A 576,716-nucleotide genomic window follows, 5' to 3' on the forward strand; every position below is an offset into this window, starting at 1 on the left:
GAGATCAGGGTTACCTGCTGAGGAATGGTCTGTGGGCTTCGGGCTTCTCCTGAGCACAGATGGGGCTGGATGTCTCATAGAAATGGAAAAATTGGAGAATTTCAGTCACAAATTAATGCTTATTTCTTAGTATTTCTATTCCTGTATTTTTTATTTTTATTTTTTTAGAATGCCATCCAGACTACAGTCAGGTACCTAATTATCATATTTATTTGAAATGATCAGGTAGTGATTTTGACTTTTTTTTCATTTACTCACTTACCAATTTCCTTTCATTTAAAAATTGTGGGTCTTCAACATGGGCTAAATTTTCAATTCAACAGAAGACAGTACGTGAACCTGCCTTCTAAGAAATAAACCACTAAAACCTCTCTATATGTGGCCTTGTCTGAAACATTATTTTGGGGGATTGCTAGAGCTTGCAGAAACACCTGGGAACAACAGTCATCATCGTCCATGCATCATTCAACATGAATTGGAAATAGTATTTCTCGCTGGCTCTGCTGAAAACAGAGACTCAAAAGTGTGTTCAATTTTTGTTATATTTATAGAAAGTGGTAAGATGCACTGCAAGGGGAAATTCATGTTGGTTGATAAGGACTGATGAGATTGTGCTCCTATTTCCTATTTATGAAAACATGGGCACCTACACAGTGATAGTGCTTGGTTGGTAATTTAAAATCTGATGCTCTTTTAACTTCATTTGCCTTTCTTAAGGCCTTTAGATTTGGAGATTACCTTGAAGTTAGCTGAGCTTTGTCCTGATACCCTGATAGAAAGACAGCAATCAAGGTGTCTGGAGAGACTGTAGGGTTTGGATCATGCAGTTGTGTGCAAATGTGCAGGTTTTTTGGCAGTGTTTGAGAATGCTGTATGCTTTTGTAACAAATATGGAACTTTGGTCCAGGAAGTTAGCTGAGGTAGGTATGAAAGCCCTTGGGAGGGAGGGAAAAGATGGATAGGAGAGCTCCCCCCTGTTCTGTTGAGGCGCAACAGCAATAGCTGAGTTCAAATTACAGCACTGCAGTATTCCTACATTTCTCATTTGCAGAGGAAAAACATTATGCATGTACATGCAGTACTAAAATTACTATGCCTAGATTACCATTTTGGGGCTTTTTTAATCCACTGTTCACTGATATTTTAAGGAATAGACAAAGCCGGATTAGACCAGTCCCAGTCAGCACTGACAGGAATTGCATGGCTCCAGGATTTGCAAGGGTGGCTGGTGACAAAAAACAGGGCAGGACCTTCTCAGTGATCTCTCCAAAAGTATTAAGAAGATGAATATGCAGGAAAATACATACAGGAAGTGAGTTGCTGGCTTAAGGGGCTGCATGATATATTTTGTGTAGCTTCAAACCATCTCCCAGAGGACTTGCAGCAGATGCAATTTATTTGTTGGTGCTAATGGAAAATCAGTTTTCTGAGTTTCTTGACTTTATCTGTGGTCTGAAGATAAACTTAACTTGCAACTGAAGAAAAAGTGGTCAAGGGAGTCATACTAGTACAGATGCTTAAATATGAAATTAATTAATTAGATACTCTGTGATGAGCAAATATAAATATATAAAGAAAAAAATTGTTAATTGTGCATACGCTGTGAGAAGACGTAGTAATAACTGAGAAACTGGAAGCCATCATTAGCGGGAAGATACTTGACAGTGTTTTTACAGAAATATGCTTGAAGGATTCACATGATTGAAGCTCTGAAATGACTGGGTAACATGCCAATAAGAAAGTGACATTTGATTTTCAAGTTAAGAGAACAGGTTTTACAATTCTTGTGAACTGATATTTTAGCCAACGAGGAATAAACAGAGGGTGTCTGATGTGGACCACCAAATGAGAATATAATGCCTTTTTGCCTAACAGATAAAGGATGTGTGCTGCTTCAGAGGATTTCATCCTAGGGAATGCACTTTACCAATTTGACGGTAGCAAAACCTTCTGGGGATTTCTAAGGGGAAAAAAAGGCAGCTGGGCCACTGGCTGTGTCTGACACAATATTTAATAAGCAGTTTGGTGCAATTCTCCTTCAGGCCTTCTTTTATTCAAAATGAGCTGTTACCTGGGCATCTGTTATGCATAAACACAACATAGTACCTAAGAAAGAAGAAATTTCTCAGTGCTGAGAACTGGAAAGAAGCAGGCTTTACAAAATATAACTGTAGCAGAGAATCATGTTGAAAACATATGTGGACTACATGAAACTTTCAATCAGTTTGCAAATTACTTAGGTGCCAGAAATAAAGGTTTTTGTGAAATCAAAAGTTGGCCTCAGTGTGTCTATTACACTACAATTTTTAATGACATTATTTTCTTGCAATACATCCCCTGTTTTTTGTGGGGGTTAGTGAGGGGTGCTTGAGTTTTTTTATGTTTTTATTTGTTTGGTTTTGTTGGGGTTTTTTTTTGTTGTTTTTTACAAAAGGTGGAGAAACTGTCATTTTCATGCCTCACTGACACACAGGAAGAATTTTGAGAGGCTTATTTTAACTAATCCTTATTGTTCAATATATGGCCTTACTTGCATCCCCAGAACAAATCCCTAGACTGAAAAATAAAAATTATTTTCTTAGTGTGAGTTGTTTCCTTTTTTTGGTTTTTTTTTTGGTTTTTTTTTTTTTTTTTTTTTTTTTTTGTTGGTTGGTTGGTTGTTTTTATAGAACTTGAATGTTACAGTTTCTTAGTGTTTCCCAAATACTTATTAATCTGTCTTCACAGTACTACTGTGAAGGAAGAGCACCCTGTTTTACTGTCAGGGAGTGCAGCAAGAAACAGATTAAGGTCAGAAGCACCACATTGTTAAATACTGTAATTTGAAGTGCAGCTTTGCTTGGTTTAAATGATATCCAGCCACACTCCAGACCTCTGCAGACCTCTCCTAGATGCATTTCTTTGCCGTGCCTCCCCTGCACTGGCCTTCCCTAAGCACTGCAGGGACACCAGTGTCAGCGGGTCTCTGCCTCCCACATAAGGGCAAGCCTTGAACTTCACTCTGAGTGGAACTGTCCAGTGACTCTTTCTGGCCTGTGCTGGGAAAAGCAAGGAGATGCATTTCAATCTTCAGCTGACAAAGGGACATTTGCTGCTGCAGCAGTAGCAAAGAAGGATGTCAGGTAGTTGCTAATAATGTCCAAGATACTAATTCTGTTGCCACACACAACCTGGCCTCAAGCTTCCTTTCAGAAAGACTGAGTTCTCAAAACCGTAGAAATTGCTTCCAAAAAAAACCCCAGATCTTGAAAAGATGATGACAGTCCAGAGACAATGTGAGTGTGTGTGCTAATAAACTGCCAATGTTGTAAAAGGATCACCGAGTTCATCCAAGCAGATGTAGTTCTGGTAGCCAAGTACTGGTGAAAATCACAGAATGATACAGTATAAAAGCAGTGAAGAAAGATTTTTCTGTGGAACTAATTTTGACAGACAAACTTGCATAGCAAGCTGAGAATGGCAAAACATCATTTAGCATATGATATTCTGGTTAAAAATAGCATTACACAAAATCAATATGGCACCTATTCCTGCTGGCATCCTAGGAATGTTCTTGGTGTTATGATAATCAATTTTCTGGAAGAAAATGAGTTGCTGGAAAGTTTGCAGGTGACAAACTGCTGGACAAGTCACTTGCACAAATAAAGGTCATGGTTTGATTTATTCTAGTGCAAGACCGAGCACACAGAAGTAAGGAGGTAGGTGATGCTTTTAGGCAGGAGTGGAGAGGGGCAAGAGCTGGATGCTCCTCTGGCTCTGGTCCAGGGAGTTTTCCAGATGTCTTCTGCCCCACCTGGGTCACAAAGACTGGAGTCTTGTGAAGGCTGACCTAGAACAGAGGCTAGACAGAGTTAAAGAATAAAGAAGGTATTTATTAAAAGGCTTCACTGGATACACCTTGGGCAGTACAAGAGTCTAGCCAGGGCTACACCCAAGATGAACCCAAAATGGTCACAAAATGGACGACTGGTCATGAAGTCTCTCACTTTTATAAGTTCTGGTCCATTATCTTATTGGAGTTAATTGTCCTATTACAGCTTTATATTATGAAGACCCATCCTTCTTGTTTTTCTGCCTGAAATTTGGACCATTTGTCCTTGGTCCCCACCTAGAGAAGGAATTGTTTTATCTCCTACTCCGTGAAGAGAGCTTACTATCTCCTAATAGGAAGCTCAGAACTACACATTAAAGCAGTACAGAATTTGAAAAATATAAAAGCTAAAACCTGAGGCATCAAAAACATGGTGTAGATGATTTCATAAAGAGACATCCCCACAAGGACAACACTCTGTCTGGTCTGCCTGTAGGAATTAGGTTTCTTAACCTGCCAACCTGCCCAGCCTATTGAACTGGCTGGTACTGAGGGAGGCTGCAGCTTACGGCCCAGTGCAGGCAGGTCACAGAAGGGCCCGTTCAACATCATGTGGAAAAAGGAGAGGTGCGTTGGAAGTGCCTCCAGGAATGATTCTTGAGGTGAGGGAAAGCTGGCCTTATTATTTTACACAAGCAAAACGTGATTAATCTTAGCCCCTGTGTGTGGGAGAAGATCACTGATACTGTGTCCCCTTAAGCTAATAAAGGTATGATGAGACCTGGTGGTGGGAAGTTGGAATAAGACAAATTGATACGGAATATGAAATGCACCTTTCAGCAAACTAATTAATAATTGAAATGATTTATCAAGAGATGTGATGGACTCTTCATTACTGATGTCTTAAAGTCAACACTGCTGGACGTCATTCTGAGTGAAAGGCTGTAACGCAACAAATGTTATGAAATTACTGATTGAGGGCTTTTAGCCCAAGGTCAGATCTTACAGTCTTAGAATGTATTAATCCATGAAAATTCTTACCAGTTTATTGCAGACATGCTGCCATTGCTGTGTAATATAAATTAGATGTATTAGGTTCATCTTCAAAGGTTTGCTTGGAGTGACCTCAGGAAATTTATGAGTACGTATAAAAAGTGGGGTGCCTAAGGCAGGGTTAAGAAAAGTTTTTCATTTTGCTTGTACCACCTCCTGTATGGGATCTACCTGAGATGAAACTGATCAGCGAACTGCTGCTCTGGGACTCTGCAGACTGGATCTGGGTGGGCAGTGTGAACGTGTTCCCTGGGGTGAGGGATAGCCTTGGAGCAACGCAAAAAGCCTTGGGCTGTCCATGCGATATGCCCTACAGCCACTGAGATGTGGAGGCAATTATTTAGGAGAACAGGCTATTCACAGGGTTGCGACAGCCCTCGGGGAAGCTCAGAGTCCTGCCGCAGCCTTAATATTCTCCTTTCTTCTATTCTAATTTTTTTTTGTTTTTTGTTGTAACCCGAGCGCTGTCAGGCTCCCCAAAACCCGCCAATTCTGCGGGAAAAAAAGAAACCGGTTAAAAAAAAAGAAAAAGAAAACCCCCAAACCAAAAAACCCCAAGCCCCACGACTGGAGCTGTGGGAGAGGCGCCGCCGCTGCTGCGTGCCGCAGAGCTGCCGTGGCCCGGGCCGGCTGCGCGTGTGCGTGTGCGTGTGCGGGGCGCCGGGCCCGAGTGGGAGCGTGTCTGCGTGCCGCGCGCGAGGGCGGGAGCGTGCGCGGAGCCCGCCCGCGCCGGGCAGCGCTGCCGCGGGCGCCGCGCGTGTGCCAGCGGGTCGCGCGTGGGCACAGCCCGCGGGCCGCGGCTGCCGCCGGCCTCCCCCGCCCGCCCGCCCGCCCATGGGCAGCGGCCGCCGCTCGCACCTCCCCGCGCCCGCCCTGGCAGCTCCACCTGGAGAAGGTGCCCGACCCGCAGGCGGCCAGCGCTGATGCCGTGAAGAGGGAGCTCGGTCCGGCCCCCGCCGCCGCCGCCGCCGCACACTTTGCTGTGCCCCCGGCCGCGCATCCCGCCCGGCGGCTCTGCCCGAGCCCGAGGAAGGGCGCAGGCGGCACTCCGCGCCCGCGGCGGGGGCTGCCCCGGCTCCCGCGGAATGCGGCACTAGCACCCCCGCCCCGGCTCCGCTCCGCTCCCCTCCTCCGCCTCCCCGGCTCCAGGGGGGGGCTTTTTCCTCATCGGCGTTTTCTGCCGGAGCATCCCTTTTTTTTTCCCTTTTCACCCTTTTGGAGGAGGAGGAGGAGGGGGAAGGAAGGAAGTGTTCAATGAGGGCTGCTCGGCTCCCCCCCCGCGCCTGAGAGGTGCTGTCCCTCCCTGAGCGGAGAGGGGGGAGAGCTGCCGGGGAGGCAGAGGCAGGTCCCGCTCCCTTGCTGTGCCGCGGGGAGAGCGGAGGAGGGTGGTGGGGAGAGTGTCTGTGTGTGCGTGGTGGTGGTGGTTATTTATTTATTTATTGCTCCTGGTGGTTGCAGCTGGCAGACCTGGGAAGGAGTAGGCGCCATTGCCAGAAGGATTATTGCCAGGGGAGGGGAGGGGGGGGAAGAGAGAGGAGACCCCGAGGCTCCCGAGGAAGAGGAGAGAGGCAGATCTTTCCCTCCCGCCTTGGCTTCTGCCGCCGGGGGATGCGCCCAGACTGAGAGGGGCTCGGCTCTCTTCCGCCGCTCAGCCCGTTCCTCCACCCTCAGTCCTCCTCCTCCTCCTCCCCATCCAGCAGCATGCATCCCTCTTCGCGGAGACCGGCCGCTGCCACCTCCAGCCCTGCCATGCTTCTGCTGCTCCTGTGCCTGGGCTGGGCGCCGCCGGGCTGGGGCTGGTCGCGGGGCAGCTCCCGGGGGGCGGCCGGGCTGCGCCCCAACGCCACCACGCCGATCTCCATCATGGGCTTGATGCCGGTCAACCAGTCCGAGGAGGAGAGCAGGATCACCCAGGGAGTGCTACCCGCCGTGTATCTGGCCATGGATCAGATCCGCAACGAGTCCCTGCTCAGCCCCTATTACCTGGACCTGCTGGTCTACGACACGGAGGTAGGGACCGCCGCGGGCCCCCGCCGCCGGGCGCAGGGGGAGGCGCCGCCGCCCAGTCCCGGGGCGCTGCGGGTGCAGGGGCGCAAGGGCAGCGCGGACGCCCGGGCCGGGCTGCGGCTGCCGGCGGGGCCGTGCGCGCCGCCTCCGAGCCGCCTCGCCCGCCCGGCCCCGCAGGCTGCCGGCAGATGTGCGGGCACCGGCGGCGGACGGGGGAGACGCGGGGCCGGCGGGCCGTATCCTGCCCGCCCGGTGTTACCAGGAGCGGCTGCCCCCGCAGCTGGGGCTCGCCCCGCCGCGCCAGGAGCGCCCCTGTCCGGGAGCCGCCTGCAGCGCGGGGGTGGGCCCGGACAGTGCCCGGGCGGTGGGGGGTTCTGGTGGCGGTGGCCGGGATCCGCTGCCCTTGGCACGCACGTACACCGGTGGGAGGAAAGCTGCCTCGCCCAGCGGAGCCGCGGCCGCATCCCGGTGCCAGCCGCCACCCGCTCAGCAACAGATGCACTCCGGGCGCTCCGCTCCCCCGCGCCGCCAACGGGCTCTCGCTGCCAGCCCGGCTTATCCCATGCGGCGGCGGGACGCGAAGGGCAGCGATCGCAGCCGTAGCTTGAGGAGGAGGAGGGGGGGAGGCTCTGGCAGGGGCTCGCTGAGATGCCCCCCGTGCCTGCCCCCGGCGGGAGCGGCTGGGCGCTCGCCCGGGGCTGCGCGGCGGCGGGGCGCGGAGGCGCTCGCTTCTCGGGAAGAACTAAATTTGCAGTGCCCGTCCCCGCGGAGCGCTGCCAGCGCGGCGGGATGCCTGCCCCCGTTCCGGAGCGCTGCCAGCGGCCAGGTCAGGGCTGGGAGAGCGGGGAGCCCGGCTGAGCGAGGAGACACACTCCCTTTACCTGGGAGAGGGAGCAGGGACCGAGGCGAGGGCTTTGTCGAGCTGGTTGCCACTACCAGCCGCCCACAACTGCCTTTGGTTTTTGTCACAACTTCAGTACCTGTGTGTTTGCGGAGGATACGCGCGGCTCCGGTACCGGGGCTCCCCTGAAGATGGCAGTCGCTTCTTGCGCAATGCTGGCGCCGGGGTTGGCTTCCAAGACAACCCCCGGTAAAGCAAGTGACTGCTGAAAATCTTGCCGGCTGTAATTTAAGGAAGCCCCCGTCTGCTCCCTTTGGGTTCTCAGGGTCCAGAGGGAACAAGCTGAGAGCAGCAATGACAGGCTGTACTGCTTCGTGACAGTATTTGCGTCCCTGAAATGACTACCGAAGGCCTCTCCTTCCAGAGTGGCTGCTTTTTATTGACATACATTTGTCATAGTGTGTTTTTTTAAAGATATCTCTGAGCAGAAATGCATGGAGGGCAATATTGCTGAAGATGTCACTTAGGAAGGAGCAGGTGCCATCCTGTTGTGTTGTGTGAACAAGACTAGATACTGACAGGGAGTACAGGCGAGATCAACCTAGAGTAGCTGCTTGTTTCCTTAAAAAATGAATCTCAGGGAACTCTGCAATTGTAATGAAAAGAATTATGGGGATTTTCTGAATGGCATTACCTGTCTCATAAAGTGAGATGCATGTCAGAAAAAAATCACAGGTCTCCTAATCCTGTTTTCATTATGTTATTCTATATTAGTTTTTCCCTTGGATAGAATTATTACAAAATATGCATAGGAATTAGAGGAGCCTAGGCAGGATGTCCCTTCTTCATACAGTAATTTTTTAATCAATCAGGTGCTGCGCTTTATTGCAGTCAAAATATTGTCGCGTTCTTCATAGAGATTTTGGGTTCTAGACTAGGGGGTTATCATAAACATATTCAGGAAAAACATTACCGTGTTTATTCTGGAATGAGTATCAGTTTCTTAAAAATTGCGTTTTTACTGCTTGGTACTCCAGGGGCATAAGAAATCAGGGTCATGTTGCCAGCTTGCTGTGTTGCTTTGAATGCTTTTAAGCAATTAATAAATGGATGGTTACGGGATGCTAAGTCAGGTGAACGTATGTGTTTGGAGTACAGCTGGGTCATTACTGCGTGCTTAATAGTGACAAGTAAATAAGTTAGTGTCCACAAGGAGTGCTAGATTGACTGCACCCAAACGGAATGGACGAGTGCCTGGAATAGCCATTAAATACCTAATGGCAGCACAAACTTTTCCCCTCGGTTCAGGCATTACCTTTTTTACTTCAGTGCACTTAGAGTAAGCAGGAAGGTAGCTGGCTCATCATGCCCGCTTGATTCTCAGCCTATTTTCTGAGGCTGCCAATAAATAGATATGCCTGAAGGGCCTGGATCCTTATCATTGCATAATCAGAGGCCAGGGAGTAGCTCTCCCTCTCAGGGCTTCACAGGTGGTGCTTGTGACATTGTTGGCTCTTGAAAGAGAGAATGTAGAGCCTTGAACACAGGGGATTTTTTAATAGCTTGAGAAATAATTGCAGTATATTTATAATTCTTAGAAAATGTATGGCAGTGATTTAGTAACTCACGTATTCTCCCTTGTGTCTCTCCAAAATCCCTCATTGTTACAGTCTGATCCTTGTATTGCAATTTTCCGTAATGCTTTAACTAAGTGCTTGTGAAAAACAATAATGAAAATAAACAGACTAGATTGTTTTTTTATTTTTTATTATGCATTCAGGTTCATTCTGTCAGGATTGAACTGAATATTCTATCTGGCTTGATAGTTCTGGTTTGGATAAGGAAGCATCATAATGCCTTTACTTTCTGACCAGCCATCTGAAGAACTGCAGTGTGTCTTCTAAGGTCAATTGTTGTTTGTCAGCACTTGAACTCGTTAACCTTTGAGGACATGAGCAGCAGCTCTAGTGTTTTTCAAAGAATTTAAATTGAATTAACCACTTAAGTACAATGTTTAGTTTATGACTCAGCCGAGATTGTGTGAATTACATCTTTGTTATGAAATATGACCACAGGTTACATCACATACAAAAATGCAGAGGCTTCTGTTCTGGGTATTTTTTGATCTTTAAGTGTGCTCAGAGTGTGATCCTGATCCAGTCTATTTTGGTACTTCACGGGCATGTCTTTATCTATTTGGGCATTCCTATGCAGGCTCAGCCCATAAAATGAAGCTCAAGTGTAGGCATTTGCAGAACTCTGGTCTAAGTGACTTTACTTTGTGCTGTTCATTTAGATGAGAGTGGGAGTCTCTCTCTAGATGAGACTCTTGGGCAAAATTTCATAATTGTGTTATTTTAGAAACTCAAAAATTTATAAAGTGATCTCTAAAGAGTCTCATCCAAACCCCATTGAAATTAATGGCAGTAAATGCACCAATTCCAGCAGCCCTTGGACCAAGTCCTAGAAGTTAAGGGTGCTTGATAGCTTATGGCTTCAGATAACAACCATGATACAATATTTCTTTTCATTTTTTCCATCCCTGTGATTGTAGCTTTAGTTGGTTTAAAAAGAAAAGAAATAGTTTGCAAAATAATGACAGAAAAACCTCTACAAACACTAGATACAGCTGAAGATGGGCATAAATCAAGAACGATTATTTCAACGTAAGCACCCTGACACACATCTGTTGGAGGAAAAAAGCAGAATAACCCTAAAAAAATGGAATTAATCGTTCTAGTGGACCCTATTATAAATGTCAAAAGTATTTAATTTGCATCAGGCAAAAACTGACCATACGGTAACTGGAGGAAGAGGCATTGTGGAAGAAGGCAAGGGAAGTCAATGGAAGTTGGATATCTGTCCTTCTACATCTGGACATCTTCCCTCAGACATGCATTGGATTTTCTTATTTCTTGTAGGAGCAGTGCTGCAAGTGCAGACAGTATGGGGTTTTTTCTTAAATCTAAACATGCATAGTCAAGAAAGCACTTGTTTCTGAAAATCAAAGTGAGTTTTGACAAGCTAAAAAAATCTTCCTGAAGTAAGTGGGTATATTATCACAAAGAGGAAAGAATATTTGTACTGGGGAGATGAGATTATTTAATTTTCTCTAACTACAACAAACACCGTGTGGTAAGCATCATATAATCTCATTTTTGTGAAATAATACATTCTAATACCTTTAAATAGCGGGTTGGTATAGAGGGAGGAGCTCTGGAAAATGCACAGGATTCCACAAAATCTGAAGGAACATGTGAGCTTATTGATATTTGAGACATATTTGCCTTTTTCTATTCTGTAACTAAGTAGAAAGTGCCTTTCCTAATTTATCTGACAAGAAATTACAGTCTAGGTGTAGTATGTGTAGACTTTATCTTTGTTTCCTTCTTCTTTTTTACTAAAAAAGTGCATGTTTTCAGTGAAACTCTCAAGGCTTAAGAAGGACTATGCACCCATCTGAGTCATTCTTACCAGCTGTTCTAAGTTTTAAAGGACCCTGAGCCCCCAAATAAAGATGCCCCCTCCAGAAAGTCCTATCATGAGCGGTGTCAACAGAACCCACTCATGTCTTGTTCCTGCAAGTGGAAGTAAGAAAACTGTTCACTTTTGCTGAGTATGGGGAGCACATTCCAGAAACAGGAGAGCAGGTTTGTGTCAGTGGTACGGGATAAGGGCAGGATAAGGTGTCTGTGCACTGGAGCTCCACAAGGTGGTTCTCAGAGAGGGACAAACAGCTACTGGTTGCTGTCTGAAAAACTCCTCCATTACCATCACAGGGCTGAGCAGGAGCACCTCTACCCCCTAAAGGGGTGCCTGTGATTTGTTGGTTAGGCCCTCTGTCTTGCGAGGCATTGATCCAAGTCTCTCCCTGGATTTGCAAGAGGAAGCACGATGTACCAAAGTCAAGTGGGGTCTCTGGGGTGAGCCCTGTGATGCTTGTGAGTGCTCTGAGCACTAAACTGTCTGGAGCCTTATTTTGATTTCTGGAGTGCTCACAGTGGGACAGGTGAGGCTGTGTAGTGGTCATCTGAGGGTAACAGCTGAATACATGGGAGAAGTCAGGGTCTGAAAGAGGGTACAGTTAACAGCAGACAGAGCTGGCAGACATTTGTTCTTGTGTCATCAGGTGAGCATGTGTCTGGCATATGTTGAGGCAGTTGGGTAATTTCTTACCTTTAAATATTACTGAGCACTTGTGCTGTCTGATACTTGCAGAGAGCGAGGCATTAAAATGCACTACACTGCGTGTATGGTGCCAGTCACTGTCTGCTCTGCTGGTGACTCTCTGCTTGGAAGGGACATCTTTAAATAGTCACTGTCCCCTCTGACTTCCGAGTAACATGACTCCAACATAACCTCCTTTTGCTTCAGAGTTTTGTAAACTTGGAGGGAAGAAGCTGAAAGTTAAGTGTTTATGTTAATTCCATGCTGGCTTCTGCGCTGATGTTAAGGTGTGGGTGGGGAGAGGAGAGAAATCATGTATTCACTGCACCCACTCCTCTGGGTGCGGATCCCAGACCTGCAGAATGTACATCCTCTAAATATCTCTGCAAAGAGATTAAAGCCAGTTTCTGGCATATGTCTTGCAATCTCTTGTATAACTTATCCTATGCATACTGCAAAACGCACTCTTATGGAATCTTTAGATTCAAATGCCAAACGTGCTCCATCAGCACGGAAAAACTATTTTTTGGACTAAATCTAGGAAATAGTATTTATTTGCATTTGAAGGAAGAGTAGAAAGGCCCTGTCCTCTTACATCAGCCAGAGTTGATTACTCAAGTTTGTGGAAAGGATGGGATGTAACATCCTGGTGATAACTGTGAAGAAAATATTTGTTAGAGGAAAACAGAGAGGAAGGAGCTAGATGAGAGAGATTTAATGATAGCATTCACAAAGAAAGTTGTTGATATACTGTTTATATTATTTTAATTAAATACATGTAACTATTTAGAATGACATCATAGCATTGCATGTCAAGGCTGCAAAACACCACCTTGCATTAATAATGTGAATATGATGATACATGTGCATATCAAGCTTTGTTCTCTGCTTTCAATTTCATTGCTTTATGGACCTTTTCACGGTGTAAGGCAGAAGAATAATGCCTTTGAGCAAATTGTAGAATCTGGGAACCAAACAAAACTGAAGTGGATACCATTGCTATGATAGAAAGGAGATGCTTTTCCTTAGAAGGGTTGAACCATTGCATGGGGAGGTCTGGCTCAAGGAATCAAGTGGTGAAAGTTAACAGAGGAAAAGCCCCCATTATTCCTTTTGACTTGGATAATTTTTGGAGCAGCTGGCGTTAGCAGAGATGTGTGCTGAGATCAGTGAGCACAGCTATGACTCAGTCTTGTGGAGATGTCTGTTAATACACAGCAGCCCCATATATCCCAGGAAGCCTATTTCAGACTGTGGGATTCCAAACTGAGATGTGCAGTGCACATACATCACATTTTTTCAAATTTGTTTTTGTACTAGGAATCTTGGAACTAAATCAGTGACAGAGCCTCTACCTTTTCAGCAGCCAGATGCACTCTGATTTGTGGGTCTAGCTGAGCTAGAAATGAGATTTGCAGTACCTTTGTGGTTCTTGGGCTGCAGCAGTAATGGCCCAGTGGCCTGACTCCTGAAGCGAGCTCCTTCAGTGAGAACAGGTGGAATATGTTTTCAGTCACCCTGTGTCTCCCCTTGCCATGCCACTGACACTTAGGAGATGCTTTCTTTGCTAAGCAGGGATTTCTCTACTTGCAAAGGCTTTTGCTGTGGGTAAAATCTGCTGGATTTGGGGACTGCTTGATACTGCCTGCTGAGTGGAAATGGGGCATACTGACTGGCAGACACTTTTTTAAATTTTATTTTTTCCCCTTGTGTTGGAATAGCCATGTAATCTCATTGCTAAGTCAGTGATTGATGATCACTTTCTGCCATTAATTTTTCATTATCATCTGCCTTTATTTCTGACGGTTTTATCTATAGTATTTTTCAAACGAGTTTTCTCAAATGTGAAGAGGAAAGCTAACAAGTTAAAGACAAATATCCACCTTCTGCCTGAAACCTATACCCACAAAGAATGAAAAATATGGGCGCTAATTCAGCAGGGATGTCCAAATTGTTGTTACTGAGGCTTCTGAGAGATGAAGGCCCAGATAATGGACTAATTGCTTTAAAGTGAACATCAGGACTTTGAGTGATAGGATTAGAAAACTTAGGTTTCCCTCTATGGCCATGGTACTTTCCTTAAATAATTAATGAGTTCTAAGATCAGAGGACCATTAGGATTATCCATATTTTACAATACAGACCACGTATTTCAGCCTGCAGTGCTGCAAACTAGAATATGTACTTCAGAAAACCTTTCTATCTTGTCTTAAGGATCCCCTGAAATCGTTGTCCCTGGACAACTTTTTTCTGTGATTTGCTTGTTATTTCCAGCTTAATCTTTGCTGACCCTGCAGCCACTGAAGCCATGAGAGGAGCAGCTCCAATTTTTTTTCACATACACCTCCCTTCCTGCAATACCTCATCTCTGCAGACTCAGGACATCACCAGCAGAAGAGGGAGATCAAGGCTTTTTGACTTTTAGGCTGTCTAGGGGATCCTTCCCTTTTCTGAAGGACTCTGGTGGATTGGATCTTGATGGAATCAGAAAACTTCTTCCCTTTGTGAGACATAAAGTCACAGACTTTATGTGGAAACCTTGTATGCTTGCTTCTTTGCAAGCTGGGTCTGCCAGGTTCATGTGCTCTGTCACTGAGTAGATGGCTCTGCAGAACATTTTTTGAATCCTTGGCTGAACTGATTTTCTTCTTCTTTACCCCCACCTTTTTTGTAAGACCCTTTTTGCCACAATCCCCATCAGAGGAACTTACTGTGTCTGTCTGATTAAGTTATTTCCATAATGTCTTTTATTTTATTTATTTGAATAATCACCACCATGTATCTCTAAAAGAATCTATTTGTTGAATCTTTTATGTCCTTAAAGTAGTTATGTATTCTAATTTACCATTTACCTCGGGTAGGCCTCAGCTTCTGCTGCAGCTTCGTTGAACTGCAGAATTATGTGAAGATTCATACACACAATAGGTGTCTAAGTAACCATTTTACATCCAAAACCTCCAGGGAGAAGGAGTAAGAGGCCCCTTTTGGGATGCTAATTAACTTCCTTTCCACTGTTTACTGCTCCTGTTTTCACAGGGATTTAAGTGTTTTTCTAGCAAAGAATAAATCTCATTCTTTAATATCTTTAACTCTATATGAAGGGAAAATTTTTGACAGACTAACACTTAGTGTGGTATAAAATACAACATAAAAATACAACATGTAAAATTTTTCAAGCATTGTCATTCAGATGTGCACTTGTGTTTATCTTGCCAGCACCGTCTAGGTATATTTTGGTATACACATATGGTATAAAAATATTAAGCTCTGTGTTTTTGTGGGGTCTTCCATATAACTTTAAAGTTCTGTAGAAGCACCATGAGTTTTGCTTTCTATTTCCTCCTGTGAATTTGGCAAGACTGAAGTATTAATAATTTACAGGAGTTGATCAAGAGAGAAAGCCAACTTCCTCTTTTATTCCCCATCTACTTTTGCTAAAAATTATACGCAGGACAAAATTCCATGTTGTTGGTGAGAATGTAATCTGGAGGGATGTGCTAGTGGCAACAAGATTTTGTGCGATGTAGCAAAATAAATTAAGTTCCAATAGCTGCCTGTGTATAAAGTGATACAAAAAGTTTTGCATTTTAAACTTAGCCAAGCTCCCCCCCTCTGCTCCTCATTTTTTTGCTGAGAGGCATGCTAATAGTATCAGCTCCACATCACTTTTTCACTTTTTCCTTTGTTTTCTTTTTTTTTTTTTTTTAAAAGGTTTCTAGTTAGGTCCCTGAACTAAAGATTTGCTTTCCAAAAAGCACGGAGTGATTTGCATTTTCTGTCAACAACAGTGGGAATTGCTGAATGCTCAGCACTTTAGAAAGCCAGCCCACCTATGAAAATGCAGTGCTTCTATGAGGAGGAGACCTAGAATTGCCACTTTTAATTAAGAACAAAGGCACTCATCGTTACTTGCTTTACAGTTTCAAATTGCCTGGTGGAATAAAATGCTGATTTCATTCAGCCTTTGGGATAGAAATCCTTTCAGGATCAATGGCAGTATTAAATATCTTTTTAAATTAGATTATCACATCTCAAGGATCTTGTAGTTGAGAAATAAGCAAGGTACAGTATTTTTAAAAAACAATCAATCAAAAAATAGTCATTTTTACAATTAACACATATTTGAAAATGGTGTTTGACCTTGGCAAAAAATAATAGCTTGTATAAAATAAGCAAAAGGAGTGACATGGTGGGAGTACTATGTCCCTAGGGCCTTGTTGCTCAAGGCAGGTCTGTATGGCTGGCGTGATTATGTCACTGGTTGGTATCAGGAGGTGTTATCTCAATGTCAGCAGAAGCCCTTACTGTAGTTGCAGCAGCAAAGATATTTTTTTTCTAACAAAGGTTATTTAGTTAAAAGGGGATAGTTTACTGAAGGACAGAAAGTGTGTTTTCCTTAGCTGCTCAAAAGTTTGGTATTATTAGAAATGATTTTTCCATCCACAATAGAGCAGGTTACAGACTAAGCCACCTCTGAACATTAAACTAGACAGAAAGAATTGCTGATTTGGGGTTTTTTCCCTCAGCGTTTTATGCATTCTTGTTTCTTTCTTCTCAATCTTTTGCAGTTTGTCATCTTTATTCTCAAAGTGCTGCCACTAGAATTTCATCTATTACTTCAGGAATAATCTCACCATTGCTGCAAATACTAGTAATTTTATCTCTTTTCTTCAAGCCTTCTGTTCAGAATGGAGGAAATTAATTTGATCTTTGTGTTGCACTGCTGGGAAAAAGGAAAAGGAGGCAGAGAGATTTTCAGCCTACACACAAGGAGTCAGACACTAGGTTTTGAGGCAAAACAAAATTTTCATTTCAAATGAAAATTTTAATTTCAAGATGATCTTGAAGGTCTCTTCCAACTTAGTCATTCTGTGAATTCTGTGATGTAGATAGCCTGCACATTTGGATGGTGCTGTGGGAGGTAAATAATTGTCTCTGGATAGCAGTTACTTAAAAAGCTGGGACATGTTACAGCACATAGTGGTATCTTGATAGTGAAGCTGCTCTTGGCAGTAGGTAGAGGCTTGGTCTCAATGTCAGAACAGGAGTTTCCTTCCACAAGAAATGTGTTGGTTTCCAGTACATTACCAAGGTTTCTTAGGATGTGTGATGCTCTGTAGACTAATTACTCTGAGCGATTAAGCAACAAGAGCAGAGACACGTGGGACAAGAAGGGGTGAATGATAACCTGCTTTGAAAAAAACCAACATGTGAGGCTGGGATTAGAACATCCTATAAATGTTAATGGCTGTTACTCAAGGGGGAGGAAGCCGTGTGTGGGAGGCATGAGGTGACATATAGCTTAAATATATAGCCAGTCTTTAACACAGTTAATACAGTCTATAATCAAGCTTTTACATGAACTAATAACTGTTTAAGTGATTTACAGTTCAGAAATACTTATCAGGGGATTGAGAATTGAATTTTAAATGCTGTAAAATTTGAGGATAATGTGGCAAGGAGGACAACACTGAAAAGATTCCTCCTTTTGCCTTTGGAAAGTATTGGCTGTGGAGGACGCATTTATGACAGGTGTTTGGGGTTTTTTCTATTTTTAAGTTCTCAGGGATTGTGCTTCTACGAGGGAGCACAATTTCCTCCTACAGTTTCCCCCTCTGAATACTACTCAGTTTGTGTGGAACTCACAAAGGAGATGCCAACAGTGAGTCATCTGGTCACCAGCTCTGTCCTAAGGTTTTTAACTAAATCTAGCAAAAGCTCCTTTAATGTACTGAACAACAGTGATTGACCTTGGGTAAAACCCCCCAAAACAGTGTGGAAGGCAGTGTTTAAAGTCAAATGGCCTTCTTTTCCTGACACCGAAATCAAGTTTCAAAGTCAGTGCTCTTTCAAATGCTTCACATTTGAGAAGTGGATGTAAGATGCAATGAGTTGATTTATCATCTTAAAATTTCCCCATTGTTATATTTTAGTAGTAACTTTTGAGGGTGTTGGGCAAACTCACTTGAAAGACTCTATCTTCAAATGTGAAACAGAGGCTTAGTTATCTGCTTTTGTGGGTAATAAGCCTCAGGAGATGCTATTCTGAAAATGAAGATTATACCTGTATGATCAGTCATGAGCATGGCAAATATAGCTATTTTATTCATAAAAATGAAAATGCAGGGGCTTGTTTTGATGCAAGCTTTACAGGATTAGTTAGCAATAAAAATACTATATATGAAACAATGGTCTGGTTAGATAGTTAAATGTTTCTGTCAGGAAGCAGATTTTCAGGACACAAGTGACAGGAGGCTGCTGTAATTCATAATCTTGTTTGCTCCTTTGCCAGGCATGGGTTAAATGCAGCAATGCTGAGGGCACCGAGCAGTAGCACCAGAAGAGAAAAAGACTGGTCTAGGTTGAAGCTGCTCATGGATCTATAGAATAAGGTGATGCTCCTTTAAATGTGTGTCCATCCGTATGGTGCTGAAAATTATATCATAGCCTCTGATTCGCCATTGCCCCCTTATCAATTTAAAGGCACTGGCTGAGCAACAGGGGTTCAGTGAGGTGTGCTGGCAGATTTGTGCCTTTTGAAATGCTAAAGAGGGTATTGGATAGTCAAACCACGTTTTTTTGCTACCTGCCTATGAGCCAAAGCCATGACTCAGTGGAGGCCCATGTCCTCACTTAGCTGACGAGAAGATTTGGGGATAGGAGGAGCAGTTCAGAGCCCCTTATCTGCTGAGGTTTGGCAGCATGAATGCCTGCTTTCTTCTCCTCTTCGTTAGTGTAGTCAATGCTGAAATAATTTGTAAGGAAGGCTGGTCCAAGGACTGTTCACCAACAAAATCCCATTTAAGCCTCTAAGGAAGGTATTAAATGGGATTTAAGCAACATCTTGGCCTATACTGGCTGTCTGCTCAGGGAAGAGGTTCATCTTAAGTTAAAAAAAAATGTTTTAAATTATGTTTTCAGTGATCACATTATAGAATCATAAGGCTGAGGAATGGAAAATACCTATTAAGTCATTGTGTTAAATTGTTGCTATGCAGACTGTGCTATGAGAGTGTGCTTCCTACTTCGTGTTGTGCCCAGACAATGTGTTAAATTTCTTGGTCTTGGAAATATCCATAAGAAATGTTGATCTTTCTGCATTTGATCTGGCCATGGCCTTGTACAGGAAGAAAGCCAATATCTCCTTCCCCACATGAAGGGCTCCTTGCAGCCTTGCTGCTTTCTCACTATGGGCAATGGTGATGAAAAAAATCAAAGGCTTTTTGGAAGGTTTTTTTCTCCACCCTAAACAAGGGCATTTCTATTTCACCATGTTTTTGTGTATAAGAATGCATTGGGCTCTTTTCTTGTCCATCCAGTTGCCCAAGTGTGTTGGCAGAAGGGTCATTGTGGACAATTAGTGATTAATTGAGAGTATGTCCTCCTTGGAGCTGTTTGCTGGGTCCAAGGTGGACATTTTTTCCTTATTTATACCTACACATTTTAATCATATTTATGTGTTTATTTCCATGCCCGCATGTCATGTGACATATATATTGTAATTATAAATTAGAATGTTTATAACTAGAATTTTTGTGGAGATTTTCTGTAAAAACTTCTTAGTCGCATGTCAGTTTCAGAATAATTTGTTGACCTGTAACGCCGTGTTTTTAAAATTAAAATTAGACAGACTACCCTTACTTTCTGCAGCAAACTAATGCTTCCTTTTTTAAAAAATGTCAGCCATTCACAAAATAAATTGCCAAGCTCTGAACATATAATTTCAAATTTGATTTATACCAAATTAACCTTCTGCTTATGAGCCCTTCCATTTGTTTTCCTTTCAGAATATTGAGTCATGAAAACCTTTGAGGTTTTGGGTTTCCATCCCAGCTTGGCACAGGGAATTCTTTTGAAACCTTGAATTTCCACAAGGTGGTGAAGTAATTTGCTTTTCAGCTGCATATATAATGAGACTTGCTCAAAATCAGAGCTTTTTTTCTACTCGGAGAAGCAAACATCTCCCGGATTTCCTTCCTCTCCGTGCCACTAGGCTTGGCTTTTGTGTTTCCTTCCCTTGCCTATGACTGCCTATGAATTCTGCAGTGCCATTCCATACTGCCTATGAATTCCAGTAGGTGTGGGGGGTTCCTGTGGATGGGGAGAGCTGGCTGCTGGAATGGAGGAGAGGGATCAGCCAGGTGGCTGCTGTTCCATGAGAACAGCTGCCAAAGGGGCAGGGAGGATGCTGCTTGTCTGAGGGGTGAGGTGGGCTGCGAGCCCTGGGGGGCAGAGGTGCAGGTTCTTCTCTGCTGTGGTGATGCTGTGTATAATCCCTTCTCACCCTGGCAGGTTTTGACTAGCAGCAGGGCAGATTTTCTCCAGCGTTACTGTTTTCTCTGCATTTCTGCGTGTACGGCATCCGTTCCATTTCGTGGCCTGGCATATTACTTGGGAAACTGCAAATAGTGTGCTGAAATTACTTAGCTAGCTACAACAGTATGTGAAATGCCTGTCAAATGCTATGTGCCTGTAGATGGGAGGAGCAGGCCTGCATGCTGAATTTTCTCACAACTACCACTGATTTTAAGGAAGGCATGGGGTTTCTGACAAAAAGCAGAATCAGGAAAAGGATGTAAGCTTTGAGCTGCTGCAGCTTTAGTACTAGAAGTATATAAAATATTATGGATATGCAAGATCTCATATTCTCTGTTTGACATGTATGAAGCCAATAGAAAATGTGTTTGTGCAAGATAAAACAAACTGAAGCAATCTTCTAACCCAATGGCATACAGTTTGCTGTATGCAACTCAAATATTACTTCAGTGTACAACCACTTTGATCAACTCCTAGAATATCTATTTTCAAAGGAATCATATGAGTTCTTGTATTGATTTGTCACCTATGGTTGAATATTTCTCCTGCAGAATGTTTAAAATGACACATGTTTAAAATTAGACTTGGCAGAGTAATTTGCCTAGAGATTATTCTTGTGAAGTATTGATTCACAGCACTGCTGTGAGCTGGATTACTGTCCAAATTGGAAAAGCCAGTCGTAGAGAGGTCTTTATCCTTTAATAACAATTAGCTGCTTTCTTAGAGGGACACAGCAGACTGAAGCGAAGGAAAGCTGCAAAATGTCAGGCAACCAGGGCATCTAAGGCCTGGTTCTCTTCAGGAATGAGAAAGAAAAAGAAGAAAAGCACCAAAAAAGATGGTTTTCTGGAGCTGGAAACTAGACGCTCTGATGCTGTTTGTGTTACTAATAATTAGGTGCTCTGAGGAGCTGAATCGGACTCGCCTCTCTCTTCTTGGGCTTTTACCCAGCAGCTGCCTGATTGACCAGAAAAACCTAACAGCAGATGTGCTGCCCGCGGTCCATTTAGCCTTGAAACATTTATACAAGCATAGATGGATGCTGAAGAACTATGAGCTCCAGGTATCATTCCATGACACGCAGGTAAATGGACGTAGGTGTAGAGTTGTGCAGTGCTTGACCCTCCTCTGTGAGCACACTTCAGGATGCTTGTGACTGGAAAATCCTGGAAAATCCTGCTGAAATGGAGCAAATGTGGCTGCCCAGCAATGTTGGGGCTCTTGGGTGGATGCCTGACTGTGATGCGGATCTTGTAGCACAATCGTGTCCTGGTGGTGCTAGGAGCAGGAATAAAGAGTGTGTGAATTAGGGGGGTTGGTGAACACCTACAGCTCTTGAGGAGTGTTTGTGGCACCCAGGAAGTGATTCCCAAATCCATGGCTTGCCGAGTCACTCTATTCTTCTGCACTTTCCTTGCTCTTCCAGCTTTCCACAGCGACAGCTTTATCGATCACTGCCTTTCTCTTCTGCTTCTGCGTGAGCAGGAGAGCAGCCTGGGCTGTGCACTCAGAGCAGGGTGGGGATGAGCTTTGCTTGCCGATGTAAGGAAAAATTAAAGGCTGATATGAGAGATGAGGGCTCTGAGAAGTTGGCATATTGACATGATATCTGTTTTAGCAATAATTTCAAATTTGAGAGAAGCTTCTGCTAGATTTGAGATCTCTCTTCATCTTCTGTACAGAAATTAATGCAGTTGGTTTCTAAAACCTGTCTTTTAGTCTGGTCAGATGAATTATGACAAAATTAGGAGGAGGAGCTCACATATCAGTGTGATCTGGAACCATAAACATATTCTTAAGGAGATTGTTACTGATATGAGTTTCTGCTTCCCACATCAGAGGCATGTGGTGGGGCAGATTCCCTCAGACTCATTCACATTTACAGGCTGCTTAATATTTTGAAGTTGCAAAGTAGTCTGTCTCAATATGTTTGCTTATCTATAAATCTTAGAACATGGAATGTACTGTTATGATGAAGTTATTAAAATTTGACATTATTACACCAATAACGGTTGTGCTGCATTATATAGTGGGGAGAAGGTATTATACGTCTTCTTTTGAAACTCTAGAAAATTAGCCAAGGGAGAAATTAGAGTGTAATTTTAATAGTGTATATGGTTCAAAAGCACTTTTGTATAATTTTTGAAGTGCTTAACATATAATAAACATGATCCCATATGCTATAAGATTACTTGAAGATTGCCTCTCTGTTTAATAATGAAACACAAATGCATCAACTGCATGTTTTCATTTAGAAATCACCTTTCTTGTAAATTACTTTTGATACCATTCACTGCTTTATTTATTTGTCTATATGTTCCTATTGGAAATATAATTATAGTTATGCAGTCCTGAAAAAAGTGTATTTCTTAGTTTCTCATGTAAAAAGAGTAACATTTCAATAACATTTCAGCTTAAACAGGTGGAAAAGTGTGGATATGAATTTAAGTGGCCAGCAGTTAAAACCTACTTTTATTTGCTCAGATTCAGTGTTTGTGTTGGGCTATGGGCAGTTTTGTGGAGGTGGATGTTTATTTGCTAAGAATTGTGTTTACCTAGTTTCCAGTTCTAGGAGCAGCTCTAAAATATTTTTCCCCACATAAATATTCAGTGGATTTTAATTGCAGAACCTCAGCTCTGTTGCACTGACCTCTCAATTTGAATTAAAATATTGATGTAATCTATAATTATATTTTTAAAATAGTCCTTGGCAAAAGACATAGATCACTGTCTTTGTCTTCCTGCTTCTGCCTGAGCAGGAAGACATGTCATGGTGACTTGGAAGAGATTAATAGAATGTGGATCCTTAAAATTTCTGGTTTTTCTTCCTGGTTCTGAGAGTAGAGTACACACTCTTGAGTTTTAAGTACTGATTACAGACGCGCTGCAGAGATCCTTGTCTTTAATTGTTTGTCAGGGACAGTATGAATGCAAGAGAGCTGATTCTGTTTTTTTAATGCTGTTAGCCTAGACTTGCCTGTGTGACCTTATACAACCTTTGGATTAGCTTCCTTTCAATTAGAAAATACGGATACTTGACTCTTTGGATGCAAGATCTGCCATGAGAGGGACAGAATTTACTTTTGGGCATCGTTCACTAGGAGTAGAGAAAAGTTACATCTAAAAGTACTTGAGTTGCTTTTGCTGAAATAAAAAAAAAAATGGAAAGAGATCATGACTCCCAGTATATGCACAGGGCTTGAAAACAGTGTTGTAGCTTCATTCATGAGCCAGGGGAGGAGAGTTGTGCTCTGCCATGAGCCCCTGAAGTTTTGGACATTCTCTGCTGCCCAGGAGGGACCACTAACCTGCCCAAAGGTGGGATGTTTTGTGCAGGGTATTCAGTCTTTGGCTTTGCTACTGTTTTGTTTCAACTAATTAAGCTGTCACTACTCCAGAATGTGAATGCTAATCAAGAGGCAAGGGGAGCATTCTTGCAAGAGATGTCTGAATTCTTTGTATTAAATGAAGCTGTTTCAATCTGGAGCCTTTGGGAAACTTCCTTCAGCAGAGTACTTTATAACCTGGTGGCTTTGGCACTGAGCTGAGAATGGAATGCTCTTTGACTGATGTCTCTCAGGTCTCCCGTGATTAAATGTGCATTTCCTAATTACTGTGTTGTCAATTCCTTTTAAGTGGGACTCCCTTGAAAACTCATGATGTAGCACTTTCACATTAAAAAAAATAAGCTTAAATATTCACTAAGAATGAAAAGCAAGCAAATGAAAACGATCTTGTAGTTTGGTAAATGGCTGCTTATCCATCAAATGGTACATCTATGTCTGCAGTGTTTGTTTATTTATACCAGAAGGACAATGTTAACAGGATTGATACATCTCTCTATGCCAGCCACCCCAAGCAGTGGCAGCCTGGGGAGGTTTCCTGCCTCTAACTGAAGGAGGGCTGAACCTGGGCTGTGTGGAGAGCTCAAATCCTTGAAATGTTGGACAAAGGATGTGGGAGGGCAGCAAAGCTGCCTGCTGCAGATTTGTGAATCCAGCCATGGAGCAGCTTTTTAGTGCAGTAGGGGAAATAATGCCCTTGAGATTTTCACCCATGGGGGTGGGCAGCCAGGTATAATTGAGCTGTCTGAGTATCACTTTATTCCTGTCTTTCACCGTATGGCTGACATCTGGAGTCTCTCCTTCTATGCTGTCCTCAGGGTGATCAGGCTGGTGGATTCTTACAGGCTTAAGCAAGACTAAAAATAGGTTTACTGCTGTGTAAAGAACAATATGTTGGTTCTTCGAAGTTATTTTTCTGTTACCTAGTTTTCTGAGTTAGTGGCCAGTTAAAGGGATGAGAAGCCAGGACTTTATTAGCAGAAAGGTTTATGTGCTGTAATTAGGGCATGGTCTGAGCAAACAAATAGACTTTACCACTGGGATTTTCTGAGTGGCGCTGATTTGCACTCAGATTGCTAGTTGACACTTGGCTGAGTCTATCCTAACATGTATCATTTCTGACAGCAATGCTACAACATATCCCAGTCTGACTTAAAAGATGGTTGTCTTTTCTTTGTTAGTAAACTGATTCCTTTGTAATGGAATGACACAATAACATGATAGCTGTGTGTCAGCTGATTCAAAGATTTGTGTTCTTATTAAATAAATGCAAACCAGCCCCCTTCCTCCCACCCAAACCCCCTAAAACTCAGCAGTGGAACAGTCACTGAAAATGACATTGATAGGCAAATTATTTCTAAAGTGAAAATTTCAAGGCATGCTGGTTTACTTGTCTTAACTAAATAAGAAAAAAAATATCTGCTTCAGGCTTAAGATGCAATAAACTGAGGCACTACACTGGTTTTGGGTTGCACATGTATGTTAATCCCCTAAAAGCACAGACATTTTGCAATGACATTAGGATACATCACCAGTGTTGTTCCATAAATAAGACAAAACATTTCCTGGTTTTTGTGTGTGCAGCTCATTGCATATGATGTGTAACTCCACCTTGCACATTCCTGCATTCTGGGATGCTTCATGGAACAGTTTGCCAAGACAGGCATAGGAAACAAAAGCATCCTGTTCTGTAGACTTGAGAGTTTGAAAGCTTCTGTAAATTGGTGGCCTAGGAAGTTATTAAAAGACCATGTACTTGCTAAATCAGTTCTTGGTATCTAATTTCCACATGAACAAGATATTCTGTTTTGCCTCTCAGAAAATGCAGTTTCTAGGTACAGTATTTTAGGCATGAAAATTGTGAACAATATAATACTCGTCAAAATGATAATTTTAGCATTCCTAAATTGTCATATCACTATCCTTGTTATTGGAAAAGTCTAACTGAAAACGGGAAGAAAAGTGTTATGTTGTGTATGTTTTTCAACCCAAAAAACTCTTAATTATGATTCCTGGCAATATCTCTTTGTTTTCCAAATATTACACTTAAGAAAAAAATTATGATAATCTTGGCTAAATTCCTTATAAAGAGTTGCTTTGAACTATCATGAAAGGTATCCAGTTTCAGTATTATTCTGATGTTTCATTTTCTAGTGCAGCAGGGGTTCAGAGTTGTACAAAGGGTGCACAGTTGCCTTATGTTAACCATTTTTAAATGTTATTTGAGCTACTTCTCACAGAGTGGAAAGACATGTAGCTTTTCTTAACTTTTGGCCCCAAAAGACTCAGCCTTTATTCACTGATGTAATTCTGCCTTCCTACTCTATCTTCTTAGTGTCACCTTTCATTTATTTCAGGCCTTTGAAACTGCTGTGTTTAATGCACCTTCCCCATATGAGTGCTGTACATGCAGACATCTGGTGTGAGAAAAAATTACTTGGGCTCGGCATTTCTGTTTTCCTGTTACTGCTTCTGAGCCATAAGGAATTTGAGCAGAGGAGCTGGTTGATGAATCCAATGAGGGCTGACAGCTCAGGAGAGCTATTTGGTGCTGTGAAGCTGGGGATGTTCCCAGGCATGTCCAGAGCAAAAGGGCTCTGGGCTTCATCTGACCTGGGTTTGGAAATGTGGGCTGGGGGTATCTCCCTTGAGATAGTGTGCCAGGGCTCTTGTGCCATCAAGGAGTAGGCACTTTTATGTGGAAAATTCTTCTAACCTATTTTAGGTGACTATTTTTAAGATAAAAAGAACTGTATACTAGAGAAAACCTGATTTTTTGGTGAAGGATAAAGGGAGCCTCAGCTGGCTGGTGTAGATGCAGATGTCTACTATGTGGAGGTCTCTATTACATCAGCTAGAGACCTCCCTAGGTGTTTTACATTAAAATTCTCCCTAGGGGGAATTTTAATGTAAAACCCTGTAGTAACAGTGCACTTCCATCACCTCTGGCTCTCCGGGGGTTCCAGCAGGCGGTCCAGAGAGCTCGCTTCCCACCACCCCCGCTTCGTCTTCACTGGTTACAAAATACTCTTCTTTGCTCTCTCACAATTAGCCAGAAAAGCTGGAAAACAGGTCAGCAGCGTCCTGTGGTGTGTGGGCGAGCAGGATGGTGGCAGCACAGTGGCCAGGAGTGCCCAGCAGGAATCTCTTCCGTGCCAACCCTGTGGGCACACAGGCTGTCCCTCACTGGAGCTGGGGATGGGCTTCTGCTGCCTCTGGCTGTGCGGCTGGGCCTGGGGAGGGACTCACCTGTAAAGGCTTTTTCATGGGTGAAATGTTAACCATGCTGGGGAAGCATGTCCTGCTCTCTGGTCTTGCTTTCAGCTCCTGTACAAGGAGAAAATTGTGAGGAGAACTGTTCATGCAGAGCACAGTTTCTTTCTAAATAAATAACATTGGGAAACCACATTATCATCCCCACTCCTCAAAAACCAAGGAAGGATAGTTTAGATATTCTTGGCATATTTTTTTAAATTGTATGCTCTTGTATTTTCTTTTCAAAATTAGTTCAATTTAGATGGCAGTGTTTTTCTCTATATTCCACAATAAATTCAGAATTAAAAAAAAAGTAATTATTGTTTTTATGAAGATGAGATATTCCCATAAATGAAAAATTAATTATTTTCATAATTCTCTTTCATGGTGAAATCCAACGTTTGGGATTTTCTGTTCCTAATAGCATGAAAACCGCTTGCAAAACTTTACAAATCACTTGATCCTGTTCTGCACCTCCCTGCTCATGTCTCCTCATAGATCTTCTCCTTCTGTGAATTCTACACATAGATGTTTTCTGATCTGTATTGTGAAAGTTTCATAAAATGCCTCTTTTTCAATTTGAAAATAAAAAGGGAGATCCATCCAAACAATCAGATTCTGGAAAAGTTAGTGCATTTAAGTATGCTTTGTTTGGGTCAGCTCCAAGGTTTTATGCCTGGTGTATCATGTCTGAATGGATCCAAGTCTCTGGTGAATGGTGTTGCTTTTGGAGCAATTTGCTTGATCTTGATTTGTCACTTGCGCAGTCTCTAAAGAAATACCACCAGTGACATCTCCACTCTGCTGTCATTCCCAGACACATCTTGCAATTTCCTTAGCTCTCTCTGTAAAGCAGTGATAAAGCAGTGCAGGGGCCTTGTGAAGGCAAATAATTAAAAGACCCCAGAAGGGCTGTTGTTAAGTTCTGGGTCATTTGTTGCTTAGCTTAAAGTGTGGTAGCCTCACAATCTGCTCCGAGAATGGTGACCTGCTGGACAGCTAGCACAGGAGAAGTAAACCAGGGTTTGTTTCAAAGTAGGAGGTGGTAAGACCACTTGATTGATTTGAGTACTTCCACTGAAGGATTAGAGATTTTGGCTTTGCATTACAATTAAACTTCCTTAATTTAATTTTTTTTTACATAGGCAATACTAAAAATGTCTTTTATCTATTCAGTGCTCTGATACCAGCTAATGCCATACCACTAGCAACATTTTCTTGTTTGATGGAGATACACAGTAAATATTTTAAACATAGAGAAGTAATCTGGAATTTTTTTTAAAAAAGGAATTTAGCACTTTTTCTGGGGATGCTAATATCCAATTCTGTTATTCCCCAGGCCTTCTATGTCCAACATGGTCAAAGAACTCAGTCCTGCTGCCCATCTTACCCTCATTTCCCACTGCTGGGCTCTTTTTGCTCTCAGTTAGCATATGCTCTGTCTTGGCTGACATCACTGCTGCTCCGGAGCTCCTCTCTCCTGCCATGACCACTGACTCCGGGTGCTCTGTGATTTCTCATCTGCCCACAGTGAGGAGAGAGGCAGGCATCCAAGAGAGAGGAGTCATCAGCAGGGGGCCGATGAAATGTTGTGAAGGGGAAGTAGGCGTTTCACAGGGTTTTGAAACAAGAAGGATCAGGAAAAATGTCACCGCGATGTTTTATGAGCAACTTCCAAGCACAGGAACCCTTTAGGAGTGCATGGCTTAGTACCAGCTAAGCCACCAGAAGTTGAGAGACACAAATGTGATCAGAGTGCTGTATTTAAAGAAGTGGGGCTTGAAGCTGTAGTGAGGAATGTTAACTCCAGAGGAATTTAGCAACAGGAAGAAGATAGAAATGAATTTTTATTCACATTTTTGTTAGGAATTTGTGTCTTGTTACTGAGTGGGTCCAGTATTGCTCCCAATACCAAGTGTATTTAATAGATTTCAGGCTGGAATGGAAGATTTTCTGAAAACTATGTTAAATGCATCATTGAAGGAAAACCATGAGGTTTTTCTGATTATTTTTTCAGTTTTGTGATTAAATTATCTTCCAATAAATGTTTGTTTATTTTTATTATGAAAGCAGGGACATTGAATTGCATTTACCATTTTGTTCCAAATGATGTCCTTATTCTGAAAAAGAAAACTAATAGAAACAAGAATTTCTTGATACATAAGAAAACTCACATTAAGACCTGTCAGACAGATGGAATGGATTTATAATATTTATGTGATATGTATTAAATTATTTAAACCTTATTGATCAAAGCAATAATATAGGTACTTTTATAACAATGGGAAAATACTCTTGATCCAATTCTCACGTATGCAAAGGACATTTTTACTAAAACTGACAAGGTAAAGGTGCCTTGGAAACATCTGATTTTTACGTCTGCTTGCACAAAAACCACAGCCACAGCCAAAGTAATTGACTTCAGTGTAATTGACTTCTCTCCCCAAAACCCGATATCCAGTGTTAATAAAAACATATAACTTATGGGGTGTGTAGAAATGCAGTGGGAAGATATAAAAGTCAATAGGGTTGTTTCTCTTAACTTTGGTGTGCTGGTAGCTGCAATCAAAGTGATGCTGTAATACAGACATGCTTTAGAGCTGGGTGACATGCCAGGTTTTATCCCTGGGACTAAGATCTGGTTATTAAGAGGTCATGCAAAGAACTTTCTGTATGGTAAATCATGGGAGGAACTGGTAGAAATACCAGAAAGCCTCTCCTTTGTAGCACAACCTACAAAGAGCAGAGAAAACTAGATGAATGAAATGCAAATAAAATGCTTGCCTTGAAATGGATCCTTGCATGTAGATATTTTTACATCAGCAATGGTTTTAAACTTGGCAGTGATCATCATGGTGGTAGAAGTCTTAGGAGATGCTTCTAACAATAACTTATTGCCTAGTTTTTGTTGTTACTCCTGGCTGTCCTAACGGGGTCAAAATCTAGCAGTAGATTAATTTACAAAATATGGTAATCTTGACTTCATTAGCCTTCCATGGACCAGTTACTCTATCCATCAAGAGATTCCTGCAGCAGGTTCACAAGTCTCCCTTAAAATTGTAGTTTATCTTTTTGAAAGATGTGCAGTTTTTATTCAGAGTCATCCAAGGGTGAAGAGAATTTACTGCATTTTTTTGCAAAGCTGTACCAATAGGCAATTTCACGTGTTGTTTCTGGTTAAACCTTGCTGATTTTGTATTTCAATTGTAATATATAATGGTCTCTGTTAGATTTAAGATCACAGTGTGATCTCTGTGTATTGATTGTGGATCATATTCATCTCACCACTTTCTATTGGCTGTGATAAACAGAGGAAGTGCTTTTATTTTCTTGCTGCAAGGCAGAATTTTCAGGACTTACAGAGCTCATCAAATTAGCTTTCTGGAGAGAGAAGAGAGGAGTGTCACCATTCTCCATTCCCCCTACTTGACTCCTACTTTAACCTCACATTGTAGAAGCATGGTTCCTGTAGCAATTGACTCTGCTGTTCCTACTCACTTGTGAAGTTCCAAAGAACAAGTGAGATACATATCTGGTAGACCCCTAGGAAGACCCCTATTTATGTAAAAATCACGTACAAAGGTAGAAGTGTCTCTAGAAATTTTGCTGTGTCCTTGAGTTGTCAGCACACAGTTACTCTTCTCTCTTCACATAATGCTGAGATACAGGCTGTATCATAAAAAAATATAAAGAATAAAATAAAATAAAAAACCGATGAAATATAAAGAGTTTGGACTACAATTGTCTCAGTTGAGTATTCTTGATAGACAAAACCACAGTATGACCTTTTCTGATTAAAATAAGTTTGAAACCCATCCCCTTGAGGACAAAAACTCAGCATGAGAAAAGGAGGATATTTAAAGATTTTACTGTGTTTCACATATCATTGCAGGATTGTTTAATATTTATTTACAGAACACTCTTTATATAAATATGCATTTTTCTCAGTAGAAACAAGATGACAGGTGTCTTGTTCTTTGACTTTGTTTACCTCGAAAGCTTGCATGTGTAAATATGTGTAGCTATGTAACACTGAAAGAGAAGGTGTGGGACTGTGGCTAGCTATGAAGACAAAATCCAAATGACTATTTGCTTGCTTTGTGTTTCAGCTGTCCTGTATGAGAGCTCTTTTTTTTGTAGACATTTGTTTCAATCTCTGCAAGAAAACTGCTAATAAAATTAGATATTGTGATATTTCTAAAGGAATCATAGACTCATAGAGTCACAGAATCATAGAATTGTTTGGGTTGGAAGGGACCTTAAGATCATCTAGTTCTAACCTCCCTGCCATGGGCAGGAACACCTTTCACTAGATTCAGAGCCCCATCCAACCTGGTCTCAAACAATCCCAGGGGTGGAGCATCCACAACCTCTCTAGCCAACTTGTTCTGGTGGCTCACCACCCTTACAGTAAAGAATTTCTTCTTGCTATCTAATCTAAATCTACCCTCCTTTGGCTTAAGACTATTCTCCTAGTCCCCATTACTTTTTATTTGCACTTAACTTGTGGAGTTTTCTGCCTTGATCGTTACTGAGAGTGCTTTCGTTCTTAGTTTAATATAAGTGCTGCTAGTTTGGCCTTACAGAATTCCCTGCTTAAAACCTGATCCATAACCAGGATGCACACGTATAGATAGAGCCCATCAAAGTTGAACTGAACTGAGAAGTGAAGATGGATGCAAAGTTGATGCCTGATTCATCACACCTATTTTTAGATATGTTTGTCTGAGTCGGTCAGCCTTTACAGTCAAGACATTTAGATGCATGCTTTAGGATGCAATGAATCCTGTACTAGAGCAGTCTGCTTCTTTCCACTGTCTACAATAACCCATAATATTTAGCATAACTCTAGGTTTTGTCAAATGAATCACACTATGCATCAGGCCATATAGAAAGGAACTTTTTGTTTGTGCTGTTCAGGTGCATGGTGATCCCCACCTTGTTGATCAGCTGCATGGCAAAATTGTGCATTTATAGTTTTTTTCATTCCTTCATATTCATGAACCAATAACCTAGGAAATACCTTCAAGTCTGTGTCCTAATGGAATGCTGGATACTACCTAGGTTTTTACATGACAGACCATCCATTTAGCATCTGAGAAGTAAACCCACTAATGGCAACCTATGTTTGTGCCTCAGGGACTGCTATCTCCCAGCAGCTGTGTTGTTACCTAATACATGTTCTCTTTACGTCTACTGTAGAATTCACATTTATCTAATTTTCTGCTTCCAGTGCTTCTTCTAGAACTGTGTTCAGATTGGTTTTGTTAGTGATATTTTAATTTTGCAGGATGCTTTCGCTACTAAATGCTTCTACATCTTTGAAAATTTATCTCTTTTGTTATTTTCCAAACACATTTCTAAACCAAGTTCCTTGCCTTCATTAGTATTCTCAGTAGCACCCAGCTTAATAGCATCAGGAAATTTTCAGCAAATTAACTAGTTGTTTAGGTCTTCAATATAAAAATTAAAATGTTAAACAGAACTGTTCCAACACTGATCCTCTGGCAGTCTAATCATAGTCACTTTTCCCAAACTTAGCAATTTGTCATTTATCATCACTGTGGTACTTCAGCCATAGTTCAGACTGTTTTATCACACATGTGTAATCATATGTAATTAATTTGGTAAGATAATATGAAATGATATGCTGAATTTCAAATATTCTAAGTGAGTTCAAGCTTAGTTTTCAATTAAAATTGCCACTCAGTGGGCAGATGTATCACAAAAGCAAATACATTAAAATCAAAGTGCAATGCATATTATACACAGATGAATATTATACACAATGAATATTATACACAGATATTAGATGAAATGGTGATACATCTACATTACATATGAGGTGTAGTCCATCATAAAAATGAGTACAGGTCTAACAGGAGGGATTTAGAGATGGGTGTTGAACCTAGTCCAAGGCCTGCAGGTGCCTTTGCACAGTTGGGATCTGATTTGAAAGAGGGGGTCAATCCCAGTATCGCATTTCATGACACTTACTCAGCTTAATTGCCCTAAAGAAAAAAACCCCAGGCTTTCTTTTACTTTTGCATTTTACTTGAATTAAATATTTCTTGGTCCAGATATCAGAAGTAGAAACTCATAACAGTGGTTTCTGGCTTCACAGGGATATCCACATAGATTCTTGGTGTTGCTTGTTGTACTTGAGCATCAGTCCACTTCATGCCTTGCTCAATGCATAATGCACAGGTTGGTCACACCCAGGCAGTTCTTTCATGTACCAGTTCCTCTAATTTGTTTGAACTGATATATAAAATGTTTTTTCCATTATTATTTCATGTAAAGGTTGCCCCAGATCATCCTTCACTCCTTTTGAATCTGGCTCTTTTGATGCATAAGGAAATGTGGGAAGACACTGGGTCCTTGAAATGAAGCTGATGTCTTGGATGCTTTCCATAGCACACAAGAAAAAAAAAAAAAAACCCAAAAAAAAAGCCAAGTAGAAGAGAGCTCTGAAGTGAGTACTGGGGGCGGTGAGGAATAGAGTGTGATGAATGGTCAGGAAGCCACTCTAATGCTTTCATTTAAAAATAGACATGCAGTCTCTTGTGTGCTTACAGAGTAAAACTTGAAAAGGTAATAGGAGTGCATTCTGAAATCCAAAGGTAAATAAGCAGTAAGAATTTATTGTGATCATAGGTTCAGTTTCATGGTATTTTTGAGCCTGACTCATGACCTTTCAACATCTGTAATGGATGGTATTAGCACAACAGGGAAGAGATTCATAATGTATAGCACTCAAGTAAGGACCAAAGTGCCTGTCAACCCTTTTGCAGTGAAATTTAATTTCCTGCCTTTTTGTCCTGTTCAGAGTAGAGATTTTCTTTTTATTGTTCCGTTTGACTTTGAAGAAATATACCTTGTTAAAAACTTCACACTTTTGAATGTGGTTTATCTACCTGAATTTATTTTAGCTTTCTTTATAATGGTAAGACACTGAGCATGTATTTTTTAAGAAGCTTTTAAATTTACCTAAAATAACTACAAATCACGTTGGTCTGATTGTGCAAAACCAGAAATATTAGTTGAAATTGTGTGTAGGACAGGAGCAAATAATTCTTAAAGAATGAAGTTGATCAGAGTCCTCAGAATTTCTGGAAACAGAAATATAGTGCAACAATATATTTTAACTGAATTTTATGGGCCAGTAAAAATACAGAGCTAGATCTTTAAATAGAAAAAATATATAAATACTCCTTTTCAATTCTTAAGCATGTCACTTAGAGCCTAGCTCTCTGACTAAATATATCCCTCCAAAATACTGAAAAAACTGGGCAGTGTCCTTCAGAGATCCATCAGCAGTAGAGCTGATTTTGTGTAATTCCTCTATTATATTATTGACCTGGAGGATGAGATGGAGTGCTCCTTTCCCAAGTTTGTAAATGACACTGGACTGGAGCAGTGGTTGATGACTGAAGGAAGAGGGAACTCAACAAGGTTGGGTTGAAAGGGCTTTTGGGGTATGAGATATTGCCATAATGATGTGAGTCCAGCAGAAGACGTCCAAGATGGTTCAGTGGTTTGGAGCACATTACGTAGAAAATGTGTTTCAAAATTTAGTTTTGAGATACTGTATGTGAGGGAAAGCAAAGCAGATGGTATTTGGTGACTCACTAGTATGAAGGTAAAGTGCAACTACCATACTGAGCTATCATCTCTTCATCTCATGGGCGGCTTGTCCCACTCTCCTGTCTGTTGGAGGGACAGCACAGAAGGGCACAGGCAGCTCAGGATGTTTCTGGAGGGCACTGGTGATAACTTCCAAAAAACATAAGGGATCAAGGAGCTCACAAGCTGATGAAGTAGGGCTTGAGGGGGTGGACTGAAACCTGTCTGAACTGGCAGGCTTAAAGTGTGGTGATCAGCAGCATGAAGACTAGTGGGAGATCAGACCCTGGTGGTGTACCCCAGGCAGCAATACAGGGTCCAGCACTGCTTAACATTTTAATTAATGATTGGGATGATGGGGCAGGCTGTACACTCAGCAAGTTCGCAGAATGGGACAAATCTGGGAGGAATGGCTGGCAAACCTTAGGTGTGTATGCCTTGATGCAGGGAGGGACTTGGATGGGCTGGAGAAACAAACCTTATGAAGTTCAACAGGGGAAAGGGCAAAGTCCTTCTCACAGGGAGCAGTAACACGTGGCACCAGTACACACTAGGGCTGACCAGCTGGAAAGCAGCTTTTCAGAGAAGGCCTTAAAGGTCCTGGTGGACAGCAAGCTTACCAAGAGCCATCAATGTGCCCCTGCAGCAAAGGAGGCCAACAGCCTCCTGGTCTGGCTGCATTCGGGAGAATGTTGCCAACAAGTCCAGGCAGGTGATCCTTCTTGTCTGCTCAGCATTTGTGAGGCCACATCTGGGGTGCCATTTCTGGGCACCCTGATACAGCAGGGATATGGACTTAGTGGAGCAACTCTACAAGGATTTCTCATATGTGGAGAGGCTGAGAGAGCTGTGATTATTTAGCCTGAAGAAGAGAAGAGTCAAGGGAAAGCTTATCAATATTTATAAATGGCAGGGTGTAAAGAGGAAACATTTAGACTCTTCTCATTCATAGCCAGGCAATGGGTATAAAGCAAAACACAGAAAATTCTATCTGAATATAGGAATTTATTTTTTATTTTACTGTGAGAGTGGTTGCACACTGGAACACTGTCTAGAGATGTACAGTCTCCATCCTTGGACATTCTCAAAACACAACTGGACACAGTCCTGGACAATTTAATTTTTCTGACCCTGCTTTGAGCAAGGAGGTCAAACAAGATGATTCCCCATATACCTCTTTCAGACTCGTGCGTTCTGTGCTCTGTGATTGTCTAGCAAGATGACTTAACTTGAGCCTGAGATGGATGCACTGAATGAATTTCAGGAATACCTGAAATACTGACAGACTGATAATTTCCAGCTTTGTCTGTGGTGAAAGCCTTTGTGTAAGAATTACGTATGAGGTTACTAGGTTTACTATCTGATAGAAATCCTCAAAGATAATTAAAATTGCTAAAGATTGAATATTTTACTTAATCGTGTTAAGGAGTCGAAATTACGCACGTTACTCAACTCCCTTTTCAACTTAAAATTTGCAAAGTCTTAGTAGTGTGAAATAGTAGAGCTTAAAAAAACCCAACACCTAAACAGATGGCAAGACAAGGGAGAAAAGTGCATAGTGAAATGAAGACAAGGAGGGACATTACACTCTTTTAATCCATATATAACTTGAATTTTGTAAGAACAGTAGAAATTAAAATGGTTTGATGTTAATCAGTTAAGAGCAAACATTCCTTTTCTACCAATATTTTACAAAAACATAAGGAAATAAATAAATTGTTCATGACTCTTGCACTTGGTGTAACAAGTCATTTGGCAGATAAATCACAGAATCACATAATTGTTAGGGTTGGAAGGGACCTCTGGGGATCAACTAGTCCAGCTCCCCTACCAAGGCAGGGTCACCAGGAGCAGGTCACACAGGAATGGGTCCAGATAGGTTTTGAATCTCTGGAAATGGAGACTCCATGACCTCCCTGGGCAGCCTGTTCCAATCCTCTGCCACCTTTCCTTACTTTGAGGTGGAACCTTCTTGTGGTTTAATTTATGGCAGTTGCTCCTCATTCTGTTACTGAAAACAGTCTGGACCATCACCTTTGAGATATTTACATGCATTATGAGATGCCCTATTCAGTTTTTTCTCCTCTAGACTAAACAGGCCCAGCTCCTGTAGTCTGTTCTCACAACAGAGATGCTCAGACCCCTCATCAACTTTGTGGCCTCTGCTGGACCCTCTTCAGTAGCTCCTTGTCTTTGTTGTATTGAGGAGTCCAGAACTGGTCATAGGATCCCAGTGGTCTCACTAGGGCCAAGCAGAGGCGCAGGATCACCTCCCTTTACCTGCTGGCCACACTCTTCCCAATGCACCCCAGGATACCATTGGCCCTCCTAGGCACAGGGTCACTGCCAGCTCATGGTCAATCACACCAAGACACGTGGTCAATCACATGGTCATCCACCAAGACTGCCAGATCCTTCTTCAAAGAGCTGCTCTCCAGCAGTTCAGGCCCCAGGCTGTGCTAGTACTTGGGATTAGTCCTCCCCAGGTGCAGGACCCTACACTTGCTCTTGTTGAACCTTGTTGACTTTCTTTCTGCCCAATTCTTAAGCTCATCAAGATCCTGCTGAATGGCAGCACAGTCCTCAGGTGTATCAGCTGCTCAGCACACTTGCTGATGGTCCCTTGTATTCTTTCCCTTTTTCCAGATTATTGATAAACAAGTTGAATAAAACTGGACCCAGTAATGAACTTGGGGAACACCACTGACTACAGGCCTCCAGCTGGATTCTAATCCTCTGATAACAACCCTCTGAGCTCTGCCATTCAGTCAGTTCTTGATCCACTCAACTGTTCATTTATCAAACCCACATCTCCTGAGCTTGCATATGCGGGTTTTATGGGACAGTCTCAAAAGCCTTGCTGAAGTCTAGGTAGGCAACATCCACTGCTCTACTGTCATCAACCCATCCTGCTGTGTCATGATGTAGGGTATCAGATTTGTCAGGGATGACTGCCCCTTGGTGAATCCATGCTGACTGCTCCTGATTACCTTTTCTTCTACATGCTCAGTGGTGACCTCCAGAATTACCTATTCCATCACCTTTCCAGGGACGGAGGTCAGGTTGACTTGCTGATAGTTTTATGGGTTTTCCTTCTTGCCATGTTTAAAGATGGGAGTAACACTGGCCTTCCTCTTGTCATGAGGCACCTCTCCCATTCTCCATGATTTTTCAAAGGTGGTCAAGAACAGCAAGTAATGACATCCATCAGCTTCCTCAGCACTTGTGGGACATCTCATCAGGTTTTATGGATTTATGCATGTGAAGTCTGCCTAGCTGATCTCTAACACAACACTCTATGACCCGGGGAAAGTCTTCCTTTCTCTGGCCTTCTCTTATCCCAGAGTTCTGGGATTCCTGAGAGCCGTCTTCAGCAGTGGAGACTGAGGCAAAGAAGGCATTCACTGTTTCCTTCATCTCTGTGTCTTCCATTACCAGAACAACCATCTGAATCAGCAGCAGCCCCACATTTCCCCTAATCTTCCTTTTTCTGCTGATTTATTTGTGAAGCCCTTCTTGATGTCCTTGATGTCCTCTGCCAGAATTAATTCCAAGCGGGCCTTGGTCTTTCTTGTCACATCCCTGCCTACTCTAATGATTTTCCTATAGTCCTCCCATATGGCCTGTTCCTTTCTCCCCATCCCATAAATTCCTTTTTTGTATTGAGAACTGTTAATAACAGATGGATGAAAAGATCTCCCCAACAAAGAAAATGACATGAGAAGAGGTCTCTATTTCAGTATGGTGTTAATTCCTCAGCCTGCCAGAGAAGTAATTTTTTTTGCTATTTTTACAAGTCACTGAACATCTTAACATAACTGGAACCAGTCAGCAGTTGGGTTCATCTGTTATATTAAACCTGACTCAAATGTCAATCTATATGTAAGATTAGCAACAGTGGTAGAATCACAGTTATGAGTCTCCAAATGTTTTTAGGGCAGAATTTGTAAGTTACATCAGAAAGAAAAGGTGAAAAAAGTCTGTATTATTTGAAAATCAGGGCAAGAAAAAAGAAAATAATTTTCTTTTTTTATTATGAAAGAGTCTCCAGTCTGGAAGTCATGGTTGGTTTAAATCTGAAAGAATGACATTTCAATATAAGGGAGATAATTATTACATAATTAATGTTTCTGGCAGTAATAGCAGTAGTAGGAGTAGTACTAGTAGTGCTACTTCTAGTAGTACTATCAGCAATAATATATTCTCAAACAACATGCAGTCCTGAGGAGAAGCAGGTGTCAAATTCCCCATGATCCTGAATCCTTAAGATGGATACTGTTCACTTCTCCTGTACAGGGGAGCCCACAATGCAGGTATGTGCCACTTTGCAAGTGATGGCCTGGGTAAATGGTCTTGGTGGCTTTCTCACAGGCCACAGATGTTGCATCTGGCACTGGTGATGCCATCATCTGGTAGCATCTGCGATGGGTTCCTTGAAATAGTACAGGATGAGAAGTTGGCAATGGCTTTGCACAACAGGCCTGGTTGGAACCTGTATGGGCAGTGTTTGGAGAGTGAGACCGGGATGTATCAATGAGACAGAAAAGAAACACAAAGTCATGTCAAGGAAATTCTGTCAGTATGACCAGAGCCTGAAAGCTGATAAATGTGTCCTGTCCAGTGAATGATTGGTCTGAAACAGTCGGTGGGAGCAATGGCTGCTTAATTTGTTTGTTGAAGACTCCACATGGAATGTGTCTGGTAGCTCACTCTTGATTATGTCCTGCAGCTTCAAGTTGCTTTTGCAGAAGGACTTCCGTGACTATTGAAGTGAATTGAGTAGTTTAAAGGAATACATTTTAAATCCTTCAGGAAGTCATTAACAGGCAAACTTGGGGTCATAATCTGTGAACATTTCTGCCGGAACTTAAAACTAAAAATATAACATGTTCTTCCTATGTGACATCTGCACAGCAGTTCAAAACACTATCTGTAAGTTTGGGTAGATATTTTTTCATTGGTGTTAGCTGTAGGATGGAACCAAAATTGAATGTGATCACAATGGGTTGGAGAAACAATCTGGAAGAAACATGTACAATTTAATGCAGACAAATGCAGAGTTCCAGCTTGAGCAATAGAAAAAATTAATAAATACTTTCCTTACTTGGCTATAGGTCTTTGATGTGTGTGACTTAATTTGACAGTTTTCCTCACTTGTACATAAAGAGTTAAATGTCTTTGTTCATTACTGACACGGGAACATATATTTAAACAAAAAGATAATTAGGGAGGATTTAGGACCATCATTTCTTTCTTCACCAGCTGTCATGTGTTGGCTATAACATACCCCTAAATCTTCATTCATATATATTTTTATTTATTTTCTATAGGTAAGATCTCTTACCTTAAATTCATCAAAATATTACAGGAAGTTGTCATTGGATAAGAAAGAGTTATAGCACATTCATTTAAATCAAAGCATGCTTGAAAAATGGGTATATGAAGTACTTAATATGTTTTTCTTTGCTTTCTTTTCTGCTGCTTTTTCTCAGTTCTTCAATGTTGTACAGTTTGTTCACAGAAGATGTGTGTTGTTTCCTGTCTTACTGTGCATGAATTCTCATATTGACATCTGGCAAATTCTGCCAGATGTCACTGAAATAGTTTCTTAGTTTTGGTGCTGGAGCTGCTATCTCAGTTTAGATACACAGGAGTTTTGTGATTGCTGTGCTGCTCTGTCCTGCTGCTTCCATATTCTCCATGCACAGGGTGATCTGTGGGGGAGCTGCCAAAGGAAGAGAAATGTCAGAAGTAGAAATGTACTTGCTGCATCACACAGACCAAACAACCCCATCTCCCCTCCCCTTTCTTCTTGTGAAACAGCTAGGAAAAAGATCTAAACCTCTAGAACAGACCTTGCAATATGTAGAACTTAAAAGTATTAAATACTGTGGGATTTTTTTTGTTGTTGTTGTCAGGAGTACTGAAATGTAGAAAGCTCTCAAATTAAATAATTTCTAGATCATTTAAAAACCCATCCATATTAAGGAGCTACACTTTTACCTGCTTAGAGGGTGATCCTCCTTTCTGTACTTTCTCATGTTCCTGTCCCCTCTGACAGTGAGCCCTGCCTTCTCACTCTGCTCATGACTTGACATACTTACTTTTCACTGTTATCTGCTTACTTTTTCTGTCTGGTTCTGCTTTCCTTCTCTACACCTTTTCTTTCACATACAGTACCATTTCATCCTGGCCTTGTAATGATCAAAATGCTAATCAATAAGGTATTACATTCCCTGCATAAAAATAATATCCGGAAATTAGCTTGCTGCTTAAACAGCCCCACTTCCCTGCCACAGCCTGCTGAATCAGTCACTTCAAACATTACTGGAAACATTGATTGCTGCACTATTCCTAAATGAAATACAAATTTACATACTTTATCTTCCCATGACAATGGTAGTCTGAAATTATACCTTTGAGCATACTTTATTTTATTGTAGTTTATTTTGGGTAAATGGCTTTCAGGCATAAATCCCATTGTTCCTTCAGCCAGTCTTGCTGTAAGGTAGAGTTATAAGTATTAGAAGATGTGGCATCACTAAAATGAGAAGTGGAAAGAAACTGTTTTGGTGCAGGAGTGATCAGGTAGTGGTCTCCTAGCTGAGGATATTCTGACAATGCATTTTCATGCTTACCACTCAGAAATCTGGTTATTCAGATCCTTACACTTAATTATCTGATTGAAAGTGCTTGCAGAAGTAGCCTGTTCCCTGCGTAACAGACTGTGAAATGTTACTTCTTTGCTGCTAAAAGGGGATCCAGAGTTAACATTTGGCATAAAATGCCAAAGGAAGTGGCTGATCTTTCAATCAAAGGACACAGATAATTTTTGGCAGCAGGGGGCTGATTCTGGATGATCATATGTTATACTAGGAACTGACTTAGAAATTGCTAGTCAGCCAAATAAGCAAATAAATAAAGCAGATGTTGTTATGAAATCAACTTCAGGCACTTGATTTCAATTCTCTAAAGTATGAGATGGATTAAAAAAATAAACCAATGCCATTGTGAAAGGCTTATATGTGCCCTGGTGAAGAGAAGAAAATTGAGAAGGAATGTTTGTGCGTAATACCAGCAGAAACTAGAATTACCTCACAAATTTAATCCTGGGAGCCACTGCACACATTTTACACAGCAAGTAGCACCACTGTTTCTGTGGCAAGCTTTCACATCAAGAAAGATTTTTCTCAAGAAATTAAAGTGGCATCCTTATTGTTTAGAAGACTGTGTGACCTTTGACTGCGATAGTAATAAAGCAGGTAGTCTAGCCTCTGCAGATGTGATAAGAAAAAAGAAAAAGAGAATGGATGCTTTGATGAATGCATCATGGTGTCAAGAAGGACATAAAATATATACAACCTTAGACTTTGCAACCTCCATTTCAGTCTTTTTGGCAGATTTGGAAGGCTTAAATATTTCCAAGCTCCCTGATTTATGTATATTTAATGGCACACTACTACCAGAAGGTTATCAAACCTAATGTTGTACTCATTTTTTTCTTGCCTTTGGAGTGACAAACTGGGGATGGAGGAATGGGAAAGCAAATGAATTAGCCTTAGTGCAATCTGAAAGAATGTTGCCTTGTATCCACTTGAATCCTGCAAGGCAAAAACATTTTGTCACCAGACAGAATCTGATCTCCGTGGCCTATTGAGCAGATAGATCCATCAAACAATTTTTCTTTATTTGTTTATTTGGGAAAGATACTAAATATTTCTGGTTTAAATCTGTGCTTTAAATCTGTATGCTGATTCTGGTATGCCTAGAATAGGTGTTGTCCATGCAATACATTAGCACAAAGCAGGCAACATAGCTTGTCAATCACACTGATATGCATGTTAATCACTACTTTCCTAGATTCCTTGTCATCCACAAGAAATGCCTTGATGGCATTGGGACCAGCGGCATCAACACCAGTACAACATCCAACTCAACATGCTGTCAAAAACCCTTCTCATCTTCCTGCAGCTCTTGCTCCAAACACTCCTTTCCCTTATCCCCCGCAACAAGATCCTGATGTGAGATCACAGGACAAGACCAGGCATCTGCGCATCAGGTCAAGAGGAGATGTAGGAGAGGCATCAGGTATGAACAACCCTCCTGCAATGAATCCCCCTTTTTACAAATGACATTTTCATGTGTCACGTTCATCACAGATGGATTGGCTGCCGTGACTGAACAGACTCAAAGTGTTTCTGAACCGTGCCTGAGAGGTGCTTGGATCCACCAAGAGAGCAACTCCAGGCTACAGATCTTGTGCTTCATTCCTCTGAGTGGAGGCCAAATGCAGCACTGGTGTGGTGAGAGGGGATGCTCCTGTCCCGCTGGCACAGAGATGAACAGAGACTTCATTGCTTCCAGAGACTGATCTGCCATGGTGGGGCACAAGGCACTTGTGTTGCCTTCTGCTACACAATTTCTGCTTCACAAGTTGCTCTACCTCACAATTGCTTGAATCGCCCTCACAACCATCCACTCCCCGGGACTCTTTCACTTCTGTTGACATCTAGATTTCCTCACTTCTTTCTTTCTCCAAAATAAAGCTTTGAGTCCATCTGTAGGCTTGTGAACATCAATTTCACCCTTTTTGGATAAAAGTATCCAAGAGGCATTGCTTGAATATTTTTTTCTTATTTAATCAGATAGAGTAATGCAACAGCATTAACTCAGTGAAACATAATTTAATAATAACTTACATTCTGTAGTGGGTTTGATCCATTTGTCTGAAAACACTTTAAGACATTAATGCATTAAATTTAACACTGTCCCACTTGTGAAGTAGGTAGGTATTATAGTCTTAATTTTACAGATGAGAAAACACAGGCAGAAAGAATTGAAATGCCTTGCTGAAGGTCAAATGAGAGATTCCTGCTAGAACTAAGAAACTGGGAAGAGGAAGGAACAGTGTGTTTCCATTAGCACTGCAGCAATATATCCAGCTCCTAGATTTTTATGGAAGAAAATGTGGGCATCTAAACACATGAACAAATATATTGGTTTCTCTTTGTATGTGTAACAACATTAGTATGAATGCCTGCATAATCAATAACAGACTTTTAAATTGAGACAATGCATCAGTGGGAGTAGTGGACCAAAGATAACATTTTGACCAGCAAATTTGTTCATTTTTTCATTATTATAAATTGAGCATCTCTAGCACTATTATTTTTTCTTGTTTCTTTAATACAGTTGTTGGTTTTAAGAAATAAATGCACTAAATAAGTGAGTTTGTAACCCTTGCCATAGCTGACATAGGTTAATAAGATTCTGGACTGATGTCTCTGGAAATGGATACGAAGTCTGTTCTTGGTCATTCCTGCCATGGTTTTAAAAGAAAAAAGAAGGTACAAAGTTAAGACAAAAACTTGATTACAGAAGGCTGTCATGACTTTGGGGTTTTGCCATGAGAAAGAAGAATGTCTGGAGCATTGTGAGGGACTGTTTTGCAAGGACAAGTCCTCTGAGACATGCCTGAGTTGGTCTGGAAATTTTAGCCAGAATAGATGTGTGAAATAATTTTTTTCTCCTTAATTTTCTGGTGTAGCATGCCAGTCAAGGTAGAGCCATGCCATGTGTCTAACAATTTTCTTTGTGGCTCTGGAAAATCACTTTCTTCTCCTCAGCTGCTCAGTCTTGTTACATGAATGCACATATTCTGGAAGTACTTGCATATTTCTGATTTTCCTTCCCTCCTTTTCCTGTAATCAATTGCTTCCAGCCACTTCCAGAAGTGTTTATTGGCTTGTTGTCAATTTGCCCAGCTTAATCTATGTAAATACATACAAATGCTTTTATTTCTACTCTCTTTCCCTCCCTACTTAACTCCTCTGATGTTCTCTGCATCTGCTCTGATTTGTGTTGCATGCAGCTCTGTTCCCAAGTTTTGAACGGATACATGCACTTACCCTGTACATCTTTGCTGTTACCTGATACCTGCAAATTCCATGCTTTTCCAGCAGTGCCTGTTGCATTCACCCATGTGGAGAGGTTTTTGATCTTTCTTGGGAGCATGAACAAAGCCCTTTGTCAGGTGAAAAAGTCCCACTAGATTGATTTTCCCTTATGGTCTCTGAAGAGGAGGTTCAGAACAACAAATAATAATGCAAAAAATATGGTCCCACGGCATGTTCAGCAGTCACAGTTCTTGCTTCCCAGCTGTAAGCACTAACTCCAGCTCCTCAAACAAAAAGACAGAGGTTCTGTTTCTGCCTGGAAAAGTCAAAGCTGTCTAGCAGAGGTGTGGGAGCTGGAGAGAACTGACGATCCCAGGTGAGAACCTAGGACAAATTTCTATCATTCACTCTTTTGCATATTTTTTCATACCTGTTCCCATTTGCTACTCTATCATATGATGCTCCACGAGCGTGATTTGTTATCTGTTCTTAAGTCATGCAAAAACACCACCAGCAGAGTGTACTTCCCTGAACTTAGTTTCTTACTTCTCAGCTGCTAAACCCTGGGGCAACAGGAGGGCTTCCTTCTCTTTCCATTTATCTCATGATTGCTCTGTCCCAGACCAACCTTATTCAAGAGGTTGTTTTGTGTTGCTGCTCCTGAACAGCATTTCACAGTCTTGGACACTTGGCTTGTGTCCTCATGCTGTCATTGATGAATGGACAGCAAGAAACAGTGGTTAAAACAAAGCTAAAGGAGAATCTCTCTCAAGTGGGAATGAGGAAAGAAGTCATCTGTGCCTTGTCTCTTCCCTCATTGAAAGAGTCAAGAGACAGCTGTTAGCTTCCTGCTGAAGGTTTATGTTTTATGTAGACTGATGCATGACATCACTGTAATTTGCTGTGCTAGTGGGTGATGGAGGTATTGGGTTCTTCTTTGGTGTGAAACAGCAAAGTATTTTTTATAATCTGATCTTCTTAGATTGGCTTATCTGTATCAATATTTATATTGATAGAGGAAAAAAGGGATGCTTTTTTTCCTCAAGGGCTAGCCTTATGTCACCTTTGTCAGTCCTACAGAAGCACAGAATCAACTAGATTGGAAAAGAGCTTTGAGATTGAGTCCAACCTGTGATCTAACCCCACCTTGTACATCTTTGTACCACGGAAAGTCATGGAAAGCATTTTCTAAATTAAAGATATAGAGGTTTGCCAAATAGCTGCTTAGAAATTTTAGGTGTTTCTTTGGCCATAATGGGCAGAGAGTAGATATGACAGCCAGAGAGGTCTTTGCAGAGGCATTTGCTACAGTGCTCTCATTAACTTTTCTTTGTAAAAAAACCTTACAACTTTTTTTATCATGCAGCTAATGTTCTCTTCTCTTTTTGCTAATATATTGATACAGCACAATATATAATAACAGTACGGTATGTACTTCATATATGGTGTTCAATATCGTAGTGTTTATTATAAAATTAAATAATAGTAATATAAAATTATAGTGTCAGAGGTGGCGTCAGACCTCTAAGAAGCTTGTTTACAGTGGGATTTCTTTTTGTACAGAAGGATTGCTTAAAGGTGATTACAATTCTTCTTTTGGCCAGAACTGGGCTTACATAATTATGTATGCAGTTGGACTGCTGCATTTTGACACAGGTATGGTCTCCAAAATACTGTAATTTTAAAGACAGGTATTAGAAAGCTAAAATAGGAAGTTTTTTACCATCTAAGGTAAACTTCTAATTTCTCAGTCACTCAGGGGTGCACTGATGATGGAAAAAGGATGGGAAGGACATGAATAACACCCTGATTTTCAGGAAGGACCTATTCTTGAGGCCAAAACCTCAGGAAAACAGAAGTCATGTCTTACAGTACCGGCAGCATCCAAAAGTGTCTGCATCATTGCTCCCTCCTATGAGTTAAAATCTTTGCAGGAACACTTTATACCTATTCCTGCCCTTGGGGTCATTAGTCTTCTCCTTAGCAGTTTCCTTGCATGGCTTCCTTCAGGACTGCTTTAAGGGTTGAACCTGAGTTTTTGGCATCATAAATACAAGCTCACTGGATTGCTAGAAGAACAGTTACATCAGCAGGTTGCAGTGCTGAGTTCTTACAACAATTAATCTGTCAGCAGTAGAAAACTTGTCCATTTTCTTTTCTATTTTAGGTATGTCCAGGAAGTCTTTTTTGAGCATGTAGGTTTCTATTTTGATCTGAGAGTATTCACTGAGTGGTTTTAAAATTGAGGTCTTTTCAGACAAGCTCTGTGCCAAATGAAAATCTTTTCCCCAGTTGTTCTCTGCTGCTTTGGGAGCAAATTCAGTGCAAGTCAGGTATAATGTGGGCAGCAGTTGTCTTTTCCAGTAGCTTTCTGCTCCTGGCTGGATTGCAGAAATGTGAGCCCAGACACACAGATGATATGGAACTAGAACTGGTCATTGTAGCATAATGAGACCTCACAGATTCATTTTGCCATATGCTCTGTTCTCAAAGTGTAAGTTACTGAACAATAATAACAATCTTTGTGCTAGTTTTTTGCTTGTTTGGTTTTTGTTTGGGTTTTTTTGTTTTTTTAGATCAAACTGTAAATGATAATTTTAATGTATGTTACCAGATTATGGCAGAATTTGTATTTGAATAGTCTGTTAAAGTCTATGTGCACATTTGAATTCAAGATCCAGGATTTAAACCATGAAATTTAGTGCATTTGCTCAGGAAATAAGACGTATAAAATGATTTGCAATGTTTGACAGTTAAGAAGATACTGTCAGAAAATTACACAATGATATTTTCAAAGGCAATAGGAAACACAATCCAAAACATTTTCTTCTTGTAAAAAGACTGATCATCCTGGGTAGGAAACCATGTAAAAAGAATCTTTGTATGAAGGAATTTATCCACATAACCATATTTTACTTTTCTCCTGACAAGTTATTTGAAGATGACTTTTAATGGCTGCTGAAAATCTATTGAAGATCTGTAAGATAATCAGCATTAACAAACTTGTCTACTATGTACTTTTGTACATTGTCAAATACAATCTTAATTTGCCAAGGGCATTGTATATTTATTAAAAGTGACATTTTCCCATTTTCCTCCAAGCAGATGTCTCATATGTGCACAGAAAACTAAGTTAGAGAACAAAGACTGTGTGTATTGCCTTAATGTTGCGCAATTGCAATATTTCTGAATTTTATGGAAGAGAAGACCTGAAAAAGACTCTTCCAATTGCTACTTGTGTGGCAAGATTTTTTACTTAAAGTAACATGAACTGCCTGCATAATTCTTGCATAATTTGCAGACTTAGTACTTCATCTCTTTGTGTATGTGTAAGCATATACATATAGGTAAACTCACACATATATATACATACAAACTTCCCATGTGCTTGACAATAATTTTTTCTCCAAAAGCCACATTTGCTAATTATAGACTGGGTTAAGTGTATGTTGTAGCCTATTTCTGTTTTTATTATCAAGACCAGATGCAATGTAAATTAGGCTTGATCATTTTATCTTGGACCTTTACTTTATAAATTTAATTTAATACAGATATGCTTTTTTGATCTACACTATATAAAGTCTTAGGCATGCACAAGAGGAATTAGTGAGATTAGAGTCTGTGAGCACTCTGCAGAGGCATAATTTGCATCACAATGCCTTATAAAGTAAATAGTAGTGAGAATTTTGGGCATTAATTTAAGATGATGCATCATTCCAGCAAGCAAAACTTTTTTGGACTTTGACCCAGAAAAGTATTGCCAGCAGATTATGAATGGAAGCATTTCCTTCTGGAAAATCCATTCATCCGCCTGGGAAGAGTTTGCCAAAAGTGTGTATAGTCAGATTAGCCTCTTACATGAATGATTAAGTGTAAACAAGGGACTTAATGCTAGTCTGTAGGTCATGCATCAGAGCTAAGCGGTTCAAATACAAGACCTTAATTTCTTTGCCTCTTTCCTTACTAATCTTATGTTGGGCTCACATCAGGTGTGTGTGTGTCCAAAGAATACTAGGAATGCTCATCAATTTCTTATTTGGACATCTTCAAGTTAATAGCGTCAAAATTGATCAGAAATTTTAATTTCTTGGTAAAACTGTGAGTAGTGCATAAGCACTTTGAAGAATGAAGAACTCATTCTTTTGGTTTTCATACATTCATTTGAAATGCTTTATTTGCTTCAAAAGGATTATTCTTAATAGCTTTAAAAATGAAAGCCTAAAACTAGCCAGAATTGTTGGCTTAGGACCTACAACAGGGAATTAGTGGCTTCCCACTCACCACTAATGAGTGGATTTTTTTTTAAGCTCTGTTTATTTATGAGCACCGTTGAATACAAATTCTTGTTAAACAAGTCATTTTAGGAAGCCTGCTCTGCTTGACATCAAAATATGTTGAACAACCATATTAACAAAATTCTATTTGCCCAAGTGGCCACATAACTTCATCTAAAATGAAAAAAATGCAGCATGCTTAAAGAAGAAAAAAGTTTAGATTATTAGTAACTGTAGAGTTCAGAAATGTTACCTCCTTTTCTTAGCATGGGGTACTTTTTGGGCAAGCAAAATCTACAAGTATGTACTTACAAGGACATACAATCATGCACTTAAATTATGTATACAATATACTACATAAACATTCCAGATAATTCATATCTAAGGTATGTTCAAGCTTAGTAAAGTGATTTGCTCATATTGAAGACGACATGCCTTAAGAATATTAGAGGGGAGAATAAGATACAGTTTTTGGGGTAGCATAAGTGCTCCTCTGCAAACCCTTCCTCTATTGCATCGTGACCGTGTTCACAGGGGTCCGAGGATGAGGGAAGAGACGAGGATCTGACTCCATGTTTCAGGAGGCTTGATTTATTATTTTATTATATATATTATATTAAAACCATACTAAAAAAATAGAAGAAAGGATTTCATCAGAAGGCTAGCTAAGAATAGCAAAAGAAAGAATGATAACAAAAGCTTGTGGCTCGGACTCTCTGTCTGAGCCAGCTGACTGTGATTGGCCATTAATTAGAAACAACCACATGAGACCAATCACAGCTCCACCTGTTGCATTCCACAGCAGCAGATAACCATTGTTTACATTTTGTTCCTGAGGCCTCTCAGCTTCTCAGGAGGAAAAATCCTAAGGAAAGGATTTTTCAGAAAATATCATGGCTACATTGCACCAGTATTATTCCTTTTTCATGAATAAAAGAAATTTGAGCAGATTAAAACCAACAGAGTGTGTATTTTGGTATATGAGGATAGAAGTAATTTTTTGTTGATGCTTCTTGACTTCTAGTAACATTTTTACTGTAGGGTTTTCTTCCAGATCCCCTGTTTTGATTCTGTTTAGATTATGTGTAAGAGAAGACTATTTAGCCAAGCTTAAAGAATTTTTTTGTTGATCTTCTTCCTGACCTCAGGTTTTGTTTTAAAAATTTCATTTGGTCATTGTTATAAAATGAGTTTTACTTTTTCGTGTAATGTTTTCATCCTCTCAACTTCATGCTTTTTTGCCTTTTCATGTTTTCGTGCTTTCACGTTTTGGATCACGACGTTCTCTTCCACCATTTTTGCTCCTGCACTGTAACTCTGGGGTGTGCTGTTTCTGGCATGCTGTGTGCCAAGAGGAGCATTCCTGCAGCTCCCTGGGCACGGATGCTCCAGGCTAAAGCTGGAGTTAAGCAGCTGCAGGTGACCTTGGAGCAGCTGCACATGACATCAGTGAAGCCCAGACACTTGACCCTTTTGCAGAAGTGCTTGGGTGCTGGGCTGGGATTCCTAAGTAAGGGTTTGCTTGTGTCTTCTTTCTTCACATATCTAATAACTCCCAAAACCAAATCAGTTTTCACAAGGAAGCAGAACCACTCAGCTTTGGCCATCTGCTGCAGCTCAGCAGGGGAGCGATTCTGGTCGTGGAAGAGGATACCAGAAAGGTCAACTACTTTTAGTTCCTCAAATTGCTCCATTGACAGATTGACCTGTAATTGTCTTCTTCCACTGTGACAAATTAAAACTCACTTGCAGTGGGTAATGATTTGCTCCATTATATAAGATGGAGGTGGGATAATTTACTGCATTCCTATTCTGTGCTGGAATTGCCCATCAGATTAATTTGGGGAAAAAAAAAATTGCACTGTGATAAAATGTAGCTTTAAGTGGATTGTACTCCGGCTCCTGCATCATCCAAGTGGATGTCTCATTTTGCATTTCTGAAGCCATATATACAATATAAAAGTGGTCTCATTTTTGCTAAAATATGACTATATATGCACCCACAGAAGAGCTGATCCTTGTTTGTCTCTGACAGAGGTGTCTCTTTGGGACATAAAGTTCCAGATCATTATAAAAGATATTTTAAAAAATTACATATATAATTTAGTAGTAACATATTATATATAAACTTTCTAAAACTTTTAGTTAGTGCATGCCACCAAAAGTATTGAAAGGTTGCTGCCTGACAAGGAACATCAAGCATCCTTGTGAAATAACGTTGATTAAAATTATAGGGTTTGAAAAATAAATTATAGAAACACATGGAAAAGGAGATATTTACATGCACTTCTGTGAGTATCTGCAAATATAGCCTTGATGTTTTTTTCCTTATTTGTTCATTGGCAGGGTCCAGCTAAACTGCTCTGCATCAGACTCCATCATTATGTCTGTCAGCTTCACTGACACATGGTTTTAGAACTTTCTGTTATTTCAGCAGTGGAGCAGAGCAAGCACATTACCAGTCAGATAATAATTAAGAAACCCAAGACAAAACCCCCAAAATTTAATTGATATATTTTCTGTATCAACGGTAATGAAGCTCAGTGGGGCAGGAAGACTCTACTACATCATCATTACCTACAGCTTGTGACTACATAACCAGTTGTAAGTTACCTGGTACACACAGCATCAGCTCCATCTCCTAGCATCACTTTTTGATAAATTTTACTGTGCTTCTTAGACAACAGTCATCTCCCTCAAAATTTGTTTCCTGAATCTCAAGTGCAATGGTACCGGAAAGAAAAAAAAAAGTACAGAAATTATAAAAAAGTGTCTATCAAGTATGGAAATGATAGCTTCAGATTCTTTGAAATGGTGATGTTTCTGGATCTCCCTAGATAAGCAGATTTCCTTCTCTCCCTAAAAAAAGTATTTTTATGTGTACTATTAACAGTCTTTTAGATGCACTGCAACGTGAAAACCTCTGGATTGCCTGGATCATGAAGTAATTCTTACAGAGGCTCTGTGAACTGGAAAAAAGCAGGAATTTCAGGATGAGTGAGGGAGATGACAGGTATTAGCCAGGGATAGCTCTGAAATATACTTTCTTTCACCTTTAGTACTGATGGCATGAAGGAATTTTTTGTGTACTTATGCTTTGTTTTGTTTAAAGGGGTAGCACATTCATAATAAATGGGAAAATGATGGACCTTTTCCTTGCTTATCCAGGGGCAGTGCACATCTTATTTTTTCTAGCCTTTTTTATAAACAACAAAGGTATACTGTTTGGATTTATGCCAGGGTTGTTCTGTTGTTTCAGTTTGTTTTAAAATCTGAGCAGCATATGGATGGCAAAGCCATAATGCACCTGGAATGAAATACAATTCCTGTCTCCTTCACATGCATGCACCTACCCTGAAAAAGAAGAATGAACATTAAAACAGTCGAAGGTAGATGACAAAAATGAGAACTGACTTTGTGTGAGTAGACCCGCTTATGTAAATCTCTGAATCAATTCTTCCGGGAAAGTATACTGTTGAAAGCTATAAATATTTTTTTAATTCTTTCTGAATGAATATCAGTGTGAGGAAGTGTCTTATCTCCAGTTTCAGTCAAGAAAGGCATTTATTCTATTTTAATTTTGCACAGAGTTATTAAAGTTAAATAGTGCTCACCTTTTGAAGTATATATGTAGGGTTGGTCAAAGGTAAGGACCATTTATATTTCAGGTGTAACTGTTAGCCAAGCTCTATCAGTGCCTCTTACGGATCCAAATATTCTCTTGAGTGCCTTCCTACCTTTGTGCCATCAGATGGCAAAGTCATCTAGGCCAACTTCATGCTCCAAGCAGTGCTTCTGCCCATGCCAGAGAGGCTCTGTGCTTCTGCCCATGCTACAGAGGGTCTGTGCTTTTGCCTGTGATGCAGAGGATTTGTTCCATCTCAGTTGGCCAAACCTCAGACACCTCCAGGGTGCAGACTGAATCTTCCCTGGGCCACCTGACTCAGTACTGCTCTAGTGAAAAAGTTACTCCTGATGGCCTGATGTATTTCCCAGGCTGCATTTTGCAGCTGTTTTACCTCCCACTGTTATGTTACCCGCCAGGACCATCCTCTCTGTAGCCTGTTTTCCAGTACTGCTGTGTTGTAACTCAGCCAAGCTCAACAGGCCCAGCTCCCTCAGCCTCTCTGTGCTGGGTTGCATGCTCCAGGCTGGTGACCAACCTGGCAAATGGACTCTTGCTGGAGAGTCAGAGCTAGATGGAGTATTCTAGATATAGTGGCAAAAAGGATTGAATAATATCTTCCCTCTTACTGTCTGATCACATCTGCTTATATTACAGGCTAATTGCATAGTGTTTGAGAAATGTTTGAGAAATATGGTAAGATAATTTTTCCAAAATAACGCTGTTCTTACAAGTTGTACAAAAAATAGGGTATGCTTCCAAGATGTCTTGCCAGCATAAACAGTACTACATGGATCTGAGAAATCAATGCATGAGTCTCCTTTATCCAAATCATAAGAATTGACTTTAAGATGCAAGGCCTGTTTTTCTCAAATTTAAGATGAAGTTCACTCTTGTTTAAGCTGGAGAAGCAAAGCAACATGGAAAATGACTCTGGGCTAGTTTCATCTTTGCTTTCTGCAGAAAGACAAATATACACATCCTTTTCATTGCTTTTTGAAGGGAAAACAGCACAGGAGAGATATGTGAGGGTGGAATGCCTCCTATCTCTCAAAAAATACTTGTTTGTAGTCTTCACAAAGATATTGAAGATGGTATGAGGGACTTGCTTCACTTCTACTTTGGACATGCATTTTTAGTTGTCTAAATAAACTGGACTATTATTTAAAAATGTGTTTTTAATTACTCATAATTACACAAAAAATGGAGAATTAAGCTCACCTTAATTCCATACAGTGCATGTTATAATTCTTAAGAATATTAAGAAAACAGGTGCACCCAATTCCGAACTTTGTAAGTCATTTGCAAGCTTCTATATATCATTTGTATTGAAGCATAATCTCTTCTATAACTGCTTTTAACCTCTTATTTTCTTTGTAGTTCTTTGTCTAGTTTGACATTTGCAACAGCTCACATTTTAATAAAAATAAAATAAAAATAAAAAAAATATGGAAATATATTTTCTGCTTTGATTGTCCTTTTCTTTCAATGCAAAGGATATTGGTTTCCTTTAGAAATGTATCTGTTGTGCACAGCCATATCAGAATTGGAGCTTGATGAAACACAGCTTGACATAAAGAGGCAGGCTCAAATATGCTTGTAATTAGAACACAGTTTAGAATTTGCTGTCCAAAATGCTTTTTTGTTGTTTGTTTGTTTGGTGTTTTTTTCTCTTTTTTTTTTGTTTTTGTTGTTGTTGGCCACACCAAGAGGCCTCCTGAAAAAGTACCTTTTCATGTGATGTACCTTCAGTAACCGAAGAGATTCCATAAATCCTGTTCTCTTGGTACAAGATGTATGATAGCAGTGGCAGGCAGCCAATCTGGTAGAAAAGCAAAGGCAATTAGCGTAAGGAAACAAGCTAAACAGATTGACAGGTGCATAAGGATTTATAAGTGTCCTGTTGGGATGGATTCAAAGGATGTGCTTGAAAGAGGTATTTTTGTGCATAGATTTTTTTTTTTTTGGTAACATAATGTATGGACATACAAGGAGTTTAGTAGGGAAAATGACAACTGGGGATAAAAAGCCTCTGCTGCTGACAGGGGGAACACAAGACTTGATGCATTAACTGTCTATTGAATTATTTAGGGAGTGATAAACAGGAGCTAGACATAGTAGTTTAAAAATATAATAACATACTTGATGAGAGGAGAGTGGAAGCAGAAACTCTACTTTACTCTTTTTTACTCTTCTGGATTTGAAGCAAAAGATGGAAAAAAAATCCAGTTTTACATGGGAAAAATTTCCCGCCATACACATAAATCACATAATTTTCTGGAAGGTTTTTTTTTTTTTTTTTTTTTGTTTTTTTTTTTTGTTTGGTTTTTTTTTTTTTTTTGTTTTGGTTTTTTTTTGTGTTTTTTTTTTTTTGTTTTTTTTTTTTTTTTTTTTTTTTTTTTTTTTGTTTTTGAGGATTTTTTTACATTACTGAATTTTTATTATTTATTTGTCAATCTCAAGTCCTGCAAGAATTGTGACCAAAAAACCTTACATACAGAAAGAAATAGCTGAATTGGCAAGTATGATCAAGAGTTTGTTTTAAAAGAAGACTGAATTTAGAGTAATTCTGTGTAGAACAAACTGCAGGGCAAGGAAGGACTAGCAATAGAAAAGAGATGGAGATTTAAGGGTTTAAGAGGTTCTTCTCTAATTTAGGAGTTGGAGAAGAAGAGGGTGAAGGGGTAGATGAAGATTGAATTTTTGGGTTGGGTGGATGAGGTGGAAGGTTCAGTAAAGAAAAATAACTGTCTCATTTGCATGGACAGACTAAAAAGTAGTTTGCAAGACAGGGATGGGATAAATTGATTGAGGGGTATGGCTGATGGCATCGTTTGTTTAGAGTGATGTGAGGGTTATTTTAGGGGTTTTTGTTTATTTTTTCATATCCTTTAATTAGAAGGACTTGTTTGGGTGGGACCTAGGAGGAAGTGGGAGGCTGCTCCTGCTGGGATAGGTGGGCAGAGATCTGCCCAGAGGGAAGGTGGTAGCAGGAGGCAGGGATCCTGTGGAACCCCAGAATCATTGGTGTTGAACACCAGACCAATCTGCTAGTGACACAAATGACAAAAAAGTCCCCTACAGGCAGAGGAGGCTGGGCACTGTTTGCTGCAACTCAGAAAGCCACTCAGTTGGCCAAAACTGGGCTGTGCAGCAAGGATCAGCCTACGTTTGTTGCTGTGAGAATAATAAATTTGAGGCAGACTCAGAAGTTGTCTCTCTCAATTATCTTGATGATTTCCAATGATTGAGGGCATCGGTGTCAAGCTGTTATTTCTTTCCAGAATGTAGCTCTAAAATCAATATGTTGTACTAACACTTCCAACGCCAGTTGTGAAAATAAAATAATTTAAATATGCAGTCAGAAAATTGCATCCATCATTGCTTTCTCTGCCATATAAAATTACTCAAATTTTGAATGCTTGATATAGATTATACCTGAGATGTAGCACTCCCTGTAGCTTTCAGGATCATCTTTCCCTTCCCCTGCCCAGGAGACAGACAATGCAGCTCAGCTGGATGAATTTGAATATATCAGCCAAAAAATTAATATTGGAAGAGTATCTTCACATTCAAACTTTGCATGCTTGCAATTCAATACCACCTGCTGATATTTAAAAACATTTTATTTTTGTGTTTTAGTTTTGTATTTTTTTTTGGGGCGGGGGGGGGAAGGGGGAAATATTGCTTTTTCAATTTATTCCATGAATTCTCCATTCAAGCCTTCTGTTTTTTGATTGACTGTTTTCAGAGGCCATGAGAAATGCTGAAAAGTGCTGCTAACTCTAGATGCTGGAGAAAAACAAGTGACAGAGTAGCACAGCTTTTCATTTAAGAAGCAGCTCACCCCTCTTGGAAAGGACCCACATGACAGTAACATGCTCCAGGCTGTGTGCTGGCCAACCAGGGTGTTTGCCTTGGGCTCAAGCACTGGCACTGCACTTGCACAGATGGGGTAGCCTGGTAAAGCACACAGAGCCATTTGCCCAGCTCTCCTTCCACCAGAACCCACAGCACATGAGGATTGAGAAGATAATGCACCCTGAGCCCCACCCCACCTTAAGATGACATGGTTTCAGTGTTTCTTCATACGTGGAAATATGTTTTACTACACAGATTTCTTCAACCTAACTTTGGCTTTCTAAAATTTTTCTGCTGATGAGATTGAAAGCTCAGTAAGATCTTGCTTGGTTTTAAAACTCATGGAAAATTGTCACCTTTCAGCTGGAAATGAGCCAAAGGCAAGCTGCCTTTGTCATGCCAAGTTATCATGGCCACTGCCTAATAAAGGTTATAGACCTGAGCAGGATGGCTCTGTTCTTAGCAAGCTGCTGGTGGGAGGGACAGATGAACCAAGTTTACCAAGGCAGGCGTGGGAGTTTTTATGTTGTGATTTTGGTCTGAGATTTTTTTGTTGATTTTTTCTTTTTCCCCAAAGGAAAGCAAGGGTTTATTTGTAAATGTTTATCTCTAGGATAATGTGATGTTTACATTCTTGGAATGCAAAACAGTGCTATGCTGCCTGTTGTTTGCCTCCTTATCATTTCAGCATCTTTTGGAAAATATATGAATATACATGCCATGCAAATGAGGGTTTATAAGTCAATAAATAGTTGTATTTGCATTAGCGTGGATGCAAATTTTGAGGTCAAGTTACAGTCATTAAAATAGTTTTATAAGCACTTCTTTTTACCTTGACAAAAATAACTCATCTTTGAAGCAATTACTGTCATGCAAGCCACTCAACTATTTTGGACAACTTTTTTTTGCTTTGCCAGGCTGTTTGCTCTATCCAACATGGCTAATCTGTGCAAATGCAATAGGAAAACAATTTGCTTGCTGGTAATCCTATTGTTCAGCAGGCCAGACCTTGCATGACATCTCTGTAATTCTGCTTGTGCGGGGTCTGGATTAAGCAGTGACTCCCTTACAAAATGTATGTTACATGGCAGATTAATTCAGCTTGCATGAGCTTCTTGCTCCTTGGGGTGGAGCTGTGAAACAAAGAAGAAAAAATAATTTCACAAATAAAGATCTGGACATCAGAGTTATGAGATAAATATCTGCCAGAATCTGGAGAGAGTAGGGTAATAGTCCAATGTCAGTACTAGAGGCGTACCCGGGCCTATGACTTTAATAATGATGCATGTCTGCTGTATATAGAAACATACATGACCTCATGCTGTAATTTAGGTGTCCTTTATAAAAAAACTGGACACATTAGGCAAAGGCTTGAAGTGATTTGCTTGAAAATATAATTTGGAGATTGTCCCTGTGAAATACTGCAACAGTGGTGTCTTTGGAAGAAAAGATCAAACCAAACTGATAGCCTGGGGGGAAGCAGAAACTTTAAAATAAGACTATATGATCATCAGAGGGAATAAGCAGTGTAATAACTATTACAGAAACATAGGTGAATTCATAGCTACTGACTCACTGATTTTTCACTGCATATTAAATTATTCTTAATTTAAATTTTTAAAAAATCTAACAGTCACACAGGCAAGAGCCTCAGCTTCAGATATTTCCCTTTGGAACATTTTCAAGCACGAATTTACAAAGAAAACAACTTTTTGACCATCAGGGTGCCTTTTGGCTGATATAAGTAGCTTTGAAGGACATTTTGCTTTCTTCCTCGAGCAGCAATAGTGCCAATGACAGTTCTGTTGTATGAGGCCTCAGGAGGGTTAGACACAAACACAGATGACACTATAATGTTTGGCTGAGGAAGTTCTTGCTTGTAACCTGATAGCATAATGAACAACAGAAGGTGTCAAGTGTTATTACAGTTAATGGGCCTCAGTTTTCTTGTCATGAGCTTGAACACATCTAATCCTCCTCGCAGCACAGCTTCCACCACGATAAGGCAGAAAGAATTGTCAGGACTGCCAAAAACCTGGGCTTTGGGTTTTATTATTTTTTCCTCCCTACCCACATCCCCCCATCTCCAGATGGAGAGGGATAGGTAAGTGGGAGCATATCTGAATAACAAAGCGTGTAGAAAGAATTACCAGACTAGAGAAAAACATCAGCAGAAGGCAAAGGCAGCCTTCCAGTACAGCTCATGTCACACCATGTATGGACTATCCTGTTTATAGCAAATGAAGATTTGAAGCCAGCAGCAGCTGAAAATGTGACTGGAAGCATCGTGCCACTGGTAGCTAACCAAATATTGCCGTGCAGATAGCCAGATTCCTGCGACTTAAATATTCCTGATAACCTTGGATGCAGCTGGCATCTAAAACCAGAGGTAAGGCGTGAAATGCACAAGAAGGCACCCATGCAAGGCTGGTTTCTGGCAGCAAAGAACAGGTGACAGATTCAAATGCACAGGTGACTGATTCGGCATGTACCTAACAACATGGATTGAGACAAGATGAACAAGATAAGGCAATAAAATCATTGAAAACAATTTAACAAGACAGATGTATTCAGAAAACTATTACAAAAGTAAGAAAAATCATATAAAGAGCTGAATAAAGCAACGGAAAATATTTCATTTATAAGTGAAAAAAAATCAGTATTTCAGTAAAAATAATGAAAAAAATAATAAATATGTCCTTTATGAAAGCAATTAATGTAGAGGACAGAAGCCTCCTAGCATTAAATAATGCTTTGCTGTTCATTAGTCTGAGTGGTTTATGCAACCAGTATTTACAATTTTTGTTATATCTAACCACGAATAAAAAGGGAATTAATAAAGAGACTGGAAATAGAAGGGAGAAAGATAACACAACATCATGGAGTTTTATAAGCTTCAAATAGTTACTCAAGTGGAAAATAATGCCTCTGAAAATTTTGCTTTCAGCATGCTGCCAGTAGTCAGCTCAATTTTACTACTGTGTCTCCTTATTGTGTGTGGCCAGAGGTACTGGCCAGTACTTAATGACAGAGATGAGAGATTTATAGCAGAGACATAAATACAGTGAGAGCAGAAAGGTAATATATAATGGAAGTGCAAGTCATGTTCCTTTACAACCATAACTCTGAAAGAATAAATACTAAACTGTTTTCCTTAGGGAACAATTTGAGTTATTCTTGTGGCCTGGTTGTGAGGATAGCTACTTGCTCTAAGGCTTGAGGCTTGGCAAAAATGATGCATGAAAATGAAAATCAAAGCCCGGACGTTTCTTGAAGGCAATCATGAAATGAAGACCATCACCTGGAAAAAAATCATGGTTAAATTGTAAAAAGGTCTAAACCCCTCTACAGGCATTAAATCCAGCTAATATTCTACTGGATTTTTCTCCTTGTAGAGAGAAAGAATCATCACAGGAGTTCCCTCAGTGTCAGGGAAGACATCTGTCGAGCTTTCCCTCTTGTCAAGCTCTTTATTAACTGAACTCAACCTGAGTTTGCAAATAGTTTACTATTTTCTTTAAAAATAAAATAATAAAAAAAAGATCCTTCACAAAACAAACAGCTATCTTTCCTAGCCTGAGGCACAGCTGAACAGCTGTGAAGAAGCACTGTGGCAATTGCTGTGCCAGTCACGGCAGAGGAACAGAGCCTTTCACAGGTGGCTCTCATTTTCTGGGTTGCTGACTTGCGACCTCACTGTTTGATTTGCAGAAGCACTGAGTACTTGCAGCTGCAGCTGGAGTTAATAGTAGCTGGGCTTTGAACATGGAAGAGCATCGTGAAACAAGTCTTCTGAAAAGCAGTTTTCAGCACTTTCAGACTGAGTATCCGAAATTAGTAAGTGTATGGTGGTTTTTGGTTTTTCTTTTTAATTTTTGTTCTCTAGGCCTTTTTAAAATAAGTTTTTCTTGCTGTATATTTGCTGTGGAAACAAATTTATTAAAATGCGTTATGCGTATAGATGCTGTAATAATGAACTTATGGAGGAATCACAAAAGAAATTAATTGCTTTCACTCTGAACTCATGTTGAGTTAACAGAAATAGAATTCATGGAAGTAGAATATGGTTGGGCTGTGGGCTAAATCAAGTAGGATAGAACAAAGAGTAGTTATCATCTTCTCTGTGTCTTGCTCTCAGAATTGTGTGAAATGGTTTAAATATATACTGAGATCTGTAAGGTCAGGCACAGTGACTCCATGTTGTGTAACTTGCTTCACTTCCATTATTACTGACTTATTGTGGTGTAAATCAGAAGGAGTGAATCTTGAAGGAAAGAAGCCCTTCATCACAGTGCAAAGAGAGGTCTTGTACTGTCATGAGCCCTAACATTGTCTGTAAGAGCACACAGACATTCTCCTGCATGAGAACTCATTCTGAGCAATGAGTTCTCATACAAGGGGCCTATGGTAGCCCTGGGTGAGCAGCACAGTCAAAGACTGAGCTCTAAAAGTCAGTGGTGGCTTATAAATAACAGTACTGTGAGTATATAAAACATGGCATAATGGTGTTCCCTAGCTGCTGTAGTTCCCGATGTTCTTGCTTTATTATTGGGACAATGTAGGGACAGAGATGCATCAAAGAATCACTGATGTGATAGTCGAATAAGGTCACCTCCAGGGACAGAAGGAGAAACAGGAACTGCTGGGTTTCTCTGTTACTTAAAATGTTAGAGAGGAAACAGGGACCTAGGAAAAGATAAGGAATCCTTGAAGGATGAGGAATCCCTAAAGTTTTGCACTTTTATTTTCCTGCATAGGTGAGGCTGATGTAAGATTTGCTGCAGCTGATTGTGATTAGTATCCATGTATTTAATTGCAGTCTGCCTGCTTGTGATTGATTGTGTATCGGATGTTATGGCAGCGGTGCATTGCAATTACTTAAGAAACTGGAAGGTGAGTGAGTTTTGAGGTGTTTGCTTGTACTGATTTAAGATTTCCCCTGGCTGTCGGAAATTACCATCGTCGTCATTATAGTAAGATTGAGACACGTACCTGCAGTTCCACTTTTCCATTCCTTAACCCATGAGGATTGCATTGCTGATGAGAGTGGGTTTCTGTGGGAAGCCAGACTGTTAATGGGAAGACCTGAAGTGCACCTTCTTGTCTTGCTCCCTTGGGCATTTGCTAAAGGCCAGCTTGGGGCAGAGCAGCCGTGTTCGGTTCTTGTGCTGGTATCCTAGTGTCAGATTCCAATGTGAAATTTTAAGGCTCTTGTGTGCTCTCCCCTACCTGTCCTCCTCTGTTACCGTGCTGAGGAGGACTTGGGGCTGCTGGTGGATGAAAAGCAGGACGTGAGCTGGCAGCGTGTGCTTGCAGCCTGGGAAGCCAGCAGTGTCCTGGGCTGCATCCAAAGCTGTGTGACCAGCAGGGCCAGGGAGGGGACGCTGCCCCTCTGCTCTGCTCTGGTGAGAGCCCACCTGGAACACTGCATCCAGCTCTGGGGTCCCAGCACAGGACCGACATCAACCTGTTGGAGTGAGTCCAGAGAAGGGCCACCAAGCTGATTAGAGGGATAGAGAACCTCTTCTGTAAGGAAAGGCTGAGAAATTGCTTAGCCTAGAAAAGACAAGGCTTCAAGGTGACCTAGTTGTGGCCTTCCAGAGCTTAAGGTGGGCTTATAAGAGAGCTGGAGAGGGACTTTTTATAAGAGCATGTAGCAGCAGGACAAGGGGGAATGTCTTCAAACCGGGAGAGAGTAGGTTTAGATGAGATATTAGGAAAAAAAAATCTTTACTGTGAATGTGGTGAGGCACTGGAACACTTAGACCTGAGCAGCTGCAGATGCCCCATCCCTGGAAGTATCCAAGGCCCGGTTGGATGGGGCTCTAAACGGGTAAAAGGTGTCCCTACCCACAGCAGGGAGGTTAGAATTATATGATCTTTATGGTCCCTTTCAATCCAAACATTCTGTAATTCTCTAATACTGTGGTGTCAGGCTGCAGATGGATGCAGTGACCTTTTAGCTCCATACGCCTTACCAATATAGAAGTCACTGTAGGTTTAGTGCTCCTATGAACCCAGTGCATGATAAAATACAATGTGTAGAGAATATTTACTAAAGCAGAACAATTTTTACTGACAAAACAGTGCCAAGATTGAACATCAGCAGGATTTTGCAGTTTAAGAAGTCAAATTCATTGTTGTCTTTTACACAATACATAAAGCAGAAAGAGTATGAAAGCATGCATGGATATCTTGATACCAGTGAAGAAAACTATTTTCAACATTGGCTCTGTGTGTCTCCAAAAAGATACTCAGCTTTTTTAATTAGCAGTAAACTGAGTATGCTTCAGCAATTTTCTGCAGAGCCCATCATAAACCCTGGAAAACTGTTCTGGATTCCTCCTACCACTCAGTTTTCAAACACAGGATTTTTGCTTCCCTGAATTTCAGCTTTGAAATGATTCCAAGTATCACCCCATGCAGCAGGATGACAATACCTGGAAACTAGGACAGCAGTCACAAGAAAGATTGCATGCTTTTAGTCGAGTACAAATGAAGGAGACTTTCTAACTCCTAGTAATAATAATAATACTATCTCAGATGGGAGAATAAATTCCGCCAGCTTTTTTACTTTGCTAAGCTGTGTGCTCTGAAATGAGTCATCATCAATTCATTTGGGTTGACCCAGTTCGACATAAAGTAGAGCTTCATCTGCCCTGATCTGATCAGAAGCTACACAGCTTGTTGGTAGCTATAACAGTTGTGGAAACTACATATAGTGATTAACAAAAATATTTTATTACTCCTACATCCTTGTTCATGAATGTGTACAATACTGTCAGCATATGGCATTTTTTAATATGTTGGCCTTTCAAATATAAAGAATCCTTGTCATACTCTTCCTGTAAAATTTCTGAAATTCCTGGCTGCTCTTATTCCTGTTGTCTCGTCTTTCTGTTCATGGTTGTGCCTGAGGGACTTTTTGTCCTTGCCAAATCCATCAAGGTTTGAAGGTCAGTCACTGGCAAGCTGAGCTTCATGGTTTTCACACGTTTCAGCCCTGTTCTGTACTCAGAGCAATTACTGCTGTCCTGTAGCATTGCAGCAGTGTTTCTCTGTATCTGCCTGAAGTGCTGTTAGCAGGCAGCTGGGATGCAATGAGGAAAAGAGCTTTTTAATACCCTGGTGTCTCTTTACAGATCTGAAATGTTTTCCTTCACCTTTCTGATACTGTTGGGTGCATAAGCTGGTTTGCTGTGGGCTATAAACTGGATGGTTTCACACTGCTGCTGCCTGCTCCTTTGGTTGGCAAATCATAGTTCTGCTTTCATTGTCTCTTATTCTAATTTGCCCGGGTAATATTTTCCTGAAAGCTGCACACACTTTGCCATTAAACTGGTTCCAGCGTGGGAAAAAATGTGAGACATTGAAGTTACGCTCGTGATGTAAACTCTGCAAATCCTTGACAGGTAAATTGGAGAGAGCTGAAAGGACTTTGAGAGGATGTGTGTTCCATATATCCATCCAAATATAAATGGATCGATTTTGACTGTCCCTTCTTAGAAGCCTTTGTCTAACCTATTCTTAAAAACCTCCTGTGATGGCGATTCAAACCTTTCCTAGTCACATATTCCAACTTGCAGTGTTGGGCACAGGAAACATTTTCTACCTTAAATTTGCGATGCAAGCCCATGCTTTACTGCTAGAAGATGTGGAGGAGAAAATGATACCTTAAGCTGCTTTAATTTGCCACTTAGATGCTTGATGACTCTGAATGATTACCGATTCTCACTTTCCAGGGCAAATTGTCCAGACTCATTTAACCCTTCCTTACAAGGGTGTACTTTCTGGTCTTCTACTTGGTACCATTATTTACCCCATGGTTAACTGTGAGCCTGGATACTTCTTTAGTTTTGGCAGTCACAACTGGGCATACTGGTAAAGACCTGGCTAGTGCCACACAGGGCAAAAGTACTTCTCTGGTTGTCTTATGGACAATACTCTTTCTTTTATATTATTTGTATGGAGTTGGTTTGTTTTTTTTTTAAATAATCATAAAATGCATCAAGAACTGAGATCAGCACCTGCCTCCTGCCCCTTTGTTCATTTGTTTGCTTTTTTCATGGCATAATAATTTATCCTATGTCTATAGATCTGAAAATGTAAACTTTGCTTTTGTTCTTACTGAATTAAAATAGAGGTCCATGATTTCAGTAGGAGCCCCATGAAGGTTAGCCAAACTAAGCAAGATGGTGAGGAAGACTACTTTTTTATTTTTCTTTTTTTTTCCTTTTCCTAAATAAAGCAAATGAAAAATATGCTAGTTTTCAATCAGTTGGATATTGTTTGTGTTAGGTTTATGTGCTGTTTTTAACCTATTCAAGATGAAGTATCAGAAAATCAACTGAAAATTTATTTGACTGGAACCTGTACTTCAGGTAAAGGCTTAGGAAAAGCTCTGCTGTCAGAGGATTTCTCAGTGAAACAAATGTCATTCATAGACCTGTGGGAGTGGATGTGTATTTTTGATGTGTTTATGGTAATAGGCAGGGAATATCCTTCTCAGTACTTCTTGAAATCCAGTCATGCCCTTCATGTGAGAAGATGTATCTGTTCATCTGCTGCTTAAAACAGTGCATGCACGGTGGATATATTATTTCAGACCAGAAATCATCTCTGTTAAACACTCACAAACTAAACCTTTTGTGGCATTTTTAAATTTTGAAACTCACTAGCAAAGCCCTGCCTCTGAGTTGCTGCATATTGTCAGTTACTCAGTGACATTTGGGATATGGTGTTCAAGGATTCATCTCCAAATGCTGAGTTTAAGCTGTCAGCACTGAGATCTTAGCAATAAGTATTTGCAGTTCAGACTAGCAATTTATGGAATACTTAAAAAAACAGCTTGATAACCTGTCTTTCAAAATAGTGGATCTTCATTTTTCTTGATAGATTTTTTTCTTCTATAGAATGCAACTCCATATGTGTCAGTGACACTGTTAAAATTACATTGGGATTTTTTTTTTTTTTTGCTGTTTTAAGTTGTTTCATCTAGAAGATGAACAATGAGCAACTATTTGTGGCCATTTACTAAGTGACATCTTTAATTCCATTGAGCCCCTAAATAAGCAAAGAAAGATAGAAGATACAAAAGACCTTGAAGCTTTTTGTGTCTATAATTTTCATTAGCGATTTTACTCATGTTGATTCCAAAGTGCTTCATGAGGTTTTTAAATCACATTTAAAATCCTGGTCTGAAGCTCTTTTTAAGAGCTCAGTTTAGCTCTCAAATCATGCTGTGGTGAAGTGTTGTACTTGGGAGAACAAACTAACACTGATTCTAAAACAATGCCAGCTAATAAACAGTGGGAAAGTGTTCGCCTAGCTAATGTTGCCCAGAGTGAACTAGATGTGGAAAGCTGCAAACTCAAGAGAAAAAAAAAATATTATTTAGGGTCATGTTGCAGATGGTAATTTTTGCAAGGCTAAATTAAGCCTGTGCAGTAAACTATGGGTAGAATGGAGCTGTGCTTTTCTCCAAAAGATCTGTAAGAATACATAATCCACTCTGGCTTCCAGTGGTGGCTTTCCATTTTTTAATGTCCCTGTTCCAGAAATAAGCTGCTGCCCCTCCCCTCCTTTAGCCTTGGCATGACTTGCTGCCTGGTGTGCTCACAAGCAGAATTTGTCCTCCCTCTCCCCGCTCCTTTGTACAAGGTGAGATCTAGCCTGTGGGTCAAGCCTTGCTCCTTGACTGCATGGATTCAGGGCAGCCGTGATCCAGCCTGTATAGTCCAGGCAAAAGAGTTCAGCACCACTGTGTAAAGTCTGGCAGCTGACATGCTACCTTACAAAGAGAAGAGATGCCTCTTCCACCTGCAAAAGCAGAGTAGCTTTTGAAACTAAATAAACTGAAAGCCATTGCCCACCTGTTTGTCCTAAGAAGCAGAAATCCTGCCTTAGACCTGTCACGATGGGTAGTCAGTCAGTGTTATTTGTAAATAGAAATGTGATATAAATGGAAATTTAGACAGGAAACATGAAGTTCTGATCGAAAGTGTTTTTTTCTGCCATCCTAATTCCTTGAATAAACTTTAAATTTAACATGTTTTTAATAACTGGATTAAGCAGAGTAAAGAAAAATTTTGCTTAATGGAAATAAGTAGAAGTAATGAAGTAAAATATTTAAAAATAGCTCTGACAAAAGCTTTAAATTGTATTGCAGAGGTGGGTGGAAAAAAAAAGACAAAACAAACTACCACAGACTTGTGTCATGTTTACTTATGTATATATAAAATAGGCCTCCTTTTAGTCTGGGTGACAGTTTGGAATTTATCTACTTTAAAACTTCTGTTGATAGAAATCAGCTGAATATAAATTTTGTTAAAACTCATTATTCTGTCATAAACTTGAATTTAAGAGTTCTGGGGAGTGGATGATATTGATGGGCTTTATTTTGCTTTCCATTTGTTCAAATAGCAATGTTGATTGCCTAATTATCTTTGATTTCCTGTGAGAGATAAAAAGCAAATGTCTCTCCAGCACATGTGGCTTTCACATAATATTAAGATGTCATAGTCTTCTAGTAGTTTCTGGTACTGTAGGCCTAGTAAATTTTTGTTGATTAATAAAAGCTGCAGAAGTGAATAGACAAAAGCTTTATGGCATCTAGAGATGCAGCCTGGATGATAAACTGACAGGATCCAACCAGCTACTTAGACTGGTTAGAAATGTGTGGGAGAAGAGAGCTGTACATTTACTTTTTACTTTTGTATATGAAAGAGCAGGTTGCCTTTGAGACATAGAAAGAAAAATGCAGTATGTAGGGTAATTGTTAAATAGCTGCTTTCTCCTCAGTCTTGTCTTTATGTGGATTGTAGACAAGTAATGAGACTTGGGTAGTTCCTGTCTTCTGTAGCAGGTCTACAATTATCCCAATGCTGCTGGCACCCTGAAGTTCCCTATTATCATCACATCTGGTCTCATCAAGAGCCAGTGATAAGCCACACATGGTTCTTCTGCTAAAATATCTGGGTTTAAAAAAAAATAAATTTACAGTGATACAAACTGTAAGGTTCAGTAACATATACATTCCTTGCTGCTGCATAAAGCCAAATAGCCACCAAAAAGGAAGTCAAAAACTTAGGCTTTCATTGCAGCAAGGATTGTTTAGTAACTAGTGCAGCACGGCATTTAGTGTAGTAAGGAAGCTCTTGCATGGGTATTGGAAGGGAAAATCTCTAAGAGACCAGCCAGACTGTCTTCCACATCAGGCAGGAGTGTTGAAGCGAAGGATGAGTCCTATATAATAGTTTAAAGGAGAGCTGGCCCATAGGAGCTTGCAGATGGCACAAGGGAAGGCTTTATGTTCTCTAACCTTGATTGCTGTTAGGAGGGACCGGTAAACCAACAGAAAGTAGTTTTACAAAAGAATATGAAACTCCTTTCTTTTTATTAAGTTGCTTTTAGTGTCTCTATTTTTCCTTTTCTTTTTCTGCAGGAATCCCCATCTTCCTGGTGTTTAAGCACTGAGCAATTGGCTAACTTGATTCTAACTGTAGCATTATATTTTTTCTACATATAAATTAATATGTAATACAGCAAATATAAAAAGCAACTTCTAAACAATTTGCATTTCTATCAGATGTGAGAGATCTAATTATAGAAACACATAGAGGCTGCTCTGTACTGACGTGCTGGAAAAATCTGAACAATTCCGTTCCTCTATCTTCTGATTCCTTTAATCTCAATGTTTTCAAGAATCAGTTCTGAGCATGCTCTCACTCCATTTTTACATAAATGGAGCATGCTTATCATTATTTAGAGATTTGGGTCCCTTAAAATAAGTTGTTAAGCAACTTTAAAGCCTACATTCTCAAAATTTCAGGAGAGAACTAGACATGTGAATCACTTTGACATTTTTGAAAATATTGCTTCAATCCTCTCTTTCATCTTGTAATTTTAAAGGATTAAAGGCTTGACTGTCCTTTTAAGTCACAAGCCAGCATTATCACTGGATGTAATGACACTGTATTTCAAGACACATAGAGCTGTCTATCTTTAGAAGACTTCTGAAAGCTTGCTTGTAAACTAGGTAGATGTCAAGATCATCCTGGGAATGGGGATGGCTGTGGAGATATAGGTAACTCCAGGAGTGGTGGTTTGCAGGGGTACACCTCTGCACCTCTAGGTTACAGCTAGTTGAACAGCTGTACAAGTTTCTTGGGTGTAGTGGCAGACAAACAGAGAAACTCCCACTCCTTGGGAAGAATACAATGGGGGAGATAAGCTTGCTTGGTCTGAGGTACCACTAGAAGTACATTCTGATAAGAGATAAAACCTGTTGGCTGGCTAAAAGCACTCAATTTGGCAATCAGAATAAGGTGGCAACAAACATCTGTATATATCAGGTGAGAAAGAGCACTCAAAAATAGCTTGCTATGTTTTGGTGGTTTTTTTTTGTTTTTTTTTTTTTTTTCTTCCCCAGAGCTACTTAGAATATGCCCTGAAGTACAAAGCAGTACCAGTACTACTCACACTAGGGCTAAAGTAGTATTGATTTTTATATCTCTCTCACTAGTTCCTAATGTTCTATGTGATAGAATACTTTAGTTATATCTTATCCTTGCCCTTTGCTTTCTCAGAATTAGTTGTGGTATAGATGGATATCTTTTCGGATGCAAGAGCATCTTTAACAGACCTCTGCCTCATTTTTTAACTAAAGAAAGGTATTTATCCAATCATGTATTTGCAATAGTTCTTCTCAAGCACCTTGCTGCAAGACCCTCCAGTGCAGTGCATCTTGCTTTCTGTATGCATTGTCTTACTTGGATTTAAGTGTCCAGGTCACTTGTAGTGTCCTTGGTTTTTTCAGTTGCCTGGTTAAGCTCTTATTTTTTAAAGATAGTTCCTCAGACTGCCCTTCTTCTTCCTGGCCTGTTGTCACCTCCTCTCCCTGGCTTCTGTGCTTGTCCCATCCTGCTCAGCTGCTGGTGCTCTGCACCTTGCCAAACTTCCAAAATGCAGCATCAAGTCCTCCCATACACTGCTTTTTCACAGCTGGCCTTCCAGATATAGCTTTAACTTGCAGCAAAACAAATTTGCAGAGAAAGCATTTAGCTGCCTTGATTAAGTCTATATCCCAAAGAATTTTTGTAAAGCAAATAATTTCTCCTCTCTACACTGATAGGTTTTATTGAAGAGCAAGAGATTATTATACTTCAAATGACAGGTAGAATTTCTGATCACAAACTAAATCTCATCATAAATGCTTGAATTTCAAATCTACATATTGCTTCTGCTGCACTGAGGGAGCCATAAGTGTGTTTTCTGTTACAGCTCTATACAGTACATAAAGGAACCTGTATAAACACCATATGATATTATGAAACATGCAGCCATTAGATTTCATTAAACTCTGGCTGGTAGATTGATCTCTAAAAATAAATCCTTTCTGGCCTCTGGACATTTACAAATTGTGACAAAATGCCTCCTGATTTCATCTTTGATAAGATAAATGGAAGGAGATATTTAAACTTATTAGGCATGACTGTCTACTCTGGCCTGCATAGATTTCCTTCACTTAGTGAGTTTATAGGTTGGATTAGTGAGGATGGTCATAATTATTGCATCTTGTCCACAAAAAGAATGATTGATGTCCCTGCATTCAACTGTTTCACTGGAGAAAGAGTAAACAATCAGAAACATTGGATAGGTAACATTGTAGGAGAGCTGACTTCTTCTTAAGAACAGTCTTTGTTTTAGGAGTCTTTCTGGAGGAAAGACTCTTAAAATCTAGTGGAGAATCTGGTTTTAATTTTTCTGGTCCCTTTCTGCTTAAGAAAGACACATTCTTTCAGGAGCTTTTTGAGATTAAAGCCACAGATTGAACAAAACCAGCTCATGTCTTGCTGTTGTTTTCTTTTTACTCAATTTTTTTGAATGCTGCATGCTTATGATGCAGATGGGCAAACACAAAACATCCAGTGTCTTGTTTCTGTCAGTGAGGGATTCTTTATGTGGTTCAAATTGCTGAATCTTACTAAACCATTAATTTTTATTTTGCTTACTTATTATTTATTTATTTAAACAATAGGGTGGGGAAGTAGCAAATCTTGGCAGAAAGATTGCAAACCATATTTTTTTCAATCTTGATGATCTTTTCTCTATAGCTTATACTAACTTACCTTGAAGTTAGATTGTTAGTTTGGCTGTCAGTTTATTTCAGGCTGTCTCACTAATTAAAGGAATAAATTTTAAACTTAAAAGAAACTAGTTGTGTTTTGAAGTTGGGATCTGAAAACAATAACAATTAGTAGCAATTTACTTGTATTCTTAATTCAGAGTGCTGAGCTACCACCTCTAATTGTATTCTTGCTTTGTGTACATTATCAGTGAGATATTGGGTATAATGACAGTAGTAGAAAAGGATTTGGATTTCATGAGACAGGCTGAACAAATGTCTGTAATTCTCAAGTGTAGGAACTTTTTATAGTTTTTTTCTTAGATGAACATTAAGACCTTTACTTCAAGAGTGTACTCAGTTCTGGTTTATGCATCCAGCAAATAAGCTGGAAAGGATTCAAAGGAAAAATGATGACTGATGTGACATTTGGAAAAATAATCTTAGCATAAGAGAAAAAAAGTCTGTTTTATTAGAGTTGCTTCAGAAATGTCCTGATCACAGCCTGGGGCAGGATTTTGTTGGAGACAGTTGTGCAGGGTAGAATTGGCTGTAAACAAGCAGGGAAGAAACTGACTTGTCAAAACACCAGCTGCCTCCTCAGTGACTGTCTTTAACTTATAGGCAGGCCTCTAATTTGGTAGGAAGCTCCCAACTTTAACAAAATCCAATAATAAAATTATTTTGTTGTGTTGTTTTGATAGGAGTCAGAGGATTTATAGGCTACAGAGAGCTTAAGCACATAGCAGCATGTAACATTAAACAGCACATTTCTACCCACTGAAAGATTAAAACAGAATTACAAGTGACTATTGAAATTGAGAAGCATTCTCTAAGATGTCTGTCAATTTGAAGTGCCATTGTGAAGAAATTGGCCTTTTACAATATTTTTTTTTAGTAAATTTACCCTTTGGAAAGGGTATATTCACATAGCAATGTCAAAAATTTGGCTTAATTATTAGAAATACAGAAAAAACCTAAAGTTTCTTAAAAAGCCAAAAACTGGCAAGAACAGCAATCCAAAACTCAACCTCCAGCAAATTAATTACGTGTAACAGAACATCCAGTTTTTGTCAGGAAAGCCCTGCAGAAACCTAATTTGATGCTTAATTAATAGATATTTCTGGTTGTATTCAGTCATCTTGGCCTACTGCAGAGGAAAATGTGTTTTTATTTGTTAGCCACAGAGACACAGCCCAGTATCAAGACTGCTTACTGAACTTTCATATATCATGAACATAATTATTTATAAATTTCTGATCAAGTATTCCTGAATAAACAGAGAGATGATACCAGCAGTGTCAAATACTCACAGTCAAGGACTTTCACGTATTCAAAAAGCTGTGTATGAGAAGTAAGGCCCTGTCACATCAGGAATTATTCAGAGACTTGTGACACCTGGATAAAAAGCTACAAAGGTGCTCTTCATCCCCCTTTTTGTCTGTTTAGGCTAACTGTGTACTTTTTTTCCTCTTGGAATGTGGTCAAAAAACTTTCAGAAACATCTTAGAAGTGGGCTGCTATGAGGTGGGGGTGGAAGGAGGGCAGGTGGCTGCTGCAGCAAACACATGCTGTTATTACCTGTAGGAGGTTTGCCCTGTCCCCCACCTGCGAGCCCTGGGATGTCATGGGGATGCTGCTTTGGGAATGGTCCATGATTCTTGGCTGCAGGATAGCACCACAGCTGTCACAGTTTGGCTTGGGAGCCTGAGCTGATGGTGTGAGAAACAGAAATGAAAAAGAAAAAAAAATAAAAAATGCAGATGGCTTTTATCTACAGCAATGAAAACATCTTAAGTTTGTCCACTGTTTCCATGGTGACCATGCCATCATATAGTCTCCCTGGGTAACAGGCAGGAGGCGGAGAATGCTCAGAGTCTTGAAATATATAAACCAGCATACTCTTATGAGAAATTGTTTTGCCCAAAAAGCAAATAGATGAGGGTGTTTTTTGTAGAACTGCATCTGTGCTTGCACTTGTGCAATCTCAGAATGACAGTGGCTCTGTTGATGGGGCTGTCAGCTATTCAAAAAGCTGTGTGTGAGAAGTAAGCCCCTGTCGCATCAGGGGGAATTATTCAGAGGCTTGTGACACCTGGATAAAAAGCTAATCTGCACATTACATCCCTTCAGGTTTTCATGGTGTAGTCCATGCATATCCTGAAACTGGGTGGCTGTGAACCACCTGCACTAGAGGGCTGCTCTGCACTTTTTGTTGGTGGTGTATTCTCAAAAGATACCCAAATCTTACATGTTCATAAATTATTCTGTAATATTGTTTGCTTCAGTTTTGCGTTTCAAATGAAGGAAAGAGAGGGGAAAACAAACTAAAAAAAGGTGGGGGGAAGAGGAAAAAAAAACCAATTAAAAATGGTATTTTCTACTGACAGGACTAGACCAGCGGGGGGGCACTGCCTCGGTGTTGGCTGCTGCACTCTGAGCTGTGGAGGAGATCGTTCTGCTGGAAGGGCAGGCTGCATACTCTACACCTGTCAGGGAAACGGGTGCAGCTAGGAAATCTCCAGGGGAGTCTGGTGAGAGAGAGATGGAGGAGCAGTCATGCATGGTGAACAAGGAGCTTTGCTCACAGGAGCGGGCCAGAACAGGCTGGACTTGGAGTTTTTCACCTTGGGACCCCAAATTGGCTTCAGTCACTTTACCATGCCACCCTGTTGTCTCAATTCCTTTGCAATCCCATCTCTTTGTCCCTTTCTTCCTGCAGTTAGAGGTGGGAGGGGTGAGGGGTATGACTAAACCTTATGCCATCAGATTTTTTAGTTTGTTCTTGCTCTACTTGACTTCGGTTGCCCTCTGTCCTGACTTGCCCCTGCAGGTGGCAGCTCAGGTGGCCCAGTTCCTGGGCACAAGGCATTCCTATTCAGCTGGGAACATAGAAGGACACTCTGGGGATGTATGAAAGGCTGGTTTTAATATACATGAAATGATATTATACATACATAAATACACTGTGCATATTTATCATCTGCATCTGCAAGACTCATCTGTACTGTATCTAATAGATTCTTTTCAGAACTGGTAAATTTTTGCCTTTTAAAGGCAAACTCAAAGGAAATGCTTCACTTGTGCTTCCTATAAAGCTAAGGCAAACAAAGGTGATGTGGGAATCTGTAGCTCCAGCAACTCAAGTGCCATGGACACAGTGGCCAGTGTTGACTTTGGCTGGAACACTTTCACCTTCTGTTACTCCAAAAATCCTGTTATGGGTAAGGAGGATGCATGTAAGTAATCAAATAAGCATGCGATTTATATTTGTAAGGCCAAGCATTTATTTGTAATATAATGGAAATATTATGAGACTAATTATTATTAGTTGTAGGAAAACAAGTCTAATAATGCCATTAAAATTGTCACTGACAAAATCTTTTGGGTTTTGCCCCATTCCCGGTGTTATGCTATCCCACCCATTCTTCCTTTGTGTTCTGAGGTTGAACAACCATGATGGTCCAGCAGGATCTACTGTTAGTAAACCCATTTGACTCTTCCCAGTCACTTCTCTTTTGTGTGCCCAGAAATGTGTTCCAAGAGGATTTACTGCATCATTTTCCCAGATCTGGGGTCTGTACATCACTTTTTCACTTTTTTCGGGATCTTGAACCTGTTCCAGGGTTGCGACAGCCAAAGCTCCAACTGATTATTTCATGCCCACACGGTTCTTCCTGTGTTAGTGAACTGCAGGTCCAGCTGTGCATCACATCTGGTTGCCTCATCCTCTACCAATGTCAACAAGTTACCTCTAACACCCTCCAAAAATCTCTGTCAACTTGTGTCCTGCTGTGCTTGTGTCCTCCTTGCTTGTGTCCTGCTGTGTTGCCCTTGCTGAAGATGTCAGGGCATTTATAGACCCCTGTGACAACAAGGGTCTGATCCAGAGACTTCCTCACTTTAAAGAAATCTTCATCATCTCCCTCACTTTGGTGTGATGTGGTACATGCATTCCGTATCCTGTAGACGCCCACAGCATCCGGCAGCTTGGGCGGCATTCCCAGGCCCCTGTGCACACTCCTCCTCTGGCAGCAGGATTTGGGATGTAGTTTTCTCCTCTGCACTCCAGAGCAGGCTGCTTCTCCCAAGACTGAGTGTTCCTGCCTGCTGCTCATTTTACTTGTGAGGAACTCCAGTGCTGTCCTTGTGGGAAGTGACACCGAGGCATTGTCTGCTTGTGTGTAGTGAATCTTCCCCCATTGTCTGCTTGTTTGTAGTGAAGCTGGTGTCTTCTGCAGCAGCTGATACCAGTCCTCTGGGTGCTCCCTATGGATCCCAAAGTTTGGTCCTAAATGCAGTCCTTCTCCTTGAGCAGAGGGCCTGTAATTGTCTGTGTTGCAAGTAACTGGTCTAGCAGTACTGAAATTCATCTTTTTCAGCCCATTTCTATGCTAAAGAAAGCTATGTAGAGCTGTTATTGTTAACATTTCACCTGTTTTTCATCTTTCTTTCCTGTCAGTTGCAAACTTTATCAGCAGAGATTTCTTTGAATTTGCTTTCAGAAATGGATCTGCCTTCTTGATGACCTTAATCAAAGCAGAGAGGTTTGAGATTTGGCAGACTGTTTGTGTAGAAGCATGACTTGATTGATGGTGTGTTCACTACTCAAACCTGGAGTCAGACTGTTTGTGTGGCTCCTAGGTACTTTCTGGGCACAGAAGTTGCTAGCTGGGAGGTTCCAAGGAGATGATAATATGTACATGCACCCTCTTACCTCCCTAGCCCAACCCACAGAAGATGTGAAAATACAGAACTAAGGTACCGCGTAAAATCAGGTGATCAACAGAAAACAACGTATGCTGTGACACAGCTAAGGACTTTGGGCAAAAAAGGGAGAGTAGAAGACGTGTGAGTAATTTTCATACATGAATAGGAACATAGATGGTTCATTGGTTGGTTCCCAGGTATTTCTTTGTGGCACCTAAATTACAGCCTGTTCTGTTTTAGAGAGTTCTGGAAAGGAGAAAAGCTGCTTGCTGTGAGACCACAGCAGCTGAGTGCCTTAATGCTTCAAGTCTTGCAGTGATGATGGCTGTCTCCATGTTTTTGATCTCTCTTGGTGCAGGTCCTGTTGCAGTCCCTTTTGACTTCTCTTCCTTGCTTTAAGTCATCAAATATTCCACAAGAGTCATGTTTGCAGGAAAAAGAATAATTGAGATGTAAGAGAGGTGTCCTTCAAGCCTTCATATGATCACCACTACAGAGTTTATGAGAAAAGAATATAGGTGTTATGCTCTGGATTAAATATTCTGCCTCATATCTGCAATCAGTAAATCTTAGAGCTAGGGCTGTGTTTGTCTCGCCTATTTTGTTGTGATGTTCAGCAGTTTGATAATCTGTCACTGAATGGTCCTGTTTCCTTGTTGCTCAATCTCAGTTGATCTGTATTCTCAAAGAGACATGGATTTTGAAGGACTTTGAGCACTTTGGGAATTAAAATTGTAAGGGTGGGAGGAAGGAAGGGAAGAAAAACTTTGTGACCTCTTGACAAACACAGTAAATTGGCATGCCTCCTCTAAATCACTGTGTCTCAGGGTGATAGCATTTCAGGTGAAGTTTTCATCATTTACTTCTGCAAATAGACATTGACAAGAGAGTTAAGATTTCAGTTTTGTTTTCCAGAAAGTCATGAATTAAGAGTGAAGATGTTGTGTAAAAACTGTGAGCTTACTCAGTGTTGTGGTTTGACTGGCACAGAATGTCCAGGCTATTTTGGGGGTAGTGTAAAAGGGTTGTTTGTTCACTGCCTGTAAAGTTACAAGAGGAAGGGTTAGTCCTGCAACTAGAAGGAGTTCCACACCAGATCACAAAAATCAGCAGGGATTTTATTCACATGGTATATCAGCTTTGTAGGTTCTTACCTTGTGCTGGTTCACAGTAAGGAAGATCCTTGGAAAGTTTAATGAGACCTACCACCACAGTTATTTTCCTCTCTTTATTTCTGTTTTAAGAGATTCCACAGAATCAATTAGGAGGGAAGTTGATTTCACTTTCCACACTATAACAGTCTGTCTGCTTAGAAGTGCAAAGCTATAATTTTGCTATTTTACTGTTTTACAAAAAGATAGGGCTGTTCAGGATTGTGGTGCTAGTAGCCTAGTGGTAGGACAAATAACAGGAAAAGCTAGCAAATGTTCGAAGATATCTTACATTTTACTGGATTTTTTTTTTAATGAAAGAGATATCTGTGGTATTCAGTAAATGGTAATAAAATTGGGCAGAAAAGGAGTAGCCACAGTGAACTTGTCATTAAATATGTACAATCTAATTAGAAATTCGTGAAAAAAATTCTTCATTAAGCCTGGTGTCCTGGAGATTCGAGCCTTCTGTCCCTCTGCCTGGCCTCTGCCTGCACTGTGAAAAATATAATTTCAAGCTTTCTTCACGTCCATCGGGATTTTATCTCTGTTTGGCTTTCAGAGCACTGCCAGCTACCTGGTGTTCCCTCATGCCTTGGGAAGAGGCAGCTGCAGCTGGTGTGGGGTTTGTGTGTGGCCAGACAGTGCTGCCCACTTGGCAGGTGACTGAGCTTGAGGGGATGTCTCACCGTACACCTTGGAGTGCTCCAGTTTGTCTGTTCCTGATTCCTGGTCACCAGAATTCCTCCAACATTAAAACAATCCTTTAGGAGTTCAGGAGGGGGAAGGGTGATGATTGCAATGATGGCTAGGCAGAAAACAAACTGTACATTCTGAAAGTCCTTCAAGAAGTGAAAAGCTAAGATCAAGATGTGATATTTCTTGAAGGTTTAGGATTCTATGCCTGGACATTAAATTTTCCTCTTCATTTTTTTTTTTTTTTTTTTTTTTTTGCTATAGGTAAGAAAACCCTCCCTGGGTGTAATGCTGTAATGCATTCAGTCTAGGGGAAAATCAGTGCTTACACTTCTGGTAGGGATTGACAGGTTTGATCCTCAGGGAAGGATTTGGACTTACTAGTTTTGGGAACAGAATAATCCTTCCTGGGTTTCAGTCACAGTCAGCACAAACCCAGAATTTGTAAACAATAACAGAAGCAATGAACAGTACGGAGGAGGGAGAGATATTACTGGAAGGAAAATCCATCACAAGGAAATAGTGGTAAAATTTAAATTCATCTTAAAGTGAAAGGAAGAGTTACAACCAACGGTTTAGGGTAATTCTTGAAAAGAATAAACCAGTTGAAAACTGTTGATAGGGCAAAATTTAGGAAAAAATATAGTAGGAATTTGTATGGTAGGGTACCCAGAGTGTTAACAGAAGTGGTATAAATGCATTTCTAAAAATATGCATTTATAAAGAATATCAGTAGAGCTGCATGAGTTTTTACTAGGACTGACATTCTTTCATATTTATAAACCTTGCCTACTTGCACGGTCTCTAAAGTAATTTGAAATTCCATATTTGCATATTTATTTCTTAACCTTAATCTAGTAATAAAATGTATAACCATCTCAATTTTATTACGTATCTTGTGCTTGATTTTAAATTAAAGGAAGGGAACCAATTTATTAAGCTGTAAGCTATGACAACTACAGGGATTTTTTAAAATTAATTTTATAGTAAGTGAAATTTATTTCTCTGTCTTTTAATTGTAGTTATATTTTTATATGATGAAATATTTTCAGGTTGGGGCTTTTAATTTTTATTTTTCTATGTGTACAAAGAATCAGTATCACATGTATACCAGGTAACCTTGCATTTAAAACACAACATGAGTTTGCTTGTGCAAGAATTGCCACATCCTTCATTAATATATACTTCTATGAAGCTGCTTTGTGGTACAGAACATGTGTATATCATTTCCCAGGATGAAGCATTAGGGAAAGACCCCTCTCCATTTACAAATCCCTCTGAGATTATTAATAAATAACTCTCTTTGCCGGGGGAATGTGCACTATACAATGACATGTCTATTCAGCTAGTCAACTCTGTGATTATAACTGGTCTTAAAAATGAGATTTTTCTAGAAATAATAGATTATTACCAGAGACCAAATAAGAGGAATATTTTCTCCACCACTGAGATTTCAGTGTCCATATAAACACATATTGTGAAAAGATTGATATGTCAGCTATAGTAAGTGTAAAATGAAATACATTATAATATTGTACCTATCTAATTCATCTATATGATCTCCATATGGAAAGCATTCAATACAAATGCTCAATTAATAATAGTGACATTTTTGCACAGAAGGGAAGGCTGAGTAATTTGGGTAGTTTTCTTGTTTGTAGTATATTGTACTTATACTCTTTAGGGGAAAAAGAGAATTGTGCTTAAACCTTGATATTCTTGAATCATGCAAATAATTTAAAGATGAAAATTGCTTTTAAAAATAATGAACACAGGCTAATAAGTGATGCTTTAAAATTAAATTAATCAGTTTTAACTTTAGAATTTATGTAGCATTTTAGTGCTGTAAGTCTATAAAAAAAATTACATTCTGGCATTGTCTTCACAGTCTCTAATTTTTCCATTTCGTGCCCTCTTCTTGTGTCAGGCATATTAGTCACCCTGAATGTCTTTGAACTCTGGTTTCAGCTTGACATGATTGAGAAATATTATTAACATATGTGAAAGTGTGACATTCTTCACTTGCTGGGTCAGTTCTGATCTGCTTGATGTATCTATACAACCTGAAAGATACTTCAGAATGATTGCTTAAAAAAGAAAGTAATTTCCCATCTCCAGGGCTGCAATGAAAATCATTAGCTGCAATGTAAAAATTGTCTGTTAAAAGTTAGAATAGTCCAGATATTCCAGATGCTCAAAACTGAATGTGAAAATAAAAATATTCAGGAGTTTATGTTCCTTATGTCATTTAATTACATGCGGACGTAGTAGGTAAAGAAACAGGACTACTCTCTGCACCTTCTATTTTGTGGGATAAATAAGTCAAGCTAATATTTAGCCTTCCCCTAAGACAGGCTTCTAAAATAACAGTAGTAATGAGAATGGAAAGTCCTTCTCTGCATCTGTTGCACAATTAATTAATTAATCATTCTCAAATGTGATGATTCAAGATGCACATGATAGTCCTTTTTGGGTTATTTGCTGTGTCTGGAAACATTTTGGTAGGTAATTTTTAAAATTACATTTGATGTTTTCCCATTTAAATATTTACCCTTCCATTTCCTAACGATGAACTCCAAACTTGATGTGTACTTCTGTTTTACTCATTTGTCATGGAATGGTTTGGGTTGAAAGGGACCTTAAAATTTATCTTGTTCTAGTCTCCCTGCTGTAGATTCTGAAGACTTTGTAAATTGCTGCTCGCCTACACATGCAACAGATAGAGAGGTATGTTATGTAGTCCATTTGCCAGCTCTGGGCTAGAAAAGCATTGTGTCAGTGCCTGCTGCGCTCAGAGGTGTGTTTGCCTCCTGTGAAGCCCAGTCTGAGCAGGCTTGTGTAGCTCAGGTGCAAACCAGGGGTGCTCTGGGGCAGAAAGCATGAGCTACTGAGCCAGAGTTCGTGTCCCTGCACAAAGGCAGGGCTGCAGGAGGCAGGCTGCTGCTACGCCAGCTAATTGGTAATAACCAGCCTGCCCCTGTGCACTGCAGCTCTTCGCCTTCAAAGGAAGGGAATCCTGACCATCAGTCCCAAAGGAGTCCTTGCCCGGGTGGTCTGCCCCCAGTGGCCAATTTCTTCTGTCAGAGCAATGGGAGAATCGAATTTTCTCAAGAGATAACAGATCTTGTCCCTTAGGATCTTTCTTGTGCAATGTTAGCTTTCTTGCATTAATTTTGGAGGTAGAGCGGAGGAGGAGAAGAATATACCAGATTTTCTATAATTTTTCAAGAAGCCCAGTAGAGTCTTCTGCCTAATTTTGCTTCAGCAATAGGAAGAATTAGTTGCAAGACACAAAATCCTAAATTCAGATTTAAACTTTGCAGTTTAACTTAATGTATTAAGAGAGACTAATTCATATCTGTCAGTGCAATTGTAAGCAGAAGACTGTCTAGTCCTAAGTCTTAATATTTACATGTGTCCAATATCTAATGTGTTAAGTGCTCTCAGTGTCTACCTCAAACAGGACCTCTGCTTTAAGGATATTTGCCCATTCTAGGATGTCTTCAAGAAACCAGAATTCCCATTATTCATAATAGAAATGTGATAGATGCAAAAGACAACTAGAACTAGAGGCAGATGTAGACAAAGTGTCTTATGTGTGGAACTAGAGACTGATTACAACTGCTGAGCATAGGGACTGGGAAAGAAGTGTGAATTAAAAATGTGACCCTTGTATTTCCAAGAATTGTTTTTGTTTTCTGATGTTTTGGAAATTTTCAGGGATTGTGAAGCATTTTTTTACTTTTCTTTTATCTATAACATATAGAGGTTATAATATATAACCTAGTGATGATCAGGGTCTTCATATATATCAATTTGGAGATGTAGAAGCAACAAACATCTCTAATACTTCTGAAAATGTGGATTTAATACTTCAAAAATGCCTAGCTGCAATTTCTCATTTCCGCTATATGGAAGCCCTTAGGTTCATGCCTTGGTTCAGTTATTTTTAAGATTGCAACAACAACTTCTATGTTGCAAATGTGTGGTGTCACATATTAACTGACAGGGGCTGACCTGGGCCTTTTTGCATCCATCGTGTTTCCAGTTTTATAATGACATAGTCAGGAATGCTGCTTCAGATCTACTTACTGAAGGAACAAAATGAGTCTTAATAGTGTGCCAGGATGAGGAAGAAGGTTGTAATTTAGAGACCAAAAAAGCAAACTAAGAAGTGTTAATTATCTCATCCCTTTGTACATTTGTCAATTTCAAACTGGGCACTGTAGTTTTAATATACAAAAGAACCCTGTCCCTGTTCCATTTTGTTACCTAATGCCAATTCATTGGTATGGCTTGGTCTTTTGTCACAGAGTAACCTCAGAACCCCTTTCTGTGAGCACACCGAAAATCATTTCTTCAGTTTTGTAAATCAGGATGTTTTAATCCCAATGAGTAATGAGGTTGTTTAATCTTATTGAGAAGACATGTTAAAAAAATTACATCTTCAACTATAATGAAGCAGTTTAATTGTGTTATCTTGCATAACATAGTACAAGGTAAATTTTTTTTTCTTAACAAAAATCTCATTAAACATTCTTTTCTGGCAAGTGACAAGAATGGGAGATGTCTTTGCTTCTCTCTTTCTGAGGCAGCTTTGATTCAGCTGCAATGGATTTATGTCTTTTAAGTTGTTTTGATACCTAGGTTCTCTAGCTATTCTTATTTTCCAATATAAATACTAATCTTGAGTTATGAGGTAGATCTATGCTGTTAGATGAATAAAGGCATCAAAAGTGTGTGTTTAAGTTTTGTAGAGTGTAAGCTTCACGTAAATGTCAAATGTAAGCTTCTGTCCCAACACTTTCAAAACAAACTTCAAGTGTTGTTTTGTCCTACCATAAAAAAAAAAAAAAAAAAAAAAAAAAAAAAAAAAAAAAAAAAAAAGCTGTTATGAAGAGAGACATTTTGGGCATTTTCAAGTGAAATAACTGACATTGGTATGCATTGCTGATAAGCTCATGATCAATTTTGTTGGGGGAATGACAACAGGAATGAATGTACCATAGTGTACACTCATTGGAACTGGGGATTGCAGTAGGACAGCAACCACACTTAGAAGTAGCAGGGATGCCTCAGACACAAAATTGTTTTTCAGCTAAATGGTGCTGTCTTTAACTGTAGATCAAGGATACAAGTAGAGATTTTGCTCCATTTGGTAAATGTTTGACATGCAGTTTCCTTGCCACCTCCATTTGGTAAATGTTTGACGTGGGTTCCCTGCCTGACCTCTTACTGGTAGTACTAGGTCTATGCCAGATGCTAACCTCTAGTTTAGCATTATGTAAAGTGCTTACAATGGGCTTATATACCTTGATATAATTTGGACATGATCCAGTTAATTGCAGCAGTGAAATACAGTTTCTGTGTAACACAGTGCTCTGAGGGTGTTGAAGACTGAAGTGTGTCAAACCTATTCACCTTCTGTTCTGTGTTGGTTGCTGTCCTGCTCTGGGGTGTCGGTGGATCCAAGCTACGAACTGAAGGAGAGGAGACACGGTTATGACAAATTTCTAGACAGAGATCAGGTGACAAAAGAGACTTCTTCATTTCCTACCCCATTTTCCTAACCTTTTCAATGGCCTGCCTGTACCTGGTTCTCAGAGAAACTGAGTTTCACATTGATATTTATAAATAGAAATAACTTGAGTAAATGGAAATAATGGCAATGTGGTTAAGATTTTCATAAATGCATCAAATTCAGCAACAAACTATCCTTATTCTTTTATTAGAAAAAGGGTTGCCGCTTGTGTGTAGGCCAGACTTCCACTCAGGGATATATTCATGCAGTTGCCCTTCAAGGTGAGCAAACACTCAGAGGTCAGTGCATCTATTCAGTGCTTAAACAAGATCAGAGCAATGCTATTGAGAGAAACAGTGGAGTTCATCAATTTTACTCACTTAAATCTATTTGATATCATAACTTCTCTTCAGCAGTCTCCTAGAGCTAACCTACTTTAGTTTCCTGGCGTGTGCCTGGCAGCTCCAGAGCCGAGTGCCTGAGCCATATGTCCCAGGGCCACGTGGTGATGCTGAGGCATCGGCCGGGTGCGAGAGGGAGTGGTTGGTAACTCGGGAAAGGGGAGAGTAGGCATTTGGAGGAACGTTGCCTTCTATTTAGCTTGGATCCAAAATATAAATGCTTTTGAGACAGCCCTTTTGACAGGTAATTCTGGGGCTGAGGCTGGGAGTTGTTCACTGAAGATATTCGGTGTTTTTCAGTACGACTTGGGGAACTGATCCAGGAAGGAATATGTTTGAGGGATCTGTTGTCAGCGAGGAAAGCACATTTCTAAATCTGTGTTGTTTCTGCCTTGAATATTAAGGATTAAGGGATAGATGTCTAGGTCTGCTCAAAGGATTAATGTATAATTAATGTATCACATATGCAAAATGTTAATCAGTACAAATTTAGGTTTAATTTTGTAAAATACTGACCACCAACTTCAGCATGTTGTAATACTGCATCCTTGTTTTGTACAGCATCTATCATAAGGTAACTTGCTAAATGTCTTACAGGATTAAATGGCAAATGGTGTGGGGTTGGTATGGGTTTTTTTTCTATTTTTTCTAGATAGTTTTTTTTTTTTTGTAGTAATAAACTTTGGAGAAATTTACTGCATGGTTAGGTTACAAAGAGCCAATACAATGGTAGACCAATGCTTGTGAAAACTTGCCACACAAATAAGGCTAAAAGGGCCTGGATTTATTGTGAAAGGGTATGGAGGGGTGGTACTTTTCTTCCTTTTTTTGTTAGCCATTGTGGTATGCATTCCTGTGCCGTAGGGCAGTTGTGTCTGCCATTGCAGAGTTCTCTTGACTTCTGGAGAGTCAAAGTCTTGATCTGTACAGTTGCAATGTGTGCACAATACTGCCATGGAAGCAATCTGTCACATTTTTGAAACATGCCACCTTAAACGTTTTTTAATGGCTAGCACTCTATCCTGTCCATTCTGCAGTTTTAATGTAAAAATATTGCATAGTACCATTATTTTAATATATTATAATGTAATTGGGGGTATGTATATAGCTTAAATTCTAAAGGTCAGTTAATGATCAAGAGAAGAGTTATTGCCTGAAGTACTCAAGAAGTAGAAATTTTTCTAAAGAGATCAAGAGAAGTAAGTGATGTTGAGGTTTTTTTACTTAATGAGGAGTTGTCATCTAGCTGCAAAATAGGCTGAGAATTATTGACTTCAAGGAAGATAGCAAAGTACCAGTTCTAGTCACCATTTTGTGGCCTTTCACTGCATGATTAAAGGTGTTTAGGATAGCTAAAGGGTAGACCAAACCATTAGTGTCAGCTTACTTCACTGGGAAAGAAAAGCACTGAGAGTGGTTGAAGATTGGTCCCTACAGACCTAATTCCAGTGAATTCCTGTTATACTGACACTGCTCATGTGCTTTGTGGCAGTACCTGGGCTCTGGAAGATAGGGCCCCCAAGGGGTTTATATGAAGCAGGGCTGTGGTGTTGGTTTGTAGGTTTTTTCTCTCTGCAGGAAACTAAGGACCAAGGAAAGATGTAAGAAAAATGCAGAGAACACCTCAATCGAAATGCCTGCTCCAAAGCACAGATGAAATAATCTAATCTTCCACTAATGTATAAATAAGCCTGTTCTGTGATTGCCCCATGGGTACTGTGCAGTAGCAGATGAGGAACAAAGTGATTGCCTGATTCTCTATGGGAGTGAGATTGACTTGCATTGTGACAGAAGTGAGAGATGGAGTGCTCTTGAAGGAATTGTTTGTTAAGATGCCACCCATATTTAGTATTAGGCTCAAGCAGTGTAACAACAAATGTAATTTGTTGTTGTGAAAGAACTGGGAGATGTGCTTTTGCTGCAGTTTAAGCAATTTTGGAATTGTGGATTTCAATCTACTCAGAGATTGAGGTGGGTTTTTTGTGTTTTGCGGTGATTGTTTTGTTCTTGGTTGCTTGTTGGGTCTTTTTGGTGTTACTGAGATTTGTAAATGTGACCTGATATACAAGAAAATAATAATGGTGAAATCTCTGGAGATGTTTTAAATGTTGTATAGAGGGAAGAGTAATTATAATGCACAAGAATTTCTAAATGTCAAGATACGTGAGTAAATATAACCTCATAATCTGTAGAGTTTGCAGTTATTTATTAAAATTGTATTAAAAGTGTATTATTAAAAGTGTATTAAAATATCCAGAAAATATTGCATAAGATAGCCATTCAAACAGTGTAATTGTTAGGAAAACAAACAACTTGAAATGTTGCCAATTTTACACTGTAAAGAGGAAGAGATCTGCCTATTACCAAATATTAATATTTTCATTAAATAGTGCTGTACTACACAGGAATGGTAGAGATCAAATGCATGCAATACTACGTAACTTTATTATAAATGCTGTAATGTCCCATTTTGAGGTGTTTCCCCCAGAAAAGTATGTGTATAGGCAATGCTGAATTCGAAGGGACTCATCAAGATCATGGGGTCCAGTTCCTGGCCCTGCACAGGACTCATCAAGAGTCACACCCTGTGCCTGAGAGAAGTGCCCAAATGCTTCCTGGGCTCTCTCAAGCTGGGTGCTGTGACCACTTCCCTGGGGAGCCTGTTCTGGTGCCCAGCCTCCCCCTGAGTGAATTATTCAGCACTGCAGTTTCTAATTCAGCCTGCTATAAGTGTACCACAGTGAGAATACCAATTACTGGTCTAATATTTTATCTCTTTATTATGGCTTCTTGATGCTAGAGAAAAAGCTATAGATCTGTCTAAATTTCAGACTCTGTAGCATTTTCTCAAGGTGATGACTGTTTTTTGTTCTTTTTCTTTCCTTTTTTTTTTTTCCTTCCTCCTTTACCCCCTCTTTTTGTTGCAGCATGTGACATATTTTCTATTGAACTATTATTGAACTATCTACTGGCTGAACATTGTGTTTAAAAATACAGTTTTCCCTCTAAGATTATTTGCCATTGCTTAATTAGGTGCAGCAAGGATTCCAGGAGATATGTTTCTTTTCATGATTAAAATAGCTCATCTGTAAACCGTGGCATCAAGGTGCTGGGCGATTTAAGCACCCATTTCTTGCTCCTATAATTTTATATATAATGAACCCGACACATTTCAGGATTTCAGCGCTGTCCAATGTTAACATTTGCACATACCTTGGAGTTAAATCCTGGATTCAGGGAGGAGGCAAAATTCATGGTAGATTGGCTTAATTCCTTTTATTTGTGACAGATGTGTGGATCAGAATAGAAACTGGACTGTTAGGCTGAGTAGTGGGAGGTGTCTTTGTGGATTGAATGCAAGCAATGTGGTCAGAGAGCCTTGTTAAATGCTTTTGTCCTATGGTGCACTTCAAAATTCCATTGATTTTTTGCGTGTTTTGAAATCCTTTTATTTATATCTCCTATGTTCTGAGGAGGTGGAGAGATAACACAGCAACTACTTAGTTTGGATCAATGATTTGTAGGTATAGCGTGTGAAAAGAGAATTTTCATAAGGCCAGGAAATGGGGATTTGTGTGGAATTTTTCTAATTACTGTAATAAGGTGAAATTTCTTAAATGGCTTGGCATAGTTTTCTAACTTGCAACTTCTTTTCATTCCTGGCTGAAGAAAGCAAATATTATAAACTCTATAAGGATATTTCAATGCATTCCATCAGAACAAAAAGGAAAAACATGGCCTGGTGTCTAAGACCTGCTCTTCTACCAAATGGAAACATCCATTTATAGAAAGTGGAGCTATTAGGGCTCTTTCCAAGTTGAAAAATACAGCAGGGAAAAATGCAGTATCAGAAAGCTCCAGGCGTTGTTGTTGTTTTCCCAACCATGTGGGGCAGAGAAATTTCAAAAACGGAATATTGCAGCAGGGCCCAGCCATTGGCAGCCCCTGGTGTCAGGGAGCAGGGCTTTGCCTGTTCACCAGCCCTGTTAGGGATGCTCAGGTCACTGTGGGTGCAGAGGTACAGGTTTAATTATTTTGCCTGATTTGATGACTAAATGACATTAAACATTATCTCCCAGGTACAGAGATACTTCTTAACTGTATCTGCAGCATTTAAAGCCTTTCCTTGCTTGAAAGACTCTAGCAGCTTTGTATGACATCTGTATAATTTTCAGAGAAATCTGTGGTTTCATTGAAATAAAAATCATAGCTATTGTGAGATAATTTTAACTCTGGCACATGAAGGTGGATGGCCAATGATTACAAAGGGTTTGCATATGCCTTTTTTCAGGCTTCAAGTTATCATGTTACTCTCACTGCCCCCAACATTCACCTTGTTTCATTTCTTGTGTGTTGTAACGAAACAGATTTCTTTTCCCAATTCATTAATTCAGGATGAAACTTCAACTGAACTCCAAAGTGTTAGGAAATTTAGGCAGATGAATAAATGTATGAAAGCTCCAAAGACAGAATTGCTTGTCTGCCAAGACACTTCCCGTGATTAAAAGATGCTGTCATTTAATTGAAATAAATTATTGCTTAAAAATCACCAACCAAAGACTCAGTAAAATGACTTCTAGGATTAGCAGCCTTAAAGATGACAATACACCTCTGAATAAAATCCATATTTATTTTATATGTCAAATTAAATGAGACTATTAAAGAGTTTTTGCACTTTGGCCATATTTCATTTTGTTTGCATGGCCTACTTTTGAACTTACTTAAATTAATATGGTTAGAAGCAAGTCTTCTGAAGATAATGAAATAACTGTAGCAAATAACCACTGCAAGGAAGAGGAGGCTCTGGCATGTATATATAATATTAAAAGAATTCTTCCTGGAACTGCTTTCATAATGAACTATTCAAGAATGTAATTTACAAACTAAGACATAGGATGAGATTTTTGAAAATGCTGCCAGAAAAAGAAATCCCTGTTCCTGTTTGTAGTTTTAATGGCTGCCAACCACTGCATGTTTGATGTGCATGCAGTCATGGGTCTGGTTAAAACTACAGGCTAAATCGTCTTTTAGTCAAGCTAGATGTAAGTGGAATTCAATGTCCTTCTTCACAGTGATACCTAGATGTAATGGGAAGACACATGGGTACCTAGAAAAGTCAGATGATGATGGTGATTATTTTATTACAAATTTAAGCTGAAGGTTGCGCATGCATGTGAGCACACAAGCCAAGAAACTAGGACAGGAAGAATGGAAAATTAGCAACCAAGCAAGAGAAGAGGTGTGAGTAAGGCCTCAGAAGATGCAAAGATGTGCCCTCTGTCATAAAGCACCCTGGGGAGAGGCAGATCTGCAGCTATGATCAAGAGTGAGCTCACAGCACAGCCAGCCCAGGCAGGGCCTTGCTGCTGCAGAAAGGGAAATTTCTGGTGCCTTCCCTGCGTACATCCCCTACCCTGCCTGCTTGCTCCTGATTTCACGGCAGGATGGCTTAACTCACTGACCAGAAGGAAAGGAATCACCTGAGTACTTTTCTGCTCTTTGATTGTTTCAGTCTACTCACTGTGGGATCAAATGACTGTCAAAAGCAGCCTTGGTGAGAGGGTGGCAGGAGCAGAAGGTCAGCACCACTTGCTCTCATCAGCAGTGAGGTGCTAGCTCAGCTTTGGTCATGGGGATAAGCCGTACTCTGAGCTGTGTTAAGGGCAGGGGTGGGGACAGTGCATGGGGATTGTTATAACAACCCAGTTTTAGGCTTTTTCTGCTTGCTCTACCTTTATATTTTTCAGCAAGTGCCAGGACTCTAAAGAAACACTCAATAAAACATCAAAGTCTCTGCCTACATGTATAATAACTTTCACCCTAAAAAGTATGGGCATTTAGATTAACTCTAGTTTTCCCCCTTGAGCACAGGCTCATCATGATTTTATGGAAGGCCTTGTGCTTGGGAGGAGAATCATAGAATGGTTTGGAATGGACCTTAAAGGTCATATAGCTCCAGTCTCCCTGCTTTGGGCAGGGACACCTCTCACTTTCCCAGGTTTCTCAGGGCCCCATCCAGCCTGGTCTTGAACACTTGAAGGGCTGGGGTATCCACAGTTTTTCTGGGCAGCCTGTTCCAGTGCCTCACCACTCTCTGAGTAATGTATTTCTTCCCTTACATTTAATCTAAATCTCTACTCTTTCAGTTTAATGCCTCTTTTTTCTATCACTATCTGCTGTGTAAAAGTCTCTCCCCCTCTTCCTTATAAGCCCTATTTAAAGTACTCGAAGATTACTAGAGGTTTCCCTGGGGCCTTTTCTTCTCCAGGTTGACCAACCCCTACTGTCTCAGATTGTCTTCAAAGGAGAGGTGTCTTATTTGTGCAGAGGAGCAGCAGGTGGGGTGCTATGAGAGCAGAGTAGAGGGTCGCCTCCCTCAATTGCTTGCCACACTCCTTTTGGTGGACCACAGGATGCAACTGACCCTCTGATCTGTGAGTGCACACTGCTGGCTTTCAGCCCAGAGAATTGCTGGGCACAAGACCAGCAGAAGTAGCAGAAGTTATCAGACCTGGGAGAGCAGGAACATAGATGCCAGTTCCCAGGTGTTCATGATTTAAGGAAAGGCAGATAAGGGGGCAGTATCCTCTGTTTCCTGTGGTGCTTTCTGGTTGGGCAGGCTGTACCAGCTCCAGCTGACTCCTTGTGCACATCCAGTGTGTGCAGAGGTGGCAGAGTGGTAGCTCTGACATGAGATTTGGTCTTCTGAGTTCTTCTCTTGTGTTCCTTAGGCTGCTCAGTGTGTCCTCACAGCATTCTTCTTAAAGACAGCTAAATGGAGCAGTGAGTGACAATATTTCAACCTTCTCAATGTCTGTTCATCACTTAGATATCAAACATCAGTAATGTGTGATTTCTCCTTGCCTTCACTCTTTTGTTTTACCAGAGAAGATTTTAGCATAGGTTTTGAATAGTATCAGTAGTTTTATCGGTCTGGATGCACCTAATCTCCCCAATGTTTGTTGACTGTTCATAAATGATGTTATGCAGTAGGTTGGAATGGGTTTTATTGCTACCTTAAACAATTCAGAGTGCAAACTCCCGACAGCACAACATCATCTTTAGAAAGGAGAGGCTTTAAATGCCCAGCACAAATCATTACCACCTGAACTAAGAGTAACTGGTAGAGAACTGAACTGTTTTCCTGTGTGTGTGAACAGAATTTAACTCTGACATTGATTAATCACTACAATTGACTAAACATACTGAGAATTGTTCTACTCTGGTCCCAGAAAAATGCTTGCTCTCGAGTTTGCTGATCACAATGTTGGGTCAAGCAATGAATTAGGATCTTATACATAACTTTGTGGACTTTGAATGCACTGTATCCACCTCACAAACAAGGACTGAATTTTACCAGTTCAGAGCCTATATGGAGATAAAATGACTGGCCTAATTGCAAGCTATAGATCAATATGAGGATCAGGAATGCAACAATATCTCCTGGTCTCCTGCAGAAAATACTTTGGGCAAATGAATGCACACACTGCAGTTTAGCAAGCTGGGTTTTCATGCTGGTCTTACCACACTCTTCTGCTGCACAGCTGCTGACTGGCCATGCTCCTTGAGATCTTTAAAAATTTTAATGAAAGTATGACTAAATGTTTAACTTTTATTGCCTGCACTAGGTGGGTGATAGGAAGTTGGTTATTCCTGACACACAAGAAAGTGCTAGTTATTGATTCTCTTCCTCTTCTCCTTCCCTCCCTCCTCTCCCTCCCTGGTCTTATAATGTTTGCTGAACACTGTGGGGTATGGGGAAGAGTTGAACAGAAGCTGTTAACAGCTGCTGCATGCTGCTGTTCTCTATCATGCTAGTAGTCTGGTGACAAACCTAAGGATATTGCTAATTTATCAGCCAAATCCACAAGTTACAGGTCTGTAACACTCAAGAGTATGTGAATGTCATGAAAATTTGGATCCAGCATCACAATGATGTTTAGTGAAAAACAAAAAAGGAGGAAAGATCGTACTGATAGTATTATAAAAAACATAGAGGTAGCATGTCCTCTTTTTCATCTCTTTATACTAAAAAAATTCAAATATCTTTAAAAACACATTTTTCATACAGATACTGCAGTGTGTTGGACCACTTCCTTTCTGTTTGAATGCCAACATTTCAGAATGCTAGATCTGAAAAAGCCTTGTGTAAACTGCACTGAATAACAGAGCATACGGTAATGAGGCAACATACATGATGTTCTCCCAAGTGAAAATGATACAGAACACTCAGTAAAAGAAATTTGGATGTCTGTTAGAAATCTAAATTAGCAGTGTGACAAGGCTGTCTTACAAAAATATTTCACAAGTTCTCAAAATTCCATCACAGATGTGGTTTCTCAGAGGATATTGCCTGCATGTACATCTGCTGCAGTAACATGACTGGTTTCTACTTATTTAGATGTCTCAGGTTGTACTCTTCAAAGAGGGATGGCAGTAGTCTCTGGGAAAGCAGGACAGAAGTATTGATAAGGTGCCAAGGGTTTTGGGTTAGACACAGGCCTGAGCTTAGGATCAAGTGTTACAGGAGGCTATAGGGTGCACAGGAAAGCATATAGGAGCTGCATGGGCAGAGACTTATGTCTGTTGCTCTTTATCAGAAAATATTATGATTATGCTTTTTTTCAGTTGGGCTCTGTAAGCCTAGCCCTGGGGAAAGAATATGCAGAAGGCAGGAACGGAGAAAGATTTTCAACAGAGTGTGAAGGAGAAGGATTGGAGTGAAAGTAATTGGGATGTCTCAGGGCAGAAGTGGTGCTAGGGTTAAGGAGTACTCAGGGAAGAGATGGGAACGTTACATGATTGTACATTCTTGCACACACAACTGGCATCTGCTATTTCCCTTCCTATTTTAAACAGATGGTAGGAAATCAGAAGAATTTTTTATTTGATTACCTAAGGGGAGTCATTCAAATGAGATTTGTCCTTAAAGGGCTCACAGTCACAATTTAGATGAAGAGTGTTTTAGCACAGATTCACTCAGTGACATTTTTGTCTGCCAGGATTGGTTCAGGGTCTCTTACCTTATCTAATTTTATCGTCTCTCTGTTCCTAACCATTTTGTTACCTCCAACCTAAGTCTTCCCAACACTGTTTTCAGAGATTTATAGAATACAGTTCTCATCTGAAAGACAATGTTGTAAGGATAAAATGGGAATTGCATTTAAGTGCTTTCCTCTTGTCTCCTGACTAGCAGTAACTCCAGAGTGAAACACTGTGCACCCCACAGCTGGGGAGTGATGGGCATCCAGGGTTTGCTTCCACAGGATGCAGCATGTGCTGGCAACTTCTGGGGCTGGCCCCAGTGCAAGGAGCAGTCCTGAGAAAAGCAATGAATGGATATTAGAAATATTTATTCTAAATGAGATCCCACTTTTCTGCTCTGTTTACCAAGATTAGCAGATGCCTTCTTTCCAGGAATATAGCCTAGACAATCTGGTGTTTTCTAGGAGAAGTTGTAATTACAATAAGTTATAAATACCTTACATCATTATACTGTTTCAATAATTCAATTATTACAAGGAATATTATAATCAGAGCTTTCACTGAGCTTTCTTGACTCTGACTTGCCAGGAATTATTCTGGGACCTTGGCAAAAGGTGACACATCCTGTGTTTCTGGTTTAATAAACATTGTCATAGTATTTTTCCTCAGCTGATAGAGGTTGCTGGGTGAACCTAAGTATGTAAAAATGAAAGATGGTATCGCTTGCTTGACTAAATGGTGTTTTAAGAAAAGGTTTCAGACAAGTTAAAATTCGTCTAGTTAGAAAAATTGTGCCAAAACAGTGTGAAATTAGTACAGGGAAAACAATTGTCTAACTAGCCACAACAATCTGCAAATAATGCTCATTATAGTGACTGAGAACAAGCCATAATGGAATTGTAATTTAAAAAACAAAAAATAAAGTTTCAAATAAATTCTTTCATGAGACCCAGGGAGAATATTGTTGTTATATGAAGATTAAGGATACCATTCTTTCTCAATCATTTTATATATATGTATATATATATTCCAGTTTCTGTGTTAAGTAAATGCTAGCCAAAATAATTTTCTTCTTTCTCATTGCAAAATTATTCTTATTGTTGATGGAAAGTGTGATACAAACTGTAGGCTCAAAAGTTTTATCTGCACAGCTTCATTCCAAAAATGGGGTGAAGACCCTATCTTTTCAGTGCTCATAGGTACTGCTTGAAAAAAAGACCTTATTAAATTAATGCTGGAATTGCTGCTGGGTTGGCTGGAATAACTGCTGCATTGGAGACTGCTATGAATAGACATGATGTTGTGAGGCTGGCTTGCTTTGCTTTCAGCTCTTGTGGCAACTTATTATTGAAATATCATGATTAATTTTGCTTGAAAAGGACCTCTTGGGATCATTGGGTCCAACATCCTGCTCAAAGTGGCCAATCTTGAAGCTCTCTCAGGTTGCTCAGGGCCCTGAACTGTCAGGTGTTGAAAATTTCCAAGGATGGAGGTTTTCCCAAGCTTTCTAGTTAACTTGCTCCAATCCTTGATCACTCAACTTGCCCTTGTACCTCTTCAATCAGAATTGGTCTTGCTGCAGCTTGAGACTGTGGGCTCTTGTTCTTCCATGGCATGTCTGTGAGGAGAGTCTGCCTCCGTCTGTATTCCCCATCGGGGTCTACAAGGCTGCCCTCGTAGCCTGCCCTTCCCGAGGCTGAAGGAGCCCAGCTTCTCCAGCTGTTCCTCACGCATCCCATGCTCCATCACCCTCTTGATGTTTCTCCTTGGTTTCTCTCCTGTTCATCAGAATTTCCTGTGTATCCAAAGGCTCAAAAATGAGCAGGCCGCTTGAAATGCAGCTTTGACAACGATGACTAAAAGGGAGTAGTCTGTCCCATGACACCCCTGGCTGTGCTTCTGCTGGTGCAGAGCAGTCGGCACCCGCTGCTGGCACCCATACAACTTGTTTTACACCAGACTGCCCCTTTCCTGTCTCGGGGTGCTGCTTGGCCTGTCAGCCCCCAGCCTGAGCTGCTGCACGGGGCTCTTTGCTCCTATGTGTGAGACTTTGGATTTGCCTTGATGAAATTCCCGAGGGTGCTGTTAACACAAACCTTTGGCTTGTCGGTGAAGGGCAGCAGAGCCCTCCTGAGTACAAACATGAGCTTGACTTGGCTGAGCTCAGGTAAATGAGTCATGAGCAAAGGGCTTCAGTTTGCTGTTCCAGCAGCTTCCCTGAAGTAGAAAGCTGTGTCCTTTGGGGAGCTGGGTAAGGGAAGTCTTGGCCTCTGTCCTGTTCCACTTGGCCCCACAGTTTCTGGTGTTGCCATGATGTTCCTTCTAGCTCATTCAGCTTCTGCATTTTTTCTGTTTTGTGCAAGAATTTCTTGAATCATTCATGTAACCAATTGCAGTTTTCTAAGCTAATATTACCCATTTTGCTGGCTTCCTATAGTTAATCAATGACTCTAAAGGAGAGGTTTATGTTTGCATATCACCAAACTCATTTATTCAGAAATCAGTGGCATCACGGAGTTAAGTGCCTTTAGATTCAAGTCTAAAAAGGAAGGTAGGTTTGACAAACACTTGCTGGCAGGAGTTGGACTCAACATAACAAGAAGGTTAGCTGACTTTGACCTTTGTGTTTACAGCATTAGCTGATATTTAGAGCCTGTTGTTTGTGTCTCTTCTCAGCTTGAGGTAGTCCAGTCTTGCCACTCAGAAGAGATTATTCTTTTTTTAACTGCCAGGCTGAAGATAGACAGGACAAAGCGCACTTCTGTTCTCTTGCTAAAGGTGTCCTGAAGCTATTTGAGTTAAATTAGAAACGTTCCTCTGTCTAGATCATCAAGTGGAAATAAAAGGTAAATTCTTCTCAGGTCCTTGACGCCTTGATGTTTTGGTGGCTTGTAGTAAAAGGAAAGAATCATCCCATGAAAAATAAATACTTTGCTTTAAACAGAAGAAATACCTTTTTGAAGATTTAACTATAAATATTTTCTAAAAGTGAGAAGTCACAGTGTGAGCAATGTTAATAAGAAGGCTTATAGAAACTGTGAGGTTTTAAATGGGGTCTGTTTACAAATGGAAGGAAATTAAATTATTTTTAACAGATTAAATCTGTGCCAAAATCACTTCTGATTTATTATTTCTAAATAGAAAGCAGTACTATTTGCATTATGTCACTTTTAATGCAGATAGCTGATAAAAATGTGACTTTTTTTGTCTTAAAGGTTGCTGTTATGCTGCACTAAAACTTCATATCAGCTTAATGTATATAGATCTTACATAACTTACTCATATTGTTTTACATATTTTTGATTAAATGGCATTTAGACTCACATCACCCTATTTGCTGGACACTAAGAACTTGTATTAAGAACTTACCCAGTATTTTCTGGACTTGAGAAGGTACAGGAACTAATGCTGCTAAATGTTTTTGAAAAGGCCAAGCTAGACTGTCTAATGACATTTCAAGGTGCATGTACAAATTTATCACCAATGATAAATCATGGATTAGAAAGTGAATCCTTTCTACTCAGTGAGGAATACAGGGCTTACCAGTAGAAGTTGCTCCTAATACACCTGGTAGAATTAATGCAGAAATAAGTTGAAAACACATCAAAACAACACTATAAAGAGTTTCTTCAACTGTCAGGAACGAGTCAAAAAGAGGAACTATTACTTTGGTAAGTTTTTGATAATCTCTTTTCCAAATGTTGTGGCATAGAGCAGAGGTATGCAGCACTCAGAAGTTGATTATCAGTAGGTTGTGTACCCAATATTAAGTGCTATAAAGCCTTTTGTTTGTTGATTTGAACATTAAAATGCAAGCTTGGGAAACAATTTCTCTGAGTAACACTGCAAATAACTCTTGTTGTCTAATTTTCCTAAATTTGTTTTCTATTGTAATCTCAATTAATTAATTATGTTCATATTTTTTCTAATGTTTATGGTTGTACACACACTGTTCATAGTTTATGAATAAAAGAAATTCACAGAAATGGTTGCAACACAATGGAGAAAGCAGTGGACAAATTTTCTGTTTCCTTCCTGTAATGTTATCATCATTAATTTAAAGCATGAGGAGTTCTGAAATCTGGAGGTGTACTTGTTTTGTCATATCTGCATATCTGTGGAAATATTCTGAGCTTAAAGCAGTCAATAAGCCTTTGTGGTTAGGGGAGACATGACACTTTTCTCCCCCTTCCAACTCTGTCATGTTTGCATGCTAACACATCAATGCCACCCAAATCCATGTTAATATTTGTGATTCATACATATCCCTGTCTCTCTCTCCTCTTCTTTGCTGTGGGTGGGAGTCTCCTATCTTCCAACTCCTACAGTAGTTTAAACTACATTTTGAACACATTAGAAGAGGGTTGTTACAGTCTCCCATTGGTTTGCATATAGCAGTGTAAATAGGAGGCAGTGGAAGAAATTATCCCTCTTTTTTTCCACTTGTTCTACAGTTTCTAGGGAATACAGTCTCCACTGCACCTGAGGAATAGGTTCTTCAATGTTTTTTTGAACTGGCACCTGAGATGTTATTTTGTTACCATGTACTTCTCAGCTCAGCAAGCTGACTTGTGCTTCCAGCTCCATTTGCTGGAGCAGATTTGTCTTGGCTTTATTAGTCTGTTTGAGGTGAAGGGTTTTTGTTTTGGTTTTGTTTGTTTGCTTGTTTCTTTGCTTGTGGATTTCTTTTTTTAATATAAGTACGTGGAACTCTACTGCCAAACTATCCTATTCTTGAAGCTAACATATGGACTGTTTGAAAAGAGCATTTCCTTTTAACTGCTGTGTTGTCCTTCACCTTCAAAGCATACCAGTCAAATCAGGGCAGCAGGAAGATCTGTGGCAGCCAGCAAGGCTGTTGTCCTCCTCTGTCCTTGTCCCTGTATACACATGCTGGCACAAACGTGAAAGTACACATCCTGCTTTGACAAAATGGAAGAGATGGTGTGAACTCATCCATTTCCATGTGAGGTCAGCAGTCATATTCAAACAACTGTAAATATTAGTAGTAATTTGTCAACTTGCTTTACCTGAATTGGGAACCGTTTGCATAAACTCTTCTAATTGGGCTGTGGAAAGGGGGCAGCCAGGTGATGTGTTTCTGATCACAACCTAAGTAAAGAATGCTTTTCCTGGCTCTAATGTGGCATCTGGTCTGTGGCACTGGAGTGTTTCTGCTTGCATTTCATCAAAGCTTTGAAATCCTAGTCTTGCTAGTATACATCCTCACTACTGGTTTTGAGCTAGATCTTGTGCCTCCCTCCTGCTCCAACATCTTCCACAGCTGCCAATTTTTATGCAGTTTCCTGTAACCAACAGAAAACCTTTTTAGGTCTCTTTTTCTGCACCACTACTTTGTACTAGAAGACTTTAATGACAGAAACCCCTTTGCTCCCCTTGAGACACTCTGAGTGTCATATTGAGTAAGACATTTGAAATCCCGTGAGGTATTCATAGCGCTGGTTCATTTTGAGAGTGGTTTCCTTGGACAAGGTCATTGTCAATTTAATATTTCACCGGGTCAGGACTTTGCCATTTTCCTTCATTTTATCTCCTAAAAAATTGTAAAATTTTAACTCATTCACACTACTTCCTCTACCTATATGATGCCACAGTAAAAAAATAAAATTGATCCAGAGCTGTACAAAGTACTTTTCTTTGCTTGACAGTGTAGTGTCAGCCATGCTTGACAGAATGATTAGAATCATTCTATTAGCATTTTATACCATTTCAGCCTGTTAAGATTCTGGGTGACAGTCAGTACATGTTTGGCAAAAGAATGTCAAGAATCTGCACTGTTCCCTGTACAAGCTTAAAGCAATTTATCTCCGTTGGAGTACATGGTATAAAAGAAAGCAGGCTGTCTTGAGAAACTTGATATTTGCATGATTTTTTAATTTATTTTTTATCTCTGGACAGCTTAGGACTGAATGAGTCTGGCAAAATCATGGAGATTTTAAGGCAGGGTTATCTCCATAGACAGATGGAAAAACTTATATGTTTCTCTATCCAGTTACTGAACTAGTAAGTGATTTTTCTACTATGATGATTCAGGCAGTTCAGTCATTTACAGTTTATTAGAGTTTAGTCAAGCCATTTTTAGTGGCATTTAGGCAAGTTAAAAAAGTCAATTTACACAGGGATGAATTCTACTCATGCATATAAGCTTTGCTTGTGGGGTAGCAGAGCATTACTTGCCAAAGTAATAGCAGCAGTCAGGGAAGTTTCAAATATAACCACAGTGGGAAGACAACTGGGCAAATGACAGAGGATTTGGTAGTTTGGAACTTCATGGTGTGTCAGTGAGATTTCTGTAGAGGTGGTTACAGCCAGCAGGAATTCCTGGTTCAGGAATTCCTGGTTCAGTGAGACATGTCTGCGGGAGTTCGTGTTGGGGTTTCTTATGAAGGAGGATAGTGTCCTCAGAGACAAAACAGTTCTTGGGCTCCTACATTCATCTTGGGTAGCAAGCAGGGAAGGAGGTGAGGAACAAATTTTGTTGTGAGTGGGCCGCAATCATGAAACACATTTAAGAAACTAAAGGAAGATAATTAGGGTGACCTAATTACGCTAAGATGGGCACGCTAGCAGACCTTAGCCTCTAGGATGGATTTTGCTTGCAGATTTCAGACTTGCATTGAATATATTTGCTTTTAAACATCTGGGTGGTTGATCTGGGGTCAACTGCAGGTTTGAGCTGTGCTCTCTGTGGGCATTTCACCTGCACCCAGCTCAGCTCTATTTCATTTTTATGTCACATGGCCTTTTTTGGGGGGAGCCTAAGGAGTGAACCTCCAAGGGTCAATACTTCAAGGTGAGTAATACTTACAGAAAATCTTAACTAAGCTTAATTAAGGGCTGTAAGAAATAGAGCATTGGTCAGTCTGCTTGTAGAAATCCTGTACTACTCTGCTGAATGTGAGTGGTGAGGATTTATTTGTCAGTCTGCTACCTTTTCTTGATCTTGCAAAGGAACAGCTGTTTGTTAATCATGTTGCAATTTGCAGTGTGGAGGCAGTATGTTGCTTTTATAGCTTTAAAGCTATTGAAATTTAGTGTTCATGCATGAATGTGACAGGACCACATATCAGACAGATCTACCACTTCAAGATTTTGAAGTGGTCCCTAATCTCTACCAGTTATATAAAACTCAGATCAAGGAGGGCCTTTAGATAGGAAAACAATAAATAAAGTTTGGCTTGAAGTATTACCTATGACAACCTTGCCTACAGGGCTAATGAAATTGGAAACCATTTTGAACAGGTTTCCATTCCAGTGTCTCTCCATACTTCCAGGGCTGGTCTTTCTCTTTTCTTTGCCTCTTAGGCTTAACTTTGAGTCAACTCCCCATTGCAGATAAATCCATGGCACCTCAGGTTCTCGTTAGCAAGGTTGCTAATTAGCACTGGGATTTTGGGGGTTTTTCATACTCCCAAAACTGTGACTGTGAAGCATTGTGCCTACTGACAGACTGAATGTCATGCCATCTGTGCAGCTGCTGAAATAAAACTTTATTCTCTCCATGATTTTTCTTTTGCCCGGTGTTAAGGGGGAAAAACAATATGATGCTAACTGTGCTGATATGTACTCTATCCATTTCCAGCCTAAGACTTCTATAAAATGGTAAATTATTGTAGTCTCATGCTATGTTAATTCAAGCCAAATTAAAGCATACCATGAATTTAATTTGGCTTTTATGGGCTAACTTAATGGGGGTTTATCCAAAGGATCACACATTATTCCTCATTAGATAAATTAACTTAGCAGAATTTCATTCACTATGGACAAAGTTCAACTGTTTTACATCACAGAAAGATTTTTATTAAAAATCATGGACTTGTGATGGAGGTTATTATACCAGATTTTCTTGACCTTTGAGTCAAAAAAAAATTTTTTTGCTATTCTTAATTCATTATGCCCTTTCTAACCTCTTACTTTGTCAGCTGTATTTTAATTCTGATTTTTGTCTGTGTTTCGAAAGTTCTGGTTGGGGAATTTAAAAAAAAAAACCACACACCAAAAAGAACCTCTCTCAAACAGTATTGCTTCAGAAAAGTCATGCTGGGAGCTACACATACCACTAAGCACTCTTGATGTTGAATATAATCCTCTAAAGTAGAGGAGTTTCATCATATTTTCCAAAAATGCCAGGTGCTTTCGGACCTTTTATTAAAATTCAAATATATTCTCAAGGATGCTACAGACATCCTTGTGATAACTTAAGAGATTGTCTCACATTTTCCAGGTAAATGACTTTCAGAAGTTATAAGAACATTTCTGAAGGGCCTTGGAGTCATCTGTGCTTCTTTTCATCCCTGGTGAATGTTTATTTGGAAATTTCTCTGTTTGTGAGCACTGAGACATGGGCCCTGTTGCCATATGACAGAGGCACACAAGGGAGATTTTATTTCAACATAACCCTTAACCAGAAGGATGAGAAGAGTTTTGGTTTTTCTCTCTTTTTTTTTTTTTTCTTTTTTTCCATATCTCTTCACCCCCAGAATAATTTTTTAATTTCATGTCAGAAAAGTATCAAGAAAGATTTCTTTTTTTTTTTTTTTTTTTGCCCCTACCCTTTTTTGTAAAAATAAAGCCTTTTCCATGAGTAAGTAGGTCATGATAAAGAAAGAATTCATACAGCAGACTTCCCCTAAAACTGCTTCTTGCTGCTTGCTAAGGGTCAAGTGATTTTTCAAAATATCTTTGCATTCCTGTCTTGGTTCCAGTTGCAGCTTATTACTGAAGAGAGGGATGCCAGGCGGTCTACCATGTATATCACTGGTACTTTAAATGTTTTGCTCTAGTGCACCTCTATTTTCTTCCACCTACAAGAACTTCTTGATTTTTATTTATGAATTTGGATTTTTTCTCCTTCTTTGTTCTCTTACTACAGTCTTCCATTTTATTTACTGTCAAGAGCACTGCTGCATACCTTTTCAGTACGTAACAATTTTCAGTGTACTGAAAAGACACACTTAGGGTTTAGAGATGGTACCCTTCCCTGCATGAGATGATTTTCCTATTCCCAGAATTACCTGGGGGAAAAAAACCCAATGCTATTAAAACTGAATACATAGTCAGTTTCAAACATAAGGAAAGGAGAAAACTGGTGAAACTATACCTTTAAAGGCAGTTTCAGAAAATTTATTTTCAAAACATAGAATGAAGTACGATGTATTAGTTTTGATTGTTCTTGCTAAGTCTTGTCTTTTGCATACTCTATATGTGAAAAACAAAGTCCAGTGTCATATTTAAATGACACATCTTTTCACTTTTCTGAATTCTTCCCTATATTCTAGAAAGTGCTGGGGAGGGAATGAAAGGAAATCTAACAGAAATATTTCAGCAGAATGTGACTATGAAAACGTAGACTATTTCTGGCGGTGTAATGATAAATAATAAATGGTAATAATGAAAGGAAGAAAAAAAACAGAGACAAGTTCAGAATTGAAGAATTGACATTAGTGACTCTGTGTTGAACCTGCCAGTATTGTCTCCTTTAGCTCTCAGTCTGTACTTGAGCAGCAGTTGGCAAATACCTTGTAATTCTACTACAGCACATGTCTGAGAGACAACAAAATAATCAGCAGATTGCAACAATAAATTTAAGTGATAATGATCTTGGGGTTCAAGTGTCTGAAGCAATTAACACCTTCTGAGGTTACTTAAATGCAAAAAACAGAACTGATTTCCTAGGGGCATTTTACAAAGTATTTTGATTAAAATAAAGTCTGAAGATATTTTCTTCAATTATTGAATAATTAAAATTATTCTTTGTTTTGTTAGCAACTATTGTAATGTGGAACTTCTTGGTAAAAATTGGAATAGCTGGAGAAAACAAAGCCAGCTTATTCTCAAAACCAGAATATATTATTTGTTTTCTAAATATGTTTGGATATATTATTTTACTGTTCCTTTGGAATTTTTATGCTTTTCCATAATGCAACATATTTCCATAAAACATAATGGCAATGGAGAGCATAGGTTAGGTTGGGAGGAAGAATTAAGCAAAGTATTAGTCTCCCTGTTAATACTGAATTTTCAAAAATATCTGATAGGTGTTTGAGCACCAGAATGTCAGGAAAAAACCAATACAGTACCAAGACTTAGTTTTGTGGGGGTTTTTTTTATGCCATAAAACTCTGAATGTGAACATCCACAAGCAGCTTTAAGGATACTTGGAGAAAAATCTAATTCAAGAGGATATTGTTTTTGGGAACATCCATCCATTTCAAGTAATGCTGATAATTAAAAAACATCTGTAAAACCATCTTGGGTAATATTTTATTAGATAAATGCAGAAGTGAGTAAGTTAAATAAAATAGACTGTATGTTGTGTGTGAGCCAATACAATAGGGATGTTATAATATCCCCTCTGGTCCAGGAACACTTGAACTAACACCAATTGGACTCAAGATGGCAAGTCCAACCGCAGAACAATCCAACAAAACTCAGGACCTTGTTCTGTGGGATCTGACTAATTGCTCATCTTGCACAATAGGGTCTCTCTAAGGCCCAAAACTTAGCTTTCTGTTAGCAATTCACAAGAAGGTAACTATGTTTTGAATTCCTGCTCAACTTCTTACATCCTAGCCAGTGTTACCTGAATTCCATTGCTGTATGGCCCTCGAACAGCTCCTGCACAGGACTGGTGGTACAGCCAGGAGAAAAAAAAAATGAGGGAAAAGAAAAAGGCTATGGATCTCTGCTTCACTATGGACCCTCATGGGCTGCAGGGGGCCACCAGCCTGTCTCACCATGGGCTGCAGCACCTGGAGCATCTCCTGTCCCTCCTTCCTCACTGACCTTAGTGCCTGCAGGGCTGTTGCTTTCATATCTTTTTTCTTGTTCCTCTTTCACAGCTGCTGTACAGTGGGGCTTTTTTGCCTCCTATTAAATGTGTTACTATAGAGTTTCATCAGCTGAATGGGCTCCGCTTTGGGCAGTGGGCAGTTTTGGAGCTGGCCAGAACTGGCTGTCAGTTCTGGGGAAAAATGTGGGGGCAGCTCCTGGTGTCTTCTCGCAGAAGTCACCCCTGCTGCTCCTCTGCTACCAAAACCTTGCCGCATCAACCAATAGTTGCATTATTAAAAGGGAGAGATTTTCATATCATAAACACACTAAATGCTTCTTCAGAAGTTCTTCTGAACTTCTGTGTGTGTTACAGTTCCTCATCAGGGAAAAGCTTTACCTTTGTTTGACAGAAGACTTCGCCTTTCCAGCTGAATGCAAGTTTTCTCTGAAAAGAGCAAGTCAAATTAATGTCTGATACTACTGCATGTTTAATCGGGATGGAAACATAGACAGAGTCAGTTTTGATTACACAGGTTTTATCTATTTGCTACATCCCAATTTCATTTAATATTGGAGTTCTTAAATTGGAATCATTCAGTGTAAATGTTATATACTCCAAGAAATAGTAACAAAACTGAAAATATAAGTCCTATAATAAAAAAAGGGTATTGTTGGGAAAATTAAATATAATTCTCTTATAAGGAGAGACAGGAAGTCTTTGTTTATCTTGCTTGGTGAACTCCGTTCCAAACAGTGAACTGGGTAAAAAGAAAATGTCTTGAGCAAGAGACTGAGCCTTCACAAGGTGTTTAGACAGGCTCTTAGGACATAAGTGGACAGAGGAGCAAGTGGTCTCCCTTGCTTTGGGATCAGTCATTGGAGTGGCTGGTGGGACCCAAGGCAGAATATAAGCTGCTAAATGAGATGCCAAGCACCAGTACCTTAGAGGTAGCACTTGGTGAGCTGTGCAGCAGGCAGAATCAGATAAAGAAGTTGCTAGATAAAGTCTAGAAGTATGTCAAGAGGTGTCAAGGTAAAAGAGTTCATTTACTGGGAAATATTTCACTGAATAGATTAAGTCCTCCTCTGCTGTTGCCAGTCCTTCTAAAGCAAAACCAAATATGATTGCTAAATATGATTTCATTATTTTAGTTAAATTAGAATATGATAGAGAAATCACATACAGAAAAGCCTACCTTTTGGGATGAGTTAACTTCAGTTTTAAGACAGAGAAGTTTAGTGTACTTGCTGGAAGGGGTTGCTTTTATTTTTCAAATGCAGAACATGGGAATGGCTATAGCAGTTCAGACCAGACTTGATGCAAGTACTTGGCTTTGTCAGTTCACCAGCAGGAAAGGATGAGATCTTTGTCTTGCTTCCCTAGAATAGTATCCTGGCCACCAGCAGTCTGTGATTCAAGTGTTTAGTGAGAATATTGCCATCTCTCCATTAAGAAGTTTTGAATTGATTTTTTGATCTACGAACTAGTCCAATTTAATTTCATGTATTTGTGAATACATGAAATGTATTTTATGAACTTTTAGCATTCATAACATCCTCTGGCAAGACATTTCACACCTACTTTGCACAGTGTGAAGTGTTCTAGAACAATTGAAAAGTAGTGCTTTTTCTTTCAATGGATAATTATGTTGTCACCAGATGCTGTGGTTGTCAAAGTGGAGGTTCCAAGAGCAGTCATACAAACTCATGGAGAGAAAATCCAGCTACAGCAATTAAATGCAAAAATATAATTGCTGGCTTTTAAAGTACCAAAATCACAGATACATGAAAACAGAGACAAACCTCAGGGGAAGCATGCCCTGCCCATATAAAGCAGGCAGAGTTTGCCAAATTGATTGACATTTTTTGTAGCTCTGAGCAGTTGTCTATATGTTCTTCACTGAATTGTCTGTATTTATTGAGGACTTTAAAGAAGTCAGTGAAAATTAAATTAAAATCATTGTTGGTGTTCCTCATCTCTTAGCTCCATTTGAGCTGATGTTGTAACACAGTTGTTGTTTCTAGGCAAGACTTTGTAGAGGATAGGAATAAGGCTTCATACCTTTGTTCTTTTTGTTCAAAGTCTCTTAAAATATTTATGAGCATTTAGGGCAGATTGCTGCTGAAAGCTCTGATATCACTTGATAAAGTTGGATATTTTATTATGCAGATGACAGCTGTTTGTTAGTCCCTCTTTTCATAAAGGCTCTCTACCATCAATTGTCAACAGCTCAATAGACACCAAAATAGTTCCTCATGTTTACTTTTACTCAGAAAAAGTGTAGTTGTGCCAGAATACAGCTTGCTGAGAAACAGTTCAGCATAGCTATCCAACAGCTAGAAATCTAAACATAATCACACGTGTGACCAGAGTATCTGTCCCTGCAATGCTCACTGCTGTGCAACTCCAACAAGATCAGTTAAAGTGCAAGTATCTGCTGTTGTGCTAGCCCTGTAATTACTCAAACCTGTTGATGTTATGGAGTTGGCAAAACTTTTTATTGTATGAGAGCCACATGAATTTCTGTTCTGTGCGCCAAGGACTTGCAGTGCGTTATGCTTATGGCCATGAGGATTTCAGTGCACACCCCAGTGTCTCTTTCAGTGTCTGCCAGACAGCCCTCCTGGCAGCCAACAACCCTCACAGGTCACTCCTGCTGCTTCTCCTGACTTCAGTGATGTGGGGCCTTCACATGGGACATCCTTTCTCCCAGCTGCAGAGGGCCTTTGGGTAGGTGGGAGGTCTCTCCTGTGTATTCAGCAGCTGTGCTGTTCTCTTCAGAAATGTTTCTTGCCTGTGTGCACCCCTAACGCCTCAGGCAGTTCTTCCTCCCTGTGTATTCACATCCTTTTCTCAGTGGAGGATTATAGTTTTTATTTGTCATTTATCTGCTCCTTTGAAGAGGATTCAGGAAGGTTCACACTTCAATCCACAAATTCCTTTGGCTCTTCTCCTTTGCAGCAGTTCATCTGGCTATTTTTCCTAATTAAAATAGGCAGTTCTATGTACACTTTGTCAGATGCCAGCTGTGATATTTTAAGCTGTCTTTGTCATAGCAAGAGGCAGGACACTTCACAAACTTTTGCTTAGTGATTTCGTTGTAATTTCCCTTGTGAATTTTCCAGGTAGTCTGTATCAAGTCAGTGTGCTAAGAGATACACTTAATGTAATTATTTCATTAATATGTATGTTTGCTATTTATATTTTGCTTATTCCTGGCTTTTGGCTGAGAGTAAGCACAGCAATTAATGTGTTTGGGGTAGGCAGTTCTCAGCCCCTTCTCCTGAAGAAAATTGTGATAAGTGGCAAATCACATGTACTTGAAATTCTAGTTTTGGTAAATGTATTGCAACCATGGTCAGTGTTTCAATGTGCAGCCAAGTTCAGGGGCACAGCATAGCTGCCCTGTTTTATACATGGCTTGAAAGGGAGCTGGCTGAGTTCAGGTCAGTGAAGTAGACGTTGTTGACAATTCAGGCAAAATATCAAAACTTAGTGGTAAAAGCAGTGTTGGCTCCTTCAGATTATGTTTTTCATGATGCAAGTTTGTGACTTTTTATGAGGGATTCTCTCCCCTTCATTGTTATCAGTCATGCTACAATTAGTAAGACAGTCAGCTTCTTGTCATCATCATGTGGCCAGGACTTTCTAGCTTTTGCTTTTTAATGTGGATTTTGGTTCTTATACAGTCTTGAGTTGTCTTGTAGATTGCTGCCAAGGGTTTTCCCTGGACCCAGCTGGAGTCACTTGGAGACAACAATTCAGCAAGTTGTTGAGTGGCAATATGATGGGAATCTAGGTGATGTCTTTCAACAGCACTGCCCTCTTGTATGGTTACATATGTAGGGTTTGGGAATCAAAGACCATGAGCAGCAGTGGTGGCCACCTGGGATTTCTGAAAAAATCCAGTTGTTCTCAGGGCTCCAGGAGCACACTAAGAATATGCTCCTCAGACTAGAGGCAGGAAGAAACCTTTTCTCCTCCTTGTCTGTCTGGCTTGGTAGGGCTATTATTTTTATCTGAATGTTTATTCTTTAATGCTTGTGACAGACTGTTCTGTTGCTTGCAGGGAAGAATGTTATACACAGTGTATGTTGTGAAATGTGACATTAAACAAATGTGAGAGTCTGCTTTCTCCCATCTTTATCATTTTTCCTTTAATTTCTGTCCAGTGTGGCCAGCCACAGTATTAAGTTCTTGTTCTTTATCTCTGAGACATACTTTAGACTTTTGAGACAGTTTTGCTCAAGGAATAGGCAGAGTCTACTCTAATTATTCATGGTGGCCTAGAAGAGGGAGAACTGAGACTAGTCAGGAGGAAAGTACAAAGGTGAAAACGGTAGCCCTTTAACTGAATCACATTGAAGAGAAGCCCAGGTGTTATTGTAGGTACTTTTGATTGACCAGTAATATATTTCAGCAGCGTGAACCTTTCACTTTGGGAGAGATGAGCAAACATTATGGCATACCTTCCCAAGAGAATTGTTTTGTGATTGAAAAGGGGTTGTTGTCATGCTAGTATATTCATAACCATGAAAAATCAAATTAGAAAGATCTTATACCAATTCTGGACCTCCCAGCAAGCTGACCTGCTGCAGCCCACAATTTCTTAAGTTTACTGCAGTGATAAACATTTTGTAGGCAAATAGAAGTTAAAAATGCATCAGATGTTTTGTGATGTAAGGGTGGATTTTATTTCAGATAACATACCATAAGTGCTTATCATTTATTTATTCATAACTTTGACATGGCCCTTCACAGGCTGCAACTTTCGACAGTTATTTTACTATTAACATAATTTGTGTTTCATACATGGCTTATATTCTTCTCAAACTGCTACTTAGTGATACATTTTACATGTGACCTAATAAAAAAAATAAAAATAATTATAGTAACTGGTTTAAAGTTGGTATGAAAACCAGTTCAGCAATCTCTTCTGCTGCAGCTTCATGTCATAAGGTGGAAGAGGGAAAATACTTGGCTAAATGTCAATTAAGTGCAGATACCTAAAGCTCTGTGTCCTTGGCTGCTTTTAGATTTAAGAAGTAGCTGAGCCTTCTGGTTGCACTTGGAATAAACTGGTCTTTGAGTAGGCAGTGAAGGAGTAAGAATGGAGGATGCTGCTTCTTCCAATGATCACAGTCTTAATTCCCTCACAATGTGAGCTTGTCACCAGCACATTAAACTGACAGGGGAGCCTCTGCTGTACTGAGAAGTTTTGGGGTTTTTTTCTGCATTAAGAAAGAAAGCATTGGGCTATATTATGCAATTTAAGGGAGTCTATTCATTAAATATCTGTATCATTTTGAATAAGTGGGAGCAATAATTCTATTCTTGCAGATAGAATGCAAATATAATAATTTTTCTTTTAGCATATTAATTCAGTAAGGAGATTAATATAAGCTTCCAAACTTCTTAGTCAAAATCTTTATTCTCTCTGCAGAATGCAATACAATTACTACTTGGTTGCTGATAGTAAATGAACTGTTTTATTGAATAGTCATAATGAAATATTGGAGGCTGGTGTGTGATAGTTCTTATAAAGAGTACATTCAAGGAAGACTTTGCAGAGGAGGCAAAAGAGGGCAGAAAACTTGTGTTTCAAAAAGAGATAGGAGTGGCCGTTAGTGGACCAGTGGCAGCTGCTATTGTATTCTGTTGGTACTTCTGACTTCCAGTATGGTTTAGAATCAAGTTCAACCTTTAGGCCCATAATTTATTAATACTCTATTGCAAGCTTAGGAATTAGGGTTATTATGAATTATTAATACTACTTTATTCAAGGATTGATATATCTTTTACAATACTGACTAGCATGAGTCTTTTTTTCCTAATGTTCAGTCTTGGTCTGAGTTTGCAATAAAATCCTCTACACCTGAAATAATGATCAAGCTAATTATCAGGGAAGCCAAGAACAGGTCAGGTTAGAAGGACCTCAGAGTGTCATCTAGCCCAGCCTGCCACTCAAAGCTCTGTGAGCTATGAGAGCAGAACAATTAATCCTTAGCACTTCAAAAGAATATTTTATCTTTTGAAGACTTGGTGCTACACTCCTAAATGACAGGCTCTCTGCTACATGTTTTTGCACAGAATACTGAGGTTGGACTTTATGTTGAAGCTCCTTAGGAGTCTTCTTTAAAGACAGAACTTTCTTTACAGAGACCATCAGTAGTCTCAAACTTTCCTCCAACTATGAAAGCCCTGCCGACAATCCGGTGTTAAATTACAAATTTTGCTTTGGGAAATGGTAGCTCTAAATGGAGAGAATGTTTTGGAGAACCATTTGCTACTGGAATTTTTTGTTATTTGTCAAATGGTGGTAGCAAAATTCTAGTTTTGTAGAATGAGGTTTTGTTCTGGTTTTGTTCTGGTTTTGTGATGAGGCATTTTTCCTGTTCTTTTACTATGGCTCATTAGGAGTCTAGAAGAGAGTGCTCGAATTTTTCCTGTTTAGGTCTTATGTTTATGTCTGTGGGACCCCTGATTTTTTTTCTTGCCCAACTAACTACTCAGCAGTTTACTTCTTAGTTAATTTATTTGTGACATTGAATATTGTCTCTCTGTTTTTTTGTTTTTTTTTCCAGTGTGACAATGCAAAAGGACTCAAAGCCTTCTATGATGCAATAAAATTTGGACCTAATCATCTGATGGTTTTTGGTGGTGTATGTGCAACAGTTACTTCTATCATTGCTGAATCTCTGAAGGGATGGAATTTGGTTCAGGTAAGGCATGGAATGGAATGTATTCTAATGCTGTCTTGTGTGCATTTAAAAAAAAAATTAGAAACTTAGCTTTGACGCTTTTAAAGCTTAGAATTTTGTGGAATTTTTATGTTTCCGTTTTGAAGGCTGGTTAATGTGTAAAGATTAGTTGCTTTTATATAGTGCTAGATTTTAAGCCTTGGCATTTCATCGTAATCAAAAATGCTTGTGAGTTCGGGGCAGCAGTCGTGTGTCTCAGTAGGTTAATTAAATAAGAATAATGTGTCTCAAAAAGCAGCCTAGGTGAAATCAAGTTCAGGCATGGTAGGGGGGCAAACCTAGGACTTTTGAAAAGTTAGAAGAAACTCATCAGGCTTAAATTATGGTTCTTCAGGGGTATTTACTCAGTCTGTACTCAGTCAGAACACAGTAATTCCTATGCACTTTAAAAGTGCTGGAAGTGCATAAATTCTAAATAGTGACTAGGTTCACGTCTCAGTATTTGACTCACGAAGCACATTTATTCCCAGTTGCTCTTCTTTCTGACTTTCTCAAAGGTCAAGTTTGTGGAAAGGTTTCCTCTGCTGAGGAATCAGAATTTATTAATACTGATCTCTGAAATGCAGATGATAACAGCATGATTTTCTTCATTTATTTAATCATCTGACTAGTGATAATTTTCAGATGGATGGCTGATCACATAGCCATTGAGTTGTGCTTTTCTGATGTGGAAATACCTTGGCTTTCTAATCAATGTTCATATTGCCAAAAAATACTCCTGTATATATATTTTTTCTTAAAAACTCTGAATTATTCTACAGCAAAATAAAAAAAATACAAAACAATTACCTGAGGTTAGTTACAAACAGGTGCCTTTTTTCCACCTGGAATACTCACTGAGAGTAGTGCAGCAAGAACAAATGAGGCATAATTAAGTTTGTGAAGAAGATGATGATCAGAGTACAAATGGGAAAATCTTAGGAGGATAATTAAAGGAGCTTGTTAACTGTGTTTGCAATGCTTGTCAGATCAGATATTTTTTCCTTCTGCTTTGGGATTTTTTTCTGATATAAAAAGCAATTCCTCTGTGAAACCAAATAATAGTGTGTCTCTGGGGAGAATGGAGAAAATAACAGAAGCCTTGAAACTAGCCTTTAACACTCTCTCTTAAAATTGGCCTAGTTCATGACCTATAATGAAGTATGTGCCTGGAACTCTGTTGGTTTTTTTTTTTTTTTTTCAATTTGTCACATGGAATTTCTGTATGATGTAGGATGTTTTAAACAGCTGGGTTTCATTGTGCTAAAGACCTTTTCATTTGCAGTCAAGTTCTGCCTAATACGATCTGGAAATCAATTTGTTCATGAAGTTTCTCAGTCTGAGGAAGGGTAATTAGAAAGCTTTTAAATTCCTGAATTTGTCAAGATATATGTCCAATTATAGAATGGTATGAAGTGTTACTACCAGAGAGCATTTATTTCTCTGTGTTCTACCACTATAGCTGTGACTATGTCTTAAACATTATTTATGATACCAGTTCATCAAGGTGTTCTTGACTGCTTGGGCTTAGTATCCTGTGGGCACTAGATAAATCCTCACATGGCAAAATGGCTCTTTATGTCAGGTTTTTATATCTTGACTGGCTGAATGATGAAAAAAAACCACAACAGCATGGCTGGGAATTGTGGCAAGGCTTAGTAAATGGTGTAGCAGCAGTGGCAATAATCTAAATATTGTTTGAGAAAGTGTTATGTCCTGTAGTGACAGCAATATGTGTATCTGCAAATCAGTAGATGTAGCATGTATAAGATAGTGGGGAAACAGAGTACAAATCCTTCCACTCCTCAGGATCCACCGTCATAAGTGTCTCTGATTAAAAGCAGAACTTGAATAGAAGGAGAAGATAGAAATCTGTGGTTCTCAGAAGTGGAGCAATAATATTCAGCCTGATAAAATACAAGGCTGTCCTCCCTCAAAACTTGGGACTTCACCTCAAGGAATCACAGCAAACTCACATAAATTGTTTTATGAAATCATGATGATGATGAAGTCATTTCATGTTGCAGTCAGGAAGAGGGAAAACAGCATAGAGACAAAAACTAACCTGACATTGTATTATTGAATAGAGGATTTTCATTTGGATGTCTGACTCCAAAGCTCTGTCTCTGTCCTTGTGCCTGCAGTCATGAAAACAAAGCTCTTAACCCTAGCAGGGACATTTGATTTGATTTACACAGGTGTCATGAGGTTCAGCAAAGTGATGACTCTCTTACATGCAAGATAAAAGCAGGATGATACTGGTAGTCTTGGGAAAAATAGGAATGAAAGAAGAATAATACAATATAAGTAAAAGAAAAATTACTTTCCTGACCAAATACAATATGAGGCTTGCTGACTGCAAAACCATTCTGACAGCCTTTTAGCCCTGATTTCCAAGTTACTTGGTGACTGCTTTTCCTCTGTTTGGATGAATTTTTCTTTTCTGCCTTTTCTTCATCCTCTACAGCAAGAAGTTGCCAAAACCAAACAGTGAAACAAAAGGCCAAGAGTATGAATGTACTGGAAATTTTCATATTGCATTTTCTACTCAGGCAATTACAGTAGTGGTGAGGGAGGGGAGGGAAACAGATTCTTGCAACGTGTCTTCAGTCTCTACTCTCCTTACTGTATGCTTTTGGTAATGATCATGTCTTTTTTACTTAACTGGTTAAATCAGGTCACTGACAGCCTGCAACAATGTGAAATAGGGAAGATTATAGAGGTTGAGAAAAGTCTCAGTCTGAAGGTGACATATCTTATTTCCATGTCATATCAAAAAACAGGTACTTTTCCTTCTCCATCTTTACAAATTCCGATTTAGTTTTGATCAGCAGCAGAAAGGGAATTTGTGTTCTCAATTAGCTGCTTTCAACTGCTGGCTGATTTAATTATCTCTTACTGTAACAAAATTAATTATTTTTTAATGCAGCATTTCATTTCTGTGAAAGGAGCAATTTGTTTTAGTCTACAAAGTCTTATGGCATCCTGAAGGACTTTCACTGAGATGTGCTAGGTGACACAACTTGGAAAATGCTTTTCGAACAGATATTCTTAGCAGAACAAATGCAGGCACCCACTCCTTGGCCTCTCAAATTAAAAGCCTCGCCGTGGGTAATCTCTGTGTGCCAGCAGTCCTTTGTTGAGTGACAGTCTGAATATGAGTTGGAGGCTGTCTGTCCAGCTTTGATCTCCAGGCTCTGGAGTGGAATCAGTTTGAACTTTTGGTGGTTTAGTTTAAAAGTGCCAATAATATCCTGTGCCTCTGACAGTGGGCCTCAAAGGCACAATAGTGGAAAGTTGCTGTTCTGTAAGGGGAAGACATCAATGTCAAATTCTTCCATATTAATCTTACCCTCATTCTCTTTCAATATATATTCAAGGCAATTAAAGAGTGAAGAAGAACCATGATGAGTATCTCTTAATATCTTGCACAAGACAAATTATGTATTTTTATTCTGTACATTGAAGCATTCCTGCTAGTATCCAGTTAGTGTGAAATGGAGGAGATCATTAGTTATTCAGTCTTTCTCTTCTATTTCAGTATATCCATCAACTGTTATCTCCATGTGAATTTCTTACAGTGGCAAAAGTATTTTATATAGATTGCTGCTCCTCTTGTTTTTCATTGTTATCTCTCACTTTTCCTAATTGCTTTGTTAACACAAACATTTAATCAGCATGATGATGATGACCACACTGGTCATCTCTCTTAATCTGTGGAATTCCTTCCCAATTTTTGGAGATTCATCTTTTTCTGCCATTGTGCTATTGATGTTCTCTTACAGCCTGCTTCATTTACAATTTCATTTAACTCTGGAAATAAGCTTCTGCCAGAAAAAAAAAATATAAATTTTCGTGCTTCCTCAGAATATCTTCTGTTCCTACATATTTTATGTAATCTAGTCATAACTGCTGGCTTGTAGGCAAGTAACTCCTTCAGGCAATACAGTGATTAGATTGTAATGACATTCAAATCTGAGGAACCTTATTTCGGATTCAGCATCTCATGTTAGAAAGTTTTCTAACAAAATTATAGGTACCCTAATCATGATATATTACTGCTTACTCTTGGGCATATTAATATAGGATGAGTTCCTGTGTTAGAAAGGGGAGTTGGAAAGGGAAAATTCCTGGTTCTCATGCAAGTAGATATTAAAGAGCCTACCCTGAGATTTGTTTTATTGTCCCAGAGATCCACAGGTATTCAAATCCCACCTCTGAGTTACTGAAAAGGCTGCTGGTGTTCAAGAAAATTGGTGATGTTTCTAGCTTTTGCTTCCCTTCTGAAACAAGGCTGATGTGATTGCACTGTCAGTTCCTTCTAGGAATTTCTGACCAATGGCCAATCACAACCCAGTTTTAACAAGGGATTTCCCAAAGATTGTTGGCTTCTACACATTGCTGTGAAAATGAGCTTCTGTGGACAGGGATCCATATGAATGAAGAGGAGGCTGCAAAATGAGCACAGAGAACTTAGGGCCAGCTGCTGTTTAGGGAAAGGGGATTGATGGGATCGAGAAGATTGTTGAAAAAACAGCAGAAAAAAAATTTGAGGAAACACAAAGGAAGGGTGAAACTCAGAAGGGTATGAAGTAGGAGCTGAGGTTTGTATTTGTGTGTTTGTAGAAGCCTGGATACATGTATCTGTAAGAAACCAGGCTTTATAAGGTGTCTGTTACTCATAAAAATTATTGTTAACACAGAATTTCACAGCTATGTTCAAATTAAAATGATGTGGTTAACCATGAAAGTATGGCAGGTCGTCACAGAGATTTCTATACTGGCCACTGAATCAAATTTCTTCTTGTCAATATCTGAATTTTCTAAATCCTTATGTTTTTTACCTGGAGCTCCAGCATGGACACATAAAATATTTGATAAAAGAGTGTGGTGTTTTATTTTCTTTTTAGCCTTTTTCATCATGTTTTCTCCAGTACAGTGAGTTTGTGCTACTTTTGCCTTCACTGCACAATTTTCATGTATTATTAGTCTGAGTAATGAAAAAGGCATTTAAACTAGTCTTTGGCTAAGAAGATTAGCTACTTCTATCTATGTGATGCAGGCAGTCCCTCTTGAAGAGGCCTTTTTCCCACTGGAATACGACCTGATGCACCAAGAAACTAAAATCTTTGTCTTTTTGGCCCGTAGTTCGCTATTGTAATCTTCTTTTTTTCTTCTTCTTCTTTTTCCTATTTTTTTTTTTCTCCTGGGATTGGAGGGATTTTATAGATTTTCTGTATTTGTGTTGTGCTTTTAATAGACAAAGTGCATGAGGGAAAGACACCTCTTGAGGCCTTATTATATAAGGTGCAAACCCGAGGACATTCTGGTCCTGCTTTCAGGAGTTAGCCGAGCACATGAGGAAGTTTTGCTCACTTCTCTGTAGGAATGCCCAGGAGCAGGAGAAAAGCAGAGTAGGTCTGACCTTCAGGCAGAATTTCCTGTGAAGTTTCTCCTCATTTGAGAGAAGCTGTGGTGAATGTGGAGGGAGACAGACCTTTTAGTTCTGCAAATCCTCCCGCTGGTGCAAGCTGCCAGCAGGAGCCCTGCCATTGTCGATGAACCCTCCTGAAGATTTGCAGCTGCTGCTGGAGAAGAGGGTGCATGGGGAGCTGAAACAGATGATCAGTGCCATAGCTGCTAATTAGGCTGTGTGTCTCAGTGTGGGGATGGATGCATGCGTGCACAAGGTAGGGCAGACCTGGAAGCAGTTGTATGTTCACCTTTCAGCTGAGAGAAAGGGATGTGGCAGTACAGCAGGCAAGACTGGCCTAGGGCAAAATAATTACTTTAGTGACTTCAGTTACTTTAGGTCCTTTCACAGGGATGCTGAGTTCCAGTGTGTTATTGCAGTTGTAGCCTGGGGGAGAGATTTGCATCACTTTGCTGTTAAGAGATCCACAAAATTTAAACGTGATCCACAAAATTTAAATTGCGAAGTTCAGAAAATTTCCAGGCTGAGGTATGGCAAGAAGTGCATGTCCTAAATTTCAAATGCACTGCAAGATATAGTAGGACCTTCTTTTCTCCTGTTCTTTTCTCCTGTTCTTCTCCTCTTCTCCTCTTTCTTCTTTTCTCTTCTTTTCACCTTCTGCCTAAATATATGACATTGATTCTATGGCTGAACCTGTCTTTGCATCAATTTGAAACTGGCTTCTGTCCAGTGTTCACTTTTATTTAAATATGATGAACTGCTCTTTTTCATCTTGTTTGTCCTGCAGAAAACATCAAAACTACAATTTATAGTCTAGTTTTTGCCTTTGATCTAGTGTCTAAGGTTCAGTTCATTACATAAAGTGTGAATAAAAGTATTTTAATACAGCTCTAGAGTTAGGTCAAAGCAGTTCAAGACTGAACCTGTATATTTATTCTAACGTGATTTGCATGTTCTAGCATGCAAATTCAAAAATGGGGTTAAAAAAAACCCTCCATTTTTTTTCTTATTTTTCTTCTTCTTAGCTGTTTGGACATATTCATTCAATCACTTTTGTTTAGTGTTGGATCAATAATATTAAATGAATGAATGATGGCCTCAGAAACTGAAACACACTGAAAAGGCCTGGGTGTCACTTTGCCTTGCAATGTAATTTATGCTTGGAAAACATTTAACATTCTGAACAAATCAGATACTCTTTGTCTGAATCTGAATGGTCTCTTGAACAAAAATAAAATACATTAAAAATATCCCAAACACACAGTGTAATGCATAAGCATTGATGTTTTTTTTTTTTTTTTCAAATACAAAGCCTTGTCTTATAATGTTAACACACATTATTGTGAGGTGTTTAAAATGTCCAGGTTAATTTATAATTAGAATAAATAATGGCTGTGAACTTTGGTATTTGGGGATTTTTTCCCCTCCATGTAATTTTTTTATTGTTGCACTGCTTGTATTGCTGGATTTTTTTTCAGTTGTTCTTTTTTCTTTCCCATTGTGTTAATTTCTATTAAACAGGCCTGAAGTCTTTTCTCATGTGGCTTTTGCAGCCCCAGGCTAGGATAGCCTTGCCAGGTAGAATCTTACTTACCAAAATGTTAAAGCATTGCACCTTGCAGCTATTGCAGAGCTTCCTTCCCTGCTACAAAGGGATCCCCGAGTGCTCCCTCAGGCTGCTGTTTGCTGCTGCCTTTTCTGGAGGAGTTATAGGCGGGGAGGTAGAGAGGCAACTTTGGTTCCCAGCTCTTCCTTCTCTCAACTTCCCTGTCCCTGACATGATAGGCAGACTTAAGATTTGCTTCTTTGTAAAATCACTTGTAATTCAGCATCTTCTGTATGCTGAATAAGGATGACTTATATGTGATATGCACCTATTTCTTTTTCAGATTTGAGATTATTTTTATGACACATTTTCTAGTACTTTGTCAGATGTCTGAGGTTTTTTTTTTTTTATGGTTCAACCCACTGGACAAAAGTGTTGCTAAATTTTGGTCTAGCATTGTGTTTTCACTTGACTTCTTCTGTGAAATCTCATACCATTTGTATGAGACACTAATGCCCCATTAATGACAATATTTGATTTATTCACAGTTAAGCCAGCCCAAAGAATCACGTTTTAATTCATTAATCCCATTGGTTTCATTACTCTGTAACCCAAAAACTTGTCTAGAATCTCCCTTTGCTCAGTGGGAGCATTTTTAGAGTTTCTCAGGAATTACAGCACTGAATTTTGAGCTGGCTCTTGCATTTTCCCCTCTGCCTGACTCTACGAATCTTGTTTTTCTCTCATTGCAAGCCCTCTCAGGGAGATCAGAGGCTAATTAGCTGTCCATCTGTATATGGTTTTTCTGCTTTAAAGGTTATATTGATTTAAAGCTATCTTATTTTACTGAAAATCACTTCTCTCTTTTTTGGGTCGTTTTTGGCAATCATTATTAATTTATTCCAAAATGGTCAGACAATAATATTGTATTTTTCTGACTATTGCAATATTTAAAATATTCTAGGACATCAGTTTCAAGCTTCTTTTGCCACCGAATCACCAAATGTGGTTCTTCTGGTTATTTTCACTACACCTAAGATTTCTGCAAAGCTGGAATTGGTTATTTTGGTGTGCTGCTTGTCCGAGTGACTTCTGTGATTTGTCTCTTAAACAAGCAGCACTGAGTGTGCTCTACAAAACCAGCTTGCTGGCCTGTTTCTCAGGAGCCTGCCTGGAAAGCCCTGCCTGGGGCTATTTTCTCTCCAGTCCCTTTGGCCAGCCTGGCTTGAGTGGCCTCATGTGGAGTGGCACCCTCTGCCATAGCTGCTGTTCTCCTTGGAAACACACAAACCTGTCCACAGTCAGAAGGAAAATACGACAACAACAACAACTAATAATAACTAACAACTAACAAATACAACTTGACAGCTAAGTCAAGGCAAAATTGATATGATAAATTTTGTTCTTTCATACTGTGGCTCCCACAGCCTTAAATTCACTACTTCCTTTCATTGTCTCTCATTTGAATGTTTTTCTTCATGTCAGTGTTCTATTACAGAACAAGGAAAGCATTTTCATGCTGTAAATTAACCTGTTTTTTCCCTGAATGTTGTTTGGCAGCTGTTACTTAGTTACTTATTTTGAGGAATAGCTTAATTCATACAAATTTGGCATCAACAGCACCTGGGCATAAATTGAAGAACAAACTAATACACCAAGAAATTGGAAAAAGAATAATCATTGCCATGAAATTTTGAAATTTAAATAAAATATTTATTGTCCTTCAAAAACAGAAAAAGTTTAATTGTAGTCCATTAAAGAAGTAATTCAATGGTGATGTGTTTATAGAAAAGCAAATGCTAAGGTACAAATTCTCACATAATAGAAGCTGTTCTAAAGGCATGATTCTAAAATTCTCTGTAGGGTTCTTGGTATGTGATTCATCTAGGATTGAAACCTATATGGATGACATCTGTTTCAATTTTGGTATTCCCAGTACTTGGTGCACCTGGAGCAGTTCCTGGGGTCTTACAGGTCTTGCTACATGCTTTCTCCAGGCATCAGTTAAGTTTTGAAACAACTGGAAAAGATCAGGCAAATTGAGCAAGTGATAGTTATGTTTTAATTAAACATGAAGTGATTTGGAAGCATGTTTACTTTCTTTAGCCTTAGTTGTCACACATAGAAAAACTGGAACCTCAGTGTCAGAGACAATAGAAATTATCAACATAGTTTAAGAACCTCTAGACTCTTGGAAAAAGAGTTTTGCATACAAAATTGTGACTGAGACAATTTGTAGTTGGAATAAGAAGCTTTGTTTGGCCTTGGGATTACACTGAAAAGAGGAATGTATTCCACAGCTCTTAAGAATTGACTTTTGATGTAATTTCCCTGTCCTGTCATCACATTTAAAACTTACAGCTGTAGATAACTTAAGTAACTGAGTCTAAACTTAGTTTTGCACTAGAAAATAGTTCCACAGTTGCAGGTTTCCAGTCTTTCAGAACCTCTTCTTGGCTCTCTGAATTTTAATTCCAAACTGCAGTTGCAAATCCAGGTTTACTTTGATTTCTTGTTTTACCTTGATTTCATTCATTTTTAGGAGATGTGTAGCTAGAAATTTCTGAACTCTGTGTTAAGCCATAACACTTTATTCTCCTAATTCTCAAAGTAAAGGAAGACATTTCTGCAGTGAAGTGCAGTCTCTGTGTTCCCTTACCTTACAAAGTTCCATGTTATCCAGAAGAGAGCCCATCACAATCTGATTAATAAACTACAGCAGGATTGGCAATATAACCACTACGAGCTTTGTTTGTGTTATGATGCAACACTAAGCTAGGAAAATTCTATAATTATTTATAATTAAGCTACTGTGAGGGCACAGTGTGTATCAGGATGTGGATTCATTATGTTGGTTTGCTTTCTGAAAGTAAGAAGATTAGTGGCACAGTTTCTGGAAGGTTTGTTTAAGTCCTTCAGTATTCAGATAAGGGAATAAGGATGCATGTGACTGGGGAGTGGCAGGTCTCCAGCAGTCTAAAATATTGCTTGAAGTACTTGGGAGCTACAATTTTGTATTCATTTTAAGCACTGTCTTCCTGACATAAATCAAGAGTTAATTTGTTCTTTTAAAAGAAAGGCAAGAAAGTTCTTCTGCATAGCCCTTTTGAAAAGCTTGTAGAAGAGTGATGGCATTCTGGATCTGAAATAGTTTACAAGTGCCAATCAAAAGCTGGATGCTTTTCTGCATTTTTCCAGTGGAGGGTCAGGGGTCTGGAGGATCTCTCCTGTGATGACGGGCTGAGAGATCTGGGGCTGTTCAGCCTGGAGAAAGGATGGCTCCAGGGCCTTATAAAAGCCTTCCAGTACCTAAAGGGAGGTTACAAGAAAGCTTGAGAGGGATATTTTACAGGGGCATGGAGAGATAAGACAAGGGATAACAGCTTTAGACTGAAAGCAGATAGGTTTAGATTGATTATCGGGAATAAATTCTTTACTGTGAAGGTGGTGAGACAGTGGAGCAGGTTGCTCAGAGAACTCTTGGATGCCCCATAACTTGAAGTGTTCAAGGCCAGGTTGGAGTGGTCTCCGAACAACCTGGTCCTGTAGAAGGTATCCCTGTCCATGACAGTGGGTTTGGAGCTAGGTGATCCTTAGGGTCCGTTCCAGACTAAACTGTTCTGTGATTCCAAACAAACTCGCAAACTGGATCCACTAATCTGTTTGAGAGTATCTGTAGCTGCAAGTAAAAAATCACTCCTGGGAAAGTGTCATACAGTATCCTTGCTAATAATGGGGCTTTTTGCTATAAAGACACACTTCTGCTAAAATGATCATTTTCTTTGTGTCTCTCAATTAATTTAAACAATAACTCCAAAAATTTGTTTGGCAAGCAAATTTTAGCTGCTTCTTTTTTCAAAGCTCAGAATGCTACTGAGAAAAGCAGAGTGACTGAGCAAGCAGTAGAGAGGATCAGTATTATGTTTAGCTCTTACTGACTATGAAAATGAAATAAGAGGTAGTATACCTACCTGTATATGTATGCATACACATACATATCTATTTAGAATTATCCAAAACTGTCCTCAGTCTCTTTTATGGCTCAGTCTATTGCTTGTGGGCACTGGCATGTTTCAGGTAAATGCATTCTCTTACATTGCATCAGGATGCATTCTCATTCAGAATTATTGGTGACGTGTTTAAGTGGATGCTTCATAAGCAGCCTGCTTTGAAATTTTCTTCCTGTGATTTTCTGTTCTCCAGTCCTTTACCTGTTTTGTTTTGTTCTGCTTGCTTGTGAGAAGTTAAAAAATATCTGATTTGCAAATCTAAAATTGAAGGAAGGGCCAGAACAAGGAGTTTACTTTTATAGGAAAATCCTGTATGTTATTTCTGGATCTTGATGTAGGAATCCAGAATTTTCCAGATTAGGGACCGTAATCAGTCCAACCTGGAAAAAATTTGTCTATAGAGACAGAAGTTTAAGAATTAGTTTTTATCTAGCAAATTTCATTCCATCTCTTCAAATTTTTGTGTCTTGACTATTAAAATTTAATAAAGTTGCAGCTGTGAAATCTGCTAATGAATAAGGAAGTTAACATGAAGGTTGATTATGAGTTCTTTGAGTTGCCATTGTGACAACTCTTGTGACTGATGTGATTTTGTCCTTGCTTTTGGAAGTCTGTATGACAGCATGATAAAATCCTGTCTTGATGCGAGTTTTAGCTTGGGAGGAAGCGAGCAAATGCAGATGAGGGTTTCTTATCTTTTTCATTTGTTAGAGCAAAGGGCAGAGTTATGGAACTATGGGGCCCTGAGTTTCACTGCCTGACTGCTCACCTTTATTGATTGAGACCTCAAGTTTTTGCGACCATAATAATCATAGAGTCCTCTTATACAAGGACTGTACTCAAGGTGGCAGGAGGCATATCTTCATTTATAACAAATCTTCCTCACAACAGGTGTGCTTGCACTGGCCTACCTTGTCTCCTGTTCACTATCCAATTGTTAGATCACAATAAGAGATCTAGAATTCTGCCACTTAATGTTGCTTTAAGAAAAGGTATGCAGGTAAGCTGCTGGTTTGTTTTTGTTTTATTTTTAAATTAAAGAATTGAAACAGAAGACAACAAAACCGAGTAAAATTTTTTAAAAATAATTTGCTTTGCTCTTTCTGTTAGCCTCATTCTTACCTTTTCTATTTTCCATTGCCACAAGCAGTGCTAGGAGGGCTTAAAGGCAGCACTTTGCCAATTAGTCATGGCTTGAACACTGCTCTTTTGAGTAGCAGGCATTCATTTTTATGTCCAGAAGTCCACGTTTATTAATGCAGATGAACCAACAGAGGGGAGTCTTGTAGTTAGTTCTATGGTCTAACTGGTGATGTGAGCAGGGAAAATGAAACCTTAAATGTTGTTGCCCAGTACTCTACTGTTTTACAGGCAGATTATTATACTGTTATAATCACCTTGGAAAGACAGCTTGTGCCTCTGGTCACAAATGAATTCACACAGAATATGACATTCTTAGCATAGTTGTAAAGGGAAGAGGTTGCTGGGCAGTAAATCTTAGAATTAATGTTTACTAAGAGTAAGTGATTGGAAGTGCTACTTTGGAAGTCTTAGCTGCCTGTCCAGAGACTACATAAATCCTACCTGAATGTTCTCCCCAAAAGCTCCATTTATAAGAGGTATGCTTTCAGAAAGCAAGGATAATATTATTGCCTCAGCTCCCTGGATGAATAATGAAATGTGCATCACTTGAATTCTATAGAGCTTCAGACTTGTCCATGTATGAAATGGGTTTTGGTAACCCCTCTATACGAGGACACCTTGAGGCCCAGTATCTCATAAATTTACCATCAGATTTGCCCTTGATCCTGCACTGCTTCAGAGAATAAAAGTCTCTCATTCTGCATCTCTGCTTAGTAGTCAGCCACCACCATGCCATGCTGGGTTCTGTCAGGAGGGGTCCCATCCCAGGTGATATTGCTTATGAGTTTCCCAGGAGTCTTGACTGCAATTCCTACAGTTATTATGAAAAAAAACCCCAAGAAACAAAAACCCAGGAGAGGGATCAAAACAAATGCCACTCTGAATTGTCATCAAGATTATTGTGGCCAATGTTTAATTTCTGGTTTCTTATCTCCTTTGCTTTTGGCCTTTGAGGAAGGCAGTTTTATCTTGCCACAAAACATCAAAAGGGCAGTGAGGTGTCTCAGATGGTCATGGCTCAGTGCTTACACTAGTGAAATAAATTTCTAGGAATTGGAAGTGGTACTGTCTCAGCTTCTTCTTTGGCGATGAAAAGACAAGCTCTCTGGGAGTACCTGGGTCACTGAAAAGAACGGATGGATTTCCACTTATCTTTGGGTGCTCTAAACAATATTTGTATGGAATAATATGCCTTTCAATACCCACCTTTCAAATTTACCTGAAAATGGAAGAGTATAAAAGAATGAAGTGTACACATTTTCAGGGCATGATTTGGTCCCAAGAGCATGGAGTTATGAAACCTGCAGCTTAAGCCCTGCAGAGGGTGGGATTTCAGATGCTCAACTTGGAATGGCTCATTGCTCTAGCTCTAAGCACCCCCATGCCTAGCATGCCTGATGTGTTTGAATCACATCCTGAGGCACTTAACTCTCCCTGTGTGCTGTACTGTGAGCTTAAGAGCCTAACTTTGTATTCTATTACACTGAAAAAGCACTGATGTTCCCAAAGTATGTGTTTGCCAGGTATTTCTGAAGCCATGTCTGTCTTTCATCATACTGCAACTGCTCACTGTGTTGAATCACCGTATATAAAACTGCAGTTCTAATTTTAACATCACAATTGACTTCTGTGGAAGTGGCTGTAATGAGCAAAATGAAAAGTTATTAACCAAATCCTTTTTCCTGCTCTGCAGTCTAATTGTCATCTGGAGAAATCTCCTCAGAGTTGTAATAACAACTTTATGGGCTTAGTAGAGAGGAAGCTGTATGCCTCTACTGAGATTTTAAGCCAGTACTATACATTGAAGGCCAATACACCAATTACAAAAAAACAAAAACCAACTTTCATGGAGATTTTGCCTGATTTTAGGAATGCCTAAATGTATAAGGCAGTTCCCCTTTTTTTTCTCAGATGGCTCCAGGTGCTGGATATGTACAAATTTGCTTCTGTGCATTTTATTTAGGCTTGCTCTAGTCAATGCAGGTTATTGTCACTTAGTTGCAGAAATAGAAATAGGCCTTAATAAAATTCTCTGGTTTTCTTTTAAGATGTTTCCAGCAGATAAGATAACAAAGACTGGTGTTTTACTGTGAAAATAAAACAACCAGAATAGTTTCCAAGAAATTTGGAGATTTGCATTTCTCTCCTAAGACAGTCAAAATCACCTCAGAGTGCCATAACCAGTAGGCTATGGAGCCACTGTCCCTCACATGCTCTGTTTTTCTGGTCACAGAAACTTTTCAAGGATCTGCTGTGCTGTGGGGCACCAATGACATGAGGTAGGAGAAGGTGTAGTTGGCACCCTGAACTTAGGGTGGTGATAAAACCACTATCAGTGCATCAACCTGAGGATGACTTGGACAAGATTCTCAGACATGTGATGTGACTCTTGGGGATGGTGCTGTGCAGGACCAAGAGTTGGACTCGATGATCCTTGTGGGTCCCTTCCAACTCAACTTATTCTGTGGTTCTGTGATCTACATTTCCTTCCTTCTGTAAAAGACACTGACTTAAATGTATGAGCGCTCCTACATTCTGGCAGCCAATGTGTCTAGATAAAAATAATGAACTATAGCCTGCTGCTTTGGCAGGACAAGTATCAGTGCTCTTCTTCAGCCTGTGATCTGCATGGATGGGTGCAGGGATCTGCTACCTTGAATAATGTGGCTGGTCTTTGCAGAGCAAGGATTTGGTACTCCCCATTACCCCAAGCATTCCAAATGTGCTAAATATGCCCTGTTTATGTATTACTTGTTTTCTGCACCACCACAGTTTCCAGTTTATGTTATAAGAAAGATAAATATGCACAGAGTTCAAGGTGCTCTTCTGGGACCCAGCTCCCACAGTTGAGTTCTGCAGTATTTATCTCATATGTACTGGGAAAATTAATTTCACCTATAACTGAGTTTGTATTCACTGTGCTACCTGAGGTTACCTTATACAACACAAACATGCAGTGAGGACAGGAACAAAAAATAGCTGGCTTATTGATTGTAGCTTAAGGGTCATTTTCAAACATTCTAGATATGTATAGAGGAACAATCCATCTCTGTTCCTGCTTAAAGAGTGTATGACTGATCTTGTCAGCTTTAATTTTTATGAAATATAGAATGTGACATTTGGTATGTCTGAGCTTATGTCCATGTAGAATACTGTCTGTTCTTTGGAGTCAGTTCAGGATATGGCACTCAAATTGTCTGTCTTACAGGAAAACATTACTGGAATGGGTTTTTCAGGTGATATGAGAAATCTTCAGTTTTTCTTTTAACTCTTGGATAACTTTTGAAATGTCCTTAGAGAGGAAGAATATGATACAATTTAGATATTGATTGCACTAAATTTTCGAATTTTATAGCAAGTTTTTCCAGAACAGATCCCAAGAATCACTGTAGTGGTTCTCCACCACTTTAACACACAGATGACATCTTTCTTATTTTACCAAAATCTGAGCCTAAGAGAATTAGAAATCACAACATAATACATGAAAGTACTATAGAGATACAATTTTTTTTTCTAAAGAGATATTCTCTTTTGATTCTGTATCCAATCTAGAAATGCATGCTTTATATTTCTTTCAAAACACAGACGTTAATAAAAATTAATTTCATTTTAATATTTTCTAATCTTTCTTCAAGCAAATTGAAAGACTAAATATTTTCATTTTGAAGAGACTTGTCTGTGTGTGGTGATTCCTCAATCTTACTTTAATTATGCCTAAATAATTATGAACCTACAGATTTTTTTCCTATGGCAGTATTTCTATTTTTATTTTGATCGTAAAATGTATAAAATTCTGCGCTATAAAAGTATGATAGAACGTGCAGGTCAGAGCTGAGAATGCTGAAGTTCTCATTAGAATAGGCATGATTTGATTACATTGCTCAAAATTAAAATCTCACATCGGTCAGTATTTATAATTCTATCATTTTATTAGTCCATATAACTTTTCCTTGGATGACGATTTAAGTTCTTACTAATTTTCTGCATAAACCAGTTTTGAAATTTTTTGCTAGCAGGGCGACGTACCTTAGTACTGTTGGAGGTTACAAACGTTATACACTGATGTCTTAACTCTGTTTGATCCTAAGTTTAATTTTTCTTTAGAAATATACTTGAGTTACCCAGGCCCATAAAAATGGAACCTCTACTTGCAGTGCAAAAATGAGATCCCATTTAGGTACATTCTCTGTTTTTTGCATAAACTTGTTTCCTTGTTGGAATGCTTTAACATTAGAGCACAGGATCTTCTGAGTAGTGAGGCAGAAAAGTTTTGTTTAATGTGAGGGTGGTCAAACACTTAAGCAGGTTACCCAGGGATGGTGTGGAGTCCCCATCCTTGGAGATACTTGATACCCTTGGTCTCACTGCTTTGGGCAGACTGTAACCAGCAGGCTGAGTCTGAGGGAGCTGGTCCTTCCCCTCTCCTGGACACATCTAGAATGGTATCCAGATCTGGGCTCCTTGGTGCAAGAGAGACATGGGCATGTTGGTATCAATCTGTGAGAGGCCCATAAAGAAGGTTGATGCATTGGGGTGTCTGCCATATGGAGGGAGGCTGAGGAAGCTCAGACTCCTTAGCCTGGAGAGGAGAAGGTGTGGGAGAATCATGCCAATGCATATAAGTACCTGATGGAGGAAGTGAAGAAGGCAGAGCTGGACTTTTCTCAGTGGTGTCCAGTGACAGGACAGGAGGAAATGGGCACAAACTGAAATGCAGGAAATTCCATGTCATTGTAGAGGTGACCAAACCTAAAGAAATTGTAGAACGTGCATTCCTGGAGGCAGTCATGCAGGTGACTGGACAGGGCCTTGAGTGACATGCACAAGTACACCTTGGTTTGAGCAGCGGGGTCAGACCAGACTAAGACCCATGTTGCCTTCCTACCTCAGCTACTCTGTGATTTTGTGAATGTAACTCACAGTCTTTATTTTGGTTTTTTTTTTTTTTTACTGTAGACTAAAAAACCTGAAGTAATGCAGTGAAATTCCACTGGCAGATTGAAATCTCTATAGATTCCCTTATCAACTAAAAAGGATGAGATTACTTTAATCTTGTTTAATTCAGTATGCACTTATTGTTACTGGTTTGTTTTTGGAATTTTTTGGGGTTTTTTTCCCCACCAAATCCTCCCTCAGGCTTTTAAAGCAATAACAATGAAACAGAGTGCTATACCCACTGAATATTGAATTAAATATGACTTGATGCATAAATATGCATTTCTAAAGCACCAAATTCTTAAAAGTACAAACAACTTTCATTGACCCTTCTTTGAGCAGGAAGTTGGACTATTTATTTTTCTGTAATTCTAAAATTGCTGAACCATGGTGGTTCTTATTAGGTTTAAAAGACTAAAGATGGGTTATCTCTCACAAGTTATGATTCTGAAAGTGCTAGCATTCTTGGCAATTGCCAGAGTATTGAAACTTGATTTTAACTTCGTGTATTTCTAGATAATAGAATAGTTCTTTGCAAGGTTCTCTGTCTTGCCATAATCATGTCCAGTGGTTAGTAAAGTGTTAAAGCTACTGCTTTAAAGGCAAAGTTCCTGGGCCTATTTGTAATTTACCAAGCAGCTGCAACAATCAAAAAATATGACACTCAGTAAAATTTAAAAGACCTTTCAAGAAATCTTGTCAAGCCCAAAAGCCAAAGAAGAGAACAGGCAGAAATGTACAGGAATAGTGTACTGGAACAACATCTGCTTTCTGTCCTGAGCAGAGACTGAATAAATTGTATGGCTTCCTCCCCACCAAAACAAGAACGGGAAGTCAAGGGGAGTTACATCAAAAATGGTCAGAAGATCACTGCACTGAAAATAGAAGAGGTATATAGGGAAGAGAGTAAGTGTATCTATCTTAATACAAAATTTTATTTTGCACGGCGGCCAAAACATTCTTTACTTGGTTTCACTTGAGTTTCAGACAAAATGAGCTATAATTCCTGATCTGTAATCATAAATTTTATAAGTTAGTTAATCCTGCTGGAAAGATTGACATGATTGGAGTGCTAAATTCTACAGTCATAGCCTTTTTAAGAAAGATTAAGTGGGCAACACTCAAGAGGGAGCACTCAAATAGCATTTCTTGTTGCAATGTCAATGACCTCTTGAAAGAAAATGAGTATTTGAGGGATTACTGTCAGATTAGAGAAGTATGAACCATGTAATCAGTATGGAGTTACTACCTGATGTTTGCAGAAAACTATCAGATCACGGTAGAAAACAAATGCAGAACTCAGGATATAGCTACTATATACATATAGGGGCAAATAAAGATACATGATAGAGGACTTCAGTGTGGATTAAATATGGTAGAAATAGCAACTTCCCAACAACAACAACAAAGAAAAGGAACTTGAACGTAGAGGCTTATGTTTAAATTAACACAGTTTATAATCTGAGTTAGCAATATTGCTCCATATCCAGACACCTACAGATTGTCATGATTGTAAAGCCCAAACAAATGGAAAGCTAATGGGCACACTAGATGAAATTTAATGAAAAGAAAGCTAAAAAGGAGCAAGAGATAACAATTGATGGAAACCAGAGGGTAGGAACATTTGGAACTAAATAACAAGATCTTGAGCAGTCTGATGTTATTAGACCCATTCTGGGCAAAGGTTTGTTCTAGGCAACCTCTGGAAGCCTCTCCCCCACCAAAAATACTCTGATAATCCAGGAAGACAAAGGAGAAGAGCAATAAGACATGTTTAGGTAAATCAGAAACTAAAGAAATCTGCCAATTATATCGGTTAAATGTTATAAGGAAATAGTATTTTCCATAACAATGTGTCAACAGAAGAAGTGTTTCTTTAATATTCTCGTACCTTCTGTTTTGGTAAAATAGGTGACAACAAAAATGCTATAAGTTTTTCTGCAGTAACTTGTGAGAATGATGGTTAGGTATTAAGAACAAGTTGCTTTAAATTGATGTCAATTTAAATTTTCTGACAAACTGATCAAAGAACCTTGTGAGTGTTTGTCATGAATGTTATCATTTTGGACCACTAAATAACTTCAAAGGAAATAGAAAGGAGCTCACAGTGCACTATCTGTTAAAATACTGTAAAGGATAGTTTGAATTGATACAGGCTAAAGTCAGTCCCACAAAATGAAACATATTATGTAGATTTTTGACTTATATTGAGCAGACAGAGGAAGGAGAAAAATTACTCATGTGGATTTATGAAGAATTACCTCCTGCCAAACTCCTCTTGCTTGGAATTTACAGTTTCTGTTGAGTTAAAAAACCCATATATTTATAAATTGAGTTAGTTTCTAAAGAATAGGATATTTGCCTTGCAGAGGTGAGGGAATTATAAGTAACAAAACCAAATCACTAGCAGAGAGTGATCTCGATTAGCAAGAGAACAGCATGTCTGCATAGATTTTAAATTCTTCTCTTCTGCAGCATTTCTCTTCCAGAAAGCAGTGTTCCTTAAAAAAAAAAAAAAAAAAGAAAACAAACAAAACAATCTTGGTAGATAATTGGATTAATAACAAGATTCCTGGATGGATAGGCAGACAAATAGGGCACTTTTAGGAGGAATTCTGTCTAGCCCTGGTAGCCATATCCAGAATTTTCACAGAACAGCTATGCATATAGCTAAAATGCAGTAAAAAAGACTCCTAATAATGAGATATTCCAAGAATTTTGTTAAAACTCTCACACATATGATAGTGATATTTTTTTCATCTGAACTATATAAAAACTTTTGGCCACTTCCATATCAGGAATAATTTTAAGTGGAAGCTTTGAAATCAGTGGAAATAAGGCTAGAAATAAGATATACATTTTTAACAGCAGATATATTTAATATAACAATTTACAGAAGCCTTCATTCAATTCTACCTTGCTAGGAGGTCAAACGGAAATATTTTTCTAAAACTAAAATGTAAGCTAAAGGAAATGTAATCCAAGGCTGTACTTCAGCAAGTCACGCATATGAGGCCGCTCCAGATCCTCAAAATTATTCACTCCAGTGTCATCTACAAGTTATCTGAACACAGATATTCTTACAGGAACACAGAAGTGTTATCATTTATAGTTTGAAAACATGGAAAATTACATTTTACAAAGAAATCAGAAAGCCTTGGATAATGGAGAAAGCTACTTATTGGCTTAAATTGACGAAAAAGTATTAGAAGGAAATTATTCTTCTGGAAATTGCATGAAGTTTACATTGTGGTGGCTATTAACAGTTTATTGTACACAAGATAAAGTAATTGCAAAAGAAAAAAAAGAACAATCACGATTAATAAATTCTTTGCTCAGATATTTTAATAATTTGATAGAAATTTTTTTGTCAGAAAGCACAGTGAAGAAATCTAATTACCGTCCTCATTTTTGGGTGTAGTCTTAAAGGCAGGCAAATGTCTCCCAGTAAGGAAAAAAAAAATCACTTTTTCAACAAAAGAATGTTTGTTATTTGCAACTGGAAAATGTGTTCATGTAAAGATGTTTTCTGAGTAAAGATGGGAAGGAAATATTATTTTCAATCATGATACTTTGCAGGCAGATGAAGGAAACATATAAATGTACTTTTTACTTTGTTCTTAAATTAAAGCTAAAATAATGTTATTAAATATTTGAATACCATTTCCTTAAATCACATAAAAAGATAGGCTCTGTTTCCATCATTAAAAAATATTTAGCTTTTGTATTGTGAAGGAAAGCTTGTCTCTATGCCCTAAGGCATCAGCCATGTAACAGATTCTTCTGCAGATGTGAAGATGTAGAGGTACCCTTTAAGGAAAATTGCCCTTGTGCTTTTTGTCTGCATCTGGGCCCACCTGGCCAGGAATCTAAGACAATACCTACAGGAGCATTTTACTTTAGATCTGGGGTGTGGCTTGGAAGTGCATCCTACTATTGTCCCCACTTTCTATGCTTTGGCTCCTGCCAAACTGGGTGTTGGAATGATGAAAGGATGATGCCTTCTGCCATCATCTGTGCCTGGAACAATACTGTTCCTGAATAGCTGTTGGGTTTCTCTATGTTTTGCTCCTGAAGCCAAAAGAGTTCTCTTGCAACCAGGATTCTGAATATTCACACAACTAAGACAGAGACCCTATGAGTGGAGTTATCCCACTGATAGAGCTTATCCCATTGTGGATCCAAAGCTTTCCACATTCTTACTCTGGGCCTTAAAAATGTTTACTGAAAATTCTGTTTTCTAGAAGCTGAAACTAATTTATTTGCACAGTCCAAAATCTTCAGAACAAAAGGGGCAACTACAGCGTATAGTTTGACATGCAATTAAAACTCTGGACAAAATTTTCAACTACTTTTCATCTATCTTTGTACAGCCTAGTAATTTATGGCTAAGCTAGACTGAATCTTTATAAAAGACATCCATTTTTGATTTAAAATGTTCTGCAGAGAATCCAGCATACCCTTAAGTGAGGTGTTCCATTGATTAATTGCACTCACTTTGAAAATATTTCCAGTCAGACTTTGCTTAGCTTCAGTCTCCAGTCATTTATCTTTATGCCTTTGTCTGTCAAGAAGCTGCTTGCCATGGAAAAATCTTTTAATACATAGGTACTTAAAAACTGACACTTTGTTGCCCTTGGGAAAACAGTTCTATAAAAGTGACACACATTTTCAAAATAATTTAAAATAAAAGAACCCAAAATTTCAAGCATTTCTTTGTTTTCAATTATTTCCAATTTCAAGGGAATAAGAATTTTTTTCTATCTAGTATAGTTATACTGAACTTTCAAGAGATGGAGAGAACTTTTTTACCAAACCATGGCCATGAGTTGAAATGAAGTAAAACTGATATAGCTTTCATTTTTGTTACTTCATACATCATCATTTTCGGAGAGATATAACACGCTTATTTTAATTTTTTAAATTAGTTTAGTTTAAGAAAGCTGTTCCTATTATAGCTACTAAAAAAAACGTGGGTTTTCCCCAAATGAGAAAGATGAGAAAAACCTAATGGAAGTGCAGAGATGGTCGAGCCAAGTTTTCCAGTCTAAGGTGTACGATGGTAGGACAAGAGGAAATGGATGTAAATTGCAACATGGTTAGATATAAAGAAATGTATTTAATTTTTAACCATGATCAAGCAGGTTTACAGAGGTTTTTTGAATCTTTGTCCAAGATGATGCTCAAAATTTAGCTATACACAACTCCAGGCTACCTCATCTAGAAGGCCCTGCTGAAAGCAGGAGTTGACTCTTGGATCCTCAGAGGTCCCTAATGTCTTGAAGTCTGCAGTAACACCACACGTGGGGCTACGTGAGTGTTTCAGCCTTTCCATCTTTGATGGAGGTTTACAAGAGCTTCCTCCTTGACCTGGTGGAGAACTTGTGTGAAGTGTGTTGAAAAGTAATGTCTTTGAGGTTTGGAGAACAACCCCCTAAACATATGGCTGGACCAACTAAGCTTCATTTCCTCAGGCAAAAAGGAAAGACAAAACAGACAGCAGGTCCTTGTTTAGCCACATCAGCTATGCACGTGCAGCATGGGAAACAGTACTTTATTAAACTGGTGATCTAAATTGGCAGCTTTGTTGACATGCAACCGTAAACTACCAGTGTTCCATATTGCCCATTACTAAATATCAATTTTATCTTGTGACAATCAGTCATATTTGGGTAGACTGTGATGCCTAAAAAGTAATTAAAACTTTTTCAGGTAATAAGTAAATTGAGGCATGGAATTTGCATTTATTGATAATTACAAAGAAAAAATCCAAAAATCATGAAACAGAACTCATTTTTATTGACTTGAAGTTTATCTCCCAGTTTTCTATGCAAAATATTGCCTGTAGCAGACAAGTCAGTGTACAACCAATGCAAATTAATAGCTAAGGGAAAAGTGAATCTCTCATTCTAGCACAGTGTATTGTGACACAAAATTTAAAGTGTTATTCTATTACCTAATTAATTCCATTTAATCAAACCGTGAACATACCTATCTTTGTAATTTTTCTATCAATAAGCCATGAAGTCTGGAATTTTTTAAGTCAGGGAAGCCAGGCTGTCAGCATTCAAATTCAGAGTTGTCTTGAAGATTGTACACTTTGAAATGCACCTGATAAAAATAAACTTGTTATGTAATGTGCTGATTCAGTGAACAGAATTACTACATGCTTAACTTTTTATGCACTACTGGATCTAGTAGCATTCAGTAGGTACACGTAAGTTAATTCAAAATTATTGAATAGCAAGAGTCATTGTCGTCATTAGGAATATAAATGCATTTCAGTGCTACTGATCATTAACAATATGTCTGGTGAGTTGGCTCCTTGGTTTGATTGCTTGTTTCAGCAAGATCAAAAACTTCAGTAGTTATGGACTTCCAGTAAACGTATTTTCAAGAATTTTCAACTCCCTCATGACAGTGTGAGGTCACACAATCACAGTATTCGATCAAATATGTTTATTGAAATCCCCAACAGGGTTCAACTCTATTAATTCCATGACCTCTTTTTCTTTGTGCTTTCTGTCCATGGGCAATTATGATTCTGTTTCAGTTAGTTATTGTTAAACCCCTGTTTTTTCTTCCTCCGTTTCTCCCATAATCTTCTCATGATCACTATGGGTAAAACTAAGCCAGTATTTATATCTCTTTTCCTTTTACATTTTTATCAATGTAATTAGCATCCTTCTTTTGCATAATATTTGCTTATTTGTATATGGAAAAAAACCCAGTGATGATTCTTTTCTGAAAGAGAGTTTAATATTGCCTTGTAGTAGTCCAAAATGAAAAAGATATCAAAAAGTCACAATGCCTAGAAATTTCTAATGTGTTTGCTATATGCTGAAGGATTTTTTTTCTATTTTTTGGAGGAGAGAGTATGTTTGCTTTGTTATTGTTGTGGGGGTTTGTTTTTGTTTTTTTCTTTCATTCGATTTGTCTGAATCTGTTTGGGGCATCATAAAAAGAGAAGCAGGAGAGTCTTTTTATGTTGGTTGTACACAATTCTGTGTACATGGAGAGGAAGGGAGTTTTGGTTTTACACAGAGTGATCCTCCAGGTTTTTGACTAGAAATTGCTTTCATTTGAATGATGATGTCTGCTCATGAATAAATTGGTCAGAGTATGGTAATGCAAATGTGTGATTTGAAGGTCTTTCGAGCAATTTATGAACTGAAGTTCTAAATATACATGGTCTAAAATGCAGCTGATCTGTATTCTGCTACACAATGGCATCAAATTCTCTGAGAGGAGATGTATTTTCCAGTAGCACCCAGTAAATTCCATAGCAATATCAATTTCTTTTCTTGCAAAGAATTATACTTATTTTTTCTCACTTAAGTCCCTTGCAAAGATACAAAATATGACTCATAGCTGAAAATGCTCAAAAAATTTTATATTGGATTAATATTATCAACAAATGTTTTCATGTGTTCTTCAAGTCGTATGGCCACATCACCTACAGTCCTTGTCTGAACCTGTTTTTCCCCATGTGCCAGAGGAGAGGCTAAGCTTGAAGGCTGTTAGATCAGCTTTTCTTCCTCATCTGGACAAGTCTTTACTGCTGCCCTGTTCATTAAGTAGCCCCAAGTCTGTGGTGCAGCAAGCAGTGTAAGGATCTCTGGAACAAATAGCTTAATTTGTCTGGCTGACACTGCTGGCCAACATTTCCAGCTCTTTCTGTTCCCTCTGCAAGCCTAACACGAGTGTTTGCTTTCCAGCTTGTTGAGCCACACATTGTAGTCTAAAGTGCTCAATGAGGAAATCTTCCAAGAGTCAGCTGCAAACAGGAAAAAAAAAATAAAATTAAGCTTACATGACATTTTTCATGTATGTATGCTGAAAATTGGAAGGTTTTCAGGTGCTCTGGACCTACCTTTTATTAAGACCCTTGTAATAGCAAGGGACTAGATTCTGATGTGAGGTCCCACCCAAGCCTACATGCTGGCCAAATAGTGAAATCAGAAATTACCAAGTCAACATGATACCAATGGGAAAAGGTAAGAAAAGGCACCATTCAGAGCTGTCATTTTGGCAAATATATGCAGAGCACACATACCAACTTTTGCTACAAATTTAGTCTCTTCATTGCTATTTAGCTTCCTTGTTGCCTGTGGGTTTTAGTGTGTGATTACAAGAGGGAGAGGAGTTAGGTAGCTGCTGAGCTATAGTCCAACATTATGGAACTTAATTTTTTGATGTAAGAGGAAATTCTATTGCATCATTCTGTGATAGAAGACAACTGTGAAAGGAAATCCTTGTGAATAAAACATGAATACCACTTTTCATACTGAAGGCTAAAAGTATATTTTCTAGCAATATATAAAAGTATATTCTCATGCTTTTGGTGTTCTTTGCAATGTTCCTTTTTGCACTTTTCAAAAATTTCAAGTTTTTCTATAGCTTTTGATGTCAATGCCCTTCCCATTCTCTGTTGCGGTAGGTTTCTTCAAGTCTAATTTGGCTTGAATATCACCCACATATATGTTTGGAATTCTGGAGTCTAAAATACTTTAACGGAAAAGAAATAGGCTTTTACCGATGCAATACAATGGTGTAGAAAGCTTATTTTGGAATAAAAGTGACTTTGAAGTCATTTGGGCAGTCTTGGTGGATGAACTGAACACATGATTGCCTGGTTTTAATGAAGCAAATGGAAGAAACAAAATAAATACGATGGGTTTACTTTTGAGTCCAGGACAAGTAGAACTACTGGATTATCTGTAGTACCTTGCAGCATGAATCTGTAGTACCTTGTAGCATAATAGTCTGAGGACTGAAATATATGTATTAGAAGACCTTTAAATTAAAATTTATGAAAATGGTTCTGTATCTGTCTGGAAACATTTTGGCAATTTTTTTCCATGTGCTTTCTTCAATCTAGTTTCTCAGAGATCGAATAAAGATTTAGAGAACTTGATTTGTATGCAAGGCTTTGATTTACAATGTTACTGACCTTCTCTGACTTGGCAGACAACACTTAATGCGATCCCTTGTCAGCCACAAAAATTCAAATGTATGTAGGGGGAGATATTTTCTTTCTATGCAAGGGCCAGCTGCAGTTTCCTGAGAGCTGTGTGAGGTTTGCTGTGACTGGAAGTTTTCTGAACGGCATGATCCAAGTGAATCCCAGGAGGTTGGGGGTTGGTGTGGGGACTGTTGAACAACCTTCTCTTGTCCATCTCACATGGGGAGCTGGGTGTGGGGACCTTTGGTGCTCCCCCAGGCCTCACTCCCTGCGTGTCCTCTGTGTTAACTCTTTGCCACCATGCTGCTGATGCATTACGGGGAAAGCTCAATGCTATAAAGAGATGTTTCTGTCTTCCCTATGCCTTTTCTCCCCCAGTTGTATTGGGAAAAGCAGTAGAGTTGTGATCCCTGCTGACAGTGTTAGGGGCTTTTTAAACCCAAGTTACAGTGATTCTTCTCTATCACTTTCCAATGGCTAGAGATGAAGAAAAAAACTAGACCTTTTAGCTGTCTTGCAGACAAGGGCTTCACAAACAGTGAATTATGTACTCTGTAAGACGGAGATTTAAAAGTGCCTCACTTCCTCTGTCAGCTTCAGCATCTGCCATTAAAAAAGCTGCTTGGTAACTATTACACAAAGGTTGGGCAGGTATTGCTGCTCTTTTTGCTGTGAAAACAGAACACAAAAAGGGTTTTGTTAGCAAGAAAAAGGCTAAAAAAATGAAAAGCAACTTGCTAGGAAAACACCAGGAAATATAATGGATTTACTCTCAAAGAGTTTGAAGTGCTTCTCAGTAAGTTTATTCATGACATATACCATTACTGCAAGTAAAATCAAGAAGGAAAGCTGACAGCTTGGGTAGCCAAGATATTCATCACTTTTTTTTTTCATTTGCTTTATGAGTAGTATATTTAGAATAACCAGTACAATGGTTTTGAGGCTTACAGAAAATCTGCAGAAAACTATGTAATTTCTTTCAATAAGTTTTAAAATATTTTTCATTTAAAGGAATTTAGATGACGTTTTTCATAGTGAAAAATCTGCTGCACATGTAAATAATTAATGCATTCATAAAAACACTCAAAAATCTCCTACCAACTTTTTTTGTCTCTGTAGAGTAAATATATTTTATACAATGAAATTCTGATCAATAGGCTTTGCCAGCTTCTCATTAATTTAAAGCAAGCAACTTTATCCTTTTTGTGTTGGTTTTGTTTTCTCATGTTAGTTTCAATTGCTTAGATTTATAATTTTTTCTTGAAAACAAGGCAGCATGTGTTTAAATAAGGTATTTTCCTTTTTGCTTTTTTGATGTTTTTGCAGAGCAGGCTAAAGAAATCCTGTGGGTTATCAACATGTGTCTGGTGTTCTGAACAGAGAAATACTTTCTGTTTTGACATTTGAATCTCCTCTGAGAAAGTGACTGGAAATACTGCCTATTAATTAATTTTCCTTTTTTTCCCCCCTTCTTCCTGTTTTCAGTATTAGTTTATGGGAATCTTAATTAATTTCATTAATTTTACCAGAAATGTACTTACCGTTTGTAACTAGAGATTTAGCTGAGGTGATGCTTGAAAGCAAAGAGCCAAGTTATAGTAAAATCCCAGTAAAAGAGAAAATCTTTATTGATGTGTATGTTTGAGAGTTTTTGAGTATTTAGTTATTTTTCTTCTTGTTCAAGAAAGCAAAACATGGTACACCTACTTTGGTTTGTAGGTTAAAACTATTTAAAAAGTCCTCAGAAAAATGAGATCTTTCTGTAGTCCCACAAAGTTTAATACACTCTTGCCTTTTTAATGCTGTTAAAATTATTTGATTTTAAGTAATTAGTAAAGAATCAATGAAAATAATAACATATATTTTATAAACAGCTAATTCTGACTGCCTTTGTCTAACTCAAAGAATTTAAAAAGATTTTAATCATACCTTTTTCCAAAAAAGTGTCATGCAAATACTAAATTAGGTAAAAAAACTCTGTAGGCTTAAAATCTCATACAATTTTCATATATGAAATTATTGAGCATGTTTTTTCTCTTTTTCTAACACTAATAAGTTTTTTACTTTGAGAAAGTGCATTTGTCTTTTTCCCTCAGCCATGCTTTCAGGTGACAGGTTATGTATGTCACCTTGATTCAAACACCTTATTTGTTTTCAGTGCTGTATCTTAATACTTAAAGTATAAAGTTTCCATTTCTCATATCAAAGGTACCAAAAGATACTTCCTTGACAATCAACACTTTCTTTACAAACAAGATGAGCCCTGCTTTTTCTGCATTCCCTTTAATAACTTTGAAGAACTTTGAAGTCAAGAAAATTTTTAGCTGAATGTCAAATGAGGACATTTTCCTAGTTCCTCTGCAGAACTTAGTTAAGGTTTACTTGCTGGAATTCCTTTGATTTATATTTACTCCTTTTATTTATTTAAAATAAAATAATTTCTTTTTCAGTGTCTGTCATTCAGTCCTTTGGCACATTAGGAACAAAATGTGCCTGTAATGCCACAGCTTTCCTCATGGTAACACAATGCATCTGAAAGAGGCCAGCTGCTCATCATGTGAAATACTTTGCTCAGTTTCTCCACCTTTGCTTACTGAACAGTTGTCTTTTTCAGTAGGCAATGTTGATTAATTTCTGACTGGTGCTGTGAGTTAAAAATAAATCTTATAGCAAACATTATAGAGTCTTCCTATTGTTGTACTGGTAACATGTCCCAGTAAGCAGGATTTTGGCACAGGTTCAGCAAACCCACACCTGTCCTTTTGTATTTTTCATTACAAGTAATAAAGTTTCCTACTTTCTCTCCTGCATGTTGTCTCATCAAGTATAAATGTCTTCTTTCTCACAGTTATCTCAAGTTGCTCCTGAAAGCCAAGAGCTTATTATGCCTTTTCTGCACTTGTAGGTTCCAGACAAGAAAGTTTGGGGTGTTTTTTCAGAAGAGCATGTGTTACTTGACTAGATGCCCAGAGCACTGTAAATTTTTGTAATTTTTTTGCACGTAACAAAAATCAAAATGGCCTTCTGCATTAGAAGTTGGTATTGAACACATCCTCAAAGGAAGGCCACTTCTACCTTTGTACACAGTCTGGGAACTGTCCAGTTCTGACCAATAACAGATTTCCCAGTAAAGCCAATAGAAAATTATTAAGAAGCTAAAATAAACAATAATATCTAAATGTAGTACCAGTATCCACAATAAATGTCTCAGTGAGACTGAATGTCACCAAGAACTGGATAGTCAATTTTTGAGCTGCTCTTTATTGTCTTTTTCCTGGCATTCTTAGCATTTTCTTTCCAGTTCATCCTCTGCTTCTCATTTACTTTTCCCTTCTGTGTTTTATTGCTTTTGAGAACTCCCAGCTGATCCTCCTGTGCTTCAGTTCCACTTCCTCTCTCAACTGCTTTCCAAAATAGGATCATTGAACAGTTAATGCTGGCACTTAGAATGAGTGAACAACCCAATTAGATTAACTGAGGGTAGGGAAATTCATGTTTCAGACTTTTATTTTCTGCCAACTCAGGAAGACAAAAGAACATAAAACAGCTCCCAGGTTCTGCCAGGCATAGCAGAGCAGTGTATAATTGGGACCATAATGTCCGTGCTGGTGATGATGTCGCTGTTTTCTGCCTTCAGGGGATAAGGATGTTTGCCTTTTGCTGAGGAAGAATTAAATGGAAGAAATGAGAGGTTTTGGCAGATTCTACCTGTCAGATTTTGGGGGTGAACAAGTAAAGATAACTATTAAAGCCTTCATCAGAGCAAAAGAATTAACCAGACCTTACGTTGTTGACTAATTCATCCATACCTATGACGAGCTTCCTATGGATCAAGAATTTCTATTTTTGCTCCTGTGTAACACGGGACATTGGGGAGAGAGCAGAGTCCTGGTGCTTGCTCTTAAAAGGTAATAAAACATCAATAAAATCACTTTCCTATTATTTAGCCAGTGTGGTGGATATGAAGGAAGGTGACTTTCCCCCAGGCAATAAGCTTTTATTTTTTTTCACCTCTGGCCTTCCTAATTAAGCTGCCTCAATTTCTGTAGGGTTTTGCAGCTGTAGTACCACAAAACTATTTTTTAAAGCTTTAAGACACAGTTGTTGTTAAAGTGTTGGTAAAATATTATTATCTATTTACTTTTATATACATTCATGTAAATAAAACACACACATACTCCTCTTCCTCAGAAAAAATGCTGTCAGTACTAGGATTTAAAAATGTATGTGTTTCAGAGATGATGGCATAACTTTTTTAGTTTCCCTCCTTCCCCTGACTACTGATGCTAATTTTCAGTGCTGGCCAGCACGCAGGCATAGACCAGCCTTACCGAAGTTCTACACTGCATGTAATTTGCTCTTTCCATTGCTTCTTACTGGCAGATTAGATAAGTTTCCCTAGTGAACTTCTGAGATGAGTTCTTACATTTGATGGATTGGTCCTATGTCTTTTTTTTTTTGCCTTTTGCCACTTTGCTTTAGTCCCTTCCTCACTGAAGGAGATGGCACAAGTTATTTTTGCCTACAGCATTCTGTCAAAAATGCAAAGTCAGTTTATTGCCTGGAGATTTTTTAGTTGTCCTTTATTGGTGCAGCAAAGGAGGATAGACAAGCTCAGCACAGGCTGCTATTTCAGCGAGTTGCCAAACACTCTTTGACACCTAACATTGTTTCTTGTTTGCTCAGACCAGTTTGTGAGTAATCTCCTGTAGGTTTAGCTCTGGGTTTTAGTCCAGAAGCTAGTTACAGCTTGAATTAAACTGTTCTCTCTCACTGTAATCTGCATACATTTCAGGATCAGTGGTCCTGAAGTGTTTCCCATTGGAATTTTTCATAATTTATACATATATAGTTTTTTCTACAACAGGATGGTATGTGAGTCACAAATTTCCTTCCCACACTTTCTTAATTTAGTTTTAAAGAGTACCATTGAAACGTGTCTGCAATAGGAATTTTTTACTGGCATAGTGTTTTGTTCTTATGATTATTTCTGCAAGTTTGCATCGATTTATAAAACCTAAACAGATCTTAACAAACCATCACACTAGAATTTCTATAAAGTGATTTCTAATGGTTAATTTGGTTTGCCTTCAATAATTTTCAAATTATATTTGTTAAGCATAAAGACAAGCGTTTTTATTTATTTCTGTGTAAGAATATAGTTTCACTTTACTTTAGTGGCTGTTTAACAAAACATGTCACTGTTCAATCACCATGAAAGAAGCCTTCCAACCTGATGCTGATACTGCATTAACAGATATTCTGGCTTCTTTGAAACATTTCACTAAAGATTTATACCTCAGACAATATATAATTCCTCAAAATAATTACTCTTACCAATCTTTCCACACATCAATTTAGTATGGAAAGAGTTTATTAACAAAGGGATGCTTTTAATCTCTGATCTGTCTAATTTCTTTATGTAGTGAGTCAGGAAGAGAGAGCAAGAGCCTGCCCTCTAGGGAACACGATCAGCCCTCGAGCCAGGCATTGCCTTCAGGATGAGTCTTTCCCCATCGACTGCAGAAGAAGGCTAGAGAAACTAAAATAGCTTCTGTGACTAGTCTGGATTTCGAACTCATTAGAGGGGCTTAATTATATCAACATGTTGGAGATTCTTCTGTGATATAAATTCACCTTCCATCTGTACAACCTTTTCATCCCTTCTTTTTTTTTTTTTTAAGCTTCTAGTCAAAATATCTGCTCCACAAGTGTCTCAGTTAATATGGGAATATCACTGAAATCTGTTTCCAAATTTCTTTATGAGAAGTCTGTAGAGATCATTTGCAGGGAGGCAGTAAAATGCTACATAGCCTCTCACTGCATGTTGCTCATTTTAAGAGGAACTTGCAAGGAGCTTGGCACTCTTTGTAGTTTGCACACCCAGTTGGTAGCATTTAATATAAAACAACCCCTGAAAATGCCACAGAAGATGAAACCTTTTTGGCACACATGTGGAACACCTCCCCTATAGATCCGTGCTCGGTTTTTCATTAAAGATCAGCCATTGCTTGCACATAATACTTGAATTTTCTACAATAAGCTAGGTATGGTGTATTCATAATAGAACATAACTAGAGTTTACATACTTGCTTTCATTTGTTCTGTAGAAATATGTATGATATGTGCTGGTGTTTATCTTATGAGTTTTTGCTTTAAATAATGGAATTTTTTTCTCATGATTCACTTATTTTTTTTTTAATACAAGGTACAGAGTTTTATTCTTTGTACCATGATGATTAGTTAAGAGCTTTCCCTTACCAAGGCAAGTGTGCTGCTATATATATTTAGAATTTCTGGTTTGTTTATTTCTCATATCAGAACCTACTATTTACAATTTTTTTTAATTGAAAAACCGAAGAAAATATGTATTTCAACATCAGAGTCCTTTTTGTCATCTTTGTCTTTTCTCTTTGGTATTCAGTACTACTTTGCAGCTGAAAAATGCTGGGATTTCTGGTTGAAAAGTGACTTTGAAGAACTGCAATTTGTTTTTTCTGCCTTCAATCAGGAGGGATTTTTGCCTATGCTTGTTTGTGGGTTTTTTTTTTTTGTTGTTGTTTGTTGGGGGTTTTTTGTTGTTGTTTTTGTTTTTTGTAATTCTCTGGCATACTGCAATTTTACTTATGAATGTTTTGGATCTTCTCATACAGCTTTATTTTTATGTACCTTTTAAGCCCACACTTTTCCTCCCATGTCAAGTTTATTATTTAACCTCACTATATTCAGATTCAATTTTGCCATAAATAAATTTCATTCCCAGTTAATCTGCATTGCTGTGATTTAGCTGCATTACTTAGTTACTTACTATAACTGAGGTGCCTTATGGTACAGCTGATTTCGCATAAATAAAAGTGGATTGTTTCCTGACTATGAACTTCCAAATATTGAATGAGTCACTCAGAAGTTTAAAACAAGCCAGCACTTTTTGGAGAGTAGTTCAGGGAAACTTTTGTTGTTGGAACAAGCAGTTGTGCTGACGTTAAATGAAAATGGAAGAACATTGTAGGAGTTTTAGCAACCTAAAGATATTATAAATAAGAAAGTTCACTGTCATTTTGAAACTATTTTTGTTTTCATTCTTTTATTATATAAAAACTAAATATAAAAAGTGGAAGTTTAACAGCACTTTTCAGCTAGCCTGAAATAAGAATTTATATGTAGTTGCACATTTTGTTACTTTGGAGTTATCCAGAATTAGCTCGAGGTTTTACACTCTACAAATTCTGCTGCTGTATGTGTAGTTGTTTTCTGTCAACTCACCGATATTAAATGGAGACCTGTCACATTTCTTGTGAGGGGGTAAGAGGATGTCATCTCATTTATCTTAGAAAAGAACTGGAAGGTAAGAAAATAGTGTCTTTGGGCTGAAAGATGGAAATGGAAGTACTCCATTTTGAAGTGCTCTATTTCTGTCACTGTGTAATTAGCATGCAACACAAATGATTGTGGTTAAAAAATGGACTTTGTCTTGGTGTTAATCACAGTGCAGTCGGACTGACAAGTAACATCCCTTTGGCCAGCTGCTGGAAAGTTATTCACTGACCTTAATGACTGCAGGGAGCAAAAGGAATTCTATTTTAAAACCTCGACTGAAGCTTATGAAGTGAAATAATTTCATCTTCAAACTGATGGTTCAGTAAAGGATATCAAGTTATAGATATTCGCTTTAGAGATTTCTTTCATTTTAGGAGATAACTGGCATCTGTCATGATGAGACAGAACTATTGGTCCCTGTGATACGAACCATGAACTTAGAGAAAGGTCTCGTTAGATTTAAGTAATTCATAACACTCACTGAATCTGAAGATTATTGCCCAGTGTTGCATTGCCAGAGTTGAGACAAGGTTTCATATTACATTTAGATGTATCCAAAAGTGTCTGTATGTTTCTCTAGTTTATTGTTACTCTACAGCACATTTTTAGCTTTTTGTATGGGTTTCTTTACAAACCCTCTTCAAGCCTTTCCATTTTAATCTCCTAAGTCTTGATGTAGATGAAGGTATTAGGAAAAATTACTTTAATTCCAGAATTTCATAGTGATGGTATAATGCAATCTTTTTCTCCTTTGCCTCTAAATAAAAAGTAGAAATGGTTTTTGGTTTTGGTGGGTTTTTAAAAATTATTTTATTGTAATACTTTTAAAAAAATCAATTTTCTTATTACTTAATGGGTCAGGTATGCCATGTCACTTTTTTTTCTTACTATTTTGTTGAAATTCCCCTTGCTTCCTCCCTCAAGAAATTTCAGATGTTTGCCTTTCCCCTTCTCTGGGCATAGAATTAGTTTTGTCCTAGTATCACTGATACTGCACTTTGAACTGCTTTTGTTTGTATGGCTTTGCTGCACTTTTTCTATTCACAGATTTTTCTGCAACAGATTTTCTTTGGGTTTTGTATATTTTTATTCCTAAATTTGTTTGTTACATCCAGATAGGTTTGATTATTTTGAAGGCACACCTCAGTGGAGTATAATTAGGCCCTGTGTGATAATTTTCATCAGTACATACTGTTTCATGCATATTACTTGCATCAGCAGCTTAATTTTGATATTTTATAGCTGCCAAGTAATTAATTTCAAAATGTTTTTTAGAATATAATATGTAATTCTAATTCCTATTTTCAAATGGAAAGCAAACAGAAAAAAATTTGCCAGAAAAGAAGCCCGAAAAGAACTACTTCATGTTATCTGGGACACATTAAAATATCTTGAACCAGATGTCAGAAATTATGAAATTTCTGAAAAAGTTATGAAATGTGCTATATAACTGTAACCTTCTGTATAGTCCAGGCTGTTCTATTGAAACACAACGGGGAGACATGCTCAGATTTCTACAGAAGAGGAGTTTAATATGATTTGTGTGTTTATTTTTGTCTATGATTCTATAGTGAATAAGAATGCAGAGGTAGAGGATGTTTAAACTATGCATTTTTTTCAGATGAGGATTACTCTTTTCACATTAGACAGATCCTTCTGTGTCTTACAGGATAAGATACATCAAACAGAAGAAAATATATTATGAGACACAAGAACAACATACCAGACTTTTCAGTTGTCTATAGATAATGAATAAAAAACATTGATAGCAATTCCATTTTCTATTTCAATTGTTCTTAAGGATTCATTTATAAGGAGCTTTCTGTCCCATTTGGCTGGCAAATGCTGATGTCTGAATCTTGATGCAATCGGCATCTTTTCCTCATGCTAAATCATTCATGAATATTGCACTACTTTTAGACTCTTTATTCTGTCAATGACTTTGTGGTAAAAATAGAAATAGAGCTTTTTGATTTCAGTGATGCATTCATAGTTGATGCAGATCATTAGCTTTTTTAAATGCATAACTCATGGATCCTAATTTTACAGTCTTCAGGCTTTTAATCTGTTGGTAGTGTTTGCACTCTGATTTTAAAGGAATAAATTAATTATCTTTTTTGGAATTATATGAAATAAATAACTCTACAACAGTAGATACATATATATAAAACAGGAGTAGTTAAATAACATCTCCAAGAAAAAAAGAGAAAATATTACAAACCACAAACATAAACAATTAAAAGAATCAGGGTTATTCAACTTTTATGAGAAGAAAAGGAAATATGTGATACAGTTGAACACTGTACGGGACAAAGGAAAACAAGGACTGTCTCCCAACTCCTTATGCAAGCTTTAATTATGAAAAAAAATGTGTTTGTGTTTATAGCTACTAATAAGAATTTTCTGATTCAAGATGTTTGCTGTGTAAGAGCTACAGAGCTTTAAGATGGGGAAAATGTCAATCAGAAGAAAATTTCTTGCTGCAAGTAAGCCTGTGGAGGTGCACAAATGTTTCTGCAGAACGAGCAAAGGCAGAAAAAGACAGATTCATTTTTACTTTAAAATAATCATAATTTTAAGAAGAATAAAAGAAAAGAAAAAATAAAAGAATTTGTAATAGCAACAGTGAATCTCTGACCCTTTGTAACTTGAATCACACTGAAAAGTTGAAGAGAAAACCCCATTTAATCTATACCACTCATTTCTGATATTCAAGAAACCCTTTTCAGTGGTGAAAAGCTCCATGATAAGTATAACACATCCTCTGCCTTGGTTTGTTTAGAGAGGTTTGCACTTTTCTGCATTGCAGGAGCTTTAGAAATAAAGCAATCTGCACTACTTGGGCTTTGCAATGAATCTGCATGAGAATTGCACTACTCACAAATATTTACTCTAGGATGTCTTAGCAGGGATAGCCTTAAAAATTATTGACAAAAATAAGCAGATAAAGACAGGGATAAGTAGATAAAGACAGATATCTACCAAGTCTCATCAGAGTGTGGTAGTTTGAGGTCAGTTAGCTTTTAGATAGCAAAAGCATTTTGTCCTTTTCCAGTGTTAAGCCACTTACCATGATTGTTTGTGTGGAAAACGTAACATGTTTGGTTTCTTTTTTAATGTCTGTTTACTGCTAAATGAGTTGGAAATGCAAGTCAAGAAATGAAAATGCTTACGTAGCAAGAAAAACAGAATTTAGATTATGTTGCAGGTTTTTGCTGTTGATGAACAGGCAGCTGCTCCTTAGTGATTTCTCTTTTTATAGAATTGAAAGAGAAGAGATGAGCAAACTCTAATGGAAAAACCTTAATTTGAATGGTATGAGAATGTCTTTCACAGCAGAGGAAGCAAATTGTTGTATGAACTGTGCTTATTTTACTCAACATTTCTTTGATGACAACTTGCCCTTCATTTGAAATTCTGCAGAACGTTAACACAACACTTGGTTCCCCTGAAAAGGCTGTAATAAGTGGTGGTAGTCACTTCTGGGTTCAAAGGAGCTGATCTACTTAGAGCAATGGAAGGGCATCACTTGGCTTTGGATTAGGCCTTTGTACACGAACTGGGAGTGGGAGGCCCAAGTTACAGGGTGCTTCTGGTATAAAATTAAATAAGCACAAGGGTATGGCTAAAAGATAGGAGCACTGTTGTCTTCTGGAAACCTCTCTCCAGTTTTCTTTGCTCTGTGTTGAGGGGCTGTAGCTCACAGGTACAGTGGTGTCCTGTACTGTAAGATGCTGTACTGGTAAAAAGAACAAAGTGGAACATCAAATCTGCTGAGATTTTACTTTACCTGCTTGATGCTGGACTATATATATATTTTTTCCTTTGTGGAAATGTAAAGCATTGGTCATATAAACAATGGTCTTTTTTGTTTGCCTTTTTCAATTGCACCCTTGAAGGACCAGTGGACTCTGTGAGGGGACAGTGAGAACTGCTTAAAAGGCAGATCCCAGATGGTTTGTAATCAATGCCTGTCTAGTGGTGCCCCCCAAGGTTCAATGCTGGACCCCATGTTGTTTAACTTGTTTCTCAGTGACTCAGATGAAGGGGCAGAGGCCTCCTCAGAAAGTTCCCTGATGACACCAAAGAGGGAGGAGTGATTGATATCTGTGCAGCCCTTCAGAGGGACCTCAACAGGGTGGAGAGATGGGCAGAGAACAGTCTGAAATTCAACAGAGGCAAATGCAGGGTCCTGCACCTGGGGAGGAATTACTCTAGGCACCAGGACAGGCTGGGGGCTGTCCTTCTGTAAAGCAGCTCTATGGAGAAGGACCTGGAGGTCCTGGTGAACAACAAGCTGTCCATGAGGCACCAGTGCCCTGGTGGCCAAGAGGGCCAGTGGTATCATGTGGTGCATTAGGAACACCAGCAGATTGAGGGACGTGATCCTGCTCCTCTGCTCAGCCCTGGTGAGGCCACGTCTGGAGTGTTGTGTCCAGTTCTGAGCTCCTTAGTAGAAGAGAGAGATGGAGCTCCTGGAGCAGGTCCAGCAGAGAGATACAAAGACGATTGAGGGACTGGAGCATCTTTCTTATAAGGAAAGACTGAGAGAGCTGGATCTGTTGAGGCTTGAGAAGAGACAACTGAGAGGGGAATTTTTTTTTCTCAGTGGTGTTGAGCAACAGGGCAAAGAGCAACATGCAGAAACTGATGCACATGAAGTTCCACCTGAATATGAGGAAAAACTGCTTTGTGGGTGACTGAGCACTGGAACAGGTTGGACAGAGAGGTTGTGGAATCTCCCTAAATGGAGAAACTCAAGAGCTATCTGGTTTCAATTCTGTGCAGTGTACTGTAGGACGATCCTACTTGAACGGGAAGGTTGGATCAAATGATCCACTGTAGTCCCTTCCAACAGTACCCATTCTGTGATCAGGTCTCTAAATATGTACTTCATCTTGGGAACTTAGGGAACTATTGTCCTCTTGTTTTTTTCCTGCCCTCCACTTTCTTTATAACCACCTTCTCCACTATCACTTTTGTTTTCATAGATCCTTTGCAAAATCATTTGCATCTCTCATTGGTGTCTTCATTGTCACATTGTGGGAATCATGCTGTGATTTTGATCATTTTTCACATACTTTTGCTGTACCTACTTTGTTTCTACTATTTCATTTTTGGAGCATGCAAAAGAGAATTGGAGACAGTATTCCATCTGAGGTGACATAATGAAGATAAATAAATTGTCATAAGGATGTCTTCTGTTTTATGCTAAGATCTTTCTAGAAATTCTTAATACTCCATTGAAATGTTTGACTACCCTTAAACACTAATGTGACATCTGCAGAAGTTTACCTGTCATAGCCATTTAATGATTAATGTTTTAGAGTGAAAAATTTTACACATCTAATTAGAGCTGCAGGGTTTGTTTGGTTTTCCTACATGGAGATAGCTTCCCATGCACAAATATTATTGATGTACTGGTAAGCTGAACTTAAACAGCCCACATTAACATAAAATATTTATGGCACCATTTGTTGTCTTACATGGACAGAGAAGTCTGCAGGGATTATTTATCAATTTCATAAATGCTTGAGAGATCTGGAAAAACAGATATGAAAGCATTTGAAATTTAGTTTATGATATTACATTAAATACTGCATTTTAAATTTGTTAGCAAATAAGGTGGCAGAAAAACTCCAAAGCTGTTGTAGATCTCTGCTGCTCATAGGCAGTTACTAGCACAGAAGTTCTCACCTGTTGCAAGCTGACAGCTCAAAGATACGTGTAACTTTGAATACAAGTGCTAATAACAACTGAGACAGTAAAATGTAATTATTGCATGTTATTATACTATCACCTGTGCAGCTGTGAGGCAGAGACTGAATATTCTGCCACCTTCAATTAGAAGAAGATAAAAGTAGCACTGGAGAACTGAGTCAGTTAAATGAGAATTTAAATCACTGCGACTGCAATAGCACTTGGAAAATCATTCAAAATCCCAGCCAACAGGACATGTTTTCAAGACTAGCAAAGTGCGATTTTTTTTTTTTTTTCTGAATTTAGGTCACCAAAGCTAGTAATTTGGATGATATCTTAAGGGAGTGTTTGGCCTGTCAGGCAGGTGTAGGACTTCTTAATGCCTTTTGAGCAGTGATAGTCACAGGAACTGTATTGTCCTGGCAAATTAAGTAGAAGAAAACTATCTTACTCACTATGTTATCAACATTTGTCTCTTGCATGCACCTTGGCATATGCCATACTTCTCACTTTCTTATTAACAACTCCAAGCAGCATTCTAGTATCAATTTCAATATATTTTTTCATTGCAAATGTTTCCTGTGAGGCTGCAGCACCTTTTGTTTTAAGATATAAGTCATGGAGCAGTTAAATTGTTTTGACTTCTGTTCTAGAAAAAAAATAAGTGATGGTTGATCTCACTTTATTGGTTGGTAAGACTTTGTTTTATATCAGTGTTAAGACTTCCACCTTTACCTTGTAAACATAAAGGATGCACTAGTGGTGTGGTTGTTGTTTCTGGGATCAAGCAACCTCCAGAGTCACAGGAGCTTCTGAGGGTTAAGAACTCAGAAGTGAGAACTTAAAAGCTGCTTAGAACTCCAGAATTTTAGCCACATGTGTTAGATGATATTTTCTGTATTATCTGTCTTTGAAAAAATTAATTTCTTCGAAAATAAAGGTTCAGTAAGAGTAAATTAAGGTAAAACATTGCCCAGAAGATTTTTATAGGCAAAAAAAAAATCATGCATTTCAGTAGAATCATGATAGTTAATCATCATTTAGACTTGCCTACTGTGTAACACAAGTTGTTTAATCCAGTAATGCTTTGAAAACATCTATAGCTTCTGTTTTAAGAATGCATCTACTGATTTAAAAATTGAGACCAGTTCATTAATTAGCCTTCCCTTTGGTATGGGCTGGTAAGTTCCTGACTTGTTGCTGTAGTTATCATGTCACTCCAATCACTTTCGTGGGATTCACAGAGTAGCTGAGGCTGAAAGGCACCTCTGTAGATTGTCCAGTTCAATCCATCTGCTCAGGCAGGGTCACACAGAGCTGGTCATCCAGGACCATGTCCTGACAGCTTTTGGACATCCATCCCCATAGTAAAGAAAGAGAAGTGTTTCTTGGTGTTCACATGGCCCCTGCTGTGTTTCCATTTGTGTAGACTGGCCCTTGTGCTGACACTGAGCACCACTGGGAACAGTGAGCTGCTGCTTCTTCTTTCTTCATTCCTTTTCATCAGGTATTTCTACACAGTCATAAGTTCCTCCCCTAGCCTTCTCTTTTCCAGGTTGAACAGTCCCAGTTCTGTCAGCCTTTCATCGTAGGAGAGATGTTCCCCTCGTTTTTGTTTTCCTTTGTTGCACTTATTCTCTAAAGTCCACCTTTCCTGCAGCCCAGTTTCTTCAGAAATTTTCATTTATTTTCACTCTCTTGTTTGACATTTAAGTGGCATATTCTATTGAGTCCTCTTTCAGATTACATTTTCCTTATTGTAAACACAATTTTATAGTCTGTACTAGAATTCCTTTCATCCCACCTGATGCCTAAAGTTGAAGTTTCCTTTCTACAATTCTGCAAACAAACATCAAGTAAAATGGAAAATATTGCTCTTAAAATTGGAGTCCTATGTCAACCAAGCCACAACCATCCAGGCTTGAAACTCAAGGTGCCTTTTATTTGCTGGAAACAAAGAAATTGGACAACTCCACCAATTAATGTCAACTGAAAGAAAACAACTGTCCTGTATAAGACAAAGCAACAGTGCTTGATTTTATCACAAAATACCAGCCTATTAACTGAAGAACTTTTTCAGAGCCCCTCACAGTCTTTTAAACTGTGAGCTAGAAAACAGCACCCATAACCCCACCAGCAGCCACCTCCCTCCAAACCCCCAACCTGATTCCCCCTTGTTACATAGTTGGGTATTGCTGCCTAGGTCCAGTGCATATTCCTGCAGCTTTAAGTTTTTATTTGTATTTAATGCTGGAAACAATTAATTGATTCAAAATACAAATACGAGCAATCACTCGAAGTTTTTTTTAAAAAGAATATTTATTTGAAACATAAATATAAATTTTAAATGCTTCAGACAGGAATAAAGCTTTCCTTTCTGAAAGGAAAATAATATTTAGGAAATTTGGGGTTTTTCTCAGATTAAATATTGAATAAAATCTGACACATTAACAAGAAATGTTGTTAATTGGGAGGTGGTTTTTGAACATGGAGTAGTTATAAGAACTTAAAATGAATCATTATTTATCTCATGCCATGTCCTCAGTTTAGAAATTGAATAAAACTTTAATTTTGACCTTGAGCACAGAAAACTCCATGTGAAGCAGATGGAATGTTGAAGTACAATTGTCAGTGGGTTTCCTCTTATCAGTGTAGAAAAATTTGAGAGATGATCTCTTTAACACTACTTTGTTACTGTCACTTCCAGAAACTTCCTTCTTTCAGTTAATAGAGTTAGGATGACACTTATTAATATGTCTGGTGTTTGCTTTTATTTACAACCTTGCTGACGGTGTCCTAGAGAGTGATTTGTTCTGATCAGCTGTCAAGAGTACCATACTATTAGTAGTGACTTAAAATGAAATAGAAACAGGTTTCAGATGCTGTTTTAGCTTAAGGGGTAGGTGCATAGTAGTCTTTTCTGTTTATTCAGGTAATGGCTACACTTAGAACTGCTGCCTGACTTGCCAGCCCAACCAACTCAGCCTGGTCCTTCCAGAGCAATGGAAACCACTCAGGTTTGGACTTGGAAGTCTCCCTGAATGGAAAGTGTATTTGCAGCAAAATTATCTTCTCAGAAAAGTGCATAACTTTTCTGTGCATTCCTGCAGCCTACATGAAATGTCTAAAATTGCTGGCAGGTGAAAAGGTGTTAAACTACTTGAGACTTTGTATCTAAAAGCTCCGTGGATCTGTAATCCATGACTGAAAGCAAGGGATAAAAATGTTGTATCAATGATAATAGATGCTGAATTGCTTAAAAGTATCCTTAATAATTAAACAATTTCATTTTACATCAACAACACTTTTGATGACTGTATTTTGCAGAAATACTTTAGCTCAGAGAAAGAAAGACAAAGGTAATTGCAGTATGACTCCAACCCAGAGGAATAGAACAGAGTAATGCTTTCATCATTAGCTACCCTTTAGCAGAGATGGCTAAAGAAAACAAAGAATATGGATTTGCCTAAATGAAGTATTAAAGAGAGAAGTAAAATCGGCTAATAAAAAATGGCATAATAGTAAATTCACCAGTAGACTGGAGGGATATTTTATGACTACTTGTTTTGTCCCCTGAGATATTACAGACAATTCATCCAGAAGACTGTAACTCCATGTTGCATAAAGTTCCCTGTGGATATTCCCCTGGAGACCTGCCCTTCCAAAGCTGTTTTCTCTCCACACCAGCTGTGTCCTGGCAGCTCATCTTTCTGTCAGTAAGATTTTCCCAACCATGGATTCTACTGAGCCACAGTATCTGCTCTTTCTGTTTTGTTTTATTGGGTTAGTTGCATTTTATTTTAATGTCTTGTAAGCTTGACTGTTGTGTTCCTCCTTCATGGAAGGACAAAAAGAGGTTAGAAAACTTTGTGATATCCTTCTGCACCTTGATTCCTTCACCTTCTTTTCAAGATTCTCTTTAGCCTTGCCATCTTGGAGGTCTGAAAGTCCTAGGAATATACTGACAAAGTTCATTCTAGAGCAGGGAGTAGCAGAGCTGCTCATTTGCTGAATGTCATCATGCAGCTTCTCCCACAAATTATTTCCTATTGAGAAGCAGCTCAAAAATGAGCTCAGTGTTGCACCAGGAGTGTTTCAATATGCTGGGGACCTGAGCAGGAACTGAGCCAACAGTTCTTGGTTCTGTACTCTTGTGCATGCTGCCCATACCTAGGGTAATGGGTTATGTCTGTTAGGGTACAGCTCATGGTTTTGTGCATCTGAGAGGGGATATTCCACACAAACATGCACATGAATCAGATTTAAATCTGCCTTACCAATGGTAGTGTAAATATAAGTCCTTGCTCAGTTTTTTTTTTTTTCCAATCCAATCACATTATATTCTGCTATCTCTTTCCACACTTAATTTTCACTTTAGCATCACAGCAATTCCATTATATCTTACTTAAAATTGAAATATACTTCTGTTTCAAAGTCATGGGTGTAATACTGCAATGCAAAAGCTATGAAAAGGCTGTATATTTTTTTACAGTCTATGTACTTGCATTTCTTAAGTGTTCTAACAGCAAGGAGGGTGTTTAATGGAGACTTAAATTTTTCAGTAGAAGGTTTAAAATAGTCTGCTTAGGCAGAAAAAAGATTTGGCAACCTTTGACATATATCAGTTGTGGGAGATTTTTGAGCATCTACAGTGGAACAGGGAATGAGAAACTTTGGCCATTTATAAGTGTTTGTGTCTTTATATCTGATAACGCTACCATGCTGCATACATATCTATATGTGTGTGTGTGTACATGCATATATATATCATCAAACAAATGCTAGGCAAATATAAAACCTTTCAGTTGCATAAAGGTAACTAATGCAATGTTTTGCCTTGCTTCTTCTTTTGATAGAAGGTATCTCTAAATGGGCCAGAATTGTTCTCCTTCCTCACCTCATCTCCCCAAACCTTCCAATAATGAATATATCTAACTCCTCATGACAGTTGTTTCTTATAAATAACATTTTCATCGCAGTGAAGTAAAAGCAAGTAGGAATTTTGGGTTTTGCTGGTCTTGCTTTGAAATGCAAGTACTCTGCTTATCACAAGCCATTTGATACAAAGAAAGTATGAATTGTGCTTTAGCAAAAGTATGTTCTTCAGACTTCACCATTTTCTGAGGTGGCTTCCAGAAAATTTCCTCAGTGGTCTTTGGACAGCCATTGCTCTCAGTAAAAACCAGATATTTCTTTGTCTTTGTAATGTGAAAATGCTGAGTTTTGTCACATCCTAGGAAATTACCAGAACTGTTCTTTTTGCAGCATATATATATTTTTCCTGCCTAAAAATCCCAAAAATAACTTGGAAGCAGGAAGACAGAAATCTGTTTGCATGTCTATTCCTAGTATTCTTGTCTAAACTTATCAGGTGATTTTCTTGAGTATGCACTTCTCAGTGATGTGCAGTACTTCAGGAAAAGAGAATGTGAATTAAGAAATTTCCTTTCATGCTGAATAAAGAATTTTTAACAGTTGAAAATCTTTATGCTGCTTCATAAAACAATTCAAAGGAAACTAAAAAGATTTTGGTTTCTGAAGCTGGAGATTTTGTCTTGTCCTCTACTCAATGATATTATGACCAAGACTGTGATGTATTCTTTAAGTCAGTTTAAAAATCCTGTATATTTTTCCTGTGATCTTCTGTAGGAGTAAATTAGTGTAAAGTACAATAAAGTACTTGCTTTATCAGTGTACCTATTAAGAGATAATTAATCTGTTGCCTTATAAGTGCATACAAAGAAAGATGTTAAGTTAGGCCCTTTAAAGTATAAAGAGAAATACAAGAACACATTGTCTGGAAAGTAAATTTAACAAAATAAAAATTAGATACAAATGCTTGAAAAAACAAAACCTATTCAGCTCAGGATACATTCAGCTGTCTTTTCTGCAAGGGTATGATTGTTTTCAAAGAACAGAGAAATACTGTATAACTGGTTAGAAATCTTGAATTATTTATTCATAAAGATCTAGATATTATCTGCTGAGAATGAAGTACAAATGCCCCCAAGATAGAAAGGCTGCAAGTTGCACCATGAGTATTTAAGTTTGTAGGACGTATTTGCAATGGTATAGTAGTAAAATATTTTTGAGCACATAGCCATTTTTGACAGCATCAAAAATGAGTAGAGATACTATATTTCAGCATCTACACAGAAGAAAATTCAGATCAGTGAAAATATTTAATCTTTATTTTAGTTTCTATCTCTACAGGCTTGGTTGCATTGAAATAAAGATTCTGAATTAAGCACTAAGATGAGCTTAGGAATAGTGCTTTAAAGTCCTTAACAGGCTAGATTGATTCAGGCCCTTCAAAAACAACATGTGAATAGCAACAGGGCATAGCAATGCCCTCATTGTTTCTCTGTTGACTTATCAAAATCTGTTACAGTAAGCAAAACCTAATCATGGCTGGCCTTGGAAAACAAGGAGGGGGTATTGTAAAGAAACAGCTTGAGTGGGAGAAGGAATAGGGGAAAATAAGATCCTTCCAGCAAGCTCTTTACCACAAGTGAAACAGGTTGTCATTAAATGACAAGTATAATGTTTATGATTAAAAAGGAGTTAAAATCATTGTTGCTTAATCAATCAGCTTTCAAAAAGTTTATAGGAAATGAGAAAATGCACACACTGAATTAGGATAATCTTGAGATAAAAATATTTAGAAAAGGAATAAATAAACCTCCAAAGGTTGAAAGTAGGTGGTTTAGATTAGATATCAGGAAGAAATTCTGTACTGTGAGGGTGGTGAGGCGTTGGGATAGATTGCCTGGGGCAGTTGTGGATGCCCCATCCCTGGAAGAGTTTAAGGCCATGAGGGCACTGAGTAAACTGATCTAATGGAAGGTGTCCCTGGTGTCCTGGTTTTACCCAAGGACAGGGTTAATATTTTCCAGTAGCTGAGAGGGGGCATGGCCAATACATGAGGGGTATTGGATACTACCTCATGTCATTGCCAGGGGTAGACACAAGGGACACTCTGCTCTTTGGCTTCCAGGGAGAAAGAAGTGTGTTCCTTTCAGAGGGAGAAAACCTTGTGGGCGAAATAGTCCAGTGTTGTTTTATTTTACGTTTGTCTTTTATTATGTTTTGCAGCTTTTGTTATTAAATTGTTTTCTTATCTCATTGTTGTTTCCAGTAAATTGTTCTTAGCTCTCTACCTTTTGTGCTTTCAGTTGGATGGGCAGGGAAGTAAGCAGCTGGTGGTCTTTATAGTGGGAGCACTAAATTGGAGAAAACCTTTCCTGAACCATTACATGTATGCATGGCAGAGGGGTTGGGACTAGATGATCTTTTAGGTGCCTTCTAATCTAAACCATTCTGTGATTATATGCCTCTGAAATTACTGCTGTACACCCAGTTAATAAGATAGTAATTAAATGTTGAACAGAATATTACTTCAGAGTCTGAAGTGTTGTAGTAACAGCTCACCTTTTTCACACACCTTTCCAACTTCTGATGAGGGTTGTGTAGCTTTTGCTGCTCCTTCTTTTGAGTTCTTACTAAAAGCACTTCCTCCAAGAGGACATGACGCAGATTTGTCCAGTGGTGTTCTGGAAGCAGCACTGTATGCCCTGTACCCCTATCACTGTGGGAGAGGGTCTGCCCTCTGCTTGTTCAACCTGGGGGAAGAGCTCTTGTCCAGATACAGAATTCAACAACTTGGATGTCTGGGGAACGTTCTGGATGACTCCAATGAATTAATTGTTTCTTTATCAAAGGTCACAGTGTATACAGGTACAGGGGTGCACTTGTCAGGGAAATCACGTCGTAATGGTTTTCTAATCTCTTTTGTTCTCATCACAGAAGCAGAAGGCAGCAGAAGCAGCTGCTCTGTTAGTGCTACTTATCATTAATCTTCAGTCAAGGTCTTTCAGTCTTTCTGAAATTGTCTTGAAATCTGCTGCAGTGAAAAGCCAAGACTTCCGGAGACAGATACTCTGCCTCAGTCTGCATATTGCTTATTTAAATTTTCAGTCTTCTGTAAAGATATTTGTCTGTCATGATTGATTGTGTGTAAATGTAATTTCAATAGAAATCCATTAGAACTTTAATACCATAGAGATAAGTGAATATTGCATTATTTTACTGTAAAATCAAGTTTACAAGATCACATTTTGTCCATTTAGTTTTTGAAGTCACCGGTAACGCCCTTGTTTAAATTGTGAAGGATACATAATATGAGTAGAAATTTACAGGAAGAATAGCAACAATAATTTTTTTCTTCAATCTTACCAGGGACAGGTATCACAGGAGGCGCAGACTCCATCAGCACACTGAGTGTGCATGGCGTAGTAGTCATGATGTAGCACAAAGTGCTGGCATATGGTGACCTTCAGTGCTCAGTCTTGCACTTTAATTATCAGGGATTGGTGTTTACCGATTGCTGTGTTGGACTCTGTGTGTGTGTTATGTCTATATATCTATACATAGCTTCTGCAGACATTTATTTTGCTTCAGCAGTAGCTAATGACAACACACAGAAGGATCTGTCTTAGACAAGCATCAAAAGCAATATGCGTCCCATATGCATGAAGCTTGCAGGCTAAAGCAAAACCTTTAGTGTTACTTTGGCAGTCATTTTTGGCAGAAAAAATTCCCAAATCCTAAGATGCCTGAAATTTAAATATAACAGTTGAGTTAGAGAGTTTTATGGCAAGGAATAGGAGGTCTTGTGAAATGTAGCATGTTGTGAAGCAACATATATTTTGCTATTGCTTGTTGAAAATAACAAGCACATTACAGGCATTAATGAAATTGAATCACAAAATACTTCCCCCTAAGGGGGCTAAATGCATTTTGGGGTTTATGGACACTGTACTTCCTCAGCCTTAATTGACAGGCAACATTACTTTTATCTGCTAGTTTTAGTGAAAATTTACTTAAAAAACAAACATGGGCAAATAGGTGGATAGGGAAAGTAAAAAGTCCTATCCTTCCCTTTTCAGGAACACCAAAAAAGTCCTGACTGTACATCAATGGATTATTTGTGTATGTGTTTATTAATTTTGCACACATTTATATAAGTATCATCTTTGGGTTTGCTATTTTTAATTAAAAATCTATTTGCCTTTCCTATTGGCCTGACGTGACACAGCATCCCATGCAGTCCTGATGGCAGCTCAGTAGGCTACCACAGACTCCCCAGCAGAGCAAATGCCAACTCACTCCCGCAGGCAGATGGGAAAGTAAAACATGCATGTTATTTCCAAACCACTTAAAAAAAATAACTTCCCTCACAGCATCAGATGAAAACATATTAAAGAAAATCTGTCTTTTTCCACATTTGGATAAATATGTTCTGTAAGACCAATTATGTCGAGTAATGTATTTGAACAAATATGCAGCAATTAGGACATTTTGTTGAGTGTATCTGCGGTGACTACCAATCACATCAAAGCCATATTGGTAGCAATCTTCTTTATTATTTCTCTTGCTTAAAAAGAAATTCAGATTCAAAAACATGAAAGCTGAAGAAAATATTTGGCACAATCTTTTCTTTTTCTAACCTATTTTGTATATTCAATTAAAGCCTAACCAGTTACTGCTCACAAGATACTTTAAACTGATGACAGCGTGTCTGACCTTAATATCATCCTTGTGTCATGTTTCAGTTGGGATTGGAAACTAACTTTTTAAAATCATAAAACCAAAACAAATGCAAAAAATAAGTTAAAAAAAAAAATCAAACCAACCAACTAAACAAAACCCCAAACAAACCACAAATCCAAATCTGCTGTTCTGCTTCTGTCCCAAGAGAATGTGCCTTTACTTTGCTAACATGCAGAAGTGCTTCTATAAAATCAGGTAGCTGTCATCTGCCATACCACGATTTTGCCACTTGCAGATTAAAACAATTTTTCAGACTTTTCTGTTCCTATTCATCATAAACAACTTTTTTTTTAGTTTATATTTGCTGTGTTTTTGTAAAAATTCAGTTCCTTTAGAAGCAGTTTGGCTTACCACGTGATACGGAAATAAAATATAGATAACACATAATTAGTTGAATGATGCCAAAGCACTGCCAAAGATAGATTGTAAACTGTATTCAGTGTGGGCATCCACTGCTGAGGAAACAGAATATATATATGTTTATAGAAAGTAATTGAACTTATAAACTTCCATCTTGCTTCCTATGCTGTCAAAATTATTATCATTAGAAATAGAAGTGATGAAAATATAAATCTTTGTTTATCTGGCATTTAAATTTTAAGAGATGATTTTAAGAGATGGATTCCTCTGGACTTCTGATGATATACTGAAGTGGAAAAGTAGGCAATTGAGGGGGGTTTGTTGGTGCTCTTTCTACTTTGCATCATGCATAGAGTGCAATCAGTTGAAATTATTTTATTCGACTTCCTATGCATACGTAGTATGGTTGTTTCTATTCATTTGACACTTTCTCCATTTCTTTTCTTCCTAAAGATAGTAAAATGTTTGCTTCTCAGCTCTAAGGAAGGGCTTATAGTAGTCTGTATGGGACATTAATTATAGATATATAACAATATTTTCAGACTGGGTTAGTGATCAACCTGAACTTAGAGGCATAGGCCTCAAAGAGGTAGTTAAAGGATTCACTTCATCATAAAGCTCCAAGATTTTTATGGTGTCTGGGCACTTCAGTTTCTGATTAATTTTTCAATATGCTGGGATTATATACCAGTGGAATATTCACTCTTTAATAAAATTTAATTTTATTTCTGTAACCTTATAATCATAATAGAGGAAAAAAAAAATCAGTAATCATTATCTTGTCACCATAGCAATCCTAGCTGGAAAAGACTTTAAGTTAAAGAAATTCTATCTGCATTATTATTGGAAAAGTTCTACTAATCTGATTTTAAAGCTTTCTGAAATGGTGATTGTGCAACCTGCCTTCTCCAGTGCTTGACTACCAGGGTTTTTTCATCATGTCTAACCAGAATCTTTCTTGTTGCAAGCTAAACTAGTTATTGCCTTCTTTTTGAAAAAGAGTTAAGATTATTCTTGTAGCCTTTATGAAAGGAGGCTTTTATATTAAACACTCCTATTAGATCCCCTATTTCCAGCAAGATTAAAGCCCAATTTTTTGTTAAAGTTTTTTTTTCTGGACCTCTGGTCCTTTCTCGTACTCATCTCTGGACACACAGTCTTTGGTCCACAGCTTCATTAAAGTGTTATTCCCTAAGCTGAACCAATGTGTTTTTCAGCCAAAATATTAATTTCCTGTTTTATGTTTGCGCAAGTGATTATTTTTGCCTGACAATTTGATAGCTTGCCCATTTTTCAATTGAATTCCTGATTTAGTTGCAAGCTACTGCTTCATTTTGTTGAGATTTTGCTTATTAGTTCTAATTTTGAGGTTTAATTTGCTTACCAGCCATCTTTACCTAGTGCTCTCTGTTGATTTAATGTGTATGATCTGTGTTCAAAGGCTATGGAATAGTTTAAGCGATAATCCTATACTCAGACAAAGACAAAATTCCAGAATTCCACTCCCTGTCCCTCTGAATTAGCTTTGCTTATTGAGACGAGGCCACTGAGAAGTCTGGTTTGCCAATTTCTCTGCCATGAAAGGCAATTCTGGAATGTGAAGCACTTAAAAATGGAAACAAAAATGCCAACAAGCATCAAGAAACATGCTAGCTTTTGAAGAAATATGCAAGAATATCCTCGAGGGGTCCAGAAACATAATAAGTTCGTGACCACTTTCAGCTCTCTTATTCTGTGTTCAGCTAATTAGTACAGCTTGAACAACCAAGAAATGTTTGAATTTTGACCCTGTCATTACCCTTGTAAAGGAAACAACATCATAAATCCCAGAGAATTAGCTCAGCTCTCTGACCAACAGCAAAAGTACAAGGGGAAATGTGGTAATAGGATAGGCGCTCAATCCTGCATGATCTGAGTCCACAACTGAGCATGACACTCAAAGGTTTCGTATTCAGAGGTGAGAGATGAGTATAATTTTTGGTCCAGAAAGGTTGACCTTCAAAGAAAGGTCTTAAGACCTGAAGCTGTTCAAGGAAGAATCAGAAGGAGGAAGGCAGAGAGGCTTCAAGCATGAAGGAACTGACTGTCAGGAGGAAGAGCAGAAGCAGGATCTTTCCTCCACTGCAGTGAGGAGGGAATAACTTGCCAACTTTGATTTGTCAGACTGTCTAAGGAGATAGAGCAGTTTGTCTGCCAGGAGAGCTGACATCCCTTCCAGCCCAGTGTAAGATTCTCTGACTTGCTTCTCTTACACTGTTCTCCAGTACCTGAATTCATTCCTTCTTATTCCTTCACATTTAAAGGCTCGTTCTGAGCTTCTTTTCCTTTTGTAGATGCATATACATAACGATTTTATTCTTTTCCATCATGGAAAAATACTTTTTTAAACCTCTGGCCTCATTTAACAGGAAGTCTGCAATCACTGTTTTATATTCTCCAGGAATTAATTTTTCTGATTATCTCCCAAACAATTTCGGCTTTGTGTGCTGTATGAAGTTCCATTCACATCAAGGAAATGCAAACAAATCCCTCTCAGCAAAACAACAGGTTCTTTACTCCATCTTCACTCTTGCACAGAATTTGTTAAACCAGCTAGTATTTTTCTTATACTCTCCTGGTTCTTGAGTTATCATTTAATTTCTTCCTCCTGTGTCTCATTTATTGTCTCATTCCTTCAGTAGGTGGAAAATTTCAACTTTCTTCTAGACATATTTTTCAGGTGGCGTTGTCTGTAGCTTTTGTACTGACAGTACACATATCTATATGGATCTGTTCTAAGTCTATTAAGTTAGACTCTCTAGGGGTTTTTCTAGTAGTACCTAAGAAATAAGGTGACAAGAAGAAGCTTAAACTTAATTCTAGTGATATTAGAAATGTCAGGTAATTTTTTTCCAAGCAAGTGTTGTTCTCTGTTTTCCTCCCCAGCTTCTCTCAGCCAAAGGAGAGGATGGTAGTCATGACTGAAATCCTCCTGTGGAAGATGTATTAGTGTATGTTCTGCTGAGTATAATGTTGCGATTTTCCTCAATCTTCTTAATCACCCTATGAATTCATGGTTCTAGTTTCAAGATCACAGCTGGCTGCTGCAGAAGGCTCATTGCAAAACAAGTGGCGAGCTAGCAGCCAAACCTCTCTCCTTGACATAACCAGTTAACTGATAGACTCTCCAAGGCAGCAGAAACACAATGATGATATGAAACAACATGTTATAACGATTTTGTGGGATAATTCAAACATGGCATAGCATGTGCTTCTCATGTTGGATATAGGAAGGCTTTGAGCACCTAAAACAAAAGCTTTAGAAGCTGAATTTTCAAAGGCTCTCTATATGCAGTTGGTTGGTGTGTCCCTACTTATTTCTGGCACCAGTGCTTCTGCTTGTACACAGGCCTGGACCTCTGTGACCTGAGAGTTGTCACATGTGGCTCCTGCTTAAACCTGACTTTTGGCATAAATGTCCTGACAGCTGTGACTAGAAGTTGTGAAGCTGTGAAAGTGTCCACCACTGATGTCCATCAGTGTGTCATCTAATTGTGGCTTCCAAAATTTCTTCCAAGATACAAAAGGAGGAGCAGAGTGGGAAAAGAAAGGGAGGTATGAAGCTCGTGATGACCTTTTTTGCTGCAGTGCACCCTTCCTTGATGTAGTGTGGCATTCACATTCTCTGAAAAAATTCCTTCACCCAGAGTTTTTCTCCTGGGAAGCTGAAAGGTAGCGAGAGAAGCCTCAGAGAAAATGAAAACAGTTCTGACCTCATTTGCTTCTCCTGTGTTGTGCTCGTGTGGAATGTGTTTGGAGATTGTTTACCCAAAGGTGTTTGCTTCATTGGACTCCAGTGTGATTTGACTCACTGGCCAATTGGGGCCAAGCTGTGTCAGGACTCTGGAAAGAGTCACAAGTTTTCAATATTATCTTTTTAGCATTCAGTAAGTATCTTTTCTGTATTTTTTAGTATAGTATAGTATTCTTTAAAATAATATGGTATAATAAAGTAATAAATTAGCCTTCTGAGAACATGGAGTAATTTTCTCCACTCGTCAGTGGACCTGCATTTACAATAATGTAGTTGTGGTCTTCTCATTACAGTGATAGCCCAGATGGCATGAGGGGAAGAGGAGAATGCTTGGTATTAAAGAGGGGTGTACATCCTGGGAATTCTGAGTTCTAGGCTGTCCTTACAGGGGATAGCTATAATCTGGGCAGGAGGGCAAAGTTGCATACCTGCTTTTCCTGCTTGTCATTTCCCTCTGGCTACTGACAGTAAAACAAATCGGCTCCCTGAGGTGCCTGACTCTTCTCACATGCTGCCTGCTGAAAGCCAAAGGCCATTTATGTGTTCTGTGCCACGTACTGGCACAACAGGATTAGCAACTGCTAGTCTGAAGGCATCCATTTCTGTTTTTCCTGGGTCTCCCAAAAGCATTTCTGAAAACACTGCAAAGGAGGAAAAACAGAATTGTTCCTGACTGAGGATCTTCCATTTTGCTGTGATTTCTTGCAACCTCAACATATTCTGCAGGACTTAGAATTGCTTTGAAATGACAATAATTTGTGGTTGGATCTGAAAGAACCACTGATGCAGGCTTTGGGGAAGGTGTGAAGAAAGCAGACTCTCTCAGCTGCCAACCCTGCAGGATTCAACCTATTGGTTCGGTGAGCTCACAAACAGGATACTGTTTGTGGAGGGATGTTCTTTTATTTCAGTAAGATACCTCTCTGAAATCTAGGTAAATTATTTAAAAGATAGGCATTAACTTGCAATTAAATTTTATTATTTAGCTAAGAGGAAAGAAACTCAATACACTTTAAATTTTTTAAAATTATTGAAACATAGACATTAGGTTTGTAATTTGGTGACTGGTGAAAAGCCAAAATTCACATTCACACTAGCTTGTTAATTAGGGACTTATTATTAGTAAGTGATTAACAAACTTAGTTGAGTCATCACCCACAAGCTGGTTGGTGGGTACATGCCATCATATCCTCATTTGTACCCAAACTCCCTCATTTTCAACCCCTCATTGTTAGCTACTACTGGCCCTGGAGGCATGGACTGAGCTGTCAATCCTCAGGATTTAGTTGTGACATTTGTGATATTGGGAGTTTTACTTAACACCATGATTCCTGCATTGTTGTTGTTATACAATGAATCTCCATCCTCCCTGCAGAAATAAATTCTTGGGATTTTTTTTCCTCTTAAATAAGTAGGTCAAGTTAAACTATGAGCTTTATAGAACAAGTGAAAAAATATATGTCTCTCTGTTTGCTTTTTAGTGGTATTTTAATTGAAGAAGTGGGGTTTTTTGATGCTTGATATTGGTAGTACTATAAAAATCACTGATGATTTATTATTGATAAACATGATTTGTTTTCCTCTCATCTGCAGTGGTAGACAATTTACAATAGGTCACCTGCTAAAATGGCTTCTTTTAGGTAATACTTCTTTTAAAGATAAATACTCAGCTTTTTTAATGCCACTCAAGATTCATCCCTTGTAAATCATGGGAAGGATTTTGCTATAGCCACAGAGAGACTGTAGCCTGTCTTTAGAGATAGTTTCTCTTTGTTTAAATGTCCCTCTGAATTGCAGTTGGACACACTTCACTGGTATTGCATCAGTGCCATGCCCATCCATCCATTTTGGGGGGGATTGGCTCTGTGGCAAAGTTCATCAGTCACTTCTGCCATCATAGCTTGGCATGATTTGTACTAGACTAATTGGGTCACAATTTCAGCTAATAATGATTGATACAAGCTTTTTGTCAGTGTGAGAGGAGGATGTGTGACCTTTTAATCTATTCCTCTGCTTTTTGAAAAACTTGTTTTCCAGTTATTAACATCATATAAACATTAAACGTCACGAAGAAAAGTAAAAAGAGATGGAAATGTGTGTTCATTGACATATCTTCTTTTAGTCATCTGTTACTGCGAATATAATGTTTTAATATAAAACTGCCAAGTGCTACTCTTCAAATTTTTTTGAGGGAAACTGGTAGGCCCTCTGCAGATTCAGTTGCAACTTGCCCACTTTTGAACTCCCTATTTTAATCTTTATCTCCCTCAGCATCATTATTAATTTTCTTGTCCCTCTGTATTCAGCACTGCGGAAGCTGCACCTCAAATCCTGTTCAATTTGGGCCCCTCACAACAACAAAGACATTGGGATGCTGAAACGTGTCCAGAGAAGGGCAGAGGAGGTGGTGAAGGATCTGGAGAACAAGTCTCATGAGGAGTGGCTGAGGGAGCTGGGACTGTTTAACCTGCAGGAAAAGACAGTGAGGTGGCATCTTATCAGTCTCTACAACTACCTGAGAGGAGGTGGTGGCCAGGTGGGAGCCTGTCCCTTCTCCAGGTAACAAGCAACAGCACACAAGGAAATGGTGTCAGGTTGTGACAGAGAAGCTTTAATTGGATATTGGAAAAATTTCTTCACTGAAAGGGTGGTCAGGCACTGGAACAGACTGTCCAGGGAAGTAGTGGAATCACCATCTCTGGAACTGGTCAAGAGATGTGTGGGTACGGCCCTTGGGGACATGGTTTAGTGGTGAACATGGTGATCATGCTAGGTTAACAGGTGGAATTGATGATCTTAGAGGTCTTTTCCAACCTTAATGTTTCTATGAGTTCAGAACTACCATTATACCAGTGGTTTGCCAGATCCTGATATACCTTACAGTGATTTTTCTCCTGATGGGACTAAAGAAAAAAGATAAATTTTCTCTTCTGAGGCTATGTGGCTCTTGAAGGATTACCTTTAAAAAATTCTGTCACTGTAATAGGACATAAAAGAGTGTATAGTTTTTATTTAGAATGGCCACTGTCAGTACATTCAGTTGTTTCTCCAGCTAATAGGCCCTCAGGAAAGTACTGGTAGTCTTTAAGGTATGTGAACACACAGGACTGTAGCTCTCTGGTTCTAAAACTGCAATGTAATATAAAATTCTCAAAAGCATATTTTACACATTAAATATTATCTGTGGGGTGCTTCTACTAGCCTTTAAGCCTTATTACCTATTTATCCATTGTGTTATTATAATCCATAGGGCTGGGGTGGCTTTCATCATCTTAAAATGTAGCACAAGCCAGTTCTTTCGCTGCACTATTCGCATTTCCATTCTGGTGTGTCTGAATCATTGTACTACGCGAGTGCCTTTTTCATACTTAAAAATAGACTCAATAACCATCTTCCTTCTCTGCCTTTCGTTTTACAACTGCAGTAGCAGCTACATTTCCTGTCTCAATAGCACTTATGAAGCAATTAGGCAAATTTAGGACAGATTTTGCTACTGAATGCTAGACAGATTTCTCTTTATCCTCACTAGAACTTGTGCATGGACAGATTATACCCTAATGGCCTAGTTCTATATCTGCCCCCGCAAGAAGCACTCTTCTCATTTTACACATGGGCCATTTGATTTGGTGCCACAAAATGAAATTGATGGATCCTCTAATTGGTCACTTGTAATTAATTAGTATAAAAAATCATTTATTTTTTTCTGTGTTGTATCTTCTGTAGTCTTCAATGACTACTGCTTGTGGTTACACAGCCGAAGGAAATTATTAGCAGGCAAATTGTGGACCTGTGGGAGCAGGTCCAGAAGAGGGCCATAAAGATGATCAGGAGGCTGGAACAGCTCTCCTGTGAACACAGGCTGAAAGAGTATAGCCTGGAGAATCTGAGATCCAGTGAGATGTCTTTGCAGTCTTCCAGACATGAAGCACAAGGGGGAGGAGAGTGACTTTTTACATGGGCACACAGAGATAACAGTTTTAGACTAAAAGGGAAAAGATTTGGATTAGATGTTAGGAAGAAAATATTTGCTCTGAAGATGGTAAAGCACTAGAGTGGGTCGCCCACAGGAGCTCTGTCTCTGGGAGTGTTCAAGGCCAGACTGGGTGGGGCTTTGAGCAACATGGTCTAGTGGGTGGCATCTCTGGCTGTGGGAGTGTGGGTTGGAACCAGATTTTTATAGTTCCTTCCAAACAAGGTTATTCTACAAAATTAGAAAGATGTATAAAAAGTAAAATGAAAATATTTGGGAAAAAAAACCCCAAATGCTCCACAAGTAACATTTTTTTTTAGTATTTCTGTAAAATCCCAGTGTTTCAGTTAAGTTGAGGGATAAAATAGGCCTTTTTTTTTAAGTCAGGTAAAGTCAAGAAATCTTACCTACAACCATGATTAAGTGCATATTAACGAAGTTAAACTTATAAAATATAAGTATAATATATATTATAGACATTTGTATAACTTATATAAATAAAAATTAAAAAGGGCACATCAATTGTAACGGTCCATTGTTGTATTTATGGCCATCACTAAATAGCAAAGATAATTATTCTGATTTACATCAGAATACCCCCAAAATAAACTATTACTTAGACCATCCCTATAAATTTAGTCCTCCATAATAGCAATATCAATATTCCACCTCCCCTCTGTTCACACATATTGTATTACTGAAAAGGGCTTTCTTGCTGAATTACAGAGGCAAGAAGTACTTTGGAAAGGAGCAGTTGTGCAGGAAGGATTCATTGCACAGAATTGTGTGTTTCAGAACTGGTAACAAAAATTTCTGCCATAGACATAGGGCTTGAGTCACCTGTGACTGTAAAACACCAGGATGATGTGTATGCAAACACAATTAAGTTTAGTCATGGCAAGGGGTTCTTGATTGGATCAAGTACCATGGTACAAGATATGGGTAATACCTCATTAAATAATTAGAACATTCTGCAAAAATCTGGCCAAAATGTTCACACCATTCAAACAGGAACAGCCCAAAGGAGATGAATGAGGAATTCCTGAGGGGAAAATGTTATAACTTGTTTAGTGAAAGGATGATGAGAAAGTACATGAGTATTTTCCAGCTAGCTTTGATGCTCATTATTTTTCTGTTCAAAGACCAAATGCATGTACAGTATTCATGGAGCATTTCGATTTTAAGGTTTTAAAAAGTTTCTACACATGCAAAGAGCGAAGCTCTGAGATGACCTACATCGAGGGAGGTTGTGAGGGCAGAGAGATGGGGAATACTTGTTGGCTGTGTGCAGGCTCTGTAACTGTGTTTATATAGGGAAAACAAGTGTGCATGTGCACAAATATATGTATAATGTGTGTATTCCCTGTATATGGAATACCTGTCCAGCCTTGCTACTGGCTGGACCTGGGGCACAGAGCTGGGGCAGCCTGTCCTCGGCTGGGCCACCAGATTCAACAGCTCTAATAAAGGTCATTAGGAATTTCACAGGATAAATCCCCTGTTTCTGTGTAGGTCAAGGGCATTGGCAGCGTTTTTTATCTTCCTATGCCCTCATTTTGTGGTACATCATTGCTGATTCAAAAGGGGTTTTACCACAAGTTTTCAGCTTAATGAAGTGTGTAGGGAACAGTCTGTGGATTTGGTTCATTGGAGCACGTGTTCTCTAGATTCTTCTTACTGTGTGGTATCCTGCAATTGCTGGAATGGGGCTTGATGAACAAGGTCTAATTTTGTATGCCAGTGGGCAGATTATACTGACTACACACCACAACCTGGAAGTGTTTTCCTTCTAAGTAGTTGGATTGCTTGAACTTTTTGTGTTGATCTTGTGCATAAGCTCTGGAAAGCAGCAGAAAAGAAATGGTTGACCCTTTCTTCTCTTGGTATTCATAACAAAAAATGTTCCTAGACTTGGCTCTTGTATTGCCATACATCAGCAGTAGAGGACAAAGTTCTCTCCTGCTGGAGTACAGAGAACACTCCCATTCATACGAAGCAGCATGACCTTCATCCTGCAGAACTCCATTCTTGATTCACATTCAACTCTGTGAACTACTATATGCTCAGATATTTTAATTTCCCCATGCAAGACTAACAAAATGGGGTTTTACTGTTTTTTTTTTTTTTTGTTATTATTTAATTTGGTGGGTTTCGTGTTCTGAAATGTATAACGGTTTTTTAATTTCATCTTAGTAAATTTCATCCTCTTTTCTGCAGAGTAATTTTCGCATTTACCATTGTTCTGAATTATTCAACTGCATTTGTGTATCTTAGATCCCCTCTTATCTGTTATCTGCAAGTGTAATAGTTTACATATTGTTTCATCATTCAGTCCATAAGATAGCACAGCTGGAAAAGACTGTATGTAAGCAGCATAAACCATATGATGTCATATGAAATTTTCATAGCAAATTTTCTTTTGCACTTTCCTACTGTTTTTTTAACAACTGGGTAGTGGTTCAGTCTGCTTAGGATGTTTGTTAGCCTGCTTACCAAATATCGTAAAATGGTGTCAAAAACCTTGTTAAAAACAAGATATGCCACCCTCCTTGCTTTTTCTTCAGATACAAAGATTGTTTTCTATCAAAAAGGATGATCTGACTGGTTTAGCATGATTTGCCCTTTATGTTTATGATGAAGTCAGCAGTGAAGCATGAAGAAAAATAAATTGAAAACAGTCAGTTATGCACTAAAATTGTGTCCTTCAACATCTGTCTAAATTTTTGGAAATCAAAATTGACTTTAGCCATGCTTTTTATAAGATATCTCAAAGCACTAGTGTTAATGTCATATATCTAGAGGTGTATAATATATAAAATCCAAACCAAACTAAACAAAAGCTTGTAGAAGAAAATTCTTAACCATTTTCCAAATGAAATGAGGAAATTACATGTAATACATTTTTTTTATATTAAGAAGGGTTAAAGTAAATAATTTCACTTAATTTCTTTAGAGGGAAATTTGCCTTCTGCCAATGCAAAACATAAAAAATTTTCAAAATTTCCCCCATGGAATTAGCAGATACAATGAAATTTGAAGTTAAGGAAAGATTTGGCAGGCTCTTCTCTTGATCAGTAGTAGAATAATGTTTAAATATGCTTCTATATTATAGAATTAATATACTTCTATATAACAGGATTCAGGGATTGAATTGCACTGTATTTTTCATATTACATTACTTTTGAAAATTATGTCACTGTAGTATTTCCTTGGACATCTCTTTATTGAGTCATCATGAAGCAAATCTACAACATGTTTATAAGGCTTAGAGCATTTTGCTTTTTATTTTTAATTTAGATTTAAAAATAAACAACCCAAAACAGATATCTTCATAACTAACGACAATTATGTCAGAACTAAAATGTTCTACTCAGTCTCTCTGCTGCATTAAATGTATTTTCCAGCATTCAGGAGCAGAGCTGCTGTGTCCTCAGCGTCCTGCATTCACTGCGGTGTAGCTTTCAATATTTTCACATTGCTTAAAATCTGTGTGACTTTATTCACGTGGTGCTGAGCTTGAGCTAACATACCCTGCTGGGGGACTTAGCTGCAGCACAGAGCTCTGGCAGAATATCTCCTGGCATTGTAAGAACGACTTGTTAAACTCTGTACATGTTGTTGACATAGCAGTGGCGTTTTGAAGTTCCGGCAAATGCTTCCACAGCTGTAGGTAGTATGAGGCACTTGGTTATTATTAGGAAATTTGCCAACATCTTGGGAATGTTTGTATGCACAGTGACTGCAGCCAAAAGTACTCTTTGTTGTTAGGCACAACAAAGAAATGGTCCTAAAAGTTCTTAAGTCTGCCATTGCTATAACCCTAGCTGACTGTGGAAGCTGATAGCATTGGCAAAAGCTCCTTACAAATTACAAGCAACACCCATATGCCAACGTTTGTTGCTAAGTGAAATAAATTCTTACTAGCACCACCAAGTTTCTGGAACTGTTTGTTACAGCTGTGAACCCCCAAGTTGGTGATTAATGTCAGCTGCAAGCATTGCCAGATGCCTGACAGGGCTTGTAAGAGCCAGGAATGCTGAACAGCAGGGCTCCTGAGGGCTGGGAGCATTGCTGGCTTCCCAGCAATAAATGTAACAGCCACACATCCTGAAATGCAGGAGTCACAGCATCTTCTCTTTTGTCCATTTCTGCTTGGCTCTGGTGACATCTAATTGCCAAGATGAAACCTGAGGAGTTTTAAAATGTTCAAATAGTTATTTTTGCTGATAAGCTTCCCTGTGAGAATTTATTTATTTATTTTTAATATAGTTTAGAGGTGTCCTTGCATTTTCAAGAAGGAAGGGGGCTGGATTCTGAACATGGCCATGTTCTTTATTTCTTGCCAGAGAGTGGGGATGGACTTTTACAGAACCAGTTATAAAATTCCTATCCTGGGAGCAATTCCATGCTATTTCCTATCTCATAATTGAAAGCTGCCTAAAGACTAGAGATTTAGCTTCAACTAAAAATTGCCAGAGTTGTCTCACTGTGCCAGCAAGTTGCACCCTTTGTTTGTTCTCTCTTTGGGAAGCTGCCGTGAGAATAGGAAGAACTGGTAATGAATCATAAGCCTTTAAAGACCTGAATTTGTATGCATATAAAAGGTCAGTGGATAGGCCAGTTGTCCTACAGTATTTTACATGTCATGCTGCTACACAGGTGTCCTAAGGTGCTTGTATCATAGAATCATAGAATTGTGAAGGTTGGAAAAGACCTCTTCATCAAGTCAGCTGCTATCCCAGCACCTCCAGGTTCACCGCTAAACTATCTCCAGTAATTAAAACACCTCTAACATTGCCAGTGGGTTACATAAAATTAATAATTAATCTAAGATTGTAACAGTTTAAAACCCAGTATTTACCCATGAACATCTACCTTTTTGTTAGTAGAAGGAATATTTCCACTGTCTGCCAAAATTGTGTTACTAATCTTTGGGCTGCTAAGCAGCTGTACTCAGATCTTGCAATCCTGACCTTCTTATCAAATACGCAGAATAAGATAACAAGTACTCTGTATTGCTTAGGCAGTTAAAATGGTACTGGTCATGAGCTCCTGTGAACTTTTACTAAGACAGTAATTTATTCACTTTGTTTTCTAAGTAAAAACTAGGCAGCATAAAATGAAACATGAAAGCAACAAATTCAAAATCAAATGGAAGACCTGATTCCTCAACCTGAGCTTAATCTGTTCATCTCTGCTGTGGATTATTATGTGGGCCAAATATTGCTGCCTTCAAAAAGTAGTTGAACTCAATAAATTCATGGAAGGGAAAAATAAAAGGTGTGACGAATATTAAATCCAAAGGCAACAGAAATATCCAAATAAATTACTGAGATGCGAATTTCTGGAGGTTGGGAATTTCCTTTGCAAATATCTCTAGCAGTGACTGAGAGCAGATATTTAAGAGCACAGAGACCTAGGAGAGAGCAGACCCAGAGGTGAAGGAAGCAACAGTGTGCATTTTTGCTTTGACCTGGTATGGCCATTTCTCCGATATGCCGAGCTTTTTCAAACTGGAGCGTGTATCTCGGGCAAAGTGGATCCCTGCGTAGGTGTTTGCCTTCCTTTGAGAATAACTTGATTGAATTAATTTGAATGAACAAATTTGAATGTTGTGTGGATTCTTCCCATTCATCTCCTCAGACTGTCAGCTCTCAAGCCTTCATGAAGCGATAACAAATTTATGGCTGATTATCTTAAGTGAAATCTAAAGCTACTCTCTTATCTGCAGCCCTTAGATGAATGGCAGCTTCTGAGTGCAGAAGAAATGAGAGAGCTGCAGTTGTAGGATTTGTGAATTTGCATTTGTGAAATCATGTGTTTGAATTATGTGGCTCAAGTAACACTGTTTTTTAATGACAGACATTGAAATAATGAGACAGTAAGATGGCTATCTGAACCTGGAATACTGCACAGTAACTGCATATACAGAAACAATGCAAAGGATGAGGTTGCACATGGTTAGTTTGGATTAAGTGATGATATCTTTTGTATAACTGTGTGAATAGTATGGGGGGCATCATTCTGATGGAATAATATTCCTTCTACTATCCGTTGGTTGTCAGAGAAGAAAATAGCGGCATATACCTTACATTTTCTGTCTTAGAGGTTTAACTTGCAACTGCACCTTAGTCATTCTTGAAAGGCATCTTTATGACTGTTTTATTTCACTGGTGGTGGCATTTTTCAGTTTTAATTTTTTAATCAAGAGTGTTTCGAGAATATGACAAGTAAGTATTTAAAATATATTATTTTGTATTTAGACCACAGAGGTTGATGGTGGGCCCGATAACTGTAGCAGCTTTAGTAATCACTTGGATGATGGAGTAGGGTAGACCCTCATCAGATTTGCAGGTATGAAAAAACCAGGATGAATTGTTGATAGACCATATGTACCATTGGGTTTTGCTGCCATTCCATGGCATGTCAGAAGGCTGGAGATCTTGTCCAGGAAGACTGTCCTAAAGCCAAGCAAAGGCAAGAGCCAAGTCCTGCCCTTGGGGAGGAAGAAACCCCAGGTACTCACCTGTACAGGCTAGGTGGTGTTTGGCTGAAAAACCACATTCCAGTAAAGGTCCTGGGGATCCTGGTGAACACCTAGTGGAGCCAGCAAAGTACCTTTGGAATGTAGGCCGCCAGGAGAGGCCAGATTGCGCCAGGGAAAGCATTACCACCAGATCAGGGGAGGTGAGTGAGTCTTCTTGACTGCTCAGCCCTGACTGGAGCACATCTGCAGTGGTCTGTCCACACTAGGCTTCCCTAAACAAAGGAAACATGGACATATTGGAGCAAGTCTAGAAAAGCCTCTGCAAAGATGAAGGTACTTGGGCATCTATCATATGAGGAGACCTTGAGAGAGTTGTGATTATTTAGCCTGAAGAAGACAAGACTCAGAATCTTCCCAAGAATGCCTAGAAGTTGTGGCTCACACACTCTCGACCGGCTCTCATGACAAATCCCAGTTGTGCCCTGCAGCAGCAGCTTGAGCCTGCGTTAGCACCAGGTTTGGGTGTCAGCCATGAGGGCAGAGATGCCTGCCTTCACTCTCAAAACACAGGGACATATGTCCTGCAGCTGTCTGCTCCTTCTCTGATCAGCGGTGAGGTGGGGACTGGGGAAAGAGGGATTGCTGCAGAGGGAGGCAAGGAACAGATCAACCAGGGCAGGCACCACTTTCTCCAGCCCTTTGAGTTGTTGGGCTGTTTGCTCTACTGAGAACCCAGCCTTTGTATCCCATCTTCTCCAGGGAAGAGCTTCTGGTTGAGCTTCTGGTTCTTGCCTCTTCTGAGCAGAAGAGGAGGAGGTAAGTTGAGGTCATGCCACAGAAGAGGAATGGCTATTTTGTGCCTTTGTATTGCAAATCTCAAGTTGGAGGCAAATATTGTGTACTGCAGGAGAAAAGGGAGAGGTCAACCTTCATAGCGCTGGTGCACCATTTTATGCAAAGAATAGTGAGAAAGCCTTCTACCTATCTGCCTCTCTTGCATATTTAGCTGGTTGTCAGTGGAGATAATGGTTTCTGAATCACCAAACCAAAAATCACCAGATTTGAGTGCAGTGTCTGTCCAGTGTCCTTTTCCTCACAATTTCACCCCACTGCTTCTGCAAAGCCTTGCAGCTTAACGAAGAAAGGGTTAGGTAAAAGTTGTTGCCTCTTCTCCTTGATTTAGTAATTTAAAATATATTTCTTGTGGTATTTCAGCTGTGTTGCACTTATCTTTGGTCAAGCAGGACTTGCAGAGAATGAACAGCAGAGAGTGAGTGCTTTACCTCATGACTCAAGTGAGAGCTCAAGTGCCATGCAGTAGTGAGGATATAGCAGGGTCTTGGTCCAACTGCAGCCTTGGTTGTGTGGATGGATGTACAAAATCCCCAAAGGAGCAGTTGAAATTATGTGAGCGTTGTTTTGTATGGCTGTTGCTTGAGGTTTAAGGTAAATGACATTGTTGGTCATAGAGGGAGGTTATATTGGTGTGGCATGTGATGGCATTACATGCTTAATGGCACTTCAAAAAATCACTGGCTCAAATGGCAGCTCTTACTTGACAAAGTAAACAGCTTCCCCATCAGTTGCTTTGGATACTTTATTTACAAATGGAAGTATTATGCTATGATGAAATATGTGCTAAGAACAAGGTTAAGACTGTTTTGAAACACCTGACTTGAATCTCAAGTGCATTTAAGGTTGAGAAAAATTGCAGTGAAAATTCAGTTATCTAAAGACTTAGCAATATGGTAAGACATTTACAGTGAAGATATGGAACCACTTGAAAATTCTGTGGTATCTGTATTTTCTTTTACTACGATTTCTGAAGAATTAAGGCACTGTCAGATTTGCTAACCATTTAGTTTAACCTTTTAAAGAGATCAAATACCTTAAAATCCTCAGGGGTTAGGAGGCCAAAGTGTCTTCTAGGTGGCTCACTGCTTTCTCACATGCTTTAATATCTATATAGGTCTGATAATTTTTGTGGGATTCATTTGACCAAGTGCAGTGTAGGTGGCTGCATCTGATACAGTGACTGTAGTCTCCCACTGGTGCCTACAGTAGTTAGTAGCAGATGCTTCTAGAGAGTGATTCATCTCATCTTAAGGTTTACCCTAGGCAAGTCCATATATGTTATGACATACCAATATAAATCACATCAAATTTGAAGTTTTACACTTTTTAAAATATACTGGGACATAAAATTTCTCACATAAACTTAAGTCTTGGAAAACATATGCTATCCTCTACTCTCAGTCTGTGATGTCCACGTGACACATGTTTTTTAGTGGTTGAAGATCTCTGAAATGCATTCATTGAACACCTGGACATGTAACCCATGTGTGGCTACATGCTTGTGTTTGCATATATCAGCCCAAGTAGACACAAAGCCAACCTTTAGCATGTTATAAAAATTAGGCCAAAATTTCTTTTCTTCACTTTATTTATCCATTCTGTTTGTGCATGTTATGACTGTTGATCTTTTCCTTTGTTTAATTATTTTTCGTTGTTTTTTTTTTTTTTTTTTTCCCCACTACAATGTGTGTTTCTGTGCAGTAAACAGCATCTCTCCTGTATTCTCTTGTCCATCTCTCTCATGGTGTCTCATGCAGTCCTTGTTGTTGGTAATTTCCTCACAGGGTTTCCTCCCTGCTTTTTATCTGCAGAGTTTTGTTTTGGAATGGGTCAAGAGGTTGTATTCAAGCTGACTGCCTTCTCATCACTCCTTATCTGAGCTCTGGGACATACTTTTCTGTTCAGAGTAACATGAATTTCTCTATAAGGGGAAAATCAGGAGTCCAGGAAGCTGGAAATTAGGTAAACTATTGGGATGTAGAAACAAAAGCTGTCAAAACCACTGATGAATAGTCGTGGATGAATCTGCTGCTAAACTGGATGAATCTGCTACTAAGCAAATTAAGAAAAGAAAAAAAAGAAAAGAATGCCTTATTCATTTCTAATGGTTTCTAATGGTGAACTATCTGCGAAAGCACCATATGCATATTAGGAAAAGTATCTTCATTTTTACTATAGCTCTGTCAGAGGTAGTCTGTCACTTGTGGTTTACCTTCTCTTTTCTTATTGGATAAGTGTAAAGATATAACAGGAGTTGTCTCAAAGGTGTAGTTCTCTTTAGTAGTTATATTTAAAGGGGTGAAAACTAAATTTGATGTTAATTTAAGAAACTTAGCTGTTCAACTTCAGAGAATTTCTGAATAGCCTGCTTGTAAGAAAGACTGAATATAACAAATCTTATTTTGTTTTTCACCCAGATGCACAGTGCATTGGTTGTTAGTGCATCTCTTGATAGATATATATATTTGCTAAAGCTGACATTCTTTTAACTGCAGGAGGTACTTAAAAATCATAGTGAAACTATATTAGCATGAAATGAAGTATGATTCCTCAGGAAAAGCAATACAGATCACCAATTTAATTTCTGAATCGCCAGGTGAATATGAAGTGGAATTGCTCTGGTTACCTGTCACAGATGCTTTTCATTTTCCCTGCTGTCTGTACCATCATGAGTTTGTCCCATTCAGAGTCAGTAAAAATAGCAGACAAGTTCACATTTTTCAGGAATATGTCCAAGACCAGTGTTTGAAAAAGACCAGAAATAACTCAATACTACCCAAAATAACAAAAGCCCAAGACAGTCTGCTGAGACTAAGCTGACAAAGCCATAAGATATGTGGTAAAAAACCCAACAAAATAAAGAAACCTACCCACACAAATATTAACAACTTGGTCAGAAATGTTGTTTAAAAGTAAATGGCAATTCAGAAAACACTGTGTCACAAATAAGAGAGCTGAGAAGAGGCAAGTGACTTCAAAAATCACAACTTATTCACTGCACATAGAAGTGAGTAATAAATAATGAAATACATGATATTGAATTAGGAGAGATGATACTTAAAGCAGCTTCCAAAACTAATAAGCAGTACTGAAGTCTAATGCACGCCTGACTTTTCATATACGAGTTCCTCCTCACAAATCAATAAAGCTACTGAAATATTTAAAATTAAACTATATTCTCAAGCACTTTTCTGGCTCAGTGACAAAGATGGAGCACAAAGATATTCCTTGCATGTGAAAAATTAAGGGTCCATTTGCTTTAGTACTGCATATGGATATGGAGTGATTTAGTTCTGTTTCTATCTCTCCTGGAGGGATGTAAGCTATGGAAAATATTATAAGAAGAGCCGGTTGATAAGGACTGTTTTCAGGAATTGATGGGATCGTAGTGAACAGTTTTATGGAGTAGGTGACAAAAAAGATAATGAGGTCTAGAGAAAACATTCAGCTTTCAGCCTGCAGGAACTAGGGCAATGGCAGCAACTTAGGAAAATGGCTGAGAGATCTAATTGAAGTGTGCATAATCTTAAATGGTGTAGATAATCTTAATGCTTTGTACCCAGCATGCGTTCAAAGACCAGGGGCAAGTACTGTACTTAAAATCAAATGCGAGCATAAAGAAACACTTATTAAATTAATAGTAACTGCTGAAGTGACCTGCAAGGCATAGGTATTGAGAAAAACACTTTGAGGGTTCCTTGAGCAACAATTAGGTTATTTCCTGCAGCCATCAGCACTGGAAGGAAACATTCATGGCTTCTTCCACTTCCTCAGTAACATTCGAGAGGGGTTTTTGTTTTGTAACTGTACTTGAACCAAGACTGTTTGACATTTTTTATTTCATAAAACTAGATTAAAATGCCTCATTAGGGTTTTTTTATAACCTCTTACAGATTAAAAAACACAGAATGCAGCTTTAAGTTGACAGTTTTGTAATTTAGGTTGTCTGAATATATCTTCATGAGCATTTCCTAGCTGCATATGTTGCTGAAAGGTTTTGTACATGTAGATTCCCATCCAGAGCATCTTGTTAAAATCTGTGCTGACCGCAGATTAAGAAAACATGCATAAAATATGCATGATCTTGGTTATTTCTTAGAGGAAGATCAACGTCACATTTGACATTTTAATGCCAAATATATTATAATCATAATTGTGATTGACATTTCTGCTGAAGGTTTTTAGTGGCAATGTAACCCAAGTTACCCTTGCTGCTGGGCAAGCAGAATTTATTTTGCTGGCAACGTCTGCTGGCAAAAATTTCCCTGATTTTTTACCCATTTTTTTCTCAACGTCTCCCCTCCAGCAAGCCCTTGATTTCTGTACCATAGCCCTTCTTATCCACTATTAAGGATGCAGTTCCAGGTGACTGATGTCAGACTACTCTCTAAGCACTTCTGGGGATGTAACTGCAGCATGCAGTGCTGAGATATCAGAAAAGTTAGAGATTAAAGAAAAGGCAAATTAGCCCAGGCTGAGTACAGAATTAGTGAGGAGATATTGCTCCCAGGACCTGATCAGTCATCTCTGAGCTATGCTGTTCCATGTAGAATAAACAGTGTCTTTGTGTATTACTACATTGCATAGTGAGCCTGTTCACCTGTTTCAGCCTGAAAAATCTGAGCTTTCTTGCTTAGGTTTGAAACCAGAGAATGAAGAAATAAATCATTAATTCGTAGCTTAGAACTGTGAACAAAACTATTTTTGTAAAGATTTCTATAAATCTTGAGCTAACATGATGTTGTATTCCAGTAAAAGAAATAAAAGATGGAAAGAACTTAATTGGGATTGTAATGGAGTGTCCACTCCACAGAAGAACTGGGAAATCTTCCTCCTAAAGCTCACCAACAACCCTGCTCCCTATTTCCAGTAGAGTGAAGGGTTCATATTCTCCCAAAACCAATATTGCATGTTTAAGGTACCTTTATACTGGTGAGATTTTTTTCCCTCTTTTCATCATTTATAGGCAGAAGAAAAAATAATGAACCAGAAATTTAAAGACCAAGTGTAGACAGAACAGCTGTAGTTTTAGCATGTGTTAGCTGGATGAAATCTGATAAACAAACAATACTAATAGAATGATAATAGTTTTGGGCAGCCAGCCAGGAACACACTGTGGTAAATAGGTCTGGAAAGATTTTTTTTTTAAATGAAATTTGGCAATATAGCCTGTTTTATCAAAGGTGAAGTGTTTTGTGCAGTTGTTGGTTTCCACTAGATTTTGAGGATAATCTTTATAGACAAGAAAAAAGGAAATTGGGTACCAAGAGTATGAGCATAGGAAACTTTACTTGGTTTGGGATAAACAATAATGCTGTGACTGAGGGAGAACAGGGATTTGAAGCTGAATTCTGGTATAATCTAGGCCAGTGGCCAAACACTAAGCAACTGAGTGTGGCAGACAAAAATACACAGCCCTATTTTGCAATGTAGTTCCATTTTTGAAAATGTTCAAAAGATTTTGTCTCTTGTTCTGTTTGGAAATTGAAACAAAATTTGCAGCAGCTCCAGTAGATCTGACATTTAATTTCAACGCTTTGTTCAACCTGTAGCAATAAGCAGAACACGTGTTAGGTGCAAGTTATTTGTGTTTAATCGAGATCTGAAAGTAATTTCTGGAGCGTAGAAAAATGAATTTATGATTTTTTAGGCTCTAACAGATCTTTTCAAATGAATGGTCAGAAAAAATATGCAATTAAAAGAGGATGGCAATTGTTTATTTTCCATTAACAGCGAAAGAATCAAGTTAAGCCTAATTATAAATCTTTAATTTTTATTTTTGACCCCATTTTTAAATGGGGTCATCTGTTGGAGATGATTCTGCCTCATGTTCCCCTGACTACCTTCTGAAACTCTGAACCCTAAAGTTTCTATTAACTTTACTGATTGCATTGTTGATCACTGAATTAAAGGACATTTTCCATAACTTTATCATATACTTCATTATCCTGTATGTAAGGTTAATGTCATAGGTTTGTGAGGCAGAATTAATTAGAACTTAAAATGGATCCCCATTACTTGGAGTGAATTTGATATGTAACTATATTTTGCTCTCGACACTAATAACTATTTCCTGTTCACCAAAAATGTTGTTCTAAGAATTCTTTTAACTTATATTTTTTTTTCTGTAGAGTTCATAAATGAAGGCTCTTGCTGGTGTAGTTAATATTCTATGTTGAGAGACAGATGAAGCAGTAGTGCTAATGTCTAGGTTGTTTCCTTCCCTTTTATAGTTTTGTTTTTTTTTTTTTTTTTTAGCGGATCTGCTACAATTTTCAGCTACTGCTTATCCTTTCCATGACATGAAGACAAAAAAGCACCTGTCAGCTGAGAATGGATTCATAGAATCATAGAATGGCTTGAGTTGGAAGGGGCATTAAAGATCATCTAGTTTCAAACCCACCTACCATGGCTAGGGACATCTTCTAGTAAATCATGTTCCAGTGCCTTACCACCCTCACAGTAAAAAAAAAAAGTCTTCCTAACACCTAATCCCTTTCAATTTAAAGCCATTTCCCCTTGTCCGATCATTTCATGTCGTTAAAAAAGTCCCTCTCCTCTTATAGTCTCTTTTAGACACTGGAAAATGCTACAAGGTCATTCCAGAGTCTTTCTTTCTCCAGGCTAAAGCAACCCCAATTCTCCTAGCCTTGTCTTCTTGAGAGAAGTGCTCCAGCCCCCTAATCATGTTTGTGGTCCTCCTCTGGACTCACACAGCAGGCCACATTCTTCTTACACTGGGGGCCCCAGAGCTTCAATCACTGTTCCTAAATCACCATCCTAACCTAGAGACATTTTGGGATTAAAAATGTTTAACATCAAATGACCAAACTTTATACTCTGGTCTGACTTCTTGGATTCAGACATCTACAACAAATTATGTTGTGAGCTTTTTGGGGTGCCCAAGAAGGAAACAGGATTGAATGCTCCTTTTCCGTCAACCTGTAGGCACACATCTTCCAGCTGAAGTGCTTCTCATATGGATTTTATCGAAATCATATTCTGTCCTTAAAAATATTGATTAGTTTAACAGCCAGGACTGCTTCCTAAAATGTCTCCAGAGCAAAATGCAGCTGAATATCAGTCTTGTTGTGATTAGATTAATTCACTGGAATGCCATCAGCATTGAGACAGGTGCCTTCCAACCTTGAGACCAGCTGGAAGTGCTTTTTCTGTAAACTCCCAGGTGCCAACAGGCAGTCAGTGAAAGCAATTTCAGGCACAGAATTAATGAAGGTAACAGCTGATGATATTGGGCAGCAGTGTTTGACAAAACATCTGATTTCAAAAGGAACAGTATCTTTAATCACATGGGTAATATGTTATGGATTATGAAAGGGATGCTCATCCATGAGATCGATTCTTGTCCAATGAGTTTAATACAATGTGTATCTTCATATTCCCATCTGGATGAGGCATCCTGCCCATGTACCACCTAGTGAGACATCACAGATATTCTCCCAGACTTTTGTTTTGCTCTTGCAGCTGTCATAAAGAAAGGCCTTACTCATTTTTTAATTTTGAGTTCTATTTGTTGTAACAATGAAGTTTGTCGAGTCCCATAAAATCTTCAGAATGATGGAATCTCCAGAGCTTTCATTCAAGTAATTATGTAAGAGTATTATATGACAGGTAAAAATGTAACTATCTACCACTGCTGAAAAAGAATAATTTATTTTTACTATTTTCTTCTTTAGTCAACTTATGCCTTCTTTATGTCAACTTATCACCTGTGCTGTTTGGGGATGAGGATTAGGGCATAGCTGGGGGGGAGATTGCCACTGTGATTTCTAGGTCCAGCTCAAACCTACCTCCTTGCTGCCTGTATCTAGCCACTCCTCACCAGCAGCTGTACTGGTAAATTGTCAAGAAACAGTATCTTTGTTTTTTGAACTTTATTGCTGCGTTTTGCTTTCCCCTGCTTTGAATATCTATGCAGGCAACTGTCAATGTAATTGCTGCACTTACCTTTTTCTATTGACATATTTCCCAAATATATAGGTGCTTGTAACCATTTTTGCAATGTTACTTCCACATGTTTTTCCTCCAAGTCATCCATCAAAGCTGATTAGGCGATACATTTTGTGCATTGAGGTGGGAAAAGGCATTCTAATCTATCCCTTTTCTTATTATACAAGCTATCAAGTATTTAAGGTTCACTTTAATATTCTTCTAGAATAATTTTTTTTGTTCTTATTTCAAGTACTGTTATGGGATTAAAATTTATTCATAACTTCGCTAGAGGCAAGATCAAGTTCAGTGGCAGTTTGACTGCACATCTGGATAAGTTGGCTTGTATAGTAAGGTTACCATGAATTAGCATTTAACCTAAATACTTATATTTTATAATTACCATTCTGTTAAAAATGCAGTTTGTTATGCTTCAATCTGTTCTCTGTCTCTCGGTTAAGAGTGTATTGTTCCATTTGTTATGTGACATCATCTAATGCTCAAGAGCGGCAGCAGGCAAATCTTTTAACTCTTCATTAGTTTCCATTCTGGTTCTTCTAGCTCCTGGGACCATCAAGTCATCACATGCTTGAACTTGAGTATCATTATTGTTGGCCCAGGCTTGTCAAAGCATTAGAGCTGGCAAGGCACACAAAGGAGTGGTGTGTGGTGTCACAAGTACACATTGCTGCAAATCATCATCTTCCTGAGTTTTGTTCTTGTTGTTTTTGTACTACAAGGTTCTGAATATTTTCTGTGGAGCTTTCTGGTGTTCTGCCCTTTACTTGGAAATAATTATTTGCATTTTCTTTTTTTTTTTTTTTTTTTTTTGCAGAAAATGCTGCTTTCTATCTAAGTATACATGACATGCAATCTCTAGTTATCATGATAAATGTTAGCATCAGTCACTTGAATCAGCAGTTTATATCCTGTTTAGCAATGCTGATTAATCAGCATAATTTAACTTTCTAGAAAATGAGCGAGAAATAAAGGTGATAGCTGCCATATATGAGCCCTCTCCATCGGGACTGGCTTTGCAACAACAGGGCACATTATAATTTCTATCAATCATTAGTAAAGTACTTGTACAAGCTTAGTGCAAAAACCTAGGAAAACTAAGCTAATCTCTGGTGCTCAGTAAGCTGATTTCCCCATTTGCAAGCATGAATCAGTTCTCTTAGCAGATGACATTTTATTCAAGGGATGTTACCCTGTTACCTGAAAGCACTTTAATTTCCTTTCCTTTTTCCACCCCTTATATAATACTCCATGAACACAGGGTGTAGAAATTAAACTCCAAATACCCACTTTCTTTCCCTTCCACCCTCTCCAGTAGGAGAGGGACAAAGGCAGAGACCATGAGTTGAGATAACAATTTACTGAAAGCAAACAGCAATGGACTGAGAAATGCCCAGTAACAGCAACAATATCAATAACAAAAGTATACAACAGGAGGAGGTGCTTTACACACAAAAAGGTGTTCACCACCTTGACATAGTTCTGCGTGGCTGCTGGGACAAAGACAAGACGGCGGCCGCTTCCACACACAGCACCACATGGTTTCCCTAGACAAAGACAGGGTGGCAGGTGCTCCCCCCAGCACTCTCCTTGTCCCTGGCTGGGAACAGGAAAACAATGGACAGCCCCCAAAAGCAAGATTGTACACATTGAGCCACACTGCCGCTTTGGAGGCTGGACTCGATTCCGCACAGCTACGGCTGGCACTGGTGTTGCCACCTTTGACTGCTCTGTCCAGGCCCACTTGGCTCCTTTCAGCTTGGGTCAGACTCAGCTAAGATCTACACATTTGGGTCTACAATAATTTTGCAAAGGATTACTGTTACTGGATTATTTTAGCTGATACAGTCCATTTAAATATGACTTATTAATAGACCTGCTGCCTTTCATGCGGGGAACTGTTTACCCAGGGATAATTCTGCTCTTTTATTTTTCCTAGACTTCTGTACCATACTACAGTGACAAAAATTAAACAAATACTTCCTAGAGATAGTAAAACAACTGAACAGAAGAGGACTACTTGCCATTCCTGGTGCCTTCCTTTCTCTCTGCAGTACATGAGACAGCAGTGTGGCTTCATTCAGCCTTCCAGCTTTTGGACTCATATATGGGATATATACATGGGATATATAGTGTTGTTTCCTTTTCTAATTTCATTTTAGCTTTCTAATAATATTAATCCTTTTTTACATAATTCTTAGTCTTCCCCATTGATTTCATTAGTGCTGCATCCCATTTTTTTAAATGAACAGAAGAGCTTATTATCTATCATACCTGCTTCTGTACTGACTTTAAGTTGAATGCATCATTCCTTCCTTACACAGAAGCATTTGACAGCACTTCAGACTGATGTTTCTCATGTAATCTACCATACCCTCTTTAAACTTAATATAGGGGTTTGAAGCTGTCTTTTGCTCCCCTTCTGCAGAACTGTTCCTTTCCACATTTTGTTTTAGCGTCCTTTTTCTTTCACATCACTATCCAGTATTAATGACAAAGTTTCTATGAAAATGTGTGGATTTTCAACTATATTAATATTTTCAAAAAATATTACCTTTCTTGGAAAAATGTAATTCATCAACACATATGCCTGACCCCAAAAACTTCCATAATAAAATCTTTCTGTATATTTTTCAGTTTTTCAGCAGTCCACCAAAGTCTATCCAATACCCTGGTCTATCTAGTTCTCATGTTGTATTATAGTTAATATTTTATAGATCTTACTTGAATGGTAAATATTACCTTATTTTCTATTTCAAAGTTTTATACTGCTTCATTTCAGAAATTCCCATCTGAGTCATGCCTTATGTTTCCCTACATACTCTCATTTTAAGTTCAGATCCAGTTGCTCACAAATTGGAAGCAGATATTCTAAATATATTCTAAAGAAAGATTTCTCAGAGATAATCTAGGAAGTAGATGTAGGGTTTTCTGACAGCATTCAAACAGATAGATAGTTATATAATATATATAAGCTTTTTTAAAATCCAGGTCTACATACATATATGCACAGAACCTATTTATGTGTGCACACACACAAACACCGCACACAGAGTTATGATGTATCACCCAGTAGCTGTCCACTGTGTCTTCTGCTTTATAACATCTTTAAAAAATGGTTTTTTCTTTTCATTCATCCTTTCTTGAAGTTTGGCTTTTGGCCATCACCTTTTAGCAGTTCTGTAAAGGAATTTTCTGTGAATGAATGACATCATACATCCCACAGGTATTTATTGCTGACTTATAATCCTGCACATAAATGATTATCTCTCACTCCTCCTGAACATGGAGAGGCAAATGTAAACACCTGTAAAAAAATTATAGAGCAGTGCATGAATATGTATGCTTTGAAAATGCAATAATGTGAAAAATAGAACTTTTGTAGTTTGCAAGGAATTGTATGAACAATATGATTGCCTTTGCTAACTAACTAAGATATCAAAATAAATTCTTATAACAAAAAGCAGGGTGGCTTTCAATCCTGTAGAATGAAGTTAAGAAACTATTAAAAGTCTTTCAATATGCAAGTTTCAAATCAGCTGTGAATAAACAACTTTGGCCCTAAAATACAGAGGGAAAATGCTCAGTTAAAAAGGAGTGTACAATCTTAATGCATATGTGGGTGGAGTGTGTTGTGATCTTACTTGCTTTCTCACATTAAATAAAGGGGGTTTTATGAGTCTTTTCTTTATATTTCCATATAGCTGTGCTATCTCGCATACTTTTTAAAAAATATCAGTTCATTTCTTAACATTATCTTTTATAACCACTTCTTAGAACATAACGAGGTTTTATTCCATTTTTCATCCTTGACCCTCTCAAAGCAGAATATTGAGTGCTGGTGATTTTGGGGTTAAGTTCATTACATGTCCCAAACTCTTACAGAGATAATTTTAGGAAAAGTTAAATATTTTTAACGACTTAACTTTTTCAGGCTATTTCTCCATCTCTTACAAGGGTCTTATTAATTGTCAAAGTGGTGCTGAATGAGACTAACCATGATATATGTGATGTTTGAAAGGACTTTGAATACATCCTACATAAGAAGAATTGTTTGAACATTAAATTTTCCCATTTTTTATTTTAATGAAACCTTTATTTAAAAAGAAAATGAAGAGGAATATTTTTTTTTTGTAGTTTGGATGTCATTAGTTTTGCACTTATATCTGGATTTGTCTCATCTCACTTCACATGGCTGAGAAATCTCTTAGGAGACTTCATCTTTCTGTAAGCAATGAAGAGAGGTAATGTTTTGCTTCTTTTCTTCCAAGGAAAATTGAGCAATTCGGATACTAGTTTAGGCCCTTTAAGTCACTAAAAAATCACAAAGGATGGTTTTGAATTGTCTTGCTTATATCATGGATCTTCACCCTAAAGCAAGCTCATACATATAGAGATGCTTCTCATTACTATGGATCTTTGTACTACTGATCAGAAAAAAAAATCCATTCAATTTAATAATCTGAGCTAGGTGAACCTTGCTGATGTTTCTTGCCACTACTGTTCCTTCAGTGTTGCTCTTCACTTCTTTTTCTTAAGATCAATCCAATTATGTTTGATCCAAACCCATAATAACTTGAAGAGCAGGTTCTTTGCAGTGAGCAGGCTGGTGGGCTGCAGAGAGGTATTCCTCTTCATGTTGGATTTCTAATGTCAAATTTTCTCTCTTTTTCAGTCATCAGTACTGGTCCTTATTTCCACTTTCATTGAGCAGTGAGTACATGATGTTCAAGCCAACCAGGCCAAATAGAAAAGGTGACTAGGTCTACCTGGCAGATATTCATTCTTCTTTCCTTATGGGAATGGTTTTGGAAAATCAAGATGACAATATATCATAGCACCTCATATTGCACTTTTTTCATGAAATCTAGTGAAAGTCCAGTTGCTATACTAAATTGTTTCACCTCAGAATTATGTGACAATTACATTATTCATTATCTCCTGACCAGTGAAGAGAAAGGGTCTTCTATTTTGAATTGTATACTGTAAACTATCCAGATTATGCACACTTTAAATTGTTTAGATTTGTTTTAATTAGGAAAACAAACTACATTCAGGCCATTATAAAAATGCAATATTTTCTTTGTGAGTCTAAGATCAAACAGAGAATGTCCTGTTTCTGATAGTCTAAATCTAGATTTTTATAAGAAAGAAATAGAGAATATAAGAATATAAGAAAGAAAATTTTTTTCTTCTTTTTGAAGAAAAGACTTGAACTGGTTTTTTGGATTAAACTTGTCTACTCTGAATTTCAGAAAAGGTTGTCTAACTGAAATGTGTTGAATGCTTGATTTGGAAAGTGAAAACTTAAAGCTATGGTTGATATATAGTCTTGAATTCACCTACATTTTCTGACTATCTATTGATTTTGAAAGTCTTTAAATAATTGTATCAGGAAGCTTATTTTGTGTCAGTCAAACCAATTTAAACAGTACTTTAAGAAACCTCAACCAAAAATCCTGGCTGAAAAAATGCTTGAGAAGTACATTCCTAGAAGCCTAAAAAGAACCGGAGGGAATGACCAGAAGTATCCTTGGAATAGGAGAGTTTTCAAAAAGTGAATGTGCAGGCATTCTCTTCAAAATGCGGTCTGAAAAACATTCACAAAAACACGCTGCCTTTAACTTGGGCAGAAGAATTCAATGAAGTTTTCTGTTTGGTTTTGTATGTTTTAAAAGGTTTCCTCTTTTCTTTTGTAATATGCATTCTCTCACCATGAACAAATTTCAGTGTTTTAGCTATTGAATCCTCTTTCATAGCACAAACCACAGGGGGCCTGCTTCAGTGAAGGAAGCAGAGACCCGAGTAAACTTCTGAGTTTCAGCCTTGGCTAAAATAATGATTTTCTGTTTTTCTGTTACCTCTAGCTGTTTTGGTACATGAAGACAGGAAGTACTACTGGAGATTTATCCATTAATTTAAGATATATAAGAATTTGAGAAAATAATATTCTCTTGGAGAGATTCTCAACTTTTATGAAGAGAAATTGATGGGGAATTCATCACAGAGATTTATTCCCTTAGGCCTTATTGCTCTGTGTAATATACAAGATGCATTATTGTAAACAGAGTATTTTACATCACTGACTTTTAAGATTTCCTAGTTTAATTTTTCAGCAGGTGGTTTATAGAGCTAAAATATTTCAAAAATCTCTTTAAAAGTAAATGGTAGTTGTAGGACATTCAAGATCTATGAAGATGAAATTTCTCCACATGACAGCAATGCACAGACTGTGTCTTGTTGCACTGAGAAAAGCAAAGATTTTTTACTGACTGCTAGATGACTTATGGTAACTTTCATGTTTTTTGTCCTTTGATTCTTTTCTAGCTTTCATTTGCAGCAACAACTCCAGAGTTGGCTGATAAGAAAAAATATCCTTACTTCTTCCGGACAGTGCCATCTGATAATGCAGTGAATCCAGCAATTTTGAAGTTACTCAAACATTATCACTGGAAAAGAGTAGGAACTTTAACCCAGGATGTACAAAGGTTCTCTGAGGTAAGATTTGGATAATTTATAGAACACACAGAGAGATACTAATATCAGATTTCTAAGGCGTTAGTTCCTTTATTAATAGCAATTCAGGAAAAAGAAAAAAGTCCCACTGTTTCAGTCCTGTTTGGATTTCTCTTAGTAGGTCACGTTTGCTGTACTGAATAAGCTTAATTCCCTTCTGGGGTTTATTTGAGTGTCTGTAATGAAAGCTACCCATTCTTTGGCATGTTTGTCTGTTTTTCACACACAAGATCATTGCACTCCAGTGCAATAAAGGTTCCTTTATACTCTTTGTTTTGCAAAAACATATGCTTTTGAGGGAGGCTTGTATTCTGACTCTGGTTCCCTTAAAAAGGAAAATAAATCAAATTTCACCATGTTCCTTTTGTGCTCTGATTTATTACAAGCATCAATCTGAGCACTGAGGAACAAAATCTGGTAAGTCTGTGGCTGAAAATATTGGAGGAGATTACTGAGACAAAAATGTCTGAAGCCCCCAGAACTAATAAGATCACATACCATGCACCCCACAGATTTTTCAAGTTTCACCCTGAGCAACAGTTTGGTCATAGAAATTGCAATAAAGTATGGACTAAATGCCATTAATCAAGGTTTCAACAACTGAATGAAAGAAAATATATGTAATGAATCAGAGCAAGACAAGGAAAAGATTTGCCCCATTAATTAATAGAGAGGTAAAACTAACAGAGACACATGCCTGATTGGTTGTTGGAAGTTTTTTCTTCCTCAGCATTGATTTTATAAAAGGCTGACTGTGCTCTGAAGACTAGCGTAATTAAAACTGGGGAAGAGGGATAAAAACAGGTTAGAGTCATCTTGGATGAGTCAGATATTTTCAAATTGTCTGGCACAATTAATTCACTATGGAATACTTAAGAAATCTTAGACTCTTCCCTTATGAGCTTTGAGAATTAAAGGATAAAAAGTAAATGAATTATAGGGGGAGGGAAGAAACATTTGTGTCTGTCTTTCCAGAAAACACACAAAGGCCCTGGGAATTGTAGGCCAGTCAGGTTAAATTTGATTCCTAGAAAGACACTTGAGCAAATAATCTGTTTGGAATCACACAGGAGATAAAAAGATGCTAAACAATGGTGAAAATGGATTTGTCAAGAATAAATCATGTAAAGCAATCTGATTTCCCTCTGCTACAAGGTAACAAGTCTCAAGGAGGTGTGATAGGTGATGTGCAATATTTCATGACTTATAAAATGTTAAAAATGCTCCTAAAGAAAAGTAGGGGAAATTTCATTTTGGTGAAGATACTGTAAGAGCAGTCCTGTCTCTAACCAATATTTCTGCAGCAGATGTTAATTGACATGAGGTCAGTAGAATATTTGTTTTCAAAACAAATGCTGAAGCAAAAAGTCACCAAAAAGTATGGTATGCTTTACCCTTCTCTGTCTTGGAAATAATTTCAGAGAGTAGTTATCAGTGGTATACTGTCAAACAAGAAGGATGAGATTCTGTCAAATGGTATTCTCTAGAAAAAGATAAGGTTTTCTCCAGATAGTATGATAGAGAAAATGTTTATTAAATTGCATTTGATACCTACTTGGGAAAAGCTGCAAGTACTTTGTTGAGGACAGGATTGATTTGCAGGATGATATTGATACAGGCTTGACTCCAGGCAGCAGCAAAGCACCACACAGCAGCTTGGTCATTCCCCTGTGAGCAGGTTTGGGCACAGACTCTGAAGGGCAAAAGCCAGAAAACTCAGGGGCTGAGATAAAGAGAGACTCGTAGGGAAAGCAAAAGCCATGTGCACAAGCAAAGCCAAACAAGGAATTAGTTCATTGTTTTGAACAATGCTCAGCCATATCCAGGAGAGCAGGGCTCCATCACATATAACAGTTGCTTAGGAAGATAAACACATCACTCCAAATGTTCTCCCCTTCCTCCTTCTTCCCCCACTTTATATATTGAGTATGACATCATATGGTCTGGAATATCCCTCCTGTCCGTTTGGATCACCTGTCCCACCTGTGTCTCCTCCCAGCCCTCCACACAACCCCAGTCCCTTGCCAGCGATGCAGTAAGGAAAGCAGAAAGGCCTTCACTCTGTGCAAGCCCTAGTCAGGAATAACAAAAACATCTCTATATTATCAACCCTGTGCTCAGCACAAATCCAAATTCTCAGAATCTCTGCTGGTCAGAGTGACTCTGAGATACGTACAAGCTTCTTTTTCCCAGCTGGGCAGCCGAAGAAGGAGTCAGGATTGTTTTTTCTCATTCTCAAGGTTTTTTATTATTTCTTATCTATAACATTCTTTTTCTGACCCATCACAGGTCTGTCTGGCAGGTCAGGTTGAGGCACACTGCCCGTTCTTGGAGCGGTGTTATTTTTTTATATTAAAAACTATGTGTACATTATTTACCATAACTTCCCAATACCTATCACCTATGTTAGACAGTGAGTTTCTACTCTAAACTAATCTAAAAGTGCCAACATCACCCAGAAGATGGAGGCTAGGAAGAAGAAGAAAAAACGACAAGGTGTGCCCAAATTTCTCCATCTTAGGACCCTGAGCCCCCACTCTAAATACCTCAAAAATCTGTTTTTCACCCTGTGATAAATTCACTATCATTCTACTTAAATTTTCTTGACTTGTAATTCTTCATATAAAGGTTTGCAATTGTTTCCATGGGTCAAGATCAAAGGCACAGGGGTCTTGGGCTCTGTGCCAAGGTCTCTAAACCCCCGGGCAGGGTCTGGAGTCCTCCAGGGCAGCCAGATGAATTTCCTGGGTTCCGACACCACAACACAGACCCATACTGGACACTGTGAAGAAAACTAACTCTACCCCAGCCAAAACTAGCAAATTGATAAAGGTTTTAATAAAAAAAATATTTAAGTGAAAAAGTGCAAAATGGCTATGTAGGCTGCAGATCTCCAGAGAAAGATATGTCAAACACTACAACAAACCGCAAATTGAATAACAGGCAGGACGTTTAGACTCCTTGATTTAGTGTAAAAAGTAGAAAGGAAGCAAAGAGCTCTTGTTGCACCATCCAAATGTAATGCAATATTAACACTTAAGACACACAAAGTAAATTATAACTCAGTGATCATTAGGTGGAAGTTGGTACATCAGGTCTAATATCATTTTCAAGAGGGAAGTAGATCAGAGAAATCTGTAAAAAACATTGAGTCACTTGGAAACGTTTAATGATAAAGATTAGAAGTGAAAAAAAGTCAAATAGAGTAGATTATTGAACTTTCTGTTGTATAGGGTTTTTTAGGATAAAACGAAACAAACACAACACAGGGATTCTTGGTCTTCCTCTGGGACAGCCAGAGGGACTTTGTGTCTGTCAGGGTCACTTAAGAAGTTCTAAAACTGCATCTTTCAAGGGTTTGCAAGAGTGCTGCACTTGAGTTCAAAGTCTCTCCATTTCTCTTGAAAGGTAAGCAACAACTTTCTGTGTCTGCAAACCCAATTTTCTGTGATTCATTATAGCTTTCAAGTAGTGCAAGATTCAGTTAAAGCTTCCTTGAATTGCAGTGATTTTTATACAGCATGTCTTCTGGACATGATTAGAGCTCTATTCTTCCTTTTTCAGCTCCATGTAGAGTTTTTCCCCTTCCCCATACAGACAGTGAAAGCACAGGAAAAACTGCAGGAACTAATTAAATTTCTGTCTGGGAGCAGTGAGGAATGGGAGTCATGAGCAGTAGAGCAGAAGAGCATGCGACGGCTGGGCAGAGCCCAGTCCTGCTGCAAGACAGGAGTGCAGAGCCAGGGATTGAGGCCAGGACTGGCCAAGTGTGCAGATCATCAGGCAAGTAAGTCCATGGCAGTGAAGCAGGTCCAAGGCCAAGCCGGCAAATCAATCCACAAGTCAGGGCTGGGTCTGGTGTCTGCTGGATAGGTCTATGGCAGAGACTGAAGGCACAGGGCTAAAGGCTGGATGGAGCTCCCAGAGCAAGGACCATCAAGGCCTGTTAGTGACCCTCAGCTGCTGGTCAACTGAAACTATAATTTTCCCTCTAAAGGAACATCAGGCAAAAATATTCTTCTTGACGTTTTTCGAAAGTGACAAAATAGTCAAATAGGATCTAAACTGTCTCTGTTGTAAAACGCCAATCAGCTTGGGATGTGAATGGTCTTATCTATAATGAAAATGCATTACATGACATTAGATCAGAAGTAACTGAATATCTTCTCTTACTCTTATACAAAATAAAATAAGCAGAAACTAATGAATGGGATCTTTGGAGAAGACTGTGAAGTAGCTCAGATGGTTTTACTCTTTACAGTGAGACAGAGCAGTTCTCTCATTTTTCCATATCCCATCTCCCAAACTGCATCAGTTTGACAGATCTCTTTTTTTAATCTACAGCAGTTTGGATATCTATCTAAATTTCCTCCAGTGGTCCTTCCACCTAAACACATGGGGAATTAGATGCTTGTTCTTGCATAGCGACTTCCTACCCATGTAGTTTAGTCAACAGGAATCCTGACTGCAAATCTTTACCTGCCATCTACGTTTAGGGATTTTTGGGCTGATGACTTTTTTTCCTTAGCTAGATCACTGTCTCTTGTCCCTCTGCAATTTGTATTTTGATCTTATCACCTGAATAATTAAAGCTCACCTAACTTGTCTGCAGGTTAGCTGCCCCTTAAAGTCACCAAGCTGTCTTTTTGGTTTACTTTGCCTTGTAATAATGAGGCAGTTGTCCAAATTACTCAGTTTATCTGTCTCACTCCAGTATATCTGGAGGCCAAGATCACAGAGGATCTATTTCAGTTGTTTCCTTTGGGAATCCTTTCCATCAGGGCTTTGGGTTATCACCCATTCCCTTTTACTTGGTGAAAAAACTTCTCTTCCTTATTAAAAAATCTCATATCTTCCTTGTTCTCCAGGTCACAAAGAGAGATTAAGGGTAGGTAGAGAGAATGGAGAACTTTATGCCGCTTTGCTTTCAGTTCTTGGAACACACGGGTGATACCTATACATCTGATACTGCTATTGCAGCTTGAGACTCCCTTTCTTGGCATTATTTGGATTCAAGGATTATGACTTTTCAAGTGACCTGTGGCTGATTTTATGGCTGCCAATATGCGAGCTCACTGTTAGCATCCTTTGTGAGTTCTTCAGGTCTCCATAAATATCCTTTCCATTGGGTTAATATTTCAGTTGTATAAGTTGACTTGGTATAAGAATAATGTACACACTTCATCAGTTCTGTTACTTAACTAGGACAAATTCATACCTACTGTGCTTCTGTGTCCTAGATTTTATGGATTGCTGCCCTGTTTTCATCCTCTGGGAGAAGACTGTTTCAAAAGTTAATTCTGGGGCAAAGATTTATAAATGAGGTTACAAAATATTTCAGGATTTTCAGCACAAAGTGTGTGCTGTGATATATAACTGTAGGGTAATTTAGGTTGGAAGAGATCTTGGGAGGTCTCTTGTCCAACCTGCTGCTCAAAGCTAGTCTAGCTTTAGTGTTTCATAACCCTGAAGAGTTATAGCTGTTTTTCCTGGTTCTGGGCAGGAAGGGTTAGTTTTTGTAGTATCCAGGAGGGGACATCTCCAGGACCCAGAAGTTATTCTCTACCACCTCGCCTCATTGCTGGGATTTGGGGGAAGGGAGTCTCTTCCAGGGAGAAGGGGTCCCTTCCAGCTCTGCATAGTGTGGTGGAGAGAGCAATCAGGAATTTTTGTTTCCATATGAATTGTTCACGTCTTTCTTGTGCCCTCTGTCATTAATATTGCTGCTGTTACATTTCCTTTTCTTATCTCATTGCTATTTCCAGTAAATCGTTCTTATCTCATCCCATGATCTTCACCTTTTGTGCATCTTACTCTCCATCCCACCACAGGGGAGGGGGAAGAGGGTGTGAGCAAGAGGCTCCTGGTTTCACTGGGAGCACTAAATTGGAGAATGACATTCCTGAACCACAAGACTGTTGCACACACACAGTTTTTGGAAAAGGCCTGACTATGTCCTGTTTCTGATTCACGGATGAGCTTTCAGCTGGCTGAAACTTATGCAGTGGTTGGTGCCTCAAATTTTACAATCCCAAGCTGCCTGCTTGGGATTGTATTTTGAATTAGGCAAACCAAGCAATATTCCTGTGGTTTGTTGTCTTTCATGCTTCAGTGGGAAGAGTCATGGAAATAAAGCCATACTTAACTATCACCAAGTCAAAAGTTTTGGATGTCACCAGTACTGAAGAAGATGTAAAGGCTACAGAATATGACTGGGAAACAGAAAAATGTATACTCACGTACTGGTTTTCAGATAATGCTTTATTTGCTTATTAGTAATTCTAGTAATACCTTGCTTCAGTATTTTTCTGTTATTTCCTGGATATTTTTCATTTTATTTATGCACCTTTTTATTTATAGTATGTTTCAAACTGGAAGCTGGCACTTGATTGCAATAGTACACTAAGAGGGCTTCCTTATTTTGTGATATCGACTGACTTAAATTACTTCTTTTTGCAATCATCTCATGTTCAAATTCATTGAAACTGCATATTAACTTAGCATTTGATAGAATATTCATGATATTTCTAGATTTAAAAATATATATATACATTTTCCTCCCACTTAATGCCTTGTCCGGGATTCTTTTTAAAATAAGTTAAATTCTGTTCATCTCAAGTGAATCTTTGTTTTTCCCTACTTCTTAATAGACATCTCTTTATGTGATTTCTCTGCTTCTTCATGGAAATATTGAGAACTTGTAATGTAATTTTATAAATGTAGGTGGCATTTCAAAAAGGCAGAAGAAAGGAGAAGTGTGCAGTATGAAAATGATATCAATTAACGATATCAAGATAAAGTATTCTCTCCTGTGACTCTGTCACAGTCTTCATTGAGTTCAATAACTTCAAAATATGTCAGTGACAAAAACTTAAGAAAAACAAACCTTGTAAGTGGACAAAAAGGCATTTTTTTCTGGGGGACATGATGAACACTAAGGATTTCTTTAGATTATGTTGCATTTTGTACACTGACAATTCAACTTCTATGAAAATCAGCAGGCCATCAGGGTCCATCTTACCTAAATTTAAAGAATTTAGGAACTCTAAATTCCAAATCTCATCCCAGAAAATACTGGATAAAATAAAATTGTTCCCAAGAAAAGCAGCTAACAAAAAGTCTTCTCAACATAGTATATGTCTGTTGCTGTGGAGAACGCAGTGTAGAGGTATTATTAATCTAGAGTTTTATTTATTGCAGCCTTGCTTTGTCACTGTTCAGTCAGCAGACTTGCATCTGAGTTAGTGGTCAGTTCTGATAAGAATTCATTGATAAGCAGAGGCAATGAGAAAGTTTTTGTATTCTAAGAGGATTTGGGGAAAATAAATGAGCTAGCTGACCTTTAACCTTTCAAATTTCACTAAGAAAACAAGCTTGAGACACCTGTTTTACATGACCGTATGTATACATCATGTAGCTCTCAAGATGTGATTATGCTTTCTGACTTAGGTTTGGCTTCTGAGGATCAAAAACAGGAGCAGAGCTTTCTACTCTCCATCACAATTGCCAAGAGGTTTCAGGGCAGCAAGAAAATCATTACTTTTTTTTCCATGAATGAGCTTGGAAGCCTCAAATATACCAAAAAACATAAATGTTTAATCTGTGAGCTCTGAATAGTACACAGCAATTTCATCCTAGAAGGAGTGTTCTGCCTTCAAATTTGATCAGGAAAAAGGAAAGGCAGAAGATTAGATAGACACACAAGGCAGTAAAAGGAAAGTATGTGAAAAAACATGAAGAGAAGATAGTGACAGCAGGAAAACTGAGACGTTATAAATGTAATTCTTTAACTATAAAACTCTTAAAAATGTCTTAATGCTTGCTTTATTTTCAAAGTGTCATGTACCTGAGATCTTCTTTCATATTACCTCATTCCAAATTCCTGGCAGATTTCTGTAGCAAAATCTGAGGAACAATTTATTTCAAGTTTTCTTGACCTTGCAAAGAATGAATTTCTCTATTCTTCTGTCTTGTAACTATGCTTTCTGATAATTCAAGTTGATACATTAAGATCTTCACAGAAAGGCAGTCTCTGAAATTTTACTAATTAAAGGAAAACTGAAGTACTAGATCTAGTATGATTCTTCTGGGTCCTGGTAAATATTTAGAAGCCGTGAGATTATGGCAAGGTCATAAGACTATGATATGGGAAATGGGGATAAATCAGAGAGGTAGAACCTTAGCCCAGGTTTGTCCCTTTTCATAGGAAATTGTCTGTGTACAGTCAGCTGCAAAATAGGGGGTCATTTTAGGTGAGAATTGTAAATAGTAGATAGAAGTGACTATATACAGGCAGCCTTTTAGTACCTTTGCAGATGAAGACTACACAGCCTCCCTGGGAAACTTGTGTGAGTGGTTGGTGATCCTCTCTGTTGCAAAGCATTTCCTGATGTCCAGATGGTACTTCCTAGGTTTCAATTTATGCCCTTTGATCTTGTCACTGGGCATCACTGAAAGAAGCTTTTCTTCATCCTCTTCACCTTCACGGTCCTTCTCTGGTCTCCCTCCAGTGTGTCCATGTCTCTTGTATTGAGAAGCCAAGAACTGAACCTGCCACTCCATGTATGAGTTCGGCAGTGCTAAGCAGAGGAGAAGGATTACTTCTTCTGACACACTGTGACAACACTCCTTCATGCAGCCCAGAATGTTATTAGCTTTATTTGCCACAAGGGCCTGTCTGCTGGCTCATCTTCAACCTGGGGCCTACTAGGACCATCTCCACCAAGAGCTTTCCATTGGGCAGATCCAGCATATATTGCTGCAGGCTGTTGTTCCTCCCCAGCCCTGGACTTTGCACTTCCCCTTGTTGAACATGAGGTTCCTGCCAGCCCATGCTAGTGTAACCCTACTGTGTATCAGTCACTCACCCCAGTTCTGTGTCATCAGCTGACAACCTTGCTGAGGGCACCCTCTGCCCCATTGTCCCAGTCATTAATGAAGATGTTGAACAGGACTGGAGCTAGTACTGACCCCTGAGATACACTGCTACACTGTTACCTTCTGGGCTCTGTCTTGACCTCATGCCATGGGGTGCAGCCTTTTGGGCCAGTTTTCAGTGTACCTCACTGTCCGTTTGTCCAGCTCATACTCTGTTAACTCTATGAGAATCTTACGGGACAATGTCAGAAGTCTTGCTGAAGTCTAGGTAGACAATATTCTATCACCTTCTCAAGGACTGATGTGGGGTGGACTGGCCTGTGGTTCCCTGACATTTCCTTTCCTCCAGTCTTCAGGCACTTCTCCCAGTCACCTCAGTCACAATGATTGTTTGGTTATTGGTACAATACACTATCACCTACATTGGTGTGCTCAGTAACTGTTTGCCCACAAGATCTCATTGGCCTCATTATCTTTCCCTAGGAAAATCTCCAAATATTCCAGCTGTTCTGCCTCATAAAGGGCAACCTGACCTCCTCATTTTCCTCCCCTTCTTCCAAAGGAGCCTGTATCCCATTGCATCAGTCAAGTTACACGATCCATCCCACCTTATCTGTGAGCCCCATAAAATGTTAGCCCCACAGGAGCTCAGTGATATCTAAGTCACCATGTTTATTCTCCAAACTGAGTGATTTAGTGTATGGGCACTGCAGAGGGCAACCCCACATGCTGATTTCCCAAAACAATTGAAGATTTCTCCATAATAGTGCCTTGTAGGCACATCCTTGCTTACATTTTGGAGGTGACCCTGCTTAGGCTGCTTAAGCTTTGTTTTGTTGATTTTGGGATCCCTTTTGGTCATGTCACTCCAGGCCCTTTACTTATAAACCCTCTCTGCTCTTCACTGTCTCTTAGCACTTCTGATAACTCTCTCCCCTGTCATTCTTAGTTTAAAATGCCTCTTTAACAGGTCAGCCATTCTGCTGGCAAAGATAACTTTGTCTCACTCGGTGAAAGGGATCCCATCTCTCCCAAGCAAATGCTGACCCACAAACAGGGTTCTATAGCTGTAGAAATCAAAACCCTCTCACCACAACTAGTTCCACAACTAGTTGTGGATATGTATTGCCAGCTGCCTGCTCCCCACAACATTTCCCTTCCAGCAGGAGTAAGGAAAACACCATGTGAGCCCTTATGCCCCTGGCCATTGCCTGTAGAACTTGAAGTCACTTTTGATACTCTCCAGGCAGCATTATTGGTGCCTACACGGAAGAGCAACACAGAGTAATAGTAAGTGTCAGAAAAACTTTGGCACTCTCTAAATATTATCCTGGATCCAGGTACCCAGAAAACAGTAAACCTCCCTGATCATATGTCAGGTCCTCAGATAAGTTCTTCTGCTCTCCACAGCAAGGAGCGACCCATTACTATTTCTTGTTTCTTCTTCCTGGTAGTCTTGCATGATTTAAGGTTAGGTTTAGGGAACCCAGATACTTTGCTTGAAAGCACATTTCAGTTATCTTCAGGATTCACTACACTGCTGGGAGGGTAGTGAATCTGTCACTTTTGTAGACCTTTATGTGAGTCAGGAGTTTTTCTTTTGGTACTACAAATCACTGGCTTGGCATGGGCAGCCTGAATCTCTACTGCATCTTGGGGTCCAGAGATACTGAAACTGTAATTTGTCTGAGAAGTCTGTGTGTCTGTCTGTCTCTCATCTTTCCTGCTGTTGTGCAACCTATGTGTCAATACCACATTTGTGTTTATGCTGATTTGAACACAGTCATCTGCCTCTTTCTCTCTTCCACCTCCTAGTTCTTCCTTTTTGTGCTCTTCTACACAAGTCTCTCTGCTTGGCTATCCCTAGGAGCTGTATTCTAGGCTTGGCTCTTGAAGAGGCTTCTCCTGAGCACCAGCTGGAAGGATTCTTGACCCTCTGTAATTGGTGGCTGCAAGAGGGCTCTAAGCACCTTGGGTCAAGGGCACCTGGGCACGTTCATTAGAATTTGCTAGAGCATTTTGGGGCCATGCTGGTATGGCTCTCCTTAGCTCATCCTTGCCTGGCAGTAGCAGGCACCTTCAAGTTTCTCAGACGATTCCTGAGTTCTCTCATTGTCCTGGGCCTTGTGCCCTGAGGTTCACAAGGCAAAGACCATGGACTGCTGCACAGACTGCCGTGTCTGTTTGGGGCTCATGAAAAGCAAAGTCTACATGGAGATCATAAAAAGAGAGGCTAAGGCCAGGAAAAATAAATCACAACATAGTTTTATTGAAGGAATTTTATGTCAGAGATGGTAAGCTAATTGATTTCTTAGAACTATTAGAGTGGATTTTAATGCTTGGCTGAATTTTATTTTGGTTAATACAGTGCCCTGCAGGACCTGGGCAGAACAGGGAAGATCGGATGAGTGCAGGGAGTTCTAAGTCAGTTCAGAAGCACAGCCAGAGAGAAGGCTCCAGCAAACAGCAGTACTTTTAGAATAAAGAAGTTGATAGTGACTTTCTCTTTTTAAAGGAATAGCCCTGGGATGGATTTTTTCCATTGTATTAATTCATTACTTTAGGGAGAGCAACTTCCAAACTTGTGAAAGTTGTAGATGACACAGGGAATAAAGAAATTCCCATTACAAAAAAGAAACAGATCATCACAAGGGTTGTTCTGTATGATCTTATTAAAAGGAATCAGAAAAGGAAGTGTGGTAGGCTTTACATGTGGTAAGGTTTCCAGATACTACTGGATTTTAATTAAACAGATTCCAGCTGATGCAGGTAAGACATTGAGGATGGTTTCAAATACTCTCTTTTAAACTCTCTTCCTTTGGATCATTATAGCTGTAGCCTTTAATATTTTATTGCAGATTTAAATTTTAGTTCTGTAAAATGTTTTACAGCCTGCAGCATATGAAGAGACTTCCCATGTGTGGATATTTTAAATCCATGTATCAACTCTGTGGTTGTACCAGGCGGTCCCTTTCAGTGATAAATTCTTGTGGATTTTAAACACATCCCATTCTTAACAAGAACCTCCTTTCTTTGTTCTTTCTTAGGTCCAATCAATCAGAACTGTAACTTCCTTCTGCAAATGAAAATTTTTGATTTCCCTAATCAGTGTTACAACACCTTATGGAGAACTGACTTAAGAAATATAGATTTTTTTTTCCTGATTGTTAGAAAATACAGAATTAATCAAACTGTGATTATTGAAAATTTTATTCTAATAATTGCACTGTTATGATGCTTAAGATACACTTGAAAGTGTTTTAATTTTTGCCAAATACCTCCTTTTTTTAGTCTAGCTCAGACAGCTACTTGTGCATTGTATTAGTATTATCTGGCTGAATGAATGCATGAGGACTTCCAGCACACAGATTTCTAAACTTTGACTGCAATCAATACTGTAAGAACGAACTTGAGATCAACCCTTTCTGTAAATGTCAAAAGTTAAATGACATACATGTTAAATAGGAGTTATATTCACTAAAACTATTGCAGTGGCTGTCTTGGCTTCTTCTCCAGAGCTCTTTGTAATTGCTGTGAAGGAGCTTTCAAGAGGTTCATAACCTAGGTCTGTAAAAAGTACATAGGCTTCAAAACCTGTGGAGTTTAGTTGTTCTTCCTCCTGACACATTTGATGGGCTAGTGGATAAATAATTTTTGAGTGCATTTCCACAATCAGAGGCAGAGATGACAGCACACAGACCAATGAACTAGCAAAGGTAACCAAGAGTCAGCACTGAGATTTCTGTGTATTATAAATGCTGCCATTTTTCTAGGAAGTTAAAGCCTTCCTCTGGGGCTACAGGGATGAACTTCCGCACGTGCAGAATTTGCATCCCCAGATAAATTTCTGGACTCCAGAGTGCTATTGTCTGTACTTCAAAGGCTGAATGGAGGTCAGTGCTTTCTCTCAGAAAACTAGTTCTACAGATGATATTTTTGCTTTAGTTTCTCATTCAAGAACATGCCAAGGAAGTGGAAATTCTCTTTTCCGTTCCCTTCTCTTTGAATCCTCTGAAATGAATTCAAACTCACATCAGCCCACTGCCTGGATGGGGATCTAATCATCGGAGTGGCAGACATCTGCTAACTTTTTTGGCAGTAACTCCAAGTACTTTTGCTACTGTAATAAATGGGAGTATAACCCATTCCAGAAGGATAGAGCGTAGGTGGAAAATGAGGAATATGTCCAGGTACTCTTAAACAGATACATAACAAGAAATGCTTGTGTTTGCTCTGCACTGCTCTGAGGGAGGAAGGTGGGTGGTGAATTCCTGTACTTCATTCTGCAAATTACACATCTACTAAAGGGAGGAGGAGTACAGAACAGAATTAGACAGTGTTGTACAGAACGTGTCGCTTACAAAACTTCTTTTGAAGTTCAGCCTGTATATGGACATTGAGCTGGCACTGTTTGGATGATAAGAAATGAGCAGATGTTGGTCTTCCTTCTGCAGAGACTGTTCTAGTCATTCCTCAGATATGCAGAGTTAGTAATGCAGCATGAGCAGGAGTGCCTTTGCTGTGCCTTTGTTTGCCATGCAGAGACATAATGGAGATTTGTTCTCACATGTTTTACACCCCAGTCTATATAGGGGTTGCTAAGAGAAATGAAAACTTCACCATGACAGACAATATATGGCATTAGCAGGTCTTAACAGGCACACCAAAGCCTCTTTAATACTGCTCTGTGATCAAGTGCAGCTTTCCAGACAGGACAAACAGGTGTGAAGGACTGGGGTAATCTGTTAAGCCATCCCAATTGCATACCCAGGATGCAGTTACTTTTCCTAATAAGTAAATAAACAGTAGCATTTAGAAAAATGCATCAGCCAAAGTGTGCATGTGGGAAACAAGATGCTTTGACTTTGCAGTTATCAGGAGCAGTGCTTTGCATGGTGATTGCTGAAACCATGGCTTCCTACAGAAGCAGAAATCCATCCATAAAGCAAATGTCCTTCCCATTCAATGTAGAGCCATACACCCCCATAGTTCCTCTTGCCTTCAAGCATGGACACAACAAAGTGCTTGTTTGCAGTCACCACGAAGGAAGCAGGAATGTTTTTCATAGACCTTACTTGGCTCACTTTCCTCCCTTGCTTTGTGCTGAACTCTTTTGAATCTTGTCATGTCTCTAGCTCGAAAATTTCCCTTCTGTGATCCTTCTGCCTCCTGAGGTTGCATGTAGCAGAGGTGTGCTGCACTATACCCTTCATCTGTCTGATTTTGCAGATGAGATACTAATTTTATACTGAGTGCTGAGAATCCAGCTGCATCATCTTTATCAATGAAAAGTGTAGCCTTTCATTTTCTTCATTTTCGTCGCTGCCCAGCTCCATCAAGAATTGTCCACTTGTCTTTTCAAGACGTCTTCTCTAAGACTGTAAAACTTCAATTTATGTCAGCACTAAAATCACTATCTTGAAGGTATAAGAGGGTGGAATCTGTTTCAAAATGCAAAAAATTATATAAATTTTGATTTTCACTATATGGTTTTCATCCAGTCCTGATAATCATGTAGGAATTCATAGGAGTTCAGAGACTCTTGGGCCAGAATGGATCCAAATTGCCATCCTCATGGAGTCTATTGCTTGTAAAGTTCCCAGCTCTGATATCTTTGTACTGAAAAGTTATATTCCTCACAGTACCAAAGATTGCAGGGCTACTGGCATCACACTGAAATTATATTCCCTGGAGAAGAGGAGGAGGGAAATATGAGACTTGCCTTTTCATTATGGTACACTGCACTGTACCCTTTAGCTCTTATTTTGTTTTCCAGTAATTTTCTTAATTTTAGCTTTAGCTTTATTTATTTAATTCCAGGTTGTATGATATTCTGATGCACTAGCAAACCAATTTGCCTACAGCCTAATAAAAAACCTCCTATTTTGCCTCTGTCAAGTCTAATAACTGCAAAAATATTTGCTCTTGCACTGGTGGAACAGACAAGTGCTCTATGTTACCCTTGTCAGTCTTCTGCAATTGGTCCTGAGGTTTTCCCCCAGACCATCTTTGCTTTGTCCAGCATGGTGAAATGAAAACCATGGTTTTCTGTGGTGGATATCATCACCAATGGTTTCATAGATGCTTTTGTTTATATGAATATTGGGCACTTCAGGATGAATGCAAAGGCAAAAAGCAAGAAGTTCTCAACAAACTGGAAGCTAGCTGTTTTGAGCTTTTCCCTTCTGTTAAAGTTACTTATAATTTGTGCAGCTCTACAAATACAAAACGAATGAAATACCCCTACCTTGACTGCCTTGTTTAGCTTAAATTTTGTGTCCTAAAAACGCTTTACATAACTTGTTTCATTCTGTCCATATAAAATGCTTCCTTAAATTTACCTCTGATTGAGACTTTCTTCCTCTGGCAAGATTCCTTTCTTTTGTTGACCAACACCCTTGGGCAAATTTTTGACTCAAAAAAAGGTAAAGATTAATTCTGAATGGTCTTGATAAAACAGACAAGTAGATTCAGGATTGGTCCTCTTAAATATTTACTGTACTAACAGGGTGTAATCCATATAAAGTTTCAATTTTTCAGATGACTGAGGACATGCCTGCATAACTGATGCCTCAGGGCCAGAATGCTCCCTTTGCTCAAAGGAATTGCTCTGTGTTTGGGATTCATTTTGTGTAGTGTTAACCACAGGAGAGGGAGGTGATGATCTGTAGCTGAGATGATGGGTGGGGGGGGTCAAGAGCACAGGGTGCAAGGTGAAGGGACACCTGCCTCAAATGTCTAGAGTCCCTTACGGGAAAATGCAGAAGAGCACTGCTGTGTTGTGGCAGCTATCGATCAGAGTTTGGTGAAAGTAATCAGGCAGCATGAAATATGGAACATACGTTTGAATACAGGCTTCACATATTTGCATCAGAAAAAAATGGTTAATTGAAACTAAATTGATTTTCATTTCTCTTATGGAAACGTCACTTCTGCTGAATGAATATTAAGCAGTCTGTGTAATTCTTGATGAAGTAAGTGATTTGCATTTACTAAAAAGCAACCTTAAGCAAGGCTTCCAGATCCTTTGAATCTGTGATAGAAATTCTATGCCAATTTAAAATAAAACTGTAGCCAAGAACTGAACGCGCATTAGTTTTCAATTATTAGAAAGAAAGACCTCTTTCCTGTAAAACTTTAAATAAGAATGAAAGACGGGGAGGGAAAGATACCGCACGTCTTTTCGGATGTACACAGTACGTGTGTTTGAATTTCAGTCAGCGATGCAACGAAAGAAAAGCAGTCTCAGCTGTTGCTAGGCTTAGCTGCAAACTTTTATCTGTGAAAGAAGAAAGCTAAATAGAATTACTTGATAAGCAAATGCTGAACTCTATGGGACCTGAGATTGTAGATCTTAAGAATATGTCTGCACCAAAAAAATAAAAGTTCTTACCTGTCTCCAAGACAGAAAGAACTTCCAAAAAGAATTTTATTTATTAAGGCTAAGATTCTGTCAGTGTCCATCACATGGTTTCGATGCAGTGCTTTCTGACTAAAGCTTTGTGCCCTCTATTTTGCAAGAATTCCAACTGATGAATTTCTTTTTTGGCATGAAAGTATTTTTATTTTTCCTTAAAAAGTCTGTTACATTCCAGATCTTTATACAGAGTTATGTGGTATTAGTGTAACAATTTTCCCCTGAGGTTCTGTTGCTGACTATGACATCAGATGGTGGGCAACATCCTTTTAGCCTGTTTGGATCAGCTGTCCTGACTGGGTCCCCTCCCAGCTTCTTACCTATTCCAAGTTTACTGATTCTGGGGGACAGGAGGCAGAGAGAAATCCTTAACTCTGTGCAAGCATGATTTAGCAATAGCCAAAACCCCGGTGGGTTATCAGAGCTGTTTTAGCCACCCGAGCAGAGCACAGCCACGCACAGGCTGCTGTGAACAAAGCTGTGTTGATAACTTCTTTCCAGCCAGAACCAGTACATCCTGTTATTCCTTTTTGCTCAGGTTGCTGCCAGAGAATGAAAGTCATCAGTGTTTTTAATCAGTAGATCTTAAACAGTTAAAAATAACTACTTTCTGCTGTCCTCAAAGAATTTGCCATTTTTATTATGTACAGGGATTTATTAGAATTTTAAAAATGCGGACATTTAGTACAAATAAAGTACAGATAAATGAGGGATGGGAGTTAGACTGGATCCAGTGAAAAGTTCAAAATAGGAAAGTTTGGTTTTATCTCGTCAAAATGTAGATTTTTCTTGGTTTGCTAAGGGAAAATGCTACGGAATCTAATTAATAGGTGCATAATTCTGTTGTTTCATATGCATTCATGCTCAAGAACACCAGAAGGCTGGGAAATTCACTACCATCTTTGTCACTGTCTTAGTGGTTAGTGATACACATTAAAAAATGTGTCTTATTTAATCTTTAACTTCCAGTCACCATATTTTATGTATTTTTGTCTGCTAGAGTGGAGATTGAAGTTAGAAAATCTCCTTAAGTAGGTAATTTATCATGTACAGACTATCATCAAGATCCAGTTCTGTCTTAATCCTTCTTAGAGCTCATTTAGTCTCTTGCTGTACAGTCTATTTCCAAACTGCAAATCAATCTTACGGTTTTCCTCTGAAGTTTGAGCTCTATCTTGGCATAGCCTTTAGTGGAAAAACTGGATGAAATTGGTTATCTTCAGGTTTGGGAGAAGAATGCAGGTACTGTAGTGGTACTGTAGGCACTTGAAGCATATGGCACTTTTTTTTTGCTAGGCACTTTTTTTTTGCTAGACATATATCTTGAAGTGCACATCTTTTTGCAAGTGGCCAGGAATTGCCTTCAATCCATGCTGCAGTCTGGATATAGGCTGGCCAACTCTGAAATGTACCCAGCTAAAGAGTGAATAGGGCTAAGGTCTCCAGAAGGGGTGTCTGCAGACCAATTGTTGTGTAAGATGGTCTGTTGGGGTGCAGAATGATAATTGTCACATTTCCATTTATATCCATTTTTTTCTTAAAAAATAAGGAAGAAATTAAGCTTTACTAATATTTAGTATACCAACTGACACTTGTGGATTTAGCCAATCCATGTGTCAGATAGTCCATAGGGTTCCTGAAGTGTCCTGAGGGGAGAGGGGCTACTTCCCAACACTGGGAAGTTGAGGGTGGCATCCTCACTCATTCACTCACTTTCAGCTTATTCCACGTATTACTGTTTACCTGTGTCCAGTTAAGTGGATTTATGGATTATATTATGTAGTTTTCCCTAAACTACCAAATGGACAAGGAGCTTAAAAAGATTCCTGCAGAGCAACTGCAGATTGAAGATAATGCTGATAATGCCAGTAGAAGTGAACACAAAGAAAATGACAGAGCTGACATTTCTCCTCCTGCTAGTATGAGCTCTTCATCACTCACATTATGGATAACAACTATGATGAGCCAAGCAGATCCAAAAAAAAAAGTGAAGTAAAATAAAACAAAACAAAAAACCCCAAACAAGTTACCAAGACCATTATAGCTCCTGTTGCTTATTAGCAACAGTAAACCTGTAAAGTAAGTAAACCTTGCTATAAAAGTATATTGTGCCTTGAGACATTTGCTATTGACAGTAAATGAAGCCATTGAGATTAGGAAGAAATTTAAAATTTAAGAATCCAGTGATGTGTAAAGTCATGTGATAGTCTGTCCAGTACTTTGCATAGCTAAACATAGTGATAAATGTTTGAAAGAAAATTCTGAATTTTCTGACTTGTTAGGAAAATACAAAAACACCCATATTTTTGGGGCAACATTTTTTCTTTTGTTACTCCAGTGAAAATGGCTGAAATAATGGATGGAGAACAAGAGGGTGACAAAGTCCATTTGTCAGAAAATACTGTTTTAAAATGGACAGAAGAGCTGAAGAATTGCCAAAGAGTTGAAGAAACAGATATTAAAAAAAATCACACAGTGTAGGATGTTGGGAGCATCTAAAAATACAGATATTTCTAAACTATCTCAGATATCTTGTTGGGTTCTATTTCAAAAATGTAACAGATAAAGAAGTACTTCTATGTGAGCCATTGAAGGAAATATGTACTGCAGAAGGTACATTCTCAGCAGTATTAGTAAGAGTCATGCTTTATGGAAAAACCGTGTAAGTGTAACCACTAATGGAGCAGCTGGTACAAAAAAAAGTGTATTCCAGAGGGTTGCAGAGCTAGGATCATGTGCAAAATACCTTTGCTGTGTCAGTCATTGGCAAGCTCTTGCAGCAAAGAAGTCCTAAGCTGAAGCCCTGTACTGCTACTAATGTGGTTAATCTTATGTTAAAAAGACCTTATAAAGCTGAAACTTAATCTATTAGAATCTATTAAATAGCAGTTTGGAGACATTATTGAACACTAAGGGATGCATCATGTTATTCCTCCATTTCTCCTCTCCTTTAGGACCATACTTAAGAGTATCACGTTATCTGGTAACCATAGGGAATCAGGGCAGGGAGAGAAAGAGGGAGGATTCCTGTCCTTCCTTCTCTAATATATGTTTTTAGACCCAAATAGCAGTAGCAGCTGATACTCCCCTTACTTTGATGTGTTCATGTAATGTGGAGGAAAATATAGTTTCATGTCAATAGATTGTTATTTAAATATTTATTCACACAAATCAGTAATGAACGGTCAGTTTCCTAAATACTCTAATAACACCCACATTCCTAGATAATATTCACCAATTTTTTCTGGCATCGAAATAAATAAATAGATGGAAATTTAAAGAATTATTCAGATTGCAGGATCCACAAATGTATAGTCAAACATGTCTGCAGAACTTTAGCAGAAATGTTATGTAAAGAAAGACGACATGATTTAAACAAAATTAATGTGTCTCCTAACTCCCGGTGTAGTACAGCTTCTTCTTGCCAGAACAGAGTTTGCTTGTATGGACTGTGGGACTATTCCCTGGGCTTCTAAGTGTCTTCTTTAAAGGAGGTAGATTAATTTTGCAGGCAATTAATGTTACAGTTTGGGTTTGGGTTTTTAATGTTAAATGGGCATTATCCTTCAAACCAATTCAAAACACATAAGAAATGGCATCAAATGTATTTAAAACTCATAAATAGATAGAAGTTATTTTGAGGGTGATTATTCAATTCTATTGGTTCAAATGTGTAACCCACAATCATAGTAGATGTATACTCCCCTTCCTAAGAGGGATATTACAAAGCATTGTGCGTGCTTATGAAGGTACCAAACATTTTTTCATACCAGCTTGTTACTAGGTCTTGTGGGGATATAGAAGTCTGATTCCAGCTGTTGTTTGAATTCCATAAGGTTGAAAAGAAAAGGTTAGCAACAGTAAAAGGAGTTAGGACATATGTCCAAGGAGAGGACCACCAGTCCATACAAACAGATGTAATTTTTACCACTTGAAGCTGCCAACAAGTGGCCCAACCACCAAGTGGCCCAAAGACACTGATTGAAACTGATTCCTTAATTTTCAGCACAAAGAACTTTAAGTAATTCTCAACCTGGAATTCTTACCTAGAAGATTGTGTCTTCTGGTTTTCACACTGAAATAAGGACTTCCTCTCAGACAGAGATAGACTGCTTACATGTTTGTATGATTTTCCAGTCATGGATATAATTGGCTTTGCCTTCTTAAACCACGCAGCTTGTATTAATGTGATTCTGGAGGATTCTACAGGAAAAGAAAATGTGAAGCCAATGAAATTAAAAGGTAGCACCACCTTTTAAACTACATTGCTGTAAGAACGAATGCAAACTCCAAAGGGCTACTTAAGGCAATCTGCCAAGATGCAGCACAAGACCTATTCAAAATCCCATTGGGAATAATATAAAATAATGTGCAGGACTTATTTAGAAAGAACTTGATATGAGACGTACAAGAAAATATTTTCATTTAAGAAGTTTCAGGAAAAGAGACTACAAGGAAAAATCTCAGAACATAGAAGTCTATCAAAGAAGAGAAAGAGCAATTAATAAAGGCATTGAAGGGTTCAAAAAGATATGTACAAGAGCCAGAGGAAAATCTTTTTTCTAGAAAGACTTTTCACAGGTAACTGCAGTCCAGCTTCAGCCAACAATTGAAATCTCAGTGGAGGAAGTATGTGAATCAAACTGAGACGCTCAAGTACAGTAAATTATCACCACCATATGGTGTCCTTCTGAGGATTCTGGAGTAAATAAAGTGTGAAATAACAGTCATATGCCATTGCAGGAAATGTTGCTGCAAGGTTTTCTTCAATATGAAAAAAGATGCTAATGTAGTTACTGAATTTTCTTTACTCTTGGAGAACCAGTGTATAATCCTCAAATTCCAAAATAAAGTTTAATCATCTAGTAGTTCTAGAAAATTAGATGAACATGCTCCAATAGCAACAGTACTTTTTATTGCTTTCCCTGAATTTAACTTTGTTTAAAAAGTGAATTTAATTCACTTAGCACATGTGAATTGATTACATTAACTGGAATGAGTTAACTGAGCTGTTAACTACCTTGCTTATCAAGATTTGAACTTTCCAAAGAGGAATGTGATTATGGATTCTATTAATTTTCAACTTGTTTGGTTTTTTTAACAGGGGTGGTTGCTCTCCTAAGCCTTTAGCAGAGGACAATCATGTCTCTCGTGATGAATTTGGGAAAATTACTGATGTAGTAGATGATAGTGCCATTATCACTTTTTAGGGGAAAGAGGTGGGAAGCAGAGAGATTAGGAGAAATAGTCGTTTAGTCTGTAACTTTCTTCTCCCCAGGTGATATGAGCTACTGTAACTCCCCTTTTGCCAGAGAGTGTCATTTAAACACCATTATTTTTTCTGTTGTGAACTTTTAGCAACATTCTGTCACATTCCCTGAAGGAGCTTTGAACTTCAGCTTGCTGCTGCATATAAGAGGCAGGGTCAACTTTGTGTGGTTCCTAGAAATCACAGTTGGCTATTGTGTCAAGTACATGTCACCTTTTCAAAATACACTTAAGTAATTGAAATTGTATGCCTTGTCTTTTATTAGTTTTGAATGTTCAACCTTTACTTTTACGTTTATCCTTTGTTCCTGAGCTCATGGGTAATCTAAATGCAACTAAATTTTAGATACCATTAATTTTGAATGTGAGCCACTTCATATGCATTTCTGACGTTTTCCAGGATCACTCCTCTTTTTTTTTTTCTGTTTAGTTTTTTGTTTGGAAACAGAACAGTAAAATCAAGACATTTCTTCAGGAAATGTTTACTGATGGGTAGACTCAAGCAGGGTTTTCTACAACAATTAAGACCAAAGCCATCATACAGCTCTTTCAGGACTGCTGCTTCCTCTTACAGGTGTAGTGTGTAACCACTTTGTAAGAGGTTTACTGCACTAAATAATAAGTTTTCCAAACAGAAAAATATTAATTCTCTTTGGCCATTTGAACCTTCTTGCAGCATCCAATGACAATTACATTGAACTTATCAAGTATTCTTATCAAACTGTTTAGCTCACTCTACAAAGTCATGTAAGATATGTAGATCTGAATGTAGAGACAGCTAAGTTAACAGATTTGGAAATCAGTTGGGATTTACAGATAGAATTTACAGAAGTCCTGTCTGTAAATGAAAGCATGATTGGTATTTGGGGATGATCTTTTCCCAAAAGTTATGTAGCCTTTCAGCTAGCCTGTGAGATAGTATGTCTATTTCTTTGAAATATGAAGTATTTCAAGGAGATCCAAAGGGAAGGATGTTGCTCCCATTTTGAAAACTGCCACAATTAAGATTGTAAATTTCACCCTTCTTGAGGCTTGTGGGCTTGAAAGCAGAGAGAAAAGAGATTTTCCTGTAGTGCTGACACTATCTTAGTCATTCAAGGTTTCATAACACCACAGTTCCTCCAGTACAGGTGGGTGAGTGCAGACTCTTGATGCCAACTATTATAGCCAGATTCACAATCCTTCTTTGAATCTGCATTGCTGATGATTTTCTGCATACCACAGAGAGACAATGCAAAAAGAATTTTAAAGTTTTGCTTCACAAATACTTGTGAAACTAGTTTGGTATTCTGAATTATAAATAAATATAAATTATAAATAAAGCTTATATGGTGTCTTCACAGCGAGGCGATGCTGAAGCATTTTGACAAAAGGTGGCCATTTGTGTTTGTAAACCCATTGTTTCCTCAGATAATAATACCAGCGATCAAGGAATGATATTTGTGACCATCTGAGGCAGCAAAAAATTAATAAGTGAGCAATTGTTTCCGCTTCAAAGACTCTAAAAAGTTATTTTTGAAAAAAAACCCAGTAGTATGAAATTTCAATACATAAAATTAAAAAATGCATTAGTACTTTAGTGTCATGTATCTTCAGCTTATCTTCTTCTGACTTTGATTTCCAAATGGACTAAAGTTACAGTCCTTAGTACAATGTGCTACAAAATTTCAGTGTTAAGAAAACAGAGAAGAATGGCTCAATTTAATATACATGTGCAAAAAGTGCACTTAATATACAAAGTGAAAAAAGTTCTTTGAATGTAAATGATACACAGTGGAGAGAAAGAGGAACATCTATTTTTAAAATCTCCTTATTGCTTCTCTCTGCCCAGTAATATCACTCCAGTTAGTATCCAATTTAATTCTCTAATGTAGCAGAACCCTTCTGAGTCAGAAGAGATGGAAGGTAACTTCTCATATATTTTTCCAGAAAGAAGAAACATGGGGCTAAAACATGGGGCTGAAACATGGTTCATATGGTAAAATTTTCTTGTTTATTATAATAGCATTATCATTGTAATGTGGTGACCTTGGATCCCTGAAATGGAGTCTCTTTTCTGCTTTTCATCTTAAAGGAAGAAATAGAGACTTATGATGTTTAAGCTGCAGAGTTTTTTACAAAGTTGATCTAAACAAAGGTGTTTGGAACGGTGGAAAATAGGTTAATGAAAAGCTTTATTAAACTGTTCTCAAATGTTAAGCAAACCCATCCCTGTACTTCTAAAAAGCCTCACGCCCTAGTACCCTAGTGTGTTGCCAGGAGGGCAAGTACTCCCATTGTTCAGACATAGAACAGAAGTAAATCTGAGCTTGATGTTGCTGACCTTTCCACATTTAGGAAGTCGGAGGAATATGGATTGCTTTTTTAGAGGGCTTTTGAAATAATGTGCTAATTCCTTGTGATCTCTATCCTCACAGGTTCCATAACCTTCCTTTCATCAAAATGTCATCCAATTTTTATATTAGGTAAATGTTTCTTCCTTTTTTAGTTTTCCACCGAGGCTTGTATTCATAGTTTTCAGTTGATAACAAGACTTACTCCTGGATACAGAGGGTTTTATAAATGTTGGCATAGTCCCCTCAGTCAGATGCAATTAAACCATTAGTGAGGAGCTGTAGCTTTGGAAGAGTGACTGAGTGCATGGCAAAACTTCCAGCTTGGTCCAGGTTCCCTGAAAGAAAAAAAATCCCAATACATAAGGACTTTAAAGTTTTTCGCAAACGTCCTCTGCCATCCAAGAGGTGGAATAAGACCCTGTGTGTTCTCCCTCAGCCATTGGATGGACAGATTGAGGAGTGATGCAGGAAGGCAGCTCACTCCTCTGACCTTGCCCTGAGAACCTTTTATTAAGGTAAGGGATCTTTGGGGCTTCTAAGTTTCAGTGGATGGGAGTGCTACTGGAACACCATTTTCAGACAGGGTTAGATTTTAGACCTGGAATTCAGCTAGAGTTCATCTGTCTGTATCTGAGAGTCATCTAGCTCCATTTATAGTTAATGGAGAAAGGAGAGAGGTTCTCCCAGGGTGCAATTCATCTCACCTGTTTTAGACATCTATTTATTGATGAGATGACTCATTCCTTGGAAATGCTCATTTATCTTAACTTTAGCAATATACATGTAGCGCCCTTCCTAGTTAGTGTTGGAATAAAAAATATTTTATCTGTCACGGATTAAGAGACTTCAAATGTATAAATGGTAGGTTGCTTTCATTCTGACTAATCAAGGAGGATTTTACATAAGGTGCTTCTTTATGTAATTATAAATCAAAGCTCTTTTAGCGCTGATAGCATTTTCTTAAGCAATATTTAATTATCATTCATGTTTGTTTGAATTATCCCCCTCAATGAATGCTGTTCAGAATTCTTTTAGTAAACAGGCTCTTCCTGAGTGTAGTAAATGTGTTTGAAATGTGTATGTATGTAAGAATTATTAACTACTATTCATTGTCCACCTCTGATAATATAGGCAGATCTTGAGTCCCTAATTTTTGGTTCAGTAGTCAAACAGTCTCTGCTACATGTGGACTATTACACAAGTGGGTTTGAGGGTGGTGGTACAGTGTGTCCTTCAAAAGATATTAATTATCTTCTACTAAACTTTAATTTATTCTTTAGTTATGTGGTGCCATGAGACTTTCCATCTTGTTCTATTCTTATTTCTTAGGCTAGACTGAATTCACCAATGTAAAGTAGCCTTAATATGTATTCTATGGGGTTTAAATTTATTTTAATTAAAAAAAATTTCTTTAAATATTTTTTTCTCTAAATTCATATATAAACTCTGTGAAATTTAATTTCCCAGAAAAACATGCAGGTGTACTCTATATTCTTCATTTGATGTTCTGAATGCACTTCACACATAATAATATAGAGTGCCTTTACTTGTCAGCCTCCACATTCCCTCCAAGAATAAATATTGAGTATTTTAACACTCTCAGTTACCTGAATGCTTGCACCAACTTCAGTAGTCCTATTGCATTCCCCTGCTGTAATAAATAAGCATTTCTAAAGTCTCACTTAATTACTTGCACTTCTGGCATTGGTTTATGAATTATTAAGTAATCTATTCTCAATATGGCCCCTATTTACTTTCATAATATCTGACATGAAAATTGCTGTTGTATAATATTGCAGCCTCCAGACCCTTTAATTTTTTCCTGCTTTCTCTACAAGTCACATCTGATAAACTTGTAGAAAGATGGTCATCCTATTTCCCTGGAAGCCATCAGAAATCATATTATCCTCAGTTTTGTAGATATCTCACAGTAAAGGAACCAGAAGTGTATTTTTGGTGCATTTTCTTTTTCAATTTTGTTCATTGGTGCTCCTTAACTCCTCATGTGAACAGATGTTATTTCTTAAAGACTACATCATTACTTTCAGTCCTTGCCTACTCTCTTAGAGATCCTTTCTAGCTTGGCAATGCCTTATGTATATTTTTCCTGTAAGGAATATACCATTCCTTTCCCCTCTCTGCTGTACTACTGAGTTGTGTCTTAACTTGTCATAGTGTCCAGTCTTAGTGAGGAGAGTTTGTTTTTTCAGACTGCTCAAAGTCCTGCTGAACATTATGTGCATGTTCTTAACATGCTTGTAGATTAAGTGGAACTTAACCTTTTCCTACTTTGTCATGGTGCAGATCCTTGAACTTTTCCTAACTAAATTTTTATTTCACTGTAATATGCAGGTTTCTTCAAATACCTCACAGTAAGTGATCCACATCTTGATAAGATGAATTGATTTTTTTTTATCCCTTGGAGAGAAATCATCCTCTAACTTGGACTGTCTGTAGATCACCCTAAAGCCCCCTAATTAACTTCCCCCCTACCACAAGAACCCTACATGCCCATCAATTCTTCTTAGACACAACTGGTAGGTTTAACATCAGAGTTCCTGATTATGTTTAACTTCTGTGATCAAACAACACAAGAAGGGTAAAGTAAGGAAATTTCTTTCTTCCTTTAGAGAATTTGGGAGGAAATTAGAGCATTTTGTAGGTGACTTACAGAGGTTTGTTTTTAAATAGGTATGATCTGTTTCACATAAAACCTATATATGTGTGACTATCACACATATGAGTATCATATGTGTGATAGTCACACATATGTAGGTTTTATGTGAAACCACATTTACCATACTGCCATTCCAGGCAGAGAGGAGGATAGTTACCATTTTTAACTGGAATGTGTAATTATAGTACAAATACAACAAAAATATCATTAGCAGTGTTATTCTTACTCCAGTGTGAAACACATGGTTGCTTCTTGTAGGCAAGACTAATATTGACTGCATTAGTTTTCAGGTTAGACCCAGCTACTAACATCCTACTTCAATGAAAAGAGTAATATTTTTGTGAAAACCTGTACCGTGGCAGCTTGCCCAAATAAAAATCCAATATTCTGGGGTTCCTTCTTCCCTTCCTGTCACAATGAAAACCATAAACATGGTACTTTTATAAAATACCTGATTTCTTTTGAACAGAAAAGGAAATCCAATACAGTTCTGATTTTGTTTCTCCTTTACACAATAAAATATATTTAGTTTCTTAATTTTCCTCTAAATGAAACTCTTTCCTATTAGCCAAAACAATATTTTACTGTTTCCTTTTGGTGTATTTTTGCTTCATCTTTTATTTTTGCGTTGTCTCTCTGCTTCAAATAAGGTTCTACCACCTGTTTCATTTTTGTAGTCCCAGATGATGTGTATATCAATGAAAGAGTATCTCTGCAGTTTCTATTTCTTGGATGTAAGTTTTCACGTAATGCTACTAAGCCTCCAAATGTGAGTAATGTGTTCCATTGGAATGGAAATAGGGATAATTATGTTTGCTTGTAACACATTGTATAGTGAGACCTCTATCTATACTAATCCCAAAAATTGTAATCTGTCCTATGCAATTACTCATAATTTACATTTTGTCCATGTAATGAGGAAACTTTTTCTTATAATTCAAGCATTTGTTTTGTACATATATAAAAATATGTCTGTACTGAAACTCCTACGGAATAACATTTGTAGTGAACTGTATATTCTGGACAACAGGAAATCTTAGTAAAATATCTGACTGTGTAATCCATCTGGTCTGACCAGTTCTCATTTGTTAGGCATCTCTTATGATCAACATCTGGTGGGATTAGACTGCCCTGAACGACAAGGATTTAGCTTGCTGTACTTACATGCAGCTTTAGTGAACCAAAAGGTCATTGAAAATATCTGTTAAAAGCAAAGTAGTATGATTAATCTAAAAATCATTAAATTAATTTTGTTACTGGTAGAGTTAGGATTAACTGAGTGAACTGTGCCTTTAAATGTATAATTTGAAACAGTTTGAAATGTTGGTCAGTGGAGACCCCTAAATGCACACTAGCATAACTAGATTGACAGTTCATGAGAAATATCACCTTTCTTTACTGTTTTCCTCAGAAAAAACAGATAAAATTGGCTTGCAAAAAAATGAAATACTGTGGTCAAATGGATGCTAACTATTTACTACAGGTCACAAGGTGCTTGCACTCATAATGTCTCTGAAGTGAGCAATCTCATCTCACCTGAAATAAAATCACTTTATGTACAACATTCGTATCCTTGTGAGGGACAAGGTCATTTATGTATTGTACGCAGAGAATCATCACACAGAGTTCATGTAGGAAGTAAAAAACAACCAAACTTCAGTGTTGGGGCTCTGAGAGCACCAAAAACTCTTTCTGCCCCTGAGTAGCCCCGGAGGGCTGTGCTCCCCCGACCCTTTCCCATCCCTGGCCCCATTTCAGCTGAACTCAGTGCCATCAGTCCATGCCCCCGTGATGCTGTGGGGTGCTGGTTTCTCATTCTCTCCATCACAGCTATGCCTGGCAGGGACCCTGTAAGCTTGTTCCCAGTCTTGTCATTTTGCTATGGACCTGCCCAGCAGCCATGGCTTCTGTCTGACCCTGGTTATCTTTACCAAACCTGCTCCAGACTTGAGGATCAGCTTCTCATCTTTGCACTGGACCTGCCTTATTCCCATGGACTTGCATGGAGGTGTCACCTCCTGGCTGAACGTGGCTGTTCCCTCCAAGACTGTCCTGCTCGCCTTGCTGGGTTGCTGGCTGGTGAGGTCCCTGGTCCAGGAACTGTGCAATTGTGCCCCACATCCTTAGACTGCCAGACCATGATGCTCCCCAACGTTTTCTTCCTTTTCTTAAAGCTACATCCATTCTTTCTGGTACAGACCACAAGTATGTTGAAATTTCATTTCTTCTAGACTCACCATGTTTTACATCCCAGTTATTTTTTCTATCTACTCTCTCAGTTTGATGAAGATTAAAGAATTTAAAATGTCTGCCTTTGCAGTGCAAGTTCATTATTCCTCAAAATCCCTGTATTTCTTCTTTCACAGGTGCAGGGTGAGGGACTTTGTTGTTCACCTCTCAAACATCACTAAATTTGATACAAGAGCTATGAGGTAGGCAAGTATTGCTGCCATCCACTTCACAAGAAATTATACAGCCTGACTTGGTAGCAAACTTTAAAACCTTTATTTCAATCATGGGAGCTGAATCAAAGGGCAGCTCTGGCAGGATGAGAGAGAAAAAAACCATCTCTTGCATCCCATCTTCACTTGTGCCTAAAGCAAAAGGGACATCCTTTTCTTCCTGCAAAAGCATCCCTTACAAACCCTTCATTTTTTGGAACTTGCCCCTGGATAAACATATTTTTACCCCAGTAATTTTTGCAGTTGATCACACAGATTAAATATGTAGTATGGTGAAGTACTGCTTTCATCTAGCTTTGTAGGCACAACAGTGCAAAAGTGTCTTTCACTGGTTTGTGAAAATTTTCAGGTTTATCAGTGACCAGGACTGGTAGTTCCTGTTTTGGGAAAATGAAATATTGCTGTCTTTAAAGTATTTAAAGTTGATATAAACAGACATAGAGGTACAGCCTTCATTAAATTGTTAACAAGAGTCTAAAACCCCGTGGAATTAGATGGCTTCTGTGTTTTAGTTGGTGCAAAATTTCCTTAGCAACTGTGGAGCCCCATAAAAAATTAATGCAGTTTTGTTACCACTTTCTTACAGCAGTTTCTGAAAGTGGAAATTATCCTATTTGCACAACAAAAACCAGAAGTACAGTAGTTTACAGTTCTCCTTACTTGGGGTTGGTGGAATGAAACAATTGCTGCTGAGTGCTGAAACTGCTTGAACTGAAACTGCTGGTGATACGCTTTCCAGGATTGCAAGCATCTGCTAAAACAAAACATGCAGCATTTTGTATCCTCAGTTTCACAAATTTCATCCAAAATAGGAATGTTTGCATCAGGATTGGCAGCTCTAGAAATGGAGGTGACTGACTTTGGACCTAAATCCAAATCAGAAGATTCTGTAGTTAAATTTATCTCAAAGAAGTCAAGCACCTCTGTAGAAAGAAAACCACAAGTTTCCATTCCGTTATGTATTTAAAGTATTTATAAGGGAAGAAAAGAACACTGGGTTTGTGGGAAAAAAAGTATGGAAATAGGAAGTAAAAACTGAAAAATATGGTAAAAATACTCCCAGACCAGGGACACAAGATGACGTGTCAGACATAGGTCAGAGCATTGAAAGGGAAACATCATTTTTAGAAAAAACTTGTAAATTCTTACAAAGCTGCTAACTTGTAAATTCTGCAAAGCTGCTGTCTTGATTGGATAATGGGAAAGAATTTCTTTTGGCAAAATCCCCACAACAGATGCATCTGGAAAACAGCAAATATCTGCTTGAAGCAGTAAAGGGAAAAGATCTTTACCTTCTTTGGCACAAAATCTAGTAAGGTGTGTTTTTGGGAGATTAATCAGTACATACATGAAAAGCCTAGGAGCTCTGAAAGCCACAGATACTTTGTTTCTGCAGATGAGCCAGGGGAGCTGTCAAAGAAATTTCTCAATGGCTGAATTTAAATAAGCACTGCTCAGAAATAACCACAAACATAGACAATTTAATTCCTCAAGTGCAAAGTTCTAAAAGGATGGAATCCCAACAAGTCCGTATACAGCCTGAAGTATAATTTTTATAATCATCAGCCTTATGCCTACCACTGAAGCCTATCCATAAGTACTAATAATATTTAATATGTTGTTTTTGTCATTGTTCATATGTTAATAGTGGTCTAATTTAACTAGACAGTATTTGGTAAATCAGCTGTTTTCCGATCAGTTTAGCTAAATCATCTTAATCTAGTCTTTCTTTGATTAAAAGACTGACTAGAAAATATCAGAAAAGCAAGTGTGAAACTAAAAAATTGTTCCCATACAGGAGAAAGTCAGACAGTATTGCATAGAAGCATATGACAAGTTGTATTCCTTTGGAAATTACATTGATGCTAAGTAAGGAAAATGCTACTTTTTGTCAGTAGCAAATGATAGTTCTAGTGTTTTCTTACAGTAGGTAGAAGGATTTTGGACATTAGCTAAACTATGATCAAGAGAAGTCTGTTTTCTTTTGTTATCACTGATGTTTTGTTGTTTTTTTTTTTTAAACCAATTTTTTCTTTGTATCAAAAAAAAACCTGAGTTGTAAGGGGCAGTTAATGGCATCACTGAAAAATAACAATAATTCCGTTTTACTAGTATAGAAGCAGAAAAAGAAGTCACTACTCATCACTTTCTGTGAACACATTTTCACAGAATGAGTTTAAAAACTGATAACATCACAGAAGGATAAAGGATGTAACAAATCTTGGAAGGCTGACCATTCTGCCTTGCTTGATAAAACAATTTTTAATAAAAAGTTACTTATATGTCCATTTGCTCTAATCATTGAAAAAGGTTATAAAGTAAAAAATGTGTCTTAGTAATTTTAAATCATGACTAAAGGGGATAAGATGACATAAAGGCCATGAAAGAAGTAATTAAGGCAGCTGGTGTAATGATGATTGTCAGGAAATGACCCATACGAGGGTCATCAGAAAGTATCTGCATATGATACACAGGCTTCTCTATTCTCCTGTAATATCACGTAGTTTCCATCCTCTTTCTTCTGTGCTTGCATGTGGGATACCTGTTTTACACGGATTTGCTTCTCCTATTTCTGCTATTACAAACAAATTAAATAGACAATCACTGCAATTGATGTGATCATAATTCTAATAACTTAAAATTGGTGTGCCACTCTCTTCATTTCAGTCCGTAATCATGTTACAGACTAAAATTATTTTTGCTTATCTATTAGGAATAGTAATGTGAAACTGGCTTTGTAGTCGTGGGCTGGAGGAAAACCAGCAGCAATTAAGACAGAAAACCTTGAAGTAGTTATATGGCAAAAAAACATAATTGGAAAGCTAGATTACTTTGAATGTTGTGTGGCTTCTTTGTGATATTAGACAGCTCAAAGAGGACAGTCTTGCCACTATTAAACAGGTGAAAAAATCTGCTAATACCTAGTGGCATGTGCCACCTTCAAGCCAACTATACCTCTTGCTGCTCCATGGTGTGATGAGTGGTCTAAGAGAGGGGTAGGCCACAGAGAAGTTCATTAGGCCTTATCAGCCCCTAAGTGATGTAAGCTAAGCTCTGCTGATTCATGCTAGGACCAGCTGAAATAAGGACTTGAGAATGTATAGGAGTTCCCTTGATGGGCCTTTTCCCTTTATACTCTCTCATGCATCACTTTGGCTACAACACAGTTTTTGGTCCTAACAGCCCTGGAAACACAAAAGAATTGTCCACCCAATGACACAAAGTGGGAGCTCAGTTTGTGGGACTGTGTGTGAACTTTTTTTGCCACTCATAGTAAAGTCCTTTATGTGGTGCAGCCATTGACAGCAGATTGTGGTCATAGGGGAATATCTCCTTGATCGCATTTTAGGTGAAATGGAAAAACTGTGTGGGTGCATATATCATTGTCAAGATCATTGCTTGTCATTACAGGTATAAATGCAGTCCATCTGCTTCCTTCTCACTGGCTCTCGGTTCACTAGTTTGCCTTTTTCTCAACTTGTGACAGGTGAGGAATAATCTGACTGGCGTCCTTGATGGCAAAGACATCGAGATTTCAGATACTGAGAGTTTTTCCGATGATCCCTGCACAAGTGTAAAGAAGCTTAAGGTATGTGTTGCTGTTAATGGGTTGTGGTAATGGGCTTTTTTCTATGAAGGAATGAAATTTGTGTAAGGAAATGAAATTTGTGTTAGAATCATGTATTACTGCATTCTGTTGCATAATATTATCAAAAAATAGCATTGTGAGGGCCTAAGTCCTTCTTAAGTTAATGAAGGTCTATGTGTATAGTAAATATTTTTAATAGTTCCTGATAGTGATACTAAACAAAGGAAGTTGTTGCTGACTTAATATTTGCAGTTAAAGCCCTAGTCATAGTTGATGTATACATATGATGCATACATGTGAAAACTTTTGAGGTTTGGAACCAGAACCCTTTTAAGGTAAATTATCATGTAGAAAGAATATTGAGCCTCTTTCCATTAGCTTCATTACACATTTTAAATTGAATTCTTTGCTTACATCATCTGCATGATTTCAAATGAATCATAAGGAAAAAAGAAGAAAAAAAAATTGGTAGCAGAATCATTTCCCATCCTTCTCTTATTATACTGATTTATTAGACTTCTGGCATCTCATAAAATTAAAACTATATTTTAGCCTTACCATGCAGTACAACCAGCAATAAACTAGACACAGGAGAGATGAATATTAAACTGCACAGGAACATGAAAAAAATGATTGAACAGCAGGAGAAAGCACTTTTAAATGGCGAAGATCAAATTGTTTCTGGCATCAAGTGCATATGACACACAACCAAAACCACAATCCGGCAAATGCTTAAATAGTGTAAAACAGGTTACAAAAAAACCTTAATAAACTAAATCTATTTTAGAAATGACATTAAAGCAATATTGAACTGTGTAAGGCTAGACCACTACTAAAGCTGGAAAGGTTCTGGAGCATGATAAGCTAAGTGGACTTTATTATTTTCACAATCTAGAGAGGTAAGCCTGAGCATTTAAAGTATTAATAAGTAAAGTTTGTGTTTGTGGAAAGCCATTTGTGTCTGTCCAGTCTAAGAGAATTTGCTTTTTCTGTCTGGAAACCTGTCTGGGTTGAAGAGACTCCAGTAGGTGTTACAGTAAAGTCTGTATTTTTGACTAGGAATGGTGTAATAACAAGGAAAAAAAATGCATATTAAGCATGCATCTTTAGGCTGGAATTCAGAAGAAGCAATGGAATCCTAGCTTTCCTCTGCATCAACAACATGCTGTGTTGTTTTGCAGGGAATTCCAGATGACTGAACTTACAGTATATTTGTTATCTCTTGATTTCTTCTTCAAAACAAGTTAATAAAATAATAAATAAGCAATTATCCAGATATTGCTTGCTCTTGACAGAAAGATAAGGTTAGTTGTCCTTAGGTGCATCTTTGAAACAAAATTTAGCTAAACAATTCTAATCATGTTAATTCCTTTCTTCAACATGCAAACCTCATATCTAAAGTAAACTGGTATCTGCTTACCTGAAATACATTTTATTTTTGCAAACACATTTAAATTAATGAAATTTATGATTATGGAATGGAAAATAGTAAAATCTGGCAGGATTTGAAGAAATATACCTTTATATTTTATATTTATCTTGGTAACAGCTTAGTTTCTACTGCATTGACTGCACAGTTAAAAGGTAAATTTAAGCTTAAGGATATCTTTAAAACTAATTTTTGTGTTCAGAGAAAGGGATGGATTTGTACATCCATGTAAATGCTTGAAAATTCTAAAAATGCACAGACAAGTTACAAGAGCAATAATATTTCTACTTCCAACTTTTTTGTGTCTTGCATGTAGGACAGAAGAATTAGCATCATGGTATGGTGGGAATTGGTGTCCTCTGGTTCACCTTCACCATCAGTGATTCCGTAGCTAAGGTCAGAGGCTTATCTCTAGCTCTTCAAGTGGACATCCAAGCATTTAGAAGGCAGAAAGAGTGGCCACCTCTTTTGTCAAAGTTACTCAGGATTTGTAGATTTATTGATAACCTCTTGACTGTCAGATATGTGGTAAAGGATAAGACAGAGTGTCTGAGCTATTCAATTTAGGTATCTCATAAAGAGCCTGCCAAGGCATTGACTTTTCCTGGCAGATGAGATATTGTAGCAATCCTTCTCTGAAAAGCTGTATAATACAACATTGTGGTGTTATTCATTAGAAATGAGGCAGATTAAAATCTGATCAAAGAAGGGAAGCTCTGAAGGCTGAAAAAAAAAAGCTGCCTATTTCAGCATAATGTGCATCACTCAAAAACTCTGAAAAGGCTAAAGGGTGTCTCGTGTCTGAGGCTGTTAGAAATGGCACTGAAGGAGACAAGTTGTTCTTCATCCCTCAGCAGAGCATCTTAGGTGTGTTGATCCTCACTCTCTTCAGGGTTTATAATACTTAGCTCCTGGTGCTACCAAGGCATTTTTAAATTATTAGCCAAATAATATCCTCATCAGGAAGGAAGGAAAGAAGGACATTATTTTTGAGGCTGTGCTATAGTCTTAATTTATAAAATATATTAAAACATGTTTTTATGCAAGGTTTGCCACAACTGTGGGTAAATGAAATGTAACTGTTCTTCATTTTCTTGTTTGAACTTCAGTCCATATGGGAACATATGTATTTCTTACTGAGGGGCAAAGCTTAAATGTTGATATTGCTACTGTAATCTCTAGGAAGAGTAAATATGACAGCTCACCATCTGGCAAACAGTCTAAACATTGGTCTTTTTATGTAAGTGCAGTTTGGGGAGTTGCCTTCCCCCTGGGATGTTTTTAATCATCTTGTAGATCACCTGCCTAGTTCCATGAATTAAAACCTCTTCTGTCAAATATGCTTTAGCTCCATGCAAGCAATTTACAGCTCTCTGAATAAGAGACTTGGCACTTGCTGGGATCCAGTGGATGATTTCTTTGATCCCTATGAGGAAGTTCCACTGTGTTAACTTGCATCATTCTGCAAGGGCTTGAGTAAAGGAATAGTATATCCTTGCAAGGAAATCATGCTGGCTTGTAGTCAGTTAACAGTATGAATGAAGGGGTAAAGAAGTCATGCCCAGCAGGCATCTGATGTATGTCTTAGCATGAGTCTGTAATGTGGACTTTGACCCATGAGCACTGACATGAACCCAGCTCTGACACACTTTGGTGCAGACTTCATTGTCCGTGCAGATAAAACCTCTGCAAGGGATGTGAGCTATGTGCAGTTGCATGAATTTGAAGCTTCAGTGTCTCCTGTGTGAGATGGAGTCAGCAGACCCAAGCCTGGCATCCCATGGATCCAGGCTGATTTGCAATATTGAATGCCATTCTTTGAGAAAAAATTTGGGGAAAATGTGGAAGGGAATGCAAAAAGTGGAGTTCAGGAGGAAGAGGCAGGCTGAGGAGTGTGTGCACAGAGGAAGATGCTATGCATGAAAGAGGAAGAGCTGTTGTACAGACTTTCCTAAATTAGCTCCTAAATTATATGTGTTCTGACACAAAATTAATGATTGCATACCAAATTATGTGATAACCAGGTGGAAGCAATGTCTTAAGGTGTGAAACCACACAGCCCAGGCACTATGACTTCAGTCTGAGTGTTGTCACACAGCCAGTGGGCAGCATTGCTGCATGTGCACTCTGAGATTATTATTTTTGAAGCCACACGGTTTACATATTTTGTTTGTTTGTTTGCTCTTTTAATTGGTTCTCATCATGTTATAAAATGGAAAGGAATTTCTTCAATTTTAAGTTTAATTATTAGGTGCTGTGCCATTTATTTTTAATCAAACTCTGCTTCTCTTTTTTTCAAATATTAAGTCTGCATTTTTATGTTCAGAGCAGTCAAGTGACTCAGAGCTGAGGTTCCAAGAATAACTAAATTATTTTTAAAATGTGAAAAAAAGAAATAGTAGATGAGGTGAGGTTTTTTTTTTGCATAATTCCTAAATCTATTTATTGACCTTACAAAAACTGTAATACTGTTGCTGTAATTTGTATAATTTGTTTGTTTAGTTTCATGTAACCTTGTTAGATTTGTTTATAAAGAATCTAATCCACTTGAAAAAGATTTACATTACTTTATCAGTCTGCAGCTAAATATAAAAATGAAGAGGAGCAGGCTTACTGAAAATGCACAGGTTCAGAATGAGCAAAGCACATCACATTATTTCTGATTTAAACCGTGCTAAGAGTGATACTGTTTTCATGCATTTAATTACAGAGGCATTCTAATATCTTACTGCACTGTCCATCATAATTTTTTCTGCTGAACAAGAAATAAACAGTGAAATTATCTGAGCTAAAAATCTTTGACAAATTGATTTAATTAAAACTGAAATGTTTTTGCCACTGAAAATCATGCTGAAACATATGTTTCTTTTTTCCTTGGAGAGGGAAAGAGTTATTAGTAATTCTAAACAGGTCTTATATGAAAGAAATGAAAAATTTTATTTGCTCGAGCTTTTACAGAGAACTCTGCCATTGTGTGAAAGAAAAAGTAATGTGAAGCCATAAAAGTGTGTTTTATGGATATTAGAAGTAATTTTTCATGTTAGGGAGAGGTTAGTCCTGTTCCTGGAGTAACATTTTCCTGCATGTGTTCCTATATTTAGGAAGACTCTTTAATATGTTTCTAAGTATGAAAGTAAAATTGTCTTTGGACTTCAGTCACAGGTTCTTAAACTGTGATGATTTTTTTTAATGTGTGGAGGTGGGAGGGAGTAGAGAGGGAGTTGACAATGGGTTATAGTTACTGTAGAGAAGGTATTGTATGTGTAAAGCTTTTAAAAATTACTAAAGCAGGTGAAATATCAAGGCATTTGATCTCACAAATCTCATTTCTTAATTTTACAGTTTTATTTCACGCAGACAGTGATAAGTTCATGTCTTCAACTGGTTCTAATACGCAAAATTGTAGAAGAAATATTGCAAAGAAGCAAAAGAATATTTGATATTTTAGTGTTATTGAATACTAATATTTGACTGTAATATCAGTTTTATCTCATTACTACTATAGACTAATAAAATTTTCTACACCTCAGCTTTTTGGTTTTCTTATGTGGTTCTTCAAGTTCTTGGACTTAAAGAAGATGAAATAGTTTTGTATTAATTCTGTCTGCAGCTTTAATCTGTGCTAACTCCCTGCATGATCTGAATGGCCAATTAAAGTGGTATCTGGAAGCTGTGACTGTGTTTAACTGCCCCATGTTTTATTCCATCTGCAGGGCAATGACGTTCGGATAATCCTTGGCCAGTTTAATGAGGAAATGGCTGTGAAAGTTTTCTGCTGTGTAAGTAAATACATTTAATTGCATATCAGAATAAAGAATGTGCTGCGTTTGTTGAAAAAGTAACTTGAGCATAAACATTTCTTCATGGAGTTCAGCTCTGTGAAGGTTTATATCCTAAAGAAAGGTTACACATCTGCAGTTCCATTTCTCTTTCAATAAAGTACTTCGTCTTCAGTGAAATTTAGGCATAGACTGCATGGTTAGCTTCTTCTTATTACTTTCCTGTAGTGGAATTAAGTGCTAAATCAAACTTGAGCATTTCTCTTCACATCAGATCCAGGGAAATACTTGCATATGCTGCAGCAGATAGAGAGAGAACTGCAGGATTTCAGTCTTGTCCAAGAGCTGTGTTCTGGAGATAATGTCTGTGTGTATGGGCTTCCCATGTTTTGCTTTTAAAGAATAAGAAATTCAAGCCAGTTCCTATACATCCTAACTCAGCAACACTAATAATTTCTGCTGCTGAAAATGTTGCTAATTGTACAGTTGTCCTTCCCATCTGACTGCTGTAAATTTTGCTTGTATTACATGAAAGCAAATATTAGTTGATAAAAAATAAAGGTTTTTTAACCATAACAGTAAGACTAGCAAACATAATATTCCCTATCCTCACCATTTGTTTATGTGAATGTGCTGCAAACTTATCCACTGTTGTGGCAATTAAAAGTAGCAGGACGAAAATGTGGATCTATACTTGCACCAACCTGAAAAAAATCCAAAAGAGAAAGATTTTAGTGGCCTAAGTATTGAGTTCTCAGTCTAAATAGTTAGATTAATCACAAAACACAGTAAATATAATGGAAAAGCAATAAAGACAGTGTCTAAATTTCCAAGGGGTTTTTTTTAGCGTTCACTTAGTGAGACAGTTACCTATCCTTGGAAGGAAAGCGAAGGCAGAAGTTCAAAATCTGACTGCTACATGTGTCTCAGATGCATTTTGGCTCTTACTCAGCAGCTGTCCCAGTTGGTGGCAAAATTTGGAAAGGAGATTGTAGAATATATTTGGAAGGAACAAAATCTGTTTTCATCCAAAAGGAAATGGAATGCATTATTTTATTTTTCATTCTTCTCATCTCTTATAGGTCTTTATTTAGAGATCTTTTTGTACTGCCATTTAAATTGGATTGACAGAGATAATCTCCTATTTTTTCATTCTTGGAAGAAAGAATGGTACTTCTGCAGCCCAGATCCTCCTCAGATCTCTTTGGGTTGGGCTGCATTTCCCCAGCAGAGGGATCCTGGTCAGAATTATCTTCCAATCCAACATTAGCAAGAGATTGGCCTCATTTCTAGTTGCCCTTAACTTCTAGTTGCATTTCTCTAGAATTCTCTTCCAAATCCATGTTCATGTGAGGCCACTGAAGAAATTCTTAGAATTCCTTAGAGGGGCAGGCTGTCCTTTAGTCTGCATCACTGTCAAATGAAGGGTTCCAGGGAGAGGATGTCTCTGTCACAAAGCGCTGGCCACAGTTTGGTGTGAACGTGGGAAATGCGTGTAACTCTCGGCGGTTCAAAGCATGATGGCTGCTTCTAAAGTACATTAGTGTCAAAAATAATAAGTTGGATTTTTTCTGGACCCTGGAGAGATCTGAAATATCATGTATTTAGGCTTGTTTAAATGTATTTATGTGAGAGTTTCAGCAGGAGACTGAATGCAGGAGAGGGCAGTTCAAAGTAGGTCATTTATATATTAATGCGCTACAATATGTCATAAAGCTTGTTATTATTCATAAAATATATTGTTGACTCATGCACTCCTACAGATATATGTCTAAGAGCACAGTAATTTATATTTTACAAGTTCTTTAACTCTTCTTTTTCAGGTGTATCTTCAGACAGATTTCACTTGTGATTCCTTGTTATATTCTGCAGGTTGCTGATGTCAGTCAGAAAAAGGCTTTGAGTTTGTTAAAGGAAGATGCTTTTTCCCTAATGCAATATTTATTTTTTTTCCTGATTGTGGTTTTATCCTAAATATAATTTGGTAATGACTATGCAGGTGGTAAAACCTTTAAAGTTTGCCTCTCTTTTCTACCTGGATTCAGCAGTCTTATTCTGTGAGGTTTCTTCAGGACATCCATAGGAGTTTATAGAAGATCATAGAACCATTTAGGTTGTAAAAGACCTTTAAGATGGTCAAGTCCAGCCATTATTCCAGCACTGCCAGGTCCACGACTAAGTAATGTCCCTAAGTGCCTCATCTGCACATCCTTTGAATGCCTCCTGTGATGGTGACTCAACCTCTTCCCTGGTCCCTGATAATCCTTTCGGTGAAGAAGTCTTTCTTAATATCAAATCTAAATCACCTCTATTGCAACTTCACATCATTTCCTCTTTTCCTATTCCTTGTTGTTTGGAAGAAGAGACCAACACCCACACCCACACCAAGAAATTGGACTAAAAGATAGTAAAATTCAGTAGCAAACTTTAAAAACAGGACAGGACTGGTTCGAGCCAAAGTGAGTCTTTGGCAGGTCATTTCTGCAAGGATTTAAATAAGTTTAGCTGTTCATTTATCACCAGTGTCAAAAACAGTGAGCAATTTTAGTTCTATGGGAAATCTTAGCTTTATAATTCATTTTCACCTCTGTGGGATGAATGTGATGTTTTCTTGGAATAGAAATTAGAGCCTTTTGGTCAAAACTTAGTACTTCAACAATCAACAAATTGCCAGTATTTGTTTGCTACACATAAGAAATCTCTATTGTATGAATCTCTTTGTTGTAAATAAGCATTTATTTATGGATTGAAACAAGAATGAAATGCTTTAAAAGAAAAAAATAAAAATTCAGTTTCACAGGGGCAAAAAATGTCCATGACAGTTTCCTGGCTGCTTGACAGCAGCTCAGGGCTTTGCATTCTACATAGGGCATGGGAGAAAGATTAAGGAAAATGTATGACTTCTTTATGCTGTTCTGGTGGTACAAAGCATGTGCAAACCTTCTTCAGCTTGCTCGTTTGCCAAAAAATCTTCCCTTTAGAAACTGAAAATTGTAAGTATTGGTCGATGAGCACTCAAACAAGAAAGATCCATGTGTTTCAAGTACTTGCATCTTTTAAGCATCAAAATCATCTCCATTTAGCAGAATCAACAGGGAGAAAATGGTGGCAAAAAAAAGCATTATTTTGCAATAAGTCTTCTGGGACACAAACACTGAAATGTCTGAATACTGTCAGCTGTGCTGTCACTAGAAAAATCACTGCATGATCATGGTGCTGAGCCTCAGAGGATCTGATTTTCTTCCTACTTCTGCCTTTCCCAGACTACCCTTCAAGCCCTGTCATTCCACCATGTCTCAAAGGAAGAGCTGACAGCTCTAAAAGTGTTTGTTTTGCCTTTTGTTAAACCAGATTGTTGCAGAAATGTGAAAGTGTAACCAGTCTTTCAGGCAACCATGTTGGGAATGATCCCTTGTTTCTAGGATGAAATTTCTGGCTATTTTGAAACTTTGAATTTTCAGCTCATTTTCCAGGGCATTCACAGATTATGCAGGAAACAGTACAAGTGCTTATGCGAACAGAAAATTTCCAGCAGCTCTAATTTCAGAATAGCTCACAGCCAATACTTTCTGGCAACACACAATTTGATACTTTAATCTCTATAGAGCAGGGGAAGCTACATAAGACTGTCCTTCCCTAAAAGCACTATTCTGTGTCAGTTTGCATCCTCATGATTCGAAAACTGTCAGATAAAAAACACTGAGTGACTGAAAGGTCTTGAATGACCTAACTGTATAATGCAAACTCTTTCAGAAGGGAGTACTGCAGGATGGAATTGCTGTTTCCCCCACAGGTAGCCCTGGAATTCAGGGTCGCTGTAGCTGTGCAGGTGGGTAGGAGGACAGAAGCAGATATGATTTTGGAAGGGCAAATCAACAAGCAAGAGAAAAGACAAACTCTTTATGTGGATTGTGGAATAAGTAATATATGAGATGCGAGACACCAGGTTTCAGACAGGACTTTCAGGCAGCTTTGTATACAAAGGCATGAAATTTGATTTTGTCTGAACAAAAGCTTCTGCAACCAGGGGCCAAATAAATCTGCTTTGTGCACAATTCTGTTATGAACTGAGCTGGCACCATTATAATAGACTTCACAGATTTGAAGCCCATTTTTAATTTGGGTATTAACATATTTAGGAGGTTTTCCTATTTCATATATTCTGTTATTGATCTTTATTTCTCTGATAGGCTTTTTGTATGATCTTTGGGATACTTTTCAAAACAGTTATTTCAGAATGACTAATATGTCCTGTTTGCATTCTTATAATTTCCTCCTTCCGTAATATTTTTTGTGAAAAAGAAGCAGTTTTCCTGTTAAGAGCTCTAAGCTTGCACTATGTATTTTCTAAAAATTAGAATTTTTATCTTAGGCTTTCTGTCTCAAGTATTGCTTGTGTTAGGAGCCAAAGAAGCATGAAACCTGCAGTTTTGAAATGGAGTATGACTGAAATGTCAGAAGAAAAATATCTAGTTGCAAGACAGTGAGAGAAACATCTGAGATAAAATTTGCTAATTTTATCCTAAAACACTCTTCCCAATCAAAGAGAATATTTGAGAATACATCAGCTTTTAGGTACAACAGCATATGTGCCTGACTAAGAAAGTATTTCTGTGTCCTGTATCTGCTAAGTAAGTATGTATCTGCTAAGTATTGAAAGGAGCTAACTATAATCTCAGTTCCTTGGACTGCAGTTGGTTGTATTCGGTATTACAAAAATACAGAATTTCACATGAAGAAAGTTCTTGCTGAGAAAAAAAATCATTAAGATTTTGCTCCATCAATTCACTATTCACTCATGCTCCTCAGAAGGAACTGCTAATTTAATGTTACTGTGGTCTGATTTTAGCTGTCACCTAATTCATATTTGCCACATGTGATTCGATGCTGCCTATGATCCAAGTTTTCTTGGTAATCTAGTCCTTAGATTGATTTAAGGGTGATAATTACTTAATTTAAATTAGTGGTAGCATGGTAGTTCTGTCACTCATGTAATAGTTCTGTTATAAAGAACTTTCTGGGGAAAGCTGTGCCTTCTGTTTGTGTTGTTCTTTAACTCCCTCAGTTCTAGACACAGTTTCATTTTTCTGTTTTTTAGGAAATGATCCCCTGAAAGAAAAACAGGGTTTAGTAAATTCTCATTTCCTGAATTCTAAAGTCAGGAGTCTTCAAAAAAAGTCTTCATTATTAGCAAATAATTATTTGAAATTGTTTAAAATAGTTGTGTACTCCAATTACGCCGTCACGTCATTAATAATGAAAAAAAAGTTAACCAAAAGCAATTGGTTTTATGTTCAATAACTCTATTTAAAAGTCCATTATATTTTCTGCTTTTCTTTTTTTTGCAGGCTTATGATGAAGAGATGTATGGCAGCAAATATCAGTGGATTATTCCAGGGTGGTATGAAAATCTTTGGTGGGAAGCCTGGATTAATTCTTCGCAGTGTCTCAGCAAAAATCTTCTTGCAGCCATGGAAGGTTATATTGGAGTGGATTTTGAGCCTCTCAGCTCAAAAACGAATAAGACTATATCAGGAAGGGTTAGTATTTTTCTTCTATCTATTTTACTGTACCATCAATTGTCTCACTGCTGGGCTGGCACAGTAAAGCACCAAGGAAGGAGGTGAAGCTAAAGGGCTCTTCCGCCAAGTGACCTGGAAGTCATCACAGTTAGTTTCACTTCTTTCCACTAGTTAGCAGTTTTAAAATATTTCAAAATCAAATCTAATTCTTTACAGGGTAAGAAAGCAATGAAGTCGCTTGCTTCAAATCTGCCCTCTTTCCCCTGTCTGAATATTATAGTTTAATGTACATTAAGGTTTAAATTACAGTCTTTAGTATCATGTGCGGTGTCACTTCAAGTTAAATAGCTAAGCACAGAAACAGGAAACACTTATATTTAAACCTATTCTGCAAATGGCCAATTTGAATGGTGATTTATGTCTCTCAGAACTAGGGGGCAGGAGGTGAGGCTTGTTTTAAATATAAAAATATATGGTGTTTCCATAAAGCACATAAAATTTTATCACAGAACAAATCCATACTAACTCTGACCAGTGAATAAACATGCTTGATTTTGCTGCTTTTCTTCTTTTTTTTTCATCTGCCTTTCATGCCTTGCTGAGTGAGCATGAAAGGCAACTTTACTAAAGGGTAGCTCATCATATGATGGCACACCATCCAGAGCATAGTGAACTTGTAAAATTGCCACTCAAAATTTCATACTGAGCAAACAGTTGCTCAAGTAAAGGTTATTTGATTTGTGTTATCCTGTAAAGTGTAATCAGACCACTAATTTGCAGGGATAGAGACTTATTCCCTGTTCCAGTATTATGGCTCACCAGTGTACAGTTTTGGTTGAACTGGAGCCTTTTGTACAAAAGTAAAATAAAGGAAGTTGTCATTTATACAGTGAGGCAGTACAACTGCTTTCACTATCTCTGTCTCTTAGTTTTGCTTCCTAATCTCACCAGCAGTTTTTAAACCAGGCAATACATGTTTCTTGATTTTTATTTTCTTTCATAATTCTTATTTTGGAGGCCTTTTCTGTATTAGTCAGGCACTTCTCTAAATTGAAGGGTGAAGTTTGAGGTCTTGATTTAGATTCAACTCTGTAAAAAGTTAAGTATTGAGGTAAAACTGAATTTTCTCTCCTCTGCAGACTCCACAGCAGTATGAAAAGGAATACAACGCTAGACGTGGTGATGGGCAATCCAGCAAATTTCATGGTTATGCCTATGATGGAATATGGGTGATTGCCAGGACTCTACAGAGGGCAATGAATTACCTGAATGCCACCAACAAGCACCAAAAAATTGAAGATTTTAACTACTCAAATCAAAAACTCGGCAACATTTTTCTGAACGCTATGAATGAAACCAGGTTCTTTGGAGTAACGGTAAGTCCTCATCAGATAATTGTGGGATGCAGGAGGCTTGTGATTTTGTGTCAGTAATTGAAACAAGTATTAAATATTAAGTACTCTTGAAAAAGAAACAGAGTTGTTTATTTCTTCTATTTCAGAGCTTCCAGTTCTACTTTATATTAAAAATTAATGCATTGACAGTCTTGCTCATTACCTGTCTTCAGATGCCAAGGGATGACACTGTACAATTCCTCAGTTATCAGATTTTTAAGCATGAATGTCATCTGAATTAACAAATCAGAGTGATCTCAAGGGAACCACAAGTTTTGCAAGCTGCAGTGACCTTTTAAGCAAATTTTTTTAGCAGTTAAGGAGTAGCTGGAATGTGATCTGAGAATACACATTTCTCTCCATCATTTCGGTTTGGAAATAGGCTATAGTACACTGTGTCTAACTCCAGTGCTGTACATCCTAGATATTCTTGCAACATGCTTCAGTTGTGATTTAAATTTATTTATCATTTGTATTTTTTCACAGTTAAGTACAAAACATGCTCACATTGACTTAAGAACTGCTCATTTACAATAGTATCTTCACTCTGATTTCAATTGCACAATTGCAAACCCCTAGTTTTTTGGGTTTTTGGGGTTTTTTTAGAATTTATTTACTTTCTTCTGCTTTTTAGCAGAGTAAAACAGGTGATAGGAATGTGACCTTAAGGCTTCTTTATTGCTTAATTGTATCTGAGGCAACATCAGTTGGAAGTTAGTGGTGCATATGTGTTCAGGAGAGAGATGAGCCGACTCCATTTCAGGACAAATGGTCTTTGGAGTAACTTTGCAATAGCTGCAACAAGAAACCTACTGGAACATGCTTTGTTGTGCTTGGTCTGCAATATGGCTAGATAAGGAAAACAGTGTTTGAAGAAAAGTGTGTTTCAGTGGTACACAGAGGGGCATCTCCTTGCATCAAAAGCATGGAGAAGGTTGGAGGGAGCTGGTAAAATCCTGTCCCCATATTAGAACAAACTGCCTTGGATATCAGTTAACATCTAAACTCACTGAAGTACCAGAATTAAGGTTGTCATACGTGTCAGAAACTGGTTCAAGGAGGAAATGCCTGCACTAATGCATCAGTAAGGTATAAAGGCTCAACCTTTTGGTGTCCTTGTTAATTGCCGAAAAAGCTTTCTGTGATGTGGTACACACAGTTGAAACTAATTCAAAATTTGTAAGTAAGAGCCAACCATATGGCAAGAAAATACGTGTATCTAGTTCCTTGCACAATATGAATTTTGCTTTCTTTTACACTGAATTAGACTGAAAGTTTCAGCAAAATAATTTGTTATTCCATTGTATCCAGAGTAGGACTGGATCTTTGATGAAGCTTTCCGACAGTAGCAGCTATGAACCAGACTCTGCAGGGACTCAGTTATATTTGCCCTACATTATTCCATGTATGATATCTATCAATAGGCTTGACATTGAATATTGCTGTGTAGTTCCTTTTTGGTTTGTTTTTGGTTTGATTTTTTCTTATCCTTTTTGCCTTCTGTTTAGTTTTGCAGACAGTTATGGTGAAATTGATAGTTTTCATTAGCATTGCTTAATTACTCTTCATTGCTTCCTCTCCAACAACAACAACAAAAAAACCCAACAAAATCAAACCCAAAAAATCTAAAATTGAAAGAAAGCTCTTTTTTACTATTTTCAGAGACACCAGCAAAATCTCACAAGCATCCCTTTAGGGAGGGAATGAATCAAAGCTTCAACAGCCAAGCTATGTTTACTTACTTTATTGTCTCATGTATAATGGTTTTCAGAAAAATTACTGCACGATTATTCACTGTATTTAGTACCTGTCTGAGGTGCTTGGTAAAATATTTCCCTTTATCATTGTTCAACCAAATCATAATGACAATGCAAAGCCCAAATCTGGTAATTGCAAGGATCATGCTTCCTGTACCTGTAATCCACAAAAACATTTTAGTGAGAGAGATATGGAGAGAAGAAAGTCTACAGCAACTATGCTTTATTAGGGCATAATTATAACACACAATTCTCAGGCTTTTCCAGACAGCATGAAGAAAAAAGAGTTTTAGAAGAATATTCATTGTTTTGCATTGTAGTGTTAAGAAAGTTGAAGCTGAAGGAGCAGATTGATTTTTACCAGAAATACTTTAAAGCTTTTTATTCTTCAGCCTAATAAATTGCTGTCATTTGTAACCCAATTTAAAACTTTCACTGGAATATGATTTTTAAGTCTTGGAGTGCTAAATCTAATTTCATTTTTTCCCAGAATATTTCTTTTAATAAAAATTGTTTTACAGTCTATTTTTAAAAACTTTTTCTAAACAGGAAAAGGACACTCCTTTATTCAAGATTATCTGTGCCAAATATAAAGTGAATTTTGGGAAAAAAAAAAAAGAAGAAACAAAAGGGAGGCTAAATCTTATCCATATTCAAAGACTCATCCAATAATAAACTATGTTGTTATTTGTTAGATTAGAAAAGATAAACAAGAAGCTGTAGACAAGAATCTAAAACTGGAAAATCTACTAAGTAGCTTTCTCTATGCTTTCTGTGAATATGATATCAGAAACACTGTCATGTCATAAATAATAAATCCCTTTACCCAGTTTTCATTTTCTTTGAAATTATTTATAGAAGACAACACTATTGAGTGGGGAGGGGGTTGTGGAATTTTTTAAACAATTTGGAAAAGACTTAGGATGAAGTGTTCTGGTTCCTAATTATATGAAATATAATTCTTTCAACTTTCTGGGGTTTTTTAATTTTTTAAATTTTAAAAATTTTCAAGGAGACAGCATTTAGAAAATAAATAAGACTATTGCCCAGAGACTTGACATGACAAATCCTATTTTTATGCATCAGAAACTCAGTACAAAATGTTATTTATTCTAATTCTGCTGTCAGAAATCTAGTGGAAGGGAAATTATGGATATTCCTTAAATATTCCTGAGGGTTCTGCTCTCTTTCTGGATTTTTTTTCTTAGCAAATTGATTTCTTCTGTTATTTTGCCTTCATACTTATCAGACTTGTAATCATGTTGATTACCATATAAATTTCTTGTGTATTCTGAATACAGAGCAGGAAAACATAAATTTGGTGTTTCATCAGAAAAGAGTAATACAGCTATCTGCTACACTTTTTAAAAGATAAACTGGATACTGTTTTACAGGTGGAAAAGGATTTTGTGATGAGAAATGCAAAACAAAAGACCTGCAGGGATCTTCCTACAGTTTTGTTAATCTGAATGTCCTAATTCTGGAGGACATTCAGATTCACTGGTGTTGGCCATTTTCCAATTGAATGAGGCACTTCATGGTTGGAATGGCCCCTCTGCAATGAACAGCTTTCAGGAGTGCTTCTGATTTGGGGCTGGCTTGGCTTTCGTGGTGTGCATTTTTCTAATTTCCTTAGTTATCAGAGCTCTTGATTGGTAATAAATGAAAAAGTTGCTAAAACTAAAAAATAAATAAAGGATTCTGAACTTTTTGTTCCCACTTTTCTTAATCCAGATAGAGACATTTTTGGAAACTGAGTGCAACACTACCCTTGTGATTTATAAAGTGCCAGGTCCTGTGTCCTTGCTAAATATTATCCTCTTCTCAAATACTACACATTCTTTCTGATAACTTGAGTGTCAGAAAATGGAAGAAAAGAGGTGTTTACACAGGTTGTTTTTTGAGACAGTTTTGATGTCTGAGGAGATCCCTGATGTAGTTGGTAGAGGCACTGGAAGTAATTTAGATTTGCAGGATCAGCTGAAGTCTCTGCTGAATTGTTACTGCTTCGAATCAGTACAGAGTGATAAAGTGATGGGAAAAAATATATGTCTGGGAAATGTATATATATATGCATTTCAATTCTATAGCTTTTTTCAGCATTCCGCCTATAACATGTTCATCATGTATGTGTGAAAGCTGAGGGGAATTTTCCACAGAGTCAGGATTATTCTCCTAAAGCAAGAGGGTTTGTCTAAAGGATAATTAAAAAAAAAAAGGAAGAAAAGTCAAACTTTATTTTGTAAAACGCTACCATAATATAGCTTGGAGGCTTTATAATTAAAGAATTAGTGCTGTCTTCTCAGGATACCAAATCATATTTATTGTATACCAAATCAAAATCTGTCTAGAGAATAGATGGATTTTGTTTTAGTTTGTTTTCCCCTTTTTTCTTCTCTTTGTAGAGACTATGGACGACTACACAGTAACTTACAGTTGCAGCAATATTTATATTTGTTAGCAAAAAAATGCTGGTTATACTTGGAAAGATGTCATAGAATGGTTTATGTTGGAAGGGACCTTAAAGGCCAACCCCTCTCAGAGCCCCATCTGACCTGGCCTTGAACACTTTGAGGGATGGGGCATCCATGATTCCTTTGGGCAACCTGTTCCAGTTTCTCAGCACCTTCACAGTAAAGAATTTCTTCCTAATATCTAATTTAAATCTGTCCTCTTTCTGTTGGAATCCATTTACCGTTATCCCATCACTACATCCCCTTGTAAATAGTCACTCTGCAGTTTTCTTGTTGATTCCCTTTAGGCACTGCAAGGCTTCCCTACTAAATATCACATTTGTTCTCAGGATATTAGAAGTTTCTTCTGGTTCCATGGGGGAGCCAAATATTGGGAAAAATGCAGTGCATGTCAGAGTTTTTTTTTAATTCCTTTTTTATTCAAAACATTACACTATTTTTAAAAAATGTTTTTCTGTAATTTTTTTATTTGCTAAACCTTTGTCACTGATGTGTAGTCATGAATGTTACCATTCTCGCTGATTTGTGCCTGAACTGTTTCAGCAGGGTGTTCTGCTTCTTACATTTATTGCTATTATCTGTTACTGTAAATCAAGTTTCAAAATTGTTAATTTATTTCTCATCCTTATGACCTTCTATTATTTCTGTGTAATGGAAAAAGAATTGCAGTGGAGGAGTGAGAAAATTAAATTCAGTGTTGTCTTTTCCTTTTATGTCAGCCAGAGACTAGCACAGTAGGATAAAATTCCATCACAGTAGTTGCTGCACAATTGAAACCACAGCCATGAAATAGCTTTCAAGTCTGTCCCCGGCATCCTGCATTTGAATGAATCTAGTCACATTTCATAACTGGAAAAATGCTTATTTATATGAAGTTTGCTTTGTATTTTGATGCTGATTATTTCTGAAGATTTATCTTAGCAGCTTGCCTCCAATTTCCAGGCTTCAGAAGCCAGTGTGCTGTACAGGAATACAGGATGTGTTAGCAATGGAATAGGAACAGGAGAAAGTATTTATTTCATGTCATCCTGGAAAAATAACATACCCAAGATGCTTAAATTAAAAAAATGTGTCAGTCTTTGGCAGAGAATCGGATAAAATTAGCATGGACCTCAGCAGGATTAATTTATCCTTAATATGGGAGTATAACAAATATTTCTGTTCATAGCATTGATCAGTGGGGCTAATTTTGCTTGAATGATTCTGAATTATTCCTCAAGAGCTATTTATATCTGCAGTTGAATTCTCTTTGTTGGCATGGCTGAGGTAGGGTGTATAGTAAAAGTATTGTGGGGAGGGCAGAAATTTCAATCAAACAATTTCTTGTTAATATAGAATAGAGGTTTCAATGAACATTTAATTCTATAAAAGGGGCGGGGGGTAGAGGGTTAGTGTGCAGTGGAATACTTAACACTATAAAGACATCTGTTACTGAGAAATGCTTTTGAATGTTCAATTAAATTCGACTTAATTTTGAGCATTTGAAAATTTCTTGTTGGACATTAACCATAATTGGCTGATTTGAGGGAATACAAAAAGCTAGCAAAACACATAGTCAGGAAAATCTATAAATGTATGCACACAAATGCACACACTCACAACCGCACCAACTCTTGGCAAATCTCAGGTTTTTCCTACACCTGACCCTGTGAGTGTGACCTGTTCTGAATTTAATGCCTTTCCATTTTTCAGAACTTGATTCCTGTTAGGGCATTTCTTGTGTAGCACAAAAAAGAAAAGCACTTGGGATCTGGATGTGTGCAAGATCCCCTACAGAGCTTTCTGGACCTTGAATCTCCATTTGTCTCAGAAGAGATAAATATGGTGAATCTCTTACTTCATTACTCCCTCCTGACTTCCAGTAAATTATCCAACTCCCATGAGCAAGTGAGAGCAGTACAGTGGGTTGGTGAACTGATTTGCAGTCTTTGTGGCCAGTTCATTTAGGAGACTCCTCAAAAGAGAGAGCTGCTAAACTAAGCCGTCAGCAAGTTTGCATAAGGTCATAAACAATGTTTGCTCATTAGGAAAATTCATTGCAAATGTTTTCATCTGCCAACAGTGTAAAACTGCATACAAAAGGAAATACTAACTTTTAGAAATGAGATCTGAAATTAACTGTGACATTTCAAAGATTAGCCCTCAAGCTAATCAGCAGTTGACGATTTAATAGTTGTAGTAGGTGTCAAATAAAAAAGGCTTTTGTCTGAAGTTGTAGAACACTTACTGCAGCATCTGTCATTTTAATAGCTGGATATTTGATGAAAATAAATGAACAACATACATTTATAGAAAAGCTAGTGAAACATTTTCTGGCTGATATCTCTTAGCTTCCTCTGCTTTGTATTTAATTTTGTCTGTATCTAGACAGTATTTAACATAATGCTTAGTATGCCCTAGAAGTTGCTTTGTTGCTGCTTTTTGTATAAAGCGTGGAAGTCCCTACAAATAATAAAGAAAAAAAGCTCAAGGGAAGGCTGTTGCACTGTCTGAGTGGTGGTACAGGTTTGTACTTCACAGGATAGCTCTCTTCAAGCTTCTAAAGAAAGCAAGTGCATTTTGTAGTACCACAACCTTGGGGTTTTTTCTGAAGTGTGATTTGTTTTTTAGCTACATGTTTCTAATCAACCTTTTGCTTATATGTTGAGGTTGCCTTTTTTTTTTCTCTTTTGTTTTGTTTTTCTTCTGTATTCCTTGAATTTGAAGGATGAAAAGACTAAAGAAAAAAGTTAAATCTATGAAAGCTCTGACCTGCTCTAGATCAGCAGTTAATCTGGGAGAGGGCATTGATAGTTTTAATGCAACTTTTCAAGACAGTTTATTCCTTTGCCGCTTGGGTTTGTCTGAAATCCTTACAGAGGGCTCTTTGAAAATATCAAGATACTGTAAGAGTGGGCAGTATGTATGAGTTGGACAGGCAACATGGAACTATAGGTTCTGATGTCTGTTGAATAAGCAGGACATTGTTTTTCTTGATGATTAGATAGCCTTTTGTCTTCTACTTAGTCAGAAGTACTGCTAGATAGATTCCTTTGCCACCTCTTCACCATCTATCAGAAAAAAGAAGGAAAGATGTTATGTGCCTTCCATCACTGCATTAAAGCCCTGTATCCTGCTGCAACAAGTTGGGATTTTTTAATATGAGAGAAAGTCTTGTGTGCCTACTGAAAAAGCGTGATAGGATAAAATTCTACAGACACTTATGGAGAAATGTCCTTGCAACAAGTGTACCATTGAAATGTCATCTCCTAAAATTATAGAAAATCTGGAGTAGCTCCATCCACCTGTACTGTGACTTCAAACCATGTCAGTATCTTGTGATCAGTGGCAGATGACACATCAAATCAGTGTGGATCTCTGGTGTTGATCCTGTATCAGCAAGAAAATATCAGCACCTCTCTTCATCATGTACAAGTCCATAAAAACAATTCAGGGTTTGCAATATATGCTGTGAGAACTGCTTTGACAGAGTCTCCCCTGCAATAATTATCCAAAATGAAAATGTGGTGAGAGGCATGTGGTGTTGACAGTGTTGCAAATTTCTAAATTTCTGTTTGGAGTTTCTCCATTTCTGTCACTGACTGGCAGGTACAACACCCCTAGGAAGGACTGACACATTGCTGTAAAGGGAGATGCAGAAGGAAAGTGGAGTGTGATGAAGAAGGGAAAGTCTGAAGTGCTTTAGCTGCGCTGGGACCTGTTGCAGTTCTCGGTAGCAGTTGTAGCACACAGTGTGTCAGTCAGTACAGCAGCCTAGCAAACAGCTGTCTTGAGAGCTGTGATTACGTAGCACAGGTTAAAATTATTTCCAGCCCCTTTCAAGTAATGTCTGTAAAGGAGGACTGCTCCTTCCCCAAGAGAAAAATAACTTGAGTGCAGAGGGAACAGATGAAGTATCAGCAGGGTCTGAGTTCTGGGCGGAGAGGCCCTGGAGAGGAATTATATCCACAGCTATGTCCCCAACCCGCACACATGCTTTTTTAAGAACAATGATTCTGGAAAGGAAGACTGCAGGAGAATGTGTACTTAGGAGAACATAATGGGAAGGAAAAAGATTTCCTGGAAGGCTCTTTTCTCATCTGCATCACTGAACAGTTCTGAGTTTCCAGTCTCTAGTGTCTCTTGTTCTAGTTCTGATTTGTTTATTAGTGCTCAGAGTTTAATGAACATCTTACCTGACTATGCGTTTCCTGAAATTGATTTTACTGTCTTTGTTGAAGAGCAGATCAGCAACAGATTATGTCAGTTCCACAGAATTATGTCCAGATAAGCCAGGTGTGCATGGACCACGTGTTTAGTAGCTGGGCCATATAAGTATGTACTAGATGCAGCTTGATGGTCTTGAAGAGCCAGCTAGGCTCTTTTATGGTTACCTGGCAGATGGTGTGTGACTCGTACAGGTGCAGGCTGGTACAGGCACAGCTCAACCACTATACTGCCAGGTGTGTATTTGCAGATGATCCAGTGAAGCTTAAAAAAAAAAAAAAAAGGGTTATGGGCATTCCAGGGCAACATTGTTTTTCAGTGTTCCTGCATTTGGTGTCCTTAAGAAGTAAAAAAAGTGTATGGCAAATTAAGGGATATTAACATTTCTGTCTGATATGTCTCCATTTGAAATTACAAGCAAAGATGTCTTATATGGATATTTCCAAGCCCTCAGGTGCCCAGTGGTTTGGGGATGAAAACCACCAAACAGAGCCTTGAAGTGCAGCATATTCTCTCAGTGGGCACAGTGGTCAGAGCAGCAAGATTAGGTATCCTGCATCAGCCTCAGTCTGTAAACTCTTTCCTCAGGGCTACATCTGATTTATATCCCTTCCCTCCTAGAAGAGAGCTCTAGAGAAGTACCTGGTTTAGCTTAATATTTGGGATGTGAATGTTCTTCTGTCATGATTCTAGAGTTAAAGAACACTATTATTTTAGAGTTAACATATTTTAAAAACAGTATAAAACTGAATTCCTGAGTGCTTGAGGGAATTGCAGTTCTTCTTTTATTTTCCACAGGAACAGATGTTAGCCCTGCTGCCTTGGGATTGTTCCAGCTCTGGTAATTCTGTTCTGTGTACCTAAAACTCTCACTGAGGTTTCAGATGGATGAGGAAGTTATTATTTACTAGGTTTTCACCAGGACTCCTCTGGGACAATAAATGCCATAAAGATGCAAAATTTTAGTATTACTGTTCTCCCTTCTCTAAGTAGACTTTCATGTTATTATTACTTCACTGTAAAGGCAAAATATAATAAGATTTTGTTGTTTGAGCCTCTTCTTGTTTCAATCAGGGACAAATCCCTTTTAGCTTCATTGTGAGCAGGAGGCAGTTCTTACCTAACAAAGTGCTCTAATAAACAATTTGAAAATATAACTCAAATCCCTAACATAAAATCCTTTTTGCTCACAGAAAATGTAGGAGAAACTTCTTTTGAGATGCTGTCTGGAATTAGTGGAGGTATTTTAAGAGTGCTGATCAGGTGTATTGCTGCAAGTTAGTAATGAATGATTAGGCTCAAGAGCTTGTTCAAGTGCATTTGGAGAATGTGTTGAGTGTACTATATGGAATTACACAGCTCAGATGTCAAATAAATGTGAGTGATTAAAATAATGGGGTGGAGTTTAGCAATTTAAAAATAATGTCTAGCGATGACTATAAGAGCCTGTGACTTTAAGTACAGATCGTGTAAACATTGAATGTTTTGGCGATCAGTTGTGCTCATCGTGTATATTCTTTCAGATCAACAGTGTAATTCTTCATTGGGTATCAGATGGCCGGGAAAATGAAACATGGAAAAAAGATAAATGAAAAACCTTGAAGCATACAAATAATATTCTGAAGGCTGAAGCAATAGGAAGAATATTCATAAGCCAGTTTGTTGAAATCTCAAGAATGTGTTTTCTACCATCTTTTGAAGAGTTTTCATCATACTACTCCAAAATCTTCTCAACATCTGCTTTTCTTGAGCATTTAGAGACTGAGTAAAGCTCATAAATGATAAATACAATTCTAAATGTGCTTAGATATGAAAGCAGGTTCATTTAGTAAATACATTCTGAAGTATAAAATTAGTTCTAACCTGCTTCTATTTATCCTCTACAGCACTGTTTTGGATACTCTAAGAAAAGAAATAAAATGGATACATTTTCTATGACAGTTTTTGTACCCCATTTACAAAGATCTATTGATTTAGGTTAATTGTACTTCTCTCCATTGTTCAATAGTTGCTTGGCAAACTTTAATTTATGTTCTGCTTTCATCTAGGCTACCCCATCACAATTTTAAAAAGCTTTTTTTAAAATGAGCCTTTTTTGTCTTCAGTGATAGTGACCCACTTGATGTTACAAGAATTAGATTTAGCATGATGGGAATTTTTGTATGCACCTAAAAGCAAAATTTTCCATTGGGGAATATTTTGCAATGTGACATTTTTACTTTATGGCCGGTAAAAAAACTCTTAACTTTTAAAACTGTATTTATTTTAATTCTCTGTTCACACTGCAGAACCTCTGAGTTTTTAGCTTCACAAATTAACATATTCTCCACTGTTGTTAATCTTTACAGCAGCTCTAGGCAAAAATATTTCTTAACTTGAATATAGAATTCTGCTGAGTGTGAATCCACCTGCAGCTGTGTTAAGAGTGCTGTTATTAGCTGACTTAGCCTGGAAATGCTCTGAGGTTGTCAGGTCTGATGTTCAGTGGATTATATTTTCATACATCACTGCTCGTCTTTTCTGGCAGTCATGATTTCTGTGAACTAGTTCTCTTCCTTGGAGAGGTGCTCCAGTTGGAAATAGGATTCTTGGAGCCTGCAAGCATTTTAGTGAAACACAGGAAAGTTAAAGTATTACAATGGCATTTATTGCAGCTAAATGCACAGTACATTTTCAAGGAGTTTTCTAGTATTTTTGGAGTCAGCTTTTAGAACTTCTGTATTTGCTACTTTCTGCTCTTCTCCCCTCCATCTTCTCATAGGTTTTCTCATCTGCTGCTGAGGATGAGTTTGGCATATTCTAGCCTCTGCTAGAGCCACATAAAGATAGTTATTTTTTAGGATTTCATAAAATAAAAGAGATCTTCAGTAGAGTAAATGGCATGGTAGGATTTCCTCCTTGGACTTCTTAACATAAACGTTTGGAAGGTGATGAAGCAGAAAGTGCAGCAGGGCCCTTGATGGAGCCTCTTCAGTACAGGACAACATTCTCCACTTGGGCTGCATCCCAGCTTCAGTCCTGCCATGACAAAGCAGGATGAGACCAAAGGCAGCACTTGGAAAACTAAAGTAGGCTGCCTTTTAGTTTGTTGGGATTTTTTTATCCCCAACCAGCCACCTCATTTGAACAATTTGTAGGTAATTCTATTTTACACGTTTTAGAAAAATAGTCCTAGGATTCTGATTTCTACATTATCACCCACTTTATATCTGGTCCTTAGTGACAGCTGAGGTTGTTGGCATGTGGACCCAAAGCACTGGACAGGAATCAGATTCATCTCTCATTTTTTATGAATATTATTAATCAAGTCTGTGACCTGTTGTGCTTCACTTGTGGAACCTTTCAGTGTGACAGTAATTTTTCCAGTTTTTTAATTCATATTGACCTCAGATGCACCAAAACTTATAACCATGCCTCCTACTAACCTGTCAGAAATCAGATTATCCTTTTAGAACATGGTCTATAAAGAAGTTCACACATCACTCTGCTGTTGTTACTTTTAACAGCATCTATATTTTTAAATATCAGCCTCCAACATCTAGTCAAAGCTTCATTGGACCTTATTGTCTCTCCTAAAAAATCTTTCTGCCTTTCATCCAAGAACTTCTTGAACTGCTTTGATGTTAACTCTCGTGTATGTCGCTAAGAGAAGGAGAGCTGTACCCAGCTCTCTCACTTACGTGTCATCAAACCTTTTTTGGCTGAGTGACCCTTCATCCTGAGCATAACCTGCAGAGTCTCTGTGCAGTGCCACTTATTTAATATCAGTAGGTGTTATAATTGATAATTAGATTAAAACAACCCAACTCTAACCAAAACAATATAATTTGAATACAAAGAGTGAATTCACTGTCAAACAGTATCATAGATTGTATAAATAAAGCTGTCCAGGGCTGATGTTTCATCATCGCTGCAGAGGATACTCTATGAGCTATTTGGTGACATGGAAATATGACTGTAATACTGAAAAACTGAAGAACTTTCAAGAGCAACTCAACACAAATCACGAGATTATAGAGAATTATTTGAGGGAAGAGTGGTTCAACAATAGCATATTTAAAAATCAGCATGGTTTTCCATCTGTGATGGATTGTCATAGGAGGTTTTGTCTGCATAAATTAGCTATATAAGAGCCAAGATTTGAACTGGAACTCTTTGAAAAATCAAGGTACTATTTTATAGTTTGTAAATTCTACACTTTTTCTACCTCATAAATTGTGCCTCTAAAACTTCTGGTGAAATTCCTCTGCCTGTGCAATTTCAGTTCTGCCTCATTCATCCTGGCTGCTGAATTAGACAGCCGTTCACTCGTTTTTGACCGTGTAGTTAGGATGACGTTGTGCATAAGCAGCCATCGTTATGAGTGCTGCAGAGTAGCCAGAGCTAAAAGCCACACCTAGGACTGCAAAGAATACTGTCCCACAGTGAGAGACAGCAGCAGAGCCTGGCAATTTTCCCTCCCTCCCCGGGCACCCACAGTGAAGGACAGGGTCCTGCTCAATGCAGTGAAGGAAGTAGCTTGTTGATTTTTTTTGTGGAGTCTCAAGCACTGAAGATCTTCCCTCAGATGGCTTCCTTGTCCTGCATGCTGCTGTTTGATTTGCTTTCTGATACACTGAGGTGTAGCTGTATTTGCCTGGTGACAACCAGGCGTGGTGGGGCTACAGCTTATGTTGAGCTGCTTTGGTTAAAATGTTCTTCAGGAGTTACAGAGGGGAGAGGAAGTTCCAGTGGTCAGAAGTGCGTGCCTCAGCTGAACGTGAATTCTGTGAGACAGAGGTAAACTTCTGTAGCCTGGAGGTTCTTGTTCTGCTGAACTCAGATGTTTGCTTCAGACCAGAGAAGCATGTGAGCTTGTCCAAGAGAGACTTCACTGACATTCTCTGTTAGATATTCTTTACACTAAGTTTTATAAGATCATAGTTAAATCTCATAAATTTTATTATTGGTGCTTTCATTATGAATGACATTGAAGACTGGCATTTGAAACAAAATATCAAGCTTGGCATTTAATTTCCTTTTTTTTTAAATTACAATCTTTTCTCAGTGTCAGGCTACACAATTTTGTCTCCATTACGACAGTTTCATTGATATAGGAGCAAGGCAAACATATAAGAAAAGCAATTATGACACTACAAAATTTGATCGGGGATTAAAAGTATAAATTGCCTGAGGTAAGAATGCGTACATCAGTTAAATTCCATCTAGAAATAAATCAGTCAAGCTACACATACAGCTGAGGGATAATTGTTTGCTGGTCCCTTTGGATGAGTGCACAACAAACCGACACAGCATTAAACACTGGGTCACACACTGATTGCTGTGAGTAGACCTCAGCAGCGTCACAAATGCTTTGCAAGGACCTTTCCATTGTAAATTCTGGAATTGTTAATTGATTCATGATTTTTTGTGTGTGATTTTAAAGCTATTAATTTTAATGAGATTTATTCTATAGCCTACTCTTTAAATGCAAAGACTGTGGCACTCTGGAAATTTGGATCTCTTTGCATCTAGATGGTATTTTCTGCTAGCTTCCATTTTGAAGATTCAAGTTATATTATAGAGGCCAAAGAGCCACAATTAGTATTCTAGAAAAGATTCAATGCTCAGCTTTCAGCCTAATATTCCAGACCTATGCGTGTTAGTGTCAATTTCTCCCTCTTGCAAAAAGTAAGGGGAAAGCTTATGGGAAGAAAGACATCTTTTAGTGGTTATTTCCTAAACAGTGTACAGAAAAGCAAGCTTTCTCTCTGCTTTCAGTCTATTTTCCATAGCACAGCTGTTAAGTCCCAAAGGACACAGCAGGGGCCGTTTCCCCAATTTGAGTCAACCCTTAGCCTGTGAGAGAGGGGAGGAATCCTGCTCCAGAGCACTTCTAAAAAGCTTCTCAGCTGCTCCTGGGCTAAGGAAGAAGCTGTGACAGAGGGAACAGAAATCCCTGTAGATGTGGTTCAGAAAACATTTGGATAAGTAGTTGTTATGAATCATGAATATTAAGCGTACTTTCCCTTAAAACCTAAGTAGTGGCATCTGACTCATTGGGCTCATGAATTTCTGTAGCTATTCCTGCAAACAGCATGTACATGGATGGAAGGAAGGAAGGAAAATGTAACTACCTTGCCAATTATTCCTTTTCATGTTTGTGTTCTATGTTTGGGCATTTGGGGTTTTTAAGATCTGGGCACTTTAGTTTCCTGGATTTTTATGTTGCACCAGTGAGTAAATGTCAGCTGTTAAAATGTTCAGGCAACTAAAGATGCAGCTAAGCACCGAGAATATGGATTTTATTGTGTTTCTGATTGAACTACATCTATGAAGTATTAAGAAAAGTGGATGACAAAATTTATGTATATCCTGATAATTATGTTATGCATCTTATACATTTATAATGTGTTTTAGATAAGGATTTTGATCAATTGGTAAGCCTAGTGATGAGTGATAAAAAAATGATATTAAAAAGAACTCCATAATAATTAGAAAATAAACCTGGAATATCTTAAGTGTTGCCCACTTACAAATATCAAACTGCATATGTCTCTGCTGTAAGTTGAAGGAAAATGTAAAGTTAAGCCAAATGTTTAAAAATTGCGAATATACTTTCTCTACTTATGCTTTAAAATATCAGGTGCAGAATAGCTGTTTTTCAAATTTTCTTTCTGAAAATTATTTTTCCTGAGGCTTTCAAACTGCTCATACTGGTCTGTCTGTTAAGCTCTGATTAAGCAAGGTGATTAAAAACACACTGAATATTAGGAATGAATATTCCAAATGGGCTGGTGAAGGGCTGTATTGAATCAAGTCTTTAAAGAGTGCGTTCCTTGTTTTGCAGAGAAACATTTCCCTTATAGAGTTAATGTTTAGTAATGCAAATGTTAGCTGTGAGAGAGACTAAACTTTGTTATACAAAATGTGAATATTATACAAGTTTTAATGTGCATCTCAGTGAAATTAAAGGCATGTCAGGCTTAGGTTTTTCAACAAAGGCATGCCATCGCCTGGGGGCTTGTCATGGCTGAAAATCTAGTCTGTGACATGCTTTTCACTTCTCTGAGTGACAGGCGAGGCAGTGCTACCTACAAAATATAACGTGCTAAGGCTTCTGCAGACTGCATGTATTTTATGATCTTAAGTTATATCAGACTCATAGAATATCCTGAATTCAAATGGAGATAGTAAAAATGAAGTTAGTGTTTTGATTTTAGGTTGGCTTTGTTCTTTGAGGTCTGCAAACCTTGGACTCCTCTCAGTCAGTCACAAAATGCAGCTGTGTGTGATGCAGTCCCAGTGCACCACAGCAGCCTTATTTTCTCCTGTGTCTTTCATACCAACTGCATTTCCACAAAGCTTGGCAGCTCCTGGCAGTCCATAGGTGAGAGAAGCCAAGAAAGAACTTGCTCCAAATGCCCTGTGTGTTCCTAGTATAATCTCATTCAGCAGCCAATCTCATATAAGAAAGGGAACAAGTGAGAAAAATTCTGAAACACATCAATTCCTTTGTGTTTGAATAAGATTTTTAAGAAAGGAAAAGAGGGATGGCAATCTTTCTCTGTCAAAGTATTATTATTATTTTTGAAATTTTAAAAAAATTATTATTTCATCATGATAATGATATTTAGGCACTATTACATTCATAAGATTTATTTGTTGTTTCAATGTTATTTCACTTATAACAATGAGAAAACTTACTTTGAAAAACCACAATCTTTTAGGAAAATGCAACTTTAGGTTCATGTCCCTTTACCTTTTGTTCAGTGGCAGCCAAAATAAATACATTCAGAAATCAGACATCACTGCCTGACTTAGACACTGTTTGTACTTATCAAATGTGGATGCTTGGCTCTGCAGATGCTGTGGTGCACAGCCTTGAAGCCATCCCCCTCCCAGGATATTCACCTTGCTACTTCTCTACAATTTCTCCTCTACTCCAAGATGGCACTATCTTTTGTTCTCATGTCTGTAGCTGTAAAAAACATCCTGCTGGTCATGACCAAAACCTGAAATCTTTATTAAAAATATATTTCTCCCTCATAGCCTTTGTGCTGTGATTTAATCTGCAACTCCTGCTACAGTTCTTCTTTACCTTTGCAGGTCCTAAATGAAAAAGCTTTTTTGTCTGTTGATTGCCTCCTTCAAACATTTGTGACAATATCTCCTTTTACTTGTTATTCAGCCGTTCCGTATAGTTGGCAAGGTCTTAATCCTCTCCAGGAAATTAATCCCTATGTACTTAATTTGATTTAAATTCCTCCACCAATGCATATGTTAAGAAGTTATGTGGCAGTGAGCAGGCCATTGATTTAAATACTGTGATCTGAGAGAGGAAATAGTATTTGACATGTATGATGTTGGCAAAAGATACATTTGTGTTGTGGCTTTCTGAATTTTCCTTCATTAATTCACATCTTTCTGTAGTGGCAGTGTTTATGTGTGATAGAAGCTTTCTCAATGTAAGTTTTTCCAGAGCTTACTCCAGACAAATGGGGCAGTTTTTCTTTTCTTTCTCACTATTTTCCGTCTTTGCCTTTAGTTTGAAGATTAGTTTGTTCAGATCTACCTTACCATGTGGTAAACACTGGCTATTTTCCTGTCCTAATTTCCACATTCCTGAAACCTGCATGTTGTTTCCACCTTAATCTTGTAATTAACTGCAGGAGGGTGGTACTGATGCAGGTGAGTACGGCTGGCCCCTTTCCCAGCCTTCCTTGGTGCAGTCTCTTTGCAGGTAACAAGGATGCCTTTACAGAGTATTTCCAGTTTGTTGGTCTATAATATTTAAAAAGGCAAGACTTTCAAGTGATTCTCATATTTGCTGTATAGTGCTTCTAAAATACACAGTAATTAGCATGCATTTGTACTCACTGATGGCAGGCTTTTAACACTAAAAATATGAAATATTTCTTTAAAAGTTGGATGTTTCAAAATTCTCCAAAACTAGAATTTTTTTTCACATTTAAAAGTTCTGCATATGCCTGCATAAGGAAACTGGATATTTGCTTTGGGTTTTTTTTTTTCTAAGTGTGGATGAAGTGGAAACCACTTGTAAAATCTCTCCAAACCACAGAAGAGGTTATCAGGGGTTATAAGGCAACAGGAGAAGGGTGGAAGCTTGTTCCTACCAGTTATGTAGAAAAGCTGAAAAAACATTGAATGCTGCATCTAGGAAGTTGTTGACAAACACTGTTTTCATGATCTGTTTGAAAAAACCTGACCTGATTTCACTGTAGAGAAAGGTTAAGTGAAGTTTAAAGATGACATCATTTGCAAGCCACCAATTTTTGAAGGCCACATATCCCCATCCTGCTAAAAAAGGTGAAAACAAGAAAAATGAAAACCAGATGGTGCTCTTCACTTTAGCAGAAGCGGTCATAACTCTCTTCAGATTAGCCGTCCACGATATGGTAGAAGAAAAGATGATTCATCCTAAAAAATGGTGTCATGCTCTTATTTCAGGGCTGCTTTTCAGCTGTCCCCCATTTTGTCTTGCTGTTTCCTTTTTGATTCTGTAATACCAGCTAACCCACCATGCTGGGCAGCAAACTGAGCTCTAATGGGAACTGGGAGTTGAGAGCCCTGCCACTCATAGGGCTCTTTCTTGGTGTAGAGCTGGAGTAACCCAGGAGCAGTGGGCTTGGGCTGGTTTGCGTGACCCAGGGTACTGCAGCACTTGAGTCAAGCCTGCTCCAGAGCAGGCACCAGTTCCCACTTTATCTGAAGACAGACCCTGTGATGGCCTCTAACAGTAGCTGCTGTGTGGTGAGAGGGCTCTGTGTGAAGGTCAGGCACAGCAATCAGAGCTCTGTTGTGGAGCGTGTTTGAAGTGTAGCCAGCACATTTGAATTTGAATGCATTTTCTTACTGAGTGCATATTCTTATAACTGCTATCTGCATGGTCTTCCTTTTCAATGAGTGGTGTTTCATGCAGTGTGTCCGAGTGAAAAATTCCTGTTTGCTGCACACTGAAATGAACAGTCAGGTTTGGCAAAACGTGAGAGCTTTTTCTGGATCTGATGCTTGCTGAAGTTTTGCAGTGTTTGTGGGTTAAATGGGAAAAGGAGAGCTAACACAAGACTGTAGCTCTGTTGAATGTACTTTGCTCTGAGGAAATCTGTTGTTAATTTCAAATGTTGAGCAACAGTATTTTTGTTCAGTTGATTTTCTGTTTACATCATCAGGTAAAAGAGACAAGAAGGAAACAAAATGCAAATTGGGAAGGGCTTCCTACAACAGCATCCTTAGTTCATTACAGGGAAGGCTAAAATTATGGAACCCTAACATATCTCCCTGATAAGCATCATGCTGAGATATACCAAATTTGTTTGACTGCATACAGAGCCCAAACAATCATGATTTTACCTAATTCACATAGAAACAAAAAGAACAATTTTAATGTAACTAATACCTGTTGGGAAGAAGAGAATTAGGAGAAAGTTTGCAGCATTTGATGTAAAGAAAATTTAAAAATAAAACTCCAATAAGAGGGTTTGCATTTGAAGAATACTTGTTTTTCCTACCATTGCTTCTGTAGATAAATTTGAAACTAAAGATGGTTCATCTCAAGCTACAATTGGAGTTATTCTTTAAGGAAACCATTTCTGATAAAATGAAAATTTTAGAGAAAAATCCTGTAATACTGAAAGAGCATAATAGTTCCTAGAACATATTTGAAGTGCTGGGCTACCAGACTATCACAACACGGAATTTGCAATTATTTCATTAAATATAAACAATCAACATGGAAAATACTTTGTCTGCCATTTCCCTATTCTGCACCTGTAAGTAATATTCAGTATATCTGTGATATGTGGCAAATTGGTTTTCATACATTTTATCTTACAATTTTTAAAATAGGGAATATTTTATACCCACCGGACCATCCTTTTCACTCATGAGGAGACAAAGAATTATCATGGTGCTCTTCAGCATGTAATAATAAGTTGTATACAGTATATTGTATACATGTATGCAGTAAATTGTATAAATTAAGCACATTGAATAAAGACAGAAGCTGCCTTATGCTTAAATTGCAGTGGGAATATTAGCCCCATGTGAAATGCATGATGTTTGGACAAAAAGGTTACAATGGCCTCTGATATCCACATGCAAAGTAGAGAGTCTTATCCTTCTCACTTCAGTTAGTAGGAAAGTTTATTTTGCTTAGCTGTCATCAAGAATATTTAGTCCATCATTTTCAATGGGGAAATTCCATTAATAAAAACTTGGTGGAGTGAGAAGTGACTCAACTTCTAGGAATAAATCTTAAAGACGTTCAGAGGCTCAGAAAATCTCTAAATTATGGTCTTTATTAATAAAGTAGTACATGTTCTGGATAAAAATAATCATCATTTGGATACATTTTGACAAGGAAAAAAAAGATGAATGCTTTCTTGAGACAGAAATTTGTATTAATTATACTTCACTGATGTCAGTAGAAGACTTCAGATATTTTCTATGATGCTGTTGATCAAATACTGGTTAGAACAACTGGAGACATGAATTTTCTCTCCAGACACCACCTTTAAATAGGATATTGATAGTCCTCCGTGGGTTAGATATAAAAAGGTTTGCAACTAGGAGCAACTTTATCTCTGGATCCACTACTCCCTGTGTGCACTACATGGGGAGCAAAATGAAGTTCAGTCTTTGAGATGTACGAGTACGAACACCATGTCTCTTTTCAAGAGTATGAACATAGCCTGGCAGAAAAGAGTACAGACACTGTGTCTTTGTCTGTCAGACAGACTGTGTCCACCCCAGGAGATAAGTCAGAGAGTGCTGGAAATTTTTCCTGGCTTCCAGCCACAAAAATTACTGTCAGGGGTTAGTAAGCAAAATCCCTTTTCTGAGCACATTGAGTCAAAAAAGTCACATCAGCAGCAGTAAGCATCTCACCTCTTCTGCTCCTGTATATCCCCCCTGCCACATTGCAGAGGGAAGATTTCTGATGAGAAAAAGGAGAAGAGTGAGATAGATGAAGCCCTCCCTGTCTCTAGGGGTTACCAATGCACCTTATCTGGCAGATGGGAATAGAAGAGAGAGAAATAAGATTGACAAACAGTGCTGTATAAATTCCTTTATCTAATGGAGACAGTAACACAGTCCAGCAGTACCACCTGATACCCAGATCTGCCTTGAAACTTCCCAGTCATTTCCTATGAGTACCTCTACAGAGGGTAAAGTTTTTTCCAATACCATGAGATACAGCAATATGGCCCTTCCAAGGAACTTGACTTGGCTTATAGGCTTCAAAAAAATAGTCTGGAAGAAGTGGTATGTTCCTTATATAAGTATTCTGAGTTTTTGAAAACAACATAATTTGTATGCTAATAAGGTTTCCATTATTGCAATGATTGCTTTCTTGTCCATTAATTACGTATGCTTTGATCAGTCGGCATTAGTGCTGTGCATAAAATAGCTTTACAAATATTTAATAAATGGGTTCACAATATTAGTGTTTTTAAAGATCGTTATTGCTACAAATTAAGAGATTCCTTATCCAGCTTAGAATATGAAGATAAATATGGTCTAATTTGAGAAGCAATTGTTAGCTGTTTTGCATTTATTAATTCCTTTTATGAGTGATAGAAAGAGAGTAGAATCTCCTTTTAAGTGCTATATCCTCATTCTAGCTGGGATTCAACATTGTCATATCACTGCAATATAGTGAAAAACATCATAAATATTCATTGAATGCCAGTGGCAGAGAAGGAAATACTTTCTTATTCTAATACCACTTTCATTTAAGATAGATGAAATAAAAGGCTTCTCATTAGTTATTTTGGGACATTTAATACTCTATAGACATGCCATACACTTGGCCAATTAGCATAGATGATTGATGACAAGAATTCAAAAATAGAAGTAGCTGATTTCTAAGGGCAGCTGTGAGTACAGGGTTTGCTGCTATTCTACAGAGCAATGCACTTTGTCAGAGTATTAAAAAGAAATTTAGTCCCATTCCATTCAGTGTGAGTGTGTTGACCAAGATAAGGAAAAGGTTATGATACTGGAGATAGCCAGAGAAAATAATGGAATCTGTCATTTGTCTTCCTTCGGGCTGTTTAGATATTATTGCTGTCTCTCCAAGAAGCCAAGCATCTGATGCTGGAATGCTTTAATTACAGAGGTGTCAGCATGAGCTTCAACTCACAGTGCTTATTTGGAACTTGTAGAGCTGGATCTTTTGTAGGAAAGTGAAGAGTACTGCATCTTTAAGCAATGGTTTCTTTGCTTTCCAGTGAGATCTCTTCCAAGTTTAAGGCTTCCTAGATCTTGAAGGTTTGATCTCTTCAACTGATAAGAAGGATTTTGAGTATGAGGCAACCTTCTCTTTCCCTGGGAATAGAAAAACAGGCAAACCAATGTCTGGGCCTCTGTGTTTGCCTTGAAAAATCTAAGCTTAAAATCAGTTCAGCAGCCCTGCAGAACAGTTTCAGGCCTCCCTTCAGCACAAGCTGAGGTGCTGCCAACAGCATTCTCAGTGGATTTACCCTGGCATCAGCTTGCTCAGTTGCTCTTGCGCTGCTGGAGCTCAAACAGCAGTTCAGCCCAGCTGAGTATGATTCAGGGGTGTGGGGCTGGGAAGGGAGAGAGGGAAATGAAAGCTCACCCTGTATGCAAATGAGTCCTGTCCTTTCAGAATGTAAATTTGGGGAATTAGTGTAGGTTTGTGTAGGTTTGTTATTGTCTAAAGTGTGCAGTTATGAGTTAGTAAAGATTATCTCCTCTTTTGAGTGATATTCTGCCACCCTCAGACTTTTGATAGGCGCACACACATTTTCTTAACCAAAATTTAAATATCAGTATTTTCAATATTTAGAAAATTGTTTTTACAGTTTCAAAAGAAAAAAAATTATTTTCCTCTCAAGTAGAATATTTTTAAAGTCTGAAAACTGAGATTAGCCCTTTTTCCATGGGAAAAATATATGCAGGTTTTTTCTTATTTTCCAGCCTTCTTTGTATGCCTTGAAAATTTATTCTTTTTTTCTTTTCATTGCAACTAAGTAATGGACATACAAGTTTCAAATTCTCTTATGTATTAAGTAAATGAATTGTGTTATTCTGCCGAATTATCAGAGGAGAGCATTAATCTGTCTACTTTAGGAATACCAGAGGCATTTAAGGAGAGCATAGATGGGCATAGGTGTTGGAGGCTCAGAGAACAGCAGCCCAGAATGGTTTCTCTCCAGTCTCACTCTCAGGACACTGAAATTCAATCCCTGCCTCCATTCTGGAACAGGAAGTTCCAGTACACTTTGTGCGTGAGGGAGACAATTCAGACTGGCCAGGTAAAAATCTTCCTCCTATATAAAACCAACTTTTGTGGTGGAAAGATAACTCAGCTGTTTTTCCTTCCTCTCCCTGTTGCAGCTCTGAGAATACCTAGTCTGCTGAGAGGAGAACTACTTGTTCTCTGCACAAATATAGTTTAAATAAAGCACAGGGGAATCTCCTTCAAATAATACTGCGAGCCAAAAAGTAAGCATATGGCCAATAATTGGAACCTGAAAGCAAGAGGGAAGCTTAAAATGATAAGAAGATTCAGGTTCAGAAGCAGTCTTTGATGGAAATATTGGAAGTAAAAAAGGCTCCCCATACAGAGTTTTATAACTCAGGAACTTAGATAGGAATATAGCCCCATGAAATGCATTGATGGGTAATAATTCCCTAATTCCCTTCCAGTTCCAAATTCACTCTCTGTGATTCTGCCTGCACTTCTCTTGAAGCAAGAACTGAGAGCAGTACCTTTAAAATAAGTGCAAATCTTTTTTCATTTTCTTTACTTTTAGGGGGTATTTTAGGGGGTATTCTCTTTTGTATTTGTTTGGTTTGGTTTTGGTGAGGGTAGAGGATTTTTTGGTTTTGTACTTGGTTTAGGGGGTTGTTTGGTTGGTTGGTTTTTAGTTTGGTTTTGTTTTGGTGGGAGTTTTTTTAGTTTTTTGTTTTGTTTTTCTGGTTTTTTGTTTGTGGGGTTTTTTTGTGGGTTTTGTTTTTGTTTGTTTGTCTGTTTCTGTTGGATGGTTTGTGGGGTTTTTTTTGTCCAGGAATGGCTTAGTGGTGTCTGAGCTGAGAAAGGAAATTCTCTAGACTAAGCTTGCTAGTCTGGGAATCTGCTTGTACTTTTAGACTGACACCAATCTTGTTTTCCTATGCAGATTTATCAGTTTGCTTACCTGAATGCATCTGAATCAGTCTGCATGGCATGGTATAGATAACATCCGGGCTGTGGAAATGCTGTGGGAGCACGGGTAGGAAGAAGATGCCTAGTCTGTAGATATTTCATAGCACTATCTGGACTTTAAACACTACTTTGAGTTAGAAGAAAGCCAAAAACAGGACTCATTTTTCATTAACTTCCTTTTATACTAATTTCCACAAATTAGCTGGTGTGACTTAAGGGGTAACAAGAGGATATCATCTGTTGTCTTATTTTCATCTCCACCATCATATCCATAGGGAATCCTGAAGAGTTTTCCAGTCATATATTTAAAGTGCATATTGAAAAATACACTTTATCTAGGAAGTGACCAGGTATGTCTCAGAGTTTCAATATGGCATTGATTTTAATTTTAGGTAGAGAATGTATTTAAAACAACAAAGTATTTCATAAAAGTTTTTAAAAGCGTCCATCACAGTGGGAAGATATTTAAGCATCAGTAAGCCTTAACTTTAGTGTTCTGAAAGTGCAGGAAGAGTGATCCCAAAGGAATTCTGTGACTCTAAGCATCGCTTTATGGAGTCTGAAGAGAGCTGAACCTTTGGGATCTGTGCCCTGTGCCAGCTGGAAAGCTGCTATGTTGTCTAGGATCTGATGGTACATGGCACAGATCACTCAGAAACCAAACCAAGCCTCTTCAGCATCTTCAGACCTGAGTGTTTTACAAAGAACCTCCCATCTTTCTTCACCAAAACTGCTACATGCAGAGATATAGAGAATCCGCAAAGAACAGAGAATCTTTTAAGTGTCAAAACTATGCCAATCATATCTTACTGACTCTCTGTAGGTTGTTGGCACAGGTTAGAATAGCCTGAAGGATTAAAAAGGACAATGAAAAGGGCTGAATTTGATTTTATTAAGAATATGCTGGTTAGATCTCCTTCATGCCACTGCCAAGCCTGTTCAAATCTCTGTGCTCAGCAATGCTAATGCTCTTCTCTGCAGATTTCAGTCAGAATTTGATGCTGATGAAAGCATCACCTGGAGCAATGCAGTGCTGAAGAAAGGGAAGAGGATGAAACTTCTACTTCATTATCATCAAACATAGCTCTCTTCAGGAGTCCTTTCTGATAGCAATATAGACATAATCTGAAATTTTAAAGAAAAGTAAATCTGAGAGTCCTAGGATTGGAAAAAACTTAGGCTAGGCTTTCTGGCTTTACAGAAATAGACATCTTAAATGTCATAACGATACTGGCAATTGCCAAGTAAAGCCAAAACTACAACTGGGCTAAATTAAAAGGTTGTTAGAAGCTTGTTGTAAATTGTTGTTTCATTCTGTAATGAAAAATGGGCCCATTTCAGCGATGGTTTTTGGGAAATGTATTAAAAAGTCAGTGTCCTGGACAGCCAGTTCCCACGGGCTTTGAACCGTCTTGATTTGCCAAAGAGAAGTTTAAAATACTCTAATCACCAGAAACATTTTATGAATATCGAATTAAACAGTTCTTATGTAAGAATATGAGTTCCTATGTAAGAACTTGTACTGTGTAAAAAGAGAGAAAATCTGTGTTAGTGTTCTAGACCTGGATAGCTGCTCACTACAAAAAAAACATTTTTTAGCTTACTCAGTCTTCCCTGGTCAGCATCAGTTTACATTCTGCCTGCAGGGGAATTTTCGGATGTAAAGAAGCTGTGTAACACTGGGAATGAGTCTGCTATCACAGTCTTTTCTCTACCCAGTAGGGAGAATCATCCACAACTGACAGGTGTACATACTTAGAAAGAGATTTGTTAAGCTGTCTGGTATATGGAAAATTTTTAATTCCCCTTTCCTGTTAAGGCAATTTTGAATTAAAGTTGCTCATTTAGAAAGATAATAGTCTGAAGATACTGTGCTCAGCACTTGCACATGGGTAATGCCAGTGTGGTCTGTTTTGGACATGAAGCCCTTGTTAGTAACAGAGGCTGCCTGCTTTTTAGAAAAAACAGATTAAACAAAGTAATCTCCTGTGTCCAGCCAATGTGACAGACCCTGGGCAGGAGGTGCACAGAGATGAGGCAAAGGGTCCTGCAGTCATTTGGGTCATCATCAGAACAAATGAAATACAGCCTGTGCGGTTCTGCTCTCTTCTGAGATTAATGTAGTTTAAAGAAAATGGAAGAAATTACTTCAGAACATCATATGAAATTGCACTGTTGAAGAGATGGAACTGCTGCTTAATGCAGTGTCCTTAAAAGGCTTTTTGCCATCTTTTATGAATCATTCTTGCAAAAGCAGAGGGAAAAAACCCCATGGTGGTGGAAGATAATATGCTATTACCCTGTTTCTACAGACACAGAAAGCTAGAAACTGAAATCATCAGGGACTCAACCTCATAAGAACAATCCTGAACACCACCTCAGCAGTTCATATTTACTCTTTTATACACAGTGGGAAGGGCTTGAGTTCCTAGTCCCAGTGCTTCAGACTGTTTCCTTTTCTCTTGCCACCTTGAAAGACAGGTTGTTTACATCAATGATTTTATACACTTCTGGAAGAGATTGAGTGAAGAGAAAAGGAATTACATTTCTCATGCTTCAGAGGCCAGCCATAGATCAGGAAATTGGCTAAATACCAACAGTCAGCGCTGTTATATATCATATATATCACCAGACTTGAAAGCATTTTTTGCACACTGTTCCAGGGCCTGTCATTTTGTTTCTGAAGTACTCAGAAAAAAAACCTTGCAAAATAGCTTCTCAAATATATATGTTTCATTTCTATTTCTTTCCTGCCATGCTTTTAAACCTAAGGCCACTAATGATGTCCAACATAGAGTTTGCCTGATCACTGACAGAAATGACTCACAAAAAACCCTGTCACTGGGTAAAAATCATATGGCCATAAAGAACAAAAGAGCATCTAACTGCTTTGCCTTTTCCTGGCCATAAGCCCAGCTGAATATGTAAAAGCACATTAATGAGTAACAAAGCATAAAGGTTTTGTCTTTCTTCACCTGCAATGGCCAGCAGGTGTGATACTGTTTGATGCATGATTTCCTGGCTAGCATCCTTTTCTCCCCGCTTTTAGCTGCTTATGAATTGCTGTTACCTTGTCAGGGACATTATTCCCTCAGTCTTGCTTCTGTGTGTAAACGGAGTGCTCAGATGTTCGTAAATGATGCCTTTGCTTGCTGTGCTGAAAGAAATGCTGTGATTGTGCTGTCTCATTTCAGCATAGCTGTGTAAAATTGTTTAGATGCATCTCAATGCTAATCTAATGGAGCAGCTTAGTCTGGGCTTATGTCATTGTGCTGCCAACAGCACCCTTTTATTCATTGACAACTGATGATACAGGATTCTGATGAGATGGAGGAAAGAAATTCTGTCTGTTCCTCTTCTGGTTCCTTCACTTACCTGAAAAAAAAAGACCAAAAAAAAGAGTTGAAGTTCTGCCTAATATATGGTAAAGATCAGCTAGCAAAATATTAGAAATAGAGGCACCCTTCTGCACAGCAAGAGCATCTGTGTTTCAGTTATGCCTTTGTCAGGAAATAAATAAAATTGTAGCAGGGGCTTAGAGAGGAGAGGGAGACAAAATAAAAAAAAAATCTCCTCTCCTTGGAAGAAGACCCTGAATGGGCTGAAACTCATCATTTAGAAGGGAGTGTAGTGGCAGCATGATAAAACCATTTTGGTAAGGCTTCCAGTACTTTGTATTTCCACACAATCCTAGATTGAGGATTTATGTGAATGATAGAGACATAAAGATGCTATGCTTAATTTGAAACTGTAGCTGTTGATCTTCAGTTCCCATTTCTGCCAGCCCAGCTGTGGAACAGGACTCATTGCTGTCATAATACTAGGAGATGCACTGTGGCTTTTTTTTTTTTAAACTTGGTTTTGGGAAATTATTTTAATTCAAGATCGTCTAAAGAAATTTTTTTATGTATCAGGATTTTTTTTAAAATTTTGAGAAACTCTATTACTTATTTTGTAGGCATTTAAGGTAGACAAATACCAAAGAAGAACACAGTAGGCATTGCCACAGACTACTTGAATTAGCTAATGCTAACAAAGATCTTGGCAAATATGAGACACAAAGCCCACCTTTTATATTAAAATTGCCGTATATTTTTGTCCAGAACAGGTTTTGCCATGGGGAAGGAAAAAAAGGAACTTAGATGTCTCTCTTCTGGGTTTTTTATTTCCAAATTGCCTCTGATGTGAATCTGTACATCTGCTTATCACATACTTCATTCGTATGAGTGCAGTTTCTGTAACCTACTTAAAAATCATTAATATTTCCTGATCTCTGACCTATCTCTGAGATATAATTTTCCATTTACCTGTCTCACTTCCAAGAGCTCACAGCAGCTACATAAGAATATATGAAGTGTCACATGAGATTTGTCGAGTGGGTCATGTCCCGGTCGTCTGTTTCTAAGTGAAAAAATATATAAGTAATCCTCACTCAATGCAAACTTCAGGTCACTACCTGCTGTGCAAAGGAATAGTGTAGAGAACATCACTGATTTTTCTGTGTTAGACCAAAGTCCTAATATATGAATGCCTCCTAGTTCCAGTATTTAGGGATTTGATAAATGGCAATTCTTCATTCTTCTTTTCCATCACTGTCATGATTACCAGATTTTTTTTCTAAGCAATTCTCTTCCAACAATTTATCTTCCTTCTTCCACACTGTTTTTCTCCAAAACCAGTGGTTTCGTGTGTGGGAAACTACTTTCTTTGTGGGTATGTTTTTTAAACATATGCATAGCATTGCAATGGTGCAGATTGATACTCAATGTATGGAATTAAGCCTGTTCCTTTTTTTTTTTTTCTGCTATTTCATGCCTGCTCTGCCATGGCTAGAACAAAAGTTCCTGTTTAGATAAGAATGGTGGTACTGCTTCATTTAGAAAATGTTAGCCAAGACCAGGTTTTTAGCTATGCTTCACCCTGCTCTTTGAACTGCTCTGCTGCTCTCCAGACAACAGGGTTCAGTTACCCAAAGCTTTTGGAAAATTTCAAAAGGCAGAAAACAGAAAGGAAGAGACATCCCAATGGACTGTAAACTGTTTCCGATTTTAGCCCTAATCTTGAAAATTTTGAAGGAAACACCTTTTCTGAAAATAGACTCAAGGCCTGAAAAGCAGCAGTTACTGAGTCTGCTTTGATGAAATGTTCTAGAAACATTTTATTCACAACAATCTAAAGACATAAAATCATGGACTGAGAAGCATTGTTGATTTGATGGAGCATTTTAATTTTAGTCACCCTCTGCCTTCTGCTCTCCTCTCATTTATCCAAAGATGATGGTTATCTCTTTATCCTGCAGGGAATTACACCTTCACTGCTGTCTCCCTGGTACCCTCTCCTGCACTCTGCTTACCTCTCCTGTGCTTAGCTCTTTGTCTGCAGCTGAATGAGTGATGTAACTAGGTTGAAACCAGAAGAGTAGAGCACGAGCTGCCCTCAGCTGGAAGCTTGCTGTTTTGTTTCAGAAGTGAGGTTATACTTGCAGAGCTAAAAGCCTATTAGGTAGAATAAATGATACTCCCTTTCTCTATAAACACCGCTGTCTTGGACATGAAGTTTGGAGGGTGGAAGAGGCTAAGAATTCCAGTGTGTAGCTCTTCATTGCCCACAGGTTGCAGAACCAAGAGCCAGAGAATCCCAGCTTGCTGCTTTGTGTGTGTCAGGGAAGGTGTGTCAGTAGCTAAGGAGTCTTGAATGAGTAAATTGAGTGCAGCACATGAGTAACAGGCTGTGTGGATTGCATGAAAACAGAAATACTTATAAAAGGATCTGGGCTAACAGAGAGTGTCTTGCTCCCTTCCTCCTACCTCCTTCTGCTAGTACCTGCATCGTTTCTGGGCTCCTTTGCGCTGGCTCTGGTTCAGTAATTCAGAAACAACATATCGCCCACTTATAAAAGCAATAAAAAAAACAAAAAAAAAACCCACCCAACCAACCAAACAAACAAAACCCCAAAAAACAAAACAAAACCCAAAAAAACAAAACCACTGAATGTATTTTGCTGGTTTAGCAGGCCACTACAGCTCACACAGGGGCCTGATGAATGCTGAGCTACCACCAGGTAGGTGTAGAGCTAGGAGCCATGTGAGAGGCCAGTAAGCTGCCCTCTGAGTGCTGTCAAACTCTTAGGTTTCCTATCCTGGGATGCTTCACCATCCTTGGCTGGTACTTTTATTGGACATAGATCAAAAAGGAAACTACAAGTTCAGAAGTACACCTTGATTTCAGCAGATGTCACAGAACTTCAAGAGACAGATCTAATTTTATATATTATACAAATATATAAAAATATATGAAATTATGTAAAATATTATTTCAGTTGTCATAGTTATCTTGCTGCTTTTCAGGTCTTTCTGCATGCATTTATTTAGATTGCTTACTTGTTATCAAATATCTCACTCAAGTACCCCAAAAGTGAATGAGCTAACTTTTTTTTGGGAAAATACTGATGGTCAATTTTGGAGTGGTGTAGTCTCAGATGTTTCATGAAAAGCCACTGGCTTTAAATACTGTTATATGAGGAGATGACTTGTCTATAGGGCAGAGTAGCCCAGATTTCTGGACTGAGTGAAGTGGAGCTAAAGCAGTGTCCTGAAATGTATTGGCCCATCAGAAAGCACTCAGGGCACAGAAGTCCTGTGGTATTTGTCTGTCTTGCATCTAACTGTGGTATTTCTGTCAACGCTGTCATGGTCTTTCCTCTGATGGAGGAGAAATTGTGTAGTTAATTTAGCTTGAATGTATATTTATGACATTTCAAACCAGCAATAAGATAACAAGTATAGGCTGGATAAATGATAAACAGTTGAATAAATGTTGTTAGATGCCATGTGGTGGAAGACTGCTGAAGGAGGAAGTAAACATGGTCTAAAGCAGGCATTTCCTCTAGGGATAGTACTAAAAACTATTAAGTAAATACTATGCACTTATTTCTCTGTTTACTGAATTTGAGATAGTTTGCAGAAGAAAGTACACAGTAAATTAAATGATGGTCAAAATGCAGACCTGGCCCTGACTGAGAGAGCAGTTAAGAAACTTATGAACTCTGATTTGATTGAAGAAGACAAAGACAACTAAAGATATGAATGAAAAAATATGCTGGCTGTGGATTTCAGTGTATGAAGAATAAAAGAATTCTAACTTTGGCATGGGCCTCTGTCCAGAGCTGAATAATAATACTGTCAAAGATAATGCAAAGAAAATTGTAATAAATACTAGTGCTCAGTAGCTCAAAAAGAGCTGATGACATGTTCATAACATAGCAAAGAGCCCTGCTTTTTAACCACCAGAAAAAAATAGAGGAGCATTATATGCAGTTCCTTCCAAGTGGAGACAAATGACTGCTGGAAAGACAGGGGAAGTCCCATGTGTCAGAAATAAATCCAATAATAAAGCCAATGATGTGTTGGCTAATAATTTGTAAGTGTGAATGGATGATGTGGATTTCTTATTCTGACCACAAATAAGGGACTAATGACTTAAGATAAAAGGGAAAGACTATATCCAAGGAGGGGAAAAATGTCTTTTTATTAAGGGGGTGAAACAGTTTCTCTGTATAACAAAGTACACAAATCAATATTAGGGTTTGTGAAATGGAGCACAAAAAGATGATGGTACTCACAAGAAATAGGGAGATGATGTCCTTGTATGTGGCAAGGGTGAGATTGATGCTCTTGAAATGTTTGATCCAATCTGGTTTTCATCATTTGTAGAGGACATTCAAGTGTTTTAAGGGAAGGAAAAAAAAAGGAAAAAAAAAAGAAAAAAAAAAGAAAAAAAAGACAATTACAAGGGAAGCAGGTCAGAGATGTATCAAAAAGCAAACAAAAAAAACCTTAAAAAAACCAACAACACTTGTTGTTCAAGTTACCTAACTTGTACTGTGAGACTAGTATGGTTTATACTTATGGGTGGTAGTACATTTAAGAAAACTAAATAAAGTACACCTGTACAAGGTTGTATGATGAGTTATGCAGCTGCAGTGAATCCCAAATACAGGGATGTATTTGGGCCAAAAAAACTGAAATTCTGTGTGCTGTGGTGGTTGTACACAGCAGCACCAATATCCAGGGCAGGCAGACTGTGCCAGACTGAGCTCATTCCGCTCCTTTTCCACCCTCTGCTCACGTCTCTGTCTGTTGGACTCCAAGCCACAAACTTTCTATTTCCTTCCCATCAACTTTTCAAGGGTCATTGCTAGGGTGAAGATGCCTGTCCACAGCTCATTGTTCTGCAGATCAGCTGGGCAGATTCTATTTACTCTGGCATTCATTTTTACAACTAGTAAAGAAAAAAAAATGTAGAGGGTAGATTGAAGAAAATTAAATAGGCACCAAGACACCAGTGTGGTTTCTGTTGGTCTCCATTGGGATGACTGTGTGTAATGGAAGAGGAAAATTTTGCTAATTTATTATTTAATTTATAGTAAAATGTGGGGTTTTTTTTAAGTGCAAGTTGTTCACTTGTGCAGTTAATTTAAATCCTGGTTCAGGACTGAGGTCTTTTTTGTCCATCTCTTGAAATAAAATTTTTACTTGATCAAGAAATATTTTTTGAATATTCTGATCGTGTTCTAAAGAAGCTAGTATCAACATTGCTTCAATTATTTTCTTTAATTCTATACAGTCCCTGATCCTTTTGCTAATCATATCTAAATATGCCTGTTTAATGTCACAAAAACACAATGGGAGGTAAAAGAAGATTTTGTGTGTTGCTATGTTCACGTGGATTTCATAAGATTTAGGTTTTGTGGTCGTCACACTATAAACTGCAGTTTGTACTGGCATATGTGCTGAAGTGTGTAGTGAGGTAAAAAGAAAGGACAAAATAGTGCTAAGACTGGCTTTTGGAACGTCACATCTTAATGTGTGTATTAGTAATATCTATTATTCAAACATCTGCCACTTTAAATAAAAAAAAATACTTTTAGTAATTTATGAATCTCAAGTGTAAAGATGACAACTCTCCAGCTAAATCTTATGGTGTGTTATCTCAGTAACAAAGAAACGGCTTGATGTGAGCTCTAGAACATCATCAGATTATAGTTCATTTCTCATGCCATAAATCAGCACGTAATTCCTAAAGACAGGTTTCTGAAACACTGGTTGGCTTATTTCTTACTATAGTTTATAAAATTAGATTCAACATTTTATTTTCTATTTATATCACTGTTGCTTCAAACGTAATTATCTTTTTTTAAATAAAATAGCCATAAGATTGGGGGTTTTGCTTCTTAAAGTTTAGTACAATATGGCTTGCACTTGTTTAAGGTTTCTTCTATTTATCAAAAGGAAATGGTATTCTGTGGCTTGCAGAAAATGGTGGGGAGTTGAGTGTGCTGTACTACAAAATTGTTGCACTGTTCCTGCAGGGAGCTGACTTCAGTACTTCAGGGGCCTTCAGTGCATCCCTTCAGTGACCAGAAAAGGTCATCCAAAAAAGTAATAGTCTGGTACAGAGAAATGTACTCTGGCCTCACAGGTTTACCATTTGGTTTCTTTTACTCTGATGTCTGCCAAAACAAAGATTTATGGAGATGGTGTTAATAAGCCAAACCAGGGATGAAGTAGAACAGCAATCTCTCTTGACAACATTCAGCTCTCCACTACAGGTTCAAAATATCAAAAATACTTGCCATAAATGAATGAAACCCTCTTCTTTTATAGTCACTTGACTACATAGCTGAACTAAGGAGGAAATTTACCAACATCTTTTCTTAATTTAATCCAGAAAGATGGGATACAAGATGGGAGTAATTTCCTAGGGATACGTAAGAAGGTTTTAGCATTACATGACCATTATATTGAGAAGTATAGCACCACAAATGTTAGTACCAACTTAAAGAAATTACAATTGAAATGAATACTAGGACACACATTGGTATAGTACAAAACTAAGTCATAGGAGCTACTGGTATCCATAATCTAGTAGGATAAGTATATAAGACAAGATAAAAAGCTTCTAGAGCCATTTGGAGAACTGTATGGTAGGTGAATGAAGGGGAAAACTATTTTCCTGTGTGATCTTTGAAGGTTTTTGCATCTCCTTCATAAAGCAAACAGTGAAAATCAATTGTTTGCCTATATCTTATTATCTGAAATTCAGGAAGCTATTGGCTTTATTGTGCTTCCATGTCCTTGAAACGAAAAGTGGGTGGTAATACTGGGTAACTTTCAAAGGCCACTTGAAATCTGTAGAAGAGAAGGCTTTAAGGACGTGTTCTTGAGTTATTTTGAATCTGTTTGAATCTTCCCTCTTCAGATTTTAAACATTGCTTTGGTAATTTTAATAGTCAATGGAAAATTAAAATGTTAATGTTAAGCTGTATTATGAGATATTTATAAAACTTTTAAGGTGTTTATTTATTTCATTTAGGGTGATGTTGTTTTCAAAAATGGAGAGAGGATGGGAACCATCAAATTTACGCAATTCCAAGGTAAGTTGCAAGCAATTTTCATTATATTATGTATGCTGTTTCAAACTTTTATGTCAATTGCATTTGTTACAGGATGTTTTAAATATGTACAATTAGTTTGAAAAAGAACTGCTTGGAAGCTGCAGAAAGGAACCTAATAAGTGTTTATTACCTGTTTAAAATGTGGTGTTCTGAACCTTGAATGCTGTGAGGTATTTCCAGGAATTTTTCTCAATTACAATCCCCATATTTATAGAAAGTACTGATCTATAGCAAACTGTACCTATTTTAAAAAATCCTACTGGTCAGATAAGCATCCACTTCTTAATACAGTTTTTTCTTTAAAGCCAGCGTGAAGTGGAATTTAAAGAGGATTTTTGTTGTTAGGCTCTTTCAAGTTAGTTTTTGCGCTCTCTGAAGGCTCACTTTTGACATTCTGCAACTGCTTGCTAAAAGTTGCTTCAGGAGTCAGTCCCTCAGCGTGCAGAGGACACAAACTGCTGACCCCATCCCTTGGAGGCAACATGCTCCACAGCACAACTCACCAAGCCTGCTGCATCCTCTCAGCCTGAGCCGCTCCTGCAGGGAATGGTCTCAGCAGCAGGGACCGCAAATGGAGCCGCAGGGATTTGTCAGGGACCATTTGCAGCCAGGATGAGGCACTTGCTGGGAGAGGTTTCTGCAGAAATGGTGATTCGTGTTGTACTTGTTTCTGCAGTTTATAGAATGCAATTCATAATTCATGTGGGTTTTTTTTTTTTCCCAGGCTAAGGCTGAGATAAAACAGGAGATGATTGCATTTGGATGGTCTCGTGAGGGTAGTCGTAAGCTGGCAAATTCTTTTCATACAATGGATGAGGGAGAAGCTTGCTCTCCCTTTGTTTTCAGGAGAGCTCTTTAAACATAATCCTGCTGACCAAGTTACAAAGGCTCGTTCTTTAAACAGAAATTGTCTGATGTATGGACATTATTATTAATGAACAGCAATGCACTCAAGGGGTTCTGTTGTTACTCCTTCTGAATTACTGAAGCAATCTTCAGAATTGCTCTTGCCTTCACAGCAGTAAGTGATGCTATTAACTCATGCTCCCGGAAGCATTTCAACCCACCAAAACTTTGCAGACACAATAATGTAATTTAGGAATTCTTGCTCAATACTAATGATGAATATTGACCGATTCCTCTTCTTCCTCCCTCCTGCCCCCATTTTTTTCCATAATAGTGGTGTTTACAGCCACATGAAAGAATCAAGAGAAAATTTTTACAAGAGATGTTTATTCCTCAGAAGTCTGGAGGAGCTCTAATGCATTTTGCCTAAGGTAGCTACATGCACCCTCTAGAACACCTGAGCAAGGAGGAAGTTTGGCATGTTCCCTCTGCACATTACGGATGTGATTTCAGATCATGGGGAGGTGCAATATATATCATCTGAACTAATCCAGAAGAGCAGTAGAAGTCCAGAATAGCTGATTTTATATTGATTTTTATCTCCAACCATTCAAACTGAGGTTCTTTACAGTATTTTCAGTTTCATATCAGATACTATTTAACACCAATGGTTTTATCGTCAGCTGAAATATTGTTAGATCAGTAAAAACAGAGGAGAGAGCCACCCCTTTAAAATCCCTTGCAATTTCAAAATTACAATTTCAGAAGTGATTCAGGCACATAGTCAGTATTTTGATCATCAGATAAAGGTTTCCAATTAACCTACAGAAAAAAACCCCTCAGGACTCCTGTGGAGAAATGCCACAGAGGGGCTGGATTTCTACCATGCAAGCAATAGTTGGTCAGCACATCTTAAGGCTCATCTCAAGTTTTGTTTAGTTTCTCACCCAGTTTGGAATTAAAGAGAATGTGCAAAAATGTTTGAGAAATTGAAATAAGGAACAGTATAACAATACAGATGAAAGCTTTCCTTTTTTTAACTACAAATGATAGTCTAAATATTATCAAGGATTTTTCTGTTCTTCTTTTATTGGTATTAGTTTTGTTCAAAGCTTTTATATTCAATACTTGTGGTATAATTGTAGACATTATTAATTTGTTCAAAAGAATCCTTTATTGGTTAGGAAACTTTCTATAACATTCTCATTAACATTTAATAATTCTTGGACTATTGGGAAAGTTCTTAGTAATCTAAAGAAGTTAATTAAGTCCAGTGCTTAAAATGGTAAATGGGGTTTTCCTTTGTAGTTATAGCTATTAGGAGTGATCAAGCATGAGACAGATATACAAGTCATTGGTTAAAGGGTTTTTTTTAAAGAAAACAATAGAAATCATGATGATTTCAAGGAAAAAAGACCACATCAAAGATGTCTTTTAAATGCTTTTGTAAGATTAGTTGTAATTATGAATATAGCTTATATGAAAAGTATCAGTAGGTTATTATTCAAACATAATAATTAGGAATATCCAGTGTTAGTGTTCCATACTTCAAGAATCAATTTTTCATCTACGCAGCTTTATAATTTCTTTAACAATTTAAATTAAAGTTGTCAGTTGGTCACAGTTGAAATAATTCAATGCAGAAAAATAAAGCAGATAAATAGGTAATCATGTATCAGAATTTGGCCAAAACCTCTGTTCCTCATTTGCTTGGGTAGAAAAATCAGCAGGGCAGTCTCAGGAGCGAAATTTTCTGTTCTTTGCTGGAAACTTTTGTTTTAATGAGACTATCTGGAAACATTTTGGCTATGGAAAAAGCAGACAAGCACATCTGCCAGAGGCAAGGGAAAACCAGTCTGTGAGGGTTCAAGGGTAACTGCAGTAGAGCTGACACAGTGTGATGAAATTCTGAATAGCTGGTTTAATTTTGGATCTAGATACAATTTTTCCCAAACTCATGCTAGTCATGCCTCTTTTTCAGCTTCTGTGCCGTCTGTTACTTTTGCAAGTGGTCAAACAGATGGTGCCAGAGATAGCTGTGACCAAACTGCTTGCTGCTGTATAGATCATGAATACCTCCCAGGAATTATTTAGTATGCAACAGAGAATACAAAGCACATGCAATAGCATTTTCTCCTCCTACCTTTCTGGTAAATAAAGAGCAGAGTGTTAGTTTAGCTGAGATATCCAATTGGTGTTTGAAGTTGACATCCTTCTGAATGAATGGCAATTTTTCCATGGGTGCAATTTAAGAACTCTTTTCATAGTCAGATGCATTGTTGAAGTAGATGGTCAAAACCTTTTGTCTAGTGAGAGCTGAAAAAGAGTCCTGACAACTTTTGTGGATGTATCAGGGAGCAAGGAGGGCAGTAACAAAGGCGAGATTGTAGATTGCTCTGATATGGGAGTCTTCAAGAAGAGAACTGTCCTTCAAAATGTTTCACTTTGGCAGATCCTTTCTGATTAATCTGACTGGAGCCTAGAAGGCACCTTGCTTTCAGTCAGACTCCTATTTCTGCCAGGCATTAAACAAAACCTAAGAGACATCTGTGTTTGAATAATTTAAAAAGGAAAGTGAAACAATTTTAAATAAATACAAATGAAATGTGCAGAAATTGTGCTTTGTGTAGATAAGAACGAAAGTCTGTGGTACTGCATATTGGAAAAAACTTTAAGGAAGTGAGTGATCACCTGCTGTGTCTTTCTGGAAAGAATTCGTAGTTCAAGTGTTTCAACTCATTTAGCCAGGTAATGTGGTGTGCCATTTGTTAGTGTTGAAAGCTGATCTGTGCACCAAGCAAGAGGGAGAGCGGGACTTGTCAAGTGTAAAACCTTTGGTCTTCTCAGAAAAAGCCTTAATGAACTTCTGCAGTAAGAGCCCCAGATATTCTTCTCTAAGTTTAATCAAAAGTGGACAAACAAATGTCTGCTCTACAGTGAATAGGAGGGTGAGCAAATACCCAGGATTGCTTTCCTGCATCCTCAGTTCATCTATAACTTCTTCTCTAGGGCTATCAATCCAGCCCTGGAAAAGTTTCCTTCTATTATTCTAAATACATTCCAGTATACTCTTAACTACTGTTGGTTCTTGCTTCCACAAAGCCTCATATAAATAATGAGACTAATTGCCTTAGAATATTTTTTTTAATATTTAGCATCTGTCCAATATAATAACCCAAAGAACCAGTCTGTGGATTTTTTTTCTGTGATAATGTTGAAGGAATGCAGTCCAATGAATAGAAAATATTCAGCAAGAACTCTGAAAATTCAAACATATATATATATCTATGGAAATTGTGGTGCCAAATATCCAGAATCAGACGATTCATATTTCACTGCTTCTGCAAAAACTTAAAAAGTCAGCATAAAATTTCCTTATAAATATTAAGATATTTAAGATTAAGGAATACCTTCAAATATCTAGATATTAATTTAGAAAAAATGTATATAAAGAAATTCAGAATTCTGTTATTTGAGCAATTTTTTTAGTAATGATCAGTAATTACTAGTGTCATGTAATGAGTAATAAAGACATAAATTAAACTGTGGACTGTTTATCGTGGGCAGAGGATTCTGAGCTGGACCCTTCTGGTAAAGATCACCATATCATAAAAATCTATAATTTTTCAAGCAAAAAGGAGAATTACTGAAAACAACAGAAAGTTTACTTCTGACACGTCCTAATGGGAAGTCTTGACTGTAATCACATGAATGTGTGATTTGTAGACTTCTTGCTGTACCATATCCAGTCCATTTCTATCTCCATATGAGTAGTGTAATTTTATTGCACCTTTCCATACCTTAGTAACCAGTGTTTTTTTTTAGCTCAGTGATGAATTCACAGAATCATAAAATGGTTTGGGTTAAAAGGGACCCTAAAGATCATCTAGCTACAACCCCCATACCATGCACCTTCCACTAGCCCGTGATCTATATGAATATAAAAGTATTTACAAAACTGGTTTGAAGTCCCATTTCAATATGGAGAATTATACCCAAAAGAACTCTGAAAGGGTGTGCCTTAAATGTGGAGTCACTGAATATTGACATTACTGATAAGAAGATTTACTAGAATAGATAATTATCACAACGTACAATGATCTCTGGGAGACTCACCAAGTACAAGGGGGACTAGACAAGGATTCAAACAAATATTAATAATTGGAAGAAGTAACCAAGAGAAAAAGAATGCTGATTTTTTTAGTTTAAATGTCTGGTCCTACATTGGGAGCAAACTTTTGGACAAATACAAAATGGAGAGCAATTCACCAGTCCATAGTTATACATAAAAAGGACTAAAGATTACAGTAGATGAATGAACATGAATAAGCAAAAACATGAAAAGGTAAAAAAGAAAATTTCTGTGCTGGGATGTAAAAATAATAGCATCCTTTTAATCTCCCTGGTGCCAAAAGGCTATAGCTAACTGCTCTGTCCAGTGCTGATTTAAGAAAAATGTGCAGAGAAAACAGAAGATTAGGATCATACCTTAATACAAAAACCAAAATATCTAAGCTTAGAGAACATGGTCAAAATGCATGACAGTGCTGATAAAACAGTTTCTTGTCCTTGTGCTCATCATCTGACTGAAAATTAAGAGATTTGAATAGGAGTGAAAATTCGAGCCAATGTTAGGAAAAACTTCTTAATGAAAAGGATATTTAAACTCTGCAAAATGTATAAAATTGCTATCTTTGGAAGTTTTGAAAAGCAAGCTAAACAGACACATGACATGCTGTAGACATATTCATTGTGCCTTGAGACAGACAGATGACTTTTATTACATCTTGAGTTCCCTACAACTCCAGCTGTATTTCTTCTGGAGCTGTTGCTCCTCTGCAGTGTCCATAATGTGATTCTGGCACTTTATTTACAACTACTTGTCCATGTTATGCTACTAACACCACTTGTACGTCTCTGTGTTGTTTCTACTAAGATACATAGGGTAAGCATGAAACCCTAGAATTGTGATTAGGTTATTTTTAGGGAGGAAAAATGAAATTTAATTGCTCTTCCAGCATCAGTTCTGTGTTTTGTTGTTTTCTTTTTTCCTTTAAATCCAATTCATTTGAACATAAATCTTTTGATCCCTCAGCCAAAACTGCTAATAGGTGTCAGGGCCACTTACCCTTTGTCTTCTGGTCTATCAGTCTGGATATTTTTCCTATGTTGTACAAGGATTTAGCAGGAGAAAAAATGAAAATCATTACCCCGATGTATGTATAAATACAAAGAGGTAAAAACTAAAGTTCTTCTCAGACAGAAAGTGAATTGAAGCTGGGATTTCCCAAGCAGATGATAAATCTGTGTTATGAGTGGGTATCTGTATCTGAACAGGTGTGTGGTTTGCACTCTGAGATCCAAAAGGCAATGTTTCCATGCCTGTTTGAGCTGGAGGGTGTCTTTGGACCATAAGGTTTAATCATTGCATGTGGATTTATTGTCTATCAATTTGTCATGTCTTTCATGAATCCATTTATACTTTCGGCCTTCAACACATCTACTGGCAATGAGTTTCACAAAATGATGATGCATGTAATGATTAAAGGCCTTCCATCTGTTTGTTCTAAATCAAGATGTTTAAATCTGTCTTAGAATTTCACTGGGCATACCCTGCTTCTTGTGATGTGATAAGCAGTGAATAACTGTGTCTTACTTTTTACACATTGTTCATGATTTACAGATCTCTCTTATCAATTAGTCTCTTTAGAAGTGCAAGTCTTTGTCATCCATTTGGTTTCTTCATCATGTAAAAACTGCTCTATAATTCTAATAAGCCTCTACGTTTCTTGATATTCTTTTTTTTATATTCTTGATATTCTCTCTTGTGAGAGCTTAATGAGAGCCACACACAGCTCTGAAATGCCCACCTTCATAACTCATATTTCTGAATGACCTTTGCATTATTTTAACTTCTTTCACAATATTCTGTCTTGCCACATTCATCCTCTTTTTGCCTCTTTGGCCACTGGTGAGCACAGCACAAATGTTTTCAAAGAGTCAGCCACAGTTAAGTCCAGGGCCTCATCCTGGATGCTCTTAATTACTTAGAACCAACAGCTGCATTTGTATACTTGATATTCATTTTCTCTTGTACATTATGCTGTACCTCACTAGCACTGAACATCACCTGTAATTTTATTATCACTATTTCACTCACCTTTGTAGAAGTTCTCTGTTAGATATTGATGAAGCTATACACGAAATTATATTTAATATGTTTATAGCTGTCAGATTTTTACTGTCACATTTTTTGAGACATTTCCTGTTCAGTTTTTGTTATATTCCATACGTACCAGAAACAATGTTTCCCCTGTGCCAGTGCTTCTCTTGTAATCTGTTGGTTATTAGGAGTTGGAGTTTGTATTTATTTGATTTGTTTTATAAACCTAGAAAAGTGCATTAAAATTCAGGTTCCCGGGTTGTGTACTTGTCAAACTGAAGAAAGGACAGATAAGGGGTATGGAAATTGTTTGAGGTCTTAGGGAATTATTTACAAAGACTGATTAATGCAATTAAGCATGGGGAGTTACTTGAGTCACCTCATTTTGAGCAAACTCCATTGTGTGGATATAAACTGCGAGGCCAGGGAGGACACGCTGGAAGGGGACACTGATGTGCAGCTGCTGGTCGTCATGGCAGCTCCTTTTGTTTTGTTTTGTTCTGTTTTGTTTTCTTTTGTTCTATTTTGTTCTGTTTTGTTTTGTTTTACCTGAGCTGGCTTTAAACAGGCCAACTGCGGAGCTGCAAGCTGTGTGTCAACAATAACATGGAGCAGACTGGAAGTTGGAAATCTGCCCAGGGGCAAGATCAGTGGTTTGGTAGGTAACCTTTCCATTGGGAGCACAGCTATGGGAGGCCACAGCTTTGCAGCTATCAGCATTCAAGCCAACTAATTTCAGGCTAGCTGGGTACTTCTGTGCCACCCAAAGTTGCAGTGGGCATGACGGATTGCTGGGAAGAGCCGCATTCATTGTTTCCCCCAGGTGCATGTGAGGAGCAGGAGAAACCTGTTTATCACTGGGGTTCTGTGCCCGTGCTGTACAGAGAGGTTCATCCCTTGAGAGGTGGTTTGAACTGTGCAAATAATTATTACCAGGACAAGCATGTGCACTGCAGAAGAAGCTGTGATTTCCATAGGATTCCACTTCAGTTCATTCAGTGCACTCTGAGGAAAAATGTTTCACAGGATCTGATAAGCCTCTGTCATTACCTTGTGCAAAAAATGTCTTAGGACATGTCTTAATTACTGAGAAAAAAATGCAACTTTCAAATGCAGCAGCAAAGAAAAAATGTTGAAAAAAAATGGAAAATAATTTTACAGTTAATAATTTTTAACATAGACTGAAGTATCCAGCTCCAAAAAGTTAACAGAAATTAGTAACCCACTAAAGAAATTATGTCTAAGAAGAACCTGAAAGAATTATTCGATTTTTCTTTCAGAGCTCTCTGACTTTCACTGTAATTTAAACTTTTTTTAGAGTTAACTTGTTCAGATGTTCCATTTCAGGTGATGGACAGGGCTGTCCCTCCCTGTCACCACCCAGTCCTCCCTGTCTTTTGAAGAGAGACAGAGGTTTTCTTGAGGGCTATGGGGCCACCATGAGCTGCAGCTCTCTGCAGAGCTGTGTGCTGGCACATCTCTCTACTTGACGTCTCTGAGATATGCTTTTTCTTGGAAGAATTTGTAATACATAAAAAGATAAAAAAGGTAAGGGGATAAAAAGAACCAGAAGACTTGCAAGAAACCCATGAAATTCTGGTATATATTACAGGAAAATATTTAATTTGGTGTAATTAATAGAGAATTCAGTCTACTGCAATGACATCATCCCTAACATGTAGTTCAAATATTTCCTCAAGGTATGCAGAACTGTGAAATAGAATAACTTTAATTCTGAATGAATAGCAAAGAAGAAAATGAAGTTTATCTAGGTCACTGAAAGGACATAGATTTTTTATTTGACATTACCATTTGAACAGACAAAGCAGAGAATTATTGAGTAGCACACCAAGCTAGCATGCTAAGGTTTGTGTAGTCGTAGGCTATAGATAGGAAGATAATCATGTAAAGTCTAAAATATCTCTGAATCAATGGAATAATATAACAAAGTACATTTGACAAAAATTTCCTTCACAGAACTACTTCAGGGATGGTGACAATATCATCATGGTGTTATGAGAAAACAAGTCTGATCTATTACAGATAAGGGAGATGAAAATGGAATTTTTTTTTTTTTTTTTTAAAGAGTGAAGATTGATTTATTCACTGTGTAGGTAACTAAAGGCAGTTGTGATTTGCACAGAAGCAGTTTAAGTCAAGGTATTAGCTCCTTATTAAGGGTACAGAAAGGCTAAATTAATTTTTAAATTTACTGGTCCCTTTTTTCATCCTAATAATAGTTTTGTTTTTTTCTGCCATTAAAAATACTTATTTAATTTCAAATAATGGAAGATCATGTTGTCATTGTATTGGCACCTATTTCTCTAAGCTGATATTTTAGTTTTTGAAAAAATAATCTATTTTGACATAGCATCACTGGACCCTGGCTGAGAAATTAAAGGATTCTGTAAACATGTAAAAGAAAATGATCACTTGTAATTAATAGATTTAGGAGAAATCTTTAGAATTTTGTCTTAATGTCTGAATTTTGGTTGTATTTTACAATGGCACAGGTGTTATTTTATGGTTTGAATCATGCTATTTAATATAACTATATTGAATCTGTTACACATCTGTGATAAACATCTCTGTTTATTTTCAGTGTATTTTGATGATTTGCTCCAATGCGAATTTCTCACCTTCCTGGTGGAAAGAAATGAAGTGGGGAGGCCAGTTCAGCAAATAATAGCTTTTTATTTCTCTATTCCAAGAGTCACTAAAGACCCTTTGTAATCTCATATTTTGAAGAAGCTCATTTTTCAGAGTTTCAGAGTTTTCTTTTATAGAGTCTGTTATCAAAAAGCCCCACAACAACCACACCCCATACTTTTTGGACTTAGGCAAAATGTTTTTTAAAAGCTTACTATGGACCCTAATGTCCCCTTGCCCCTGCAATGAAAGGACTGGGTTATACTTTTCTTACTCTTGAGTTACTATTTCAAAAATTGAAACCAAAGGGAGAACATGAGTGTGGATTGCTGAGAAAAATGTCTGTTTAAAATTCCATCCATCTTGGTATTTGTTATTTTCAACTGGAGCACATGTATAATTTTTTCCTTAAGTGATTATAGAGGACAAGGGATGAATTCCTCATAAGCAAATTATTTCATTAAATTGATCTAGTACATCTACCTGCAACAAAGTGATTCCACCACAGATGATTTAGCAGTGATTTAGTTCAAACTACTGCCAGGATGAAAAATGTTTTGAATTAATACTCTTCGTGTAAGGAACAGGGTCAGGCAGAGATATAGGGAACTGTCATTTGTGCTTAAATCTAAGTGCTATTTTATGTGATCCCCAGCTACTGACACGAAGCTGTTTGATAGCTTGCTGTGTTCTCCCTTTTTTCCTCCCCTTTTTGTTTAACCTTTATGCCATAGACACATTTTTCCTCCTTGAGGAAAGATGCTTTCTGCATATCCAATTCAGAGCTCTCCAGGCCACGCTTGACCTTGACAGACTGTACAGTCTTTACTGGTTAATCCCTTGCGTATAATTATCAATTTACTTTTATTTTACCAGATTTGGGACTTGACTTGACTCACTAGGTGGTCTCAGAAGCCCCACATGACATGGGAAGCACGGGAACAGTCTCCCTGTCAGTGGCTTGGCCACTGCAAATAATCTGGGATCTACCAATAAAGACTAGCTTGAAGGATGAGGAAAAGAGCAATACCTCACTGAAAATGTATCCCCTAAACTCATAGAATCTTTTACACTGGAAAAGACCTCCAAGATCATGAAGCCCAACCTCTGACTGATCACCACCTTTTCAAATAGAGCCTGGCACTAAGTGCTAGGTCCAGTCATTTCTTGAACACTTCCAGGGATGGCGACTCCTCCATCTCCCTGGGCAGTCCACTCCAGTCTGTTCCAGTTCTTCTGCTTTTGCAGGCTGGATAGCTCTTCCCTGGGAAACTTATATTCCCATCTATAAAATAGTCATGATGGATCCTTGCTTCTATTAAAAGTGTGATATGGGATCCAAATTAGTAATACACATACCCTGCTTGGGCCATTTTTAAAGCTGAGTTATTTATAGGCCTGGTAGGGCAAATTGCCCTGCATACTGCTCTGACCTGTGTCAAAATGGAAAGTTGAGTACATCGGGACATACACAGAGACCTGAATCCTCAGGTAACCAATTTTACTGTTTTAGAATGCTGTTTGTACCTCACAGGCTATAGGATGGAACAACAGAGAGCTCGGTGGATTGCAGGAATGTCGCATGTTCACAAAAGCTGACAACTCCCCTTTGAAAATGAAAAGTGTTTCTCACATTTAGGAGAAAAATAAGGAGAGGCTCCCTGCACAGAGCAAGGGGAGTTAAGCTTTCCTCTCATTCTGGCCCTGCAAAAGGTCATTGCAGAAAGTGTTGTAACACAAAGTGATTTTAACCTGCCTCTGCTAATGTGACATTTGGAGCATGGCTGTGGCAGTCTGATGTGACAGCAGGCAAATGTTGCGTTGTGCTGTGCTAGTAAATGGCAGACAGCCTGATAAAATGAGGGACTTACTCACGTATTTAGTCTGTGCTTCCCCTCTCCAGAGGAAAAGACTTTGAAAAGTCTCTGAAGTGTGAATCCCAAAGGTCAGTAGATGCACAAAGGCCTTGTTGAATTCAGAGAAGAGAACAGATTTTTAACAAAACAATTTGTGAATTTTCACACCCAGAAAATGTTAAGTAGGATTTAAGGCTGCAGTTGTGTACAGAAGCTATAAATCATCAAAAGCTTTTTAACTGCTCATATCTGGGTTTGATAAATTCAGCTGACAACCTAAGTGATAACCTGTAGCCAAATGCTAGATTATTTCCTGCGTGTTACAGGTTCATTTTTCAGCACTTTAGAGCTACTTTAATCCCTGAAAGACTCAAGTAGCTTTAGTCTATCTGATTTATTGTGCTAGATAAAATCAGTGGTGCACATAACTCCAATTGTGAACTGACTCTGGAGAGAGTGGGGTTTACAGAAACATTACTTCTGGAAAAGACCGTGGGCTCGCAAGCCATAAATATGTAGATAGGTGTCCTTTGAATATAGAATGCCCTACTGATGCCATGGACTATTGTGTAAGCTAAATATTTCAGCCCTTGCCTGGTCTTGAGCTGGACGTTTGCTTCTGTTTCCCTTGTTAATACATGCTTCAATTATCTTTTTAAAATGAAAATTCAATTTACTTTTTTAGCTCTCTATAATCTATCTACTTGAATGGAAGAGGCAGACTAAATGAAAGGAATACAAAAGATAAAATATTTGGGGAAAAGACAACTGAGTTATGCTTTTTAATTTTTAAGTCACTCAATAATTTTGAAAATGCCACCTAAAGTGGATTTTTCCGAAGATTAGCTCAGTTGGTCAGAGCATGGTGCTGTTGATCCCAAGGATGTGAGTTTGATCCCCACATGGGTCATTCACTTAAGAGTTGGACTCAATGATCCATGTGGGTCCCTTCCAACTCAGGATATCCCGTCATTCTGTAAAGCTAGCTGGCAGCCAAGACAACCTAGACATGCCCCATCCCAGATAGAGCAAAGCTGAACCCTAACTTTTTAAAGATGTAGTAGCCAGAAAAATGAATCTCCCTTGGCTTCATAACTGGAGATTTGAGCATATAGGCATTTTCCCCAGCTTCCCCCCCACCTTAGACCTTTGTTATGATTGACAATGGAGAACTGGCTAAAATAATGAAAATTTTTTTTCTCTTTTACTGAATAATAAATAGAGAATAACAGTCTAGGTAGGAGCATTGCAAAGTTCCTCAGCTCTGCCTTGTGAAATTTAACGTAGAGATTTACTTAGCATGAGATCCTAAAAGGAATAAAAGTTTATCTTAAATGATCTGTCAGGTTCAATTTATTCACATTAATTGGCCTGGAGCTCTTCCATTTAGCAAAACCTTGGCTGCTCTTGCATGGGCAGAGTGCTTGGAAGGAAAGGCTCTTTTTGCTGTCTAAAGATGCGCCCATGCAAAGCTGTCCAACTAGCATCCCTGGCAGGGCTTTCTGTCCCACAGGGCCATGGACAGATGCACTGGGAGAGTGGCTTTGGGCCTTCACAGTCTGCCTGCATACCTCCTGGTGCTGGGCAGCAGATCCTACAGAAATGGGTACTGCCTCTTTTGTGACAGATTTGGGGAATTCAAGAAATGACTGGACCTGTCACTTGTGCCATGGTCAAGTTTGACAAGGCAGAGATCAGTCAAAGGTTGGACTCCGTGATCTTGGAGATGTTTTCCGACCTAAATGATTCTGTGATTTTTTGTCATTCTGAGCAGCCTTCTTGCCTCAAACAGCACAGCCATGGCCAGGAACAGTTAATGAGGGTAAAGTGCTCTCCAGTTTTTGGGCTGATGACAGCTGTGGACTCTGGACAGGCCTGTTATGCCTGTTGGAACCCCAGATGTAGCAGTGCTTCTCCTAAACTTCAGATAACTGCAAACTTCAGATGCAAAGGATGGAGACAAGAGATGATCTCTAAGCCTTTGCAGCATCTGTTGCTTTGAGCTTTCACCAGCTCACTAATACATAGACTAAAAAAAACAGGTGTAAAAGTGGCTCATCATAATCTTCATTACAATATAATTAATTGTCTCATGACTGTCTGTAATTTACATTCATTCAAGAGGCACTCATTCCAGGTGACATTAACATTCTCATCATTTTGAATAAATTTAGGATGAAATATTTATGCTTTGTTTAAGACTACATATATTCCTCTTAGCTTTCCTTTCATCCTGACATTGTAATTAAAAACAAGCAAAAAGTGGGGAGACAGGAGTAAGGGAGTGAAATGTTACATTTGCATGTCATAATCCAAGTACTCAAAAGTCAGAAATTACAGGATCAAAGGTAAAAACTCACAAATAGTTTTTCCCTCCATTCTGAAGAATAAAATTACTAATGTTGAAAATCTCTATCAATGAAAAAGTTCCAAGCAGCCAAGGTAAACTCCGTTCAAGGGCCAGATAAGAACACTGGAATAGTCTGTCCTGGCAGACCTGATTTTAACTGGGTGAGAGATTAGGTCATGGAGTCCTTTAGTCCGTGGCTTTTAGTCACTTTACATTAAGAAAATGAAATTCTGTCCCTGTTTTACATTGCTCAGGATGGGGATGGAAACACAGAGTTGAAATATTTCATAATGTTACTCTAGTTCAGTAAAATTTTGTGCCACTTAGCATTCAAAATAGTTTGTTGACTAAAACAGAAATGGGAAAAGCTGCCTAAGATGCACAGAAAGGAAATACAGTCTTCAGGGTTCTCTGAATTTTCCCTTTGTCAATCTTTTTTTTTTTTATTCATCTTTGTTGATATCTTTGTAGAGCAGAGAACTGTTAAAAAACTAGACCGTGAAAACTAGGTTTAATTCTTGCCGTGGTAAAAATGCCAGCAATTTTGCAATTGGTTAAATTTTGTATAAAAAATAGTGATATGCATATACTAGTATCTCAGTTTTGGCATAAGCATCATATAATGTTCTCTGTCACCACCATGTGTGTGTTCCACTCCTTTAGAAGGCCAGTAGCAATCAGTCCCTGCCACAATGGTAAACTCCTTTGTGCTTTGACTAGAATATCCTCCTGTGTATTCCCTTTTCTCAGATGGTATGAGTTTTCTGGGAATTGACCTCATCTGAGATTTGTTAATTGCTGTTCAAGAAATTGCCACAAATTTCCCAAACTGAAAGATTTGGGTGCCTTGTAAATGTCTGGAGCAGGAGGAGAGCTTCTTAGCTTATAAACATGATAGGTTTCCATCCTATACTACAATGTAACAGCCATTCTCAATGATGGGAACTTTGCCTGTGATCCGTAATTATGAGGGTAGAGAAGGACTAAGGGGACTATTCAGATTATGTATTGGCCAAATATTCAGGTTACTCCATGTAATGGTCAAGTAGTAGAAGAAGCTGCCAGGACAGTTATGCCATACATATTTCATCTTTCAAAACAAACTAGCTAGATGATGGTGGATAATTAATCCCAATGGAATACCCAAGGACAAACAAAATTGAATAGCTGTTTTTGTTTTTGATCTGGAATGGTTCCATAAATTGTGCTGTTACATAGAAATCAATAGCTGATCTGTTAGGTGGATAAAACCCAAACAACAGATAAAATATAAATGAAGCTGCGTCACACTAAATTGGGTCAAATCCCATTGGAAATGGGTCAGGCCTTTAGGAATCATTCCCTACTGTTGATTATAATGAGTGCACAAGGTTTTAAAACCAGCTTACAGCTTTTAATCAGCACTAGCTTATGGTATGATGAATTACTGCCATGTATGTGCTGTAATTAAACAGTGCTTTATGAAGATAGTGTAGTTGTAACACTGAACTCTGAGACTGATACAGTAAAGTTCTGAATCCATCCTGAAATGTTAAATTGATGGGCATTCAGGGCCTTCAGCCTCTCACACAGTCAAACCTGTAATACGACAGACAACACAAGAGACCTCGTTTTGCACATGGATTAAATACTCATCTATGACTGTAGCACCTTTTAAATTTTTAAAGTATTGATCCACAGGCTACCTTGATCTCATAGTATATAATCTGAACCAATGTTAAATACCCAAAATATAGAAATTATTTTCTTGAGGCATAGGAAATGCAAAACTTTATTTCTTCAAGAACTGAAGTTATACCAGGTGTGTGATAGCCTGCTGCAATGCCTTCTTCTAGGACTACAAATGAAATAGATGTACATAGAATTTATTTCTTGCTAAAGTCTAAACAGTTAATTGTGTGTCATTTTGAATGGGGTTTTTTGTGCACTGGTTTTTTTGGGGGTTTTTTTTTGGTTTTGAAAAATTTACAAATTGACTCTACTTGCCAAGAACATATATTTGTTTTCTTTGATAACTGAATATTATGGATTTAATTGAAAGCTATTTTAGTTATTTTACAAATTAAATGGTAAGAATGTAGATCCTCAAGCTGTTCCTCAGATGTTTGCTTGATCTTTATTTCCCTGTATGCCCATATTTACACCAGCATTTATCTTCACCAGACTTACACTAAAATGTGGCACATCTAAGCTGCGTCTAAGCCCTAATACCTCAGGACAAATTGTTTTCTGACAAAATGCAACATTGCTCAGGATGCTCCCATACACAGCAGACAGACCACCCACATAAAAAGTGCATAATTCAGATGTAGTTCCAACCTCCACTTGCTGTAGAAAAAGAATTTACATCAAAACCTCCTTAATTCTGAAGGTACTGAACTGCTCCTGAGATATATTTGAGGTGAATTTCCAAGTCTTACATACTTATTCTTTTTTGCTATGTATAGATATATAAATATTAATTTACCACAAAGAAAGAGCAAAATGACAGTCCAGAAGCTGGGGCATTTATCTAAACTGAGGGATAACTGATTTTGGATCCCTCATCCAGATTCTTCTGAGAGATAAACACTTATTTGATGTAACAGGAATGTTCCTGTTACTATCTAGGATGCTGAGTGGGGCTAGGGGAAATTCCTCTTTCTTGTCACAAAAAAGTATTGGGTCAGATCTAGAATATATCTGCACTGTTAATTATGCCCATATTTGTTTTTGACATTGGTGTCTAGGTCATTGAATCTCCTGGCTAACACAAATGGAAAGAAATGGAAATTATTTAACTTACATTTGAACAGTCATAGACCTTTGAATTACTTTATTAACAGGAAAAGGTACACAATTAGCTTAAACTAGTTAAATGGTAGGAAATGTCAAGAAAAGTCTTAAGCCCAAATATATCAGTGCAACAGGAGTCATGTCTGGCTGATCTCAGTTTTTGTTGTCTGTGCGCTGCACTCTATTTGTAGAGGTGTAATGACAGCAGGATTATTTTTTGTGAGCAGGTATTGTTTTCTTTAGTGGCCTCTATGAAAACCTTTCTTTCAAACATTTGTCCTTCAACTCTCTTCAAAGCTATGCTGCTGCATGTGATAAATCATTGTGTAAGAAGGGAATAATTTATTAGTTCAGTGTTTGTTTTCCTTCACCTTTTATTTGTAAGGAGGTCATCTCAGGAGATGAAACCTGTGTCATGTGTGATATCCATGAAAAATTCAAACAACTTACCCAGATATTTGCATCTGGGTAAGTTGTCATGAACCACCTTAAAGAAAGATGAAGAAAGTTCCAGAATGAAACTAAATCTTATCCTTTGGCATATGTCTATAGGAAATCAAACAAATCATACTCTATAAGAAGTGCCTGTCTTCTCAGCTTCTTGACAGAAACCCCAGACAAGGTAGCTGTGATATACACCATACCCACTGAAATTTGGACAGTGGAATCCCACCAAATAATCTTCTATCTAATGAATACTCTAGTGGCTCTAAAAAGGAGGAATTTAAGTTAAATGGAAATAAGTTAAATGAAGCCCTACCCAGTTGCTTTTTCTGTAGGTTTAAAGGCATCAATCACTTCCCATATAATAGTGTTTAAATAACCAAGTTCAGACACTTATTTTTTACTAGCTTTAGCTCTCAAAAAAATAATTTGGTACTGCTGAAGAATAAATCAAACAAAATTAGATCTGAAAATATGAGAATCCTTGCTAAGAAAGCTGAAAAAGCCCAAATTGTGTTTTTTAGTAATGCAAATTGAGATTAAATTAATTTTAGATTCCTCCCTAGCACAACAATTTGGACAGCACAGCAAATCTGAAGACCAGTTCCTAGAATTGGTAGGTATATCACCATGAATGACTTATTGTAGTATGACAAGGGGAAAAAGGAGACTTTACCATCCTAATTTATACTGCCTTGGTGCATAAAGTTTTCTTGTAGAAACTCTCTTCTAGAAACTGCAGATCATGGTGAATGGCCAACAGTACCCCATCCAGAAAGCAGGAAGCTCTCAGTGAGGTTTTCAACACCAGGCTCCATTGTACCTCTTATCCTCTGTATGGTGAAATGTGAATGGAAATATTAATCCAAATTTTTCTCCTGTTAGGTTGACTTTAAGGCCAGTTAGGAATAACAATTTGCTTCCAAAAATTGAGCAAATTAGTTTTTAAAATAGATAATGGTCTGATAATTTGTGTATTTATGATGGCTGAACCAAGGTAGCTGAGTTGGTGACCCAACATCCTGTGAAAAGCTGTGACTTTCTTGTGTGTGGTGCCTTTTGTCTTCAGCAGTCCTGTGGAATGTGTCACCTCAGGCTAATGGGTAGTTTTGGAGTGAATTTTACAAGCACAGAAATTGCTAGTGCTGTACCTGGGTTTTAGACACTTTGTGGGCTCCCTGAGGCACCTCACTAATTGCTGTGGCTGACTGTGTCCACTTTGCCTGTTCCCTGCAGAAAGCCAGTTTGGTACCTGGTCACCTCAACGGAGATTGCTGTGTCTCTCCCTCTTAATGCATTTGTTACCAATAGAGAATATTTTAACAACCACATCTCTAGAGAAATCAACCAACCAACCAACCAACCAACCAACCAACCAACCAGAAAGAACCAAAACCCAAATGCTGTTTGATGATATCATTTTAAATTTTTCTTTTTAAGAAATATTTAGTAACACTTACTGAATTTTGCTATATGTAGTAATCCTGTTTAACCTCTGGGAAAGTAAATATTTCAGAATTTATATTTTGCATTTGTTAGTTTTGCTTGGCAATCAAATGAAATTGCAAGATAAATTTATTTGTAGTAAGAAAAAATTGTTTATGCAGTATTTAAACCTATAAGTTGATTTCATTCTTTCTTTGTTTCCACCAAAAATTAAATCCACCAAAAATCATAATTTAATTTGGAGATAGTTTTTTTTTTAAACTGGCTTTAAAAACTTTCTTTTATTTATGATTTCTATAAATCTATAGTAATATAATTTTAGAAAAATATTCTCTTATCTGGCATGCTCTTACACAAATTTATTGTGATAATTCTGTTCAACTTTATTTTCAAGAGGCCTGTTTTCTTTCTGATGTAGAACTAAATTAGTCATACACAGTTCCTCTAAGAAAATGTCTCCTGTAAGAAGCAGAGAAATTCAGATGGTTTTTCACCACTTCAAATTATGTGTATAGTGCTTTCTTGATTGTTAAATTACACTCTAGGCTAGGTCAAGGTATAGAATAATTTTTATTTTCAAGTGGATGGGAATTAGATGATTTAGAAGCATATTACTGGGTATCAGAGAGCAGGTAATTTTATGTTTAAGCTCAACAAAAGGTTTGTATGGGGTGTAAAGGAGGTTTTTATTAAGAAAGGAAGAGCAGGAAATTGGACCTCTTTAGAACAGATTTACCCAATTTCTCTTACTGAAGTCAGTGAGTAGGTTTTCACAAAACCAGTATCAGCTATTGAAGGAAGCACACAATGCACAAGCTAGATCATGATACATTTAGCATTTGTTTTCATTTGAATGCAATTATCTTTCATCCACAGAGGTTTTTCAGCATGTCCTGTAAAAATCTCCTAAGATATGGAAAGACCCACTGCAGGAAATAAAAACAATCTGAGAACATCATGTCCCAAGCTAAAAAAAAGAATAAAATTATACATTATCAAAAATGCAGTATGAGTGTATATATTCTGTTTGTTCATTACTTCATTTTCATATGCAAAATCAGGAAGTTCAGAAGTACAGTTTTATAAACAAAAGTCCCAATCTGAGCAGTTATTGATGTTGTGTTGATGAATTGCCGCTTTTGAACTGGACCCGGCTGAATGATACCTGTAGCTTTCTCTTTGCAACTCTTCTGAAAAGCTTCAGAATGGTAGAGAATGGTTGTTTTGGTAAATGGTAAAGGGTAAAATAGTTGTTTTGTTTTAAGAAATTTAGATATTACATGAGGGACTTAACAAGTAGGTGAAAGGGTCTGTATGTAATATTTCTTTTGGAGATATGTAGGCATTAAGGATAAACACAGCTGTCTCTCAGGGCACTCATCTCTCCAGCATTGCCTGCTGCAACCTTTGGCAATAAAGCATGACAAGGTTGTGTCTGTGCCCTCCCATCCTTTCTCTGTGCCTCCCACCACCTTTGCTGCTGTTCACCAGGCTCAGCATGGTTGCCTGACCTGGCCACTGAGCTGTGTGTCCTACAGCTGTACCTGTGTCAGCCTGCTCTCTGATCTCTCTCTTGTCAGATATCCCAGTCTTGCAAAGTGGTTTTGGTATGTTGAAGGGGTGAGGTGGTCATGTGTCAAAGCTGTGAAAGGATTCAATATTTTCAGGGTAGGAACATGAGCAGAAAAGGACTGTCATTCAATGGCTAGTCCAAAAGAGTCCATGAAGTTTTCATAGTCGCTCCACTGTGCCTCCCACATACACACACAAGAAATACCAGAAAACCCATGATGTGCTGCCTTTGAATGAAACAGCAGCTTCAAAATCTGCAAGAATGGGGGCATTGTGCACAGGAATGCAACAACTCAAGTGATGCAGCAGGTTGTCATGGTCTCAATACCATTGAGACTTCTGGCCTCAATACCAGAAGTGAGAATTGCTTTCCCTATGAATTGTAATAATCCGATCCTTTACAGCTCAGGGTTGAAAAGCACCTGCAGAAACAGTCCATGAATAGGATACATGGGTTATAGAATCTTTTTCATTTAACCAAGAGACTTCCACTTCCAGTAATATATCCACAGGAGTGTGCCAGAAATAATTCAGCAGAGCAAAGGCAAAGCAAGTTGGTGCTGCACATGGAAAACAGAGGTGCTGCCAAGAGCAGTGCTCTCCCCATCAATGGTGTGATTGAAAAGGAGCCAGCGACTCCTCTTGCAGCTAGGCCAGTGCAGAGGGAGATGCAACACAAGCCCTGTTCTGTTCAGCAGCTGTGTTTTCTCCCATGTTCACTTGTGGTACTGCTGCAGTGAGAAATAACATGATCTGGTTAAGTGAAAAGTGATTTAAGCAGGGTGGGCTTAAACCCAAGGCAAACCTTGACTAAAGCTCTGCAATATGAGCCATAAATCCTGAGCCTCTGATGTCTCATCTTCTTCCTGGTACTGGTTCTACTAAAACCGTGGCCAGGACATCTCTACATCTCTGTTCCTTCTAGAAAGCCAGATGGTAACATCATTGAGGAGGATTGTAGCTGGAATTTGAAGGTGCCAGATTTCCAAATACACAAATGCAGATCCAGAGACTGGTCTCACACAAGAAGTGTGATTTCTCATCTCAGATGTGTTTCATATGTTTGTGGCTACTGCTTGCTCATGAGTTTTGACCTTTATTGTCTTACATCCCATGGCTCTTGTTTAAATCAAAGTTAATTAAAACTAGAAACAAGAGATTTGTAACAGATTTTTCTGTACCTACCCAAAACACAGGGAAGCAAGAGAACATTTTCACATCTTTTACTGAAAAGAATTAACAGCACTTGACTTGCATTGAGAGCTCCCAAGAATCTGTACATCCTATTGCAGAAGAAGGAATTGTTTATAAGACAGTGAATAGACAAAACTTGTGCCGAAGTACTTTTTTAGTACAGTTTCGTACTGAGATTCTCAAAATTTGGGTAGTTAAAGATTTATTGTCAAGTATGTAACTGTATAGATTACCAAGAGATTATCATTCTGTCCCAGTCTTTTTGTTTCTTTTTTTTTTTCTTCTGGATATATTTTATGACTTAAATTTCCATCAAATGCTGTAAATATCAAGGGACTGATAGCAGTTACTCAGATGCATATGCACTGAGATTGTACTCACTCACTCACTTCAGGTAAAATTTAAAATCCCTTCTCATACTTTATTCGCTGTGGTTTTGACTTTCAGACTTGTCAGAAATGAAGTTAATGGGACAACTGACTTTTGTAAATTACACTACAACTCTGCTATCAGTTTCAGGGAAAAGCTTTTTAAAATGTTTTTAAACTGCTTTTAGCCTTACCTTCTCCCAGAATTCTGCTTCCTCTCATACTCCAAACTAGCTTCAGCTTTCTTCACCTAACATTGTTTTTAAAACAATGTTTTAACATTGTCTTAGGCAAAAGACAAAAAATTATATTAGAACAGTTAGACACCAATCTCTCTCATTTAAAGCACTACAATTTTTTTACTTTTGATTCCACTTGCAATGAAAAACCCATTACATCCATTTTATACAACAGCTTTCCAAAGTTTTGTGCATCCTATGGGGGTTATTTAATATAATATTTTATGCCCAAAAAATTTTAAAATTTCTACAATTCTTTAGTCTCATACTGCAATATTCATACATGAGAAAAAAATGCATACTTCTGCTTTTCTGTTTTTAATCAGCTCTGCAAGGATTTTTGCCTTATATTGTATTTCACTCCTACAGGCATAAATCCTGTTCTAACAACACTGTGTTGCTGTATGCTATCAATTTGCTGAGCAGAATAGATTCTCTGAAACTAGGAGTCTTTTGTCAAATTTTCTCTTAGTACCTGAAGTATAAGTTTTAATTCTGGAAACTTTTAGAGAAGTGTATTTCATGTTATGCACAAAGACAATGCTGTGCTTATGCATAAACACTTTTGTGCTCTGGCTGAGCTTTGCCACAAAACTTTATTCCAGAGCTGTCTGTCAGGTGTATTATATAACTGCTCTATATTAATTATTAAATCCATTATTATTTGAAGTAATTATAGTTTAATGGCTGTAGCTTTCCATTGCAGGCTTTTTCTCTTAATGCTAGTCTGCTTCCTGTAGCTATTCAAACTCCAGATGAAGAAATAAAAGGAAAAATAAATCTGAATTTAAAATGTAACCACACAATGATGACGTATACCATATTTTAAGAAAATTTTCAAAGCAATCATTAAAGGTAAAATCGATGGGTTTCACTTTAAAACTGTTCTTTGTGTCTTAGACAGTCTTCTACGGCAATTTCTCTGCTTGTAGTAAAATGTTGTTCCTAATTAGTGCTCAAAGGAAATCACTGTTGGACCTTTCTCCTCTTTTTTTAATTCTTTTTCCAGTGGATTAGTACAAAGAGATTACTCAAAACAGGTTAAAACAAATGGAGGTTTGCTGAAGCAGCAGAAAAAAGGAGTTATTCCTCTGGAACTTTGACTTTTAACCAGTTCCAGTTGGAGTGGTTTCTTTGTCTTGAGCATAGGATCAGCTCACAGGTAAAAAAAACCCCAAATCTGACCAAACCAAAATAGTTTTCTTAATGAGTTTTCTTTGCAAAGATTATTATTTTTGAAGGGTTTTCCCCTGTGTAACTTTTAACATCTTTAGATTTTAAAATGAAAAATAATGAAATAGTAGTGGTGATAAATTTTGTAATTCAAGACTAGATTTCATCCTACTAAAATGTACTTTTGGGATACGGTGGAAGTCAAACAACTCTATCAATATGAAAGGTGTGGATCAGGGTCGGCTAAATTCTGAATTGGTCATTATGTTTCAAAACTGCTTTGGTCTCATGCTGATGTACAATTCACCTATATTTACATAAAAGAATGAAAAAGCATAAAATGGAAATTAATAGAGTGAGAAATATCCTTGTAGGGGTCTGTTGGGCAGGGCTACTACACAAAACATTTCAAATGCTGTTGTTTGAAACCCCACCACTCCTGTTTTAGACAGCAGCCTCTCGTGAGTGGGTTCCATCTTCTGGATCTGTCTCTTAGAGCCTGTGAGAAAGAGAGATTTTGAAGAGGAATTTCCCAGCAGCCACGACTACTTGTAAAATGCATCTTTACCCATGGCAGGGGTCTGGAACTAGATGATCTTTAAGGACCCTTCCTATGATTCTAAAACACTGAAATTTGCAGCCAGGCACACACACTTTCCTCACTCACAGAATCATGCAGTTCTTGGGTTAGACAGGCATCCTGGCATTGTGTAACACTGCTTGTTCTCTGACTCCCTAGAGTGCAGTCCCTAATTGTAGCAGTGACAAGCCTGTCCCTTATGGGAACAGAGCGTGCCTCCCTGAGGACAGGGAAATCCAATCTGTGATCCCATGAGACTTTTGCATGGGGAGCTGACTGTCAGGGGAAGGCTAGAGCTGGAAAATCTCAAAGTCTGGCTTTTGATGGCTCTTTGAGTGGCAGCTGTCTTGTTCATCTCTGCAGCAGAAACTGAAACAGTGATATTGCTACTTGGGGGCCTTTGTAGGCTCCCCTATATCTCAGTAAGTGATCACTTGTAGTTGCAGGTTACAGCACAAGTGGGCTTTTTGTTGCTCTAAAGTTTTTCCTGAATTATTCCCCTACAAGTCCTGAGTAAAGTATTTAGAATAAACCAGCCTGGATAACTCAAAACTGCATTTCTTGTACAGGATAAAAACTTTGGCAGCTACTGTACAAATCATAAGACAGGAAAGAGCATAGAATTTGCAGCTTTGTATGAATGCGTTCAGCACTGCCTCAACTCCCTTATTTTCTATCTTAGGATGAGGACAGTGGGAATTCTGCCTTTGGGTTTGACCCTGAATCATGAAGCTCTTCATGAGCTGCAGTGTTTTCACAGGCCACCTGGTGTAATGGCAAGAATGGTTATTCAAGGACATAATGAGTAGCTGAGATCTAACACACATAATATGCACAGCAGCTGCTGCTCTCCTGCGTTTTCAGGCTTGGTAACTGTGAAACTACAACCTTTAAATAACACCCTGTTAACTCTGTAAAACTTTAAGGATGCAGCACATAAGCAAGAAGGCAGAGCATCTTGGTTTAGGGCCTCTCAGCTGGAGCAGAGCAGGCACAGCCTATGGGAGGCTGCTCAGCATGTGCTGAGCCTCCCTTTGCCAGGGGAGGGGAACACAGCCCTGACACAAGGTGAGGGAAGGCTCCAATTATATAATCATAGGTATGCATCCAAATGGGCCAAAATGGAGTTTATGTTTCTTCCCTGCATGGTGTGGGATCACCAGAAAGCAGGCATGCCTTGCTAAGTGAAGGGAAAACAGCCTTGCTGAGGGGTGTGATTGTGGTGCCATCCTTTGGTCAAGCACACATCTTCTGCTCTGGGAGACATTTTTATTTCTGTCGTGTTGTGCACTTCAGTTTGGTTATCATGTAAGTTAGCAAGGGCTAACCAGCCCTCACAAGGAGAAGTGCATCATGCAGCTCCTCCTGTATGTCTGAGCAGCCACTAAAAACAGTGGCAGAGACTTAGCAGCCATGTGCAGGGCAGCTGAAGCTGTCCACAGACCAGGGCTGCTGTCAAACTGTTGTGCTGTGCATCACCACACTGACAACAAAAGCCTCTCTGGGAAAAGGTAACCACATCAGGCTTTTAAGTAACTGATGTGGATTTTTAAATTTGTTTTTTCTACTGCAAAAAATAATTGATATTGCACATTGAATTTAGAATTTTAGTTACCTAAGTAATAGGCTTAGGTAGTTGTAGCAAAACATTTCTTTTGGGCATGCACAAGAAAATCAAATGAAATGCTAGAATATTAAGCATACCAGAGAAGGAAAAGGTCACCTTGATGTCCTTTCTCATTCAATCAGAGTATGTAGCTGGGCTGGAGTCAGGGTCATCCAGGTCCCTGGGGACCCTGTCTTTCCTGTCAGGATGTCTTCTATCACATCATCTCTCATGTTCATATGGAAAGCTTAAGTGCTGAGCTAGCAGATGGAAAACTGGGCTTAGGTCACTGTCTTGGGTGTCTCGATTTTTAAGCTGCATGTGTACTTTACCCTGGTAAGTCAGAAAAGACTGACAGCAGTGCTATCTCAGTTTTTTCTTCCCTAAATGACACTGCTTGGTGGATTTGATTTAAATTAATGAGTAACTTTTGGCAAAACTGAAAAAAAAAAGAACTCTGGTAATTTCAGAATGATTCAAGTCTTTCTTTTGCCAGACTATCCTGATAGTGCACACGGTGCCTATTCAGACTGAGTTTTCAGGACACCAGGGACATAATAATTGCATTTATTCCCCTTGGATAAAAGATGTGGATACACTAATGCTCTGTCATCTTGGGTTTCTTTGGAAACACCAGAGATTTTGAAATGGGTGCAGCACTGCACTCCTGTGGTTTGCTGTCCCTTACCTTTGAATGAGTGCAGTGTCATGGTGTGTTTTGAATTCTGCCTCACAGCCTCTGACATTTCAGTGCTCTGAAATCAAGCTCAGGAGGCAAGAGAACGCGGCCACCGCCTCTCTCACTGCCACCTCCACACCCTGCACGGTCCTGCCTTCAGTTCTCCCTCTCCCAGAGAGATTCTGACAGATGGAGCTGCTGCTGGGCCCTGGGCTGCTGCCAGGGGGGTTCTCTGCACATCGGTGGTATCCGTGTCCAAGCCTGTCACTGCCTGGATGGCCTTTCCAACCTGGGAAGCTCCTGGGAGTTCTCCTGGGAAGTCAGCCCAGGCTTGCACAGGCTGATTCGCTCACACACCCCTGCAGAAAATGGACCAGTGTATGACACAACAAGTAATGAAATTGAGTTATCATTTATTAATAGAGCAAATGTCTTCTCATGACTGCGGCCTGTAGTTTTATATGTACAATGTTATTTCCCACTGTAAATTCTGAGTCAAGAAAAGCCTGCTGGGTTTGGACTCTGCCAGGAAGTAACTCAGGATGATAAATGGTATAAATATCAATTTTTGTAGACCAGGCTGCATTTAGATAAATATTAATATTAAATAAGACATGTATAATTACACCATTTGATTTTAAAGAATAATTTATTTTGGCAAATAAACTCCCAGAATGATGAGGATTTGCATTCTCTGAAAATTTAATAAAATAAATAAAAGACAATGAACAGTAGAACAGAACAACCGTTGGCTAGACTAATATATTGCAGCTTTTGCATATCCATGTATCCTAGAATATAATCATACCATATCCACTTGAATATATATTTTTATCTTTTAATTTACTTACTAGACTCTATTCAAATTACTGACATACATTTCAGATTATACACTGTGTTATCAGTGAAGATTTTATGCTACAATTATTAAATCCAAGAAAAAGTGTGATCTCATGTGCAGCAACCTCATTTCAAATTACCAAGGACTTCATTAAGCATCCTAAGAAACAGGAACTTCTATTCAGAAGAATTAATGTAAGCTCTGTTCATTTGCTTCAGCACAACTGTTGTTATGCTTCATGGATGATCTGCTTTCATTTCTTTATATTTGTTCATACCTTTCTCAGTTTCCTGAATGAAAGCTATAATGATGGTGTTAATAATTCACATTTAAAGAAATAATTGTTTTAAACATAGTCTTTATTTTTTATTTCATTATATAGCTCTTTCTTTGATACTTAATATATAAATATCTAATATCTGTAGGTGTTAAATCCATATGAACTATACTACTAAATTTCTATTCAGAGCTAGAAGTCAGTCTAACAAACCAAGTAAGAGACAGAATTATAATAAGGAAGGTGAAAACAAAGTTTAAAAAGAATCAGTAAAAATAATTTTTGAAAGCTCATAAAAATGCAAATTCTTGAAATTTTTATAGATGAATCTTCTTGGACAGCAAAATTACTAGATCCTTTTATGAACTCAGGTTATTTAATTATATTTTATGGACTACTTACTTGCTTTGTCCTTTTGACAAAATACTATTACTAACACAGTGAAATACACCCAGGGTTAAGACTCCTTAGCTTTTATCCTGACTCTAAGGATGCCCTGATTGGCCTTTGTGTGGTCTGACCTTTCTGTCTGTTTTGCTTTATGGGTGACTGAAAGATTTATAGCCAGAGAACTGGCTGTGAGGAGTTATTATCACTTGTTATATATACTGCTTTCATAACTCAAGATTTCCTGTATGCTGTGTCTATATGTTTCCAAAGCAATGAAATCTAGGATTTCATAAATAAAATACATAAATAAATGAAGGAAATAGCTATGCTGCAGTTAAAGATGGAAGCAGCATTTCTTAGGGCAAAACAAATTTTAAAACTCTAATTACAAGGGTAAAACCTGTCACAATTCAAATCCTTGCAAAGGTAACATGTTTTTCTTCCTTGAGTCTTTCTTTTCTGGCAGCTTCTGCTGAAAAATAATCTTCTATCTGACCTGACATTTTCTTCCTTATTTGAACTGTGATTCTTAATCTCAGCATTTTTGTCTTTAAACAAAGAAATGGTTGCCTGCGAGTGAATGAAAAAGGTTTTGCTCATTCATTATTTATAAGCTTCTATTGTGATTATTTTTTTTTTAATTGGAAACTTTCAACTGGTGTTGGTTATTGCTGATATGTGATAAGGATAACTGAAAAGCTTCTCAGTCCTGTCTAACAAGGATACATTATGAAAGTTAAGATTGCATTAATTTGCTAAGACTTTCTACATGATCCACAACATGAAATGTTTCAGTATTTATTCTGAAGGAAATTAGCTTTCCTGACTGTTAGCTTCATTCATTATTGTAAAGGCATTTGAGACAGCATTTCCAGTTATTTGCTAGATTGTTATTTCATGAAACAGCTTTCAAAACCAGTGAGACAGGTAGGGCAGGTTAGCAGAGACTTTGCAGGCAATTTGCGCAGGATTTAATGAAATATGGGAAGCGTTCTCAGCTTTGGCATCAGTTTTCGGCCTCCAGCTTAAGGTTTTCTCTGTTTGTGTTTGACCAGTCTTCTTTCCCCATGACTTTCTCTCTGAACACTCTTGGCCACAGGATTGCTGTCGCTCAGTGCAGCACATCATCTCTTCAGGAGCCTTCCCAGGAGGCCATGGAGGGAATGAGAAAGAAGACCTAAGACCCGTCAGTGACAAGTGATTGCTAGGTGACTGGCAGTGTAAAGTGTTAAAGGAAAGCATTCACTCTTTAAAAGAGAGTGTGAGCAGAAGCTAAATTGGAGAGAGACAAGCCTCAGGACACCATGATGTAATGTGTCAGAGCACCCTTCACTCGCCGCACTAAACATATCAGCGAGTTGCCAGTAGCTTGCTAATGGTGAGCTTTAAGACAAGTCAGGTGTGTCTTTGAAAGTGTGAGTACTTGTGCAGTGGATGATTTTTCATTCATATCTAGGAGACTGATTTGAAATTTGAGATTAAAATCTGTAGTGGTTTAACCCCAGTCAGCAGCCAAACCCTACAGAGCCACTTGGTCACTTGTCCACCAGCAGGACTGGGGAGAGAATTGGCAGAGTAAAAGCATAGAACTCAGGGGTTGACACAAAGACAAGACACTTTAGTAGGAAAAGCAGAAGCCATGCACACAAGCAAAGCAGAACAAGGAAGAATTCATTCACTACTTCCAGTGGGTAGGCAGCTGCTCAGCCGTTTCCAGGAGAGCACAACCCCATCACATGTAAAGTTTACTTGAGAAGACACATGCTGTCATTTCATCCTCTCCTTCTTCCTTCTTCCCCCACTTTCCATCCTGAGCATGAGGCCATATGGCCTGGAATATCCCTTTGGTCAGTTGAGATCACCTCTCCCAGCTGTGTTTCACCCAACCTCCCATGTACCTTCAGCCCCTTGCCAGGTGTCAGTATGAAAAACAGAAAGGTCTTGACTCCGTATAAGCTCTGCTCAGCAAGAACAAAACCATCTCTGTATTATCAACTCTGTGTCCAGTAGAAATCCAGAACACAGCCCTGTATTAGCCACTGTGAAGAAAATTAACTTTACCCCTGCTGAAATCACCAGAAAATCTTTCCAAATTTTAGAGCCATCCTCTTCAGGTATTTCAGGTGCATATGGACCATGCTTAGTTTCACCTGTTGGCAAATTCTTCCAAAATTCTTCTGAGATCTGATGACTAAGTATTCCCTATAGCTGCCAGCAGTCCTGTTGAGCTGTGATGCATGAATAAGGAGTAATGCTCAGAAACTAAATGGTTCTGTTGTAGAACAAGGTTTAATAATATTGGTTCCTGAGACAGGCTGCTGAGTGCTGATTATGCAGCAAGATTTTCTAAAAGGCTAAGCATCTAATCACTCCCACTGAATTAGGATGGTTAAGCAAAAGGGGCATCTGGAAGACAGTGGGAGAAGGGATTGTTGAACAGAAAAGTTTAAGGGAGTACAGTGATCATTAACTGTGTGGATGAGTAGGAGAGGTTATATAAAAAAAATTTGAAAAGCTTTTCAAGGAGGAGTCATTGGGGCAGCACCTTTTTCAGGCATGGTTTTTCAGAATAAACTAAGACCTAGGTACTTTTTAGTAGCAGAAGTACTTTAGAAGGAACAGGAAAGTAATATTAGATATAGCTTCCAGCTATACGTAATATCATTTTTCTGCTGCTTTTAAATCAAGAACAGCCTGTGTCCTTTAGATGAGAAACTTCTGTGACCCTTAGTTTTCTGGAGAATAGTCCATGCTAAGTTTATTAAATTTACTTTAAAATTTACTTCATATTTGTTGGAAATTGAAAACTCATCACTCGCTCATATTTCTCTTTGTGGTTTGCATGGAATTCTGAGCTTATAAAGAGCTGCAGTGATATAACAGTGTTCTTAGTTGTGTCAAGCTATGGTAAGCTATGATGAGCTTTGAAATCCTTAATCTTCATTTGGAGCCATTTGGTTTAGGCACTGCAATGATGTTAGGACAAACATGTAATTTGGCTTCATTGTAGCACAGACATAGTTTTTGCTTGAGTATATCCAAGCAGACGTACAGAAGTTAATGAATGGATATGAACATCAACATACATATTTTTGAAACTTTTTAGGATATGGTAGTTTTTCAGAGGGGCCTTTATAAGCATAAAGTGTACTGGTGCTTATACTGATATAAACATTTTTGTGTTGGCTTAACTGCATCGCCCTGAGAGTTATTTGCAGTCAGACTGACATAACTGAGGATGCTATTAGCTTAGTTATTAGTTAACTAAGCTATTAGCTTAACAATGAGGGTGTTATTAGATGCAGTGTCATTGAAAGCTAGACAGCATTGTCTACATAGAGGAAGATAAAGGAAATCCATCTGTCCCATCTCTTATGCATTGCAAATGCATTTCTCTCATCCTTAAACACTTTCAGTAGAAACTGTCTTCATGAGGTGTGAATAAGTACACTTACAAAAATGTGGTGAAAATAGAAATTATGACATATAGTGAAAGGAACTGAAACTAAGAATAGTCTCATCTGGAAATTCTCAGTGTAAGTGGATAACAGTCAAACTGACAATCATAATACTGCTGTGCATTTTGGTAAATTTGTTTCATTCAGCTGACATCAGTTGCAGGATTTTTTTCTTTGCTTTTATTCACCAAGAACATGTAACTACCTGATATGCTCTTGAAAAATCCTCTGTACTAACTTTGTGAAATGTGAGCTAATTAATTAAGTGATAGTGAGTCAATTTGTGTGGAGTTGCTTAAAGTGGGCTATAAAATTCTATAATAAAATATGTAGAGAAAAACATTTCAATATACCTGTAAGAGTATCTCATTCTTTGTTGGCAGAAGGCTTTCATCTTGACCATTTAAGTAATCTATTCTGTGGCAATTAATTAACAATAAGAGTTGTTTATAATTCCATGAGAATTATAGGCATAATTTACAGTCACATTTTTCTGGGACAATTTTATCTGGGTTGGTTAGTTTTTATACTTTCCTGTCCCTCTGTGAAAGAACAGCTTCAGATTAAAGTTCTGAAATTTCTCCACTTCTGTCATGGTACTGACAAACATTATCTCACAACCACAGTACATTTTCCCTCATATTTTTTTTCTGCATTCTACTGTGAACTTCAATACAATATCTCTATTAGGATTACAGAAAGATCTAGTTAAAAATAATAGAAGCACTAGAGAAGGAAGCCAACATCATATTCTGAATATTCTGAAAAGCACTTTGTTGGTGTTTCTTTGAAGGAGTTCTACTCTCTCCTGTCCTTTTGTTGTTAAGACTCAGAGGTCTGACAGATATGAGCTACATTATAGAAATACTATACTAAATTTAATAATTCAGAATTTCCAAAGGCAACTGAAGGGAATGGCGCATGGAAAGTGAGACTGCAGTCTCATCCTTAGCTGTATTGACTTGTGCAAGAGAGAAGAGAACCACAGTCCTGCCTTCTTGCTTCCTTTAATTAATATTTGGAAGTGGCTTTGTCATTGACCAGCACGTTTGCTTGAGGATCTGAAAAGCCAGCAGCTGTAGTTGTCCTTGCTGGGAGAAAAAGGATCACAAGAAGCCTTTTTGTGTCTTCCCCTCAGCACCCCTGTAATCACACCATAAAACACATAGTATATCCTTCCTCTCAATAAAAGTACATTTTATTTCTCTCACAGACTAATTTCCACAGTTGTCACTGCTTTAGGATATCAAATATCTTTATGGCTCTTCTTGACTTCAATAAAGTGTGGCATGTCCTCTATGAACTGTCCTTTCCTGTTGGTAAGGGACAAGGTATTGATCATGTGGTTTCCTGGTAGTAAATATTGGTTTTCTTGGCAGTAAATATTGGGGTTTTTAAACTCATTCTTGGGTTTCTAAGTCCACAAATCGTGCCCTTCAGGCTGCTGTGGAAGGTTGTTTCTCTAAATACTGAGGTCCATTCCTACAAGGGTTGGCTCCTGGTACCCAGGCTAGCTAGTTATAGGACAGGCACATTCTCAGCGTTACTTCACCTGTGAAGGAAACCATATAAGAATTTATAAATGTTGAAAATAAATGGCGTCATCTGTCACATGAAATAATCACAGAAAAACTTCCTTAATTTCAGTACTGTAATCAGACATGGGTTTTGTGCATTTTTCTACACCTGTTATGTACTTCCTACATCTCATCTAGCCCCAGTAAATTCTCCATACACAAATGGTTGCCGAGCAATCACTCATTTCCCTTCTCATCAGAGCTATGAAGCTTCAGCCTGTTGCTGTGAAGCTGGGGCTAGACCAACACCAAGGTGTGTGTCATCCCCTTTTGCTGTCAGGACATGCTGTGGACTATCTGGTATCTAATATTCCCACCATTTTTCAATATGCATCCTGATGTTTTTCTCTCTTCTCTCTAGGTTGTGTTTTGATGTTTTAGATCTACAGGTAACAGCTGTCATGCTACAAATACAAATGGAAGTAGATTGGTTCTGGTTTTCGCATTAACCATTTCAGCTTTTAGATGACTACTGGGAATATTTTATTTGTCAGTAATTGATTAGTTTATCTATTTCACAGTGAATGTTTAGTCTGTGACAGAAATTATAAATTTATCTTCACTTCTAAAGTATGTGGTGCCATGTGGATGGGCTTTGTCCAACTGCTGCTGGACACCAGGGGATTTTGCTTTTGCTCCAAACTAGTTTTAGGTCCATCCAAGTGGATCATAGTCATGGGAAAGGCAAATAAGTCTTCAGAACTGCAAACTTCAGCTCTTGATGTGTGTGCAGTAAAAGCCTAGGACCCTCTGTCAGATTTGCAGCCCAGTCTACAACTTCTTGTAGATAATTTAAAAAATATAACAATAGATATAACAGCATAACAATAAAAATAGTAGTTTGTGTTAAGGAAATTTTGCCTCCTGTGAGCTCTCAGATAATTGTGTTAGTCAGACTGTAGGTTTTACTAACATGGAACTAGATGCTCTATTCAGCAGAGCTGAACAAGCAAAATCACTTTGAGTGAGAAAGGAGAAAAGGTTAATGTGGAGCTGTTGGGTGAATTAGTCTTTCCAAGTTTGCCATCTAGCTCAAGATCATCAGCTCCCAAAATCAGTGTCACAAATAGGGTCACGAGCTCGGAATTTAAATGTAAATTGGGTTGTGCATGCCCAGACAGAAAGGCCTGAAAGGAAATTTTTGTCTCTGCTGAGCCAGCTTTTCAAAGAAATCTTTAGCAAGTGGTTAAATCTTTAGCCTGGGGTTTGTAAGTCTCATCAAAATGTAAAAGTTTTAGTGTAAAAATGATAATTCAGTAATTTCATTGCACTTGAAAACCATACCAAAAGCTCAACAAAAATAACAGAAAATAATTGATGCTAGATGTTATCAAAAGTGTGGGATAAATGCATGCCAGAGATCCAGGTAGAGTGGCCAAGGCAGCAAACAAACAAATTCCTCTATCTGCATACTCTGTTCTGTCAGGTACAAGAAGGCCATGGATGTGATGGCAGTCCCAAAATACCAGATGAGGCTAACTGTAAAATTTTAACTCAAGTGCATGTTGGCTTTAATTATATAAGAGTGTGTTTTGCAGTCAGGGCACTAATGAGTTGCTAATTCTCACTCAGAGTAAGAGATTTGATTCCCAGCATATCTGCTAACTGGCCAGCCTGCTCCATACTGGCTGGAGCCTGCCACCATGACTCTCCTGGGAAATACTTCACAGAGAAAGATGTCCTAGTTGTTTAAATGGGAGGGGAATGTGTGACTTAGCTGTGTGTGTTCTCCCAGTAAAAATGTCCTGCATAGTGTGAGCCAGTAAGAAACACTATGATCTTTAAGCTGGAGATGACTGTGTCCAATAGAAATTTCCTGATTATGTAAATGAGTTCTTAAAAATGCTTTACATATCTTTCAAGTACCAGAAATGTTTACTTTAATGATGTTAGCTGTCTGGCATTCTGATTTAATTATTCATGCCTTATTCTTTCATATTTCTTTTCCTTTTGGCACACTGTCAAAAAAGAAAAAATCAGTTAAATAGTTGAGAACATGTGAACTACCGTAAACAATCACTCTTGTTTGTTTCTCTGCAGAACAAAAAGAAGTAAAGGTGGGAGAATACAATGCTGTGGATGACACATTGGTAATAATCAACAACAGCATCAGGTTCCAAGGTAGGAAACAAAACTGGAAAGAGGTACAGGAGTGATACAGATAGCTGTATGTAGCTTGTAAGACTGTGTGCACTTAAAAAACTGTTTTAGAATTTTTAATATCAAATTTGTGACACTGTAGAAAGTAAAAGAGAAAAAAATACTTAAAAAATAGAATTCTGAACAGAAAATTGCAATGTTTTGATATTGTATACTTGGTTTTAATCTCAATGATAGGGCAAAATCAAATTTGTATGTGTGCACAAATGATCTTTGATATTTCAAGAAGCAGGTTCTTCACCAATAAATGATGTTCTATTTCATCCCCATTTCCCACTCCCACAGCTTATCTCACCTGAGGGCTGCTCTCATGTTCTGTGTTTACAGATGTGAGGAGGAGGTAGTTGTTTTTCTTTGGGAGGTGCCTGTTAGGTAGCTAGAAAATAGGTTTTCAAATTACCAAGACTGGCTTTAACATGGCCCATGGGAAACAGGGCCAGAGAGGGTTTTCAGACCAGCAGCACTCTGAAGCTCCACAGCAGGCATATAGCATTTCTTGCTGTATCTCCCTGCCATTTTTAATCCCATGCTGCTCCAATATAACATGGGGACTTTCCTGGCCCTCAAACAGATGGAGTGCAAGCATACCCATGGTTTTAAGAACCCATGGTCATGGCAGCCAGGTGTGAGCTGAAATGAGTTTTAAGGGTGTCTCCTGATGAATATAGGCATATACATTCTTTTCAAAGCTAAATTTTAAGATTTAATCTTGAGCTCTGCTATGGTACAGTTAAGTGAGAGGAAGTGAAGTTGGGTTTGTGAGTTCTGTGTGGTTTTCCCCTGGGATTGGTGAGGTGGATGATCATCAAGCTGTTGTACTATTGTACTCTACTACACCTTTCTCCAATGCCCCAACACCCAAGGTTTGCATGAGCACGGGTGGAGTTTCACTGCAGTGATATAATTCATGGCTACTTGTCCATCTGCTGGAGCTGTCCACCCTTCCTTTTGATCTCCCTTGCTGGACTCAAAAGAGCACAGATACACAAACTTCTCTCACATCTCTGGGGAATGAGGCTTTGGAAATGAAGAGTGCAGAATTTGTCCCCCCTGCCAAAGTCTGGAAGCAGCAGATTATTTTTGCCGCAAGGAGGAACTAATGATGTGGTTTAATATTGATTCAGTCTATTAATTTCCAGAGAATATATGTAGTATGAATCAAGTTACAGGAGAGAGAATTTGTTCATAACTTTTTGCCTTCACAGACAGTACATGATGGGAAAAAGTCTCTGTACAGTCTTTTTTCAGGACAAGACTGCTAAGTCTTTTTCTGACCACTTCTGAAGGTGGTCTTTCCACCCATAACCTGTCTTATGGTATTCTTCAGATGTATTATGTGACTCACAGTGAATCTTTTCCTTTGACTCATCTTAGCTGTTCATTGAGACAGCTGGATATTCAATGTGGAAGACACTGACTTCCAGTCAGTGGAAGCCTAGTAGCTTTAAGTATTTAAAACAGAGAGTCGTAAAAATGTTCCTGTTTAAACCATTGGACAAAATTCCACACCAACAGGATTGAATGGCTAGTGCACAAACAAGTAAATAAATTTTGTTGACTCACTGTGTGTTTATATTTAATAAATACAAACCATCAATGTACTCTGTAGAGTGTAGAAGCAGTAGGGTGAAGCTTTATTTTTTAGTGTCAGTTCTTAAATCAGGTATGTATTTTATTGTTTTTTTGGCTTGCTAATTGTCTAATTTTATGAATTTCCATGGACTGTAAATACATGGAAATTCATAAAATTTGTGGAAGGAAAGAGGAAAATCTCAGGTACTTTTCTCCGATATTAAATCAACAAATGGACCCTTCACTGTCACTTATTTTGTGAGCATCTAAAGGAATTTTTTTTCTGAAAAGTTGGGCATAAAGGCCAAAGGATAGCCAGTTTCCATGGCCTGAATCCTTTCAACTTAACGCTTAAAGATAAAGCTATTTTATTGTGTAAATCCTCAAATATTCTTTTAGTGCAAGGCAGAAGAGTGAATGTAAAGTTTAGCCATGGCAGCTGCTAGTCAGGTACTCGCAGTTCCACTTCTGCAGCCGTGCTGTGAGAGGAGCTGCTCAGCCCTGTGGCCCTTGCAGCCCCTTCGGAGATCTGATGCAAAAGAACAGGCTCAGGAACTGTAGAGCACACAAATCTGTTTCTGAAGGAAGACAGCGATGCAAAAGGCCTTTTGCCAATCTCCTGCACCAAGGAAAAAATTAGTAAGCAGGTGAAATGGAGTGTGGGAAGTCAGAGATGCAGAGCTTTATTGCAGTTGTCGGAAAGTGATTCTCCTCATTAAACCAAGAAGCCTTTAATTAGTTGGAGCTGACTGTCAATGAAGTACAGAGATTTAAACATAGTTTTTAAGTTCAGACATTAAAATCCACATCTGCAAAGTGGATCCGTCCCTATAAAACTTTTGCTATCCATTTTTCCATATTGCTCCCTTCTATAGAATCCTGAGGGCACCAACAACTCTCCCTTCCCTCCTCCCAGAGCTTCCCCCACCATGCCCACAGCCCAGGACCACATTTTAGCCCCAAGGCCATCAATCCCTCTCCAAGTGACACTACACTAAGGCTTATCTCCAGACAGGCTGTTAGAATTTGCTCTGGCAACAACAGTGGGCACAGAAATGAAACTTTCTGTTTTCTACTCATTGCTCTGTCAATTGCTTCAGAAAAGCATAACCTCCTGTTAAAATTTACACTCAAAGTATGCATTTTAGTGTTTATTTACTTTAAAATGAGGCTAGTTAGCATGTATGGGGTTCTGCATTGGAGTATGGTTGTGTCTCTTCTTCCAAAGAGGATATCTGCCTGCCCCAGAAATGCAAATCTTCATGTCAATCAATGTGACTAACATATGTCTGTCAAAGTCAATGACTTCATCAGCTACTGATGTGGTTCACGGTTGCTAAGTGTGCTAATTCAAGGTATAGTACTTAGGTGAGGAAAAGTTTCTTGCAGGAATTCTACACCTGGTTGAACTTTAGCCTTTTTTTTCTTCATGCAATTCTAGGAGTCGAGCCTCCGAAGGACAAAACAATTATACAAGAGGAGCTGCGCAAAATCTCCCTGCCTCTCTACAGCATCCTCTCTGCCCTCACCATCCTGGGAATGATCATGGCCAGTGCTTTCTTGTTCTTTAACATCAAAAACAGAAATCAGAAGTAAGACATTCATGTTACTTCTATCAAAAATTCCTTCGTATTTAATGCTGTGTTTGTAGAACCAGTCATGTAAATATATCTATCTACATATACATGTAAGGAAAATGTGAAACTGTGGAAAGGTGGTATTTTAGAACTATTTAATTAAAATCACTGGGTAATATACTCACATTGAAACAGACTGTATTTAAATTCTTTTATACTTTTTGAAAAGTGTAATTTACTATTTAATGTTTGACTGACTGCTAATAACATTAACCTTAGCTAATTAATCCATCAGTAAAAGAGGAGGTCTTTTTACTAAGCATTCAAAAACCTGAAACAATGCTAAATTATATAAAACAGCAAATACTGTGCATGCCTTTAGATTTCATGGAATTCTAGAAGAGTTGTCTCTTTGCCTGGTTACAAAAAGCTCTTCTTTATTGCTGTAGTAGCCTAGCAGTAACATTTTCCTCTTTAATGCACTATCACCTTTTGTCCATAGACTAATAAAGATGTCCAGTCCCTACATGAACAACCTTATTATCCTTGGAGGGATGCTTTCTTATGCATCTATTTTTCTTTTTGGTCTTGATGGATCCTTCGTCTCCGAAAAGACATTTGAGACTCTTTGCACAGTAAGTAATTCCATATATTCTAGTTCAATTCTTGTTGAATTCAGTCTTACAGGAAACAGAAAATACAAATGGAAAAGTTCAGTAGTTGGATGTGTCACTCCATTAAATCACTGATTCTTGTAGCTCTTTCCTGGGATATTATCTGTGACCAAATTCTAAGACATGTACAAAGCTTCATTATGGTGGTGGTGGTGGTTGTTGTTGTTCTTATTGCTGTTGTCCTTATTGTTATTGGTTTTTTATAAAAAATTTCAAATGCATTGGGATTTAACCTCAGACTGAAAGGGTAGATGTATATTCTTGTTTTGAAATCATATCTAGAAAGATGATTTACTAAAGAAGATTTTTGGGTTTGTGGCAGGACAACTTGTAATACCTGTAAAGCTACTTCTTTATACATTCCATATTATTTTAAACTACATGGCTGCTGCTTCTCTAGATCTCTTTAGTCAGTCTCTTTGGCTGATTCTCCAAAGATTTCTACTGCTATTTTCATGCTGTACTATAAATTCTTGCAAGCCTAGATCCATATAGAATACATTCTAACTAAATCAAAACAAGCAACTCTAAAACCAAATCAAATATGTCCACCTAGAAACTTGTCATAATTGTTTGATGTAATATGCAGTTATTCTGACTTACAGATGTCTTTTCAAAGAAAGGGATGGGATACTCCTTCCAGAAGCAGTACAAAACAGCATTTAAATTTATCCAATATCTTCTCAAAAAATTCTAAGACTGCTTGACCTGTTGCCTAAAATTATCACACTTACTCAGGAGTTACCTTCACTATCATTTTGATTCTTCTTCACATCTCTAGAAAGCTGCAATTCACAGCACCTGTTGTTTTTAAGAGTCTGAATTTCTGACGTCATGGCTAGCAAGAGAGGAATTTTACTTCAAGAGGAAAATTCAAAACATGAAAGTTGGGTACCTAAAGCTAGTTGATGCAAATACATCCCAATATGTCACCTGAAGCCGTCCATACTGATTAGAATCCTTATAGAAGTGAAACACCGTGTGATCTTTTAAGTTAGACCATTTCAAAGCACTGGAGATTCCATAATACATGCCAAGATGGACTAGAAGACATACTATGGGTGAATGTACAAGGACAGTCTTACCTTCCTTAGCTGGGCCTGGACACAAGTGTATTTCAAACACTTAAACTTTAGGAGCTTTAGCAAAGGAGACTTTAGGAAAACTTTAGGAAAGGAGAAGGAAAAAATATCCAGTCTTCCTACAACTAGCGTTCTCATTCTCAGTACAGATAGTAGAAAGAGATGCTTTAAAGATTAAAAAAGGATGATCCTGTTCACCTCTCACAAACTACTTACAATTTTGTGAATACAATGGGGCCAATAGAAAGTGGAAGATGACATAATCCATTTTTTATCCAGGAATTATGTCCTTTTTCATGAAATAGCTGCTGATGGAGCAGAAGTGTCATTAGGAATTCATTGTTGTTTACAATCCCCATTCTTTTCTCATCCTCCATTGCAGAACGATCTAGTGGCATGGGGTGCAATTTTTTAGTCTTGATGTCTGCTCAATCCTGAGGGGCTTGTACCCAGAGCTCCTGAGTTCCATGCCAGGCTGAAGACCATTGTATGACTGGGCTACAACCCTTCTCTGGAAGCAGCCATGCACTGCTGAACAGAAGGAAAGTGGGAACCAGAGGTACTTATCAGCATCTAGCTGTTCTAGGAAACAGATTTCCAACCACATGTAGCTATATAAGACTAAATAAGACTAAATTTGAGTCCTGTTTTACATGTGAAACAGCTCAGCTTTAACTCTGAAAAATGAACCAATGTCCAAAATCCTGTGCCTCTGAGCTAGAACATTTCTTCTGATTTTTCTCTAATCTGCCTCTCAAAATGTAATCGCTGGTCTCATTTTCTAAATGCAACAAAATTTAACTGTGGGCTGCTTATTTTGTCAAATCCTATGTATCTCTTCCTTGTATTCCAATTTGTATCTCTAGCATTATATTAGGTCTCTATGTCTGCCATAGAGGGGTAGATTTTCCCTTGAGTAAAACACTTACTTGACTTAGATGACCAGTAAAAGAAAGGGGTGGGGGAGAATGCTGTGTCCTAAAGGAAAACTTTGATTAAGAAATATCACCTCATGCCTTAAGCAGAGATTAAATGATTTTTTTGTACATAGTTAAATGCTATATAAACAGATCAGAGTCTAAGATTTCTTCTCAGTCTTGGCTTTCCAGGTTTTTAGTCCAGTACAGAAGCATTTCTGATTGTGTTTTCCTGTGCATGGCTACTGATGTATCCTATGAACCCCAGCTCTGTCAGCAATTAATACTACAGTCATAGATGCAACGAATCCTTCAGTAGCCACCCAGTAGGAAGGTTTTTTTCAACATCCTACTCATTAAAACAATTGGTTTTAGTTTTTTCATCCAATTATATTCTTGTAATTGGGATAGCTTATGCTCGTCTTAGATATCATCTCTACATGGCTACCATTCACTGTGGCAATGCACATTTATTGCATCTAGAAAACTCTGAATTAGTGCTGGGAAATTCATAATTATGGGAGGCAGGAGGCAAACACACTAACCTGTTGAATAACTCTTGTCTCTCTCTACTCCTCTCCTCAAAACATCCACCAAGTGCTGGCCACAGAGTATACATTTGGCTCCATGAACATCCCTATTCCTGAGTGGGCAATATGCTTAGTGGTTTCATAAGGTCTGCTTATACTCACAAGTGCTTATAGGATCAGGCCAGGACAAATCTCTCTTCATCATCCATCTCCCTTGAAATGCATGATTTTTTTACTCATTCTAGCCATGAGAGATTAGTTTAAAATTCCCATTTTATTTCAGACTGTGGCTAAATCTCTAAAAAAAAGCAGTTACAATTGAGAACAATCATAAAAAGCCATTGAGGCAAATCATAAGGGTGTAACAACTGTATCTCAGACACAGAGAAGAACCATATGTCAATGAAAGGAGATATTGGAAGGGAAGTAAAAGTTTTCATTCAAGTTTTATAAACACATGCAAAGCTATGAAGCTGTTGTTAGTGTTATCCCCTGTCTCAACCAAGTAATCACCCTCATTGTCGTCTGTGTTTCAGAAGTGATGAGGTCTCACCAGAGTAGCAGTATATACACAGTAGCCAGTGTCTTAATTGGATATGTTACATATGGTCTCTGTTTAATATTGTGACAATTTTTGGCAAACTTATAGAAGGTTCTTAAAACTTCTGTGTTTACAAAGGTGTTCCTACCACAGCAAGGGGATTGCAAATAGGTGATCTTTAAGGTATTTTACGATCCAGGCCATTCTATCATTCTGTCCTCACAAATTCAGGAAACATGGTTTCCAGGTTGTAGGCATTACATTCAACTCTGTTGGATTTGTTTCCTCTAGAGCATGTTATTTGTAGTGCTGTTTGGAGGGTGAAATGCTTTGCTCCATCAGCTCTTTTTTTACTTTTCAACAATTGATGCCTATATGTGGCATAAGCCTAATGCTGTAATATTCCAAGGACACTGACACATGACCCAAAATTACACCAGTAAAACCTGAAAGGTTCAGAGGATTTATTTGCTAAATTGCACTACCACTTTCCACTCTGTAAGGCACTGGGTGTAGGATGAGGTGGTCTATAAGTTATTATGCTGAAACATAGAAACAAGTGTTACATGTAGTTGAGAGTCAGTAAGCACTTTAAACATATAGTAAAATAATTTGCTGAATAAGGGTATTATATTAGTCTTTAAAATTATAAAATGTAGACCCTGTGACAAAGTGATAGAGTGGATAATTGGTTCCTAAACACTCTCATTTTTATCTTGGTATGCCTATTTTCTATGGAAAGGTAATCAAGTAAAATTAAATACATAATAATTCTGTGTTTTCACAGTAAAAACTCATAATAGAAAATGTAACATAATTTAGTTCCATTTCAGAATTAAAGATTAGGTATCATACTTTATAACTCAAATTACATGAAATTAGAATGATCCAGAGAAGCGAGTTCTGAGAAAGTGGTCAGTGTTTTACTGAACCATTAGACAGTGTCTTACTTAATAGCAACTTTATTGGTTGCACAGAAAAAGAAATACAATATTTTATTACGTCCATATGTATGCCAAAGTACAAAGTATTTGAGAGAGATAGAGAGAGAAGGAGAGTGATTTGTCTTTGTTTTTAATCTCAGAACCACTATGGTATCATAGCAAAAAAAAAAAAAAAAAAAAAAGTTAGAAGTAAGGATGTGAAATGAGATGTGATGCCAACTGGAAAAATGCAAGCAAGTGGAAGCATATTTGAAAGCAGTCATTATATGGAAGAGAGAGACTCAAAATTAGCAATGCTAGTGACATATCCTATGAATAGAGTTTAAAGTGACATACTAAATAGAGATACTTAAAGTAGCGAGAATATTAGATAAGATCATAACGTTTAGACTTCTGTAATACACTCCACTGAGAATTTCATGATTTACATTTAAGATGAGTAATGTCTTTCCAAGTTGGTACTGCTACTGAATAAAAAACTACTAGGTCCTGAGGACAACCACTGTCTTCTCTGTTATGCATCTTCCTCAAATAAGTAAATCTAATTGTTAAGTTGGGGCTGAAGATGTTTAAAGTACTCTACGTTGTTCTCACCCATAGTGAGAAAAAAGGCCTCCTTCATTAGGTAGTAGTAGAGTAAACAGCTCTTCTCCTCAGTCTTGGTAGTCTGATGTGCAGCAGGACTTTCTCCTGGGGAGTGTGCTGCATTGGATCATTGCAGGGCTTGGGAAGGGGCAAATGATCTGTATTGAATAATTAAATGTAGGGTTCATGTTTGATAGGAAATACCTATTCTGCAGATAGAAATTGCCTTTCAATATCCTTTACAATCCAAAGTATTCTGCAAGGGTCTCACATAAAATATAAGAGGATTTAAGTCTTGTAATTTGCATAGGCACTAAAATAAAGCATGCTCTGTCTTGTTCATCTCACTTGTTAGCATCGTTTATATGAATTGCCAAAGCTAGACAGAGGTTCTGTGATTTCAGGTGATCTCACTGAGCCTGGTCAGTGTTTTGGCTTGGGTAAAGAAAAAAAAAAACATGAAGGTTTTTGCATACTGCAGGGTGTGCTCAGGGTCTTAGATTTCAGTTGGTTGCCCTCAGCCATGGTGTGGACATTTGGAAACACTCTTTGCACGGAAAGAAAAAAACAAGCAGTGGGTGGGATGGAGAGAGAGAAGGAGAGAGTACAGACCAATGACAAAGTCCAGCTCACTACTAAGTGTGTGTGTGACCACCCAGAATTTGTGTTTTTCTCAGAAAAATATCTTGAGGACATGTGCATTTATGGTAACTGTAGATGTTATAAACCTTATATCTTCTCAAAGGTGCATTTTAAAAGGTGACTTTTAAATGTATCCAGATATTCAGATGCACTTTGCATTTTCAACCAGTACTATTCTTAATTATGGGTCATGAACAGTTTTGGCTCTGTGCCTTGCAACACTGTGAAAGGCAGGTTTTTTTCTTTTTTTACTGTTTCTTATTTAATATTCTTATATCTGCCATGCTGAGAGAACAGCTAGGCAAGGTGGAACTCCATGCATTTCATCCTTTCTAGGGAAACCCTGAACCTCTGTAGGATGGGCATTGCCATGTTATATAAGAGTGGAGAGACATCCTGAAAAACACATCAAACAGAGACTTATAGTCTGTCATGAGGAACAGGAAGGAAAAGACCCTTGTGAGCTGTTGTGGATTGGGTTCCTAGGGATGGAAGCAGTCTGCAGGGCGAGGGAGATGGTGGGCAATTTACTAAAACTCCAAAAGCTGGCTGAGTGCAGGTCTAAAAAGAGGGACTTGTCTCTAGTATTAAAGCAGAGAGAGGGAGAAGATGTATGAGCCTTCTGTCTTTTTATTTATTTCTGCTTTGTCTTCGCTTGTCGCTTTGCATTTCCTCTGTTTAATCAATTCTGAGGCAACAGACTGAAAGGAAAACATGTAGACAGCACCACCAATAAAGCTGTGGTTTTCTCTCTGGGCAAGAGGCTCTTGGACTAGACCCTGTACTACCAAATAGCATGTGGCCTTGATATTTGGATAGTAGCTGATGATATGGTCTTATTCATGCCCTTTACGCTCTTCAGGCATTCCCCAAAATTCCAGGTTTTGTCTTGGTTTGCTGTAGGATTATTATTTTTTTCTGGGAGAGGATGTTTCCTGTCTTTAAACTTTATATTTGCCTAATCCTTTTCCTCAAATGGTTTAGTTTTGGCCAGGAATTTAAAAGAAAATCCAACAGACAGACACTCAACTTCTATTGAACTGCAAAAGATTTAGACCTCTAATCTATTTCTTTGTCTCTGGAAACCAGAGCCTTTGTTTGTGTTTTTAATCTGGCCTTTTTAATTTTGTGTGTATTCTTCAGTTTATTTCCTACTTAATTGTTTAGCTGTTAATTTTAATCTTCCTTTTCTGTATAATCACTTCCATAATTGTTCTCACTGTCGTTCAGTCTGAGACTGATCTCACTCCTATTTAATTCAACAGCAGTTCTCTTACTGAGTTTAACATGAGCCTGATCAGCTTCTATTTTAGTAAATGACATTTTCTTGAGGGTAAAGAAAAAAGAGTACAGACAAAAGTTATAAGGCTGAATAGATCCTAGAAAAAGTTATGTCATATACTGAAGCAAATACACCTCAACCTTGCCAGAGATTTATTAAGGTAATATTTTTAGAATGTTTTCCTCTTCTTCAGTAGAAACAGCAGACATTTTTTAAAGCCTCCTTATAGAAACAGGAGAAATGATAACATCTTTTACACTACCCATAGATTAACTCTGAAAAATGATCTAAAGGATATTAAGAAATCACTACAGGAGATCTCACAGCATGCAATGAACCTCTGTATTTAATTTATGTGAAAACAGCAGGATTCAATTCTCTAACATTATTGCCACTTATTTTTACAGGAATCTGTGCTAGTGCCACACAAATTCTAAAAAAAAGAGCTAAAAGTCATAAAAAATTGTCAAAAATGTCTGATATAAACGAGAAAAGTATAATTCAAAGGGATGAACTCATTCTTTGGGGTCTGCTTGTGTTCACACAATCAATTTTGCCATCATTAATAAAAGCAGAGCCATAACCCAGTGAAAACTTGTTGAGATGACACAATTTTATTCATCATAATTATCCATTATGTCCCCAGTTTTCCAAGAAAAATAGAAGGTGCTTAATTTCCAACTCCTGCATACTCCACAGAAATCAATGCAATTGTCCACTTAAAAGACAATTGTGCTCTCCAGGTCTAAATGCACAGCATGGTTTATTTTCACATTTGTTTAATACCTAAATCTAGTACTGAGATACCACCAAACTGCTCAGCAGTGATGTTCAGCTGCATCCTAACCCTGTGGGCACTGCAGCTGCTTCCAGGGTGTGTGTAGAACTGCTTCATTATTGATATACCTTAAGTGAATCAGTTCAAGTCTCATAAACAAAGCTGGAGAGAAGAGTGTCAAGTCCTACAAAAGAAATATTTGCAATTTTTATTTTAAAAAAATTAACATCTTGAGGTGGGGAAAAGTATGTTTGCAAGAATCTTAAACCTGAGTGATTCCTCTGCAGAAGAATAGTTTAAATGTTTTACTAACGGAGGGAGTTCTTAACCAAGCAGTTTCACTATGCCATTGTTCAAACAAAAACAAAAACCAAAATTTAAAACAAAAAAGTCACCTAGAGAAGTGATGAGAAGTTTGAAGCTTTTAACACATGAAGATTTTTTGTGCTGAAACTTGGGGGTTTTTATTCATCACTCTGAGTCTTTAATCCCATCTTCTTTTTTCACTTGAGAGTGGCCAACTGGATTAAATTAGCATTAACAAAGCTGCAACGTGAAAAACCAGAGTGCGTGGTGTATTCAGTTCAGGTGGTTATATTTTTTTCTTTCATTTTAACAAAACAGCAAAATGCATCACTTGCTTGATCCACTTGTACGACCTTCCCAGGCATTCCTTGCTGGATTGTCACTGTGTGGTCGTCTGAATGCATAGGCACTGGTGGTCAAATAAAGGAAAATAATGGAACTTCTTGAAAAATTCAAGTTTTAACTTTTCATGAATTCAGTTATTTTTCCAAGATAACCTTATGATTTTATATAGAATTGTAATTATATTTAAACAAAATATTTAAAATTAATTACAATAATATTGTTTACCTGAAAGTTAGCAACACCTAAAATGTTGGGTTTATTTCTAAGCTTCATTCTTAGAATGCATAAACAGAGGCTTTTACTTCTTTATTCAGAGTGTTTCTGGTACTTTCACCACTTGCTAATTTCCCCTAACTAACTCATTGTTCACAATAAGATGGCTTCTTTTGTTAATAATGAGTGGTATGTCAGGTAACTTTTATGTCTGTTACACAGAGTCATAATTAGTAACCACTTCACCATTCCCATAATGAGATGATAGGAAAGACTCAGATAGATTTGCGTGAAGATATCAAATAACAGCAAATATAGACTACCCAGCAAAAGCTCAAGGTTGAGAGGAAATAGGATTGAATTCAAAGTAATATTACATAAGATTGTTAACCTATCTGTGCTTATTATCTGGCAGAAGAATTGTCGTCCTTGAAAGAGTAAAAGGTTTAGCACCTTATGGATAAGTTAAAAACAGAGAGATTTTACTGCCAAAGGAAAGTAAAAAGTAATGCTCCTATGAGACGTAAGTAACATCTTCTTCATAGATGCAGGGACTCTTAAGCTGAAAATTACAATATTTGTTTAAAGTTTAATATTTGATGAAAGTAGACTTTTTTTTTTTTAATCACAGTCTGCAAGTCAAGATCTCTTTCTTTGTGGAGATACTTTCACTGTTTACTGTTTATCAGCTGTGCAATCCACCAGATAAATATTTTCTAGGGATTTTTTAGTTATCACAGTTAATGCACCTGTAAGAGCTTCTATCAGGTAATTTATAAAAAGAAAAAGTTCCTGAATCATGTTTTTAAAAATAGACCCTAAACCAAAATAGTGTATCACCTAAAAAGAGAACAGACATAGAAAACTCTATTTTACTATCTGTATTGGAATACTTAACTGTTGTATACCAAATGATAGGATTTCATTTGACACTTGCATGTTGTATTTGAATTTTAGAAAACAAAATATTTTTAGGACATATTCAAATAATCAACTCATCTTATTCATAAAAAAGGGAACCAAGACATATAAGTGGGTAATTGAATGTATACCCTGAAATAATTGAAGGCATCAAGAATTATGTAATGAACTAACCATTTAAGAAAAAAGAAAGAATTTTTTCAGGTTTTGTGTCTATTTAGGAGCAGACATTTGGATGCAGGTTCTTGTCTCCTGAAGAGAGATTTTCCTGATTGTTTGGTGGGTTCTGAGGGAAGCGTGGTTTTCTTCAGCTTCTGGGCAAACACAACGTTAGAAACTTCCAGCATGGGAGAACTGCTGATAAATTGTACAACATCATGGTCATGCTCTTCAATTACTGATATTTTTATCACTTTCTTTCCAATGAGTAGGATATGGAGGTATAACACATTTAAGAATATAAATTAGCAGATATAAGAATTTCAAAGACTTCTGCTGTTTCCTAAATTTTTCATTTTGCCAGCTGCATTAATGAATTATAGCAGACAAATTTGAGGTCATTTTCTTCAAAATTAAAAATTAATTTTCATCTGAAACTTACCATCTCCTTCTTAGCAACAATGATCTCATTTTGACAAAATCCTGGTATATTTAAACTAACAGGTTTCCCATACAGACAGTAATGTTATTCTAATATGCACAATCCTAATCAGGGATACATAAAGTTTTTTTAATCAAACATGCTAGAAATAACATTTTTCTGAATATTGAGTTAGAAACATATTATGAGCATAATTGAATTTATTAGTATTCCCAAGAGACAATTACTGTTTCAGTGAGAACAAAACAGGGTCTTATTAGAGACATGAAAATACCATGTATCTGTTTGCCAAATATACCACTAAGCTCTACACAAAAGAGCTGAATACTTATTAATAGCAGCAAAAGGATTGAATGCTAAGTATGGTTATTGATGTAAAGTCAAAAAAAAATGTAACTGGCTAGTATGAACACAATGATATGAAATGTATTTTTTAAATCCATCAGAGTTGATCTAACTGGTTTTACTGAAGTATGATGCAGGGTAGTGGCTAATCAGCAAAGACTTGAAAAATAATGAAGTTTAAAATAATGCTTTGCTGGCCTAAATATCTATATTTTTTTTCTTTTTTTTTTTTTTTTTTTTTTTGTTGTAGTTGTTTGTTTAGGGATTTCATTTTCAATATCAAGAATGTCACAAAGTGGCAAAACTCCTGTTGAATTTAATCACAATTGTTTTATGAATAGCAAGATTACCCAGGAATAAGTCAACTCTACATTCAAGGTCATTATCAACAATGCAACAGATAAACCACAACATTAGATGCCACTAAGTCATTAATATATACATATAAATATCCAAACAGTCTTCTACGCACAATCACAAGGTTTTCTAATGTTAAGACTCATGGTGCTGTGTGTACTTTTTATAGAACCCTAGAATTGCTTGGGTCAGAAGGTACATTAAATATCATCCAGTTCCAATTCCATGGCCGTGGGCAAGGATGCCACCCATGAGACCAGGCTGTTCAAAGCCAAATCTAACCTGGCCTTAAACACTTCCAGAGACAGAGCATCCACAACTTTGGGCAACCCGTTCTAGTGCCTCACAACTCTCATAGTGAAGAACCACTTTTCTCTTACTAATTCATTATTATGGACCATGGATGTCTTATTTATTTATTAACTGCAGTAATTCTATTGCTTTATCAATAGTTTTTGAATGAGTATATTTTTTTTTCTTTTCCCTGCCTTCATACCTAGTCTCTAAACACTATTAAAAGTCAGAATTTGTTTTCGGCAGAAAATTTTATGTAGAAAGATCACATTTTGAATACAAAAACTTAAATTCTGGAGAAGTTTGAAAAGGCAAAAAATAGCATGTTTTTAAATGTGAAACATTTAGGCTATTCATCAGGATTATCTTAGATGTCAAGCTTTGAATCTTACTAGAATGTCTAGTTTCTCATCAATATGCATATCCTGAAACTACAAATTAGAAATCCCAAACTCTCCAGAAGTTAGATGTGAAACTAGGCTGGTTTCTAATGAAAAACATTGCCTTTAGGTTCTCTAAATAATATTTCCCAAATGCTTTCTTAGAACATCCTAGTTTCTCTAAATCAGATTGGTTTTTTTATCACAAAACATCCCTGCTGGCCAAGCATGCATAGTCAACATGGCCAAAAGAAGGTTGGCTTTCCCTTTTTCTGTAGCTTTCTTTGTAGCTTTCCTTTCCCTGTGTTTAGCCATTGTCTCTCCCCTGGTTTTTTTCATCTGCAAGGTAGAGTACTTTGGTTTTTTACTTCTTTGTTCAATTTTGTGCAGTTTTATGGGTTGGTACTCCCTTTTTATGGGTTGTGTGTGGAGTCTCTTAAAGGAGCATGAGATTGTTCCTCCTCCTTGTGATTTCTCAGGCTCTCAGATTCAACTATTGGCTTCCAGCTCCGTGCTGTGCCTCTTTCATGGTCTTCTACCTGCTATGCTTTGCAGTCTCTGATCCATCTTTGGGAAGAAAATAACCTGTTCAGGAAAAAAAAAGCTTTCAAACAGCCAAACCTGGAAACAGAAACTTCCTAGGAATTAGAGAGGGCAGTGCAGAGCTTTCTGCAACTCTGAATATCACTGTCCTGGCTCAAAGCAAGTCCAAAAGTGAGGGCCTATGTACAAGTTGCTATGGGCAGGGGAGGAATTGCATAAAAAAACTTTTTTAATCTGTGTTCTGTAGTTCTTGGTCAATTTGAAGTTTCCTATTTAAAAGAAAAAGGAACAAACGGCCCAAAACCTTACACCATTGCTCTGTGCAAGCTCACCGCCTCCTTTTTCTTAGGCCACATTTGCAGGTATTGTCATTGACTTGGGCATTGTTCCTGAGGCTTGCCAATCAAAACTATGTTCCTGTTTTGCCATTTTCTCTCATAGGATAATTTAAAATCTGTTGTTCTTATCTTTCCAGAATGCTTGGGTTTTTCATTGAGTGATGCGTATCTCATATAGTACAATCTTTTCTTATTTGGTCTGAATTACATCTCTATTTCTCTGATCAGTTCTGTTCAAAATGTTGCTATTAATATTAGCTCCCTGGGTGCTTTTTATAGTCTGTCTCTTGAGTTTCTCCACTGATTTTTTCCTCTATCTCCAAAGAACACAATAAAAGTAAAAAAGCAGAATATTTTAAGAGATTTATGGGTTTATATATGAAAGAGATAGTTAATTCAGCATCTAGATTTTTTTCATTTATGGAGGGAATGGATGGATGAGTAAAAAAGCAAGTAAGCAATGAATGAGAAATTACTAAATATCAAGTTTTTTCAAGTTCTTCAGATTTTTTCCTCAGGGTCTTGATAAAAATGTTGTCTAAAGTTATCTAAGTACCTTTTCTAAGTTATCTAAGTAACTTTTTCTTTTTTTTTAATGTATATACGTTTTTAGGTCCGAACATGGATTCTTACAGTGGGATACACAACTGCATTTGGAGCAATGTTTGCAAAAACGTGGAGAGTCCATGCAATATTCAAAAATGTAAAAATGAAGAAAAAGGTGAGAGAAATAGATTCTTTTTTTGTTGCCCTGCTAATACAATTTTCTAATTGTTTTCATGCCTTTCCTGGATGGCCATAGCAGTGCTGACTGTTCATGTGTCACATCCAAAGATCCTGAATAATTTGATATTAAGGCTTTTTGGTTTCTTTTTTAGTCTCTCAGAGTTGGAGTCAAGCATCAACCCTCCAGTCTTTATAATAAAAAGTCTACAGTGGAGTTGGCTGTAAAATGTAAATGTGAATTTGGATCTCTGCTCCCTCTTAGTATGTTGCCTCAGCATCCAGATGTCTCCTTCTGGTAGATTTGCTTATTAATGTTTTCTGATTATATCTGTCTAAGACATGGGCATTACCTGAGGATTTCTCATGGATTGGTAGGAGAAAGCAAGAGAAAGTGCTGCTTATAGTTTCCCATTTCTAATTAATGTTCAAATTGCATAAGTTTACTCTAAGATTGGTCAGAATTGAACCACAATAGTTGTCTCTGTCATTTTTGGTACAGCACATCTTCTGTAAAACATTAGGCTCAGTTTAGGAGTAGTGCAGCTCTTCATGATATTTTTCCCATTAAGCTTCTTTTCATACATGAAGTACTTTTTATCAGAATATTTTATTAATAAATTGGAAAAACACTGAGTAGAAAACATTTTGCTGGTAAAGACATTAAGAGAAATGTTCATGAAACAGAAAAACAAAATTAATATTTTTATAGAATGAGCAGAAGTGCCAAATGCAGTTCCTATGTGCTCCTGAACAGTTTTATTCTAATAACCAATAAAGAGTTATATATAACCAAATTAAGTAGAAGAATATTCCAAAAACTTTTCAGATTACTCTTTTTTTTTTTTTTTTTTTGTTATGTGTGGTCGTAAAAGGTCTCTGTTGTTAATTTTTATTTTGTTCGCGCCATGTTATTTTTCCACAATTGCAATTTGTAGGGAGTCTGTCACAATAGGATACATCATTCCCTTAGAAGGAATGGACTTTAGTTAGACAGGGAGAGAGTTAACTTAGTTTCTAAGAAGATTTATGTCTGAGGTTATTAAGGAATTACATGCTGTGTCTGGAACTGGATCTATTACTCTGGCACCACAACACATCCAATTAGTGCTTGCCCCTCATATTTGGCCATGTCAGGTTTTGCTCCACTTCATTATCATTCTTTAAAAAAAAAAAAAAAGATGAATAAATACAAAATATCTTAAAACTAACTAAAATTATAAAAAATTTCTATACCAAAACCAGGATGCTCTGGGTGGACTGAAATGGAAACCTCCCTTTTTGCATGTGTGCAAAGAGCTCACTCTAACATATGAGTTTATACTACCGGACTCTTTTACACATTTTTTTTCTTCCTTTTTTTCTAGGATCTCACACTTCCTATATTAAAGTTTTTTTAACAAAGATAAGCCAGGATTTTACCTTCCTGAGAAATGAAATTTTACATTGCGAATATTTTTTACCTATTGGTACAAGTCTTTTTAAGTCAGTGAAGTTACACAAGACGCTACAGTCTAAAAAATAAAAGCATTTACTTCATGACCTTTATTATCCTCAGAATTTTATAATTCCTCCAACACATACTATTTCAGATAGGAGTGAGCAGGTACTGCAATGGACTGTCACTGAGCTTTTGCTTTCTTTTTTTTGTAAACATTGCATTTTAGATCTGCAAGTTGCTACTCAATAATAAATTTCACTGTCTGTTAATTAAACATAATCCTCAAATTCTTTATTGCCTCTGTTCTTCAAGGGGCTCATCACCAACTGCAAATTGCAATTGATTGTGCATAGCTGGATGTTAAAATCATTTAAGATCAGTTAAAAAGATACTGACCAGTATAAGGGAGATAAACTTTCAGACATCTGGATGATGAGCAATGAGCTGCTTTGCTCTGAGTGATACTGGAAACATCAAGGCTGTAAGGCTACCTTCCTCAGTATTCTGGAATTAAGTCAATAACACATGTTGTTCTGTAAACTTTAAAGAATTCTTTATTTAGATATCTCACTCCAAATCCTAAGTATGAATCATGAAGTGCGACAGTTTTCTTTATGTAAAACAAATCAGCTATCCAGATAAGTGTTTACTAGTCATATATTTTCTGTCTCTGATTTGCCAGGATAGATAAAAGTGTTTTTAGGAGTCGACTGAAAAACATGGCATTCTTTACTTATGTCTTGCAAGAATGACATTTCCATTTTCTGCAGATGTAGTTTACAGCCAAAGTATTTTCTTTCTATGGATGCACAGAAAGTAGAAATTTTTGCAAACCATATCTAAACTGACAAATACACAAAGGTAGTGCCACACGAAAGAAGCACATTAATGTTTCTAAATTAGTTGTGGCATGACAGAGCAGACTGGCATTGCATTCAGAGAAGTACAAAGTTCCAAAATTGTTTAAGTAGTGTGGGTCTTATTCATTTGTGATCACTTCAGTTACTACCTGTAAAAAGTATGACAGTAAAATCTGTATGATCTTTAGGCATAGAACCTTTGCCTGTCATCCTCAATATTTTCTTCAGGATAATATTTGCCAACAGTAATATTTCTTCAGAGAGTGAAAGAATACCTGTGTGGCTGTTGAAAACACTGGTTAATTCATTTCTAGAAAGTGGGTATTAAGTAAAGGAGAGAATATGATGAGTAAATCTGTTTATCTTCATTAGATAGGGCAAGCTTCTGTACATTTATTGTATACTTTGGTGTACAATGTGGCTTTTTGAAGGGATTAGTGGATATCTCAGTGTGAGGAATATATAGAAATTTAAATGAAAATAATAATAATACACTCCATATTACTGCAGTGGAAAGTGAAACTTAATGAGTTAGACTGTCTTGAATTAGTTGAAGGGTCTCATTAACTGCTGTTTATAAAGCTTTCAAAAGTCTATTTTATTTTCACCCTTTTATATATCCACTCTTCTGTTACTGGAAATTAATAAACAATAAAATTCAGAATATACTCATTCTTTTATCAAACCACTAAGGTTAAATTTTGCAAAATTCCCAGAGCTCTGTCACCATCTTTGATCTTGCTAGGGCTCAAAGGAAGCAAATTAAAAATGCATTCGTTTTAGCTGGAAACAGAGGGGTGCAAGGGGATCAATTTTTGTCGAATGGAAATGACAAAATCAGTAGGGGGAAATAAATTATTTTTGAGTTTTGAAGAGGTTAGCGGAGATAATGGAAAGTGAAATAGAATTAGTGTTAAAAATAACTGTAACAGTTATAATTGAGGTGCAGCTCTGGTTTTCATGCATCTCCTTTCTGTTGTTTTGGGCTGCAGAATGTCTTCTGCTCTGAGAGAGGTGGGGACTGGTTTATTGTTTTCCTTGGCAGCAGGAGGGCTGGCAGTGGATAAGAGGAGAGAGAGGAGAATATCAGTGGCAGGAGAGCCTGTGGTGTCCTGGGGAAGCTTTAGCTGGCTGAACCATTTAGAGGAGGAAAATTTAGAACGATGAGAAGCTGTCTGTTTTGGTAGGATCTGCACTGCCTTGGGTTTTTGGGGATGTTGAAGCACTCCTGCACAGTGACTGCTCCTGCACAACTGCTGAATGCCAAATAAAACCCAGAATAGTCAGAAATTCAATGTAGTAATATTTAAAGCCTCCATAAATGTTATAAATTCTGCTCCTACAAAGGCAAACATTTAGCCATTTGTAGATGGCTGCACTAAAGCATGAAGATGATCAAGGTCACAGTGTTGCCTTGTTGCATTTGTTATATTTGAAAGTACAATACATCTCAGTTGATGCTGCCACGATAAGCTTGTCTTACCCATAACAGCGTACACTCTGGCTTTGCCTGTTTGGACTTAATTCTTCAATTGTGGCATCAGAGAAGGAATGTTTTATCTTCAATTTTCACTGAAAATATTATCATTGTACTCAGCTATTACTACTGCTGTAGATTTCTGGTGGCATATGTCTTTATGTTGACAAAGTTGTTACAAGATAAATACAGAATATAATGAGAAAAGGGGTGTAGAGCAGCCTCTTTTCTTTAGGCTTGTGCTGCTATAGTTTTACCAACATTATTCTACTCCTTCACATAAGCTTTTCTCTGTGTTGGTAATATCAAAGGGAAAGAAAGCTACAAATAATTACAACAGACAAAAATGACTTATCAGTCTAACCTGACTCAGCTATGCCTGTCAGGCTGCCATCTGGCAAATTTATTGTCATCCATTTGGCCTGCTAGGTCCTTGTAAGAGTACTGAAGAGAGCTGAGGTCTTCATGCCTTACAAAGATGGGAAGGAGATTGCACAGATTATGTTTTTGACAGTAGGATGGGGAAGGGAGGCTGGCAGTGCAAGGGAACTTCAGGGCCAAGAGACTGGGAGTAGGAAAGAGACTGAAGAGGAGAAATCAGATTTCCTGCCAATTACTTCAAGACAGAAGCCTGTCCAGATGAAAAAAAATAGGAAAATCTTGGGATTATATACTGGGAAAGATATTGAAGAGGGAGACTGAATTTGGATTCAAATTCCTTTGGAAACTAAATTTCAAAGCCAGCAAAGGCAGGAAGGTCTGTAAAAAGTGATCAAGGAAGCTGAGCATGATGGAATGCAGAGCCTGAGTATGGTATTTAAATGGCAAACTGTAATTGAAGAACTAGGTCTGGTTTAAAATTAGATTAAGATTGAAATTTAGAGGCAGAATGGGACACCTGAAAAGTAGGGATGTAGTCTAGGAAAGCAAAGCAGGAATGAGAATGGAGAAAGAGACAAGAAAAAACTTGAAATTAGGACTGACCAAAATGATTTCACAAGAAGTGTGGGCAGAGCATAAAATCTGAACACGGGATTTTTTAATTTTACTGTTCTTCTTTCTATTAATGTGTATCTGTAAAACCTACTGGCAAAATATGTGCCTTGTCTTCCTGTTATGCAGTTGTACATATCCTGATAGCTTCTAGTGACTCCTTTAGCTCAAGCTGATGAGGTGTGCAAAGATGTAAAGGCCCCTCTTGCTGATGCATGCAGCTCTCTCTATAATTGAATCCTCTTTCCATTTTCTTTATGAAGAATGGGCTCATGAAAACACTAAAAGTTTAATGTTGTGGCTGAAAAGTCAATAATTGAAAAACTACAGCTTGCTAAGATCTCTACAATGTACATTCCTTCCCCTATGTGGATTATTAGGACACCAGTGAAGCCTTGGCTTCCTACAGAATGCCACTGTCATGGAGCAAACGTAGTGAGTCTGCTCTGGGCATGCAATAGGACTGTGCGGTAAAAGAGAGAGTTTTATGTTACCATCTTTTCATTCTTTTCTTTAAACCAGAAAATATGCATAATGAAAAAGGCAGTAGGAGTTTTGAGAAAGGTGGTCTGATATATAAGACAGTTAAGTGCCAAATGAAGAAAAATAACGACTTTCCAGAATTATTTGTTATGCTGTAGAAGTCTCTCTGAACATATTTTTTTCAGAAATTATTCTTCTGTTTCTTTGTTTCTGAGAAGCAAATCTATTACCTGAGTGAAGCAGTGCAGGAATTCTCAGACATTTTATCTTGTTGCCTTCACACTCTGTTTTTCTTAACAAATCTGGCCACCCCACCTGAATATCTTGTAAATTTAATGGTTCAAAAATAGGTGTATAGAAAAGTGGGAGCGGTAAGAAATGATCCAGGCTCTTTCTGGGGATCAGGGTCCTCATCTCCCAGGTCGGGGTGGGCAGCAGTGGCTGTGTGCTCCTACCCTGCACGGTGCCAGCTGCAGGGATGCTGCCAGCTCCTGTGATTGCACAGCATCCCTGGGGAAGGGGGAAATCGAGGGGAGAAAGCAGCTGGAGGCTACACAGTTATGGGTTTATGTGCTGCTGCCTTCTCTTCTCAGCTTGTGTCTGTTGATTGCTATCCCCATCCCTCACTTGGAAACCTCTGTGAGGAAGTTTACAGAATGAATGTCATCTCTGGCTGTAAACTTTCCCATAAGTTCTTCAAGCCATTTACGGAATTCAGAATTTATTACAATCTATGTTTTTCCTCACTGAAGTTCTGAAGAGGTTTAAAAAAAGTTGCCCATTATCTTAATCTTTTAAAAATAGATGAAGCAAAATTCTCCAGATTATGTTGACATAGGGTTTAGGTCAGAACCTCATAGGCCACATCTCATTTATTCACTTAAATCCTATGTAGATGTAGTTCTGAATTAGCATAAATGTAGTTTGTGTTATCAAATCCGTTCTTTCTGAAAATTCTGTTATAAAATATTTTTCCAGGTCAGTTTTCAGACTGTAAATGTTTATATTTTTTCCAGGATTTTTTTTTTAAATTGTGCTAGAGATTTTTGTGTGCATAACAAGAAGTTATATGATGGATTTCCCCTAGGATACACTTGTATTCTACTAAATATATATGAGAGATCATAAGTCTGGAGAGGAGATGTGTCAAGATCCAAAAATTTGCTTTGGGTAACCATACCAACAGTACAACAATCTATTAGGGACCATCTGCTGAAAATGAACCAGCATATGGATACCTAAAGAAATGTTCAGTGTTATTGTTCAGTCTTTGAGAGTAAGAAAGAAGACAGTTTGAAATTTGCTTATGTTTAGGATTTTTTTTTATTATGAATATTTACCACTGGACCAAGTAATCTCTGATACTTACAGGGCAGTGTAAATTATTCAGTATGGCTTATGGTTTATTAATAAACAGATACAGTATTTCCTAAAGTGATATAAGTGGAAACTAAATTATTTTGATTTTTTTCCCCCAAATAGCTACAACTATAAATTTTAAGTCCAAAGCTTTAAAAATAGTCAGTGTAATCTTCGAATCCAAACTTAGATGTAAAATAAGCATCGTGGTTTTCATAAGAGCTGATCAGCCAAAATGCCAATCAAGGAACAACAGGAATCATATTTCTAAAATTTACATTCATATAAATATGGAATGTTAAGCTAAATCTCAAGCTCATGTCACAGAAAGAAGCTGAGCTAATGAACTGTACATCTAGAAGAAAAATCTGCTTTTGAAGTAATTTATGTATGGAAATTTCTGCATGGTACAGCTTGATAAGGGTAAACCTCAGTAGTGACAAAACCAATGAAAACTCTATGTGAAATGTAAGTGCTCATAAATGCTGCTACAACCATAATTTCTATGTATTATGAGACTATTGGATGACAGAGAAATAAAGAACATGTTGCTATACAGTATGAGGCAATTTATTCCTGAATAGCTTGAAATTGGATTGTAAATGTAATCAAGTGCATTGATGTTCCCAACTATTTGGTAATGATGAAGTATGCTTTTCCAAAGAATTTTTCATTAAGGAAAATATTAAAGTCTAGGTACTTTATTGTAATATCAAACAAAATCAGAATATTTCTTCCTGAACATTCAAATCTTTCATGCACTTTTTTTTTTCCTGAAGGTTTGGGTTCCTTTCAACTCCAAAAATGGGAATTCACACCTCTCATAGAAAGTCCTTTACATTTATTCCACGTGTTCTTGAGCTCAACAAGTGCATTTCTCTCAAAGGTGAATTTGACCTGCTGTGTTGGTGGGATATGCAGGTTTCTCAAGGCAGCACATCTTGCTTTACTTATGGTTGTGAGCAGAAGTTAACACAATGTTCGTGTTTTTTCTAAGAGTTCTCCTGAACACCAGCAAGAATGGTTAATTCTAATGCTGTCAAGCTGGATTTCTTAGCACCATTTTCAGGCTAACATGTTTCTTATTTTTGTCCTTTCAAAATAGTTTTGTGAAAAATAGTCATTTCAATGTAGATTTATATTGAAAAACAAATCGTGTGCTCGTTATGGTTGGATTACCAATGTTAGTGAAACAATCACCTCTCCAACTCTCTAGTGCATTGTAGTCATAACTGAGGCTCAGGCTTTCAAAAACGAGGATTTTTATCACTTTTTTTAACCCATCACTTAATCTCTCTCTGTCTCTAACCTCTGAAAAGTTTCTATTTTCTGCTTCCCCTAGGGAGCATCTCCACTAGGATATTCCTACTTTTTTTTTTTTTTTTTTTATATGAGTTGAAAAAGAGCAAAGGTATCTTCCAATCGATTTCTTCTCCTGGCAACGGGGCATAGAGTCAACACATCCACATTTGCAATAGCATTAATGGGAGAGTGACTCTGCCCAATGATGCAATTATCCTAAACAGGAGTCACCAAAGAAGAGACATTTTAGCAATATGTGCTTTAGCAGGCTAGTGACTGTAGCTATTTAATTCTCAAAGCCAAGCTTTTTGATCATATCCGATGTCCATTATTGTCAGGAGTACCACATACTCCACTATGCTGAAAGGTAGTCACCAAGTTCTTAGACTACAGCTGTTGCAGCAAATCCATTCTGGAAACAGAAATATTGAGTTTTCAGTTTTGGTTTTTTGGGTTTGTTTTTTTTTTTTTTTTTTTTAATTTATAAGTAGATATACAAGTCTTCTATCAAATCAGTCAAAATACCTCTAAGAGAATAAAACTTAGCTTTTTACTCCCATTGACTTACTGGTCAAAATCCTTAATACTGCAACACGTTTTTTAAAAAGTTAGCAATCACTCATTAAAACGAATGTAATTGCAGCTTGAGGCATTGCCAATACTAATCATACAATCTATTATAGGAAGTACTCATAATAGCTGTTGAAAAAAGCATTGTGGAGTTACTGGGAACAATGCATAATGTGTTTTCAATAGTCCTTTTTTCTCATTCCATTACACTATAGAAATTAAGAATGCATTACAGTATAGTTCTCTACAATATTAATGGCTTTAATAACTCTAAGATAGAATCTCCCTCAGCCCACGTGGGGTAAAGTTCACCCATCCACCACTGACTTTGCATCCCCAGCCTCCTGGCACCATCCCACTTGTGCCAACCCACTTAATGTAGGGGAGCAAGCCCAAGGTGTCCCTGAACTGCGCTGAGAGAAATGAAAGGTTTGTTTTTGCAGTGGAGAGAGTATCCTGAAGGCAAGTTCATGAGTGGTTTTAAGGTCCCTTTTGCAAGCTCACAGACTTTACAATTTTTTTCCCTGCAAACTCTATTTTATTTTCTTTCCCCTCCAGTTCAGAGCGGGGACTCTGATCAGCAGGATTTCTGTATCTATCAGGGAGAAGATTATTTGGTTTCAGATTTCTGAGAACTTTTGTAATTGATGTCAGCGATATTCATTTAATTGAATAAGGTCTAGGAAGCTTCACAGAGGGGTCCTTTAAAGAGAGTTTCTCGTTACAGATTCCATCCCAGGAGTCTGGGGAAGAGACAACTGAAAAAAAAAAGTTAAATTAATAGCATTAAGTGTTTATCCAGCTAGTGCCAGAAGGCAAGGACTACTCTGTCAGCTAGACTAGACAGGGTTGATCTACGCAAGAGAAACCAGAATTTCCTCCTTAAGCAAAAAAGATCCTACATTTTAAATGGGAAAGAAAAAAAATATATATTTATATCAAAACCTATTAATAAATGCAAAAGCAGTTCCAGCCTTTCTATGTTTCTATGAATTCAATTAAAAACCCAATAAACAAACTAACTGCAAAATTTAGCTAATATAGCTTTAAATTTGAAGATATTTTATTCTGACAAATGGATGTGGTCTGGTAATAAGGAAACTAACTTTGAAGAAAAGACAGGAATAAATTAACTCTTCAGTCATGCTGGAAAGCTGTTTGTGGAAATCAGAGAGTGCAAAACTAATGTTGCATCCTGGAGATGTAAGTCTTCCTATGTTAGCCTTTTTCTTCATGGTTTAGAATGGAGTACAGCTTTCAGGTCTGTGTCATAAACATTTTCAGAATTGGTTTCCAGTAAGATAAGAAATAACAGAAAGTTTTCCCTAGCCGTAACTATAAAAAACAAACCTAATGTTCCATTACTGTTGATTGCCAAATTTCCGGGTGATCCCACAAACTGGTGGATGATAGGGTCATCCAGGACACAATGGATATGCTTTAGAAAGCAAATGAAAAAAGCCCAACAAAAGGTTTATGCAATAATAACCAAATGAACAGTTGAAGTTACTGTGGCAGGTGGTACAGCCTGTGATAGTTCTAGAAAATCTTCAGGAGTTTCCACGAGCAGAAACTTTATCCCAGAGTTTTAGGCAGATTTTATATCTCCTGTGATCAGATGGCAAGTCTGTGGAGAGTAAGGACTATGATCTGTCTTCATGGTCGTGAGTTTTCAGAATAATTTTGATTTGCCCATACAGTGATGTTGCTGAGAAGAAAATGGCCCACGAGCTTTTGTTCTGAGTGAATTTATTTTGAGGATAGATCGCTTCATATCCAGATATATAGTCCAGACTGGTGGCAATGGCATTTATAACAGTGTGCAGATCTGCCAGGATGAGACAGATTCACCTATCCAATCACAGATGGTAGAAAATATGACTCACAGATGCTGCTGTGTGAGAGCTTGGCTTCAGCAAGGATTCAGGAGCACTTGCATAAATGGATTTTATTAGCTACCATGTATTTCTCCAAAGGCTGATTTACTGTTTGCTAGAAGGAAAATGAAAAGAGAAAAAAAATGAGAACTTTCCTCTTAAAGGAAAATGACATTTTTGATTGTGAGGAGCCTCACTAGCTCATTACTTTCTTTTGTCAGACAGAGAATTTGTTGGATTTGCAAGATCTGAGTCAAGACTCCTTCAGTGCATCTGGTGATTCCCGAGGAGTGAATGTACTGAATTTAAGGAGTTCTAGTGGGTGGGAATGAGGGCTGGGAAAGCTGGGCTTCCTGTGTGTGGAAGGGGAGAGCAGCAAGCCTTTCAGAAGTGCTGTTAGTGATATACCAGTGGCATTTCTCAGGGCAAATCTCTTTTAGGACGAGCTGCTAATAACTGGCAGAAATGAAAAATAATTGGACCTTGGTGTTTTGTTCTGAAAGCTAACATTCTGGTGGAGAGTTCTGCTTCAGAGCTGTATTCCAGCAGTGGTTTTGCCAAGGACAGGGCAGCGCTGTGATGGGTGTGGGAGGCAGTTCCAGGTGCCCTGCATTCAGCCCTCTCACCCTGCAGCAGCACCAGCACCGCTGTGTTTTGCAGAGCTCATCATGCTGGTCTAGGTCACTTAGGTTATCTTATGGGCTTTCTTGTGCTTGCCTTCCTCCTGGCTGTCTGGCAGGAGTAAGGGATGAATAATACCTGCTGCCAGTGACAGCTGCTGTTATACAACTCCCCTTCTGTCCAGGAAAAGGGCAGAGTAATGCAGGAAAAGGGCAGAGTAATGCAGGAAAAATTACTCCGAGAGGTATCCAAGGAAGAGCTCAACTGTTTGCTGTATCTCTACTCCTATCTTTTTCTAATAACTACTTGTCCAAAAAAAGGTTACCAAACTAAAATACTGATCTGCAGTAGTGCAAGGTACAAATGAAAGATGTACAGGAGCAAGGAGAAGTGATGTGATGACATTAGCAATGTGATCATGAATAGGAAGTTATTTATTTTGATTCTGTGAGTGGATTATCAGTATTACTACTTTTAATAATATCCTTTTCCTCTTTTACTTCTGGCATTGCTGTACCAGATTGACTAATATTACCAGAGGTTGACAAATCTGAATCCAATGCAACCTTACTTTCATTATGAAGATAGTTCATACAAATATGGAAGACATTGGGCTGCTTACCTATTCTAGGTAAAATGAGCGCTATTTCCACTTGAAAGATACGATATTTTGAGGGGTTTTTTTTCCAAGGAACCTTTTTGGCTTAGAAGAACAGAGGGAGACATTTCTGTCAAGATGCTTTCACATAGCTTTTAGTTTGTCAAATGTATATTTTTAGCTGAACTTAATTGTCTTCACCTCCTCTTGGGGGGCAGAGAGTGAGGAAGAGAGGGACATGTTTCAGAACACTAATTTTTCTGACCCTAAATGTTTCCCAGGATAGGTGGGATGAATTGTCTTTTAAAGGCTTTTGTCCCTGGCTATTGAGAAAGGCTAAACATGTAATAGTTCAACAGCCAACTTCAGTAAAATAAACTACATCAGTTAAAAAGGAAGACCAACTAAAACATACCAATACAATAAATTCCCTAGCCATTTAAGAGGGCGGAAAAGAAATATGAGTTAAACTGTCAATATTTCATCTAAATCCAAATTCTCTATGGACTTGACTCCCCATTGTTTTCTCTTCCATGTCTCCACTCATACTAGGAGCAGTACTAGGTATGTTTTGGTCAAGGTCTGTTTGAAGGCATTACAAAAGAGATTAAAAAAGGCAAACCTGTTCCTTTTCAGCTCTGATTGCCACTTGATAAACAGCTAAAAGGTCAGATATAGTTCTGTTTTCCCAAAAGAAGAAAAGGGACCAAGCTGTGTCTGAGAACCTTTGCTTAATACCTGCTTTCATTTTAGCTTTATGAAGAAACACATTTCAGCAGCCTTCCTCCCTTGCACAGCACACTAAGGCACCTTTGCCTTGCAAAGTTCTCCTTTTCTCCTTGCCAAATCATCCAGCAGCAAGACATAGCACCATGAAAGCTGCACCCTCCCCTTTCACCTGCCCTCTCCAGACATGCCTGTGCTGTCTCAGAATTCTGAGATGGGTGTACTCCTTCCTTGCTGCCATAAACACGGGGAAAGCATCACTTTCCAGTGCTTTATGGCTGTGGTTTTGCACATTTTGGATTTCCATAACTGGTATCAGGAAATGAAAATATTGTATTGAGTCCTTTAGCTCATTCTGACTTCTAGCCTTTAGATTACTCTTAGTTTATTCCAAATTATCTATAAAATAAACCAGCAGATTAACAAAAAGTGGTGCACAATGTTGCTGAAACATCTTTCAAAACAGAAAAGATATCACACCAAGCAGTATGAAAACCAGACTTTCTAAAGTTCTTTATACATTATTTCAAATTTTGGTCATTTTCATCATTTCCTTCAGCTTGATAAGAATGTCATGCAAATACAATTTATTCTATGCAGGAATACTAACCTTGCCTCTATTAAGATTAGCTGACACTTCTGGCTTTTTAATGCATTTTTGAAATCCTAATAATTTCATCAAATTGAACTGAAATAATCACAACTTTCTTAAGCTTCTCAGGCTTAATATTTTTGAATATTTCATTTGGATTAAGTCAACTGTTTCCCAGAATGTAAACTTGGAAAAAAAGATGTGTATTTGTCCATGTTAAAGCAATTTGGCAATAAGTTTTGACTATTGGATGAGTGTTCTTAATAATAGAGGTAGATATTAATTAAGAAACCATGACCATGGACTCAAGAACACGGAAATAAAATTAACTTAGGCCTGATATTTCAACATGATTACAACTTTGCAACTGAAATAATGCAATTGCAGTATATTTTTTCTGTGCTGCTATGTGTACAACAGTAGAAATTACATAGGGATTGCATGCAGTTATAAAAGACTCTAATACATGGTTTGGATTTTTATTTTTATCAGCAACTCTTGTTTTTCTGTTTGGAACCTGAACCCCAAGCAAAATTAAAAGCATGTTTTACACTAGATGTGCATTAAAGCCTCTGACTTTTGTAACACAGAAAAAATATATCATTCCTTCTTGCTCCCTGGGTAACAGAGGCAAATATTAAACACATGGACACAATAAACCTCCAAAATAAACTTTTCATAACTTCTGCATTTTCCACATCCAAGAAGGTTATGAAAGGGTGAGCACTAAATCTTAGTGAAAACTACCTCAATGCCTTCTACTCTGAGAGGCTGATGAAAATTTTTCCACATTTGCATGCATAAACACAGCAGTGGCTCCCTAGAATATATTTTTCTCATTTTCCAGGAGTTGATATTAAACCTGGATTTCAGTATAAATTTTCAAGAGTCTTCCCAAAGTCTTTTTGGAAATGAGAAAACACTTCAGATACTACTAATAACCGTGAAATGAACTAAAATAATTTGTCTTGCTTTCATCTTTCTATATTTCTTTTCTTTGTTCATTGTTAAAAACATTTGCTATTAGCAACCTGTGTCTTTCTCCCTATATAGGAATAAAGCTGTATAGGATCTATCTGTGGCTCATGGGAATCTCCCTACTTCTTTTTTCTTCTTTTTTTTTTTCTGTCTCTCCAGATCATTAAAGACCAGAAGCTACTGGGGATAGTTGGAGGGATGCTACTGATTGATCTTTGCATCCTGATTTGCTGGCAGGTTGTGGATCCTTTGAGGAGGACAGTGGAAAAGTATAACATGGAGGTATGTCCTCAAGCCCAAGTAATACTAATGGTTGCATATCAGTGTCTACAGCTTTCCATAAGATAAGCTAAAGATGCATTAGGTTAAATGAAAGCAAGTCAAGCTGTGTATTTTGGGGGAGGAAGGGTTCTGGTTTTCAAAACCAAATAGAAAAGAAACAACTGCAGCCAAAAGAAATTGTGTATGTAGTTGCAAGTGCCACATTTCTGTCACTTGTGAAACATTTTATTTGCAAGAGTTGTAAACACAGGAGAGTCCTCTGCTAAGACTCTCTATTAGAGTCTGTTGCAATAAATAATAGATTATCAGAACCCATTAGTGAATTTCAGTAAGAGCTCATTCAAGATAAGTGCAGAAGAGGTCACTGCTTAGACTGCATTCTTTGTGGAGATGCTCAGGAATTATGTTACCTACTGCTGTATTTATTTGCAGTAATTTTATGTGCATGCACCCATACTGATTGTTTCTCTTTTAATGGTATTCCCAGAAAGGTCACATGAGCAGTTTTGATAGGCAGGAGGTAATAGCTTAATGCCAGCTGTACACACGTTCCAAAACTCTGGTTGGTTTCTAGAAGTGGAGCTGAAGTAGAGCTTTCTGGACAAACTGACAGCAAGAAACATGGCAGCAACAATTTATGCCTAGGAAAAAGCCATCTGTCTGTATGTAGATGTGCATTGTTTGAGAGTTTATTGCCTCCAACATGGAAACTGGTGAAATCTGAAAGCTAGATTATATAAGGACAATCTAGAAGTGTTAGTCTCTTCTCCTACACTTAGCAATCAGTAAGAAAAAGAACAATTGTTTTCTGTTCTGATGTTCACATTTGCAAGAAAATATATACCATTTCACTCCACTGCTTTTACTTTGTTCTTACTTTGCAGTGTACCTCTGGAATTTTATTAGGAGAAGATTTCACTTTGTTAGTATAATTTGTAGAAGATACCCTAGAACAATGCCTCTTAAATTGCAAGGAGATTTCTTTGAAAAAATCATTTAAGAATCTGAAAAGATTTGTCTCAGTCATTCCCTAGAATTTGAAAGACTTCCCAGCTAATACAGTTGTCAATAAAAAATAGAAAATGTAGCTGAAATTTGTCTGCTGGAGACACTTCTGGTCTATGTGTGTATAGCTTGAAGCCATAGCAGCTTGTTGAGAACCTTGTTTATTTCATTTTGCTCCAATTGTATTGTTAGTGATATTTCAGTTGTCAGTATTATTAACATTTTCTCTGCTTATCTGAACCCAAACACATTATGACAAACAGTCATAAAATCCAATTAAAATAATCTCAGATAGAAGGAATTTTACTTTTTACTTCAGTTTAAACTAAAGAACCTGATATCTAGTGTAATTAGATTCACTTGAGTATAATGTCCATAGACAGCAGCAGTAACTGTGAAGTTAAACTATAAGTAACATATATTTAAAAAACAATGTTTACTGTAAGTTTAAATGGTTGCAATTTCCCTCTGAGCTTTTCAGTGTATGTTCTTTGATCATCAAATATATAATGCTAAAAACCTTGTGTGTTTTTTCCACATTTGGGGCTTTCCAGACCATGGGGCTGCACACCAGTTGCCTGAACTTTGCATAAGAGCTGAAATTCTCCTGGAATTATATAAGCCCATGCAAAGTGACACTTACTGAATGCACACATGACAATATTTGATATTTTGATCCCTCAGCATAGAATTGACTTGAACTTACTGTTAGAGCTCTTAGCTATTACTGTAAGTTGCGCAGAATATTTTTGAAGCTAATGGATTTGGGGTGGGAAGGAAATGAAAGTATCGTGCTAGCAAATGTGGTCATTAAACTATTGTATGTGCATAAAATATGTTACTATAAAAGCAGTGAGGTGAACTGCAATTTACTTTCCTGAAGTACACCTCTTCGGGTCTCAAAAAATCTTGTGTAAAAGTAAATGACAATCGTCTTCTCTGCTATAATTATTCTTCTTGTTGTTGTTATGTTTTTAATTTTTAGGTTGCTAAAGTGTAATGGTGAATTCTTTAGTTGAGTTTGATGGAGCACGTATTATCTTTTCTGTGTTTGAAAAATACTTGCCACGTAGTAAACACTACTGGTGGCAAGTTTCTCTTTTATTTCAGGATTATTTTGTAGTAGATATTTCTTGTCCCACTTGATTCTGTGAAGCAATTTTAAAGGGATTATTTCTGTCAGTTAATGATAATCCAAGTGGTAAAGATTAAACTAAATGAAGGCTCCAAAGTTATGAATGCAATCAGTCATTCTAGCTAATGAACCATTTCAGCTCTGTTTATGAATACTCATCAGCTTCCTGTGTGATAGTTCTGCATTTGTCTTCTATCAGATGATCCTCTGGTAGTTGTGTCTTCATAAGCACATGAATCAAGGGAACCAAGACAAGAAGCCTAAAGACTGGTAATGTCCTCTGCTGTTTGCTATGATTCACAAAATAGTTTATTTTAATGAAGCAACAGAAGTAAATTATCAAGAACTTTTTAAAAGAGTTCTTAAACCCAGAACTTTTAAATCTAGGTTCCTTTTCTGGTGTTGTTTGCAAAGTCCAAGCAACCCATGCCTTATAAGCTGAGGATAGGCAGTCTAAATCTAAAAATACAAAGGGAAGCGAAGGCATTTTTAGAAACTTTCTGGCTGTTACAGAAGGCAGAAATCCTATGGAATGTTTGATCTGTCAGTTTTGAGACCAATTTCTGGCATCCTGACCCTACAGGTATGGTTTCTTTAGGAAAAGCACATCTGTGGCTACCATAAGACACCACATTAAAAGTTTTAATGACTGAACCATAAAGCATCCAGATCCTCCAGTCATCAGCAGGGGAAGTAGTTTATAGTACATGGACAATAAAGTTGTTGGTAAAAGAAAAGAGGTTAAAGGCCAAGGCAGGGACAATGTTAAAACTTCTCTAACTGTACAGCGGTCTGTAAGAACCATAGCGGTGTTCCTATGTACTTTTCCTAAGAGTGCTGTAGGCTTGATTTTCTCATAATGCAAAAGCTTTTGATGACACAAAGGGCTTCTAATCTTCAAGCAGCAGTGAAAAAAAAAAAAAAGGGAATTAATCCATGATGTTACCTCTATTTATCTGTTTTCCTAGTTTCCCTGCCTGTAACATTTCTCCTTTTGCTAATTTTTCAGACCAGTGGAGAGACCAATCACTTTTTTTCCTCACTAATTTCTTCCTAGGCTGAACTAGGAATTTGCTTTTTTCATCATGATTCACCTTTTTTGTCATAATCAAAATGATTATACTCTGATCTGAGCCAGGTCCCTGCCAGACTTTCTCCCAGTCATGTGAACTGGAATGCATCCTTCCTTCGCTCTCTCACCGGCTGGGCTGCCCATGAGGAACTAGGGTGCTTCTCTGGATGCTGCTCTAGAGGAGATTTGCAAGGCTCTACCACTGTTTTCTTTTTGACCTGCTTTCTTAAGAAGGCAACGTTTATGTGCTAAGGTGCTCTGTGTGATTTTTTTTTTTTTTTCCTACTACCTAAACTTTGCCTGTTTCAGTCAAATCTGACAAATTTGAGCAGATACAGCTCTTAAGGACATAGGACCACGTCAGACTTGCTGGAAACAGCCAGCTGTGTACAGCCAGCTGTGTGGAGGAGAGGTTCTGGTAGTGTCTCCTGTAAGAGAAGGGTCACAGAATGAGATTATCCCTTAGTCTAAAACAGATATTTTAATTGACTTGCTACAGGGGAGCTTCACTCTTAGCTGAAGAGAATCCAGCCACAAGAAAAGAACACTTAGGAAACCAGCTCTCTCTAATTTCAGTTGCTCAGCTGTGTTGGAATGAAACCACAGTCTGAAATAGCAAAATCCTTTAGAAAGTGCAGTCTGTGCAACAGCCATATCATAATTCAATCATGTACTTAGTGCAGTTGAAAGGGTCTGTGTGTACACATGCACTCACACTCACCTCCTGCTCACAATTAGCTCAGCTAGTCAGAGCATGGCTCTGATAATGCCAAGGCCATGTGTTCAGTCCCTCTATGGTCCATTCACTTAAGAGCTGGACTCAGTGATCCTTGTGGGTCCCTTCCAACTCAGAATATTCTGTGATTCTATGGTGTAGTAACTCTTTTACTCTCAAGTTCAGCTTGAAAGCCTCTGACTGGCTTATCTTCTCCCAACACAAATGTCTATGAAACAGATTGGATCTCTGTGGCCTTGGAAGGTAGACAGTGATAATGTTTAATAAATAATAACTTGTAGGGGAAATGGACTGCCTTTTATAATTCCCAAGGTAAAAATATCTTACATTAGTGTTAGATTCAATGAAAGTAGTATCTTGCATACTGGATGCCAATATTTCATGTAAAATTTTACAATGTTTATCCAAGGCAGCAGCCTTTGTATTCCTTGATGTCTTAGTACCAAGCAGTTATTTCTGTGATGTTTCCTCTTATGCATTCTTATGATAGCATTATCAATATTTAAAAATAAACTTCATTCTGGTATCTGGAATACCAGTATTTAAGGTTTTTAACCCTAATCTGTCCTGGGATGGTAATAAATATGAAATAGAGAAAAAAATCTGAACAATATGCCATTTTAGAAGATACAGAAGAGAAAAAGAGATCAATGAGACATGTCCTGTTTGGGCTTCCAGCATTGATATAAATGTAAAATGCAGAAAGCAGTATGAGGAAACCTTATATGAGGATGTTGTAATAACAAAAATACCAATATGCAGGAAAGATTAGTAGGCCATGCCAGCATCAGAGTAGCGCAATATGTTAAAGATAAGTCAATTCATGTTGCCAAATTAATAATTTCGGTGAGTGAGCCAGAATTCCTATGTATTATAAGTGCATAACAATGCCGCCAGACACATATTACTGCACAACAAGCCACAAGTTCAGCTTTGACTGATACTGTTGAGGGACTCAAAAACATTGCAGAACCAAAAAAAAAAGTGCTGCTCAAACTAACTCATTTTTAATTCAACAAATTAGAGAACACACAGACAAAAACTTAACCCTTGATTTCATTCTGAATAGCACACAGAATCCAATCCACAATCTTGATATCTGAGTTTTCCATAGCTACAAATAAATTCTTCTTAGTTTTGATAGCTTTGAAGAAGCAACAAACAAAAAAGGTCTTTAGAGTGGTACTCACCTTCAGAAAGCAGAAGCACATTAAATTAGGTGTCTTAAAGAGTGGCTAAAGAGTAAACTGTAGAGAGTTAAATCAGGTGGTTTAGAGAGTATTAAGAACTTCATATGTGAGACATGGAGTAAATTCATGCCACATATCAACACCTGAAAAAGGAAAGACTCAGCATGACAAAACAGCAGGAAGACACCCTTCAAAAAAATAAAATTATATCCCAATGGGGAAAATACACAGAATCATAATGTCTATAAGTTAAATGTAGAAAAAAATAAAGCAGTCTAAAAAAGCAGCTTACAATGAATGAAAAAGGAATAATAAATCTTTCTGTAAATACCGGTAGCAGCGAGTTTGCCACAGAATCTTGGGAATAATATTTAAACAGAGTAGAAGATCATTACTTGTAGAAAATAAGGCTTTGTGGAATGATTAAATGATTGCTTTGCTGCTTTTTTCAGCAAAGTTCTTAGCGGAAGGATTTGTGGAGGTTGCTGTGCTAGAATCCTTTTGATAAACTCACTGAGGAGTGACTGGAGTTGCTGGTAGGAATAGGGAAACTGATCAGAAATTAATCAATGGAAAAAGATTCTATTCTCCCAAGTTTTCTATAGCAATTTGAAAGAATAATTATCAAACTACAGACAACAGTATGTAATCATTAGCTCAGAACTGCTTTGAAATCTGAGCAAAATGTTGCGAATATCTTGCCATGTTTTCAAGACAGAGTAGAATCCTTAAATTTGTAAGTTAATGTAGTAGGCCAACTTATAAAAATGATAATCAGGAGTAGGATTAGAAATTGATATGCTGCACTGAGGAGTAGTCGACATCACACTTGTGAAGGAACAAGTCATAAAAACTTAGTGAAGTCCTTTGAAGAAGCCAGCAGACATGAATAGAAGCTGACACAGCCAGCTAGGTCTCAAAAAGGACTCATCAATTTCTTTCATCAAAGGCTCTCACAGAAAGGAAATAGACACAGAATAAGAGAGAGGCCCTCAAATCGGTATGAAGTTCTTTAGAATAAGGAAACAGAACTAAGAAATAAATAAAAGTTCATTTTCTAGTAAGGAGGCATGTAGCCAGTAGAGTCCTTCAGGACAAGTTCCCATCTTTGTGCTGGTACCTGCATTGTTCAGTGGAAGAGGTTATATCAAGTTATTTCAGAAAATATATATGAAGGCTGACTGTGAAGAATTTGGGACAGGCATTGCAAAACAACATAAAGTGAAATGTTCTTTCCTTATTGCAGCTGCAGCAGTAAAAAAAAAAAATGTTGTTTGTGATGTAAACTCTTTCTGATATAGAGGAAGGTGGAATTTTAGATTTAAGTTCAGCTAGAGGAAACCCATAAATAGGTTAAATAAATTGAGTACATCTTACGTCTTTCTGAATAAGACAGAAAAGCCTGGCTTAAAACAATTATAACTGCCTAAAGTTTTCATTTAAATAACTAACCCAGAACAAAATCACGTTAGCTGGCTTGACACATCTCTCAGAGCACCCAGGTATGTTGAGTATATCCTCAATAGATAGATGTAAGTACAACAGGAGTGGAGGAATAAATATTGTTCCTGGGTATCTGATTGTCTTTTCTGTGGGACTGCTCTAAGAACCTGAAGAAATTAATAGTACTGAGCTCCTACTTGGGCTGTACATGAATTTAACTATATATAGATGTACAATTCTAAAAGTTACTCACAATAGTAATTCAAGGTCAATGGTAAGTGACAGTTGTGTGAAAATTACTGAGCTGGGATGTAAAGAACATTCAGGAAGGAGTGCATATATTATGTGTGAAAGTCCATGGTGAGCATGGTGCTATACCCTGATGGACTAGTTAACTAAGAGCTGTGGTCATCAAGTATAAAACATTTCCTTAGGAAAGATTTTGTATTTTAAAATTGCTTTGTCCCTACATTTTTTCGATGAAAGTTATGTGAAAATTTGGATTTGGCTGCACAGATGTAGATATTTTCCTTTAATATCCATTTGCATTAATAACACTGCTGTTGAAGGAACTGGAAATTACTTTGGTCCAAAATCATACACAAAGGAATGTGGGGTGAGTTGGGGTGGGGGGCGTTGGTATTCACGTGACAACATGGGAGTAATATAGGCATGGAATTGGTGAAGGTATGTGGTTCAAATTCATGCACTCAAGCAGATTTTTGTAAATTCTTTGAAAAAGATCAGATCATGTCCTTTTCTCTTTCTGCATATGTATATATGCATAAACAGATGTGTTTATGGGGTTTTGTTTACATTGTGCTGTTCAGTCAGCTAACAGCCAGATTAGAGAGAACTTTGTTAAACGTGTGATGTGAAATGAAAAATTTAATTGGCTGAAGCAGTTTCTGCGGGTGTTCAGCCTAATGCAGGTCAGAGCTTGTTAGTCAATTTGTTCTCTGTATATCGTTACGCCCATCTGTTTCCCCTACTATTTTTTAAATAAATTTAATTTCTTTCCTTCCAATTTGAAATATTACTGTGGGAGTCAAATGTCTCCTGAATTCTGTAGCCTGCTTTCACACCCTGCCACTGTAGCTCTCAGCAGGTGGCTTGCCAGGAGTGGCTGAAACTGAGAACCTTTACTTGCTGGCCCATGCTCCAGAGAGAAGGAAACTGAATGGCCATAAAGTCATCTGTAGGCCTTCTGCTGGCCCAGAGGACCTAGCACAGGTCCAAAGAAAGAGTAAATACTAAAGCGTAAAAGCTGGTTTACTTCTCTCTTTCATTTGACATCAGTTTCCAAGGAAACAGAAGAAAACGTGAGAGCTGGGAGCCAGCAGCTGAGATTGACTCAGCTGGTGGCTAGTCCTGCTTCTGTTCCCATGGAAACACGTATCAAATTGGCAAAAATAAGGAAATAGGGCAGGGTTAGTTCTAAAATGGCCGGATGAATGTCTGCTACTTAACAACAGCTACTTAACAAATGAGGCTTGCTGGTACTTATTCCTCTTCAATAAACAATTCCAATTTTAGTTCTGCCTCCCAAAAACACAGCACTTATAAAGTTCCTACCTTAGGAATGTAGGAACCCTATCATTGACCAGACTTGTAACTCATCTTGTCCACCACCTTGTTTAAAACTATGACTGGCCCAAATACTTTCAGAGGTGGGTGCCAGAAATGTGTAGTGCACATCTGAAAGTTCATCTGCCATGCTTGAAAATTTCAGCTGTGATTCATAATGAGTAGTAACTTGAAATGAGCAGTTGTGTATAACTCATAGTTCTTATACTCTCACTAATTGAACACTTTTGTTGTTCTCTTAAATGTCAGGGGGTTTTGAATCTTGCAAACTTTGCACGGATCAGAGTAATTGCTAACTAGACATGGTGTGAAGAACTTCCTTTTTCAGTTTTGGAAATTTTGCTTTTCAGTTTCATTGAACATACGTTATTTTTCTTTTAAGGAAAAAGAAGAGATTTGAGTCTTCCACATTTCCTTTGGCAACACCAATCATTATTATGCATCTGTGTTTACAACCTTATTTTCCTCTTTTCTCTTTGGTAGATAGTCCCAATCTTATTAAGCTCTTTTTCATGTGACATGGAAGCTCTAAAGCATCCTTTTTTAGTTAGGATGACTAATATTGCATATTTTAGAAGATCTGTGTAATGTGTTTTATCTATTATTCATCCTCTTCCATATATTTAGTGTATTATTTTTCACTGTTGCACACCATTGAACAAAATTTTGAACTTCACTGTCAAAGCGATTCCCAGAACATTTCCATGAACTAATTATGACTCTGAGAAAATGTATAAGTAGTTCTACTGTTTTTACAGTACCATTACAGCAACTGAAATCAAATTCCACTTGTCATCATATGGCCCACTCAGCTACACTCCTCACATTTTTAGACTCAATTAACCTTAGTATTTTTGTCTGGGTATTTTCATGGTTGTGCTGTTGGGCAAAACTGATTTTAATATGGAACTATGGTTCTTACAGAACCATATATGTGGTTCTGCATCTCTTACAGATTGCAAGTATTATTCTGGAATGTGGAAGCATGATGGTGGAGGGGTTTTGTTATATAATTATTGTTACTTGTGCTACTGTTATGTAGTCACATTTCTGGCCTGTTACTGCAACTTTGCAGTAGCTGCTACAGTTCTGAGGGTTCTGATACCAGAGGTACCCAACAGGACCCATCCTTTCAACTGCTTTTGGAAATACAGACCATTGTTCCCCCTTTGGGATTTTAAGGCATAATCCCTAGTCCTCAGTGAATTAGTCTGTTGGAGGAAAGGAAATCAGATTTCAGATATCCCACCCAACAAGTGAGGACATACGCACGGACCGGAGCAGTCATTTACCGCTTACGTTAGCAGCCCTGCTGAGGTTGCTGTGTGAGACAACCAGTGCGTGATTCACCACCCAACCATCATTAAAAGCTGCAGACACATCATCTGTCAGGGATACCTGGCTGCTTCACACAGAAGGCACTGTGACAGTTTTGTTGATTCATTGAGGAGGCTCAGTGTATGATAGACCCAGTGGCGCTTCTTCAGTTTAAACTTCAAATACATTGGATAGAGTAATTCGGATTTATTTCTCTGAAAACTGAAGCCAGAGCTAAATTTAACCCTGATTTTATGCTCCTTCATAAGACTATATTGTTGGTATAGGACAACACTGATATTTTGGCAGTTAGGAATCACCTACCAAATACAAACATAGCTGGCTATAGGATATTTCAGCATTTGTTAAGCACTACCACATTAGCAAGATCAGAGAAGCTCTTTTCCTCATATGCTTACCTTCTTCTTTCAGAGATAAGTCTCTATGAGATCTCTGGACACATTTTCACTTAAACTTTGTATTGAGTGTCAAGATTTACAGGCTTTATTAAGCCAGACAGGAATTTTTTTTCTCTTTTTTTCAGTGATTTGATTTGTTAATATCAGAAGTGAAAAAAGACAAGAAAACTCCTCTCCATCAGTCACCAAAACCTCATGAGAAAAAACTTCCAGAAAACAATCTAGAAACTGATTAATCTTCCTTGCTGCATTTTATCCTGAGTACTCAATGTTCAACCCTTTCTAGCATTGTAGCACCTCTCTTGTTTTCTGGAAGAAACCACCACTGTATAAGAAAGACAGACTTTAATGCTTATGCCTAAAACCAGATGCTGACATGGATAAAAAGAACCATAATTAATTATTCCATGAATATGCTAAGGCTGCAGTAGAGACCAATAAAATCTTTCCACCAGACATCTCTGAAAATAGAGAATTCTCCATTAAAATAGCTGTTTGGGATAGAAGATTGTCTAATTTAATTAATACTTCTTTGGGGGAAGAATATCCTCTTGTTCCTGCAAATGTTTAAATGGGCTGATATTGAAAAGAAACAATTTGGATATCCCAGTGCTACTTTAAAACTATTCTTTCAATCCTATGCAACTTTATGGAGAAGGCAAGCCTCAAGCTTGTATTATAGGTAATTATAGGTGGTATCATTTGTCTAGAATGTCCTGAGTTCTGGCCAGCAAATTGCACTGGAAAGGATTAAGGGCAGTGATTATCAATTTGGAAAAGCGAGCCACAAGTAGCCTGCCACAAGATTTTTTTTGCAGTGGTTGACTATGAAGTAATGCTCTCTCACTCAAAAGGAGCACCTTGGCTTTGCACTAAAACCACTTCAGTGCTGCTCAAACTTAATAGGAACTGATGTGCTTTCCCTTCGAGGTGAAGTGCCAGGTGGAGCACTTGTGTTTGTGAGCACACCCAGGCAGACAGGGAGAGCTGCTGGACAGCCAGGGGGCACACAGAGAGGCGATAGCAGATGTCAGAGTGCTGCAGACTTGACCCAGACTTTGCGCTGGTGGGCAGAGGGCCTGAGGAAGAGCTTCCTTGAACAAAGCCATGCGCTTCATGGCTATGCAGGACGGGTCATTCTGCTTCTGTGTTTGGTTCTCCTGGATCCCTCATTGTTACTTTGCTCTCTGACAGAGCAGCATCTCTAAGCAGTGGACTGTATTTGTGCCCAAATCTTGAAGACTCTGCTCTTCCCTAGCACAACAATGCAGTCATATTTTGAAAACTATTTAAAAAAAAAAAAGTGCTAGTACCAACCCAGGACATTTTCTGCCAGTGCCTTGGGCCATTCTCTGCTGGAATTTCCCATATGGTGGTAAATCAAAGCCATCAAATCCATATGATTACATTTTAGGTATGTAAAATTGTTTTGCTGTAGAGGGTAGATTTTTTTTCTTCTTGTAACGATCCGTCCTTACAAACAGGGTTCGTGATGGTTCGTGGATTGATCTCAGGGTGCAAAAAAACCGACACGGCACAGGGGGTTTGCAGTAATAATCAAAACAAGCACACCACAGCAAAATGCGATAGAGGGATTAAGGGAGAGAAAAAGAGAGAGAAAGAGAAAAAAGAGAGAGAGAGAAAGAGGGTGATATGGCTACTGAACATAGAGACGAAGTCCTTTGGTCCAGTCCAGTCGAGGATCTGCCTGTTATGTTGGGGAGTTCTCAAAATCTCTAGCTAACTCAGAGGTTTTTATTATGATAATTCTATTGAAAATTGTGAGCAGGGGAAACAGATGCAATAAGGAATAGATGTAACAGGTAGTCCATGTTCAGATACAATAAGGAATAGATGTAACAGGTAGCCCATGTTCTCAGCAGTAAATGAGAGCCATTGTTTTTGTGGTCCGGTGGTCACAACCCGCAGGCAAACATCTCTCTTTGGTCAGCTTCCCTCCCCCTACACACCTCCCCCGGGTTTGGGGTTTCAGTCCCAGTCCTTGGAAGGAGGAGAGGGGCCTTTTCACATAGGGGTTTCATGTCTCAGTCCTTGATGGAGAGGCTTCTTACATTTCAGTTTGTCTGTCACGGTGGTTGCAAACGAGTGAGAGGGGTCTTCTGCAGGGGACCACCCAGAAATCAGGAGAAGTCCAGCCAGGCCGAGAGGTGGGACAGCTTCCAAGGCTATTGTTGCAAAAAGGGCACGGTGCCCCCTTCTTTGGGCTCAGCGTAGCATACAGCAAACAACACCTGTGAAAGCAAGAGCTTAGCAATGCTCTCAGGTCTCGGGCCTGTGGTGTGTGTAACTTTCTCCTACAGAGAAGATAGGGGGGGGTCTTCTCTTCAGTGGTCCTCAATGATGATCGAGAGGCAGATGAGGGAAAATTCGGACAGACTCTCACACTTCTCTGATAAGCATGTTCTAAAATTTTAATGTATATTTCATATGCATTGTATATTTCAAAGTGAGAAAAATCTTTTTTCTGGCTCTGGAAAACACTAGCATGAACTTTTCTATAAAAATTGCAAATTTTCACAAAGCTCAACTGCGCAAATGCAAGGATTGTTTCTCAATTAGCTGTATCCCGCATTAACATCCAGCAGAATGTATTTATGCCTATGCATTTTTATTTTAAAATATCCTGTGTAGACTTCTCTCCCTGGATAAAAGAGAAGAAACACATAATAGCTGTTAACCACATTAGTAGTGAGGCTAATATGCATTAGCAATACTTTGGTTGCATATGTATTTTTTTAAGCTATAAAACAGGGGGTATCTTGATTTTTAAAGACCTGAATCACCTTGAAGTCTGCTTTCCAAACTGTCTTTGTTCTTAGACCTTCAGCAGCTCTATTCTGGGCAGTGCATTCCTTCCTTCCATGCTTCTCTGTGCTCCCAAAATGTTTTCTCCTACCTGTCTCCATGAACTGTCATGCTTGACAAATCTCACCTCATGCTCACTTTCACTCCCATAATGGGCAGGTCATTGATACAAGTGACTCTGTCAAAGGACAGCAAACCTGTGGCTTAGGCCAGCTCAGCTTTAGATCACTATCCACTATTGAGCAGCTATTAAAGACTGGTGATGACCTGACTGCAGGTGACCATCGGTCAGAAAAAAGAAGAAAGAGTGATAAATGGATGCAGACTGGACAATTTCCCAAGAGAGGTACTCACTTCTGTTTTTGTTAGGAATGCTGAGACTGATCAAATCCAATCATTCTTTTGTTTTTCTTTAAAGAAAGAGTTATGGATCAGCCATGAGCTGCACAGGTTGGTATGCACATACTTCTGGACAGTCAGTGGAAGGCTTCCCAGTAAGACCTGATTTAATGGTTTGTAGTTAAGACTCAAAAATAAATGATTAATAAGTAGTTGTGTGGAAGTGGAGCAAGTTCCCAGTGCATGAGGGTGCCTTATAAAGGGAGAGACCCAATCCCCCACAGCTGTAGTTGTCTGGCAGCCCTCTCTGTTCTTGTTGATTTTTGTTCTTTTTATTTTTGCTGGGTTTTGTTTGTTTTGTTTTTGTTTGGATTTTTTTCATGTTGCTTTGGTTTTTTTGTGATTTTTGGGGTTGGTTTTTTTTTTGTGGTGGTGGTAGTCAACAACCTTTTCAACAGAAAATTCTGATTTTTCATTTTAATGTCATCATTACTTCTCACCTTAAAAGCAATGTCATGGATCCATTTTTTTGATTTTTGGGTACATTTTAAAAAAACTTACCTATTTGCCTTGTTCTTGAGAACTTGTATTAGCCATTCTAATTTTTCTCATGTAATTTCTGCTAGAATATAAAACTTCCTTATTATGACTGTGTTACAAAGGACTTCTGGTTATCTCAAATAACATTTTGGATTTTTGTTATTGGTGTACTTATTTCTTTCAAATTCCCATTTTATTCAATGTTTTCCATTGATTTTGAGATACTTTTGTTGCTTTCTCATGAAGCATCTCTGACTCAAGTAAGAGTTTTAGAGAGCTGAGAACCTTTCTAAGCAGTTGATAATTTATCAAATATTAGAGTGTAGAAAGTTAGAATCCTCATTTTATGGAAATACCCTGCTTATATTTTAAAAATATTATGTCTGCATTTATCATCAACAAATGAATTATTGTGTAATTTTTACCAGTAATTTTTATCTGTAATTTTTACAGATTCTCCTAATCTGTTCAGAATGAGATACTTGAAAAGGCACATATTTGTGAAGAAAATGCTTGTCTAAATATTTATTTTCAATATGTTGCATATAGATGTAGATGTATATGTAAGAATGTGTGTTAATATGTACAAATATATATGTGTATATATTTAGTGTCTTGACTGTTGATATTTCAGTTCTGGTATTTAGTCAGGGACATAATTGAAACAGCCAATGGTTTGGATTCTGGTTGACAAAAGCTGGATATTCCCTTTGTTATTTCTTTCTGTGTGCTGGCTACTTCCCTGCAGAAAGGGAATTTTTAATCTAACTGCTGTGATTGGTTCTTCCACATTTTGTGGGGCAGTTGCAAATTAAAGTGGAACAGTACACCTGCATCCTAGATCTGTAGGGATAATGATAAAAAGTTCCATTTACTATGGAATTTTCTGTTTGCATTAATACCATTGAGCCAGCATGTAACTTTGTGCAGCAGATGAAAGCAAAATGAAAATTTCTTGCTTCCAAATGAAGATGCTCTTCAGCTTTGCTATACAGGTTGAAGGCACATTAGATCCCAATGCTTTCATTGGGATCTAATCTTACAATAATGCTGTGAGCAGTTTAAACCAAAGTATTTTTCAGTTTTTCATATTTTTCATTTGCATACATTAATATAGAAGAAAGAAAAGCCAGTTAAAGCACTCTGGAGACACATTCAGGATGGAAATGTGTGTTATGACAAACCATCAAACAATATTTTAAGACATGGCATTACAAAGGAATTGGGCTGGAATAAGATGGAAAAGATAACTGTGGGGGCAATTTAGATATTTTTTAACCTTTTTTCTAATGTTTGGCCTCTTTCAAATAAATTAATAAAATTTTAATTAATATGAAATGAGATCCATATCAGAAATCACCAAAGTAATTAGTTAAGGAGTTAAAATTATGAACTTTGACAAGTCATTTTACAAGTCACTATGACAATGATTTCATAAATTGAATGCCAAACAAGATTTCTGTTTTAAGGGAAAATGACAGGATAGGTGAACCTGGATATAAATAAATGCCAGGTGATGGTTAGATCTTGATACAAGACCACTCATTAAAAAGAAAATATCATCCTATTGCACAATAGGAGTCAAAAGGCAAACCAAGTGTAAGGAATTATAAGAAAAGAAATAGGGGACAAAATATAAGCAATAATATGCCAGTGTGTAAATCCAGGGTGGAGTTATACCTATACTGTGTAGAGTCCCAGCACAGTTCCTGACATCCAGGAGATGGAAAACATCTAGAGCTTTGTAGAGGTTTAAGAAGTATGGTTGGAATAGCCCCCATCCAAGGAATAGTGTGGAAGAGAGATGCATGATGACGGGGCAGAATAAAATCTTCAGTGGCTTAGAAAATGTGATTAAAAGTGATCACACATAATCTATTCCTATGCAAGAGCTCAGGAGTGTGAAGTGGAACTGGCAGGTTCAAAGAAGAGACAACACATAATGCAGGTACACTTCTCTGCAGAATGTTGTCCATCCTAAGAGTTTACATGGGATTAACACAGCAACTGGGCACACTCATGAAAGAAAAAGCTATCAGTCTTAAATAAGCAGACATGACCTCACTCTGAAGAAATCATTGTGTGACAGATGACAGAATATTCTAGAGAGTTGTTTGTATATGCTTGGCCCTTTTCAGATTGTTCTCCAAGGGAGGCATGGTTTGGTAGGATTTGAGACAGATTTTTATGAGTACATCTGTTATACACACCAGCTATGGAGAGAGGGGATACCCATGTATTTTTAAGTTCTATTTACATTTAATTTTATTTTTATTCTTTATAATTGTTCTCATAGAATATAGAGAGCAATTCTGACAAACTGCAGACAGCGTTTCTGAACATTGGTGGAAGAATGTCTAGAATGTAATTCTCGACACCAGGTGTCCTGCATTCTTTTCCAAGTATGTCACATATTTTTAGAGCACTTGATAGTTGTGCTATGATGGGAAAACATATTCTTCTAATATGTCATAAAGAGGAAGAGATCTTCAGTGTTTACCCAATTTTATTTAATTCATACAAACTGACTCCTGAAAAAGAAACTGGGGTTAAGAAATTAAATATAGAATTATAGAATCTTTGAGACTGGAGAAGATCTCTGGATATTTTCTGCTCAAAGCAGAGTCACTTATAGTGCATTGTTCAAGACCATGTCTAATCATATTTTGAATATATTCAAGTGTGGACTCTCTACAACCTCTCTGGGCAACATGCTACAGTATTCAACCACCCTCATCATCAAAAAAGCACTTTTTTTCTCATGTTTAAATGGTACTTCCTGCATTTCAATTTGTGCCTTTTGTTTGTTCATTGAATACCATTGACAAAAGTCTGGCTTCATCTAGAAATATATAGCTAAAAATTGATCACGAGTAAAGAGACACTGTGTGGGGGAGTGAGACTGTGTTTCTAAGGCACCAGATTAGTTGGAGATCTAGAATTGTCTTCTTTTGGGGGTGCGGGGGGTAAAGATATAACTTGAATTTCAGAGTTTAATAATGTTATGAAAGAGATTATGTGATGTGAAGGCTGGCCCCATGTTTCTGTGTTTTGGAATTTGTCCCCAGATTTTTACAAAGACCTTGTGAAAACTGCTTTCATCCCTGCTATTTTCCAGTTAAAGGTTGGCTAGCTTCATCTGGATTTTGAGATATTTTTTCAGCTGCAAATGGCTAACACAAGGGAGAGAATACCACAGCTATCACTGCATCTCCTTTAAAATGGTTCATTTGCCTCAGGCTTTAGGATTTAGCTGTAATGAAGATGAAAGATTGATGGCTGACTGCTGACCTACTTTGAGGAAATGAAAGAGCAGGTGGCATGCTGCTGACTAGGAAAGTAAAAGACTGTACTAAATGCAGAGAAATAAAGCATGGCTGAATAAAGTCTCTTTTAGATCACAGCTTCTTTTCAGTAGCCCAATACAGAATAATACACATCTGGAAACCTCAAAACCTATTTTATATCTCTGCATGTGTAAATATATTTAACCTAATTGAAATAGTTATTTTCATTTTACATAAGAAGGCTCTATCACTTACTGCTAGAGCTTTGAATCTATCCAACTGTCACAGCGTATTGTAGAAACTCATAGCAAAAGCTAGACAAGGTAAATTACAAAAAATGCAAGGCTTAAAGTGTGACAGATGTTTCTTTCAGTGGTTGCAACAAACTGGTCTCCAAATTTTGTTTAACCTTTGGCAAAAGAGAGGCACGTTCATCTAAACTCAGAATTAAGGTACTCCCAACTGTGTGATGAAAGTGTTTAATCATTGTTGTGAACCAGCCCTTCAGAAAAGAGCAGCCACCTTTCAACTGGGAGCAGTGTACTCTACTTTGTGTCAGCAACTTCAGGCATGAAGCATGAGAAGGGATTAGAGGAAAAAACATTTTCAGTTTCTTGGTAGCAGTCCTGTGTTTCAAGCAAACCAGTAGTACCTTGGTGAATGCAGCAGATGTTGGCCACCAAATATGTCTGCAGCTTCTCATAACTGATACATTAACAGAGAATGGCATTATTTTTTAAGCTAATTGTTTTCATTAAAAAGCAGCTATCTTCCATGTTTTGGAGCAGGTACAGAAGAAAAGAGCTATATTGTGTACCCAATGGGAAAGGATTGAGCTGCAAGCCCAGAGACTGAGTTGTAAGCAATCACACTCCCTTACAGCTTGCATTTCTGCACTTGCAACAGCCCTCGTTGATAACTGCAGTGTCATGCTGACATCCTGAAATGAGAGGGAGTTTCACAAGCTAAGCAGATTCCTCTGTATTCGCCTTCAGATGGCAACATGACCCTGGGATGTCATTTAAGACATCCAATTCTCATTCCTTTTGAGAAGACTCAAAGAAATGTGCCGTTTGGAGAATAGTCAAAAGTGTGTAGCTCTGACTTTCCCTTCAGTAAATTATTATGAAGGTCCAGCTATGTGACAAAAGGCATCTTTGTGTATCTTTACACTCTTTTCCTTTAACAGAGAGAGTTTTTAGTTTATACTTTGGGTGCAAGACATGGGAGATACCAAGCTATTAGGCTGTCAATTCTGTAACTGTTCCCAAGAACTTTCTTTTCTTGAATTCTGGGAATAAAAATCTGATTTTATCATCTGACATTCAGCTCATATTCTAAAACAACTTAGTAAATCATGGTTATTTTTGTACTGTCTGACTTTGTTCTGTACCTTTGAAAGAGGAGACAGCTAGAGGAAGTGGGCATTTACTACTTTGAGTGATTTAGAGGGATAAAGAGGGAAAAGCATGTATGTGTGTATCAGGGAATGTGTGAGTTTATGTGCTGAATTGTTTTTTGGGGTTTTTTTCCTTCTCATCTGTAAAACATTCGAGTTAGGAGAAAACTTACCTTGGAGTTTTCTTTGTATTTTTGGTGGGTACAGGACACTTGCAGGAACCTTTTCCTTTGTGTAAAAATAGTAATAAGCATTATGTGTGTGTATCCTGTAAAGGACAAAATCTAATTTTTTAAATCTTTTTCCTCAAAAGAAGTCTGATTTCCAACTTGTTGTGTTAATACTTATGGATGTGGTTTTCTTAGGGTGTAGGAATTGTGCCATCAATACTCCCTTTTCTCTGGTTTGGATCTATCTCACCAGGTGTCTGATAGCTGTTCTGGTAGCTTGCACTCCTAGAACCCACCTGATGGACTCTCCATCATTTGTTTGCACCATGTACAGCTCACGGAGCACAGACACTTATTGAAACTTTGCATAAAAGCTCTAGAAAGGACATAAAAATCAGTTACTTTTTTAATGTTAGATTTAACACTTACAACAAATTGAAACCTAATATTGGTATTTTAAAAATAATTTGATCTTAGGATGATTCAGAATCTTTTAATCTTTCATGAATAATAAGACTGCCTATAAACAATAGTGATATGGGAAAAGGAGATGTCCTTTTTCTATTGTTCTTGCTTGGGAAAAAAACATGAGAAACAGGAGTGAAGGTGAGGGTGACCTAAAGAAGAAAGGTAAGAGGAGAAGAAGATTATTCTTTTGAATCAGAGTCCCAGAAGCCAGCAAAGAAAGAAACCAAGGCAAAAAACACATGTCTACCAGTGAAAATGCATGTGCCTGGGCATAACTAAGAAACATCTATAAAGAAGATACCAAGATAATTATTTTATTGCCATAAACACAGACTAAAAAGTGGTAGCTGAATAGATTATTTTCAAAAAGTTAGTGAAGTATAGCCATTAAAATGGTGGGGCTTGGAGTGTTTTAGAAGTTAGGACTATTTTATTGAAGTTTGTAAACATGAATTAAAAGATGACTGTAGTCTTAAAAGATCTATTCAGAATGTTCTGTGGTGAAGTGATGTCAATATTCTTCTGTGTTAGAAATCACAGAATCCTAGAATGGAGGAGGGGGAGGTTGGAGGGGACTTTAAAGATCATCTAGCTCCAAAACGCTGCCATGAGGACGGACATCTTTCACAAGACAGGTTTCTCAGACCCCCTAGGTGTCACAGATACAATTTTCCTTTTGTGTAACATTAGAAGGAAATTTACTGCCATTGCTACTGAAATATTTAAGTGACTCACATACAAAGCTGAGAGAATTAAAGTAAAGGTGAATCCTAAGATGGACATACTTTGTGGCATTTCCAAATTGATTTTGACCTAACTTACAGCCATTTCATTCGCATCAGAACCCTGGCTGCTATACAGTTATTAATGTAACCTTTTTCTAATTCTGCAATTTTTTCATCATTTTAACTGACATTTTTTAACTTCTATAAATTAAGCCAGTGATGTTTGTTATGCAGACAAGCTACCACTTTCCAAGCTATCAGGTTATCTGTCATGAAAACATTCACTCTAGGTGGTACAGATTGAAGGATTGTAATCCTGTCTCTTAGGTGTTTGAATACCTAGATTTGGGTCTATCAGTGTACAGACATAAACAGTATAACTTGTGAAAATTTCGTTTTCTTTGGGATCCAGTTTTTACTTAATGTTGTCAATGGAATTATTCATCATAAACAATTTGTGGGATTTGTGATAGGAGTGGTCTGCAAAAAATCTTTTGGTAGCAATTTGATTACTGTTTGCTCACATTTTCAGTCTCAATACTCCTTTCTCTTTTCCTCCATGTTTTCCTAACTCCTTCAATGAACAGAACTGTAGCTTTTTCACTTTGATGTATGTCCCTTTTGATTAGGAGGTCATCAATTATTTAGATTGTTCCAAACCTTGCAGTCTAATACTTTGAACATAAGACTGTAAGTAGAGCATTTTCAAGATCAGTGTTTAAAAATAGGTCATGTTTTTCAAGAGATCAGCCAATTCAGTGCTTGAAAATCTGGAAAATCTCCTCATTAACATTCAGTATTTGTTAACCTAATATGGATTTGTTTTTAAAACATTAGCTCAATTATTTTCTCCATTTAGACAAATCACCTAGCTTAGATACAACATTTAATGCCAGGTGTATCATTAACAGTATCTGTTAAAAAACAAGAATAATGATATTCAAGGGGGTTTGCTGAAGGAAAAGAAGGTATTTTCTCAGCCTTATAAAGGTATCAGTGGGGTTTTTTTTTTTGCTATGATAATTATTTGGTGCATGTGCTTCATTTTTATTATTAATAGTAATAATAATATTTTGCATTTCTGAAGCACTTTTCATCTGCCAACCTCACTTCTTTTTGCAAACATCTAATTAGACTTCAAAACACAGTAAGTGGTGCTATACCCACTTTTCTGCAGGGCAGTACTGGAGGGCAAACCATGCTGCCTCTCAGTAGGCAGTCCAGGAAGCTTGAGGGGATGAGTAGGAACCCCCATGAATATGAATTGTGAATTAATATGCCATGAGGCAAGTTTTCCTGCTTGTTCTGACTAATTAGCTCATGGCCTGATAATGAAAAGGACAGAAATTTCAGACTGTTCCCTGAAACTGCATGCCTAAAAGTTTTCCCCTTATCTCGTTATATGGCAGTGAAATCATGACAACCACAGAGTTTTTCACAGTAGTTTCATACACCAGAGAGAAGTTCAAAATTTGTTCATTAAATGGTATTTTCCATCCTAACCTGTACAAGTGGTGATAGTTGTATTTCTTCCAGCTTTGCTTCTTTCATTTTGTTGTTTTTCAGGTGAGTTCTGGCCAAGTGCTTTCAACAATGTAGCTACTGATACTTGTCTTGTTTTGGTGGCTCTCCAAGCTCTGGCTGTCACACTCAAGTGTATTAGAAATGTTCATTGCACATAAATGCTGAGAGAGAGCTAGTTACATAGTCAAATCATAGATTCAGTCAAACATCCTCCTTTTAAATAAGGAGGGTAGGAGCAGTGGATACTATCTCTTTACCTCAACTTTAGGAGGGCATTTGACACTGTCTGCCCTATCCTGGTAAAGAAACTGCAGCTGATGATGAGCAGACAGTGGATTTAAAACTGAGTGGCTGAGATTAGAGGTGGTGATCAGCAGCACAAAGCCCAGCTGGAGGCCAGGAGGCAGTGGTGGTGTACCCTGGGCTCAATCCTGGCTCCAGCCCTGTTCCACATCTTCCCTGGTGATCAGGGTGATGGAGAGAGGACACCCTCAGCAGGGCTCCTGGTGGTGTGTTACTGGGAGGGATGGCCAGTGCATAGGGGAAATGCACCTCTGGATCTGCTGCCATCCAGAGGTGCCTTGAAAGTGTGGAGAAATGGACTGACAGGAATCTCAGGCAGTTCAACAAAGAGAAATGCCAAGTCCTTCACGCAGGGAGAAACAAGCCTGAGTGCCCTGGGGGCTGACCAGGTGGAAGTAGCTCAGCAGGAAAGGACCAGGGCTTCTGGTAGACACCACATCAAACGTGAACCACAAATGTGGCCTTGCCATAAAGGTGGCCAGTGGAACCCTGGGCTGCATTAGAAAAAGCACTGAGAGCAGGTGAAAGGAGGATCCCTTCCCCTCTGCTTGCCCCTGGTGAGGCCACACCTGGATTGCTGTGTCCAGTTCTGGGCACCCCAATACAAGAGAGACAGAGACACTTAGAGACACAAGATTAAGAAAGTGGATCATTCTCCTATGAGGAAAGGCTGAGAGAGCTGGGACTGTGTGTAAGTGTATATGATATACATATATATGGATATATAACATATGATATACATACAGCTGTGTGAATAAATACCTGAAGTGGGAGGACAAAGGATGGAGCCAGGCTCTTTTTAAAGGCACTCGGTGACAGGACGAGAGGCAGTGGGAACAACCTGAAACACAGGAGGTTTTTCTGAACATTCTGGAAACACATTTTCACTCTGAGGCTGGCTGAGCACTGCCACAGGCTGCCCAGAGACACAGAGGAGTATTCTCACCCTTGGAGATATTCAAAAGCCACCTGGATATTCTCTTGGAAAACCTGCTCTAGGTAGCTCTGCTTGAGCAAGTGGGTTGAACAAGGTGACTTCTGGAGATACCTGGCTACCACAGCCAGTCTGTGATTCTTTGATTCTCTAAAATAAAAAAGGTGGATTTCCTAAGAGTCTACCTAGGGCTGCTTGGGATTTCCACTCTGCTACTAATTTTACCTTGGTTTCCATGGAGCCAAAGGCAGAGGAGCAGAAGAAATCAAGTAATGAAGCCTACAAGTAGTTTCTTAAGGGAATGAGGAGCTGAATAAGGTAAATTGATATGAAATAAAACAGAAATTATTGCTCACTTCATTGAATACCTGAAAAAGTAACAAAAGTATGTCTCTGAATGCAGTACTCTCTGGATTGGTATTAAGAATCATTTTTTAATATCTTTAATTTTTCCCTATTATATTTATCTATTATATTTATTACTAATATCCCGTTTAAACAGTAACACCATTTAATGCTTTCTGAAATATATTATGGACACAGAGGATATTAAGACCAGTAACATCATTTAAGTCTTGTTTTAAAAGGTAACTGAGGCATAGATGGCTATCCTACACACAAGTGAATTTCAGTGTAATTTTTTACTTAGATTTTAAAAAGAAAGTATTCACTGTTCACAAATATTTATCCTAGAGACTCAATGAAGAATCACTGTGATGTGAAATGAAATACATCATTAACACAGCAGAAATAGTGAAGTTTACTGTACCTAATATTTAGTATTTGAAAAAGAGTAAGATAAAAATACTGGTTGAATTTTCTGTTCTTAACAACCAGAGTACAGAATGTCATTTTGTCATCTGTGTCTCATGAAACAGCTCATCACAGCACATATCATAGACTTTTTTTGTCTCTGCCTTTCTTTCTTACCAGTTACACTGCTGATTCAGGCCCTGACTCTGCAAGCTATTGTGCACAGCTACCAGCATGTGCTCACTGCCTGAACTGAGGCTTTTCTGAACACGTGCAGTATTCATTTTACCACCAGATTCTGCATTAAGATATTGGAGATTATTTAGGGAGTGGTGGGGGGGGGGGTTATTTTCTTTTTTCCTTTTTCTCCTCTTCTTTCTCCCTATTTTTTTTTTTTTGTTTGGCTTTTTGGTTTTTGTTTTTTTTTTTTTTTTTCTTGTCATCAAAGAAAATAAATATTCCGTGGAGAGGGTCCAGGTGAAAGAGTGTTACTTCAGTGCTCCAAGGATGAAATACTGTTACAGAAGGCAAAAATATTAAGTCAGTAACTACTGGGAAAACTCCAATGAGAGAGATGGTAATGTATTATAAGGAAAAGCATTAGGAAACTGGCAAGCAGACCAACAAATGTATTAAGAAGATCTCAAGAACTCAAAAACCACTAAGAACCTCAGTAATGGAAAATTACATGGGTCATCAAATCCAGACTATAGACTCAGTGAAAACCAGTATTCTACTGATTCCTTATGGACTTACATGAAATTTGGGTTAAAGTTATTCACTTTATAACACCAGAAAGAGTGACTTATCTCAAGATAATGGCTCCAAGGTCCTCAAGCTGCAGAATAACAGTATGCCCTCATGTGACCTATTTTATGTGTTTTGGCTGGTACAGCCGAACAGCTGCACTCACTCTGATCTCCTCTCTTAGTTTTGCAGAGTTTGTAGGGATGACCATTTATCAGGCTAACCCTGAGGTGCCCCACGGGTAATTCTGATGGAATAAGGGCTACAGCAGTAAGTGATATCACTTCCTGAAAGAAAAAAACTATGAGTAATGGAAATTATCAGAGAGTTTTGTTTAGGAAAACTACAGATCCATCTTTTTCTTCTCTTGCTTGTTGTTTTCATGTAACACCTGTCTGTTATCAGGACTTCTTCCCAATATCCAGCAATATTGGAAATTGGAAAAAAGAATAAACTACTGTGTATTGTGTCTTTTTAAATATTTGAAAAGCTTTTTGCATGTCCATGTCTTGGCAAGAAAAAAAAATATATATATAATTTTTTTTTTCTTTTCATTTATCATGATGTCAATACCTTTGGGTCTCCTTGCTGGGACATTAGAATGATTAACAGATAAACTTTTGCTAACTTTGCTTAGTGTTTATTTTGCATTACCTAGTCATAAATTACACTGGGTATATACTGACATAATTTTTACCTCAAAATTCCTCTGAATGCAATGTATCTGCTGAATTGCTTCCTGTAATGTAAAGCAAGTGCAATGGCACTCCGTGCAGGAGCTCAAACTGGTCACTGCTCCTGTTAGAAGTCCCCAGGCTGTGTGCTGTAGCTCATCTGAGGGCAAAATAGATGCTGTCCTGAGAAAGTGTTTTGAAATTACTTTTAGATGACTTCTTACATATGATATAAATATACTACAGGTTTTTTTTTAAATTTTCCACAAAGCTCTTTTATTGTAAGAAGTCTATCTTGGGGTCGTGCTCTTCCCACTTTTTTGTTTTGTTTTGGTTTGGTTTGGGTTTTGTTTTGTTTTGTTTTGATTTGATTTACCCATTCAACAATTTATTCTGCACCCTGGCAACTTTCAGATCAGATGTTTCCTATTTTCTTCCCCACTCTCTCCCCTGTTTCCCTCCTAAACACCTTCTCCTCAGGCATGTAATCAAAGGTTTGGCTCTCTCACTGTTGCCATAAACTACATCTGCTCCTGAGTCAGGTTCTCTGTGGTTGTGGACTCTGGTGAGCCAATGTAGTGAGTCTCTTTTCAACTTCTCAGAAAAGGTAATTTGGCCTTTTGGGTTGATGATTTGATTTGACCGTGAAGGAAGGTGAAATCTGAAACTTTCTTTCCTGGATTTTGTTTGCTTCTTAGTGGAAAAAATAAGGATAAAAAAAACCACCTGTCACTAAACTGAAGGAAATGTGGATTTTGTGTAGATAAGTCTTGAAAGGGTGCTGGTTTCCAAGCCTTTCTTCACTTCATAACCCTTACAGAGTACATTTCCATCTCAACATACATCTACTCCTTTTGTATTGTATCTGATAAAATTGTACCAGAATTGTCTGTTATGTCCTGCTTCCCTCCCAGATCCAACTTGTCCTAAATGAACTTCTATTCCAAAAGAATACAGTCACTAAAGGAGCAGTGAGGTGTGTATTCACCACATCTGCACAGACTTTCCAGCTGAACCCACAAGAAACACACATAAACCATTTTATTGCTTGGGTGAGGAGAATTTTTTTTCCTCTGGACCTGTCAGCCCAGCATGCCTGTTTATTTTGTAAAAACCAGATCCTGCAATTTTTTTTTTCTTTTGCTGCACACAGTTGCATGTCTACCATAAATATGAACTCAAATATAACCCTTAGTTCCCTAATTCCCATTGAAACTGATGAGAAAATATTGCAGAAATTAGTGTCTGTGAACTGATCCAAATAAGCATTTAAATGTTCTTTCCTCCCCCTCATTCCCTGGGTGCCTCTCTCTCTCATTTTCTCTTTTCATTCTTTTAGCTGCCTTCTTTCCAGATTACTCCTTTCCTCTTTATTCATTCAGTTTTAACCTACTACATCTCTTAACTCAGACTTTGCCATTGAAAGCTTCCTCTTTCAAGGAAAGGTGTTTGTTTTTCTCTCCTCTGCTGAGGATACACCTGTTCTTGGTTAACTAGAGTACTTCCCTTTCTGCTACTGTACCTCTGCATGCACCAATTTTGCCCAGCTGAGTGTTCTATAATGTGGTTCTACAGAAAAATTATTAGGATCTTTGCTACTGTTTCTTCCTAACTGTTGGAGCTTTGAAGTGGATCATATTGCTAAAAAACAAGCTGTAAGATGTATCCCCTGTTTTGTTGCTGAAATATCTATGTCCAGTACTGATCAAGTCTTTATCAGCCTCTGTAACTCTATTTTCTTTTACACTTGCCTTTAGTGGGTAACTGAATGTAGTTAACACTGAGGCATAAAGATGTGCACCCATTACTGGGAAGTCACTCTCCTCACATAATTTTTAAATCTTAAAAATAAAATAGCAATAAAAAGCTAAGAAAAGAAATTAATCTTTGGCTAATTAACAATGCATATTCTTAATAGAACTCTATCTATAAATGTTCATACATGCAAAAAATGCTTGTTCAGAGAGAATTATAAAAGGGTGCCCTTGCCATAATTACAGCATCAAAGGTGCATTTTTTGGTGTTGGAGCAAACAAAGCACTTGTTTTCCAGACTGCTCTGCTCAGTACAGTGGTTCAGGCAGATTCAAACCCTGCTATTACCCTTCTCTGAGGCACTTCACCTGAAAGCTCTTCCAGCCATTGACAGTTGTCTGGACCCAATTGTCACTGCAACTTAAACTTTTATAGAAGCTTAACACCTTCCCTGGGCCCTTGATTCATGTGTCAGCCTTCAAATATGTCTTCTTGTGCTGAAAAAAATAACAAAATACAAAATATTTTATCTCCTTTAAACTGAAAATCCCAAAATAAACAGCAGAAAGAAATGTCTCATATGACAGCCTATCTCCCACAGAAAACAGAGCTGTGAAGTGCGTAGACAGATGGCTTCTGCAGGCAAAGCATATTCTCAATGTGTGATAAATCAGATTTTTTATAAATATTCTTGTCTCTTTTTTAAAAAAACTGCTGTTATATAAAGGTTATTATTAACTGTTAAAGAATGGGCTATCGATTTCATCCTCAGTGCTGAATGGGAGAAGATCATCATTCACTTGAGACTTCTCACTGGCAAGGCTCTCCTGAGAGGCAATCAAGAGTGGTTTGTTCTCCAAAAAATATTCTAGCTTTGGAGGTGACACACAGGTAATACATTTTCAGAGTCAACCACCTTTGACAGTTTTAGCTCCATTCTTTCCATTAACATGTATGTTTTTACTATTAAAGTACAAACATCTGACAGGTAAGAATAAGTTTTTCTTCCCTGGAATACAGAATTTCCACTTCTCACTGTTATCTGCTCCTCCCAACAATAGTGAATAAGTGATATTTTAGGGTATTACATTTTATAGTTCTTATCTTCTTCCCTTTACTCAAGTTTCCTCTATTACTGCTGCACATTTTCCCTTTATCAAACTTAGCTCTTCACAGTACCAAGCAAACACTTGCACCCCCTTTAGTGTAAAATTTTGCACAATTAAATTATTGTCTAATAATTTAATTGAGTTGAGAAACATGGAAAATCCACACTGTTAAAAAGCTGAATTACCTGGATGACTCTGCTCTGTAATTATGAATGCAAGAGAAGCTAACATTTGTATTTTCCCACAAGAAGCTGACTTTTCTGCTTTTTTCCTATCCAAACCTAGGACATGAATTGTTTTATCCCACACTGCATGCTCAGAAAGTAGAACCCAGTTGACTGTTTTGCCTTCTTTTCCTGTTCTTAATTGTCCCCTTGGTGCTCTAACACATTTTGAAAGAGCCATGTCTGCCTCTGTAGCTGGGGGGAACTGTCAGACTTGACACACTGCTGAGCTTCTTCCCTTTAGCAAGCCAAGCCAGGTCATAGATTGGGGGGAAAAAATTTAAAAATCAAACCACATTTGGGAAAATTTGTTACTGAGACTTCACTCTGGGGAAAGAGAAGTTGTGAGCCAGGTCTGAATGAGAAGCCAGGAAGAAATGTGTCAGAGAAAGCAGCATAAAACAGAAGTGCTGTTAAATCTGTTGTGGTGAACACGGCTAATGACCATGGTCAAGCAAGGTCAGTGTTTGTCAGCAACATTCAGTGGGCTGAGATGAAAAGCCTCTCACCAAAGACAGAAATAGTTCCTGACCTACAAGTCTAACCTGGAAGGGACAGGGCCCATCCCTCGCTGTTGCAAATGTAAGTGGTTTTGTTAATAGTGCTCTCTACTCTACTGGGGTATTGGTTTTGTGTCTTCTGCATCATCATTTGTATGAACTGATCACCATTAAGCTTCCACCTGATTTCAGTGGTGAGGGTTTGAGCAGTGCTTGGATTTAGATTTTAAATCATGACTTTTCAACTAAGAACAAGGTGTACCAGTCAATGGCAAGCTTGCTGCAATAGTCAAGCTGTTGTAGGAATCCAAATCCCACCTGTAATCTTTCACATAGATAAAAGTCTTATCTTAAAATACTTCACAACTTTATCGGTCTTTTATAGGGCAGGGGGATTTGTACATAAGGTGTGTGTAGTAGCATTGTATACTAAAACAGAATCTGCCAAACATCACCTATGCCATTCTGCCATTAAGCTGAATTCCTTTCCTTATCTTTTTATTTCTATTTTATTGTTAAGATCCTGGAATATTATGAGAAGGATAGTGCCTTTCTTGTTTTTGGTGCACACAAGGAGAAAAGCAGCTGGGAGCACAGAAGTGAGAACTAGGAAACATATAGACAAAGAAGAGCAGCAGTGGTGCTGCCTGGTTATGGTAACTGACAAAAGTGAATGAGAGACATCTACAGTTTACAATTTCTTACCTTGAGTGAAACACATATATTTCAGTGTGTGGTTTAGGCTTTTTAATAGGCTTATCTGTTATAAAGCAGTAATAGAATTCTGTCAGTGCATGCAGGACTTTTCTCAGTGGCAAATAATCCTGTACCAGAGTTCTGAAGCGCTGTCATAACCAAAATAGGGGTATTTTTGCAAATACTTTATCGTACGCTTTTGCCTTCACTCTATGTTTTGTCATACTCTTTCAATGTTACATTATTTGCTTTGCAGCCTTTGAGGGAGGGCTCTGATGGCCTCTATATACCCAGTGTAGCTAGAATATTTGTCTAATTCACATTTAAATTACACCACATTTTGCACCTCTGATATTTAAGGAAAAAAATCAAAATTATCTCTCATTGTTTGTTTAGTATTTCCTTCTGTTCTGTCCTTTCCTATTTTCAAGTTTCATCTTCTGAGAAGAAAAAGACTCATACTTTTTCTTGGGAAATTTAGCAGTACTTATATTTTGTTTATATATCACTTCCCCTTGGTCTGCAGACACTTAGGTTTCACTGGTTAGTTCCCTCACACCTGAAATTCTGCATCTGGGCATACTCCATGTAAGTGGATGTTCACCACCATGCTGTGTCTCAGGCCATCCTCTACATATCCGTCTGATACATACAAGCAGTGTAAGTTCATCTGAAAGCATAGCTTGGTTAAAAAGTAGAGGAACTGTTCTTGGTTCAGCCACTCCAGCTGGGTGTGCCCCATCAGCCTACATTTTGTACTGAGCTGCCTTTCTGTCACTATAGGACATGAAAGAACACAAGCACACACTTTTCTCAAGGTGAAGAAAATGGGAAGTTTATTTTCTGACTCCAACATTCATAGTTTTCCAAATTGACAGCGCATTGGAGGGTGACAGTGTCACCTCTCCAATCACACTGGACAAACCAACAGTCCATCAACTTTCTTCTCCTCCATAAATGAATGCAAAACAATGAGTTATTTACAGAAAGTGTGTGAGAAAGTTAGCTACAAGAATGTCAACATCAGAAGGCTTAGAAAATCTTAAAAAATCAGGGTGACATCTTTCCCTTTCTCCTTGTAGCCCAGCACAACCAAGATGGTTTCTGTTTGGACCAACAGCAGTTTCTGCAGCTGTAGGTGTGGAACTGTAGTTTCTGGGATTGTAGGTGTAATGGTGCTTCAGCATCTCAACATTTGCAGTTCCCTGTGTCCTCAACAAGGCATGCATTAGACAGCTGGGGGATTCCTAGAGCTGCACTGTCCAGGTGTCCTAGTCCAAAAACATTGGATTAAACTCTCTACAGATTTGGCCTGAAGCTAGGAAGCTGGTTTTCTCTACCAGAGAAACTCTGGTGTGTGACTATCTAGCATAACTCCTCCCCTTCTAGGAGTCCAAAGCCAAAAGAAGGTGTGATTTCAGACATACCTTTCTTATTAGTTTTGTACTTCAAGCAGTGGCTCACTGCTCAGTGTGCAGCTGCTTTAAATCTCATTCAGAAGAGTGCTGAGGAGAGTGCAAGCAGCTGACACATCTTGGTGGATTGCATTTCAAAAGAAGATGCCAACCACTTCAAAGTCAGACACCACAATGCCAGGTCTCACACTGTGTCTGCATCCTTTTGCACAATTGAACTTTACAATTTTAATTTTAATCTTTTAATCTGCCACCGTCAGAAAGCACTTAAATCATCTCTTTCATCTATTGGGCCTTGCAGAAATGCACTTTCATGTTAAATGACTTCACTCAGTCCATTTCTGCACACTGTGTGTCCAGTCCTCAGCTCAGTAATCAGGCGGGCTGGCAAAAGACAGGGCAGGTCTGGGCTGGCCTTGGACAAGCAACTTGGACAAGCCAATGGGCTCCAGGATGCTGAATTCCCTGACTGAAATGATGTTTTCTTGCTGAGCCATGGTTAATTGTCCCTTCCCACCTCTGCTCCCTCAGTGTACTTGGGCTTTCCTCTGCATGCTGGTCCTTGGCAATGTCAGAGATGGCAATGGTGCCCCTACACAGTGTCAAACATCCTCCCAGACCACTCCACAGCTGGAGATGTGTCACTTTTCATAAAGCGTCTGCTCTCAGCAGTCTGCATCTTCCCTTGTTATAGTTTACTTTTAAACAGCTTTTAGACATACTGTTAATATAGATATTTTAAAAACACACTTTCTTGAAGTTTATTCCTTTTAAATTCTTGCAGGCAAGTATCCAGGACACGTCATACAACTGTGCTAATTGTTTATTTCTAGATTCATTACTGCAGTCTTGTCCATCTTAGCATCCTTTCTCTTGTTACACTGCACTTCCTATTTCATCCACTGTTCTGGTTCTGAGAGAAGAGTCACAATGGGAGAACCATATGTGGAAGTTCCCATTGTGACTCTTCTAGAAGTCTATTGTCCCCATTAAAACAAGTAGAGGGATGAAGATTTTGTTAATATTTCACTAAAAATCTTTATCCACTCATTATCCAGTTCATTGTCTTCAGAGTTCTACTATTAACATTGAGTTTCTGACCTGCAGAATTTTTATGGGCATTGGTATTACAGGTATCCTGAGGATAGTTTTCTTTTATATCCTGCTATATTTCATGTCCTTAATCATCCTCTGCAAGTACCTTGAGTCTGCTTTCCTTTTGTGGATAAACTAACACTTCGCAATCTCATATCACCTAGAAATTTGGTACAAATTTTTCTATAAAACCATTAAGAAGTACATTATTAATTCAAACAATTTTAATTTTCTGTGTCAGGCAATACCACACACTTCAGAAGATGGTGTGAAATTTTCACTGACGCACACACACAAACAAACACATCAAGCTGTTGTGTACCCATAGTGAAGGTTTATTCCTTTGCTATAGCAATCTGTGCCTGACTTATGGCTGCAGTATCCTGTGTCCATTCCTGCTGAACTTGCAAGAGGTCACCTGAAAGTGTTTAGCTCCCTTTTCTTACTGGAGACCAGTGATGACTGTGTTTCTGTTTCTTTTCAACTCCCAGGATTTTGTCATCTCAGTAACACCTTTTAGTAGATTTTTATTCTTCTGCACCCCACCACCCTACACACGTACTTGTGAAATTGCGCAATTTTCTGCAGAGATTTAAATGTTATTTTGACAGTGTAATTGCTGGGTTCTGAATGAAAATACAAATATTTTCTGGGAGATTAACTGAACTTCTGCATTCTTTGCATGAAACCATACTTGACCACACAGTAACAAAAGTTAAAGGGTACCTCTGAACCATTTCAGCCATCTTCTACCACAAAAAAAAAAAAAAAAATTAAAAGGAGGATGAGTACTAAAAGCTAATTTTTCCTAGGAATGAAAAAGCCACAAAGATTAATAGTTCCTGGTCAAAGGGAGTACCAACTGAAGAAAAGGATTAAACATGAAGCAGATTTTTAGCTAATGGTGTCTAAGGGACCATTTTTTTCCTCTAACCTACAAATCAAAGACTGCCTGTGCTAATAATAGCAAACTAACTCTTTCAAATTCAGCAATTAATTTTTTTTAATGGAATGATGAGTATGTGTTTTGCTGAAAAAAACCATTGTCAGTTTTAGTGTAGACCACATAACCTTGTGATATTTTGAATATTAACTGCCATAAAAATAAAATGCAGGAGGTTTGGTTTAGTTTTAGCTCAAACAATACTGTTTATCAAAGACTTACACTTTTATTTTTAATTTTCAAAAGCCAAAGATTTTAAATTCTCTAAGCAGTGGAAAAAAATGGGAGGCAATTACTCATTTTAAAATCTTGATATTATTTATAAACATTCTCTACATATGGGAAGTATGCTTCATAGCTGTGAATGTATTTCTTTATATTAGCATTCTAAAGAAAAAATGGTTACAGTTATTATTATGGATATTTTAAGGCCAAAAATGTATTCTCAATGCTGATTTACATTTCTTTAAAAAACTAAAATACAAATAGCATGAAACAGTAGGCTGAGAACCAACTGCAGCCATTTAAATGCATGTGCTAGGAAAATGTTATTTGATTTAACAGCTAAAGATGTTTCCTTACCAGAGACAGATCTAATAAGAGCTTAGAGGAAGTGAGGCTAAATTCAGATAATGCTCATGTACTGAGGGTAGGATGTCTCTGCGAGCAGCAGTCTCTGGCAATAACACCAATTTCTTTGGATGGAAGAGGGAAGATGGAGGTTGCCTTGTGGCACCAAGGGGAGGCAGGGTGCTCTAGTCAGTGCCTGGTGTTTCACTCAGACCCTGTGAGCTCACCCCTCAGCACCCTGCTGATGTGCTGCCTTCAGAGTGCATCATATCCCTCCTCACCAACCAGAAACACTGGGGCTGTAGATGGGCTCAGGCAGGGGTGGCTTAGTCCCCACAGAACTGCAACCAACCACCCTGAGCTGCAAGTTTTCAGTAAGATAGTAGAACAGAAAATTAGATCAATATGCATTTAATTGGATCCTTTCACTTAACAAGCCCAGCTTTCTTTGGGTTCATGTAGATGATGGTAGAGATGGCTCAATATATTTTCTAGCAGTTAATAAAACCCCCAAACTAAAAAGTCTTATACTATGCTGCTCACTGTGTAAGTTAGTGACCATCACCACGGCAACACATCACGAGCAACCTAAGCTACATGTTTTATAGTTTTTTCACCAGTTGAAAGTTATTGTTTCAGTAATTGTTCTCTTGAATAATAAAAGGCTAATTAACACCCGGTGTTCTTCACAGAAGCATTTTGTGAACGTTATTGAATTAGTTCTGACAAAACCAAAAAAAGAAAACTATTTATTATTTCCAGAAGGGTGTGTTCATGGACAGAGAATTTTAGTGATTTCTCTCAGACCTTAGAGAATTGGCTACAACATCCAAGTTACATAAGATAGGATGGGTTATTTTGGTTCAGAATCCAGCTGTCTATCAGTTACACACAGCACCTTTCACTATTGTTGTGCCCAAGTTTTTCTTGGGATCCTGTCTAGATGCCTGCCTAAAAATGTCCATAACTGGCTAAGGAGGATATGACTTTGGTGTTTACCTGATATACTGTCTACCCAGAATTGTACAGATACAGCACTTTTGCCCTAGGTTATCAACCTCTGAAAATGAAGATCTAAAATAAAACTGATGATGTAGCCTTAGCTGCAGGAGAACTCAAAGTCATTTCTCTTTCAGCACAAAGTGGGGACATTTTCTTTTCCTCTGCAGCATTGTGGCATGCTTGGACTGAGTCATTTCTTTGATGTGCAAATGCACCTTAAGAAGGACATTAAATATTTCAAGTAATTGGTACGAACGTGAAATCTCTCATTAGTGTCCGCTAGACAGCTGCAAAGTGCAGATAAGAAACTGCATGTGCTAGTACTAGAAAATATTCCTAAATTCTTGAGGGAAGCTTCCTGTCTAGAAATGCCCCGCTTCTTTTTGCCCTTCCAGACTATGTCTGTGCAATCTGTGTCTAGTGTAAAAATTCTGGTTGTTTGGAAAAGTAAAGCACTGTGTTCTGTTAATCTCTTTGCCACAAAGGCTTTTCCTAACAGTGACAGGATATCAAGCATCTAGGCTGCAGACCAAAACTATTTTCCCACCTACTTGCAGAATTGAATCTGAATGGTGCTTATTCAAAACACTTTAATTTGACACATGTTTGATTTTGAAATGTGTTTTCAATAACATCCAGTGAAGTCCATTCTAAAACTGATGTGACTGTCTAAAATGAAATGACAACAGTAATTAACAATCTACTTCATGGTTAATTAAAATAGATTATATATTAAGAAAACACAAATTTCGTACCACAAAACTAGTTAATTAGTCTTCTCAAAGCTGTTTTTATGAGGTCTGTTGTTTTCACAAGCTCTGAATCTGTCTGTTAGTGCAATTTGGATGTAAAGAAATCCTCTGGACTGTTTTTATGGAAGGAGAAAGTTTACTTCCCCACATGTACTTCTAGCAGTTTCTGAGAAGGTCTGGATATACAAATTCATCCTTCCTGAGACTGAGCAAGATGTCAGTGGGAATTAAGGAAGAGCCATGAAAGTGAAAGTAATTTCATAACAGGCTGATTTTCAGCATTCATTGAGGTTCCTGACTGCACTGAGGAGAGAAGGGCAGTCAAGTGTGTACTGCCAGTATAACCATGTAGAATAATCTAGTTTACTGGGGAGACCAGAGATAAAGGCTGGAAACAGGACTTGAGTCCTTCAGAGAGCTGGATGTTTTCCCAATACATGGCAGGGTAGAGTTGCTGTAGTGAAAATCTGATCTTTTTTTAATATTGCTCTGAAAGCAGGGTAGGATGATGTTCTTGCTAGTGTACAATCCCAAAGTACTGAGAGCAGCTCTCCCTGTTATCTAATGTTGTGACCTGCATTATGCATTAACCATTAATTATTTTCCAGATTTTTTTTTTTCAAATTTACAGATTTCTCCAAAGATGACCTTCTTTCCTATAAATTTAGAATTATAAAAGAATACCAGCTGGTAGCTTTGATGAATAAAATTTTATATCTCCAGATTGGGATTAAGGCAATTTTTTCTCTGACAGTGGTCTGCAAACACTAAAACCAGAAGGGAGAAGGAACTTCCTCTGGAGATAACAGATCTTTCACTCATAGGAATTTGTGCAGCCCTGACTTTCCAGTGAGCATGCAGACCATGCTGGTGGACAGAAGCACTGAATCCAACATCACTTTGTGAGTCTTTTAAGCAAGAATGGCTCCAGCATCCTAATGAACAGGGCTGCAGTGCAGTAGATATTATACAGAGGAAGTGTTCTTCTCCAAAGGAGAAATGCTAGTTTAGGTTTGCTTATAAATAAAGTAAATTTTAAAAGACTACAGTAGCTATCATCAGGTGATCAAATTATTATCAGGTAATCAAACTCGGGCAATGCTTGAGTTATGCTTGAGCTACTTCTTGGTCAATCTTGCATCCATGTGCCTTATATCCTGAGACATATAAAAAATAGTTTTTCCACTTTTGGACCTTTCTGATATACGGAACAAATGTTTTCCTTTAGTGCTCTAAGGAGAACCATAGCACAGCACCTCTCAGGAAGTACAGTCATAAATGATGCTGTGATAGTACATGAGATATTTGGTGCTTGGCTTGCCTTCCACAATCCAAGAACAAGAAAGTGATAAAAACACCTGGTTTAGCCATTAGTGCTAATTATCCATTTGTCTCAAGCTGTCTTAAGTACATAACAAAATTAGGTTTAACTCAGAACTCTTTTTTGTAATGCATTACTTTGAAGTGTTTGCTGTCATTTCAAACCTGATGATGAGCTCATAATTAAATTTATCTTAGTCTTCCAGTCAATCTAACAAATCACCTGCTCCTAAACCCCTGTTTTTCATGTCATTAAACACTGAAGGTGGAGCAACGCTAATATTGCATATATTTTAGGAATATTGTTCTGTGGCACAGCAAGGGAAAATGTTTCCAGCTTTTTCATTAAAAACCTGTGTTTTGTGCTCAGCTCTGCCTAAAATATCCTTATGTAACCTCATGAGTGAAATGAATGATACGTACTTACTCCTGAACAATAGCACTAAGAGGCCTTGACTGATGCTAAGGGGTTTGAATGTTCAGGAATATTACCATATGTAAGTGGGAGAGCTGGGACTGCACAGCTCAGTGAATATTCCTCCGAGCTATAAATAGCTTTTGGAAAAGGTATCAAATGCAATGTAAAAATGCCCAAGTGCCCACAATTCACAGCCCTGTTATCTGGCATTACTGAGTATTTTTTGATCTGTTTAGAGTCTGATCTAATTTTTGTGCCAGATACTGCAATTGGGGTTGCTTATTTTCCGATACAATATTAAGGCAATTTCAGAAATACCTATGCAGAGAGAAAAGATACAAGTTACCTAACCCTTTGATCTGGCAAACAAAAAAGCATGATTTTTGAGTGACAATCAAAATTATCACTGCCCACGTTAAGAAGCAAGATGGAACATTTTGAATACATCAGTAATGAGCCACAAGGCCATCCTAATTGTGTAGTAAATTCCCCTTTCTTAGCAACCCTCAGTTCAGCAGTGCTCTGTAGCATTCAAACTGCAAAAGGGATAGTGATCCAATTTTGTATTACTGTGAATTAATCTCCTTCTAGTCATCCCAGAATAAAGAAGTTGTCTTGCCATTTTTGTGATCCCTTTCTTTTTCATCTTCCTAATTACATTAATAGCCATGTTCTAATTTTTTTAATCCTGACACAACTGTAAATCTTTCACATTTGAACTCCACAACATTTCAGGTCTCTAGAAGAAGGATCTATCTTGTTTCTAGTTTTGGTTTCATACCAAGATGCTATTTCAATGTGTTGTACACCTTCAGCATATGGGTACTCATACTGAAGTCAACAGGTGACTCATACTTAGAGAAAAGCATATGGTTAAGTAGTGGGTTTGTTGTTTGTTTTGTTTTTGTGTGTTTTTTTTTTTTTTCCCAGATTTGGATCTAAAATCATGCTGAAAAAGCCTGAATATAACAAAACTGCTCTTCTTCCACTGTGTGGAAGAGCAGGACACCTAACATACTTCCATATTTTCTGTCTGTGTGCCATGAAGCTATATTTTGTGGGATTTCTTTCTATATAAGTGTATGAAGTTAGAGGAAAAGCTGATGTAGCATGATCCTCTGCAACCACAAGCAAATTACATAGACTTCATTATGTAACTGGAAGGCTGGATGAGCAGTTCTGCTAATGCTTTGCAGAGATAATCTGTTTGAGTTCTATGAAGACTGACGGCGTAATATCAGGTTTTGATACCGTAACCAAGGTTTTGTTGCATAGATACTAAACAAGATTGTGTCCTAGCCAGTATTCCAGGTTTATTTCTTTGTACAGCTCTGCACAGAGTCTCTGTTCAGGTCATGAAGTAGTGCTAGTTTTCACTGTTCATTCTATTCATTAGCTTTGAAGGGGCTGGATTTGAATGCATCAGTTTTCTGCTTCTCTTTCATATGCATTCCTTATCTGTATTTGCAATAGGTTAATTGTGTTAGAGTCATCTATTTAGTTTAATCCATTAATGGTTTTGGGTTTTTTTGTTTGGTTATGTTTTGTTTTCATATTGCCCACTCATGTGATGGAAAGCAGAGAGACTTCTGGGAACAGGGTCAAAACCCAGCTATTTCTCTCCATCCTGGTTTTAGCTAAGCATTAGGTGTTTGCTCTCTTTGGCATTTGTGTGGAGACAGATCCATGTTGACAGGAATCCCAGGAACTCCTCTTTTTTGGCCAGTTTGCTGTTACTCACGAATATTTCTTACCATATGTGCAGCCTTTCTCCTGTTTGAAAGGAGAGGAGGCAGTGCAGAGGAGGATTCTCAGTTCTGGATCTGAGCAGACTGAAGTGCCTGCCATGGAACCTTCATTCCCAGCCTGAGGCATCTGGGAGAGGTCAGTGGTCAGGCAGAGCTCAGCACTACTCCCAGGGTAACTTCTGCTCTGCAAGAACATTGAAATGCCTTTTAAAAGCACTTCAGTTGCTGTCAGCTGTGCTCTGGCAGATGGACTCTGGGCAATTTACTGCCACCAAACATCCAAGCCTGGTATCTATTGGGGCTCTCCAGATTGCTACCAGAAGTGGCAGAATGACATTTTGGCTGCCACAGAGTGCCACCTAAGCCATTAACCTAAAAGAAAGTCAGCAGTGATTTTAAGTTAATGTGTGAGCACTGAATCACGGCAAGTATATCATCCATTCTGCCATGTGGCTGCGGTGGCAGTAGCCTGTGCCAGAAGGAAACAGCTTGGATTGGTGACCTCTTGAATCTTCATGAATTCCCAGAGACTGCAGACTATAAATCTGTGATCGGCTGCCCTGGGAGTTTAAATGTCTAACTTGGATACTTTGATACTTAGGTACTTTGAATCAATCTCTCTTTGAAATAGTGGGGAAAAAACCCCTAAAAAAACCCATCAAACACCCTCTCAACTCCTCCCCACCCTTCCCACCTCCAGCCCCTATACCAAGCTTTTAAAGCAGATGTTTGGAATCAGCCCCTTGTGTTAGGTGCATGTTTATTTTTTTGCAGTTCCTTACTGTTTCATTTATTTTGCCCATCACCTCGCAGCTTTGCAGTAGCCTCTTCCATATGAAATTGGATTTTAAAATGACATATATTAACTCTTTTTCTCACAGTCACTATTCCATTTACAGTCAAAGAACTGTAAGAATCCATGCCAACTACATCACGTCATCAAGCCTGGTCTCTCAGGTCTCTTTTCATTCTGCTTAATTTATCACTTCAGCCCATTTGCCAAGTTTAGACTTATGGTTTAATGCCAATTTCAAGCTCTGGAATTTTTTAAAATACAGACATAACCATGGCTGTGCTTAAATAAGGTTTCCCTTTTGTAACTATTTTTTAAGGATATCTGTTTCCAAAACAGACTCTTTTCTTTCTAAACTACAATATTTGAGGGATGTAGAGAAAATATTCTCTGAAATCCCAGCAAGTAGATAAGGGGATGAGGCACTGTAATTTCTCAAATTCTTCTGCAGTCTTACCTATGCAGTGAAATTCCTGCAGGACAAAGGCTTCATTATTATGGTACCAATTATTTTTCTGGTGGTGACCATTACATAAATGAAAACTGTGGTCTGCCCTTCTAAAATGTGTTTGCTGAAGGGCAGTTGATTGTAGAGGATGAATCCTGGGCTGAACATCCCAATCCCTGCAGGAGTATGCTGGTTTCATCTCCATGCTCTTCAACCTGACATGTCCTGCCTTTAGGTTTTCAAGGGTGCAGAAAGTTCTGCTGTACCTGAGAGTTCAGTTCTAAACAGGGATGTGTCAACATTGCTGATGTGTGTGCAGGTCTTGGCCATTGCACTGAGAGTTCACTTCATTCTGGTGTTCTGCTGAACACAACAGAACCAGAGAATATGCTTCCAAGCCCAATGGATGTTTTAACACATGTGAAAAATGTATTATCAGGAATTAGTGTAAATCACATCATCTCAGGTGCTAAAGTGTCGCATCACAATGAAAGTTCTCTGCAGTGGATTGTACTGTTCCTATAGTACCATAGGAGCTCCAGACCTGGCTATTTAAATGCTGTCACTCTTGTAAAGGGATATATGGCAAATATTTGATGTACATTGACAAAATCTGATCACAGAACTTTCCCTGCAAGACTTGGTCTATCCAAGTTCACACAATACCAGATCAGGGCTGAGGCTCCTTACTGCTCATAGTTAAAGAACTCTTGCCATAATAACAAACAAATTGAAAACAAATTCACAGTTAAGGGTTGCAATTTGGACAGTAGGTGTTTCCTTCATGTTTACATCATCTGGCTATTCTAATGCAGCTGATTTTAAAAAATCCCTCTCCCTAATCTCAGGTGATGGATAAGGGAGCTGTCTGGCTTCCATGGGAAGGTTCTGATGGCCATGACATAAATACATGCAATACAATGTTTGAAATAATTAAATTTATCAGATGAAGTTTAGGACTAAGAAAAAACCACCGCTCACTCGCATCTGTTATTTTTGATGTAGACCTCTCTGATGAATTTAGCCAGAACTGACACATTATTTGTGTGGCTTTTGAGCCTTGTCACTAATGTTGACTCCCTAATATTCTAGCTCAGCCAGTCCTGGGATGCCTGTAGCCACTCTCATTATTTGTTTAGTTCCCCAATACGTGTCAGTGTTGAATCAGTGAGGTAGATGAACAGCTGTGGCAGAAAAGAATAAAAGGAAATCTTTTGCTATGGTACTAAATGTTCCATGTGTGCAGACCATGAATCCTACAAATTACTGTCTACAATATTCCTACATATAATAGACTTCAAAAACATAAAATATTTCTTTTATTTCTTTTATATCTCTTAAATGTGTAATAAAAAGTTGCTCTTTATCACTGTTAGCAATATGGCAGAATAGCAGCAAACTTAGGACTATTTATCTCAATTTATTATGATTAAAAATATAAAAGAAATATATTGTTATGGAAGAATGCCTTTTACTAGCCAATTTAGTGCTCATCCCTCTGTCTGAAATTGCTTGTGGACCAATATAACTAGTTTTATTGCTATTTATTTGGACAAATATCAGTCATATATTTCTCTTGACCTTTTAGTCTATTTAAAGCAAAAAGGAAATAGATATTTATTGTTTGCCAGCCCTTTTTTCTGTCTCATTTCACTGCATATGTTCTGCAATCCAGTTTTCTAGGCAAGCTGACTGCATTCATTTCATTCACCATTCTGCCATCTGTGAAGTAATTAACTTTTGACTTATGGGAAAAAATCATGAAGAATGACAATCATTTTATTTGTTTCCCAGTACCCCTGGAAGATCAGCAGTAATATTTCTATTTAAGCCAGGGGTATGCAGGAACATCCAAAATCTGGAAATTGTTCAGAGTTTCTTTTACAGTAGCCATTGAAATTTTACTGCAACTAAAATTTTACTGTCATGACTACTGTGAGCTGTATTTCTGCATCTGGCTTGTCTGTGGCCCTGAAACTTAATATGAGGACTGGGCTAAACTGTTTGGTACAGATTGACATCCTCCTCTACCAAACCACAGCACCCTAGAACCAAGATTAACAAAAGCATTTAGAGATTTATAATTTAAAATGTTTTATGTGGTTTGAGGTAGGAGAGAAAAGTATTATTTTTTTCTAATTTACGAGGAGATTTATATTACTATAAATCTGAGAGAAAATTCTGCTGACCATTGTTACATGATATTAGTTTTCATCTTAAAAGGAAGACACTTTTACAGGACTGTTACAATGCTGATCACAATAGATCACAAGTCATGTTCTGTTGTGTGGAGGAGCAGAAAACTGGCAAAAATTTTGTTTACCTACTTTGATTATAGCAATTCACAGTCTGATGAGCTAGCCTGAAGCGTTCCCATTCACACTACATAGGAACCATGTGTAGTTATTCATCCAGGTTGGGGCAATGATTACCTTTCTTCCCTTCTGTTTTAATCCAGTTGAGTTGGCACAGGGTGAGTTAACAGATATGGCAGAAGTGCATGTTGCCTTTACCAGTTTTTCCTGTCCTTGCCCCAGGTGTTGCCCTTTCCAAAGCAGGGCTGGCTTGATGTTAAACATGATGTTTAACAACCCAGAAGATGAAAAGAATTATAGTATCTGGGGGAATATTTTCCTGCAGTTTTTTGGGACTGCTTCAGATGTGGTTTAACCATCCTTAGGCATGGTTATATAATAGCTTCAGGTATCTAACTGCAATACTCACTGTGAGTCAACAATATCAGAATTAGTCTTTCCTTTAGTTTAATATTAATATTAGTTTCCTTTCCTTTAATATTTCAGGAAACATTTCCTGGGATGGCAATTTCATGACCTTTTCTCCGCAGTACTTTCTGTTTCAGTAGCAAGCCCGTCAAATATCTCTTTCTTATATGACTGCCAGGGATACTTCACCTATCCAGTGGGTGAGCTGAACAGATTGTATGGAGAATCACTGAGGAAACACAGTTCCAGGCCAGGAGTGAGAGGAATTTTAGGTGAATTAGGGTTACAGCATAACAGACTATCCATAAACCAGCTCTCATGGTGAACCGAAGGACATCCTGCCAGCTAAAAACATTGAAAGAGATGGACAGAGACCAGGAAGGATGGTCAGAGAGCAGATATACTAATCCACAGTCAGGCTCCATCAGGTGGGATTTGAAACTGCTGTGCCTGTAACATCGCTGAGAACAGTGGGAGAGCCATTGCCACTCTGCACACTGGAGAAAGGAAAATATTCACCACAAGTGACCATCAAAGCACAGCAGCATGCCAGCTGCTCATCTCTCCAGCCTTTGCAAATCTTGTAGGAAATTGCAAAATTTTTTAATGCAATAGGTTACACATTGTTATTTTCAAACAGGTTCCCCATCCCAGATGCTCTGACAGTTGTCCAGCTATATTCAGCATTTTTTTTTCTGAAGGGATGGGAAGGATTTTAATAGAATATAAACCATATAAAAGTTTTTGTTCAAACACATGTTTTAAATGGCTGGTGAACTATGTCTTTCCCAAAGTAATTTCCTTTCCAGAGTGCCACAGATTTAGGTCTTGTTAATAAAATTTAGAAGTTCAGATTTGCTTATGTTCATTGTCTCACAGCTCCATCTTATAGTTTCAACTATTCATTCAAAATTATAAAAATATGGATACGGATAATATTCTTGGAAAATATGGATGGGTGCTGTGGTACTGCTGGAATCAAAAATCTGGCACAGTATTACATTTCATAGTCTTTTGTCTCAGTTTTCTGTCCAGGTCATGAAATTTATTTATTCATAGTCCTGCACAGCCCAAACTCAAATAAGTTTCCCAGGGATTTAGTTAATGTTGTCATTATGCTTTCAGAAGGCAAGGAGCTCATTTCTGTAACATCTGGTGCAAGATGGTTCAATCCCCCCAATTTGTGCAAATCCTGCTGTAGTTTAAGTCCTTTGTAGGCTTTTAATGTCTGGAACCATTTAGTCCAATCAGCAAACTTTAGTAATGCTCAGTCCAGTTCTCTCTTCATATGAGTATGTAAAATAAATATAGCTTATAATAACTCTGTAGGATAGAACCTTTTAACCTTTGACCCTGCTGCAGAGTGTGAAAATGGCATCTTTCTGCCATTGCATGCTCTAACCCAAGGTAAATCTACATGTATTGTTACTTGATTGACTAATCTGCTCTGCCTTGGGCACCCAGGAATGGGATTGGCTTTTTGGGTTGTGACTACTGGGGGTTGCTGCAGAGAAAGGTATTGTAGGTACAGGCAAACTTGATGAAGGATGAAATGTGCCAAAGTTTGTGTGTGGTTTTTTTTGGTTTGTTTTTTTTTTTGTTGTTTTTTTGTTTGTTTTTTTTTTTTTTTTTTTTTTTTTGTTTATCTGATAGATCAGATGTTAAATTTAATCACCTCAAATTTTATCAATGTTTTACCAACTTCTGAACTAGATTCTCAGACAGTTTCCCTGGCTCTCATTTAAATTGCTTCTCTGTGTAGATTATAAGACTGTCTTTTTAGGAGCAGCTTTGCTATCTTTAGAAACAGTTGCTATTTTAAGAATAACTTGCATAAACAGTAGGTTTAATTGCACTGGATTATGCAAAGTATTTTCTGGATATGTGGTAGAGCTAGCTCAGTATGCAAAAGTGCCCAGATAAAAGAAAGGAAATATGTTTTCTAGCTGTTAAATGTTAGAGATTAATTTCTCTTCCATATTTAATCAATTCTAATTGGCCAGCATAGCATGGTTGAAATATTTGCCCATTCAGTGTAAAATGCTATGTATGCTGCTTTTTGAAGTAGTTGTTACCAGTCTTAAAGACCTGAATTAATATTCAGATATTAATATCACTTTCAGACATTCTATCTCTTACTCAATAAGCATTTTGAGTCTTTTTTATTGAATACCAGAATATTGTGCCATACTTTCTGTACAGACTCAGTTCCACTTGTCATTGCTCTCAAAAATATAAGGCTGCTTTGTTCTTAACTATTGGTACAATGGCAATTAAAATATCACCCTCCCTAAAGATCCTTCTCAGATTTTTGTGATAGATAAGACATTCAACACTCTGACGATTCTATAAATTAAAACATGTATAAAAGACTTAATTTACATTTTTATTTTTCTTTTCCAAGTGTTAACCTAAAGTTTTGTTCCTTGCCGTTGCTGACAAGAACCTTGTGCTAAACTTTGGGCAGACAAAAAATGCAAACGCACAAAGCTCAATCCAAACTTACAGACCACACAAGAGTGAGTGGTCAGCAATAGAGCATTAATACAGCATTTATCACTTAACAGAATCAAGGAGAGTTTCAGGGAAAATTCACAGGAAAGAAATGGATTTAGCTCAGAATTTACTCTGGCATGGGGCAATGTTCCCTTGGGTGGTCCTGTAATCCTGTGGCATTCCCTTGCCATGAGAGTTGTTCTTTACTGTTGGCAGATTACACAATACCCAGTTTGGCCTTTTGCACTCACATCTCTTAGTAGCCAGAGTTCTTTATTTATTTCATAGATTCAACCAATCCAGCTTGAACGGTATGGATTACCTATTTCAAGAAGTAACAAACACAATAGTTTCTGCATTTCTATTGGTTTTGCTGTCTGAGATTGTTGTAAAGTTTGAGAGTTTCATCTTGACCTCTTGAAACCGTTTTCTCAATAGAAATCACTCAATATCAAAGTCACGTTTTCTGCAGAGTTCAAATGTGTTGAATTTCAGAGTTAGAGTAAGGCTCATTCTTTTCTTCAGGGAGCAGCAAGAACCCAGAGACTGGAGCTTGCTCTTGTGTCACCAGAGACTCAGTGGACAATGTCCAGGGCTCTTCAGTATGCTGTTCATTCTGCTGAGAGTGAAACCTGCCTCTTTGGAAGCTGCAGAATAAATATCCTCTTCAGTACACTCTTTCACATTATTTCTTTCAATCCTTGAATGAAATACCATCTGGTCCTGATGACTTACTGTAATTGCATCTCTAATTGCTCTGTAACTTCCTCAGAGAGTTCAATCTCAGGGAAAGACGTATTCAGAGTTACCATTAAAATTGCCTTCAGTGTAGCAATCCAGTTATCAGGTCTCCTTTTTCAACATCTCAGTGTATCCAAATTGTGTAGAAGAATAAAGGCTACCATAACGATTTTTCTGGTTTACAGGAATCCTGCTTTGGTTAAATAGAGATGTTTGATGTTTTTCTTGGAAAATCTATTACAAATCTGACAAGTTGACAAATAAGATTTATTGGGAACCCCTTAACACTGAAAAACCTGATATTTATTATCACTTCTGTTGATTACATCTCTCTAGTCTCAAGATTGAAATTATCATTGTCAATCAAAATGATATTACACCTTTATTATGAATACTTTCCCGTATTTAAAGTCTCAATCCTTATGCTGTTCTGATGGTTCTGTTCTGATGTTGCTCCAAGTTACACTGACTTCCCTTATATTTTTAAGAAATCTTTTTGAAGTATTGAAAATTATGAAAAAAATGTGCACACATTTTTCCCATCATTGTGCATGGATCTTTCTGGCCCTGTAGTTGTGGTGTGATCCATCATGGCTCATAGGTACAAGCTGTTGAAGCATCTTAGTTAGTGGGAGATGTTGCTTAAAGGTTGTCAGTTCTTTGTGCAAGCAAAGCATCTATTCTTTCATAGACTTCAAGCCCACACTTCAGTTTAAGGATCAGACAAAGGAAATGTTTTTTAATCCATGAATCACTTACAGAGATCCTAACACGTGATCATCCCATCCTGCAAACAGGGAAGACACGGGACATCTTTTCCTAAGAAAAAGCAGCATGTTTAGCTCTTTCTCTTGCTTTCCACATTTTTCTGTTTCCTTTTCTTCTTCTCCAACATCTGAAATCATTTGCAAATAGGTTTTGTAAACCAGTGTCCCTTATGACAATTACATACCCTTACTTTCATCCCAGAGATACAGAATAACTTTCTGTTGCTATCTGCGTCACTTCCTCCTACAAATCCAAGAGAAAATGGGAGGATTTAACCAATATGGCTCAGTCAGTTTTTCCATATGGATCTTCAGCTCAAGACCATGGCATCAGCTTTGTTGTGCTCATTAGGATCTCAGGACTTTTTTCCAGATATTGAATTCAGTTCCATTCTTTCCTGGGACTGTCCTGGGATCCTGAGCAATTTCAGCAAGATTTCTGGTCAATATCATCAATATGATCAGCTGAAATCCTGGCATCACAATGTTATTATAATAATTATCCTGCATTGCTTCACTTGCAAGATTTCATCTGAGGCTGCTTCAGAGCTGGCTGCCAGTCCAAAGCAGCGTGAGAGCATTTACAGTCTCACTTCTCCACACAGGAATGGTCAAAGGATGCAGTCTCAGTGTCAATATTTCTCTCCCTTCAAACTTATGGTCTCAACACATGCCTCAACACAAGCAAACAGGAGGCATATGGACCTTCAGCCATCCACTCCTCCTGAAAATGTTTCAAAGCTCAGACAATCCAGAGAAGTGACATTTTGCATCCTGACAGATGTTATATTGGCCATATCCACCGGGTAAGGGAAAACTTTTCACCCTGATAGGTTCAGCATGAAATAGCTTGCAGAGCACTGCAGTTGCCAGGTGTAAGCAGCCCCCCACCAGACTGTTTTAAACAGGCAGTAATCCCCAGGCTGCCAGGTAAGGTGAAAGACCAATCCTCTCAGTACTAGAAGGAAAATGAGTAATGAGTTGAAAACATACCATTTTGTGCTATAAGGGGCCACATTCCTGGCTCTCTCTGAGATGCCCTTTGGCATTCTTATAAAAAAAAAAAACCTACGACAAGATTCTAAACCTATTTCTTCTTAAAAATGGCAGTAATTCAAGATGGTTTGTCTCTGCGGATCCTATTATCTACTTTTCTTTCTCTCTTTTCCATCACCTTGCCGTGCTTCCAGGGTGACTCAAAGTGGTAGATGGAATACAAGTTTTGAATTACTCTGAGATAAGACTCTTGAAATCCTTGAATTACAGTCCCAGTCCAAGAACAAGAGAGATATGGGAGTGTCCCTGTGGATAAAGGATGCATAAAGACTAATATTCAGAAAAATGTGCTTATAGTAAATTCAGTGACCCTGTGAATGTCATCTGATTTGGTTGGTGGGGGTAGGGTTTATACAGAAATAGTCTGGATTATTTAATTTAATTTTGAAGTCTTCTCCCTCTTCTGGAGTTTGTGTGTGTGTGGCAATCTGATTGTTATCTTGTCTCCCCTTCGAGTTCTACCATTACTACAAAGACATTTATACTGTTGTCACAGACATTTTTTCATAGAAATCTTTCTTTGGGACTTGTTCATCTTCTGGAAAGCAAACGCCCCAGAAGAAGACTGTAAACAATTGTTATCAGCTGCTGTGAAATGTAATAGGATGCACCTGTGATTGGTTCATGTTCCATGCTTATAGTTGAGGGCCAATCACAGGAGCAAGCTGGGGACAGAGTCCCTGGACACAGAACTTTGTTTTAGATTCTTTTCTATTCTATTCTTAGCTTAGCAGCTCTGCAACTTCTCTCCGTATTCTTTTTAGTATAGTAATAATGTATTATATATCATATATCAATAAATCCAGCCTTCTGATCATCAAACAAGATTCTCGTCCATCTCTCTCACCATGGAGACCTTCACCAGGTCGCTGTAATATACTGTTGACATTTTTTTAAGTAGTATAAGATGTTAGCTATTGTATCGGCTGGAAAATCCTTCTCAAACTAGATTATATATTCTTGTGATTTGTGAGGCACTTATTCTGGATTTAAGTTTAGGAGTCTTAGAAAAATTTTTCTCAAATCTAGAAGCATGTTGAACTTTATGGCAAATAAATACATATTAATAAAGCAAATTTGGCTTTCCAGAACAGGGACTGTCCACTACTTCTTTTCCTTCTTGTAAAATACTAATCATCCATGCAGGAAGTTCAAACGGTACTCAAGTGATAGGCAATAAATCAGAAAAAGCTATTTCTTTGTTGTTTTGATAAGTGGCTTGCTATTTGTTTTCAGGCTATTTTTGGTATGACAGAGGGTGCTAGCATTTATCTAGATTTGTTCAGCAAATGTTGGAATGGAATATTTTACATTAAACTGCTCAACTCTATGGCAGTTTAAACACTGTAAAATTTATAAATAATTCATATTTTATAAAGAGAAGGGAAAATGTTGGTAGAAATGTAAGTTATGGACCCTTTTTTTAAGATACAGAGATGAAACACATGATTTGTCTTCAGGCAAGAATAATTGAAATGTCACCCAAGATCCATGCACCTTGACCTCTTTTCACTGACTAACACACCAGTTGCATGACAGGTGCATTTGAAATATTAAATTTTGATGGAACTGGAAAGTACAACAAGAGTTAGATATGTATGTCAGCAGAAATGAAAGACATGGCTAATCTACCAGGAACAAAAAACTATTCCACTTCAGACATAGCACCTGATCAGACATTGTATCACAGGAATGATCAGAGTTCAAATCAGTTCCTCTTACAGGATGATGAAGCCTGTCAGATTTTTACAAGCAAATGGCATGAACTCACTGGACTGGGATTTGAGGAGAAAAATTGATTTAATCCAGAAGTAACTGACAGCATGAGAGATGGAAAGGGTCAAAGGGGGGAAAGGAGAAAGTGCTTTCTTGGAAAAGTAATTTTTTTTCAATATAACTAAACCAACATAGATGAGCTTTCCAGAGAGTCAGACTAGATAAAATATTCATACAGACTGTTTTAATCTGGTGTCTGTATATTCTGTATAAATCTTGTCCTAATTTATGCTCCCTTACCCAATATAAATAAAATAAGATTGTATAGTTGAGATTAAAATACGAGGCCAGTGGTCTCAAATCCAGCCTAAATTTCTGAATTATGAGGCCACTTTCTAAGACTATTGTAAGTCTGTCATCATACTGGTAGCTTCAGTAGGGAAAGGGAGGAGTTTTCTCTGTAGATTACTGTACATAGAAAAACCTGACTTTTAAGCAAAGAAGGACTTTCCAGAAACCTCTCAGTGATATACTCTGATATTCATTGCATTGCCAGATGCATGTCTTTAACTACATTGTTACTAAAAAACCAGTTATGGATGGTGATATGCAGTCCATTGGCCAGAGCAGCTCTGCAGAAGTGGATGTAGTGGGAATTGTGGACTGAGAAGCATGTTACCAGCTGACATGGCGATATTTTGCTTCACACTATCAGTATTCGCCTCTTCTGCATCACGTGGAGCCAGTTATCATAGCAAACCAGAATTAAAAAAAAAAAAAAAAGTTTTCTTCTGTGAGATGACTGCCTTTCAAACCAAAAAAGCATGCCACTCATTCAGCTGTACTTATCTGCAGAAGTTTATTGGTGCAGATTTATCAGAGATCTTTTCAGGCATTACTTCATCTTATTTGAAGAAATGTGAGCAGTGACAATGGTTTCTCCATGCTGTGGTGAAATAGAGCAGCAGGAAAGAGAAGCTGAGACTCCATCCCTCCAGGCCAGCAATCTCAGGGGCCAGGAAGATCACTTTCTCTTTTTCTGCATCAGCCAATGTTAAACTGCTTAGTTTCATGTTTTCTAAGATCAGATATTTGTACATAAACATCAGCCCAGCTGACTTCACAAACTTAGTTTTATAAGGGTTGAGTAAATTTTGGTTAATACTTGAGGCTCTATGAAGAGAAGTTTGCGCCTACAGAATAGTATTAATGACTTCTTTACTTTGTTCTCAGTTTTGCAATGGTGAGCAGACATGCAATATGAAGAAAACAGATAGGAGGCTAACAGACAAATTAAAAACTGGAATTAAGAGAAAAAGTTCAAGAACCTTAACTGGAACTTCAGCAGAATATTGTGATTAAATCCAATTTAGTGCAGCTGTAACCTAAACCAGTAACACTCCATTTATTGCTTTAAAATCCTCCAGAATGGTAACACACGTGATGAGTTGCCTCAGTCTTGGCAGAATGGATTAAACTCTTATTCTTTTACACCAGTACTTGGAAGGGAAGCATCACTCCTCTTATTAAGTTTGAGCGGCTTAATCTTTAGGCTTAACACACTCTGACACATGTGGACTTCAAAAAACACCAAACAAAAACCTCTGTGACAGTTTCCCCTTCTTGTAAAACATAACCCTTCAGATTGCACAAGATGATGGTGAGTTTGTTTGCCCAAGAACGGGGACACATCTCAATTAACTGCTCAGTGTTTAAGCTCCCAGTTCCAGGCATTGACTGGCACATTTGTCTGTATCCTGGAAAATTGTCACTTTGCATTATCAGATTGGAGACACAAACTGCCTTTGTGGATGATTGATCCCTAGTCTCAAGGTTACTTATTATTATTATTATTATTATTATTATTATTATTATTATTATTATTATTATTATTATTATTATTATTATTATTATTATATTCAATGAACTAGGAAGTAGTTCCCTTCTTCCTGATCAGTGGTCTAAGATAACAATTTCTATGTGGAAATGAAAACCATGTATTTTGTTAGCTTTGTTTAAAAAAAATCACAAGTATGTTTGATGTGAGGATTTTATGTTGGAGAAAGAAAAAAAGAAAGAAGAGGAATCTGTACGATGTGCCTAAGAGGCAAGATTTAATTATCTTGCCATCCAATTGCCTAGCTCTAGGTAGCTTTCCACTTGAGATTCAAATTGTTCTGGTTTCCATTTGAGGATATATCTCTGTGTCCACATACCAAGGACATTTGAGGATATCTCTCTATGTCCAGCCACCAAACCTGTGAAGGCAGATGCTTGAAAGATAGCCATCCCTGTCCTTGCTTTCTGGATCATCTTATTGGATCCAGCCTTGAGAGCCTATTGCTGTTGGGTAGCAGCAAATTAACTTTATGAAATAGAGTTTTTTAAAATACCTTCTTATCTATTTAATAAATTGCAACATTAAAAACAAAATAATCTGGCCTAGAGACTTAAATTTATCATGGCAATAATCTGACTATGTTTTTACTCTGCTTAAAGTTTAATTTGATTCTTTCCCTTCAATAAATCTCATGTTAATTAAGACAGCCCAAAATGAATTATAGGGACTGTTACTGGATGCTCATTGTTGAATATTTCAAAGATAAGTGAAGCTGACTCCTGCCTTCAAGTGAAGCAGAAACAGCATGAGGGCATGAACACTGATGGGCATGAGATGGCAAATTGTAACATGAACAAGAGCTGTGAGGCTCCTACCAGCAGATCTTGGCTTGTAGACCCAGTAAAGACAGAGACAAATCCGTATTTCCTATAGGGAGTACATAAGGTGCACTGTCAGTCCAATGTAGCTGTTTGGGCTTTTTTTTCAACAGTGGCCATCAACACAAGTACCCCGTGCCAGATGTGCATAGCACAGCTGGAATTGAGTGTACAAACTCATGTACAGAGTCAACAGTATCACACTGCAGATGAACCAGTGAATTTCAACATTTATCTATAACAGGCTGCCGTCCCAGCCAAGCACTTTTCCTCTCCTTAGAAGAAGGCTATCAGTGATGCCAAACTCTACAAAGAGCACTCAGTTCTTTTTTCTAATTTGCATTGGCTTGAAATGTAGTTTTTCAGATATACTTGAAGGTAGAATTGAGCCTGTAAAGGCTCCATTCCTTCAAAGTGTGATGTGCATGCAAATAATTCATCTTACAAAGGTTCCCATTGACAGCATTAACTTTATAGCCAGATGTTTCATGAAATCAATACCTTTGACAAGAGGGAAGTTTTGTAAACATGAGACCCAGTGCTTTTCACAACTATTAGAAATGAATATTCAGTAAAATTCCCATATTTGAATTTCAGATATTATGAAACACGTTTCTTTTCTTTCTATTTCTTCATAGAATATGACTAGTTAGATAGTTATCCTGGTTTACCACAGATATTGACAGATGTAAGGCAAGAAATATCTGTGACAGTACATGACTTCATACTCTAAATTGTCTTTTTGTTTAAAAGTTTGTTACCTTTTATTTAAAAGGAAGAGGATCATGAGTCCTTAACAAGTTTATTAGACTCTATGTACTGCATAAATAAGATTTCCAGTATGGCACAACTGGTGCTGAATATTGCACTATAATTAAAATCAGTCGCTGAAATGGCAATAAGGTCACAGTTAGTATCTCTTTTAGGATAATAAACTGAGTTAACTTTGTTTCCCAAAAGGATGGACTCATAGGATTGGGAGTTTAAATGAAGAGTGCACTAGAGGGTGTATAAAGCAGTAGCAAACAGTAAAATAATCAGCAGAGTTGTATAAAGACAAAACCAGCAGAAACTGATAATGTTACAGGTTGATGCCATCCAGTGGCTCACCAGAGCACTCAGGGACAGGTTCGGAGTAGTATCTGGTATCATTTATATATCAGGCTACAGAATTGCTCCTCTCTGATATTATCAGTCCATTTGAACTGGTAATTTACTAATAACTGGTAATTTACTTTTGTTCTAACCTAAAATTGTGCAATACTCTTCACATATGCTTTGACGTAATTTCATATACACAGGTATATTTTGTCTTGTCCATGTTGTGTGTCTGTGTGCACATACAGACAACAGTAATATATTCCATCTGAAGGGACATGCCTCAGCTATTCAAAGAAAAACAGCTAATTTTTCTGCAAATCAAATTAAAACATACATGCTCCATAAATGGAGTGATTGCTTTATATCACAGCTTTACATAGTAATAAACTTTTTATTTTCTCAAATGTCTATAAAGGGGAGACATAGTTAATGGGCTGCAAGCAATTAAGATGAAGCAATTATGAATGCTTGCTAGAAGTAACCTGCTGCACCATCCTGACAATATTGCAATTTATTTATGCGGCCACCATTTAGAAAATAAGGAAGTATCGAAGGACTCAGTGTATGAGGTTTCAGATGAATGCATTGCATTACCAGGCTGCAGAAAAATTGCCTATTGACATTAATTTTATAATGTTCAGTCAGCAGAACCAATATTCTGGTTAGTTTCAAATCAGGAAATCCATGCAAAATGTTAAAAAAAGATTAATTCAGGCTCTGAAAAGAAATATGCTTGCTAGTACGTGCCTGCTGATTTTAGGGGATTGAAAGAGGTATTGAAAGTTGTTTCTTCCTTTGAGAATGGACATCAGTGCTAAACAGCTCTGAGAGACCACAAAGAGCTCACACTACTTTTCCATGCAAAAGCAGCTTCAGGAGTGTTCTGCATTGGAATGCCTGCAATTCCCTGTGGAGTCACAAGGGATGGCATCAAAACATGGTAAACACACGTTGCAGTACGTTAGAGGAATTATTAGATTCTGTTGTCCTATGTGGTAACTGCATCAATTTCAAAATTGCAGATTCAGGTGGGAAGGAGTGTGCAGCTATTAAAGGAGAAGATAATACTTTCTTTGTGGCTCCCTTTTTCTCTTCTGTAAATAAAAGAAGCAGAAAGAGAAAGAAAAAGGCTGAGAAATGCAAAATGAGTGACAAATGAAGTTATCCCTCTTCAATTTTGACGGAAATATAAAGGGTGTTGAAAACAAGCCAGTTTCCTGGCAGTCTGTTCATAGGAATTCCTGTCTGCTAACAAGAATGATTAAAACAGCAACTGAAACTTTAAATATGAGTTACCAAGAAAGCCTTTTGAAAACTTAATTGTTGCTGTTTTTCTATTCCCTTGGGTGCCAAGCAGCACACAGTTAATGTCATGCCAGCTTTCCCCCCCACAAACTTGTTAAGTCCACAGCATTTCAAATACAGACCTAAGGTTTCTGTGTGTCTGTTAGCAGGGAAGTGCCTTCTCTCATTTAGCAATTATTACTTTTTTTCCCTAATCTCAGCCACAGGCGGTTTAATTTTACTTTGATCAACTGTCTTGTCTTTCTATCACTTGTCTGAGATCTGAAGAGAGAGAAACATCACTGAGAAAATGCTTCTGAACTGGCATTAATGTGATTTAACTCGTTTGAATAAGTTTTGGATTAAATTTGGCCCTTTTTTATCTCTGAGTTTGGATAGTTAGAGTTCATAGATATTGGGATGAGAAAGCATGAACACGTGGATTCACTGCAAGAGTGAATAGTTAGAGGTGCCTACATACATCTGTGCTCTTTGTGTGTTAATTTTTAATACATAATCCTGTGCTCTCTTGTGTACTTACATTGATTATTTCCCACCTCCTCAAACTTTGATCTTGCCTTTTCCTCTGAAACAGAAGAGTATTGGTTGTTCCAGCATGCTGAAAGTTGACCAATGGCATGGGTGAGGAGAGCAAAACCAAAGATTTCTCTGGGCAAAATTCTGTCTGCCTGTCACGTCTCTGCAGAGACTCTGCTTCTCTGGTACCCTTGCAGACTACACTGCAGAATAATTATTTCAGCAGTGTGGATTTTTGCCATTATTATTTAGACCCTTGTCAGACTATTTAGGGCTTTATAGGCTTAAATTGTCCCTTTCGCTTCCACCCAGGAGCTCACTGAAGGCCAGTACAGTGCTGCTGAGGGTAGTAGTGTAATGGGCTTACCTCCTACTCATCCTTCCATGTAACCCAGGTTTCAACATCTGAGGCATCACAGGCAAGCTCTCTCTGAAAATTGTATTACAGTGACCTTATTTTGGCAAATCCTGCAGTGGAGAGCAAACAGCATGGAGATGAACTGGTCTCTGCATTAAGAGTGCAGGAGGAGCATGGCCAACAAAAAAGAAGGCCTTGACTTACAAAAAGGAGTCACTCCTGTTTAAATAAGTTGCCAGGGTAAACTGTGGTGATGTTATCTCTGACTTGATTAAGTGCGTACCACCTGAGTGCTACGTTAATGTGAGTATTGGATAATATATTCCCCTAGTTCAGCACCTCCAGACAAGATGAAGATATTGGACTGTGTACAACAGAAAACTGCTTATCTTTCTTACTGCATCCAGTCTAATCCTAGGAGACAAACAGTAAGGGAACACCATTCCAAATAATGACTTAGACCAAACAGTTCACAACATAATTGTCTTATATGTCATTCAAAGCATCCAGATGTCTTAGAGCAACCTAAAAGTGTTTTGTTACTCAGTCTTTTTTAAGAATAACACTTGTTAGCAATATTGTCTTGAGGCTGAAGTGCTTTCTGCTTTATTATTTCTCACCATCCTTTGGTGCACTGCATTGTACTGTGAGCTAATTAAATCTGTTGTCTCTTAGAAATTACAAATTCCTTTTCTGTGTTTGTCTTGTCAGGCTGAACACAAAAAGGAAAAGTTTGGAGATAAAGGCAGATATATAACTAAGATTGATGTAGATAGATCTTACTGGATCTCATGTTTAGTACCCTCAAGCTTCACTGTCCAAACATTGAAATGGTTTGAATTCCTGGACACTTGCAATGTCAATCAGTGAAGGAAAAGCCTGATTGGCTTTGTTTTGCTAATTCTTGTTAGGAATTTGCAGACAAACCCATAGTAAACCGCTTCTGCTTCACTAATTCTGTGTGAGAATCATGCAGACCTTCCAGAGGAGGACTTTGAAGGTGTGTAAGAGAAGGGATTTGTAGGGTAATTTGGAGAAAGGGTTTGTGGGGTAATTCAGAGAAGGAATTCAGAAACATCTCTGTGGAGTCCTCATGACTTATTACAGAGTAAAGAAACAGGCTTGTAGCATGCACAGTTGCAGTAATAGAAGAAACAAAAGGCAAAACCCAAATTCATAGAGACAGAGATATAAAAGCCCTTCTTCAAATTTGTAATTTAGTTTAAGAAATGTGTAATATCTACAATTACATTATAAACAGATGACTTGAGCATTTAAGAATGCTCTCACTACAATAAAAAGGATCATTATTTTGTGAAATATTGCCAGTGACAAAATACAAATTGTAGTACAGTCACCCTGCCTTCAATAGTCAAAAAGTTACCAAAATAATTTTGTTAAATAATCAGTTTATAGGAACATAGATAATAAAATAGCAAAGTGATATAAAACAGCCACCATTAATTTATCAAGAATAAATCAAGTCAAATCAGGCTCTGTATCTTGTTGACAGTGTAACTGGCCTGGTGGATACAAAGGAAGCAGGGGATGTGATATATTTGGACATTAATAAGGCTTTTGACACACTACCAGTTACATTCTCATAAGCAACTCAAAGAAATGCTCTGGATGAAATTGCCATCTGGTGGGTGCACCCACTGGCTGCAGAAATGTACTAAAAAGTAGTTATGACAGTTCACTGTCAAATTGGGAAGACGTATTATATAACGTTCCTTACAGACTTTTCCTCTGTTTTGTTCCAGTTTCATTAATGATCAGAAAACGCTCATCAAAAAATGGATTTTTTTTTTTTAGCCACTGATAAGATGGGAATATTTTGGAGGATTAAAATTCAAAAGTCATGGCAGTTTGAAGACGTGGTTTGAAAATCATTACGCATGAAAGAACTTCTACATTTACTAAGAATAAAATACTCAAACAGAAGATTTGAAGTAAGGGTGATAATACTGTACAAAGGAGCAGGGATAGATCACAGTTGAAACTGCAGTTTCATACTGCTAAAAAAAAGGAAAAAAAAGGAGCAGAGAAATTTCAATTTTTGTATCTAAAGCATGAGAGCTAGGAGGTATTTTGTTTTACATATGGCATTTCAACTGGACCATTATGTCAAATGCTTCGTTTTCAGAATAGGTAAACATTGCTTAGAGTAGAAAGGAGAGTCAAAAGAGATATCAGAAGTTTAGAAAATGGCTTGTGAGGGAGGTTTGAGAATTTGCTTATTTGTTGTGGTTTCTTTGTTCTGAACAAAACAAGTATGAGAAAGCTTGTCCTAAAACGAACTGGGAAATATTAAGATTATTGTAATGATGAGAAATTCAAATTCCCTCTTATCCACTGAGTATAGGACAAAAGTAGTTAGTAGAATTTATCCAAGAGACAGTTAAGTTAGATTCTAAGTAAATGTAAATGTAAATGTAGGGACAGATTGTGTGGGAACATGCTAACTGTGCAGTCTCCTTCACTGGAGATTTCTGAGGACATATTAGATGAATGTGTAATCAAGAGTGAGCTGGGTGTGCTTCATCCTGTCTCAGAGATTTCTTTCAGCCTAGCTTTGTGTGATTTCTACTTAGTAATGCAAATGTCTGAAATTAGTGCTTAGGTGGATTCTAGAAAATAGCTCTGAGGTGGATTCAGGCAAAAGTGTCTCTGCCAGCAGGCTGGCAGCAAAGCCTCCTGATGAGACCTGGAAGCGAGGAATGAGGGGGTGAGGAGAGATGGTGACCCACAGTCCATTAGGGGTGTGGTGGGCTGTGTTGGCAGGAAGCTGCAGTAGACAAGACAGAGCTTAAGAGCAACAAAGCAGGGTGGAGAACACCCACTTCAAGTGCATGAAGGCAGACAGGGAAGTGCCACAGACAGCAGGAGGAATCAAAAGCCCGTGTGAGGGAGCAGGTCTTTGACCTTGCACAGGCATGGTGGAACAGCTCCCACAGCCTGCAATGGGCTGCAGTGGGTGGGCACAGGCAGCGCAGCACCAGCAGATGGGGGAAGGTTGTGCAGTCATTTGTCAGAGACTAACAGAGGAGCCTTGCCCTGGGACAGGCAATTAGACAGTTTATGGCTTAGGATTAGAGGGCAGGCCATGTTGTGGCAGGTATCTGCTACAGACTGCCAGGTGGGGAAGAGGTTGCTGCTGTCCTTAGACAGGGAAAGAAGCCTCGTGTTCAAAACCACACTTCTCATAAGGTTTAATGTTGGACACAGCATGAAAAAAGCATGGATTGCACTGATGGCAACTTCCCAGCAGGGGTGACTGGTGATCCAGCAATGGCTGACCCTCCATTAGACTGGATGCTTGCAAACAATAAAAGCTTGGGGATTTGAAAGCTGGGGGCAGTCTTGGCTGCCCATGAGTTGGTGGAGAGCCCATTCTGGGCAACAGATAAGAGGAGGGTGACTCTGGGTTACAGAACAGCAGGCTTTGGCCTCTTGAAGGATCTATCTGATAAGAGATGGTCATGGAGAGAAGAGCAGAAGAGCAGAGGAGCTCTGTCTGATTTCCAATGAGCCATGCCAGTGTGGAAGAAATCAAACCAAAGTGGCAGAAGGCCTACAGCTCTGTTCAGTTTTGGGTCTCTCACTGCAAGAAGGACATTGAGGTGCTGGAGCCTGTCCCAAGAAGGGCAACAGACCTGGTGAATGGTCTGGAGCACATGTCTTATAAGGAGTAACTGTAGGACCTGGGGATGTTTAGCCTGGAGAAAACAAGGCTGAGGGGCTTATTGTTCTCTATAGCTGCTTGAGTGGAGGTTGTAGAGAGAAAGGGATATTGGGAAAAATTTCTTTTGGAAAGGGTGGCCAGGCAATAGAAGGGGCTGCCCAGGGAAGTGGTAGGGTCACTACCCCTTGAAGTGCATGTGGATATGGCCCTTGAGGACATGGTTTAGTGATGAATATGGTGGTGCTGCTGAGCTGACAATTGGACTTGATGATCTAAGAAGATGAGCTCCTTACTTAATTCAGACCTAAAAAGGAATAGTAGAAGAGGTGAAAGCTGGAACAGGTGAAAAAGAGGAACACAGATATTTTCTGGCAGTGCAGGAATGGCATTAGGAAGGGTAAAGCCCATCTACAGTTGAATCTTGGAAAGGACAGGAAGGGGATTATGAAGGACTTTAACAAGGCCATCAACAACAAAATTCATATCAGCAAAAATGAGGGCCTAACACTGAGTGGGTGGGGAGAAAGGACATGGGAAAGGGCGAGGTACCCAGTACCTTCTTCACCTCAGCCTTACTGATAAAATCTGTCCTGAGGAATCCCAGCTCCCTGAGACCCATGACAAAGGCCAAAGCAATGAAGTTTTATACTCAGGAGGATCACATTACAGAATATTAAACCAAGTGCACGTACACATCTGTGGGACACAAGTGAATGCATCTATGAGGACTAAAGCAGCTGGCTGGTGTCATTGTGAGGCCACTCTTGATTATCTTTGGAAAATTGTGGGGACTGAAGGAGGTTTCAGAGGACTGGAAAACCAAAGGTCACTGGTATGTTCAGTAAGGGCAAGCAGGAGGGTCTAGGGAACTACAGGACAATCTACCACACCTTAATTGCTGTGATAGTGATGGAGCAAATCCCACTGGAACTATTTCCCAACACATTATTGTGTTTTAGGTATTTTCCAATCCTTTGTAGAAGAATGCAAAATATTTTTTTGTTATTTTTAGTATGATACACAGACGTTTCATGTCTACAATGCTGAGGCTCTCTTTGGTTCAGTGATCTTGCTAGTCAAATGTCACTTACCTTTTTCTGTCTCAGCAACAAGCTGAGTCAAACTTTTGGCATCTCATAAATGGTGGAACTCCACATAGTGATAAAGTCTGTTCCAAACACCACGCTCCTACTTTCTAGAAGGGGTCAGATTAAAAAATAAAAAAACCCTACTTATTCTGAACTTCTCCATTTCTGCATGGCCATTCTCATGCCATGGTTGGGCATAATAAAGTGGAACCATCTGGGACTAGCAGATATATATGAGAGAGAGTGAGGATGAGATTATCTGGGCGCAGACTGATTGCAGTTGCAAAAGTAATAAATTCATTTTTAAGGGAACAATTTTCAGGAAGTTTAATTTGCAGAGTGAGAAAATTAATTGAGAGCATAGGCAATTTTCATCTTTCCATCCAGCAAGGAGAGAAAAACTGAAGGGAAATACTGAATATAATCAGAATGACAGGAAAAAGAAACAGTCACTCATAATTGTTCTTGGTGACAGCATAATTTTTAGAAGAATACAGAGGTGCCTGAAAATTACTTTCAATAGGTCTGACAATATACGAATGATATCCAGTCAACTATTTATTATGACGAAAACACACGATAAGTCAGAGCCTTGGATGGGACAAATTCATATTCCCAAATTTAAAGTATTTTAAAAATCAGTAATTAACATACAGGTGTGACATACTCTCACACAAACTTTGTGTCTATGCAAACAAAAAAAAAATATAGCCTCTGTAATTCAAGAGGAAGAATTGTACAGCTTTATTAAGCAAAGCATGGCTGTGAATCTCTATTGAGGCTGTGGGGGAAAATCTGTCCTGTAAAAATTAAGATATTTCAACATTTGTATTTTTTCTGAATTAGCATAAAATTACAATATCTATTTTTTTCATAGAACAAAACTACTTTTTGTAACGGGCTTGTTTTCATATTCGCCATGGTCGTGGCTGAGACTGCCTGGCTCCTGATTCTGGGGATGGTTCTGCATGAGCTATGGTGTTGGGAGAATTTAGTGCTGCTCAGAAGACTGCTAATTAGCAACTGGACTAAAGGAGCTGTTTGCCAAAGTAAGCAGAGTGCGAGAAAACTGCAGCCCTTTCCAACACGTTTCCTTTTCTAGGAAGGGTGGGATACTACTCTGTTTGTAATTATAATGAACTGTCTTGTGCTGAAAGGACCCTTAGCTGGCAAATGTGTCTCATTTTTAGACCCTTGATACTGGTTGAGCTGTGAAAAATAAGTGAAGCAGATCTGATAATCTGACCCACTCGACTCCTTTACAAAGCAAACATTATCAATGAACACTTGATTTCCTGTATCCTCAAGGAAAATGACTTTGGGAGAAGAGACCTTTCATGAGTGGCTCTTGACAGCCTCTTTTCAAATGCTTATCCTCCTGGGTCAGCGGGAAAGTCTTGTTTATGATGAGGGCTCCACTCCACCTCCTTGTTTGGGATACCAAGGGTAATTCACACACATCTGTATCTTTGTTTTCATCATGTTCTGCTCTGCTGTAAATACCAGTTTTATTGACAGCTATCAGCCTCTCTGACACTCCTCTGTTGGCTGGAGATGTGAAATTCCCCAGCTCCACGTTTTGTCAGAACATCTCCCAGAGATATAATGAGCAGCAGCAGGGATTGGAAAAAAACACTTGATGAGTGCTCAAAACCCAGCTTTGTTAATTCTTTGTGGCAACCTCCTTTAAGGTTTGCTGCCTAATAGTGCTTACAGTACAAAACACTGCTTCCTACATGATTAGCCCTTCCCACTACTAAAATATTGCATTCTTTATGTTTAACCTGATTGTAAAAAGAATTTTCACATCGGGCTGCTGTTGGAACTGTTTTACATGGAAAACAGTGAAACTGTGTTTTAGGCACTCCAGAATCTCTAAAAACAAAACAATACAAAATAAATAAGCTGTCACTGACAAGGACAGAAAATAAGTGCTGTCATGGAAAAGATGCAATTTCTTCACATTTGGGGTATTTCTGTAATCTTTGCTGCATAGCACAATTACTCTGGAAGTTGCAATTCTTTTATTTTTTTTTTCCTTAAAATATAGTGTCTTTAATGGCTAAAAATAGCTGTCTATCTAATGTTCTGTGCTTCTGCCCTATAGAATTAGCCTTGCAGAAAAATGCCTCAAGGCAAAAAGAGGCAAACCTGAACTTGACCCACATCCAACACAAACCCCATGGGCTGCTGAGTTGGTAACAATTGGAATTGCAGAAAGTTTTTCTCTAATTCAGTTCGTCCTCATGGCAGTGCAAAGCAACAAGAAGAATGAATGCAGAAACTGTGTCAGGTGCTCATATCCCAAATTCAAAAGTACTAAAAAAGTAGAAGGTGGAGAAATAATATTCTGGCTGCAGAAATAATACCTGGTTATATTAAAAAGGCAAGGTATGTATCTGTAAGTCCAGTTGGATTTTAGAAAATAAAGGAAGATCAGCCCACTGCCTTGTATTTTCCATAATATTATCATGAGCTTCACAGTTTTGATGGTTTTCCTGACTTTCTTATCTCCTCTCTTGAAAAAAATTGCCTTTATTCAAAATTGTTCGTTAGTTCTGTTAATTTTAACAGGACACTTCTGATGATAAACATATCTGTCACAGTCACACATCTTTGAAATTTAAAATGAAGACATTCCTATTATATAATCTGCACTTCATTGCATCTTTTAAACAATGGTGAACTGCTGCTTTCTTCATTGTCTCCTTAATTATCTTTAGGACATATATAGCCTCCTAATAAAACAAAGAATTAAGTGCATTTAAACTTTTGTTTAAGTGCCTGTGAAGTCTATACCATTTATACTTTACAAATAAACACGCTAGAATTAAAGTAGAGACAAACCAGGGACATAAGTGAAGTTTTTACATGCTACATTTTGCTATGACTTTTGCACCTTGAGGTAGAATAGAGCACTGGGAGGTAGTTTTTGTGTTTAAAAGCCCTGTCACTTGCAGTTCCATAGGCTGGGCTCAGGTGTGTGTGTGGGAGCTCGCCTGCTGCTGGCAGAAAGCAGCCCTGGGTGGCCCATGCTGCCACCATCTGTGGCGTATGCACCACTTGGCACAGGGATTTCCCTGCATTTCCTAGGAGGCAGCCCCATCCGTCCCTTTGCTGTTGCCATGGCCACATTCTGCCTCAGCATCCTGGAGTGGAGAAGAATGCAGTGGTGCTGCTTCCCCAGGAGATTGCCCGTGTGCTTCCTCCTTCCTTGGGCTCAGCACCAGCATGGCAGAGTGATGGGGTTTGGTGATGCACCTGGTGAAATGCAAGATGGGGAAATACCTGGTGAAATACAGCAAGATGGGGAAACTTTAACCACAGAAGTGGGCAAACCAGAAACTGCTCTTCAGCTGCAGGCAGTTTGTGCTCCTCATTGCAGCACTGAATTTAGAAGTCTTCTTAAAGAAATAAATACATCTATATATATATTTATCAAGATATACTCTCTCTAAATACATAGTTATGTAACACATTATACCTAGAGAATAGGGTCCATTTTCCCTGGTTTATCAGATTTGAGGTTGAATTTTGAGGAAAAATAGTAGCACCTGAGATCTGGTACAGGGATTATCTCTTCAAATACTCACCACTTCAGTTTGTTTCACAGACCTTCCATAATATCCATCAATATTCCTATTTTTGTAAGAATAGCTTTGATTTCTCAGTAAACAAATCTCTTTTTGCTAGCTTGCTGTGGTGATAACATTTTGCATTACAAGCAGCTGCTCTGTAAAGATTGAAATGAGGACTATGTGTTAATACCACAAAGAAGAAACACTAGGCTCAAAGTGCTCTTTCTTTGTCCAGGTGCCAGCACTATGGAGAATCAATACAAAATGAACAATTAGGATAAGAAAGAACACAAACATAATTCTGTCCCCTCTGCTTCTTTCTCAATGTTAAAAACCTGGTTATTAAACAGGCAGAAGGGAGAAGATGGAGAAATGTTGTGAGATATGAAAAAATGAAACCCTCAGAATTTAGGATTTTGTCTTCCTCTAAAATGGCAAAGAAGACCAAGGTCAGTTAAAGTCAGTGAAACGGGAGCCATTCTGTTGTGTCCTTCAATTAAAGCAGGATGTGCATAAAGATGATTTTCTCTACTGCATCCTTTTGAGGCTCTGACCCAGTAATGACAACCCAGTTTAGCATGATGACTTTGATAATCATTGTTATCTCAGGTATGCAGAGGTGGTGAGGAAAAAACCATCTTATAAATGTCTGGCACCATAATAAAGTGGCAATATATTTCATTATTAAGGAATGGGATCTTCAGAGAAATTGTGGAAACAATTTAAGCAGTCATGGGTAGAGACAGAAAAGATTTAAAGGGAGAGGAGCTCCAGCCAATGAGAAAAATCACATTTCAAAGGATGGGATTAGATTATTCTTAATTGGGATTTTAGTGGTGCACAGGACTTTTGCTGCATTATTCTTTGCAGTAGACAGACATCCAGCACACTCAGACACACATCCCACTTGCATTTCCTGAGGGATACAGCGTTGAGTAAGCAGGGAATAATCGTTCCAGATGCAGAACAATAATTCAGATAAAACGGCCTCAAGTAAACAGTAGAATTGAGTGTGAAGCTTTCACACTATCTCCTAGACTGAGCATCTGTTCAGCAGCTGAGGTGGATTCTCAGATTCAGGAGCAAATCTCAGTATTTTTGCATAAGCAAAAGCCCCTTTCTCCTGCGAGAAGGGATTTTCCAAGCTGCGATGCTCCAGTGTGCAGAGCCACCTGGTGGGGGCTGGCAGCAGCCACAGAGCCTCATCCACAGAGCCACAATATTCTCTTTGCCACTGCCCTTTGGTTATTATTCTCGGGATCTCTGTTTGCAAAGTATTCATGGCCTCCTAAGTTTTTCTGCTGTTTTTTTTTCTTTTTGTTTTTGTGTTTGTGCGATTGTAGTTATTCTGTGCCAAACAGGATTCGTGAACAAGACTGACTGTTAGTGAGCCATTTCATAGCTGGACAAAGTGTTTTAGCAAAAAACAAAAAAAGTTAATTGCTTCAAAGTAAAAATTCACAATATCTTACCGACCAAATTCACAAAATAATTTCATGTGGGGGAAAAAAGAAAGGTGCCTCATTCAGATGCATGCTTGAACTAGACAAGGGGGGATTATTTTCTGTCTGCCTGCTGTCTCAGGGCTTAGAGCAGTGTGGAAGGTTGGAGGGGACTTGATTCAGTTCTAATAAAATCCATCCTCTGTAAGACTGAAGGTTGGATGTGGGCTGAGGAGGAGGTGCCAACAATCAGATCATGAGATGTTCTAAACAAGGGCTTCCTCGCTCTTCCCTTTTGAGATAGTTTCAAAAAGAAATTAAAACAAGAAAAATACAAAGAGAGGGAGATGTCTGAGGCTGATTCTGCAGCCATGTGCCAGGACTTTTGCTGGATAGACAGTATATCAATGCTCTGGGGTGCACTACAGGGGTAGCAGGGGTTGGAGCAGATGACCTTTAAAGGACTCCCTCCAACCCACACTAATCTGTGATTCTGTGGTTCAGCGCACACCAGTGTTCACCCAAGTTACAACTGAGTAACGCACAGAAAGTTCCTCAACAGGTGAATGCAAAGCAGACTGCCCATGGTGGCAGCAGGGCACTTCCCAGGGAGGTAGGAACTGGGAATTCAGATCCCCTCAAGAGGAGACATCTCACCTTGTGGCTCCTAAACTGTAAATCCCTGAAAGGCTGAATAAACCTATCCCTTCTTTTTTGTTTGGTAATTCCAGGCTTTCTTTAGCGTTGTTCTTTTAACAAGTTCAGAAATAATATTTTATCTAAGAGAAAAAGATTTTTTATTTTTTCACAGTAGGAGAAAATGGGGGAACAATCTATATGAGCCACATAAATGTGGGTGTTTGATCCAGACCAACAATTTGATTCAGCTAACAAAAAGTCTCACAGCCTTAATTCCAAATGTGGTTTATTTTACCCAGTACTCATATTCCCACTGATGTTTTAAAAAGGCATTCAGAAATTGCTCCACCTATATTTTGCATCAGAGTTTAAAGGCAGGGTTGGAAATTCAGGCAGTGACTTTTCTAATTTCCCAGTATTTCAGGAAAACAGCAGCTCCTTTCAGAATGTTGAGCATCCTTTAGCCTGAGAAATATCTGGGGCGTTTTATTTCCCTGCAGGAAACAATAGCAAGTACAATTATTCTCTTTTCTGTTGTTTTAAACTGTCGCCTTTATGTAATTAATTAAATATGCAACACAGAACTCTTATGAGAGGGTTGAGTGTGCTAGACAGTAGCTCTTATCTTGCAAGAGAGGTTGGAAAACCACTTATCTATATTCTTTTCAGGGCATTCAATGTTTCTTGCAGGGTTGGAGTGAGCTGTGTACCACTCCTACCCCATCTCACCCAATGCCTTTATTTACAGCTCACCTGCACTAAATTCAGGGTAGGTCTGCATAACACCCCCACACCTGCTTTCCCGCAGCATCAGGGGGCCCCCATATCCTCAGATCAGTCACACTGCACTCCTCGGGCTGCTCTGACATTGCTGCTCAGTCACTATAATGAACATTTTCTGTCTGCAGCTGTTTCTTAGCTGGTCTCAGGACCTATCAGGTGTGGGCTGAGTGAGTGCCCTGGCAGGGAATGCTCAGCCTCAGAGGTGCAGCCAAAGCACCCAGCCTGCAGGACAAAAGTCAGCACAGGCTTTTCAAATTTCTCTGTTTTTAAAATATTGTTAATTTCATATTTTTGGTCCCATTTTTCTTTCTTTAATTTAAAAAACATATTCTCATATTAATATACTTTATGTCAAAGGCATTTCTAATTTGAATGCCAGAGTAACATAGTGGCTGTAGTTCCTCTGCTTAGTATATGAGCTGCTGTTTTTTCTAGAATGTTCTTCAATAACACATCTTATTATCTTCGAAGAAGAAAATGATGGTGCATTCCCAATGCCCTTACATCATGCTTCTAATTATTGTATAAACTTGTTGGTAACTATTTTCACTGTAAAGATAATGGAAGAAAAGCAATTGTGTTTGCCAGCAAACACAAAGTCAAACATCAACTTTTAAAATCTTTGTCTCACATAAAGTACAAACCGTGCCATATGCTTCAGAATAAACTTTACTTCTTTCTACTTTTCACCTGGTTTGTTGCACATGGAAGCCTTTTATTGCAGTTCTGTTTTACAGAATCAGCTACTTGCCCTGAGCATTCAAGTAGAATTGCTGATTTTACAAACATATACATCCACCTGTCAAAACCATAATTCACATTAAATGGAGACTGCAAAATTAACATTCTTTCATGAACTAGGTCACATGTGATCTTACATCTGATGAATTGAGAATCTAGGACAGAGCCAGTTTGTGGCCCTAAAATTACTGCTCTTAATGTCTAAATTGATGTGATTAAAATTTCAATTGTTTATATGGGCTATTCACTTAAGATTTTAACTTGATCCTTGTGGGTACCTTCTAACTCAGAATATTCTGTGATTCTCTCCTGTCACTCCATATCCTTGATCAGTTTTTTGAAAATAATTCAAATTATATTTGAAAATTTCTATTTCAATTTATCACTGATGATTCAGAAAGAATTGCTGTTTTATTTGGAATACCATTTCCTTGAGTTCCTGTACTATTCCAGGAGTCAAAGCAAAGCCCTAACACATCCCAAATCTCTGTTGAGCTCATTACTGGAACAAGTTCAGGATAGGGCCACCACCATAATAGGGGCTGGAGCACTTCACCTGAGGGGAGAGGTTAAGGGAAAAGGTCTTGCTCAGCCCTGGGAAGAAAAAGCTTCAGGCTGGTTTAACATCAGCCTTCCAACACCTATGAGGACATTGCTGAGGAGATGAGATGAGCTTCCTCTCAGAAGTGCATGGGGCAGGATGAGAAACAATGAGCACAAACAGAAAAGATAGGCTTGGCCCAGACACAATGAGAATTTTTTTTTTTGCAGGGGGCAAAATGCAATCCTGTATTAAACTAGGTTGCCCAAAGAGGTTGTGCAGTCTCTGACCATTGTGAGACTGGACTGGACGAGTCACTGGTTCTGACCCTGCTTTGAGGAGGGGGTTAAATTACAGACAGGTCCCTGAGGTGTCTCAGAATTTTCCTGTGAACCTGTAATACATTGTTTGAAAGGAAAATTGTCTGTTAGTATGTCAGAAACAAACACAATACTGACAGAGTAGGAGTGGCATGAGGAAACCTCCAAAGTTCAGCCATCTCAAGAGACCTCCAACAATGTCATGCTAAACTGGATATGTTCTGATAAAGCAGCTTTGCTGTGATTACACATAATGATCCCTAAGCCACAGGAGAATATTATTTTCTCTCCTTGTCACAGGCATGGAAATGTCTACAGCAACGTTGTCATTGGGAAGGAAAAAGTAAAATAAGAAATTCTGACAGGAAGAACTCATGAAGTGTATCACCCTTGTGTAACAGTGGTTATGCACTAGAAGGGGTTGCTTCCACTTCTGCCATTCTTTTTAAAGAGTTTAGCTTAAAGAATCTAAATCTCTAAGGCTCTGTAGCCTTTTATGTAGTTATTTGAATTTTATTTAGATGTAAGATTCATGTTAAGCGGAATTGTTTCTGCTTAGTCTGAAAGGGCTCTTCAAAATAATTTGCTGTGGCTGTCACAGTTCTCCCTTCTTCCCCAGCCAGCAGGATAAAATCCTACATGAGATGTGCCTGCAGATTTCATGTACTGTTGAGTTGAATATTTAAAATACAGATTATTTGTGGTGACTGTGAAGCAAGATCTAAACATAACTTCTCTTTTCTGTATGTTTTAGCTGCACAGTATAGGGAAATTCATTTCAGTGCTTATTGAAGGTTGTTTCTTGTTCTTGATGCTGAAGTTTTTTTAGTAAACAGAGACTTGCTTTAAAATAGTAAATCTAGGCTTTTGCCAGGGATGAATATAGTCCTGGATTTAATTCATTAATTTAGCACCTATGAGCAAAAACAATTAAAATTCAAACTGAAATATTCAAAGAAATCAAACACTACCATAGACTCCAGCAAATGAACAAATGGTACATTTCTGCAAAGGTGACTGGTTTTTTCAGGCATATAAGAAATAATTAGCTGACAGCCTGGGTATATGAGCCTTTTTGGGGAATAATTGCTTCAAAAATGAAAAGAGCAGCCACAAAGTGTGAGTCACTACATTCAGTTGTGGAAAACAGGAACTTAATATATTTGACATGCTCTAATAGTCATATATGAAGAAAGTAGAAACTTCCAAGCACTTTTGTAGGACAAACCGCTCACTTTCAACTATGAAGTGTAAAGAGCAGTGTAATCCTAATAAATAAAATGTGCAGTCAATGAGGATGCCTTTGGAGTTTCACTTTTGAAGCTCAGTAGAAGCTGAAATAGCCTGCCCTCAAATAACTTTTAGGTGTTTGGAAAGAATACAAGATTACCATTCCTTTCAGACATCGCAAAAACATCAAAAAAATTCCTGGCCTTTATATTTTCTTTAAAGTTTTAAAGTTTCTTAAAGCTTTAAAGAATATACTGAAATACTTTATTGTCAGAAATACCAGAGTAAAAGGATGAAGAGCAAAATTTGAAAGTATCCTGGCTTGAGAGTTGATACATTTCCCGAATGTTTTCTAACAGCTTCTATCTTTAGTACCACAAGATACTAAAACAAAAGTATATCACAATAATAGATCTTGTATGTACTACATAAACCAGTGATCTGGGCAATCATTACTCTATTACAAAAAATGTGTGACAGTATTGTTACCTTACATTTTTATAGTGAAAGTCAGAAGATGGTGGTATTGATCTGCTATTTTAGTTGAAAAAGCACATAACAGATCAGAAAAGGCTGCCTTCATAATCTATTGGTTAGAAATAAATATAAAATTATAAATAATATAATGTAAATGATATAAATAATATAAATATAAATTTTATACAACAATGAAATGTCTCAAAATCAGTATGAAGATCATAGTTACTTAACAAGTTGAAATGGGGGGCCATGAATGTTTACATAGCAAAACTTACAGCTGGCCCTAACTTCAGTTATATTTAAATTGTTGTGAGACAACTTAAAGGATTGAGGAAAATGCAGCAAAGAGAAGCATAATATAAGAGTTTCCATTCTGAAGAGCAATTTTATGGCTGATAAGAGTGGTAGATGTCAGTGGCACACAGTGATGAAAGTGGAATATATACAGAAGCAAGATCAGAGAGATGAAAGAAATTTCAGATAGTAGGAGGACAACAAAAATCATAAATGAGTTTAGTTCAGATGCTTTCTAAAAACTCAGAAAATATTCAAAAAATAGGAGCTAATAGGATAGTAGTGTAAAAAATAATTAATGGTGGAAAAGCCCAAACAGTGTATTTACTCTTCTAATGTGCCATCAGCAAACTGTCAGCCAAAGTCTTCATTTTATCAATTCCTTTTTAATAGATAAGAGTGTATACTTATGCATTATATTTATGCATAGTATTTATGCGCACTATGCATAAATAACCTGTTGAAGTAAGTTGTGTAAGAACCGAAGATGAAAAAAATCTACAACCTTTATACAAGTCATAAAGGTTTTACTAGTCCTTCAGAGAAAATTCCAGTAGTTTGGGAGGAATATTTTTTTTTCTTTTTCCCAGAAATATGATTCGCTAGTAAGCTTGGACATTTTGCAAAGCACATCTGGAAGTCAGGTTCCAGCAGCTGTGCTACGGTCTTAAGTACAGTGACAGTTGCTTTGTCTTTGCTGTGGTGCAGTGCAGATATATTAGTTACCCTAAAAAAGTGGGAAAAACACTGAAACAAATTATGGTTTTAAGTGTAAATTCACACCTGTCTGTGAAATATAAGTTGTACTTCTATATGACAACAATAATTAAGATGTGACTTTTTCTGTTATGTTCTATTTAAAACCCACTTAAATTAAATGAATTTTCTTTACTAGCAGTAATAAATAAATTTTTTATGCAAAATAAGCAACTCTGCTACCACAGCAGAAGTTTATGCTGCTTGTATGTTTTCATGACACTTCTGGGTAGGTCATTCCTTTTCCCAACCCACTTCTCAGAAGCACTTTGGATATCAAAGTGTAAGGATGAAGCTCATTTCCTATCAAGTTTGTCCTTGATACTAATTTCGTAATTGTTATTGATGCCATGGAGAAGTGTTTTGCAGCAAGGAATACATGAGATTTTATGATGCTCAGTACAAAATGCAATCAAAGCTATTGATAACCAGGGTAGGAGAGTGGCATAATGGTCTGATAACTTACTCAGGATTTTATTGAGTCCACTTGAGTGTAGTCAGAATTCCCATCATGGCTTTGAATGATCCATTTAGTGTCTCATCATTCCCCACAACTACAATAGGAAAATCATTATTTTCTTTAAGATACATTGGACATATTTGCTGTTGGGATTGGAGTGGGAAAATTTCAATAAAATATCCTATTTCAGGGTATCATTTCTTCACTCTACAGGAGGGTTAAAAATACAGGTTTTTATTGCTTCGTAATAAGATAAATAGTAACATTTATTTGTGATAATACTTCTCATCCTTACAAAACTCCTATAAAGAATACATGGGAAAGTTTTTCTTCTCTCTTTTCTTACCAGCCGACTGAAAGGTGACACAGATAATTGAGCAGTTTCACATTCTACCAAATGCAGCTTACCTCTAATTAAGTGTTGTCCATGTATGAGAAGGATTACAATATTAAGGTCTTAAGGGCAGGATTAGCTGCAGAAGCTGCCTTCATCCTCAGGAAACAAATTAAAGGCACTGTTGATTAAATGGATGATTTCCAATAGTCAGTGTAGATAGTCCATCAACATCTCCCTGTCACCATATTTTCTCAAAGTGACTGGTACATGCATGTATGACAGCATTACTCCCATTCAGGAGAAATTAGACATTTACTGTGTGCAAGGAAGCACTGCAGAAAATTTTATTTTGAAAGTATGAAGAGATCTGTTGATGGCAGTTCAGGGTGTTGGTGACCCTGACACCTCCTTGTTTTATTACCTTCTTTGTTATTTGAGTCATTTTTCAATAAATGCTTCATTTACCTCGACTTCTACCATATTTTGAAATTGTTTTGTTCCTTAAAACCAGTGAAACTGCTGGCAGGATGGAATTCTGTGCCATAGAATTAAGTGTTAGACCAAAAATAGAAAAGGATTAGAGACACTTGATGGCCAGTGATTTCTGTATTCCAGTACATCACCTCAAAGTTTCTCAACCTCCTTCCTAATCTTTCTACCTATTTCTTTCACTGCTGCTCAGCTACAGGGAGAATTAGGTCTATTTTCAGGTGCTTGCACTACTTAATAGAATTCCTGACTCCAAATTAGGTTTTGAGGTGCCTCGTTCCAGCATCTCCTCTCCTCCAGCTGACAGCTGTACATCAAGGGACACAAGGAGGTGTCCCTGGCAGCTTCTCTAATGCTTCTCTCCCCAGTTTGAGTACAGGGTTTTAAATTCCACTGTGCTTCAGCAAGTTAGTGTGCAAAAGTGGAAGGTGCTGGTTCAAATTTGATGTCATGGAAGCACGTTTGGGGTTCATCTGTATTCCATCCCAACAGACAGCAGCTGGGATGCAGGAGGGAAGAATAAAAGGATGCCTCTCTGCCCTTCCCACCAGCTGTGTTTCACAGAGGGGCAGGTACTGCCAGAGCAGAATCAGAAAATCAAGGCCCACATGTCAGTCAGTTGGGAAGCATTTTGTGGTAAGGCTCCTCATAAGACAAGCTACAGGTGAACAGATGTCCTGAGGTGCCGTGCATGCACCTCACTGTTGAAATGGAGGTTCCTGCTAGGAATGTTTGCAGAGGAAACTGAAAATTCACAGGGATGCGTTGCCTGCAGAGCTGGTCTGCCACAGGTACTGGTGACATCAAAATGGTGAACACGTATCTCTGTCCTCTTGGTAAATGTGTCCTTGAGCATCTCTGGTAGTTCTCTTCTTATTATTTGTTCTGTTTTGTTGTCTTTGACCTTAGTGAGAATGGTCTCACAAAGCGTCTTCCATCTAACAATTGGAAGAATTGCCTATTTATTCCTGTGTTTTCTTTCATCTTCTAATGGCTGTGTTTGAAATGGGTTGGAATTTTCATAATAGATGTAGATAGGAATTCCTTTCTTTCCTAGTCTATTTGCCTTCAAGGAAACTGGTTATAATTACTGTTTAAGGTCAAACTCCAGTTACTGATGAGAAAAACTTCTGCTTCTCAACTTGGTACTCAGAACTGAGATGCAAATAAACATGAACTGAAATAATTAAATCAATTACTAACTTTGACTGTTCTCCTGGTAATCTGTGTAGGCTTTATATTTTCAGAATAATAATGTCCCAATTCATCTTAGCTGAAGTAATTTTTTGGTTGAGATTCATTCCTTCCTCTCAGCACTCAGAACTAGGTCTTGCTTGAGGCAGTCATTTAATTTGTAAAGAAATTACTTCTCTAAACTTTGTCCCAATGTGACTTTTGACCAGTTTATGTGTGGATAGCTGAAACAATACATTGCCAACAGTTTATTAACTTCAGCTGCCATGTCTTTTCTTCAGTATTATATGTTCAATAATTCTTATGATTTAGAGGCCATAATTTGAACGTGCCCGAGTATGCCTTTCAGATGGAGAGAATATACATGTAGTTTAGAAGTTAAGCATAATAGCTTCTGCTTGGCTTGGAGAGCTCTGGATACAGCGGGCAATTATTACCAAGTTCCTGTAGCTTTACTATTCCAACCTTCTCTCAGACATCTATTTCTCTTTCCCACTCACCACAAGTAGAAGATTGCCTGTCACTCAGCCTCCCATGGGCTGAGCTGCCCTGGGCTGCATGGGTGATGTGGAGGCCTCTCTGGTGCTTCCCAGGTTTTCTCATCCTCCTGAAAACCTGGCTGCTTCATTTTTACCTCTGCCTCCAGAAAGGAAGGAAATCGTAAATAAGGGAAGTGTCCACAAATGTCAGGGCAGCGTGGAATTAAACTAATTGGCCACATGGAAAATGTTCAGAACTATTCAGGGGAACTCCTTGTAACAGAAGATGGATGGTTACAAGGCAAACAGAAGAAAAGGAGCTGGGGATGTCAGTCAGTGTTTGCATGTTGACAGTACTTGCTGCATGGTGGTGCCTTGTCCAGAGAAAGCCAGCAATAGCTAAAGCACTGCAGGAGTTACGTGGGAATGCAGGATCAGGACTCCAAAATTATTGAAATCCTTAATTGCCTAGAAGTCTCATAGGCACCTAGGTGCAAATTCACCCAACCTCGTTCTAGCTGTCACTTCTCCTTTCAGGCTTCTGAAATCCCAGCTCTTAACTTTTCAGATGCCCAAGTGCAGCACTGAGGGCAGAACTGCCTAAACTTTGCTTCTGAGCTGCTGGGGGCTCTTCCAACTCTTCCAGGGTTCACAGGCTGTGCACTCCTCCATCTGATATTCTCTTTGCAGTCTTGTCTGTATTAGAGGACTCAAAACAGATTAATAGCAGTCTCTTTACTCTGGCAGCATGTGGAAATACAGGATGCACGCTTACAAAGTGTTTCTACTGGCTTTGGTCACATTCTTGGAGAAGCAGCTTGGTCTTTCTGTTTGCATTATCAGGAGCTGAGAATATCACATGCTTTTAATGAAGTTCTCTGTTTTTACTAATCCCTGCCTGACATTGTTCCTCCTCATGACCCTGTTTTTAGAAAAAAATAAACAGTAAATCTTTAGGTTGTAAGGTTTAATATCTTAGGTTCTTGTGAGCCTTACACATAGTCTGCCCTCCTAAGGACATTGTGACTTACAACAGATTGGGCACAGAAACCAGAGAAAATGGCTTCAATTTTGAATCTGTTATTGAAACTTCTACCCACAAACTGAGTATCATTTTAGTGCTACAAGTGCACATTCACTGTACATTTAACAGCAGTTTAATTGTAATGCTAGGCTTTTTTTTTTTTAGATTAATTTTTTAATTGGAGATTAAATCACTGCTGCCTGACTGAAAGCATTCTCATTTATGTAATAAATTTATGTCTAGAAGCTCCACTCAAGCCATTGGAGTTGTACTAGGGCCACTGAGAATGCTATCATATTTAGAACAGTGTAAACTTATTAGGATAATTTTTTGATCTTGTAAATGAATCCAGCAAGCTAAAATCACCCTACATCTAAAGCAGATAATTGCATTAGGGTTAAATTAATTGATATTTGATGGTTATGTCCTGGAGCTTGCCAGGATACTGAGACTATCTCTCTCTTAACTCCCTCTCTTGCTTCCTGGCATTAAATTGATGGAACTGGAAGAAATGTGCAAGTTACAAATTTAAGTGTGTCACCACTGACTTTTCAGTTATTTGTTGCTGTTTACAGAGCAGCTCAGGTTTGTGTGACACAGCAGGCAAGTACAGCATCAGGTTTCTGCCTGACACTTGGGAAGCCTGATTGTTCACCCCTTGGCTTAGGCATCCCTGCTTGCAGGAAATGCAGGTGATGTGAGCATAACCTGACAGCAAATCTGAGTGCTTCGTTCACCTCCCCTCCATTGGATTTCTGCTTTATGCTGACTGCTCAGGGAGGCATACCAGTGTAAGAGATGTGTGCTCTACCAGCTGTGGTCCTGGAACAGGAATCAGATGTGATGAAAGTTTGCTATTGTGACAGCAAAGCCTGCAGTTGTGGAATCCTTTTCCACACTTCCAAGAAGCGACATTTACAAAGGCAAAATGCAGATGAAAAACAAGTGAAAATTTGCAAGGAGGATATTCTTTCCCATACCTCTCCTGTTTTCCTTTATTTGTATATGTATTTCCTCTTCTACCTGTGATGGTTTTTTATTCCTACTTGAATTCCAGATGTTTTTAAAAGCAGTTTAAGTTCACCCATATAGAAGTACAGGTCATCAATTCATTACTACCACGTGCATCATACATCACCTCAAGTCCCTCTAATTTTGTTCCAGACTTCAACAGACAGAAATATATATATATTTGATTTCTCTATCATCATGTTATTGTGAACATTGGTTGAATATCAGGCCTCTGGAAAGCATATTCATCCTTTAGAGTCTCCTGACAGGAAAGCACCACTGTGAAAGACCCAGGGAGATAGAAAGAGAGAGAAAGAGTGAAAAAGGAGAAGCACCTTTGATCTATTCCTTCAAAGTGGGACCTTATAATACACCTGCATCTATCAATCAAAAACACTGATTCTAAGATATCAGGCTTTGTCAGCTCCATTTGATGCAAGATGAAAGAAGTCCTAAAAGTTAATCTGTTTCTTAAAAATTTTGCTTCTGGTAGATGACAGGGTAATTTTCATTGAAAATTAAATTGTAAAAAGTCATATATGAATGTGGCTAAATACAGCCTGGCAAATTTTTCTGAAAAGAATATATTCTGTAGCTTGGGATAAAACATTCAGAAATGTAGGAGTTGCTATGGAAATGCTTAAATTAAATGTAAAGCATGCATAAATTTTCAACATACCCATCACTTTGGGAATTGGGGACATATGTTAGGGGGAAAGACATATACATGAAGACTAAGCAGAAGGTAAAACATGGGATTTTTTTTCCTGTGGATCTGTGTTTGGAATATTCCACTGGCATATCTGTACTTCATGTTGAGTGCAGACCAAAATCCACACACTTGAATACCAAAGAATTCCTGTGCAAACTTCAGGACAAGCCTGAAACGTGGGCCTGAGGTAATTGCGCCACCAATGCCCTGTCTTCTCATGCAGCACTACAGCTTGGCCAGCTTTGGGCAAACAAGCTGAATATCCTGTGCTTTCTGGGAAGGTGCTGGGTACCACCACAGGCAATCACACCTTGTGGTTGGCCCTAGCTTGTCCTGTGTGAAGCAGAGAGGACAAGGTGAATTCCAAATGTGCCTTCTGACCTCAGCTATTCCATGGTTTCCTGAAATTAGAATTGTGTGAATAGCCTGATATCTTGTTGTCCTTGCAACACTCTGTCCACTGAGGTACAGATGTTCTTTAGCAGATGTAGTTAAAAAGACAGAAAAGCACGCTGGGTAAATTCCACCCTTTTACCCCCATTCTCCATGCGCTGTGAATTTGGCAGACTAAGAATTTGAAAGCACACACTTTGCATTATACTCCAAAAAATTGCCAGTTAACTAACAAGACACTCTTTTGGCCATAAGAAGAAATGCTTGGGAGAGAAGAAATGCTCAGCTTTTTGCTAAGTGCTCAGGCTGTTGGCTCTGTCAGCTCTGTGTATTAAGGAGATGACAGGGCACTGTGTATTCTCTCCTGATCACCTTCAGGAAGTCCTGGGCTTGCTGCACATGCACAGGGGTGCCTGCACATGCCACAGGACTCCAAGGTGCAATGGTTGGGTGCAATGCCTGTAAGGCACTGCCAAGAGTGATGGTGTTCTGCACATGAGAGCCACCCTCACAGATCAGCCTCACCACACTTGGTAGTTTGCTATCACTGTTTGACACAAGTTAAAACACACAGATCTACAGAGAGGGTATAGCTAAAAATCCCCCTCCAGGTTTCTGTCTGTGGTGATGCTGACATAGAGAATGTCTAATCAGCCTGAAGACTGCAATTTGCAGAAACATTCTGAATCTCTCTTCATGCTTGAAAGACAGCTTCTGTAAGGTGGTTCAGTTTTCTGTTTTGATCTTCTTGTTAAATTATAGTTCAGCATTCTAATGTAAATTAAAAGAAGAACTCTGAATCCTCAAATTGCAGCTTCTTAAAAGTTGATTTCCTCTTTATGAAGGGAAGAAAAGATATCTTTATCAGAGATATGTCTCATGAAACTATACACATATAAAGGTGCATGCACCTTTAATAATCAAGTTATTCTTTTTAATCTAAGTCTTGACTTTGAAAAGGCTTCCCTCCTCAAGGAACTTTATGTCTATCTATCTGTCTGCCTGTATCAGCATTTTGATTTGGGAATGTGCACGTGGGATTTGGTTTCACTTTTTCTGTGGAACTACATCAGAAGTGCTCTAAAAGTGTGCCTGGTGTGCTCTATCCACTGGTGGGTAACAAGGCTACAGGGCTTTGTTTGAATAGATGTGCCCAGCCCAGGCAGTGCTGCAGGTGGCGACTCATAGTTGCAGTTGGAGGAATCCTGTTAAGTTTGAAAAATGTAGAAAAACCCACAGGTATAATCTTGACTGCACTAAATAAAGAGTAAGATTCCCATTCACTTTAGGGAAGGCTGTAACTAGAGTACATGATCTTCCCACCCTGGCAGCTGCCTGACAGGGATGAACTACAGCAATCAATTTTTAGATATGGCTGCTGGATCCAAAACAATTATATACTCTGAGCAACACTTCTTTGCAGAGCTAGAAAAATACACCCTTTTGTACCCTTTAGCAAAGGCACATTAACCCTGCTGGACAGCCACTTTAATGGATAGGTTTAATAACATCATATCTTGTTTGTTTGCTATTGTCCATGCACACAAAGTAAATTCCTCTGCTAACACGGCCTACCTGTCTTTCACACCCATTGTAAACACTATTTTATACAGATGTGAGTGTTCATCATTCATTAAAAATTGGCATGATTGTGGTAAAAAATAAAAAAATTTATGACATGACTGGTAAAATCCAGTCATGTCCTTCATCTGTGTATTTCTGTCATTTCTCTTTTTTTTTTTTTCATTTAGATAATGATGGAAAGCTAAGGGTTGAAGATAGCCATGCACATGTGCAGATAAGCCTAGGAAGCTGGGAGATCCCAGTAAAGATATTCTTATGTCCATATAGGCAGGGGTTCTCTCAGGGAATTTCAGGTATTTATTTATATTAATTGTCCACTAAGTAAAATATTCTGGAAAAAAAACCTCAGAAGCAACAAATGGTACCTGGTGGATTTGATTTCAATCTGTAAGCAATATGGTGTGTCTTTGTAACCCATGGCATAGGCAAATGATTTTAACCATGGAGTTAAACATTAGTGGATTCATTGGAGACTATTTTGGCAAACACGGGGCCTATTAAAGAGAGAACAAGAACTCATACTTGTGAAATTATGTTGGGAATAGAAATTGAACTATAACATTTGCATACTATTTAATCAAAAAGAACATATTTGCACAGCTAATACATATCAGACATTAATGGAGGAAGCTTCTTATTGCTTGTCACAAGAGATGTTGGTCCTGAGAGTTTGATTTGATTCACACATGAGCAATTAATATCTCAATGTTTAGATTCATGATCGTGTGAGTCAACCCAAATTGCATATTGTGACTATTAGATTTGATACAATTCTTGAAAGCAGTGTATTTAAAAATACTGCATTGAAAACTGAAACCTTTTATTTAGTCATAATTAGCAGATATAGGAATTGAGATACCACAGACTTTATGTCTTCAGGGGATAAAAGGTATTTAAAGAACAGTAAGAAGTTAATATGTCTCCATAAAAACTTAAATGCATAGGGCTATACTGTGAGAGTTTGCTCATACAGTGCTAAGGTACTATTTAACATTTAACAAGCAAGTTGAGTAATGGGGATACTCTCATTTTGAAACACTACATGCAGTTATTCAGGTACTTTTTGCTTAACCAATTGTTCCTCAATTTGTCCAAATTACTACAAAGAATTATTTGTAGAAGATGATTCTGTTTAATTAAGGAAGGCTATCATAATCTGTCTGTACAGAATGGGTTCATTTAACTTTCAGCTGTATGATATTTTATATTATACATATAATATAAAACTGTGATATTTTGAAATATAAGGTTATATTATATTAGTTTGGCTTTTTCCCTGAAAACAATAGTATGAGTCCACTTTGATGGTGCTTTCAAAATTTTTCATAAACAGTAGATTTTATAATCCCTCAATTGTATGCAAACAAACCATGCTACTTATTCACTTTCTGACATATATAAATCCCTGTGTTTTAACAGGTTAGCTAAATCATGGTCTACTCAAAGTTTTGCACTTGTTCATTCCATTGAACATATCCTAGCACTTCTCAGTGGTGGATGTACTTGTCTGTTCATAAACAAGTGTATGAAAAACTCTCATATGTCTTCCCCTGTCCATTGATAATATTGGATAGGTATTTTTCCAATTAAGATTTTGTTAAATCAGCTCAAAAGACTACATTTATATTTTGCCTTTATAAGAGTTCCTGTTTTTATAATAATTATAATAAAGTTTCTGATTCATACAGAGGTAGATTTCATAGCCTTCAACCATGTCCTAAGTAATTTGCTGCTTCTAACCAATAATTGCCGTTGTTTAATTTGTTGTATTGAATGACCAATGTATTCATAAGGTAATGTCAAGGCGATTGTGGGAACATCAGGCCTAGTTGCATGGAAATAAAGATTTACTTATACAAACACATTTCAAAAAGAAGAAAATCCCTTTTTCAAAAGTTCATTAACAAATACTTTTTTAATTAATATTCACCAGGCTGCAGAAAGAATTCTTTGCTACTTTTGGTTTATATATGTTGGTTTATATGTGTTAACTGGGGAACTATGTATGGGATTAATGCTGAGTCAGTTCATATCCCTCTTGGTGGTGAAAGAAGGAAATGCTGTTTAGGAGGATCATGTGAACCTGTCCACTTTCTGCATTAGCTCTCTCTTCCCTTTCTTCGTAATTTGGCAGGCAAAGGTGTTCACCACCACTTTCTTTCTTCTCCACAGTCTTCCTGAGCCAAAATAGTCTGATGTCTCAGTCTCTATATCCTTGATATATTTGTGAGATTCTTACTTAATTTTGTCAGTAATTTACCAAAAGTCTACTTTGTATAGAAACTCAAGTGACAAGGATTGTCACTGCTGACGCTTTTTCTAGCTTCAGCTGAGTTGTGAATACTGCCTCAAGCTTCAGTTTAGTTTCTCAGTGGTAGGAAAGCTTACTCCAGCAAAGGACTAGGGCATCTCACCTTGCTGAGTTGGATCACTTGGCTCTTACCAGAGGTGCTCCAGAGTTCCTTGGGATGGATTTACTTTACATCAGAAACTCTTTCTGTAGAATGTAGAAAGGTTTACACAACATAGTTCTCTAAAACTCTTTCTGTAGAGCTCTGTAGAACGTTCTGCAGTTTCCTTAGCTCCTCAAAGCACAACAGCAAAACTGAGATTTCCTGGGGCCACACCACTGCTGCTTCCCCAGCTGTTTTGGCTGGTCCTGCTCCGAGGAGCCCCCCAGCACTGCCACATGCAGCCCAGCACAAAGTGCCAGAAGGTCACACCTCCCACCTCTCCTAAAGTCCTGCCATGCTGCAACCTTAAAGAGGAGATGGGGACAGCACAGTAATTGCTCAGATAGCTCAGACAGAAGTGTTTGTTCTGTAATGTGTGACAGGCTGGTTGGTGGCTGCAGGTGAATGCCAAGTCAGACAAACCAGGCTGACATCGGCCCTCACTGTTCAGAAATGTGCTGCTTTTCCTGCCCTCATGCTGATAATGCCTGTCTCCCTGTGCTTATCTCATCCTCTGCTGGTCTCTCAGTGGGCTGTGGAAAGTAGTATCAAGAACAAAGGCATCAATCCCTTACTGTTTCTCTTTAATGCCTTGATCTCAGAAATGAAAATTTGGGTGTAAATGTAAGCTGTCAAGGGCTATGCTGAGAAAGAGTTTTTGGATGGCTTTCATGTCAGTTCTGGAAGTGTTCTAGAAGAATTACATATGCTCACCTGTCAAAATAAAACAATGGAATAGACATCCCTAAAAAAATAACAGGAGAAATTATTGAATTTCTAACTATACCTTATTTAAAAAAGGTATGGATAGATTTAGACACTTTACCATGGAAATAACTACTTCAATGAATTCTTCAAGTCCAGTAAAGATTACAGGCTTTGACTCCAGTACTAAAAGAATGCAGCTTCCCGAAACATGCTGACACCTGACACAGTATGATACACATATACTGGGAAGATGTTTGTAGGTAAGATTGTCTCTACCTACCAGGATGAGAACTTCAAGTTCTCATGACAAGAGAAAAAATGTAAAGCTATGGATATACACTATATATTTAGCTATAGAAAAGAAAGGAAAACACATCAGATAAATGCTTGCTATAACTCTCTAGCTTGAAAAAATAAACATTTTGTCTTGCCCAAATTTTCTAATGCAAGAACTCACAGAAACATCACCTTAAAAATAAGCAAATGTACTAATATTATCAAGAATATGTGGGAATTGCAAGGCAGAGTAGGTTCAGAATTATCTGTTTGTGTTACCTACATATATTTATACATATGTATCATACATATGCTTCAAAACCAACCAAACAAAAACCTATATGATTTCAAGTTCAACAATGCAAAAAAAAATATATGGAAATATAAAATTGATTTTATGGTTGCTAGGTTTTTTTCCACGTCGGCTTGCTTTTGCAGCTGAACATTCTTCTGTTGTGTACCAGAGCAAAGGACCTGCAACATTTAAAGTGTTTGGTAGACTTGTGTTAAATGAAATCTGGTCTGACAGATGCTGAAAGAAAATAAATTATTTAAGAAAAATGTTGCATAAAAGTTTTACTGAACTGCGAGAAAGAAAAAATTCCTATGACTACCTGCATTGCTCTGAATAACGTCAATAGAAGTGGCAACACGGAAACTGCTATTTGTAGAAGAAAGATGTCATGGAAAAATCAAAAATCCCTGTAACTGCTATTCTTTTTGTGTTTTGGGGACATGTATCTTTCAAGGTACTGCAACTATTATGTTTTCACTCATGTCAACTATTCCTATGAAATCAAGAGAAATACTTGGTGAATAAGATTTCAAGATTATCTTTTTTCTTTTCTACAGCTTTTAAACTATCTTCACATTTCTGTATTCATTTAGAATAGAGAAAAGAAAAACTGAGAGATTTTGTGGCATGTTTGGTTACATTTATACACTTTGGTCTAACTTGACCTTGGGTGTTATGGTGGTATTAATCCTGGATATGTCTGTAGGGCAGCTATGACAGCTGAGCATACTCCATTCCACTCTTCAGATTCCAGGAAATGTGCTGGTACAATGGTCCAATGAAGACCAATAAGGCATGTTAAAGAAAGATAAAATATGTCAACAGTGAAACATGAGCTCAAGACATAGCATATCAAGGACTACATAAAGAGTTTACTGGGTCAAAAACTGTTAATAACATGAGAGCAACAAAATTTTGTTGTGCAGCCTTTCAATTTTGTTAGACAAAACATAGTAAGAACTAAAGGAACCTGATATTTCATTTTAGACATCAGAACCAAAATTAGGGCTATTTTTTCTACATTCAATATAATTGGCTGAGCAAGAGCTACATAAGTTTATTGTCACAGGATGTTTTTTATTCTAAAAGAGATGTTTTATTTCAAACTGGAGTTGAAATATGAATATGAAAATCTATATTCTGTGTTTTACTGAAGATGAGACAGCTAGCAAGACAGTCTCATTTAACTGTAATGTCAATATAACTGGGTACTATTTATCCTCATTCCAGAGTCTTTCTTTAAAGCAGGACGGACATTGATTTAAGATTCCAAGTGTAATTTTTTTTACATTTTTCGCTGCTGAAACAGGACTCTACCAAAGATAAAGGCATATTCCTACACCTTTAATCACCTGCCTTTACCTGTAAGCTTTGCTGGCATAATTATGTCTGTAAAAGTTGCAAAGATGTGTGGTTCATTCATTGGTTTCACTGCTCTAATTTAGGTTTGGTTATACGGGCCAGCATAAATCTTTGGAAGTAGTCCATCAAGAACACAGATTTACAAGTTAATTGCTGATGATATTCCCTAAGTTAAGCATTGAGATATGTTTCTCAGAAAATATTGAGTAGCCATAAGATTCATATACTTGTAATGAAAAAGGTAGTCTCAGTCAGTTTTCCCATGCAGAATTATTTGTGGTAGGAAAGTGCTAAAATATTCTCGTTGACCTTTGTTAATTAAAGAACATCTCTTTTGAATTCAGCATGACCTTTCTTATCAAAATGGAGTTAGGCTATATCAAAGAAGGTTATCAATTTTGAAAGGTCAAAACAAAATCAAATCTTTTGAAGTAATCAAAACATTTCCGTTGACTTGACTTTTATTGACTTTTTCATCCACTCGTTTTTTGCATGAAAATTGTATGTAAAAATGTTATATCTGAGAGATTACTAGTGTTGCAAGGTGGGAGAAAAAAATCAAAAACTTCAAAATTTTTATCAAAGACTAACGTTTTCATGTACTTCTGTACATTGAGATACACCTTATGTTTGACTGTCAACAAGAAACTGGGAGTTGATTGAAGAGAAAGCAGTTTTTGAGTTGGGGAAGTTGAATTACCTAATTTTAGCATGATTTATGGAAAAGAATTAGATGTTTCTGTTTGAATCATCATTATGAAATTATGAAATATACATACTAAACTAATCTTAGGATTTAAAAATTAAAGATTTTGCTCAAATTTTTGAAAACAAAGGAAATATTCCCCTTACTACAGCAGTTCCTCAATTGTGTCTTAGTGCAGTCATAAAAATAGGAGCAAAATCCTCCAATAGGTTGATGGACCATCACCTTATTGTTTTGGAGAATATAAAAAAACAAGTGAGAAAATTAAAATAATCCCTAATGTTGATAATTAATCTCTTTTTGTTTGCCCCAGCCCAGAAAATATTAATTTATCAGTGCCTGCCTAAGGTGGCAGTGGTCTCTGCTGATATTTGCCTCTGAAAATGTCATACAACCCTATTTTATGCTTCCCTATTCTCCCACACATGATATATATGTTTTTAAATCCTCTTAGGGAATGGATTTTTCACTATCAAAATTAAGCCAGTGTCCAGTTGTTGTTGTTGTTGTTGTTGTCACTACAGTGCAAATAAGAATAGTGATAAATATTTTTAGAATCCATAAATCAAGGGAATTATAGCACTAGACAGAAAATATAAGACAATTGTAGAGGTGAGATTGCTGTCCTCCTTGACCCAAATATCTGGGCACAATTGAGGACCTGGTTTTTCTTATAGGAAGAAGCAACTGATGATAGATTCTGTTGGTTGTTGGGTGCAAGCCGGGCTTGTTTACAGGAAAAGTGTAAATCCAGTTTCTCTGAGTGCCACATAATGGGCAGTAAGTCATATCCTTACTTACAACTCAAAGCCTACCCACTAGGAAATTAATTACAAAAAACAGCCTCCAACTTGATTCCAGCTGGGGCCACCCAAACAGTTTGTCCCTGGCTGTCCTCTGTGGCTTCACTCCACTGTTCTCCTTTCTGCCTTTGCTGTCCTTCCCAAGAATGCTGTCAGTTTCCATTGCCATAAGCAAGGAGGCACTGAATTGCTCCAGCCACCAAAAGGGGTGCCTGGCATGGCCTTCAGCATAGCAGGAAATCTGGCTAGGAAAGGAATAAAACTAGAAGGAAGAACAAGTCTGGGTTGTGAACCACAATTCTGGGCAGCTTCACCGGAAAGGAGGGGACAATATTCATCTTGTGAAGCTGATACCAGGAATTGTACATTTCTGGAAGAATCTGTACAGTGCAGGAGGTCTGGGTAGTAGCGGAGTTCCTCATTCCCCTGACCTACTTCTCTTGTGTGTCTTGGCCCCCTGCCCTCCCCTCAGAGGAAACCACACGTTCTGCTGCCGAGTGCTTTATTGAGTCTTTGGAACACTTGTCCCTCTGTCTCCATGCACATACACAGAAAAATTTCATTACCCAGTCACTAGATATGCAACTGGGGCAACATTCTCTGAGGAAATAATACGATGTAAAATTTCTACTGAAGCGATGGCTGAGTGCAGAGTGGGAAGACTTAGTCACAGTTGTTTGAAACTCTCCATGATTCAAGACAATTTTGCCTTTTCCCTTTTATTTCCTAGGCTTTGATTGTTTGCAAGCGTCACAGAGGTTTCTTGACTCAGTCTAAACTATTTTTTGCATTTTATGTTAATGCAAATACATGAAACTGCTTGGATTAGGAGATGATATTAATAAAAATAGCAAGAAATCTCTGGGAACCTTTTGCCTCTCAGAAAAACAGTTTCATTTAAACAAAAATGAACCACCACAACAGGGAAATAAAACTCATTAAGTAAAGTGATGTTATAAATAATGCCGATGGGGGATTTTCTCTGCAAATAAATGTATGGACAAATTCATGATACAAGCGTTTATAAATAGCTCTTCTGGCATTTTATCATCTTTAAATCAGACTAATTTACAGTATGTATGCTGACTGATTTACGGAATTATTTGTACAAGAGGCAGATGGGGACCTTAAAAGAAGTTTTCTTTTAAATATATTGCAGGATGATATCACTATGTCTGTATTATCAAACCTTGGTTTTTTGGGATAATAGGAATTACAGTGGTTATCTCTAATACATTTGGGGGAGGACAGGAGGTTTCCTGTCTTTCTTCATCCCATTCACTTGCAAATTTAGGAGTGGATTCTGTACATGTAACAAGCCGAGGGGTGTAAAATAGCAACATCAATATCCTTGAAGCCCCCAAACATATCAGTGCACTTTCCTTGGCTTACATGGTAGGTACATTTTTTTTCTTTAGAAAACCAAATTGAGAAATGGACTGGATAAAAAAAGGAGATATTTATGTTGATATTCCAGCAAGTGTCATTTTGTTGTGCCATGATTTCAAGCTAACCATTACTGAATTACTATCTCATACTAAAATACCACTTGAAATGAAGATTTTTTTAGGAGTTACAATATAAACATATATATTGCTATATTGAATTGTGGGAATAGTTTGATTTGGAAGTATTTGTGAAACTAGACAATGCCTAAAGTCCCGTCCATTGACTCAGGTGGGGTGGTGAACTGGATTTCACTATAACAAGAAAATGAATGAAGGAAAAAATACCCTTTAATCTCACTGGATAAAGAAATCCTTTAGTTCATGTCAAAGAGGCAAGGGGTATGTATTCAGATCTGTATAAGAAAGCTTGTGTCCTGAAACACTGCATACCTCATCTTTCAATCATTAGAATGTTACAGAAATGTCCAACCTTCTCAATTGACATTGGAGGGAAATTAAATTGGTGGCTGGACTAGAAGAATTCAGTGATGGTTTTGTGCTTTGCTGAGATACTCTGTGATGTAAGATGGGATCCATAATATACCCAAACCTAAGCTCAGGTATCAAAAAAGACAAACAAGGTTGCCTATTATTCTAGGTTGTCTACCAAATTTTTAATTGGAAGACATTCCCAATGAGCTACCCTAGCTTAGTATTGCCATTCCTATTTTGCATTAATGGAAAGTATGACTGCACAAAGGAAAAACATACATGAAACAAAGGGACCTATTTCTTGGAAAATCTCTTCTTCATATCACTGTTCACATCAGCTGTTTTGCTCTAAAAATACCTACAAATTATTAAGTAATCAAAAAGTTGACAGTGTCTGATCCTTCTCTTTTCATCAGTAATTAAGAGCCTGGCTCTCAATTTCACACTGCGTACTCAAACTGTTTGAATCCTTTTATGAAGCACCTTTACAGAATTCAGAGCTTAAACCAACTATAATTATCCTTGGGAGGAAAGAAAAAAAAATTGAAATTAAGAAGTAAGAATGATCTTCTAATTTAGCAAAATCTGAGTTTTAAGACAAGCAATCACATGTGAGCTCCATATGACTGCTAAATGTGCCAAATTAAAGATGCCAGAGATATCTAATTCACACTGCAAACTAGCTGTAGTACACAGTCATTCTGCCAGTTCAATTGAAGCCATTTAAAGGGAAGATAAAACAGAGTGGGATGGTATATGAAGGCCATTTAAACAGTGTGACAGAAGACTATGATCCTGCGTTTTCCTATACTGTGGGAAACACACAGTTTCTTTTAAACATAGTAAACAGAAGCTGCAAGTATTTACCTTATGTTCCATACCCGCCTTTGGAAAAGGGACTGAGGTCTAATGCTGTGCCTTTCTCACTGGTGAGAGTGCGGCTCCAGAAGTGGCCCCGAGCCACCCTGGGCCCTGCTGCCGTGTCCTGAGCCAGCTGCTGAGGCTGACCCTGCTGAGCTCTGTCACTGCAGCACCACGGCTCTGCAAACAGAATCCTCTGCTCCACTGGCCAAGGGACCTGGGGAGGAGATCGTGTAGAAAAGCTGTCAAGGACTTTTGGATACTGTGTGCCAGCCCAGTCTGTTCTTCACAGATATTTGCTGGATAAATTGCCCCAGGGAGCATAGATCCTTCCTCCTTTTAAAACCTTTGTGAAGCTACAGAAAAGGAACAGCAATAAAGACACAAAATAAGTCTAAGATAAATTAGTCATCATACAAATATCTGCCTTTTCCAGAGAGATTTTGGCTAGTATAATAACCACTAAGAAACTGCACTTATAGATTTAAAAAATTAATTTAAAAATCTGATTAAAATAATCAGATTTCCCTGATAGTTTTAAGCTTTACTTCTCACTCTGCCAGTTCCCACCTAGGATATCACTCATCTGTTATGACAAGGACCTCCCAGAAGACTGAAGAGCAAAGAAAATGAAAAGGCAACGGAACTACAGAATTGACTAATAGTAGCTTAAACACACTCACACACTCAGGGGATATCAGCATTCTGTGGGTAATCTGTTTACTGGTTTGGGTTTCTTTCTGGACCTAGCAGATCTCCTGTAAAACAGGCATTTTACTGGTGATGATACACAACTCTTGCATGAAGTGAACAGATTAAACTATTTATGTTCAACTGCTGAAAGCACTCCAGAAATTGATGTCAATGTCAGAAACCTTATTAGGTTTCAGAAGAGGTAGGAAAGCTTCAGCCTAATCACAAGATAGGAGGTCTTCAGGCTTTTGAGAATGACATCTGAAGGGCATTGAGATTGTTTTCTATAAAAGGAAAGGGCAAATTTCCAGTACATATATAATCACTGGTAGCATTTATGTTGTCATCCTCTCTAAAGCAATAACAAAGTGCACAAATGGTGGATGATTAGAGAGGTCAGTCAAGTGCCCCATTCAGCTGTAATTGTAGAGTTTTCAAAAATTCTTTTGACATCAGAAAATATAATATGTTTTTTTAACCCTGCTTTTTGCTATGATTAGTTAATTCATGCAAAATCAGTGAAGAAACAGAATGGCAAATTAAAAGCAGTAGAACACAAATGTCATTTTGCTGTAGTGGTAAGTAATCAGCAAAATCCGTTCACTTTAAAATTGCTGCTACCTGCCAACATTTAACCCCACATGCACGGGACCTCAGCAAATCTTTGTTTAAAAAATTTTACCACCTTGCAGGTCTCAAAAGTCTTTCGAAAGAAGTGCTGCCCCATGTACACTTTTGCTGCAATCAATATTCTCTCTTTCCCTGGTCTACCTAGAGCACTTCACAAGATTTTCCTATCTCACAAAGAAAACCTGAACACACTGTTTTACTTAATTAACATCGATTTTGAGCTATCATGCCTCATAAAATCTGACAATCTTCCTACTAAGGAAAGAATGCTTACTCTCTAATAGTATTTGAAAATAAATTAGGCTTTCCACTTCATCATTTTTGTGCCTGGATCTTAAAAGAGAAGTTTTGAGTAATAATTGGACATACACTTTCCAGTTTTCAATTAAATTTTAATTAGAGAATATATAAATTGTATAAAAATATATAAACATATAATCTGCCACAAACCAAATAGTAGTTCTCATTTAATTAATATTATCCAAAACAGGGAATTATTCCAATTACTTATAGTTACTTAAAAGTGGAGGAATCCTTCTGTCCAGGTGTGATTAGAGTTTTTAATCCAGGAACAAGGAGAACAAACCACATGACATCATCCATCACACCAGGTGAAAGTCCTCATTATTTATAAACTTTCTTGCTTCAGAAAAGTGGGAAACTGAAACAGAAGAAATACCTGGCAGGAGGGATGTGGAACTGGGAAAGCAAAGTCCTCTGCTGACTCACCAGCTTGAATGAAAAAAAAAAAAGGAAAACACTGTGATGATGAAAACCTTAAATTTTATGCCACTGCTGTAATTCCAGACTATAAGAGATGGAGCTTCTGGCAGGTTTGAAAAATTTCTCTGTAGTGCAGTTCTGCTGACACATCAGTAACACATTCAGAGCTCAGTGTGAATGATTTGTCCTGTGAAGTTTATTACATAATAGAAAAAAATTATGTTAAACGTATTAGGTTGCAACTTTGACATGAAAATGTGCTTTCAGTGCACCTAAATTTCAGCATTGGGCTTCTGTCATTGATCAGGGAGAATGAGGTAGTTCAACTGATCCCCAGACAAACATTTGTAGCTTCTTAAATGTTGTGATGACACTTAATGTTCGCAGTCATTTCAGTTCTTCAGCTAATGGCTGTTTGCCTGCCATCAACAACCATTAGGATGGAGTCATAAGCTCTTTGGGAGACTTAATATTGCTGCATTGTTGTTTGTCTTATTTTATTTTAGGACACCTTTTTTTTCCAAGAGTTGTATTTTTCCATTTAGGGTTTCTACAGAAGTTAAGGGTAGGAAAAGGTTTTAAATGTTAATGTCTTGCCTACTAGAGGCTTTGCAAAGAAAATTGTGAATAGTTTCACTGTGCAGTGCATCATACCACAATTTTGTTTGGGTTTTCTCACTTTTTTTACAGTGCATGAAGTCAGGGGAAATGTCTCACATACAAAAACACCAGTGGAAGAAAGTGAACTGAAGATTTCTGCTGTGACCAGTGAAATACATAGCAGAAGTCATACCTCATCAGAAGAAGCAAAAATAACCTTTAGGAAATTATTCAGAGCTCCTCAAAGTTTTTCCATGTACAATTCTACTTTTCAGTTAGTGAAAACATTATTTTTCCTTATATAATAGTCATTAATTATACTTCTGCAAGAGACATTTTACATGTGTTATTCACAAAAAAGAAAATTGAAAACCCCACTGGGACAACCAGGTACAGAAAGCTACATATTACATATGGGTTGATCTTAGTTTGGCTGAAGCTCAAATCCATTCTTTCAAAGTAGAAAAGAAAAAAGTAGCTTTCAGCGTTTCAGCATTTTCTATAAACACAGGTACATGCATCTCACAACAGGAGTGCTCTGCAGTATGTAACTAAAACAAGTTCTCTTAGAATCACATACAAGATCCTTGTGTTCTTTAACAAGGTACAGCATTAAAAAGCAGTCTAGCAGTTTGACCAGACCCCAATATCTATTCTAATTGCATACAGCACAGTAGCCAGGAACCCTTTTCTCTGTGTGTCAGCTGTTCTTTCCCCTGTGCATTAAAAAAACAAAGTGAGAAGGTCAAGGGGTGGTTCTTGCAGATTTCTCTTTGTTATTGCTTCTCCTTCATACAAACACTTCTGATAGTCTCCAGGTCCTCTTGATTCTGCAATATTATACAATCTCCTTTTCAAAATAAATTGAAAACTGCAAAGCTTCATTTTTCAATAGTTCATTTTGCACGGGCAATCACTGGCTCTGAAAGACGTTTTATTGGGGATTTTTTGTTTGTTTTGTTGTGGGGATTTTTTTGTTGTTTTGGGTTTGGGGTTTTTTGTTTGGTTGTTGTTTTGGTTGTTTTTTGGGGTTTTTTGTGATGATTTATGATCTCTCCAAAGCTAGTGCTACAGTTCAGGTAGTTTTTGATTAGCTCATGGTTATCAATGAAAAAGCACCTGAAACACAGCAATGTTTCATGTGTTGTTTATCAGCCGTTTGCCAGTGACACAAGGACTGCAGGTGAAAAGAAAAAGACATTTGAATACATTATTTTTCATCCCTGTGCTTTCAAGCTCTTTGTCTTATAGAAAAAGTAGATGTCCTAAAGCTGATAAATATGACCGACACTGTTAAATATAGAGTGACTTCAGATATTTTCTTTCAGGTTTGCAGTAGATGTGACCTCCCCAGGTAGTAGCTATCTAGCAGCTGTTTCCTCAGATCCTTGCTTTTCACTGTATTTCTCTGCAGGTTCATGGGTCTGCTGTCACCGCAAGTTACTCTTAAATTGTCCCCTCTGTATCCTACACATCCTCAATCTCCAGAAATAGAGCTAAGTACCACTGAGGTGTGAAGCAAAGGAAATCTGAGTCCAAATATTTCACCTTTTGTTTTTGCAGCCGGACCCTGCGGGCAGAGACATCTCCATCCGACCAATCCTGGAGCACTGCGAAAACACCCACATGACCATTTGGCTTGGGATTGTCTATGCCTACAAAGGGCTGCTGATGGTAAGCACAGCTTCTTCTGCACAGCACTTCAAGCTGCTGTTTGCTGATAGGCATGAACTGAATTATATTTGCTTTCATGATGGCTGGGAGTGAGTGAAAACTGCTTTGAGTACAAGTTCTATAATCAGATCTGTTCTAGTGTTCGTTAGACAGTAATCTGTGGATATATGCATGTGTAAAATAAATAAGACATCAGTAGCATTTAATCAGAATATTGTGGCTATACCACATCCTTAGAAATCCAGTACTGAAAAGATGGGTCTATAAATGAGACAACTTTGTAAATAAAGAAGTCAAATCATCCAAATTCCTGAAGGTTCTCCAAAAAAGTCCAAGATGTTTGCTTCTTATTTGCTAATGTATTTTAGGAATAGTCATGAGATGAAAGATTAATCTGGGGCCTGAATCAAAATAAACCTTTTGTCACTGAGGCCCATCTCCATAAAAAAATTTAATAATTAAAAAAGACTTCAGGAACCAGGGACCCTGAGGCTTGATGGTTCAAAAAAAACCAAACCAAACTGTATAGGTGACCATTAGTGATTAAAAGCTCCTGAGCCTGATGGTTTTGAAAACATCTGATATGGACAGCACTGACCAGCAGAACACCCATCTAGAGTTGAGCCCCATCTGGATCCTAAGGCTGACAGACAGTAGGCTACACTGCCTGAAGGGGTCAATCTGCTCTGTGCATTTGGAGCATGCTGGTTCATTAGGACACTGGGAAAAGATTGGATCAGCTGCTTCCACTTGGCATGGTTGGTGCTGCTGCCCAGAGGGTGCTGCTGGTGCCTGGTTCCCTCTCCCCTGTGAATGACTGCTCTGATGAGCCCTGCTGCTTTTCATGCTGTTTTTTTCAGGCTGAAAAGTCTTTAAATATCCAATATGCGGTTCAGCAGGGAGGGAGGAGAAGTTTTGTTTCTGTAAATTCTAAACAGTTGTTTTGTGGTCAGACCACTCTGCTGGGGTGAGCCTTCATGCAAGGAGGCACCAGCATCAAGTGTCTCCAGGTGAGAGCTCTGATCCTCAAGCCACTAGCCAAAAGGAAACCTTCTCAGCTTCCTTTAAAGAAAAATAAATTTTTTTAAAAAGGCAACTTTAGGTATAGATGCCTCCTTTTCAGAGAATGTCCAGGATGGAAATAAAGATCTAGGACATATGTAATCTCTCAAAAAGGATCAGGAATTAGGAGCGATTCCACACCTCAGCATGTCTTACTGGTTGGTCAGCTCGGGGTGGCCTTGGCATGTAGCACAGCATCAAGGAATATACATTCTCTGGCAACTTTCTTCGAGCTTTCAAGCTTGAGTGGTGTTATTAGAATCAGTCAAACTGCTTGGATTCTTAGTAGTCCTTTGCCCTAGATTGTTTTGTCAGCACATCTGTTAAACTATTTTCTACAAGATACGTGACTCTTTAAATCCGTAAATGCCATTTGCAAACTTATTTTGCAAATGCCATTACATTATTAGACAATAATATGTGCATATATGTGCATACATGCATACATAAAATACTCAATTCACTATTGAATTTCTTGACTTGTGGTATATCTGTAATATTCAGCTTAAGTGCTACTACTATCTCATTTACTTTACATATGCCATTACTCACTAATTTCAGACACACGGTGTTTCATAACCACCAATGAAATACACACTTTTTATTACTCCAGTGCCCTCTTAACACACAAATTGCTACATATTAAAAAGGAAGATACTCATCTGAATCATTTAAATAATTGCTATGATGAGTGAATGAGTGATATGAGGACAACAGAATTGATGCATTTTATCTCATCACTAAAGATATTCTGTACACCACACATACTTTGCCTTCAGGACAAAAAAACAGAACCTCTCCTGTTACTGTTTATGAAGATTTAGCTAATACAAAAGTCTTTGGGTTTTAATAATAAAACATATCTAATTTAACATGCTATATACTGAAGAGCTAGTATTGCTAATTACAGCACAATGCCAAGGTGAAATTGCTTTACTTAGGCCAAAATTATTTACTGTGACCTCTTGCCTCAAAATGGGAATATAAAAAATAGAGTTAACCTAAAAATGTTCCTTTCTTTTTTGTCTTGAAGTAAAAGCAATACTGTCCATTCTGATGTCTTAAATGCACTGATGCAGTGAATTAATCACTCAGGGTAGGGCAGAGCACAGAAGGGCAGGAAAGGGCAGGGAAAGCAAGGAATGGCAAAATAAGGGAAGGCATTATTTAACAGGATACACTGGTTCCCTCTTCATTAAAGTTATCAAACTCTAAAAGTGAGTCACAATTCTTCAACAGCCCCTGAAGGGATATGTGGAAATGCTTACTCTGCATGAAGGCTTCTCAGTTATTAGATTTAGATTCCTCAGGTGACTAGAGAATAACAGGAAAATTGCCATCCTAAATTTTGCCTTTACCATTTTATTAATCTTCTTAATAACCAGTGTATTAGTCTTCTCCAACTCCTCCATACCTAGAGGATTCCCTGTTTTCTCCCATCTCAAGCTCAGCTCCAAAAAGGCTGCATACAAGTTCGAGGTCTGTCTGTGTGTACGTGTTGACCATCACAGAACTACAGAATCAATTAGGCTGAAAGTGCTTCTGAGGTCAAGTCCAACCTGTGCCTGAACTCCAGCATGTCAACGAGTCAGTTGCAGTATTTTGATTTTTGATGAGGCAGACATAGTTGAAAAGCACCTTTCTTACATATATTCAAAAGGATGACAGAAAACACACCACCTTAAACTTGCTGGTGGTGCGTTATTGGGGAGCGCACTAACATCTTTCCGAGGGGTATGAGTTACTTGTCTCATTCAGCCAGAACAATTCCAGACTGGTCTCCTAGAATGCTTTCCTTATTAATCACACACACATTAGTCTTGTCTACTGTTTAATTCCTCTCTTCCTGATAAAGCTTGGTGTTAACATTAGACTCAAGGTGTACATATGTTGGATGTTTCATTGTGTCCCTGACATCTTATTACAGGTACCTGTTATTCAGCTACTAAGAATCAGGCTTTTGAAGCAAAACTATATTTTGAGCTTGACTGTTGCTCTCTGTATGAAATCCTATTTTCTCCCTGTGTTAATTGAGGGGGGTTTAAGCTGTAACTAATAATAGTGACCACTTCTCATACACTGTTTTTAATGTGTTGTCCTCAGCTAACCTTGCCAAGAATGAAAATATCAGTATTTCATGACTGAGATAGGAAAAAATAATGCATATTCATCATGGGACTTGATAAATGTCACTAAGAATAAGAAATTTATTTTCTTCTAACTATTCATATTCCAACATTTCACTATAGTTGATATACTGCTCATCACAACTCTGTAATTGATTTAGAAGCCAAAGAAAATATTAATTCAACTAAAAGAGATCCTTGGGGTAATGTTCAATCTTAATTTAAAGTCTGAAAGGATCCTCTGCTTCCTAAGGCTCTCTAATTGCTGAGCTAAATTTCTCTTACTTCCAATCCTTGAATTTTGGTGGGTCATGCATATATGTTATCCCTCTTGCTCTAAAATGACCTATGTACTTATTTCTAGGTAAATTTCCTTATATTCAGCCATATTTCTGTGATTTCTCTAAAAACTTTCTGTGCATTGTCTAACATTCTTACCCTCTGCATCTTCTGCATCATTTTCAGCCATGTTATTATCTCCTTCAAGTCATTGTACATATCTGGGACAACTTAAGTTGGAAATTTTTTAAAAACTATCTTCTTTTTTTTAATAGCTTCTCATTAATAGTTAAATGTTGAGATCCATCACATAGATTTCAGTTTAAATTTGTTGTATTGATTTTGTAGCATTCTGTATTTAAATAATGATACTGTGCAGTATTAAGACAAACACTACTGGGAAATCCACATACCCTGCATGAATTTAATTACCTTTATTCAGTCTTGCAAACTCATTTAAAAAAAATAATAGCAATTTGAATTATATTGCTATCCCCTTTTTTCCCCCCACTTATTGGCTGAGTTCATGTGTCAGCCATTTCATTAATTTGCTTAGGATAGAAATTACGGTAATAGCTCTGTAATCACTGGGGGTGTTCCACTTTGTCTTTTCCCATATGGCCTCTTTGTATCTTAAGAGGAGCTTTGCCAGAATTCCAATAAATATCAACAATTATGCCCAGCAGTCCAGACAACTCCTAAATCAATTCTTAAAACTTACTGCATGTAAGTTACAGGATCTCTGTGATTACAACACCTTGTCTTGACAGAGTTTTCAAGAGCTCTCTCTTACTGCTGAAATAAGCTGCACTTCACTGTTCTGGCAAGATGTGAATGGACTCTTCCATCTCTATGTAAATGTAGGACAAAACCCCTTGTTAAGCTTATCTTATCATGCATCATTGCTATTGAATCTGTCATTTCCCAAGGAATGAATCTCTATTAAGATTCATTTTTCTCCACTTCTCCATTTTTGTAAATCCTTATGAATTCTGTAAATGCTGCTAGCCATTCATTTGCTACTATACATTTAACTTACCTTTCCACTATCTCTACTTTAGATCTTAGATACATAATCATTATTATGAATTTCTTTTTTAAAACTTTCGTTACATTCTGCCCAGTCTTTGGCCAATTTTATTGCTTGTTTGCTTTACATTCCACAACAACCAAAACAATTTTTAAGGTAAGAATAGCTTTTTTACACATGTGCAGCTTTGGACATATCCTTTAAAGCACATACACAAACATCTTTCCATTGCTCTTTGCAAATATACCTGATGCTACCCCTTCTCCCTCTCCAAAGGCTTCCTTTACTTTCTTGGATAATACATAAACAGTACTTTTCCATTTTTTTCATGCACTTGGAAGTAGATTTTCAAAAAAGGAGTTAGGTACCACGGTTTAGAGCTTGGGTTCCAGTCAGTGCCCTGCAGCCCAGTCTTCAGTCAGCACTTGGTGTTCTTGCCTCAGCAGGCAGGAGGAGAAGCAGACTGGGACAGGAACCAGTTCACAAATATCCAGCAGAAAACTCAGTCACTGACAGCATTTAGGTACCTACAGGTGGTACTGAGGGATGGTCTGGCTGTCCTTGCTGGATGTTGGATGTAGCTTCTCACTGCTGCTCCAGGTGCTTAAGCCCTCTGTGTGTGTTGAGCCCAGGAGCTGGGTATGAACAGTACAGCTGTGGTGTGCAACACATGCTCCTCCTTTTATTATTTTACTCTTATTTTATATTTACTCAATGAAAGCTGGATGTAAAGAATTTATTTTTTTGTCACTAAGGAAAGGGAAGAAGTGGAGCAGCTCACCCAGACAGTTTGATCAGCCTGTGTCCTCAAAAATTTCTACAACCAGATTGGATAAAAGTATGAACACCCTGGACTGAACTCACATCTGAGCCTGCTTTTTGAGCAGGAGGTTGCACTAAATAATTTCGTCAAGTCTGTCCCAATTATCTTATGAAATTATACCAACCATATTATTAATTAATTACTTTTAAAATTAATGCATTGTATGTGTAGAAAAATTGAATAGTTTTCAGATTATGTTAAAATTCCCCATTGCTTTCTGATAGTACCTCTGATTTTTAACACGTATATTTGCATTCTTTTAAATTCCCTTCATGATCAAAAAAAGAACTCAGAAGAAGGACCTACCTCCTTATCAATTAACTTGCATGATTCTAACTCATATATATGGTGGGATCCATCTGTCTCATCTTACAGTAATTAGAGAGGAAGATAGTTAAGCTTTGTGGTGGGGGAAAGTAGTTTATAGTAGTACCAGATATTTATTATTTCTTCAATAAAACACAGACACTATTTTAGTATCTAAAGCCACTTTTCCATATGGTTTTGTTGGATAATTTTTTCTCTAATATGACCATAAGGAAATATATTCAAAAATGTTGCAGATAGTGCAGTATTCCCTTACACGTCTCTTGGCATCAGTTTTTGTATAGCAGAAATGGATTTAAACTGTAGCACACACTGGCTTTTAGCAGAGGGGCTTCACCTCTTTACAGAGCTGTGATTGTGGTAATATTATGCCAGAGACAATAGAAAACTATTCCAAATGGATCTTTGCTAATTACAAGTTGTGTATTTGTTTCAATTGAGTTACTATAATGGTTTCATGACTAAGCAGAATTTTCATGGAAAAAAATTCAAATGTACTCTGAATGCAAAGAGGGGGAAATATTTTATTGACCTGTTGATTTGGGAGGGTTGAGTACAAAGTGAAACCTGGATGCCTGTTAGTATTCATAGCTTTGTGCAGCTGCTTTTCTATCTTGCACTGGGAATAAAGGGTTTTGCCAAGACCTTTAAAGAGAAAGTCCTTCAGCTGAGTAGCTGAATATGCATATCTTGCAATTAAAATCAATATTTAGCTCTTGTCCTAATGCTCAATAGAAATATTAAGCTTCCCTTTAGTTATGTCTACCCAGAGCAGCTCTGTGAAAATTAACTAAATACACAGCTGACTCATGGCAGACAGGGGAGTGAGCAATGGTTTAACATCAGATTGTACTGACAGTGAAGGTAAGAGACCTACAAAGGATTAGTTTGTCTTTCAGTTTTCTAACCTTACCTATTGTACAGGTAATAAAAAAAAAGTCACTTTTCTATGCATATTCCTGAAAGCTGCTCAGTATTTTGTACTGCACAATTCTGCGGTGAAAACATGAAAACCAAAATTCCTTTTTTTTTTAAATTGAAAAATATCTGCAGCCATTTCACTGAAATAAAAATGTGCCTATGCCTGTGATGATCTGGATTTAATGAAAGAACCTGAATAGAAAAACACACAAGTCAAGGTTCACAGTTACTTCAGGCTGAAAGGTCTTTACAGGTCAGAGTCCAGGACTGCCTTGGTTTAAGGGGGCCAGGGGGGGAAATCTTACAGTAATCTAGCTAGAAGAAACAAAACCAAAGCAAACAAAAATCTCCAGATGTAAAATCTTTGGAGAAAAGGCTTGCTTTTATTCTTTTATGTGGCACACAGCAGGGCTACAATCCCCAAGTGAACAGGGGCTGTGCTACTACAACCCAGCAATCAGCTGCAAAGCTGAAGCCTAGTCCAGTATATAATCTTCCCAAAAACATATCCCCTAGTTACTGGCAAGTATGACTTCTTACAAGACTGGAGATTTTTCCTCTGGTATTTCTCTGCTCTTGTCATATATCTTTAGCGTCATTTTCTCTATCTTTCTTTCCTAATACTGTTCATAACCTAAGCTGGCATGACTTTGAAATGAAACATTTAAAAAATGGTTTTTAAGGGTAGTACAGGGAAATGGAGGTGAATAAATAATTTCTTTCCTGTCATGTGACAGTCTGTGCAGTCCGATAGCAAATTAGGCACTTGGTTGCATCGATATATGTTGTGGATCCAAGCAATTGTTACTGTGTTTAGCAATAATTCTCATGAACAAGATTTAAAACTAACTAGCTGGTAGAGTTATAAAAAACAGTGTTAAGTGTTTTCCAATACTTCAGTTACAAACACTTTTATTATATTCCCAGGTATGAAAATTTGGTCAGTACATTTTTTAAAATTAGAGTTTGCCTGTTGAATCTAAACACGAGTACAATATTCTCCATACGCCTGTTACACCTCTAACATTTTAACACAGATTTCTTTTAATCTGTCTTTAATCACAGTGATGATACAATCCTGTTGTCTTCAGATACTGTTTTCCCCAAATTTATACAGTGGTTTTCTCACTGTAGACTTTGTCATTGTAGCCTTTTTAGGTGCACTGACAACACAGCCTAAACCTACCATACCAACATCTGCAAAGGCAATACTTTAAATCAGTGTCAAATGGAAGCTGCCTACCCTCAAATAGAAGATGGAACAAACCAATCCTCCCTGTACAGCTGCCCATATCTTCTGAGAAAATACAAACCAACATCTTATGGCACTTTCTATATCAAGAAGATGTGTGTATTAGACCACCAAAATTGAAGAAGGCTTTAAGTTCATGAATAACAGTGTAGGCAGCCCTTCATATCTGCATTCTCAGTGTCATTGGCTGAGATCCAAAAAGGACTAAAATTAGGCCATTAGGCTTGACAGTAGGCTGAGGTGTCCTTAAATTTTAGGTGACAGCTTCCTATAGGGTAATCTCCTATGGAGATGCGTGGGGTCCATCAGCAGCCTCGGGATGGGAATTGTAACTGGCGTAAAGCAGTGGGGACAGATGTGTCCTCCACCTCTCTGAATCCAGCACTAGAGCACTGCTAGGAGCTGCCTGCCTCCATCCCAATGTGTATTTATGCACGCCTTCCCTAAAGACTGTTTAATCAAAATTCTCAGCAGAGATCAGAACTAACATCCCACGCAAGTGCCCAATTAATTAAGACAGTCACTCTCTCATTACGTAAAATCCAGCGGCTCTGAAAGAACTTTGAGAGCTCCCTCTGAAGCCAGACTCTGCTCTGGGGTTAGGGAGCACATCTCAGGCAAAATTTGGAATTGTGCTGTGTTCTCCACACATGAAGCTACACTATGGTCATCACCAGCATCATTGTCTTGAATGAAGATGGCTGTTGGTGTATTTTGCCAGCAGACAGTCTTGAGAAGCCTTTACCAGCTTGAGCCCTCTAGGAGCAATAGGAGGAGAGAGAGCTGCCTTGCAAATTCCATCAGGCAGCCTAAAAATATCAAATAGTCCTTAAATTCCACAGCAGCCTCAAGAATTAGGTCCCCCTCAGGCATAATTTGAAATGAAGTTTTGTTATCTGGGAAGATTAATGTTTAAAGTTTAAGTACCAGGAGTAAAGAGGAGCTGAACTAGATACTATGAATCTGTGTCTTTAACTGTAGCTCCCAAGTCTCATATTCCAAAGTTGTCAAGGGATCACAGAAACCTGGACCTTTCACTAGCAATGTCTGCATCCCATTCCTCAGCCAAGCCATTTTACAGGATTTTACCAAGGGATTTGCAGGATTTCTACAGTCATAAAACTGCATCTTTCATGTGTGCATATTGTCTGAGCCTTGGGAAGGGGTAAAATAGGAAGGGCAGGCAAAGGAAGAGCAAAGCATGAAGTTCCCTCAGGAAGGCTTTATCTCAGAGGAGAAATCCACCAGCCCCACAGAGCCCTGCAGGCATCTGTGCCCAGCAAACAAAGAGCACCTCTGCAACCAGCACTGCCCTGGCAGCAGGATGCAGAAAACTCTCAGCTTTTATCCATGTTTGAGTCTCAAAGATGAGCTGTGACTTCTGGAAAAGGAGATTTCTCTTCCTGAGGCAAGCATTTTACCCAAAATGCTAATAAAAATTAAAAACAATGCTCCCAGATTTATAATGCCTCATTCTGAGGAAACTCACTTGCTGCAAGAGCCTCTTCCTTTCTTTAGTGGTTGTATAAATACACATATATCTTCCTTTTGCCCAAAAGACATTTAACCATTTTCCATGCTGTTCTCAATTATAAATGAGAATGGGCTAAACCATAACCCCCCACAACACTCTTCAAGCAATCTTTTTTCCATTATAATTGATCTTTTAGATCATTTTATAACCACCTCAGCTGTGAATTCATCCCCATTATTTGTAATAAGTGCTGGCCTCATGTAAGTGTGTTGGCTGTTTTCCCAGAATAATCCTTTTGGAATGGAATCTGTTCATACTGGGGGAAGTGGAGGAGAGGGAGGGATGACCTACAACCCTAAAAATCTTATTAATAATTAACCCTAGTATGAGAAGACAGAAATGTTCTCCATAGTTAATCAGGATCTCATCTCTTTAAAAATGTGATGTAGAAATACAGACAAGGATTCCTTCTACCCCTCAAAACAGCTCAGCCCAGACCAGCCTGTTTGTCAGTTCGGGGCTGGCAAACTGTAGATTTGCAGCAGAACTGAGTAGTGCAGCACCAAGAGTGCAGGGAGTGGAGAACAAGCAACCCCTGAGGTGGTGAGGTTTGGGGGGAGCAGGTTTGTGCCCTGACAAAAGGTGCCACTACAGTATGTCCCCCCATGCACCCAGGTGAATACAGCGACAATTTGCTTCCTCAGAGCCTGGAAAGGAGTCTGTACATTCCTGCTCTGCCTGTGCACAGTGCCAGACCCAACAGCAAAGGAGTGCTGCCTGCATCCTTCCCTATTGGAGAGATTACCTTGTTTACCAGAGGGGCTTAGAAATGTATCAGAGGATGAGCTGTTGCTCTGGCATGAAGCTTGATAAGGGTCTCACTCATCTCAACTGCCCTGCCTGAATGGCTGAGATCCCTTGCTGACCCAGGTAGCTGTACACAGACCCCTTAAGAGCATCCCCTTCCCATGCTCTGCCTGCAGCAGCCCCTGCTGTTCTTCCTGCAATTCTTAGGGAAGGCCAGTGGCAATGTATCTTGATAGGGACTGCAGCAGTGACTGGAAAGGGGGGCAGCAAATGGTTCTACATCCCTTGCCTGGACTAGGAAGCCCCTGCAGCCTGCCACACTCCATGGGCTGAGAGTAGATGCCTAATGTGCCAAAGCCTCCCAGCCAGCTCTGCTCCTGCACACGTGGCAGGGTAACGTGTGCTGTAGGCAGGAGTGTGAGATAAACCAGCAGAGAAGCTCAGGGAGGACAGGGCTGGGAGCTCAGCAGCAGGTCCTGGTTGGAAGTGCCTGGATGGTAGGTGGCTGCAGCCTGAGGGAGCAAAGTAGCGGAGTGGTTGGCTTTGTTGCCATTGTTATTTGAGATTAAAACCAGGCAAATAATCAAGGAAACTTACATTACCAGTGTCCTGGTGTTACTACTTGGGTTGAAACCCAAGTTTGTAGAGCAAACATCAATCTACCATTTCTCTAATCTCTTTTGCTTGTCTGGCAACCAAATACTGTTCTTGCAATCCAGGTTATTTGCCATAGGAAAAAAAAAAAAAAAACAAACAGAAGAATAGAAGGTAAACTATACTAGACAACTGCAATTAATCCCCCAAATGGCAACACCATTGACCTTCAATTTCCGGGACTGTACATAAATTTGAAGTTGTATAAAAGAGAATGTTATCTCCATGACATGGCAATGGACAAATGTGTCGGTCTGGGAGGAGGGCTGCTAAGGTCAATGGGAATGCACGATTGTTCTTCCTCCTTCTTGTCTGTCCCTGTACTGTGATCAGAAAAAAAGCCTGAAAACATAGAAACCATGTCCTGGACCTTAGTGATAGTTCCTCTCTCTGTCCTTACCTTCCATGCAATACCATCTGCTGTCGGTCATGCTCCCCAAGGCACCCTACACCCTTATGGGGCTGTGCCAAGACCGTAGGCTGGGTTACCTTCTTACAACATCTTCAGTTCGTTTTGGCTTTTACTGCATTGCCAGAACTCCTCTGAGGAATGCAAGAGGAAGAAAATAATTGTCTGCAGCAGTTCATGTTGCAGAAAAATCTAATTAAATTTCAAGGGATGGAAATGGCTCCCTTCCACTAAAGGCTTTCCCCTGCTGAATTGCAAAAGCATATTGCAAATAACAAAGGGGCTAAAACTTAAAAATACACCAAAGGAAAAAAGCAAACAAAAAATTGCCACAAGAACATTTTATGCCAGAAATCATTAGACAACTGCAATTGAAAGGCCATTACCAACTCCCACTATAATAAAAGACATTATAATTGTAATTTGAACAACTCGGGTGACACTTTCCACATGGTATATTTATCCCTCATGGGACACATCTTGGCACTGCTGCTTATTAATGTAGGTGATAATCATGTAATGAATAGCTAGATTGATAAGAGTATATTGAGAACAGTTCCTAAAAATAGCTAAAAAAACAATGCACATTATATCTTTACTGGAATCCTTGAAAAGAAACAGGAAGGACAGTCTTTAAAAACTATTTAAAATATAAAGATAACCATAGCATTTAGAAAAATTTGTTCCAATCAGAAATAATTTTAAGTTTCACATTTTTCTTCTTAGAGCAGGAATCTGTCCTAGTGAGCAAAACAAATCACACAGGTAATTAGATATTGAGGGAAAGGTGGGTGTATACCTCTGAGTTGTAATATCTCCTATATTTGTCAAGTTGGAAAACATACCTGTTTCAAATCAGTGCTTTTTCTGGATGACAGCAAATCCTCTTAAAACTATCATCATTTTTCCTTCTTTTACCATTCCAGTTATTTGGGTGTTTCCTCGCCTGGGAGACACGAAATGTCAGCATTCCTGCTTTGAATGACAGCAAGTACATCGGAATGAGTGTGTACAACGTGGGGATAATGTGCATTATCGGTGCTGCTGTTTCATTCCTCACTCGGGACCAGCCCAATGTGCAGTTCTGCATCGTTGCTTTAGTCATTATATTCTGCAGCACCATCACTCTCTGCCTTGTGTTTGTACCTAAGGTAAGTGAATTTGTTTTGCATAGATCCAGATATTTTTCCTGCTATTTTGTAATTATGCTGTAATATGTAGGTATTTATCATCTTTTCAGGAGCAGGGGTTGTGTATGAATTCTTAACCAAGCCCATCCATAAATGCTTCTCTCCAGACCCTGAAGGAAAAACAAAGCTTCATGACATTTTGGAGAAAGTGTGAATACATGAGCTAATAATACCTATATTTTTACTGAAATTGTGCCTGAAGAAACAAAAAAAGTTGTTTTCTGTAGTTTCAGTAGAATAGCCTCCATTTCCAATTTTCAGGAAATTTTTGGAAAGGGTGGAGATCTAAGTGGAGATTCAGGGGAGACAGGTCTTGTCTTCTCTGCCATGCTTCTTCTTTTCCCTCTTCTTTTTGGTGACCAGTTATAGGTACCAAAGGAATGGCATAAAGCTGTCTCTGGGGAGTTATAGGTTGGAAAGGTTCTTCCCTATAACTCTGGGGAGTTATAGGTTGGATATTAGGAAAAGGTTCTTCCAAGAGGGTGATTTGGAACTGGAAAGGGATATCCAGGGAAGTGGTAACAGCACCAGCCTGACATAGTGCAAGAAGCGTTTGAACAATGTTCTTGGGCAGTTGGTGTGATCCTTGGGGTGCTCCTGTGCAGGGCCAGGAGCAGCACTTCAGTGATCCCAGTGGGTCCCCAGGATATTCTAAGATTCTCACATACCCTTAACAAGATAATCAAGATCTCTGTTTCTATACCTACAAAAATAGTAAAATCTTAACATTCACTCGCATGATAAGAGATCGATTGTGTTAAAACCTCTAAGTATTCATTTATGGTGGTACAATAGGCTTTGTCAGTACCTCAGAGGAAAACTGTATGTATGCTGCAAATGCTGACTCTGAAGTTATATTTATTAGTGGGTATATTAAAGGATTAAGTGAGGCACAGACTGGGAGACACATGCTTTCATTTCCTTTTGCTCTTCTGGGCTTTGAGGACAGACTCATTGTGCCTTGTTGGAAGAATCGAGAAGATACCTACAAAGGGCTGGAACTTGATCAGTTCCCTTGCTGAATTAAGCTTTAGACATGAATATGACAGATCTTGGATGAAGGGAAAACTGGTTTTTACGTAAGCTTACTTAGCAAAGCCTAAAGTACTAGGCAATGCATTCCATGTTATGAAGTAAAATGTTCAATTTTATTCATTTTAAGTGGCTTGTGTAAACATAGCTTATTACCCCAAATTAAATACATATGCAGTTGGACATCTGAAAAATTTGCAAGGCAAAATGTAGGTCTTTTTGCCTCTACAATCTGTTTTTGGATTTTTCAAGTGAGTCTTTATAAGAGTCTCTTTATTGGACCACATTCAATCAATGTATTGAACAAATTGTAGTCAGTAGATTCTGGTGCTAAGTGGCATCCCATCTACTGGGCAGCCAAGAACTATGTGTGCAAAAGAAGCTAGCAAAACAAGCTAATAAACTGATCTCAAAGTGTAACCACTGAAAGAAATTAAAGATGCAGACTAGAGATAGAAGCTGATTTGTGATCTGCAAAAAACAGCAAAGTAAAAAGCCATACAGACATGTATAGTCATATTTTTGTTCTGTATCTTAGGGAAGAATCACAGCTTTGTTCTAAATTGAGGGAACATTCACAAACATTACAATAGAGTGTACTGTGAAACATAACAAGATTTAAGTGGGTAAGCCATATGAAAGTGCATATTAAAACTCTTATGCCAAAAATACCTCCAAAGAATGTCAGAACTCTCTTCAAAGAGAATTATTAATGCTGTCCATGCCCTTTGCCCCATTGCTTTCATGCTCCTTTGCCCATCCTTCTCTTGTCACAGGCTGTGAAATTACTTTTCTGATTTCTTTTTTAACCCCTTCCTCTGATCTTCTTTTAAACCCCAATTACCCCACCCTCATTTTTCATCTTTTCTTTTTTACTCAAAATGCAAAAATGCACCATAGCCCCCTAGCATGAAGTCCCTAACCTTTTTCCATCTCTTTTCAGGTTTCCAAATGCTTAGCTATTTAGCAATAAAATTCATCACTGGCTAAGGTACAAAAAAGATGTTGAAGCAGGGGCTGGAATGCAGCGCTTCCAATGCCCATGGGAGTGTTTTCACAGCTGGAGAGTTCTTCTAGCACTCATATATATTGTTCTGCATCTCCTCTGGTCGTGCTGTGCCACAGCTGGCAAGCACTCTCCCCTCAGCCTGCTCAGGTTGCACAATGACTCCTGTGAACACCACAGATTATATCCAACACTACCTAGTTTGTACATCTAGGTAAGATGTTAGTGTGAGACAGGCACCAAATCTCTCCCCTCAAGCAATTCTGTTGTAAATTAGTACAATCTTGGCAACTCAGGTATATTTCTGGTGAATCCTAAAGCCTCATCAGGCACAGGGGATGATAATGAAGACCTGTAAGATGGCACTTTCTCATTGTTAAACTGACCAGACAGATGCAGGCAGTAATGTGGTTCTGAGCCAGGTGAGTGCCACTACTTCTCTGCTGTACTAAGTAAATTCCTTTTAACTAATCTTCAGCAGTCTCCTGGGTCAACAGTGCTGAAATTCAATTTTACTGCACAACCCTTTTAAGTACACAACTACTCAACAATGTAGACACACTAAGGAATGAAACATGACATTTTCTCTTCCTTCTTGTCAGCTCTACTAATCTTATTTACTTATAACATGGCAATTACTATCCTTCTCTAGTTAAATGTCCACTTCGTCCATTGCCATTTTATTCAGTACCAAGTGCCTCAGAAAAAAACACGAGGAAAATCCCATAGAAAAGTAAGAGATATCAGAGGAAAAAAATGCTCATTACTCTCTCCATTTCATGGTACAAATGTTGATAACATTATACTGCATTGTACTTACATTAACTGTACACATTCTTGTTATCCAGCCAAAAGCTTTCCAAACTCTTTTAAAACTATTACAGATTTATGCATTCAAGTGTATCTTGTAGAAGTTATCTGCAGAATTCAAACATCTGTTATGTATATTTTTCCTGTCAGAAATTGACTGCAATGTCTAATTATCTTTTTAAGGACCAAGATGTCTATAGTACTTTTCAACATACTCCTCACTTCCTTAAAAGAAAAAATCCTAATATGCATTCTCTATTCATGAAGTAATTGTCACAGGCTTATTCATGTTTATGATGCTTCCATGTCCTTCCATTTTTCTACTCCATTCATTTTGAGACAGAACAATGGGCTCACTTGTAGTTGCCCAGCAAGTGCATATCATTTCTGGCTGCAATGGCACTAACACATTAATTCTGATCCAGTTCCCTGTAGAGCAGCAAGGCAAAATCAGTTCTAGGGATTAAAACATCCCTTTTCTGTGTTGGTAGCATTTTATGCCTATTTGCAATTGGCTCTGTGGATATCCAGTGTTGACCCTTTGTGAAAACTGAAACTGCACAGATATAAGATAGCAAGATAAAAGTTCCACTGACTGTATGGTAGGAAAAAAAAAAAAAATAAAGCTCATCTAACCTCATTCTTTGTACAGCATGAGCCAACAATGTTGCCCATGAACTTTTTAATCTAGTCCATGAATTCACTAGATGTGAATCAATTCATTAAAACATGCCCCTGTTGCAAAACACCCAATTTTTATCTATAAACTCTCAGGTGAAGATGATTCAATGGCAATACTTCTATCTTTATTCAGTTTGAACTTAGACCACATCAAACTGCAGAACTTTTATCTTGTAACACTTCTGCCTGCTGCTTTAAGAAGCTTTGTAATTACCATTCTTCACACTTAACTTCATTTTCATGTAGCTACAGCAAGATACCCAGGCCTTAAGCAGTTGGGCCTAGGTTACTTCCAGATAAATAATTCCCACTCCTCTGAGTGTCTCTACCAGCATTTGAGCACATTCATAATAAGAAAAGTTGTTTCTGATCTTTAAGTGAAAATTTTGGGTTTTCAGCTTGTGTCTCCCTCCCTTTCACTGCAGGTCATTGAGAAGAGTCTGGCTCCATCCTCTTTACTCTCTTCCATCATATATTGAATACACATGAATAATGTCATACCCCTGCAATGTCTTCCATCTCAGGGCTAAATAATTAGTCTCTATTTGTATCATAAGGGTTGGGACCTTCTTTAGCATCTCTGTGGCCCTTCTCTGGACTTTCTTTACCATACCTAACTCTCTCTTGTTCTGAGCAGCCCAAATCTGGACACAACACCCCAGGTGTGTGTTGGAGAATTTTGCTCAGACATGGCTTATAGAGTTTTGTTCAGACATGCCATAATCATATACAGCTGATTGAAAAGTAAAAGGCAGCTGTAAGCAACAAATTCTCAAGCCTGTTCCTGTAAACAACAAAATTCTCAGGCACGTTTCTGTAAACAGCAGAGTTCTCAGGTTGTTTTTTAATAACAAGTAAATACCTTGTCCTTGGATAGTCATGGGAAAACAGAGTGACAAACATGGAGGCCTTGAGAACCGTTCATAACAGGATGAGAAAAACAAGTCTTGGTCTCAATAACAAACCACAGGTATTGAAAACAAGAGGAGGGGTTGGTGTGTAATCTGTAGCCAATGATGAGCTCGGGTGTTGCAATATGTATGAACTTAATTAACACGGTTATAAAATGTGCATGTTGGATCAATAAATCGGAGTTCGATGCTGATCAAAGAATGGGTCGTCTCCCTTCGCCTCGTCAGGTGTGCTCTTGCCCAGGCTGAGTAGAAAGGAAGGATCACCTCCGTTGGCCCAGGATACTGCTGGCTCATGTTCCACCACAATTTCCATTGCCTTACTGGAAAGGTACTTTCCAGTCAAACAGACCTTGTGCTCTTTGGGTAGGTGCTTGAGGTTTATTTCTCCTCAAGGGCAGGACTTAGTACTTCCCTTTGCCTAGTTTTAGGAGATCCTTGTTGGCCCCAGACTGAGGAGCAGCGTTAGTGACTGGCTACCGCAATCCTCTGAGCCTGTCAGTTCAGCCCAATTTACATCCACTTCAGTGGTTCCTTGCCCAGTCACTTTATCAGTTTAACTTTGAGGATGCTCTAGGAGACAGTGTTAAATCTTTGCTTAAGTCAAGAAAAATAACTGTCTGCCCTCATCTACCAGCCCAGACATCTCACTGAAGACAGCTATAAATCAGGTTGTTCGGGGAGGATTTCTCTTTCATAAATCAACAACGAATACTTCTAATCACATTCTTGCTCTTAATATGTTTGGAAATGGGTCCCCAGAGGATTTACTGCAGCATCCCCCCCAGACTGAGGTGAAGGTAGCAAGGAGGCATTTCCCGAAATTCTTCTGTCACATCTCCTGAACTCAGCTGTGACATTTCCTTTCTCCTAATCCTCAAAAACTGCTCAAAATCAGCATCATCTTCCAAAAGTAACTGAGAGTGGTCTCATGATGACATGGACCAGTTCCCTTAATCCTCAGGCATACAACTTGTCAAGTTGGCTGAACTTGATGTATTTAATTACTTTAGAGGTCTGGAATTTTTGAAGGCAAGTTTTACCAGTAAAGACTAAGGTTAAAAAGACACAGAGCACCTTAGCTTTCTCCGTCTGCTTTTACACCTGAAAAATAAAATGTATTATCTGCAAGCATCATCCCAATCTGCAGCCTTGGTCTGTAAATACGTGCCAGGGACCACACTCTTCAGAGCCTGAGAAGTCAGCTCTCTGTTGATCAGAAGTTAGGGCCTTACTTCGTGCCACTGGAGCTGCAGAGCAGTTCCATGCTCTCAAGAATAAGAGGAATCAATTCCAAAATGCAGCTAGACCACAAAATCTGGCTGGGCTGTGCATGCAAAATGATTGCCCGCTCTCTCTTTTTAGACAACTCAACACCTTTGGATTTATGACTCCATGCTTATTCTCTCAGGGCAGGGAGCCCCTTCAGCTTTGTCTGTATACAAATATATATGTATGCTGCTTGGCAAGTAACATAAATTTTGTATTCTCTAGAGTAATGTGAGAATCTCTGTCCCTGCTGCCAAACAGCAGTAGCTTTCTCTCCTCATGTCGAGGTGATATTTTCACATTGTCACTGAGTGTTAAATTTTACTTATATTTGCTTAAATTAAATATGTTTAAGGTTAACCTTTTTCTAAGTGGCTTATTTAATTTTTTTGAACAGATTTGGTTTATTTTGGGTTGCTAAAAACTAATTAAGTTTCTGTTATCTCCAGAGTGCAATCTCCCATGAGTTCTCTCTGTTAATACTCCTGCTTCATGTCTCTCACTGCTTGAGTGTTACTTGTAACAGTAGGAAAGGAGAAATTTCAGATGAAACTGTGCTTGGGAAGAGGAGGGTTTGGTGGACTGTATTTTTCTCGAAGAAGGAATATATCCTTTGAAAGTACAAACATATCAGTGAAGGAGAAAGATACATGTGATAGAATATTAAAATGTATTTTAATATATTATAAATCCAGATAAATATCTTTTGAATGAGTTTTTTCTTAATTTTTTGAATGCTTCCCTTCTCATAATAATTTTCATTCAACCTATTCTATAAAGTTATTCAGAAATCATCTCAAGTAGTGCACATGGCAAGCAGAGCTCACTTTCCAGAGTTTTATACTTGAAAGTCAAAAAGGAGCTCTTGGTTTGCCTTTCAGTATTTTGAGATACAAAATAAATAGCTGCAAACATAAAGCAGGATTTCTTAAGGCTTTTCAACCTTTCAGCTCATCACACTGCGAACAAACCCAGATGCAGCCACACAGAACAGACGGTTTCAGTTCACTCAAAATCAAAAGAAAGAAGATTCAAAAACATCGACATCAGTCACCAGCGTCAATCAGGCCAGCACATCTCGACTAGAAGGATTGCAGTCAGAGAATCACCGCTTGAGAATGAAAATTACAGAGGTATTGTTTACTGTATTTACTGCCTAGGCACTTCAGTTTTCATTGTTTTTTGTGTTGCAATTCTCCAGTCTGCTTAAATGCTGGCTACATTCTAGAGAAAAAAGTTAACTTTTCCCATCAAAATAATAGGAAAGAGGCAATTTATAAGGATTGCTAACTAGTACAGCAAATACGTGGCAGGTGTGATAAAATGAAAATGTGCCTTAGCAAAATGGAATTAAAGTTGCCCTATTTATTTGTGACAGGCCAATTACCCTGCTGTTTCACATGGACATGCTGAGCTCCACAGCTCCAGAAGTGTAACCTTTACAAGCAAGCGTAACAGAGATCCGCAGCCCCAGGGGCACTTAAGGGCTGTCTTTGTTCCTGTTTGTGGTTGAGTTCTGAGGCTGCTGCTGCTGTTATTTCTCAGCCTCTCTGAGAGTTTGCTCAAAAACTTGCTAGACATATTTTTACATCGTCCATGAAACAGAATGACATATTTTCTTAAGGTAGAAAGAAAGCTTTACGAATGCGTGAGCTGACTCTTTTGACACAAAGGTGATGGTTGCTTCAGTACCTACTGAGGGAAAGGCTGACTACGTGGAGTACATGAATTACATAACAGCTACAGCATGCACATTTGTAGTTATGCCCATCCTTGCTCAGTAGACTTGAAATGATGACAAACCAGTCTTGAACACTGCCCAGCTTTGAGACAAGATAGCCATAACTGATCATATCATAAAGAAATCAATATGTTCTTAGCCAGTCTGTATTCTTATACCTTGAAGAAAAACTATTTTATTGCAACAGTTATTTCTTTGCCCAGATCTTAATGACAATTGCCTATGTAACTATAAATTATTTACTCAGGCTACCAAAGAGTCCAAAAGTAAAAGTTATCTCTGCCTTGTTAAAGAAATTTAGTTCAGCTTTGCTGGGTCCCTTTCATGTGAGAGCCTTGAAATTTTTAATGAAGGCCTAGCTGCCTGCTGGCTATTTCTGTTCCTTTACTCTACTATAGTTTTTTTCCTACTAAACCTCCTAGCACAAGCCTGTGCTTCACAAGGCTCATGATGGTGAGCACAGGTAAGGCAGATCAGAGCAGCCACATTAGTGCTTGCAGGACCCTGACAATTCCTTTTGGACTTTGCTTAAATAGATTGAATTCCCAGAACCAGTGGGTCCAAATCAGTTTCATTGTCAAGGGGATTTGGAACATGCCCTACATGCTAGCAGCTACATCTCGAGCTCATCTAGTTTGAGTTGCTGTGCCCCAGTTCTATAAGGAAAAACATAAATCTAAATTCAGCACTTTTAAAATTCTGTTAAGCTAGTAGTGAGTGGGACATACTCTGGACACTACAGCGTGCACAACTGTTCACAAAGAGGATTAGGAAGTTTGTTTCTTGTAATTTTCTATTTGGGCTGTAGAAAACTGAGTACAAGTCAGCCTCTGAGAACAGATTGTGCTCTGCTCAGTGCTGAGAGTGCGTTCCTGGTAGAGTTGACTGCAGTCACTCACATGCCATAGCTCCCTTGTATTCTTCTGTATGTTCTGCAATTTGATGGATGAAACAGTTGTAGCTTTGTATGCCACAGTTTTGCATGTAGATAATAAATAGTTCAGAGGTTTTCAGACTGGGCTTTCTTATGCCCATACCTTTCTCACTTGTCAGTACAGCTGAATTGTTTCTACTGCCCACTACAAAAGCTTATTCCTCTCCTATGCCCTCTGTGCAATGTCACAGTTGAACACAATTTGTTACTTGTAGCATTATTTTTAGAGGTAGTGTAGTATTGCTATAAGAAAACTGTATTTGTCACAGTGTAGTAATTGCATTACCACCTGCCTTCCAGCCTAGTTATAGAAAGCTGTGCCTCAGTGCAGATACCTGAAGCAAGGACTCGTGAATTTTGAAGGGTTTGTACTCTTTGTTTTGCAGCTGGACAAAGACTTGGAAGAGGTCACAATGCAACTTCAGGACACTCCTGAGAAAACAACATACATTAAGCAGAACCACTATCAGGACCTTAATGACATTCTTAGTATACGGAACTTCACAGATGGCAAAGGTGAGCGTCAGTAAAACCCATTAGTAGCTTAACATGCCAAACCTCTGCATTGAATTGGCTTCAGAGCACTCAAACCTTGGTAAGACAGTTTAAATATTTTGGTTGAATTACTGGGAGTATGCAGATTCGCATAATAAGTTACATGGTACCCACTGATTAGTTATTTCTGTATATGCATATTCTATTGTGATACACATGATGAAGGGGGAAAATTTAAAAAGTGTACTTGTGTTCAGAAGCCAAGTTTTTTGTGCTGCATGGAGAGAGGAAAGCCACAGAATTTTAAACCCAGTTTAATATGTGCTTGCCTGACTAGGATGCTGAAATCCTGCTTTTGGACACTGCTATCAAGCACATAAAAGAGAAGCATGTAAATATTTCAGCGCTGGTTTGGATTCTAAATGCAGAATTGAAGCCACTCATGTATGAAAGTTCTTCCCTAGGAACTGATAAAAAAGAATTTAATGACAACTGTAATATTCCTGAGTTGTTTCTCCTGTGTGTCTTGCATCGCTCCCTGAAGAAATACATGCAAGAGAATTTCTTCCATTAGAGCCATTTTGCATTTTGGGAAGCAATAAAATCTGGTGCATAGTGCAATAAAAGTGGAAGCCAGGACACCCACCTTCCATATCTGGCTCTAGAATGGATCTAATTTGTGACTTCTGGCAAATAGCTTTGTAAGCTGACTATTACTATAGTGTGTGAAAAATTGGTTGCTCTGTGTTTGGAATTTGTATATTTGCATGTTTGCTACACTGCAAGGCTCAGGCTTCTTACTGATGTGGCACCATAGGCTTGAATATGTGGGACAGAAGTTACTCTTATGAATATATTTGAAGAAAAATTTTACAATCACATCAACAGTTCACACATGTTATTGAAATATATTGAAATTTCTGTTGGATAAGGTTACTTTCTCTTGAGCTTTTTGTTTTAACCTGGGTGTACACTGGGTTGTATAACTTGTGGCAAAAAGAAGAAAAAGGGAGTGCTCCCAGTGTCCTTTTTAAAAGTAAAAAAAAAAAAAAAAAAAGACTGAAGAGGGGAAAGGAGGAAAAGGGAAACGTAAATAGCTGCTGGAGGCGTGTGATTATTGGGCTGAGATCAGGAGCAAGAACTAACATCAGTGAGTGGGCTGAGGCAGTTTGAAAGGAACACATAGAATGTTCCTCTCATGTCAGATGCTCCAGGAAAAATGATAAATCATGAATAATATTTCAAGCAGAAAGGATACATTGCATTGTGCCAAATGCCCATCTGAGTCTGGGTATGAGAATCAAAAAATTATTCTCAAGAATACACTGGGTATAAATTTAGGATGGATGCTTCCCACAGCAAGATGCACTCCATTAGCAGTAGGAGGCTGGCAAAGAATTCAAGGATAAAATATAACCTTTCTGCACTTACTTGTGGCTATGTCTACAAAAGACATTGATGCCTAACTGCTGCTTTAAGCAACAGCATCCAAGATTGTCTTTGGTCCTAATTTCCCCCAGTACACCTCCCTAGCTTTTACATTTCTGCTCTGGGGTGTGTATTTAAAATCATGTGTAGGCATGGAGCCTTAATGTCCAGAGTAGCTTGGAGCTATGTAATATTGGGATTTACAGGGTAGATATTCTGCACACTGACGTTGCTGGACACAGTTTTCTCAATGGACTTACCACATAAAGCCCCACACAAAAGGTGGGACAGATGGAGAAAGATGCTTTCTCTTGTCAAAATTTATATGGAAAGGTGAGAGCATCCATTCACCTGGGAATGAGGAAGGCCTGGATCCCAATTTGCAGAAGGTGTTTGGAGTTTGGTCCCTCACCTGGTGGCAAATACTCCATGCATGCATATTGTAGTATACCCTGATTCTGACACAAGGGACACTAAATATTCATCATTCCAGGCTCTGAGCCACTGTTATAAGCAACCCTTGCTAGCCTTTTCCTGTCCCTCCAATTCCATTTCTTCTGCCTCTTATCTTTCCATATTTTCCTGTCCCTTATCTACATCTGAATCTCCTGTCTGTTTCTCTCACTGCACCCATTCCCAATAGTCAACCTATGTGCTTAATATAAATTTGCTGTTCCAATCAAAATAACAAGGCTTTGGAGAATTCATGCTGCTGAGTCACTGCTGATTCTGTGCAGATTCAAACAGACACCCCTTAAATGGTACTTAAAAAAATTCTGGCCCTTACAGCTACGGGAAAGCTAACTCCAAATGACATGACTATGCTTTCTGTAGCTGTGCATTTCATGAGCTTTCAGTAAAGGAAAGTACAGAAACTTGAAATTATGCATCCCTGGTGGTACTTGAGTGAAGCTTCAGAATTGTAAATAATCTATTAGCGTGACCTAGGACTGACCATCTCTCTCATCCCCACTGTGCAGCTGGGGAAGCCAGTCCAATATTAATTTAAAGGTGATGATGAGGTTTGTGCCTTCCTTGATCTTGTGAAAAGTGTGAGCTGGGAGAGTGGGAATAGGACAGTGAAGAGAGAGGCTCAAAATAGCAGCTAAAAATCATACCAGATAATTTGCCACACTCACTTTGTTGTTCACTTCTATGTGAATTGTTTTTATAAAAGACCTTGCTGTTCTGGAGGAGCTCACAGGGAGAATGCCATGTAGGGTAACCCCACTGCTATTGCTTACACAAACTCAGGGCACTGCTCTTCACAGAACAGATCATAACATGGGATTTAGGCAATGCAGCTCTAACAAGCCCTAATCAAACTTTAATGTCATCATACACTTCAGTAGGCTTCTGATCTGTAAAAATTGCCTGGAGTTAAAAATCCTAATTCTTATAGCCAAGTGCCAGAGGAGGTTATTTGATTCATCTCTTTCTTCTTCACCACCCTCATTTACATCAAACATATGGATTTAAGATACTAAAGTTAAATTACTTTAGCCAAAATAGGTAGATACAGCTGTGAACTCCTATATCTGCCTAACCTCAGGCAGTGTTTCGTAACTCTGGGATTCCTGCTTAGTTATTAACAGCAACACCTCCTGGTGTATCCCAAGAGCTCTTTGCTGGCACAGGGACTCCTTCTTTACAGCACACTTCAGTACATCTCATTTAAAGAGAGATATTATCTGAGACACTCAACTCTTGTTCACAAATGCATGATGTCCCTGAGACATCCACAGCAATTGGCTATGTAAGAAAAGCAATTAGGAAAATGTGATTTGTGGTTTATGGCTTGATTGCTTTCTTTTAATGCAGGCTTTTTCACTGCACTGCTACATAGCTTTGTGTGGCCAAGCAGTTTTTAGCATGCTCCATGGACTGTGGCTCTGAAAGTTCAGATGCTGGATTTAAAAGGGCATCCCCTTAACTTCATTTCCTACATTCCTCGGATGACTTTGAGTCACTGTGCCTGCTAGTGACCTCAGCTCTGTGCGCAGAGAAACACTAACTGCTCCCCTGGCATTTGTGGGATCTGGTGGCCTTGCTGGAGTGGCAGAGCCACATTCATTACAGCCTGGGTTTGAGGCAGGGATGGGCTCTGGGGGAGGCCAGTGCTTGGCTCAGGCCACCTCTTTAAGAGACAGAGTCATTCAGCAAGAAGAGTCAGGCTTGGAGGCATGGTTGTGTTTGCCAGGCTGACATTTGGAAAAAAGGAGGACAAGTGCCTCAACTATGATGCTGTGTAAAGGCAGGGAGGGGATACTAGATACTTTTGCTACACTTAGAATTTTACTATCTTATTCTACTTGACTTCTTTTTGACATTTTAATACATGAAGTTATTTCCATGTGACATAATTCACAAAATCATGGATTGAAAGAGTTTAATATAAAGCAAAGCTTAGATGAAATCCTGCAGAAGAATGTCCCTCTATTTCTACCTTGGCCAGTACATTTCAGAGTAGCATGTTAGAGAAATTAAGGAAATTAGGGAAATTAATTCATTCTATGGGATTTACAGAAGAAGCAGGAGACAGCCTTGCCACAGTCCCCTGTTATGAGCAAACCCTTTTTGCAGGTTCTCTCGCTGCAGGCGCCCTTCCTTGCTCAGAAAACCTTGTCTGTTTCAAGCCAGAAAGCAGTCTTTACTCATTGCTGCAAATGGGCTGGGAGCATTCATTTACATGTCAGATATGCCTACATACTGTCACTTGTCACCCCACTCCGATGTTTCCTGGTGTTAGTTTTTCCCCATGTAAAAGCAGCTCAAAGAAAAACAGATTTCAAAGGCATTTGCTCACAAATGCAAAGCAAAACAGAGTTCATCTGTGACGGATGGGGGAAGTATTATTTCTATGAAGTTCATGCAATTCAAGCATTAAGGTTGAGATTGAAAAAGAGATTCAAAGGTAAGGGCATTCAGAAATAGCTCTGAAACTCTGGATGCTGTTATAAAGCAAGGATGTAGTTCCTTTCTTTATAGAGATCTGTATGCTAGTTTCTATGAAGCCTAACAAATTGACTCAATTCTGAAATTGGAGCATGTTTCTATTTCAACAGGGAGATCAACCTATCAGTGGTTCAGTACCTGTCCTTTCTTGCACAGAAATGAATCTGTAGTAAAGGGAATTTCTTCTGATTTAAAGTAGTATAAATCAGAGCATAATCTTGCTGGCTTTTCTTTTTAAAAAATCTTTCAAAACACAATTATCAGAAGCTATGATTTAGATTGTGTGTGCAGAGTGCCTACTTCAGAACTTTTTCTGATTACCAGCAGAAAATGTGATCGTTTTAATTTTTCCTTTCAGTTTACTTTCTTATCACCCTATTTACATGAAAAACAGAGACTGGCTAGTCATGTTTCACAGTCCAAACAACAGAACTGAGAAAAATTACAGCAGGTTTTCAAAATCTGCCTCTAGTTTTAAAGTTTCCTGAGCTCTTTAGTAAATCAGCAATCTCTGCCAGATCCTGTAAGTCCTTGTTAAACCCCACTTACTTCTTTGTGGAGCATAATATATGTTTTCTAGCGAAGAGAAGCAATAGTAGAATTGAAAGATATTGGATGAAGAGTAGTTCTGTCATCCAGTTCTAAGCCATCGGAGGAATATTGCCGCTAAAGCATAATGATGAAGATGTTCAATAAAGCTGCAGTGTACAAACATCAACCAAACAAGCACCTAGTTAAAAAAAATATGTTTTCTAAACTCTTGGAAGAAATTGAAGCATCATCAGTCACCTGGTGTGCTCTGCCTGCAGCTGAATGAGGGTTGTTAGTATGCACGGCACATTTGAGCCTGCCCAGGTAATTTTGGCAGCACGAGGCTGCAGAGTGATTACAGGTGACCCCTGGCAGAGGGAGAGGCGAGCGGCTGGGGGCAGTGCCCTCCTCTCTGAGCCCCTGGGCGGCCTGCATCAGGTGTGCTCTTGCAGCTCAGAGCTTTGTAAATGGAAGCTGGTTTTTCCTGCAGGTAGGCAAAGGTCCCAAGCTAAAGCCCTCTGGTTCTCACCAACCACTGGCAGCCAGCTTTATTCTATAATGAGCCCATTGCCGAGCGCTCTGTGAGGCCCTTGAGATGTAATTGTCTTTTCTCCCGACAGCTTTCTGAATGGAAAGCGCTCAGGCATCGCTTATCCAGACTTCTGAGTTCCGGTTTAAGGTCTACAGAGGTGAAAATTATTTAGAAGGTGCTTCTGGCTAATGTGATTTCAGTTTAAAAAGTAGTTACATCATCCCAGTGCAACTTACTGGGTAGAATCTGCAGCGGCACACAGTGCCCTGAGGATGAAGGGCATTTTCCAACCAGCATACTTAATGGACAGAGGAGGAGAGAGGATGGGGAAGTATCAAAAACACTGCAACACTTTCCAGGGGAAACTGGGAAATCAAATGTTTACCGCTACTTTCAGTTGCTCATGTATATAAAACTAGTTTTCTAAACTCTTAAGTTTTTTAAGTACATATGGCAATAGTGTTTTTTCTTTAAGCTCAAGCTCCCAGAAGAGTATGACTAAGTGAGAATCTTGCTCTTCATTATTTAAATGAAAGGTAAATGAAAAATAAAGATATTCTAGTTTCCATAGCTGCAAAATAAAAACTTAACAACTCCTCTCCCAAAATGTTTAACAAATAAGAATTACCTTTTTTTTTTAAATATTAAAAGAAACAAATGAAAAAAGGGGAAAAAGTGTCTGTATTTTGTCTACATTTTATACATGTACAGTAAAACTTGCATTTGGTAGCCTTGTGTGCAGAAATTTATTCTGTGTATTAAGGGCAAGTCATCTGCAACAGTGGTAGAAAAGAGTCTATTAAGAATAACACACGGTGATATATGGGCAGTTGGTGTTGAGAGGTGAGTAGGAAGAGAATACATGATTTCTGCTCTACTCTAAACTAAATCCCCCACCTTTTTGACAAGGACCACCTCCTTCTCTTTCTCTCTCACAGCACAGCTGAAAGTACATGAAACTCCTTTAGTGTGTACAACACAGATTATCCTATTAAATAAGAGACTCCCAAACAGCAACACTTGCATTTTCCAATCATTTGATGAAGAATTATATCTTTAGTGGCTTTAAAAAATGTTAAATCGCTTATCTTGGCAAAAGGAGTTGGAACCCTAAAATAATTAAATTTAGAGCTTTTCCATCCCTAATTACAAGGGTTAATCAAATTTTTACTTTGGTCTATATCAAAAAGTCAGCAGTTTCCATTGTCAGGTTAGATCAGCTCAGGACTGAGTGTTAGTTTTAATCACAGAAGTAAAAAGTGGTTTTTTCTACATGTCTGTTTATAGACATCACAAGACTTTTATGCAAATGTCAAACTTGATATACAAAGAAATGCAATGTACAGAAAATAAAAACTGAACTCTTGTGACAGCAAGTGCCACACCAGCAAGCTTCAGGCTGCACTGAGATGATTGACCTCACTGCTTATCTTAACCACTGTCAGATTTGACTCTTTGCTGTACTCCCTTCACATCCAAACCATCAGTGAATCCTGCCATCTCTTCATTTTAAATACACTTCTTGTTACAACTGAATTCCTCGGCTCTCTTCTATTGACATTTTTTTGCCCCAGCCAAAGCAGCTTCATGTGTTCTGGTCACCTCCTTTCTCACCCAGACTCTTCTCTTCATTGCAACATCAGTGAAAATTCTTGTCTCCTCTCCTGAGCTGTAGTGATCCCCATGTCTGCACATTGCTGCCTCCTCACCTATACACTCTGCTGTTGTTTGCTTGTTAGGTTTTTCACAGCAGGAAGTCAATGCTATCAAATAATGCCAGGGATAACCTGGCTGGGAGGGCAATTCTAGATGTTGGAATTTGTCCTCAAAACATTTATGCTTCCAGCTTCTTTCCTCAGTTTGTGTTTCTGCGGCTTGTTTTGTCCCCCCAGTGCCTGTTGACAGCAACTATATTCCTAGCATGCTGGGAGCTGAGCATTATTTGGGGCTTCTGAACATGAGTACAGCAGAAAAGCCGTAGCCCTTCAAAATGTGCCAGCTTTTTCATGCAATTTTCCTTTTTTCTTCACTCTTTTCCTGCTTTTCCCCTTTGTACCCACTTTTATGTTCAAACCCTCTAGTACCCTCTTCAAGAATTTACCTCAGACTCCTCTTCCATGCTGCCTCAATGCCTCAATGCGACAATCACTGCTGCTCTGTTTGTGTGGCAAACAACTGCTGGTGATGGATTTGGAGCTCTCTGTAATTATTTATGAAAACTGTGAACTGCCCTCATTATTCAGATGCTTTCTCTGTGATTTTATTCGGCTTACCGCAGAAAGACACTTTGAAAAAGCAGGCAGGAACAGAAAGGGTCTTAAAGTGGCTGTGTTTGCCCGTGTTTCTCAGGGGGAATGATGCCATGGGCTTCAGCACAGCTAGCCAGGGACACCCAGGACACCCAGGGGAAACAAGAATTCTGATCTGTTTTGCTACCACTATGCAGAAAGGAAAAAAGTGCAATGACATCATTAGCTGTCCTTGCTGCAGACAGCCTATGGACCAGTGCAGCTGGTATGAATCGTGTTTCCATGCTGAAAATTATGGCAGTAGCAGATAGGCAAATGACAGCACTTGTTTTCCTGTGTGATCGTAAGAGTATCAAAGTTTTAACATCAATGAAATTGTAGTTTTTTTAGGAAAAGTCTTAAGAAGGAGGGTTTATGAAAAGGTTACCATTTCTAACTACAGAACAGTATAGTTACTTTTTTTTCACATAGCCCAAGACTTGATGAGAGAGCATGATGTCACTTTTGTCACTTTTCTGTTTCTTCGTGATGGTTCCTATGGAGGAACACATCATCCAAAACAGAGGAGTACCAAATTCTCACAGCAAAACTTGAGACTATGCTGGAATACAGGTAGTATGAGTTTACTTTGTGGCATTATGGATAAGTGGAAAAAATTAAAATGAAACTATTTTTAAATGGTCACTTGGTCACAGTAAAGTAAAATTGAATGTGTTGTCCATACAGATGGTGAGAAAGCCATTTTGAAAAATCATCTTGATCAAAATCCACCAGCACAGTGGGGTTCATCAGACCCTTCCAGAACAAGCAAAGATGCCATAGAAGACATCAACTCTCCAGAACAGTAAGTATACATCATTACCTTGCTGACAAGACATTAATTTAAATTATTATATTTCATCAAAGCCTGTATTTCCCTTCCATGCATTTTTTATGGAAAGACATTCACTGTAACCCCCTTTCAGTCAGCCCAGGCTACAGAGAGAGCCTGAAACATCTACAGCTAGGGAAAGTGAATGGCACCTCCTGAAGCACCAGTAGGCACCAATGTTGTTGTGTGCCTCCTTGCCTCCCTGCCACCAGCTCACCACCCCAAAGGAACTTAAAGGATACCAGGGGCTTTAGATCCTAAGGTGCCCCAAAAACAAATCAGTATGCTCCTTTTCTCTTGCTAGAAACATCCATAGTATGATTTCCAAATTTTCTGTAGAGAGTTGCAGGATTAGCTGTGCCCAAAGTGTGTGGAGAGAAGAGGGTGTACATATGTGCACAAATGTCTTATGACTCTTGTCAAAGGTCCAAGTCCTTCCACACACCAGCCAGAGGGGTTCATAGTGTACACAGACATTTTGTTCTTTTACCTTCTATAGCTAGATGAGAAATAAAAAATGTCCTGAGGGCTTTTCAACGTTGCCATAGCAGCTGGACCGGAGTTTTGGCACAGGAAAGCCCACACTAAGTAGTTTCCCTTAGAAACAATGCTGCAGCTACAAGGAGAGGATGGCACAAAACACTGGCCAGATTTACAGAGTGGAAAGAGTCTTCTGGTGTCAGCTTTTCTCCCTAGGATCCTGTACAATAAACTCGTGTCCTGCCCTCCAGGAGCTGGGCAGGACCTGCCATGGGCAGGAGCTCCGGGAGGTGCCGTTCCCGTGTGTGCCCGGATCTGCCGCTTCCCCACGGCAACCTGGTTACACAGCATCACTTCATCAGTGTCTGAGCTAATAGCTGTCAGACTCCTGGGCAATTTAAAAGCTTATTTAAAAACAGAATAAATTAAACAAATTACTAGAATGAGTCACGTTACATCAGCAGCAGCAACCCTGATTGCAGATAGTAGCTCCTGTCTCGTACTACCTGGAGCAGGAAAACACGTGGATGTCTAAATCTGTCCTTGCACTCAAAGAAAAAACCCAACCCAAATCTGCAAAGAAGGTAATTCACACACACACATATGCACCAAAAAGAAATCCCACAGTAGATGAAATATCTTGTAATTTCACAAAAGCAGGTTTCTTGCTGAGAGAGCTCTCATGACTTCATGGGGTCAGCAGAGTGCTTTAATGCATAGCTATTAAAGGCCTGGGTTTTTTTCAGCACCATTTGTCAGAAATAATGTAGTGTGAATTCAGCCTCATCCACATGTGGCCCACTTACATTAAGGAAGATGCTAAGAAAAACACAGACACTCAGATAATCCAATTGTCTCTATACAGATTTAATACAGACAAAGAAAAATATTTGGTGGTGACAGAACTTCCTCTAGGCTAGTGATAACTGATGAGAAGACTGAGATTTTCTAAAGGTTCTGGAGAGTGGTTCAGTACAAATCTGAACAATCTCTGACATTTATGGAAAGCAATTAATAAAATCCTGCTGAATCTAAACAGTGTCATTCAACACTTGCGCAGCTGTGACTGTGCCACGTCCAAGGGCCAATCTCTCCCCTGAGAACCATTTGGCACTTTGGGTACCACACTGCCCAGACACAGTGGATCTGCCAGGGAGGAGGAGTATAGCTGTCTTCAGGACTTCCCTCTTTTTGACAAGATATTGCCTCTTTCCAAAATTTGTACTCTTTAAGGTATCCTTCTGCACCTCTGGGATTGTTTTTCTACTTGTCTGGCAGCACTTCTGTCATTTGATGGCTGCTAAATGTATAATTTTTGGGCAAAAAAAAAAGAGTTAAAAGCAAGCTGTAGTTTCTGTGTTTCTCATTTCACTTCATACGTAGGACATCTAATAGGTAGTTACACAGTCTGAGAAACTTATTTCTTATTCAAGAACACAAATCTCAAGGAGAATTAGTCTGAAAAAGATGTCCTCTTGGTCATAAACCTGTGAAAGGAGGATGTCAAGACAATTATTTTCCTGCAGAAGTTTTAACTCTTTAATGGCTGTGGGGGGAAAAAAATAATTCCAGCTTCCTGTGTTTCTCAGTATTCATGAGAACTGGCTTCTTCTAGTATGAAAGCTCTTATAGAGTCCAGAAAGGAGCTGATTTGGGATTTTTTTTCATTCTTTCTCACCATTAGTGCCACGTTTGACTCATTGTAAGATCCCTCATTCTACAGTTGCGCACAAAGGCACAACAGTATACACACACCTCAGGCAGAAATGCAGGAAGTTTTCACATTTTTTGATGGGGTGATGTTTACACTGCCTCAATCAGAATGTAGAAATTTTTTTTTTTTTGTGCTTGGCTCAGATTTAGAACCCTGCACCTAAGGAAAATGCAGTCTATAGTACTGTAAAGCATACTAATATAGACTTAGAGCATGAATATAGACCAATCTCAGTTCCCTTGGCAGTTCCTGCTGGGCAGGACCCAATAGATTTTCCATACTGCCATGTAAAATTTTCCATACCCAGTCAGACCAACAGATAAGAGGAGCAAAAAGTGGGTGCTGACTGCTTTCTTTCCTGTTTACACTGTCTGCAGAGTATAAATTAACACCTCCTATAGCAGGCAAAGTGGTGCCAGTGCACAGGCACAAGCCTTGCCCTTTGATTTCCCATTTTTTAGCAGACTCCCCAGCACAGCTGTACCAGTTTGTTCTCTCCAGGTAGTGCTCAGCAACAATCCTGGGGGATGCTTAGCTGTGTGGATAGACACTGTACTGTGCCAGCTCATCTCAGGTCCAGAGAGCAGTCTGAACCAGTTTAAAATAGATATCATTCTTTCCCCAGTAGGATGAGCTGTCTCTCAGGCAAAGTCATCTGCTTTCATGAGTATTAAAGTGTGCATATTTCCCAATGGGCAGTCCTGCTTATCTGAAGATCACATCAGTCAGCTTATCTGCATGATGGCCATGTTCAATGGTTTATCTTCTGTGACCCTTAAAGACATCTGCCTGTGCACTTCATTCCTGCATGTTGTCCCTTCTTATCAGTGACCTGCATCCAGCAGGTCATCAGTTTTTGGCACCATTAGAATTTATTCCATTCTCATTTTAGCTGCAACACTACATAACAGTCTTCCAGATCTCTAAGTAGACGTGATGACAGATTTCTGCAGGACGTTATTAAAACTTGCCATCTTAATAGACTATTTCTATATGCAGGGTTTTTTGTAGCCTTCAAAGCATAACTTCAAAGCATAGCTGGAGCCAGTTATGTTAATTTAAGTAACAAAAAATTCTCATTCAAAAAAGTTGGTTGAGACTGGATTATTGCATTGCAGCCGTATGCCCCAGCATGAGCAAGCTTTTGTTATTTGGTTTCTTCACTGAGAGTGGTTTATCCATTATCTGTCTATCTATGATCTTACTCAAATGTGTCATTAAAATAAGGTGGGTTTAGAATGGTTAGTTCTACTTGCTAGTAGAATATCTTGCTTTACTGTTATGTTTTAGAGCTTATCCAGCTTCCCTGCGTTTGCTAAAAATCAACATTAATGTACTGCAGAATTAACTGACACAATCCCTGAGTGCTTAGACACAGTTTACACACTCCCACAGAACTTCAGATGTTTGACTGCTGCAGCAATTTGTTTTGGTCCCCCCACTTACCAATGGATCTTATTAGTGGTTTTCTATGGCAAAACCAAAATATATTTCAAATGCCTTGGCCCCCCTTGTGGTATTGTGCATTCCCATGTGCAGTGCATTTTGTTCTTGCATTGACACTGGAAGTCAAGGTTTTACCTGATTTTACGTTTCCCTAATGAATGGCATTTATTTTTCCCTAATAAATGGCATGTCTGTACAGAGCTGAGGACACTTGCCCTCACGCAGAACCTGATGAGTGGGTGCTCTGTGTGTGGAATCATCTTTGCTTTCCATCTCCTTCAGATGGCTGCCTGTGATTCTAGACCCACCATTACCAACCATTACCTCTCCAAAATATTTCACCATACCTATGCTTTCACATACATATCTGTATAGTGTGGACAACTTGAAAAAAATTCCTAGAGTCATATAATGGTTTGGGCTGGAAGGGATCTTTAAGGGTCAGCCAGTCCCATCCCCCTGCAATGAGCAGAGACAACTTTATGTAGATCAGGTTGTTCAAATCCTTCTCCAGTTTGGCCTTGCATGTCTCTGGGAACAGGGTGTCTGAGCCACCTGTGGCAGTGTTTCACCACCCTCATCATAAAAATGTGTTACTTTTATGTAGTCTAAATCTACCCTCTTTTGTTTAAAACCTTCCACAGCATCCTTTCACTCCATGCCCTTGTAAAAAGTCCCTCTCCAGCTTTCTTGTAAGCCCCCTTTAGGTACCCTAAGGCAGCTTTAAGGCCTCCCTGGAGCTTTCTCTCCTCCAAGATGAAAAACACCAGCTCTCTCAGCCTGTTTTCATGGAAGACATCCCCCAGGCCTCTGATTTTCACTGTGGCCTTCCTTTGGACTCGCTCCAGCAGGTCCACATTCTTCTTATGAGAAGAGCTGAATGCAGTATTCCAGGTGGGGTCTCGCCAGAGAAAAGCAGAGGGGCAGCTTCACATCCCTCACACTGCTGGCCACACTGCTTTTGACACAGCCCAGGATATGATTAGCTTTCTGGTTTGCAAGTGCACATTGCTGGGCCATGTCCAGCTTTTCACTCACCATCACCCCCAGTTTTCTCTTGGCAGGGCTGCTCTCGATCCCTTCATCCTCCAGCCTTCATTGATACCAAGGACTCCCCAAAAAAAAATTGGCAAAGTGTGGCAGGAGTGGAAGAAGGGAAAATCACTGGTATTGGGGGGAAAAACCCTAAAAACAGTGAGGCAAGGCACAAAATTTGCTTTCACTTCAGGCAAAAATGCCAGGTTTGTTTGGATTTTGCTACTCGTTTTATTTTGTTTTGTGTTTCACTCTAGGGGTTTTGTCTACAATCTTGATTGTGTGCAAGTCTCCAGGCCACAGTTCTCTGCCCCAATTCCAGGAACCAAGTTTTCAAGTGAAAGTAAACTTTTAAGTACAGTTAAAGCAAAATTTGCCACCCACTGCAGCCACAGTTGGCATAGCTAAATAAACATGCTTTGTCCATGGTATGGCTAACACTGAAATGGATGGAAAAAAATCCTATTCACTTGATTATGCAACTGGATTCTCTTGGAGTAGCTTCAAAAAGCCCTTTGATGAGAAGCCTATAACAGTTGAACAAAGTAAGCATTTCCACTGGTGGGAAAATAAGTGCAGGCAATTCTGCATTTGACCCCTCAACAAGAGACAGAATGACAATCCACAGCATCAGGCTCATAAGGATTCAGCACAGGGAAACATCAAGCCATGCCCCCTCAGCACTCCTTGGGAACAAGGCATGACTTCATTGATAGCACCAGGAAGAGCCGAGCACCCTAGCAAAACAACAATGAATGGATTTTGTTTAGTTCCAGGAATGCATTGCCAGCACTAGAATGATCATCACTGAGGACTAACATTGTGTGAAACTTTAGAAAGGAGTTTGTTTGAGGGGGAGAAACAATGAGAAAGAGTGTCCTGGGTAGGCAGACAACAGCTACTCCTACTGCACCTCTGTATAAACAAGCTGAAGTTTGTAGTGAAGAAACTAATAAGGAGAACAATATGTTTCTTTCTGTTTGAATTTAAAAGCTATACTGCTTGGTCCCCAGGCAGTGCAATGGAAGCCTTAGTATCTGTCTTTGCTACCTAACACAAAGCAAAAAAGCAATTAAATGTCATTTGAATCAAAAAGGCTGTCCAAAGGTTAGCTTTCAAAGAAACACTTCTTATAAAGGCCTTTCTATACACTGACATTATATCAGATAACAGGCAAACATAAATTTAAAACTCTATTACACTGATACAATGCTTTCTATGGGCATTTTTGTCCTGAAATCCAAAAGTCCGTCTTCCGTTCAGCTCAGTCACCTTGACATCTCTCTTCTCTTTAGAAAGTGCCTCTGTGTTTCAAGCGGAAATGTCTCCAAATACAAAGCCATCCTGATGATAAAATGACTGAAAACATCTTTTACACTAGCAAACCGCAACAGGATTTTGATTTTGTGGAATGTGCTAATGTATCCACAGCACAGGGGTAGCAGAGCCCTTTTCTCATGGCACCATCCTCTCCAAGGAAAGGCTTAGATGCAATACCCATGAGCATGATTAAGTATTCATTTTAAAAAAATAATTATACCTGTTGTCATGATGCCAATCCACTTGGAAAAATAGATACAGAATGTTGGGTTCTGGAACACTGAATTTTAGTATCAGTGTTGGGCAGGACTGCTGTTAGAGGGCCAACTCCTCAGTCCCATAGCACTCAAAAGCATCTATCACCTCAAAAGCACAGACCCACACTTTAAATAGGAGCTACTTAAAAGAGGAGAAAGCCATCAGTCCCAAATCCCTCCCAGCATGCACCTGTGTTTGCTTTAGCTGGAGTTGCAGAAATGCCATGCTGGCTTGAAACTCAGTCTGTGACCTCCTGCATGTCTGCTGGATTGGGGTTCTACAGGCAGGAGATCTCATGCATGACTGTTGGATGGGGCTCTGCGGGCAGCAGATCCCTTTGCAAGGGGTGGGGTGTCACCCAGCCATACACCGTCTTTGCAAACTTAAGGTTTTCTTGGTATCAGCAGTCTAACAATTAACGTGAATGTGGCTGGGAATTTCAGGAGGTTGTGGGATGCTAAGGAAGTTTCCTTTGTCATGTCCAACCTGTCAGAAAAATTCCCCAAGGGGAAAACAACGTCCTGGTGGCACAGTTCAGCATCAGCCAGTGCGATGCTCGTGGTGTTCACCCTGTCGGTGCCAGCGGCAGGCACAGGGGACTCGCTGGGCACCAGCCATGTGATGTGCTCCCTCTGCCCCCTGGTAACGCTCCTCTCCCTGTCTCCCACAGCATACAGCGCCGGCTGTCCTTGCAGCTGCCCATCCTGCATCACGCCTACCTGCCGTCCATAGGAGGAGTGGATGCCAGCTGTGCCAGCCCCTGCGTCAGCCCCAGTGCCAGCCCTCGGCACAGACACGTGCCACCCTCCTTCCGAGTGATGGTTTCAGGGCTGTAGGAGGGCAAGATCAGTGCTTCCTGAACTGCTTTTAAGTACTCAAAGACTGGACTAAACATCCGACCTGGAACTCTGCTACAAACATGTAACATTGGCTCTTACCGCAGAGGAACTTCTGCTGAGGCCCTCGGCACAGGAGTGCCCACGTAACTCGTGTGAAAAAGCAAAGGAGGACACAAAGAGTTTGATCTGTAGCCTTATTCATGGAGTTTTTATTTCTTCACCTAGAAGTCACTGAAAAATGTTTCTTCCAAAATTTCTACTAGCAACAAGGATGCTGGGATATATGGATCTTGCAAAAAAGACACTAGGGAAAAATTTAAAAAAAAACAAAAAACCACTCAAATGTCACTGAGCTTTACGTGGCTGCTGAGAACATGCAATTCTATACTGTATCCATGTAAGGAAAATGTAGTGGTCCAGCTATACCATGTTGGAATAGATACACTCATTTTTACAGGAGTTGCGTTAAATCGCTGGAAACATTCTGCACTGGTTAGTCTTGCTTTTTTTCATTTCAGGGATGATGTTTAGCAGGAAAGAAGAATTGTGAGAAATGATTCCTCGGGTGTCATTGAGACTCTGCAGTGCTGTGAGCAGGGTCACCTTTACCTTTCAGCTGTATGTGTAACCCAAACAGAGCCTGAAGCTCCAGCTCTGAGTTGCCACCAGCTGGGGAGCTGCTGATTGCAAGCAGAGCACTTCACCCTTCTCCAGGGCAATGACAGTGACTGCTGACCATCTGCAGCTTCATTTTTAGCAAAGTTTCTGCACTTGTTTCATGATAAACAGCACTAACCATAACACACTAAACTGTCTGAAAAAGTCCTAGGGCTGATAACTCAGGAAACTGAGGACAGATGGGTAGTAAAGTCTTAATGCCACAGGATGAATTGTTTTTCCTAGTTTGTTTGAATTATGTCACACATAATTACAATAAAATTCATTGAGTGGACTTGGGGGGGAGGGATTAGGGCACAGCACTTTGCTGCTGCAGGCAAAGCCTGCAGGGCACATAGATGTGAATATACACTATGTTTGCTTCGTACCTGCGTACATGTGACAGTTGTAGTGGATAGGAGGGGACAAATCAAATCTACCAATAGAATATTTTACCTGACTCCTGAAAGGACTGTGAAAAAACAGTGGAGTTTATACTTTAGCTCCTTTCCCTGAACCAAAGTAATTAGGAGGAACAACAGTGGTGTACCGTCTGGACCAACTCTGGAGCCAAACCCTCAGGCACAGGCGAGACACACATACAGCTTCTTCTTCCAAGGGACTGGAAACGTATCCTCCCACTGCCAGGGCTGTTTGCTAAAAGTAGGGGGGAAATAACCCACATGAAGCACCCTCTGGGCTCTCAGTTTTCTTTAATCAACACTTATGCCCCTCAGACTAAACCTTTGGAATGGCATTCGTACAAAGGTTTATAAATCAGCAATGACTGAAGCACAGCTGAAGGGGTTCCTTAGCTGAGGGATTTAACTGCAGCTATGACAAGCTAGCATAAATCTCCATTAAAAATAAAACACACCTCATAGTGGCCAAAACCAACATGAATATGTATCTGAATCTTACAATCAGGAGCATCACAAAATATTTCACTTGGCACATACAGTAAGAGAGGTTGTGGAAATATCTGTAGCTTTTAGAACAAAAAAACATGTAAGTATAAACACAAATAAACTAGAACTCATTACTCTGTTTAAGCACTAAACACTGACGTCGTCACTCAATGTGTGTTGACAGTATTCTCTTGCTTTATTAATATCATCAGGGCCTGGTTTATTTTAAAAGGAATGTTAATTTTTAAAAAGAGAAAATTATGATATTGTATATAATGTATACACAAAGATCTCTGTAGAAATATTATTCCAACTTAGCAGGAAAAAACAAAAATAATTCAGAAGTATCGGACCATTGGAGGTGAGTGTGTGTGTGTGTGTGTGTGTCTGTAACTTCGTGAATACTGACTGTGTGACGTTTATTAGGTTTAAACCATGCAGTACATTCTTTGTCTCAATGATACGGTAGTTTCTCCCATAACATTTTTTTTTTTTACTTTACTGCAGATAACAAGACCAACCAAGTGAATATAGCTATTTAATGTTTCTGTTCTTTTATACTGCAGCAAAAATGTACTGTAAATTTATGAAGAGGCTGTGCCCCAATGGCATTTTCCAATGATGTTAGTGCACAAATGCTTTAAACTAGACTGGAACTGCCAGAATAAAATGTAAATGAAGAATTTCTTGTATAACCTTATACTGCATGAGATCAATTTTTAATAAATTGTTGCAAATCTGTTTTTATGAATAAAATATATAAAACTTAGCTTTTTGGACTCAATGCCCTCTTCCCCCATTGCAAAATCATTTTTGATGAGAGAGAGTGTGTGTATATATATACACATAGATGTATATAAAAGCCTCCTTGGAGAAAGAGGAATCCTATTACAACCCTACATTTCAATAAAAATGTAATATGTAATAAAAATACACATCCTAGTTGTAGAACAGTTCGCATTTGGAGATAACAGGTAGACGAGCCTCTGTCCTGAAATACAATTACTGCAGTACCCAAGAGTGAAGTCTGAGACCTTTTGCAAATGGGAAAATAATCAAAATGTGTACTGAACATTTCTATCCAAACCACATTTAGCCCACACACTGTTCTCTCTTGCCCCACAGTGAATGTGAATTCAGAAGAAAAAGAAATATTTTACTATTTCACACAAGTTATTGAAGTTGAGCCAATGTTCCAGCTCAATGGTATATCTCTGCATCAACAAATGAGAAATTTCTGAGAATAAACACCAATTTCTGCATGAAGGCAAACACTAAGCCTCTCTATCTAGGTTTGTGCATGTGGTGGGATTTGTGTCTTAAAGCAGGTTCTTCTACATGGCAGAACAGGAGGAGGGTGGGAATGTTGGGCAATGAGTGGAAAGCACATTTTGAGTTCTTTGCTTTTCAACAGGGGAGCAGCCTCAAGCCAGCACAAAATGTGATAAAGCCAATGTGGGAATTAGATCCACCACAAATGGTTTTCCAGCAGATTTCTCATGCATCTCAGAAGTCCCCCTGAACATATGCAAAAAGAGAAAATACCAGTGAGGAGTTAACAGTGTGGATCGTGGCTCTCAGTGCAGAATAGCAGATGGCAGGAGAAACTCAAACAGATACATCAAAGCTCATTCAAGAAAGGAAAAAAGTACAGAACGACTTCAATGTGAAACCTATATTCAACCAAAAATTGTGGGAGGATGTGAAGAACTTAAAATTATTCATGAATAATAGGAAACCAGAACAAAGTGAAATATTACTTTAAAGGGTCATGAAAAAAAGAAGAGAGAGATGTCAGCAGAGCAACTTTACTTGAACAACTGAGTTTCCACAGCCACAAGAAATATGATTCCTATACAATCATAAAGTTGCCATTGAATTAATGGAAGGTTGCTAATTTTGAAGCACTACTTTCAAATAAATAAAATCAAGGAAGGTAAGGAAAGAGCATTTCCCCCTTCTTGGTTTGTTGGGGTTTTGGGCAGTTTTTTTTTTGTCTTCTTTTTTTTTTTTTTTTTTTTTTTTTTTTTTTTTTTTTTTTTTTGAGATAATATCTTATAACACCTTTCCTTAAAGGTTGATAGTCAAATCTTTTCTGATCTTTTCAGAACTTGTTTTTTCATTACAAGTCTCAGCACAATGTGCCCGTTCTTCCCAAGACTGGATTACTGCTTCTGCTGATCTCCAATCAGGATTGCTGAGGTGCTGGAAGCCAGCCCTGTAAGGCTTGTCCCAGCACTTCCACAGCACCCTATGGATATCAGCAGGGCTTACTGTGTTCTCAAACTGCAGTCCAAAGGATGGGCTGGTTTCCCTACTCAACAAGCTGACTCTCTCTGTCACTGCTTTGTTTAATAGGGATTTTCTGCTCACTGTCTGAAAAGACTGACAGATTTATTACAGTGGTTTAAGCATCATGATTTTTTATCAGAGTTCAGTTCTCAGTTATTGACTGCCTTTTCCATCTCTTGACAAGGTGAATAGTACTTACAGCCATTACTTTAATACGCCTGAATATTATTCATGAGTGCATTTTCAAGAGCACTCTGCCTCTTGAGTCCATCAGGACTCTGAGAGCACTACTGTGCTTGTCACTACTCACTCAACAACATTGCAGAGGATCAATAGAGGGTCTAGAGATGCACTGGAAGAGGTGGGGAATGAAGAGCCCAAGCTGCTGGCAAGGGCAACCCTGAGTGGCAGAGATATCATGTCAGTATTGCCACAGACAACTTGCAGACGTTTTGAGCCATCAACTTTGCAAACTGCAGCTGGTTTAAACTGCATCCCTTGATGATGAAGTAGGCATCTCCAAACACTGAGAAAATCCTTTACTTCCCCAAAGAAAGTGGCTGTTATTTTCTTTTTTTTTTGATGGATGCCCATCAAAGCTAAGCCTCATACAAGGATTTAAACAAATTCCTGAACTTTAGAGGATAAATTCAGTAGAGGTCAAATAGATCTGAAGACAGGATCTGTAGATACTAGCAGCAAGCTGCCTGTGGGTTCACTCACTAACAGAAAGGAGCATAGCAAAAAGGAGCTCACAAGGCCTTGAGCTTCAGGAGAAGGGCAGACACCTTCATGAGCTGGCAAATACAGGCTTTAACCAGAACTGATGCTATTCCACATCCAATGGGTGCAACAGAAGTTAAGAAGATTGTTAATTACATTTATGACCCACAGCAGCAACTTCCTCGGGGACCACATCAGCTATCTACCCACCTACCTTCCACTGCCTCAGCAATGTAAGATGCCTGCTTGAGCAGAGGAGCTGACATTGGTAGCAAATCATCTCACAGATGTGAAGTTGTCCATTCTGGCAAGTCAAATTGACTGGAAAATAGGGGGCAGGTGTGGAGTAGGGAGTGTGTTTGTGTTTGCATTTGTGTTTGTATGTGTGTGTGTTGCAGAGAGCTCAGGCAGGACACAGAGGAAGTATGAGCAGCTCAGCATTAATAGCCTACAAAACACCATGAGTGCCAAGGCAGGGACACCCATGCTACCTCCTGCTTTGAGAATCTGGAAAACATTTAAAAGCAAAAGCCATTCCAAGCACACAAATACACAAGCCTTCCCTAGCTCAGAATTAATTCTCCTTGGTCCTGGCCCACTCTGCCACAAAATCCTGAGCCTTTCCAGCTGAACATTCCCTGTTTGAAAGCAAAATGGAGCATGATGCAGAAATTAAAAACTGGAAAAGAGCAGGGAAGAAAACATGCACATGACTTTGTCCTCATAAAGTGCTTTGCTGTACTGTTACCCAAGTGACTCCTACTCTACCTTGTCTAAGGGTACTCCAGTAATCCCAAACACCAGGCATCCCTCCCGGCAGACAGAGGGATGGATACACCTCTTCTACAGGAGGAAGGAACCTCACATCCTCACCAAACCAGCTAGGTGACATAAAACTAGTCCACATGATTAAACAAGCTGTCAACTGGTGATACAAACCAGCATGAGCTTCATAAGAGCAAAGTATTCTCCAGAGCACAAGCATCCCTCTCTGGGAAGCTTTGTGCTCTTTTTATTTTGGACACTGTTGTACACTGTACACTGTTGTACATCATGTACCACACTCCACAAGGACAGCTCTTACTACTTCAGAGAAAAAAAACGTTCCTCCAGCCTGAGAAACACTTCACTTTTGCCCCTACTATAGCTGTGTCTGAAGCAGAGAGATGGAGACAAGACAGTAGAGGTGAAATTCATCCCTTGAGCAGTTCAGGAGACAAAGGCCATATCTCCTGAAAAGGTGCCAGGACCACCTGCCTGAGTGAGAGCATCATCTGCAAATAGAGGTGCCTCTGAAAGACCTGCTGAGAAGACCAAATTGCTGAGCATGGATCAGCTTCTCCTCCAGAAAGGTAAAAGGAAGAAAGGTGTTAATTGCTCATCCTAAAGGCAGTCCAATTTCTAAATACCTTGACTCTCCTCATGATGAGTGGTGGGTGAAGGACGCTAAAAACGAGGGGAGCAAGGACAGTAACTTCACTCTGGGGTTGCAGAGGGAGAGTGACAAGGTTAAGAATTCCATAAGCCCCACAATTTATCTTGACTCAACAATGGAAAGAAATCCTCTTCAGTTTGCCTTGGCTCATACTAATGTCACTGGGAGACATTATTTGAGAAATCCAAAAGAATTAATGAGAAAAGGCGAAAAATATCAAAGCAACCAACACACATGTACAAGAAGATGGCTTGGAGAGTCATAAAGATGAAAATGAACAAGGGAGTCAGCTGCAACCACTTCTGAGGAAGATACATCAATGTCAGCATCAGATATGAGCACCCCTAGCAAAAGATAGTAGTCACTGTCACTGCCAGAAAGCTGGCTGTACAAATAAAGCTGTTAAAATTGTCAGAAACTAAGCCAACACCGTCACTAACTGCCTCAGTGTTGCTAGTAACTAAAATGGGAGCAGCTTTCCTCCAGATTTTGACCTCAGATTCTAGTAGGCTCAAAGTTTGAAATTCAGTTCATTACCTCAATATCCTAGGCTGTTTCCAGGCTTTCATTATTACTGAAAGGCTGCAGGAGTGTGAAGCTTGCAAATTACTAACCCTTATGAAAATTTTACAGACACTGGTTCTTACAGACAAAGAAAGTTTTTTTAACCAAGCTGCCTTAGTCGGGTTGTGGGGAGAGGAAATATTTCATTTTTCTTCCTATGTACGCATAGTTTATTGTTTTTAGAGGCCTCCACAGAATTTTCCTTTGAGATTATAAACTCTCCAAACTGAAAGTACAACTGAACATCTGTTGTACTGCTGGGTGATAAAGAATATTTCTCTAATAAGTGTCCCCATTCTTTGAGAACCTTTTATTCTTTTCTCTCCCAAAAGATTTTGTATTTTCTGCCTCATTTTAATTTTAAATCCAAGAATCTATTTGCCTAGGAATTAACTGACATTTGAACTTAAATAAGCAATTTATGGTGAGGGTGAAGCTCAGTAAAGTGAAATAAACACATGAGTTGTTCCAGCATAGTCCATGAAAACAAATAAGAGAAGTACTTACTACAGCTCAAAACTTTCAGACATACCTCACTGAAACAAATGCAAATAATTTGAAAACAAAATTAAATAAGCACATCCCAGAATTAATGGCCCTTTGAATTAGAGGATAACTTTCAGTTATCTTGGAGCAACCAAATTGGTTTGCCACAACCTGGGATCCAACCTGCCTGCTCCACCCACTGGGGCCCATTTGCTTACTGCTCATTAAAGCCGCCTTCATCTCTGCAAAAGTTGGCATGGAACTTTTTGAGGGTGAAAGAATTAGCTTTGCAATTCAGCCTTGCACATAAGAATTCTTCACAGACCTTTTAATGCCTTCTGTTAACCTGCCCTTCCTTCCATCTCATTTTGCTCTATATGATACTGTCATTTTGTATAAAACTGGTCTTATTAGGGACAAGAAAAATTTTAATGAGGATGGAAAGACATGTAAAGACATTCTTCTAATTGGTCTGTAGCAAAGCATTTCTGTAGTAGGAGTGACAAACTGATGAAACCAAAGGCAGCTGAAACTACCTGAAAGGAGTTTGTAGCAAGTGAGGGTCAGCCTCATTTCCCAAGCAACCAGTGACAGGAAAAGATGACACAGCCTCAAGCTGTGCTAGGGAAGGTTCGGATTGGACATCAGGAGGAATTTCTTCATGGAAAGGGTTATTAAGCATTGGAACAGACTGCCCAGGGAGGTGTTCAAAATGAGACTGGACGTGGCACTTATTGCTGTGGTCTGGTTGACATGGTGGTGTTCAGTCATAGTCTGGACTCAATAATCTCAGAGATCTTTTCCAGCGTAAATGTTTCTGTGATCTCCCCCCACTGAGCAGCAAGTTACCTGTTTTGCCATGGGACAGAAGTAATTGTGTCAGCTGCCCATCCATTCCTCTCAAAAGAAGTTTGCTTTGAATTTTTGTGCTAATATGATCCTATAGCAGGAAGACTAACTACTCATCTCTTCTTTCAGACTTTAATAATGTCTCCTAACTGATTCTTTTAAAAACTATTAAGAACGTGAAAATTCTCCTTCATCCTCCTGGATCTGATCAACTCTGCTCCAGCACCCTGTGCTCCTGCAGGCAGGCAGAGTGGCTGGGGCACTCAGCAGCCAGACAGACCCACTGCAAACCACATTTCTCCACAGTGCAACATCCAGAAAGGCTTCACAGTTTCACACTCCATCTTTATTTTCTTTCTTTTATTTCCTTTTCATCTACTTTACCAGATTTACTCCACTTGCCATGTCCATTGTTCTTTGTGCAGTTGTTACTGATGCTAGAACATCTGAGATGTTCAAATCTTTCTGAAAAGGCTATCAGTCCTTACTTAAGAAATCATGACAAGCAAATGCTTCAGGAGACCCAAATGTGATAAAAATAATTTCAAGAATCAAAAAGTGACTATTTTAATACAGTCTCATTTCAAATAAGCTCTATTTTTTACCAGTGTACGTCAGCAATCATCAACCATCATTGTCTTCTACAATGAAAAACGTGCACACCCAGCTCACAGGCATGCTTGCACTTCTTTTCTTACCCCTTGTTTTTGCCTTTTTATTTTTTTCATGTTGCTGATTTATTGTTTGTTTGTTTTCAAGCAAGACAGAAATAAAATTAACTTTTCCATATGGAGAACACCAGCCACAGAGCACTTGTGTCTGTGCAGTACAAATGCTCAAGAATAAACTGCTTCTCCTCATCCAGCATGCAGAGTGCATATCCCAGGCTGTGCGGGTAGAAGCTTAGAGCTTCAGTCAGATGAAAGATAATAAAATGAGCTTGGGCCTCATTAACTTACCCTGTTGATGTGAATATTAACATAAATTAAAATCCAAGCTCCAAAAAGAAAACGCAGTCCCAGCTCTCATCACAGGCAAACTGCAAGCAGTAATAACTTCCTTGAATTAATTTACTTCATCATACTCTAAAGCTACAGTAAGACACTCAACATAAAGGCCTTTTTCACATGGTTTTGGAAGTTTTGTAACCAAGTGCAATTTCAAGAATTAAATCTCTGGTTATGCACTTTGTTTATGGCTTTTATTAATACCCTGCTGCTTTGGCTTCATATAGAGAAAGAGTCTAGGAAGGCATTTTTCTTTCTTTCAGGACCTAGTTCAGCTCAATATGCAAAAAAACGTTTATGAACATATCAGAATCTAGAGAACCTTGCTCAAATTAATTTAATGAGGTGTATTGAAAATGATGAAAAGATGTTTCTCATTAATTTCTCTCTCTTCTGGAATAATGCTTTCCTTTTACTGATGTTCAGTTCTTTTACTCTGTTCTAAATAGACGTTATATTACCTTCATTATGGTTACATTATCAGTACTACACTAGTTATGCAAATAAGGACTCTTCATCTTATTTCTCCCCTCTGCTGTTCCTACAGGGGATCTGTGTTTACAGTGTAGTCTTTGTACTTATGAAAGAAAAACTAAGGTGGAGGGAAGAAAGGAACTGCTGGATTTTTTACTTATACTATGAACTTCATATTTATCATGGAAGTTAGAGCATGTCTTTAACAACTTAACAAAGAGAAAAACTTATGGAGATCATTCATTCCTCCTAAAGTTCAGTCCAGCCTTGAAGTGTACCTTAGGAAAGCATCACCCTCTCCCTGATGTAAGAAGTTCAATGCATTAAGTGATCATCAGTAATCCTCACCCAAAATCTTTAGGCCTTTTTATAGCATTGTTAATCCCGGTCACCAGCTGAATATTTTAAAAGTGCTTTCCCCAGAATCCACTGCCTCATTTGACTCCCATCATGAGATTCATCTTCCACATCACAGGACACTGCTCTGTTCTTTCCTGACATAGCTGACATGGAAAGACACTGAAATTGCCCTCAGATTCCCCATGCTGAATGGATGGACTCCCTTGGCCAAGGGGATTTTATTCATCATAGAACTTACCCCACTCTTTAGGATACAATTGCCTATTTCTCCATCTACATTCAGGGTTGTAAGCTGCCCCTTGTGAACTGTGGTAGTCTTGAGATAGACATCTGTTCCTGCCTCTGTGGCAGAGACATTTCCTACCAGTAACTTGTATGTCCCTGTAAGATAACTAACCCTGCAGAAGAGTAGAGCAGCAGATCACATGATGTTTCAGCATGTGTTTATGTGTTTATTTAATTGGCAAGGATTGATTTTGATTTTTTTGGTCCATCAAGCTACACACTGCTTTATGCACTGCAGTTTTCTTTATATTTAATACCCAGATCACTGGCTTAGCATACAGTGGATGCCTCTGCTGATGACAGTCCTCTGTCATACCATCTTTCTGACACTGTTCCCAATGCAGTTGCTGTGGGCAGAGCTGCATCTCTCCAAAGACAACTTTCTGTATAAAAAGCATCCCACAGTCTGCTAAACTGCTTTTGCACCTGTCAGGCAGCCATTTGGCTACCCATAAATTACATTGTTCCTTCTTGCTCTACGTAGCATCCTCCTCATGTTTTTTCAGTGCTCTTGATGAGGGCTTCTGCCTTCAAATGCTAAAAAGTCTCTTCTACTTTTCTCTAACTACTCAATTTAATGTTTCTGTGTTCTTTGGTGGCCAAACATGCCACTCACAATTGCCAAGTGCATCAGGACCCCTAATAGTTTGCTAGATGGATGACTGAGCTCTTCTTTTGCAGGTGAAGTAGCAAGAACGAAAACCAAGAACAAAACTTCTTCAAAGAAGATGTAAGCCAGTAGATCAGTGATGTTATTGCTATATGGGCCATGTTATCTGCATTTTCTGAGTGATGACTCTGCTAGCAGGACTTACTGGGTTTTATTTTGGCACCTCTGATCTTGGTTTAGCTATGGCTGCAGAATCACAAAACAGTTGGTATCATCTGCTTAACTTGTTCTTTGGCCTGAAGCTGACAGGTTTCACTGTATATGGTAAAGGACAAAGAAAACACAGTGATTGTAGTGTAACTACTGTTGTTGGCTTGCCAACAAGAAAGACAGGCCAAACAGACTAGCAAGGTACAGAGATAACCTCCCCAAGCCAAGAGAGGGCTGGAGGAAGGGAGTCCACTCCCACTTCTGAACTCTTCCTGGTGAAGAATTTCAGTGACCAACAGCTCACCTCAGGGCTCAGAAGGGTGCAGGAAAAGTGTGTACAAAAGCTCAAATAAGTTTCATAATACAAAAAAAGGAAAAGTGCAATTTTTTTAATCTGAAGTCATTGAATCATTTGGAATACCATGTGTCTGATGGTCTTCTCCCATCTCCCAGAATTAGCACAAGAGAAAGAGAGAGCACAGAATTCACCAGCTCATGTGAGATGCAAGGTATTTTCTGTGTAAAGTCTTTATCCCAAGAGTTACATAAACCAAATGATTCAATGCTTCCTGAAATTGCCATGGAAAAGGCTGGCAATGAGAAGTGCTTTCCCATTCCTCCCTCAGCACTCACCACTATTCTCCACCATTATATTTATGCCACTTCCCCTTAGGTTTACTCTAGTTTACTAAGTTCATCTTGTCTATAAGGGAGAACAGGCTGTTGCCTTATTCTGATCATTTTTAATCATTTTTAATTTTAGACATGAGCATGACTCTGGAAATCAAATGTATTTAAAAAAATTAAAAAGAGAACTTGGAATACCTGAAGAAGGAAGAAGAATGGTTTTCCCACTCTTTCTCCTTGAGAGGAAATATTTTTGCAGGTGGTTTTCAGATCAACCTGAGCAATGTCTCAAATAATGTAGAAACAAGCAAACAAAAATAAGAAAACAAACCAAAACCAAACACAAACAAAACACCACACACACACATGCACTACAAAAGAAAAAAAAAAAATAAAGTGACAGGAGTTTTCTACCACTTGCCTACTCCTCCTCCCCCAGTGGTTATGTTGGTCAAACCTGTCACTGGGCAAAACACATTACTAGCAGAGGGAGAAGACAATTCAATATTGAATCATGGTTATTTCATATGGTTTCCCAGATGGAAAACCATAAATCAGGGTGAGGGTTTACTGCAAAACAAAACAGTCTGGAGAAGGGAGAAAACATATGTATGAATGCATATATTAAAAGCAATTTGAGAAAGCCAATTAGACATTTAGAAAATGACAGGCAATGAAGAATAAGTTTCCACATTTTCCCAATCAAAACTTTGCATTTGAAACTGTTCTCTGGATGTATTGACAATTTGAGTAGCTGTAAGTACATTGATTTCACAGTGCAGAATTAAACCTCCCTGCTGCCAAATTTGGAACATTGAAGTCCTGTTTGCAAAGTTAATATGGAATCATAGGTTCACTGAGGTTGAGAAGACATCCAAGATCATTGAGTCCAATCTTTGAGTGACCACTACCATTTCAACTACACCATGTCACTAAGTGCCATGTCCAGGTGTTTCTTGAACACCTCCAGGGATGGTGACTCCACCACCTCCCTGGGATGGTTCTCCCAATGCTTAACAACCCTTTTTGTGAAGAAATTCTTCCTGATGTCCACCCTGAATCTCCCCTGGCACAAGTTGAGGCCATTTCCTCTTGTCCTGTCACTAGTCCCTTGGGAGAAGAGATCAGCCCCCACCTTGCTACAACCTCTTTTCAGGGAGGTATAAAGAGTGATAAGGTCTCCCCAGAGCCTCTTTATCTCCATATACATACATAACCCCAGCTCCCTCAGCCACTCCATATAGGACTTTACTCTCCAGACCCTTCACCCTGTTACCCTTCTCTGGGCCCACTCCAGCACCTAATTTGTCCCTTCTTGGAGTGAAGGCTCCAGAACCGGACACAGGATTTGAGATGTGGCCTCACAAGTGTTGAGTACAGGGGGACAATCACTGCCCTGCTCCTGCTGGTCACACTATTTCCAACACAGGCCAGGAGACCATTGACCTTCTTGACCACCTGGGCCCACACTGACTCATGTTCAGCCACTGTCACTCAGCACTCCCAGATCCTTTTCCACCAGCAGCTTTCCACCCACTCTGCCCCCAGCCTGTAGTGCTGCCTGGGGTTCCTGTGACCCAAGGACAGGACCTGGCACTTCACCTTGTTGAACCTCACATTGTCAACCTTGGCCCATTGGTCCAGCCTGTCCAGATCCCTCTGTAGATCCCTCCTGCCCTCCAGCAGATCAACACTGGGTGTTGTCTACACTCACTAGCTTGATCTCCCCATCCATATGAGGAGATCAGACAGGATATTAGACAGGATTGGCCCAAATACTGAGTCTTGGTGAACCCCATTGGTGATCATCTTCCAGCTGCTTGTGGCATCATTCACCATGACTCCCAGGCCTGGCCATCCAGGCAATTTTTCAGCCAGCAGAGTGCACTAATCCCAGCCATGGATTTCCAGCTTTCAGAGAAAAATGCTGTGAGAAACAGTAATCAAGGCTTTACTGAGGTCTAGGTATACATATCCACAGCCTTTCCCTCATCCACTACAGGGATCACAGGCTCATATAAGCAGATCAGGTTGGTCAAGCAGGAACTGCCTTTTCTAAACCTGTGCTTGCTGGGCCTTATCCCCTGGCTAGCTTGTCTATGTGATTGCATTCAAGATGGTCTTCTCCACAACCTTCCCCAGGCCTGTACTTCTCTGGATCCTGCTTCTGACACTTCCTGCAGGTAGGTGTCACATTTGCTAATCTCCAGTTGTCTGGGATCTCCCTGGTTAACCAGGACCGATGATTGATGCAGTTCTGCCAGCTCCCTCAGACGCTCCAATGAATGTCACCTGGTCCCATCGACTTACGAGTGTCAAAGTGGCTCTGCAGGCCACCAACTACTTCCCCATGAATTGCAGGTCATCCATTTTGCTACTTATCTCTGTGTAGAAGCTCAGGGGGCTGGCTCCCCTGAGGATAACCAGTCTTTCTGTTAAAGACTGAGACAAAGAAGGCATTAGATACCTCAGCCTTTTCCTCATCCTTAGTGACAAGGTTCCTACCTGAATCCAATAAATGATGGAGATTTTCCTTGGCTCTTTACTTATTGTTAATGCATTTATTAAAAAGAAAAATATCTTCCATAGCAGTGTCCAGATTGAGTTCTTGCTAAGCTTTCACCTGGTTTTCTCTGTACATATTCTAACGAAACCCTTGTATTCTTCCTGAGTTGCCTTCCCCTTCTCCCAAAGGTCATAAATTCTGGGTTTTTTCCTGAGTTGCAGCAAAGCTCCCTGTTCAACCAGGCTGATCTTCTTCCTCACTGGCTCATCTTTCAGCACAATGGGACAGCCTGCTCCTGCACCTTTAAGATTTCCCTCCAAAAGTAGCTTCAGCCTTCATGGATCCCTTTGTTATTAAGGACTGTTTCCCAAGTCCTGAACAGTCCAAAATGTGCTCTCAGGAAGTTCAGGGCAGAGGTTTTGTTGATGGCCACTCCTACCTGAACCTAGGATTGAAAATTCTCTCATTTCATGGTTGTTGTCCCCAGCACAACCTCTGACCACCACATCTCTCACCAGCCCTCCTCTGTTTTTAAGCAGCAGGGCCTCATCCCTGTAGGCTCACTTACCAGCGGCAACAGGAATTTATCTTTCATAAACTCCAGGAACCTCCTAGACTGCCTCCTCTTCTCTGTGTTCAGTTTCCATCAGAAGATAAGCAAGTTTAAATCTCCCATTACCCATATTCTTGAGCTGATAAGACATTTTGCATAAATATTGTTTTGGTTTACCATGTAAGAATATTTTGACAGGGTGTTCTGGGTTTATGCATTTTTTATAAATTGCTGCTCTTTTGGTAAAGCAGAAATGTGGGGTGAACAAGAGCAGCAAATAGTTACAATTCCCCATCTTGTATAGCAAGAATACACAGCATACCAGGATTTATATCTAACTTCACCAATAGCTTTCATTGTCCTGCCTTTTTACATTTTCCTTACTGTGTTATTGTTGGGGGGTTTTTAATCATTAACTTCAAATTGACATCCTTGGGCCAACTGAGTTTTAATTTGGGAGTATGAAACAAAAATAGCTTTATGAGACAAGAATTAAACAAATGAGAAATGAGCATATGGCAAAACCCAAGCCCTTTTAGCTGCTCTTTGAATGTAATATGATTTATAACAGTGAGGTTATGTGGTAGAGTTTAGAGTGCAAAGCTTACTAAATAATGAATACAGTGCTTCCATGTAATTTTGTTGGCAATGGCCCTGAGCAATTTTAATTAGCTTCACCTCCCATTAACAGCAAGGACAGCTGTGGATGTGCAGCCTTCCTACAAGACTTCTGCAAGTTGACTTATTTAGATTTAATTTTTTTGCTATCAAAACCGATCTCCACCAACACAAAGGAGCACTGAGGAGTGATGACAAGCAGCCAAACCCCAATATCCTAATCAGAGTAGAGCATCCCGACCTGGCTATTCCTAGGGTCAGTCCTGGTACAAAACCCATCATCAAGATGAGTTTTGGTGGGAGAGCCCTTCTGGATAGCCTTACAGACTGAGGCAGTGTTACTGCCTTAAGGGATGTGGAATTCTTCGAGGCATGACTGTGAGGAGCACGGAGGGGTTTTACAAGACTAACCACAGGTTTCAAGGGAGGAACAGTGAGGGATCAAGGAGGTTTCAGGGAAATAAGCACAGGAAATCCTCCAAGAAATAGGATAAAAGCAGTTGGTTGTATGAAAACAGGTCATTTTTTAGCACATTCATCTGGCCATGCCCTGTGCACGACTGCAATAGCCTGTTCTGTATTCTCATTAAACTCCATTTCTATTTTCCTGGGTGAGAACCTCTCTGCATTGTGTCCATGGAGGCCCAACTACCACTGATCAGGGTAAGAGTCCATGAAGGACAGAACCCCTTTGTCTGGCATGTCAGAAACTGGAGAAAACAACACACCTGCAGACATGCATGGGTGTGTAGAGTGCTGTGTAATCACTGGCAAACACAGAGTGAGACTGGCCAGTGAGCAGGGTGAGAGTTCTGGCAGCCAGGTCTTGCAGCAGCCAGAAGGGCTGTCCAGATGGGCTGCACAGTGGAGAGGCCAGGAGGTCTGAGAGCTGGCTGCTGGAGGGATCAGGAACCCATAACCAGCTCTTGGAGAGATTGTGGCAAATGGAGGTCAGCTCAGACACCTTTCTTGCTGTGTGCCAAAGGCACTGGAGAGCAGGGCATCCCAGGACAATTTGCTGGGTAGTCTGTGGGTTTAAGGCCAGTGGCTGAAGAGATCCCTAGTGTGCCTCTGTGTGTCTGAGCACCAGCACTGGAGAGTCACAAATGCCATCTGATCCAAACCTCGGGGTGATCTTGGCTTGTCTTGTGATAATGTGTACAAGCAGTTGCTTCTTCACACACTTTGCCAGCAGTGGGAATTTTTGTCTTGATGCATTACCCAGGATGTTTAGCCAGACAAACCAGACCTCATGTCTGCCAGGCTTGGAGTTAGTGCCATCCTGTTGTTCCCTTCTGTGCTTATGTCATGGCAAAGTCCTTCCATGGCCTTAAAAGTGCTTGAGACAGGAACTGTGCTCTCTAAGTCCTTTCAATTCCCTGTGTGCCTGCAGGACACACCTGCCCAGCCTGTCTGCTGGGCACATGGGGCTGCAAAAGCAGTCTCACCTCCATCTGGCTAACAGATTTGGCAGCTCCTGACAATTTCTTCCTGAGGTGGCAGCTGAAGGGTGCAAACAGCCTCCCACATCATTTCCTCAAGGAAAGGTTAACAGGACATCTTGCTACGAACTCAAGGTCAGACAGCAGCTGTCCTCTGACACTGACACTTATCTGTGCTGGTGGAATCAGTGATATTTATGTCTCTTGCTATTATTTGAAGCCTGATATTCACCTGCAACACTAACCTCAGCTGCAGTTCCAAAAAGGCATGGCTTAAGGAATGAGTTTGGAGCTCTTTGTCCTCAACCGCTTAGCGGCTGCCACACGAAGAAATTGCATAATTTCTGTTCTTCTGCCCATTTACCTCCTCTGTCCCACTAGCCAGCTTCAAGCTTGATATGTAGTCCTTTCAGTGCAGCAGCCTTCTGGCAAATCACTGCAATGAGCCCAAGAAATGGCTGTAAGTCCCTGAGAACAGCATGCCCCAGGAGCCCCTCACCTCTTTGCTGCCTCTGCCTGCGCCCTGGTGGCTGCAGAGCAGACCTCTGCTCATGTGTGAGGCAATCCCTGTCTAATTCCTAACATCAGGGAAATTTGGAGAGACAGCCGTAAGCAGAAGAAACTCGCCTCAGGACCAGAGATCTGCTGATTCCATGATGACTATGGTTAGGTGTGCCCAAAGAATTTTAACCCTGCCCTTCCTCAAAGCTCAAGCCCTTTCCAGCCTCAACACCAGATACAAGGAATTTCTCAAGTGAGTGTGGATTACCCAGCAAACAAACACAGCCCAAAATGCAAGACTGACAATCTATTCCTTGTCTGGCCCAATTTTCATTTATTTTAAAGGAGGAAAAATGAATAGGGGTGTTTTTGTTATTTTTAAATAAAATCTATTATGATATCTGAGTTATTATCAGAGGTATGTTACAAGGACCATAAGTCTGACCTCACAGTTCTCATCACCTTCTGTTATCTAGTTGCAATTCTCAGGGGGAAGAGGAGGGGGGAGTACTATATCACTAAGGGAATAAAAAAAATGGAGCTATTCTGTTTCAATATACAAATTTGTTACAAAATGTTGATATTCTTGGACAGCAGATGCTTAGAGTCTTGCCAAATAGGAGAAGAAAATCAAGATAGCATTTTTTGTTGTTATTACAAAGAGGACTGTATATTTATAGGTCTATAACATATCTTCACCTCTTTAACAGTCTGTCAGGCAGCTGGAAGTTTTCTAAATTACACAAAAATACCAGTTTAGGTTCTGTCACTACAGAAACTTAGAGCGGCCAAATCCAGAGAACAGAGCAGAAGTCTACACCAAACGGATAAGCCAGATGGGAGGGCTCTACATGATGGCAGACTTCACAAAACAGTCTGACTGCTCAGAGAAAGCTGAATGAATTACTGAAAGTTTTTCCTTAGACATGCATTCATGTTTGATGTGGAATATGTGAGCCCAGATGTTTTCTCGTGTTGTATTTTAAAAGAACTCTAGCCACAAGGGATAAAGCAGTAGCTGGTGAAGGGTGCAATGGCTCCAGCTGCTTTGCTGAGGAGGAGAAACAGCCAGTGAAACTAATCAAGGAGAAAGAGCAAGTGGGAAAGGGACTTAGAGATAAATTAGTGTCTTGTACACCTTGTGTTCCAAAACACTTTCCCCACAGCCTGACCCACCATCAAATGAAGAAGTGTTGGCTAGCAGGAGATGCTTGGGTGATGTCTGTACAGGCAACACTTCCTTCCCATAATTACAGCGCTGTTGGAGCTCCATGCACAAGCCTGCTTTGGCAGCAGTGGAGATCCTCAGAGCAAGGGGCAGCTTTAGAGAATAGGTAGCCTGGCCTTACAGCTATTATTTTATTTGATTGTGTCTCCACTGTTATTTCACTGCTGACTGTAAAGCAGGTTGCTTGAGCCTTCAGAGATGTAGGTTTGTGGAGGAAGCAGGCTAACTTTTGCAATATCACAGGGGTTGTTATAATTGTGGTGCTTTTCATACCTGAGGTAATAAGTAGACTATTCCCCTGAAGACAGAATTAGCAACAAGGACAGAGCACACACCTGGAGCAAGTTAATTACTCAGTACAGGACAAAAACTAATAGCTGTGAAAAAAGCAGCTGGGGGGCTGACCAAAGTGTATTTAAGGGACTTCACTTTTAAAAACCACTTGGCCTTCAAAGTAGTCTGTAATCAGATATGCAAAACAGAGCTAAAAAAAAAATCACAGAGCTTCTGAAATCTTAAGGCAGGAGGTCTTCCTCTCAAGAAAGGGAGGATGTGCTGTCTCTAGACAGATTTCTAATTTAGGAAAATAAGTTCTCTCTATACAAAGATGTTGGCAGGCCTACTTAGCTCTTATCAACTTTGTTTAGGCTTCCTAGCAAGTCACCACATGATGTCTTTAACTACAGAGTTAAAGAAAGCTTCCAGCTAAATGGCTTACTGGCAAAGATGTCTACTTTTAAACTACACCTATACCTATAAAATAGGTATTCAAAAGCTCATCCAAACATCTGGGCTCAGAGGTAAAATATCTAAGAAGAAAACAACCACACGTATCCTAATGTCAACGATTATCAACCATTCATGAACCCTGTAAGTCTCACCCACCAGCCACTCCACTCTTTACTGAGGAGATTTTGCACCAAAACCTTCAGGTGCACAGGTACAGTTCCTGGAGGATGAGCACAAAAGCAATTTCCAAGGTCAGGGTCTTTTCTGTTGAAAGAGCTGTGAGCTTTAACACTACAGGCAATTGTAGCTGTCACCAAATAACTCAAGAGAAAGTTGGCCTTTAAGATATTTGAGCACTTTAATCATTTTTTGAGGTATTCAATTTGTAACAACAGGAAGTGAACTCAAGATCAATACGTAGCATAGAACATGGTTTAATCATAATTTTACTGACAGGCTCATTCACACAAGAAAAACAAGTGCATTTGTAGAAACAAGGTAAGCAATGGCTTTTAGAAAGACTAAAGCCCTTCTATTGAGTACTTATTAGCAGAAATAGGGCTGGTCCTATTCCAAGAGGTTCTCACGAAAATCTTACACTTAGAAACTTGGAAGTTAAAATGTATTTTCTGGGGGCTGAAGAAAGGCTGCCTGCAAGAAGTGGCATTATATAAATGAGTTTTAAGCTATCAGAAAGATAGCTAGGTTTAATCCCCCTAGACCGCAAAGAAGATCCTTTCAATATATAAATGGCATTTTCCCTATTTCAGTTCATGCCCGTTGCCTCTCATCCTACAGTATCCTACCTCCAGAGGTCACATCTAGCCAAGGCCCCTGCTGTGCCAAGGGTATTTGTCTGAGTCGCTGCAAGGGACTATGTTCACTTGTGACACCTGTCCACGGCCCCCAGGCAGCCTCTCTTGGCTGCCTCCATCAGTGCCTCTCCTTCCACACTCTGAATTTTCACCTTCTTCTAATCAGAAAGAAAAAAGCCACGACAGAGCTGCCTCCCCACATCGGTTTTCCTTTCCCCAGTCTCCTTCCCTGTCCTGTTGCCTGGATTATTCCCACTCAGTGCCTCTTTCCTCCCACACCCATCACTTGCACCTCTGCACCCTCTCTTCTCCTTTACCAGCTGCATTCTCACATCTGCCCCACAGTCTCTTACAAACTGTTCAAGGCAACCAGAGGTGGAGGTGTTCATGGCAACCTCACTCTCAGGAAACCCAGGTCCTCACAAGTCTTCTAGAAATGCAAGAGGATTGTACCAAGCAGTCCAGCCTAACCCACCACTCTGATACATGTATGAGATAGGATCAGGCACTAAATCACACCAATATTTCTGTTTCTCATTTTTACTCCCTGTCACTTATTATCTTACTTTTATATTTCCTATTAGGTTTCCCAGCACAAGTGTCAAATTTAGCAGCCTACATTTTCCTCTGTCTCCACTGGAAACCTTCCTAAAAACTGGTGTTGTGGTTTTAACAACTTTATAACATCAAACTGGTTTTAGACAAGGGTTTGCAAGGCTACTGTAAGGCTCTTGCATCCTTACATTCCCCTTTGGAAGACTTGGGTGAATGTCTCCCAGTCTTGGTGATATGATAATATTAATTTTGTCTATTCCTTCCATAATCTTTTCTGCAGTCACTTAGGACTGGGAAATTCAATGTGTGACTTCTTTATGATGTGCTAATCAGAGATAAGAACTGCAGTCAGGATCCTTTCCCCTGAAACATCCACCCTTTTTTGAGATGGTGGGAAAGGAGTGCAAACACTTTGCTCTCTCACACACCCACTCCCTGCCTACTGAAAATGTATTTTTTAATGCCCACACTCAGAAGAAAGAAGTGGGAGTGCTGCAATTTTAGTATACTCATTTGGCTGAGAATTTATACAACCTGCTTGCTTTCTGCTTCCCCACCCCAAAGGCTCAGAGAGCCAAGAAAGATGCTTTCAGCTGCTCCTGGCAGATGCCTCCAGTGGCCAAGGCACGCAGGCATCCCTCCTGCATTCCCCTGGCACTGCAGAGCCTGGACCAGCCCTGAGGTGGGTTGGTGGTACAGTGCAGCCAAGTCCTCTTGTACCAAGGAGTAAACCTCAGCTGGTACATAAAACACAAGGATTCCCTCTCCCGGGCTGGGGAGGTTTTAGTGTAGCTCCGATCCCTGCCCGGGAGGACGGCACAGATGAGATGTAAATCCATTCTTGTTCCAGCACAGAAGAGGTGGATCCTGCCAGCTCCCTGTTTCCCAGGCCCAGCTCTCACATACATTTGCACACTGGCACTCGGGCTGGGCGGGGGCGGGTGTCTGCCTCCCGCTCTTCGCTGCCGTTCACATCTCCCTCCTTCCTCACAGGGCTCTTACACATCTGAAAAGACCCAACTCCACTCCACTGGCTTTGACAGGAGAAAAAGCCTCCCTTTCTAAGCCTCATCTTATAGGAATGTCCATGCAGATTTTTAAAACATATATATAATGTTTATAATGTACTACAGTATAATCCCACTGTCTTTTATTCAGGAGGACTGATGTGGGTTTCCATTGTTTCATTATGCAAAAAAAAAAAAAAAAAAAAAAAGATAATAAAATATTCTGCCAACCACACTGGCTGTGAAGATTAAATGTTATAAGTGACCCAAATAAAATTTAACCGCTATGTTTCTCATTCTCTCCCAGTGAAGCCATCACCAGCTCTGAACCCTGACTACAGATTATGGAAGGAAAATTTCCCATGTACTTCAGTTCTTTCTATAATTTTAAATAAAAAACAAAGCAATTAATTTGATGTAGAGTAATTCACATATAGGATTCTAATCTGTCTTTCTATAATCTTTGAGGAAAATGCTTGTTACTGCCTAAATGGTCATAGGTTTGTCACCTGGATGATAATCCTGATGCAATTTCACACTGATTACCAAGGACTTTTAATGTGGCACAGCACATCAGAGAAGCCTCATAGGAGATCCTGTAGCTGTCTGAGTGATCTGTAAAACCATCTTACTTCCTTATTTCTTCATTTTTCTGAAATTGCTATATGTAACACAGCAAAACAGAATAAAGTAGTAAGTATATTTAAAACTGTTTTAAGCAGTGTAAGCAGAAAGGTAGTGAAGGTGGTGATGAGACCTGAGAGGAACCTGCTGATGGATTTTGTTGTCAGAGAGCAAGACAATTTCATTGCCAGGAAGCACTTAGGAGGAGAGGGGGATTGCTAACAGCAGACAGCTCCACATGGCATCCACACTTCTTCAGCACTGCGTGCTTGGGCAGCAGTACAGGCAGTGGAGCACAGAGACATTACCTAAGAGCAGCTGATGGCTAAATTTAGTACATCCACAAAAACCATGAGAGACCACTCTCAGGTAAAGGATTTAAATTACATAGAACAAAATTTCATCAGAAATCCCTTACTTTGAAAAGTAAGGACTGTGGTTACTGTTCCTTGACCTGATTCCTCAACACACTGCTTCTGCTATTGACAGGGAGCTTGTGCTTGGCTTTGTGCCAGCCTGCTGTGGTCAGATTTGGTTGTAAACCCTCACTTTGAGCTGATTCCTGTCAGCTCTGAGCCCACCACAAGTGGAGAGTTCAAGAGAAGATCACAGCCAGTTCCCCACCAGGCATTAACCTCTGCCTCTCCCAGACCTTCCCCCTTGCTCAGAGCACCAGCGCACAGCCACTCCTGTTGCTCCCCTCTCTGTCCCAGCAAGAGGCAGCTTTCTTTTGGTTTCCTCATCCTTCCCTCCCAGATTGGGATCCAGGACAGTTTCTTCTCCCTGTAAACAGAAGGGAAGAAGCAAAGATCTCTCCTGAGCACCCTGGAAACGCAGCTGATAATTTCACCCTGCATGCACAGGACTTCAGCTGCACATCTAACATTATCTACCAGGACTTAAAAGTGCACACCCAATGGATCTCTTAAAGTCAAAAGTACTTGTTCCATCATTCAAATGGAAACAATTTTATACTTTCCTAGAAATTATCAGCTGTTCCACAACCTCAATATTTAGTTCCTTTCCTCAACTAGTTAACAGTGTTTCCAGAAATGCTCATTCCTAGAATCATGAAATTAGTAGCTTGGAAACAACCTCTGGGATCACTGAGTCCAACCATTAACCCAGCACTGCCAATTCCATCACTTAACCATGTCCCTAAGTGCTACATTCACGTGTCTTTTAAATACCTCCAGAGAAGGTGACTCCACCACTTCCCTGGCAGCCTGTACCAATGTCTGACAATCCCTTCGGTGAAGAAATTCCTACTAATATGCACTCTAAACTTCCCCCAGGGCTATGTACATTTGTCCTGTTGCATTTTGCTTGGGAGAAGAGACTGACACCCACCTTGCTTCATCCTCCATCTCCTGGTTTTGAAGGGCAGCTAGAGCACGCACAGCAGCAGCAGTCAGGGTGCATCAATGTTCAAGCCAAAAATAGGATAATCTCCTGAAAGGAAATTTTATTTGTCACTTAATTTTGAAGCTATATTGATTTTTTTAAAACAGTTTGGGCCATTGTTTGCATAGAAGACATTTTAGAAAAGTACACTGTATTGTATTTATTTTGAAATAATTTTGATTTTATTTGCCAATGTGTGCCATACAAATTTCTGTTCTCTTTGCTGTATGTCCTTCTATGTTAGGAACTCCCTAACAACTATCCTAATTCCAGAAACAACTGGAATTAAAAACTATCCTAATTCCAGAAAAAATAAGATACCAATGTACCAAGGTGTATTCCTTCTGTCCACTCTTGCCATGCTCAAAATAATTGAATTGTCCTAGTGCATTGCTGCAATTTTTTTTTCAAAATCCCATTTCGCAGGTTGCATTGGATTTCTTAGATGCACAAGTGACTTTCTAGCCAATGCCCAGGCACAGAAAACCATTCAGCAAGAACACCCTACTCATCCTGTACTCCTAACAAACACACAGATTTTACCTGCCCTCTGGAAGCTTTACCCTGTGGATAAACAAAATTTCTCCTCTCTTCAGCTGCCTGCTGCAGCCCCAAGAGCCTCCTCAGAAAAGCACCAGCTCCACAGCCACCCTGCAGCCAGGTAATTCCAACTCTGTGCAGAAATGCAGGATAATTAGAGCTGGATTTCCACAGCAGGTGCACTCAGCCCCCAGACCTTGCCGTCTCCTGGGGAGCAGAGAGAGTGAGAGGGCAGAGATAGAGAGGACCTGTGGGGACAGCTCTGGGAAAATCTGAGCCCAGGGAACACATTTCAGCCTCGCACCAGGTTTTGCTGCTTCTGCATCCGCTCTCTTTCCTGTGTGGTCTGTCTTTCCCCAGAGCCAGGAATCCTCAGAGCTGTGTCTGGCTCCAGCTCTCCAAGGCAGGAGTGCAGGCAGACACTGCTGGCTCCAGCCACAGCTCCTTTATGTGTGTCCTGCCCCACAGCCTGGTCCTGCTCCTGGCCCCCTGTGCTGCATTTACGGGTCTGCCACACTCCTGGTGCCACTCATCCGTCAGGCACACACATCTGGCCCTTTCCAGAGTCACTCACATGTCCAGGATCCTTGTCAGCACATTATGGTGGGTGTGCTGCTGCCAGCCTGGGCCAGGTCCCTTTGTTCTCATACATTTGTTGCCATCAGTGTTGTTCTGCCCATGGTAGAAACCTGATGTTATCCCTTGTCGTTTTATGATCAGTTTAGATCTTAGTTACTAATGAAACCAAGCCAGGCTTGAAAATACACTTTTTCACGTATCTGGGAATTGAATGGAGACTAGCTGCTTCACCAGCAAGAAAGCTGTTCTACTCCTTCAGCAGCCTATTAAACGAGCTAAAGTCTCGTTTGTAATTTAATTATTGTTACTTAGTTTGTTCCTCCTTAGTTTGACACCTCTACAGGTCAGAGGTGTCCTTTGTGAATACAATCCAGCCTGTACAAGCAGTAAGGAAAAATCATAATTTTTCAATAAAGCATCTTGTAATCATGTAGAAAATAAATTTTAAAAGTGTTTTCAGATAGTCCTTTTAGCAAAGCAGAAATCTGACAGAGAAGCAGGGAAATTGTCTGAGAGAAACTGTGGAACAGGAGTTTAGTGGCATGCCAAAAATTTCTGATGGAAAAAAAGACAAAGCAAAGTTGTGATCAGTATTCAGTTCAGCTTACTGAAGGTCTGCATGTGTTACCCTCTGCATGTCCTTCCCTCTTTAATTATCTTGCCAGCTTCAGTGGCTCTCAATCTCAGGGTCACCAAAGCTACTTGCTGGTAACCTGATTGCCAACAACAGCAAAAGACTCAGAATTGCCTATTTTGATTATTGTTTAATTTTCATTCAATTCACAGTCAGTCCATGGTGAAAAGGGCTTCTTAATGTCTTTCTCATGATCTGGAAACTCTCCCCAGTGAGTGAAAATAGCTGCCCCTCAGAAGGGAGTACAAGTCCAGAGCTATTGGTCACTCAAGGACACCCAAATGCCAGCAGTAGCTATTTCCTCCTAAAAGAGCCTGTCCCAGATGTTCACTTATTCCCCCATCTCCCTCACCCTTAGGTGATACTTCAGCTTCTTCTGGTGAAGTCGACTGAAAAATACTTGCTGTGCAAAGATCAAAGTAAAGCAACAATTAAAACTGGGTGAGGGCGTTGCTGAAGTTTAAAGGAGAAATGCTGGAAGACATTCACAGAGAGAAATGTGGAGATGATGGGCATGTCATTTTGCAGCACCCGAGCTCTTTCTGATGTGTGATTTCACACGGCCTTAACTGGCAGAAAATTTTCAGAAGACTTCTTCAAAACAAAAATTCAGAAATGCTCTGAACTTCTTTAGGCACAGCTCAATCAGGCTTGAGTTGGGGGATGAGAAGGGGAAAATTAAAAAATATAATGGAACACAGGCCAATACCCCTCACTTTGATCTCTAGCTTTTCAGTGCCCACCTGTGAGATAAGAGCAACTCCAAGACTGCTGCTATTGCAAGCAGCCAGTTTTCCCTGGGCCCTCTAGATCTGGGTGAGACAACAGCAAGGAAGCTGCAGGAGCCTGTGAAGAAAACACCACTAACACAGAATTGGCAGCTCAGTGCAAGAGGCAGAGCTGTCAGGGATTTAATTTGACTTCCTCACACAGGTGCTTCTTCACTGCAGCCACCACCAAGGTCCCTGGAAGAAGGACTGTAAGGGAGGAGGGCATGTGAAAAAAAGGGTTTGATAGCTGGCCAGTACCTAATACTCCTCTTGAAATATTCAAGGAAAGAAAATGGTATATTCCTTCAAGTGCCTCTTCTATTTCGATTCTTGAAACTCAGTCTCAGGGGTTTTCCTGTGTGAGAAGCCCTAGCTAACTAGGAATAGCTTCAGGATGTTCAAGGTCTCATCTTTGTGACATCAGCACATTGATAGTTCCAAGGTGCTAGGGAGAATGAGGTGGTGGTATTACTGTATAGAAACAGTAATGATCTCATTCACAAGAACTGGAGAGGGCCAGAGATGTGCCATTTCAAGAAAAACTGTAATATCAACAAATATCTGTAACACAACTCCAAAGAGTCTCTCAGAGTAGTTTTTAAATAATTGAAGAGGGAGTTTAGGTGCTGCTGAATGATGATGCTCTGGGCTTTCAGGCCAAGTTTTCTGAAGTTTACTATAGACTCCAAACAGGGAGTGCATTCTAGCTTGAAAGCAGATCTGAGTGAGCATCCAGCTGCCCTGGGATCAGAGTTTGTTAATATTTTAATGTTTCTAACATGACGCAGAGTGCATGAGAAGTATAAGCCTTGGGGACCATCCCGCTTAATTTATGTAGTGAGTCACTACCAAAAAGCAAGGCTGTAGCTCTGCCTTCCTGATGGCACATTAAATTCTGGCTACTCTCAATAGCCCAATACAGAGGATTAAAACAACCTCTTCTTCCCCTTCTACATTTTTAACAAAGACAATAGAAAATTAAACCGGTTCAGGACAATAATAGGCAATCAGGAGAAGATGTTGGAGCTGACTGTCATTAGCCATACCGCTTTTCAGTCTAGTACAGAGATAAATCAGATCAGCATTTGGCAAACAAAACAGTCATGCTGGTGCTGGAATAATTGCATGCATTGTCAGAAATGCAAGTAAAGGCCTTCAAATGTTCTGCCTACTTAACATCAACTCTGCTTTATTTAAAATAGTCATCTACAGAGCGAACATTATTTAGGGAAAAGCAGCACAGTGAGCCACAAATGGGTAACAATAATCACAAAAAGCTGTGCAGAACATGTGTGATGGGCCCCACCATGGGACATCCTGTAGCAGGCTGGCTGCCCAACTGCAGGACACACAGTGGGGTCAGGGAGAGGACAGACCTCTCAGGGCTCTTCTTTGCCCTAACAATCCCAGGCAAAGCGCTGGTTCTCCAATTTCATGGGCAGAGGGCTTAGGACAAGAATCTCCCTAGAGGGAGGGTGATGTAGCACAGCTCTTTTCTCTGAGAAGAAAAAGATTTGCCAGCCTTAGTCTGCAAGCATTAGCTCTGTGGTGAGCAGACTGAAATAGAGTCCCAGTCTCCAGATGGCTTTGGATGCTGAAAACCACTGTGCCACCAACAATGGTTTTGGCTCTCCTGCTGTCCCTGTTGCCTCCTGTAATTCTGTTTGCTCAGAGCAGGATGCCAAGATGAAACCCAGGACAAGTCATTTGTGGTCACATGAACAGCAAGGCTGTTGGTGAGAAGGGCTGTCTGTACCTGTGCTCCTGACAACAAACTTCCTGCAAGTCACACATGTCCTGGGAGGAGGCTCCCACCCAAGGGAGTCATATGGACCACAGGACATTGAAACTCCTCCTGCTTTCTCCCTCCCAGCACACAATACTGGGCGTTAAGGGAAGATCATCTCAGCAGTGATCAGGCATTTGACCCCAGTTCCAGTTTCTGGCCTCCCAAAGCAATGAGTTATCTTGTCCTGCCACAGCTGCTGACCTGCAGTTCAAGTGCTGGGTTTCCATGGCTAGGGTGTGAGCTTGCAATTTTTTTAAGTGAGTTGAATGCAAGCAAAGGCTGTGAGTTTGGCTTGATCACCAGTCCCTGAACCATCTCAATTTTACAGCTTCTGCTGGCAAGATTTATACTGAATTCAGCTATTTTGGGTGATCTTTAATCCTCAAAGGAAAAAAGGGAAAGCAGGTTGATGTTCTCCTCTGATAAAGAAACAGACCTCAATATATCAGGCAGCCTTTTTACCTGACAAAGAAGGAAAAACTCTCTAGTTCTGTGTATTCCAGTGAGTGGTTTTTAGCTTGTATGGAAGGCTGTATACACTGATACAAGGTTTTATCCTAGTTTGAAAAGACTGAAGAATCTGATTGTTTTGCTACAGCTTTGTTCATCCCATCACAACATGATTCCCCAGAAGATTTCACTAGGAATGATGCACTAGGAATGATGTTCTGTTTGTATCCTGAAAAGTGGCACATCTCAGAGATGCTTCAACATGTCACTGGCATGGTGTTTGTAAAAGGCTCCACAGCAGCCAGACAGCCAAGGGCTTTAGGAGGCAGAATGACACTGTGGGGCAGCTACTCCTGTGGCAACCTGGAGAGCACTGTTTTCTGAAGCTGTTAAAGATGCACCAATCACTGATCTGGGCCTGCAGTGGATCTCCCAAAATAGCCTGGTACTGACTATCCTACTGGAAAAGGGAATAGCTCAGCCAAAAGCCTGCAAGCGTCTGGCACCAACATGCCTCCACATGTCGTGAATGCCTGCTAGCAAAGCTTCATATGGCCATTATCCTATGAAAGGTTCATTTGCATATCTGTGCCACTTGGGAAGTGAATATTGTTTATATCAGCCAAGAGCTGATGACAAAAAAGGGAACGTCTGCCTGGGACATGGTGTGCTTTCAGAAACCAAAGCGCGTTGGTCTGCCAGCACATTGCCACGAGACATGGCAAACAGCTCCATGACTGGAACACGGGAATGGCACCACAGCCAAAGCCATAACTGGCCAATGTCAGACATCAATACAACATTGTACATGCCTAAAACAGGGTCTCCACCTGACAGCAGCACAAGGTGGGAAGATGTCTGGAAGAAAAAGACCACAAAGAACAGCCCCAAGCTGCTGCAGCCCAGCTGTGGGAAAACTGGGCTTGTCACCACTGCCAGCTGGGGAGATGGTGCAGAATATGAATCTCAGATCTAAAAGCACATTGACCTCTACACTGACCTCAGAGCCTACTGCACCTGTCAAGAGCTACTCCCATCACAGGGTAAACTATGTCCTGGTGACTCAGAGAGCACATATGGCACCTTTAGAAGGAAACAGAGATACGACATCTTCTTCAAAAGCATATGTTCACCTTTCTCCCACGCCTACGCAGAAGCACAAGGTGCAGAACATGTTCCACGCACACATCCTCGTCACAGCCACAGCAGAACACAGTCTGCTCCCAGGAGGGGCAGGGGGCCCCTAGGCAAATCTCAAAATTCTGCAGTGTCTTCATCTGTTGTGCCCATGCTGAAGCTGTGCTCAGGCTGAAACCAACTATTTCTGCCTGCTTTGGGCTGGCTCTTCGGCTGGGCTCCCACCCTCAATCACACAGCTGCTGGGGAAAAAAGGGGATAAGGGACAGTTCTGGGCAACATTTTTCTAACATTTCCTCTTAGAGGCATATCAAACACAAACTTTCATTTGCTTTCTCATGACATAGAGAGAATAGCAGGTACTACTTTTTTCACACAACTTCTCTTATTGGTTAAGAGACCACATTTTGGTGTCTTACAGATGACCAGTCAACCCCACTATCACTGTAACAGAAGACTCCAAGACCAACAGCACAACCTTGTAAGCCCTTCTTTGCTTTTGGAGAACCTCTTAGCCACATTATAGTGAGTGAATTGTGGAGGAGCAAGGAGATGTTTCCAGCTTGTTTCGCTTTTTTTAAAGATCTTTCGGGATAACTTGGTTAACCACAAGTCAGTGCACTGCTCAGTAACTCAAAAGAGTACAATATCCCCTCCTACATTATGCAAAAGGACAAGCTGAACAGCAGCTGCACATTCCTCTAGACTTTAAAAAAATCAATTATTTGTTTGTTTTTAAATCTGTAAAATCCTGTGGAGACTTTTGTCTCTCTGCTGATTTTGTGGGCAAGGACAGCTGGAAAGGGTTTCCAGCATCTGCTACGTCTGTGGGGAGGCTTTCCACACAGAGTGACAGCCCCTCTCCTGACGTGGCTGGAAAGGCTCTCACCAAATCACAAGAGTCACTCACCAGCCTCCTCTGTTTTTACCGAGTCGATAAAAGAAATTCTCACCACTGTGATTGACTGATACTTTGATGGAGCTGCAAAGATGCAGGAGGCATAAAATCAGCTGCTGCAGGCATCCCAAGCATATGCCGCCAGTACCTTCTGTCTTGGGCTGCAGCTACCCTGTTATTTTAGTGCTGGACTTATCCCTCAGCACCAAGTGCTAATTGTTCCACACTGGGCTGTGATGCTGAGGTCTCTGCAACTTGTCACTGCAGAACAGAATGATATTAGAAAAATCAATTTATGACTTAAATTAGGAAAGAACAAAAGAGTCCAGAGACAAGATACTACACTCTGTCACAAATATCCAAAAGACAGCATCATGAGCCTTAAATGCTTCAAATAAGAGAGTTTTGGCTTGTTTCAAAACAAAACAAAAAAAGAAAGAAAATTATTTGCCAGCACTTTAAATAAAACAGTTTGGTTTGTTAGGCACTCCCAGACACACATAAATAAATAAAAATAGTTCAAACCCAGTAATAAATACCTCTGCATTGGTAGAAATATTGTAGCCCTAGGGAAGAGGCAATAAGTTCAATGAAAGGAAGAGTACGGCTGCCATAAAAAGGACATTTAATTACAGCAGGATCCTTTAAACTGGAAAAGAATCCATGAGCAGGGAATATGCTAGAGGTCTATAAAATCAGGACTAACAAGGAGACAGTGAAAAACAACTAATCCTTTTCTTTTCTACTATAATAACAAGGAGGCATTAAATGTTCCAAACAAACAAGAGATGTATCTTCTTATTGGCACAGACTTACCCTGAGGATTACCAACTAAATCACAGGGGAAATTATGCATTTGCATGGACTCAAAAAGCAATTAGACAAACTCACGGTAGGAAAAGGAAATTCATCAATAGCTAATAAGCACCAGGGCTCTTCCTCTGGTTGAAGATGTTCCTGAAACATAAGTCACTGGCGTCCGGGAGTGTGATCATATGATCCACTGTGATCATCCATCACTTAAAAATCATAAAATCATAAAGTGGTTTGGGTTGCAGGGGACCTTAAAGTTCATCACTCCCACATCCAAAGCCACATCCAGCCTTGCCTTGAAAACTTCCAGGAATGGGTCGTGTAAAACTTCTTTGGGCAACCTGTTCCTGCATCTCACCATGCTCACAGTAAAGAAATTGTTCCTAATATTTCATCTTAATCTACCCTATAATCCAAATCACAGCTGCTATCAGGATGTGTGTGAGACTTCATTAGCTTAAAGCACTCCCAGGGCATCCACATGGTTAGGCAGCCTTTCAGAATGAAAAAAAAAACCCAGACAACAAAATAGACAGAAATTTAGGTCCTATTTTACACTTCAACAAGGTAAAGCAAGGAGATTAAGATTTTCTTACATCCTCTTCAGACTGAGTTGTTGGGGTGAGGGACAACGTCTATAGCAGACAGGAGGATCCTGTGTGATTAGGAGGTGCTCACTGCTTTTTGAAGTTTACAGTTTCCCAACTGCAGGACAAAAATGGAAGAATGCTTTCAAAATCAGTGTTTCATAAGAAATGTTTGTCACTGAAACAGTGCATTTAAACAATTCAGAGCAGATAGAATACCTGCGTTTGAACATATTTGTAATTTATTTTGAATTTTTGGGTATACATAACAGGTGCTGCAAATACTCACTTATCCTTTTTCTTATATTGCCACCTGGTGGTCCTGGGCATGTGGAAAAAAGCAACTCACTGATTTTTCAGTGAAATGACCACAATTCAGGCACTTAAAATAGCATCCATTTCTTTTCCTCTGAGATAGAGGGTAAGCAATTTTTTTAATCTATAATTTTAGGGGTGAGGGGCTGTTTTGGTTTTACAACCAATATAACAGTGCCTGTGTCAGCTCTCAATTATCTAAACAGATGGCTGCAATGGCCACCCCAAGTCACAGGGAAACAGATGGAAATCCAGAGATGGATTGCAGCTCTGAACGCCTGCCTGGGCTGGGTGCCTTGCTCTCTGGGGCCAGGCACCCCATACCCAAATGGAGGCAGGAGATGGAGGGAGCTTCCAGCCAGAGCCAACCCATCTTTACCCTTTCCACCTCACCAGTGTTGGAAGCATGAACATTTAACTGGTATGCCAGGAGCCCTTTTGTTCCCAGAGGCAGCGTGCCATGTGGCCAGAGTTCCTGTCTGGTGGGGATGTTGGAATTCCCTGCACAGGGGGCATGGGGAAGTTCCCAGCTCTGCAAACACACATTGAAATCTGCATCTCTGTCTTGGGATCACATCACCACCACACACAGGCAAGTGCACACAAAGAAGTAGCGTAGGAAAATATATGATAAGGGTAAAGAAAAGAGAGTTATAGATTTGGACTACTAGGACAGGAAATTGGACCACAGACTTTAGACACTGCAATCTATTGTAGAGACCGTGGGCACCTGCCCAGTTTGGGGTTTTCCCAACACAGGAAAGATGATGTCAAACTGCAGCAAGTGCAGCAGAGGGCCACTAAGGTAGAGGGAGCTGGATCAGGTGCCCTGTGGAGGAAGGTGGAGGGATGGGCCAGGTTCAGCCTGGGGAAGAAAAGGCTTTGCCGGTACTCGGTAGCAGCCTTTTGATGCTAAGAAGGAGGCTGTGAAGATGATGGAGCCCAGCTCTCCACAATAAAGAGATGAAGGAAGGAAAGAGAGGGCATAAAATGAAACAAGAGAGGTTCAGAACTGAGAGAAGTAGAAGAAAAGTTTTCACCCTGAAGGCAGTCAGCAGGCAAACTGTGCAGTCTCCATCTTCTGAGATTTTCAAGACCAGACCAGCAGAAGTTCTGAGCAGCCTGGTGTGATTTCACAGTTGACCCTGCCTGGAGGAGGTTGGAAGAGAGACTTTCTGAGCTCCCTTCCAATTTTAATAATCACATGATCCTATTGCTCTGTGAAAAATAATGTTTTTATTACAGCTTTGAGCTAGCAATTTTCAGTACTACTAATCTTTTAAGCACTTAAATGCACTTTTAAGCAATTCATAGGAATTGCAGAATTTCACATCAGAGACATAACTCCTGTTTTGAGCTATGACAATACCTTTTCCTTGATAAAACACACCAATTTTCCTTTTGATGGGTAGAAAAAGCTGAAGCTGCCATTTTTCTAGTAGCAGTTAAGCAAAACCAACATTTCTACCTTTTTATTACCTTTAATGGCCCACATTCCATGCACCTGTAACTACAGGGGTGGTCTGCCAGCCTGAATCAATGCTCACCAGCTGTAAAGGAGCTCCCACTTCAACTATTCCCAATGGACTTAGTGACCTGGAGCTGTTACTGAAGGCACAGCAATGTCTCTGATATAAACAGACTGCGTGCACACACCAAAGAAGCAGCAGTTTGACCAGAACACCCACAGGAGGCTTCTACATCACATTTTAGCACCTGTTGAAGTCAGACCGACCCACCCTGAAGAACTACCCAGGGCAACCTACAGGCATCTCAGGAGCTTCCCTGCACTGCAGAGAGAGAATCAAGTGTCGCAGCTCGGTGCTCTCTGTGGACAGTGGTGAAAATTTGTAGCATCCAGAGAACTGAATAGAGGATTGCCTGCCATGTCAAAGGAAAAAACTTGAACAGCAGGAAGCTCCTACACTGTAAAAAGTGTGTCTGTGGAGTACAGATATTCTCTCAGAGAGGCACATCTTTATATGATAACTCGCAGGAAGGAGACTCTCCAAGATTATGAAACAGAGAGACAAACAGAACGATTGCTTTATCTTGAAAAGCACTTGGAAAGCTTCCCTTGGGGAGACTGCAGTCAATTCATTTTTGCAGAGGAGAAAAGTTCCCCCCACTGGCAGTTGGAGAGCTTATGCTTCAGCAAGGGAGGAGGGCACGCTGCTCACACGTATGCCAGTAATTTATTGTCAGGGAGAAAGGAGGTAATGCTGCTGGACAGGCTGTGTAAACACCAAAAGCCCAAAACCTAGCAAAGGAAGAATCAGAGACACAGGAGGCTGAATGGAAAATACCAAGAGGATGTTATACTTGATACACTTGAATTCTCCCAGGATCATGTATTAGAAAGCATTGGATTATCTTACAAGAACAACAGGAAGAGATAAAAGACTGTTGAGAAAATAAGGATTGCTTATAGGAATGCAGAAGGGACCAAGAAGGCAAATTGTATTGTTAGAAGAGGGGGTGAATAAAGAGAGAAAAGTCCTTCGAAAAAAAGGACTATGAGGCAGGACAAGATCAGTGTGAGCACAAGCTTTTGAGGCAAAGGGAAAAGATCTCTGCAGTAAAAAAAAAATCTGTTTGCTGCATCCTTTGTTATTTCAGCTGTGATCTGCTGGAGTCTGCACAAGGGTGACACCACTGTAACCCAGCAATTACCTTGGGCACAACACCTCCCCTCATCTGTGCAGCTGTAATGTCAGCTAAGTCTGCAAACATCAATTACATGGAGCAGCTCTCCTTGAGGACTTTAAGACCAGGGCATGTCTGGTTGGGAGAGCTACCCCAGGATGCTGGAGCTAGCCCCATTATTATGGTACAGCACTGGGACTTGTCACATGCTCTACCCTAAACTCCCTCCAGAAAGAGAGGCCATTTCTAGCTTTATTATTGCATTACAGCATAGGATGAGTTGCTGCAGAAAATAACATGACAGTGTTTGGATACTGAACACAAACTCCTCGAACACAGTCACTAGAGCCTGTCACACAAGGTGGCAGCAAGAGCTGTGCTTAAGCAAGAGTACCAGGGGCTGGCAAAGGGAGCCCATAGCCTCACCCAACTCCCTACAAACATAGAAGCAGGATGAGGGAAATCTGGTGGTTGGCATAGGAAAAAAAGGCAGTTCTTGGCTGGGGGAGAAAAGTGTCTCTGAAAGGATATCCCACAACTGTCTGAGGGTGTGCCAGTGCACAGGGCAAAAATGGCAATGTTTGGACGGTCAAGGGTGTCACAGGGTAAACAGGCTGCCCTGCCCTGCTGCCTCAAAACTACCACTGCAGAGCCTGATAAGGACTGCTGATAAAGAGCAGTAGAGGGGCATTGCTGAACTGTGCTCAACAACTCCCACCTCCACCAGCTTCCAGCACACAAAAGGCAAATTCTGATTTTTGTCCCGTCAGTGATTTTGCCTCATCTTTTGTACAGCTCCAGATGCTCCTTAAAACAGAGCAAGTAATATTTTTGCTTCCCATTTCAGTTATTTTAAAGTTTCCTTATTTTTAACAGCCACTTCTTTAAAGTGAGATTTGAGTCTAAATGAGGACACAGCTGCTTCCTCCTCTTCCCTCATCTCCGCATTAGCTGCAGTTGGCAGTGAGCCTTGGAGCATTCTCATTTCTTCACGTTAAATATTTTGGAAAACAGAGATTAGTCAGAGTTGCCAAAGCGATGCTTTCAATAGCTCAGAGTTCAATAACTGACTTCCTTGAAATTTTCAACTGCCTCTAGTTACTTCTGAAGTCTCAGCCCACAAGAGAAACAGCAGGATAGCACTTTTTTAAGGCTTAGCATGATGCATAACCTGCTCCTTCTTTGCCATTTCATAACTGAAGGAATTAACACAATCAATAGCTTGGCAGCAGTGTTTAGGGAGCTTGCCACGTGGAGCCCAGGTAGGAGTTCCTCGGGCTGAAGGTCAGCATCCCACATCCTCCCAGTTTACACAAACAGCTTGTTTTGCCCTCCTCATCCACCAGACACCACAGCATACTCACCTCTAATGTCAGTGTTAGCATGGCTTGTTGGTGCAATACAGACTTGAGGATGCCTACATCTGCACCCTGGACTGAAAGATTTAAGATTGCTTTGGACAATCTCAATAGTTTTTAGTTACAAACAAGACCCATGCCATTTCTTGCTTGCTTTGTCACATGCACCTCTAGTGCAAGACAAAATAATCCTCCTCCTTTAGGCATGATTACATAAAACAGTTTGTTCATATCTTTGACCACAAATTCTCTTCAAATTTAGCATAAAGCCAGTAAATACTGATAATATGTATCTAAAATCTTCATGGGATGGCTTTACCTCAAATGTATCAAAAGGTCACAAAATGTTCTTTTCAAAACTTCAGTTTATCCCATCAATTTTCTCAACTCCATTTTCAGTGGCACTGTACAACAAGCAGATAATTTCAGAGCACCAGGTACATTGACAGCAGCTCATTCCTTAGTATTTTTTACATGCTGATTTACATTTTGAAAAGACATGAGTGGATTTATGAGAAGACAAAGGTGTATATTAAAGTCACACCTACTAAATGCATAGCAAAGCGATGTGTGAGCAAAAGGAGTACCATACATAAAATATTAATCATATGTTGAGGTGTCTAACCTCTAACTTAATTGAAAATTTAAATTGTGTATTATAAACATTTAGACTTAAGAGACCAACAGACTAATCTGGTGCATTTAAAGCTGGAACAATGAATGTGAATGAATGTTCCCCAAGTTCCAGGGGCAATGGAGTGGATTACTAAATCCTCTAAGAGCTGATGCTAGTCAATGACAGTATTTCACAAAATAAAAGGGAGGGACAACCAATATGATATTTCATTGTCAACTATGCCCAGAAGTGGCCACATAACAAGATATACTATTATTGAAAAGAATTGTGCAGTATTATCATCAAATTTTAAGATACAAGATTACAAGTGTGACACAGAATAAAGACCCACTTTTGGCAGCTTTTTGAAACCTCATGAGTGATAAGTTATGCCCTTCCCTTGTCAGGATATAGTTGCTTTGAAATTCCCAGACAAGTGAAATAAAATACTCAAATGCTTGAATGCTAAAGCATTCATGTAAGGAAAGCACTGGGTACCACAAGTAAAATGTAGCAAATTATCTTTATTTAATAAGTCTTTTATTATTCTCCTGCCCCCATTTTAAAGAATGGGTTTGGTTTTTTTAATGGCTGAAAACAGAACTGAAAATAAAGAGCTAAAATACAAAACCTTTCAAGGCATAAACCATAATTACTCTGAAGACAGTGTAGCCCACTCTGAAAGAGCTACACTCTTAATCTAAATATCCAAAACAGTAGAAAGTTAATTCCAGTTACCTCTGCACTGCCAGTTACAGGTAGCAAGCAGTTCTGGAATAACAACTTCACTCTCAAAGTTTAACTAATTTCTAAGTTAGACTTTGAAACCAGATATAGACCTGCTGACATGAAGTCTTTCTGAAGTACTCTCAGTCTCTTAGCACTCAAATTACACTATGGGACAACCAAGTTAACTTGTTTTCACAAGAGCAAAGAAGGAGCCCTCAGAAGTCAGGAAGAGCCCAAAGGCATTGTAAGGAATGGCTGCCTCCTTTTAGCTCCTGCCTAGTGATATGCATAAGCTTTTCCAGTCTGAACTCTAGAGGACAGCCCTCCAACAGTCTCAGAGGTGGCTCTTCTATCACACTCTGGTCAGAGAGGGCTCACAGGGGAGACACCAGAAGATTTAAGCGGTCTCTGAGTTCAGCTTTAAGCCCCACCTGACCAAGAAGTATGAGTTCAGCCCTGCAAAGCAGAATAAGGGAGTAAAAGCAAGCAGGACTGCCCAAGCATCTGAATACAAACTACTCCTTCCAGAGTCAGGCTGCCTCAGACTTGGACCAGAGCTCTAATACACATTCAAAGGCAATCAGAGAAAGTTCCATGTTTAACCCTGACCTCTGGCTGCACATGTCTGAACACACACTGGCAGCACTGGCGGGCCCACCAAGAGTTAACTTAATAGCAAGAGGAGATAAAAAAAATTCAGCACTCCAAGTGAAATCTCAAGCACAGAAGTGCCCAAGTGTCAGCAGCTTCCCATTTACCCTTCGAGTTCACAGCAAACAAAGCTCTCTCATTATCCTCCCATGCCCTACCCCACCTCCCATCCCTCAGTTTCAGGATACTCACCAAACAAAACATATACTTCATATCCCCAGAACTGCAGGATTAGAAAAATATTTAATATTTCAAATTTCCACTAAAGTTGCTTTAATAAGTTACATGTAAGATACTTTATTTTCCACGGGAGAAAATAGAAAATTCAATAATCCAAGTGGCTAAAAGTTGAAATAAAATGCTGTGAATCTGTTTGGCACAAACAGGCCTGCTGTCTTTGCTAAAGAGCAAATCTGTTGACATTGAATATTTTAACACAGTGATCAGCTCCACAACTTGCAAGCTGCAACCACTTGCTGCTGCTCTCATCATTATGTCCAGCTCTGCCTGCGTGATGTCTCCAGCACAAGCGCTTCACAGCAAGAGCATGGCTTTGGCTGCAACAAAAAGAAATCCATACGTAACTGCAAAATGTTAAACACAGTTGGGCATGTGAGAGTAAACATCAACACTCCTGTAATTAGTAGTCTTCAGTTAACACTACCAACTGAGGAAAAACTGACTTGTGACAACCAGCAGGTATTAAGTTCTTATTAAGTAGGGTCATTAACACTAATGACATTTTATCCTCTCACTCATCAATAATTCAAACAGCTATTGATTTTCAGTTTTACCACATTAAGCTGGAGGTCAAGTATCTCAGTTACTTAGATATGACAGATTTCTGGCTTTCAGCCTGCAATTTCCTGTTATCTGGTGTCTCTTTCCCATTCACTGCAAGCACACACAGGCCAAAGTCACCATCAACTTCCATTTCTGTTACTATCAATGCCAGTGTGTGACAGAAGAACCCAGGGGAGTGCTTCAAGTGAAACATTCCAAGTCTCTCCAGAGTCTCTCTAGCTGTCAGTGCAGCAGCCCCACATACAGCTTGTCACTCCAATGGTTTCTGCTGGAAGCTGCCCACCAAAGCTTGCTGTCATCCACTCCTAAGTGTTTTGCTGATGTACACAGACAGCAATCCTTTCCACTCTCTTATCACTATTTTTTATCATCATATTTATGACTAAAGGTAAAGCTTTTTTTTTAAGTAGGCCAAAAAGGGTAATACTTCTCAAAGCTTTTGCATAGCATGAGGTATTTTGGCATTTAACTCCCCTCTGGTTTTTGTTCATATTTGTTGGAAGGTTTTTTAACACATCTAAATAAATAATATTTTTATTTCTGGGTTTTGCTTCAAGACATCTTTAAACTTTCAGGGATCAAACTTTTCCTAAAATGATAACAATTTTTGATATAGAAATAAACTAGATTCATATATTTTATACTATAAGAACAGAACTACAGCACTGTTAGTCTGAAGAATAGTATTCCATTGCTCCTAACTCACTTCAAAAGGCATACCTGTTATCTATCTCAACACCTGTGGTCCAGTCCACCAGTGCTGGTTCTTTCCCACTTTGCTTCCATGTGTACAAGATAATCTTCCCATTCTCTAGGCCTACTGCAACAATGTATCTATCAAGAGAATAATTACATTCATTTCATTAGAAATTACAGTAGACAGCTCAGTGAGGTCAGTTCTAATGCAGGATAGAAAGAATAGCACTCAAGCACTGTTGTTGCACCTTGCCCTTTAAATCAGTATTTACTTTTCCATGAAAAAAATTAATACATCCAAGCTGCTTCACAAAAAAATTAGCAAAGCAGAGACCTGCTACATATATTTGGTTAGGAAAAAATAAGGAGGCTATCACAACATCAGATCAGTCAATATTTTTGGAAGAATTAATGTGTTTCAGATGTGTCCATGCATCTCTCCCTCCCCTCTCCCACTTCCATTTTTCTCATTACACTGCTTGGAGAAGTCACCATATACCTGAAAAGGTGGCTAGGAAAGAAAAAAAGTAGAGGTCATTCTGTTAAAGAATGGTCAAAACAATTGACAAGTAGATTTAGGGAGCTGTTTAGCCACAGGAAACTAGTTGTCTAAAGGGATAAATACTAATTTCAGATTAAACACAAAATGACATTACAGAAAACCAGCAATACCTTCCATCAGGAGTAAGCACACGGCTGATACCAACAGCAGTCACAGAATCCCCGGCATCCAGCACTGTTGAACAAGGCTTGATTGCATCCAGCTCATTCCCTTCAGTAATCACTGGCAAATCACACTGCCCCCAGATAATGACCTGTAAGAAAAAGCATCATCTGTGAACTTCCACTTCAATCTTCTTGTAAATGCACATACAAAAACATAAGGAATAACTTCATTAAAATAATTTCAAGGCACAGTGGATGACCCTAAAAATGGTAAAAACACCCTCTACCTACAAAGATTCAACTTTGTAGGCAGTCTGTCTGATTTCATGAAAGTTACTGACAACAAAACCAGATTCTGTTATGAAAGTTAAAGAAAAATTCGAGACCCATAGAATTATGTGACATATGCTTGTCTCACTGCATGAAAAAAGAAGGGAGAATGTCCAACTGGCAGCCCACAGTCTTGTATATACATATTCAAGCACTTTATTTAGCTTATGAAAGTATCACTGATTTCTGTGCTAATACATGCAATAAGATTGTTGTGTATATATAAAATAAAGGCTCATTAGAATACAGTGTTTGTTATTCTAAAAGATGTTTAAAACAACCCTGGGCTTTCTAAATTTCTTTAACATTAATTACCTTTTTGTCCCGACTGCCAGTAATAAAATACTTGCTGTCTGGTGTCCAATCACAGGACCAAATGATTCGACTGTGAACAGCTGTATTTTTATCTGTGTATGCACAGCAAGTGAAGACTGGTCCTGGAATAAAAAGAGGAAAAAGCCTTGTTTCAACTGCTTTACATATTAAAAGTGATTGTTACTCTTACTAAACTCTATGTCAGAACTGCAAGAATACTTTGACATTATTCCACTCATCTTTAAAGCAACTGAGAATACTTACAACTATATGAGGTTTTTTCCAGCACTTACGACAGCGATAACTAGCACCTGTTCAAGACCGTATCAGTAAGACCTCATAGCCCTAAAGCAGTAGGAACAATTCAATCTTTTAAATAAATTTCTTTTTCAGAAGAATTTAAGTAGACCACCTTCAGGTTATGTCTATCATGTTTTTTTAAGAACACTGACTTCAGAAGTTTTTGAATAGTGCAACATTTACCTTGTGTTCACATTTCCCCAGTAATTTCACTAAAGCTCCTATTTACCAGTGAAGTCCCAACTGTCAAATCATAATGGTCCAATTGTAAAGATTAATGTGTTCCCAAAGAGACAAGCTCATATTTCAGCATGTATACCATCAGGCACTATATCTGATCAGCAGATCAGTAAATGATAATGCTTTTCCTAAGTAGAAAAGGTTGACATTTTGGAGCACAGACTTTAAATAACCACTTCTTGGGATGCCAATAGCAGCAGTTTTGCTTTACATTGATAATGATGTTATTTGTAGACAGAAGGGTTATTGATGAACAGATGAAAAGAGGATTTCCTCTACTTGCTATGAGTATTCATGATCCTTATCCTGAACCATTGTGTAACTACTGTAGACAATATGCCAGGCTTTAGAAGTCTGAATAGAACAGAAATTCAGGCCAGGATACAACTGGACACTGTCTGAAGGGGCCAAAACTCACTGCCAAGTCTCTAGGAACATTCTATAGAGCCCAGCAGTGTTTATATGCTATTAAGCCAAGAGTGCAATGATAATCGCTTTCAGCACAAGCATCTGTTCTAGGATTCTATTAAAGTTTTCAATAGCAATCTCCTCATGATTTTGCAAGGCTCAAAGTCTTAATGAGAAAGTCAACTGAGTCCTTACAATCAGCTCTTTTTCCAGACATAGCCAGTTCTAGTCAAATTAATCAATTGTGTAGGATTATCAGAAAGCCACACCAAAGACACAGATTAATCCTGTCAGGAGTCTCAAAGGGTCAGGCCATGCAAGCAGGGACAAGGCAGTTTGTGCAGGATATGGGTGCAGCACTGAACCTTCTGGCTATGCCTGCACAGAACTCTGCAATGAAGGCTCTCCTTGACAGAATGCCAATCTGAAGTTCAGCTTGTGTGCTTGATTTCAGTAAGTCAAACGTACAATCACACGCAGGAGGCACGAGGACTTCATTACATCCATCAATTAAACACCATCTAAAGCCTGATTATATTCTTCTCTGCATTTTAATTTCCTTTTTATGTTTCCACATATTAATTGCATTTCTTAAATTCACAAGACCCTACAACACTAATAATTCTCCAAAGTTTCAAGCAAAATGTCCATTAAAATATTTTATCAATTCTCTTTCAAATATTTTGCAGCCAAAAATAGTGAACAAACTGCCAAGTCTACAAGGGCATATATCCTTTTCATATCTTACCTGACTCTGAGGAATCCTGTTTCCTCCACAGTGACCAATTCCTGTCTCTAGAAACAGCCAGTAAAAAGCTGTCATCAGGAGAAAATGCCAGCTGAGTAACAGTCAGATTGTGAAAAGACAAAGTCTGCAGTTTCTTCCAAGAAGTAGTGCTCCACAAAATAATTGCTGCATGTTCTTTTTTGGAAGCCTGGATGGATGGAAAACAGTATCAGTATGAATTAATGAGAGGAAGTATAAAAGTCACACATTTCAAAGTAGTAAGATATTAGCTTGTTTTTAGGCTTGCAATCCAGTAAGACTCAGCTTTCCTCTGCGAAGTTTCAACATTGTTTCCCTACTTTCTTCTAATGCTGACAATATATCAGCAAGAAAACATTTCAGACCCGTATTTCTTAGAATTTATCTTACCAATATCTTCAAATGAATCACACACAATGTAGAAATAATAACTCATTGGCAATCCACCCTCACCTTTGCAAGCCAACTGTCACTTACACAAAATCTTTCACATTTTGTGAGAAAGAAGAGGATTCAACCCTAGAAACTGGACAGCACTTTTCACTAGGTGGTGCTAGAATCTTTTCTTACCTTACACGCTGAGGCAATTAGAGTGTTTGAATTATTGCAAGCAACACAAAAAATTTCATATCCATGTCCGTATCTGAAACACACGTGAAAACAAATTTAACACATCACAATCATTTTTGCAGTATGTATCAGAATTGTTATACTAATTTAAATCCCTTTTCAAAAATGAAAGGCACCTGCCAGGAACTTCTCACCACTGTTTCTGTATCACATCCCAAACAATTTGTTCAGCTTTCAGTTTAAACATCTGCACAATTTTTTCCTTTAGAAACTGGCTACAGAAAAATCTCCCCAGCCCATTCTATAGTCCTAGAGCACCAGCAATGCAAAAGCCACCCTAATGATTAACAAAGCAGATTAAAGCAGTATTTAATGTATCCCTATTTTCTTAAAAAGCAATTTTCACACTACTGATAAAAATCATAAGCCACGTATTTGAAAACCACTGAAGAAATATGTCACAAACACACACTCAAAGGATGCCTATTCTGTGAAATATGGCAAGAAGATTTCTGAACTAAAAGGAAATGTTAGAAAAGGAAAAAAACCTCTGTAAAACCCCCAAAATTTCTAGCCTTCTCCAGAATTACATTTTTTAATCAGTCTTCACATGAGTTCTGCTGAAATCCAAGTTCACATATCCAGACTGGTATTTAACTAATAAGGGGAAATTCCATATGGACTAACACAAATTAAAATCAGTCACAAAAAAGATTGGAAGTAAAGTAAAATGGGAGGCGTAACCTCCAGTAGACAAGTATCAGCTCAGTAGGGTGAGATGGTTTCCTATGATTCTCCTAGATCTGAAGAGATAGGCAGTTTTCTTAATAAACTCCTTGGTCAGCAGTGTTAACTTCTTACACGGGACTGACGTTCACGGGATTTCACTGGCAGCCACAACAGCCTTAAATGACAAATTACTGTCTGAATCTGTTGAACCAAGTCCGAAGCAACATCGCTGGGCATATCCCTTTAACAGACTGCCAAAGCCATGTCTGAACACTGGGAATGCACTGGCTTTTATGAAATGTAACTGTGCCTGGACCTTTTAACAGGGGAGGGACTGGTGTGTACCCCTAAATGAAATGTTAAGTTGTGAATTTGAGTGTATTTAGAATGACGAAGGTACTACTGCATGTCTTACTCTTAATTTGCCACCAGCAGGAGTTTTATCATAATGCTTACTTTTAAAGCACATTCCTGGAGACTGTTTTGTAGTGAAAACCACTGCAAGCCAATTTTCTAAAACTAAAAAATATTTATTGTCTCAAAAGTATGCATTTCCTGAAATTCAATGACGGGAAAATAACCTGTGAAACAAATCCTCAGTTGTTTAGGTTTTAATCTCCTAAAAGTAGTATTTCAAGAGCAGTTGATTTCAAGCTTCTGCCTGCAACGATTCTTTTGCTAATTTGAAATGTCAAAATGTAACCATTCTTACTAAATTAACAGAAAACACAAAATATTTTCTCTTGCAAAATTACATGAGTAGAACTATCCCAGGTCAGACCAGCAGCTGTATAGACCATCGCTGTCTCCAGTAAAGAGAATTAAGCTATTGGCAACAGGAGATGCTGTTTTAAAGGAGTGTATATGAGCCTTGACAGCATAGGAGCTACAATACAGTCCCATCCTCTGATCCCATAAATAAAATCTGATCTCTTCACTACACAGTACACCATCAAATAAAGGTTCACAATGGAGAGAATTAACTGCGTGAATGAATAATGAAATTATCTTTTCAACCACAGGCAATTTTGCCTCAGCATTGTACAATGCACAGCATTTTTTAACGCACAGGTAGACTAAATGGACTTTCAAGTGACCAGACAAATTAATACAGTAATTTTCTAGTGTCAAAAAGGATCTCTTCCAACTCCCAAGTGTATTACATGAAATGTACGTACATACAAACATATATATTTATGTCATCACTCAAGCTTTAATCTCAGCATGCTGCATGATAATTTTCCAAGGGGATAAAGATTAGCATATTCTCACAAGATTTACCATATTTTTAAAGTTATTATATTATGTAAAAAACTCAGCCAGTTCTTCATACTAAAACCTCCTCAAGCAAACACTTTGTAAAACCCAACACTAATCCTTCAAAATTTGGTGTCAAGTTAGAGCTAGGAATACACAAATGTCAATGACAAACAAGCTATTTTTAGCAAGTCAGTGCCTCACACTGTTCTTCTGCTGCTATGGCAACTTGAAATCTACATTATGTGATTTCATGTTACTTCTTTCAAGATTACTCTGACCAAAAAATCTGAAAGTCTATGAATGCTTTACATCTTGCTGCTCTTGCATAAAATGATCTATATCATTAGCTGTGTCTCTAAAACCAGAAAAAACTGCTCAGATAAAAGTCATCTGAAGACTGTCATAAAACAGAGTTATTTTAATGAATGCAGGATATAAAGGCAGATAAGCAGTACTCCCATAGCAGAGTATAAAATATTAATGTCCCACTACACTTAGTGAAATGTCAAAGACAAATGATGAAGAATTTTGGCCTTGGCTCCTTTTCACTACTTAAACATCCCTTATCAATCTATTTATGTGAGTGCATTAGCAGCCATAGAATGCACAGAAGAAACAGTTAAAGTAACAGTTAGAAATTACAAAATGTGCAGGTATGGTCTAACATCCACTGGCTTTCCTCCTAAAATCATTCTTGAGTACAAACATAGTAACAGAGCTTAAAAGCATTCAAATCAGATTTACAGCCCAATTGAAGGCAAAGATGAACTCCCACAGAACTTCCCTCTCAATGAAGTTCAATGAAGCCAGCTGCAGAGCATTTTCTCAAAGCTTTTTATTTCCTTCCTCACAAAGCTGGTAATGTAACTGTAATGTTCCTTCCTGACAAAAGTGGTGACTTTAACCATCAGCAAAGGCTCAACAATCTTCTTGTTGCAGTCTGAGACCCCTTTCAGGAGATTCAGATAAATAAAACCACAAGAGATTGAGATTATTCAATTTCTTTGTGCTATACTTCAATATCAAAACATTAAAGATTTTGAAAGCGTAGCCTCATGTTACTGGGATCCTTAACAAATCAAGTAAAAATTGTTGTGAATTTCAGAAAAGGAAGAAAACACAGCTGAAGAATTCTAAAACGCTGCAACCTCAAAACAATTATCATGGCCACGTAACTCCATTATCTTTGCAACTGACAATCACTCTGTCAGCATTCAGTACTCAAACCAGCCTGTAACCATCTGACTCAACACTTATCACTTTGCTCTACCTCTAGACACACCAGAGTGCTGCTGGCTCCATCTACTGCACCTTACAGCTCTGAAAGGAGTTAGGGGTAAACTCCTCCATGGATGCCTCAGCCTCTACTTCCACACCACATCTGCAAGCCCATGCCATGAAGTGGAAAGCAGCAGAAAGCTCCTTACACAGAGAGACCTTCAGTATATATAAGGCTTTAAGCAGAAACAACCAACTAAAATAAAACTGTGACACATCAGTTCTAATTGCCATTTTCTTCACTGTTTCCTAATTTATATATATATATATATATATATATATATATAATTTATTTATTTTACAAGCAATACAGTACACACAAAGTCAAACAACATAGTACAACATGAAGAGTTACAAGACTAGGATACATTAACATGCTGCAACAGCTTTCTGGAAATTTTGTAACGAAGAACAAAAGGAAAAATAAAACTTACAACTTCTGAATTTCAGGCCATAAGGTATTCTGCAGCAAGTGATCCTCTGGCGGAGGTTCTGAAAAAGATTTGTACAGCCTATTCAAATTTGGTTTTTTCAAATCAGCTAAATAATGCTTCAATTTTATATTCAATGAACCTCATTCTCTATTACGTATAACAGGAATAATTCTCATACCTGTAAGGATCAAGGGTTGAAAATAAATCTCTGGATACTGATTTGAAATGGTATTAAATGATTCTTCATCCTCATCTGGTTGAATAGTCATATCTCCTATTAAAATAAAGACTTCATTAGCTAGAGAACATACTAGAAAGGAGGGAAAATATGAGGATTTATTATACAAGTAAAAAACATCTATATTTATACAAGTAGTTGAAACTAGGTTTCTCTGCTTGCAGAGTATAATAATATGAATCCTAGAAGCTGGTTATGCATATGAGAATAAGAAGATTTAAAAAAAATAATAGTCTAACCTTCATTTTGAAACTGACCTCTCTCCATCAGCACAATCTTTCAGAGATTCCTAAAAAGAATTTCACTGAGCAAAGCAGTCACCAGAGTTCAACCTGTGTTTCCCCAGTGTTAAACCTTTCTTTCTGTACTTGAAAAGTTTAAGACAAAAATCTCTGATACAAGTGATGAGTTCCTAAATTTGATGTAGATCACTAAATGGAAACCTATATTTGAGCAGGTATAGCTATAACTTGCAAACTTGAGCAAAAATGCTGAGGGCTCAGTCCTTAGCTTTAAGCAAAAGTATCAGAGGGACCCATAACTAGTTAATTGTAAGTGAAAATTCAACTCTGACTTTCATTGTGAAGGCATTAAGAAAAAGCTACAGAGATAGGGAACAGTTCCTCTCAGATAGAATCTAACTTTTTGCCAAATGTACCTCTCAAGCACAGCAGTTTCAAAAAGAAGGTACAGAAAAAGCAAAGCAAAGACTATCTTCTCATTCATCCCATCTTTGCTCTCTTTGAAAATGAAATGAGCACCATTCATCTGAGACCACTGATCACCAGAAGATTCCTCTGCAGAGTAAGTGAGATCACATCTGTGGTGTTTTAATTCCCAGCCACCAATGCTGACAGCACTGTGTGAGCAGTGGTGGATGATGCAGGGAAGTTCTATTTGCTGAGCTGCCTCCTTGACATGAAGTCAAAGGAAATTAGTTATTCTGTGTCTGGCCACAATTTAGAAGGAGGTTTTATTCCCCCCTCTCACTGGAAGACCTCATGAGTTAGCTGGGGAAAAAAAAGTTTGCCAAAATATATTTACAAGTTATTTGAAGTACAACTAAGTTGTTATTTCTCTACAAATTATTTAGGAAAATTTGGCATATTGCCATTGAAGACCTGAGAGACGAAGCTTATTAAAATGCTTCCTTTTGTAGATCACACCTTCTGATAAAGCTTTAGGCAGAGAAAAAAAACAGATCTGACCTAATTTGTACATTCCACTATAGTGCATTTTTACCAGAGGCTTTATGAAAAACGAGATCGCTGATCTCATTCCCAGCATCAAGAAAATACTTTTTATCATGTCTGTCCCTCCTTCCCTGTTTCCCCACAAGGTAATCTCCACTGCCTCTCCAAGATATTAGCTACTGTTGGCTAACTAATATTCTTACTTGTGTTTTTTACTTTAAAACACCATGTTTAGGTGCTAGCAAAAAAATAAACGCTTTGCACGATTTTATTTCTAGATTCTGAACTTGCAGTCAAGACTACACTTACAGACCTAATATGTACACTAAAACAATCCCTTAAATAAAGTTTCCACATGAAACACCACAACCATTATTTCTCACTAGCAATACCTTCAAAAACAGCTTTATTGGATAATCCCAAAGCTGGCACAGTTGCACCTTCTGGAAGATCAGATGACTGCTAAATTAAAGAAAAAAGAAAGGTTACACACAGATTGTCACATAGGCTTGGATTTCAAAGGCCACAGCTTAAGGAATCCCTGAGAGTTTCTACAGTTAGTTTCCTAGAGAAGTGAAGGGGGCACTTTGAAAAATTCTTGTCTAGAACATACCCTGGACAAAAAAAGACTAGTACTCTGGCAGGAAGGGGAGAAGGAAAAAAAAAAAAACAACCAACAAAAAAGTGCTTTTCTAAGGCCCCAGCTCAAGGATTTTCTTCAACACTAATTGCAGGTTTTCTTCCACAATTATATTTATTCTAGCACATACATGACAATTAATCTATTAACTGAGAGCACTGCAGTTTTTAACACAATAGAACTGGGAAATCGTTGTTCTGAAGTGAAATAATAAAGCAGCATTTTGGAAAAGAGAACAGAGGGTGACTGCCTGTGACCACAACTTGAAACACAGCTCAGTAAATAGTACTGAGATGTGGCTGCAATACGTGTCTGTTTAAAGCAGCACAAGGGAAGGACAAATCATGAGATAGAAAATACTTCCATAATGGTACAGGAAAAGAGTAAAAGTTTAGAAAGGATAAGTGAACTTGGGGACCTTTGTGTAGAGATAAAAAAAGATTTAATAGCTGTAAACCCACTTCCTTATGGTATCAGGAAAGTTCAAAGAGAGATCGTTTTACTGAATTAAATCAGTATTTTAGGTGACAGTGTAAAATGTACTTAAATGTTCATAATTAGATGAGAGAATGTATCAGAGACCCAGACAAGCATAAGGCCTCTAAAACAAAAATGGTTCCTCATTACAACCCAAAGTATAATACAAACCTATGGATTTGAACTGAATATAATCCTATTCAACCCTTTTAGAATATAAAACTGTTTTTTGGTTTCAGATACTTTTTTGGGGAAGGCATTTAAGCCACATTAAGAAAAAGCTTCCCCACTTCAGTGATAAAAAGCTTTCACAGAAAACAATTTCAAGAAAGCTATTTAAAAGCAGCTGTATAATTAGAGCTCATAAAGCCTCCCTATTTAACTAAAGCCCATGTGAAACACTTTATGATATGAATCAAAAAACAGCACTCAGAGGAAGAGCCAATAAGAAAAGTCTAAATAAAGTAAAATAATGACATCGGCCACCCTCATAAAAGCACAATGTTATTTGTACAATGGTCATTATGCAAATGCTTACGAAGTCTTGTGGAATTAAATCACTAAGCACCTACTTATGTAACTTCTTGCTATCGAAAATGATTCTATTTCTATACCAGATATTTCAACTGTTAAATTAAATGGAAAGGCTAATCCATCTCTGAGAAACTGCACAAAAAGCCCTGCTTTTGAGAGAGATACCCAAAAAGCATGCAAGGCACTGTACAGAGGCAACTATCTTGAATGAGGTCTGCTCCACCAAATGCAGACAAAATCAGAATTAGATCTTAATGCAAATGGGGAGCAAACAAAGGATAGCAGCACAAGACAGTTGACATACCCACAACCAAGAACTGGAATGTAAAGAAAATTTGATATGCCAATAGGAAATAAAGCAAGTACATATTTATAAATATTTGTATGCAAGAACTAAAAATAGTGCTGAAATCTTTATGCTATTTCAAGCATGCAACTGCAAAAAAAAAAAAAAGTAATACCAACACATAACCACACAACAATGATTAGAACTAGGCAAGACTACTACACTCTTAAATTAAGGGAAAATACACCAACAGGCTTTATTGTTTGCTTCATCTCCAAGTGTGCACAGCAGTCTGCTTTGGTTTGAGTTACCTAAAATTTACCCACACTCTTTTCAATCTTTTGACACAGTGTCTTGTTTGGTTTCAGATAGAACCCATTTCATATAACAACACCATAAAAATACATATGAGACAACACACATGGAAGCAAACAGAAGAGTAAGGAAAGTAAGGTTATAGTTTCAGTACAACTAAAAGAATTTTTACAAAGTTTAGTGCAATCTGACATTTTCTGAAGCATTATTTATTTTACATCTAACAGCATTCTCTTTGTGTAGCATTGCTTTAGCATACTTACACGGGAGCAGAGCTTCTCCATTGGGATCCCAGTGATGTTACTGAAGTTTTCTATAAAGTTCTTGGGAGCACGGAAAACCCGAAGCACTTTTTCATCTGCTCCTGACACGAACTCAAAGCGGCCGATCATCGCCAGACAGCGCAGGTCGTACCCGTGCACCTGAGGCCTGGCAATTTCATGCCACGTCACCTACAAGGGAGCAGACACACAGCTAAAACACAATTCTTAAACAGATAAATAGGGCAATTTAAAGTTCCAAAAAAGCACCACTACTCTACTTGCTGAATTTATTAACACAAAGCAAAGTTTAGAGCAGCCTTCTACTGATGTGCATAAAACTGGTGCTCACATACATCAGTTGAATCCTCTTTTTCCACCACACCATTCCTGTAATTAGTAAACTTGCACATTAGTCCCTGCACAGATGTGTTTAAGGCACTTACTGTGACTACTTCATGCTAGACAGTCAGGAATAGAACATAAAATTTGCCTAAGCAAAAAGAGGCTTCTATCCTACTACTTCCAAGACTGTACATCTGAAAGACCTAAGAAAGGTAGTGATAATTATCCTGCTTCCTTCATCTGTTCTTTCACAAAGAACAGCAGCACTGCTGTCAGCAGGCTACAGGTTCCTACTGTCCTCTTTTCTTTAAATATTTGATTCAAGTGAAACCATTTAATAGAAGCTTTGCAAAAAACTGACAAAACCATAATAGATTCTAAGTGTCATTTGCTTTTTCACCCAGATGATAGATACTTCAGTTGGAAAAATCCAGTGTGTACTTTTGAGTTAAGAGCTAGCAGAACCAGAATCAATTGGAATAACTTAGACTACTTCAGTATTCTAATGCCTATAGCCAAGACCAGATATCATGTGAGTATAAGCAAAGGCATTATATTGACTGTAAACTGCACACATCACCCTAGAAACTCAATTGAGCTTTGAATGTTGAAGTTTCTGATAGGACCTGAATGGGAATTTGAGACATCCTACAAAATCTCATGATTTCACAAGGGCTTGATTAGCTTTCAGTGAGGAAAAAAGTATGCATTCTTTAAAGAAAGATAAAATCAAACAGTGCAACAAGCCCTTCTTACCCTTTACTGGGTACATCTTTGCATAGTACACAAAAAATTCAAATCCCAAACAAAGAGAGGGCTAAATAAGTCATGTAATAAGCTTCTTCCAGAAAAATCAGGATGGATATTTGCATGAAAAATTGAAACTGATGGTTATCCCTCCTTTCTGATATTTTGATATCAGAACTGAGACTTTAAGAAAGGATGCTTGTTTGCATTCAACACTTTGTTTCCTTTTTATAGGGAAAAATGTGAGCTGTAATACTAACTTTCCATAAACATCTGAACCATCCATTGTGTCATGTTAAGACAAACAGCAGATGTCACCTGTTGTAATTTTTCAAATGCTAAACAGTGTGATTAAAAAGTAAGGCATTTTAAAAGCCTGTGTTATCCAAGTTCATGAGCAGCAGAACTAAAAGCTTTTCCAGGGTTCAGAAGTACTGAATAAACATCTTCAAATGACCCATTTCTATTCCAGCCCTCCACTTCACCCATCCAAAAAGGATACAAAGGCTCTCTCCTACATCTCATGCAGCAGCAAATACTGAAACTACTTAGAGTTACACCTGGTCAAATTAGCCTGGTGGCTATTCTGCGTCAGAACAGGCAAAGAACAAGAATTCAGTTCATGCCATATTTAGATATGAAGACTACAATCACTCTGCTAAATCGATTGATTCAAAAGTTTCAGGGTGAGCTGTGCAGGTAAATCACACAGATCAGTTCTTTCAGAAGACAGGATTAAAAATTAGCAAGCAGCATAACTAATAAAGAGTGGTGCTTCAGTAGGTCACAGAGAAAGTGACACTGACAACCCTTGAATGCTGCCAACTTACATCATGTGCTAGTCCTGAACTTTGGTTTGATATATTTAATGTATCCTCCTGAGTGGGGATTAGGGTAAAAAGCAGGGAAGGAAACTGGAAATATCCTTCCTACAACGCAAGGCAAAACATAACTCTTGAAATGGGACTGCCACCACTCCTGTGTGGCCTGGAAGAAGGAAATCAAAGACCTGATGGCAAATTCACTCTCAGAAATATCAGATCTCCTGTACTGGTCTACATTACAGAAGCTTTGATGAGACAGCTGTAATAGCCTCCCCAACCAACGGCACAGGGCCTTATATGACTACAGTCAGTCTAGCTTCTGGCAGTTTCCTGAATGGAATATTGGTACTGTACTACCAGAAAAGGTTGTATTTGTGGAGGAGAAAAATGCATGAGAAACAAGACACAGGAACTTCTAAACAGACTTTCCCCCAGTCCAATGCAGGACGAGCGAGCAAGCAGCTGTGTGGTCCTTAGTTGCTGGCTGGGGGTTAAAACAGGACAGGCACCAGCTGCACTCATGTAGTTCAGATAATCATTCTAGTAAAACTGAGTCATTAACAAATTAATGTAAAAAAATACAGTGAGAACTTTGTTTAGATTATGTTCATGTAAAAAAACACAACCAAAGTTTAGTTTCTTTATCATTACCTGCAGCAGTGTAGCCAGTTGTTAAACACTGCAATAGGTGGTTATCAGTACCAGTCATGTATTCCTCCTTCTCAATTACTGCAGAGCCTGCTTTCTGGGAGAACACTAACTGAAGGAAATCTGGACATGGACTCAGGATTGAACTGCAATCATGCTGTGTGATTGCAAAAACTCTGCCACTAATATTTTTAAAGTGAAAACAGCACATACTCCATTACCAAATCAAGCAGTTTTAAACAGACCATCGCTTGTGGAACTTGAAGGTTTGAGTTATATTCACACAACACAGGACTGACCAAGCCCCCTTAACCACACTCACAAAATCTTTGAAGATCATACCTCTGTTTCTTCCTTCCTTTTCCATGGAGCAAAGAGCCTTGTAGTTTGATCAAAGCCCACACTGATGACAAACTCTCCTTCTGGATCCCACTTCACATCTTCTACACTGTTAAAATGTCCTGAAATCACAACTTCTGGAGTCCATTCTTTCTATGAAAAGAGTTCCACAAAGAAGTAAGGAGTTTTTCATTTGACTGATTGGCACATTCTAAGCAAAATAAAACTATAAATGTGCTTATTAAAAAAGTAAGAAAAAGACATTGGTAAATAGCAAATTATTAGAACTCATGAGAGGCTGAAGAGACACAAATAGTGATGTATTGCTCCCATCTGAAATAAACTTGTCTTATTTGATCAGCTGTGAACAAAGCACAACCACAAAGGAGTTCAAGCCATTCAACTGACTTCTTACCCCACAGGTAAGAAACAGGGTTTAGAGTCTGGAGGATTTCAACCTTCCCTCTGTGCAGGAATGACACTCCTACAGAAAAGGACTATTTCAATCACTAATTTTAAATTATCCTGTTACAGAATAACAGAATAATAGTTTTAATAACAGAAATTTACCTCAAATGACTTAAAAGTACAATTCTTTTAAGTAATACTACTAACAAACAAACCAATGTACCTTATTAACTGTATCCTGTTTCCAAAGGTGTAGTGCTCCATGGAAAGCATGAGCGATGATCATTGAACCATCTGGACTAAACTGGCAGTCAAAAAATCCAAGAGTATTGCCACCCACTTCACCTACTCGTACCTAAATTAATGAACAGAAGTGAAATATCCATGAAAATGGCCTTCCGTTCCTACAAAATCATTCTTACTTCATGAGATTAAAAACTACCTCTAGACAAGAGTTCACATTACACACACAAACACACTCGAAGAATATTTTAATTGCAAAGATAAGCACTGAAATGCCATGGGAATTAAAGCTTTGTGCCAGCTGAGTGGAGCCTCCCTTCATATTCGTCTCAAGATAGGATTCCCCTAAGGGAAAGAAAACACTGCAATAGATTAGATGCAAACCCAAACGTTCTGCGTTTCAGTCCAGCTTGTTGGATGCAACAGTTCCTTATCATCTGTTGCCTGGCTACTGCTCTGTTGCACAGTAAAGAAAAATGATCCAAAGAAACAGTAGTTCCCAAGTAGGTTGTTTTTTTTTTTTTTCTACCTAATTTCCAAGATTCCATAGCATACTTTCACTTCCCTGTTTCTCCATGAACAGCTGCAATTTCATCCATACTCTTTCTGTGGCAAATTCTGGCCCCTGTTTTGTGCTTCTCTTATGACTTCCCATATGTGCACGCATGCATACATACAGGCCTTACGGTGGCTCTAGTGCCCTTCCACTTTTTAAATTTTATTAAAAGATTAATAAAGTTACATTTTCAAGTTTTATTCAAGACATAAGACCACAATTTCTTTCAAACTTTCAACTCGCCCATTCTTATACAGCCTCTTTTAAGAACAAAACAAAATGAACCAATGTCCCATTTTAAATGGCACTGCACTAGCAGTTCAGTTTACTAGCACTCATTCAAAAAAAATACCACTCATATTGAAGTGACTTTGACAGGCCATGCTAGAGGCAGAATTCTAGTCTCACCTCTGAGCCGGGGAATGAATTTCTGAAGACATCTTGTTCATCATATCATGATGAAAGAGAGAAACTGGGATGTTCCACTTGTGCCCTTCCTCCCTGCAGGCTTCCTGCTCAGATTTTCCTCTCGTGATACAAAATGGATTTTTGCAGTTAAAATGTCTGATCTGAACTTGAAGCTACACATTTGTGATCAAACCAATGCAAAGAGAATGTAAAATTAAAGAATCACTACTTGCAACAAGCTTTACTAGACAACTCATTTTTAGAAGCTTGTGAAATTTAGCCACAACTCCCTGTTACACCTAGGGACATCAAATGGCACCTCTATGTGATTGCCCTTTTATGAACTAATTTCTACTTCAAACACAAAGGCATCAGAATTTTTCAATGAAACAGAGGAAAAATTAAATACCCTAGTGTAATTCCCATTTTTTCACTCAAGAGACAATTGGAACTTTCTTTGTGACAGGAGAGACCACAAACAATGGCTGGCATAACCCAACACAAACAACTTCAACTGAACTACTGCAATGTGGAAAAGCAGGTCAACTGAAAAGACATCAATCAAAGCACTGGAGAAATCTGGTGTACCACTTGTTTATTTAGGATGATCCACATCAGAACAGCCTTCAGAATACTACATGAGTGACACATGAGCATTCAGCTCAAATGGAAGAAAAACCTAATGACACAGCCATTGATCAAGTTACTGCGAGTAAAACCAGGCTTGTGAATTGCATGTCAGCTGCTTTGTGGTAACTGCTTAGGTCACATTCCCACAAGGATGAACTGCAAATAGTTCAGGAGGGCTCCCTCCTCCTCTCACCAGGAACATATAGCATGCATTCCTATGCAGCCCCTGCCCTGTACACTCTGAATGACAGCTGAGCACAAACATCCTTTATAAACTCCTCAGTACAGCAATAAGAAAATAAACAAGCAATAAAAATAATATCGTATCGCTTTTCTTAAAATACAGTTTTACTTGCAACAGAGCATCAGAAAATGTATTTTTGCAAGAAAACACTTTACCTTTCTCTGCCAGAATTTTAGAGTTTTTGCACCCTACAGTACACACATGATGCTGGAAACACAACTTGCATACAGCACATATTGTGAGAAAGACTGACACTTGCCTGTTCTAGCCAGACTCCAGATTCTTTATCAGGTTCCCAGATGATCACGGTTTTGTCCATTGATGCAGATAATATCCTCATTGGTTGTTGCATGCTGCCATCTACAGTACAAGGAAAATTATTACCCTATAATCAAGGAGCATATGTTCTGAAGAAATTAGGTAATACTGAAATATAAACACATTTTAAAAATTGTTCAGCATCAGAGATATGCAATGCATTTCTTATATGCCAAATTTACAGGCTCTACATTCTTGCTGGGCATTCTTCAGGAGATATTGTATTCCCAGCCATCATCACCCAAAGAAAAAGTAAAACACATAGATGAGAACAACCATATTCCAGTTTTCTCACTCCAAACTTATACTGAATTAAATATAATTCAGAGGAAAAGCTAGAGTTTCACAAAGAAAATGCACAGCACTTCTCAGTTCTATTCCTTAAGTAAGTTTTTACTGAGTGATTTACAGTTTAAAATAATTGCCCAGTATTCACTGTTTGGGGTTTTTTCCCAAATTGTTAGGTTTGCAACTGACTTCAGCGTACTCTAGCACCCTACAGTACATACAGTAACTCAGGACTGCTCCCCAGAATGCAATGAAACACTCCAGAAAAAAAGCGCAACACAGAATGGGAAAGAGGGAGCTGCTTCATCACCAGTTGTGAAACCTGTAGGAAAACCACTGAGGAACTCTTCATGATAATAAGAGATATTGGCAGGCAACTCATGAGGTGGTATGTTAGCAACAGACTTCCCACCTTACCTTCTGCACTGAGAATATGTTCCTCAGATCAGTTTGCCTCTAGTGAAAATCTATTTTAGGGAACCCAGCACTGGGCACACCACAGAACAGAAGCAGCTTTACATATATGGAAGCACCTGGAAAACTTCATGGTCTAACAGGACAGTTTTCAGATTGCAGTGCAAGGCTGACAGGCCTACATTATGCCTAAACATTGTTGTAAAAGGCTAAACCTTTTACTGGTGTCTAATTTAGAAAAAAAAGAGAAAAGGCTAAGGACCAGATAACTAAACCAATATTTTTAAAGCAAGTTTTGTGTCTTTCACTAAGTGTATTTTGATATTCTAATGGCACTCTGCTGTTCAAGTGTTGTATACACTAGCAAAGCTGTTCTTTGTACTGCTGAAGTCACCTGCCACCAGTAACTCTAAAATATGACAGAAAAAAAGACACCTTTGCCAGTACAAATAGTCAAGGGTGTTCTGACTGTGCAATGTCAAATCAAGAATCTCCTTCCCTTATGTCAGGCAGATACATAACAGCAAACCAGTACTGCAAACAAGGCTGTCAGAACTGAAGGATTTCGAAAGAATCATAAATACTAGAGCAAAATGTAAAATTAAAACAATAAATAACATTGTTTCAATGGGAGTCTGCGCTAATGCCTTGAAGTTACATGCTTTAGAAAAACTGATACTCCAGGAATCTACTCATAAAACGTTATTTCCAGAATTTAAAGACTCATCTCTACAGGAACAAGTGAACGTGCAAACACAATACTAAGACACGTGACTGTACTCTCTGTATACGACACTTAACACTGGTGTTTGATATCTTTTTACCTTTTGAAAATGAAGGTTGCCAGTGAACTGCATACACCCAGTTTTCATGACCAGCCAATACAGACTCCAAAGAAACTGCATATGATGTGTCAGCATCTGCCACAAATCAGAGAAAAAGTATATTTCTTTCTAAAAGCGAAGAAAGATCAGTTATTTCTGACATCTTCAGTGAAAGCAATCAACTGCTTTCAACATCTACCAACATCTCAAAAGCTTCCTGACACTGAACACCTCCTTTAAATCCTACTTTGGGAAAAGCCCTGAGGACCAGATTTATGGTCACAGGTCAGTGCATTGTCTCAGAAGGGGATCTGAGAATTCCTGGAGAACTCTCAAGCAGTGTTGAAATAAACACTCTGAATTGGCACTACACATACTCTTATGCATATTTGCATCTCCAAATGACTGCAAACACAAGCATTAAAAACTTCAAACAGTGAATCAGGACTTGCAGGAAGTTTCATGAGCACTTTTTACACAATCCTTCATTATATTAACGAGGTTGCCAAACCATTCACCCTACAATGTCAGCAATGCAAGCATCTGATGTTATCATGCTTGTTAAATGACCATAAAGTAAGCCTGTACATACTTATCTGTTACTTGCAGTATTTTTCTAATCTTTAAGTTATAGCAGCACCTTTTAATTCATTGAATTCAAAAGAAGAAGAAAGCTAAGCTATTAAACTGGAGAACTACAGAACAGCTTCTCTCCCATAGACAAATAAGTGTCCTACATATTGCATTTGGAACATGCATAACAATAACTACCCATGTTGGTATTAAGCCCTCTCACTGCTTTACCATTTCATGTACTATATCATCAACTTCTGGCTTTAAAACAGTAATTTTGCTTTCTTAACAGCTAAAAATAATGCAGTCAACACAAAACAAACACCTTGTCAGCTTCCTCAGAACCATGAAAAGATACACAAGTGAAAAGTTGTGCCAGAGAATTTTATAGCTGTTACCTACCTTTAACAGTAAAAATATTCTCTTTCAGTTTTATGGAATCATCTTCAGTTTCTGGAAGTTGCTTTAACTTTGTACATACTTTCCAAATTCTTATCAAACAGTCCTGAGCACAGCTTGCTAAGAAAAGGTCTTCACCTATTTGTTTTCAGAAAAAGAAGGAAAAAAATAGAGCTATATTTTCATTGCAATCACTGCTATGACTAACCTACCATCTTTCCATACATGCACCTAAGAGCATTATCCCAAATTTTCCTATTGTACACAGTATCATTTAAAAAATCATTTTTATTTCAACATCAATTCACTTTCCCTACCATTCAAATTCAAATTTCCTTACTACAATTCAAATTCTCTACTATTTTATAATACACTAGGAATATGTCCATGATTTTAAGATGTGAAAGATATCGTAAACACTGTACATGTTATACATACACTTCCCTACTAATTACGGGCCTTTGCTTTTGGAATTCTATCAGTCTCAACACTTGTCAAAATCTCCTTTCCTCCTTTTTTTCTCCAGTCTTGTAGCATCCTCAAATTCCTTTTTTTTTTTTTTTGTGTCATTGCAATAACTATTTGATTACTTAATGTCTGAAAAGATTTTCCTTGTAATTTCCCAATTAAAAAAAAAAAAGGGGTGGAGGGGAAGCAAGAAAAGAAAATGTAAATGTACTATTTCCCCCTACTCTTCCTCACTCAGATACAGACACTTGTATATTGAAAAGGAAATGTTGCTAAAACACCAATTTGTTTGCATTTAAGTACCAGTTAGGTAAACATACCTGAAACAAGCAAGAAAAAATGTTTTAAAAGGATACAAAGTCTCATCTTGATTTTTAATCTTAATTACCACCATCTCAGGAAAACAAACATCACAACCACAAGAGCTTAGGTGCTACAGTGCATCGAGGTCAACTCTTGGAGGGGTAAAACACTAGTACTGCCATTAAACCACTATTGCACTTTATTCATCTTGCATACTGACCACAGACTGCCCACTCAACGCCTCTTATCCAATCTTCATGGCCAGGGAGTACTAACGTTTTCTGAAACTGAATAAAAAGTCCTGTTACATCACAGAAATGCACTTAATGACCATGCACTTACTAGCAATAAGCTTTATTTTTGCAAGTCTTTTATATTTATAGCTTCTATTATCTGAAACAGAAAAAAAAATTAACCACGACTAAGGACTGTAATTTACATACAGATTTGAGACGAGCCTTTTTTGTTTTGCCACCATTGGATAAGCACAGGTAACACATATATGAGCAGGAAAGGGTGTGAACTTAGGGTGCACACCTTCAAGAGGCTACAATCTCTCTATGATACTGTTGAAATTTTTTAAAGTTTAGCAGGCTTACTGTGGTACACAAAGAATAGCATAATGCAGGTTTGATGTGACAATTTCTTGTATTTGTGTGAAGTGGATAGAACTGCAGATGATGAAGAAAATGAATACAGGTAAAATCAAGCACAAAAAGAAAAGCAAATACTTTGACATTATTTTCAAGAATTAATTTATAATAGAATATGAATAATAAGAATCAGTTATGGCACTGGAAGTAATCTCTATGTTTCTTAAATTCATTGACAAAATTTCTAAGGAAGGTATACATCAAAAACTGCTGATGGAAAACTCTACATGAACATGGGCTCAGGAACACCAGAATTCAAACACAGTCTGGATTCCCTCTTAAAAACTTTCACTAGTAATTTATCCACATTTATAAGATATATAACATTACTGGTTTATTTTGATTCAAGTACAACTATTTACTCCTTACTTAGAATTTAACCCATTTCTGTTTTTCTTTGCCCAAAACCAGCCCTATTTCCACAACATTTCTGTATTCCAACTTGAATTCCAATGTCTGAAGTAACTGTTACTGTTAAAACACTAGTGTAGTTTAGTATGAATAACTCATCACATTATTTCTGGCATTATATTCTACTAAATCCTTTACCCAGGCCTACTTAGAACTATGACTAAATGACAGCCTTTGCTATCAGTACAAGTCTGCCACTGAGGTCTCTCTTCCAATCTGTGACAGGGAAAAAGAAAAAAGGAAAAATGTATATGAAAAAGAATCCATACTCAGAAATTGGTGCCTCTCTCTTTGATCCAGTATTTCTGATATTCCCCAAAACTATCTTCCCATCAAACAGTGTTACTCTGCCTCTTCTCATCACACATTTGCAGTCACAATCATAAAATGGTTTAGTTTGGAAAAGACACTAAAGATCATCTAGATCCACGCTCTCCAGCCATGAGCAGGGACACTTTCCACTAGACCAGGCTGCTCAAAGACCCATCCAACCCAGCCTCAAGCTGCTCCAGGAATGGGGCATCCACAACTTCTCTGGGCAATTGTTCCAGTCTCACAGTAAAGAATTTCTTCTTAATAGCTACTATAAACCTACCCTCTTTCAGTTTGAAGCCATTGCCCCATGCCCTGTAACTCCATGCCCTTGTAAAACATCCCTAAAATTACAGAGCCATCTATATATGAGATACATGACCAGAACAGGACACATGATCAGACTAAGCTGATCAGATAGTTCCAAACCAGAAAGTTTAGGTCTTAAGAATGTGTTCTCACAGCCACCTAAGCCTCATTTGGCTGGTCACTTCTGCAGCCACTGGCACTTATAGATAGGGCATTGCAGAGAGACGTTTAAGGTAAACACCAAATGGGTTACGTGTAAAGGCAGCAAGGAACAGTCCAGGAAGTGACATGAAACAGTAACCTAAAGATTTTTCTGAAGATTACATGCTTCTGGCTATACAGACAAAATAGCTTCTATTATCAGATAATAGATAAAACACATTTATTTATTCATGTATATGATCTTTGAGAAAATGCTCTGTATTTTACAGTCATTAAGGTTAGTTGGTAACTTTTTTTCTAACTGAAAGATTTGTTTAGGCTGAACTGTTGTTAACATCCTTCTCTTTTATTGTTTCTTTAACACTAAAATAATGTGTACATATCCTGAAACTTGACCCTAATATTAACCTAAACACACATCAAATCATTTTCTCTTTTCAAGGTGTTGTGGTGTGGGTTTTTTTATAATTACCCATCTTACATCAAAGAGATCTATTAAGAAAAGCAGACATTTGTTTTCCCTTAAAAAAGTAAAACTAATTATTTTGAGATTATTAATACCACCCCAAATTTCTAAGTCATCTCCTGAACAGTTTTTTAGGCACCACTAAGCTTGAAGTCAAGCATGCAGTTCTTTTGTGCTGCAGAACAAGCATATTTAAATAGTCAGCTAGAAGTCTGTACTAATTTTTATATGCTTCCATTGAATAGACCCACTGACCTATTCACATGATTTAAGGCGGAGGCTGCTCAATTTTATTACCTCATACTCACTGATGGCAGTAATACCAGCATCAGATGGTGTATGAGGCTGAAGAGAGATACCCCAAACCCCTGAAAATGCACCCAGTCCCTTAAATGGACTCATGCTGCTTTCCCATCCCTATTACAACATCCTCCGCTCTTCACCAATCTGAGCAGAGTCAGTACAGTAGCTGGAAAACAGAGGTGAACACATGGGCTATTACCACATACAGAAATGAAGCATGAGGAACACAACATTCTTGGTTATATGATTTAATTTTAGGTGCTATGTGAGGAGCAAGGAGTTGGAGCCAGCAGTCCTTATGGGTCTCCTCAGACCTGAGATATTCTAAGATTTTACGATTCAGTCAAAGTTCTCAAGATACTGGTTCCCATAAAAATAAAAACTGTTGACTGAAACTGAGCAAGGAGGAGTGTATGCTGTTATGCTAGGATTTTTTGTATTGTTTTTGCCCTTTTCTTTGAAGTTTATGTCTCTTGGCATCCTATATTCAGTTTCTTCAGATGTATTCAGTTCTAAAGTTGAATCAATATGAAGGTTCGTGCAGATGCACATGGTCATTACTTTTAGGTGATTCAGTCAAAGTTTCTATTATTGTCTAGGTTCTATATACACCAGTCTTTTGAGCTGTCATTCTTCTCTTTTTTTACAGATTTTGTTTTTGTAGTCTCATATTTCTTCTCTGTTTCAGTTTCCACTTGGTCCTCACTGGATACATAAGAGGTTACAGCATCAACAGTTAAATCCAACAAAACCTCCTGGTCTGACTGCTTCACAGGCTTTCCCATGCCTCTTACCTAATCTCTCAACATTGTTGCTTAGCAGCAATCTGGTCTCTTTCCTTTTAAGCAAAGAATAAAGCTGTTCTGTAGGCAGCACAACTAATGAAGCTGTGGACATGCCCAGCACACTCTGCACAACTAATCCTGCCCACACTTTGGGCACATCTCTTTCAGGACCAGGCTAGTAGCCTGGCTAGTAGTTTGGTAAATTTGGCAATAGGGGTCCAAGTCTTCTCATTTTTCCTCCAGCAGACACTAGATGTGATATCCCTCCTCTATGCAGCTGTTAATCTCAACAGATTAGAAAGAGCCTGAATTATCTTTGATTCATCCCCCTATTCCACTTCTCAACTATGCCAAACTATTTGGGTGGAACCCAAAACACAAGGTGCAGCATCTTTTCAGAAAAACAAAGCTCAAATAGAAATGTTTTGGTTTACAACTCTAATTTAATCTGCTGGTTTATTTACTTGCCCTCCACAGGCCACATCTATAGATGTTATATATCTAGCAGGGAAACATATTATGGTTTCTGAAAGATTTTTCCCTGGATACTTTTATAAATCAATACCCTCCTCCAACAAGTCAGAAAAGCAAAGAATTCATTTTCTCTCTACTATTTAACACAGTAAAGGATCTGTGGGTAAGGAGTCTCAAAAGATGAAAAGTGTGTCCACTTTTCAGTTCTAAAAACCAAGCAGCTTTTAATGAATTTTGACTGCAAAATTAATGAGTTTACCAAATGGTAGCCTGAATTAGCTAAATAAAGATGTCTCATCCTCCTTCAGAGTCTAACAGTGAGTGCCCTTTAAGTTTCATAAGAATGCCCTGTTATGAATGCATGTTCTACCTCTGGATTCATACTCACATTCATAACAACCTTTCTGAGGATGTTAACTAAAGGAAGTGCTTTACAAGAGTCACTGAATTCACTGAACAGAGCTACAGGCCCTTACCAGTAAGGGAATGGCACAGGAGCTAAGATTCTAATCACTCTCCTAGGCCAAGTTCCAGTAAAAAATGGCAAGGCTATAGTAACACTTCCTTCAAATACCTTTAATACTATTAAGAAGCCATAAAAAAGGTGTCAGTAGATCTGAGAAAACCTGATGAATGAGATTTAGCAGCTAGGCAAGAATTCATGTCAGAAGGCTTGCAAGGATGTTCTAATTATGTTAATAGTTGTAAAGCACAACACAGGCTCTGCTCTTTGAGGCCTGCACAGTTCACTTAGCTAGAAGAGATGGTCTGGAAAGTTAAGACAGACATCAACAAGAAGTCCCACCTCATTTAAGAGATATTCGGAACACCGACTCTGCCACAACAGCTGGTGAAAATACTTTCTGAAATTGAAACTGTGAAAAATAACACATGCAAAACAAAACTGCTCACCCCTTGCATAAACCAAGTTTCCTACCTCCAAAAAAAGACAGCACAAACTTGCTTGTGAAGCTTAAGAGGGAACTTGTCTATTCAAGGTACCTTCCTTTACCCTCCACAGACTGACTGCCTTTTAAAATGGCAGACTACTGTTATACCAGAAATTTTGGCCAACAATGGACAAAATAAGTTATGTATCTCTGAACATTTTTGGCAGTCAAACTGTATATAATTTGCTAACCTGAATCATACAAGAAAACAAATTTCCAACTCTGAAGGAGAAAAACCAACCACACAATCCCTGAGATAAAAGTCCTTCTTTAAGACATTGAGAATCAATAGTGGCATTTTGCCATTGCTAATTCCCAGAGAATTCATTAAACTGACATAACTTACAAGCTACACAGCAAAAAAAGAAAAAACAAATCTAACCAAGCACCCTTCTTTTCTTCTCAGTGGTCAAGAAATCATTAAACATAGAAGGAGGGGATGAAGTACTTCTCTTACTGGCAACAACAGCAACCAAAAAAATCTTCTTACTGTACATGGCAGCACAAACAGGCAAAATTATCAATAAAGTAGCTTTTATCTCTCTCTGTCTCAAAAAAAAAAAAAAGAAGAAGAAAAGAGTATCTATTCTTTAATCCCTAAAGGGAGTGTGTCTGAGCAATTGCAGCAGACTAAGTGGTTCTATATATGCCAGTTTCAAAGGGGGGTTCTAAATGGTAGCTTCACTGGTGCAATGGGAGAACATTTGTGATTTGAAGGGTTTTTTAAAGCAGTGAGAGAAAGAAAGAAGTGATACTGAGCTCTGTTTTGGAAAACAGTGATTACACATGCTTTAGAATCTAACAAAACCTCTGAACAGACGCAAGAGAGGACATAACGTTTCTCTACTGCTCAAAAGGAATATTCATCTGTATGAAAAACTAAAAATTGCCAGCTTCCAAATAGCACATGAAAAATACGTACTTTTATAAGATCAGATACTCCTAAAAATACTTTTTTTCTGGATGTTCAAAAGCAGTCAAGCATAAAGGGCACACTTAGCAACAAACATAAAATTCCTCAGAAGTCATAACAGTTTTATTATAAGAATTTATAGAATGAAAGTAACATCATTTCCATATGAATAACTCAATGCCTGGATACTTAATAAAGGAGGAGAGTTGCAGCTATTTTATATCAGTGGGAATAGAAACAGGCTGTCTTCACACAGGGGAAAAAAATTAAGAAAAACACTTCCATGCACTGAATTCAACTTCAATATTCTGCAAGTGCATTTCATCATTACCTAGAAAAATGGATGAACTATTTGAAAAAAGGTTGTTGTATGCAATGGCTACGTAGAGACAGAAAGGACTTACTGAAGAACTTGGAAAAAATCACCAGCACATTTGAAAAGAAGCAGAAAACTCAGTAATACTCTAAGCAAGAGACAAAAACAGTAATTACCTGACCATTCTGCTGTATGAACAAACTTATTTTGCAGTCATCACCACCACAAGCCAGTATTGGTACTAGAAAGGAAAAGAAGGTCTTCAATTTTTTATAAGATCTAATATTCTAGGACATGAAAAAATATAAATAATATAAAAATCAATATAGATATATATTGAAATATAACAATACTAACAGATAGGCAAGTGTGATACCACTTTTTTAATGCTTTCTACATTAGCTGTCTAATAAATTAGTATCTTAAGAACACAGAACTGCAAATAATATCTATAAATATTTAAGATGCTAAAATGAGTAGTTTGCCTCAAGCTCGTATATCTGTAGGAAGTTCAAGTATTAGAGTTTTTAATAAATTTTTCACTCAAGACTATTCAAGTCTTGAGTAGCAGCTGACTTCCACTGGCTAACCTTAAACGTGCACAAACCCTGTAAGTCTATTGAATCAAACCAGAGAAAGTTATGTCTGAGGGGGTTAAAAAAAGAAAAGTTAGGCAGTGTATTAGTTCTTCTCTCCAACAGAGAGGATGAGGAAAAATAGTTAACAGTTACTCCACTCTTCTTTTTTTTATATGTCATAAGAGGCAGCGTTACTGCTAGGGACTGAAACAGTAAAAGCAAATAAATTGAGTATAAAACTATGAAGAAATAAGTTGTAAGTTAAAAGCTAGACATCTGAATTTCTCAAGTCTGCACAGAAAACCAGACACTAAATTTCACTAAAATTAACTACTTTTTTTGAACAAAAAGCCTCAATGACATCCCTTCATATAGATAATTTTATCCTTACTATGGATAGATCAAAAATCAACTTGAATATTCATAATATCTTTATCCTCTGTACTAATCTCTTCTTTCTACTTGTACCAAATTTGTGCCCAGTTATTCACTGTTCCTCTTGCACTTCTCAGCCACATTCCATATTCTCATAGTTCCATCACTTGCTTCCTCTCTCCAGCCTCTAAGTCACAATTCACCTCCACCTCCTCCTCTCTTTAATAGGTCTAAAAAACTGCTTTGCATCAAAGGTGATGAGCTGCTTTGAATGAAGACCTGGTCATCAGGCCCACAGAAATTGGGCAGGAGTGCCGTTTTCTTCCATAAAACACAATACAATGGATGTTCTTGAAGACATCACCACTCTTTCCTGAGAAACATTTTATGGGCCATTAATGCAATTACATATTTACTCAATGGAACGAAACTTTAATTAAGAAAACCAAAGAGAGAATTATGATTTAGCTGCTGCTGAAGACAAATGCAAATACTTTCACTCAAAAAGTTCTATCAAGAAATATATCTATATATCCAGACTAGTATATAGTTTTCCACATAAATGCTTTGAGATATTAGAATTTGAATCTGATTAAGATAAAATTCCTGCAGAGGAAATAAGAAAATTAAATTGGATAAGCAGAGCTTTTCCCAGTTCACTTGCTCTTTTTTTTTTTTCACCTGTTGCAATTCACTTCTGAGGAGACAATTATTTACTGTCAGAGGCCATGCTACATCATGGCAATTATCCAGGTCATAGGAAGAATCAGATTCTATGACAAATAGCTGATCAAGATTTGTAAAAAATAAATCCTATTGCCAGCATTTTATAGGCAGAATTTGTGCAGAGACTGTAAGGCAAAAAGCAAGCAAGCAACCAAAACTGCAAAAAAGCTCTCCTACAAGGCTAAACAGCAAATGTACAGAAATTCCTTAATAAAGAGGCTGCCAGAGAAGTATTTAAGTTGCCTTCCAGCTGCAAATGACTGGTCAGGTTTTAATGAACAGTCTATCAGATTTCTCTATTTGACTTCTTGACAAAAGTGGTTCAATTTTTGTTTTTAATAATTTTTTTTCAAGGACAATCAGTTAAAATCCTAGGCTCAGGAACATTACCTGAAAGTTAACGCATCCATTGCATATGCATCAATTTTCAATGCAAGCCTTAAATTTACTTTCTTGCTGAAATTAGAGGTTGCTGTAAATGCTTCAGGAAATGTAGTTTATGATTTTCAGAAAAGTAATTCTGTATTTAGTTCCTGACTTAAGAAATGCAGATTGTTCTCAAGAGAAAAGCTTCTTTGAATCCCTGTGCAGCTGACAACTTAGCCTTCGTAAAGATTTCTGAGCAACTCCTAAATTTATCCTAATCATTTTTCCCTGAAGATCATTAAAATTCCAAATTGCCATTAGAGATTAATGTTTCTGACAAATGATAGCAGTGTTTTTTAATAATATATTTTAGCTACTTTATTTAGATTTCAGAATTAACATACGCCTCATCTATATGGACTACTATGCCAGGTTTAGGGAGAAAACACTAGCTATGCTTTATTAAAAGCTCCTTTACAGATTTCTACAGGAAATATTTCTATATATTTATGGTTCAAAATCTAAACTGTTCCTTTGCAATTTTATCAGCAGAGGTCATTTGTATTGGAACTGGAACAAAAAAGGCAAATGTGTATAATTTTTTTTTTTAATTCCACACAAAATGAAATTTTTGTGCAAATTGAAATTATGCAAATTGAAAATAATTTCAGCTCTTGAGAAAATAAAGAACTCTTTTTTCAGTTTATGAGCACTGTACTGCTTTGGATAACTAATCTGAACTGGGATGGGAAGAGTTCATAATAAAATATTGTCCTGCTCTCAATCTAACTTTAAGCAACACTGGTTTTGGGGACTCTGGAAAACAAAATCCTTGCTATTCTGCCACTCAAAGAAGCTTCAAACATTTAATGCAACTTGAATTTCAGAAACAATTTTAAGAACTAACATGATAATTTTAATTCATGGTGTTTTTAGAATGTATGGTTACTTCTCTTATATACAACATGATTTCAACATTGAACAGATGCACTACTCTAGAGTGTTACAGTGAGACTTTCTTACCTGTACAGTATCCTAAATGAAGATATAATCTATTGTTTTCAATCTGAATGTTATACTCAGACACCACAGGCACTTCACTTCTAAAGAATATTCACACTTGCAGTAATGATTTTAATTTACCCTCAAGCCTTTTAACTGCACCTCAACAAGCACATTAGTGCATTTACTGGAAAAGAGAGAGGTGTAAATGTTCTTTAATGGTACAGATGCTGCTTTTGGTATCAGACATGCTCTGAAAACAGACACTGGCATTTCCAAATAGGAGAGCACATTGTGATAGAGCTTTCATTGCTCACAGAATTATCAAAGCCAAAGAAAAAGGTATGCTTGTAAGCATATCATCAAAACAACACATCAGTGTGGAATGCATGCAGCAGAGCTGAAAATTCCAAATACAGTAAGAAAATTCAGCACTTTTTCAGTTGGGAGCCTGGTAGGCCTCCATCCAGGTGAAAGACTCTAATGATACTTGAACCCAAACTTAATTAAACACATCTATCTGGCTTGAGGATATATCTGCTTTACCAAAAAAAGCTTCTACCTACTTGCACAAAAAGAATGTGTCTGTGGCAGCCTACAAAATCTAATATTTCTGTTAGCAGAAACCTACATAAACCATACTAAACAGGTTTAAGCAGTTCAGCATTTCAAATTTTTCACATTTAAGACTGAACAAACAGATGATAAACACTGCTTGGGACCCCATGATTTTCAATGCAGGCCTTCAGATTTTTTCTGAATTTTGCCCTTCAATTCAAACAACAAGAACAAACGTGCAGCAGCACCACAAAGAGCAGGTGGAACTAACAGCACCATCCTATCCCATTCATTTACAGCATTGTTACCCTGGTTTAAAGCTTTCTATTGCAGGAGTTCAACTAAGCAACTCCATCTGAGTGCCATTTTGAAGACACTGTAATCAGTCTTTGTTTTTAATTACTGAGAAGAGTCCAGAGAAAATCTTTAGGTACAAGAATCAGCTTAAGCAGATTTCACAGGAAACAAAAACTGCGGCACACAGGTCTGGAGTTAGCAAAATAAAAATCTGTTTGGGGGATTTCTTAGATTTTTCTTCCTGCATTGATATTCAAGATGTGCAGCTTTACTTACCATCGCTGCCAGGCAAGAAGGATAAGCAGACATCCATAACAAATCCATTTCCAAACTGCAGAATTTCAATGCATTTAGCTGGAAAACAGGAACAGACAGCATTGATCTCATTCACTGTAACTATTACAATTACACTGTCATTTCCTTCTATATTATGCAGTTAAAATTGCCCATCCATTTTTATTTTAAGAAGCTGAAAAAAATCTACATTTTTTCAAAAGCATAAACAATAATATCATCTTCTGTGTGGCCATAAAAATTCATCCAGTTGGTTGGGTTAGAAGATAATACTGTGTTAAATCTATATAGCTTCACTGTGGTAACACACCAGAGGCAATAAATATTACAAAATATATCCTGTGGCAACAGAATTCACAACAAAGGAAAATAAAACTGAATCCATTTTCTACAACAGCAGCTAGAGAAATTAGCAAAAACCTGCAAACATCCCTGAGACCCTGGAAATCATTAAATTAGTAAACTAGTAATCATTAATCTAGTAAATAAACAAGAAAATAGCAGAAAAAAATGTCTACAGCAGAAGAATTAGTCCCCCTATCACTGTAACCACACTAGCAAGACAAAATGGAAAAGATGAGACTTTGTGGGGTTCTTTGGGAGCACCAAAAATGCCTTCCAGAACATGGGACACTAGACTGGCAACTCCATCTCTCTCAGGTAGGCAAGGCAACACGAGATCTTCAAATACACCCAAGAAGGAAGAAAGTAGCTAAGGAAATGCAGTCACTAAACTTCAACCAGCAAACAACACCTTAAATCTCAATTATCTACCCAATTTATTTCTTATGCATTTTAGAATGCTGTTTTCCTGTATTTCCATGCAAGAGCCTAGTTTAACAGAATGTCAAGATCCCAAACTTCATTGGACTCAAGCCAATAAGAAAAAACAAGTGACTAATTAAACTTCATCTTTCTAACACCACCATTAATCATTTTACTATGTAATTCTACTTCACACATGCATACAGCTAGTCTGCCTCCACATTACAATGGTTCAGATTGTCATAACATGAATACATATTTAAAAAAAAAAGTAAATTCAGGCCACACATCCCCGATCAAATATAAAGATAAATCATTCTGGAGAACAAATATGACCCAAGGCTTTCCAAGAGCAATACAGTGCTTTCATGTACTAAAGTCAGAAGACAAATCAATGTAGTTGCATTACAAGATGTTAGTATTTAATAACTAATGGATAAGTATTCATCATTCTTATTTAGCCAGTATGTTATCCCTAACATTAAAAAAGTTACCTTCTGAGCCATGCCGAGACCAGATTCTCACAGTCGAGTCAGAGGCTGCAGAAGCTATTAGCACATTTAAATCAGGTTCATCTGACTGGCAGACAGCATCCACAGCAAAAACAGCTTCTGTGTGGCCTTTGAGAGGAATGCTTTTCACAGCCTGAACACATGAGAAAATCTTTACAAAGTTTAAATTCCAGTAACTTCGGTGAGAAAACTTTTAAAGCAACTTTAGGAAAAAAAAACAATATTTCAGGAAACCCAGAGAAGGGATACAGCAGCAATGAATATTAACTTAGTAAGACTTTGCTTAAAGCTAAACAGAATTAAATGTTCCTGTGTACACTACACCCTCACTATGCTATAACCTCACCCTTCCTTGAGGGAAGTTGGAAACAGTACAGAAAGTTAGGAAGAGTTTTCCTTCCTTTTTCTCCTTCTCTTGTCCCTCACCTTAAGGAACATCTCACAAAAGTTTGGAGAACCTTAGTGAAGGAGACAGAGCAAAGAACACAACGCAATAAGCAGCAGCTGCAGCAGCTCTAGCAGCAATGTTTATTTAGTGTGTTCTCACAAACCAAGACAACTTTTTACTCCTTCAAAATGCCAACATGAAAAACAAAAGCGCTAAATTTAGACAATGAATACAGGTGATTCAATTTGCAATCTGTTCCTCATAAACACAAAGATCAAAGTGAGAGGCTTTTAATTTTGCAACCAGAAGTCATCCAACATTTATTCAGATTTTTATCATAGACAGACTTGACATCTCTTTCCAAAATACAGCCTGGTAGGCCTCTGTGGGAATTTTTCATTGGTTGAATACAGAACTTTGTGTTTAAGAATTTACACTAGTCTAGAACTCCCATTAAAATGAGCACATTTAGCCACATTCTTTTGAAATTATTGCCATATGGCTGTGCACCACATCAGCAGAAAAAGTTTATTAAAAAGTCTGTAAGTTAACTTAAATAAATGCATGAACAGTTAAAATGGATCAGGATGAGAAATAACTCATTTCTGAGAACTTTACCCCATGAAAATAGGTTCATTTCCCCCTACTATGCATTCTCATGCCTTTTATAATGCCAAGTCTAATAACCTACTTTGAGACAGATGATGAAATGGGTTACCTACACAGCTATTCCCAACCCAGTGCTTAATAAGCAAGATATTAAAAGCTAGACAATAAAGTGGTTTTTTCATCCAAATTTCAGGTCATTTAGAAGGCTCTTTCACACAACACTGAATCTCTTGCCTTACATTTTACAGTAGACATAATAAATTAGCATGTCTCCTTACTTTCCTCCATTTCTCTGAAAAAAGCCAATTGTTGCACAGATTTTTTAATTTTCATTTTTGTTAAACATGTACGCCAACTTGTATATCATCCTGGTCAGACTATCTATATACAAACCCACACTGTTGTACAGACTAACCAGAAATCACTAGAAATGGATATAAGGAAACAAGGAAGAAGGATACAGAAAATGCCAGCTCAAAATGGTCCTCATGGTTTGAAGGTTTTAAGGTTTAAAGAAAACTGCCATGTCAGATGAGAAAGTTGATGAGTCAAGAACAGACAGACAGAGTCTTTTGGACACCTAAACAAATGCACTCAATGACTGACAGGTTCGTTGATTTCTTTACCAATGATGATTTGAAGAAGATGAACCACAGAAAAGAGGAAACAACATTTACAGTAATACATAGCAAGACAGAGTATCAAGAATTTCAAAGTGAAACAAATAGTATGAACCAGAAATACAAACAAAACAGATCATTTGTGATGTGAGATACTACCGCAGAGGAAGATTTGAAAAGAGGTTATTCCTGCTTACCTGATTATTCCATGTTACTGTGTCTTTCCATTCCCAAAGAATAAGTTGTTTATCAGATCCACCAGAAATTAACTCTGTTTCAGCAGCTAAAAAATACGCTTTGGTTAGTTCAGTGTGCACTTAACTTTGTAACAGCAACATAAGCAGTTCTACTGGTTACCACTCACAAAATATCAGTGGTAACCAAAGCTTCCACCAAAATAAAGGATGGTTAATAGGAGTTGCACTGTGCAGAACAGGTTTAGAGCAAAGATATTCCCTAAGAAAATGTAAAGAGAAAATTCTCAGAACTATTTAAAGTTCTGTGTGAAAGCAGTAAAAATACCTTTCCAGAAGACTCCCAAATCCAACAGTGTAAATTAATCTTTTGGAGTTTTGTTTGGTCTTTTTGGAAGATAGGAGAATAAAGCAAGAGAATTTAAACAAACAGAATTCAAAGCTTCACAAGAAAATTTAATTCCCAAGTTCCCTGAAAATAACTCTTTTAAATCATTTTTAAAAGAATGTTTCAGTGCAACCCGTTGAAAGGACAGCAGTTTATATCACTATTAAAAACTAATGTTTGCACCTCAGTACCTCTCAAAAACAGGAAGCAGCACATTACATTAACGTCTAATCAATAGTCACATTTCTCTTCTTCAGTGAGAAATGCCTAAGGGCAAGAATATATGCCTATGAATATATTGCCTAAGAATATATTGCCTGCACTAAGCAATGTTAAATCCTGGAATTACTATCCAGCAAAAGTCTCAAAAATGTCTCAAACATTTGAGACATAAATGTCTCAAACATCTTTCTGAAGACTCTTTTTTTCAAGCACATAACCTCTATGCCACTTCAGAGCTTTACACTCAGAGACTGCTGAAAAGGCATTCCAGATCAGTTTACAAGTCAAAACATGCAAAACTCCAAACCTTACTGAAGAGACTGGTGGAAGAACAAGCAGCACAAGCCATCGACCAGTGTGAGCTGCCACAGCCCCAGGCAAGCATCCTCCTGGGGTGCCTCTGGCTGTGGGGCAGGAGCAGAGATCCCCTCACCACAGAGCTCACCTGGGTTTGGCAGCTCACATTCCTGCAGAGGCATTTGTCAACATGAGGCAACACCTCGAGTAATGCATCCAGCTCTGAGCCTCCCAATTCAGGACGGGCACTAAAGTGCTGGAGCAGGTCCAGAGATGGGCAATAGAGCTGATAAGGGTCTGGAGCACACATTTCATGAGTGGCTGAGGGAGCTGGGCATGTTTAGCCTGGAGAAGAGGAGGCTCAGGGCAGGCCTTACCATTCTCTACAACCACCTGAAAGGAGGGAGTAGCCAGGTGGGGGTCGGTCTCCTCTCCCAGCTAGCAAGTGACAGGATGAGAGAACAAAGTCTTAAACTCCACCATGGGAAGTTTAGGTCGGACATCCAGGAAAATTTCTTCACAGCAAGGGTGTGAAGAATGGGCTGCCCAGGAAAGTTGTGGAATCACTGTCCCTGCAGGTATTTAAGGAAAGAAGGGACGTGGCACTCAGTGCCATGGTCTAGTTGACACGGTGATGTTGGGTCACAGGTTGAACTCGATGATCTTACAGACATTTTCCAAACTAACTGACTGTGTGAAAATCCCTCCTGGAAACTAGGCTTAAGGCGAAAAGATACACTGCAAGGCTCGCAGTTCCCCATTTCCCTGAGTGTACAGCGCAGCCCCGCTGCAGCCGAGCCTCCCCCGCCTCCTCTGCCCTGCACGGGCAGCAGCGCCCGCGGCCCGAGGGGAACCGGCCCCGGTCCCGGGCCCAGCGCGGCACCGCCTCGCTACTCACCGCGGTCCCGCCGGCGGACCCAGCGCACGCAGTTCACCCTGCCGGCGTGGCCGCGGAGGGCGGCGACCGCTCGCCTCACCTGCGGGACAGACAGACAGCACCGAGCGTCAGGGAACGGGCCGGGTCCTGGTGTCGGTCCCAGTCCCGGTCCTGGTCCCGGCGCCCCCCCAGAGCGCACCAACTCACCGCCGGGTCGTAGAGGATGACGTCGTGGCAGCTGCCGAAGGCGAGGAGGCCGCCCCGGCCCCAGGCCACGACGCCGCCACCCGCGCGGTTGGCGCAGCAGGCGATGTGACAGACGGACACGGGCGCCGCCATCTTGGCCGCCGCCGCGTGCGCGACCCCGCGCGGCTCCCGTGGCAACGACCCCGCGCGGGGCGGGGCCTGAGGGGCGGGGCCTGAGGGGCGGGGCCTGAGGGCGCCGCCGGCTGTGGGGGGGGTCGGTGGCGGATTCTGCGTCTCTTGCCCCTTTTGCCGAGACCCCAGGGGTTTCAAGAGTGTAAAACTTTTCTCTTTGCTGGGTCCTGTGAAGAAATTCGTCCTAGTGCCCAACCTAGATGTCCCCCGGTGCAGATTAGGGCTGTTTCATCCTGTCGCTGAGAGAATAAAGGTACCCCCACCTTAATCTGTTTTCAGGGAGTTACAGGGATTGATAAAGTTCCCCCTGAGCCTCCTTTTCTACAGGTGAAACAAGCCCAGCTCCCTCAGCCGTTTCCCGTAGGATTTACCCTATGAGCCCTTCACCAGGTGGGAGAGCTGAGTATCAGAGATGGTGTCACTGACCCCCATTCCTGGGCTGCTTCCATCACCTGGGAAAAAGTTGGTAACACCTCCTGACAAAGAATCACGCTTAAATTAAGTTTCTGACGTCGGGATGTATTTAATATAGCCATGTATGATGTCCCTAAAATTACTGTCATGGAAAGCACTAGGATTTGCATTTGAGCAATGGCCAGGCTCAACTGCTTGATCTGAATATGTTTGAATACCTCTGCTTTTCAGGGGAAAAAAAAATGAGAACAGAGCAATTAGTAAATTCCATCTGTTACATTTTTGTTTTTTCATTCTTTGATATATTTATTGCCCCTCCTGAACAAAAAATTGAAATCAAATCAAGAAAAAAAATACTGCAGTGGTGTTCTAATTTTACTTGCATGGTCGCTGGCCTTGAGAAACAGGGTTACAATGCAGGCTATTTCACTGGATAGATGTGCTCAAATTGTATCAGCCCCTTGGCTTCACAGGTTCAAGGACTTTGCTGGTCCCCAATAGCCACAGCTGCAAACAGCTGCCCCACAGGCTGAGTACGAGCCTCGGCAGGACCTTCAAGACATCCACTCTTGAAAGATGAAACACAAAAAAGGCTGTGGAGCAGAAGCCAGGTTGAAGTATAAATGGAGAGCTCAGCTATGCAAGAATCAAAAGGGAGAGAAACAGAGATGTGCCTCCTGTCCCCAAATCACACCTAAGATAATCCTGAAATAACTGAAAGTGAACTGAAAAGCTGAAAAGTCTGGGCTGGAGGGAGAGCTGGAGGCTTTATGGGGCTGTGCAGGAGGTGGGGGTAGGAAGAGAAAGCAGTGAAAAGCAAGCAGGCATCCAGAGGAAACACTCTGCATAGCACATGGAACATTTTGGGCCTAAATCTTTCCTGCCAGGCCTTTATCTCTCCGTGTGTTCTGGAGTCCTGGCTGTAACCTGACACAAAACCACTGCAGATAGGCACAGTTGTTTTCCAGTGGGTATGAGAGGAAGGAAGCTGTGCCTGATCACACAGCAGATACAGCCAGAAATGTTAGCTGCTAGGGAAACAAATGACTCCTTGCAGAAAAATGCATGGATCTAGTCATCAAAGCATGCCTCGACTGAGGAGTGCTGGCATGAGCTGCCAAGGATGGCTGTGCAGCAGTCAGGTTGCACAGCAACCCCTTCTCAGCAGGCCTTGCCAGGGCTGGAGTCAGGGCTCTGGCAGAAGGAGGTCGGGCACTGCCAAAATCATGGCTCATGTTATAAGAATTGCGTCTGTTGCTGTGGGAACAAGGCTGGCTCTGGCTGGGATTGTAGGCATAAGTGCAGGCTTTTCCAAGATGGATTGGGTGAGAGACTCCTCTGTGACACAAGAAGTTAACCTGACTGATAGATAACCTGCTGCTTTTGCTGTCCTGCAAACAGTTTTGCTGGAGTGCTGCTTGGATTGGAGAGATTCGGGGTTCTGTCCTGCCTGAGGGTGCCAGGGCAGTGCAGGGTTTTGTGGGGCTGGTCCTTGCACACCTCGGGGTGCTTTCCCAGCCAGTTTGAGATGACCCATTGTGGAGGGCTGCTAGTGCCAAGTATTGACAGTGATTGCCTCTTTTCCCCAAAAAAAGGTCTGTCACTGTCACCCCTGTGCCACCCTAACAGAGTCCAACACTGAGAGAACTGGGATGAATCAACACAGAATATGGACTCAGTAGTGCCGTGAGGAATGCTGCAGCAGCCCCATGGTGCCATAGCTAAAGAGGCACAGGAAGGTGGATTTATGCCCAGACAGATCAGTGCAGGTGAGCCTAGTTTCTTACTTGTCATAAGTACTCTGTCTGACCAAGGCCTCATTCAAATGAGACTCTGAGCCTTTGGTCAAACCCAAGAAAGTTTTTTTTGTGATTTCTAATGTTACAGGATCTTCTCTTGAAACTGAAATATCTGGAGGATATTGTATGAGAAGTCTAGAATATCAGATAATTACTATAGAACCAGTATGCATTTTAGGAACACATGCTTTATAAGGAAGTAATAGTGATGGTCAGTGGTGTTACAAGGATAGAAAAGGACATGCTCTAGACTTGTCACCAGCTGCCAGTCTTCATAGCTAATGTCTTCATGAAATTAAAATCTCCTTTAGAGGCCCAGAGAAGTTTGTGCTTCCTTCCCCTCACATCTGTCCTTGTTTTACTTTATATTCCCAGAAAAGAATTTCTTTATTTTTCAGAAATATATGTAAAAATAATCTTCCTCTTTTTCTCCCCTTGGTGTAACTTTTGAGACACAGGAAGAACTCAGTTCATTGAACGTCAGAGATGGTTGTTGTGGTGCCTAAGCAGACTTCAAAAGTCACTCCACAGTTTTGTTCATATCTTTTATGTGTCCCCGTGTGGTTCTGCCAATGGAGGTACATCAACAAGCTCTGATAAGGGAGATACTACTTGAACAAAAGCTTTCTTGAGCTGGAAATAATTTTTCTAGTTAGTTAGGCATTGGAAAAACTTCTGTTCCAATAGTAATTTAGTAGCAACACAGTAATTTTGTATAGTAATAGTAATTTTGATGGTAGATTCATGTTTACAAGTGAGGTTTTGCAGACAGAGGTGACTTGGGGCCCTTCATGTTCTCCCTACCCAACTCAGTTATGCCTACAACTTTATGAGGGAGATGGAGAAAATACAACACTAATCAAAAAGTTGTATTTAGTGCTTAATATACTTATCTATGTCTAAACATCGAGATGAAAATATAATAACGTTGCAAATGTGTTAAATCAAAGTTTAATGCTTTCTTTCATTGGGCGAAATCTTCTTGATTTATAGGAATATATGTTAATAGAGAGGAGTCATTCTACAAGACACTCTGAAAAGCAGCAGTCACATGTTAGGTTTACAGTTTAACTATATGTAGTTAAGTTCAACAGAAGAAAGTTCAAAAGTTGTTAAATGGGCAAAGCCAGTACTCAAAGGTTGGGGGCCTTGTTCATGCAAGTTGTTGAACTTAGCCTATCTTTATATGTCTTCAACCCTATCTTTATGTGTCTTCATTTTATACATGCTTATGGAGTAATCCCTAATGAAATTGCCTCATATACAAGTTACTGTTTGCTATTTTTACTTTATGTTGTTTGCTCCAGTAGCAGCCTGGATGAGTAGTGCCTGGTGAATGAGACAGCTATTTAGTATTTTAATGTCTCCTCATTAGCTATATCATGGCCCTAGGCCTTATTTGTTGTACAGTTGTCCCTTCTGTACAGCACAGAATTATCTTTTTCCATAGCCAGGTTTTTGTTTTGTTTTGTACCTTCTACTGCCACAGCACCTGAATGTCTCAGGAAAAACTTTACGAGTTACATTTTTCTTTATAAGATAACTCTTATGCAGAGGGGTATTATTATATTCATTTCCTGGGGTCAGTTTCTGCCTAGACCAGAATTCATAATAAAATCACAGACTCATAGAATGGCTTGGGTTGGGAAGGACCTTAAAAATCATCTACTCTCAAGCTCCTGCCATGCTCAAGGGCACCTTCCACTACACCAGGTAGCTCAGGGCCCCATCCAACCTGGATTTGAACACTTCCAGGGATGGAGCATCCACAGATTCTCTGGGCCACCTGTTTCAGTGCCTCAGCACTATCACAGTACAGAATTTCTTCCTAATTCCTAACCTAAACCTGCTCTCTTTCAGTTTTAAGCCATGCCCCCTCTTCCTATCACTACACTCCTTGATAAATAGTCCCTCCCTTATTTTCTGTACTTTCCATCCACTTTAGGTACAAGAAGGCTGCTCCAAGATGTCCCCAGGGACTTCTCTAGGTTGAGCAACCTGAAATGTCTCAAGCACCATAGGTCTTTAGGGGTGAAATGCCCATTGTGGAAGACAGAGAACAACATTCAGGAGAGTGACAAGCCACCCACAGCATCCTTTGCCTCCAGCTTGGATTGAGAGCATTCAAAACTTGTAAATCAGATTCCAGCCCTGGGACACTTCTAAAGGCTGTGCCAAGGTTTCATCTGAGGGATCAGAGCTGAAGCACTGAGAAAATAAATATTAAACAATAGTGACCAAAACCCATAAATACGAGTTCAAATAATTTCCCAGCTTCACAGGGGATATTGTGTACAACAGCTGGGAACAACTGCATTGCCTTTGACATCTTGAAAACAGATCCAGCCTCTTTCTTTTTGCCAGCTGTGGGGTCTGTGTTGGAAGGCATTCCACTGCATGGAGAATACTAATTTGTGGGCTTGCTAGGATTTCCTTCCCTTGAGCATGCACCTACCAGATTTGATGCCGGAAGGGATGATCAAGGAGAAGTGTCATTCTCAAAGTTACTAATTCAGTCCATTAAAATTCAGCATCAGACTGTTTTTTTAAATGCCACTGGAATAATTCTGGAATTGTAGGTCCTGTATTCAATAAAAGTTAAGATTTCTAGTGTATCTTGAGTATAATGTAAGCCTGGGGCATCCTTTCCAAATAATTTTCTCAAGATAGAAAAGCAGATATTGTTACTTGAATAGATTTAATTTTAAATGTTTAGAGTACATTTTTAGAAATAATTTCTCCCTTAATTCATCTCACTGAAGACTGAAGGTTGAATGATGCTGGTGAACGAAGCTGAACTGAACAAATCTTAACTGTAGCTATTCCCATTTTTCTTGAAGGCTGTATTTTAAGTATTCTATGAATAGCTTAAATCCCCACTGCCTAAATGGATTTCTGATTTTCTAAAGAAAAAAAAAACCTAATTATTCAGAAATACAATTCAAAATTAGTTCTCCAAACAATGACTGTAATTGCTGGCTGAATGAAAATTTTGCATAAAATCTCTCTGATATTCTTTTTTTTTTTTTTTTAATGAAGACCTAACACAAACATGACCTAGAAAATTGCTTGGGAAGAAGAAAAGAGAAAAAGGATGAAACAGCTTGTCACATAATCAAACTGATTATGCATTATGTTTTTGAAACAGAAGCTCTAAAAAGAGACATGATAATGGGCATTCATTCCAGAGAGCGTACGTGTACAAACACACATGCACACACACACAAAAGAAAAAGTACATGGAAATACCATCTGCAGTAATTAAAGTAATATTTTACACTTAAATTCTGTATTAGCAGCAGTTCTTGTAGGACTTGTATAGGATATTGTTCTACACCACATAATAGTATCTCCCAAACCCAAAAATAAGTTTTGTAATAATCTCCCGATGCATCTCTTCATGCTTTAAAAAACCCAAACGTAACACATTGAGTTAATATCAGTTGGTCATTTTATTTGCACACACACACATTTATCACATAGCCACATCCACTGCATATATATTTTAAATGGGTTTGATCATGAAAGCGTTTGTACAAGTTACATAACCTCCAGAAGGAGATGCCTGATCCACAGCCTTCAGCTTTCCAAAGGAGTCAGAGATCCGCAGTATTAGATGAGGCTTTGATTCAGAGGTCTGGTTAGTGACAATAGGAGCTGACAACCTTTTTTATCTGTATGATAATGCCACACTTCCCTGCTCTTTGTCACCCTCTCACTCCCTCCCAGTAACTTGGTGATCACAGGCAGGAAAATTAATAACCTGGTCTGGTCCTGCTGGTCTGAGGCTGTCATGGGTTTCAGCTCAGGGGAAGTACAAACAGCATTATAAGTTTGTAGGAGGAAATCCCCATTCCCAGTGCTGAGTTCTCAAAGGCACATGTCTGCTGAGTCTCACGGCTGCAGCGAGGAGAGGAACATGACACAGCATATCCTATGCTCATACAGCAGCCTCCTTGTGTTGGGTGAAAATTCCTCTCCTAGGAAAGATAATGAAAAACTCTCTCACTTCTGTCAAAATTCTTGTTTAAAACTTGGGGGATGTTTCTTCTTTTTTTGGTATTTTTCCCTTTTGGTGTACATTGGTATACAAAGTTTCTGTAGTAGACATCAACGTCTTAGGAGAATTTGATGAACTGCTTTACTACACATTGTAGATGAAGTATTAAGAAAGGCTTGAACCTGTCCCACCACAGAGGCCACAGAGTGCCCTGTGCCATTAAGTTGGAGTTGGCATCATAGGTGATTCTGTTGCTTTTCCCCTGTCACCCATAGCAGGACAGAGCCCAGTCAGATGCCACAAGCCACAGAAGAGAAATACAAAACACTTTCTTTTGCAAAGGGAAATGTGCCTTCTGTTTGACGTGGCTGACCTTAAATAAGTGCCTCAGAGGAAGACTTCATACCACACCAGCATTAAGAAAACATTGCTAACAAGAAAGGTATTTCCTACTGAGATATAAGACTGAATAATAGTTGATGGTATAGAAATTTAGAAGGGAAAAATATTGAGTGAACATGAGGAAAAAACCCCACTCATAAATTAGTTAAAGCATACCAGTTAGGAAATTGCAGTGTCATGAACAGGAACTTGTGATATCTCTTCAGATTTAAGGTAGTGAGATATGCTTTACACTTAAACCTAGAGTTCAGCCTCCTTCTTCTGCATAATAATTCTAAAAAACATACTCTTTGGACATTGAGCAATTATTTTGATACTCAAAACTAATTCATGGGATAAAACAGAAAAAATGAAAATTAGTTTGCATAGGAAAAACACCATGAAGCTGAGAGAATGTGAAACATGAAAATATAAAAAGCTGCATCATTTTAACCATTGAGAAAAACATGTACAACATGCAGCTCAAGCTGGCATTTCCAAGCACATTATTTTTAACTCTCACATGCTAAAGTGTTTTGACGCAAAGTATTTTGTCTACATTTCCAGTCATGAATTGAACCGTTTAAAGAAGTAAAATACTGAAGCATGGATGTCTAGAGAACTAGGGCAAAAGCAGTCTTTGCACCAGTGAGCCTTACAGGACATTCTGCAAATAGCTTTGCATGAAAGAACCAGGCAGAAGGGGCATCTACCAAAAGCCTGCAGTGCACACTGAAATTCATCCGTGAGAATCAAACTTCGGCACACTCAGCAGTAATAGCACTCAGGGAGTAGATCCTTACCTTTCATGCTGCATTAACTGCCAACAAAACCAAACTTACACAAGGCTAGGGTAAACTTTTACCTCATTTTGAGCGCATGAAAAATTGTCATTTCACCAAGGAATATTGTCAGCGTAAATTGCAAAATGCCTCATAGCTCTTTCCCCAGTTCTTCAGTTTCTTCCATCCAAAAAGTCCATCATTCATGTAATCAGCAGCAGGAAAACTTTGCTTTTGCCAGGCTTTCCCTATAGTCCAAGACATGAAGAGCTACATCCTCCTGATTATACGTAAATATTGTGGTGAAAACAGCTTGGAGAAAGAGATCTGGGAATTTTGATTGATTTATTGATTGATTGATGGCAATTTGAATATGGGTCAGCAGTGTGCCCTGAGCCAATCACATCCTGTGGTGTGTCAGGCACAGCATTGCCAGCTGCTTGATGGAGATTATTGTCCTTCTCTGCTCTGCACTGGTGCAGCCTTAGCTTTAATATTGTGTGCAGTTTTGGGAACTACAATGCAAGAAGGATATCAGACTGTTGGAGTGTGTCCAGAGAAGCCAACCAAGTTGACAAAAGGTCTTGAGGGCAAGACTTCAAGAGGTGGCTGAGGTCACTCAGTGTGTTCAGTTTTGAGAAGAGAAGGCTGAGGTGTAGCCTCATTGCAGTCTACACCCTCTTCCAGGGGGGCAGTGGAGGAAGAGGGGGTGCTGAGCTTCTCTTTCTGGTGACCAGAAATAGGACACGAGGAAATGGAATGAAACTGTGTCAGGGGAAGTTCAGAGTCTTCTCTGTGATGGTGATTGGTCACTGGAACAGGCTCCCCAGGGAAGTGATCATGGCACTAAGCCTGTCAGAGTTCAAGGAGTATCTGGATGATACCCCTAATTATATGGTGTAATTTTAGTAAGTCATGCAAAGAGCAGGGAGTTGGACTCAATGATCCTTATGGGTCTCTCCCAACTTGAGGCATTCTATGATCCTTTTCCTAGTCTGTCATTACCTTCTAGAAACTTTTTTCTCCTTTTCGTATCCTTTTCCCTCCCCTATTCACTTCCCTGTTTCCAACTTCTTGTGTTCAAGGAGCTGGCAATCCTGACCATCCCTGTTCTCCTGGGCCTTGTACACAGGGCTGGAGCAGCCCATTCATTAAGGTGAGCAGCCCTGTGTGGGAGCCACCCCACACCAGCCTGAGCTGCACTGGTGTCTGTGGGATGGAGATAACATTCCAAGCTGTTGGAAGACTGTTAGCTGGACAGCCCCCTCAGATAATCTGTAATTTACAGATTAACAAACTGTTGAGAAAGGTGACTTTTGTGTGGATCAGAGGGTGGGGCACAGCTCTCCTGCGTGGGAGAGGTGCCCATGGAAGAGTGAGTGATTAGCTCAGTAGGTTGGAGCATGATGCTAATAACACCAAGGTCACTGTTTGATCCCCCTACAGGCCATCCACTTTAGAGTTGGACTCAGTCTTTCTGGTCCCTTGCAACCCAGAATATTCTGTGTGATCACATTTCTCTGTGATCCCAAGCGGGCACAGGTGGGTGCTGCCCAGCAGGGTCCTTGGGCTGTGCCAGGTTGGACAGGTCCCCTGCCTCCAGGGTCACCTCACCTGTGTCACAGTCACAGAGCTGTCCCCAGGCAGCTCCCACACCATACCAGAAACTTTGCCTCCTACGTGGCTTGCCTGTATCTAACCATGCAGCAAAAAGCTCTGTGAGCATCCTTTAGGAACAGAGTTTTCTTGTGAGAAAATCCTATATTAGCTCAAAGAATCAAAAGGGGGAGGATGGGAGAATGTCTCTCCATGGACGGGATCTGCTCTGCATGGAATTCCTTGGGGAAATCCATCTGTCTCCATCAGATGCTGCATGAGCACAAGAGTGCCCAGCATCTGAAGGGATATAAAATGTATTCCTTGTATATATATATTCCTCTTCTTATTGTACAAAACCTGCTATTTTATGAATTTGTTTAATTTTCTAACCTTTCTTGTTGATACCCATAACAAGCCCTGCTCCGTCCCTTTCCCCCTATACCTCATACCCTCCCCAGTGCAGAACAACCTCCTCTGCCTCTTCCTCACCACAGGCGTAAGCCTGCCCTCTAATCCCACCATCAGCTCACTTCCCTCCTCACAGCCCTGAGAGCCAGGCCGTAGAAAGGCTTTGAGATGCTCATGAAATGGTATAAAGTCCAGGTACAGGGAACTGAAAGATTCTGTCGCCCACCTCGATGTGTTTGCACTGCTTTTCTATTTCTCATGCTGTAACATACTCCCTTAAAAAAAAAAAATGCTTTAGAAGTTGAGACATCTGCACTGAAGACTTGCATACATGCCTTGAGCAGACACCAGCTACACCAGGCTGGGGAGTTGTGTATCACTCCCACACTACTGATGTGCCTAATGCTACCAAGTCACCCAAAATCATAATAGCAAGCAAGATAAAGGGAAGCTGCTGAGATGACTTCTACTTGCACGCTTCTCTGCTTTTTGTTGAGCACTTTGTGAGACTGGCTTTAAATTATTCTGTTTTCAATGGCCTTTTACTTTTTTTTTCCCCTGACTGTCACTAGTCATTACCTGACTTGGAAGTGCTCAGGATCTGGGGAGGCCAAGGCATTTTGGTTTAGCTGTCAGGTGAGGCTTGTGACAGATGGCAGAACTTTATTCTTAATGAGAAGTTTTTCCAGCACAGGTCTCCAGCGAGGGAGGCCTCCCTCCCCAAGGCTGCAGTGAGCCCAAGGTCGCTGCAGCAGGACATGCTCTGGTGAGTAGCAGGGAAAAGCACAAGCCCTGGGGAGTCTGTAAGTCTGCAAGTGCTGGTGTTACCCTGAGGACTGTTTTACCTTTTGAACACCTGGGTCATAATAAGGATGGCAACAAAAGGATAAACCTTTAGCCTTGGGGAAAACTGAAAAAGGTGCTTTCACATTGGAGCCAAGAAAATAAGAAAAAATTGTGTCATTTACTTGGACTTTATTGCAGCCAACTGCATCAAACATTAGTCATCTTTATAGAGTTTTTAGTAGAAGGAATGACTTAATTATAATAAGCACAACATTCTTATTTTACAATACAGTATAAAAACAACCAAAGAATTAGCAGGTAAGCTCTAAAACTATAGACCCAACTTCTTATGGTCATATTTGAATTGTATAATCTCTAAAAATTCTTTCATATTTTTCCAGTTGTATACCAATAGAATTGTTATCACAGTCTTTTCCAAATTCCTAATAAAAGGCTTCAATGTGAATAAAAAAATTATGTCACGTGGTCATTATTAGCTTTACGATATGTAAGAGTCATGATCTCTCTGTTGTATATTTGTAACTTTCTGCATAAAAATTTATATCTAAACAATATTTTCTGATCCCTTTTTCCATATGTAGCATCTCTTAGGAAGTAAACACAGATTTTCTTGTACTGTGAAAAAGATGCCAATGTTCTATATGTTCTATAAAATGCTAGGAAAATGTTTTAAACATGATCTCTTTTTTTTCTACATGAGCCTTTTTTTCTGCTTAGATCTGTGAAGAGAATATATTTTCCTTCTTGCTATTTCCATCACATGCAGGAAAATTTTATTTTTCTTAATTTAATCATAATATCATAGAATGGTTTGGGCTGGAAGGGACCTTGAAGATTATCTAGTTCCAACCTCCCTGCCATGGACAGGGATGACTTCCACTAGATTAAGTTGCTCAGAGCCCTATCCAGCTTGTCCTTGAACACTCCCAGACATTCAGAGAACTCCTAGAATAAATCTAATCTCTCCCTGGATGTAAAAAGCATTACAGGAGTTGTCCTAGGCTGGTAGAAATTGTTATACTTCTCTTGAAGCAAATCTTTGATTGTTTGCATCTTCTGAAGGCTTGTTTCTTAACTGTGGTAAAAAAGTGGCATTTTATTCTTTACTTTAGTAAGTGTTCAATATGCCCAGTAAGCTATGATATGAATAAATTTATTGTAGCCCCAGTACACTATAAAATCTTCTTATGAATGTTGGAAATTTATTCTACCATTTTCAGAGCAGCAGTTGAAAAACAAATTGAATAAATTTTAGGTGGGTGTTCATGAAACGGAAAAAAAAAAAGAATCAGCAGCCTCTTAGGCAGATTTTTCCCTTTCTAGTTTTTTTTTGGTTTTGTTTTTATGACATAGAAACAGGATGTACCTTCCCTATTTTATTATAGATAATTGCATCCAAATCTTTCCATATATTAAGAATAACTCATTTTCATACATCTTTGGGCTTTTTTTTTTTTACATTCTGCATCACTATTATTCCACATTTTGTTATATCTATTTGTCCAGAACTATACCTTTTTTCAAAAGAGGTCATCAGATGCAATTTGACAGTATTTTTGAAGAAGCTCTGATAAACAAAGAATGACTAATAGGGGTTTTACCATTATTCCACATCACGGTTCACTTCCAAGTGAAAACCTCAGCCTACATTTTTAAGGATGCTATTTGTATGAACAGCCTATTTGTTTGTTCAGTTTTCTCATAGAGTAGTTCCTTTCCTTTCCTTTCCTTTCCTTTCCTTTCCTTTCCTTTCCTTTCCTTTCCTTTCCTTTCCTTTCCTTTCCTTTCCTTTCCTTTCCTTTCCTTTCCTTTCCTTTCCTTTCCTTTCCTTTCCTTTCCTTTCCTTTCCTTTCCTTTCCTTTCCTTTCTTTCCAGTTACTTTAAGTCCTTACTTGATACTTACAAGCACATTATTACATGAATATTTTAATTTTCAGTACATGGACATCCTTCTGCTCTTAGCCTGTACATATTTTGTCCTTTTGAAACTTTAGAGAATATTTTTTGTGTCTAAGAGACGTAAATAGGTTAGCTGTTTATTTTGCTAAATCATGTGCTTCTTTCTGAGTAAGACCAAATTCTAAATTAGGTTAGTGGTAAACTGAATATTATACACACTTTTGATATATATTAACCAACAGAATTGAATAATATGGCAATAATTTATTATTTATATGTATAATAGCCATAAAATTAGAATCATATTTAAGCCCAAAAATTTTCTTGAGCATTGGAGCCTGACGTAATCTGGTTTGGGGTTTACATTTTGTGATGGTTCCATTGATTTATGTCTCATTTGACATGAAGGTACCTGATAAAGTGTCCTTTGAGTCATAGGACAGGAAGATTAAAGAAATCTAAAGTTTTCATATCTTTGGGCTCCAAATCCAAGTTAAGCATCGTAAAACAGAGGTGACCTGCCTTGCAGAGATGCTGAGTCTCAGCTGGAAAGACATGAGTTGTTCCCACTCATCACATTATCCCACTGAAACCCTCATGTCTTGCCCTGTCTGCTCCTCGTTACGTGTGATATATCTTCTCTGATCACACATTCCTTCATATTCTCTTGCCCAATCGTTTTTCCCCAAACCTCTTTTCTCCTTTAACCCTTTCAACAATACTGTGTATGCTAATAAATATTTCTAAATTCCATACAGAGTTTTAAAAGGCAAGACATGAGTAAAACCATGACCATGACCTTTTCTTCAAACCCTCTTCTTCCATAATCCCCATTTTTTACCATGGTGTATTATTTCCCCTGCTTCTATCCTATTTAGAGATTTACATTATTATGCTACTATAAAGAGATTTCACATTTTTCCTTCTTCACAGACAATAATTTATTCCAGACAATGAAATTTTTTTATCTCTGAGTAAATATTGATTAAGACCATGCTTCAACGCATGAAAATTGTTGATGATCCTGCAAGTCTGAGGTTGGTAATTTGTAGTTACAGGTTCTGGGGCTCCAGTTGTCCATATGCCCTTTCTGTAGAAAGAGGAAGGTAACTCCTTATTCCCTTCCACTTTCCCCCAGTGCATCAATCCAGCCCTACTGTGGCTCCAGGGATATTTATGAACCCTCAAGACTGAAGGTGATGTGATGCCCAGTAGCCAGAATTCAGTTTAAGAAGTCCAGTTTTGCACAGAATTTCTAAGCCAATACTTCTGTCCTGCCAGCTTTGCTTTGCACTAGAGAGCTGTTACTCACAGCTGAAGTGCAGAGTGGGTTGGCACATTTTATTATTGCCTAAATTATTGCAACAAGTTTTGTCTGAACTTTTTGATCTATCTACTCAATCCATACAGTGAATATAATAACCAGGCAAAACACAATGTTCACAAACAAGGAGGCTTCTTATCTGTCAGAGACTTTTTTTCTTTCCTGTTTTCATTCCCAGCAGCCACATAATAGAACTGTCATCTTTTATCATGAGATGTTGTGATATTCCTCTGTTGCTTTCCTAAGCAACAGAGTTCCTTCAAGGCCAGTACAGTTATGTTTTCAATTAAAGTACAATGTCATACATTTGTTTCCATTTCCATCTCATTGACAAAGAGTGAAGGTAAAGAATAATAAAAAAAGTTTTCTTCACATTAATAATTTTGGTGGTTCTGAAGAACTGCAGGTTTTGTTTTATTTCTGACTGAGTACAGTTTGGTTTAAAATTAACTTGTTTTGTTTTGCTGAGCATCATAGTGAATTTATCATTTATTATTTGCTGAGCCTGGAAGGAGAAGATGGCTGGATGTGATGTGCTCTGAGCACTTTGTCTGCTGATGTGTCCCTGTATAAGCCGCACTAGAATATACAGAGTTTGTGGTGGACCCCAGGTAGCCTCCAGCAGGGCTTTACCACACTCCACTGAGGTTATAACTTTGCAAATGGCAAAACTTAAATTATTTAATCTCCAAAATCTAAGTCCTTTTGCTGTCTTTGAATGTAGGGCTGCCAGGAATCCCAGGGACCACTTATGTAAAAGCAAATCACCCAACACTGTATGAGACATTCTGGAAAACTTTTCCAGAGCTGCTTCTGTGCCACCTACACAGGCTGCCCTCAGCCTACCACTGGCAGGCTGGCCAAAGCGCTCTATGGCTAGTTTTCTTAAAACCTGGCATCTTCTTATTTCTTCCCCTTGTTGAAAAGAGCTTCTGCCTGTAGGTTGTTTTTTGCTGTGTTTTAAAGGCACACTTACTCTCTGCTAATAAATATGATGATAGCCTTGCTGATCTTTGCCTCAGTCCTTGATTTTCTTCCTTGTTGTTCAGCTGAGGCTGATTTTCAAATCTTTTCAAGAAACCTTAATGAGAAAGAATTTTTGCATGGATCATCCTCCCTCCCACTTACAGCAATTGTGATTTTCTCCTGTTATTTGAGGCAACAATATTTCTAAAGAGACATTTCTTATGTGGAAAATTTTTGCTTGGAAAAAGGTTTCTTCTCCTATTAGTATTTCACACTTTATCACGTAGGATCAGGCTAAAATGCCTAATCCTATATCTAGTTTTCAGGCTGTAAACCACATATAATAATCCTATTTTGAAATCCAGCAGCAGACATAGGAAGGATTAGATTACTCAGAGGAATAAAAAAGGCTGAGTGAGTATCTGTAAACATTTTCTTGGTAAGTCTGTAAAAAATTGAACAGAGTTTTCCCCAGGAGAAAAAAAATTGTGTAGCTTGAAACATTGAAACCAAGTTTGGATGCAATACCTTGTAGAAGAAGAATGTTGTACTACAGCAGATAATAAGCAAAAGGGCTTGAAAGTTCTTTCTATTTCTTCTCTGTGAAAGTGTAATTAGGTATGTGCACAATTACAAAGCAAGTGGCATGCATGATGATGTTTTCCTCAGTCAGATTTGTTTTTCTGTTCTTCTAATTTGGCTTTAATTAACACTAACACGAATAGAGTTTTTTCCTGAATATAAGCACAGATATGTACTGTGGTTAGGGTTTTAAATCACAGCTGTGGTCCACTTAGGTAATTTCTATTGGTATTAGGAAGAATAACACTTTTTTTTTTATGTGCCGCTAGAGCAAATGGTACCCAAGTATGACACCGATAGTCATGCTTTGTTGAGTGTGTGAAATTCAGCAAAGGGAATTACTAACCCAAATGAGTGCTCCCACATGAAGGATAGTATTAAACAAATCTAGCTCTAAGTCCTGACCTTCATACCCATAATTCCTGTCAGGAGACTTTGAAGTCTGACACTAAAAAGACTGTGTGGAGCTTGGAATGTGAAAACAGCATTTCACAGGTATTAGCATGATAATTAGAAGTCTGTTTAACACATGATTTTAATTTGAAAGTAAGTAATCAGAATTTAGATGACACTTCACTTAATTATATTGAGTGTTTGACATGAAAGTAAATTAATAGCAAATTTATTTCCACCATCTGCTACTATTAACTCTGGGAAAACCAGTAGAATATCCAAATATCTGTGTTTTATTCATACATTTTTAAATAGCATTATCCAAAAGAGACGTTGCATCTTTGTAAGAAACAACACAGTGCACTCAATGGAAGAATAAAGCAGCCAAAACAGTTCCCTAGAGAGCAGAAAACATTGTGGGATGTGATTGGGATTGAGCCTGTAGCACCACCACTGCCCACTGCACAAGGCAAACACAGTTCCTGATGTGTTACATGTTCCAGACTGGAGGAGTTTGAATATAACTACATTAGAAAGGGAAACAGTCCCACTAAAAACACTCAACCCTTTGCAACATGGAGAGAATTGGAAAGAGAGTACACGTGTTCAGATTTGTCATTATTCCTTACAGTTAACCAAGGCTCCCTACACCCCAGCCTGAGAAAACTGTCAAGTGTTATCATCCCTCAGTTTTACAGCCAGGTTGTTAGAGAGAACATTTTTCTTTGGAAATGTTCTGCCTTTGGCATTGTTATGAGGATTTTTTAATCTCAAAATGCAAATTATTTCACAATTTAAATGTAGGAGCCATTATCATTCTAATATTTCTGTTATGAGGAATACATAATTGGAAATTGCTTCCTCTCCTAAGAGCACAGCTTTCTATACAAGGAATGCAATTCATATCTAATAAAAAAGACTACAGTGAGAATATATTAGGCAATAAAACAGTGCAAGTATTTTTAAATGTGAATGTTTACTTGCTTTTACAACACGATTTAAAAAAGCTGGACAAAGTCTGGAATATTTCAAAAGGAAACACCATCCCCTATCTAAAGCTGTTGTTGCAATGGGTTATCTCCCACAGGGGGTATATTTCATTTAAAACCTAGAATAATATTGCATCCAGCCAACATATGCTATTACTGTGATCTGGTTAAAGCTGGGACAGGTTGTGCTCAATTTGTTGAGGAGTGGCAATTTTAAAGTATTCACGTTCATACTACAGAGGTCCATGACAAAGGTGGGTCAGGTGTGGTGCTGGTTTACAGTAGCTTAGGGGTAAAATGGAACTGCCATGTTATCCTCTTGAGATTAAGGTACTTTGAGAACACTTCTTCACTTCTTCAACTGATGGGAACACTCCAGCAAGAGAGCTCTCTCGTCTCACGGTGCTGAACAGCGGCAGAACGACTGTGCTTGTGCTCTCTCCTTTACACTGCCTTTGGCTAGTGTTTTTCAGACTACTTTAGAGATCAGATTAGGTAAAAGAAATTATCTCAGAGAACCTGGAAAAGAAAAAAGCCCAAATGAAAAAATTGAGCAACTACACTGACAGCCAACAGTCAGGTTGCACAGAGGCAGAGCTCAGAGTCCTGCAGTCAGCAAGGCACTTCATAACAACTTCCAGTGCTTTACCAGATGCTTACAGAACAGATTTGAACAATTTCTTATTGCTCTTGTTGCTCTTGTTTGGCGCTACCTGAGCCTTGTCTCCAAAATTCCTATCACAGAAATGATAGATGTTAAGGGTTGGGATTCTCTAGGATCTCAAATGGGCATTTGTTTCAGTTCCTAGGAGATTAAAAAAAAAAATTAAAATGTTTTTAGCCAAGGAATTCTGTGTCACCTTCCTGAAAGTGGAAGCTAGGCAATTTTCCCAACAACTTCTGAGACTCCTGAAGCCTTATAAAGACATTGGCTTTATGAAAGCATCAATAAGAATTGAGAATCTCCTTGCCAGGAGCATCCCTCAGCAGCCAGGCAAATGCTGTTTGGTTTACCCTGTTTTTTGCTCTCACCGGTAGTAATCAGAGTGGGGCAAGTTTCCCTCTCCAGCTGCAGGTTTCCTGCAAGGGACACTCTGTGATCATCAGCCACCTCAGGGACACTGGCTGTGAACAGGCTGGTCTGTAGAGGGAAGAGCAGAGGCAGGATTTCCTTCAAACATATATCTGGGCTTTTTGCTCACAGTGACAATCCTTAAACATATTGATAAGTGGAATATAATTTTTCAAGCTCTGTGCAGACTACTGACAGAGTATATTTCCCAAAGCATATTGCATCTTGTTTAGTATGAAATTTAATCAATCTACTGTATGAGTATAGACATTTAACATATACACCTCATATACACATATACCTCATATACATCCTCAGAAAGGGATGCTGAAAGTCTTTGCTTTATGCTTCAGTGGCAATTTAAACTACGTGGATTGGAGGTTTGTGAAGACAAAAATAGCAACATTACAAATTACTGTATGTTAGCTAACACTTTGCCAAACAAATTAATTTAGGCCATATAACTCTGATGACAAAATTGAGGTGATTCCTTTATAGGAAATATCCTTAACACCCAATTTCATTTTCAGACAGTGTTCAGAGAGCTCCTGAGAATGGCTGTGAAATCAGACCAATTTATCAATTACCACTTTCACAAAAGAGTTGTTTTAAATCCATTTTCCCTTGAAGGTATCTCAGCTCTTCTTAGTGAGAGAGGGGTTTGACTGGGGGAACTGGAAATAATTTCTCTTTGTCTCTCCTTCCATCTTTTTTTTTAACATTTAAATATATAGTGATTGTGCTTAAATTAAAAAATCAAATACTATTCATGACCTAATTTTTACTTTCATGAACATCTCACATTCCATTTTCCAACAAGCTAAAATATCCCAGATTTTTAATCTATAATGATTTTTTTTCCCTGAGCCTTACTTAGTAGTCCCTCACAGATTTCCTTGAAGAGGAAGACATCATATTAGGTGACACATTGCTGTAGTTTTCATATACACTCTCATACAGGATGTCAGAAAGGAGATTTAGGTGCAGAACACTTGGTTAAAAATTCAAGTAAAAAAATCTGGCCTTCTCAAACAGGTTTACACTTGCCATGAAGTATTAGCAAAAGGAACCCAGAACCCTTTGTTCTTCTTTTATGACTCTTGGTGTCACCACATATAGACGTGTTTTTGTCAGGTCTTTCATAGATCATGCTGCTTTTCCCATCCTAGAAGTGATTTGCTTTGTTAAACTCTAAAACCAGAGAAGCAAGACATGGATTTGTAATAATTAAAATTTTAACAGGACAAGTATGTGAGGAGAAATTAATCATATTATCATAGCTAGAAAATAAAGGCAAACCCTTTTTTTAAAAGAAGAAATAGATTCTCTGTGCTGGATTTCCATGAGGAGACTGGAGTGTTTCCGCCCCTAAGAGAGAGCAGTAGTTGCTGTGCTTACACAGTACAGCTGCAGAGTCAGTGGGACATCCTTGGGTGGGCAATGGGCCTTCTCTCTGACAGCAAGATTGTGTGTGATAGAAAGTTTAAGAGATGAAATTTAGAGGCTTAGAGTTTTACAAAACTGGTTTGGTGTGAAAGTCTCAGGGGACAATATTTGCAGAAGATGTTAGAAAGTAGGCAGAAATTATTAACCACTCTATCACATCTATTTGCATCTTTGAAGAGAACTTCTCTTTCTTGCTTCATTAAATATGTAGTAAAAAAAAAAAAAAAAAAAACATAAAAGCATAAGGAGATGTTTCCAGCCTATTTTACAAAGTCACCTGAACCACAATAATATCTGAATTTCTATGGCTGGCTGCTCTTAACTCTGTAGTTAACAAAGAAACAGTCAAGGAAAAATAGTATCTTACTCTCATGGGTCTATCTGTCCTGAGAATTTGGATTATCATATTTACTGGAGCACAAGACAGACTTACCTTCTCTGTACAAGACAATAAGGGAAACATGCACCTGAATTGGAGGTAAGCCTGCACAATCTTGTTAAGTCAATGATCATATTGACAAGCACAGATTCATTTCCTTGGTGGTGATCCTGTGGTTAAAATATCTGCCTGTAAGACTTGTGCTATATCTATATGTTACCTATAATGCTGTTGTTTAGGTATTTATAAAAAGTTATGGGCCTTGATACTCAGAATGGCCATCAAGGGCAAACTTGGCATTTTACTTACAGATTCTCACATCTGATTGTGATGCTGTGACATTCAAATGCAAACCCATGAGGGAATATAGCCTCTCAAACAAAAAATGTGTTGCTGAAGTAATTTTTAGGAACATAAGAACAACTGCAATGGCCCTGACTCCCAGGGCATATTTTTCTAGTGGTCATATTTGTATGAATCCCAAACTGGAAGCAGAGCTGTTTCTGTTAAACAGGCACTCCTGTGAACACCTGATCTCAGGAGTCCTGCTTGCTCTCAGAGGGATCTCCCTGCCCAGGTGCAATCAACAGAGACACACTCTGATGGAAAACTGGGCTCCCTGGCGCCTAATAAAGTATGAATTCCAGATGAAACTTTCCTAAAGTTGTATCTCTCTCCTTTCTCACCTGCTTTCTTCAAATGTACTGGAAACTTGCATCTCTGAAACATCAGTTCTTGAGATACAGTGACAGAGAGTCCTTGGCTGTGACTATTCATAGGTCATTGGGGGAAAGTGAAATAAGCCCACAACAAGCAGTGTCACACACTCTGTGTTCATTCACTGGAGGCAGTGTAGAGTGATGTGGACTTTCCTGTCACACATGTGAGCACAGGGGTTAGCTCTTAGGGCCAGGATGTCAATGTATTTAAATGTTCACTGACTTCACAGTAGATGTGGTGTTTTATACAAGTCAGAAACTTTGACTCCTGTATTTACAAATAGCAAACTCATTTAACTCAGCTGATCTGAGAAACACTCCTGATTAAAAAGACTTTATTAGGGATAGCTGTTCATTATGCATATCCACAGCCTCCCAGAGAAACTCATTCTCAGCATCCTGCTGTGACAGAGATTAGTCATTATGCAGTAAAGCTGTACTGCTGGGACCACATTTGCATTATTAAATGAATTAGAGTATTACTTACAAAAAAAAGCAGTCCCATAGCAGTGATCACCACCCTCAGACCGAGGCAAATGTGGCCAGCAAATGTTACAGGACACTTCTCACCATTTGGGAAGAGGACTGCATCCTCAGTCATCTGTCACCCTGAGCCAGACTTACACTGGCATCTATAAAATACAATAGAAGGGAAGCCTCACAGAAACTCCACATTAATGGCCAAGTGCCTACTATCAAAAGCAAAGCTGCAGTAGATACTGCTCGTAAAATACTGCAATAGTGGGGTGGGTTTTCTCCCCCACTGCACAAAGCCTGCAACACCACCGAAACACAGCTACATCCAAACTTTACACAGACCTTTCTTCCAGGGCACTGCCTGACCCACTGCTGCCCTGGCCACTTCAGCACAGAACTGGGTATGGCTTGGCCAGCCAGGAGCAGCTAGCAGTTGAGGGGCAGGCAAGAAAAGCTTTTAAGTGACCATTTTCCAGGAATCTCCTCTCTTTGAACTTCCCTTCTCATCTTAGAGCAGGTTTAAGTAGGTGTGTGGAAAGCATCTTTTTGAGTTTGAACTAAAGTGAACTAGAAGGACTCATGCAGTCCACCTTTGTTGTGGGATAACAAAAATGAGCTGAGGGCATTTCACTTTTTTAAATGGCCTCCTGACCATCCTAGGACACTTAAGCTTTTTCCAGCTCTTTTCAAGGCAATTTTAAACATAACTTTAATAAGGTAATGCCTTTCACTTTGAACCCTTTTGAATTAGGAAACTCCACATGTGGTGCAATTAAAAATAAATCCTTATTTCTGTGCAGCTGTAGACTTGCCAACTTTTAGCCTCTGTTTCTGCCTGACGTATTCAAGCCACACAGCATGTAGAGCATGGGTTGTGGCCATCTTTAGAAATGGGGCTGCTCTGTGACACATCCTCAAGGGGCTAAGCCAGTGCACACTATGCTCCAGGGCTGGTAATGTGGCTGAATGGTAAATGAGGGTGTATGCTTTTATTCAGGTAAAGGTCTAGCAGTTCAGACATCATGTGCCACAATTCAGGCAGCCTGGAAAACCATGTGAGGAAAACCAGGAAGGAAAATTGAGCTGCCAGCACGTCCTGGCCATGCAAATGAAGGAGAAATGGATGGTAGCCAAACGCAAGGAGCTGGTGCACTTCAGAGTACAAATACCAAACTCAGTAACATTTTGGAAAAAAGGCCAAAATCATGCACTCTAGAAGCACACAGTCCCTGTCTGAAATGAAGACAGCTTTTTACCCCCTGCAGTAGCTATTACTGCAAGCTGTGAGCAAACTGGTGACTTGAACTCAGTTTGTATTTTCAAAGTTATCACCACAATCATAATTCCACAGATCCAAGCACAACAAGGTATAGATCCTAGCTGTTACCAAACCCTTTAAAAGCAAATCAAAAAGGAATTTACCAGTCTAGAATAAAAAAATCACAGGCCTAAACATTTTATCAAATGTGTGCCCAAAATCTGGGACTCTGGAGGCTTTGGGCTATTGCAAATCTGTTGTAGGACTCCAAGGGTCCAGTCAGACTAAATAGGCTGAACTGATTCATCAGCCCAGGGCTGCTAAAAGAAGCAGTTCTTCTCCTTCCTCCTTTTTGCCACCAGTATCCTCCTTCTTACTCTTACTGCACTGATTCCCCAGCACTTCCCTGGGGTAACTTGGTGCCATCTAACCTTTCAAGGAGGCAGCTGAGCTCATGAAAGTCGTAGAAACTGAGATTAAAAAAAATGAGAGAGAGAATTATGTTTTAGACATAGCAAGCTGTGAAGTCGGCTCAGCCATCTCATCTGATTGTACCTTCAGACCTGCTGAGTATAAAACAAGCAAACACTGGCTGCTCTTGAAAAAAATCTGCTGAGTTTTTCGAATACCAACATATGGCCTTTATTAATCTTACAAAATTTTATGAAGGTGCAAGACAATAGAGTCTGACTCAAAATCTGTAGAGTTCCCTTGTGCTAATTAGAAGTAGCCTTTCCTTGTACAAGTTCCAAGATGTTGCCTGAACTTTCAAGTGTTCTGAAGACAGCTCCAATTTCTTACTTGAAAGGAAGGACCAACAGCTTAATATTTAACCTGTAGCTGTTGTCAGCTATTTAACCTTGTCCAGAAGTGAATGGGTAACATTCCCCTTTGCCAACAAAAGTGTAAAAAGTATCTTTAAATGACCTTGTGCAGAGTTTATGGTGAAAAGTCACACTTCAGTAAAGCCACACAGTGACTAACAGCGTTGAACTTTTGTTCTTGGCCATCTGAGGACTTTAAAATCTGACTGAAACCTGATTACACCATCTTGGACTCAAAGTGCTTAAATAAAACAAGGGACAGTGGTAGAGAGGATCAGCCAGGCTGAGGCAGAGTGAGCTGAGCCCTGCTTCCGGCAGCCCTGAGGAAGAGCTGTACTAATTTTACTTCACTGATTTTTAGCTGGTTTTAAAATTTTTGTTATCAGAATAGACTTCTTTATTTGGACAAAAGCTGACTAAGAAGAGGGGATTTATTCACATTAACAGGCAGTCAGTATTAATGACTCATTAGCATATGATCAGAGAGGGTTTACAACCCTGCAGGCCTGTGAGCGGGGCTGAGAGAATCAATAGGAGTAAAAAACAATGATGAGTTTGCATTTGAAAGTTTGTTTTAGGAAAATAATCCAGATAAGAGGGTCATCAGTTATTAAGAAACTAGACTGGCTAGTGGACATTCCTATTCCAGGAAGGAACATATTAATATTTCTCAAACTGTAATGTCTGTGTAGTCTTATGAAACATAGACTAAGCTGCCAGCAAAAGGCAAAGGACCTTACTCATGACCCATAGAGAAGAGTGGGGCTCTTGATGGCTTGGAGATGTCAGCCTAGTTACTCACACATCTGAAAGAAACAGAAGATTTTGTAAAATGCAGCTCATCAAACTTGGTTCACATCCCTGAAGGGTGAAATATGCCTTTTAATTTCACTCTGTGAGGGTGAGACCTACCTGATGTAGCCCTGCGAAAGCTAAAAGGAGAAATTTGGATATTAACCCACTGCTCTGCTACAGCCTCTTGGTACTCTTTAGCACAATCAGGCTCATCTGAAGAAGAAATCCCACTTCTTATGAGTCTTAGTAATGGAGCTTTCCTTATTTCCACTCAATGCCAGCCATGCAAGGCCTTGCTTCTCTGAAGAAAAAGCTGTGCAGCTCTCTACAGAGAAAATCCCGGTGCCTTCTGACTCAGCCATCATAAAAACAAACATTTGCTTTGATGTAAAATTGTTCCTGAATGCATATAAACAGGCAGGGTTTGAAATTTTGGTGCAGAATTTGTCCTTTGGGTGCAGTTTACTGTCTCTGCCATAATTATGTTTTGAAATGCTTGATTTCATTTGTACTTCTGTCCAAATGAGCTCCTATCCTCTTCTCCTGTAACCAAGCGGATCTCACAGCCATTGTCTCTGAGCATGGGTGTCGCAGACATCTTCTATGAAAAATCCTTTCCTTAGGGTTTTTCCTCCTGAGAAGCTGAGAGGCCTCAGGAACAAAATGTAAACAATGGTTATCTGCTGCTGTGGATGCAACAGGTGGAGCTGTGATTGGTCTCGTGTGGTTGTTTCTAATTAATGGCCAATCACAGTCAGCTGGCTTGGACTCTCTGTCCGAGACACAAACCTTTGTTATCATTCTTTCTTTTTCTATTCTTAGCTAGCCTTCTGATGAAATCCTTTCTTCTATCCTTTTAGTATAGTTTTAATATAATATATGTAATAAAATAATAAATCAAGCCTTCTGAAACATGGAGTCAGATCCTCGTCTCTTCCCTCATCCTCTGACCCCTGTGAACACTGTCACATGGTGGCTTCTCATTTTAAAATGAGAGAAGGTGTGTGTCACCCAGCACATCAGTGATCACCACTGCAGTCTTTTCAAAAGTTTCCAACAACCAGAAGCAGGATTACATTGCAAGTTCCATCTCCTCCCTGTCACTCATCCAGGGGAAGGATTGCCACAGCAAACAACATCCCACTCAGCACTGGGGGATGGAAGTCTTGGCTCTTTTGCCATGGGCAGCACGAGCTCTCCTGAGCAGTAGTCCCAGCCCTGCATTCAGCCTTGCCTTTGCAGGCAGCCTGGCTGCCTCCCACCCCTGAGAGAGCTGTGGTGCCTCTGCCCACGCAGGCCCAGCGGGATGGACTGGGAATCAGCGGTCACGGTCCGTTCCACAGGCGCGCTAAATAAACAGAAAATAATGGCTGAGAGTTCTCATCTGCGCATGGGAGATTCAGCGTGGCCTGCTTTGTTTTCAGAGTGCTGGCAGAAATCTGTTTTGATTGCTCAGACTTCAGAGCAGCTGCTGTAAACATGACGTGTCCGAATGTTTCTTCTGGGCAAATGCTGGCAACAGTGCAGCTCACAAATTCTGCTAAAACAGATTATCCTCCATCTTCCTGCTCACCGTTTTTAGGGCTAACCGACAACTCATCAATCCTTGAAAATTTAAGACAGCTATGGGTCTCTTTAATTTGCACCTAGCTTCCTCTAATCTAAACTGATTTTTTCAGAAGCCAAAAATAACTGCTGCACATATCCAGCTGTTCCTTTATTCTACCAGGGGTGGCCTAAATACCAGTGGGGCTGACAGTATGTTTTTCTATTAAATACTTATGATTTTCTTTAAATACCTGTGTCCCATCCCATTCCTGCCCCATTGATACGGTTTTCCTGGAGCCCATGCCTGGCTTTGAAGCTCCTTGTGGCAATGGAGAAAAAAACCCTGAATCATAGCAGAAGGGAAAATCAAAACCTATAGGACACAAGATTGACACTGAACTCAGCTATTTACTTTAAACTTGCCCAAGGAAGGAAATGCAAAGCTGTTACTGATGATAACATTGCAATCCAGAAAGTAGGATTTTATCCCATTTCTGGAAGATCAGCTCTGTTCTAGTTTCCAAGTGAAGACAATGATTCACAGCAAAGATGAGCAGGTGCAAATATACCCCAGCAGTGATCTATTTTATAAAACAAAATTTTAATTTGCAGGTCTTTTACAAGTGCCCAGCATCCAGTCTGAAATCATGTGCCTGTAGACATCATGACTTAATCACAGCCTCATTAAAGACAAAATCAAGCAGCTTTGGTCCTTTGGACACCTCAAGGCTGTAGAACTGTCCTCCCAGTTTGCTGTGCCCAAATTTTCCTTTTGATTTTCAAAGCCTATTATGCAAATGCAGGAAGCATGCTAACTAGAACAATGAGCTCTGAACACAGGACTTTGCCACCCAGAAGACATTTTCCTGTGACCTCTAAAAAATAAAAGTCTCCCCAGTTCTTTTCTGCCAAGGCAATGCCTGCATTAACAAGTTGTGCAACACCAGTGGAGCGAATCCAACTTTGCAGCCTGCAGTCTGGGGCTGTGGTGATGGTCCAGTGTTGACATTCATGTTTCAGCTTTTCTCTGCTCTCCTGAATTGACAGCCCAGTAGTGGCAGGCACACACAAAGTGCAGTCCTGAAGCATACTCTGTGCTGGAACCAAATGTTTGGAGTACTTCCATGCTAAAGGAAGGGCTTTTCTAGGGACCTTAGGAAGACCTCATCCACCCATGTCAAAGATCTCTCTGTGATGCAAATAAAAGTGTGGTGAGTGAGCATAATCAGGAGAATCACTTAAAGAGCATAATTTTGATCCAAATTACATCACTGATAACAACACATTGTGACTTAGCCAGTATCTACCTGGGCTTAGCTAACCAGAGGAAGGTTTAAGGACCATGCTAAAAGAGGGGCAGCTTCTGATGTGCTCAGGTCTGTGCAGGCTGATGACATCCCACAAGGGTCAGCACTCCCTGCTGGCAGAAGAACCTTTTTCACCATGGGTGCACTCCATCCTTAATTGTAAGGGACAGTATTTTCCAAAGGATAGGGGGAAGGTTGAACCATTCAGTCAAATGCTACAACTGTAAGTTTTGCCAGGCAACACCAACAGGTCCAATCACTTTTTTCAGGCTGTAGTTCTGCCTGAGGAAATGAAATCTTAAAAAAAATCTAAACACAAGACCTAAGAAAAATATGATTTTCTGTTATTCTGTGGCTATCCTGAATTACTAGCTTCAAACATAAAATCATGGGCGTGGAATTGTATTTGAGCCATTGGCTATTGAAGTGTGATGTAACCCATTTGTAACCCAGTTAGGGAAATGGCATGTAAAAAAAGGAACCTTTCAAGGGCTTCAGGCTTCATGTAGGGCTATATGAACAGAAAATACTTCATGTTATTTGAAGTCTAGCATGTTTTATTGCACATGTTTAGTGAGAAATGTGGGAAGGGCAGAAACATGAAACAAACGGGCCCATATGGATTCCATAATTTTATTTATTTTTTTTTTTAAGTAGAAGTTTTGCTAGTGCTTTGTAGGAGTTTCATAACAGGCTCAGCATCCTACAAATAAAGGAGACCTTCAGCAAGGTCTCTCACTGGGGATTTTACTGTGTCACTGATGTTTTCATCCCCACAGACTACCACACTGAACAAATAAAAGTTACAGCCTTTTTGAGGGAACTGTAAGCAAGCTGGGACCCTTCTGGTATTAGGAGAAAGATCATATGAGCATTCCAGAGACCAGACATCCTCTAAAAACAAACTGAAATGGAAATTTCTGCTGTTTTCTGAAGACTCAAAACAGTCAAAAGAAGTACAATGAGTACTCACTCCCAGAGAGACTTTCAAGTAACTGAATTAAATCCTGAACCCCAAATTTCATATATTCCTTCATAAACTCCATATGGAAAGGACTTCAGCTGCTCCCTAAGTGTAAGATGTTACCCTATGTATCTTCCAGAAAAGCTCCAGCTGACTGCCAAGATCTCTAGCTAGAATTGCCTTCTCTAAAGGCTGTGCTATCCTACCTGTTTCAAATGCCATACAGAGTCAAGTATGATAAATGTCTGTGGACAGGCACTGAAGATGTGAGTAATTGATTGTGGGTTAGGGATGGCCCTAGTGAATTGCTAATTTATTGAATTATCTACCTATATACACGATGGCCATAACTTTAAAGATTAAAATAACTCATCTTCAAAACAAAAGGTACCAGCTCACTGTAGAAGAATTCTGCACATATCAAAAAAGATAACAGCTTTCCTGTTTTTCATGATGGATTGTCAGACATGTTGAAGTGGGATAGAATGTTGAAAAAGGAAACATTAAAACAAATTCCAGAATTTCTGCTAAGTAACAGCCTATTTTGTTGGTAAAAAAAACGCTGAAGTGACTGTACCACAAGCAATAAAAAGTATGCCAAGCAAATAAATCATGATTGTGGCAGTAGATTATTTAAGATGAAGTGGGTGACTCATTCTCTAATAACCCAAAAGAAAAAAAAAGTTTAAAGTAATTTAAAAGCTATAACAGCTACTTCTTTTAAAGGACAAAATAAAGACTGATAAAAAGGACATATTTTTCTCAGTGGCCTCTGATACTTTTGATAACTGGAATTAAATAGTTACCATAGTATTGTTAATATCAGTTTACAAGGGAGATATTCTACTAGGAATACAAGAATATATGCTTCTATCTAACTGCTGACATCATATGGTACATATAACAACATGCATAACATAACTCTTGATTTTAAAGGTATGTAATAAAACTTTCTAGTCACTGTTATTTATGCTCCAAAAAAAGGCTAGGAATTTCAAGATATGTTTAACTCTTTCAGCAAAATATTAAAGTATTCTGAGGTTTATTCACCAACAATACATGTTATCACTAAAAGGCTTTTAAAAGCTTTCCAGCTTCTATAAGTCGCCTCTGTATGTTAGACGATTTATCAAATGCAGTCTCTAAATTGGTTCAAGATGGCAAAGGTGTGCATAATGGTAAACCACTTTTGGCAACTGAAATGCTGCTTATATTCTTTTATACTGAGCTAAAAGTGTTTTAATGATGTAATCTTGGAGCAGTTTAATTTTCTATACTGAGGTTTCTGAAATGATGTGTTCTCTGCAGAGTAATGACAAAGAACCGATGAAAAATTCTCTTGTCATAGCAGTAACTTTTATCTAAGAAACGCATCAAAAAAAAGCACAAGGTGTGTAAGAAGGGATAAATTCAGTAGCATATGTCAGCTCTCAGAAACCTGAGTTTTCAGTTTTGTATAAGTAAACAAATTTTCAGCCACCTCCTTTAGAAAAATATCACTTTTTGACATAAGTAGGACTGAAGGGCTGAAATATGACAAAAGGCTGGAATTGGACTGTTTAATAATATTACGTATGAAGAATAATATATATTGAGAAATTCAGTAGAGAATTATTTCTCTGAGGAAACTGTGAGTGTGCTCCTAAATCTTACAGCATTCCTACTTAAAACACTACCTGATCTTTTTACACTATCCTCTTTCCTTCCATCTCAACATGATCATGTAATTTCAGTTGATCTTCTTAAGTCCAGAGTTTTTAACTCTTGCCTGACAGTTCTAACTCCATCATTAAATACAAAATCATCAAAGTTGGAAGAGACCTTCAAGATCATCCACCCCTCAACCCAGCACTAGCATAATCACCCCTGTACCACAGCCTCAAGTGCCACATCCAGATGCCTCTTGAACACTTCCAGAGACAGGAACCCCCCCCTCCACATCCCTGGGCAACTTATTCCAATACCTAACTAGTCTTTCAGTGAAAAATTTCTTTTTCTAATATCCAATCTAAACCTCTCCTGGTGCAGTTTAAGGTCTTTCCTCAAATATCCACCACAATAAGTACTATTGCATTCCTATTAAATATGGTACTCTGGACTTTGAAGAGATTAAAGGTGGCACACAGAAGGGACATAGGGCTCCATCACTGAGTATCTCCCCAAAGTCTTCCTCAGCAGCATCACCTACCAAGGGCTCTTCAGAAAGTTTGGTGACTATTTCTTGCACATCTTTTCCATATAAAATGTGCTGTCTTCTCTCAACCCAGTGGAAGTGCTTTCCAGGCAGCTCATCCCAAAAAAGCAGGAAACCTTCTTGTCATTCAGGGATGCTCACCCCACCCCAGACCCATAAAATTATGCTTGACAAAAGAAACTGTTCTCAAATACCAGAAAACCAAAACATGAATATCCAAGAGAAAGAGCATGAGACAGCTGTAAAAAATAATTCTGCAGCTGTTGGTGTCAGCTCCCAGCTCTCTACCATTCCCCCTGCTTCCCAACAGCTGCTGCATGGACCTTGTGGGCGATTTCCAAAATTTTTAACTGAAGCTGTTTTGCTTTATGAGAAAATCACAATTTCATTCCTGTTTCCAATTTTAGAAGAAAACAGCACCATGTGCTGGGAGATTTAACCCACAGCCGCCTAAATCCTGAGAAAGCTTTCTAAAACCACTTGGAATTTGCCATGGAGAAGGCTGTGTGTTAAGTTCAGTGCAACCACAGCGGTGTAACACAGAGCAGTGAGGACACAGAGTATAGTGCAGCTAAAACTGCGCAGTCACATAAATATTGCATTTCCCATACTCTCATGGATGGCAGCCCTTCAAACTACTCAAGTTGGAGGCAAAGTCTGAATACAGGTCAAGAGCAATGAACACAGAGTGGAGGACCACTGGAATTCTCTAAGCTGAGCCCTTCCTGCAGGCATTCCAGTTAATGCCTCAGGTTTATCAGGATGGGACAAGAGCAATGGCACTCTCTCCAGTGATGAGTGATTTCACACTTATTTTTCCTGGTACTTTGAATAGTTCTGTCATCCACTTAACTCTCAGCAGTATCAGTCATCAGAGGAAGAGACAACTTAACTGAATCCATAAATTAGTGAGTGCTTGGACACAGTTGTTTGCTCCTAAGTGTCCCAGTGTCTTTGAAATATTTGAAATAACTGGTATAAGCTCCCACATTTTAGTACCAAAAATATTTAAAAAAAATTATATAGTACCCAGCTGCCTGCTGTAAGGTTTGATTAACTCCTATTCTGTTCCCCTGTGCTCTATTATCCCTTGTTCTGAGGTTCTCTTCAAATCCACGTAACTTTTTACATGGGAAAAATAAAGGGGACTGAGAGCACGGAGAGTGAGTGGAATTTGTTTTGTGAGCTTGAGAATAATAATCTGTCAGTAGCAAATTATGCTCAGATAAAACACCTGTAAGTTTCAAGTAATGAAGTGACCAGGTCCAAAATACTTGAAAAATAAAATGCTACTGAACAATACCAAACAGAAGAATGGCAAAAATAATCAGTGTAAAATTAAACCAATCAACCAATAACACCCCCAAACATGCAAACAAAGGCATCTTTTCTGCCCTAACATTGTGCCAGTTCCTAATGTCACGGTTCATTTTAACCTCAAATGTACAGAACATACCTGATGAATGAAACTTGGATTCATGAGCTCACTAGGTAGTATTACACAGCACAGAAGTTAAATTCTTCAGAACAGGATTTTACCCATATCTATTAAGGCTTTTCTTATTTCGTATTGTGGACTGTGCTCTGTTTCACTGTGAAAAGAAGCGTGTATTATCCCCACACCAAAATGCAAATGCTCTGGAATAACGGAGTCCTGACTATGCCAGCACAGGAAAATGTAGAAACTGGGAGGACTTTGAAGAAAATGAAGAAAGTGAAAAAAGCAAAGAAAAATACTCTGAACTGAGGAATGATTGTGATGGGATTCTTTTGCTCGTACCAATGAGAGCACTGCTTTGCCCAGGCACTGATCCTAAATGTTCTGGGCCCCTTGGGGAACTGCTTTATACAGAGCACTGCTAGCTTGTTCCAACAGACAAGGCACACTGGCTGCCACAGTCACAGATATGAAATTTATCTTTCTGTAAATGAATTACAGGCTTAGGAAGCCAGCAAGCAGCCAAGCCTCAGAAGAAAAAACTGGAATTCGGGTTGTCTAAATTGTAGTGGGCCATTTTGCAAGGTGACCTGCCATTTTATCTCAGAATAAGTTCTTACAAAATCCCAGCCCAGCTGCCCAGGACCCAGAACTTTCACAAATCTGAAAAATATCTTCTGAAACAGCACTAGCAGATGAGTGATTCAGAAAGATATTACTGTTCTGTCCCTATGACCTGTAAAGCTGGAGTCTAAATGAGAGGAAGGTTTTAGGTAGCTGTTCCTGTACAATGTATTTAAGAGGCCCACCATGTATTTTATTTTCCAGGAGTATTTCTTAAAACTGATAATTTGTAGTTCCTGAGAATTCTACTCTTGAAAAATGGATGATAAGAAAAAACCAAAATACTGATTTATTAATTTTCAATTAGCAAATTTCAGTTGAGAAATGTAAAGGCCCTTGATTTATTTGAAACCAACTTGGCCCTCCTCCTTCCTTTGGTACCTCAGATGAAACTCATAATCCCATTCTTCTCAGCAGCCTGTGCTTCCCAGACAGGCTGTTTGTGCCCATGGCCCCCCAGTGCACTGTATCCATTTAATGATGGGGGACACTGTTTTACTTAGAGTAATCGAAAAAAAAAAAAAAGCATTCTGAGCTAAGCTGCTTCAATTCAAGACAGAAAGACAGACACCCTTGAAATCTCCTAATTAAATAATTAAATTTTTTGTCCTATATATCTTTTATTAAGAAAAGAAATCATGTTCAGTTTTACTACCCTGGCCTACATTGAGAAAGAAATGTATTTCTAGATAGGTGTTTCATTACTGAAGCTTAACAGGAAAGTAAATCTGATAATTTTCCCTTGCTCTGCTTCCTTTTTTTTCCCAAAAGATATTCAAAGAAATTATAATTTTTATTAAGTGATGGAAATCCAATAATTTAAATATTATCTTTGGAGAATGAATATTTTGTTAAACATTAGTGATTTAGAACAACTCTGACATATTTCATATTCATATCCACTGCTTGTTAATTTTTCTCTTTCCATTTTTCTGTCATGTATATTACCCAGTGCAGCTGCCAAGTTCAGCTTAGAGTGTGCTCAACTTTCATGAATTTTTCCTTTTATGTTCCTGCTGAATTTATAAAGCAGTTTATAATGAAAATTCACCATAAGAGAAAAATTTGCAAGATATTTTTATGGAGCAGTCATAAGTTTTACAATTTAAACTGGGAAGCATAACTGTGAAGTCATTGCCATACCCATGGTATATTTTATTCATCTGTCTACAATATGCTGGAAAAAAAAAATTAAAACTCAAGGAGATTTTCCCCTCCTTGAAAAACAACAGAAACAGGAAAAGAATTCTGAGCTTTGGAGACTGTCATTGACACCGACACTCTGTAAAGATAGCAGCAATGAAATGTTACTGAAAGAATTGATTGAAAAGAGTTTGTTGAGTCTTTTGTTTTGTACACATAGATAGAAAGGAACCGTAATACAAGGATGCAACGATGACAGTTTCCCCCATGCTCAGAAATCCCCTTCCAAACAGATGACACTGGCACAGAGAGCCCTGCCTCGAGATCCTTCAGCTGAAGTCTCTCACTTGAACGTGGCAGTAGAGAGGCAGCATAGTACAGGAGAAAATACCAGTCTCATGAATATAAGTTATGGGCCAGCTAGAAATTTACATATCTAAGGCAACACTTCTGAATCCCCAAGCATAATCCTCAACTAGCTGTTGAAAAACAGACAGTACTAGTACATTGGTTCACAGTAAAATATCCCAATTCATGAAGCCTTCCATCTTTTACCAATTTCAGTCTGTCAGTGGCTTGGATTTTGCTGTAGTTGAGCTCTAACGTGCACAGGCAATGTGTAGGTATGTGCTGCAGGGGATCACCACCACCATTTGATCTATTCCCAGTTTACACAACCTAAACCAGCAGATAGGAGATCAGAAAGCTCAATCTCACTTGGGAGGACACCTGAAGGAGCAGGACTCTCAGGAGGAGGGAGAAGGGGCAGCATTTTTTCTGGGAAACTGCAGGACAGTTATGTTTTAAGGGCAGTGGTATTCCAGAGAAACACAGGATCTGGGTGTACCTGCAGTATTTTTTCCAGTGCTTCAAGTTTGAGAAGAACAAGAAGAGAGGCATGCAATTTGCAGAGGTAAAGGTCCAACTTAGAATCATAGAGTACCTTGAGTTGGAAGGAACCCATAATTATCATTGAGTCCAAGTGCCAAAACTTACAGAACTAGGAGCAAAGGAGAGGTTTGCTACAGACCTGAATACAGCTTGTGTGACCTGGAAGGAGGGCTCACAGCAAAGTCTGTGCTGCAAAGGGCCAGTGCACACCAGTAGCTGAATTCATGCTTTTCCTGGAACCTAATTACAGCAGAACTGAGAGTGTACCCTTCAATTTAACTTCTTCTGTCAGTGGTTGGGAGACCAGTAAGCCAGAACTGAAGGCTAGGTTTGGGAAGGCTAGCATGGAGCCTTGTCCACACTCTCAGACTCCACAACCATATTCAATGCTTTTAATCAGTAGTTACACCTTTTTTTGAACCCTTAGCAGAGTGCATTTGAGATAAACTGAACAATGGAAGTTCTCACTATGCTGAAATTGCTGGAAATGTGCCAAAAAAGTAATAGCAAATTTACAAAAGTATTAGTCAGATCAGTAACATTTTATTTTATGTTAATAATTTATCACCCGAAATGTCAACACTTACAAAAATATTTGAAGCCCTCTTGTGAGCCCTTTTGAATGCCTGCACAGAAGAGCAAGGAGCTGCTGTTCTGTATGAGATGGCAAGGAGCTGTTGGTGGACTGATTTATCCTTTTCCTGGGGTGGGCAGAGCACATAAAACACCATGGGCTCACGGGTCAGCAGGCTGGGCTGCATCCCACAGCAGGAGAGGAGGAAATGTGCTGTGCCAGGAAAAAGGGTGGTGCAAACCACTTCCCCTCTGCAGCAAGGAGGACGCTCGACCCCGTGAGTCAGAGTTCCCAGGTCGGTTTAGCTGTGCTTCTCCTTTACATGGCTTGAATTGCTTGGTGGAAAGCCAATGTTCTGGGTTTGTTGTAGAGAGAAACAGTTAAATCCTTTTGTTAAAAGTATCTGCCCTGGGTTTCCTTTGGTTTAGGGTGGTAAAGCTTCTTCATTGTGTTATACAAGGATTGGAATGGTTCCCCATGAGATTCAACAATACCAATGTTTGAAAGGTGGTTTTCCATTTAGCACAGTATTATAAAAAGTGTTACTGGTACATTAGTCAGCTTTCCAATTTGCCTGACAAATTAAAAACCCTGCCAGAACTCAGCCTCTATGCTTCTTTCCTTGTTATCTGACTCTGCAGAGATCCTCCTGTTTTGTAATTGTGAAATTTTATTAAATGTCTTGGAACTGGTAACTTTTCAAGTTTTATGGTTGTTTTACTTTCTCACTGCATTTATAGTAACAATGGTCTGTGTGAAAGTAAACCTGAAGCATCCTCAAGCTTTACTATAAAAAATTCACCTGTTAAGGAGACATCTGCTATCTTTGTGTGTTTGGCATATTTTGCCTCTATAATCAGAATGATACTCTAGATGCAAACAAAGCCTTACTTTTTCTCATGTAGAGCTCAGGCTCCTAGCTTCACTTAAGCAGTATAATATCTAAAGGGAGTTGCTTAAGTGGCAGAATGTACTGCAGAGTAGCTTAGAAATGCTTTCTGGCAGGACTGGAATAAAAGGAAATAGGTGGTCTGCACGGAAACACACAGCCAAACTGATTCTGGGTAGAATGAGCGGTGAGATTATGACACCAGTAAAAAATAAAATCACCAGTGACTCAGATTCTACTTGAGCAGCTCCCTAACTATCCAGAATGCTATCAGTTCAAAACCCATGAGCTCTCACATATGTATTGGCAAAAACACACAGTGAGTCTCATGGCTAGAACAGAGGACAGAAGAACCCAGGCATCTGTTTATGACTTAGCTACAGATTTGCTGTGGAAGTCCAAGTACATTTAACTCTTTATATTCCCCTAACTCAGTTTGCAAACTAGAGAAAGAAAAAAACCCAGCTAGATATGTTGAAAAAACTAAAATCCTGTCTTTGAGGAGTTAAAGGAAAAGCAAATATGTCAAAGTTAGTCCTAAATCACTAACTCTTTTTGCCATAGCTACTAGTAAATTCCTCCCAGTAAGAAATGCCAAAACGAATTTAAAGTTCAGTCTCTCCTGGAAGTCTCTTGCTTTTGAGAAGGAGGGGAAAGGAAAGGCACCAGGCACATAAAGGCATTCACTTTAGAACTGCAAATGAGCCTGCACAATGTTTTATCCTTCACCAGTCCTCTTTGTCGCCTTCTCTTCTGACTGCATTCCTGGAACATCTTGTACAAGAATTTATAAGACTATTTGTTTTATTGCCACATTTTTAACTGCACAGACCACATTGCAGTCTGAGAAATAGGTTTGAAAAGAATGATGAACTGTGTTATTTTGTTAAAAACAGTTCTTGCTAAAACCAAAAGCTGTGTTTTTCTCACATTAGAATTAAAAAAAAAACTTTGGCAGAATTAGGACATGAAAGTTACCTGAAAATTTGAACTGTGTAAACACTGAAATGCTATCAAGAAGAGTTTCATTAGAAAGTATGGGATGCAGCATCACTTATAAGTACTCATGAGTTTTGCATATTAAAAATACACAAAAGTCACCTCAGTTTTCTGGCATTAGCAGCTTTTCTAACTTGAAAAAAAAAATACTTGAACACAGTGTACCTGTTGATAAACAGAATTAAAATCAGTCAGAAGTATTTAGAATTTGAGTACTGTTTTCATTAAAACCAAGCCGGAAGCCCAAAGCTGTGCCTGGAGGAGAGTGCATATGGGATCAGCCCCACACCACAGGTGCAAATAGCCCTTTGCAGGTAAGATCCCTTCAGGTAAGATCACTTCAGAAGGCAGCAGCACTGCTCATCTGCCAGAAGTGAGAGGGATGTGCTGCTCTCCTGATTATCAGAGCAGTGGCAGGGGATGGAAGCGCTGCAGACTCTGCTCCTCCAGCCATCCTTTTGCACCAGCTAATATTTCAGATAAAATGGGCAAATTTCATTTCACGGAAAAAGTGACAAATGTCAGCAAACTAATCTGAGTACAGAGATTTCATCAGCAGGCTTTTGGTTACTGCAGAGTGCATTATTGGACGACTGGGTCCATGAATTATATAGTAAATATTCAAGAAATATTCAAAATTATATCATTAAATGATGACAAAATAGAGTGTGTTTGTTTCAATAATTCAAATTCCCTTGAGATAAATGACACAGACAATGATTATAGGGAAGTAATACAGGCTAGACACATTATGTGATGAAAGAAAACAAGTTAGGAGGTGTTAAAATACACTTAGGAAAATTAATAGGGAAGGCAAGCTTAGAGGCTGCAGGCTTATACTTCATTACATAAAGACATATTTCTTTAACAACGTCACTCCTAATCCATAACAAAAAACGTCCGTGGGAATGGCATTTTTTCATGAGAGGATACAAAATCTGTTGAAAATAGTATTGGATACCATTTTTTCCCCATAAGTATTTAAAATAATTTGATTAATCAATTTTATGCATTACTTTCTACACTCATTCATTTGAATGGTACCATCTGTGATATGTTTGCATAAAATGAGTTTCAGTCTCGCTACAAAACATTTGTTGAAAAATAATTCTGAATTTACTTTGGAAAATATTCACTGTAGAAATCTGAGGGAAGCTCTGTATTCAACCAAGTGAAAGGAATTACTAGGGAATCTATAAGCAATGATCTTAGCCTCATATTTAGCTTTCAAATGACAATACAATGAAAGAAATAAAATAACATTTTGTTTTACATTTTCCAGTAAAACCTACACTGGAAAAAAAGTGGAAAGAAATTATACTCGTTGCATCAGACTGTTAGAAATTACATGACAGGCTGTCAGAAACAAGACTAGTGCTCTTTATAGCCTTCTCCAAGAGATCACAGCTGCCTGGAACATATTACTGGTGCGCAAGTAAATGCTGCAGCACAAGGACTCTTCCAGTTTTATGTAATTGCTCATTCAGATTTTCCTTACGATGACTAATATATGGTTCCTGAGTCTTTCAGATGCAAAGGCATTTTCAGGAACTGCCAGTGATGTGATTTATAACAGATATTGTAACTTAATCCAGGATCCCTTTATTTTGTTGAACTAAGATGTGTTACATACCTATAAACATTAGGGACCCATATTCAAAGAGTATCCTCAAGCTTAGCTTGTTATAGGGTTCCAGATTCCTGTTCTAATCTCAGATTTAGTGATCAACAGCTTTCTCCAAGTATTTCAGTATTAGGTTAGAAATGGTGATAGCTCAAGGTTCCTAGCTGTGCATTGCAATGGAGCAGCAGGTTGCCCCTATATTCAACTTGGAGTTTAGCAAAATGTGTTAGAGAAATTGTCCTAAAAAAAGAAAGCTGTGTCTAACAAGCCTGCTGAGCCTGTCGGCCTTGCCTGCCCTCTGCGCTTTGGTGCTGTGGAACAGAGGAGGCTCAGCCATCTCCCTTTGCCAACAGGCTTTTATTTTAAACGCTCCTCTGAAAACATGGAACTTCTCCACAGAGTTATATTAAAGTTGGCTGAAGAATTCCTTCTCAGATGGAGTGGCTGTGAATGAACTGGTTACTGCTTAACAGCTGCATGGTTGGAAAAGTATGAATTGAAATGTCCATGTTGGACTGAACTGGTATTTTTTGTATGGGACCTAAACTGAAGGACTTAGCACAAAGAGAGGCAGCTATTAACAATAAGAGTTTGACCTCAGATAACAAAATTGAAAGGAGTGGCCTAAACTTGGGCTTTTTATCCTTGATCATAGTTCCTGGCATTGTCTTCTTCCAAGGCTGAACTCAATACAGTCCTACTTTCCCACCTAAAAAATCTCTAAAATCTCTTCTGAGCTGCACTTCAATTAGCAGTTTCAAAATTTTGTCTGTCATCCACTGGAAAAGGATAAAAGTTTACACAGCAACGTGTCTCAACTAGAAATCATTAAAGCACCTACTCAGCCAAACCTTGCAAATCCTTTTTTTTTCTTTTTTTCTTTTTTTTTTTCCCCGGGGGTAGTATGAGGTCCTGTGGAACAAGGCGACCTCTTGTTACTCTGTTACTTTTTCTGACTCTCCAAGATGCTCTCCAAGGCTGGGATCTATAGAAAGTAAAACCCAGGGAATTTAATACACCAATTCTCCCAGCAGCCTCACATAAATAATCCAGAAAAGAGAACGCTAACTATGGTTGGATCAGCTCTCAGTACGTTCTTAGGATCAAAGGGAAATCTCTTAAAAAATCCCCAGAAAAATCGGTGACTGATTCTTCTGAAGGAAAATTGCCAAGGAATGAAAAGAAGGTAGTACCTTCTTACTAGGAACAAATCTACTTCTGCTCTGAATTTGCCATCAATTTTGGACTAGAGAAGTCTGTATCTCTGAAAAGCAGAGAAATAACTAATGATATGTTTCATTACAAGGTGAATTCATCATTAGAAGGTGAATTCAACTACTGGGATACTTGATGATCAGTACTGTCCTAGGTCACCTTATCAAAGAGCAGGGAAGGAATTCCTCCCCTTCCTCCTCCCCTCCCTTCCTCCCAATTTGCATCCATCACATGAGACAGGATATAAATGAAAAAAGGGATGAGTAAATAGGGATAAACTGTCTCTCACTATCAACTCTAGAACAGGACAAAAATCGAGTCATGACAACTATAAATATTGTAAGGTTCAATAGGTGCATGTTCCCTGAGCCTAATTCCTGCTAGCAATCTTTCCACATTAGTCTGCCAAAATCCGAGAACATCCATAGTGCTGAGCATAGGATAAGTAAGAAAAGTTATCAGGTGTTGAGAAGCCAGAATACGACATTCTTCGGACCAGAGCTTGGGCTATGTAAGTGGGAATTCACAAATGTGCCTTTTATTGACCTGTGCCTGACCCAGAGGATGCAGGAGATGACAGCTGACTTCCACTAGAACAGTTTTAGGCCAGTGTATGAAGGGTTTTGACCATCACCAAAGAATTTCCTTCAACGCAATCCTAATGGGAGAAATATAAGGCAACAAAACACTTAGTAGGGTTTTATTCTTCCTTGCTAGAGAATTGTGACCAACTATATCAGAACCAACTATAAGCAGGCTTGCTGTATTCAAATAAGGAATATGACAAACGACTGATTCTAATCTTGTGAATATTTTGATCTGTAAAAATTGGGGGAAAAATATCCTAAGGGATTACAAATGCAGGATTTAAATGAGAAGAATGTTAACTGGAAAGGAGTTGTGATAAGAGATGTAAAAGTAACAGCCTAATTCAAATTGCATGGCCATAGTCCAGTTCCATCATACACATTAAGTCTATTTGGATCAGCATATATACACAAAATCCCTGTCTGACGACAGCTGCTCATGCCTTTTATAAAGTGCCCTTGGAACACTGAACTTTCTCTGAAACTCGTACTTAATATGTGACTTTTTTTAAAGAAAGTTTTAGAGGAAGAAGCAAAATGATGCATGATTTAGGAGTCAAATGTATTAATTCAGTTTCCATGTTAGTTTCCATGATGAAGGCTTTGGAGGGAAATGTCTTAAAGTACCTTCATATATTGAAAAGAACATTAAGAAGAACAAAAGAAATTATGTTTAAAACCTTAAGTGTACTCTACCATTCTTTGTTTGGGATGAAAGGTTCAGAAACATTGCTAAATAGTATGAGTTGCTCCAGATCACACTTGCAAGTCCTAACTCTATTTTGAAATAAAAAGAGCAATAAATCATAAGTTCATTAGAAAAAAATTAGGATTGAAAAGATACTATTGAAACTTCTTTTTTTTTTTCCTGAATTTAGTTAAGAATTAGTTGTGGGGAACAGAGCAATTTCTGTTTTGTATCTGAATGAAGATGAAGCCTGACTGAGATTTCTTCAAAAATAAAAATACCACCTTGAAACATCCATAGCTAAACAAGCAGATGAGAAATGGGAATTTAGTTTCAAGAACATGATCTGAAGCTGGCTAAGCAGAGATTCAAATCAGGTTATGAAAGCTACATGTGTGACCTGTACACCAGGCTACACTAATCTAGGTGGATTTTCACTTTATGTATTGCCTCTGCTGTGCCCATTTTAAAAAAAAATGTGAATCTTAATCATCTGTCTTTCAAAGTCAAGGATAAGTTCTGCTAGAGCTAAAAGAATATTATCATTTGCTGTATCCCCTTGACACCTTGATCATAACTTCTGAGAAGGACACAGAGGTAGATAAAATACACTTGCTGCAGTTTCTGCTGGAAGGGCTGAGATTTCCTACCTGATGTGTACCAGTATTTGAGCATGTCAGACAGAGTAGGGAGCAATTCCATCAGGATATAATTATCAATTACATATCACTCTGTGATATTTTAAGTTTCAAAAGGTACACAGTTTTAAAGTAGAGTGATATTTTTCTAATTATGCTGCTTGGTAAGATACATAGCATTGTGAGAAATCAAAATGGGTACATATAGAGGCATAGACAGTAAAGGAGGTCTTCAGAATCCTGAAGCAACTTGTAGGCTAAATAC

At 38.6% G+C, this 576,716-nt stretch overlaps 2 protein-coding genes across 4 annotated transcripts; one reads left to right on the forward strand and one right to left on the reverse strand.

Annotated features, from left to right (window-relative positions):
- The first annotated feature begins 5,926 nt into the window (after positions 1-5,926).
- On the forward strand, positions 5,927-462,950 carry GABBR2 (gamma-aminobutyric acid type B receptor subunit 2). Its single transcript, XM_058039616.1, has 19 exons — positions 5,927-6,874; positions 109,045-109,182; positions 187,623-187,793; positions 220,336-220,437; positions 225,580-225,645; positions 230,994-231,185; positions 232,307-232,543; positions 266,551-266,611; positions 301,156-301,236; positions 304,289-304,439; positions 304,927-305,059; positions 317,656-317,763; positions 331,802-331,924; positions 423,615-423,725; positions 435,816-436,040; positions 442,739-442,921; positions 444,850-444,979; positions 453,380-453,497; positions 460,448-462,950. The coding sequence occupies exons 1-19, from the start codon at positions 6,566-6,568 to the stop codon at positions 460,611-460,613; spliced, it is 2,805 nt and encodes a 934-aa protein (XP_057895599.1). The 5' UTR covers positions 5,927-6,565; the 3' UTR covers positions 460,614-462,950.
- A 34,771-nt stretch (positions 462,951-497,721) lies between these two features.
- Positions 497,722-535,776, reverse strand: ELP2 (elongator acetyltransferase complex subunit 2). 3 transcript variants are annotated; one of them, XM_058022641.1, is made up of 22 exons: positions 535,645-535,776; positions 535,459-535,537; positions 533,657-533,742; positions 531,825-531,975; positions 530,548-530,625; positions 526,546-526,610; positions 520,536-520,602; positions 519,548-519,682; positions 518,573-518,668; positions 516,988-517,088; positions 514,871-515,002; positions 514,243-514,392; positions 511,340-511,528; positions 509,217-509,283; positions 507,572-507,667; positions 507,394-507,451; positions 503,693-503,765; positions 503,105-503,291; positions 501,409-501,530; positions 500,770-500,912; positions 500,122-500,235; positions 497,722-499,154 (listed from the first exon to the last, which is right to left on the reverse strand). In XM_058022641.1, exons 1-22 carry the CDS (start codon positions 535,774-535,776, stop codon positions 498,998-499,000), a joined length of 2,478 nt encoding a protein of 825 aa, XP_057878624.1. In that variant the 3' UTR covers positions 497,722-498,997. The 3 variants fall into 3 exon arrangements, with proteins under 3 accessions (XP_057878624.1, XP_057878607.1, XP_057878615.1); XM_058022624.1 differs by having other exon boundaries at positions 509,217-509,286; XM_058022632.1 differs by having other exon boundaries at positions 509,217-509,286; positions 514,871-514,992; positions 516,978-517,088.
- Between the last annotated feature and the right edge of the window lie 40,940 nt (positions 535,777-576,716).

The sequence above is a fragment of the Melospiza georgiana genome, chromosome 1 (genome assembly GCF_028018845.1).
Source record: "Melospiza georgiana isolate bMelGeo1 chromosome 1, bMelGeo1.pri, whole genome shotgun sequence".
NCBI classification, from domain to species: Eukaryota; Metazoa; Chordata; class Aves; order Passeriformes; family Passerellidae; genus Melospiza; species Melospiza georgiana.

What these genes read in the sequence shown, in the direction of transcription:
- GABBR2 (XM_058039616.1), top strand. Translation starts at nt 6,566, where the DNA reads ATGCATCCCTCTTCGCGGAGACCGGCCGCTGCCACCTCCAGCCCTGCC. An exon ending in CAACAGCATCAGGTTCCAAG is followed by an intron (nt 301,237 to 304,288) that starts GTAGGAAACAAA and finishes ATGCAATTCTAG; the next exon opens with GAGTCGAGCCTCCGAAGGAC. An exon ending in ATCAAAAACAGAAATCAGAA is followed by an intron (nt 304,440 to 304,926) that starts GTAAGACATTCA and finishes TTTTGTCCATAG; the next exon opens with ACTAATAAAGATGTCCAGTC.
- ELP2 (XM_058022624.1), bottom strand. Translation starts at nt 535,776, where the DNA reads ATGGCGGCGCCCGTGTCCGTCTGTCACATCGCCTGCTGCGCCAACCGC. An exon ending in GTCTCGGCATGGCTCAGAAG is followed by an intron (nt 530,626 to 531,824) that starts GTAACTTTTTTA and finishes CCTGTTTTCCAG; the next exon opens with CTAAATGCATTGAAATTCTG. An exon ending in CAATAAAGCTGTTTTTGAAG is followed by an intron (nt 507,668 to 509,216) that starts GTATTGCTAGTG and finishes TTATTTTAATAG; the next exon opens with GAGATATGACTATTCAACCA.